The 576,716-nt window shown below is 39.9% G+C and overlaps 2 protein-coding genes, 3 non-coding genes and 3 pseudogenes across 19 annotated transcripts; 3 read left to right on the forward strand and 5 right to left on the reverse strand.

Moving 5' to 3' along the window:
• Nucleotides 1–13,700: 13,700 nt before the first annotated feature.
• On the reverse strand, nt 13,701–178,291 carry ITGB6 (integrin subunit beta 6). Of its 9 annotated transcripts, none has more exons than XM_066345469.1 (17): nt 178,052–178,291; nt 95,772–95,822; nt 94,748–94,823; nt 93,959–94,038; nt 90,296–90,500; nt 89,447–89,693; nt 79,023–79,188; nt 77,220–77,381; nt 72,423–72,518; nt 53,125–53,214; nt 44,002–44,136; nt 43,377–43,794; nt 37,209–37,431; nt 34,501–34,598; nt 29,016–29,135; nt 22,030–22,196; nt 13,701–16,043 (listed from the first exon to the last, which is right to left on the reverse strand). In XM_066345469.1, exons 3-17 carry the CDS (start codon nt 94,806–94,808, stop codon nt 15,945–15,947), a joined length of 2,367 nt encoding a protein of 788 aa, XP_066201566.1. In that variant the 5' UTR covers nt 94,809–94,823; nt 95,772–95,822; nt 178,052–178,291; the 3' UTR covers nt 13,701–15,944. The 9 variants fall into 9 exon arrangements, with proteins under 9 accessions (XP_066201566.1, XP_066201567.1, XP_066201569.1 ...); XM_066345470.1 differs by lacking the exon at nt 178,052–178,291 and adding an exon at nt 163,319–163,355; XM_066345472.1 differs by lacking the exon at nt 178,052–178,291 and adding an exon at nt 139,252–139,269.
• LOC136379155 (U2 spliceosomal RNA) lies at nt 164,200–164,417 on the reverse strand (annotated as a pseudogene).
• Nucleotides 178,292–207,866: 29,575 nt separating the features above from the next.
• RBMS1 (RNA binding motif single stranded interacting protein 1) lies at nt 207,867–457,834 on the reverse strand. Of its 7 annotated transcripts, none has more exons than XM_066344960.1 (15): nt 457,293–457,834; nt 319,538–319,713; nt 262,545–262,603; nt 256,813–256,904; nt 246,620–246,777; nt 244,047–244,126; nt 222,882–222,988; nt 221,964–222,013; nt 221,744–221,837; nt 219,255–219,302; nt 218,304–218,354; nt 215,143–215,253; nt 214,001–214,081; nt 212,576–212,660; nt 207,867–210,532 (listed from the first exon to the last, which is right to left on the reverse strand). In XM_066344960.1, exons 1-14 carry the CDS (start codon nt 457,365–457,367, stop codon nt 212,583–212,585), a joined length of 1,260 nt encoding a protein of 419 aa, XP_066201057.1. In that variant the 5' UTR covers nt 457,368–457,834; the 3' UTR covers nt 207,867–210,532; nt 212,576–212,582. The 7 variants fall into 7 exon arrangements, with proteins under 7 accessions (XP_066201057.1, XP_066201054.1, XP_066201053.1 ...); XM_066344957.1 differs by having other exon boundaries at nt 222,873–222,988; nt 319,538–319,710; nt 457,293–457,823; XM_066344956.1 differs by having other exon boundaries at nt 222,873–222,988; nt 457,293–457,822.
• On the forward strand, nt 257,298–257,426 carry LOC136379249 (small nucleolar RNA SNORA69). The gene has a single exon (XR_010746732.1). It is a non-coding gene; the product is annotated as a small nucleolar RNA SNORA69 (small nucleolar RNA).
• Nucleotides 265,669–265,779, forward strand: LOC136379220 (U6 spliceosomal RNA). The gene has a single exon (XR_010746712.1). It is a non-coding gene; the product is annotated as a U6 spliceosomal RNA (small nuclear RNA).
• On the forward strand, nt 407,704–407,779 carry TRNAD-GUC (transfer RNA aspartic acid (anticodon GUC)). The gene has a single exon. It is a non-coding gene; the product is annotated as a tRNA-Asp (tRNA).
• Nucleotides 457,835–462,408: 4,574 nt separating the features above from the next.
• LOC136378557 (NADH dehydrogenase [ubiquinone] flavoprotein 3, mitochondrial pseudogene) lies at nt 462,409–462,850 on the reverse strand (annotated as a pseudogene).
• A 92,043-nt stretch (nt 462,851–554,893) lies between these two features.
• LOC136378454 (farnesyl pyrophosphate synthase pseudogene) lies at nt 554,894–555,993 on the reverse strand (annotated as a pseudogene).
• Between the last annotated feature and the right edge of the window lie 20,723 nt (nt 555,994–576,716).

The following is a 576,716-nucleotide window of genomic DNA, read 5'->3' on the forward strand; positions in this document are numbered from 1 at the left end:
AAGTGGGGTGGGGTGGGAGTCCGGCAGCACTGTTTTTTGGTGCTTTTTTTTAAGCTCCCAAGGTTATTGTAATGCCCAGCTAAGGCAGAGAACCGGGTCTGTGCTCAGAACCCATGTTAGTTTCTGAATAGATGAAGGCAGAAGGTAATGATCCAGGTTCAAAAAGGGAGTGAAATCTACAATGAGCCTCCCAGTTGGGGGAGAGGAGGCTAAGTTTGAAAGTAAATTTCCAGTTGGCTGTGTTGTAAAATTATACAGGGCAAGAGAGGCTACGGGAGACATGGCATAGTTGTCATGGGAAAAGTTACTGCCTGTTGGTGGAAGACCCCATTTGGGAACCAGAAAATTGCTTTCTAAGGTCTTGATTCTCTGGTTGTCACCCTGTGGCTGTAACTCTCTTACAACTTACATGGAACGGCTGGAAAGTGATCAATGTTTATTTAACACCTATTAATCATTCTCTAGCAATTTAGATATTTTATTCCATTTCATATTCAGAAATGGATGCATCCAAGATAGTTTTTGTATTCACCATGCTCCTTTTAAATAAAAACAAAACCAAAATAGCAGGGTCACTGCACTTTTTGATTTTCATTCAAAGACAACTCCTATAAATCCAGGCAGAGTTGGTGGGTGTGTCCGCATCTTGAAGGATTAGGTACATACAGAGGGGGAGAAGGAGTAGGACAATAGAGAGCAGGGTAGAATTGATGGGATAAAAATCTTTCTTCCATTATTTCTTAGCTGTGTTACTTTGGCCAAATTACATAATCTTGCTGAGTTTCCTCTCTGCACGTGAGACAATAAAAACCTACCTTGCAGGATCATGGTGAGATGAGAAATAACATGAGCTGAGTGCCAGCCACCATCAGGGCCTCCAAAAGGATAGCCACAGCTATTCCCGAGGAGGAAATGATCCTCAGGGGCTGGGGACAATGAGCCTCTGGTGTGCTCATACTTGTCTTATCGTGCAAGTTTTATTATTAAGCCAGTTCAAAATTCTAAACCTCAGGATAGAAGAGATAATGGGGCATAGACATGAGATAGTCACGGGGCTATAAAAAGAAACTTGTAGACAAAGGTTTGCACCTACACTTTTTAGGTTAAAGTGGTTAAATATTAGAGTTCAGACCTTTCTGAGAAGGTCTGCAAAGCTCAGGGAATAGAGCACTAAAAGTAGGTCTGCAAAGCTCAGGGAACAGAGCACTGTTTTATATTGCTGGTTCTAGTAATCAGCCATGGCATACTGCTTCGTTTCTCCAGAGCTTAACTTCTTTCCTAGGTTAAAATAGGAATCAGAGTGTTATCAAATGTCTAGACTTTGCAAAAGGAGAAGATGTGGATGGATGGCTAAATGACCAGGAATCCATGAATATAACTTAATTTTTCCTGCATTATGTTTATAAATCAATATATAGTCTTGTTCTTCCCTAATGGCCTTAATGGCTTTATTTATATTTTGTTACTAGAAAAAAAGCAATTTATTAATAAGGCCAGAAACCTCAGCCTTTTAAACTCAGACCAGTAGATTAAGTAACATATTTAATATGTTTTAGCAAATACAGTGAATCATAAAATTATAAAAGGCCTTTGTTGTAGCTTTATTGAGATAAAATGACAAACAAGCAATTGCACAAATTTAAAATGTACGATTTGAAAAACTTTGACATATCTATACATCCATAGAACCATTATTATAATCAAGATAATGAATATATCCATCATCTCTAAAAATGTCACAGTGTTCCTTGGTAGTCCTCTTATCCCTGTCTATCCCTCCCATCCCAGACCCCAGTCAACTATTGATCTGCTTTCTGTCACTATAGATTGGTTTGTGATTCCCAGAATTGTTTATTAATAAAACCATACAGTATATACTCTTTAAAAATCTGGCTCCTTTCACTCAGAATAATTATTTTGAAGTATAGCCATGTTGTTGTGTGCACTAATAGTTCACTTTGTTTCTATGGCTGAGCAATATTCATTGAATGGCTATCCCATAATCTGTTTATTCATTTACTTGTTGAGGGATATTTGAGTTATTACCAGTTTTATGCTATTACTAATAAAGTTGCTATGAATATTTATATGCAAAACCTGTGTGAGTCTATTTTTTTAATTTTTCTTAGGTAAATACCTGTGGGTATACTAACTGGGTGATATTGTAGTTATATATTTAACTTTTTAAGAGACTAAAGTGTTTTCAAAGTATCTGTACCATTTTACATTTCCACTGGTGGTATGCAAACATTCTAGTTCCTCCATATTCTGTAATAGGTTGGATTGTATTCTTCCAAAAGTTCTTCAAGTCCAAACGCCAAGTGCTTGTGAATGTGATCATATTTGGAAACAAGATCCTTCCAGATGATCAAATTAAGATAAGGTCATCTTGACTGGTGTCTTCATAAAGAGCGGACACTTGGACAACGGTCAGACACACACATGGGAGAATGCCGTGTGAAGAGGAGGCAGAGATGGGGTGATGCACCTACAAGTTCAAGAGTGCTGAAGACATCCAGCAAACCACCAGAGGCTAAGAGAGAGGCCTGGAACAGTGCTGTCCCTCAGAAGGAGCCAAGCTTTCCAACACTGACTTTGCACTTCTCACCTCCAAACCTGTGAACCAATAAATTTCTGTTGTTTAAGCCACCTAATTTATAGTACTTTGTTGTGGGAATTCTAGGAAGCTTTGGTATGGTTAGGCTTTCAAATTTTAGCTAGTAGAGTATGGTAGTATTTCACCGTGTTTTAAATTTGCATTTCTCATACAGCATCATGACTATAGTTAATAAGTATATATTTGTACACTTGAAATTTGCTAAGAGACTAGATTTTAAATGTTTTCATCAAACTGGAAAGCCACATGCAAAAGAATGAAACTGGACTACAGTTTGTCCCCCTGTACTAAAATTAACTCAAAATGGATCAAAGATCTAAACATAAGACCTGAAACAATAAAGTACATAGAAGAAGACATAGGTACTAAACTCATGGACCTGGGTTTTAAAGAGCATTTTATGAATTTGACTCCAAAGGCAAGAGAAGTGAAGGCAAAGATAAATGAATGGGACTACATCAGACTAAGAAGTTTTTGCTCAGCAAGAAAAACTGATAACAAAATAAACAGACAGCCAACTAAATGGGAAATGATATTTTCAAACAACAGCTCAGATAAGGGCCTAATATCCAAAATATACAAAGAACTCATAAAACTCAACAATAAACAAACAAACAATCCAATAAAAAAATGGGAAGAGGACATGAACAGATACTTCTCCCAGGAAGAAATACAAATGGCCAACAGATATATGAAAAGATGCTCATCTTCTTTAGTTATTAGAGAAATGCAAATCAAAACTGCAATGAGATACCACCTCACACCTGTTAGATTAGCTATTATTAACAAGACAGGTAATAGCAAATGTTGGAGAGGCTGTGGAGAAAAAGGAACCCTCATACACTATTGGTGGGAATGTAAAGTAGTACAGCCATTATGGAAGAAAGTATGGTGGTTCCTCAAAAAACTGAAAATAGAACTACCTTATGACCCAGCAATCCCTCTACTGGGTATATAACCCAAAAACTCAGAAACATTGATACGTAAAGACACATGCAGCCCCATGTTTATTGCAGCATTGTTCACAGTGGCCAGGACATGGAAACAACCAAAAAGCCCGTCAATAGATGACTGGATAAAGAAGATGTGGCACATATACACTATGGAATACTACTCAGCCATAAGAAATGATGACATCGGATCATTTACAGCAAAATGGTGGGATCTCGATAACATTATACGAAGTGAAATAAGTAAATCAGAAAAAACCAGGAACTGCATTATTCCATACGTAGTGGGACATAAAGTGAGACTAAGAGACATTGATAAGACTGTGGTGGTTATGGGGGGAGGGGGGAGAGGGAGAGGGAAAGGGGGAGGGGCACAAAGAAAACTAGATAGAAGGTGACAGAGGACAATCTGACTTTGGGTGATGGGTATGCAACATAACTGAACGACAAGATAACCTGGACATGTTATCTTTGAATATATGTATCCTGATTTATTGATGTTGCCCCATTAAAAAAATAAAATTATTAAAAAAAAATGTTTTCATCAAACCAAAAAAAAGTAACAATATGGGGCGACATGTTATTTAACTTTATTGTGGTAATCATTTTACAATGTACATGTATATTAAACCATCATGGTGTACATTTTATTTTATTTATTTATTTTTATTAATTTACTGTGTTTACATAGATTCCAGTGTCGCCCTGAATGCATCCCACCTCCCTGTATTCCCCTCAACATCTTCCTTGTCCCCCTCCCAAAGACACCCTCCCCCCTTCCCTTCAGGTTTAATTTCGTTCCTCAGTTCACATTGTTCCTTGGATTCCTCAAATGAGTGAGGTCATATGATATTTTTCTTTCTCTGCCTGGCTTATTTCACTTAACATAATAGTTTCCAGGTCCATCCATGTTGTTGCAAAAGGTAATATTTTCTTCTTTTTCATGGCCCCATAGTATTCCATAGTATATATGTACCACAGCTTTTTAATCCACTCGTCCACTGACAGACATTTGGGCTGTTTCCAGATCTTCGCTATTGTGAATAATGCTGCAGTAAACATGGGGGTGCATTTTTTTTTTTTTTGATCAGTGATATGATGTTCTTGAAATATATTCCAAAAAGTGGAATGGCTGGGTCAAAAGGCAGTTGCATTTTTAATTTTTTTGAGGAATCTCCACATTGTTTTCCACAGTGGCTGCACCAGTCTACGTTCCCACCAGAAGTGCAGGAGGGTTCCCTTTTCTCCACATCCTCGTTAGCATTTATCATGTGTTTTGTTAATGAGCGCCATTCTGACTGGTGTGAGGTGTCATGGTGTACATTTTAAATAAATAAAGGTTTCTTCATCAATTTTACTTAAAGAAAAAACAAACTTGCATTACTGTAATGACTAATAATGTTGAAAATATTTTCATGTGCTTATCTAATAGCCACATCTCCTTTGGTGGAGTATCTGTTTAAATCTTTTGCTTATTTTTTTTAAGAAAAATGATTATTTACTGACTTTTGAGAAGCCTTTATATATTCTATTGATTTCTAATAAAATAGTTTATGACTTGAGCTTTTTTTAAGTTGATTTTGTGTGTGTGTGTATGTGGCTTGAAGTATGGTCTATTTTGTTAAATATGTCATGTGTGCTTAAAATGATTATGTCTTCTGTTGTTAGGAGTGTTCTATCAATGTCAGTTAGGTAAGCTGGGACATTGTGGGGCTCACCTTCTTTCCTGTTTTTCAGGGATCACTGTGCTTTAATGCCTGATGTCCAGCGTCTTGAAAACCACTGTTTCATGTACATAGTTTTTTTGTTTATGTCGTTGCTACGGGTGGGAAGGTAAATATGGTCCCAGTTACTGATTATTTTTTTGGAAGCAGAAATCTCTTTGTTTGCGTGACATAGAGAGAGGGACAGAGAGAGGGACAGATGGGGACAGACAGGAAGGGAGAGAGATGAGAAGCATCAATTATTCATTAGAGCTCCTTAGTTGTTCATTGACTGCTTTCTCATATGTGCCTTGACCAAGGTGGGGGGGCTACAGCAGAGCGAGTGACCCCTCGCTCAAACCAGTGACCTTGGGCTTCAAGCCAGCGACCTTTGGGCTCAAGCCAGTGTCCATGGGGTCATGTCTATGATCCCATGCTCAAACTAGCAACCCCGTCCTCAAGCTGGATGAGCCTGCACTCAAGCTGGCGACCTTGGGTTTTGAACCTGGGACCTCTGCGTCTTAGTCCGATGCTCTATTCACTGCACAACCACCTGGTCAGGCTCATTCCCTTTTTTTTTTTGTATTTTTCTGAAGTTGGAAATTGGGAGGCAGTCAGACAGACTCCCGCATGCGTCCACCTGGGATCCACTCAGCATGCCCACCAGGGGGTGATGCTCTGCCCATCTAGGGCATTGCTGTGTTGCAACTAGGGCCATTCTAGAACCTGAGGCAGAGGCCATGGAGCCATCCTCAGTGCCCGGGCCAACTTTTTGCTCCAATGGAGCCTTGGCTGCGGGAGGGGAAGAGAGAGAGAGAGAGGAAGGAGAGGGGGAGGGGTGGAGAAGCAGATGGGCGCTTCTCCTGTGTGCCCTGGCCGGGAATCAAACCCAGGACTCCTGCATGCCAGGCTGATGCTCTACCACTGAGCCAACCGGCCAGGGCCGTAGATGTAAAATCTTAGAAGCCCGTTACTCAAGTCTATGGGCTAAAATATCTGTGTTTTATTTAAAGAAATTACTTCAGACCCATACTGTAATATTATGAATGACTCTAAGAATGGAGTATCAGGTCTTAATCCAATGTCATCAAAATGATATTTGAAGGACAAGGGGCTGAAAGAGGCATTCGCTCTGAGAAGCTGCTGAGAGGTCCCCACACTGCATCGACCCCTTTCAGGCCTGGAGGAGCCTGTGTCTGAGGCTTCCTGCTCATCTTAGGCAGTGTGGGAAAAACACAGACCAGCTCCTCCCTTTACCTTCCTATTTTTAGGTTCCATGAAGACCACTCACCTCCCATGAGCTCTGTCTTTCCTCAGATCACACAGTAGAAAATACCATCAATCGTCTTGCGGTTTTCTTACAGAAGTCCCATTCTAGTTCCATTCTAGTTGCCTTCCTTCGTATTTTTGGATAGACAGATCTTCCTGAACCATTCATTATTCAAGGATGGTCTCTTGGGTTAGTTCTACAAGGGTTAGTCATCTCTGGTCGTGTTGATTTGTACTACAATAGTTTCTCGTTTCTAAAGTAATTTTGTTTCCTGCTCTAAAGAGCACACACTCCCCTTCTGTGGTCTGGATAAAGGTACCTGTGTTTAAATTAAACCACCCAGGGGGCACAGCAGTACTTTCCATGCCATTCCACTCCCTGTGGTCTGAGCAAATCCTCCTCCTTCTGGATTTTCCCTGGTCCTGGGCCTTCAATGTATTCCCTCAGGGGGTAGTGTGACTCACCTGTGTGAATTACAGAAAAATCTGTGCATCTTTTTACTAGAGCTTTCTGTTTTGACTTGCACTTTCTATTCAGACAAATTCCTGCTTGTTTGTAAGAGCAATTATTTTCAAGAAAAGCTAAGCCCCAATCTGAACTGGTCTCGGCTTGTTAGCTCGAGTTGCTGAAAAAATGAAATCTGAAATCTGTCACTCATGTTTGTTATTAATCATAAATCGTTGTGGCCTTGTTTTTTTCATTAGTAATCTTTAGGACCTCATAACCTACATTATTCCTCCACTCCTTGTCCCCCATTTTCCTACTACCTTCCTATTTCTTAGAAAAGCCTGTGATTTGTGTTATGGGCTGTGCCTCTGGGAGGCCCAGCTAGGAAAAGGACCAAGTAAGAGGCATTATTGTGAAGCTATTCTTAGGACTGAAATAACCTCTAAGGAGCCACAAATGTTAATCTGAGAAATGTTGTTTTAAATTGTTTTTCCTTTATTTCCATCAATATCAAATTTATCCATCCTTTGAGTCTCAAACCTTTCTAAGTGTCACGACCCAGTGAGTATGATTAACGTTTTTATAACATTCAGACGTGAATTTTGTTGCTATTGTTCCTCAGCATGGAATCTGGGAGGCTAAGAGGCCCTCTTTGGAGGTTCACACTCACCTGTAGTTCCTGGGAATCCCCCTGGGGAACCTCACACGGTCCACGGTAACCTGTGGGTGCTCCCTGGGGAACCTCACATGGTCCATGGTAACCTGTGGGTGCTCCCTGGGGAACCTCACACGGTCCACGGTAACCTGTGGGTGCTCCATGGTAACCTGTGGGTGCTCCCTGGGGAACCTCACATGGTCCATGGTAACCTGTGGGTGCTCCCTGGGACAGCTGCCTCCACAGCACCACACGTAGCCCAGAAGGCTGCTTCGCGCTGCACAGCCTGAGCTGAGCGCCTGCCTCTAGGTCCTTTCCGAAGCTCCTGACACCCACCGTGTTCCCTGCCTCCACACTTCTGTTCAACCCGCAGCTGGAAGGAACCTGCTCTACTGCTGCCACTCACCTCCATTCCTCAGCACGATACTCTGCCTTCCAAACCAACAGAGCCCGTCTTTCCTTGGCCATTGGAAAGAGCTCTTCCCTTCTGTGTTCCGCTCTTTTCCAAGGGGCCCCACAATAGAACTGCATGGGCCCCAAGAATTGAACAGGTCAGAACTTCAGTTTATATAGAATTCTTTTAAGGTCTGGTTTAAGTAGATGTCACCACCTTTACCCAGAACCAGCATTTTCCTCTTCCAGCTTGACGCTTGTTCTGAGTCATCTAACTCATGGTATCAGAGACCTTTCTATGTTATTGCTCTTTTATTCACATCATGGTTTTTTCTTTTAAATTATCTTCCATTTACCTCCTCTTTCCCCTGTTCTCCAATCATACTTAGACCTCAACCTTGGATACTCTACTATTAGAGGCATTCAGTAAATGAAAATAGCTCCCATTTACTGAGCATATGTTAACTATTTTAATATATTATTTTACTAGTTCTCATCCAAACCCTAGGAAGTAAGGCTACTATGTGCAATAGTGATATAACATAGAACCAACCTGAGGACAGAAGCATCTATCAAATTGTTCTCTTCCCTGAGCTTCATAAGTGAATCTGAGGCACAATGAGATATTCACATCCTGTCACTGCTGAAGTCTAAGCCTGGGATATTAAATGGTGACTTTGTGTGCTGATAATGTTGTTCTGCAGCTACGGCATAAAACTGATAATCTGTGCTTCCCTGTGTCCATCTGAAACGGAAACCATTTTCAGGTTTTTGAATGAATCACAGAATTTTATTAAAATGAGGGTTCGCTATCCCTTAAAATGACTAGTAGACTTGATTAAATCAAACAATGACTGACCATGACCAACAAAACCTCAGAGAAAAACACTATATATTTCCTTTTTTGCCTTTATGACAAATTTATATCTTTTATTAGCCTAGTGTTTTCAATTTTCATTTATTTATATTTCCTCCTCCAATTTTATCTTCTTAGTAAAAAAATCTGGCACACTCCTTGCAATCAGTGAAACAGACATTTAATATGCAAAAACTGCAAAAAACATTTAATAGCTAGTCTACTTAATTAAAAATTTCATGATCCCACTGCAGTGTTTATAAAACTATAATATTCTGTAGAGGATGTAGTAAAACATAGTCATTTATTATAAAAGGAGGTCAATAAACAAATAAAGGGACACAGTTTTTATTTAAAAAGGAATGTATGAAACAAAATAGTTATTACTCAAAAGGAAAATAATGAAACAACTGGTAAGTTCCTTAGTAGCATTAAAAGGGTTTTTTTTTTGTTGTTGTTTTTAAAGATACTTCATAAAGGTGATAGCTTGAATTCAGGGACTTTTATACAGTGTAGCCTAAGAAAAACTTTGAAAAGAAATTGTTAGTAAGGCGAATTACAATGTGTATTTCCAGTAGCTTGTTTTCAGAACCAAAACAAAACAAAAAAACGAGGGCTTCATAATTACCCACACTAGTGGGCAGTCTGCGCGACAGCCATTATCCTTTTCTGGCTACTTGAGCCATCACCATCGCCCCATCCCCATCCCTGTCAGTCCCTTCTAGTTAATAAGCTCTCAAAGCGGTGGGTATTTGCCACCTTCCCCTATGAGCTCTCTCTCTTGTCACGCGGGTGGGCGCGTTCCTCCCCTCACCCTCTGTGCCCTGAATGGAGGCGTGCAGCGTCTCCTTCCGCTGGTTCCAACCCCAAAGAAAGCAGGACAGCTATGAGGACAGTGGTGTGTGCCCTCAGCGAGGACATTGTAGGAAGGAGGAGTCTCTCCAGTCAGACAACCAGTTTCATCCATTTACCATAAAATAGCAAGGTTTCCAGAAAATGCTGGTGTAGTTGGAAAGGCTTTGCTGCTGAGAGGAGATTCCTTGACATGCTAAGGCCCCTACCTCCAAAACATGCTAAACTTTCCCTCGGAACTCGTGATGTTGAACTTCACTCATGCGCACACAGAGGCAGTCCTCAGAGCCTCTGACTTAAAAGGTGCAGGCCAGGCTATGGAACAAACGCTAACTGGGCCAGGTGTGCCCCACGCTGATTCTCAGGCTCATGAACTTGGTTGGTTAGAGTCCAGTGCCCTGAAAGGCCTTTCTTTTATAGCTAGAGCTCATCATAACCCTGCAGTAACCTCAGCTAGGCTTTCATGGCTCAGTGCTAATCCGTTGCTATATCTGATAAAGCAACTCCAAACATTTCCTTCCAGGAGCAGATGGGTAGGGTAGTGGCACCTTCCTTCGCATACAGAGGAAGGGGCAGAGCAGAAGGTGGACCTAGTCAGGGACGTTCAGTATAGCACAGTGATTAAGACAGGGCTTTGGAGGGAGATATGCTCATAGTTGATAGTCAGTCAGTAAAAAGTGGCTTTTATCATTGTTTAGATTTATAAGACAGTGTAGCATCATGGTTAAGAGCATGGATTTCAGATCAAGATTACTTGGGTTCAAATCCTGGCTTCAAAGGTTACTAGGTGTGTGATCTAGATGAGTTACTTAACATCTCTGTATCTCAGTTTTCTCATCTGTAAAATAGGAGATAATAATGCCACCCATTGAATGGTTGTGCGCTCTGAATGAGTTAATTATATAATAATGCACTCGGAACAATAGATGTTACCAATTTTTAATTACAAAGCAAGCTATTTATTGCTAGTAAAATAAGAAAGAAATAATACATGTATAAAGGTGAGTTTATTTCATAGTAATGGATACAAATAAATAACAATAGATATAAATAAATCTAGTAAGATACATATATTAAAATAAGAAATGTGTGCATGTATGGACTCACACATATCATATTAAGTATAGAAAAGCAAATCGGATGAAAAAAGTGAACATAGTGACTTTTTACCCAGTCATATTGACCAGCAATGGAGTTTCATGATGTTGACCTGAAACAGGACCAGCCGCTATGCAAGGACCATGAATGTAAATACATTTCTGGCTGAAAGAGCAAATACTATTTGCATAGTAAGTTTCCTCATTAAACAAGCACCTGGTAATTACAAAGTTCAGATTGAAATTTCAAATGGAACTAGAACCACGTACAAAATCTTAAAGTTGTTAATGACACCAGAAAATGTGTGTAGACTGAATCTGTGCCTTCTGGTGACCGATTTCTCTAAGGACCTGGCCCCAGGACACGCTTACGAGATGAAAAATTCTGGGGTGCTCATGCTGCTCTGTCTTTGTTGGTTGTGAGGCCAAATGGGAGAGAACAGAAGGTCAAGTTTTATCCCTTCGCTCAGCCTGGGTAGATTTATGTTTAGATGTCTCCAACACACAGATAAGCAGCATTTAACACCCTGAGATCCATAGCCCAAAGAGTTAATGTCTTAGCGCAGTCGTGCGCCCACCCTTCTGGGTGCAGAAGCATCATCCCAAACTTCAGGCGTCTAGTGCTAAAATATCCAAGCGCAAGGCCTAAAATCCAATCTCCTGACCTCTTAAAAAGCTCCTATAAATCCCTGGACACTTAAGTTTTTTTTGTTTGTTTGTTTTTTGGGTTTTTGTTTGTTTGTTTGTTTGTTTTTTGCTTTTTAGCTGTGTTGACTTGTGTCTGTTTCAGTATAATGAAATTTAACAGGAGGGACAATTTCTCTTTATTGCATTTCATTCAATCCTTGTTTCTCATTCCCTCCGAATAAGGATTTTTTTCCCCATTTAGATTTCCATAGGTGAAGATGATACAAAATCATTATGAGTCATGAACATTTAAATACATTTGCTCTTTTGAGAGGTCAGTTTTCTCCTGTAGTTAAAGAATATGATTTGGTGAGATTGCTTCTCTGAGATCATGCCCCTTCAAGAAGTGTTAGATAGAATGGAGGAACGGGTGTGGGGAGGTGAAGGAGAGAGCAAATTGGAGGACTCTGGTTGCTTTGGGAGGATTTGGGATCTACTACCTTAGGCGGTCTCGAGGGAGTATTTCAGGGCACAACTGTTTCTAGCATTAAGCAGTCTGAAAGGGGAATCCGGACCAAATGAAATCTGCCACATGAACTCTCAGATGAAACCCCCATGGAGGGGGCCTTCTCGCTCTCATCTTGAAGCCCTGGGGCTGCAGGCCTAAGAAAGATGAGGACATTTGAATGAACAGCCAACCACCCCACCCCATCTCATTCTCAATAACACCTATACATATTTGTACCCCAAAGACTTTTCCTTCCTTCTTCCCAAATTTTGCAATTTTTCCTGGCTCTTCCCCCAGCCCAGCCTGGTAAACTCTTTGTTTCTTACCCCTCCCTTAATTGGCTGAGTGCTTTACTGTTCAGATCAACCTAACCTTGCATTCTTCTATTTAAATTTATGCTTTCTTTATAACCCAGATCCAACCGCCACTCTGGACCTGGCACAGGGTTTGCTGTGGCCACCCAACCCCAGGGGAGTTAGGTGGAAACTGGGGCTTTCCTACGAAGGGGACCGTGTGAGTCAGTGCCAGGTGACTTCCAGCTTAGACCTGGGAGACAGGCGGATCCAAGTGGATCTGGGATGTGGATAAACTGGACCCAGTACCCTGGTATTATACATACAATGCTTTATTATCTTCTCCCCATTGGGAGCACAGGAGCTGCTTAGTTTGTTCATTGTTGTGTCTGTAATCCTCAGACCAGGGTCTGACATGTACAGGATACTTAAAAACACTGAGTAAATTAATTTATTAAGCCCCTGCTATGTGTCAGGAATTGCTATAGGTACTAAAAGAGACAGGCATTGGCACCATTAACAGATGGAGAAATTAAGTAGAAAAGTGACTTTCTCAGTGTTATTCACAATGGGAGCGGTGTCTAGATTTCCAGATTTCTGGCTTTATAGTGTTTCAGCACAAAATTACTGTTGACTTCCTCTTTCCTTGTGTAAGGAATAGGCATTTCTAGGCATGACTTTTTCTAAGCTGACTCCTTTGTTAGTATTCAGTCTCTTTCTTATTTATTTATTTATTCCTGATTTGGAAAATGAGCATGGCACCATGGAATCTCCAAACGGATGCTCAGAAAAACAGCACTACCTGACTGGACAGTCAGTGAGGGCAGCCATACAAAGTACCACAGGCTGGATGGCTTGAACAACAGAAATTTAGTTTCTCACCATTCTGGAGGCTGAAAGTCCAGATCAGGTGTGGGCTAAGTTGGCTTCTGCTGAGGCCTCTTTCCTTGGCTTGTCGATGGCAATCTTCTCCCGTGTCTCTACGTGGTCTTCCCTCTGTGCGTATTTGTGTCCTAAACTCTTCTTCTAAGGATATCAGCCATCATGGATGAGGGCCTAACCTGACAATCTCATTTTAACTTAATTACCTCTTTAAATACCTTATCTCCAAATGCAGTCACATTCTAAGGTACTAAGGGTTAGGACAGAACATGAAATTTAGGGTGGGGACCACAGTTCAACCCATACCACTAACCTGGTCTTCACAAGACACAGGGTACCATCCAGGCCTGTTTGAAAAGGCCTCATACTGTGGGGGTTATAATCATGCCGCGGGTTACAGCCCAGTTCCTGCTGTCCTGTGTTCTGTGGCCCCGGACTGAGATCAGCACGGCGGTCAGAGCAGGTCACACAGGGACCCAGAAATCCAAGAAGAGAGTTTTGTACCAAGTAACTGAAAGGAATTATCACCCATCTAAGGCTCACTGTTTAAATTACCATGTTTATTTATGTCAACACATAATACAATAAAACAACTTACAAAACCCATTTTATCTTCACGTAATGTAACTCTTCAGTGAACAGAAGTACTCCTGTTAATGTTCTGGCCTTTTCAAGGTCCAGCCTTGGGTCAAAACGGTATTCAGACAAATAGCATATTCATCTCTCTATATACACAAGGGGAACACTTATATTTACTAAAGTCCCATTCCAGTAATCATACAAAAACATCACACGTTGAGATGAATAGTACAGTTGCAACTTGCTGTTGCTGTAGTTTCTCCCTAGACCTTGGGCTTCAGTCAAGAAGTAGTGGGTACACCAGCCCTTCAGATTCTAAGGTGATTGCTTAGTAGTTCTTTTAAATAACTATGTACTCCACAAGTGTCCGATTTACCTGAGTTATTTAGAAACCAGAAAAAAAAAATCTCCACATGATCAGTGTGTACAGATCTACCTGTAAGACTTGAAATTTACCATCGATTATTCTGTGTCAACTCAGTGGATAAACATGAAGCTTCTATTACAGAATGAACTCTTCACCTAGTAAAATACTTCACGTTACAATTTATTCACAGGTAATAAACATGGCACAAAAGAACAAGATTTCACCTGTACTCCAGTAGTCTAAATGCTCTATGTTCAGTAAAGCAAATGATAATTACCACTTAATGTACAAAATCTTTCTAGCATTTTACTGACAGAAGAATCAGCCTCATGCTGTGGAAAGAAGAAATGGTTTGGAGCTAGAAGATCTGGATTCTGGACCAGTTCTCTTGACTCTCTGCACCCTAGTTTCCTTAGGAGAATTAAAGGAGAAGAAAGTGCTTTGACAGTAGTATTTACTACCAGAAATATTATTCTGCAGGGCCCATCTTCGGTAAATCTTCAGGCAATTTATGGATCCCTAATTAGCCACATGTATTTTGCGAGTAAAATCTTATTTTTAAAAGTAAATGTACGATGCATATCTATCATAGGCAGCTGAAATGTCAAGTTAGTGTATGCAAATGGGAAAAGAATAAAGGTGAAAAAGCTTATTACCGCGAGGGACTTTTGTACTCTTGATGTGTTTGATTTAAAACCATTTACAATTTAGTTCCTTTTGTAATATTGGAGTTCTGGTTGAATAAATTAATCATTTAAAGTAATTCTTTAACAAGAAATTAAAATGTTCATATGATAATTAGAGGGGTTAGAAGACAGTGAAACTGAATAAAGTGGATTGAGAAATATGAGAGAAAAAATAGTTTGAAAACTCAGAGTCAGGAGGGAAACTGAATGAGAAGTTCATTTTTGGGTAATTGAAAAGAATCTAAATGATAGGCCTGTATTTTACTTTATTATTTTTTTTACTGGTGACCTCCTAATTCATAAATTACTTCTTCTTCATCTGTAAAACAATACTTCTTTGTGTACCTGACTTCTAGGTTCAGACAAATCCACAGAAATTTTTAACATTTAGTTTCCATTCTTACATTTGAGACATCTTTAGAAGAGTTGCATTCTTTCAGCTGAAATAAAATCAGAATCTCATTTTTTTTCACTTATTCATTTTAGAGAGGAGAGGGAGAGACAGAGAGAGAGAGAGAGAGAGAGAGAGAGAGAGAGAGAGAGGAGAGACAGAGAGAGAGAAGGGGGGAGGAGCTGGAAGCATCAACTTCCATATGTGCCTTGACCAGGCAAGCCCAGGGTTTCGAACCAGCGACCTCAGCATTTCCAGGTCGACACTTATCCACTGTGCCACCACAGGTCAGGCCCTCATTTTTCATAGACTCAAAAAAATCTTCCCTTAGGAAGGAACACGTTTACTAAAGTTTGGCATAAATTGGTGAGTGTGAGGATGAAATATGAGCAGATGGACTTGGTGACTTTGCTAAGACAAAGATTTCAGGTAACTGTATTCTTGCAACAAATAAGCTTCTAATTTCAAACATTTTTCAAATGCAAATCAGGCCCTCATGAATCATTTTGATGATTTTTTTGAAGGGTTAATGCAACATAGTTGGTATTCCTCAAATGATCCCCAAAGTCACCCCTTTGCTTAGGATATTTCTCTTCTTGATTATTTTGAACCTGCCAACATAGTCTCTAACCTTCATACAGAGAACGACTAATCATCAATGACCTATTATCTTAAACCAACCTCATTTTGAAGGAACAAAGAAATAAAAATTAAATAGTGCATTAACATTTCATATCAGTGAAACAGATTTTTTTTGTGCATAAAGAAGTTCTATCCATCTGTGAAAAGGTTCACCTTTTGTTTTTCCCTGTGTTTGTAGGTTACATTTTTAAAGGTGCTGGTGGAGCCTCTGTACAGTGGATTGGTTCCCTAGAAAATAAAAAGAGAGGTTCAGATGAGCATATGTACATTTTGTTACTATGCTGTTTGAATATATCTAAATAATTTCATTGCACATTACCAATTGGAAGAAGAAAGTCAGCCTCAATCTTGGACAGCATTTGAATAATTTTGATCACATTGATATGTCATACTTTTAGTATTTTAAAATTTATACATCTCCATTTTTAGTATATAGAACTAGTCCTGTGTATTCTAAAAATCTTACCTTTTTTTTGGAAACGCACTAATTTATTAATAGAAAACAGGACTTTAGCTGTTTTATTCACTGCTATTTTACTACCCCATATAGGCACTTGGTTATTTATTGAATAAGTAGAATAAACCAATAGGTGACTCAAAAAATAATGAGTGAAATCTAAAGCAAAATATGGAACAGTGAGCTGGTAGAAGCACACAAAGATGAATGACACAGTAGTACCTGCCTTTAAGAAACATGATTCTGGTGAGAGGCATCAAACAAAGGCATAAATAATCTTACTATAATGAGATAAAAATTCAGAAAGAGGAGCGACTAGTTGCTTGGGAGAAGTAGAGAAACATCATCAGGATAGTGAATACCTGCCTTGGATAGGCAAAGAACTAGGTGGCTTTTGCTTACTAGTCTGAGGAATCAGAGAGTCACAAGAGTCTGGTGTTGGGACACACTGGGCTCACGAAGGAGCACAGGTCCCAAGGCAGGTTGGGCAAGATGGCTTTGCCCTTGGGGCAGTGGGGAGGTTGTGGGCGGATGCCTGAATAATCCAGCTGTCCTGTTTGGGCTGTAGATGTGTTTCCAGGTGCTGTCACCAGGACCAGAAGGACCAAGGCTCTCTAGGTGTTTGAAGAAATGCCAAAGTTGATCTTTTTCTTTCTTTCTTTGGTTTAACTGTTTCTAGAAGGCACAAGATGTCTGGGTAAGACAGCGTTTCTTCCCTCTCTCCTTCCAAGGTTGAGCACTCAGGCTTTGGTATCAGAAAGCCTGGGTTCAAACCCAGCAGCACCACGTGACCTTACTTAAGCAATTCCAAGCCTTGGTGTCTTCATCTGTAGGAGGATTACCACAGTGCCTGCCTTGTCCATGCGGTAACATACCTTAGCACAGTGCCTGGCACACAGCACCTTCTCAGTAAATACTGTATCTTTTCTTTTTTTCTTTAATAGTTTTTTAAAGACTTTATTCATGTTGGAAAGGAGACAGAAAGAGAGAGAGAGAGAAGGGTGGAGTAACAAGAGCATCAACTCCTATATGTGCCTTGACCAGGCAAGCCCAGGGTTTCAAACTGGCGACCTCAGAGTTCCAGGTCGACATTTTATCCACATTTTTGCCACAGGTCAGGCAAATGCTGCCTCTTTTCATTAGCTCTTATTTATAGCTCGTCTTCACATTTGGAACTTTCTTTTCCTGAGGTTCTGAAGATACCTCCCCCCAGGGTATGGGCACTCTTATCATTTCCAAGCCCATTTCTGAGTATGTGTGGAGTCTAGGTCAGATCTTTCAAATTACTAAATCTTATATTTTGGTCTCTGTATTCCATGAGTGACAGAGGTGGTAGCAATTTCTAGTCATAGATCTGAAAAAACACGATCATATTGCCTTTTTTAGTACATTTCTCTTGGGTCCCAAATACCTGAATAAAATTAAAAATATTCCCTGGCCTCTCCTGCCTGTTGCCCTTGGATTCACTACAGTATCTTCATTTGGAGGAGGAATGACACCTGCACCTGTTTCTGTGCTGCCCAGAGCCAGGGACCTGGCCTCAGACTGAGGAACATGTTACCTTTGTGCATGTTACCTTCAGAGAGAGATGCTGTCTCAGTAATGAGGGCAGACAGAAAAGAGGCTCCTTGTGGAAGATGATGAGTGAGGGCCAAGTCACCACATTGTCTCTACTCCTGAGGTCCGCCTGGATAATTCTGAGGGCCCCCCTGCTCGTATTTAGTCCTGCTGCCATAAGAACCTGGGGTTTGGAGGGTGGAGGGCATACTCATGTGGTCTTAGATGCAGGTAGAGTACTATTTGCAAACAAAAATCACATGTGGAATATGATTAAGTTTAAGGGACTATATACTATTCAGTTTAAGTTGGTTACAGAAGAATAAGAACCTCAACTGAAGAAGAAGAAAGGTGAGAAAAAAAAAGAAGTGCAGGTGAGGATAATGAGTAGAGGCGCTGTCCTGGAGGAAAAGGGTGGCCAGGGAAATAGACCAGACACTCCGAAATGCAGTGTGAATGGCTGCAAGAAGGGCCAGCTTAGATCTGTGTAGAACCAGGAACTCTTTTGTGGGTCCATCCCATATCATATCAAACATATTAAAACGCACTCCCATCCCACTCTAATGTCATTTATATGCCCTATAAAGGAGATGATTTGAGTTTCAATTGACTGGTCAATTACACATTATTTTGTAGACCTTTAGCTGAATGTTTAATTTTGAATATGTGGTTTTCATTCTGTATTTTGAAGCAACTTCATTTATTCAGGCCGACAATATTTTGAAAAGCTTGTTATAGGGCCTGGCCATGCTAATAGGGGTGATGGATAAAGCGGACCACATGTAGTAGAAGGGTAGGGTGGAAGTTTAAAGGTGGAGAAAAAGCAAGCATATATGGGGAGGGGAGGGTGTACAGAAGTGTGTCCTGCCTTCAATTGATGATCAGAGCTCAGGAGAATGAGCTTGAACCGGGTTTTATTGACAGTGGAAAGTGTGACAATGTCTGGTACTGCCTCCTTTAGTGCCATGCAGGCGGCAACTTCCTACGGAGGATTTTCAGCTAAAACACACTGTATCTGGCTCTATGTCAGGCGAGTCTGTACTCCCTCACTGTTCAGAAAAGGTTGTGTTTACTCCAACCATCTGGGGTGACCAGGCTAATTCCCCCAGGCATTTGGGGGTACTAATTTAGGCCTAGGAGTCTGCAAAAGCAATAACACATTTTTAGAGTTTGGAAAAATGGTAATAAGGAAGCCCTTCGCCATGACCCGCAGCTCTCTTAATGATTGCCTAGCTGCCAAACGCAGACCAGATTTGCTTATCCCAGTACAAAATCAATCTAGGACTGCTAGAAATGCCGGACTGAATATTTTTTGCCTCTAGTTAATGAGTAGAAAAAAAAAGTCTAATCAAAGATGAATTTGAATGTCTTCCCTTCTGTTTTCATGAAGAATGTGGAAGGGGGGTTGTTTTTAAAAGTAATAAAGGGTAAGCTTCTTAATGAGGTTATGAGGAAATGATTCAGAAGGTAAGAATGAAGCTCATTCTCAGCCTGTCTCCTTTGAAGTCCACTGGGGACCGAGGTGTCAGGCCACCCACCCACCTCTACCATCTCTGGAGGTCCCCTGGGTTTTGAAGACTAGTCAAATTCAGTTCTTCGGGAAGAGGCAGATTTTAAATAAAAACGGAATCAAATTGAAGACCCCAGAATGGATGCTTTGAGCAACAGTTTTTTCCCCAGTAGGATGTAGTGAAATTTGATTTGAATTATTTGGATTAAACCTCTTTTGCATCCAAGTGAATAATTATTACCCAGTCATTATCTAGTCAAGAACATCAAACATTTGTTATTCAGAGAAACTCAGTTTAACAAGAGAATATCATTTTTCATTCATGCTTTTATCTAGTTAATGAATATTTTTGTTCCATTTTAGAAGTAGGAACGGCAAAATTTTAGCATTAGCATTTCAGTCATGTTCTACATCGTGAGGGAAAACAATTCATGTTTTGGGGAAATTAACTGTTAATTAAAATGTTATTTTAAAGATGTTAATCATTTGTCAGTAATACTTTTGTATGAGAACATTAAAATGTGCTGGTTGGTAGAGACACATCACAAAATTGCCCGAGTGCTTGTCTGTGAAACACCTGCTTATTATTTCTAGGAGGGTCCAGGCTGTGCTTGGAAGAGGCTGCAATTAGGATTTCAGCTCCACCAGGGATCAACAGTCTCTTAACCTCTCAGAGCCTCAGTTTCCTTCCATTCAGATGGGAGTATCAAGACGACTTCACAGGGCTGGCAGTTGTTCAACTAACCCCTGCTGTTGGGTTTGTGTGTGTGTGTAGGTGTGTCTGTGTACCAGCTTAACCACATTCTTTTGCCTGGTTGCCCTTTTGACCATTGCCAGGCATTTGCTTGACAGCTAGTGAGAGTTGAAACAGCTGTGTCCACGGGATCAGAGGAAGTTAACTGCCCCAGCACTTTGGCCTCGGAGTACTATAGATTCTAAGTCACCAAACTAACCTGTCAGGTTACGTTTGACCTTGTTAGGGATTGACAAATTACGTATTCAATGCAAATCCATAATTTATTCCTTAAAGTGTTTTTTTTTTAATTATGAGAAATCCATACATACACAAAAGAAGAGAAAAGCTGTCTAATGAACCTCTGTGGACCCATCACTCAGATCCAACAATTACCAAGATTCTGCCACACTTGCTTCAACTCTCCCTCTGTCTCCTTTGGCTGAATGGTTTCAAAGCAAACTCAGCCTTCATTTTCTTACACCTCCAAATCTGGATTACTTTTTTAGCAAAGCCATCAATACAATATTATGTCTAATTATAATTAACCATAATATGTTGTTATCATTTTAATACTTATCTACATGAATCTTTTCCTAGTTATCAAAAATGTATTTTTTTATTATTTAAATCAGGATCAATACAAGATCCACTCATTGCATTTAGTTGTTGCATCTTTACTGGGAAGATACGATAGATAAAACTTTTTTATTATCTTTTCTCCTGCACCATATATTATAATTATTTCAAAATAACTGCATAAAGACATAAATATCCCTCATCAAGATAAATTTACCCAAAACAGAAAATTCTGTTTGTTTTAGGAATTAAAGATAGTACTAAAGACTTAGAGAGAAAAGTGTTAATTTAACTGGGCAGATGAATCCAAAGGAGCATTGTGTTTGCTTGTATTTTCTCCTGTGATATTACTGTTTTTAGAATCAGCAATGTAAGATAGTTGCTATTAGATAGCTGGACGCACCATTAGAGATAGAGAGATGAAATTAACACCATGAAATTGTTTCTATGGGCCTCCAGAAATGTAATTATCTCTTCTGTGGAAAAGAAACTCAGAAAATTGGAGTCCTGTTTTGTGTTTGCTTACTATAAAGAGGAGACACATCAATTATGTCTATTGAGTACATACATAGTGCTCACAAAAATTAGGGGATATTTCAAAATGAATATGAAGTGGTAAAAAAAGAAGCATTTGGTTTTATTTTTATTAAACAAGAACATCAGAAAGCAAACGACAAGTCAAAGAAAGTTGTTCGATTACGAAAATGAGATGCAATACCAACTCTTATTTCATTGGTGAAAATGCAGTATACAAAAGGCTGAAAGTACTGGAGTTCCTTGATCCTCTAATTTTTGTGAGCAGTGTATTTAAAGACTAATACTTTGGGTTTGTTTTTTTTTAGGTAGTTGTTTGAAACTGATGTTATTCAGAAAAACTGGATGATATTTAAAAAGTCTTCCCAACTTTGCTTTGTAACCTATTATGGTAATGTATATTTCCATGGTAATTGGCACAAACTGTCTAGTACTCATGAACCTTATTCTATTAGCTATAGCATAAAAGTTTAAGGAAATGCTTAGATACAGCACTTCCGCTTTATCAGATGGGGCCTGAGGGGGCCTCCTTGTGGTGATAAATAAAATATATGTCCTTTACACCTCAAAGTAGCTAAATAAGGAGTTTGATCGGACTCTTCAGAGTGGGGAAATCCCCCACTGCACTGAGACACAAATGTATGCTATGAGGGCTCAATTAATGGACAGAGGTTCCTTTGTCTCCAAAGCAGAACAGAAATCGAAGCTGTTGGGGATGTGGTGAGAAGAGTAGAGAGTGAACATGATATTCTAACTCTCTTTAGAGAGAGGAAAGCTGACTCCCCATTTCTTCTATAGGACACTTTCTCTCTAGACAAGAAATAGCCCCTAAGTGTTCACATACCGTTTGCCATTTGGCTTTTGACCTTTCTGCTTCGAATTTGGCAACTTCTTTACGATCATGAAATGACACAAGCAGCTTCCAAATGCACAGTAGGACAACTCCAATGAGAAGAATAGCCAGTGAAACCCCTAACATGATCATAGGAATGTTTGGAGGTTTTGGACAATCTGTGGAAACAAAAAATATATATAATAAGAAGATGGTACAATGAACATTTTGATAAACATTTCTCATTAAATTTTCCAACCATACTTATTCTCCAGTAGAGGGAAAAGAGTTTTAACACTTTTTGTTTTACTGATTTTTTTTAATGAGTTACTTGTTGAAGGATAGTCCTATTCCTTCAAAGTAGAACAGAAGATAAAGTAAGAGTTCGGTTTATTCGAAGTAGATGCATACACACTTGAATAGCTGACTCAAAAAGAGTTAGAACCCAAAAGAGTAAACATTAATGCACATGGAACACTTAAAGTACCATATATAAGACTAGAGTTTAATCACTAAAGATGATCTCTTCTGGGTATATGATAAAGTAGAAATGGAATGAATATGTGTGTACATATGCACATAATTACTTTTTTATGGATTTTTTGAAACTAAAAGGTTATAGTCAAAATTATATAAAACTTACACCCTGAAAAGTTTACTACTTACTGCTGTTGCTTTATTATTATTTTTTTAATGGACAGAAAACAGTCACGGCTTTAACTTTATTTTAACTCTAATAATGCTTGATGCCTACAAGGTTCTTGGACTGGGGTTAGGAGAGGTGGGTTCAGTTCCCATCTGACATGCAGTAGCTGTCTAAACCCATCAAGCCTGTGACCTCTCTGAGCCCCAGGCCCCTCATCTGTAAAACAAAGGTGCGTGACTTCAGTGTTCCCTTAACTTCCTTGACAATAAGATTAAGCTCAGGTGCTCGTGCTTATTAAACTCAAAGCCTCCTAGACCTCTCCCCCGAGACTCTGATTCAGTGGGTCTTGGATGCAGCCACAGATATATTTTTTTATTATTTTAAGTATCTTAAGTAATTGTTATCTTCAGGGAAGTTTGGGAAATTAGATGTTTTGTACAGTCCTTTTAACTTGAACATTCTATGAAACGTTATTTTGACTATTGATAATATTCATGTAATTTTGCAATTATACAGTATCTTCACTCATTGACAGCAAAATGACTAATAATCCTTGCAATATGCCTGGGATGATACATTTCTTAACGAAATATTATAATGGTGCTCTCCCCTTGCTTTCATAGAAAATAAATCTCATATAAAGATTATCATTAAATCTCTCTCTCTCTCTCTCTCTCTCTCTCTGCAAGAAGTGAGGTAAAACCATGTTATCTAGGGAGGAAATGAACCGCACTAAGTTTATTTTAGCTCTTAGTGCTTTTAGATATTTAATAAGGAGAGTGATACATCCAGGACAACTGATGTGACTTTCAAGGTGGGAATCTATAGCTGATCTGAATTTGAGCGGGACTAATGACCCCCTAACAGTGTGATGCCTGGACTCACACACCTCTGTTCTTTGGCCAAAAACACATGCAAGGAGATTAATCAGAAATAAGTAAAGGAGCTAATGAAAAGTAACTACAGTATGATGGTCTAAAGACTGTTTATAGCATAGCAAATGAACCTTGGCTGCTTCTAACAGGTTAGCAACTCTTGTGCCAAGGAAGCGGCAGGCACCTGTCAATAAGTATAAACTGGCTACGTCTTGGACTGCAGATGTCTGGGGTGGGGCATAGCATGTTCTTGCTTAAAGCAAGATGAAGCTTGCTAAGACCCTGCAGCAAGAACATGAATTAGGAGGGCTCTCTACTAGGGAATGAAAAAAGGAGGAACAGGCATGGCCTGGCAGAGATAATTACTCTAAGAATTTAGAGTCATCGGGAATTATACATTTCTCAAGATGAGGTCTTGGCCCAAGTACCAAGGCAGGAATTACATAATCGGAAATCCAGGTCAGTGCTGCACCTAATTCTAAGGTCTGAGTTTCTAATGCTGCCCGCCTGGTAGGTCTGCCACACGTGACTATTGAGCATTAGAAGTGACTATCCTGAATTAAATTATGCAATAAATGCAAAATACACGCTAGTTCTAAAGACTTGACAGGAAAAAAATGTAAACTGTCTCATTGATAATTTTGTAAATTGATTACACATTGAGATGACAATTTTGCATACAGTGGATTAAATAAAACATTATTGAAATACACCTGCTTTTACTTTTTAATGTAGTCACTAGAAAGTTTAAAATTATACATGTGGTTTGCATTAAGATTTCTATTGGACAGTGGTGATCTAGCTATTTTGGTTTTCAAACATTTATTATGATCATACAGTGGGAGGCAGTGCAGCACAGGAGTTAACAGCATGGACTCAGCCAGACCTCCGTTCCCCAGACAGTGCTGGGGGTACATGATTAATGCAAAACCTAGAAAATTATTTAAATTCTCTATGCCTTGGTTTTATTACCTATAAAATGGAAATAATAACAATATCTGAATCATATGGCTGTTAAGGGTATTAAATGAATTAATACATGTAAAGCATCTAAAATAATACCTGACATATGGTATTACTAAGGGCTCAATAATTGAGAGTTGTTGTTGTTGTTGTTGTTATTATTATTATTATTATTACAACAGATTCACTCTACCTCCTTCTCGATTCTTAAGGCCCTCAGGGCCTGGAACCTCCAAGTTGAAAATTGCGGCTGTTAACATCCACACCTGCACCCCTGTCAGGAAGGCTTCTAAGCCATCATCCTTGATTGGTTCCTTACCATTGTGACTCTAGCCTCGGAAAGTTTTCCCAGATGGAAGAAAAAAAGATAAGCAAAGTGATCCCTACTTCCACACACCCCTTGATGATGACCTTTTATTTGACTCTTTTTTCAATTTGTTTGGAGGACCCTGGGAATTCTTAAGCACCACTTCCGTCTCCTTTCCCATCTTGCCTCTCTTCTATCCAGGCCTCTCACCAGCAGCCCTGGGTGTCACTGGTCTTGCAGCTGTGAGAGGGCACTGCAGATTCCTGGGGTGGGCTCTGACCTCAGGGCCCCAGGGGCTCTGGTCTATCTAGGAAGCCAACATTTGCCAGGATAGCTCCTTGGAGCTGTCAGGGGACCCCGGTTAAGCCACAGGGAGGTAGTTTTCCCTACTACAAAAGTACAGGGAGAATGAAAAGGCATCAGGACACCTGAGTGCTCTTGGAAAGGTGGCATGTGGATGTGCCACTCATATCCTGTGCAAGAATAAAAGAACAATCCCAACAGTTAATAATAAGGAGGCATTTATTAGCCAAATGCATGTTTCACACACTCACACTCACACACACTCACACTCACACACACACACACACACACAAAGTCAATAAATAAAATAAAAATCAAACCAAATGTATATATAAAAGTCCCTGAATTAAAACAGACCCTATTCTTTTTTTTTTTAATTTTAAAACTTTTATTTAGAAAATTAACTTTATCAGAATGGCATTGATCAGTAAGAGTACATAGATTTCAGGTAAACATTTCTACATCATTTGAACTATTGATTATGGTGTAAACCCATCACCCACAGTCAAATCATTTTCCATTAACTTATATATGTCACTCTTTACACCCTTCTCCCCACCCCCTCCCCCATCCCCTTCCCGCACGTCCCCTTCCCCTTTGGTAACCACTTCACTTTTATCTATGTCCATGAGTCTCAGTTTTATATCCAACCTCTGTGTGAAATCATTCAGTTCTTAGCTTTCTCTGATTTACTTATTTCACTCAATACAATGTTCTCAAGGTCCATCCATTTTGTCCATCCATAATACAAATGGTATTATGTCATCATTTCTTATGGCTGAGTAGTATACCATTGTATATATGTATCACATCTTCTTTATCCAACCCTCTACTGAAGGACACTTTGGTTGTTTCCATGTCTTGGCCACTTGTGACTAATGAGGCAATGAACATAGGGTGCATGTGTCTTTACATATGGACCTCAAAACTCAAATATTTTTGAGTTTTGGGGATAGATACCCAGTAGAGGGATTTCTGGGTCATAAGGTAGTTCTATTGTTAATTTTCTGAGGAACCACCATACTTTCTTCCATAATGGTTGTACTAATTTGCATTCCCACCAGCAGTGAATGAGGGTTTCTTTTCCTCCACAGCCTCTCCAACATCTGTTATTACCTGTTTTATTGATAATTGCCAACCCAACAGGTGTAAGGTGGTATCTCATTACAGTTTTGATTTGTATTTCTCTAATAGCTAATGAATATGAGAATCTTTTCATATATCTGTTGACCATTTGTACATCCTCTTGGGAGAAGTGTCTGTTCAGGTCCTCTCCCCATTTTTTAATTGGATTGTTTGTTTGTTTGTTGCTGAGCTTTGTGAGTTCTTTATATATTTTGGTATTAACCCCTCATCAGAGTTGTGGTTTGCAAATATCATCTCATAGTTAGTTGGCTGCTTGTTTGCTTTGTTTTCAGTTTCTTTTGCTGTGCAGAAGCTTTTTAGTTTGATCTAGTCCGATTCATTTACTTTTTGCCTTTATTTCCCTTGCCTTTGGGATCAAATTCACAAATTGTTCTCTATAGTCAAGGTCCATGAGCTTAGTACTTATGTTTTCTTCTATGTAACCTATAGTTTCAGGTCTTATATTTAGGTCTTTGATCCATTTTGAATTAATTTTTTGTGCAGGGAGACAAACTGTAGTCAAGATTCATTCTTTTGCATGTGGTTTTCCAATTTTCCCAGGACCATTTATTGAAGAGGCTTTCTTTTCTCCATTGTGTGTTTTTGGCTCCTTTGTTGAAGATGATTAGTCCATATATATGTGGTTTTATTTCTGGGCTCTCAATTCTGTTCCATTGGTCTATATGTCTGCTTTTCTGCCAGTACCATACTGTTTTGATTATTGCGGCTCTATAGTATAACTTAAAGTCAGGTAGTGCAATACTTTTGAAAACAGTCCTTATTCTGAAAGTTTGTGTTTTTGTTGTTAAAGACTTGTTTTTCGCAATGGAGTTAATATTATGAGAAATGGCTTTGATTTCAGAAATACTTGCTAACATTGCTGCCACGGTCACACACCAAGGGTTGAGGGTCTAGTTGAAGAATTTGACGGCACACAACAATGAGAAGGCAGGGGTTTTGTACTATTGAGTAATTCTTCCTTGTAAAGTAGGATTCACCTTCACTAATGGCCTCTATGATGCATTTTATATGTTCATTTCAAAGAAGTCAACTTACATGCGATTGTCAAAAATAGGTTCCAGGTGCACTCTGCCCACCTGAGCTTCAAGGTCATGGTCACAACCACAGCCTGCGTCTTGCATTGTGTCCACCTCCTCTTCCCTCTGACCCTTAACACTGCAATGTGGTGTTTTTCTAACCATACTCTCATGGTTGGTTTACAATGTCTTGAACCTACTATATGGATACTTTGGTATTGCTTTGGTTTCTACATTCTAAAGTGATGACAGCTTTATTCTCTCCGTTTCCAATTCAGGACTTAATATTTTGTCATCACATTGATGAGCAAGCACATACAACAAAACACGTGCCTTTTTGCCTGCCCTCACTGCTAGTGTCTGGGGCAGATCTTGGGTTCCCAGTTTTAGGAGGGAGGAGGAAGAGGAGGTTGCTAACAAGGTCTGGAAAGGTCTGATTTAATGCAGCTGTCATTTCTGCTGGAAAGGTTTAGGGATACATTCTTAATTGAAGACAGAAAAGATGAGGCACCTGTGAGTATTCAAAAATGTGGCCAGGACTGTTAGGGTGGAGTCACTCAAGAGAGATTTTGAAGCCACCTTCATCAGAGTTGCCTGGGCCACACATCAGGCCTGCTGATTCAGGATGCAGGCCTTTTAACACACTCCCTAAAGTGAGTCTGATACTCACTAAAGTTTAACCCTTGGAGTAGTGAGTTATTTGTTAACCCTTTGAGGACGTACATGAATGTTTGTACTACTCAAAGGGTTAAGAACTTCTCAACAAAAGAACCTTTCCACTATTTTATTTTCTCTATATAAACGTCTAATATATGTAAGCTTCTCTCTCTTCTTCACTAATAATGCATTAAAAATTTTTTTTAGATTTTATTTATTGATTTTTAGAAGAAGAGAGAGAGAGTAAGAAAGAGAACAAAAGAGAGAAAGAGGGAGGAGAAGCAGGAGGCATCAACTCATAGTAGTTGCTTCCTTTATGTGCCTTGACCTGTCAAGCCCAGGGATTCAAACCAGTGACCTCAGTGTTCCAGGTCGACACTTTCTCAACTGCACCACCACAGGCCAGGCTGAAGGTGCAATTTTGATTTGAGGTCTTCCCCAGCCCCAAGCTGGCTCCCTGAGCTGGTGTGGATGAAAAGCCACAAGAGCAATGGACTCAGATCGCTTCTTTCCTCACACTCTGCTTCCTGTCTTTTTTGATTCAGCATTATCATTTATTGACCTGTGACTGGAGGTTATAAGACTTATGGTCATCATTCCATTTAATCCCTGAGTCAATCCTTAAAAGAAAGTATTATTATTTTTCTCATTTTACAGACGAGGAAATAGAGACTCGGACAGGCAATTATCTTCCAGAATGTCAAATAGCTATTAAGTGGGGAGCAGGATTTGAGCCAAAGTTTGCTTGATTCAAAACTCATTCTCTTAGACTGTTATGCTCCTCTTGTTTATCTTTCTCAAAGATACCCCTTTTGCTCACATTGCATATAACCTTTCTACAATTCATCAACCAGCTTTATGGGAGAGGATGATTGGTACAAATACCCTCATCTTGTTATCTGATCTTACTTAGTAAGACATACTGGATCACATCAAACCTGTCAGTCACTGGGAAAGTAGAGGCACTTCATCAAAAATTTGGAAATATCTTTCCTGGCAAGCTACCCAATGTGTCTTTCTGATTTTTTAATCTCCTTTTCCACGTAGTATCACTTACCACTGGCAATGGAAGGCATGCCACTCACCTTTCTCGTTGATGCTGTGAATGATGGTTTTCCCTTCGTTATCTGTAGTTATTAGGAATGTAATAAGACATTCATTTTCTCCTTGCAGAGAACAAGAAACAGAACTATCCTTTGAGAAATCTGAAGATAAAGGAGTCATTCATTAGGTTAAATGAGTTTCCAAAAGAGATTATTTTTAAAAGCAAAGTGGTATTGAGTTTTAATATGCAAATAGGAAATTTCAACTTTGGAGACTAAGAGTAGAACAGACCTAGCATTTACCCCCTCCAACCGACGTTGCAGTTTCTACTCACGTTCCAGAAGAACAATTCCAGGTGTGGTCAATCAGGACTGACCATCAAATGCACCTATCACACTGATGGGGGCAGGATTTCAATAGAGTAAAAGTACTCTAGGGCAGGTACGCCTAGCTGTCTTGGGAATAGAATGGCCCTGATTATGGTAATGAGGAGGCTATATGTTCTTCTTGGCTGGGAGCATCTGAGAGGAAGACTCAATTACATTTCGGAAAAAGACTACACAGTTCATGTTGAAACTGACACTTCTGAGAGGACCTTGCCCACAAGATTGCGGCCATGTATCATTACAATGATAAATATAAATTTATATCAAGAAACAGACACTGAAGCATTATGTTATGTAACTCAGGGACCAGCAGATAAAGGTAAACCCAGAGGTAGATTTAACGGTGGGCGCACCAGGCATGTGCGCCCTGACTTCTGAAGGACCCTGCGAAACCCCAACTTGACACTTTTTTCTAATGACACCAAGTTTGGTTTCATATGTGCAATTTTAACATTAATAGTACATAATACTTTTTATTTATTTAAAAATATGGTTAACATGTATTTTTATTTTCCCTGTCTCTCTCTTTTTTTAAGGGGCCCAATATTTTCTTCTGTGCTCAGGGCCTCAACTGACCTTAATCTGCCTCTGGGTAAACCCCAGATAAAAGAAACCCAGGATGATAGTTTGCTTAACAATTCAGCATAGTCCCTTTCTTAACTAAAAAAAAAAAAAATCTAGTTTTCCTTAAATCTTTTTCAAATAGAAATTATTTTCTTTTTGTACTTATTCAAGAGGCAGAAAATGAATGTCATATCAGGAATTGTAAAAGCAGTAAAAGGGTCCCTCTGAAATGTTTTTACTAGTGTTTAATTCTAGTAGTTTGGCACCTATGCCAAAATTATAAGCATTTTCTTAATTACAAAACAACTTGCTTTATGTTTTTCTATCTTATAGGTTGAAGACTTTTTAATGATACAGTTATACTTCTACAGAAACTTGCAAATAGAATGACTATTTGTTATTAACCTAAAAATTTAAGACATATCCAATCTAAGTGTACTATATGATACAGTGGGTCAGAATATTAAAACTGGGACTGTCCCAGCTAACCCTGGACATATAGGTGTTAGACCTATAACTTTTCTCATTAGCTTACATATAAAAACAGGTTTTAATAAAGTAGAATCTATATGTGTTGCTCTGACTGTAACAAAGAAAAATGAATAGGCTATTTTTAGTTCAATAATGTCATTGTCATAGAAAGATAGAGATATTAACTTGTTTTGCTTTTTAATCTCTGAGATAGAAACCTCATGTCAGGATCTATGAGAAATATGCCTGTATTATCTATGAAAATGGGGACTAGTAAAACATTTAGTATTATTAATAAGATTTCAGATGATAGGTTTAAGTGAAGTATTTTTTAATCCATTAGAAGCATCTATGTACATAGGAATATTAAGAAATCTAATAACAAAACATTCTCATTTGGTCATTCCCAAATGTTTATGATTATCTAAATCATCTGGTAGTTCTGAAAATATGGATTACAGGGTCCCACCCTAGGCATTCTGGTCTGAGAGCTCAGTGGTATGCACAGGCATTTGTATTTTAGTGCTTTGTTTAGTAGTATTTTTAATAAGGTGGTTCTGATGAAGAGGTTTGGGATCCACCAGACAACACTTGATTAATGATATCCGTGTTATTTCACATATTTGATAGCAAGAGAACTGCACATATATATAGTTCATACTTTGGTTATTTTTAGATGGCCTTCAACACACACCCTCCTACCACACCAGTCCAATGAACTGGGATTCCTAGAGTCTTGGAGAATATGCCTTTTCCTATTGGACTCTTTTTTCCTTCCCTCCCTCTCTCTATCATGACAGTGAACACTCACCCTGTTCCTCTCAGACCTACTTAATGGAACACTTTTTTTCTCAGGTAGAAAATATGTGGATAGCTTTTAATACTCCTTTCAGTGATATTAATCCTGCTTTTTAAATTTTCTTTTAAATAGCTACACTGAAGCCCAGGGAGGCTTAATTTACTTGGCCAGGGTTGTTTAAGTTTTAATGGAACTGCTAATATGACCTTGGAGTCATGACTCCCCTCTTGCTTTAATTACTTCACAACTCCTTTGCAGGACAGTTATGCCTCTGGATTTGGCCTGTTTTCCAGTGTTTGGGTATTAAAATGCTATTACTGAATGTGCAATGAAAGGGTCCAGCCTGGGCTGGAGATTTGCATAATTAGCTGCTAAGATTTTCTTTTGTTGTTTGTAAGAAATAGACCTTTCTTTTTTATCTACCTTGATGAGTGCCAGCAGTGCTGTTCTAGAATAATACAATAAAAATAAGATCTGAGACAGCCCATGAAATCATACTTAGAAAGGGAAGAAATGTGAGAAGGGGGGTGAGGAGGACAGGGTCTAGGAAGTTCCAGGAAAAATGTGGAAAATATAAACTGTCTGCACCACCGAATCAAGATAAGTATGTGTTTAAGACCTCTGCTCTGGGGCCAAGTCAGTAGTTCTCTGAGAAAATAGTTTCCCAAAGAGAAAAAAAAAAGGTTTCTGTGGTCCAGTAAGTTTGAATACTTAGAAAATTGTGTACTTAAATATAGCAACTTCCCTTTGCCTCTCCTGAAAATTTGCAATGCACATTTAACTCAATGGGCATAAGAACTCTCAGGAGTCCTTCAAGAAAACAAAAGGCTTAGTTTCCTATTTCCAAAATTTATATGACCATGGGTGCTTTTTCTCCCCAGTTAACTCTTTTAGAAGTAGCATCTATGAAACTACCCTTTGAGCAACAACACTAAGTACGTGAATGTTGGGGTAAATTAACAATGTCTCTTTCAGTAAAATGAGTTGAGTAAAGTATACATGTCCTTAGAAATGTTCACACAACACCGCACAGTTGGGGAACAATTTATTTGAATTATAATGTTATAATTATTTTTACTCTCCATGTCCTTGCTGGGGAAGGGTGGGTTGATAAAAGACCCCATGGAAGAGCACAGATGTTGGGATAACTTCAAGGTGGTATGATCAATAACATAACTAGGTGAGTACCTTGAACTAAGACTTATAAATAGGCTCATTAGAAAAGTGATTTTTTTTAATTCATAGGCTGATAAATATGCATTTTTCTCAAATTCATCATGATTAGTGCTTTTAACTAGTATTATTTTAAATATTTTATATTTAATTTCTGAGTTACAGAAATTAAACTCTCTTTTGAAGATAATTCAGTCAATTTCACACAAAAAATAATGCAAATATTCTAAATGCCACTTGAGACCTAGTGTTCTTCTCAAACCCAAGCACTTATATTAATGTGCCGGAAGAGCTGTGTGTTTAAACACAGAATTCTCTGTTCCTGATTTCCATGTCTCCAAGTGCTCTCCCTTTTATCCCTCGGCACATTAGATTTCCCATGCTGCTACTGGACTGACTTCTAGTAATTGGCAGGGCATTTTCTGCAATTTCTAGTCATTTCTTGGAAACACTTGGTCAATATCCCAGATGTTTGCTGTGAAATGAAGCCAGGGTATATGCTGAGATTTTGTACAAGTTACCAACGTGGATAGCCCACCAACGCCACACGGCACCTTGCCCTGCGTATCAGTGAAAGGTATACACCATATTGTACAATTTGTGGCTGTTTGGTATATTTTTCTTTAGTCATTAGAAAAAAAACACAGGCAAGGGGTTTTATGAGCAGTAATCATGCCCATCCATATGGGGTTATTCAACTGTGCATAGTCAGAAATCTCCAATTTGAAACAATGTAGGTAATTTTCAAAAACGATATGTCATATTTTTCTCCTTGGAAATGGATTAACTTTGGTATTCTAATTCTGTCTATTCAAGACACATATCCTAGAGTGTCATGAATTATTATTGTCTTGATTATGCCACTTTGCCCGAGACACATCTTAGTTGCATCTCTAAGGTGTGCAGAGCACCGTTCTACCTGAGCAGCATGACAATGCAGGGAGCTTGTGATGACAGGAAAACCAATTCCCCCAGATGGTCCCTTTAGGAGGAGTCAGTCATCTTCTTTTTTTAATGTTTACAAATGATTTTTTAAATGGCCTTCCCAGCTAAAATACAACCCATTTAAATATTTGAAATGTCAGTTTGCCATTGGGAAGAATCTGATTTTAAGTAATTATATTTAAAAATGACAGTGAAAGCAAGAGCAAGGTTTGCTAAACAGTTAAAGGTAACAGGCCCTTCTTGTTTTTTCGGGGTTGAGACAGTGGAGAATTAAAGATGGTCATGTGAGCCCTGGCTGGTTGGCTCAGCGGTAGAGCGTCGGCCTGGTGTGCGGGGGACCCGGGTTCGATTCCCGGCCAGGGCACATAGGAGAAGCGCCCATTTGCTTCTCCCCCCCCTTCCTCTCTGTCTCTCTCTTCCCCTCCCACAGCCAAGGCTCCATTGGAGCAAAGATGGCCCGGGCACTGGGGATGGCTCCTTGGCCTCTGCCCCAGGTGCTAGAGTGGCTCTGGTCGAGGCAGAGCGACACCCTGGAGGGGCAGAGCATCGCCCCCTGGTGGGCAGAGCATTGCCCCTGGTGGGCGTGCCTGGTGGATCCCGGTCGGGCGCATGCGGGAGTCTGTCTGACTGTCTCTCCCCATTTCCAGCTTCAGAAAAGAAAAAGAAAAAAAAAAAAAAGATGGTCATGTGACACCCATGTTTGGAAGTTGGGAGTAAAAGCACCTAGAGGGGGGAGGAAAAATGGCCACTAACCGGAAACTGCCCAGTGTCTGAGGTCTGCTACCAGGAAACCCATATCATACCTTGCTTTACCCTATTTTTAAATAAGATATTCAGATGATGGAGAATGATTTTGGGTGTGAAAGGTTATCATTTAGATATCTTTTCAATTTTCTTTTTTCCAGTTCCAACAATATAGCATTCTAGAATTCTCTACAGTTGCATTTGTTAAACAGAGGGGAACTTGCCAACAGAGCTGAAGTAAAATAGAACAGCCACGACTTTAAATTTCTTGAATCCTCAACCATCAAGATCTTAGCCTTATGGAATGCATTTCCCCTTAATAATTAGTATGAGTGAACTAATCCATGGTACAAATGAAGTCAAGTGACTGAAAAGCCCATCCCAGAGTTTCTGCCTCACAAGAACTATGTGAAGAAAAGGAAAGCAATTTAAGACAACTAGAACCTTCTTCTTCATTGATGATCACACCGGCTAGTTTGCATTTGTCAACACATTCTTCTTGGGCCTGGCCATTAGCAGACAGGTGACATTCAATGCAGCTCCTGTGAACATTATTCAAAAGAATTTATCAGTTTATGTTGGCAGCTGGAATATTGCTTAAATGCTGTTACTGTGGTTTGTGCTATAGGAGTGTCTCATAGAGGACAGTGCCTTTTATTACTTTCAGAAGATAGTTGGGTGATGTCCAAGAGGAAACTGCTTTATTTTGAATTCCACTTAGTAATCAATGTTCCCTGAGCCAGCCTTGATAATAGTTGCTAACTTCATTTATCTCTAATGATTGCTAAGGTTTCAGAAAAGCCAACAACAATAACAACAAAACAATTATTTTGGTATTTGATTTAGCTATGTTTTCATTTTACATTTTTCTGGGAAGGGTTTATGCTACTAAAATATAATCAAAGAGCAGACAAAATTTGAATTTCTTAACAGAAATGGTCTCTATTTTAGAAAGAATCCATATATGCCATGACTATTTTAAGACTCACTTTTCTGTAACTCTTGAAAGAATCCAAGCCTTGATAAGGGTATTTTCAAAAGCTGAGGATTACAGCACTGAATCTTCATTAATGCCGTCTTTTTAATAAAAGATTGCAACTTATAGAAAAGCGTATTTCCAAAGACAGAGCCCAAGAGTTAAGCTATTGTAATGATGTTTACGTAGCAAAGTAAAACTTAGACCCTGAATTAATCTTGTGCTGAAAATTACTTTACAAACAGATTGTGTTTGGAGTAATCCAAAGCAGTAAAAGTTTTCTTATTGTGGGCACACCTTATGGTGCCCCCCTCCTCCCCAGCCATGGAAATTCACCCTCTTCCAAATACTGGAAACATTCCCACCCCAACCCCCTATGCCTTGTCACAAATCAGCTGCAACCTCGCTTCCCTAGGCAAGTCTTCCATGACCCTTACCAGTTAGTTCCCTAGCCATGGAAGCCTTTGAGTTTCTCTGAAGGAAGGGCTTAAGAGCAGCAGGAGTGGAGATAAAAGTCTTGTCTGAAAGTTTACTGGCATTGCATGCATATTGCATTTATCTACATTATATATTCATTTGGAGTGGCTTTGCAGGGGACTGCTGGAAATCGTGGAAGCCCTTAGAGCCTCTTCCTCTTTGTGCATCTCACTGATGGCTGCCCATGCTAGTCTGGTGGCCCTGTCTCTTGTCATACATAGAGCATATGGCAACTTACATAACTCTTATTGTAGCTGTCATCCCATCATAGTTACTTTTGTTTTTTAATTTTATTTTTCAATTACAATTTACATACAGTGTTATTTGGTATTAGTTTTAGGTATATAGCATAGTGGTTAGACAATCATATACTTTTACAATGTGTTTCCCCTGATATTTCCAGTACCCTCACCATAATTACTTTATAAACCAAGTCTTTCCTACTGGATTTTCAGCACCTGTGGTGGCAGGAATCATAACAGTTTCAGTCATCACTGCATGCCCATGCATGGGCTAGTGTGATTTCTGGCATACAGTAGGTACTTAATACTTTCTTGAGAATGCATGAATGAATAAATGGAAGAATGGACTCAATTAAAACTAATATAAGCTCCATGGAAATCACTCTACCTGATCCCTCAAATTTAAACTAACTTGACTATTAATTTCTGTTCTTATAAACCAAGTTTAAGATTAAATTGTGTTTACAGAGAAGATGAAATAGAAAAATAATAGAAAAAACATCTTAACAGGATATTTTACATTAAATTGTATTCAAATAAGTCTATGTTCCCCTCTTTCTTTTGGCACACGTCCAGACACAGTGACAGAGAAGTTTTAACGCCTGAATGGTGAGTAACCACTGAGTGAATATTGATTTTTCCTACTTCATTTACATTGGAAATGCAAATGCCACCACTGTGGGTACCAGAGTTAATGAAAATATGAGCTGTTTAAGCATCTTTGCTGCATAATACATCATATACTGCAATGTCATACACAGCCAATTCGGAGACTTATTTCACTTAACCTACAAATGTTACCCCACTTCCATTAAGAAGTAAGCTGCCAACTAAAGTAATAGTTCTTTACTGGAAAATATAAAAATGGCTTTTTTGTTGTTGTTATTCATATGCTATAAAAGGAAATGCAATACCCAATAGTTGTGCAGAATGACAACCAAAGAAAAATGCCAAAGAGCACAAGTGGTAAAGAAGAGTGAAGAAATTAAAGCCAAGATTGTCTTTCTGCCTCTGCCTTTATGGGTCTATGGATAGGAATGAATTAGTGAGGTTAGGCTATGAACTTCTAGATAAGAAAGAAACTTATCTGCTTCCCCTGAAAAAGTACTGAATGAGGGTGTTGTCAGTCTACCCCCAGGGCATTCCTTATGTGTGGCTGGCATTGTAACTGAGAGGTGATCTGATATTATCAGTGTGGGACATCAGCTCAGCTTCCCCTGCTAGTCTCTAGCAGAAATGTGACATTGTGGTCCTTGATGATCAGGACTAAGAGGCGAGTGAAAGACTGGTGTTCTAGGCTGACAATCACTCCAGCCTTATGGGTCTGCGTTTCGATGGACGCTTGGAGACCAAACCCAGCAAAAACTATCTGAGGTCCGAGTTTATAAAATGTCACTATGACTTTGATCATCATGAAATGCATGGACAAAAGGGACTGAAGAAAGTAGAGAGATTACCGTTTCGAGTTACAGAGATCACCGCAGGTAGGACAGCGTTCACAGGTTGGTCCGGAGGCTCCGGGGTGCGTGCAAACACACTTGCCACAAATGCAGTCCCCTCGCCCACTGCAGAGCACCCCGTCTTCAGAGATGCAAGAGTCCATGCTGGTTGTGCAGTTACAGTACTCGCCGGTCCAACCACTCCTGCACACGCACTCGCCACAGTCACAGTCACCATTATCTGTAAAACAGAACACCCTATGTTTCTTAGGGTCAAACCTCTTTCAAATTTTTGGGACCATTTTTTCTGTTTGGCTTTAAATACCATAAAAAGAAGACTGAAGAAAAAAACAGAAAAAAGTGACTATGTGTGGGGAGGAGAAAGAAGTGAGTGTAGAAATGTTTTATGAAATATATTTTGCTAACTGAGTATATTTATTGATTTGGTCTTCATTTGATTACCTGATGTCATATCAAAGAGAATTCATAGCCAGATGAAAAGAGATAATTGCTTTTACAACATTTTGTTTTAAGTTAAGGTGCCATAGGACAGAGATACAAGGCAGACCTGATAATACCCCATCTCTACAACATTTAAGCTCAATGATCATGAAAACCTCATGTACAAAATAGAAAGAATAAGATCTACTTCCAATGGTTGTGGCCAGTTGAGATAATATGTCTATTTCCTAGCTCTGTACTCATTTGTTAGATGTCCTACAGACACCTTGTGAGTACTCAACAAATTCATTTATTTAACAAACTTTAATTGAGCATATATCATGTGCCAAAGATTGTGTTAGGCATGAAGATACAAAATTAAATAAGACAAGATCACTGAGCTTAGAGTCTAAAGTTAGGAGACAGGCAAATAAATACTATTACTAAAAAATACAATACAATGTGACAATTGTTATACTCACAGGGGAAGAGTTTCCAAATTAGACTAGAGATATGGGGAAGTTCTCAAAGGAAGTGATGCTTGAGCTGAGTTTGGAAGATAAAAATAGAAGATAGGAGAGGATTACATTCCTTTTAAGCAGAGAAAAAAGCATAGGTTAACACCAGAAGTGTGTAGTCATGTGATGTACTTAATAGTCACGGTAGCTTCATATGGATAGAGCCAAGGATGTGGCAGAAGGGAAGGCAGGGAAGGGCTGCAAAAAGTCAGAAAACAATCATGAAAAGCTGTATGGAATAAAGTAAGAACTTTTGTCTTGAAAGTTATAAAATTTTTAAGTATGAGAGAGACTTGAATAGAAAGATATGTGTCTAGAAATGTTCTAGCACAAGTAGAGACAATCAAACTAGAGAAAGGAAAATGAGGAAGATATGAGACCCTGCATCTTTAAGAATGGAGAGGAAAGGGTATACAATCAGGGGATGATTGCTCAGGGTGTGGGAATAACAGTGCTGAGTGGAAAGGGAGAGGAAAAGATAGAGGGATAGGATCCTCCCCAGGTGACCAGACGAGGCTGCTGGGTGGGTGGTGTGGCTTTTCACTGACCTCGAATGGAGATTAGCTCAGTCCCAATGCTGGTCATAGAGTAGTGCTTAATTATTGAATGAATAGATTGTTCTTAAACACGAGGAAGAGAAGCTTTGAGTGGGACAAATGAGTTCATCTTTGATTTTGTTGAATTTGTGGGACCTGTGGGACATCTTGGTAGGCAGTTCAATACAGTTGACCCTTGAATAACATAACATAGAGTCTAGGGGTGGGGACACCCTTGGCACAGTTGGAAGTCTACATATAACTTTTGACTCCCCCAAAACTTAACTACTAATAGCCTACTTTGATATAAAAAAAACCTTACCAATGGCATAAGCAGTTGATTGACACATGTATATATGTATTATATAGTGTATTTGTACAATAAAGTATGCTAGAAAAAATAAAATGTTCTTAAGAAGATCATGAGGAAGTGAATACACATTTATAGTATTTATTGTGAAAAATATCCACATATAAGTGGACTTATGCAGTTCAAGCTTGTGCTCTTTAAGGATCAACTGTATTTATGAGGTGGGGCAAAAGTCGGTTTACAGTTGAGAGTAAGTGAAACAGAGTTTATTCTTGTATTATTATTTATTAATTATTGTGTTCCTTTCCATACCAACAACTGTAAACCTTCTGGCCCCACCCTGTATGTGGACCAGAAGCTTGTGATTTGGGATCCATTAAAGATAGATGGTAGTTGAAGTTGTTGTGGATCAAGGGATGCACATAGAGTAAGAAAATCCCTGGAGAGCATCAGCACTTCAGATGTGATCAGAGAAAAGCATCCTTTCAGAAGGGACTGGGAGGTCGGAGGGGAACGAGAACCACGTTGCAGAAGCCTAAGGCAAGGGACGCCTGAGGAAGGGCGCGCACGGAGACTCGCTACAGGCGAGCATCTCATTCAGTTCTGAAGAACTCCTTTTGAATCTGGCCACGTAATACTGTGTGAAATACTATGAAACGATAAATAAAGTGTTTAATATAATGGGCTTATGTGTTCTTTCCATAATAGTTTTTGGGGTTTGCCTACCATGCCCAAGATACTAAAATAGGCATTTCTTGTTCCAAACAAATAACATTTAGTTATAAATATTATAACTGATACATTTCTTTAGGGGAAAAATATGTGTTTTAAGCATTGCCTTATAAATTTTGCTTTTCCAGAAACTTCACAAAGTTACATAAAAGTGGTGGTGGTGAGTGAGTTAACAGATCTAGGGCCAGACAGTGTGGGTTTGAATCCTGGCTCTATTACTTCCTGGCTAAGTGAACTTGGGGAAATTTCTTTAACATTTCTGTGCCTTAGTTTCCTCATCAGTAAGGAGGAATTAATAGCTACTTCATAGGATTATTATTAAGATTACCTAAGATAACATATAACAGTGTTTGGAATAGTTCCAGGCCCATAAAAGCAGTCAATAAGTTTAAGTTATTATCATTATTCCTAAAAACTAGTTGGTAGAAAGAATTTGAAAGCAAAATTATCCATCAATATTAAAACTCTTATAATTGTACTGAAAACCAAATAGATGTAAAAGAAATCACAAATGAGACAGGTTTCTATTTATGGAAGACCCTACTATGTTCACTGTAAGAAGAAGGATGCTGGGGTTTCTCTTGTGAACTTTCATCTACTAGGTGGTGGCTTTCCTGTCTTTGTGACCTGGGCTTTAGCTTGAGAGACGTGAAATAGGAAACCACCGAACAAAGGAGATAGCCACAAAAAATTTGAAGTTAGATTCTGATATATGCATAAATATACATACACACTAAAAGGACATACACCTCTCTAATGAAAGATTAGTTAAAATTTATATATACTATATATTAGTGTATACACACACACACACATTAAAAAGATATATACTTCTCTAATGAAAGATAAGAGTTGAAATTCATCTGGATCCATGACATTAAGACATATTCCTACTGTATTTCATAACCTATTTAATTCATAATTGAACTAATTAATTGAAAGCTAAGAATAGTTAGGTGATTTAGGCCAAACCATTAATTTAATTTTTATATGTAAGTTATCCTTTAAACTACAATTGCTTTTGTTTCTTCCTCAGCAAAAGGGAAAATTTACTTTCACGATGAGGAGAGATGTCTGTGGTAAAGTTTATCCTAAAAAATTAATATGATTTCTAAATGTTGTCAAGTGAAATGTGCACTTCCATGTGCTTGGGGAATGTCCAAGTGTATCACTGCATGTAAGAATCAGTGAGCAGAGATTTAGATTTGCTTTCAAGAGCTCTCTTTAGAATTAAGAAATCCTCTTTCCTGTTTCTTGTCAGAAGAGCTGCTAACGGATACCCACAAGCAACTACTTATTTTAAATACCTGTTCATACCACTAGGACAACAAAACCCTTACAATGGTTTCATGCAGAAGCAAGACGATAACCAAAAGTCTAGAAAAAATGATCAGGCTCTTTTCAGAGGACTGGATCTTTCTAGAATGTTGTTGACTAATAACTGTAAGTGCACAATAGCAGGAAGTTGGGGAGTTTTTTTTGTTTGTTTTTACTGTAATACCATTTGCTTATTAGAGTTTCCAATCTCTTAGAATAAAAATATAAAAAACTAATGGAATTTGAGCAAGAAAAAATTCAGTGGAGTTCTGTATCTATGAATGCTTACAGATGGATGAAAAGGGGGGCAAGAAAAAGAACATTGTGATAGCAGTCCTTCAGAGAGGTGGCACATTGCAGAACTCATTAGTTGTAAAATAAATGAGGTTCACAAAAATTGAACCTCTTGTTGCAAACAACAGAACGTCCACTCACAAGGCCAGGCACCTAGTAGTACTCCATAACTATTTGTTGTATTTGAATCATTGTACTAGGGAAATTACGAATAATAGAGTAATATCCTTTGAGATGTTACTAAAAAACAAAACAGCTTTTGAGAAACAGTAATGGTTGAGTATTATAAATACCCCAAAGTATAAAGGCAGGCATTCGGCATTGGTGAAGTTTTCCAAGTCCAACTGAAGAAATAATTGTATTTTCTAAATAGAATTTCTGTAGCAATCACTGTATCTGCTACAAAGAGGAGGCACTGTTGTCAGACCTTGTGAACGATAATGCACAGATCAAGTTAAATTTCTTTGAGTTTATTTCCGTTTGCCTGCGTGATACAAATAAAAATGAAAGACCATCAAGAAGTTGGAAGAACTGTGTGCTGAACCCAGTTCGGCAGTTTACACTGCCCTAAATTTAAAGGGTAAAATATAGGTGCAGTTAGGATTGCTATTATATTGTATTAGATTGCACTTACGATTTATTTTTGAAATGTCATTTCAAACATTTTGAGTACATATTTTATCAAAAGGTTTCTATTAGAAATGCAATTGGGGCTCTGCTGAAACTGCTCCGAGATGTGGCAATGGTCTTCGGCTTTAGACTGTGTCCTGTGTGCATCTTGTGTAAAGAAGGCCGATGTGGGTCTGGAAACACACCCATTCAATAAAGAAATACCCCTTTCAGTGAGAAGGGAGAGAAGTGCACCTCGCTCTGGACAGACCCTAGTCTTCACTCCCTGGGGAAGGAAGAAGCTGCCCCGGAGGAGCCCACTGCCGCAACAGCAGCACAAAGGGGTGAAACGCAGGCACACCTCTCAGGGTGTCGAATGGTTTTCAAAGAGCCTGGAATTCTTTGAGGCTTCTTTTCTCATGCCTTTTATTTCCTGAAAATCAGGCTCTTTTATATGTTCCTGACACTGTGGTTTTTGAAAACATAACTTGCTTAGTTTTCTCTAAAAATGATGGCTTTCTGTTTTAAAAAGCTGCCTGCTCACACCATGTGAAAAGGGAAGACCGGACGGCTTCAATTCAGCAGTTACTATTTAAACTGTAACACGGTGATACCATTTTAAAGTAGATCAACACATTTGTAATTCTTGTCTTAGTAGATTATACTTAAATATATCTACATATACTATATATAAGAATAATTATATAGTCATCATTATATATAATACACTCTAAAGCAATTTTACATCTACAAAGAATATTAAAACATAAATATTTCTGCTATTTAAAAATTTTCTCAATTTCAAAAATTCCACAATTTTTGTTTTTACCCTATCATAACCTGCTTTACCTATGTATTTATTCCTCTTTACTATACCTAGTTCCTATCTTAGTGTCAATCACATAATAGATATTTAATAAATATTTGTAAAAATGAATGAAGGCCTGGAACGTCTATTCAGTTTGTGTGTGTGTGTGTGTGTGTGTGTGTGTGTGTGTCTGTTGTCCTTGAATTATTCTACTTAAGCAGCCTTGCCTTTAATTTTTCCAAAGCAATAGGCATTTGAGAGTTGGGTCAGATACTCAACAGTCTGGAAAATAATGGAGTTCAAATTACATGCGGTCTTGTGGAGTCTGTGTAATAACCAATGAGAAGGCATTTCCATCTTTTACCTACTTACTTTTAGGGAAATGATAATAGAGATGCAAATTGAGTCAGCAGAGATCTTACTCTAAATGAATGTAAGAGCCAGAAAAAATACAAGAAAAGATTAGTTACCTTAGGTCCAAAGATTAACCCACTCAGTTGCTCAGTGAATATTTATTGAGCACCTACTATGCCCAGGCAACTGTGGAAAGTACACAGGAGGAAGAGCCCCCTCTCGAAACTTGCCCAGACACGGAGTCAGATGGATTTAGACGTAGCCTACCTCCGCAGAGCAGCCCTTTGTGCCTCACGCAGGAGAAATTGTCACACTGGCAGTAAGACCCATAAATGTTTCCATAGGGAGACAAGTGGCAGATGCACTGCCCACAGTAGCAGTCGCCTCTTCCACTGCATGAGGGATAATCCAGGTCCTCCTTGCAGGAATCTGTGCTCATCATGTCCTCCCCGCACTCACAGTGAGGACCCATGTGGCCGGGGTTGCAGGCACACACCCCACACTGGAAGGAGCCATTCCCGTTGTGGCATTTGGAACTGTTCACCTCCACTTCTTTCTGACAGTCACAGTTGCATTCTGGAGTGACAAGTATTTCTAGGGCGTCTCCCAGCCCCACAGGCTTTATGATAACGTGCCTGCTTTTTCTCTCACAGTTCTGTATACTCACAGTCACATTGAAGGAAGCCTAGAAAAGAAAATACTAATTATCTTCCATCCACCAAAATGCATGGGGGAAAACAAAGCCGCGTGAGGATCAGCTTTGCCAAAAAGTACTTATTATAAGGAAATCTTTGAAAATTGCTTTGAAAATTCTTGAAAGGAAAGTCCAGCTTCCCTGCACTTTTGACTTATCCAAGTATTTTTTCTAACCATCTGTTAGCCATTTACTTACCGTGTCTCCCACCTTCATGTGAGAGCATTTCTTCTGGTGTGGGAAGACAGTCCTGTTGTTACAGATAGTTGTGAATGAGAGGTTGAGTCCTTCTGTGTCTCCTAATACTTCCAGTTCCACCTCAGACCGTAGTTCCTTTCATTAAGACATAAAGAACTGAATGAAGTCATAACCAGAAAATACAGTCAGAAGAAGAATTCTGAGAAGAATGTTTATTAAACTACAAATGAATATAATTAAACTGTGTATAAAAGAAATTCACAATATCATCAATCAAGCAACCAACAAGCACACACACAACCGTGTTTTGTCAAATCTGAGATGCTACTAATTATAGCATACACTCTTATTTAATAACAAGGTATGACAAGATACCTCAGAATCATTCTGCACAACATATGAATCATTGCCATCAGTCTTTCATTGCTTTGAAAATTATTTTGTCCATTCTGAGAGATCTAGCAAATTCTCTGGCCTTGAGTTGCATTGTTTGGCATATAAGAGGCAATTCTTTCTCTTGTACTCAGCAACAAAATGTAACAACTGCTTCTTTTTCTTATAAATATCATCATTTCTCAGGTTGCATAAAGCAGCTGGTTGTTGCTTTGCAAGGAATATAGAATTGCCACCATTCCTCCAACAATGAATATTTGCTTCTCTGATATAAAATTTATAATCTGAAGCTCTATTTTGGTACACTTCTGCATACATAATAACTTTTCCTTTTAATATCATATCATAATGCATACTTTTGAGATATTTTAGAATAGCAATTATCCTTAACATTTATACTTAACAAATTGAATAAGTTGAAGTTAGCAATGTATACAGTTATGGCTCAGTGCACACATGTACAGGAAGTGAAAACTAAAGTGTGACTTCCATCCAGTTGACAGCATTTGTGAGACACCATTAATTTTAAAACATATCCCAATTTTAGAGATATTAAAATGTTAGAGAAACTGCCTTGAAATTAATATTGGCATTTGTTAAGTTCCTATTTTAGATTTAATATAGAGTTAACTCTGGCAGAATGATTATAAGTTCAGATTTCAACCCTCAAGATGATTATAATCTTACTAAAAAAAAACCAAGATGGAACCATGTGAAGCAATTAGTATACAATGTCAGTCAATATGCCATTAACTTAAAATAATTGTATTGTACAGATGAAAGATTGGGACAGTTCAAAAAAACGGGTGATCAGTGAAGGCAGAAGTATTAGAAGGCTGGTCCTTAATGGCTGTGGTTAGATTTAGATGTATGGAGAGGATGACAATGGTATCTCAGATGAAGGGAAGCAGAAAAGAGAAAGCTCAGTGCCTAGAGTTGTACAGAATAGAGACACAGGAGGTCAGAACAAGCCAGCACTCTAACTGTCCTGGGAGACAACAGACAACAAAGAGCCCTGCAGTTTGGAAAGATAAGTTTAGACTCATGGGAAACATTACTGGTTGCTTTTATGCAAAGGTTCAAACTATTGAAAACACAGTTGCAAGGGAGTTGTCTAAAAAGCATGTGCAGAATAGACTAATGGAGAGAATTGAAGACTTGAGTCAAGAAAGCTGGGATGTTGCTGCATTCACCTTAGTCTGAGACATGAGAACCAGGAACTGGAGCTGGTTGGTATTCCATGATGTAGACTGAAAGGAGGCATTTGTAGCTTACAGAAGAGGGGGAGATAAAGGCAAGGTTTTTCCAGAGGAAAAATGTCAGAGAAGGCAGGAGAGTTGTTTGTTTAAAGAAAGTTAAGTGTTATTATTCAGGCTTTCTCTGTTCCTCTTTCTTTTACAAAAATAAATCTGTTGACATTGCTTTTGGTAATAGATTTTGGATCAATTTCCTTAGGCAAGAGAAACAAAATAAAAAATAAATAATTAAGACTATATCAAACTAAAAAGTTTCTGCACAGCAAGAGAAACCATCAACAAAATGAAAGACAGTCTTCCAATGGAAGAAGATATTTGCCAATGATACATCTAATAAGGAGTCGATATCCAAAATATTTAAAGAACTCATATAATTTAACACCAACAAAAACAAACATTCTAATTTAAAAATGGGCAGAAGACCTGAATAAACATTTCTCTAAAGAAGATACACAGATGGCCAACAGACAGGAAAAACATTGCTAATCATTAGAGAGATACAAATTAAAGCCACAATGAGATATCACTTCACACCTGTCAGAATGGTTACCATTAATAAATCAACAAACGACAAGTGTTGGTGAGATGTGAATACAAGGGAATCTGTGGGCACTGTTGGTGAGATTGCAGATTGGTGCAGCTGTTATGGAAACAGTATGGAGGAGGTTCCTCAAATAGTTAAAAATGGAACTACCTATGACCTAGAAATTCCACACACTAATTTGAAAAGATATATGCATCCCTATGTTCACTGCAGCATACTTTACAATAGCCAAGATATGGAAGCAGCCAAAGTGTCTGTCAATAAATGAATGAACCCTGGCCGGTTGGCTCAGCGGTAGAGCGTCGGCCTAGCGTGCGGAGGACCCCGGTTCGATTCCCGGCCAGGGCACACAGGAGAAGCGCCCATTTGCTTCTCCACCCCTCCGCCGCGCTTTCCTCTCTGTCTCTCTCTTCCCCTCCCACAGCCAAGGCTCCATTGGAGCAAAGATGGCCCGGGCCCTGGGGATGGCTCTGTGGCCTCTGCCTCAGGCGCTAGAGTGGCTCTGGTCGCAACATGGCAACGCCCAGGATGGGCAGAGCATCGCCCCCTGGTGGGCAGAGCGTCGCCCCTGGTGGGCGTGCCGGGTGGATCCCGGTCGGGCGTATGCGGGAGTCTGTCTGACTGTCTCTCCCTGTTTCCAGCTTCAGGAAAATGGAAATAAATAAATAAATAAATAAATGAATGAAGAAGAAGTGGTGCATATATACAATGAAATATTACTTGACCATAAAAAAGAAATAAAATCTTACCATTTGCAATAGCATGGATGGACCTAGAGGGTATTATGCTCAGTAAAATAAATCAGACAGAGAAAGACAAATGCTGTATGATTTCACTTATATGTGGAATCTAAAAAGATAAAATAAATGAACAAACAAACCAGAGGAGATTCATACGTACAGTGAACTAACTGATGGTCCTCAGATGAAAGGAGGGTTATAGGGTTGGGCTAAAAAGGAGAAGGGATCAAGAAGCACAAACTGGCAGTTGCAAAAGTCATGAGGATGTAAAGTACAGCATAAGAAATATAATCAATTATATTGCAATAACTATGTATGGTGTTAGGTGGGTAGTAGACTGATCAGAAGAATCTTTTATAAGTTACATAAATGTCTAACCACTAAGTGTACACCTGAAACTAATATAATATTGAATATCAACTGTAGTTAAACATTTTTAAATTAAAAAACATAAAATCAAAGTCTGTATTTGGGGGATAAAGTCCAGTTATTAAACATAAAAACTAAGCCTGAACTTGTGGTAGTACAGTGGATAGAGCATCAAGCAGGAACACTAAGATCCCTGGTTCGAAACCTTGAAGTTGCCCCTGCCAGCTTGAGCATGGGCTCATTGGCTTGAGCATGGGGTTACCAGCTTGAGTGCGAGATCATTGACCTAATTCCAAGGTCACTGGCTTGAGCCCAAAGTTTGTTAGCTTAAAGCCCAAGATCTCTGGCCTGAGCCCAGGGTTGCTGGCTTGAGCTGAATGTCACTCGCTTGAGATCAAGGTTGCTGGCATAAGCAAAGGGTCACTAGCTTGACTTGTCCCCCACCTCCAGTCTAGGCACCTATGAGAAAGCAACCCATGAACAACTAAAGTGAAGCAACTATGAGTTGATGCTTCTTATCTCTCACCTTCTTCTCTCTCTCTCTCTTCCTGTCCCTGTCTTTCTCTGTGTCTCTCTCTCTCTCTAAAAAAAAAAAAAAAAAAACTAAACTAAAACAAAATGAATAAATTGAAAAATATTATGAATTAAGTTATACTTGAGTTCAACTAAAAGGATTTGAATTCTTATACCCACTTTATTGCTAGGATTTTAAAAGTGTATTCAGTTTCAAATTCTCCTTAAGTACAATTTTGCCACCTGCATAGTAAGATTACCTTGTCTTCCTCCAAATTCTAAATTGTTGACTGTAAATTCTAAGTGACCCCTCTTCCCTGCCTTTTAATTTCCCCATATTGTCACCGCTTCAGTAGATGGACATAGGCCAACTTTTCAGAATATGCAGAGATTGAAATATCATTTTTCAGTTCTAGAGATTATTTCCATTATGCCTTAAGATGGTAAATTCTGCCAATTTAGCATTAAAATATACTCTTTAAATCTATTTCATTTCAACTAGTTACAGTTTAAGTTTATTCATTCAGAAAATATTTATTGAGTGCCCACAATGTACCAGACACTGATTTAGGTGCTTAGAAAACAGAAACCGCAAAAATAGCTGACCTTATGTAATTTATATCCTGGTGTGGGAAGACAGAAAAAAAACCATAATAAATAAAAAAATTTATATAGTGTGCTAAAAGGTGACAAATGCTCTGGGAGAAAGTTAGAGTGGAATAATGAAGATTAAGAGAGTGTGTGCAGGGCTTGTAGGCTGCACTTTTTAAAAAAGTGGTCAGGGTAGGATTCATTAAGAAGGTGATATCTCAAGAAAGTAAGGGGAAATGAACTGTTTAGATACTGCAAAAGGAGTGTTCCAGGAAGGGGGTACAGTGAATGCAAAGACCCTAAAGACATGAGCATGTCCGCTTGACTCTGGGAACAGAACAGCGAGGAGAAGTGGGTGGCTGCACTGGAGCAGAACGTTAGAGCAGGGTAGCGGGAGGGGAAGTCAGAGAAGTAACGGGGTGGAGCGGGACAGATCTGGTAGGGTCCTAGGATGCCGTTATAAAGAATTCAGTTTTCATTCTACATAAAATGAGAGCACAGTTAAGGTTATGTATAGAGGAGTGATATAATCTGACTATATATCCTAGCTGATTTTGTTGAAAACAAAATGTAGGAAACCAAAGGTGGATATGGGAGGCATTTAAGAGGTTTTGCAATAATGTAGGTGGATGAGGATGGTGGTTCTGACCAGAATGAGGGCAGTGAACTAGATCATGTTCTAAATAACTCTGAAGATAGAACCAAAAAAAATTTTTGATGGAAGAAATTTGCAGTACAAGAGAAAGAGAAAGAGAAAGAGAAAGTCCAAGATCATTTCAAGCTTTTTGGTCCTAGCAAATGGAAGGATAGAATTATTATCAATTTAGAAGGAGAAAACTATTAGTGCAATATGGGAGAGTTCTATTTACTCTCCTAAATTGTCAACTAATATAACAACCGACACTTAGACATCTCTACTTGGATATAACTACAGAAATGTAGCCTGGTTGCTGGGACCCACTTGAGGTCCATCCTTAATCATGAATTTAAAGTGAGACTGGTTAGCATAACTAGATTATATATTTTTTGCATTCTTACTCATCTGTGCAGAGCGAGTGGACAGTCATATTTAACCAGACCATGTTTGGCCAAACAATTTCAAAGGAGCAATAGGAGACAGAGGAGTTGAAGGTTTCCAAGAAGTGATCATAATGATTGAATTTAAACTGGCGTTCCTGGCAAGAGAGAACATCAAGAGGATGAGGAACTCTAAAGAGAGGGTAGGGGCATCAATTAAATGGAGATCCTCATGGGTTGAAAGAAATACTAAGGGAATTAGCAGAAGTGAAATGAAAAGAGAGGAAGTAGTGGAATGGGCTGCATGCAGTTGAGGTCGTGTAGTTTATCGGCAAAGACAAGGTTTGAGGTAAGACAAAAAATGAAAGTATGAGAAAGTAATTAAGGGGTAAGAGAACAAGATCATTGTTGGAACAGAGTTCAAGAAACCGAAAGGCCAAGTAAGGGGAAAATTTTACACACACACCTCGTCAGAATTATGACAGGAGTCATGCTGAAGACAGTGAGTTGCGCAGTGAGTTGGGAGATAAATGAGAAATGAGGACTATGACCTGAAAGTCCGTAGATGACATAGTCTGACCAAAATGAAGGAATTCTCGGCTTTGTATAATTGAAATATTATACTGCAAATTTCACCGGAAACATTTCAATGTGAATTTCCCAGAGAAACAACAGAAATATTTATTTATGTATTTTATCATATTTTTCATTCATTTATTGAGCACCATTATGAACCAGGAAAAACAAAACAAACCAAGTCACTTCCCTTCTGAAGCTTAAATACCAGCAGAAAAACTTAGTCTCTGGAGCATTAATATTTCAGTAGCTTTTATTATGTGGTTAGGGAAGGAAGGAAACAAGCAAATGATACTCCGATGAATACACATCTGGTATTTAAGGGTTTTTATGACAATATGGCACTGTAAAATATTGAGTTGAAGTCTATAATCACTAGTTATAAACACAAATTGTCCACCTCTGCCCCACTAGAAGTCAGAAGCATTTCGCATTTTCTCTCAATATATACTTATTCCTTCTCTATTTCTTTATAGACTAGAGGGAAATCCAGTCTATCCCCACATTTTAAAGTCTTTTTAGAATACATTTAAAAATAACAAAATAGAAAAATAATTTGCTAATATCTGTTGCATACTTCATCCAGCAAATAATAAAGTTTCAATTATAAATCCAGAGCAAGATTGTTTGGTATAAGAATAATAGACACTTCTTTGTATTTTTGAGATAGTAAGCTAAGGACAGGAGGTTCACTTCAAATGTGTGATGCCTTGATTTCCACTACCTTGTAAGTTTTGTGAGTGATTTAGGACTATAAAGAGAGACATAACCTCTAACAGAGCAATTAGGGACACGGAACAGGCTAGTCAGAGGGGATGAGGAGCAGGGTGGAGGGGATATATTTTTGACAATTCACTGTTTTCTACTTTGTTTAATTTTTTTGACTATGTCAGTGGCCAATACTTTTGAGAGTGCTGGATTAAAGAAAACGCTATATGATTTTATACGATTCTGTACATTACAATTTTAAATTACTGCATAAAAGCATTTAGCATTTTGTTGACAAGCTTTCCTGTCTAGAAGAGTTTCAAGCATGAGCTAATGTGGTGATTAATTTTTGATGTGAACTAAGAAAACTAAAGTTTCTGAGAATATGAGTGAGGAAAACTCATTTTATAATTTTGATGGACATATCTGAATTTTATATTCTGAGGAAATGTATTTGAGAAGGAGTATTTTGCTTTTCTCACTTGAGGTGAGCTTCAAAATTGGTCAGGCAATAAGCCCTGGCTGGTTGGCTCAGTGGTAGAGCGTCAGCCTGGCGCGCAGGAGTCCTGGGTTCGATTCCTGGCCAGGGCACACAGGAGAAGCGCCCATCTGCTTCTCCACCTCTCCCCCTTTCCTTCCTCTCTGTCTCTCTCTTCCCCTCCCACAGCCGCGGCTCCATTGGAGCAAAGTTGGCCTGGGCGCTGAGGATGGCTCCATGGCCTCTGCCTCAGGCACTAGAATGGCCCTGGTTGCAATAGAGCGATGCCCCAGATGGGCAGAGCATCGCTCCCTGGGGGGCATGCCGGGTGGACCCCAGTCGGGTGCATGCGGGAGTCTGTCTGAGTGCCTCCCCGTTTCCAACTTCAGAAAAATACAAAAAAAAAAAATTGGTCAGGCAATATAAAAATTATTGGAGAGGTTTTTTTTCAAAATATGTAGCTCTTCTTCTATTAAAGTTCTCCTGAGACATCTGTGAGAGAAATCTGGACTTGCTTATTTTAAAAAGCTTACCAGATGATTCTGAAATATCATTTAGTTAAGGAACACTGGTTCAGTATATGCTAAGTATTGGCATAGAATGCATATGGGATTTAGATGTAAGTTTGAAACATCAGAAATTAGTATTTTATTCATTGGGTATTATGTAACTGCTGTCTGGAGCAAATATTAGAGCTTTAGTGCTTTGTAAAAATTTACTTTTTTCATTTCTGTTCTAATTCAGAGCTTCATCGTTGTGTGTGTGTGTGTGTGTGTGTGTGTGTGTGTGTGTGTATTTTCTTTGGAAGTAAAGACAAGGAAGGAAAAATAATATTTAGGAATCAAAATAGAGAAGAGTTGGTTACTGGCCACCCACCACTGATGAATGAGTTATGAAGTGGGGACAAAGAAAGAGAACCTAGCAACTCTATCAGTGTATGTCAGTTTAAGAAAGGAATTCTGTCTTTGGGTATTAATTAACAAAGTCAAGGCAAAATAGTATATATACATACTATGAATGCAAAACTACAAAACCAATGGAAAACTTCCCTGGTTCCCAAAAGCAGAGACTCTACAAAGTGGCATTGTTCCTGCTGTGCTTTGCTTTTGTTGTTGTTGTTACGACATAGCCTCATTAAGCCTTCGGAGCTGGCAATTTAAACTTTGTGTATTTTTCTGTTTTTTGTTTTCTCAGGCAGAGAAGAGGGGAACTTAACTGCATGACTCATGAATCCTTTATGGTAGAATTAAAATTTTGCTGTTGGTTATTATTACAAAAACAACCTCAACTTTATGACCAGGTGTATGATTTTTTCAACCTTTGGCCCCATCTCTCAGGAAGAATATCTGCAAATGAAATAAACAAAGTTGGCCCTGGCCGGTTGGCTCAGTAGTAGAGCGTCAGCCTGGCGTGCAGAAGTCCCGGGTTCAATTCCTGGCCAGGGCACACAGGAGAAGCGCCCATCTGCTTCTCCACCCCTCCCCCTCTCCTTCTTCTCTGTCTCTCTCTTCCCCTCCCGCAGCAGCGAGGCTCCATTGGAGCAAAGATGGCCCGGGCGTTGGGGATGGCTCCTTGGCCTCTGCCCCAGGCGCTAGAGTGGCTCTGGTCGCAACACGGCGACGCCTAGGATGGGCAGAGCATTGCCCCCTGGTGGGCAGAGCGTCGCCCCTGGTGGGCGTGCCGGGTGGATCCCGGTCGGGCGCATGCGGGAGTCTGTCTGACTGTCTCTCCCCATTTCCGGCTTCAGAAAAATACAGAAGAAAAAAAAAAAAAAGAAATAAAGTTTATATTTTGGCTGCATTAATGCGGAGAGATTTTCTTCTGCAGAAGCACTCAATCTACCGACATGTGAAAGTACAGTTAACTGCTGAAAACATCTGTTTTTGAATATCAAAGGAAAATGAACAAGAAAAAGAAGCCAACTGTAAAATGCCATACTTCATAGGCAGAGATGATCAGCTGGAGGATGTTTCCGGAATCTTTCTGAAGTAGCCCTACGGTAGCTCCAGGAATGAGTTTTGCATAATTCTGTAAACAAAAAAGAATAGATCAACCTTTGCTCATCATAATTGAGAAATGTCAAGTGTGGGGTTCTGCCTGCTGGCTGAGACCACCTTTATTTAACTGGCTGGGGTGACAGGTCTCCTGAGACTGTAGTCCTGCCTCGTGCTACGTCCAGCACTCAAGTGGGAAGTGAACTGGCCAGAGTGGCCACTGGGGAAATCTGGTGTCAGTGATTGCCTTAGTCTGGGGCTGTGATTTATATCACGACAGGAGTCAAGTCTCAAATAATATCACTTCTATAACATCCTTCATTCATGAGGTGTCCTTTGTCCAGAAAATTCTGAGCATACTATCAGGAACTATCTTCTCACTTTTGTAACATAGCAGAAACCAAGACTTGGTCCACACGGGCCCCTTAGCACTCTCAGGTGCCTTGTAAATCATTCAGTTCAGGGGTGTTCATTGTCGATTGCTTGGTGGAGGAAAGGAGTGAATTATTGGCTGCTTGCTGTTAGCTGACCCTTCCTTGCAGCAATGAGCACTCTTTTAGGGATGGCAGCTGGTGCTGTGGTGCCGCCCTCATCACCACTGAGTCAGAGCCTAGCTCTAAACTGGAGGCACTCTCCACCTACATTGCATCTCTTGAGATGTGGTTCCCACTCGAGTAGAACTCACGGTATGAGTTCTATAGCACTCCAGGTATTGAACATGGCTAGAGAATAAGGCATTGCAAAGAAGGGAATTTTCCAGAACCCTGAAAATCCCCTCCTTAAGTTTTATGTTTAAAAATATTTTTAAACAGAATGTTTTCTAAAGTGTATAGTACATACCCCTGTCCTCTTCAATAAAGACGCCAAAGCACACTTTGATATTTTTCTTGAAGAAATAGAATCATACTTACCAATATTAACTGTAGCTCTATAATCATCAAAACCTTCTATAATCCATGGTCATACCCACAGCTAGTGGGCCCCAACTGCTGTGCTTTTGCTTCTTTGTTTTAAAATAGTTTCTATTCTCTTCTGTAGCTATAAGGTGTCACTTGCAGACCAATTTACTCATTTATTGTTGCATCAACATATCTATTAAGTAGGCTTAATATGCTGTGGTATCAAAAAGAGACAACCACCCTTTCTGTCAGCTATGCTCTTCTAAGCTGCTGTGTGTTGTGAAATCAGAAGGCTGAATTTATTAAAATTGTGCGTAGAAAAGAGAAGTCAGCTTTGAGTGAAGGATTCAGGGCACCTCCTGTAGTTCACACATAGTATCTTCTCTTATTCCACAGAAGATTTAAGTAGATCAGGAAATACACAAAACTAATTTAGAATTCATATTTATCATTAATTATAATTGTGATGCTAAGTAAATAAGTCAGGACAAAGGGAACCTACAAGAGGAACCAATGAAGCCAAGGTGATGTCAGACCACTAGCATGTTCTCAGAGGCCTCGTGCGCCTGCCCAGAGGTGGGCACCTGGGTGTAGGCCAACTTTCTCCACCCTTTGTATTAAAAAGATGAACTTTGGTATTAATTTGTGGGTTTTGTAATGTTTCCCTTACTTCAGTGTTCATGACTGTGTTTCAGTATGAATTTGATGGAAATCTGAACCCTTGAGAGTGTCAATTGTCACTCTGCCTTGACGCTGTGTTTTGTTACTGAAGGGGCCGTGGATAGTAACCCAGGTAACATTCTTCCCATTACTCAGTGCCGCACATCACTGCCCATCGACGGTGGGCTCCACTCTGTTTCCCTGAGCCAGGTAGAACTTGTCAAATATGAGGAAGGCACTGGTTTATCAATTTACCTTTTCAAATAAGCGCATGGTCAGTGAAGCATGGGGCCAGTGGTTACCAGTGAATACCTAAATAGGAACTTCAATTCCACTCAAGTGGAAGAGGACTGTGTGTAAATTTGACTAGTCCCAGAAGAGAAGGCAGGGGGAATGTTCAGAGCTTGACAAGGAAAGGTTTAGATCCTTCTGAGAAAGAATGTCAAGGCTCTTAGCTTTGCAAAACACTGCTATCCTTGAAAAATTTCTTGGTATCCCCGTGGCTGAAGTACAATGGGTATTCACCACAAGCACTAATTCCAGTGGCCTCCAGATTTTCAGTTAATTCTTGGTTAACAAAGCCAAATCCATCTACTTCCTAAAGCATAATTATGACCCTGCTTGTGGTATGACATTTGGCGTTTGGCTATTAGGACAAGTGGTTTAGCATTAATCATATTTGTTGATTGCCACTAGAGCCAGGGTAGAAAGGAGCTGGCAGCCGGCCACAGTACCCTATGACAACACTGACAATTGTGAAGAGGAAATCATCAATTAATTTCTGGATGCTGATCCCCCCCCACACACCCCCAAAGCACTGCAAATAACTAACTAGAAGCATGGACAATTTGGCTTCCTGATCTAACACTGTAAAGAATTATACTTTAAATCTTGTAGTGTTATGATTACTGTAAATATCATGTGTCAAATGCCTTTCTTTCATTAAATCCCTAAAGTGCTATTATAAATTGTCCTGATTAAACATGTTTAATGTTAGAAAAGAATGCTTTTGCATGCCTGGATGTGACAAATTATAGCACTGTAACTATAAAAGATGACTGTTGGATATTAAAAACAGTGAATTCTAAAAACACTATGTTACATGAGCTGATGAGAAATACAAACCCCTATGCTTGGGCTTGAACTCTCTGTTATTTGTCCATGGATTATCCTAGTTCTAGATGTCCTCCCCTCCTCCTCACGAAGCCGCCCGGGAGTTCTTGAGGTTGCTTTTTTTTTTTTTTTTTTTTTTTTACAGAGACAGAGAGAGAGAGAGTCAGAGAGAGGGATAATAGGGACAGACAGACAGGAACAAAGAGAGATAAGAAGCATCAATCATTAATTTTTTTGTTGCGACACCTTAATTGTTCATTGATTGCTTTCTCATATGTGCCTTGACCATGGGGCTACAGCAGACTGAGTAACCCCTTGCTCAAGCCAGCGACCTTGGGTCCAAGCTGGTGAGCTTTGCTCAAACCAGATGAACCCACGCTCAAGCTGGCGACCTCTGTGTCTCGAACCTGGGTCCTCTGCATCCCAGTCCGACGCTCTATCCACTGTGCCACCGCCTGGTCAGGATGGAGGTTGCTTTCTCATCCATGTTTGCAAGGTGTTTTTTTCCCCCCTGATTCCCTTAGTTTTCTTGAAACTTCCTTCGTCAAGCCCTATCTCGAAAAAGATATTTCTTTGTCCAGAAGTCTGCATTTGCTCCCTGGAAATCTCCTATCAAGGATAGAGGGTGAGAAATATACAGGGGGTCATTTAGTGCCAGGCATCAAAGGATACAGAAGAAAGGGCCTGAATTCACACCTGCACACTCCTATTCCTCTCAGAGACTGTCTCTAAATTCAGTGCTCTCAGTGTCTGGTTGGCAGAATCAGCTGTCAGGTGTGCACGCCCGTGTGGCTGAGGGCAGGGAGCCGCGCAGACACGCCTGCTGCCTCAGCTAGCTGTAGACAGGCTAGTGGTCGGCTTTCTCTTCGGAAAGACTCTGGCTGAGAATCTTGGCAAATCCTTGTCTGCTTTTGGTGCTATGTCAGCGTTCTCGCCCACAGAGGGGACAGCTCCTGACAGTGACCTTCCTTCCTGCTTTGATGGCACTTCCCACTGGGTTAACTCTCATCAGGTTCAGAGTCTGGCTGTGTTCTGGAATATAGTTTAGTATTAACTGTATCCTTGCTGAGCGTTTCGATTGGGTTTCTGCCTTGGAGGGTGACTGCTGAATCTTTATGTCCTACTCTTGTGGCATTTCTGCTCTCATCTCAGAGGCCTTTCACCTCCTCAGACCCCTTAGCCACCATAGACCATGTGACTCATGCTCCTGAGCAGAGGGTGGGAAACAGAACGGGCTGCCATGTGTCTCTTAGCAACATTGTAATAAGGAATTTATAAAAACAAATATTTCGAGCAAACTGCTGCTCCTCCCTGGGCTCTGTGCTTGCTGGAGTCTGTGAAGCTCACTAATGTGGAGGGATTTGATGCTCAGCACTACTTATTTTCAATGATTGACCAAGTGCTCTGGTCTTAAACTATACGTACTAAAGATATTTTGCTGAAATACATTTATTAAGAGGTTAGCTTGTTGAAATTGAGAACCTGTGATACTAACTAATCTGTTTACAAATATTCCTCTAATCTCTCAAAGTATTTTTTTTGTCATTGCCTTGTATCTCTTCAGTTTAGTGGCTTCTGTCTGTGCATTCTCTCTCTCCCTAACTTTAAAGGTAGTATAGAACACATGCACAGTGTTTTAAGTAACAAGTATGCAGTCCAATGAATACTTAGAAAGTAAACAGCACATTTAGCTGCCACCGAGATCAAGAAATAGAACATAATCAGCACCCTGGGCTCCCTTCCTTCCAAGGCAGTGCCTCCCAGTCATTATCCGTTCCCTAAACCTAACCACTATTTTGGCTTTTATCATTACTGAAGTCATGAGAGATATCCTTGTTACCTGAGGGGGGAAAAATGGACTAAGTAGGACAACAAAAGCACTACCTATAAAGGAAAAGATTGAAAAATAAGACTTAAAATTACAAATTTTTGTTCTGGGGGAAAAAAAGAATTTCTGTTCTGAAAAGATGCCTTTAAGACAGGGGTCCCCAAACTACGGCCCACAGGCCACATGTAGCCCCCTGAGGCCATTTATCCGGCCCTCGAGCACTTCCAGAAGGGGCACTTCTTTCATTGGTGGTCAGTGAGAAGAGCATAGTTCCCACTGAAATACTGGTCAGTTTGTTGATTTAAATTTACTTGTTCTTTATTTTAAATATTGTATTTGTTCCCGTTTTGTTTTTTACTTTAAAATAAGATATGTGCAGTGTGCATAGGGATTTGTTCATAGTTTTTTTTTATAGTCTGGCCCTCCAAAGGCCTGAGGGACAGTGAACTGGCCCCCTGTGTAAAAAGTTTGGGGACCCTGCTTTAAGAGAGTGAGAAAGAGCCAATGAGTGATAGGAAATACTGTAATACATATGTGTGATTTGGCACCAGGATACATTTCTTTGTATCAACAAGGAAAAGCCATCTTGATAAAAATAGATATGCAAGTGGCAAAGGGGATGTGAAAAGTGTTCAAAATTATTAATCATTAGAGAAATAGAAACTAGAACCACAGCAACATGCCAGCATGAAATCCCTAGAAGGGCCAACAATTTTAAAAACTGATGATATTCTCACACACCTACAGGGGGGCCTAAATTGGTTCAATTTTTTTAGAAACTGGTAGTAGCGACTAAGGCTGAACATGAGCGCCTTGTGACCTGGCAGTTCCACTCCTAGGTGATCCACAGCGGAAAGGAGCCCACGTGTATGACAGTTCTGAGACAAACAAGTGCAAAGAAAGGCACTCATTTTTCCTCTTGTCAAGAGGATGCTCTTGGTCACCAAGATGTCGGCGCCACTGGAGAAAGTGCAGGTAATTCTTAAAAGGTCTCAGATCTTTCAAGTGTTTGGCTACAAGCAGTAATCAGTTCCTACCTGGTTTCCTTCAACCTGGGGGTGGAATCAGAGAGGTATATAATGGGCAAAGCCCTCAGCACTCACAGCATTACCTGCCTCCTGAATCTCTCTCCTTCCTCAGGAGTTGCTCCTGAGAGCAAGTCCTCGTGAGCTGCAGTTTCTAATTCAGAAGGACTTACAACGGGAGGTAGAGGTCCTCACAAGCCTCCTGATATCTCCAAGCACCTTTGCATACATCCTCAGAAACCCAAGCTCTTAGAAGATATATTGTCATGGGGACTCAAGGACAGTGCTGGGGAAGTAGCAGGAATGCCGGGAGAAGGGACCACGCTGCTCCTTGGGTCCACATAGCTCACTGTTCTTGTGCAATGAGCCCACACTGCAGACAGGGCTGAAGGTGCCCAGAACGCTCCTCTTACCATCATCTAGGAAAGAATAACTAGATCTAACATTTACAATTAGCAGTGGCATCTCTTTCATTCCTCAGAGAAGCTCTATTGTTTAGGTAATATTATTATTATCCCTGTTCTACTGCCAAGATCCTGAGGCTCAGGGAATTTAACTGGTCTGTGGTCATGTAGCCAGGAAGTAGCAGAGTTGGGTCCACCTGCCATGCCCTAGAGCCAGATCTCTTAACCTGGCCACCGATGGGAGGTGCCCAACACTGGCAATGGCTGTCATGCTCTGCTGATGTGTGTGGCAGGTGAGCCTGAGAGAGGTTAATGAAGAAGCCTAAGTTAACTGGAGGGATTCGTTTCCGAGGCCTGCTGTAACTAGTACCACAAACTGGGTGGTTTAGAACAACAGAAATTATTGTCTCACAGTCCTGGAGGCTACAAGTCTGAGATTAAGGTGTCGGCAGGGCCATTCTCCTTTTGAAAACTGACTGGGTGGATCTGCCCTTGCCTCTTCCTAACTTCTGGTGGTCACTGGCAATCCTTGGTGTTCCTTGACTTGACTATGCATCGCTCTAATAGCTGCCTCCATCATCACATGGTGTTCCCTCTCCTGTGTCTCTTCTCTTCTTCTAAGTATACCAGTCACATTGGAATAAGGGTCTACCCTGCTTGAGTATGACTTCATCTTAAATAATTACATCCGGAAGGCCCTATTTCCAAACAAGATCACGTTCTGAGGTACTAGGCATTAGGACTTGAACATACCTTTTGGGAGAACACAATTCAAGTCTTATCATTCTGCCTGAGTTCTTTTGGATTTTTAACCTTAAAAAAATTTTTTTTTATTGATTGATTCATTTTAGAGAAAGAAGAAGGGAGAGAAAGATGGGGAATTGGAGAGAGAAACACTGATTTGTTGTTTTACTTATTTATGCATTTATTCGTTGAATCTTTGTATGTACTCTTGACCAGGGATTGAACCCACAGCTTTGGTATATTGGGACAATGCTCTAACAAACTGAGCTACCCAACCAGGGCATTGACTTTTTAACCTTTAAATCCTTAGCTTGAGCTGGAGAAGTGAGCACCTGGCCCAGTCGCAGACTAATAAGTGGTAGAAACAGGTCCCAACTACAAAGCCAGTGCTCACTCGGCTCCACTAGGCACTGCCAGGACCTGGGGAAAAAGCCAGTAGCCATGGAGGGTGAGGATGAATCTCATTGAAAATTCACAATAATAATGCTTTGTATTTATATGAAGGGGCTTAAAGATTAGAGAACGCTTTCATACCCAAAGTAAAAAGAAAGGAAGAAAAGGGGGTGTGGCTATAATCACTTTCACACTGAAAGGCTATCTCTTGAAAATGTCGGAAGTAGTGAAACCATAGAGGTATTAAAAAAACAATTCTCCCCTAGGGGACTAGATTGTACTATTTATCTGGTCAAAGGAAAATAGGGCTTTGCTGGTGAAGCCTTGCTCTTGTCAAGCAGCATGCTTCTTCCAGGGCTGGGGGCGGGCTTGGCTTGCTGAAATAAGTCCTTCTTCTGAGGGCTTTCTCCCCGTGAGGTCTTTCATTCTTGTGAGGTTTTATTCGGCTGGTTCTCCCGTTTATTATCTGTAAGTGCAGGGCCCCCCATATTATGCAAAAGTTTACCTCCCGGCGTGACTGCCTTACTAGGACACCCAAGATTCCAAAAAGAATATGTAATTGTTTCTGGTACTGGGTAGCACGAATGTCTGTCTCTGGGTTGCCCGATATTGGCTTTGCCTTCAGGCTTTCAATTGTCAGCATTCCGCAGTCAGGCAGGCAGCGATGGGAGTGTGCTAATTAGATCAGGTGCTTGATCTTGAAGTCGGCTCGGCAATGACTAGTAGTCGGCTTCTTTGGAACTTGGAGCACTACCTGTCTTTCCCCCGTCTGCCCCGGAATGTAATTATCTTGTCAGCCGAGAAGCTGCAGCACACAGCGGAACACAGCTGAATGGGTGCTGGGCAGCAGTAACAAAGTGATAAGGAAAGACAAATGGACCCACCACGCGTGACTGCTCCGAGACAAACAAGTGCAGAGAGGCGTTGGAGGATGGAGGCTTAGAGAACAAAGAGGCTACATGGAGTATTTGTTACTGAGGATACCACAGATCATCTCTTAATAAGATTACTCTGCCTTTTGAGAGGAATTGCAGACCTTTGTTGGTGAATGCAAATCCCAAAGCTTTAGAGAGCTCTTTTAAAATGGGAAGCGATGCTGGATTCATTAGCATGCTTTTTTGCTTTGCAGACCCGATGGCAGGTAATAAAACTTTGAAGGATGACTACTAAGGAACACAATGAAGGGGAGCAGGAAAGACTAAACAGGTGTCTGTACAGGACTGCTAAGGAGAAACTGGCCTTGCTACTTGAAGTGTGGAGGACAAGCAGCATCAGCACCTGGGGCTCGTGAAAAATGGAGAATCTCAGGCCCTACTCCAGACCTTCTGAATCAGTGTGCATTTTAACAAGCTCCCCCAGTGACTGAATACGCTAGGAGAGATTTTGAAAAACACTGATGCCTGGTCTCAGACCCAGAGATGCTGATTTAATTGAATCAGGGTTTGGTCTGGGTATTGGGCTTTTTATTTTATTTATTTATTTATTTATTATTTATTTATTTATTTATTTATTTTTACAGAGACACAGAGAGACAGAGTCAGAGAGAGGGATAGATAGGGACAGACAGACAGGAACGGAGAGAGATGAGAAGCATCAATCATCAATTTTCGTTGCGACACCTTAGTTGTTCATTGATTGCTTTCTCATATGTGCCTTGACTGTGGGCCTTCAGCAGACTAACCCCTTGCTCGAGTCAGCGACCTTGGGTCCAAGCTGGTGAGCTTTGCTCAAACCAGATGAACCTGCGCTCAAGCTGGCGACCTCAAGGTCTCAAACCTGGGTCCTCCTCATCCCAGTCCGACACCCTATCCAGTGTGCCACCGCCTGGTCAGACTGGGTATTGGGCTTTTTTAGAAAGTTCCTCAGGCAATTCCAAAGAGCACCACAATTTAAGAATTGCTGGTATAGAACGGTCTGTCCAGGAAAGGCTATGGCAATTTGGAAAATTAAGATGTCATGTTTTTAAACCTGTGTGCCCCTAATTCAGAAGGGAGCCTCAATTACAATATAGTTCAATATTTTGTTGATATCTAAAACATCTATTCTCTATTCAACAAGAATGAAAGCAGTGTTTTTAAATGCCTGTTGCCCACAGGATAGCACCATGCTTACTACCTTTGGCCTAGGGTCTTGTTTTAGCCTACCTTTTCAACTTTCTCTCCTTCTACCACAGCTCACATCAACTGACTAGCTCTTTCTCAAACACAATGAATTTTACTGCTTAGGGCCTTTGCACATGCCTTGTCCTCTTGAAAACTTCTCAACATTCAGGTTGCTGCTTTCTAATTGTAACAGTGAAATGCTTGCTCTCTCTGACTCTATTTTAATTCTAGTCTGTATTTCTTCCTTGGATGTTAGGCTAATAGCTCCTTCTATAGATATGCTAATCAACTAGAAGAATTCTGCTTTATGCTTAAGTTTTTGCAAGAACAACCCCTTACCAAAGGTGCCTTTTCCAAAGAATTAGAGAAATATGTACAAAAAATGACTGTTCATCAAAGATTTACAGGAGCTTCCAGACCGAACTCAGGTCAGCAGGGGTCAAGGGACTGGGGAACGAAAATATTTAGAGATTTTGCACTCTTCCTTGACTCTCTGTTCATTGCCTGGATGTCACATACCTCTTGTCCCACCCCTCTTCCCTTCCCTAGACATAAAAGAAGCCTGAATTCTGAGCTTTCTTAAAATGAATTTGTGGAAGCTATAAGGCACACTCATCTTTTCAAACTCAATTTCTCAATCAATAACCTTTTCCTCACTCCAAACTCTGATGTGTTGAACACTGGCCATTGAAGTGTCAGGCACACAAATCTTGAATTGGTAATATAATCCTTCTTGAAAGGAGTCCTCCCTAAAGATCCTATTAAAGTAACATCTCAATCTCTCCCATTCCATTATTTTCCATCCCTGCATATTATTCTTTTCCAGTTTTCAGTAAATTTTCTAAAATTTTTAGTGTTTGTCTTAAATATTCTATAGGACATACTTATACTAAAACATTATTAGTTGCTTATTTGAAATTCAAATTTAACTGGGCATCCTGTATTTTTATGTGCTAAATCTGACAATCTTATAGAAAAAAATATGCCAAGCCTGAATTCATGAATAAAGTGTGCCCAAACTGCTCAAGCTCAACAATATTTTCTGTCTCCAAAATTTCCAGTTTTCTTTTTGGTTATTCAATATACAGGGGCAACAAAATATTGAGCTATTGATTAATTAATATTGGCTCCTTTGCAGCATAGTTTAGGCCCTTTCAGATAGGCACAAATTAAAATATATGATCCTCCCAAACTCTTCTTATGTCCAGGGGCTAGCCCTTTTACTTGTCCCTAGTGTCTTGACTCTGTAATTTTTTAATAGACTCTGCCATATGCAGAATACTTGCTTGCAGTTAGACTCCTGCATGACAGTCCCAGCCGGGGTGAGCTTCCTCTAAGCATAGCTGTAATTTGGACCCGCCAGAGTGGCTAACTGCAACTGTAGGCAAGGCTTCAGGTGGTATATGGGTAACTGAATTCAACAGGCATGCCTGCAGCCTGCTGGGCTCTGAGATAGGATAAGGAAGGGTAATTACACAGCTTTGAGCACCTTGCAGTACAGAGAAGAGCCTTTGAAGAAACTGAGTTTGTTCATAGATGGAGTCCTCATCAAGGAGGCAGTTTCAGGGATAAGAAAACATATACTAGAAATAATGTGTTGGTTCTATTAAAATAATCACATGAAGATGTAAAAAAGTAGCCAGTATCATGGGGATATGTAAAAGATCACCTGGTAAGTAAAAATGTAGTGATTGTGATGTTCTGGAGCTGTTGGTGAGAAGCAAGCAAGTTTGCTTTTACTTGAAAGCAGACACCCTGTTAAGTATAGCAAACACAGGTTTCAGATTTGGTAAAATGACCTTGATTTCAGTTAATGTTATTCTTGTCAATAAAAGTGACTGACATATCACTAAATGCAATTTTTATGACTTTATAAAACTATAAATGTATAAACTCATTAAAAAATGTGAACACACTTAATATGTACAGTATGGTGTCAATTATGTTAAAATATATATATATATATATATATATATATATATATATATATATATATATATATAAATATATGCAAAGAAAGAAGAGAGGACTTATCCTAAAATGTCAAGAATGGTTAGCAATGTCTGAGTGGTGAGTTCTGAGTGATCTTTATTTTCTTCTTCGGGATTTTTTTTTGTATCCCCACTATTGTTTTTCTTTCAAATAATGTGTTAACTTTACCATTAGAAAAGTAACTTAGCCTGATCTGTGGCAGTGCTGTGGATAGAATGTTGAGCTGGAATGCTGAGGTCGCCAGTTTGAGGCCCCAGGCTTGCCAGTCAAGGCACATATGAGAAGCAACTACTATGAGTTGATGCTTCTCCTCTCCCCCCGCCCTGTCTCTCTCTATCGATCTATCTATCTCAAATCAATAAATAAAATCTTTAAAAAGAAAAGCAATTTAAAGTGGTGGGTTTTTTTGGTGGGGGGAGAGTAGTACATATTGTCAGTAGGAGAGTAACTGGTACAACCACTTTGAAGAGCCATTTGGACATACCCAGAAGAACTGAGTATGCCATTCTTCTGTGAGCTGAGGATTTCACTTCTAGAAATGGCTCCTCATTGGAGAACAAATATGCAAGGGTGGGCACAGCTGCAACATTTGTAATGCTGCTCAACTGAAAGAGACTGGATGCCCTCAGTAGCAAAATGAACACTTTGCAGTTAATGCATACACTTAATGGAATATGGATAGCCATGGAAAAGAGTAAACGAAAGCTCTACATATCTCCATGGATAAGCTTCAAAAATGTAACACTGAGTACAACAATGTGAATGTACTTAATGCCACAAAAATGCATAGTTAAACATGGTTACATTTTATTATGTATATTTTACCATAATTAAAAAACAAAACAAAACATAACATTGAGTCAAAAAAACAAATTGTAGGAATAATAGGAAATGAAATGTGTAAGCCAAAACAATGCAACTACTTATGGCTGTATATATATTTTTAGTAGTACAAAAATAAACATGGGACTAATAAACATGAGTTCAGCATACTGAACTTATTGCTATGGAAGGAGAGAGAGGGTGGGGTCAGACAGAACTGGGCGGTTATACAGCAGGCAATGGCGTATGAAGTGTTTATTTCTTTAAAAAATCTGAAGCGAATATGGAGGCAAAATGTTAAGATTAGAGAAATCTGAGTAGTAGGCATATGGATGTTGAAGACATTACATACTCTATTTTTCTGTGCACTTGAACTGTAGTATAACAAACCCACAGCCTTTGTCAGGCAATGTGTCCCCTTCCCCTCCTTTGGTTGGAACTGTAGGTAGTGATTACCACAGACAGGAGCTGTTTCAGATGGTTGGCCAATGACACCATGCTCCCCAGCCTGTTTTTACCAATCAGAGTTTAAATAACCCACAAGGCAGAATCCAAATGTCTCCCTTTCTCGAGTCCACACGTTTAAAAATATCTGTATTTGTCTAAATTAACAGTAACATCAAAGGACCCTCGTGCTTACCGGCCTTGAAGGACTGCCATTTATACGAATTTTACCTATCAGTTCATCTGTCAGGCAGCTCTGCTCTACCCTTAGGCTCTGGGCTTTCGCTGCTCAGTGGCTTTTAGTCAGTTACTTTAACGGAAAGGCTGCTTCTCCCATAGTCCAGTAGCTAGAAATCAGCATGTTCTTCACTACAGCAGTCCAGGTTCAATTGCGCCTTACCTAGTGGTTGGTGCTGTGAACTCAAACTACCTAGGTTCAAATCCTGGCTCTCTAATGCAACTTGCCACATCATTTTGAGTTCCATAGCCATAAAATGGAGATTAAGTGATAAAATGAGTTAAAATACTTAACACCAGGCTGCCACTTATAATGAAACCTCAGCAAACCTTCCCTATTATTCTCATAATCATAGTCATGAGAATTAATCATAATTACCTCCGGCCCTCAGTTTCCACTGTCATAATGTGAAGGGTTTCGTTCAACACTATGGTACTGTAGTTAATGATTGCCAATTAATTTTCTGCCCTTTCTAATAAACAGAAAAGAACAAAAATATTGACCATATGAAAACTCTGGCCCTTCAGCAAATCATTGCCTTGGGGGGGGGGGGTGTCTCTTTCAGACTGCAATTTCTAAAACGCCCTTATCCTGTTCTTTAAGCAAATTATAGGTCTACCAGTCTCTTTAATGGTCTGAGACTTACTGAGGTGGGCACTGTGTCACTCTCTTCTCTTTTGTCAAAGACCCTGATTCTTAGGAGGAGCTCATGAAATGTTTGATGGATGGATGGATAAACAAATGAATACAATCACTATTGTCTTGGTTTGAATCATATGCTAGACATTCTGGGTGTTGTGTAAACCTTGAAATATTTAGGCCTCATATAGATGAAATCCTATGTTATATTTCTACACGGGTTAACTTGATAGGGCATCTCATTAAAGCCTTACCTTAAACCTGTATCTTTCCCCCCTGTATTTATTATCTGGATTATGAGCCTTTGAGTTCTTTAGAGGAAAAGTACTGAGGGGACCTAAGGGGAGCTGCTGATGACTTTTCATGATTGTGACATGAATTAGACTGGAAAATACTTCTAACACATTTGCCTTGATAATCTGAGGACATGAGATTTACTTCCAAATCCTCCCTCTCTGGGAGAGGTTTTCATTCATGAGGAAAGTGTAGGCAGCTGGCTGTCCTCAGTCTTTGTTCCCCAATACCTCAACTAAAGGAAAATAAAAATCCTTTTCCATTACACCTGAATTAAAAACAATTTAACAAATCCATGGATATTTCTCACGATCCACAAATTTTCTATATATTCTTAGATGATTTTTTATTTTTATTTATTGATTTTAGAGAAATACAGGAAGGGAGAGAGAAAGAGAGAAACATCAATTTGTAGTTGCACTTATTCATGCATTTATTGGTTGACTCTTGTATGTGTCCTGATCAGGGATCCCAGGAACCTTGGTGTATCAGGATGATGCTCTAACCAACTGAGCAACCTGGCCAGAGCTTGATTTTATTTATTTATTCATTTTTATTAAGTGAGAAAAGGAGAGGTAGAGAGGCAGACTCCTCATGCGCCCTGACTGGGATCCACCCGGCAACCCCTGCTTGAGGCTGATACTCGAATCAACTGAGCTATCCTCAGTGCCTGAGGCTCGTTCTGACAGAGTTATCCTCAGCACTCAGGGCCGATGCTTGGACCAACTGAGCCACTGGCTGCAAGAAGGGAAAAGAGAGAGAAGGCAGAGAGGGACAGGTAGAGAAGCAGATGGTCACTTCTCATGTGTGCCCTAAGGATCAAACTCAGGACATATGCACAGTGGGCCGATGCTCCATCCACTGAGTCAATGGGCAAGGGCTGGTTTTATGTTTAATAAAAGTAAAAATCTGGAATACCCCATTATATGATGCAGTTGATAGGATATAGAACAGCTTTCTAGACCAGACCTTGAGGTTCGCTCTATTACAGCTAGGTATGTTTTATTTGTTCAAAGACCTTTAAAATTCGTGGTGGTTTCCCCACTCCAGGCTGAGTCATTGACTACTAAAGCTGGAGTTCCATGTATATGTATGTTTTGTGGAAATCTCAGGCCAGAGATAGAGGGATTTTCATCCAGTCAAAATTGTTTTTGATAATTTCCAACAGCAAACAGTATAAAACAAAACAATAACAAAACAGCTAAAAATAGCAAAAGGATCCAGTTTTTGTTCTATCTTCCTCACTAATTTCTTTGCATCCTTTCAACTCTCTTTGTTGCAGTGAAAAGCTCAAAAGATTAGCAAAAAGGAAGAGAGAAAGGATGAAATAAAAACTTAATTATTGATTCCTGAAAAAGTGGAACTTGTATATGGTTGGCGCATTTCACAAGCTACAAGAGAGCATGTTATGACTATTTTTTATGCTTGTTTTTAGATATAACTGCCCACAAAAATTAGGCGATATTTTAAAATGAATATGAAGCAATAAAAAAGAGAAGCATTTGACTTTTTTTAAAATTAAATTAGAACATCAGAAAAGCAAATGACAAGCCACAGAAAGTTGTTCGAGTATGTAAATGAGATGCAAAACCAACTTTTATTTCATTGGTGAAAATGCACTGTAGAGAAGGCTGAAAGTACTGGAGTATCTGCACATTCCCTGATCCCCTGATTTTTGTGAGCAGTATAGTGACCATGACCATCAAGAGGGTAGGTAACTGCTCAGGAGTTGTCCTTTCATGGACTAGTAAGGAAGCTCTGGAGCTTTTCCAATAGGTTGGTCCTAAGACTGATGGCAGCGTATTTCTTTCCTCTCTGGTGCCATCTGGGTCAAAGTGGGAGAAGGTGGGAGGGACAGCCAGGGCTGCAGGGATGGTAGTGGCAATGGGTCAGCACCCCCACTGCTTTTGTACATGGGATTCCTCAACCTCGACAGGTATTTGTCACCCAAAACTCCAAGTCCTTATTTAGAAACTTTGACTCAATTTGAGAAAAGATGAGGTGGTTGCATTGCCACTTTTAAGAATTCATTCAATAAATTCTTATTGAGAATCAACTGTATTTGGAGAATTGACCTAAAGAGATAGATGAGTAGTACTCACCATTCTCCTCCAAGAGCTGATAATCAGGGTTTTTATTAACCTCCAGAGAGCAGGTTCCTGTGGTGCATAAAAACCTGCTTGGGTCCTGTCTCCATGCTTTAGACCAGGGGTTCCCAAACTTTTTACACAGGGGGCCAGTTCACTGTCCTTCAGACCGTTGGAGGGCTGGACTATAAAAAAACTATGAACAAATCCCTATGCACACTGCACATAACTTATTTTAAAGTAAAAAAACAAAACGAGAACAAATACAATAATTAAAATAAAGAACAAGTAAATTTAAATCAACAAACTGACCAGTATTTCAATGGGAACTATGTTCCTCTTACTGACCACCAATGAAAGAGGTGCCCCTTCTGGAAGTGCGGCAGGGACCGGATAAATGGCCTCAAGGGGCCACATGCAGCCCGCAGGCTGTAGTTTGGGGACCCCTGCTTTTGACACATCACTCTGTCCTATCGGTGGTTGTAGATGTCACTGACTAAACTAGATGTGTCTGTTACTAATATATCTTGTTTACTTTCTAAGTGCTGTGTTTTAACATTATATCATAAAGACTGGGTCATGTAATAATTATTGTTATTAATTTTACAAAGCTCGTATTTTCCAGACAGATATAGACATTTTGAAGGATATTTTAAAGTCTTGCAAATAATCCCAGGTGATTAATATATAATATGATTTGACAATGTAGTAAAAAACAAATTGCTTTTTATCTTAGTATCTCACTAAGGAAGAAAGACTAGGCAAATTAGATAGTTGGAGTTTAGTAGCCTGATATTATCTTAATGTAAATTAACAGTAAACATTTGAAAACTACAGAGGAGATTAAAAAAAATTTTTTTAAGCTTGGGTAAATTTAATCCTGAATCAAAATGGTATTTAGCACTAGAATGTAATATACTACCTACTGCTCAGTCTATTATCTATCATTATCTTTTGAACCCTGTAATTGGAGAAACAGGAAACTATTCACAATAATAACTATTCAAAATCATCTGTTTGTGGGAGTCTGGGGTGCACACTGCAGTCATGTTGAACTGAAGGCAGAACTGCTTACTTCATCCTTTCCATTGTTTGCTCATCTGTTACCACAAAGTACAGAAACACTACACACCTGGGCAGTCCAAATCATTCTAACAAAATCACTGAAGTCAACAGTCATTTTCCCTGCATTTTATGAATGGGCAACATAAATCTTATTTGCTGCAAGACTGGTGCCATTGAACCTGACCCATGCCCTGCTTAGGGGGTATGCATGTGACTATGCTTAACACAGAACTAGGGCAAGCAATTTGCCCGCTGGAATTTCCATTAGACTCAACCACTTTGTTGCTTTATTAATCCTAGCGCTGGTTTTATTTTTCAGTGATTCTTTGGTAGTTATGTTCCTCCATCACATCTATCTAAACATCAGGCTGTACAGGGCTCCTATCCACATTTAAATCTAAGAGATTTAAGTGGGAAAGCAACACAACCATTATTGGTCTATTTTCAGTTTTCATTATCAAAGAAAACAAGACATCAGCATTTTCATGCTGTGTGAAGCCTTCAGCGAAGTGCAAGGTTGCTGTCATTATCTTTAGACCAAGCTGCCGCCTGCCCACAACTATTGCAAATGGAATGGCGAGTCCAACAAAATGAAAATAAAATAACAAAAGGACTGGGTCAGAGTGGGCTGCTGACCTGGTCTGCTGCATGGCTCCCTGAAAACGCCCCTTTCAATTTAGTGGAACCTGGCTAGTAAAGACGACAGAGCATGACAGAACATAAATTTGCCTCATAATAAGATTAGTAGGCTGGCAAATAAGTGCCCTGCTGTTACATTAGCGGCAGGCTCAAACTTGGTGTTTTCCATGGAAATGATCATTTTCTTTGCAGCAGGGAAACTGTGGATGCAACTAGCTTAAATCTACTAGCTTAAATCTGACAGGTTCTGTTTTGCCATGTAGTTATTTTTCACCTTCCTGTCTTTTTAATAGCAGTTTTGAGGAGGTGTATAAATGAGTTTTGAGTCTTAAAGACTATTACCAGCATGAGTTATAGGTGTTTATGTTCATGATCACCAGTCATGTTTTCCTGACTCTCCTTTTAAGAAAAGTTATGTGCAAGCCCTCCTCCCACTTCTGAACAGAAGCCCTGCTGTGGAGGAGGTGTTGAGACCCCCAGGGTCCTCTCACACTAGCCTTAAGGATCAAAGGCAGAATAGACTCACGATTGTATTTGCGGTATATTGCAGCTCTCCTACTTAAAACCACTGGAAACAAGTATCACATACTAAAGACTCTTAAGAAAATGCCCAGATCAGGTGAACCCACATGGTCTCCGAGTAGAACAAAGGCCTCAAGTATGTAGCTTGATTGCAAGGGACTTGCTTAGTTTTCAGCAGAAGGCAATCTCACCTGGAGTACAATACCCTCCTCTCATTAAAAATGCAAGATAGGATCTTCTCCTGAATCCTTGCTAAGAACCTGATGCAAGTTCATGGGCTCCACTGCGAGTGACATTTAATCAAAGCCTCTGCGAAGTAATCTCAGAGTTTCCTGAGCCCTGTAAAGTCACCAAGCTTGTTGAGAGGTCCTTTCAAAAGGAGCTGGAGATCAGACTCTGAATTTAGGTATATTTAAAGCTTCTGCAATAGAATTCAGAAACAATTTAATGCACACCTATTTTCTGTGCATTTTCTAGGGCCCAGGCTAGAGACTCCTTGCCTCTCTGTGACATTGCTCACTAGGAATGGATCATTTGCTAGTATCCCATTTCATAGCAGTTTGACATACTGTTTTCCTTAAGCTGAAAGCAACCACAGAAAACTTCTGCATTTGTGTATGCATTTTACAGTAGATGCCTCAGTTTGTGAACATTATTTTATCGAATGAAACATTTTTTCTGCAGCTGGTGCTTCCATCCCAAAGCTTGAACTGCAAATCCAGCTGCTTTAAAAAAGAAATTATTGAATATTTTTGGCCCAATTTAACAAGTTTTTCTTGCAATTTTTCACTTCTCAATAACTTGAATTGTCTCTTATACACACATACACACACACACATATAAACACACATAAAATGTATCTATCTATCTATCATATATCTATCTATATCTCTATCTATCTATCTATATGTATGTATGTATATAAAGTATCTATTTTGCAAATGTCAGAGAATTTAAAGTCAATTCTCCTCCCAATCTCACAATTTTCTCTGCTTTCTGTTGACTCCTTCCTTATCAGGTGAAATAGTTCAAGGAAACATAGACTACTTTCCATTAGGTGGGTGGTTCTATGTTTATTGATACTCTTCTCAACTTACCTTTCCATAACTGCTTCTCCTTATTCTGCCATATTTGTTCCCCACTCCTCTCTGTGCCTCAGTATTTATAGTTTAAATTTCAAACAGTAACTATGTCTACTTGCCAAGGATCCAGTATATTCGGCACATGTTAATGACTTTCTAACGGATTCCATGCATTACACTCAAGAGTTAATGTTAAAGTTTCATGCGGAATGATCTCCTTGAAGGAATTCCCCGAACTATGTTCGCTTACCTCATATAAATGAACTTGTTCTTGGGTTACGGCAAAGATCAGTAACACGTTATTTTGAACCAGCTTATCGATGAGTTGTCCAATTGTTGGATATTCCTGAAATTAACATATTGATTTTAAGTATCATCTTAACAAAAAACATGCAAAATGAAACAAAGGATGTTTCTTTTCAAGATATCTTAATGAGTTTGGCATTTCAATGCTCACAGGCATTATTGTGTCTATCGCTCTAAATTAAACAAATTCACAATTAGCATTATTTACTTGACTGGTTTAATAATTGTTTCCTAAATCTTGTAAATCCAGTTAATTCCTAAGAGTCAGTGCCTGTCAATGTGGTATGTTGTATTTATGCTCTATTACTTCTAAGATCACTTGAAGTTTATTTAGTGACTGTTAGTGTGTCAGAGTTTTACATTTCTTCTTCTAAGTGCCACTTGCCAGCAGGCTCAAATTGGAGGAAATGTTAGAGCAGGGGTCCCCAAACTTTTTACACAGGGGGACAATTCACTGTCCCTCAGACCATTGGAGGGCCAGACTATAAAAAAAACTATGAACAAATCCCTATGCACACTGCACATATCTTATTTTAAAGTAAAAAAACAGCCCTGGCCGGTTGGCTCAGCGGTAGAGCGTCGGCCTAGCGTGCGGAGGACCCGGGTTCGATTCCTGGCCAGGGCACACAGGAGAAGCGCCCATTTGCTTCTCCACCCCTCCGCCGCACTTTCCTCTCTGTCTCTCTCTTCCCCTCCCGCAGCCGAGGCTCCATTGGAGCAAAGATGGCCCGGGCGCTGGGGATGGCTCTGTGGCCTCTGCCTCAGGCGCTAGAGTGGCTCTGGTCACAACATGGCGACGCCCAGGATGGGCAGAGCATCGCCCCCTGGTGGGCAGAGCGTCGCCCCCTGGTGGGCGTGCCGGGTGGATCCCGGTGGGGCGCATGCGGGAGTCTGTCTGACTGTCTCTCCCTGTTTCCAGCTTCAGAAAAATGAAAAAAAAAAAAAAAAAAAGTAAAAAAACAAAACGGGAACAAATACAATATTTAAAATAAAGAACAAGTAAATTTAAATCAACAAACTGACCAGTATTTCAATGGGAACTATGCTCCTCTCACTGACCACCAATGAAAGAGGTGCCCCTTCCGGAAGTGCGGCGGGGGCTCGATAAATGGCCTCAGGGGGCCACATGAGGCCCGCGGGCCGTAGTTTGGGGACCCCTGTGTTAGAGTGACAGAAGTAGTGGTTAGATAGTGTCAGATGTGACCGGGTGACTCTTGTAGCTCTGAAACTAATACTGGAATCGCACGAGGTAGGATGAGACCGAAGAGGAGACAGCCTGCTGAGGAAGGAGCAACACTGCCATTCCTGTGTCTGTCTGACTGGAGACATGCCTGTACCGATTCTGGATTAGGTCGTACTGCCTTCTTGATGTCACTAATTAGTTTTATGGGATCCTGTGATATTTTAATGGGACAGTTGAGAACACGCTGTACTTCTGTTCTATTGACACATCATTCCCAAGTGGTATGGGTACTTTCAAAAATAAGGATGTTATTTATTATCAAATCTGAAGATTGCCTTTATTTTCCAAGGCTGAAAAACACACAGCACATTCGCCTCTTATATGAATCCAAATGTATAATAGATAATGTCTAAAGAGAGAAAACTCAAATGAAAGAGTAGCCTGTAAACAATTAAACTAAGAATTTGTCAATGATGTCTGAAATCAGCCAAAGTGGAGGTCACTCCCTGGACACTAATTTGGCATGTTCACCTATTCTCAGGACTTCAGGTAAATGTCCCAACTGCACCTCTGTCTAATACGTGCTTTCCATGCCTCTTGGGTATTTATTACTAGATATTGGCAGAATCGAGATAATATAAATCTTCCTGAGTCTGACATTTCCAGTCTCCTCTGCTGTTCAACTGCCAAAACATTCCTCATCTGTCATCCTTAAGCATGAATTCTTCCAATGCTGACCCCTCTTTATCTTCACATGTTTGCAAACCAGTCAGCTGCTATGTACGTGTAACCAGAATCATACCACATAGCCCTGCACAGGTGGGTGAATATGATTTTCTATTTGATCATCAGTTTGGTTTAATTTCCATAATTATCTTGTAAATTCTTCAAGGCTAGGAACCATGTCCTATTATTTTGTAGCCCCAGAAACCTGGCCCAGTGTTGAGTACATAGGAAGTGCTCAAAGGACCCACTGGGCTATGCTACAGGTAGAAATGAAAATAGCTCATGGTTTCTGTGCCTTTGTAGAAACTCAGAAAGAATGGCTTGAACATTTATTAGATGAGAAGTTCATGTTAAACAACAGGTTTGCTTCTACGGTCCCGTTTTTTTTCCCCCCAAGATATCTATTAAAGGACATTTGAATAATTGCAAAAACAAACAAACAAACAAAAAACCCGGGGGATTCATTCCTCACAATTTTTTTCTCCTCATCGGCTTGTAATATGGGAAGACAGTTTATATGATCAAAGAATATATAAGTTTGGAAAATACTATTAAATAAAAGTTAGAGGAAAACACTCATTTTGGGCCCTGGCCGGGTACCTCAGTTGAGTAGAACTTCTTCCAGACACTGTTGCAGGTTCGATCCCCAGTCAGGGCACATACAAGAATCAACCAATGAATGCATAAATAAGTGGAACAACAAACCCATGTTTCTCTCCCTTTCTCTCTCTAAAATCAACATTCATGTTAAAGTTTAGAAATTTAGGCAACAAATAGTAACAGATAATTTATGAACCATTAGATTTTTAAAAAGTAATTAACAGCACTGTATTAAGCATTTACATATATTATCTCACTAATTCTTTTTTTGAATAATAGGGTTTTTTTATCTGATATTAGAAATCTCTCTCTCTTCTCTCTCCCTTTCACTCTACACACACCTCTACAGCATTGCCATTTTAACAAGTCACTTAAGCCTGACCAGGCAGTGGTGCAGTGAATAGAGCATCAGACTAGGATGCAGAGGACCCAGGTTCAAGACCCCGAGGTCACCAGCTTGAGCGTGGGCTCATCTGGTTTGAGCAAAGCTCACGAGCTTGAGCCCAAGGTCACTGGCTCGAGCAAGGGGTCACTCAGTCTGCTGTAGCCCCCTGGTCAAGGCACATATGAGAAATCAGTCAATGAACAACTAAGGAACTACAATGAAGAATTGATGTTTCTCATCTCTTTCTCTTCCTATCTGTCTATCCCTATCTGTCCCTCTCTCTGACTTTCTCTGTCTCTGCCACACACAAAAAAGAAGTCACTTAAATTCTCTGTACCATGTTTTTCCAGATATTAAATGGGGATAATATAGCCTTCTCAGGTTGTTGTTTCATAATTCAATTCTATTTCATAAAATAGTGCCCACTGCAATCCAGGCTTTCCTGGTCCTGAGGAGCACACATTAGAGAAATAGAGACAGACATGAGCAGACACATTTCCACATAGCAGTGGGGAAGAAGATATCTATGGACAAGAGTGAAGGGAGAGACAATCACTACTTGGCTCAGTGGAGCAGTCATAATTGAGTTGGGTTTTATTTATTTTTTTTATTTATTCATTTTAGAGAGGAGAGGGAAAGACAGAGAGAGAGAAGGGGGGGAGGAGCTGGAAACATCAACTCCCATATGTGCCTTGACCAGGCAAGCCCAGGGTTTCGAACTGGCGGCCTCAGCATTTCCAGTTCGACACTTTATCCACTGCGCCACCACAGGTCAGGCCTTGAGTTGGGTTTTAAAGAATTGTAAAGACCCTGTCTGGTGGCTCAGTAGATAGAGCATCAGCCCAGTATATGAATACCCTGGGTTGATGATTCCTGATCAGGGCACACAGGAGAAACGATCATCTGCTTCTTTCTCCCTCCCTTTCCCCCTTCTCTCCTTTTTCCCCTCCTGCAGCCAGTGGCTCAGTTGGTCCAAGTGTCGGCCCCAGCACTGAAGATAGCTTGGTTGGTCCCAGTGGGTCAGACTCAGGCACTAAAAATAGCTCAATTGATTTGAGCATCAACCCCAGATGGGGGTTGCTGGGTGGATCCCAGTCTGGGCACATGTCAGAGTCTGCCTCTCTATCTCCCCTCTTCTCAATTAAAAAAAATAGTTAAGAGTTTCTCAGCAGCCTAGGAGGAAAGGATATTCCAGATAGAGAAAACAACATATGTACAACATGGTCTGTTCAAGGAAAGTAGTTAAGATAGATACATAGGGTTCTGATTAGAATTTAACGAGGTCAAGTACATCAAAAGAGCTCTGAAAATTTTACCTTGTTTACAAAGGCAAGTGTTTTTGTTCTTGCATGTCACCACATTTTTTAAATGACAAAAAATACGCCCAATGTTAATAAACACCAATCAACATACTTGACTAATTGTTTCCTACAGAGCTGCATGGTCTGGGAAAGCATGGCATTATTCAGGGAACATGCACTGGAACTGTCATTCACAGCAACTCTCGGGTGATTACTGCTCTGGTCTGAGCCCCCCATTCCGGAGCTGTGGTTGAGAACACAGTGAGCTGACTGTATGGCTTTTTGCTGGCCTCTGGCTCCCTGAAAAACTGGAAGGTTCTGGGATCATCTGTGCCTTAGCAGATCTAAACTTTCCATGCCACCCACCTGTGCTCCTGTGGGAAACTTTAAGGGTGGTGAGGATTGAGACAGGGCAATTTGTTAACCTCAAGTCAGAAAATGCACAGCTTTCACCGTGTGTGGGTTTTTCTGCTATGTACTACAGCGGTTATTGTTTCATTGGCCTTCTTGTAGCCCTGAAAACAGTGTAGAGCGCTGATTACACACCAAGACAGTTGACATGGCGTATTCATTCTTGCTGTCCAAGTGACAGAGCCCATCGTTAGGAATGACAATGCCTGCCAGTCTGCTGTCCATTCCAAAATGAGAATCGGCATCACTCACAAAGACCAGGAGGTGGAGCGAGTCATTCCGCCAGCCGATTTTTTCCTACAGCAAGAAAGAAACACTTGGATTGGATTGTACAGAGGCAGGTATTTATAGAGAGTGACTCAATTATGATTGGACACATTCAGATGATGAAAATGACATTGCTGGCCTTTTTCACCTATTGTGAACTAACAATATTGATATATTTAAAACACAAAATTCTGTGGTTTGCTCTTCCCTGGATAACATTCTCAGATGATTTATGCTTCAGAAAAAATATTATAGTTTTACTACAATCAGTAACCAGTTCACCCCTACTTTTACATAGTTATTTTTACTATCTAGTTTCAATTTGCCAGAAAAATGAGGGGAGGGAGGTTATAGGTAATCCCAAATCCACACGGAAGTCAAACTAGTTAGAATGCAGCACAAAACAAACCTGTTTTATTAAATGTCACCCAGTGTGTTTCTACTATATCATCCAAAAATTATAAATGTAATAGAAGGATAAGAATTGTATCACCTCAAGGTACTGCTAATTATGATAATCTATTGTCTGTTTCTTAGTAGAGCTCTCTCTTTTTAATTATTCTTAATCCAGGACCTATACTGCTCACAAAAATTAAGGTATATTTCAAAATAAATATGAAATGATTAAATAAGAAACATTTGATTTTTTTTATTAAACAAGAACATCAGAAAAGCAACTGACAAATCAAAGTAAATTGTCATATTATGCAAATGAGATGCAAAACCAACTCTTATTTCACTGGTGAAAATGCGCTATACAAAAGGCTGAAAGTCCTGGAGTATCTGCATGTTCCCTGATCCCCTAATTTTTGTGAGCAGTGTACTTGAGCAAAAGCTCATTCTGGCGGCACCATCCCACCTCGTCCATTTTCTTCCTTCCCTCATTCCTTGGCTCTCCCACTTTCTAGGAGCTTCAGCCTGTCCATTCATTTCCTGATATTGTCCATGAAGGGCCATCATCTGTAAACAGGGGAATCATTCCCGTGGACACTTCACGTCCGATTGCCAAGAAGGAGGGGTGTTCTGGCAGTGTGTGGTTCGGATGCTTATTTTGTTGGTTCAAAACAATAGATATCTAATCATATACAGAGATTTATTACTGATTTGGGGCATTTTTATTTCTTTAAATTATTTCTGCCTTTTATTTTTTTCAACAAGATTAAATAAAAGGCTAATTAATCTGATTTAAATCTTTGAAAATTAATCATACATGACTCGTAGTAAAATTTCATCAATATGTCTACAATTTTATTTATTTTTTATTTATTCGTTTTTTTAAGGAGGAGAGAGAGAGGGATAGAGAGAGACAGAGAGAAAGAAGGGGGGAGGAGCTGGAAGCATCAACTCCCATATGTGCCTTGACCAGGCAAGCCCAGGGTTTCGAACTGGCGACCTCAGCATTTCCAGGTCGATGCTTTATCCACTGCGCCACCACAGGTCAGGCAATACGTCTACAATTTTAATAGGTTATTCAAATAGTAGGCATAAAACCGTCTCGTTAAGATATGATTGAATTAAAAATTTAATAGAAATTTTGTTTTAAGAAAATATCAAATTTAGAAATATGATAATTAAAGGAAAGATAAAGTTAGTCAAGTTTTTCAAAGTAGATGTGTTAATAAGAGATGAAATTTGTGTTATCAGAGTAAAACACTCTTCCCCTCAGCATACCTTACACACAGCAGCTTGCATAATTGCATCAAATCCACCTTCAGGTGTATCAATATTAGCAGAAATTTTCTGATTCTTCACAATTTCATTGAATCTTTCAGCATTATTTGTCAGTGGCAAAATGTGCTTGTATCCAAATGTCGGTAAGCAGAAGTATGGAATACTACTGCAAAAGTAAAATGTGAGACAACCCTGGATGAAATATGGTATCATACACAGTGAATAGAACTAATAGTCTGGCAACATTTTCTAAATAAAAATTAATTTTTCTGAAATGCCTGACTCTGTAACTTGGCTATGAGTCTTACTGCTGTGGTCGTTGTTATCATCTCCCACTCCGTTCTTCCAAATGAACCATATTAGCTAACACTTTGAGCTCACTGTGTCTTAAATCGGCTCAGGCTCAGATAACAATCAGGTGATCAGACTCCTGACTTGTGTGTGTGTGTGTGTGTGTGTGTGTGTGTGTGTGTATAATCACTACCTCCTACTGCCTTTCAACCAAAATCCACCTTTAAGTTTACATGATGACAACAATTTCTTTGTATTCCCGTATCTTAAGCTATCATCAAGTATGAGTCAGCCTACAGCGAGATTGAGAGTGAAAACTTTCTTCTTCTTCCTCTGCTTCCTCCTGTGCTCCCAGCCTTAGGAAAACCAGAGCAGGGCTCTTGGTTCTAGATCCCAAATCCACTCTGACTGAACAAACTGCTGTGGACCAGCCTAGGAATAAAAATACCACTTAAAACAGTTTATATATAAGGAAAATGTCATGTTAAGATATCTGTTCCAAAAATATTGCAGTAGAATAGAACAAGCTGATCAAAAATTCAGCCACATCTTATTCTGACAGCCAGCTAGTCACTGTGCATAAGAGTTGGCGCAAGTTACTCAACGCTTTGAGTTTTGGGGTTTTGTGTGTAAAATGGAGATAATAGTATAGAGCAGAGGTTCTCACAGTAGGGCCCCTATACCAACAGCAGTGAGTTCAGTGAGAGCAGTCTGTGTTCTAAAGGTTGAGAAACACTGGTGTAGAAGTAGAGACCAGAAAGTGTAGCGCAGTGAGGTTGTGGCGTGTTGCTTGGGGAGAGCTGGTTGACTCGCGTAAGAGTGACTTTGCAGGTTCAGAGCCCACCTTGTCCACACAGACAGAGCCAGTGCATCTTTCAGGGTCAGGCTCCTGTTCACCAAGTTATAACTGCCTGAGTTATAAAGTCAATCCTCATTATTCATGATCCCATACCTGCAAACTCACCTATTTCCTAAAAGTTTTTTGTAACCCCAATCAGTATTCTCAGTACTTTCTTGGTCATTCATTGGTAAATAAATGCAGAGAATGGCAAAAAAAAATGAGTCACCAGATACGCATGTTCCCAACTGAGGTGAAACAAGGCTTTCCCTTCTTGCTTAGTTTTTATACTGTAAACACGTGTCCTTTTCATGGTCTGTTTGGTGCCTTTTTTTTTTTTTTTTTTGCATTCTTGTGCTTTTTGTTGGTGACTGTGTTGTTTAAAATGGCCCCCAAGAGTGGTGCTGAAGGGCTGATAGTGTTCCTAACTGCAAGAAGGCTATGATGATGTGCTTTATGGAAATATAAGTGTATTTATAAGGGTATTAGATATGTCTTGTTCTGGCATGAGTAATAGTGGCTGTTGGTTGTGAGTTGAAAGTTAATGAATATTCAATATATATTAACTAAGGTGTCTTTAAACAGAAACACACAGAAAACAAAATTATGTATTGATCAGTTGGTGAAAACATGACCATAGGCTCACAGGAACTTAACCCTGTGCCTCCCCTAAGAACAATGGTTGAGGAATTGCTAATTTAGTGTTCAAAGAGACTACACAAGACCCTTGTGAATAATGAGAATCAACTGTATGAACAAATAAAAATGACAATGGATTTGTTCACACAGAGTAATGGAACTCTCCTGGGACCAGAATGCTGCTGTCTGCAAGGGTAGTCATTTTCTTACTGTCAGTAGACTTTCACAGAAAGCAGGTCATAATCTGATGTCCTCAGGGTTCAGAACAAGGGAAATTGGTGATCCCTAGCACTGACTGATACAGTTTGAGATGTCCCAATACAGCCATCTCCAGAATGGATGCTCCTGATAATGCCCGGCTCCTTCTCAATCTGGTCAGCTAACAAAGCTTAGGAAGCTATGAAAGCCATTAAAACAAGAAACTGTAAGTGCCTTGCTATGGCCATTGGATGAATGTGGCCCATACTTGCGTTTGTGACTCCCTTTTCTTTGCACTCCCTTAACCTACCATTCCTGATCATTCTTTTAGCTATGACAGGATACCTGGTCTGGTGGACCCAGGGACCAGTCTGTCACATCCAGGGAACTTTTCATATTTTCTTTCTGACTAATTAGGTTTAACTTTAGCTCTCAGAGGGCAATCTTATTCTCTTATTTTTAATGTCTTGAGTGGACTTTCATTGAACTCTGAAGAATTGACCACAGATAACATACACTAGTAGAATAGTGGTAAGACTTGAATGAGATAAAATGTCCAAAACACACAGCATAGTGAGCTTGTCCAAGTTAAGTGTTTCCTAAATATTAGTGTCATTTATTACATAAATCACTTCACAAAGTCTAGTACAAATCTGAGGACAGATCATAAATTTGGCTAATGATATCTCTGGAATCATACGGTTTTCTCCTGATTGAAATTATAGTGCCCTGGCCAGCTGGCTCAGTGGTAAAGCATTGGCCTGGCATGTGGGTGTCCAGGCTTCAATTCCTGGTCAGGCTGCCTAGGAGAAATGCTTCTCCACCCCTCCGCTTCTCACTTCTCTCTCTCTCTCTCTTTTCCCCCTGCAGCCATGCCTTGACTGGAGCAAGTTGGCCCCGAGTGCTGAGGATGGCTTCATGGCCTCCACCTCCGGTGCTAAGAAGAGCTTGGCTATAATTAAATAATGCAGGGATCCCCTTACATACATCTTTTGCAAACTCCAGAAAGCATTACAGATTAAATTAAAACAGGTTTTACAAGTGTGGTGCAAAGACATATAGAGGTCCCTGAGACCTTTTCAGAATCCTTAAGGTCAAACAGTTTCCACAGTAATAGAAGATGTTATGGATGTTATGTGTCTTTTTTACTCTATTGATATTTGCTCTGATGATGCAAAAGTAATAGCAAGCAAAACTGCCAGTGCCTTAGCACGGATCAAGGTACCAAACTACAGTTATCCTTATATATTTTTTACCAGCAAGCATTTACCATAATAATATTTTAAATGCAAGTTTTACTTGATTACTCTTGATGGAGCAGTAAAATTAGGTTTATTAAGTCTACAGCCTTAAAAACATGTTCTTAGAAAATATTTCTGTGTGACCACATTGGAAACACATATGTAGCATTTCTGTTGCACACCAAAATATAGTGTTTATAGTAGAAAAGCACTCTTGTGATTGTTTGAGTTGACCTGGCCCTTCGAAATAGTATACTATTTTTACCCAAAAGAATGCTTGACAGTCAAATTATTATTCCAACTTAGTTATTTGGTGGCCTGTTCTTTTAAAATGAGTAAGGTGAGCCTATCACTTCAAGGGAAACAACCATCAACATCTCCTTGCAAAGATATAATCTGAGGTAGCTAGAAATCAGAATTTTGGAAAACTTTCATCTACTACCCATGAGATTAATAGCTACCCAATTCATCAAGAATTAGCTGTTGGTATCAATGGTGATATTAACAAACGTGATGTTTTTGATACTGTATCATGAAATTTAGAAGATCTGCATAACTCAATGTAGCAACATTTTCCAAAGGGCCAAAGCATTATATTACAAAATCACACGCATTAGTAAAAGCCATTCAAAGTACAAGACAGACCAATGGCTTTTAATGTAGCAGAATATAGAAAATTCATTAATATTTTTTTCAGATTCCATATTGAAACTAACTTTTGCCTCTTATTTAGTTTGAATATAGTAGCAAGGAAGAATAACCACTGTGATGAGAAAAAGCTGTTAAATGCATCTCCTTTTTCTAACTATATCTGTGAGGTTTAATTTCTTCATGGAATTTAATCAAAACAAAATATTGCAACAGATTAAATGCAGAGGTAGGTATAAGAATTCAGTTGTCTTCTATTAAACCAGATGTTAAAAGATTTATAAAAATGTAAAAACAAGGCTACTCTGTTTTGTTGATTTTGGAGGGAAAATACAGTTTTAATTTTGTAAAATTGTATTGTAATATACAGTATGTTTCTTATTGAAATTATTAAATAAATCAATAACTAATAATCTTAAAATTCTTTCAGTTATATTTTCTAATACATTGAATATTGATAGATATAACTTACACAGATCAAAGCCCTGGGGGGTGGTCTTAATTTTTAAGAGCATAAGAATCTTGAGATAAAAAAAATTGAGAACCACTAGATTAAAATTAATAATTAAAGATATTAAGGGTTGATGAAAGAAAAAAATTAATACTTATTTTGAATGTTTGTTATGTTCTGAGCTCATTCAATTCTCATGACTGCCCTAAAAGGTGAATATTATTATCTCCATTTATAGGTGAAGAGAATGAGTTCAAAGAGAGTAAGTTTGGTCCAAGGTTATAATTTAAACCCAGGTCTGAAAACTCCATGCCCTTCTCTCTTATGTCTTATTGCCTTTTTACTAAATAACATTTTTATTCCATAATTACAAGGTTTGGGTTGATCAAAGGATTGACTTTTTTGTGTGTAGTGTTTGAGTTCTTGGTTTATATATGTGTGGGGAAGGTATCTGGATAAAGAAATTTGGAGAATTCAAGATGTAATAGAAAAGGAAAAATATTAATGTTGCAGCAGAAAAGAATTTTATAATATAAGTTTAGCTAATGGTAATTTTGTTAACAAGAATAAAAAAATACTTTAGAAAATAGAAAAAAATGACCTTTCAGGAGATCAACTGTATAAACCTCCTTTGGGTTCTTGTTCACTATACTCTAATGTTGATAGAAGCTATCATTTATTTAGAGTTTCAAAGTCAAGCCCAGGACCAAATGCTTTCGTTCATTACCTCATCTGATCCTTACAGCCACTCTGTGTGATCAGGACTGATATTCCGAACTGAAATTTTGAGAGTTGAAATGACTCACCTATGGTGACAGTGAGAGTGAGTAGATGGTCATTACCTATGCCAGGCTGACTCTGAAGACCCAGGCTCTGAACCATGTTGTACTGTGTGCCTGCTCCCCAAAGAGTTTTAACTCCTTGAGGACTGGGTCCAAATCTTTTTTTTCCTAGAAATCTCATGACTACACAATACATGGTACAGAGTTGGAGCTCAATAAGTTTTTGTTTGTTGAATGATGATTAAATAAATGCATAAATGAAGTGCAGTTGGAGCTACAGAAGCCAGATGGCTTTCCTCTTTTAGAAATCTGATTAAGGACAGGGTTTTCTTGTCCATTCAAGACGTTGGGCTGCCAGCTTAGTTGAACCACCCAAGTTTTTTCATTTTTTTTATAACATTTCATTAACATTGTTTCCCACGGTCATTTTTGAATTTTTTGTTACTACATTTTATCTAGCCTCAGACAAAAAGAATGATTTTAAACAAATCCTTTGAGGCAGGGGTAGCACTTTATAATTAAATAGAATTGCTCTACTAGATTCTTTACTGAAGCTTGTAGGAGGAGAAAGACAAATAATACATACAAATTTTAGATTGGTATAACATTCTCTGATTTAAAATATAAAGCAAAGGCATTAGAAATGCTTTATATTAAACAATTAGGAGGCTGTTAGCATCAAGTTTATTTCTTTTTACAAGTGAATTAAACAATTGAAAACAGTAATCACAACTTACTAGTTATTATACAACATTTTTGAGGGTACAAATCATTATATCTCTATAGAAATCTGTTTGTTTGGTGTTGCAACAATTGATAGATGCCACTCAGTATTCATTCTTTCTTATTAGTATTCTCTATTAACAGACTTCCGATTTTATTTGGGGGTAGCAATGTGCTTCTTTTGCAGCTAACTGTGGCCGTATTACTAAATTCTGGCCAGTGAGACACAAGTATAAAGAGTTGCATAAAGTTTTCAGCAAAACTCTTTAAACTGAGGAAATAAAATTCCACATTCATTTATAACTTAAACAAAAATCTTACCAAACAAGAAATACAAGGAAACTTCCTTAATCTGATCAAAGGAATAAAAAACCCACTAGTTAAAAATATAATTGATGGTGAAAAAATGAAACTATTCTCCTAAGATCACAAGCAAGATATAGAGCCAGCTCTATCCACTTTTATTTAAAATTGTACTAGAGATCCTAGTTGGCATGATAAGTCAAGAAAAAGAAAGAAGAGGAACAAATGTTACAAAGAAGTTGTTATTCACAGATGACATGATTATGTATCTGGAAAATCTTAAAGAATCTACAAAAAAATCAGATTAGAATTAATGAGAAAATTTATAAAGGTTGCTGAATACAAAATAAATATTTAAATGCATTTCTATATGTTTTTAACAATTAGAAAATAAAACAGGCCTTGGCCAGTTGGCTCAGTGGATAGAGCATCAGCCTAACATATGGACTTCTCAGGTTTGATTCCCGGTCAAGGCACACAAGAGAAGCTACCATTTGCTTTTCTCTCCCTCCCTCTCCCACTTTTCTACCTCCCCACTCCCATAGCCAGTGTCTTTATTGGTCCAAGCATGGGCCCTGGTGCTGAGGATAGCTCAGTTGATTCGAGCATTGGCCCCAGATGGGGGTTGCTGGGTAAATCTCAGATGGGGCACATGCAGCAGTCTGTCTCACTATCTCCTTCCTCTCACTTAAAAAAAAAACCCTAAAAAAAATGACATTAACAATAGCATTCAGAAGCCCATTCCATAGTAAACAATCAAAAAAGAATACATAGGATCTCTACCCTGAAAATGACAAAACATTGCTGAGAGAAATAAGACAAGATCTAAATGAATGGAAATATGTGTCATATTTGAAATATATGCAATGATGGAATATTTGATATTTTTTAGGTGATCATCCTGCTCAAATTGACCTGTGGTTTCAATGAAATTCTAATCAAAATCTCAGCATATATTTTGAAGAAATTAACAAGCTGATTCTAAAATTACTATGGAAATGCAAAGGATCTAAGGTACCCAAAGCAAAAGAACAACAAAGTTGGACTTAATTCCAGATTGTAAGACTTTTTATAAAGCTATACTAATCAAGATTATAAGGCATTATGAATACATGACAATATTCAAAGGGTCAATGGAACAGAATAGAGTGCCCAGAATTAGACTCACACATAATCTATTGCTCTTCATCAATGGCACCAAGACAATTCAGTGGGGAAAGGAAAATCTTGCTTAACAAATAATGCTGGATATTTGCATGGAAACAAAAGGTGAACCCAGGCTTTTTTCCTCATTCAAATACAACAAACTATTTTGAGGTCAAAGTCGTAACTGCAAGAGATTCAACCACAAAGCTTCTAGAAGAAAACATAGCAAGAATATTTGTGACATTAAGGCACGCAAAGATTTCTTAGGACAAAAAATGAACTAACCATAATATAAAAAATTGATAAATTGTGAACTTTATCCAAACTAAAAACTTTTACTTGACCAAAGACATTGCTAGAAAGATAAACATATAATTCACAGATTGAATAAAAATATTTGCAAAATGTATTATTTGACAAAGAACTTTTATCCAGAGTATATAAAGTACATAGACAATAGAATGTTAAGAAGATAATCTAATTTTTAAAAGTCAAATAAATATTTTAAAAGATACTTCACAAAATAAGATATAAGGATGGCAAATAAACACATGAAAAGATGTGCAACATTGCAGCAAATTGAAGCTACAATGAGATACACACTTATTGGAATGGCTAAAATTAAGGAGGCTGACAATACCAAGTACTAACAAGGATTTTTTTTGTCTACAGCAGCCATTTTTTTTTGTATTTTTCTGAAGTTGGAAACGGGAGGCAGTTAGACAGACTCCCGCATGTGCCCGACCAGGATCCACCCGGCACGCCAACCAGGGGGCGACGCTCTGCCCATCTGGGGTGTCGCTCTGTTGCAACCAGAGCCATTCTAGCACCTGAGGCAGAGGCCACAGAGCCATCCTCAGTGCCCGGGCCAACTTTGCTCCAATGGAGCCTTGGCTGCAGGAGGGGAAGAGAGAGACATAGAGGAAGGAGAGGGGGTGGGGTGGAGAAGCAGATGGGTGCTTCTCCTGTGTGCCCTGGCTGGGAATCAAACCCAGGACTCCTGTACACCAGGCCGACGCTCTACCACTGAGCCAACCAGCCAGGGCCAAGGATGGATTTTTTTTTTAACAGAGACAGAGAGAGAGTCAGAGAGAGGGATAGATAGGGACAGATAGACAGGAATGGAGAGAGATGAGAAGCATCAATCATCAGTTTTTCGTTGTGAGACTTTAGTTGTTCATTGATTGCTTTCTCATATGTGCCTTGACCATGGGCCTTCAGCAGACCGAGTAACCCCTTGCTCAAGCCAGCGACCTTGGATTCAAGCTGGTGAGCTTTTGCTCAAACCAGATGAGCGCTCCACATCCCCATCCAACGCTCCATCCACTGTGCCACCGCCTGGTCAGGCTTAACAAGGATTTTGAATAATTAAAACCCTTACACATTGCTGATGGAAGTACAAAATGTAGGTACCTCCACTTCAGAAAATAATTTGATAGTTTCTTAAAAAATTAAAACTATACTTATACAATTCAGCAATTCCAATTCTAGGTATCTATCCAAGAGAAATAAAAAATCCATTCATCCACACAGACTTAAATGCAAGAGATCATAAGAGCATTTTTCATGACAGCCAAAATATGGGTAATAATCCAAATGCCCATCAATAAAAGAATGAAAAAACAAAGTGAAATAAATACATATAATGGACAATTACTTAATGCAAAAGGAACAAACTGCTGATAAACACAAAATTATAGATGAATTTGAAAAACATTATTTTGAGCAAAAGAAGGCAGACATAGAAGGTATATACTATATTATTCCATTTATATGAAATCTAAAAATGGGCAAAATCTACCTAATTATAGAAGCCAAACCACTGGCAAGGTAGAACTGATTCTAATGAGGCCTAAGGGAAGTTCCTGAGATGAAGAAAATGTTCTTTATCATATTTTAGATGGTGATTACATTGGTATAGTGAACTGTCAAAACACAAACTGAACATTTCTGATGTATATGCATTGTAGTACATGTCAATCATACCTCAAAAAAAAAAAAAAAAAAAAAGGCAGAAGGAACTGACCTTATCTCTGATACTTGCATGCAAACACAATTCGTGAGAGTTAAAATCAGCTATGAGTTCTTTTCATGGTCAAATTATTTTTGGTTATGTCAGATTCTAGATGGGAACCACACTGACATGTCTTTAAAAGATATTATAAAACTTGTTTATGTTTTACAGAGACTGATGCCTTGGGGCAGACAAGAATTAAAAGTCAGTGAAGGTGTGGAAAGTCATTTCAGATATACATTTATAGTGGTAAAGTTGTTGGCTTTGGACCAGCCCAGATCTTGGTGCAGATCACTGATTAGTCATGTGGCCTTGGGGAAATTCCTGACCTCCCAGAGCCTCTGCTACTTACTCAGTATATAGGTATAACAGAATCTGCTTTGACTTGCTCTTATTATGAAGAGTGAATGATGTCATGTATGTAAAACCTTCAGCATAGGGCCTGGCACAGATCAAATAATAGCTCTTTTTCATTAAAAGGATATTAAATAATTTTATGTGGAACATGTCATTGACTGTGCAGGTAAACTATCACAAAGCAACTTGCCTTCAACCATCATCACCTGGATAATACATAGTTTTAACAGCTGAATGCAGTATATTATAATGGACTCACCACCTAATTTTGTACTAAATTAGGTAGCAATGAAGGCAGCAAAGGCCTTCTCCAAGCAGTAAGAGAAATCACATTTCCCAAAGTATGTTCAGAGGGAGCTGCAAAATATGATATTTTAGCAGAAGTCACTGTAGTGCAGAAAGATACTCTGAGGAGGTGTGGATTGCTGTCAAATGACTACAGAAAGTGGTGGTCATTTGGAGTAGATGGTCTCAAAGGGATTGGGTATGGGTACAGATCAATGGAACCTAGAGTGAAGGACACAATCCCTTTGCCTGCAGAAAACAGAGCCAAACTTGTCATATTTTGACCTACACAGGGAGACAGATGCTTCAAGAACCCAGGGCTAGAACCATTATTAAGATGACTTCATTTTGGTTCTGAACAACTCAGGCAACTGAGAGAACTGCCGAGATTCAACCAGACAGGAGAGGAATTCCAGGGATTTAGCAAGCTCCTGCGAACTGCAGCTCGGAGAAGGGCTAGAGCTACAGAAAATCAGTGTTCAAAGATGCCAGAGAATCATTTCCTTACCTGCAAGGGTTGGCGATTTCTTCTGGCGTTGTTTTCATAAAAGGGGAGACGGGTTTTTCCACAAAAGAACCAAAGCCCAGTCTAAAGTTGCTAGTTAATTTAGACATCTCTTTGGAAAGCAGGGAACCCAGCTCTTTGATTGTGTTGAGGTCATCATCCATGGAAGCTGAGAGGTCCATAAGGTAATACAAGTCCACCGGGTAGTCCTCGGTCTGGCGGACTTGCACTTGCAGAGTCTGTTCACTACCTGCAAATGTCCCGCAAGAAAAGCAAATCTATAAATATGCATGGAGGCTTGTTTGTGACTAGTCAATCCCTGGGCCAGCTGTCCATTTCATTCCAATAAGAATTTACTGAAGATACTAAAGATTTCATAAACTAGGTGTGCAAAGTTTATAAATGAACAAGTCCATGAAAATCTTTCAGCATATGTTTAGAACTGCTGAAGGAGTTAAGAGTTAGGATATTTTATATCTCCTTGGGAGAACTAGCATCCATTTAGATGGGAGATAAGCTGAATTTTTTGTATGTGGTTCTAGCAAAAGAGAGCAAAATAAAAAGGAGTTTAAGCTACGTTACAACTCTTGAAGAAATGTGAGGTAAGCCTTAACATTTGAGCAATTCAAATGGTTATTTTTAGAAAAGGCTTTTCAGTAACACATTTGGAGTGCAAGTGACCAATATGAATAAAGAAAAGAAATTCTCTATTTTCTTAAGAGTGGGAAACCTGAGTGATAATAACTAACAATATTGTAATATGTGGTGCAGGTAGATTAGCAGAACAGCGGTATTACCATGTGACATGAGACTTATTTACGTGATTCAATGCTCATGTAAATCAGAACGTACCTGGTCTCAATTTCAGAACCAGTCTTTGAGGTGTAATTTGAGTGATGTCAGAACTGTTTTTCTGTCTGCCTACACTGAGAGGCTTATTTGTAAGTATCTCTACTTGGGAGACAGGGTTTTCGATGAAGTGTTGTTGACATCCTTTAGCTAGAAGGTTTGCTGGGATATCACATCTTTCACCAACTCCAGATGGCTGGGTAAAATTCTAAAAAAGAAAAACAATAAAGGTAAAAAGAATATAAATCTGTATTTATTTACCAGATAAAATTTTATTTTGCTTGCTTTGCTAGTTAGGCATCTTGCTGTCCTCAGAATGTCATATCCCTGACATTGATTGTACATCTAAGGTTAAGTCATAGCAGAATAACCAGAGAATTCTGCCATTAAAATTCTGAGTCAAATTGCATTCTTTTTTCATTATATTCAATTGAATTTACCTAAGAGTTCTTTTATTTTTAAAAAATGCTTTTTTAAAAAGTATTTTCTAGAATTTTGTATTTCCGGATCTTTGAAGCAGATGAGTCAGATGGTACAGTCCATCCCATCCATGAATTTATCACAGATGATCTGTAGGTTTGTGTAATCCTAGGATTATCCAAAATTTCAGTTCGTCTATGACCAAATCCAGTGACAGTGAGCCTTCTGTGGACTCCTACATTGCCTTATCTAGCTGTTTGTCCTGGTTTCTGATAATTCATGGATGCATCATTCTTATTACAGCAGTACCTCATTAAAGTTAACTTCTTGGGGATTTTAAACTCAATGCCTTAAAATGTTCCGTTTAAGGTTTCTTAGAACTTTCTCCAGGATTTGGAAGTGGGGAAATGACATGAAAGAGAAAATGGTCTAGGGGACTGCTTTTCTGTGAAAGACGAGGGAGTTCTCCAGCCCCCTTCTGATCCCCCTGGGTAGCAGGGGGCATGAGATGAGTGTTTCCAGGCGGAGATGTGACCATTCCGCCCCTGCAGTTCCCAGGGATAAGGTAGATGGAGTGGAGAAATAACTACTGTCTTACCTGAGAGCTAAGGTTGATCTAGAGCTTGTGAGGCTCTAAGCAAAGTCAAACTTGAGGCCCATTGACCCTCAGGTTTGGAAAGAGGCAAACCAATGCTCGTGTTGTTTTTCTCATTGCTTAGAATTTCAAGCCACTCTTGCTGAAAACAACTAGGAAAGTTACATTTCTTTTGAAATTGATTTTTAAGACAATGTTAGATATTAGTCAGACCTGTGCATATTTGAGGCACCAGGTCAGGTATAGCAAACTGACTTTCCATGGTGTATCCAAGGTAAACAGTGGCTTGACAGGTTTCAGAATCCTTCTCAACACATCACCACTACCCTGCATAATTAGCATCTTTGCCAAAAGATAAGAAGTGGTGTTAACCATAGAAGCTATATTTCTATCTGCTCTAAGCAGAAGCCTAATTTACTTTTTTGTTCCAACTATCTCTACTGATAGAACTACCACCTTTAGAGTGACCTGTTACAAAAATCTGGCTTTTTTTTTTTTTTTCTTTTTTTTCATTTTTCTGAAGCTGGAAACAGGGAGAGACAGTCAGACAGACTCCCGCATGCGCCTGACCGGGATCCACCCGGCACACCCACCAGGGGCGGTGCTCTGCCCCCCAGGGGGCGATGCTCTGCCCATCCTGGGCGTCGCCATATTGCGACCAGAGCCACTCTAGCGCCTGAGGCAGAGGCCACAGAGCCATGCCCAGCGCCCGGGCCATCTTTGCTCCAATGGAGCCTTGGCTGCGGGAGGGGAAGAGAGAGACAGAGAGGAAAGTGCGGCGGAGGGGTGGAGAAGCAAATGGGCGCTTCTCCTATGTGCCCTGGCCGGGAATCGAACCCGGGTCCTCCGCACGCTAGGCCGACGCTCTACCGCTGAGCCAACCGGCCAGGGCAAAAATCTGGCTTTAAAATTTGACAGTAACTGACTACCAAGTATCACCCACCAGTACAGCTATCAGTAGTAATTTAAGAAGCTCTCTTACATGAGTGCTAAAGGATGCCTTGGAATAAAAGTCCAAAGGTGAACATTTGGTTAGACTGATTTGTTGTTTTATGTCTCTGTCATGAAACTAATATTGTCTTTTGCCAGAGGGAGAGGTTAAAGAGGGTAAAGCAGGGATAAGTTGTGAGGGAAGGGGACTTAACTTGGGGGGGGGGGGTAAACACACAATATTATATATAGATGTTGAATTAGAGAATTGTAGCCCCCTGAAACTCACATTATTTTATTAATTGGTCACCCAAATAAATTCAATTTTTTAAAAAAGCACAATTCCTTTTGTTTGTACCTCATCAATTAAAGCAGTAAAGGGACTCTGCTGGATGTTTGCTCTATCCTCGGCAGGCCCTCCTCCGTGAATACACATTCCACTTGGGAGGCAGGTTTTAACAGTGCTGGCCCGGTCGGGAGTTGGACGTCCCGGTTTATTCCCTTAAAGCCTGCTCCCGTTCTTGCTGACCCTGGCATTAGTATGTCTCGATTTATGTTTAGATTATCTTTAAGAGATTCAGTAGAGAAGTGTTCTAAATTCAGGAAAAGCCAGGCAGTTTTTTCTTACCAAGAATCACCTCCTGGTTGCTCTCTAGTGTCACAGGAGGGCAGTGACTCAGGCTGGCTTGTGGTACATTCCCCAGTCCCCTCTTATACTACTTCCACATACTTTTCTACTTGACCAGCTAAGGAATGCCTATTTCAGGCTTTGTCATTGAAGTACAGTCACCAAGCTCATAAAAATGTAATACTGAAAAGAATCAGATAATGTCTGAATGGTAAAGTTTGCCCCAAATCTACAACACTTCTCTTAGAACCCAGCAGGGTTCCACTCAGAATGGATCCTAGTTCCCAGATGGAACACAACTATGGCACTAAAGTCAAATATATGCTTAACTTTAGAAAACACCACCTCCATGACCTCAGATGACTCAGGCCTTGGCATTTGGCATGTAGACAGTTAGAAATGACTTCAAAACAAGAGGAGGGGCCCTGGCCGGTTGGCTCAGTGATAGAGGGTCGGCCTGGTGTGCAGGAGTCCCGGGGTTCAATTCCAGGCCAGGGCACACAGGAGAAGCACCCATCTGCTTCTCTACTCCTCCCCCTCTCCTTCCTCTCTATCTCTTTCTTCCCCTCCTGCAGCAGAGGATCCATTGGAGCAAAGTTGGCCCGGGCACTGAGGATGGCTCCGTGGCCTCTGCCTCAGGCACTAGAATGGCTCTGGTCGCAACAGAGCAATGCCCCAGATGGGCCAAGCATCGTCCCCTGGTGGGCATGCCAGGTGGATCCTGGTCGGGCACATGCGGGAGTCTGTCTGACTGCCTCCCCGTTTCCAACTTCAGAAAAATACAAAAAAAAAAAAAAAACCCAAAAAACAAACAAACAAACAAACAAAAAAACAAGAGAAGGAATCAGGTTAAATAAAGAATCACAATTTAAATATTTTTCAGAAGATTTGACGTCCACTCCCTCCAAAAATTACCTTTGAAACTAATCACATCAGTGACTACCTTGATCTACTAATGCATACACGTCCCCTTCTAGATTTGTTTCACTCCTGCAGCCCCCTAGAAAACAGGACACAATCTGAGCAATCACTGATGAAACTGACATGAGGGCAGTTGCAGTTTTTAGAAACATGTTGAGGTCATTTGTTTTACCTCCTGAGAACACCAGGCACACTGAGGTCCAATGAGTAAGCAGTCTTCACAAGTTTCTGCACCTCCCATGGCACAGCCACCTATGTTTAAATGCAGCAAGACACGGGATCAGCACTCTCAGTCACTCCATTTTCGAGACTTACGGCTCTTTAAGTACTTGAATGAAGCACTGTGAAAGTTTATTTTTGTCTTCAAAGATCAGTCCTCAAAACGTTAGTGATTCATAAAGTTTGTCTTTGACATCAACCACATTGAAAATATGCATGTCTTGTTAGTCCAAAGTGATCATTCTCTTAAAATATGAGAATATTTCCATGTTCACAAATTTAAGCTCATCGTATTCAGTGTCCTTATTCATTATCATCCACTTTAATTTTTTAAAATTATTTGCACCCATTTAAAAATGCTTGAATGTACTATATTTTTATTTTTAAAATAAATCCCTGTTCCCTCTCTCTCTCAAGGTTATTATTCTTATTGTACAAAACAATAGCTAGTTAACAAAATGATTGTCAAAAATGTATTAAGAAGTCTGATTGTGTAGTAATGCTGTTTAATTCTCCTAATTAAAATGCCCATACAACCTTTGTATTTATTTACCTTACGCCTGGAGCATTTGCTGTGGGAACAGCTTTGTGTCTGCCTGTAATTTGTTAAAGTGTTTGCTCAAAGGCAAGAAAGCAATCAAACAGCTCAAATAAAAAATGACTTCAGATCTAGTTTCTGAATCAAATGACAGGTTTGTCAAGCATACCATGAAAGCAATATGTCGAAGAGATCAGGTCTTACCTTGTACGTGATCATTCCTTCCTAGAAGTAGAAAGAACAGGCAAAGCAGTTCAATCCCCATTCGTTTCAGTTCTCGCTGTGCAGACAGATTAAAAAATGAATTACCTTCAACGTTACCAGACCAAAGCTGAACATTGTTAAACGTCTTTCTTTCTTGAAGTGTAAAATCTTAAATACTACTTACACTGTTTTGAAAAGAAACTTGAGATCTAAATAAAAAAACTTTTCATTAAGACTGAAATGAAAACAGAGGCTACCTGGACAGGTAGAGAAGAAAAGCTGTGTTTAAAAGCAACTTCAACATGATTCACTTCCTTGTTCTCCTTATAAGGAAGGCAGGTGTACAATCACTAAGAAGGTGGGGAAATTCATTCAGTAGAAATTTTTTTTGCATAAACTCTATTAGTCTCTCTGTATCCTAGAGAAAGTTAGTACCTTTAATGAAATATTGAGCAATGAAAGGTCAAAAGAACAATTAAAATGACTTAAAGTTTTTTCCAAAATTATTTTAATTAAATGAAAACAGCACAGATGATAAATAAAACACAAATATATAAGTGATAGGTAAGGAGGGTTTAAAAAAGACTCATAGACACAGACAACAGTAGGGGGATTATAAGAATGAAAGGGGTTGGAGGAGGAAGAAGAGGGAAAGGAGGGATAAATGGAAAGTGAAGGAGATTAGACTTGGGGAGGTGAACACAATGCAATATACAAATGATATATTATATAATTGTACACCCAAAACCTAAACAATTTAAAAAATTGTTTTATTGATTCTAGTGAGAGAGGAAGGAAGAAAGAGAAAGAAAGAGAGAGACAGGAACATTGATCTGTTTCTGTATGTGCCCTGACTAGGAATCGAACCAGCAACCTCTGTGCTTCTGGACAAAGCTCTAATCAACCAAGCTATCTGGCTAGGGCTGTATAAGTTTATTAACCAATGTCACCCCAATAAATTCAATTAAAAAATTTAGAATAAAATAAATAAGTAAAATTTTAAAACGAGCTGAAGAAAAAATACCTGAGATTTTTGTATTCCATTTTAAATCTTTGCAGAGGATTGAAATGAACTCTGAAAAATATAAATCATCATTTGTACAGTCAATTTAGAAGGCAGATTAGGGAAAGCAAAACATCGTGCTCCCTTGTTTTTCAAGTTAGATGAAAGATACTTTTTATACTTATAGAATTTTTATTTTAAAAGCAATATTGGAAATAAATATAATATAGTAAAATCAAATTAGACCAGAAATAGACTCAAAGCAATGGAAACAGAAACGGTGATGCCCGAGATTCTGAGTCCCTTCTTGTAGGGACCAAGTGCTCTTTTTTTGTGCCGTCCCAACTTCTAACTCACCACCCAGATCATAGGAAGTATTTATTTGTTGAACAAAAAAGAGACAAATTTAAAAGCTTTACAATCTATGGCTAAGTTCATGAGGTCGAACTGATTTTTTTAATGTATTCAGGAGGATGTTTTAGGATTTATAGAGACTGCAAACGGTAAGAATCAAATGTTCACTTTGTTATTCTCAAAGAAACTTAGGCTTCTTCGTGGCTGGGCTGACACCCTAGAAGATTATCTTTTAAAGGTGTATTTCTAAGCAAGCATATGAAACCTGTGAAGAAAGGAAAACTAATTACAGGTTCTTCTCAGAAGGCTATGTTCAATTTTGAACTCTATCATACACAAGAACTGAGAGAACATGGCAAGAATCCTGTAGAGAGAAAAAATAATTGTTAAAGAGTTGGAAGTATGCTTTTGGGGAAAAAATACAGTTATGTCAAATAAATTGATTTAGCTTGAAGAAGAAAGATTGATGCACAAATTATCTATGTCCCTGACATTGCCTCCATTTTTGAACTTATTACTAGCTCTCATTTATTTATTCATTCAACAAATATTTATTGAACATCTACTTTGTGCCTAGTATTGCTCTAGAAGAAGAGAATATGTCAGTGAACAAAGCCAAGCTCTTGAGTTGTGAAACATATGTTCTAGGCTGGGGAGCAGTATTGGGAGGACATTCTTAAAATCAGGCAGTGATAAGGGCTATGAAAAATTATAAAGCTGGGTGAAAGAGGAATAGGAATGGTGTGTTATTTAATTTAGGATAGTCAGGGAAGATTTCTCTGCTCAACTGACATCTAACAGGGCCCTAAATGATTTGGGCAACAAATTGCAAAGCCCCTGAGACAGCATTGCCGACCATTTTCAAGGAGAGTGGAGAGTAACAGAAGGTGATAGCAAATGTCCGATTGAGAGGCGGAGGTCAGATTGCGTGTAGTCTTGACCTTGAATTTTATTTTAAGTGTTGGAGTGTCATTGGAAGGTTGAAAACAGAACAACATTATTTAATTTACATTTTACAAAAATCACTCTGGCTGCCACTGAGGTTAGAATGTGTGGAACAATATTGGAAGGTGGGAGACCAATTAGGAATTTGTGACTGTTGTCTAGGACAGAGACAAGGTAGTTGGGAGTAGGGTGTTGGTAATATAGGCAGCCAGATGTGGTCATATAAGATGTAATTTGAAAAAGAGATGTGCTTATGGGTTGGATGTGGATATGGAAGAGAGGGAGATTTTTGGCCTGAGCAACTGAGTATACAATCCTTTCTTGAGAGAGGTTGCCCTGGGAAATGATCAGGTTTCCTGTGGAAGATGGGGCTCAAGAACATGTTAATTTTGAGACATCTAGAAAATAACCAAGTGAAGGTGCCACATGGGCAGTTTGATATCGGAGTGTACCAATGCAGTGATATTGAAGTGTCAGCTGTAAGTCTGCGATCATCAGCATGGGTTTAAAGATATGGGGCTGATGGCATTTAAATATATGAAAATGAATGAGATCCTCAAGGAAGGTAAGAGCTCTGAGGACTGAGTCTTGGGGCCTGCCAATACCTAGAGGTGAGAAGGAGAAGAATTAAGTAATGAAAGCTGCTAGCTAAAGAATACTCCTCCTTACTTTTGTTGGAAGATATTCTCCAAGTATCTCTCACATCTTTGCATATCTTTATGCAAAAGTACTGACTTCCTTTGTTCTGGGTTATCTTTTTAAGGATGTTTGTAATATGAACAGCCTTTGAAGACAGAGATTATGTCTCCCACCAGATTAAGAAGCAGATTTCCTCACTCCTTGGGAAGATAAAGTTATCACCGTCCAGAACCAGGAGCAGGAATGTTTACCGCCCATTATGAAAGATTCAGTTTTCCTAAATTTGGGAATAAAGCCTACCACGTGTGTGAGTGTCGCCTCTTCCCATTTGGGTCACCCTGTGGGAATTGGCCTAAAGAAGCTGGTCAAAGAAAATGCTGACCCTCTGGCCAGTGATATACTGTGAATCCTCTCTGACCCAGGCATCTCATATCTCCTCAGCGTCCGTGAATCTGTGAGGGTCTACCTTGCGGCTTGCTAGTGAAATCTCAAACCCTTTTCAGTTCTCAACAATGCCCTACTTGAAATCTCCCTTTTTCTATAGCCTGAACAGGCAATAATATTCCAATCTCATATTGGAAGATAAGAATTTGCATCTTACAGGACTATTTGAAATGCCTTGGACTGAACAGTGTAGCCCTCGGCTCCAGAAGTTTCTTTGGGTCCTGAGTTGTCTGTTTGCCCACCAACTTCCCTGGATGCTGCTGTCAGGCACTTTGGATGAGCTGCAGTCAGGGAGGTCTGCACAAGTCTCCATTATGCACACTCCCTGGAAACTTTTCTCTGAGGTCCTAGCTGCTATTAAAACCTCTTCTTCCTGGGGACATAGTTAGACTATCTCTCCCAAGCTGTCATGCAGTTAAGAGAGCCTCAGTGACTTAGCTGTTGCCAGTGGCATACGAGTGGGAGTGATCTACACCACTGTCAGATCATCTCTCTGCCCTCTGCCAACGGGGTGCAGGCAGCAACAACAAAGTCCCTAGGGCAAATCCAGACCTTGTACTATTTCATGTACAGACTTCCATCCTGTGCCTAAAATCATCACTGTACTGCTTTACTTGCTCTGAATCCTCAGCTGTGGCTCTTACCCCCTTCCAAGCCTTTGCACCCAGCGTTTGTGCAGCCCGGAGGCCCTCGCCTCCTTGTTACTCCGCGCACTTGGCTAGCCAACTCCGCATCTAGGTCTCAGGGCAGACATTACTGGAACTTCACACAGGAAGACTTTCATGGTCTCCCCAGGCTTCTCCTCCAGGAGACTTTCCCAAGACAGCCCTTTTCACTTTCGCTGTAATTGCCTGAATCCTCGCCTCTCTCCCCCACAAGGCTGTGAGGTCTTTTAAGGCATTGATTTATTCAACAACCACTTATTGAATTCTTTCTAGGTATCAGGCAGGGACTGTCTTAGTTACCTGTATATTTCTAGCAAGCAGCATAATGTTTGATACTTTGCAAGTATTCATTTAATATCTATCAAGAAAATGGATGGATTTTATGTCTTCATTGTCTAGTATTTTACCTGTTACAAAGCAGGTACTCCATGAATACAGATGATTAAGTGAATAAATGGTTTTAGAAGGAATACCAATGCAATTAGGGGAGGAAAAAGTTGTTCCCTACTTGGGTTGTGATGAAAGCTGAGAAAAGGCTTAAAATGCAGGGTGGAGAAATCAGCAGAATTTAAGAGAAAATACAAAGTAGAACAACGCTACAATTAAACATTCACCCACTCTGTTTTCCCATTGACAGTATGCTGGATAATTTGCACCAGGCTAAAGGCACAGGGAAAACATTCTTGCTTCCTGAAGATGTGGTGCTTGGTGCCCTCTCCTGGAAAGTACCTGTCCATGCCCCTGGTTCCATCAGCTGGCCAGCACCCTATACAATACCCAAATAAAAACTGTGTTTCCCTTAGTCAGGACAACCAGATTAATTCCCTCTGTCTCTCTCTCTCTGTGGAACTTGACTGGAAAGTACAGACAAAACTCAGAGGTTTGGACATGGGGACTGAAGCTGACCGAGAGAAGGCACGAGCTCAGAGGAAACATGATGCTTCATGTGTGAGCCGGAGTTAGGCGGAATCCACAGCCGAGAGGAGACAGGAGCCCAGGCAAAGGGAAGCTATGATGAGTAGATAAGGTGGTGGGCGGAGAGCATCTGGCATGAAAGCAGCAGAGAAGGAAGGGCCCCTGAGCCACATGAACTGAAGAATGCTACAGTCCGACCCACAAACTCACTCTGTGGAGGGGATAGAGAATGGTCCAGGCCAAGAGCTGCCATGGACCCCAATCCTCTCCCAGATCAGCTCTTTCTGAGGCCTGGCACTTCCTGAGGCCTGACTCTTCCTGGGTTTCCACAGCATCTTGTTCTTTTAAAGCAGTGTGTAGTCTTACAACAAATTGCCATCACTTGTGGGTGGTTGAAGGGGTCTCTATAGTCCTTAACATCAGGAGACCCTAAGTCATATCGTCTGTGTTTTCAGATAGGCTGCTCAGATGGAATGCTATCATCTACTTGAGGGTCTGACCCTTTTCAAAGAGTCAGAGCTGGGGAGAGGGGTCTCACAGAGCAGCTCCCAGTGAGGGAAGCAGCACCGCCTGCCCTCTGCCCTTCAACTGGCCTTCGCTTCTGAGATTTAGGAAAGGGCTGTCTTCAGTGGAGTCCTGACTGCAGCAAGCCATGTGAACCCATCTTCCTCATGGGGTTTGACTTGCTCATTCTAGGACCCGGCCACTCACCCACATGAGAGAATGACAATCTAGGACCCAGCTGGGTCAGCCGATGGGCACCTCAGAACACTCCTAGGAGAGTCAACACTTGAGTCAACCTGGCTGGGAGCCAATTCAAACCCTGGGGACCTAAGTAACGACTAAAAGCTCTCAGAATGGCCTTGCTGTGTTTACTTGCTTTTTAGTTCAAGTACTGATAACAAGTCTATTTCTTGTTGTCTTACCATGAAAGCGTCTCAGAGTGAGTAGCTAGAAGAAGACAGTGGAAATAGCTGCTTCGCCTTCGGTTCTGGCCCTGATGGAACTGTGTGTGTGTGATGTACCCCACAGTGGGCTGTTTGCAGATGCTATGGCTGATTTGTGGGTATAACTTGGGAAGCAGAGATTCTGGAAGTGATACCTATGTTTCACATTTCAAGACCTTCAAAAAAATTATTTCAAAGAAGGATCTGCAACAGTTTCTTGTTACCTTGGTGCACAATGCCCATATTATGCTATATGCTACAGAAATTTTTGTGACCTAAGTCTCACATTCTAGTCTGAAGTTTACCTTTTTTTTATTGTGGTAAAATATACATAGCACAAAATTTATTATTGTCACCATTTCTAAGTTATAGTTCATTGGCATTAAGTACATTCACACATCTGTGCAATTTTTACCACTATCTATCTTCAGAACTTTTCATCCTCCCAAAACTTTGTTGTTGAAACAATAAATTTGCATTTCCTTGGCCTCTGGCAACCACTATTCATTCTGCTTTCTGGCTCTATAAATTTGATTATTCTAGGTAACTCACATAAGAAGAATCAGATAATAAAGCCTTTTGTGTCTGGCTTATTTCACTAAGCACAGTGTCTTCAGGTTCATCCTTGTAGCATGTATCAGGATTTTGTTACTTTTTTTTTGACAGGGACAGAGAAAGAGTCAGAGAGAGGGACAGATAGGAACAGACAGACAGGAAGGGAGAGAGATGAGAAAGAAGCATCAATTCTTCGCTGTAGCTCCTTAGTTGTTGATTGATTGCATTCTCACATGTGCCTTGACCAGGAGACTACAGCAAAGTGAGTGAACCCTTGCTCAAGCCAGTGACCTTGGGTTCAAGCCATTGACCCCACGCTCAAGCCGGCAACCCCAGGGCTTTAAACCTGGGTCCTCTGCATCCCAGTCCAATGCTCTATCCATGGTGCCACCATCTGGTTAGGTACAATTTTGTTACTTTTTCAGGCTGAATAATATTTCATGGTATAATATACCACACTTTGTTTATTCATCTATTGATGGTCATTTGGGTTATTTCTACCTTTTTGTTATTGTGAATAATGCACTATAAACATGGGTGTGCAAATATATCTTTGAGGCTAGAGCTTACTTTTTAAATTCTTTATGACATCCATGATGGGAAGAAGTTGGGTTAGTGGAAATAATTTAAGTTTTGCATATGGAAAGACCTTGGCTCAAATTGTAGCCCTGTCAGTTCCCTTGAGGGACTGTATCCTGAGGAGAGCATTTAGCTCTTAGCACTTATGATTCCAGATTGTGAAATAGTGATAATATCCACTTTTCAAGATTATGATGAAGATTTAATTATACTTTTTTGGGATATATACAGATTTTGTAGGACCTGACAATTATATGATTTATGGGGCCCTTTTTTAAAAGAGAAATGCAGAAAATAAACATACAAATCCAGGAAGTACCAAGTGTTTCAGACAAAAATGAATCCAAAGAAGCCCACACCAAGACACATCATAATTAAAAAGCCAAAGTTTAAAGACAAAGAGAGAAGAATCTTAAAAGCAGCAAGAGAAAAGCAGTTAGTGACTTACAAGGGAGCTCCCATAAGACTCTCAGCTGATTTCTCAACAGAAACTTTGCAGGCCAGAAGGGAGTGCACAAAATATTGAAAGTGATGAAAAGCAAGTGCCTGCAACCAAGATTACTCTACCCAACAAAGTTATCATTTAGAGTCAAAGGACAAGATAAAAAGATAAAAAATATGAATAATAAATGACCATAAAAAAAGAGAGAGAAAGAGAATGAAATTTTACCATTTATAATAGCATTGATGGACTAAGAGGGTATTATGCTAAATGAAATAAGTCAGTCAGAAAAAGACAAATATCATATGATTTCAATATATGTGTAATCTAAAGAGCAATATAAGTGAACAAACAAAACAAACAGACTCATGGATACAGATAACAGACTGAAGATTGGAGGCAGATTGGAAGACTGTATAAAAAACAGTGAAGGGATTGAGAAATACAGATTGGTAGTTACAAAATAGTCATGAGGATATAAAGTAGGGTACAGGGATCCCGACTTCCAGTGGATATCACCACACCAGCCCACAGCACAGAGAGATGTGAGAGCTGACCTCTGCTGGCCACGAGAGCTGTGGCCTCGGACAGGCCAGCAAGCTCTCACTGCAGCCTGGAGAAGGCACAGTGTTCTCCAGCTCCACCATGACCAGTAATATAGGCAGTGTTTGTAAAACTCTTACCTAATATTTAGGACAGTAAAAGAAAAAAATAAAGGACAGCATAGGAAATATAGTCAATAATAGTGTAATAACTACATATGGTACCAGTTGGGTACTGGAAATATCAGGAGGGACAATTTATAAAATATTAGATTAACCAATATGCTATATACATCTGAAGCTAATGCAAAATAATATTGAATGTAAACTGTAATTGAAAAAAAATTTAATTAAAAAAACTTTAAAAGAAAAGAAGAAATGCAAATTGGAAATAAATTAGGTATGAAAGTATATATTTATTTAAAACAAGAAAGAAAATATCCATGACAAAAAATTACTGAAGCCTTTGAGATTCCAGGCTATTTCTGCTTGATATCACCTTTAGAGATTCACTAGAAATGGTTACCTAGAAATCCTTCCTGGAGGTATCTGGCTTCCCAGCTCCACCTGGGCTCCTAGCCACTCACAGGCACCTGTGCGGACCAGGGGACTGAACTGAGGCTCCATTCATTTCATGGTAACCCCCTCTAATTTTACTCAGGATTCTTGTTTAAGTAGTTAATTTCATTGACCATTTTCCATATGCCAGGCACTGTTAAACATTTATTAACATTACCCTATTTCATCTTTGCAGGCCAGAAGGGTTTGGCAAGAAATATTCAAAGTGATGAAAAGCAAAGATCTACAGCCAAGATGACTCTACCTCGTAAAGCTGTCTTTTAAAACAGAAGAGTATATAAAGAGCTTCCCAGACAAGAAAAGCCTTTAGTATAATATGAAATGTTAAATGGACTTTAAAAAGAAGAATGAAAGAAAAAAAGTACATAAAAAATATGAACAATAAAATGGCAACAAATATATATCTTTCAACAATTGAATTCAAGACATAAACAAACAAGCAGAACAGAAACAGACTCAGAGATAGAGAACTTTTTAAAATTGAATTTATAAGTGTGACTCTGGTTAATAAAATTATATAGGTTTCAGGTGTACAATTCTATAATGCATCATCTGTATATTGTATTCTGTGTTCAGCTGCTTAAGTCAAGTCTCCACCCTCTCCATTCATCCCACCTTTACCCTCTCTTGCCTCCCACTAACTCCCGCTCTTTCTGGTATTCACCATACTGTGATCTGTCTAGGAGTTTTGTTGTTGTTTCTGATTAATTCCTTCACCTTTCTCACCTGGTCCCCGACCTCCTCCCCTCTGACAGCTGTCAGCCTGCTATTTGTGTTGTGAGTCTGTTTCTATTTTGTTTGTTAGTTTATTTTGTTCATTAGATTCCACATAAAAGTGAAATCACATAGTGTCTTTTGATATAGAAAACATTTTGATGATTGCCAGATGGGATGAGCATTAGGAGGGTTGGGTGAAAAAGGTGAAGGGATTAAGAAGGACAAACTGGTAGCAACAGGATAGTCATGAAGATGTAAAGTACAATACAGGGAATATAGTCAATAATATTCTAATAACTATGTATGGTGCCAGATAGGTATGAGATTTAGCAGGATGATCACTTAGTAAATTATATAATGTCTAACCATTTGGGGTATACACCTGAAACTAATATAATGTTGTATGTCAACAGTATTGAAAAATAAAGGTGCTGGGCAGTTGGCTCAGTGGTAGAGCATTGGCCTGGCATGTGAATGTCCTGGGTGTGATTCCTGGTCGAGGCACACAGAAGAAGTGACCATTTGCTTCTCTACCTCTTCTCCTCTTCTTTCTGTCTGTCTCTCTCTCTCTTCCCCTCCTGCAGCCATGGCTTGATTGGTTTGAGCACATTGACCTGGGTGCTGAGGATAGCTCTGTGGAGCCTCCGCATCAGACGTTAAAAATAGCTCAATTGGCCCTGGCCGGTTGGCTCAGCGGTAGAGCGTCGGCCTAGCGTGCAGAGGACCCGGGTTCGATTCCCAGCCAGGGCACACAGGAGAAGCGCCCATTTGCTTCTCCACCCCTCCGCCGCGCCTTCCTCTCTGTCTCTCTCTTCCCCTCCCGCAGCCAAGGCTCCATTGGAGCAAAGATGGCCCGGGCGCTGGGGATGGCTCTGTGGCCTCTGCCCCAGGCGCTAGAGTGGCTCTGGTCGCAACATGGCGACGCCCAGGATGGGCAGAGCATCGCCCCCTGGTGGGCAGAGCGTCACCCCTGGTGGGTGTGCCGGGTGGATCCCGGTCGGGCGCATGCGGGAGTCTGTCTGACTGTCTCTCCCCGTTTCCAGCTTCAGAAAAATGCAAAAAGAAAAAAAAAAAAAATAGCTCAATTGTGAGCATGGCCCCAGATGGGCAGAGCATTGGCCCAAGACGTGGGGTGGCAGATTGCCTGGTGGATCCTGGTCGGTGTGCATGAGGGAGTAGTTTCTCTATCTCCCCTCCTCTCACTTGGAAAAGAAGAAAAAGAAAAATACAAAAATAAAAAATAAACAAGAGTCTATGTTTTAATCACTATACTATACTACAATACATCTGTTAAACAAAACAAATCATTAAAAAGTGTGTACTATTTAAATAAGTTACATCAGTGCATTTAAAATTTTTGTATCTATTCATACTTCTGGAAACAGATTCAGTAAGTTGCCATCTATCCAGTCTGTTTCTTTTCTTTTAGACATTAATAAGAATAATATATATTAGTTACTTAATAGTATACTAGCATCTTCACATTAAATATTCAAAAAATTAATCACATGTTGTTTAAAATAATACAACATATAGTAGTACTTTGCACCATACATGTGACTGCCATTCTGAAATAACTACTATATAAAAGCATATTATAATAAAATGTATGAATACTTACAAAAAACACCCAAAAGAAATCTGAATAAAGAATGAAGTTAAATAGTAACAATAATGTATCAAAATTGGTTTATTAATTGTAACAAATGTACTACAAAAATTTAAGAAGTTACTAATGAGGAAGAATAGGGAAGACTGAGTGTGGAGCATATGGGAACTCTCTGTACTAATCTAAAACTGCTCTAAATATTTAATAATAAAATATTTTCAAAAGGAGGAAAATAGCAGTACCTCACCTCTCAGTGTGATAAAAAAAATTAGAACAGTGTCTGGCACATTGTAAAAGCCTTTGTTCACTATTATTGTTTGAAGGCTATTATCAGGACTAAGAAATTTATATTTACAATGTTCCATGAGACAGGCCAAATGATTTTTTTCAAAAGTAAGATGATGCTCTATTTGTAAAGTAAGATTGTAAGAAATATTATTGTAACTGTGGTTTTGTTTTACTCCAATGTTAGATAAAGCCAAATACAGTTCCTAAACATTTTTTATGCCTCAGTAGCTTTTGGCTTTTAGATTTTCAAGCTGTGATTCCTGACATCTATTCTACTACTTTAAATGGTTCAAATGAATGATCTAGCTTGTTTATCTGAGAAACATGTAAAAAAAACCTTACAAATATAGCTTTGAAACATATCTTTTTTTGTTAATCTGCTACTGGGTTTCAATTTTTAAAAAGCACCTGTATCATATTTTCCTCTTTTCTTGGAAAATCAAGCAAAATGAGTTACGGTGACTCTGCTCTTTTGATATTGCACAAGGTAGACAAATAACTGATTTTGTCATATAGTCGCCCAGATTCCCATTTTGATGAAAGAATAACCCTTAATTGTTATAAAATGACATAAAACTGGTCATTGTAAGAAGTGAGAATTTTTAGGAGAAAAGATCCAGATTCAAGCAGATCGTTCTCCCCTTACCCGAATCTTTGCTTCCCAAAGGTTTGAGAAAGCAGGAAAGAAAACAAGTTTGGAACAAAATATTGCACACTTTCTCACCTGAAGAGATGATTCCTGCCCAAAGAAAGAAGTGCTGCTATCGTAAGGAGACTACTCCTTTAAACCTTCTGGAAGCAAGACAGGCTGGTTGATAAACAGATGAGAGCATGAGGATTGCCTGTTGTACCAGTAAGGAGCAAGCAAAATGCAGGGTCAAACCGTGGGGGAGTCCTATACCCAGGGAAGATGGTGTCACAGTAATGTACAACAGTGCTTGGAATTCATTTCACAACGGATTTTTAAGTGACCCAGGTCAAGGCGTGGGTCTGAGGTTAGAGATTTGTAAGCATTTTTATGAACTATCACCTAAACAGAGCTGCCCTCCGGACTTCCTTTACAAAAACTATTTTCTCCAAGAAAATCCATTTTGAAAGATTTTTAGTTTTGATTTGCATTTCTCAAATAACTAGTGAAGGTTAGCATCTTTTCACTTATCTGTTGGCCATTTGTATGTCTTCTTGGGAGAAGTGCCTGTTCAGGTCCTTCCCATTTTTAATTGTATTGCTTGCTTGTTTGTTGCTGAGCTTTGTGACTTCTTTATATATTTTGGATATCAACCCCTTCTTGGTGCTGTTGTTTGTAAATATCATCTCCCATTTAGCCTGCTGCCTATTTGTTTTGTTGTCAGTTTCTTTCACTGTGTAGAAGTTTTTCAGTTTGATATAATCCCATTCATTTATTTTTGCCTTTACTTCCCTTGCCTTTGGGGTCAAATTCATAAATTGTTCTTTATGGCCAAGGTCCATGAGGGGGTAGGGGAAGGGTGTCAAGAGAGAACAAATATAAGGTGATGGAAAATGATTTGACTTTGGATGATGGGTATACAACGTAATCAACTGTTCAAATGCTATAGAAATGTTTACCTGAAAAACTTATGTATTTTTGTTAATCAATGTCACCCTGTTAAATTTAATTTTCTAAATAAAAAATAAATAAATAAAAACTTTTTAAAAATAAATATTTTTAAATTAGATAATGCATTAAAAATGCATCAGGAACCACATTCATACTTCTTAAGAATTACAGTTACAATTTTTAAATTTGATTTTAGGTCTCCGACAGCAGGCTAGATTAAGTTTTATAAAGCTTTCAGTATATCTAATCTATCTGTAGCACTTCTGAAACTATGTTAGATTGAAATGGATCCAGGGATGTTACTAAGTATTGATACATGAAGGAAAACAGCTTTCCCTAAGAAAACACTTGCTTGTTTAATTGTTACACAAAGGTATGCAATTTTCTTCACTGTAGGGCTTCTTAAAGTGTTTAAGAAGTTAATGTGCATCATGATTTTCTGAGGGGGAGATGAATAGTTTATATTAATTTTACCATCGGAACAGTTCATTACCAAAACAAGGATTAACAACTCTCTTCAGAACACGATTTGGGAAGTAATACTGATACATTATTATCTAAAGTCCATACTTTATTCAGTGCTCTTCCTCCTGCAACATATATGACAATAAATCATTCCACTGGTGTAGATAACATTTAAATCCTATCTTCCTAATCCTGATTGCCTAAAGTTTAGGCCCTAAGCCATTTCAAGATTAATTTACATCAGGTAACGAATGTCCAATAATCCACCAAGGTCTAGACTGAGACCAGGCTGACAACTGCATTTTCACCCTACTGGGCATTACTCTATTGATGCCCAAGCTGTCATAGTTCATAGTTTCATCAATGTATAAGGGCATAGTTGCTAAAAAAAAAAAAAAAGAAAAAGAAAAGAAAGAAAGAAAAAAAATCCCCAAATATTTGCAACTAACGGCATTTTTTTTTCTATCAAAAATTTTCATTTTATATTTTTGGTTGAAATTTTATAAAACTCTGAACTCCTTGATATGAAGAAAAGTATCTGCTACTTTAGTAAATGTTGAAACGATGGGCCCTGTCAGCACTTTTATCTGGGAGAAACACTGTCCCTCCAGTTTCTGGCCTGGGTGCTAGACAGTTCAGTTCCTCCCCATATGTCCCTGATGCCTTTCGACCTCTGCCTCAGTGCTGGAACTTAGAGGGAGTTCCTGCGTCAGCCCGAATTTAGAAGGAACTGCTTGGCACTCTGGCAGACCTCTGTCTTACCCGGCCACAATTCCAACTGGTTTTTATAGACAGTAGTTATGAGAATTCGCTTCCTGCACTGGAACCCTGGGCTGGTGGGCCTCGTGCTGTTCTGGGACCCTTTACTCTCAGGAGGAAACTTCGCAGCTGAAATAGCCCTCATAATTTTTATCTGCCACCTGGGACTAACCTGTTTTGTATCTTTGCCTTGTCTACTAGTCTTGATATGGCTTCTTCTTTCTATCCTTAGTTGTAAGACTTCTGTTCACCTAGATTTCAAGAGGTTATGAATGATGCTTGTTCTTTTTTTTTTTTTTTTTTGTATTTTTCTGAAGCTGGAAACAGGGAGAGACAGTCAGACAGACTCCCGCATGCGCCGGACGGGACCGGGATCCACCTGGCATGCCCACCAGGGGCGATGCTCTGCCGCTCCGGGGCATCGCTCTGCCGCGACCAGAGCCACTCTAGCGCCTGGGGCAGAGGCCAAGGAGCCATCCCCAGGGCCCGGGCCATCTTTGCTCCAATGGAGCCTTGGCTGCAGGAGGGGAAGAAAGAGACAGAGAGGAAGGAGGGGGGTATGGAGAAGCAAATGGGCGCTTCTCCTATGTGCCCTGGCCGGGAATCGAACCCAGGTCCCCCACAAGCCAGGCCGACGCTCTACCGCTGAGCCAACCGGCCAGGGCAATGCTTGTTCTTTAGTTCAGGTGCAGTTCTGATGTGGTTGTGGGAGGATCCGAATACCACATTTTCCATGTCGCCATATTGACTTGATATCAATTTTCTTAGTTTTTACCTCAGTCTTATTTTTCTCGAGAATCCCATCTAGGAAACCACATTACATTTGTTTCACATTTCCTTGGGCTCCTCTTGAATTCTCCCCAATATACAAAAGAAAAAAAACGTGGCACAGAGAGAAGCTGAGTAACTTATCCATGCTCTCATAGTTACTATGTGGAATAGTTGGCCTCAAGTCCAGACAGTCTGATACCAAACATGTGGTTAATTTTCTTACTAAATTATTGTTACCATAGTAATACTGTTTCAAGTTGAATTATTTATTTGTCAATTCAGGCAGCAAAATAGTGAGTATACTAAACCCAGCTTCCTGCTTCCCCCACCCCCAGATGGTGACTGGCCATAGTCACATGGGTAGTGTTCAATAATTGAACACAATCTCCCTGATTCTCAGAGCTTTAAGTAGATCCTAGAAGGAACTGGGTGGCTTAAAACAACAGAAAGTTATTTTCTCACAGCTCAAGAGGCCAGACGTTTGAAATAAGTGTATTGGTAGGGTTGGTTCCTTCTTAAGGTTCTGAGGGAAAATCCCTTTCAAGTCTCTCTCCTCGCTTCTGGTGGCTGACAATCCTTGGCATGCAGGTATCCTTTATGGGCATCAACTTGTAGATACATCATGCCAGCGCTTTGTCTTCACATGGCCTTCTCCTCTGTGTTTTCTTCTCCTCTGTCTGTGTCTTCTTTTTTTCCTATGAGGACACTTGTTATTAGATTTAAGTTCCATCCAAATAACCCAGCAGGATGAGCTCATCTCAAGATCTTTAACTAAATTATATCCTCAAAGAACCTTTTCCAGATCACATTCACATGTTTCAGTTGAACATATTTTTTGGCGGGATACCACTGAACCCAGTGCAGGGGCTAGTAATGCACCCAGGGTTATTGTGAGGATTAAATGAGATAAAATTGCATAGGTACCTGATGCATGGTGGGCATGTTTTAAAAATGGCAGCCATTTTTGATATTACTTTTTGGCATAACATAAGTCACCCCCATACAGTTGATTAATTTGGGTAAATGTCCTTTTTGAAATAAAGGTATTTATCTGTGTCTAGTTTATATAATTGTTATTCACATAACAATTGTTTTATATTATAGTTTTAGTTTCTAACACTTAGTCCTGCCAGAAAATTCACAAAGTGGTGTGAATTCAGTCTCTTTTATTTCTTTTTTAAGTGATGAAAGTAAAGGGACATCCACAGACAGTGAGCATTTTCAGCTAATGGCACTTGTCAGAAACACAAAGAGACTTTATGCTTACAAATGATCTCCTCATCAAGAGAGTTATGAGCCAGGGTCCTGATGAATAAATTTTCTGTCCATTGCCCATGCTGACAGACATGCAGTAAAAAAACAAACAAACAAACAAAAAAACCCCAGCTGGGCAGCCTCAGCTGTTTCTCTGCCTCTTGGTTACCCTCTGTTGTCCCCAGATGCAGCACCCTCATTTTCTGATCTGGATCTACAGCTCAGTGACAGAATTACAACTCAGGGCTGAGCTTTGAACCTTCTCTATTCCATACCCACTGCAATGCATGGCTGCTCCATCCCCTGCCTACATTGTCTCCTGTGGTCACTTACCGGCAGCCACAAAATTTTGAGCTGGCTTCAGTGAATTCCTTCTGCATTTATCAAAAACCACTGAGTCTCTCAGAATGTAGGGGTAGCAGGAAGAGCCTTTAGTAAGCTGAGTACAAACCCACTCCATTGTCTCTCCAATCCTTTTTTCATACAGTTGATTAATGGATATTCACTGATTATCCACTCTTGGTAAGGTATGATGCTAGGTACTAGTTATAGTCGGGAGCAAACTTAATGGGCAGCTTGCCAGAGTGACAATGAGTTACCTCCACACAACCTGAGTAGCTGTTTGTATGATCTCTGATGAGCATTGATAGCTTATGTTTTACTTAGAAACAATTCTTTTTTATAATACATACATATATATATATATATATATATATATATATATATGTATATATTCTTAACCTGAGATCTATCTATTAACAGAACCTGATGGTGAAAGGAGGGCCTGTGACCTTGTAAGGGGCAAAGTATTGCATCTTGATTTGCTCTCATCTTAGACTGAAATCAAACATTTTTTCCCATTATAAATGTAGACAACAAACCACTGTCACATTAACAGTGCCTGTAACTCTCACCATAACAAATTACATATATTTTTATATCACTTTATACTTGTCACAGATATCTTGAAATGTTGTAAACACTTATCATTGTATGAAAATCACAGCAGTCATTAGATCTGCCTCTGGACCTTGTTTTTTAAAGTGTTGATAAAGAAAAAATAAATAAAGTGTTGAAAAAAAGAGATGGCTTTAAAAAACCAGCTTTAGCCACTGTATGGGATCTGTTTCACCAGGGACATTTCTTTTTAAACCACACTTGTTCCTGAAAAATCCAAGATAACAGTGGAGTAGGTGGAAGCTATGCTCACCTCCTCCAGGGACCAAACTGGAATTACAACTAAAATATAAAAAAATCAACTTTACTAATCAGCTGAACACTAGCTGAACAGAAGTTTTATAACTGAAGATTTACAGAAGCCGCATTGAGACTCGTAGGAAGGGAAGAGACGTGAAAAGCGCTGGCCCTACACCCAAGGTTGGCAACTGAGACTCCAGAGGCATATCTCAGCTGCAACGGCTCCCCCTCAGGAGCCTGCAGTCTCAACCTCATACTGGGCTTCCCAATCCAAAGCACCAGAGTAAAAAAAAAACAGGCACCCATACAACATGTGGCTGTGAGAGTCAGCAGGGATTCTGTTCACCTGGAGACAGGAGTCTGCTACGTACACTGGCACCCTCTTAAAGGGCCGATGCTCCAAATCTTGCTTGCAGACACTCACCCTGGGCTATGGCAGAGCGAGTGTGAAGGAAGGGCAAAATAGACCAAAGTCTTATGAGGACAGATGGAGTTTGTGGATCTGGAGAGAAAGCTGAGAGAACAGCCACCAGAATTCCTATGCAGGGCCCTTCTCCCACACGGCAGATGCTATCTTTCTTGGGTAAAGGACTCATCTTTGTGACATAGCCTGGGGGAGTTCAATAGCCCCACCCTCTGAACTCCCTGTCACCTCACCCTAAAGAGCTCCCACTCTGTTGAGGAATCATCTTCCTGGACCAGGATGTAGAGGTCTGAGCAGACTTAGGGGATATCAGTGACTGATTTGTAGGTGCCATTCTCCCCACCTTCTTGTGGCCTAACTAGAGCCTTCCTCTACCAGGAGATACGCTACCTCATCCTCCCAAATCCTGGCGGTCCCGCCTTGCTGAGCTTGGGCTCCCAGCAGAAGCTGGTGCAGTTTGAGTGGTGTGGCTCCAGAGAAGGGACCGTTTATCTCTTGCATGCCTGACCCTTACAGAACCTTCCCTTTGTAGGCTAAAATCTTGGAATGCTTGGGCCTGATAAACCCTGCTGGCCTCATCCTGCTGACCCTCTGAGACCCTGTCTCTACACAAAGGTCTTCAAATACCCAGTGGGTGGCAGCTAAACTTGGCATACCCTAGGACATTTGTTGAGTGGCCCAGACCTAGCACTGGCACTGAGTTTGAACCTATATCAGTTTAATGAACACCACTTGCTCCTACCTGATGACTCACTGAGAACTACCTCATGCAACTCGAGTTCCACTAGATGTTCTTTCAGTGACTGAGCTTAATAGGCAGCCAGCAAGTGGAAGCAGGCAGAGGCAGATCGGCAGGTGTCTTGGACCTTACACTGAACTGCCCTGGGGTTTGGTGCTGGTGGAAACCAGATTGGGTGCACAGTTTGGTCCTTCCCATGTACACCAAGGCCCAGAAGAAGAAGCCACAAACTGTGGATCACGTTGTGGCTCCAAATATGTTGCCTAGAGCTAGTCACAAGCAGTATCTGACAATGACCTGTATCAGACACTCTCCCCAAAAGACCCAGAGTAGACACACTAGGTAACTAGGCTCAGAAAACATCAGACTGGGATCCAATGACCATTGCAGGTGGCATAACAAAAGGAGATATTGGCAGGCATCAGACTCTGTTAAGGTGAATTCCTCTTCATCTGGTCAGCACTTGCTCAGCAGCTTATCAATGTGATTGGGGTCAATAGTCACAGTCAGCCAGCCTGAGGGTCAATCTCACACACAAACTGGCCAATAGCACTCAAGACTCAATTACAACAAGAGGGCTTACATAACCCATGCAAGAAACACTCCTGGAGCACCCAGCTCAGGTTACCAAAGAGCTGCACCACTGACTCTCACAGGACCTCTACTACATAAAGCCACCTTACAATACTGGAAAACAGCAGATCTACCTAATATATAGAAACAAACACAAAGAGGCAGCCAAAATGAGAAGACAAAGAAATATGCTCCAATGAAAGAACAGGAGAAATCTCCAGAAAAAAAGAGCTACATTAAAATGGAGGCAAGCAGTTTACTGGATATAGAGTTTTAAAAATGTTTATAAGGATGCTTAAGGAATTTTTTTTTTTTTTTTGTATTTTTCTGAAGCTGGAAATGGGGAGAGACAGTCAGACAGACTCCCGCATGCGCCCGACCGGGATCCACCCGGCACGCCCACCAGGGGCGACGCTCTGCCCACCAGGGGGCGATGCTCTGCCCCTCCAGGGCGTCGCTCTGCCGCGACCAGAGCCACTCTAGCGCCTGGGGCAGAGGCCAAGGAGCCATCCCCAGCACCCGGGCCATCTTTGCTCCAATGGAGCCTTGGCTGTGGGAAGGGAAGAGAGAGACAGAGAGGAAGGAGGGGGGGTGGAGAAGCAAATGGGCGCTTCTCCTATGTGCCCTGGCCAGGAATCGAACCCCAGGTCCCCCACACGCCAGGCCGACGCTCTACCGCTGAGCCAACTGGCCAGGGCAGGATGCTTAAGGAATTTAATGAGAACTTCAACAGCATGAAAAAGAACATAGAAACCATTTTTAAAAACCTATCAGAAATGAAGAATAATGCAGGAATGGGGGAGGATGTGACTGGAAATGTGAGCATGTGGATCCAGGAAGGGGAGCACAGGCATGGCGGGGTTGGTGGTGCTGAAGAATACAATATCTGAAAAGAGAAATACACTAGAAGGAATAAGCAGTAGACTGGATGAAGCAGAAGGTTAAATCAGCAATTTGGAAGACAAGGTAGGGGAAAACATCCAATTAAAACAGGAAAAAGGAAAAAAATCTTTAAAATAAGGATAGTTTCAAGGATCTTTGGGATAACATGAAGTGTAATAATATTCACATCATGAAAGTACCAGAAGGAGAAGAAAGAGAACAAGGAATCAAGAATCTATTTGAAGAACATGACCAAGCGGTGGCGCAGTGGATAGAGCATCGGACTTGGACATGGAGGACCCAGGTTTGAAACCCCAAGGTCGCCAGCTTGAGCGCAGGCTCATCTGGTTTAAGCAAGGCTCATCAGCTTGAGCTCAAGGTCACTGGCTTGAGCAAGGGATCACTTGGTCTGCTGTAGCCCCCCAGTCAAGGCATATATGAGAAAGCAATCAATGAACAACTAAGGTTCTGCAATGAAGAATTGATGCTTCTCATCTCTCTCCCTTCCTGTCTGTCTATCCATATCTGTCCCTCTTTCTTTCTCTGACACACACACACACACACACACACACACACACACACACACACAGACAGAATCTATCTGAAGAAACAACTGAAAGTTTCCTTAACATGGTGAAGAAACAAAGACACGTAAGTCCAAGAAGCATAGACAGTCCCAAATAAGATAAACCTAGAGTTTCATATCAAGTCACATCATAATTAAAATGGCAAAGGTTAAAGCAAAGAGAGAATCTTAAAAGCAGCAAGAGAAAGAGAGTTTCTTACAAGGGAGATCCCATAAGACTGTCAGCTGATTTAGAAGCATTTCAGGCCAGAATGGATTGGAGTGAAATATTTAAAGTGATGAAAAGTAAAAAACTACAACCAAGATTACTTTACCCAGCAAGGCTATTATTCAAAATTGAGAGAGAAATAAAGAGTTTCCCAAACAAGAAAAAACTAAAGGAGTTCATTACCACCAAACCAGTATTACAAGAAATGATAAAGGGTGTTCTTTAAGAAGAAAAAGAAAAAGAAGGAAGAGAAAGGGGAGGAGGAGGAGAAGAAACACAACGCGGTTAAAAGAATAAAATGGCAACAGATGTGTAACTATCAATAATCATGTTAAATGTAAATGGCTTAAAGGTTCTAATCAACTGGAGAACATTATGCTAAGTGAATTAGTTAGGGAAAGACAAGCACCATATAATTTCACTCATACATAGAATCTAATGAACAAAACTAACTAGTAAAATAGAGACTGACTCATATATATATATATATATATATATATATATATATATATATATATATATATATATATGGAGAGAGAGAGAGAGTAGGTTGACAGCTGGGGGGAAGGGTGAGAGAGGGAGGTGAAGAATTAAGCAAAAAAGAGAAAGAGAGAGAAAGAGAAAATGGACAACCAGCATGGTGATTGCTGGTGGTAAGGGCAGGTAGATGGAAAAAAAAAACATAGGGTACTGAATGGATAATAAACAAAACCTATATACATGTCAACAAGATACCACCTCAGAGTGAATATTACACACAGACTAAAAGTAAAGAGATGAAAAAAGATATTTCATGCAAATGGAAAGAAAAAAAGGCTAGGGTAGCAATACTTATATCTGACCAAAAAAGACTTTAAACAAAGCTTATAGTAAGAGACAAAGAAGGACATTACATAATGATAGAGAGAGCAATCCAACAAGAAGATATAACCATTGTAAACATTTATGCATGCAATATAGGGGTACCTGATTATGTAAAGTAAATCTTGATGGACATAAAAGGACAGACTGATAGTAATGCAGTTACAGTAAAGGATTTTAACACACCACTGAAATCAATGAATAGATCTTCCAGGCAGAAAATCAACAGAAAAGAGCAGTCTTAAATGACACACTAGGTCAGATGGATTTAATTGATCTCTTCAGAGCATTTTACCCCAAAGCAGCAGACTGTACATTCTTTTAAAATGCACATAAAATATTTCTAGGGTAGACACAGAACAAGTCTCAATAAACTTAAGAAGATTAAAATCATATCAAGAAGCTTCTCTGAACATAATGGTATGAAACTAGAAATCAATCACATACACACATATGCACAACCTGGAAAACACACAAAGTCATGAAGGTTAAATAATATGTTAACTAAACAATGAATTGGTTAACAATGATTCAAAGAAGAAATCAAAAGATACTTTGAAGCAAATAAAAATGAGACACAACAATCCAAAATCTATGGGACATAACAAAAGCAGTCCTAAGAGGAAAATTCATAGCAATACAGGCCTACCTCTAGAAACAAGAAAATTTTCAAATAAACTATCTAACTTCACACCTAAAGGTCTAGAAAAAGAACAACAAATCCTGAAGTGAGTGTAAGAAAGAAAATAGTAAACATGAGAGAAGAAATAAACAAAATAGAGTCTAAAAAAGCAATACATAAGATCAATGAAATCAAGAGCTGGTTCTTTGAAAAGATAACCAAGATTGACAAACTTTTCATCAGAATTATCAAGAAAAAAAAAGAGAGAGAGGATCCAAATAAATAAAATCAGAAATGAAAGAGAAGTAACAACCAACACCATAGAAATACAAAAATCTTAAGAAATATTATTAACAACTAAATGCCAACAAATTCAACAATCTGGATGAAATAGATAAATTCCTAGAAACATACCATCTTTCAAAGCTGAATGAGGAAAAATCAGAAAATCTGAAGAGAATAATTACAACTAAGGAAATTGAAGCAGTAATCAGAAACTCCCAAAAAACAAAAGGCCTGGACCAGATGGCTTCACAGGTGAATTTTACCAAACCTTTAAAGAAGAATTAACACTTATCCTTCTCAAGCTATTTCAAAAAATTCCAGAGGAAGAAACATTCCCAAGCTCATTTTATAAGGCCAGCATCATTTTAACTCCAAAACCAGATAAAGACACTACAAAGAAAGGAAAATTTCAGTCAATATCCCTGATAAATATAGATGCTAAAATTCTCAACAAAAAATTAGCAAACTGGATCCAGTAATACCATAAAAAGATCATAAACCATGATCAAGTGGGATTTATTCTGAAATGCAAGGTTGATACAATGTCCATAAATCACATAAACAAAATGAAAGATTAAAAATCACATGACTATATTATAGATGCAGAAAAAAAGTTGGAAAAATCCTGCACCCCTTTATGATAAAAACTTTTGGCAAAGTGGGGATAGAGAGAGCACATATAAAGGCCATATATGACAAACCCACAGCCAACATCACACCCAGTGGGCAAAATAAAAGTGTGTCTCTTAAGATCAGGAACAAGATGGGAATGCCTGCTTTCACCACTCTTATTCAACATAGTACTAGAAGTCCGAGCCACATGAATAAGACAGGAAGAAGAAATGCAGGGCATCCAACTTGGAAATGAAGAAGTAAAACTGTCACTATTTGCAGGTGACATAATATTGTATATACAATATTGTTCTCTATATAGAGAACCTTAAAGATTTCACCAAAACACTACTAAAACTAATAAATTAATTCAATAAAGTAGCAGTACAAAATAAATATCCAGAAATTCAGTTGCATTTTTTTTTTTGGTATTTTTCTGAAGTGAGAAGCAGGGAAGGCAGAGAGACAGACTCCTGCATGTGCCCAACTGGGATCCAACCAGTAAGCCCACTAAGAGTGATGCCCTGCCCATCTGGGGCATTGTTCCATTGTAACCAGAGTCATTCTAGTGCCTGAGCTAGAGGCCATGGAGCCATCCTCAGCTCCTGGGTCAACTTTTGCTCCAATGGAGCCTTGGCTGCAGGAGGGGAAGAGAGAGACAGAGAGAAAGGAGAGGAGGAAGAATGGAGAAGCAGATGGGTGCTTCTCCTGTGTGCCCTAGCTGGGCGGGAATCAAACCCAGGACCTCTACATGCTAGGCCAGTGCTCTACCACTAAGCCAACCAACCACGGCCAATCCAGTTGCATTTTATACACTAATAATAAACTATCAGAAAGGAAAACTAAGAAAAAAATCTCATTTATAATTGCTTCAAGAAAAATATTAAATACTTAGAAATAAATTTAACCAGGGGATATAAAAGAACTATACTCAGAAAAGGCAATGAAGAGAGAAATTGAAGAAGATACAAATAACTGGAAGCATATACCATGTTCATGGATAAAATGAATTAATGTCATTGAAATGTTCATATAACCCAAAGCAATCTATAGATTCAACACAATTTCTATCAAGATACATGGCATATTTCACAGAATTAGAACAAATATTCTAAAAATTTATATGGAACCACAAAAGACCTCAAATAGTCACAGCAATCTTGAAAAAGAACAAAATTGGAGAAATCACATTACCTGATATCAAACTATACTATAAGGCCATAGTAATCAACAGTATGGTACTCACATATAAAAACAGATATCTGGATCAATGGAATAGAATAAAGAGCTCAGAAACCAACCCACCCTTTCACGGTCAATTAATATTTGGCAAAGGAGGCAAAAACATAAAATGAGGTAAAGATAGTCTGTTCAATAAATGTTGTTGGGAAAATTGGACAAATACATACAAAAAAAATAAAACTAGACCATCTATTACACCATACACAAGTATAAACTCAAAATGGATTATAAAGACTTAAATGTTGGACTTGAAGCCATAAAAATCCTAGAAGAAAACAGGCAGCCTGACCAGGCGGTGGTGCAGTGGATAGAGCATCAGATTGGGATGCGGTGGACCCAGGTTCGAGACCCCGAGGTCACCAGCTTGAGCATGGGCTCATCTGGTTTGAGCATAGCTCACCAGCTTGGACCCAAGGTTGCTGGCTCAAGCAAAGGGTTACTCAGTCTGCTGAAGGCCCGTAGTCAAGGCACATATGAGAAAGCAATCAATGAACAACTAAGGTGTCGCAACGAAAAACTGATGATTGATGCTTTTCATCTCTCTCCGTTCCTGTCTGTCTGTCCCTATCTATCCCTCTCTCTGACTCTGTAAAAAAATAAAATTAAAAAAAAACATAGGCAGTAAAATCTCAAATATTTCTTTATTATTTTCTTTTCTAATTTATTGATTTTAGAGAGAAAGAGAAAGCGCGAGAGAGAAACAGAAACATTGATCTATTCCTGTATATGTCCTGACTGGGGATTGAACTGGCAACCTCTGTGCTTTGGGATAATGCTGTAACCAACTGAGCTATTCAGCCAGGAATCAAACACTTCTCGTAGCAATATTTTTTCTGATGTTATCTCCTTGGGCAAGAGGAAAAAAAAATAAACAAATGGGACTACATTGACTAAAAAGTTTTTGCATAGCAATGGAAACTATCAACAAAATAAAAAGACAACCCACTGAATGGGGGAACATAGTGACCTGATAAGTATATAAATTTATAAGGAACTTACACAACTCAACACCAAAACAAAGCAAAACAAAAACAAACAAATAATCCAATTAAAATAAGGGCAAAGGACTTGAACAGATACTTCTCCAAAGAGGACATACAGATGGTCAATAAACATATGAAAGGATGTTCAATGTCACTAGTCATCAGAGAAATGCACATAAAAATATCTATCACCTCACACCCATCAGAATGTTTATCCTAAATAAATAAACAAACAACAACTGTTAGCGAGGATGTGGAGAAAAGGGAATCCTTGTGCACTGTTAGTGGGAATGTTAATTGCTGTGCTGTATCCACTGTGAAAAGCAGTGGATACAGCACATTTTTTGAGTTACCTCAAAAAATTAAAAAAATGGAACTGCCTTATGATCCAGCAATTCCACTTCTGGGAATATATCTCAATAAACCAAAAACACTAATTTGAAAAAATATATACACTCTTTTGTTCATTGCAGCATTATTTAAACAGCTAAGATTTGGAAGCAGCCCAATCTTCAGTAGATGAGTGGATAAAAATGCTATGGTACATTTACACAATGAAATACTACTCAGCCATAAAAAAGAAGAAAATCTTACCTTTTGCAACAGCATGGATAGACCTAGGGAGTATTATGCTGAGTGAAATAAGCCAGTCAGAGGAAGATGAGTACATGATTTCACTTATATCTGTAAGCTAATGAGCAAAATAAACTAACAAATGAAATAGACTTATACAGAGAACAGACTGACAGCTGTCAGGGGAGAGGAGCTTGGGGCCCGGGTGAAAAAGTTGAAGGAATCAAGCAGAACAAACAAACAAACAAAACAAACCTATGAACCCTGATAACTAACATGATGATTACAAGAGGATAAAGCATTTGGGAGAAGGGTATAGGTGGGATAAATGGTGATGGAAGGAGACTTGACTTTGGATGGTGAACACACAATGTAACCTATGGGTGTTGTATTATAGAATTAAGCACTTGAAACAGATGTGAGACAAACTTATATACATAGAGAGCAGGCTTCCAGCTACTGAGGACGGGTTGGGTGAGGGGGGTGGAGAGATTGACAAAAAAGGAACAAAACTCAGAAAGAAAGATCTCATAGATGTGGACAACAGTGTAGCGATTGCTGAAAGGGTAAGGGGGTGGAGGAGGGCATAGGGGGATAAATGGTCATGGGTGGACACACAATACAGTGTACAGAGATGTCTTGTAGAATTGGGCACCTGAAACCTGTATGATTATGTTAACCAGTGTCACCCCAATAAATCTAATCAAGAAAAAGAACGGTAGACTTAAAACATATATAATTTTATTAACCAATGTCACCTCAGTAAATGCAATAAAAAATTAAAAATAAAGTGTAAATAAATAGATATACTGCATTTTTATATCATAACTATATTTTTAGTATATTTCAATTTAATGATCTTTCTTTGTAATCATATGTATTTCAGTTGAAGAATTTTAAAATACAGTTTTTTGAAAAAGGATTCATAGGCTTCCATTCAGCTGCCAAAGTGGTCCATGCCATACCAAAAACATTCAACTGCCCCAAGTCAGGGAGGGACACCTGACTTATTTCTAGACTGTCCAAGACCCACTGAAATGGTCTTCATTCTTTTATTCCTGAAATAAGATTGAGATATTAGATCTACATAATCGTTCATGGATCACCCAATTTAATGTACAAGTTAGCCCCGTGTTAGGTAAAATGCTAATGAGCTAGGGTTTCCAGAATCAGGTACAGTATTTACTTATGAAAAAAAAAAGAACAAAATGAAAGAATATATAACAGAAGTATATCACTGAAGCTCATGTAAAGGGTAGGTTGGAATTGGGGGTTTAAAGTTTTTTAACTCTCTGGGAACACAATCTCCCTCACCCCATCTCCATTTTGATTAGCTTTGGTGCCCTTGACTTCCATATATGTATTCAGGAAAACAACTTAAAAATTTGGACAAACAACTTAAAAATTTATATTTCACTTTTCCAACTCCTACTTTCACAAACAACAGTAACCGATTTTTATTCGTATATCAGTAATAAGATTTCCATCACTCCCAAAACATTCCCACCCCATGCCAGACTTCTCAGTTCAAGAGTAGATGAGTAAAGTAGCCTTTAGCCCACTTTTTGAGGTCTTTTAAGTAGTCTCTATTCTCCAATACCTTCCCTTCCCTCACATAGTACTCATAAAACACCACTTTTACAGGTGAGCCATCTTTGGTGATTCCCCATTACTTACAAAATAAATCCTAAATACCTTAACCTTACATTAGAAGCCTTCATAACATTGCCCCAATTTGTTGTTATAACTTATTGTGTGTGGATCACCTATGAAAACTAAAGCTTTTGCCAAATAAGATTTCCCCCATTTTCCAATAACCGAATTTTTATCAGTTTTTGCTCATGTCCTTATTCTTATTGAAAATGCCTAAATTATACATATTTTGTGCATCCTTTTTTATTTACTTATTTTTTTTTGACAGAGAGAGAGTCAGAGAGGGGACAGACAGGCAGGAAGAGAGAGAGATGAGAAACATTAATTCTTCATTGCGACTCCTTAGCTGTTCATTGATTGCTTTCTCATATGTGCCTTGACCATGGGGCCACCACAGAGTGAGAGACCCCTTGCTCAAGCCAGTGACCTCTGGGCTTGAGCCAGCGACCATGATCCCACACTCAAGCCAGAGACCCCGCGCTCAAGGTGATGAGCCTGCACTCAAGCCAGATGAGCCCATGCTCAAGCTGGCAACCTCAGGGTTTCGAATCTGGGTCCTTTGTGTCTCAGTCTGATGCTCTATCTATTGTGTTACCGCCTGATAAGGCCCTGTACATCCTTAATTGCCAAGCTCAATCTCTTCTCCAGTACCTTGGCTACTTACCTGTTCTACATGAATTTCCATAGCTCTGAAAATTATACTTCTTAAGCATTTATTACAAACTATTTTGAGGTTGTGGCATTTATTTTATTTATTTTTATTTTTTTTTAGTGAGTAAGAGACAGATAAGGACAGACAGACAGGAAGGGAGAGGGATGAAAAGCATCAGTTTTTTGTTGTGGCACGTTAGTTAATTGTTTTCTCATATGTGCCTTGTTTGGGGGGCTCCAGATGAGCCAGTGTCCCCTTGCTCAAGCCAGTGACCACAGGCTCAAGCCAGTGACTATGCAGTCATGTCTATGATCCCATGTGACCTCACATTCAAGCTGGTGAGCCCGCACTCAAGTCTGATGAGCCCGCGTTCAAGCCAGTGACCTTGGGGTCCTCAGTGTCCCAGGTTGACATTCTACCCACTGCGCCACTTTCTGGTCAGGCATGGCATTTATTTTTTAAGTAAATTGTATTTTAATTTCTTTGAAATGAAAACTAGCATGATTTTAAGCACTCAGTAAGCATTCAATAAATCCTGGCTTTGTCATTTATTGATTATTTGGTCTTGGGTTCTTGACTTATGTAGCCTTAGTCTTCTTGGTAGAATAATAATTGCTACCTTGCAAGGTGGCTGTTAGAATTAGAAATAATATATGTCAATGGTCTTATATAACATATAAGCAGGCATTCCCACCCTAAAGCAGATTATCACCTATCTTGAGAAACAGATATAAATTAAAGGGGGTAGAATAGTAAAAAGGAGCTAGAAGATTTAATTCCCCTCCTAACTTAGCCTCTTTAGAGTGACTTTTCTTCTCATGTTTTTCCTAGGTCTCAATTTATTCTTATCTAAATTCAAAGGAGGTGGTCTGTGTGGAATAGAAAATCCCCAAGATCTTTTTCACAGCAGTATACAATCACAATTCTGGAAGGAAAAAATAAAAACAAGAGCATAGAATGGTAATTTTGAATTTTGAGGAGTGTAGAGAGTTATTCAAAGACATTTTTTGAAGATGAAACTTGAGACAACTCTTAAAGAAAACAAAGAACATAAACTGGTTGGAAAGAAGATTGTGAAAAGGCCAAGAAGAAACTCAAGGAAAGATTCACATCAATCAACCTTGGAATAGTTATGAAGACAAGCATCAGACTATGGCTACATCTGAGGAGTTGGAGCTAAGATGCAGTTGAAAGGAAGGGCCAGTTGATGGAAGCCTTGAACACCAGGCCGCAGAATTTAGATCTGAACTGATGGGCAATAAGGAGCTGCTGAAGGTTCTGGGCAAGAGAAAGACAATAAAGCCATTTAAGAAATAACATCAACCCTGGCCAGTTGGCTCAGTGGTAGAGCATCAGCTCAGCATGTGGATGTCCTGGGTTTGATTCCCAGCAGGGCACATAGGAGAAGCACCCATCTGCTTCTCCACCCCTCCGCCTTTTCTCTTTCTTTTTTTCTCTCTCTCTCTGTCTCTTGCTCTTCCCCTCCAGCACCATGTCTCTATTGGTTTGAGTGCATCGGCCCCAGGCACTGAGAATGGCTCTGTGAGGCCTCCACCTCAGGCTCTAGAAATAGCTTGGTTGCAAGCCTGGCCTTACATGGGCAGAGCATCAGCCCCAGACAGGGGTTGCTGAGTGAATCCTGGTCAGGGTGCATGAGGGAGTTTGTCTCACTATCTCCCCTACTCTCACTTGGAAAATAAAAAGAAAAGAAAAAGAAATAATATCATGGCAGTTACTGCACTGTTGATGTAATATGGACACACTAGAGGCAGGGACACCCAAGAGGTTTTTGAGAACCCTTCCTTTGAAGCCAGATTAGATTAGAATTCACCATTCCCTGGGATTTAATAATCCGGGTATTAGGTAATAGGATCCTTGACTAGGATGGTATGGTACTGTTGTAGACTACAAGTGGCAAAAAGCCTTGGTATATTTGAGGCTTAGCAAAAGGCTAAGTTCTCCCCCCTCCACCTCCATATTGGCTATGATGCTGAGTATTTGCACCCACTTCACTTCCTTGCTTAAGTTGCTGAAAGCAATTTACATGCCCTTCCTCTTACTCTTTGTTTGATCAGATGTTGGTTGATTTAGCTTATGCATGGTAGGGGGATTCCTGTTTATGCCTTGGGCGAGTTCCTGTTTTATCCTCAGATGTGTAACTTTGTATCAAAGATGTCCTTGATTTGCATATGGCTATATAATAAAGCAAACTGGGGCTATGGGGAGCTCGGATATTGCCATTAGCATTGAAGAGGCCTCCCAATCCCATCTTTTTTTCTTAATGAGTCTGTTTTCTTAATTCCGCATCATTCTCACTCAAGATCCAGAATTATGAGCTGCACTGGTCTGTGGCAAGTGGTGCCCAAACAGGGATTTGAGCATGAGAAAACTAAACTGAAGGTAGGTGACAGAACTCCCCAAGTGTGCACAGTGAGTAAAGAAAGTTTTTGGGAAAAGTATAGTTGGGAGTAAAATATTATGGGATAATTAGGGTCAAAAGTAGAAGACCTTTTCATAAGAATAGTTATGCAGCTAGAATGCTTTTTGAGATATGTTCAAGACGTGTGCCCCTGGTTCCCGGAGGAGGGAATGGTTATTTCTGCTATAGGGGAGCAAGTAGGTAAAGTTCTGAGAAGGCAGTGGTGTGAGGAGACTATGGCAGGAGGAATAAAAGTGGCAGTCTCTCTGGCAGTTGGTGCTGTACTTTGCGGCTTGGGGGCTGAGGAATGTAGGACAGCGTGGCTGCCTCTGGTTCTCTCTGGCTGTTTAGTCTGCTGCTCAGCTGAAGTTGAGGTAGGGGAGAAATCTCAGCATAGTCAACCTGAGCTGCCAGTTACAGCAACTATAGAATTTGAGAATGGATAGGAGACTCAGGTATTAGGAAAGTTACAACTTTTCCTGTTATGGTCTGATTTTCTTTAATGTTTTAACTACAATCTTCTGAACTATCATTTTGTTTCTTTCTTATTCTTTGCCTGGAAAGAGGGTGAAGGGGGTGCCTGTTTGGATGTTGCTAAACAGAAATCTCATATGGCCATCTTGAGATTTTTTGAGAGAGATTTCTGTTTAGTATTTATCCTTATTAAAATAGCCCTACATAAGATCAAACAGGCCATATTCTAATCTCTAAAATCCCAGGTTTCACTCTTGATTTGTGTGATTGTATGTGAGGTTTTTGTTTAGTGTCTAAATGTGTCTGTTTTTGAGGCCTGAATTGAGTTCTTGCATGCAAAGATTGGAAATGCCAGCTCTAATATTGAAAAAATAAAATGATTTTAATTTTTTTAAAATTATAACCACTTATTGTAGTAATATTAATTAGATAAATATAGTTTTCTTTTTTTTTAAATTTTATTTATTGGTTTTTAGAGAAAGAGGAGAGAGAGAGAGAGAAGTGGGAGGAGCAGGAAGCATCAACTCCCATATGTGCCTTGACCAGGCAAGACCAAGGTTTTGAACCGGCAACCTCAGTGTTCCAGGTCGACGCTTTATCCCACTGCGCCACCACAGGTCAGGCGAAAAAATAAAATGATTTTAGAACTTGTAAGGAGTACTCATTTAAATTTATCCTTAAGACTTTCTAATTTGGTTAGTGCATTGTGATGTATGTTCAGAGTTAGGAGCCAAATAGCAATTCAACTATTAGGATTAATCAAAGTTATATGTTATACTTGTGGAGTTTTTTGTTGTTTTTTTTTAAAAGATTTTATTTATTCATTATAGAGAGGGGGGGGAGAGAGAGAGAGAGAGAGAGAAAGAGAGAGAAGGGGGAGGAACAAAAAGCATCAACTCCCATATGTGCCTTGACCAGGCAAGCCCAGGGTTTTGAACCGGCAACCTCAACATTTCCAGGTTGACGCTTTATCCACTGTGCCACCACAGGTCAGGCTACTTATGTTTTTTGTGTATAAATTGTCTTGTTTATGTATAAGGTTATACTCAGGTAGGCAAAACAAAGGAATTGAGCAAAATTAAGCAGGGCCCTAATAAGTCATTTCAAGAATTTGTCTCAAGCTGCTTCAGGCAGTTAGAAGAATAGTATAAAAAGGAAATTGAGGATTTTGCTACTCTGATTTTGCCTATTAGATTCAAAAGATAAGTCAGGAATGCCCTGAAATGGAACTAACTATTCAAGGGTGTAAATCTAAAGGACTTTTAGATACTGGAACTAATGTATCTGTTATTGCTAAGCTACATTGGCCTCCTTCCTGGCCTGCTTATGTAGCAGCCACAGAATTACAAGGTACAAGGCACAGTAAATCCCCTCAACAAAGCCCTAGTTTTTTACAATGGGAAGATAAAGAAGGTCATTCTGGACTTTTTCAGTCTTATGTGCTCCCTGGATTGCCAGTTAATTTGTGAAGTAAAGATGTTTTGAAAAATATGGGAGTGTTGCTTATCAGTCCTAATAGCTTAGTCAGTACTCAAATGCTTGATTAGGGATTTTTGCCCACTAAGGGACTAGGAAAAGAAGAGTGGGGAATTCTCACTCCCATAGAAGTGGCACCCAATACCAGAAGGCGTGAATTAGGATATCAAAATATAGCATAAGGGCCTTGGTAGCTCCTGCTACCCCAATAATGCATTGTGCAGACCCAGTTACTTGGAAATCAGACAATCCTGTATGGGTAGACCAATGACCCCTTTCTCAGGAGAAACTTAAGGCAGCTGCTCAATTGGTACAAGAGCAGTTACAGTTTGGGCACATTGAACCTTCTAATAGCCCATGGAATATGCCTATATTTGTTATGAAAAAGAAATCAGAAAACTGGAGGCTATTACAAGATCTGAGAGCAATAAATAAGACTATGGAAATTATGGATCCTCTCCAGCTATAAGAATAGTAGAAGGAGGAAATTGAGGATTTGGCTCCTCTGATTTTGCCTATTGGATTCAAAAGATAAGTCAGGAATGCCCTGAAATGGAACTAACTATTCAAGGGTGTAAATCTAAAGGACTATGGAAATTATGGGTCCTAGGCAACTAGGACTCCCTTCTCCTACTGCCATTCCATGGAATTTTCACCTTGTAATTATTGACTTGAAGGATTGCCTTTTTACTATTCCTTTAAACCCTCATGATTGCAAGCATTTTGCATTCAGTGTTCCTTCACTTAATTTCCAGGCTCCAATGGAGTGATACCAGAGGAGAGTTTTGCCTCAAGGTATGGCTAACAGTCCCACCTTGTGCCAAAAATATGTTGCTCAAGCTATCTCTCCAGTATGAAGGCAGCACCCTAAGGCATACATAATTCATTATATGGATGATATTCTTAATGCTCATCCAGATAAAGACACTGTGTTAACCATCTTGCAACAACTAGAATATTCTTTGAAAGAATCAGGATTTTATATAGCTCCAGAAAAAGTACAACAATCTTTACCTTTCTCTTATTTAAGACAAATTATTGAGGGACAAAAAATTCATCCACAAAAATTAGAAATCAGGACAGATCATTTGCAAATTTTAAGCAATTTCCAGAAATTATTAGGAGACATTAATTGGCTTAGACCTTCCTTGAAATTAACTACTGGGGAACTGAAGCCACTTTTTAATATTCTTGGAGGCTCAGCTGAACCAGCTTCTCCTTGGCTACTTACAGCTGCAGGACAGCAAGCTTTAAAGCTTGTAGAAAAAGCCTTGCAACAAGCACAACTAAAACGCACAAATCCTGAAGAATCAATTGCCTTACTAATTTGTCCCTCGAGTTACACTCCAACGGGACTATTGTGGCAAGCTTCAAGTCCTATTGAATGGATTCATTTAGCTGTTACTCCTAAGAAAATTTTACCTCCATATTTTGATCTTGTCATCTCCTTGATTATCAAGGGGCTTAGGCGACTCTTACAGTTTATAGGTTTTAAGCCTCAAATTATTGTTGTTCCTTTTTCAAAGGGTCAACAACAATGGCTCTGGGAAACTTCCACTAAACGGCAAATTGCTTTTGAAATTTTACAGGCCAAATTGATTCTCACTACCCAGCTGATAAAATAGTTCAATTTTCATTAATTTCTATATTTGTCTTTCCTAAGACAATTGTTAATGAGCCCATTCCTGAAGCACCTACAGCAGTGGTTCTCAACCTTTCTAATGCCGTGACCCCACAATACAGTTCCTCATGTTGCGGTGACCCCAAACCAAAAAATAATTTTGGTGGCTACTTCATAACTGTAATTTTGCTACAGTTATGATTCGGAATGTAAATACCTGATATGCATTATGTATTTTCTGATGGCTTTAGGCGACCCCGCCAGGGTCGCGACCCACATGTTGAGAACCGCTGACCTACAGTCTTTACTGATGGGTCCAGCTCAGGAATAGCAGGCTTAATAATCAATGGACGAGTTTATACTGAAACAGTCACCTTGAAGTTAGCTCAAAGAGTAGAATTACATGCCATTACCATGGCTTTTCAGAAACATTTGCCATGTTCCTCCTTTAATCTGTATACAGACAGCAAATATTTACTTATGGTTGTTTCCACTATAGAGACTGCTGTCTTAGGGACAACTGCTGATGAGGAACTATTTTCAGCAGTTTCTCCTTCTTCAAAGACTTGTACATCAACATAGAGCTCCATGTTTTATAGGACATATTCGAGCTCACTCCATGCTCCCTGGAGCTTTAGCACAAGGGAATGCCCTTGTTGATCAAGCTACCCAAAAGAAAATTATTAGAGCAACCATGACAGATCAAGCAATCCAGTCTCATACTATTCATCACCAGAACACTGCAGCCCTGCGTAAACAGTTTCAACTTTCTTGGGAAGCAGCACGGCAGACTGTTAAATCCTGTCCAAAGTGTCCTATACTACAATCTGTCCCTTTGTTTGAGGTTAACCCTCAAGGACTCCTACCAGGACAACTTTGGCAAATGGATGTTATACCTTCATTTGGCAAACAGTCCTTTGTCCACGTTACAGTGGATACTTATTCTGGATTTATAGTAGCCTCTGCCAGAACAGGAGAGGCTGCTAAGCATGTAATAGCTCATTGTTTGTATATATTTTCTATTATTGGATTTCCTAAACTGAATAAAACTGGCAATACTCCTACATATGTCGGAAAAGCATTTACTATATTTTGTAAACCTTTTGAATTACGAGTATTTTTTTACAATCTTTAAAGTCAAGGTATTATTAAAGTGTACTCAACAAATATTTAAGGTCAATTTAAAAAAATATAAAAGGGGGAGTCATATCCTGGAATCATGCTTTTTTCTTTAAAAAAATTTCTTTTGAATGCTGATGTACAGGAGACACCAAACCTCTTTCTCCTGCAAACTTCTACCCTCTTTTATTTGATCCAGCTAATAACACTGTTTTGTCTTTTTCTAAATAGCTCCAGATATATAGGTGATTAATGACCCTCAAGCCCCTCAGCAAAATCTTCTGAGCATGGCTTTTAAAGTCTATAATGACCAAGAGGCAGAAAAAGCCCAAAGAGATCAGGTGAAATACTAGTTCTTGGCATATGCCCTTAAAGGCTCCAACACCTTGAAGGGGCCTTATAGGACTCCACCTGTGCCCTGCTTCAATAGTGGAAAGGAAGATCATTGAACTAAAGCCTGCCAGGCTTCTCGGCCCCCACTAGGACATGCCTTTGCTGTGTGAAAAAGGGACACTGGAAGCTAGGTTTCCCCCTCACTACTCTAAGGGAGGGTTCAGTCTCTTCCAGCCCTGCTCCAGCCACTTGTGACTTGATCTTGCCCAGCCTGCTGGGACTTGTCACTGAAGGCTAAAGATGACCAGGGCCATCAGCCCCATCTACGTCACTGTGGATGAGCGTAGGATATTTCTTCCAAGTAGCTGGTAAACTGATCTCATTTCTCACAGACACAGGGCCACTTACTATGTCTTGCCTGAATATTCAGGCAATATTCAGGCAAGACATAGTAAGTGTCTTGAAGATCTCTGTTGTGGATGTTGATAGTCCTATTTTCTGCTGCTTTGTTCATCTCCTTTATTCCTCTTGCCTCAATGCCCCATGCATATTTTAGGCTGGGACCTAGTCCTAATTTAGAGCTCTCTTTCTCCTTTTTGCCAACTTCTTTTTTTAAATTAATTAATTAACTTATTTATTTATTTATTTATTTATTTATTTATTTATTTTTACAGGGACAGAGAGAGAGAGTCAGATAGAGGGATAGATAAGGACAGACAGACAGGAACGGAGAGAGATGAGAAGCATCAATCATCAGCTTTTTGTTGCAACACCTTAGTTGTTCATTGATTGCTTTCTCATATGTGCCATGACCACGGGCCTTCAGCAGACTGAGTAACCCCTTGCTCAAACCAGTGACCTTGGGTCCAAGCTGGTGAGCTTTGTGCTCAAGCCAGATGAGCCCACGCTCAAGGTGGCAACCTTGAGTTCTCAAACCTGGGTCCTTCCACATCCCAGTCTGATGCTCAATCCACTGCGCCACCGCCTGGTCAGGCCTTTTTGCCAACTTCCATTACGAATTTACCTTTGGCACTCATCATAGTGTATTCCAAGGTTCTCCTGACCACCCTACAGCTGTAAAGCTTCAGGGAAAGACCCCCTGGGTTCATCTCTCCAGTTTTGAAGAAAACAGAAGCTCCATCTCCACACATGTTGCAGATACCTGCAGTCTACCTGTGGTCATTGGGACTTGGATGTGAGCTGCAAAGTGTAGAAATGTGACAACAATTCCAGTGCCTTGCAGACTTTTCCTGGACTCCTGCTCCTTATGACAGCTCTTAATGGACTAAATTGGGGTTGAGTTGCATTTGCAGGGATGTGGAATGGTGATGGTGCCAACTTGGACTTGGTGAACATGTTAAGGACATTCAAAACAGCAAAGACTCTTTTATAGATCCTGTTATATTGGCTAAGAATTTGTTTCAAGTCTTTAATCCGTGTAATGTATTAGAATACTTGCTTGGGTATCTGTTAGCATTGGCTATACTAATTTTGTGTTTATTCTGTATTTTTTCAGTCTGCCTCCAATTTAGAATCTGGAAAACTATGAAATCATATGAGTGCAAATCTCAGCATACAAATTAAAAGTAAAAAAGAATTGGGGGATATGTTGTAGACTGCAAGTGGCAAAAAACCTTGGTATATTTGAGGCTTAGCAAAAGGCTAAGTTCTCGCCCCTTCACCTCCATATTGGCTATGATGCTGAGTATTTGCACTCACTTCACTTGCTTGCTTAAGTTGCTGAAAGCAATTTACATGCCCTTCCTCTTACTCTTTGTTTGTTCAGATGTTGGTTGATTTCTCTTATGCATGGTAGTGGGATTCTTGTTTATGCCTTGGGAGAGTTTCTGTTTTATCCTCAGATGGGTAACTTTGTATCAAAGATGTTTTGCATATGGCTATATAATAAAGCAAACTGGGGCTATGGGGAGCTCGAATATTGCCATCAGCATTGAACAGGCCTCCTGATCCCATCCTTTTTTTCTTAATGAGTCTGTTTTCTTAATTCCACACCGTTCTCACTCAAGACCCAGATACAAGCTGCACTGGTCCGCGGCATGGTACAATGTTTTATTGACCAAAATGTTCATTTTATGCATTCAAAATCACTGATGTCAAGCTTGGTCATATGACTTACAATTCCCTTATTCTAATGAATATCATACATCTTATCCTCCTGAACCCAGAAGAAACCATGTAGCTTTCTTTAACCAGTAAAATGCAGTGGAAATGATACATGCTGTTTTCAAACAGATGCTGTGAGAAGCACTGGGAGGTCCCCCTCTGCTCTCTTTGTTCTCTGCCATGAGCTAGCCATGTTCCACAGAGGAGCCGCTCTGTAAGGCTGGCTGCTGCCATGAAAGGGGAGTGGAGCAGAGATGCCTTGACCCAGAACTGAGTTTCACATGTGAAGGGATAAAAATGGCCATTGTAACTCATGGAAGTTTTGGAGTTACCTGTTACCATAGCGTATTTCAGCCTTAGCTCACTGATACAGATAAATCTCAAAGAAGACTCCATTAAAAAGAATAAAGAGGGAAGAGGGAGTTTCAGCTAATTTAATGAGGAAGAGGAGAGCAGCATTTCATAAGTTCAGGGCTTCAGGAAATTCCCTCAGCAGTGGTGAGGACCTTATTAAAACTTTAGTGGTAGGGGGGAGGTAAAGGGACCATTAATTCCACTCTTGACATTCTGACCTCGAGTTGACATTAGAGCATCTGAAGTGTCATCCTTAGGTGTCAGGCCTAACCTGACCTCTCCCCCACACCTCTACACTCACTTTTCTCATTTGACCCTAGCATGGGGAGTGTGGTGCCAGATCCAATGGGAAGTAGCATTTTTGCAGCTCCCAAACCAGGTCACTGAGGGTGTTAAGTGTTACTCACAAGAATTTGGATTTTGATTTGTAGGTTATGGGAGTCTAATGAGTGGACAGCAGTCAGTACAAACACCCATTGGCCTTGTAGCCATGACTTAGATAGACTAGAAGTGGCAAATGAGTCTAGGTAAGAGGTAAGGGCATGGCCTGACCAGGCGGTGGCACAGTGGATAGAGCATCGGACTGGAATGCGGAGGAACCAGGTTCAAAACCCTAAGATCGCTGGCTTGAGCACAGGCTCATCTGGTTTGAGCAGGGCTCACCAGCTTGAGCATGGGGTCTCTGGATTGAGCAAGGGGTCACTCGGTCTGCTGTAGCCCCTTGGTCAAAGCACATATGAAAAAGCAATCAATGAACAACTAAGGTGCCCCAATGAAGAATTGATGCTTCTCATCTCTCTCCCTTCCTGTCTCTTTGTCCCTATCTGTCTCTCTCTGTCTCTGTCACACACAAGAAAAGAAAAGAAGTAAAAAAAAGAGTTAGGGGCATGATCTAGTGCAGGGCCATGGGAGTGAGGAGGGACAGATGCTTTAGAGATCAAATTCATGTGACTAATTTATCAACTTGCTACTATTTGCTAGCATTTTCTCCTTTATATTATGCCTGAAATCACTGAAACTTCCAGAAAAAAAATCCAGAAATTAATCTCCAGTCTCACAGTCAACCAACCCATGACAGAGCTTGCCTTATCTCCATCTAACTGGCAGTCCATTTATCTATCATGATGACGATAATGATAATAAAACTAAAGTAATAATAATAATAATAATAATAATAATACAGTAATTATGTACACCCACTCTTGGTACTGTGCTAAGCATTTTGCACACATCTTTTAAATTCAATCTCAATCGTGAATGGGCCATTTGTTAAGTTAATATCCCCAAACTCCAGTCCCAGCCCTCTATACCCTGATTTGTGCAGAAACTGAGACTGCAAACCGCATTTCTACTTTGCCAGATGGTTCATGTTTGGCTCCACCAACTGGGGCAGAAGTGAGAGGCTCCGGGCCGGGCCTGGGAGGGAGAAGGGACCTGCTGCTTCTTGTCTGCTTCCTGCTGCTGGGCTCCCCGCAGCCCCAACCCCCTGCAGCGGAGCTCATTCCAGCAGCACGGGCAAATCCAGTTTGCTGTTTCTTTCAGCGTTCACAGAACCAGCCTCGTCATGCCCGCTCAGAGACTCAGTGCCAGCCCAGCAGTGCCCTCCTCAGAGGTCTGAGTCCCAGCCCTGAGCAAATCCTCCTTAAGTTTCTAAATTTTAATGACTTCAGGTGCTTCCTTTTCTTTCTACCGGCCCCAAGGGTGGTGGCTACCTTCCCAGCTGCTACCTCAGTGATACCTTAGGATATCTGCTTACAGTTTCAGTTGCCTACTAGTCATGTTCCCTGTCAACAACCCCTTATACGGTGCATTTAATTCCTTCTGTTGAAAAAGGTGGTGTCATTTCTCTCTCCTGCTAGGATCCTTACTGACAGAGTGAGGTAAATATTATTTCCTTTTCATAAATAAGATAACTCATGCTTCATATTAAGAGAGATTAAATAACTAGTCCAATGTCATGCTGATAATAATTAGATTCAAGTCAGGATTCGGACCTCCTTTACTCCAGAGCCTTGGTCATAAGTAGTCCCCTGTCGGCTTTATTTTGAATCTGGATATTGCTCTCACTGGCGTAGTCTTCTCTCCTTAGTGTCACAGTGTGCGCCACCACGTGGCAGACTGCTTTCCCCGTGCTCTGGGCGCAAGGCGGGAGGCCGAGGGCACGTGGTGGAGACGCCATCAGTGCAGCCAGGCCCTGGACCAGAGAGATGGCTCACCGGGTGCTGCTGGTGCCCACACGTGCCACGCCATGAGTTTAGGACGTGGGAGCCCAGGAGCCGCGCGGCAGCCTGGGCTGGAAGCTCCCTTACTCAGCGTTTCCTGGCAGCTGCAGGCAGGGAGAAATGGAACACTAAGGTGGGGACAGCCGGTGGCCTGGGGCAGGAACAAGCCTGGCAGCAGTGAGCACGCAGTGGGGTCTGCCTGGGCGATCAGTGTCTGGTTTGTTGGTGGGGGGCAATGAGAGAATGCAGAGGTTTGAAATCTTGGTCTTCCGTTAATAAAGTCATCCCAGGGTGATGTGGTTTTGCTTAGCACCTTAGCTATACTGCCCTTCTTTTAACAAAACCAACAGAACAATGTAAACAGTTCGTCTTCTCCGGCCACCAGCTGCCAGCCCTGGGAGTCTCCTGCAGGAAGTGCCCTGTGCTCTGGTGAGGCTCCGTGGACTGGGAGGGGAGGGAGCCTCGGCCAGCGGCGTCCACTCTGGCCTCCCTGCAGCATGAAACCCTCATCGCTGGCCCCTCGGGGGAGCCTGGAGGAGAGGTACAACGCCAGTCTCAGCACCAGGCCTAACCCAGCCTGCCCTCTGCCTCATGCTCCTTTCTTTTACCCCAGTGAGGTCTGGGGAGGTGATCAGCTGATGTGTGGAAGGTGACTGGGAGTGGTGTGGGGGCTGGGCTGGACCCTCTTTTTTTTTTTTTTTTTAAATTATTGTTTTGTTTTGTTTTTTCCTACAAAGACAGTCAGAGAGGGATAGACAGGGACAGAGACAGGAACAGAGAGAGATGAGAAGCATCAATCATTAGTTTTTCTTTGCGCATTGCAATACCTTAATTGTTCATTGATTGCTTTCTTATACATGCCTTGACCGTGGGCCTTCAGTAGACCGAGTAACCCCTTGCTTGAGCCAGCGACCTTGGGCTCAAGCTGGTGAGCTTTTGCTCAAACCAGATGAGCCCTCACTCAAGCTGGCAACCTCAGAGTCTTGAACCTGGGTCTTTCGCATCCCAGTCCAACACTCTATCCACTGTGCCACCGCCCAGTCAGGCTGGGCTGGACTATCTTGTCACTCACAGCAGCCTTGCTCTGATTTTATAGATTAAGAGAGAGACGCTGGGAAGATAGATGATCTGCAAACGATTAGGAATCGTGGGAGGGGCCAGACTGTTCATTCTGCTCCTGATATTGATGGACAATATTAACTAGACAAGCCACAGCTTGCCAGTGACGTGCCAGGCTCTGGGATGGAAGCGCTCCCTTCATTCTGATAACCTAAATGGTAGGGCCCTTGGTAAACACAACTCTCATTGTTGACATCGTAGATTTGTCTGTTTATTAGGACAATTTTCTAGGAGATGGAGGGTAGTGTTTGGAGGAAGGGACACACTGTGTTCCAGGTTGCAGAAGAACACTGCATGGGCACTGTTCGTCCACTCAGACCCCCCTCTTCCTCATGCATACAGCTCTGCTCTTAGTATCTGTTTGCTCTCTAGGTATCGATATGTCCTAGACACACAGAGCTTTTTTCTTTTCTTTTGAAGAGGGAATTGGGGAGGAAGCTGCTGGGGGAGGGAACAAAGTAGGGAAGATGGTGGGGCTGGGTTCTTCACTCTTCTTCTGCTTTGGAGGACTCTGAACTCTGGTCACGGAGCAGATGACTAAAGCTGATAAAAACTGCTCAATAAATCTTGGGGAGGTGAGGCGTGGTCAGTGAACTGCCTCAGGGCCTGTGACAAGGGGCGGGGGGGGGGGGGAGAAGGAAGCTCTTTTCCTGTCTGCACGGACACCAGGGATTACGCTGGCTCCTGCGAACTGCAGGCCTCGAGCACAGGCAGCCTGCCCCCTTGATGTGGGAACCCGGTCCACCCAGGATGGGTGGCAGCGGAGGGGTTCCCACTGCTCTGGAACACGAACTGGTGTGCACCCGGGATGACTCATGCTGACTGTCTTTGTGGGCATGGCTACAAACCTTGGGGACAGCCACCTAGCAACAGCTGGGAGACCTCTGAGGGTAAGCTGAGAGGTTGCGGTTTTTCATTCACCAAATACTCAGAGAGCTGGAAGTATTGTTGGCTACTTTAACCACTGTTCTCAGGGTGGTCCTCTTTAAGGAGGTGACATTGTCTCTCAAATGACTTTAAAGGAGAAGCCTGACATGAGGGGAAAGCACAAATTCACAGGCCTCGAGGCCTGACATGGCAGGCTGCTCCGTGGGCCAGGAACTGCACGCCGTTCGGTGAGGCCAGAGCCATGGCGATGGGGAGAGTGGTGGAGGGGACAGAACTGGCTGGGACCAGGACTTGAGGGTCCTAGACAGCACTTGGGTTTTCCTCTGAGACAGAAAGTCACTAGAGGGTTTGGAGCCGAGTTTTATGATCTGATGGATGTAGATAAGGCTCTAAAGCCAGCAGCATTTGAGGTTTGTGGCAAACTCTGATAGAGGCACTATTATTATCCTATGATTGTCTTAAAAGCAGGGAATCTTCTCTTAAAAATTTCAAGAAACTTATCTAAGGTCAGCCAGTGTGGACCAGGAGCTGGGATTTGAACTCCAGCAGAAAGAGCCATACTTCTTTGTCACTGATGGCTACTGTCTCACCATTGCTAAAAGAGCTCATTGTGCTGCAAGAACCTTTTCCTTCCAGCAGCAGATGTGACAGCATCTTCCGCGCCGCGCTGCCCAGTCTGTGCTAACGTCCAGGGGTTTACTCCACTCTGGGGTCATCCTTCCCCCTCACGGAAACCTCGCCTGCCAGTGTTTTCCAGGGAATGCAAATGCCGTTGGGTTAAGGATCTTATCTCAATTTATTGGGAGGCCCTCCAGGGTTCCAGAGATCTTGTCCCATTAAAGCCTGCACATTCATTTAATTAAAAACAAGCCAAATGCTATGGCTTTGGAGATTGCCTGCTTAGTAATACAAATCTATAAATCCCACTGCCTGCTGCTTCCAGGCTGACTATAAGTACCCTGAAAATTCAGCTTCACTGGAAATGTTTTGACCAGTCTGCCTCTGGCTCAATGGGTAGTAATAAATACTAATGGAAAGTGGTGAGAGAAAAATTGGATTAAATCTACTTAAAGCTTAACCTGGCTTAGCTCAGGGAGAGTGGCTAAGGAGTTTTTTTCCTGATGTTTCTGACTCATTCCTTCCATTCCTAAAACCAGGCAATCGGACAGCAATTTCTTGCCTCTGTGATAACTCACCTTCAGCTCTGAAGGTGGTGAAGACAGAGGAGTCAGCATCATTTTAGAAGCAACAGTTGATGGAAAGAACTTCCATTTTGCTCTCACTAAGGCAGTGATGTATTTCTTGCCCAGAGCAGGCACCAAACCCTGACCTGTCCTACTTGGGAGGTCCTCCTGGTAAAGCAGAGCAGGATATCTGAGAGTGAGGGTATTCTGGAAAACCTGGGTGTCTATGTCATATGAATTTGAAGTCAGGGTCTTGGGGCAGCCTCAGTTCTCTAAAAGGTGGGTACCACTTCAAGACTGACAGATTTCCTGAAGGAATCCTTGCTTTCCTGGTCACAGCAGCTGTAATGATGCAACAGTAATGATTACAGTATGCCAAACAGCCCCAGATGCTGTGATCCCACTGCCTCTAGCTTACCTGAGATCCCTGGGAGATCCACTTGTGAAGTCAACTCTGAGATAGGCAGACTTCCCAGAGCCGGTGGTGACGCTTCCTGGCTTCCTTGGGGCCAATGCAAGCAGCTGGTCTGCTGAGTGGCCCAGTGAGGTGCACGTGAGGAGAGGGGCAAATGAGGTCGAGCTGGGAGCGCCTTACTCCACGGCGGCAGGCATCTGCTCGCCCTGGGAACATTCCCTTCCTCTAATCACAGCACCAGCCTCCCTCTGACCACACTGTCCTAGGACTTTCTTTTATGACCATTCACATGTTCCTGGGCTGCTCAAGGATTGTAATAGTCCACTGCTTTCAGTGCAGCGTCTCAGTCTCCATGCTGCCCGCGGAAGAGCTGTTATTCTAGTTGCTTAGCAGGGGCAGGTTGCACTGCTCACCGGGGATGCCTGTGACCGTAGACGGAGATGATTTCTGTCCTTTGGAGCACATAGCACACCAGCACATAGCACTGACACATACACACACAGAGCTTTCCAAGCAACAAGACGAACCCAAACGTGTGGAGTCTAGCCACCTCGGGTCAGGGTGGCTAGCCAGCCGCAACAGGTAGAATTGTTTCACCAACGTCTTGTTTTACCTTGTGTGCAGCTCTCCTGAAGTAGAATTGTTTCCTTTTCCTGGGAGCATTACTGGGAAAGGATCTGATTCTCTTCTGACACAGAGAGAACCTGGGGTTTTATTGCCGAAGACAATCTCCCAAGGCAGAAAGGACACATCTCTGTGGAGTTTGATTCTTCCATGCAGCAGTTGCTAAGTACCGGCTATGTTCAAAATTCTAGTGAGGCTTTGGAGGATGTAGAAATGTGTAAGTTACAATCCCTGCCCCCAATAAACAAAAATAAATTTCTTTGTTAGTGATAGGAAAAGTAATTACATATATATTTTTTTAATTTTTTATTTATTCATTTTAGAGAGGAGAGGGAGAGACAGAGAGAGAGAGAGAGAGAGAGAGAGAGAGAGAGAGGGAGAGAGAAGGGGGGGAAGAGCTAGAAGCATCAACTCCCATATGTGCCTTGACCAGGCAAGCCCAGGGTTTCGAACCAGCGACCTCAGCATTTCCAGGTCGATGCTTTATCCACTGCGCCACCACAGGTCAGGCTAATTACATATATTTATATTTAACTTAATAATTTCACAGAGACAATCCGAATCGGACCTTTTTGCCATAGACCTGTTGATAATCTGGGGCTCCTTCCTGTTGGGGCTACAGTGTCAGAGCGGGGCAGGAAAGTCTTTTCCATATCTGTAAACTTATGCAGAATGTGGCCCTAAGGCAGAAGTGATTACTGTGAGCTCCTGTTAATTAATTATGCCTATTTGGTTGCTGAAGCAGTGCAGCCAGCAGGCTTGGCCCAGCACCCCAGAAGCCCACAAGCGCTGAGTGCAACAACAGGACCATTGTTCTGCCCATCGTTGCCTTTGGCTCCCCCTTGGCATCAGGACTTAATTGCCTCCCAATTGAGTATGTCTGAACCTGTTGACTGAGCCTCCTTGGCAGGGATGTAACCAAATGTCTCCAAGCCTCACCAGCCTGTGGAGGCCAATTAGATCGCGTTTCCACTCAAATTGTGCTAGCTGATTATTGCTCCACCTACACAGCTCTGGCCATCAGTGCCTTCCCGTTCTCTCCTTATTTGGAGTGAGTCCATAAGATGCATCAAGTGTGCTCAGAAGCCGTTCGCAGCTCTTGAAACTTGACGGTTTGTTGGTCATTTGAAACGGCCACTCTGCCAGCCCCGTGTGAGGACACCTCTACATGGGGCCCAGTGTCCGCCTCGTCCGGGCCTCTCTTCCAGTGCCTCTGCTGGTGCCGGTGCCGCAGAGCTGCCCTGGGCCCCCGCCCCACCTGTAAACTGTCCCAGCTCTGTTTCCTGCCATTCCCCCTTATGCTGTGCCATCCCACATTCCTTGCAGAGGAAGCGACAGCAACACTCTCACCCCACCTTGCCCGGTGTTTATACTCTGAGTTCCAAAGCTGTGTGTGAAGTCCCAGCGTTCCCTTGTGCAGACAGCTCCTCTGCTTCTGGCTCTGGCTTCACTCCCCTAAGGACTCGAGCCTTGCTGGGCCTCCAGTCATGGTCCTGAGCAACATCCCTCCTTCAATTCTTCCCCGCGTCTCCACCCCTCATTCATTAAACTCTTCCTAGCTCCCTTGGCTGAAAAACAAGATGATGCAATCAACGATGTAATAAATGCTTGGAAACTCTGGGAGGTCCTGGTCTCGTTGCCTCACCTCTGCCTGGGCTCAGCTGGCCTTGCTGCAGAAAAAGCACTGAGCCTCTAACATGCATATATCTTTTTCTGGCCTCAGACAGAAAGCAGCTTATAGCTTTTTGGCAGCCTGGTCTTTTGATTCCTTCTCCTTGATTTCCTCATAGTTTCCCCACAAGGATTATATGAGGTAATGTGGTAAAAGTTATACTTAAATTGAAACTGGTCATGCCAGTGTATTATAAGGTTAAACCACTACTAAATGGCTATTGGCCATGACATTTATTAGTATGTATCTACTCAGCTATTCAAACATATTTATTAAGCACCTAGTTTTTGCCAGGCTCTGTTCTAGACACTGGAGATATAAGAGTAAGAGAATAATATCCTAACAGGGAAAGATGAATGCTAAATAGATTAATTAAAAATAGTAAGCAAATATCAGATTGCAGCAAGTGTTCTTGAGAGAACTGATTTAGGGTGATGTGGTGGAGAGTGACAAATGTCTCCTTTGGAGTAGGACCCAAAGGAAGGCCTGCCGAAGGAGGTGACTGCAAGTTGAGACTCGAATGAAGAAGGAGCCATCCCTGTGAGGATTAGAAGAAAAAGGGTTCCTGGCAGAGGGACAGCAAAGGCAAGGGGTTGGGGCCAGCTCCCTGAGCTTTGATGGGAGAAGAATGTAGGCCCGCCACAGGAGGAGAGTAGTATCAGAAGAATTTGGTGAGGGGCCAAGTAAGGGCTCAGTTGAAGGACGGCTGTGCAAGGTGAGAGGGACATGTGCTTTTGCTTAAAGCATAATGGGACACAATTAGAGTTTGAAACAAGGAAAGCACATAATCTAATTTATATTCTATAAAGATAACCTGCCTGACCAGGTGGTGGCGCAGTGGACAGAGAATCAAACGGGGATACAGAGGACCCAGGTTCGAAACCTCAAGGTCATCGGCTTGAGCACAGGCTCACCAGCTTGAGTGCGGGGGTGCTGGCTTGAGCATGGGATCATAGACAGGGCCCCATGGTCATTGGCTCAAGCCCAAAGGTCGCTGGCTTGAGCCCAAGGTCACTAACTTGAGCAAGGGGTTACTCGGTCTGCTATAGCCCTCTACTTGAGGCACACATGAGAAAGCAATCAATGAAAAACTAAGATGCCTCAAAGAAAAATTGATGCTTCTCATCTCTCTCCCTTCCTATCTGTCTTTCCTGTCCTTCTCTCTGACTCTGTCAAAAACTAACTAAGTAAATAAATAAAACTTAGACCTCTGTGGGAGGAACAAACTCTAGTGGAGCTAGAGAGGCAGCAAGGAGCCCAGGCAGAAGTCTGACATGGTAGGTCGGGGAGAGAGGATGGTGACCGGGTGACTACGTCAGTCCCAGAGAGCAGACGCAGAAACAGACGGGCATCTCTGGGAGCAGCGCTGAGAGGACCTGCTGATTGATTGGGACTGGGGGAGGAGAAAATGATGGACTCTAGAAGGATCCCTACACTGGCAGTAGAAGAAACCAGAAGCCCCACACCAGCTCAGGATGTGGGTAGCTTGATTAGGGTAATAATCAAGACATCTAGAGGGCGCTTTATTCTACAAGAGGGAAAAGGGAAAACATGGCACTGGATAAACATGGAGAAAACCTGCTAGAGGAATTGACTAGTTTTGGATTTTTTTAAAAAGCAACTTTGAAAGCAAACCATCACCAAATGTATGGTCTAGAAATTCATATAACTTAAAAATAACCCAAGGCAGGTAGAGTGCATCAAAGTGGCCAGCAGTTCTGTTTATCCAGTGAAATATCCATGGCAGCAGGAAGGAGAGATCAGGAGCTGGGCCGATCTTGATGATTTCTGTAACAGTCTTCACGTTGGAATTTAATTCGTTTTGCTTAAAGGTAAACCTGAGCTCCTGTTCTCTTGAAGACTGCCTGCCCCAGTCTATTCTCCAAGGACCTGAAAGTCCAGACCCCGAAGGACAGTCTGCACTGCCAACACTCACTGTGTCCCCCGAGTTTGCTGACTTCACAAGTGCCCGTTAATGGAGATATAAAAAACCTCACAAAAAGGATAAATGGGTGAAAAAAAAGGACCCTCTGGAAGCTTGGGGAATTTAAAGATCCCTGAATTTTAACATTAAACTTATTTTTAAATTAAATACAATAACTGTTACTTACAGGTTTTTATTGACAAATAAAAACACTGATGCCACTCAAGCCTGTGACACGATGATCTTTTCCAGAACTGGGAGTATCCAGCACTAACTAGCTATGAACACTTTTCCCCCAAGGTCTCAGATGTTCTTCTAATTCTGTCTTAGTCACCCAGTTACTCATTATCTGGAAGGGCACAAAAGAGTTTATTCGTGGCTGCAGTACATTTTGTGCTGCTTTGTTAAACCAGGGAAAATGCAGAAGGTTTAATCATAGTTTTCAGTTAGTTTTTCAATTTTACCTGAAGCAAAGTTTTTCTATATCCATACTAATTTTATTGCTTTTTATGTTCCTCTGATCATATACTTTACAAGATAATTCAGTCTTTTGGTTGAGGATATTAATGATACATGTTGTAAGTGGGGAGTAGCATTATCAAAGTACTCTTACACAGATGTAAAAATGGAAATACAGCAAGATTCAGTAGCTCACATTTAAGGTTCATAGGGACGTGACAGAGGAAAAGAGAATGAGACAGCTAAGAACCTTGAGATCGTGGCAGAGCTTTGTCACCTCTGGAAGATCTACTCTGTACAATGTTCAAACCTAAAGTTTATTTCATTCAACTGACATTATATACCCATTATAAATCCAACCCCATTGTAAAGAATAAGTGCATTCAAGCAGTTAATAAATGAAATATTTTAAATACTGGTAAAGTGTAAAACACTGTAGATACCTGGGAACTGTCTTCTAAAAGCTTTCATTCAATTGAGTAAAAACACACACATGAAATAGTTTCCTGACAAAACAGTGGAATGTGAGGTAGGCTAATATGAGAGGTGCAGATAATACGTGTTTGGAAGTCATAGATGTAGAAACAATGCAGCCAGAATTGTGATAAGGTGCCAAGGAACTGTAAAACTTAGTATTAGCAATGCCATTTTAAAGAAAAAAAGTCAGGCTTCTTTTTTTCTTTTTCTTTCAGGGACAGAGAGAGAGTCAGAGAGAGGGATAGATAGGGACAGACAGGAATGGAGAGAGATGAGAAGCATCAATCATCAGTTTTTTGTTGCAACACCTTAGTTGTTCATTGATTCTTTCTCATATGTGCCTTGACCGCAGGCCTTCAGCAGACTGAGTAACCCCTTGCTCCAGCCAGCGACCTTGGGTCTAAGATGGTGAGCTTTTTGCTTAAGCCAGATGAGCCCACACTCAAGCTGGCGACCTCGGGGTCTCGAACCTGGGTCCTCTGCATCCCAGACTGATGCTCTATCCACTACACCACTCCTGGTCAGGCAAGTCAGGTTTCTTACCCCCTCCTTTCTGTAGAGAAAGAAAAGAGAAAAATGCAGGAGCTTCCTGGCTTACAAGGACAACTGAGTCATCTAGTCATAATTTAGCTAATTCCTAGAATTCTCTGAAAGGGTACCTGGGGCCACTTGCCACACAGAGCAAAGAAGATAGAATTGATCTGAAAACCTTAGAAAACAATGTTTATGTACCTTAATGAAGAATTCCTTTACTCGGACTCACCCTAAAGTCATGAGAGTAACATATACCTCTAGACAAAGGGATCACGAGCCCCTCCTTACCCACCTCAGCTGGAAGATTTGGTCTATAAACTCAGCCACAGAATTGTAGGAACTTTCTATGTGATTTGGGATTGTGCCCCATGTAGCTAGCTGGCTAATTAATAAATTCCTTAAAAATTCATCTGAACTTGGTGTCTCTATGTAACCCACAGATTCAAGTACAGTACTTTACATTTGGGGGCTCATCTGGGATACCAGTGTTCTGTGTCACAGGGTAGAGACACCCAGACCGGTGGGCCTCTCTGGAAGGTTGCCTGACCTCGCTGAATCTCTAAGAGAGGTGCCCCCTGAGACGTCCCAGCACCCCAGTTTTCCTGTGGGTCTTGGATAACTTCTCGGCAGACACCCCTGGTCCCTAAAATTCAACTATTCGGCAGAGAAATTCAGGAGTGTAAATTCTGACCCCTGGAGGTAAGTAGGGAAAATCTTTTGCTTTACTGAATTCTAGCTTTCTGTCTGTTTTGAATTCTAGCTTTTCTGTTGGTGACTAGTCAATCTGGAACTATTGCTAAAAAGGATTGGATGCAATTGGACTTATGCAGTAGGCTCTCCAGAGCCGAGACGTTGGTGGAGAGTTATGTCCTGCCTCGGACTTTCTGAGACACATTTGTTTGTGCTCTCAGGGAAGACAATTAGTGGGGACTGACTTAATCAGTCCTGCCTCGGACTTCCAGGGACACTTTTATGCTGTCTGTTCATATCAAGAGCTCATTCTTTGCTTTTATTGTTTCTGTCTGAAAACCCCTGAGTGGTTGATGTGTGAGTGGGGATCTCTGGTGCCTGCCCCTGAGTTTCCAGTTTGTGGTTCCACGGTGAATAACTATGGAGTCCAAGTGAGTTCCAACCTGCGGTTCCTAGCGATCCTCATATGGCTTAGGGTGGTATCACTCACTGATCCTAGGCGGGGCTTTATACCGACCCACCAATGCTAAGAGGTGCTTAAGCTGCCGGGAGGGATGCAGCCAGGCGAGCACCTGAGAGGCTCCTGACAGGGCACTCCTCTTCCCTTGTCCGTTGAAATGTGCCTAAAGTTAAGTGTAAATGTAAATAGTAAATTGTCTGTTTTGTAGGTTCTCTTTGTTTGTCAGGAAAATCTCTGGTGTGGTGTAAGTTCAATTGGAAATTTCTGGCTTAAAACCAGAGGGCAAAAGTGAAGGGAAATTCATAAACTCTATATGGTTTAGTGGCCATCCACCTGAAGCTGAAGGAAACCTCTTCCATCCCCGGGTCCGACCTAGTCAGGGGTGTATACTGACCGGCCTATACTGAGAGCAAATATCCCAAGGTGGACTCAGCAGATGGATGTCACTTCTAAAAAACAACTCTGAGAAAACCGTTCTAAAGCCCACAAATTATAAAACTAGCAAAATTCATAGAAATATTATATTGCTTAAAGGTAAAAACTAACTAGAGACCTAAGAGAGTGCTGGAGGGAATACAGAGTAGAAACTAGTTTCAGATATCCACATACTGACCCAAAGAAGTTTTACCCATTTGGAAGATACGGGGTAGGAATAGTAGTAAGAAGGAAAATAAAAAAGATTAGAACTTTTCTTTAGAAGAATCTTAGAGAAAGAAAAGTTAACAAGGCCAGATGGAAATGTTTGGAAAATAACAAACCACGGCTGTGGACCTTGCTGGTTATCAGTTCCTTGAAATGAATTGCAGCTCCAGGAAGGAAAGTGAGTGATGGGATCATGAGTGATAGGATTGTGGTTGATGGGATTATCAGGGACAGACCTTCTGGCTGCCTCTCCCCTTCCCCTCCCTAAAACATAAAAATCTTATGGGCCCTCCATAGGTTAGGAGTAGTGACTTGTCGCCCTCCACTGGTGTGTGAGAAGTTGTGTAAAAGAGAATGAGTGTGGGCCTGATCAGGCAGTGGAGCAGTGGATAGAGCGTTGGACTGGGATGCAGAGGACTCAGGTTCAAGACCCCGAAGTAGCCAACTTGAGCACGGGCTGATCTGGCTTGAGCAAAGCCCACCAGCTTGAACCCAAGGTTGCTGGCTCTATCAAGGGGTTACTTGGTCTGCTGAAGGCCCGCGGTCAAGGCACATATGAGGGGCAATCAATGAACAACTAAGGTGTTGCAACACGCAATGAAAAACTAATGATTGATGCTTCTCATCTCTCTGTTTCTGTCTGCTGTCCCTGTCTATCCCTCTCTCTGACTCACTCTCTGTCTCTGTAAAAAATAAATAAATAAGTAAATAAAAAGAGAATGAGTGTGGAATGAACGAGACTGACACTAGGAGAGGGTTCCAATTCTCTCCCACAGGGCCAAAACAAGTGTTGGATCCCCTCTAAATTCCCCCTACCCTTCCCTAAATCCTTCGTGTAGCATAATTGTCTGATGTGGGAGGCATGAGGTTCACAGGGTGTTGGGCAGATAAAATATATTATGCTCACTTTGTTAAAGATGGTGCTGCCCACATGGAAGCTGTCACCCAGTTGATATTAATGTGTGTTGGGGGCGGGTTGTGGGCAGGCAGGATCCTTGTAGCCTGGGGCTTGGTTTTAGGTCTAAACCTTTCCCACCCTTTTTGATGTGGGGTGGTACAATCCCATCATGCCTCAGATAAGTGACTTTGTATTAGAGACTTCCCTATTTTGGATTAAAGGTTTTGATTACTACACTATAAAATGGAGGCAGAACAGGAGCTTGTTTTCTTGGTTCCTGAGAGAGAGGCCACATGAAGGAGGCAGGAGAAGCAGCCAAGATGGCGGAGTGCTGAGAGAGAAGCCAGTTTGTGCAGAGTTTGTGCAGAGAGAAGGAAGATGGGGAGAGGTGAATAAGTCTGGTGAGCCAGAAACCTTTGATTCTAGGAAACTCGGATAAGTCAGTAGCTTTGTGAGCACTGAATGTGAGTGGGTTTTGGAGCTCAGTGTGTGTTTTTACTTGCCCGCCGGGTGCAAGCTAGGATTAAAGATGAAGGCCCATCAGTTCTTGGCTGCGTTGTTTCTTTACCGACTGTCCGAATCCAATGCGATCCTGCAAGGCCGCTATGATGGTGGCCTTGTATACTGGCTTTACACAGGGGAAACCCACTGCTTTAGCCATGATAGTCAAGAATTGTAAGAAAGGGTTCTCAGGGGATTACGGGGATACCATGTCTCTGGGGAAATTGAGGACCTCGTGTGAATGAGAATAGCCCACTGTTGGGAAAATGAGTTTGTAAAACTTGTATTTTTGTAGTTTGCTACTTTTATTGTTAAAAATGGTGCTGGGCAGCCACTGAGAGCAGGGCAGTTGATTGCATGTGGCAGATTGGATTACATGGTACCTTGAGATACAAATTTAATTTGTTCTGTAACTGAGCTCGTAACTCAGTTAACTTGTATATCAAACTACCGATACTGGATCCATGAGCCAATGCGCCAACTAGTGGCAGCTCCCCAAATCACAACTCGCATCTCAAAATTTTGCTTGTATCTCGAACAAAAATATGAACTGAGTTGTAGATCATATCTTAAAAAAAAACAAAAAAAAACGTATGTTAGTCTGTTCATATCTCAAGGTACCACTATACTTTCCTGCTTGGGAGGGGCCATTGTTTTGCTAATGTCTGCTGGAGAAGTGGCAGAGAAAGAAGCCACATTTGCCAAAAAAAAGGAAAAAGCAGCAGCAGGAATAATGCCGCCTCCACAGTGTTCAGGGCCCCCACTGCGCTTACTTATGCTCCAAGAAGCAGTGCCACGTGGCGAAACCTCACGCAGCTCCCGGCACCTGCTCCCCCTTGGGCACCAGGAATCCCAGGCACCCCGACCTTATATTGACTTGACGGTGTAAAGCACTGTGGGTCAAAAAGAGGGTTAGCATCTCTTATGCCAGCTGGGTAGCTACGAAACAGTGAGCACACTTTGACCATTCCTTATTTTTCTCAGTAAATCAGTGGTTCATTGGAGGGTAGTAGTTTACAATCCTCTTTTTGTAAATTGTACTAAATTTGTACTATTGGTTAGGCATATAAAACTGTACATTCTGCCAAATCCAAAGACTTCCTTTCTGTACCAAGGATCCATTGTTATGGAAAAAATATTTTCTATGTTAGAGATGTATATGTTATTTCAAGCCTTTTGTTAATTCTCCTTTTTAGTTGCAATTTCAGAGCCCTGTGATGTTGAAATCTTGGTTTAAATATTAGGAGATATGTAATGATTATTAATGATATCTTTTTATATGGTGTATAAGTGTTCAGCTTATTATCATTTCTGAAGCAGTTAAAGGGGTAAGGTCCAGTCTGCTCATGAGCATGTAGACAGTGGAAGCAGTATTGTTCAATATTTGGTGACTAATATTACTATTGATTAGCTTAATGGTAGAATTCTCAACATAATAGGTATAAGGGAGAAAATAAGTGATTAATTGTGGTAGCAGGAAACATTTAAGTTTTGTGCCCAGATTAAAAGGGCTATAAAAGATGTGATCAGAAATCTGTTTCTCTTGAGCTTTTAGACATCATCTGTTGGGGTGCGTAAAGTTACAGCATAAATAAGGTATGTTTTCCTAGAATGTAAAATGGATTTATAACTAAGTAGAGTATAAGATTTATTTTATGAAATATTGGTCATTTCAGTTGGTGCTTTTAACTAGATCTTTAGAATTTGAGGCATGGATGTAATAGGAAATAGTTTAAATTCTTTTTCCCAAGAGACCTATAGAATTAGAAAGCTCAGAATCCCCTTTCTTGGGAAGCCTCAAGCCCTAACACAACTGTTAGAATTTGTGCTATACATACGCTGCCCCACTTAGGACATCCAAGACCACCTCAAGAAAATGTTACTGGTTGCCTGGCCTAAGCAGGACCCTAACACCCAAGCAGGAGAGGAAAGTTTGGACACTTTCCACCAGTTTCTGTTAGCCAGAATCAGGGAAGATACTAAGAAAAACAACCATAAATTTGTCTAAGATATCAGAAGTTATTCAGGATCCTCAGAAGACCCCCGCAGCTTTCTTAGACTATGGAAAGCTTACAGAGTCTATGCACCTCTAGACCTAGAGGTGCCAGAAAATACTAGGGCAGTCAACTTAGCCTTTACATAGCATTCAGCTCTAGAAATCAGAAAGGAAATGTGTTGGGCAGATAAAATATATTATGCTCACATTGTTAAAGATGGCGCTGCCCACGTGGAAGCCCATCGCCAAGGTGATATTAATGTGTTTTGGGGGCAGGCTGTGGGCAGGCAGGATCCTTGTAGCCTGGGGCTTGGTTTTAGGACTAAGCCTTTCCCACCCTTTTTGATGTGGGGTGGTACAATCCCATCATGCCTCAGATAAGTAACTTTGTATTAGAGACTTCCTTATTTTGTATATTGGATTAAAGGTTTTGATTTCTGCACTATAAAGTAGGGTAGAAAAGGAGCTTCCTCTCTTGGTTTCTGAGATTAATATTAGAGGAGAGAGCAGAGAAAGGAGAGAAGAAAAGGGCCATGCGGAGAGGCCAGGAGAAGCAGCCAAGATGGCGGAGTGCTGAAGGAAAAGCCAGTTGGTGCAGAGTCTGTGCAGGGAGAAGGAAAGAGTTGGGGAACAGAGGTGAATAAGTCTGGTGAGCTAGAAACCTTTGATTCTAGGAAACTCGGATAAGTCAGTAGCTTTGTGAGCACTGAATGAGTGGGTTTTGGATCCCAGTGTGTGTTTTTACTTGCCCACTGGGTGCAAGCTAGGATTAAAGATGATGGCCCATCAGTTTTTGGCTCCGTTGTTTCTTAACCGACTGTCCGAATCCAATGTGAACCTGCATGGGTCAGCCAGCTGTGATGGTGGCCGCGAATACTGGCTTTACAAAATGTATTACTAATTTTTAAAAAGGTAGAAACACCAGCTGCTAAAAAAACAACAACTAATCATCTCTCACTCACATAACTCTGGCCTCTAAGATGGCTGGTTAGCCAAAGACTCACATAACTCTGTTTGGCCTCTAAGATGGCTGGTTAGCTAAAGTCATGAGAGTAACGTATACCTCTAGACAAAGGGATCACAAGCCCCTCCTTACCCACCCCAGCTGGAAGGTGATTTGGTCTATAAAATCAGCCGCAGAATTGTAGGAACTTTCTACGTGATTTGGGATTGTGTCCTGTGCAGCTAGCTGGATAATTAATAAACTCCTCAAAAATTCATCTGGACTTGGTGTCTCTATGTAACACACAGATTCAAGTACAGTACTTTACAACAGAATCATCGGATTCTGACCTCAGCTAACGGTCCTTGGAAGGCAAGCGTGACTTAGGTGGGTGGGCCATGGCACTTCAGGTAGTGGGAACAACACATGCAAAGGTGTTACACTGAGAAGGATTAGGGTGTGCTTGCCTAGAGGAGGGCCCACCGGGTCAGAAGATTTGGTGGGGACACGTTGAAAAAATGTGGACTGACACAAATTATGTCACTTGCTTTGATAGAAACAATATCCTCTGGCAGCAACAATGTTTCAGCCCACACTGAATCTGTATGAAACTGGGGAAGAATTTAGTCACAAATAATCTTTCTCATCTATATTTGCAAAAGTTAGGCTGGAGCTAGACAAGTTGATAATCAATCATCTCATTAAAGGAACTCACTTCCCAGGAAGTAGGGAAAATAAGGATGGACTAATATTTCCTGAAGTTATTTGAGAACAGATGACCAAGTGGTAACAAATTTCCCCACCAGTCCAGTGCATTCATTTCCTCCATGGATGAGACCTGACCTCACAGGGATTAGCTTTTCTGTTTTTGGAATTAGAAAATAGTCTCAATAATCAAGAAATTCTTATGGCTCAGAGGGTTCAATGGACATAAAACCAGAATGACAGCTCTAGAGAGTCTCAGGTTCTAAAACTCCCAGGGCCCCTAACTTGCCATGTGCGTGATTCTGGACAAAAGTATAAAGCTCTGATTTCTTCGTTTTTAAAATACCAAAGTGTCTGAGAAAATGAGCGATAAGATACGTTCTCTCACTCACTTGCTCTCACCATCTAATCAGAATAATTTGCCATAAATATAATCCAATGTATTTTCAAATCTGTGATTGGCTAGGCCACTTGCTACCTGTGTGATTTGCACAGAATAATTTCTATGAACCTCAGTTTCTTCCTTTTCAGACTTTCATAATGACACCATCTGATAGAGATATTCTGAAGATTAAGTCAACATGCGCAAAGTGCCTAGCACAGAGGCTAACAACATTCAGTAAAACACAGCTCTTTTTCTTAAAATTGTATAGTTAATAGTTTGTGAAGCACTTCTATAAACTTTAAGCTTTTAAGATAAATATAATTATTAGAAGTTTTAGAATGAAGTAACTTTAGAGATGAAGCTGAAAAATACCACCTACTACCAATGCATTAGTAGGTGACATAGTTGAGGTACTAGTTGAAGTATTGACCCTCTGTTCTAGCTGTCTTTGTTAGTGAGATGTACAAACTAAAAGAAAACAAACTATATTTTTACTTCATATAGTGCATAATGAAACCTCAATAAATGTGGTTCCTTTCTGAATCTCATTGGATAGCTAACAGGAGCTCTCAGTGACACAGGTAAGGTGATTCTCTACCTCTGCACTGTCCCTTACGGCATCCACTACAAGTGGCTATTGAGCATTTGAAATGTGATAAGTCTGAACGGAGAAGTGCTGCAGGTATAAGAATACACGCTGGATTTCAGATACTTAGTGGGGAAAATATGTAAAATAGCTCATTAATAAATTTAAATTGGTTACATGCAATGAAAATATTTTGGGTATGTTCAGTTAAATATTTCACTTAGTTCTCATTATTTCTTTCTAATGTAGCTACTAGAAAATTTTTAGTTGACTATATGGCTCACATTTGTGGCTTGCATGATATTTTTTTTGTATAGAGCAGCTCTACCTGATCCTCTGCCCTTCCTCTCCAGCCTCCTAGTCTTCACCAGGACTCTCAGATCCTCCTATCCTGGTACCTATCTGCTCACCTACTTTATGCCAGGGTGCCAATGATTTCTCTCAGAAAAAAAATCTACTCTTAGAAAAGGTACTGAGAGTAGATGTTCATACATCTGGGGTGGGGAAAAATATTAGGGCAAGGATGACAATTTTGAATACTTATCAGGGGTCAGGAGGGTACCATAAGTAGATCCAGTGTTGGTGGAGACTGTGCTAGATTGAAGAGCATATGCCTGCTCCAAAGGGAACAGCCACCACCCCGCTCTAGCTAATTGTTGCCATATTGGATTGGGGCCCAATATGGCTAGTGATCTTTCTTTTTCAAGAGCAGCCAGAAATCTAGATTCTTACATGATGCCTCCCAAGTCTCAAAGATTTGTGATGAAGTAAAAACCTTTAACAAGCATTATAAAGGGCCTATAAAATCTGCTTTAGGGCTCTGTTTGGTTCACTTGACCTCAGTTTTTAACCTTTTTATTTACCTATATATAATGTCCATTTGGTGTGCGGTAAACTGGATAGGTAGTTCTTAGAGCACTGGCTTTGTCTCTTGACATTTGTAGAGCTGGAAAACTCTCTCCCTTTATGGATGAGATACTGAGGTGCAGAGAGGATGAGTGGCTCACACAGTCACACTGTCACTCAGGAGAAGAGTGTGACGTTCCCAAAAACTCTGTTCACTAAAACAACAGTGTCCTTTGTCTACCCCAAAGTTTGCCTTTGAGAAAGGTTCTTGAACTGAAACATTCTGCTAGGCATGTGAGTGAGTTTAGAGCAAAAGACGCTATGCTCAGACTGGCCTCTGGCTGCTACGGGAACGGGACAAATAGTTGATGTCTTTTGTGAATCTCTCCCACACATCATAGCATTTATTCTACAAAGACACACACTAATCATTTACCCAGGGTGAACCAAAAACCCCAAACAACCCAGGTGGAGGAAAATAATCATAATGCTGAATACTCCTGTTATTTATGAGCAAGCATACATTCTAGACACCTGAGTCAGGCCCCAGGAGGAGAGAGTTTCCTCATTCTGCAGTTGGCATGGGAAGATTTCTGTCTGGGACATACTCTAAATGTGTGTGCCTTCTTTCTAATTCTAAAGTGAGAATGGCCCAAACTAGTCTGGAAGGGGGAAAAATGCAGGTATAAAATTTAGCATTCACTCTGTACAACATGTGTTCTTTCTGGCTTTCCTTTTGCAAATATATTTTATAGCACTTTAGACTAAACTTCCTGCTTATGTTGTTGATAAGAGTTCCAAAACAAATATGAGATTCTGAGTAATTTCAACCCTTCTTATTTAAAACCTGGGACTTTCCTGGGTGAGGTAAGAGGACTGAACTTTTCCAAATTATCCAGGTTATAAGAATACAGAGATGGCCAGAGTTAACTATTTGATAATTTATAATACTGTAGCTTCTAGAGCATTTAAGTCTTAAGAGAAATTTCATTTCTACTACTATTTGTTCCTGTCTATAGTCTGAAATTGGAAGAACAGAATTACTGTCCGTATTTTTACAGATAAGGAAGTGGAGTGCTGGGGGCTGACTCTGTGACTCACCCACACAGTGACAGGGCCAGGTGTCTCCTGGTCTCATTTCTGTTTCTGCCTATTAGATCTGAAACAATGTGGATTAAAGTCATCTTTATCTTTCCTTCCTGGGAAGAGTTAAACCCCATGAGAAATAGTATATTATTATATCGCCTTAAACATTCTGTGAGTGAAATAAACATAGATATAAACTTTCATACTCATATTGATTCTATCTTTTGATTCATAAAGTTTATTTACATTAATTTTTTTTTAAAAAGTCAAACAAATAAAACAAACAAAAAAAAAACAAGGAGTACTGAATTTGCCACAATTCCTGATATCCTTGAGTGACACAGAAAAGATTTCCTCTGTCTGTAGAAATGCAGACAAGAGACCACATCTTTTCAAGTAGGAACAGCCAAACAGTGGTCTTGACAGGCTCTCTTCCCATGTCCTCTTTTCCAGTTTAAGCAAAAAAAAAAAGATGAGAGAAAATTTTGCAAAGACCAAAATGGTCAAGAAGTGAGAGAGGCATCAATTATTAAAGAAAGCAAGCAGGGCTAGACGAAGTACACACGTGGCAAAAAGGAAGAGGGAATGGCAAAGAAAAGTCAAAGAGGGGAGAACTGGGGGGTTAGGGCGCTGTCCCAGAATAGGTCACCAAATGGGAGGGCACCGAACTATAAGTCAGGTTTCCAATTTCCCCTGAGGAATCCAACGATTCTTTCAACATGTTAAAATGCTTTTTGTTAAGCATGCTCACTCAAGGTACCTAACAACACATTTTGTAACTCAATCTATGTTTTGTTATTTGATATTAGTAATCCAACAGTATTCTTTTCTACAGTTTTGCATCTTGAATTTATGGTATGTTAACTGTATTATTCTTTTTTTCTTTCTTTCTTTCTTTTTTTACAGAGACAGAGAGAGAATCAGAGAGAGGGACAGACAGACAGGAACGGAGAGATGAGAAGCATCAATCATTAGTTTTTTGTTGCGCATTGCGACACCTTAGTTGTTCATTGATTGCTTTCTCATATGTGCCTTGACCATGGGGCTGCAGCAGACCGAGTAACCCCTTGCTCTAGTCAGCGACCTTGGGTCCAAGCTGGTGAGCTTTTGCTCAAACCAGATGAGCCCACGCTCAAGCTGGCGACCTCAGGGTCTCGAACCTGGGTCTTCCACATCCCAGTCCGATGCTCTATCCACTGCACCACCGCGTGGTCAGGCAACTGTATTATTCTTAAATCTACTTTTGTGGTCATACCTAAAAAACTCTCACCCATTTATCATAAGGGTTCTGTAAGAAAATGTATTCCAAGTCCCATTTGAATTATAAATGAGTCTTAGGAATACAATCTGGCTGTCAGTTGGGGGCTGTCTGTATATTGTGACACCGTGGAAGTGAGTTGCGGTCTAGGTTAAGCATCTTAGAATTGCTTCAAGAAATTGCAAAGGATAACTGGAATCCAGTGTTTTACCAAAGTCACTCAATGCTACACCCCAGTGCCTAGCACAGTATTGGGAGCTTCTACAGAATCATTTGTCAAAATAAGTCTCACATTCTCCTGTGGACTAATGCACCCCTTGTTTAGCCTATGTCCTTGTATTTTTAACAAATCAAGGAATAAAGCACTTATTTTAACATCACCACATGGCCCACAATAAATGTGCTTTGCTGATTTAAAAATAAATGTAACAAATCCTCTATAATAAATTATTTCACTTGTACTAGACCCTGTGACAGTTGCTAATGCAAGGGAAAACCCTTTCTTCATTCCTTAACTCTCTATGGAACCCCCACTAAGCCAAGTACTGTCTTAGGCCTGGGAGATATGCAACAGGTAAAGGTCCCTTCTCTCTTATAAAGCTTAAGTCTTGACCTAGAGAAGAGAGATAATAATCAATATTTTTAAAGTATAATATATAGTACATTGGACAGTAAAAAGTGCTAAGGAGGAAAGAAAACAGCAGCGAACAGAGCTAGGGACTGTCAAGAGGTAGAGTGACTACAGAATCCCTCACTGAGAGCTGGCTAGCATTTGACTGAAGACCAGTCAGCAGTGAAGAATCAGCCATATGGCAGAAGGAACAACAGGGCAAAGGGCCTGAGTCAGGAGCATTCTTGATGTAGTCAAGAAAAATGGAGGAAGCCAAAGAGGCTAGCCGAGTGAGAAGAGGTGGTTATAAAGCCTAAGAGCTAATATTTAATATAGACCTTATGTGGAGAAAAGGAAGAAAGTCTGTTCTAACCATTGGATATTATTTTCCCATCAAGTAAAATTATTCGTTAGCACTCCCCATCTATACACAGACCACCCATCAGGAATTCCCTTAACTCCCCAAATCTCAAGCATGGTCATCTCTAGGGAACATTCCACTGGAATATACTTAGTTCTTACTGGTTGTGCACAACATGGGCATTGTAAAGCCAGTAGCCATGGCCACCATCACAGCAGCCTGACCCATGCAGGTTCGAATTTGATTCGGACAGACAGTAATGAAACAATGAAGCCAAGAACTGGTGGGCCATTAGCTTTAATCCTAGCTTGCACCCGGCGGGCAAGTAATACACACAATGGGAAAACACTTCCCTTTCCATTTAGGGCTCCCAAAGCCACTGACTCATCCAAGTTTCCTAGAATCAAAGGTTTCTACCTCACCAGCCTTATTCACCTCTGTTCCTCATCTCCTTCTCTCTGCACAAACTCTGCATAGACTGGCTTCTCTTCAGCACTCCGCCATCTTGGCTGCTTCTCCTCTCCTCCATGTGGCCTTTCTCTGCTCTCCTCTAGCATGGGCTCCTCTGCCCCATTTCATAGTGTAGAGATCAAAACCTTTAATCCAATATTCAAATAAGGAAGTCTCTGATACAAAGTCACTTATCTGAGGCATAAATGGGATTCCTCATAAGAGTGCACCACCCTACATCATGCAACCATCAAGGGTGTGGGGAAAAGCTTAGTGTTGAGAAGATTTTAGGATTAAAAGGGTGGGAAAGGCCTAGTCTTAAAACTAAGCCTTAGGCTATAAGGACCCTGTCTGCTTACAGCCTGTGCCCTACATCCAATGCAAACTATAAGCGAGAAAACATATACATCATATTTGCAAACTTATTTGACCCACAGGCATTCACTGGCTCAGAAGGATAAGCAGAACAGACCAGATTTGTCTCATCAGTTCCGCTCTATTTCTGCGCCCCTTATCCCAGGTTTAGGCCCCAGTGTTTCTCCTCTGGATTACAGGAGAAGCCTTGGTTGAGCTCCTGTCCCACCTCCAAGGTCTGTAGCTTTTACCCATTCTATACACCTGGCCCAGACACCTCCCTAATTTCAAGTGTTCTGAGGATCCCTGGGAAAGGCAAGAGAAGGAGGTTGGTTGGGGCTCTGGACTCCCATCCCAGCTTCAGCCAGGGCATCCCTGGTCTATCTGAATTAAGTATGTAAGGTTTCTGTGTGCTCCCCAAATTGCAAAACCACTGACCTAAAAAAGAGCTCACATCATATTGCTGTGTCACTCTCTTGCTCCAAAACCTTCAAACCCTTTTGCCTCTGAAGTAAAACCCACACTCACCTTACATCTTGTAGAGACCCTAAATAGGAACATAGAACAGGGTGCAGTTCAGTGACCTGAGGCAAAAGCCACAGGGGCATCACCGATGGAAAGTACTGAATGCAGTACAGTAGGGAAAGAGTTAGCAATTCTGGTTAATCAATAGGCGAGGTAGATATCTCAAAAGTCAGCTACTTCTCTTGCCCTTTTGTCTGCTCTAAAGAAGTTCCTCCATGAACAGACATTTCTCCCAGAAAGAAATACAAATGGCCAACAGATATATGAAAAGATGCTCATCTTCATTAGTTATTAGAGAAATGCAAATCAAAACTGCAATGAGATACCACCTCACACCTGTTAGATTAGCTATTATCAACAAGACAGGTAATAGCAAATGTTGGAGAGGCTGTGGAGAAAAAGGAACCCTCATTCGCTGTTGGTGGGAATGTAAAGTAGTACAACCATTATGGAAGAAAGTATGGTGGTTCCTCAAAAAACTGAAAATAGAACTACCTTATGACCCAGCAATCCCTCTACTGGGTATATACCCCCAAAACTCAGAAACATTGATACGCAAAGACACATGCAACCCCATGTTCATTGCAGCATTGTTCACAGTGGCCAAGACATGGAAACAACCAAAAAGCCCTTCAATAGAAGACTGGATAAAGAAGATGTGGCACATATACACTATGGAATACTACTCAGCCATAAGAAATGATGACATCGGATCATTTACAACAAAATGGTGGGATCTTGATAACATTATACGGAGTAAAATAAATAAATCAGAAAAAAACAAGAACTGCATTATTCCATATGTAGGAGGGACATAAAAACGAGACTAAGAGACATTGACAAGAGTGTGGTGGTTGGGGGGGGGGGGGAGAGGAGAGGGAGGGAGAGGGGAAGGGGGAGGGAAGAGGCACAAAGAAAACTAGATAGGAGGTGGAGGGCAATCTGACTTTGGGTGATGGGTATGCAACATAATTGATTGACAAGATAACCTGGACATGTTTTCTTTGAACATATGTACCCTGATTTATTGATGTCACCCATTAAAATTAATAAAAATTAAAAAAAAAAAGTTCCTCTTCCTGACTTCCCCATTCTTGTCTCTGTTTCTATTTGTGTGTCTCATGAAATACCTGTAGGGACTGAGGGTCAGGGCCGTTCTCATGAAGCCTGTATAGGGGATTGTGAAGCGGTCTCCCCAAGACCCCTCGGTGCACTCCATCTGGTCTCCAAGCAGTTTTTGTCTCTGTGACAACATCTCAAATAAAATGCGAAGTTCTATCATAGCCCATAAGGCATGGCCCCATCTGGCCCCTCGTGGCTTCTGTGACCTCTCTCCTCTGTCCCCCCTCATACAGCCACTTCAGCCACTCCTCGGACTTGCTCCAGGGCCCTCCAGGTATACCACCAGCTCAGGCTTTTGTGCTGAGTGTTCATTCTGCTAGGAATATACTTCTTCTGTATATTTGCTTGGCTGATCCTTTCCCTCCATTTAGGAGTCCGATCAGGGTCCTGCTCAAGTGTCCTCTCCTTTTAGCCACCGCATCTAAAATAGCATCCCATTTTATTTTGCTTTATAGCATATTACTACCTGACATTGTATTATATGCTTGTTTATTTCTTTACTATTTCTTGCTACACCAGGATTATAAGTTCTATGAAAACAGAAACTTTTTTGTCATTGTTTTATTCCCAAGTATTTAGTAAAGTGTCTGGCATGTAGTAGGTTATTACTGAATATTGGGTAAGTAAATGAACGAATGAAGTATATAAACATGACCTTCAAAGGTCTCCAAGTCTTGTCAGGCAATTGCCTCCAGTCCTGACTCATGGCTGCCCCTGCCTGTCCCCACATCCTAACCAAACGCACTGTCCGCCCACCCCCTTTCCAGCCAGTATTGTTTCTCTTTTGCCCACTTTTGCCTTTATACTGGAAGGCCCTTCTTTTCATCTCTGCCTGACATAATGTGCGTTTTTCATGACTAGGTCAACAAACACCCTTTTCTAGGCTTTTCCCTATCACCCACCTGACTCGTGTCCCACCCGGGCCCCTAGAGCTCTTTATTCTCCGCCCTTTTCACAGAGCCCTTCTCCCTGTCTGCCTGGTTCAGTTTGTGATCACACTGGCACTCCTGGGCACACAGAGCGTTCTGCATCTGCAATCGTGTGTGGGCTAGAGTATGTGTTTTAAAAAATTGATTTCAGAGCTAGGAGAAAGAAAGTATCGAGTGGTGGCTAACACAGCCTTCGTGTCCTTCTTGTGTTTATGTTCTCAGTTGTTCTAAGCTACAGTCTGATTCATCTTTTGGTGTTGCTGTTTCGCAGCATTCTCACTTCTGTCCTTCCCGGGCCAGTTCTTCCAGGACTTTCTCCGCATGGCTTTCTCTGGAGTTTCTCTCTCCGATCAGCCCAACAGCGCCTTTCACAGCCCTGCCTTCAATGCTCACGTGCTCCCATGAGAGCCTCGCCGACTGGTAGTCAACTATATATATATATATATATATATATATATATATATATATATATATATATATATATATATATTTATTATTATTTTTTTTTGTATTTTTTTGAAGCTGGAAACGGGGAGAGACAGTCAGACAGACTCCCGCATGCGCCCGACCGGGATCCACCCGGCATGCCCACCAGGGGCGACGCTCTGCCCCTCCGGGGTGTCACTCTGTTGCGACCAGAGCCACTCTAGCGCCTGGGGCAGAGGCCGAGGAGCCATCTCCAGCGCCCGGGCCATCTTTGTTCCAATGGAGCCCCGGCTGCGGGAGGGGAAGAGAGAGACAGAGAGGAAGGAGAGGGGGAAGGGTGGAGAAGCAGATGGGCGCTTCTCCTGTGTGCCCTGGCCAGGAATCGAACCTGGGACTTCTGCACACCAGGCCGACGCTCTACCACTGAGCCAACCGGCCAGGGCTTCAACTTATATTTTACCTCATCCTCAGCCAGCACTTCCCAAAGGGTGTGCTGGAGACACCACTTCTGGGAGGGGGTGTGTGGGGCCAAGGCTCCTGCCAGAATGTGTTTGGCATGTTAAATGTTCTCTGTAGTCATGTGGTAGCACCTGTTTAGCACCATGAAGCCGAAGATTATATACTTCTTTGACTACTGAACTATCTTTCCACAAAGCACTTACTAATACCCTGAAAAATTATAATTCTGCGTAGCATAATTATACAATGTTATCCTAGATGACATAGGTGTGCAAGAATATTTGTAAAATAAACTCAGAAATGAACTGAGGATGGCATTGCAACTCATGCATATGCAGTAATAAAATAATGATCAGTAGCCTAATAGCACCACATAATAACAGTCAACATATGTATATGTTCCACACAGACTCACTGCTCGAGAATACACTTAATCCTCACAAAAAACGCCTATGAGGAAAGCGCTATTACCATCGGTCCCATTTTACAGGTGGGGAAACAAGACACAGAAGTTAAGAGACCTAACTAAATTTGCACAGCTGTTAAGTGGTAGATAAGTGCTTCAAGCCCAGGGGTCTGTCCCGGGAGCCTGCTGTTAGCCACCCACTCTAGGGATGCATGCCACACGGGCCTCTCTGTAACTCAGGTTTACGTGGGACTTTTTCTAAGAGCAGGAAGCCAGTACTCATTGTGCACCCACTGTCCACAAGCTCTTTGTGTGTGTCATTTAAAGTTCCCAGTAACTTATGAATCAGGCATTATGATCGACAGCTCGAACCACCCAGTTAGTGAGTGATTCACCTTCACATAGCCTTTCCTTTGGCAATAGTGCTCAAAACTGGTGCTGGGGCCCATTAGCACTCTCCCAGCCACTTGTCAAGCTTTCAATTGGGTACTCTTTGCAGCAACTCCTTCCAGAAGCCTGGGAAGGGCTGAGATAAAAGGCCCCTCCTGAGCAGGTTACAGGCACAGAAGACAGTGTTGTATACTTTGTATACTTAGATCTCTTCCACAGAGACTTACAAACATCAGGATAGCAGGTTCCTTTACAATTTAAACTAAAAAGTGTCGCTTTCAGAGATGCTGCAAAGAGCAAAGGCTCTCCCCGTTCCCATCAGCCAGTCTTCTGGGCCAAAGTATTTAAGGTGCCACGGCAGAGCCCAGGGCAGCCCTTCTCTGAAGCTTCTGGGCTGATAAGAAATCCCCAGGACTGTTGGAAAGGAAGTGAGGTCATAATGAGGTCATCACATCCTATCGGGAAGGGGAATTCTCAGGAATTGGTGTGTGCCAGGAGGAAAGGTTTTGACCCTTAGGGTTGCTTGCAGCGGGGAAAGAAAACCTACCCTGTCTCTCCCTTCCCCAAACTTTGTGTCTTTTCTTTTTGGCACCACAAAGCCTGGGTGCCCTGGATGCCCGGGCAATGTTTTATTTCCTCTTGGCTCTGGGCCCGTGTAGGCTGTTCCTTCTCCAGCCAAGGCAGCTGCCGGTGACTCACCGTCTGAGTCTAGTTCCTGCACATTCACTGCCCCGGACTTGCCTGAAATAAACCACTCTTTGAGAACAGGGACTGCCTCCTCCTATTATTATTTCTAGCACTTACACAAAGCCTGGAACACGGTCGGCACTCCAGAAGTATTTATTGAGTGAGCCAAATAAATAAATGAATAAATGAACAGTGTGTTTCACATGGGTTTAAGTGTATCAGTGTGGGTTCTCCAAAGAAACAAAACCATTAAGAGATGATATAGATGAAGTTTTGTTTTTAATTTTAAGAAACTGGCTTATACTATCGGGGGTGCTGACAACTCTGTAGGGCTGGCCAGCGGCTTGGAAATGCAGCAGGAGTTGATACTATAGCCTTAGGTCAAATTTTCTTCTTCACAGAACCTCCATTTTTATCTTTAAGGCTTCCAACTGATTGGATGGATGATAATCACATCTACAGAATACCTTTGCAATAAAGAAGTTGTGGTATATCTATACAATGGAGTACTACTCAGCCAGAAGAAATGATGACATAGTATCATTTATGACAACATGGATGGACCTTGAGAACATTATACTGAGTGAAATAAGTAAATCAGAAAAAACTAAGAACTATATGATTTCACACATAAGTGGGATATGAAACTGAGTCTCGTAGACATAGATAAAAGTGAAGTGGTTTCCAGGGGGAGGGAATTGAAGGGAGGGAAGTAAGAGGGGCAATATACGGTGATGGAAAATGATTTGACTTTGGGTGATGGGCACACAACACAATCAACACTTCAAACACTATAGAAATGTTTACCTGACACCTATGTACTCTTATTGATCAATGTCACCCCATTAAATTTAATTATCTAAATAAAATTACTTTTTAAAAATACCTTCATAGAAACACCAGGGTTTGATTAAAAACCCGAGAACTATAGTTGACACATAAAACTAACTGCAAAGTTGACACGTAAAACTAACCATCACATCCTGTATCAAATTATGTTAATAGAAACAAACAACCATAACCGCCGCCACCACCACCAAACAAACAAACAAAAAAACCAAAAAACACCCCTGCTACCAAGGACACAAATCCTACAAAATAAACACACAGGGAAACAGCCTAAAAGTGGTACCACAGTTCCAGCCAGGTGCAGGCAGTACCAAGATGCAAAACATATTCATAGATAATCTCTAGCGGAGAGACAGTCTCCTAGACAGATAATTACAAATGGATGTAAAAAGTATTATTATCAAGATGTGGACAAAACTTACTTACTGCTGTTTAGAGTCGGGTAACCTCTAAGTGGTCAGAATGACCTTGGCAACTGAAGAGAGGGACTGGTGTCAGCTAGGCTAATATTACAACCGTGGTTGCTCAGTAGAGAGAGTTTCGAATACCTTAAATAAATGAACTGTGAAATGGCCAGAGTGTTTTAATGCCAGCCACTGTCTAAACACCCCAGGCCATGTGGGTATTTGGGGAAAGCTGGGCCAGGCAGCCATTCTTGTTCTGCTACCCTCAGAACTTTTTCTGAATGCCAATCGGATACCCAGCCTTGCTCAGTTTTAGATCTGAAGTCATCTGAATAAATCCTCCAAGAAATAGATGCCTGGGAGGGCAGGGCAGAGCTCTGACTGTCTGCTGCCTAACGTGCCATAAATAAGGCCTGGGCTAACCTGGGCAGCACTTGCGTATCTGGAAGAGCAGCACTGCGTCCTGTCTCCCTGCCCCTGGTAGACGTGAGCGGACCACAGGCGTTTGTTCACTTCAGCGGTGCTGATGGCTTTCATAACACGCGTATTCTTTATGTTCCTACATTATCTGTTGTCAAATTAAAGACTGGGTTTAACGTGGTTAGTTGCAGATATCTTGCTACGTCCATGATGGGGTAGTCAAATTTAACTCTTGTCTCCTGCACACAAACATTCAGATTGTACGTTAAGTATCAATGTCATCCTGTATTCTTATGCCAGCCCTGCCATTAAATCCAATTGTCATGGCAAAACTTCCAGACGAGGGTTGCCCAGTGTTAAAGCTGCCATGGAGGCTTGTGCAAGCAGAGAATGGCACAGTAGACAGATGCTAAGCTGTCATGTTAAGACGTCAGGATCTGGCTGGTCAGAAAAGCATTTGAAGACTCCAGCCTGAAGCGCAGCACGAGTGCCCCGCCCTCCCCCACCCCCCGCAGTTCTCTCAGGAGGGCGAGGTTGGAAGGGGGCTCGAAGGAGCCCTCATTTTTTACTTTATACACTTCTACGTTGCTTAAAATTGATATAAAGTATATGTATTACTTTTGAAATTAAAAGGAATAAAAATTGTTTTTTAAGAGAATTGATTATTACACTTGATCTTAGCCAAAAGGCTGAGAATCGATGAGCACTGATTACCTAACCCTGTAATAATGACACAATAACAGTAGCGACACAAGATTACTAACTGTACCCTGACTTCAAATCCTCTCAACCCCACCAAACGGACACTTTGTAAGGGTAGATTGTAGGTGACTTTGACCTTACGGTTCTTGATGTGGGTTTTTAAAGCACTGCCTATCCAGGGTAATCTCTTCAGCTCACTGGGGTCTCCTGGGGCCCCGTGTGAGGAAGTCTCACGACCGCGCCTAAACCCAAGGCACGGTGGATGGCAGTGGCTACCCGAGTGTTTATTTGCTAACCCGGATCGAGTCTAGGACTGACACAGTTTAATTATCATGCAGAGCTGCAGCTGGAGGCGGCTGGAGTGAGTTGGCATCTGCTTTTTGCAGAGCACAATTTCTGCAAGTAATTAACCACCAGAACGCTTGATTCTCTCTAATTAATGAAGAGGAAGCCTGGAATCTTCAAAGTCCACTAATGTCACGCTGCCATTGTGTCAGGATTGATCTCCTTTGTTCCAAACCAAGGAGCAGGCCTCTGCTGTCTCTCCTAATTCTTTACAAATTGAACTTTTTTTATTACTAGTTGTGACAGCTAAGTAACATGACTTCAGAAATTCACCCGCAGTTCATGCCAGCATGAGAAGCCTGAATAATAATAATTTTTTTAAAAGAACCATAATGGAACGAGCTTTCTGTCTCTGCCCCAGAATTAATCATCGTGAAGAGACACCTCCTGAAAGAAAGGTTGTTAATGAGCTCTAATGGATCTTGTAAGGTGAAGTCAGAATTATTGGGAAGTCTGCAAACAGAGGGAAAGAAGACATTCTTCCCTTTCTCTGTCCATCTCCATGTCATGCTGGGATGGAAGGTGATGCGACTTCAGTAGGGAAGGGGGACATGAGGGAGGCCACGGAAGACTTCAGTTCAATGGAGGACGCTGACGTGTTAGCCAGGCAGCCCGCCAACTCGGAACATCTCAGAGGAAAGAAGTGGAAATGGACAAATGGCCTGTTTCTGTGGCCTTATCAGTGCATATAACGAAACAACCACACAGCAGCCAGAGTGCGATCTTATTAAAACCTAAGTCAGACCATGTCACTGGTCTGCTCTGACGGCCCCATGTCTCCAAAGGAAGGCAGAGCTTATACGTCAGCCTCCAGGGTCCTCGCCCTCAGGGCACTTTCCCGTTAGGACCTCATTTTCTCTACCTTCTTCCTCACTCCACTTCAGACGCTCCGACTTCCTGGACGGTTAGCCAACACTCCAGTCAGGCGTCAGGCTCCTACATCAGGACTTTTCTGGGCAGTCTCTCTCTTTTTTTTTTATTTTTTTTTTTTTTTGAAGTTGGAAACAGGGAGGTAGTCAGACAGACTCCCGCATGAGCCCGACCGGGATCCACCCAGCATGCCTACCAGGGGGCGATACTCTGCCCATCTGGGGTATCACTCTGTTGCAACCAGAGCCAGTCTAGTGCCTGAGGCAGAAGTCACAGAGCCATCCTCAGCGCCCGGGCCAACTTTGCTCCAATGGAGCCTCGGCTGTGGGAGGGGAAGAGAGAGACAGAGAGGAAGGAGAGGGGGGAGGGGTGGAGAAGCAGATGGGCGCTTCTCCTGTGTGCCCTGGCTGGGAATCGAACCTGGGACTCCTGCATGCCAGGCTGATGCTCTACCACTGAGCCAACTGGCCAGGGCCTGGGCAGTCTCTCTATAGGACCACTTCCCAGACTTCCACTTGGTTTCCTTCAGGACTTTGCTGAAACATCCCTTTCTTTTTTTTTTTTTTTTACACAGAAAGAGAGAGTCAGAGAGAGGGATAGATAGGGACAGACAGACAGGAATGGAGAGAGATGAGAAGCATCAATCATCAGTTTTTCATTACGACACCTTAGTTGTTCATTGATTGCTTTTCTCATATGTGCCTTGACCACAGGCCTTCAGCAGACCAAGTAATTCCTTGCTCAAGCCACTGACCTTGGGTCCAAGTTGGTGAGCTTTTTTTTTTTCTCATGCCAGATGAGCCCCGTGCTCAAGCTGGTGACCTCAAGGTCTCGAACCTGGGTCCTCCACATCCCAGTTCAACGCTCTATCCACTGCGCCACCGCCTGGTCAGGGCAGAACATCACTTTCTTAATGAGGCTGACAGTGACTACACCACACAAAACGACACCCCCTCAGCCCTAGCACTCCCATTACTCTTACCCTACTATATTTTTCTCTTACCTCTGAACCTACCATATAATTTCCTTATGTATTATGTCTATTATTAAATATTTGTCTCTTCTACCTCCCACTAGAATCTAATCTCCATAGGAACAGGGATTCTTGTCTGTTCACTAGTATATTCCCCACACCTGGAACTGTGTCAGTTCAAAAAATATTTGCAGAATGAATGAATCAGTTCATAACACTTTGGAGTGTTTGTTGGTATGTGTGAAGACTGCGTGTACTCATTCAAAATGATTGTTCAAACATCTTAGAAGGCTGGGGTATAAACTGTTTCTTTTTCTTTCTCAAGTGTCTGGATGAAGTAATATTGTTGCCCTTGGCTGCCAAATGTTAATAATTAAAGCAAACAATGTGATCAAAGTTAAATATTACTTGGGGGTGCTTCTTTCTTTCTGAGAGGCTTCTGGTAGAAAAAACTAGTGTGGGACTGTCCAAAAATGATGCTTTTTTTTGGGAGGAGCGTTGGTTTTTATCCTCAGGGGTTTCTTCCTCTTTAAGTCCTCAGGGTGTGTGTGTGGGGGTCTTTAGAGATATTGTGCAGGAGAAATCATGGCTGAGGGAGAGGTGTCCTTGGTGTAATTCACCAGTGATCCTATTGAGGGGTAGCACTCTCAGGCACCTAAGGAAGAAGCAAGTCTACTGAGGATACAGGGCTGGGGCCAGAGGAGGAAGGTTTCGGCAAGGACTGCAGTGAAATCCACATCTATGGATTGCCGCCATCGCTATGGATTGTCTCCAAAGCCTCTCACAACCTTCTCATTCATGCTTCCCAACAATGGGGCCATGTAGACTCCTGCACTAGATTCTTCCCACCAAAGAATGCCAGCTGAATCCTGCGGAGTCTGAGACTTGCTGAGGGTTAGGTGAATCTGGCAGGGATGGCAATGTACAGAGATCAGAGCCCCCGGAAGTGGATAGATGCAACCTTCCATGCTCTACTTAATCCGTGCCTCATATCAATGCAGTCCTTAGCTCAGAGGGGTTGACCTCAGAGGAAAACAGGTGTGCTTTCAGTTAATAAGCCAGCTGGTGCTGGGCTAAGCCCTGAGTCATGAAACAGAGCTTCTCGCCCTGATTCTACAGCTGCTGCTTTAGTGACTTTGACCATTTATCTCTCTGCACCATGGTTTCTAACTCAACCTTCTTAATGCTTTACGAAATTCCTTCTCATTTATTCCTCTGAATAACTGTCTCTTTTTTTTTTTTCAGAGACAGAGAGAGAGTCAGAGAGAGGGATAGACAGGGATAGACAGACAGAAATGGAGAGATGAGAAGCATCAATCATTAGTTTTTCGTTGCGCATTGCGACACCTTAGTTGTTCATTGATTGCTTTCTCATATGTGCCTTGACTGTGGGCCTTCAGCAGACTGAGTGAGCCTTTGCTCAAGCCAGCAACCTTGGATCCAAGCTGGTGAGCTTTTGCTCAAACCAGATGAGCTTGTGCTCAAGCTGGCGACCTTGAGGTCTTGAACCTGGGTCTTCGGCATCCCAGTCCAATGCTCTATCCACTGCACCACCACCTGGTCAGGCTGAATAACTGTCTCTTAATTTTAGAGATAAAGAAGAAAAGATCCAAAGAGGCCAAGGTACTTACCTAAGGTCACAATGTCATTAAGAGATAAGACCAAAAATACTTAAAAATAGAACTACTATGTAATACAACAATTCCACTTATGGGTATTTATCCAAAAAAAATGAAAACAGGATATTGGAGAGACATATGCGCTCCCATGTTCATTGCAGCATTATTCACAATAGCCAAAATATGTTAACAACCTACATCTCTGTCAAAGAATAGATGGTTAAGAATATGTGGTATATATACATATACATATACACATACACATACATATATGTGTATATACTATATATGTACATATATCTGTATATGCATATATAAAATGGAAATTATGTAGCCATGAAAAAGAAAGAACAGGATTTCCTTCTTTCTCACGCAGCTGTGATAAAGTGGTGTCTGTTAGATACGTGTTTCTGGGCTGGCCCTGCTCCCTGCCCTTTTTTTTTTTTAAAGACTTTATTCAATTTCTCAGAAAGGAGAGAGAATGAGAGAGAGGAGAGAGAGAGAACGAGAGAGAGAGAGAGAGAGAGAGAGAAAGGGAGAGAGAAGGGGGAGGAGCAGGAAGCATCGACTCCCATATGTGCCTTGACCAGGTAAGCCCAGGGTTTTGAACCGGCGACCTCAGTGTTCCAGGTTGACGCTTTATCCCACTGCGCCACCACAGGTCAGGCCCTGTTCCCTTCCTAAGCTCATTGGCATCAACATAGATAGAACTTCAGGACATTATGGTCAGTGAAATAAGCCAGACAGAAAAAAATAAATACTGTATGGTACCACTTATATGTGGAATCTTAAAAAAGAAAAGTCAAACTCATAGAAACAGAGAGTAAAAAGTTGTTGCCAGGGGCTGGAGGGATAAGATGGTAAAAAACAAACAAACCAGGAACAGGCCCCGAATTTTCCCTGCAAATCCAGCTTCTGTCCACAATGGCACCCTCCTTATTTTACTCTTGGAACTAACTACAAATATAACTGCTTTCATGAGTAAAAATCAATGTTACCAATCCGAAGTTGATTATTATTAAACTGGTCTCCCCAATTTAGAGGATGGTCAGAGGTCAGAGCTGAAAACCTGAGCTAAGTCTCATGGGGGTCAAAGTATGAGTTATTATGTTTTTTAGATATTCGCAATTCAAATTCCAAGGCTGACATTTAGAATATCCCTTCAAAGCCCAGTGCTGCATAATGCTCTCGTTCTAAATAGCAAAATTGACCTTCCCTTTTAGACTCCTATTCTAAATTATTCTGGAGATTCCTCCCACTGGAGTGCTCCCGACAAGCAGCCTGGAGCAGCCCCCAGGGCGGTCCCGCTGATTTACAACTGCAATCTTGCTAAAAGGAGTGGAACGAAGCCAGGCCATTTTCTGTGAGACAGAACTCCTGGCATGAAATACTAACATCGCTGCAACTTGGCATATGACTGACTGACTGACTGACTGACTGACTGACTGACTGACTGCATGACTGCCCTCTCTTTCTTATTTCACTGAAATGGGTCATTTGTTAGAAAACTGAGGAAGCCTGTTCCTCAGCCCCTACTCCAAGGGATGAAGGAAGAAGGCTGCTCACTATGCTACTAGGTGTGTGCTTGCATGTGGCTTCCAAAAGCCAATGTTGGGTCTGCAAGCCTTTTCTGGTTAAGCTCTCATGTCAGTGGTTTGCCTTTGATGAGGGTCTGTGACTGCTGTGTGCAGAGCCCTTCTGTTTCCTGGCTTCATGGAAGGAATAAAGACTGGGCGGGATGCAAGCAGTAAGCTCCAGCTGTCCCTGCTTAAAATACAATGATTAGACGTGAATCAACTATTTGGATTTGGCAAAAATATTAACTAAATGAGGAAGGAGGTCCCTTCTCCTCATACTTATTCTCTCCCAGAAACTTGACCCATGCTGTCACTTAGTCAGTCAAATAGCTGTTGACAACTCTCTCCACCCTATTTTGCATGAAGCAAAGGGTACAGAGAGAAGAAGTGAAGCCTCACAACTTATTAAAGACTTAGCTTGGAAAATGAGGTCAGTATTTGTACAAACTCGCCCTTGCCCGATAGCTAAGTTGGTTAGAGCATTATCCAGATGCACAAAGGTTGCAGGTTCAATTCCTGGTCAGGGCACATACAGGAACAGATCAGTCTCTCTCCTTATCTCTTTCTCTCTGTCTCTCCATCCCTTCCTCTGAAATCAATCAATAATTTTTTTTTAAGTGTAGAAAACTCAAGTGGATGGTGAGTAATATGAATTAGTGAATGAATGAAGCCATTTCTAATAGCCTCTTAAGGTACATTTTCTTTTGGACACAGATGCCTGTGCTTTTATACAGGAAGTGCTCACTTAATGTCTTAATGTCATCAACAGGTTGTTGGAATTTGGTGAAACAACATAAAATAAAACTAATTTCACCATAGGCTAATTGATATAAATAAGAGTTAAGTAGCTACAGCATCTCATTAACGTTTTAACAGAATGACATTGAACAAAATGACCTATTCAAAGAACCACTGTATATTTAATCCACAGTAATCTTCTTCCCTCTACAAAATCACAGCCTTGCCGGCCTATCTTCAGTTTTCACATTTTTGAGAAAGACAAGGGTATCTTCTTGAACTCTTCAATAAGACAATAACAGGTTAAGTGCTGATTCAAATGGCAACTCTCAGCCGGTTCAGGGTTAAGAGACCGTTGGCAGTGCTACCAGGAAGTGGTGGGCACGCCCAGTAAGGGAGCTGGTGGGCTACCACCGGGAAGCAGCGGCTTACTTACAAAGTGCCGCATTACCTTCTTGCTGAGTGAAAATGGGGGCCCAGAATATGTCTTCAAATTCTCCTAAAATCCTGCTCCCCCCCAAAAAAACATGTCATGGAGTTTATTGCCATTTCCGCTCCTTAGATATCTTTAGGATCTTCTTGTCCTTCTGTCTCTCCCAAGTGCATGGAAGTCTCCTCAGTGCAGGCTGAGGGTTTTCCCTCTCTGTCTGCTCACAGGATAGGCTCATCTTTCTGCACATGGCAGCTGGGCAGTGATTAATCCACATTTTCATTGGGCCACCATGACAGAGAGGACACCCTCACTGTGGTCTGGTCAAAATTATGCAGAGTAATGCACCGATGCATCAGTTTTGATTAAACTGGAGGCATCGTCAAAGTGACATCCAGGTGTGATTCAGGTAACTTTGGAATGGTCTCTGTGGTAGATTGCAAAATCGTCACAAATACTTTCCTTCCTTCCTTGTGTATTGGCCTCTGCCACTCCTCCCATCAAGAAGTTTATTTCTTCACTCCTTCATTCTGGGTTTGACTATGTAACTTGTTTTAACTATTGCAATATTAGCAAACATGATAGAAGTAGAGACTTGGAAAACACTGTTATATTGAGGTATAACAACTCCTGTCCATTGGATCCATGAGACCAGCATGAAAATAATCTCAAGGCCCCAGCAGACAATGTGTTAATTATAGACATGTGAGTGAATCTCATCCTAGCCCAACCATCTGGACAGATGAGACTTGCAGAAGAACCAACCAGCTGATCCTAGCCCAAATCTCCAACCACAGGAATATGAACTAATAAATGATCATGCCATGCTGGCCAATTGCACAAAAGACCAGCATCTGCCCACTGTTATCAATTTCCTCTATGCTGAGATAACGGTGACTACCCAGATACACGGGGAAATTGTTTGTGAGATAAGATCACAGAAACGCTGTGCAAGGCTACAATACCAGTGCCTTACTCCTACACCCTAAGTCAGCCCTCTGACAGAATAATCCTCTGGAAACAAGACAACTGCTTTCATTTTAGGTCAGCTTTGACTCTAAGAACTGTCTTCTTTACATTGATCCAAAGTGTTTCCCTTGTGACTTCACCCATTGGTTCTGAACGCAGCACAAGAAAAACAGAACAAGTCTATCTTTCTATGTGAAAGTCCATCACATTCTTGAAGGTAATGGCCACAGCATCCCTAAGTCTTCTTTAGCCTAAAGTTCTATTTTCCCTTCAATAACTTTTTATGGGACATAATTTCAAATTTCTTGGCCACCCTATTTGCTGTCCTTCCACATGTGCCCAGTGGGTCCCTCCATGTGGTGTTCGAAAGTGAATACAGCTCTCCACTGTGGTCTGACTCTGAAACAGTGCAACAGACACTCTCACTTCCTCATCCCAGATGGCACCTGGTTCTCCCTGTAACCTAAGATCAAGTTGATTTTTGGTTGCTGCCATGTCGTGAGGATGCTCTTACAGACTATGGACAGACTCACGTGGTGAGGAACTGAGCCCTCCTGCCCATAGCTCTGTTAGTGAGCCAGATTGGATGTGGACCACCAGCCCCAGTCAAGCCTTCAAATGACTGCAGCCCTCATCCTAACTGCAACTACGTGAGAGACACTGAGCCAGAAACACCCAGATAAGCTGCTTCTGAATTTATGAACCAAAGAAACTATGAGTTAACAAATGTTTGTGGTTTTAAGCCACTCATTTTTGGTGTGTTTTGCTATGCAGCAAGAGATAACTAATACATCTTGATTTTCTGGTTGGTTATCTTTCATACCCATCCAACTTCAGGTTGTTCACACAAGAAGTAAGCATGCCTTTTCTATGTTTATCAGAACCTCCAACTGATACAAATTATAGGTATGACAGAGCCCTTGAAAGTACTGCTAGAAGTCTCCTTAAGATCAGCATTGGTTCTCTATGCAGCCCCCTTAGATAGGACCCTTTGGGTAGTTCAGAGTCCAGCCTGCTGTAAGAGAGACACCACCAAACATAGATAGTAAGACTTACACAAAGACTTAATGAATTATAGAACTTCAGAGAGTCCCAGAGGAGCCTGACCAGGCAGTGGCACAGTGGACAGAGCATTGGACTGGGATGCAAAGTACCCAGATTCGAAACCCTGAGGTTGCTAGCTTGAGCGTGGGCTCATCTGGTTTGAGTGAGGCTCACCAGCTTGAGCTCAAGGTTACTGGCTTGAGCAAGGGGTCACTCACTCTGCTGTAGCCCCCGGTCAAGGCACATATGAGAAAGCAATCAATGAACAACTAAGGTGCTGCAACGAAGAATTGATGCTTCTCATCTCTCTCCCTTCCTGCCTATCTCTATCTGTCCCTCTCTCTGTCTCTGACACACACACACACACACACACACACACACGGCCCAGAGGAATGGCAGTTACGAGTGTATATGACACATACCAACAGATTCTGATATATTGGTAAGATTCAAGGGACAATGGAAAAACAGCTAGACTACCAGTTTTGGAAGGGAAGGGCTGTTTTTGTCTTGGTCACTGCCTCTACCCCAGGTGGAGGTCAGCAACTTTTTTAAAAAATGAGTTGATGAAAAAATGGAGAGTTTGTACAGATGAAGAGAAAGAGAAGTTTAGATAGGAAAGATAGCCAGATTTGAGAAGAGTTTTATGGTCAAACTATTTTTCTGGGAGTCAATTTATCACATCAGGTGTGGGATTCCCATATGCCTGATCTCTGAACAAACTAAAGCGAGATTGATTCTTGGTGTGATAAGAAGAAGCAGAAAAAATGGCAGGTCATGAACTGTGGTTCCCACATGTCACCTAAGGTAAGCATAGATTAGTTAAACCTTGACAATTTCTTAACGAAGTATTTGTCTTGAGGAAAAATTCCATGGGAAGATTGCCTAACCTGGGAAGGCAAAGGTGTGGACTGCTGATAATGTGTGGGAAGTTAAGTCAAGTTAAGCCTAGGTCCAAGCTGAGAATTTGCACAGATGAACAGAGAGCATAGGGCTATAAGTGAGCAAAGAGACAGCCTAGACTAGAGGTATAGACTATGTGTGAGCCATGCATGGTGTCTGTCTCCATTTTAACAGCCCCTTTGGTTCTGAAGTCTTCTGGAGTCGGACTGTACTTACTGGGCAGCAAGCCCCAACCCCAGCATGTGGCTCCTCACTCTTTTTCTCTGACTGAATTCCCTGGTCCTCAAGACTTTTCTAGTTCATCTCTTGGCAGAAGCATCAGTTTTCTTGAAATGCAGATATAGATTCTTAGACAACAACGCAGCTTGGAATCTGGTAAGTCAGGTTCTGTTTGGCAAAGGGTATAGGTCAACATGGGACTTGGATTAAAACACACTTTCTCAGGAGCAACTGACTATCTTGTTTTTAGATTTCTATTTTTATGAATTAATGCAATGAAGTTTATTTACTGCTTTAATTTAAGTATGGCTCTAGATGTTGGGAACACAAAAATAAATAATATAAGGTTTCTACATTAACAGTCTCACAGCCTAATGAGAGGGTTCAAAACTGTGTGTGTGTGTGTGTGTGTGTGTGTGTGTGTGTGTGTGTGTAGCGATATAAGAGCTAAGCGTGACTAGTGGCCTATGAAGTATCATAGATGGTGGGACTGTGTGTGCGTGTGTGCGTGTGTGTGCGCGCGCGCGCGTGTGTGTGTGTGTGTGTGTGTGTGTGTGTGTGAAGCTTGTGGGGAGCTATGGAAGACTGTCAGGGAAAGCGCCATCAAAAAGGTGATGCTCAAACTGAATCTTGAAGAAATATAAAAGATCACTAGGTAGATGAGATCACTGGGCAGATCTAGAGCCATAGAAGAGCATGATGGGTTTGGGGAAGAATGAAGATTTAGTATGGCCAAAGTTTAGGACATATTTATGTGATGAAGGGAGGGATAAAAAGATGATCTGAAATAAATGATAAGAGATGAACCTTGGAAAGCAGGCCAATGTCTCCAGATCTTGATGAATCTTAACTACTAATGTAGGGAGTTTAGAATTTATCTTGTAGGTGGCAGGGAATCATAGAAGAATTTTCAACAGAAGAGTGATGCATTCTGATTTGTAATTTTAAAAGATAACTGATGGCAGAATGTTGGTGAATTGGAGGTCAGGATGGTGATTGGGTAGCTAATACAGCAATTTAGGGAAAAAGTGGAGAAACTGTGATAACAGTGGATGAGGAAGAGGAGAGGATGAACACCAAATCAGTCAATCTTTCTTTCTTTCTTTCTTTCTTTCTTTCTTTCTTTCTTTCTTTCTTTCTTTCTTTCTTTCTTTCTTTCTTTTTCTTTTTCTTTTTAAGTGAGAAGCAGGGAAGCAGAGAAACAGACTCCTGCATGTATCTTGACAGGGATCCACCCAGCAAGCTCCCTTCTGGGCTATGCTTTGCCCATCTGGGACTTTTGTTTTATTGCTTAGCAACCGAGCTAAGCACCTGAGGTGAGACCTTGTAGCCATCTCCAGCTCCCGGGCCAACTTGCTCCAACTGGACCATGGCTGCAGGAGGGGAAGAGAGAGATAAAGAGAAAGAAGGGAGAGGGGAAAGGGTGGAGAAGCAGATGGGCACTTCTCCTGTGTGCCCTGACCAGGAATCGAATCCAGTACATTCATATGCTGAGCCAATGCTCTATCACTGAGCCAACTGGCCAGGGCCTAACACTGAATCTTAATGGAAGAAATATAGAAGATCACAAGGTAGATGAGATCACCTAGTAGCATCTGAATGCACAAGGCCTGGCAGAGACCGGAGGGTGGTTGATGACTATATTGAGAAGGCAGCTAAACAAGCCCAAGGTTTCCAGCTCAAGCACTTGATTGAAGTAATTTGATGCAGTAGAGCTGAATATGTGGGTGAGCTTTTTGTTGCTAAGCAAAAGACCAGTTTTAATATTACAATTTGACATTTATCAACCTCTTAGGGAGGTATGAAAAAGGTAAGATGTTGTGAAGGAGAGAAGAGGTCAGAGTACAAAGAAAATTATGGTTCAGAACAGTTAAGTGTCAAACTGAATGCCAGCAGCATGAAGAACAGTCAAGGACATTCTTGTGGGAATTCTAACTGAAAATAGCTCTCAGAGCTGGACTGCTGGACTGGCAGGCCCATGTGTTCTGGCAAGGTGTGGGTGCCGTCCCTATGAGCTGGCTTGCATGGGTCCCTGGATGACCTTGGTCTATAGTTAGCTCTCACAATCAGCTGTGGCTGGTTTCCGAGGTAGCTGCATTGGCAGCTGACAACTTGGGAAGTATATTTTCTTCTCTGTAAAGAGGTGTGCCTATATCAATACATTTCCCAAGAAGCTACTCTTCCTGGTTTGACTGAGGACTTCTGTGGGGAAAATCAGCTAACAGTTTCTGTAAGGCTATTAAAAATCAATTGCTTTGCTTTTGAGTAGAAATATCATGAACTCTTGGGTAACTCAGAAGAATCAAAGTATAAGCTGTACCCCTAGAAAATATGTCAAGGAAATGTCAGCTTGCATGCTCTAGTTCATTAGAGAATCTTTGCACCTTCTCTATATCACACTAAAAAGCAAGTAGAATATACGGATTCAGAGGCAGAGAAGGAATCTAACCCTAAAAGAGTAGAAGTCAATGACCCCTCTTGAGATCTGAAGTTGGAATACAAAAAATCTGACTTTGAGACTCTCAAATTAAAATAAAAAAGGATATTACAGTCCCTTAGAGTTTATGTCAAAACCTCTGGTAGTAAGTTTGCTTTAGTGTATGGTAACTAGGGAAAATATTGAGATATTATAATAATGTTTTTGTTTTTGTTTTGGTTTGTTTGCAAATTGAGTTTTAGTTCCTGTGCTTCACCCAGTAAACACTAGAGGGAGTAAGTCAGATAGAGGAAAAAGACTACCGTGAGAATGGAAAGGAATCAAGATGAGAAAGAATTTTTGCATTTCACTAAGGCACAGAATGTTACTTAAGTAGACAGAGTCTTTATGCTATGATCCAGTGACTTTATGTTTGAAACCCAGTACCAAAAAAAACTTTATGATCTGCTGAGCCTGTTCAGAATCCAAAACCATTACTTTCTAACCAGATTCTACATTTTAGGCATTTGGAGAGTCAATACAATATAGCTATACCTGTGAGTCTGTAATTTTAGAAGACATGGTATTTGGATTAATAACCTTTCACAGATATAGGATTTTTTGTTTACAACACTAATAGTCATACTTCCAGTGTTCAAAGTGAATAGTAATGATACAGGTGTTTTCAGACACTTGTAAGAATCAAATGTACTCTTTGTAGATATATTATATTGGAAGACTTCCCCTCTTCATTTTCTCCATAGTTTTCTTAAATTAACTCTTCATTAAAATCACCACTTTACAATCTAGAAACACCAAAGTTAACTGGCCTGATGTTATGCACATGTCCATGAGAACTAATATTTTATTTTTCTGATTTAAATTTCCAGTTCCTTAGTTGCTCTTGAAAATGCCAAAAGAGTTAGTGAAAGCTAGTCAAATCCCCTATCTAAAAAAATAAATTAACTACTAATCACTAGAATCAGAAACAAGTATCTTATTTATTTATTTATTTATTTATTCAGACAATTAATTTTAACAAGGTGGTATTTGTTAACTAGAATACATAGATTTAGATAAAACATCTCCACATCATTTGGTCAATCAATTGTCGTATACCCATCACCCAAAGTCAAATCATCCTCCATCACCTTTTATTTGAGAAACAAGTATCTTTTTAAAAAGCTTCTTAAGAGACTATTCAACTGAATGTTAGAATATTTCACTGAAAGATAAACTAAAAATTCTATGAAATATTATCCTTAAACCGTAGCAGATATTTAACTGTTAAAGCTTGTGTGAATTCAAATGTAAGAAATATCACAATAAAACATGCTAAATTAAAAAGGTTATCTGCCCTTTTACAAACGGCGGGGTCAGCCTCACCTGGATATTAATATCAAGAGGGTAGAAATAACATTATGAACTTCCTTAGGCAGTGTCTGTCGGAAATGATCAATTAAATTGACAAGGAAAGCTTAGCCCGAAATTTGGGTTTGCGTTTCGTTAGTCATGCATTATACTACTTACCTCTCAGGGCAGACCTTTAATTTCAGAAAGTGCTGAGGTTCATTACTGTACCGGCTATCAAAAGTCTTTGGCAGAAATACCATTTATCCTTGCTGTGGTAATGAACAGATTTATAACATTCTGGTGTCACCATTCCTGAAAAAGCACATTCATTTGAATATTTCTTCCACAAACATAGTGCAATATTTCATGAAGGCACATAGATGTAGAATACTATAGAGAGATATTGCTGGTGAATGACAGAACGTCTGGTTGATTTACATGAAATCCCAAGTGCTCGTATGAGAATAGGTTAGGTTTAGATTGACGAGCAAATGTGTAACCAGACTTCTGGCTGACAAATGGCAGAACTATGCCAGCGCATTAGCTTCTCTGGAGAGAGACCAAAAGTAAGGCGGGAGGATCAATTTCATTCCATAAAGGGCACTCAAATCTAATGCATGGCAGGATGGCCGGGATATTAAGCACATATAGATTTTAACACCCCAAAATAGTACTGGGCAAGTTTAGAGTTGAACTGGCATCCACATCAGTGACCAAACTCTTATCAAATGTTCCTGTATCATGTGTGTTGATGTTTACATTCCTTCAGAAGGATCTCAGTGTTTTCAAGAGTCTATTTTATTGGCAGCTTTGGTTTAAAGTTACTAGCCTGTAAAAAATGGCTTGTTTGGCTAAACTAGAAAATGAAAATGAAAACTGATGAGATTAGTATTAAAAATGATGCCAAGTACTAAATGATCCAGCTTGGATTCGATTTATGTTGGTTGGGCACAGCTGAGGACAGAGACATCCACACAGCTTTGTGAAGAAGGATGAAGTATTTGGATCACACTCTCCTTTCCAGGCTGAGGCTAAAAGGTCAGCAATGTCAGCCCGCCTTCAAGGAAGTGGTATGAGGGTGACGGTAGATACCGTTCTCTGAGTTGCGCGTTGTGCCAGGACCACTGCTCAGCACAGGAGGTGCGTGGTCTCATTTAATTCTTACCACCACATTGTGGGGTTGCGTTTGTGAACTTGCTCTAATTTATGAGCCTGAGGCTCAAAGAGATCAGTCGACTTGTTCAGGGTCATGCTACACTACTTCTTGAACGGCTGATGAACAGTACTGGTAGAGGTTTGGCAGTTTATAAACCTGTGCTATTTGAAGAGTGTGGAAGCAAGAGCAGGAAGCCTTTCAGAAGCCTGGGTCTGAATCCTGACTCTACCATTCACTGGCTGTGTGATAGCAGGAAAAGTTCTAATCTCGCTGAACTGTCTCCCTATCTATAAGGAATGTGTGCCTCGTGTGTGGCGAAGTATTAGATTTTTTAAACCACCTTTCATTTCTAACCTGTAATTCCATAAGCCCTCAAGGGGCTTTTAATTCCCTGCAATTGTGGTGCCTGCTTAGTCTTTTGCTCTTTAAGTGAACTCAGATGTGAGGAAACACTTCTATTTGAAATTCAAAAGCTGACTTAATTTCTGCCATAAAGACGTTATTCCTTTCCTGCAGAATTTATTTCCTCCATGGTTTGCGTTAACACAGACCATCTTCTGAGTCCCAGGTGGATGAGCCCATTGTGTGCTGAGTGTCATGCTCTGCCTGTAAGTGAGCTCTAGTAAGGCCTGTAGGACACATTAGAGACACAAAGTGATATTTTATATTATCACAGAAGAAAACCGTAGAAGTTAGCTTTCATTTGAAGACAACAGAAGTTACTTCTAGTGGATTAGAGAATTAACTATCCATGCTATTGCTGATTTGAGATGTTTTGTTCTATTTCTGTAAATTAATGAGTTTTTGTTCATTGTGTCCCTTTTCTTAGGTACGATTCATTATGATACGCTGGCGAGTTTTCCCTAGAAACTGTTGTCGACACTTGAAGCGTCCCCCTTTCTGGTTTGGCTGCACCAATTCTCCTGTTGATGGAAATGTATACATTGGCTCCTCAGCCTTGGGCACTCATCTGCCTCCGCAGCTTGATCGCTGTTCGGCATTCTTGAGGATCAGATGACAGGGCCAGGCTGTATTCAGGGAGCAACATTGGAAAATTCCTTTGATGTTGTGCCTTGTGACACTCAATGGCTAAATCCAAGCTTTTGCTGTTTGACTAAATGCCAAACGTGCTAGTTCCTGAATGTCTGTTATCTTACAAATAGTTGAATGGAACAATAAGAATAAACCATTGGAAAAACTATCTCAAAACTTTTTTGCAGGGCAAATTAAGGCAAAGCTTTGATAAGCTGGAAAGCTAGTTGAACAGAATCTACTAGTTAATTAGAAACTCAGGTATAATAGTTTAAATATATTTATTTACCATACATTAACCCTTTGAGTAGTTCAAGCATTCATGTACATCCTTGTGCCTCCTGATCATTCAGAGTACGATCATAACAACAAAAATTTTTATTTTAAAAATGTGTAAGGCAACATTAGAAAAAGGTAAATGTATGTTCTTCTTGTTTCCATAAATTGGTTATCAAACAAACATGATTTTAAGTTAATAAAACTGTAACTGGAACTAATTTTATTTAAAAAAACAAAACAAAAACAAAACTCACTCCCAGGGGCCAGAGAGCATGGAAAAAAGTCACTACACGAAGGGTTAACAGTCACTTATGTATAAGGCATTAGGAAGGCAAAGAGGGGCAAGAGTTCAGATGGGGCTTTTATCCATAGTCTCTTCTGGTTTTCTTCTACCCATTATTGTTGGAAATTTTGTTCATTTCCTTCCAAACCCTTGCTTGCTTATTTATTTATTTATTTATTTTACAGAGATACAATCATATAGAATATATATTTTTGAACACATTTTTATTCATTTAACATTATAAAAATGTCATCTAAGCTTCATATAAACATGTAATAATGTGCTTCATATAAACATTTCCTTATTTACTTTAAATTTAAGTTGTTTCCATTTGTTTTTTCATGACAAAAAATGTTATGAATGAAATTGCTATTCAAAGAGGTTTCCCCATACTATTTACTCTTTTGTATTTCTTTTTTTTTTTTTTTTTATAAATAAATTTTTATTTTAATGGGGTGACATCAATAAATCAGGGTACATATAGTACATATATTCAAAGAAAACATGTCCAGGTCATCTTGTCATTCAATTCTGTTGCATACATTTTTTTTTTTTTAATAAATTTTTATTAATGGTAATGGGATGACATTAATAAATCAGGGTACATATATTCAAAGAAAACATGTCTAGGTTACCTTGTCATTAAATTATGTTGCATACCCCTCGCCCAAAGTCAGATTGTCCTTCGCCACCCTCTATCTAGTTCTCTGTGCCCCTCCCCCTCCCCCTAACTCTCCCCCTGTCCTCCCTCCCCCCACCCCTGGTAACCACCACACACTTGTCCATGTCTCTTAGTCTCATTTTTATGTTCCACCAATGTATGGAATCATGTAGTTCTTGTTTTTTTCTGATTTACTTATTTCACTCCTTATAATGTTATCAAGATCCCACCATTTTGCTGTAAATGATCTGATGTCATCATTTCTTATGGCTGAGTAGTATTCCATAGTGTATATGTGCCACATCTTCTTTATCCAGTCTTCTATTGAAGGGCTTTTTGGTTGTTTCCATGTCTTGGCCACTGTGAACAGTGCTGCAATGAACATGGGGCTACATGTGTCTTCACGTATCAATGTTTCTGAGGTTTTGGGGTATATACCCAGTAGAGGGATTGCTGGGTCATAAGGTAGTTCTATTTGCAGTTTTTTGAGGAACCACCATACTTTCCTCCATAATGGTTGTACTACTTTACAGTCCCACCAACAGTGAATGAGGGTTCCTTTTTCTCCACAGCCTCTCCAACATTTGCTATTACCCGTCTTGTTGATAATAGCTAATCTAACAGGGGTGAGGTGGTATCTCATTGTAGTTTTGATTTGCATTTCCCTAATAACTAATGAAGCTGAGCATCTTTTCATATATCTGTTGGCCATTTGTATCTCTTCCTGGGAGAAGTGTCTATTCATGTCCTCTTCCCATTTTTTTATTGGATTGTTTGTTTGTTTGTTGTTGAGTTTTATGAGTTCTTTGTAAATTTTGGATATTAGGCCCTTATCTGAGCTGTTGTTTGAAAATATCATTTCCCATTTAGTTGGCTGTCTGTTTATTTTTTTATCAGTTTCTCTTGCTGAGCAAAACCTTTTTATTCTGATGTAGTCCCATTCATTTATCTTTGCCTTCACTTCTCTTGCCATTGGAGTCAAGTTCATAAAATGTTCTTTAAAACCCAGGTCCATGAGTTTAGTACCTATGTCTTCTTCTATGTACTTTATTGTTTCAGGTTTTATATTTAGGTCTTTGATCCATTTTGAATTAATTTTAGTACACGGGGACAGGCTGTAGTCGAGTTTCATTCTTTTGCATGTGGCTTTCCAGTTTTCCCAACACCATTTGTTGAAGAGGCTTTCTTTTCTCCATTGTGTGTTGTTGGCCCCTTTATCAAAGATTATTTGACCATATATATGTGGTTTTATTTCTGGGCTTTCTATTCTGTTCCATTGGTCTGAGTGTCTATTTTTCTGCCAATACCATGCTGTTTTGATTATTGTGGCCCTATAATATAGTTTAAAGTCAGGTATTGTAATGCCCCCAGCTTCATTCTTTTTCCTTAGGATTGTTTTGGCTATTCGGGGTTTTTTATAGTTCCATATAAATCTGATGATTTTTTGTTCCATTTCTTTAAAAAATCTCATAGGGATTTTGATGGGAATTGCATTAAATTTGTATATTGCTTTGGGTAATATGGCCATTTTGATTATATTTATTCTTCCTATCCAAGAACAAGGAATATTTTTCCATCTCATTGTATCTTTTTCGATTTCCCTTAACAATGCTTTGTAATTTTCATTATATAGGTCCTTTACATTCTTTGTTATGTTTATTCCTAGGTATTTTATTTTTTGTTGTTGCAATCGTGAAGGGGATTATTTTTTTGAGTTCGTTTTCTAATATTTCATTGTTGGCATAGAGAAAGGCTATGGACTTCTGTATGTTAATTTTGTATCCTGCGACCTTACTGTATTGGTTTATTGTTTCTAATAATCTTTTTGTGGAGTCCTTCGGGTTTTCAATGTATAGGATCATATCATCAGCAAAAAGTGATACCTTTACTTCTTCTTTTCCAATATGGATGCCTTTTATTTCTTTGTCTTGTCTGATTGCTCTGGCCAGAACTTCTAGCACCACGTTAAATAAGAGTGGAGAGAGTGGACAACCCTGTCTTGTTCCTGATTTAAGGTAGAAAGTCCTCAGTTTTATGCCGTTTAAAATGATGTTGGCTGATGGTTTATCATATATGGCCTTTATCATGTTGAGATATTTTCCTTCTATACCCATTTTGTTGAGAGTCTTAAACATAAAATTGTGTTGTATTTTATCAAAAGCCTTTTCTGCATCTATTGATAAGATCATGTGGTTTTTGTTCTTTGTTTTGTTGATATGGTGTATTACGTTAACCGTTTTGCGTATGTTGAACCATCCTTGAGATTCTGGGATGAATCCCACTTGATCATGATGTATTATTTTTTTAATATGTTGTTGTATTTGGTTTGCCAGTATTTTGTTTAGAATTTTAGCATCTGTATTCATTAGAGATATTGGTCTGTAGTTTTCTTTCTTTGTGCCATCCTTGCCAGGTTTTGGTATGAGGGTTATGTTGGCCTCATAAAATGTGTTTGGAAGTATTGCTTCTTCTTCAATTTTTTGGAAGACTTTGAGTAGAATAGGAACCAAGTCTTCTTTGAATGTTTGATAGAATTCACTAGTATAACCGTCTGGGCCTGGACTTTTATTTTTGGGGAGGTTTTTAATAGTTTTTTCTATTTCCTCCCTGCTGATTGGTCTGTTTAGGCTTTCTGCTTCTTCATGACTCAGTCTAGGAAGGTTGTATTGTTCTAGGAATTTATCCATTTCTTCTAGATTGTTGTATTTGGTGGCATATAATTTTTCATAGTATTCTACAATAATTCTTTGTATATCTATGATGTCTGTGGTGATCTCTCCTCTTTCATTTTGGATTTTATTTATTTGAGTCCTGTGCCTTTTTTCCTTGGTGAGTCTTGCCAAGGGTTTGTCAATTTTGTTGATCTTTTCAAAGAACCAGCTCCTTGTTTTATTGATTTTTTCTATAGTTTTTCTGTTCTCTATTTCATTTATTTCTGCTCTGATTTTTATTATCTCCTTTCTTCGGCTGGTTTTGAGTTGTCTTTGTTCTTCTTTTTCTAGTTCCTTAAGGTGTGAAGTTAAGTGGTTTACTTCGGCTCTCTCTTGTTTGTTCATATAGGCCTGAAGTGATATGAACTTTCCTCTTATTACTGCTTTTGCTGCTTCCCAGAGATTCTGATATGTCGTATTTTCATTTTCATTTGTCTGTATGTATCTTTTGATCTCTGCGCTTATTTCTTCTTTGACCCATTCATTTTTTAGAAGTATGTTGTTTAGTTTCCACATTTTTGTGGGTTTTTCCCCCTCTTTTTTGCAATTGAATTCTAGTTTCAAGGCTTTATGATCAGAAAATATGCTTGGTACAATTTCAATTTTTCTAAATTTGCTGATATTGTCTTTGTGGCCCAACATATGGTCAATTCTTGAGAATGTTCCATGTACACTAGAGAAAAATGTATACTCTGTCGCTTTGGGATGAAGTGTCCTGTAGATGTCTATCATATCCAGGTGTTCTAGTATTTCGTTTAAGGCCACTATATCTTTATTGATTCTCTGTTTGGATGACCGATCTAGAGCCGTCAGCGGAGTATTGAGGTCTCCAAGTATGATTGTATTTTTGTTAGTTTTTGTTTTAAGGTCAATAAGTAGCTGTCTTATATATTTTGGTGCTCCTTGGTTTGGTGCATATATATTAAGGATTGTTATGTCTTCTTGATTCAGTGTCCCCTTAATCATTATGAAGTGACCATTTTTGTCTCTGAGTACTTTTTCTGTCTTGTAGTCAGCATTATCAGATATGAGTATTGCTACACCTGCTTTTTTTTGGGTGTTGTTTGCTTGGAGTATTGTTTTCCAGCCTTTCACTTTGAATTTGTTTTTATCCTTGTTGCTTAGATGTGTTTCTTGTAGGCAGCATATAGTTGGATTTTCTTTTTTAATCCATTCTGCTACTCTGTGTCTTTTTATTGGTAAGTTTAATCCATTTACATTTAGTGTAAGTATTGACACTTGTGGGTTCCCTACTGCCATTTTATAAATTGCTTTCTGTTTGTTTTGTATCTAGTTTGATTCTTCTCTTTTGTTTTTCTATCATTTGTTTCTGTTTGTTTGTGTTCCATACTTCTTTCCTCTGTTGCTACCTTTTTTAAGTCATGTGTTTTTGTGGTGGTTTTTTCTAGGGTGGTTACCATTAAGTAATGAAAAGGGTACCTACCATATTCATTGTAGTACCCTATCTTATAAGTATTTCTGCACTTCATCGTCCTTTGCTACTGTTAATCTCCATTCTCTCCCCCCTTTTTTTTCCTTTGTTGTCACAGTTTAAGTTTGGTTTTATTGTGTTCTTGGTGGAGCTGTTACTTGTGGTGTTGTTTTCTTTTGTTCTTTGAATCTGGTTGGAAAACCCCCTTTAGTATTTCCTGGAGTGGGGGCTTTCTGTTGATAAATTCTCTCATCTTTTCTGTATTTGTGAATGTTTTTATATCTCCTTCATACTTGAAGGATAGCTTTGATGGGTATAGTATTCTTGGCTGAAAGTTCCTCTCTTTCAGGGCTTTAAATATTGGGGTCCACTCTCTTCTAGCTTGTAGAGTTTCTGCTGAGAAATCTGATGATAATCTAATAGGGCTTCCTTTATATGTTGTACTCTTCTTTTCCCTGGCTGCCTTGAGAATTTTTTCTTTGTCATTGGTTTGTGTCATCTTTATTATGATGTGCCTTGGAGTGGGTTTGTTGGGGTTAAGAAAACTCGGTGTTCTGTTTGCTTCTTGAATTTGAGGCTTTAGTTCTTTCCACAGGCTTGGGAAGTTCTCGTCTATTATTTGTTTGAGTATATTCTCCATTCCATTTTCTTTCTCTTCTCCCTCTGATATACCTATTATTCTTATGTTATTCTTTCTGATGGAGTCAGACAATTCCTGTAGGGCTTTCTCGTTTTTTATTATTTTTGAGTCTCTTTCTTCTTCTCTCTGTTGTGCCTCAAGTTGTTTGTCTTCTATTTCACTAATCCTATCTTCAATCTGGGTTGTTCTGCTAGCTAAGCTTGTTACCTCGTTTTTCAGCTCGTGAATTGAGTTTTTCATTTCTGTTTGATTTGTTTTTATAGTTTCAATTTCCTTGGTAATATATTCTTTGTGTTCATTGAGTTGTTTTCTGATCTCCCTATATTGCCTTTCTGTGTTTTCTTGTATATCTCTGAGTATTTTTAAGATTTCTATTTTAAATTCTCTGTCATTTAGCTCCAAGGCTTCCAATATGTTAAGTCTTTTCTCCATAGATTTTTCCACATCTATTTGTGTTACCTCTCTTTCTTTTGTATCCAAAATATTCTATTTCCTCTTTCTTATTGGCATCTGAGGGTGGTCTTGTTGATAGCACTAATTAGAATTAATAAAGAGTAAAAAGTAAAAAAAAAAAAACAAAAAACAAAAAAAAAAAACAAAAAAAACCCCAAAAAACAAAGGGTAAAACACCCCACAAAAAAAAGCAGTAATAATTTATTATTTCCCCCTTTTTTTTTCTTTCTTCTCCTTCCCTCCTCTCCCCTCCTCAGGGAAATATCATGCCTATAATGGAGGGCCTGGTTTGCGGTGAAGAGTTCAAGGGGCAAAAAAAAAAAAAAAAGGGGAGTAGGGACCTACTAAATGCAAAAAAAAAAAAAAAAAAAAAAAAAGGAAGAAAATCTTAGACAAGCATAAGTTGATCTGCCTGCGGGTGATGGTCAACTAAGAGATATAATGAGAGGGATAAGAGGGAACCAGAAAAAAGGACAAAAAAAGGAATAATAAAGAAGAAAAAATAAAAATAATAAGTAAAAATATGTTGTATTAAGTGGAGCAAAGACCAAATACAATGGAGAACTTGGGTTGGGAGGACCCAAAATGCCACAAAAATAAACTAACAAGAAAAAAACAAAAACAAAAGCGAAAAAGAAAAATAAAGCCAAAAAAAACCTTGAGTCCCAAATTAACTAATTTGTTCGTGATTGAGGATTAAATGGGAGGAAAGTAAAACGAGAAAAGAAAAAATGAATAGAAAGGAAAAAATAAGAAAAAGAGAAAAACGAAGGAAGAAATAAAAAAGGAAGAGAAAAAAACAAAATAAAGCAAAAACAAACAAACAAACAAACAAAAAAACAAAAGAGGAGAGAGTGAGAGTTAAGTGTCCTGGAGTATAACCCCAAAGGAGGGTGAGGATGAAGAAGAGAAATAAAATGTAACACTTATGGGTAGTGTAGTTCAAGAAAAGGGAAGCATAAGATGGGCAGAGAATAGAAGGACCGAGGTGGAGGAAATAAAGGCAATAAGATAGAAGAAACAAACAACAACAACAACAACAACAAAAAAATTAGTGGAACAAGTTGTAAAGTCTGTGGATTTTTCTTGATTTTGAGATGTTAACTTCTTCCTTTTTCTTTTCTCTCCCTCTTCCTGGTCGGTGACTCTGTACCCCAGGCTCTGCCCCTGTGTCACATTTAGGTAGGGATTTGCAGTTGATGGGATTCTATGGCAATGTCATATAATTGGCTTTAGTCTTGCTGGTAGTCAAGGCTTGTTGGCGTTTGCAGGGTCCAACGATGAGAGAGTTTGCTTTCGTGGATTCTCTCTCCTAGTCCCCCCTTCCTGAATTAGCAGCCTGGTGATCCAGCTATAAGGCTGCCACTGCTTCTGCCTGGGGAGTAAGAGGCTCAAAGAGCTGGGAAATCCCCACTCTATCCCCACTCAGTGCAAGGCTTTGGGAAGGGCTCTGACAGTCAGGGCCTCCAGTGTAATCAGGCGGGGGTGGGAGTCAATTGATGTCAAGGTGACTGTTCAGCGCCTAGCATTCAGTTGGACCTCTCAACCCAGGCTTTCCACACTTTGTAGCCTGTTTTGGCTGGTAAGAAGAGGCACTAGTCTCTGCTTGCGACTAGTGTGGTATAGATCTTATTATCTGCCAAGTCCTTCTTGTTAGCGTTTATCCCTGAATATGGAGGCTCTATCAATCAGAAGTTGCCCCCGCCCCTTTAGCGAGAGGCACTAAAAAATATCACGCCTCTTGTCTTGGGTTGGTGATCTGAGAGAGATCTTATCAATTAGAACCGAGGGTGCGCAGATTTCACGGGTTAAGTTAATTTTAGTAATTGGGTCGCAGCTGTGCTCCCGAAGGTATTTCAGGCTGCCTGCGCGTGCCCCTCCCCCAACGCTTGATTGTTAGCTTGAATGGCTGGGTGAGGTGCCCCACCCGCGGAGAGAATCTCCCAAGTAGGGAATACCGCCCTGGGGCCTCTCCCGCTCCCCGTGCGCGGGCCGCTGGGAACGTTAGCGGTGCTCAGTCTGCAATGCTCGGTCTGCATCCAGACCGGGAGCGCGCCAGCGGCTGCTCGCCACTCCGGAGTGTGGGCGGTGCTCGCTCTGCAACCGACCCGGGCGCTGCTCGCGGCGGCTCGCGGCGGAGGCTGGCGGCGGCGGCTGGCGGCTGGTGGCGGCGGCTGGCAGTGGCTGCTCGCGGCTGCTGCTCGTGGCTCCCGAGTGCGGGATGACTTACCACAGGCGCACTTCTTCGCGGCTTGAATGAACGTCCCTGCGGTAGCTTCCTCCACACCCTCGTCTCTCAGATTCAAGTGATAACAGTCCTTTTGCTTTCAGTTTGTGTGGAACTCCGTAATGCTCCGAAGATAAATTTTCCTGTTTCTAGTTGATAAATTTGTTGTGATTTTGGGGAGATCTGTCGGACGCGCTGCTCACGGTGCCATTTCCGTGACGTCACTCTCTTTTGTATTTCTTAAGAAAAATTATCATATGTGAAATTGTTAAATCAAAAAAGACAATTTAAAATACTCATTGTTGTCAATATGTGTTGTAATTTTTTTCCAAAGCTGTTATATCAATTTATACTCAAAATTCCATTGCTTAACTATAAGTTTCTCCTTACTATCTCCATCATTACTGGGTTTTTGTTTGTTTATAATTTTTGCTTGTATAACAGGAAAATGCAGAATTAACACTCATCTCTATTGAATTCACATAATAACCTTGCCAAGTCGACAGTTTACGGATGAATCAATACAGGAAAAGATTAACTGACTTGCCCAAGTCAATACAACTATTATCAGAGCTGGAACTTGATCTTGCTTCTTCTGAGTCCAGGCCTGCTGTGTACAGTGGTACCTTGAGATACAAACAGACGAACATACGAATTTTTTTTTTAAGATACGAGCTGCGACTTGGTCCGTATTTTTGTTCGAGATCCGAGTGAAATTCCAAGATACAAGTGGTGATTCGGGAAGCTGCCGCTAGTTGGCACATGGGTCCAGTATTGGCAGTTTGATATACGAGTTGACTGACTTACAAGCTCGGTTACAGAACAAATTAAATTAATATCTCAAGGTACCACTGTACTCCATTCTACCATTGCTGCCCCTTAAATAACCAGATGAGTCTAAGCTAATGAGGACTCCAAGATAAGCTTGGAGAAGCCCGGTGGTTGGTATGTATAAAGATGAAATTGATGAGGCCCTGGCCGGTTGGCTCAGTAGTAGAGCGTCGGCCTAGCATGCAGGAGTCCCGGGTTCGATTCCTGGCCAAGGCACACAGGAGAAGTGCCCATCTGCTTCTCCACCCCTCCCCCTCTCCTTCCTCTCTGTTTCTCTTTTCCCCTCCCGCAGCCGAGGCTCCACTGGAGCAAAGTTGGCCTGGGCGCTGGGGATGGCTCCTTGGCCTCTGCCTCAGGTGCTAGACCAGCTCTGGTCTCAACAGAGTGACGCCCTGAATGGGCAGAACATCGCCCCCTGGTGGTCATGCCAGGTGGATCCCGGTCAGGCGCATGCGGGAGTCTGTCTGACTGCCTCCCCGTTTCCAACTTCAGAAAAATACAAAAAAACAAATAAATAAAGATGAAATTGATAAGCAGGGTTGTCCAAATGGCTTTGTGCCTTTAAAAATGAAACATATCCTCAAACTAAGTGATTTTTTAAAATTAATTTACACATGCTGTTTCATCCTCCCACATGCACACTAAAAAGATTTTTTTAAGAAGAATGTTATTTAATAGTGCCTAAGTTTGGGATATATTAACTAAATTCAGACATACATGAGTAACTCCAGTGGAAGTTGTTCATGCAAATCTGGTATAGAATGTGGCCTTTTGACATTAACCTGTTAAAAATAAGGAAATTCATAGTTAAAATTCCATTCTTAACTCTCCAGCCAAAATGGGAATGGCCCAGACACACAACATAAAATACAAGGCTGCCACCAGCCAAATCATCTGTTGGCACTACAGAGCAGGGTAGGCAAAGGCCTCCCTTCATTTTTCAAAAAGCAGACAGATTAAAGTGTGTGCTTCATTCTTTACAGTGAGAAGTCTGGCTTTGCTGGAGTGAGGTGGAATAAATGACAAGTGCTGTTACTGGACCGAAGTCTGTGTGCCCAATGCTCTGACAGGCCAACATTCAAAATGTCAGTGTGTAGAGTAAGGCCAAGGGTTTTTAACTGGTTGCAAGGAACAGGTATGCAGAAGACTGGTGGGGCCGGTTGTAATCAAAGGAACTTGGAACTTGGTCTTTTGTGGTAAAGGGGAGTCAACACTGCCTCTCCCAGACAGCGGAACCGTGGCTTCTGAAAGGGTTCCATTGTGAAAGTTTGGTTATGTCCTGGTCCTTTGGTTTGTCTTCTTGGTGAGGGGAAAGGGTGGGGCGAGACTTTGGTTCTGGGTGCAGCTCAAGGTCAAAGTTCTCTCCTATGTGCTCAGGCTGCATAACTTTCAGTTTTTGGTCTGTTGTCTCTGAAAAAGAACTCAGTACCTCATTAAACAGGATAGGACCATTTTGATCTGGTTACGTGGTTGCAAGTCCTCCCCATTGGAGAGTGTTTGGATGCTCTAGGTATCCATTTGGAAGGTCATCTTGGAAACATGATTTGAAAGCATGTGACCTTATTCTTTGCAGGAGTGAAAAGAAAAAGAATCCAGTTTGGAGGTCACATTCATGTAAAATAGCAGCATTTGCCATCACCAGCTCCACAGAGAGTGGCTTGAGGCAGAGCAGGCTGTGCTTCCATTCATCAGGAGGTTCTTGGGGTTTAGAAGGTCCCTGTGAGCTGAGCAGGAGGCTGAATGATGGGGTTTAGCAAAATTTAGGAATGGGTTAACCTTATCCAGACTACAAAATCCCATTTCTTTCTTTCTTTCTTTCTTCCTTCCTTCCTTTCTTTCTTTCTTTCTTTCTTTCTTTCTTTCTTTCTTTCTTTCTTTCTTTCTTTCTTTCTTTCTTTCTTTCTTTCTTTCTTTCTTTCTTGCTTTCTTTCTTGCTTTCTTTCTTGCTTTCTTTCTCTTTCCTTCCTTCCTTCCTTCCTTCCTTCCTTCCTTCCTTCCTCCCTTCCTTCCTCCCTCCCTCCCTCCCTCCTTCCCTCCCTCCCTCCCTTCCTTCTTTTCTTTTTCTTCCTTCTCTCTCTCTCTCCCTCCCTCCCTCCCTCCCTTCTTTCTTTTGTTCTTTTCCAAGTGAGAGGAAGAGAGGCAGACTCCCGCATGCACCTCAACCAGGATTCACCCAGCAACCCCCATCTGGGGCCTATGCTCTGCCCATCTGTGGTCATGCTTGCAACTGAGCTATTTTTAGTGCCTGAGGTGGAGGCTCCACAGAGCCATCCTCAGCACATGTGGCCTATGTGCTTGAACCAATGGAACCATGGCTGTGGAAGAGAAAGAGACCAAAAGAGACAGAAGGGTAAAGGGAGGGGTGGAGAAGCAGATGGAGCAGATGAGTGCTTCTCCTGTGTGCCCTGACTGGGAATTGAACTCAGGACATTCACACACTGGGCTGATGCTCTACCACTGAGCCAAATGATCAGGGCCTAAATCCCATTAATTTCTAATCAGACCACCATTTAATGGACATTAAGAACAAAGCAACAGCAAATCGCCAGTATTCATTTCGCAAAGAAACAACTGTGAATGTGGGTAGCAGAAAGGAGGTGTTGTTAACATCAGTTGATGACTCCTTTTAGATAATTGAAGACTGGCTTCTTCAGACTTCTAGATAATCTCTTCTAGAGGCTTCTATAAAAAGATGAAACTGCTTTGGCGCCTCCTTCAGTGCCAAGAAGGTGATTTAGAGTCACCCTGACTTTCAGGTGTTAAAGAGAAAACCACAAGCCAAAAATGACATTACTTGTGCTAAAGCCCATACCAAATCTAGACTTAATACCTGTCCTGATCGCAGTTTTGACCTTCATCACCAGAAATGTAATCTTGATCAATCAGTTGGGAATTTTCTGGTTAACACTGATGAGAAAATGTGTCATCTGGGCCATCACCATTCCCGCGTCTTTTACTGTCACCACCAATAGCAAGACAAGACAATATGCATGAACTCTCCCCCACAACACACAGTTCCCCACAACTTCCCTCCACCCTCCCACCAAAAAGAAGATGTCCTGGTCTAAAAATAATTCTTTTTTCTTTTGCTAATCACTCCCCTACTTCCTATTAAAACCTTTCTTTATGCACAACACCTCAGAGTGCCCTTCTAAGTTGAAAAACGGGATGCTGCCTGGTTCATGAATCACTTACTAAAGCCAATTAGATCTTCAGATTTACTTGATTGAATGTTGAGATTCTGACAAAGGAGAAAGGCTGGAAGCAGCAGGATGCATCTGTGGAGATGTAGAGAAGTGAACGTCTCTCCAGGTCCCCTGTTTTGTGACCAGATTTTCATTTTAATCGGTGAGGAATACTGAAAAAAACAACTGAGAAAACAGATTGGAAGAAGCAGCTTTGATTTCAAAATCCATTCTGCCGTCTCCACTTCACCAATGTATTTTTACTTGGCCTAAAAGGCCAAGTGATAAATATACATCTCAGCGAGTGCTGTGCCTGGAGCAAGGCTCTAGTTTTGCTGGCGGCAGGAGAGAAGGCATGCTGAGGTGGGCTCCAGGGCATTCTCCCCTAGTCTAGTCTAAATGGCTATTCCCTCTGACAGGATGAGAGTGTTTTCTGTCACCTCCAAACGTTACCCACTGTGATAATGTGATTTCCAAGGCTGAGACCCTCTGGGACTCAGGAATGTGTGCCTGACGCCAGCAGAGTGGGACAAGATGGCTACCCCCATCTGCCCAGTGGGGCAGGAAGTGAGCTGGGGAGGAGTTGACCCTCATTTTGCCTTCTGTTGTTTTTGAGAGATTTTCATTTGGATTTTTACTACTGGGTGGTCCTTTGGGCCTCCCACTATGTTCCAAGTACTTCCCAAACTTGCTGAGATGCAGCGGTTCTGAAACCAGCATCCTCTCCCGCCCCTGCGGGCTGGCTGGGAAGCGCTGGCCCATCGCAGCGTTCTTCGTGCGTCCCTCTGTTTCCTTTAAAGCCAGTCTGCACAAGACAGAACTGTGATTCTGCAGTTCTAAGATTCTGGAGACAGTGGATATATATATTTTTTGCAACCCTTAGGCTTTAATGCTCAGTGTTTTCTTGGCTTTTTGGATGGCTCACCAGAAGCAGTAAAAGATTTTAAGCAGATACTTCCAATACTTCTTATTTATTTATAAATATATCATACATGGACTATTGAACTAATACATTGTTAGTTAAACATATACAAAATAAAAATTTTAAAAGATGAAACAACATCAAGTTGTTTATTTTCTCAATGGTACAAAAACCCTTTCTGCTTTTACTATGCTATTAATGTGGTACGCTCGTTGTATAATTATATCTGACTGAACTAAATGAGCCCCTCTTGGAAAGTTTGCTTCACTACTTTGTGGTATGGTGCAGAAGTCTGGTTCTAAGCACAATTTATTGTGATATCTGGTTTTAGTGCCCATCATGGTACAAAGATAATACAAGAAGGGCATTGTTGTTTGTCTCTATTGAGACTCATGTTTTTGGCCACGCCCACAGGCTATGAAAAGATTTCATTGACAGTTTACTAATAAATTTCCATCTTCCTTATAATCTATTAATCATCCTTATAATCTAATCAAAAAGTGCTTCCCATTGGTCAAACCTAGAGAAAATCAGAGGCAAGGAAGGCTGGTTGATGCACCAGCTTTACAGATAGGTGTATAAGATATACAGGTAGATAGATAGTTAGAGGATAGATGATAGATGTTTGAAGTTCTCTGAGGCCCTGGAGAGCTGGTTCAGCTGCAGAGTGTTGGCTTGGCGTGTGGAAGTCCCAGGTTCAATTTCTGGGTAGAGCACACAGGAGAAGCGTCCATCTGCTTATCCCTCCTCCCCTCCTTTCTCTCTCTCTCTTCCTCTTCTGCAGCCATGGCTCAAATGGTTCGAGCAAAGTTGGCCCCTGGAGCTGAGAATGGCTCCATGGCCTCAGCTTCAGGTGCTAAAATAGCTCAGTTGCCGAGCAACAGAGCTGCAGCTCAGCCAGACAGAGCATCGCCTAGTAGGGACTTGCCGGGTGGATCTCGGTCAGGGTACATTTGGGAGTCTGTTTCTTTCTCCCTCTCACTTAATAATAATAATAATAATAATAATAATAATAATAATAAAATGTTCTCTAAAATTACACATTTGAAAGTTTTTAAAATAATTTAGAAAAAACTCATTTCTGAGTTTTTAAAATGTATATACACTAGAATTTTTTTTTTTTTTTTTTGTTTTTGTTTTTGTTTTTGTTTTTCATTTTTCTGAAGCTGGAAACAGGGAGAGACAGTCAGACAGACTCCCACATGCGCCCGACCGGGATCCACCCGGCACGCCCACCAGGGGCGACGCTCTGCCCACCAGGGGGCGATGCTCTGCCCATCCTGGGCGTCGCCATGTTGCGACCAGAGCTACTCTAGCGCCTGGGGCAGAGGCCAAGGAGCCATCCCCAGCGCCCGGGCCATCCTTGCTCCAATGGAGCCTCGGCTGCGGGAGGGGAAGAGAGAGACAGAGAGGAAAGCGCGGCGGAGGGGTGGAGAAGCAAATGGGCGCCTCTCCCGTGTGCCCTGGCCGGGAATCGAACCCGGGTCCTCCGCACGCTAGGCCGACGCTCTACTGCTGAGCCAACCAGCCAGGGCTACACTAGAATTTTTAACAGAGAAAACACTGTTTTTAGAAACAAACTTATACAATGGTAAAAACAATTCTAAATTTTCATTATCAAAGTGTTCTCTCTGTAGCCATGAATTTCTTATCAAAGCAGTCACTTTCTCACTCATTAGTACAATGTCAACGTGACCTTGGCTGGACAGATTGCTGTCTTTATTTTTGCAGAGCTCACTGCTAGATCGTATAGTCCAATAGCTTCTTGTCACCAGAGGAAAGTTCAGGGGAAATTTTTTTACACAGCAAGATGGTTGAAGGGTTCGTCTCCCCCAATGAACCGTTCTGCTTTGTTTCTGCTAGGTAGAATTACATTTTAGGAACAACTCAAGCAAATTGTGAAGGGAATTAAGTAGATTAATCCAAGTTACTGCAAGTAATTCTGGTTCATTCGAATGGGGTAATTGAAGAGAGTTTTAATACAGGTGGTTAGCAAACGGAAACCAGCCATGATAGGGCAGCAATAGCAGGGAACCCTTCTTTCCTTTCCCAGATCCTGGGGTCAAGGGGTAAGGGTGGGGGCGGGGGAGCAGTGACCCACGCCCAGGGAGAGAACATGGCTCTAGGAGAGGGAGCACGGTCTGCACCTGTGATTTTTCATAGAGGGATTGCGTTAGTTTGCTCAGAATGCCCTAACAAAGTACCATGACCGGGTGGCTAACCAAACAGAAATTTACTTTCTTGCAATTTTAGAGGCTAGAAGTTCAAGATCCAGAGGCTGCCTGGACTGGTTTCTCCTGAAGCCTAGCTGCTGGGTTTGTTAGTGGCTGTCTTCTCCTTGTGTCTTTACATGGTCTTCTTTTTATGCATGTACCTTTGTCCAAACTCCCTCCTCTTATAAGGACGTCAGTGATTGGATTATGGTCCACCCTAATGACCTCACATTAATTAACTCTTTGAGGGTCCTACTTCCAAGTACAGTCACATGCCGAAGTACTGGGGATCAGAACTTCATAGGAATATTGTGGGGACATTAAATTCAACACGTGACTAAGACACTGCCAACCTGTGGTATGGCCACAAGGAAGAAGCAGGGGTGATAAACCCTATTTGCTCTTTTCTCCAGCCTGCCAATGGTCGGCAGGTGGCTCACATTGGCCAAACCTATGCGGAGCCCAGAGCCAAAGGAGCCTGTTTGATGCTGCCCGCCCCCAAAGTTCAATCTCTTGGGACATAGAGAGTTAAAAAGAACAGTCTGGAGGCACAAACAGAAAATTCTCAGCTCACAAAATCCCTGTGCTGAACTTAGATTATAGAGGTTCCGTTGACCTATGGGGTTATAAATAATTTAACACAGAAAGAAGGAAAAAAGTAATAATCAGATAGGCCAGAGTGTTTGGCTTTGTGGATTGTATGTGAAATGCTAGTATCAGAGAATTGCTGTTACTAGGCTCTGCTTAGTGGAAACAGTCTGTATATCTTGCACAGTTCTAGTCCTTGTGAGAATTAGAAAAGACATCCTCCCCCATGGGCAGACAAATTAGAAAAGTAGTCTTCCACTGGACTCGGCAGTCCTTTCAGTACCTTCCTCAGCCCAACACACCCCTTATCATGGACTCAGATTCCCCGTCACCATGCCAGCGGTCCCCTCTCCCCAGCCCCTCACCACGAACAGCTGGGAGGATACATTTTGATGTTGGGTCTGCTATACTCTGCAAACCGGCAGCTTTCTAGTTCCACAAGGAAAAAAAATCATTAAGTATGGCAAACTTTAAATCTATTTTTAAAAAATCAATCTGGCTCTTTTATTAAATCAGTCAAGATACATTTGCAGACAGATCCTGGCTGACCTGAACTTTAATAAGTATTTGGTGGCTCTTCTACCTAAAGTGGGCAACTACTGTTCATTTAGATATTTGTTCCCGGTTAGCACTTCTAGTGACCCTATTTATTGGCAAACATGAGATTTGAGGATAAGCATCCGATTTCATTGACCCATCAGACAGATTACACCTTATGCTCTACACAACTGCAGAGGTGCCATTCACACGGTCCCTGCAGCTTTGTATGGCCATTCCGACATTTTGGGCAAATAGCAGTACAGAGTTCTAAGAATGGGTACGTCCTTTGTCCCCAGTTGCTATAAAGTTGATTTTGGGCTAAGTGGCAGGTTAGGCACCCACGTGTGTGAGGAACTCTGCTTGGCACTGGAGTGGGGCTAGGGAAAGGGACAGAGCCAATGAAGACTAAGACATGGTTCCAACTTCTCCGTATACTGAAGAGGAGAATGCATAGGTACCCCCTCAGCCTGAGTGTCAGAATAACGGCCAGATGTACTACCTTTGCCTGTCCCGCCCTCTCAGGGTCTGTTGGTGAACGAGGAGTGAAAGACTCAGAAGGAGAATGTTTCACACCCCATGCAGGTGGTGACAAAATCAGGCTACTGCTGCTAGTCTTTGGGCCAGAAAGGTCAAGACTGTGCAAGACTCATGATAGCCACTGCCAGGCCAGCAGTGGAAGAGAACTGCTGAGTCTGAGGGATGGAAGCCAGTGGGGACTGGGGCAGATGAGGAGGAGGGCTGGACCAGGAGCAGCCTGGTCAGTTCCACAGCTGCGTGGCTGTCCATGTGTTGGGCAAATAAGTTTGCAAAATGTGATTTTTATGCTCACTTTGTTAAAAATGGTGCTGCCCACGTGAATGTTGCTGCCCAGGTGTAATGGCTAATTCCTACCTGTGTGGGAATGGCCATTGTTATGCTAATGTGTGCTGGAGGAGGGGTTTTCACTCCAAAAAGTTTTAAGAAGAGAAGAAGGAGGAGGAAGGGGAGGCCATGGTTTTGCCGAGTGAAAGCAGCCAAGATGGCAGGGTGCTGAAGGAGAAGCCATTTTTTTTTTTGCAGTTTGTGCAGAGAGAGAGAGTAGAAGGGAGAAGGTGTGCAGATGGGGAACAGAGGTGAGGGCTCTTGTGAGCTCACTGAGACTGGTGGGGGGCCTTTGATCCTAGGAAAAACCAGAAAAGATTCTCCTGGTTGTGGAACTGGAGAACATGGGAGTGGGTTTTGGTGCCCCGTGTGTTTGCCTTTACTCGCCAGCCAGTTGCGAGGCTAGAATAAAGGAATGGCCCACCCATTTTTGACTCTGCCGTTTGTCTGTCCAAATCTAATGGGAATGTGCATGTGCCTGGCTGCAATGGCGGCAGCCCCTGGCTTTACACCACAGAAGCCATTAAACCAATATCCAACACACCAGAGCACCCTAACGATGAAGTGAATCCTTGATTAGATGAGCTCAGTTCCTTCTTTCCAGGAGAAAAGAGGGGAACTCCTTTTCAGTGTTCACAGTGGGAAGCCATACAACTCTACCTGGGAAGCCATTTATGCGGGTACCTCTCACCCAGCACCTCCCCCTTCCCGTGGGGGCTAGACCCCCCTCAGCGAGGATTTCTGGTCCTCACTGCTGATTTTCATCAACACTCACCTTTCCACTCCTTGGGTGATAATTACTGTTTTGCTTTTGTGTGTGTGGTTTTTGTTTTTGGGTTTTTTTGTAAATCTCAAGTAGAGATATTCTTTGCAAAAAAGACAGTTATTTTATCTAGGGTCTGTGTTTTGGCATTATCTTGTAAAACTGCAGGTAGGCATACCGCTAGATCCAGTATTTCCACTCCTGACCATGTGCCCTGCAAAAACACATGCACCTATCTATGCACTATGTACACGTACAAGCATTTTCATCATCATGTGTTCATAATAGCCAAAAATTGGAAACAGCTCCCATGTCTATAAAAAATAAAATGAACACACTTATATATGTTTATACAATGAAATATACAATAAGAATAAATGTTACAGCTGCGCAAAAACACAATTAAAGATAAAATACTGAGCAAAAGACGCCAGACAGAACAAGATATTTAATGCATGATTGCATTTCTATAAAGCTTAAATGTAGGCAAAAGTAAACTCTAGGTTTTAGGGATGCATATTTAGGTGGTAAAATCATAGAGAAAAGCCAGCAAGTGAACACTATAAAGTCTGTGTGGTGTTACCCGCTGAGCGTCAGAAGGGGTTTAAGATTGTGAAGCAGCACCGTGGGGGGTCTCGAGAGGGGGCCGTGTTCTATTTCTCAGCTTGGGGAGAAGTCACAGCGTGCCCATTTTGCAGCAATATTTTGAGCTGTACATTTATGTTTTATGCACTTTCCTAAGCTTATTTGACAATTTTTAAAAAGTTTAGAAGAAAGTAGTTATTTATTGCTTAATAACTCTCAGGAAGATTAGGTGATGAGTGGACTCTTCAAGTATAAATAGGAGTTATCCAGGAGGAGGAGGAGGAGGGCATTCGAGGAGTAAGACAAGAAGGGGTGAAGGCGCCGAGCGCAGAATTCTGCGATTTTAAAGTCCCAGATGGGGTATGGCTGGATGTGAGGCTCCAAAGACAGTAGAAATGAGGCTGTGGGGGAGACGGGAATTTGGTCTTGGTGGGCTTGTGAAAGGATTTAAGCAGGGGAATGACATTTGAAGAACAAGAGGGCTGTCAACAGCAACAAATTCAGTTAAGAACCGAGGGTTCTTTGACCTAGGAGTAGGTGGTCCCTGTCCCTGCAGAGAAAACTGTGCAGTGGAGAGCTGGCCGCAGACCCCAGATCGCCGGAGGGGAGGTGGGCTGGGAGGCAGGGGAGCGGAGACAAGTGTGTCTGGCAGCACTGACCAATGCTGCCGAGAGGGCCAGCTGGAGGGGACGCCGAGTCATGGTTTACACGGCCAGTTCACTATTTTCCCATGTTCTTCAGAGGTTGTAGCTCTTTTCCTTTTCAAAAACTCAAAGGCGTTTCAGAGACTTCAGAATTAACTCGTGGGTAAAGACATGGTCTAACTGTAAGGAAGCGTCCCCTATCCTCTGCACGGCTGGACTGGGTCCGCTCGGCAGGCCCTGGAGAAGTGCCTCGAAGTATCTGGCGGCCGGTGCACTGCGGTTTCTGCAGGATGTCACATCTGTTGCCTTGGAGATGGCAATTCACTGCTGACACCTTAGACATGTCTTTGTTCCTTTAATTGAACACACAGCAAGGTTGGTGGCTGAGAGCTCGGCGAACAGCATGCTCACTGGGCACTCAGGGCACAGCGTGGAGAGGGGGTTGACTGTCAACAGAGTTCATTTTGTTTTCTCTCCGCTCAAACTTTCTTATATTTCTTAGCCTGCCTGTCTTCATTTCTAAGTCTCTCTTTTCTACTTCCTTTTGTCTTCTTCCACCTGCTCACACCTTTTCTCTGTATCTCCTTTCTGGATTTCCTACTTCCACAGCATTCCTGCTCTGTTTCACATCTTCTATCATGTTTCATCTCCAAGTACGTGGCAGATCTGTGGCATCACAAAAGGCCCCTTCCTTTGGTGAGCACTGACCCTGTTGTGGCAGGATGACACCCGTTCCATGATATACGGTCCCGTCTTCTTCTGGGCAGAGCAGGAAGAGAACCGACTTCCTCACCACCCTCAGACTCCCATACACACACAACAGCCTGGTTAGAGGGAGTGAGGCGAAGGCCGCTGTATGGCCAAGATCAGGGGTCCCCAAACTACGGCCGCGGGCCACATGCGGCCCCCTGAGATAATTTATCTGGCCCCCGCCACACTTCCGGAAGGGGCACCTCTTTCATTGGTGGTCAGTGAGAGGAGTAAAGTACGGTGTCGCTCATGTACAGTACTACTTCCGGTGACGTGGGACGTATGCGTCACGGCTCCGGAAGCGCGTCCTATCACTTGTTACGGCTAGCAGTGACAAATATGGAACTGGACATTGACCATCTCATTAGCCAAAAGCAGGACCATAGTTCCCATTGAAATACTGGTCAATTTGTTGATTTAAATTTACTTGTTATTTATTCTAAATATTGTATTTGTTCCCGTTTTGTTTTTTTACTTTAAAATATGTGCAGTGTGCATGGGGATTTGTTCATAGTTTTTTTTTATAGTCCGGCCCTCCAACGGTCTGAGGGACAGTAAACTGGCCCCCATGTAAAAAGTTTGGGGACCCCTGGCCAAGGTGGTGACGTCATAAGTGGGAGGTTGGTTACGTACAAGGGAACTGATCAAAGGACAAAATATTTGAAAGATATAGGGAGCCAGGTTTCTTGTTGTCAGAAAAGGGAATTACAAATGTGGGGAAGGGAATGGACACTGTGGTGTTGGATTGGAATGAGAGGTATGGATGAGCAAAGCTATGTTTGTTGATAATGTAGAAAATATCAATGTAACTGTGTGTGCACACTTGCACCCACCCCCCACATTCCCTAACCTTGTTCACTGGCAAGACTTGAGCACAGTGACATGTCAATACAAAAGTACACCTCGTGCAGCGAGCCTGGATAGCAAAAGTACACCTCATGCCCAACTCTTACCTTTTAGATTTCATTCTTCACTCAAAGGAACCAGGACTCTGGAGAAATAGCTGAATCCAGAAGTGAGACAGACAAAAAGTACAAGATGAGCTTGGGACATCTGCTGGTGCCAGAATGCAAGGGCGCGCTTAAAGAATAACGGAAACACGTCTTAAAAATGCACAGAAGCAGGCTTGTCGGGCTCTCGCTGGCCACACTGGGGACACTTTGAGCATCAAAACAAATAATTGTAAAAGACTAGAACTCATTAAATAAAATAGGAAATCCTGGGTTCATACTCATATAAATAAGGAAATGACTAAATTCAAAGTTTGAGGAAATTCAGGGTATTTATGTGGTTGCAAAGCACGTCCCCACAAAATACTTAACTGCAAAGGGCTAAAGAGTGACTCTGTAGTGAAATGCCAGTCAAGCATCAACTACCTTAATTCAGTGATCAAAGGGAACCTCATCTGTAGAGACAAAGCCTTTCACCTCCTGATGGAGTACAGCAAGAACAAGCCCCACTCTGGTGATATTCCTGCCACTGGTGCAGGACCAGTGCAAACTTCCAACAAACCAATCTGAGCACACTCTGCAATATCTGGGCTGGATCTTCTTCAATTGTGTCGAAGTCATGAAAATCAAGTAACAACTGAGGAGTGGTTTCAGAATGTAGGAAACTAAAAAGACACAACCACACGCAAGCCGGAATTTTGAACTGAATTTTTTTTACTACAAAGGACATTCCTGGAATAACTGATGAAACTTGACTGATGTCTGAGGATTAGATGGCAGTAATGTAACAACATTCCTTTCTTTATTTTGATGGTTGTATTGTGGTCATGCAGGGGAAGGTCTTTGTTTGAAGGGGATAATGGAGCAGTGGGTCAATAATTTGCTCTCAAATAAGTCAGGATGAAAATTCTTTCTACTGTACTTGCGACTTTTGTTTCAAAAATTTTTTTAAATTAAGAATAAATAAAATGGCACAACCATCTTAGGAGAAAACAGAAAGATATGTCGTAAAAATTCACATTTATTGAAGTGGAAATAAGAGAAATTTTGTGTTAATGTGAGCCACACAGTGCTACGCCTCAAGTATCCCTGAGTTCCCTATGCTTGCTCCTCACCTCTTAAGAATTCTTGGATGGAAAAGTTATTATTTTTGAGAGTCTTTGTAAAGCTGCCGTGTTAGGTAATGGAAAGTGGCATGATCCTCATTCTTAACTCACAGAGCTTGCGACAGAGGAGTGAGTGCCTGCCTGAATCAGCCAGCCCATCACCGCCCCACAGTGCTGCTTCCAGGAAAATGCAAGAACCTGGACAGTGTCCTAAGCACCCTCTGAAGTGCTCGGTAAGCAGCAGGGTGACTTATGGCTGCATCTCTTTTCCTACTGGAGGGGCTGAGTGTGGAAGTGAAAGGAGGATCTGGAACATTTGTGATGTTGCCGAACAGATGTTGTCCTTCAGAATCACAGCAGTGGGCTTAGTGACGGGGAGAAAGTCCATCACAGAACACCATCTGAGAAAAGACTTAACTGACAATGTGGTGCTTTGGTGTGCTGTCCTTGGCTTTCACGGAAGGTCCCTGATGGAAATGCCCTTGGGAAAGCGTCATTGTATTGGCGGGAAATGTGGTGGACACTGCCCAGTGCCTCTTAGTGGAGTCCATATACAAAGCTTGTCAGTCTTCTCTCTCCAGAGGATGTGGTAGACTTTGCTTCACTTAATAAATGCATGTATCTTCCTCCCCTTTCACCTTGGCTGCCAGGAAACTCAAAATTACAGATGTTCGACTAGAGCAAGGGTCCCCAAACTACGGCCCGCAGGCCACATGCGGCCCCCTGAGGCCATTTATCCAGCCCCTGCCGCACTTCCGGAAGGGGCACCTCTTTCATTGGTGGTTAGTGAGAGGAGCATAGTTCCCATTGAAATATTGGTCAGTTTGTTGATTTAAATTTATTTGTTCTTTATTTTAAATATTGTATTTGTTCTCGTTTTGTTTTTTTACTTTAAAATAAGATATGTGCAGTGTGCATAGGAATTTGTTCATAGTTTTTTTTATAGTCCGGCCCTCCAATGATCTGAAGGACAGTGAACTGGCCCCCTGTGTAAAAAGTTTGGGGACCCCTGGACTAGAGGGATTATGGAGGCTTTTGGCTCACAGAGAGAGGATTTGCTAGGGTTTCTGTTGAGACTTTTGGGAAGAAAGGAATAAATGTGAGTTTTTAAGATGGAGTGGAGTGTGTCAGAAAACTACACCGGTGTTTGCAAATCCACAATCTGGCATGTGGAGAACATTTGATTGAGGGTAAAAGAAGTAAAAATGACTATTGGGAATATGACATTATTTCATCAAACACCTTGCTTGACTGAATCAAGATAAGGTGATCACACATTCCATTATTTTCAGAGCAGTGGTGACAAAGGAGCATCAACTCTTTGGACATCTGCTCCAAGCCTCATTCCAGCAAGACCAGATCTACCAAAGACTTCGTTTGTCTGCCTGGCTATTTCACCTTTCAGAAGGTCGAGCAACCAGTGTGGAAAAATGGCTGCTTTGAAGGGCTTTCTGGCTGGTAAGAAGGAACTGGGGTAATGTGGAAATGCGCTCTCAGGAGTGTGTTCATGTTGTGTTGGCCCCATCACAGGACTCCCAGAGCTTTCTTTAGCCCTTTTTGTTACTTTTCCTTACAATATTATCACTTACATACTTATGTCTCCCCATAAGAATGTTCCTTGAGGATTGGAACCAAATTATGTCCTCTTCCTGTCTTCTGATGTCTGGTGCATTATCTCTTAAATACAAATAACAAATCAAACATGCTGAATGGACCTATTATCACACCAACTTGCATGACACCAGGATGACCTGACAACATTCTTCATTAAATGTTTTTTCCTGATTATAAAATGTTTTCATTGCAGAAAACTGAAAAAATTTGGAAATAAATGAGAAAATACAAACTTTCCACAATTTTTCCACCTACAGCTAAGCATTTTGAAGTAGCTTCTCATTTTTTAAATGGTTTCATATTAGGAGCATATCTTATCTACTTTTCAATGCTCAGAACTTTCCATTCACTTTATACCCTGTTTTTCATGCCATTAAGATGTCTTCATTTAAAGTAACTACATGGCTCATTGTGTGTCTTTACTGGAATTAATCCTGACAACAGATAAAATGACATAGGGATTTTAACAAGTTTTAAAAACTGTGGTGTGTCTGAAAAGTCAAAAAGGAGACCATTTCCCCTATAACAGAAGGATGGGCTGAGCTGGGAGACAGGGGAAGGCTCAGGCTGTTCCTCGAGTTTCCTGGGTTTTATCTTGTTACCTGTGGTTCATCTGGAGGGTAAGCTGCCAGTGCAGAATGTGAAGCCAGAGCTGATGAGGAAGTTAAAGCTACAGGCATGTTCAACCCAGAGATCTGTGGAGCCTGCAGTCTTCCACATTTGAGGAATGACCAACTTGTCTCATTAAGAAGAAAAAAATGTTATTTTATAAATGGTCATACAAAGACTTTGGTGTCCAGTTTCGTGAATTTTTAGCACACAGACCGTGTAACCACACTGGGATGTGGTCTAGTTTCACCCCCCCCCCCCAAGTCCCTTGTGCTGCTCCTGTCCAGTCACATGCCAACCCCTTTATCGCCGGGCAGTCAGTTTCCCCTCACTATACTGTCTTTTAAAGAATAGCCATGACTTACTCCGCAGCATCTCAGTTGGCGGAAGTAAGGCTGCTAAGTAGAAATGACATAGACACAATTTTGACTCCTTCCTTAAACAAGTTTGAGAGCTGTTCCAAAAAGATACAGGATGCCAGGTGAGGTGGAAAGTGGTGTCCCGTCACTGGAGACATTCAAGCAGATAGTGACTTCAGGGACCCTAGAAGGCAGGAGACACCACAAGAGTAGGTATGGTATAGGACCTGGATCTTATGTAAATGAGCAATGGAATAACTAAATCAAATCTCAGTCTCTCAGAGTCACATTTAAAAAAATAATAGCATTAAAGTTATGTGTTTAAGTGCTTTCATGCGCCGTCATGAAGTCTGACAAAACTTTTTTTAAGCTTCCTTGAGCCTTAAAAATCATATTTAAGTCACTCCACAGTGTGAGCAACAACGGTCTTGACGAGAAAGCTGCCTGCATCGGGCAATGGTGATAATCTGTCTTTACCAATAGCTCCCAATCCAAGACCCTGTGATCCCCAGCGGTGTGAGTGCTCAGAGAGCGAATATCCACCAGCAGTGCTTCCCGCCACCCCCTTCAAGGCCGGAACCCACAGCTGCCTGGGATCCTGCCTTAAGAGCTCACAGCAGAAGGTGAAGAAACACAAATCCTCCCTCTAGTGGCTGAAGTTAAGTTACACTTTCTGGCCCTACCAAGACTGGAGAGACACCCGGGAGCCACTTCACAGGGTTGAAATTCTGCTGCCTGCGGGGAGTTTATCCCACTCGGACGGATGGACACACGGCACTGCCGCGGCTGGGCCAGGACTCCTCACTCTCATGGCCCAAACTCCCTGCTACCATCCGGCACGAGCCGCCGGTGGAGGCGCTGGCATGCTCTCAGGTGACTGAGCGGTGGTTATCTCCTCACATTGCTATTTGAGAGGAATCAACTGCAAGCCTTTTCTTAAGCCCTGGGCTCTGAGTGTTCTTCCCTCCTCACCCATTTTCCATTTTCTGAAGCTCTTTGGTGGTTGGGGGGTGGTGCTGGTGCTGGTGACAGTCCATCATCGTAGCCCAAGGGCGCTGCTTCTCTTCCTTGTCGGTTCAGTGCAACGAGAATATCATCAATCAGACCGGAACTTTTTTGCGGCCCCCTCAGCCTGGGAGGCACCACCTTTCTCCCAGTGGACATTTAATCAGTATTTGTGACAGTGAAGAGGTGGCATTCAGGCTCCAATGGACTTACCTGATGCCGATGCCCATGAAAGGCATGGTTGGTGGGGAGAAAATGGGGTTCCCCTGTCCACCCAGCACCTCATCCTAGTTCCATATAGAGGGGGAAATACAAACACAAAGGAGCAACTGCCAGAGCTCCCTCCCTCCCTCCCAAGCCAATTCCACCTTGGATGTGATCTCAGCCCCTTAGACAACAGGAAAATCCTGGCTCCTGGTGATGACCTGCGTGGCCATGGCCTTGGCAAGATGTTTGTCCCCAAGGGCACGCATGGCAGCTGCTCTTTCTGTGTGAGGATAGCTCCTTCCGAACCATCATAAGGCAGATTTGCTCATCTCTTTTGCATAGAAAGGTGATCTTGAAAAAGTGTCTATCAGTTTCCATGTAAAGGCAGCCACTGGATGTGCCAGGACCCCAGAGACTGAAAGCTTTCTTAAAATACAAGAAAAAGGAGGTAAACAAAACCAAAGGTGCTTTGGTTGCTGGTCCTGGTCACTTGAAGGAGCACTGAGACAGTGAGGCTGGGACCAGCCCTGACAGCTCTGCCTCCGAAGCACTGGTTACCAGAGGACCGTGTGTCCTCTTCTGAATGAGCCACTGAGAACCAGGCTTGCTCGACTCTGGCAGGCCAAGTGCTCTAAGCCCTATGTATCTAACTCTCACTCTGCCATCCACATTGCAGGGAGGCAGATCTACAGAAACGGAGGGTGTGGCTATTCCTTTGGCCCACTCCTTTCACCACCAAGACTCAGCCACCGGGCAGCAAAAAAAGGAACACTACAGCTAGGCTAAAACACTTTATCCGCGTTGGCTAAAAGGAGTCCATTTCCTGTTCTAAGTGCTTCCCATAAAACACACCGTATGGGCAAGAGAAGTTCTTTCTCCCCCACGAATGTGGCACCACGGCCTCTTACTGGGACAGCCAAACCAGGTCACCAAAGAGGCCCGCGGTCATCAGGCATGCATAAGATCATCTTGCTGTGTGCTTGCTTGACGGGACAGTTTTTACTCTGTCCTCCTTGCTAGGCAATGACAAACTGTGCCACAGGCAGGAGGGTGGCATGGAGGGAGGAGGGAGGAGGGAGAAGGGAGGAGGGAGGAGGGGAGAGGGAGGAGGGGGCCCTTCAAGAACAGACCAAAGGTGCACTTCTGCTGAGATGAAAAGCGGTGAGCTAATGGTTGATGTTTCCGTCCCTGTACACAGATTTAAATAACCAAAAAGAAGGGCACGACAAGGTTTCTTCCCAATTCTTTTGAAGAAAATGTATTTCAAGTACATATTGAATCTAAAATGTGTTTCACCTCTCTTTCAAACCAATCTACTGAGCTCAAGAAAGGTCAAATAAAATTCTGACACACATTTAATCTACTTAAAAAAACTGACAGGAAAAATAAAATTTCAGATGTTTTTTATTCAAAGGTTCTCAAAAGAAATAAAACAGAAAAAGCTAACAATCTGATCAGATGTACAGTTCAAAAATGTCTTTTGGCGTTTAACAACAAGTCGAGGAAAGAAAACTACAGTTATCTTGAACCGGACAAATAAGTTACCACTGGCAAGTCTGTGGCACTAGTAAAACAAAATAAAAAATTAACTCTCTTGATCATATAGATATCTCTATGAAAATCTTTTTTTTTCAATCTGTACAAAAGGTCTTTCTTCATAAATTAATTTTTTATAATTTAATGGCTGTCTACTATGTGATGTTTAACTGATTTTTTTTTTCTTATGTACAGAGATTATGTTTCCCAAATCTTACTCAGACGAGTATGGCACTTAGTTCAGACATTTCTAGCAGCAGATTTGCCCTCCCCTCTAACCGAACTACCAAATTTCTGTCTTAACTAATGCAAACATATCAAGTAGTGAGAGACCCAGGTGTAGAAATGTACTAGGTACAAGGAGGGTGCTGCGTTCAGTCTGGACTTTCACAAAGCAGGAATATTCCAGGGAGCATAGAACCAATAATACCACAACTTTAAAAAAGGAAACAAAAAACAAAAACAAAAACACATTTCTCTTATGACTACGTAATTCTCAATAGAATCTACACTTCTCAGAGCAGCAAGGACTTTTGAAACTATGAAATGTCACTGACATCTATAATCAAATACAAGCATAAAATTTAAGAACTAAAAAATACTCGAAAGAAATAACTGCTCAGCCCTAGCTCCCGAGCTAGGAGGATTTGGTCTGTGGAAACAGGGAGGGCCAGCAACCTGTCCCAGCACAAAGGAAAAGAGACTCTGAGGTAGATAACTGATCACACACAGTTGACCAGACAAGTACACAGTTTTGGAAGACAACTTAATTTACCACTGCTTTTCAAACATATGCAATTACCTTAATAAAAGAGCTTTAAGTACAGTGAATCATCTTATATGTACTAAAATAGAAATAACTGTGTATATTTATGAATCAGGAATTTCATAGTTTCAAAATTGGTTTTTCAATTTACACTGAACACTTGTAGTGATGATGTAAAGTGTGGCACTGCTTGGATCCAAATCTTCCTTCATGCTTTTTTGTTTGTTTGTTTGTGTGTGTCCATACATCAATTAAAATTATAAAACCTAAATGCAAAGGTACAAAAAAGGCACATTCTCCTAACCGCAAACTGGTCCGGCAAAAATAAAGAGCACAGAAGATGTGATGCTGAGACAAGTTGGAGCTACTGGTTACTGGCTCTTCGGTCTTTGGTGAAGTTACCTTTAAAAGTGCCAAGTAATTTTTATTTCTCAAATTTTTGTAATAGAGAGAGAAAGAGAGAGAGAGAGAGAGAGAGCTAGTAGCCAATCGTTTTGCTTCTATCCATATCTCAGCTTATGTTTGAAGACAAATCCTTACTTTTAGCTTTTGCCATTTAGTTGCGACAGCAACATGCTTCGGTTTGCCAGATCTCGGGCACAGTTCTCACTCTAAAGCACTATCATTAGTATAAAGGAAGGACAAGACATTCGGGGACCCCCTCCCCCGCCCCGCACCCCCAGTCCCAACACTACCTACACTAAATCTAGAACATCAAGTTAGGTTTTTTTTTTTTCTCCTGAAAAAGGCAAAAAAGACTTTACATTGCATCATACAGCAGATATCCTAAATCAGTCAAACTATCAGAGGAAACTGTTGGCATACAGCCTTACAAACAAGTTACCCTATTAAAAGTTCCCCAGTCAGAAAATGTGTTTCACACAAAACGGTTTTCCCTTCTTGCATTTCACTACCTTACACGTTATGTGAAAAATCATTAAAAACACCTACTACATATTTAAAAAAGCCAAAATTTCAGCAACTTTTATTGACTACCTTTTAAAAGCCCTATGCTGCTGTTTTACAAGGCATACTAGACCAGCTCATTTGGTCGAAGCATTCTACATCATTAGTTTGAACTAACTTTTACGGAAACAGCTACAGCATCAAAAGAGTTAAGGCAAATTGGAATTCATAGAAAAGGATAAGACACTTCACACTACGTTGAAAAAAAACAAAAACAAAAACGAAGAGCGAAGAAAAGAGACACTGACGGCAACACTGAATTACAGCAACACTCGCACTGCAAGCACAGAACACCGTGGGTGAAGTCGGACTAGTTCAACGTCAGAAAGCCCATTTCATACAGCGGGAAAAACACAAATTAAACACAAAATGAACATAACCACAAAAATCCGGTCATGCACTTGGATAAGTCTTCATGGTCTTTGTGCATACCCAGAAAATTGAAGTTTTCTTTTTTTTCTTTTTTCTTTTTTTTTTTTTTGCATTGTAACCATTTGATAAAAATCTTTTGTTTTTTTAAATTTTTTGTTTTTGTTTTGTTTTTTTTTTGTTTTTTTTTACTAAAATAAACCTGTTCAGGGGAACAGCTACTAGATGAATTTAAGGGTTTTATGCACCTTATAGAACTTATAGCAAAAATAGTTTTAGTTGATTTCATTATAAATAACGTTTTCAAGAACCTGTGCAAAACTGTCAATAATTTCCTAAAGCACAATTGATCAGAAAAATCCATGATTGTTCAGCCTTCAGACCCTTCTTCATGTAAGAACACCCTTCTGTACATCTGGAAGACAAAAATAAGACAAAGGCTTTGGTACATTTGGTGTAATATGCCACGGAGCTTTGAAATCTCTTACTTGTTTTAAAGATAAAGATGTTGAAAAAAGGCTGTGCACCTCACTGGTGGAGGACCAATAATAAATGCAACTCTGGAACCGAGGGCCACTTTCTACGCTGAGTCCACCTTTGAAACCTGGGACCTACAACATACTTTTGCCAGAACAATGAGAAACCCAAGTTCCACAGAGCTATCTGTTTTACTGCAATCTGCATGGTACAGTAAAAATTTTGAGATCTGTGGTCCAAGTGAGAGCTGGGAATGCAACCATTCAATCTAGGGGTACTGATGTTAAATTTCATAGTCAAGACATTGCCAGTCATGCAATGCTAGATTATATAGACTCTTATGCCGGATTTCCTTGAGTTTGTGAACCTTAGAATAACATAAATGTAAAATTTAAGGTCTACCGGAAAGTTCTGTCCGTTTCTATCACAAGTTTCGACACGTAAGCACATATTTATTTGGCGCATGTGTGCCTCTCCATTTTTTTGTTTGCTCTTTTTTTTTTTGTGGCAGAGAGAGTCAGAGAGAGGGACAGATAGACAGGAAGGGAGAGAGATGAGAAACATCAATTCCTCCTTGCAGCTCCTTAGTTGTTCATTGATTGCTTTCTCATATGTGTCTTGACCGGGGGGCTACAGCAGACTGAGTAACCCCTTGCTCGAGCCAGCAACCTTGGGCTGGTGAGCTTGCTCAAACCAGATGAGCCCGCGCTCAAGCTGGTGACCTCGGGGTCTCGAACCTGGGTCCTCCACATCCCAGTCCGACGCTCTATCCACTGTGCCACTGCCTGGTCAGGCCGTGCCTCTCTATTTTTATCACTTAATGTATACATACTGACGTAGCAAATTAACTAAAACAAAGTTGATTCACGTTAGTCTTATGTGTGAAGCCATAGTGTACCCATGGCTACTGATAAAGTTCATTTACGCCACTGTAATTTTTATGAATTTCAACAAGGAAGAAATGCTACAGAAGCATGTCTGTTGCATCCACCATATTCCCCGGACTTAGCACCCTCCGACTATCACTTGTTTTTGTCATTGCAAAATTTTTTGAAGGGCAAAAAATTCAAAAATGAAGAAGATATCAAACAAGCACTGGTTCAATTTTTCGTACCAAAAGATAAAAATTTTTCAAAACTGGGATATACAAATTGCCCTCACACTAGCAAGAAATCATTAATAATAATGGCAATTATATTATTTAATAAAGTTTATTGACAGTAAGAAAAATTTGTATTTTGTTTTATTCCAAAAACGGACAGAACTTTCTGGTAGACCTTATACATGTACTTATAGGTGTACTATAGGACAAATGTATTCAACAGTACCTGGTGTTTTCTAATATGTTACAGATTTTGGGGGAGAGGTAAGGAGGGAGAGTAAATATATATTCAGCCTCAATATAAACCCCTTTTGGATAGAATATTTAAATCTGCAAGTCCATAAAAATCACTGATATTGGCCCTCGCCGGTTGGCTCAGTGGTAGAGCGTCGGCCTGGCATGCAAGGGGTCCTGGGTTCGATTCCCGGCCAGGGCACACAGGAGAAGCATCCATCTGCTTCTCCACCCCTCCCCCTCTCCTTCCTCTCTGTCTCTCTCTTCCCCTCCCACAGCAAGGCTCCATTGGAGCAAAGATGGCCCGGGCGCTGGGGATGGCTCCTTGGCCTCTGCCCCAGACGCTGGAGTGGCTCTGGTTGCAATAGAGTGACGCCCGGGAGGGGCAGAGCATCGCCCCCTGGTGGGCGTGCCGGGTGGATCCCGGTCGGGCGCATGCGGGAGTCTGTCTGACTGTCTCTCCCCGTTTCCAGCTTCGGAAAAATACAAAAAAGTCACTGATATTAACACTTTAGTAATGTTGAATTCCTTGGCCATGATTACATCGATGTGACAAAATCTGTTATTCTAAGTTCCATTCTGATAAAAGAATCACAGACTTTTCTTGATCTGAGCCCTACAGTTACGGACTCCCTTTCCTCATACCTCACAGTTACTTATTGGGTTGAAAGGTATATGGAGAATGGTCATTAGACGTCTCTACAGCCACCTGCTGCTGACCACTGGCCTCCTGCAACAAAGCAGAACAGATGAGACACGTGAGCCAGGAGATCCAAACTCTCCTATCCAGGTCTGACTTAATCCAACACCTTCAAAACATGCACTCTTTAAAAGTAATTTTAAAAAACCCCACCTCATTTCTTAAGGTCATGAAGAACTTTCAAGATTAATTATTTCCCCGAGAAGTTAAAAAATCTGATAGACCCCAAAGAACCCCCCACTCCAACATTTATGAGTTGTCTCCTCAAACCCAACTACAATTTATTAAACAAATCTCTTATCGCTTGGGGTCAGATGTGACTTGGAATTCAGTCTTTTCAGATTTTAGGATCTGAAATGTGGTATGCAAATCCAGTATCTCACTGACTATACCCAGTTGGGTCGAGGGCTGTACCTCAGCCTCAAGCACATTCCCAGGTCTACACTGAAGACATGAATATGCATAGGGAGTGGTGTAAAGGTTGTCAGTTCAGCTTGGGTTTCACTGAGGGTTAAGATTTTTGCTAAAGTGGTTACAAAGAGAATTTTTATTTTTATGTTTTTTGTGTGTGGTGTGTTTCAGAATTGCAGATAAGAGATTTTGGGTTCGGATAACTAAGAATGCCAATAATTGCTCAAATTTAAATCAATCTGAAGCAAACAAAACAAGAATGCCCTGTCCGTCCGCCCCCAATATCCAGCCACAGTCCTAGGGCTGACCTGGGATCGGAACTCACGGATCTGCTTAGAGGATGGGACTGACTAGGTTGGTGAATTTCCTTGGGATTTTAAGGGTACTTTGCTGGAAAACGCTATTTTGTCCAATCTTAATTCAAATCCCTCACTTCTCTCCTATCAGTATCATATTAGTATCTTCCATAATAACTAAAAGTTATTTAGCTATACTAACAGCATCTATAGAAACAGATGTGGTTTGTTCCTCATCCCCATCAAAAGTTTTGAAGCACCAGTTTTTTCAAGTATCTTAATTACAACTGATTGCTTTTTGTAATTATTACTATTGAGATAATCTTTGGTACTAGGATTAGAGACTCCAGCTTCATCTTTAGCCTGTAAGCACCATTTTACGGGACACAAAACAGAGCCTTGAAGGAGTAATGAAATGTGTTACAAGCTGAGGAAATGTTTTTGGGAGCACTGGGTGTGTGGCTTGGATGTCACCATTCTAATCTGTATGCAGAGAATTCTATTTCATAGTAAAAACTAACTCTAGGTATATACTCCTCCTTCTAAACTTTAATCTTTATGCAAATGTTCAACTTTTGATTGACTTTTCTTTGAGTTCCACCTAATTTACACATTTCTGAAACTAGTCATTGCCAGAATGACCACTGGATGATCTGTACCAACCTCAACAGGAACCGCTGTCGTCTGCATGTGTGTGTACTGTGGCAAATAGGCTCCTTGCATAGCTGATGTTGCAGGCATGTACTGGAAAGAAGAGTATGGTCAGGATGGGATCACAAGTATTTGGAAGTCTCAAAGAAGAAATGCAAATGGGCTTCACTTTAATTACTATATATCGATATATCATATAAAAAGCAAAGTGAATGCTTTCTACTTCATGTATTTATAAAAGCAAAAATCCCTACCTTTCTCTGGATTTCCTAACAAAGAAGCACATAGATGAAGATCATTAAGGTTTCTCATCCTCAATAATGCAACATCCTTAATATGCTATTTTAGAAGATCTCTCCTTCTCCTCAAAGGGCTTCATTATTTTCTAGCAGCGCCCCCCACCCAACTAGTATCCAGAATTGTTTCCATAAGTGGAGACTAAGGGGTAAATGACTTATTAGATTTAACAGGTCACTGCAGAATAGAAAATGGACTCTTGCTTTCCTGATATTGACAGGCATCCAAAGGCCAAGAGCTTTCCAGTCAATCTTGGATGTGTGTGGCCTTTGTTTGGCCTTCACATGTAGCTGCTGCTAGTTCTGATGTAAGTGAGAAACCACTCTACCCTTTCTTCTTTAAAGCCACCATAAATATGGTCTGAATTAAAAGCCTTTGGTTGTCACACCCAAACAATGGAAGTAAATCTGGCATGGTATCAGCTCAACCTCAATACCCAACTAAGTCTCTCCTGAACTCTGGGGAAATAATTCTGTACAAAGATCATGACTCAATGCCCCCAAATTTCATAAAAATAAGAGAGGAGAAATTTCCTGCCTTCACCTCCATGCATGACCTCCATCTTTTGTTTCAAGACCAGGCCTGCCAGTGTGAATGAAAGGCACTGGTTATTAGGGCTGGACATAGTTGTGTATGGGTGCTCTACTCTGGTAAAGAAGAGATATTCAGAGGTCCAACTCTTAGTTCACCTATTAGTCAAGAAATATCCGAGTATTTACTATGAGGAAGGCAACATGGAGGAGCATCAGGGAGGCCAGACATAATTGTTGACATCACAGCGCCTGTGACTGATAGGGAAATCTACATTAATTTACACTCCTGTTTGCCAAGATAGATGATATTAATTTGCCACCTACTGTTCCGGTGTTGCCTATTGACAGATGACTCATTTGCTGGGCCAGAGGGTTGATCATCGATGCAGGCTGTAGTGACATGGTGTGCTCCATCGAGGGAGTTAACACGGCACCCTGCGAAGAAGGAGAAAGATACAACGTAAGAGGTTGGGAGTTAAGATTCTGTAACCCCCTTTTACAAATGAAATGCCTATTTATTGAGGAATGTGAACCAAACATAACCTCCCCTCAAACTGGCAAATGGTATCATAAATAATTTCCTTAAAATCTTCCAGAGTGTCCTTCCTGAGACTTTTTCAAGAGCACTCACTTCACAGAAATCCTGTCTTAAACACCTCTGCCTTTACCTTCACTGAACTGTACAGCAAGCTAGTTCAGCGGGAGGAGCTCTAACAGAAAAGGCAAACTGTCTGGCTGGCTAGGTTTACAAAAGGCTTAATTAATTATTTTTTACATGAAATGACAGTTGATGTTTTTATGTGGCCAAAAATTATATACTAAATTGAATATTATAAATACATTGTTTTGTTTTAAAAATGTTCTATATAGATAGTCACTTAATTCAAGATCAGGCTGTTAGGATCAAGATCACATTTTTCTGTTTCCCAGCACTTTCAACTACGATCTGGGGTTGGGGAGGGAAATTGATTCAGATGTAATGAATAAACCAATTTCAGATTCTTTGGTTTCATTTTTTTAAAAACAATTCTGGTCATTAAAAGTAAAATAAAGTTAAAAAAAAAAGCAGAAGAGATGAAAAAAAATCAGTCCTCATGCAATCTGCCTTTCAGACACCCCCACTCGCATCGCCAGGGCACTGCTGCCCGGATTCTGACCCTGGCGTGTTTCACAGAGTGGCAGAGAGGGTACACGAACAATCCCACACCCTAGGTTTCTGCTTTAAACTTAACATTCCATTATAAATATTTACCTAACCTACTGCGTAACTATCATTATCGTCATTTTTAATGATTATGTACACTGATTGCCTAAAGCAAAATTTAATTAATTCGATTTCTGGATTTTTACATTTTCGCTAATTTATCCGACATCATATTCTTCTGGATTATGCCATTCCACCCACTTTTGCAATCACCCAATTACCTGAGAATACAATTATTCTAACACTACACAATTAATGCACAGTTTTTGGTATTGTTCTATCGGACATTTTAAAAATACACTGTGATTTACTGAAATTAGGACACACAACTGGGAGCAGAGCCTGTGGCGCAGGCGCGCTAGGATTCTGGCTGTGGGCAGCCTAGAGTGGGGCGGGGAAAGGAAACGGATCCTCAGGCAGGAGCTGGCTGCACACTCCCGACGCCTTAAAGCATTACACTGAGGTATGTGCAGCTCTGTCTCTAAAATTTGTCAAGAAAATACAGGTGTATGTCAGAAATAGTTTGTTGTTAATACATTTGATAAGAAAAAAATTTCTTTTTAATCGTGCATCATCGCCCTGGCTGGTTGGCTCAGTGGTAGAGCGTCCGCCTGGCGTGCAGGAGTCCCAGGTTCGATTCCCAGCCAGGGCACACAGGAGAAGCGCTCATCTGCTTCTCCACTCCTCCCCCTCTCCTTCCTCTCTGTCTCTCTCTTCCCCTCCCGCAGCCGAGGCTCCATTGGAGCAAAGATGGCCCGGGCGCTGAGGATGGCTCTGTGGCCTCTGCCTCAGGCACTAGGATGGCTCTGGATGCAACAGAGCGACGCCCCAGAGGGACAGAGCATCACCCCCTGGTGGGCATGCTGGGTGGATCCCGGTCAGGTGCATGCGGGAGTCTGTCTGACTGCCTCCCTGTTTCCAGCTTCGGAAAAAAAAAAAAAAAAATAGTGCATCATCAAAAAGTGTGTGGTAACATGGAAATGACTCAGAAGCCCAAAATATTCTGAAGGAGTTTCCTGCTCCCTTTCCCATTCATCTGTAGGAACTACTAGATGAGGAAACCCCCACATGAAAAGTGAGTTCATTTCCAGCATTGCACAATAGGATGGCACAAAGTACCAGGGACACAGAGGGCCACGAGTGTTTCTGTGTGTGTGGGTGTAAATGTGCACCCTACATGAGTAGGTAATGTGTGAGTCTGTGGATATATGTGTGCATAGAGAAACGTATGTGTATGTGTTTATACAGACACACAGCCCAGAGTTCTCCTGTGTTAGCAACTAACCATGTTTTCTTTGCTTCTTTGATGTCACCTGAGCAACATTCCATTCAGAACTTGTCCCTGGACTGCTGTTTCTACACATGATCTCACATTATGTAGTGTTCTCTTTAGGTGTTCTGGGTAAAACTCCCTCTCATCATAAGGCCAAGAATAGCGTGCTTTTCCCAAGCAACTGATCTATTTTTATCTTATAAATACTGTGGACTGTATTGCTTATCAAGAGTCCCATTTTGCATTAGTTACAAGAAAGGTTGGGACCAGAGGCGTGGCCTTCCCCTGGAAAGCACAAAGGTCACTGTGCTGGGCACCTCTGGCCCCTTTTCTTTGGTATGATTTTTTTCTCTATTCTTTATTTGTCAACTTTTTAAACCCATGTTTTAATTCAACAAACTGGATTTTATGTACTTTTGAAAAAATATTAAAATATGCTAATAAGGTAAAGTAACTCAATCAAAAAATATAATGTATACATAAGTGCAACAAATGCTCATATACAAAAGAAATCACTTGTATTTACTAAAAAAGGTGTTACTACTTTTGTATTTAAAGTTTCTATGGAGAGGCTATAAATAACTGATAAAAATCTCTAGATCAATTTTGGACACTTTATATTTACAGAATGTAAAAAATGAGGTTTCATCCCAAGTACTCTTAAAAATTAGCAACTTAACCTTACAATTAAAAAATATTTTAAAGTAAAAAAAACTCAATTTAATGATCTCCTACAGAAATGGTATGAGGAAGGAAATGGTGCCCTGTCTTCAGTATAATATATTTTAAATTCTGAAAGATTGCAATTATAACCTATTGTCAACTACCAAACTGTTTTACGACAAAGGTGAGTGAGAGTTTTCTAACAAGCTTGTACATTCTCATATTGCATGCTTAAAATTTCCCAAATCCTATACCACCTTTGGCAAATGGTTTCAACCCAGAGAATGTTTTTAATATATACATGGTTTACTTGCAAAGTAAATGGCCATTAAGAGGAAGACTCACAGGGTGCTGTAGGATATATGGTTGAGGTTGCATCCAAGAAGGACTTTGCACCTGGAACAAGGAGGATTTTGAAAGAAACATTTATTTCCATTGGAAGGCTACCTATTTCTCTAGAACTCTTTTAATCATGTTAAAGTCTACAGAAGGAAAATAAGGAAACAATACTATCAAAGATTAAAAAGACTATTAAGGTAGTTAGAGTTCTTGGCAAACTGGTCACTCTGAATTGGATGAAATGATTATTTAAAACCAAGTTCCATTTGCCCACTCAAGAAGTATTTATTGAGTATCAGGCACCAAAGAGAAAATGGTGAATAAGTCATGGGCCCCACCCTCAAGAAATTTACTGTCTAAGCAAGGGAGATAAACAAGTAAACAATCCAAATCTACACGGTAATGTGCTACCTTCAAGGTATGAACTAGGTGCTTCAGGAATACAGGTGAATGGAAATTAATTCCAGCACATCTTATTAGAAACTAATCCATAAAGCATGTGCTTATTTAAAAAGAATAATCAAATTTAATCTTTGATACCCAGGTAATTAGGTTTTAGAAATCTTGTTTGGTGGTCAACAATTTCTAGTTAGTGTGGAAAATAAAAATCTGAAATTCAGATTTAGAAAATGAGACTTTAGTAACTAGATCTTAACATCTGCAGTCAACAGGGCATCCACACAGTAGACCCTCTGGACTGCGAAGTAAGATGGGAGAGTCAGGTTCTGTGGCAGGAAAGAAAGAAGCCTGCCATTCAAGAGAAAAAACAAACCCCCAAAACAGTCCGTTTCTCGATGCCCAGAGCTTCCCTGAGATTATGTAATTTTTAGACTAAGTTTCAGTCTCTAAGTTTTAAGAACAAAACCCTCCAGTGTCTTATCCCCTACTGTTAACGTCAAAGGTTCTATAGAGAGGATATGGGGAAGAGTCATGGGGGAAGAATGTATTATGATTTACCTTGATAGCAGAGCCCCGATACTTGTTTTCTCTGGTTTCCTTTGCCACCTAAGGCAGACCAAAGTTAAGTGCTTCTGCCTTGTTAACATTTCAGTTATCTGGACTGCGGCCTTTCCCCATCGGGGTGTTGGTGGTTTCTTGCAGATGCCAATTTCTCAAACCCAATAAGCAAATGGTGGTTGAGTGGAGAAAGGCCCACTCCAACACAAGTACAAGGCCTTCACTGAATCAATCATGGGGAGGCGAGCAGCTCTCTACTGACCTCAATTTGGGCCAGATGCTCCCATTTTTTGTATGCTTCAGTGGTCTTAATAATCTAATATAGCATTATGGGGTTAGGAAGCTATGACCTCTAACCCAATTTTCTTTCTTAAGCAGCAAATCAGCTGCTGTCAATGACTAGTCCTCATTTTCCCCTAACTATAAAATGGGAATAATAATCTATGTTCTATGACGTTTTCATCCTTGGTTCTTTACCCTTGTTTGGGTCACGGAGCCCTTTGAAAACCTGATGAGAGAAATAATCCCCAACTAACTGCATATACATAAGCAATATTTTGCAAACATTTAAGGGAACCACAGAAAAACCACTTAAAGCTTATCTGCTGACCCTCGTGGGCCCCGGAACTTAAGGGGTCAGAATCAATCTTTGAGGTTATGGCACTGAGTGTCAGGCAAATGAAAAAAATTCCACGTGTACCTTAGGGAGACACAGAATACCTAGGAGAAAACATCAGGCCTTTGAAATGAAGTGCTGTTTGCAGTTCGGTATATCAAATCTGTTTCCAACACTATTCTACCTTTTTTTTTTTATTCTATGAAATAGTTCTGTGGCCAAAATGTTCGTTGCTTTTACAGAAAAGAGGTGGTGGCGAGATGCATTAATAGCTGTAATATATCTGTAGCAGCATACATTCAAATGAATATGCACAATGTTTCATTTGCCTTAGTTTTATCTATTTTTAGTGACATCCATGAATGGCAGAGGGTTCCAACTTCAGGCAGTTAAGAAGGAAGACTACCTTTCAATATCAGATACAGGAATTGTTAATTAGGGAAAAGGCACTAGAGCAGATCTGAGTTTTACATAGGCAAGGAAAACATAGAAATCTTAAGTCCAACATAATTAAAGAGGCATTAAATTAGTGAATATTATGTCCAGCAGACTGAAACACCAGCACAGGCAACATACAACCCAGAGAGATAAAAGAACAAAAAAATAAGAGACAACTCAGAGAAAGGAGGAGAAAGAACCTAGAAGCCTAGAAGCGGAGGGAGGCTGTGATGCTGTCAGAAAACTTCAAGTTTAGTGCATTTCATCGCTACTCTGTTAGTCAAAGCTACTTTTACGTTTTTAAATAGAACCACCTTTATGATATTGCTTATGTTGACCATATTTTTTTAAAAAGTATAATAGATTCTCATCAGTCACCTAAACCTACAAGTTAATGATAATAATCATAGTTAACATTTATTGAGTACTAATGATATGCCAGGATAATGTGCCAAGCTTCATAGATACTCTCATTTAGTTCTTACAACAAGCCTATGATATAGAAACTATTATTATCCCCATTTTAAAGATGAGGAAACTGAGGTTTACAGAAGTAAAATAAATAGTTATTAGATATTGCAACCCCCTAACCCCAAAAATCAGGGCTACAACATCTAATTAAATTGTTTTATAAACAAGAACACACAAAGTTTAGTCACATAGGATCTCAACAGTCAACAAAAGAGAACTATATTCCTACATGTCTGGAACAGAACTCGTTACAATGCTCCTGTCTGGGCCAATGCAGCAATCCTGTTAGAGGCACTCTGCTAAAGGAAGAGAAATGCATGCATACCACTGGGTTCGTGAAGAACAGGAGCTAACCCTGAAATAAAACCAAATCAATATTACAACAGGTGCTTAATGAGATCTTGCTTCTAAGTTGGGAATTTATTTTAAGATGATGTTTCCTCACAAAAACAACCTAAACAGGGAGTGACCTCTTTTTTTCTTTTTTTTTGGCCTAACATCTCACTGTATTGTTCACTTAATGTTACCTAATGGAGACACAGCTTTATTTACTAGCACGTTTACTTGCTCTACGGTTAGTTCCTGCTGATGAGGAGAAAAAGGCAGGTGTGCACACCTACTCTGTATTTCATCTGGTGCCAATTCTCTTTAAGTTTCAATTTCTGGGACACCCGGTGTCTGACAGCAGGGCTCACTGTGGAGGAAATATTGGGGTTCATCCCAATTCTAAAGCACTATGATTTCAAAGTCAACTGACAAACATTTTTCCATTTTACAATCTATTTTACATGAAAAGTAAATCACTCTGTCAAGTAAAAAGCAGCTTATTCTAAAGCGGGTAGCCAAGCTGCATAACATCTTAAATTTTATTACAAATGTTCAAAATTTTCAGTCACACAAAAATGTAGCAGTGATTCATGGTCAGCAAGTTGTCATACGTTTGGGGAATCCTAATGGTACAAACCTGGTAGGCAGATACAGGAGATGCAATATAAGGTGTAATAGAAGTTTGAGTGATCATTCGGTTTGTAGCAATACTGTATGGTGTTGGGTAAAATCTAGAACAAACACAAAAGCCTTTATTAAGTAATCCTTTAAAGAGAATATTCCATGGAACAAAAGTCTGATGTTTTCCACCTTCACGTTTTCCCTGAAGCCATTATGTATTTGTCTTAATGACGTACCCATTCTGTAGAGCAGCTGTGGTTGGGTCGTAAGTAAGTGCCATTCCAGCCTATGGGAACGAAAAAGAAAGAGAAATATCTGCAAGGGCACGATCAAAAAATTCCATTTCTTAGATTTATGGCAACATAAAACAATGAAAATTTAGCACCTTTGACAAAATTTAGAATTTCTGTTAAGACAGTTATAAACTCCAATATGAGAATTAAATTCTAGAGCTGCCCTGTCCCATAGAGTAATCAGTAATCACATGCAGTTATTTAAAATTAAATAAAAATTGAGTCCCTTCACCATACAAGCCACATTTCAAGTGTTCTAAAGCCACATGTGGCTAGTGGGTATCACTGGACAGATTCTGGGACACATCGACTGAACAGCTCTTCCCTAGACATTCTTGGACCAGTAGGTTACTTAAAAAAATTCATTGAAAATAAACAAACACAGAGAAATAGAGGTCTAACATTTTTTATTAAGGAATTAATCTTTTTTTCTTTTTTCAAAGAACATTCAAAGGAATTAGGCAACCCCCCAAAAAAACAAAAACAAAAACAAAACCCCTCAATGACAAATATATACTTCATTTCAATAATGTTATTTAGAATGACTTTCAAATATTATAAATATAAACCTCTCTAAGAATCAATGACATTTGAAATGCCCTTTCAGTTTATGGGTAGTTAATTTGTAAACAGAGCTGTTTCCACCATCTATCTCTCCATCTGGCGAAGCATCCCTCTCTTAGCACCACATCTACTGGGAAGAGTAGTATTTGACATTATCTGGATCGTAAAGTTATCATTCTGGCACCTATGCTAGAAGTGTGGCAGCCAAGTTAAGACCACACTTGTGTAACCAGTCACACAGGCTTTCACAATGATACACCCACACTAAAGTTTCAGGAAAGGACTTACAAGTCTCACCTCTCCTTCTCTATGCCACGGTCTTCCATTGGGGATGTATTTGTTAGGATTCTGTCTCTTCTTCTGTCCTCCATCCGCAAACTTACACAATAAAGGTTCTGTAGGAGCTGAATGAACAGGGAGAAATTACATGAAACCAAAATTATGTGTGTATACGCATGACAAAATATAACAACTTTTTTAACAGGGGCAGTGTGAGTGCTATCTGGGGACTGACAGAACACTTTAAAGCAAAAGTTTACTCAGACCCTTATAAGATTATTCACTAGTGAAAAATTTGTTAATTATTCTTTTCAAACCAGAGTGTAATGAAAACATTTAAAGAACTATTCTGAGGAAGCATAGAAATCTTTTGATTCACTTCTGCCATGTCTTTAAGTGCAGGTACACTTCTGTTTTTTCACTCGAGGCCCTCTCCAATTCCACCTCTATAAATTTTCAAATGTAAATATGGTTGTGCCATCCTCTCCTCCACCTTAAACATGTGCCCATAGCTTCCCATGTAATTCCTCTGAGAAGCCTTCGCTTCCCCAGAAGAAAACAAGTTCCCCTTTACAACCTCACATGTATTTTCATTCATAGCATTTTTAACAATTGGCAAGTCTGGTTGTGTGTGTGTGTGTGTGTGTGTGTGTGTGTGTGTGTGTGTGTGTGTGTGTTTCCTCTCCGGAGTGCAAGATCCACAGGGGGCAGAGAGATCTGTTTTGACATCACTGTATCCTCAGTGCGTAAGAATTGTAGGTGTTTATTACATCTTGGTTCAGTCAATGAATGAATCAAATAGGTCTCCTTTGTTTATTTTTGGTACACAGTATTGAATATAGCTGTCGTGACAATGAAGGAAACACATGAACACCCTACTTAAAAGATCTTCTGTGCCTTTAATCGTTCCATGCAGTGTTGCTTTACTATATGTCCATATGAGAAGATGATCCCAAGAACAACTCAAGAAACAGAGGAAAGCAAAAGATGCAGACACTCTCACAGGGATACATACACATTAGCTGAGAGAGAGAGAGAGAGAGAGAGAGAGAGAGAGACAGAAGAAAAAATGAAAGGCGACAGCAGAGCAGGCCACCCATGACTCTTCTTCACCTTTCCATAATGGATATAGCAGTGTATTCCTGAAAATGGGGCATGTTCCTATATGTTTCTAGTTAATGCAATAAAGATAATCACACCTTCCTGTCTGGTTCTCACATTCTGTCCTTTGTCTACCACAGAACCATGATTACTACTTTCAAGTACTGTTTCAAAGTTAAATAACCATGAAGAGAAAAATATTACTTGGGGAAATTTTACCCCTTTCTCCTCTGCCTCTTATTATCCTAATTCATCTCTTATTTGGTATCACTTATTATCCACCCACTAATAACAGGGTGGAAGCAATAGTGTCTCTCAACACTTCTCTGCCAAAATACAAAACACAACAAAAAATCCAACAGTAATAATTCCTTCTGGGTGCGCTGCCTAGGCTGCCGTTTGACACACTCTTCTCCTGACCCAGGTGTGACCCACTCCAGAGGACAGGTGGGAATGTGAGGGCACTTCTGAATGACGACTCTACTGTAGGTACTAAGAGGTGAGCAAAACGGTGAGGTGTCTGGTGAGAATACAGGGAGCCCTGGCCCTACCTTTCACAAAGGGGTCCATTGTTTTCCTTCTGACTCCCACCACATCCCACACCCCTCAGGCTTATCTGACAAGGAACTTCCACTTAAGGAAAACTGGGTGTGAGGGAAGATGGACTAGGGCCAAATCCTAGACAGTAGATGAGCTACTCTCTTTTTCTTTTTCGCTTTTGGAAATTTCTACCCTTTCCAACAGTCAGGGAAGGCAAAATATGTAAATGGATGCAATGAAGCAAGAGAGCTCTCCGATCACTGATGATGCTGTTAATTCTACATCTGGGCCATTTAGGGACAGATGGAAACTAGGGCCAAGAGACCACAGACCTCAAGGCAAAGGAGGGGGTAGAGAGCAAACCCTGCTGAGAATATGGAGGGTCCACTGGCTGTGACCTTGGATGTCTCACCTTGACATCCAAGCACAAATAGAGAACTCAGACAAAAGGTTGCAAGATATCACTCTCCGCAGATAAAGACAAGTCCTTATAGAATTAAACATTTTCTTCAATGACAGCTGAGGTTTTAGGATTTTGCCTTCCAATAACCTCACAGAGCAAGAGAGGGGTAATAAATTCAGTGGTGCTGGCACTTTGTGGGACTTCATTTGAAGGGGATGCTTTTATCTAAGGGAATTATAAAGACTAGCTCCTCTTCTGACATTTAAATTAAAAAAGAAAGAAAAGTAATTCAAATGAAATAGAGTAATGCAAATAAACCATTTTCCTCCATTAGTGTCATTTCTTCCAGAGAAAGAAACTGACCAGGATGGACTCATTCTGGAAGTTCATTACAGGATGCCTAAGCGGGTTGGTGTGAATGAAGCAGTTGGTAGCAATGTCTGGTGAATGCTGAAATGCCACATTTGTTTAAAGACCATGCATCCCTATCCATGGTAAGAGCTCCCAACACATTTCATTCATCTAGGCTACCACCTGTCATAGAGAAATAATCTCAGGCAACAATAAGCCTGCTCAAATCACAGAGTGCCCCAGTATGAAGCACTATCAAATCGTAACAGCTTCTTTCCGCTATTAAAATTCTCTTTGGGAGAGCAGCAAGATGGCGATGGAGTAGGCGGACGTACCAACTTCCACCTCCCAGAACCAAAGTGGATTGATTACAACTTAATTTTAAGAACCATCATCTGGAAAAACCAACTTTGTACTAAACTAAGGGGACTCTTCAACCAAGGAACACTGAAGAAGCCACACCAAGACTGGTAGGAAAAGTGGAATCGCGGAGAGGGCTGCCCAGCTCCCCAGAGCGAATGGCAGCTCGGAGAGACTTGCGTGGTGGGAAGTGAGTTTAGTGGAGAGGGGAGGGTCCTGAGTCCCAGGAACAAAGCCCCAGCCTGTAGCCCCAGAGCCTAGAAGAGGCGTACGGACAATATTCAGCTGGAAACAAGACAGGATACTGTTTGTGAGAAAGAGACTGATTTCTTAGACCCAGGATTCTTCTTAAAGGAACCAGGCAGAAAACCTCCCTCACAACCACTCACCTGGGGCTCCAGGGGACGGGGAGAGAGGAGAGGGCCGGAGTAGCAGGAAGAGAGTGTAATCTAGGAGGCACAGGGAGAAACACTTTGAGCGACAGCCACCCTAATCTCTGGGACGAGTCCCTCCCCAAATCTGAAGTGAATATTTCCCCTGGAACCAGCAATACCAGCAAAGGGAAGCAGGACACCAGCCAAACAAGCTCTCCTGGGGCACTCAGAGCAGAGTCGCTTAGAAGGAGGGAGCTTCCGGGACTACAGTATGGAGTGTTAGGGTCTGAGCTGCAGCGTCCCCACTCACACTGCTGAGGGCTCGCGAGAGGGCGGGCGGTGGTGGAAACTGGCTGGCCATGATTGAGGCTCAGCGTGAGCTCAGTCTAGCCCAGTGCGGGCAGAGGGGAGCCGGGAAAGTGGTCAGGCCCAGCTGCGGGCCCTCCTCTAATCCTGCCTGCGGGGGAAGGGCGGGAGCCCAAGAAAAGGCGGAGACCCGATGCTGAGCAAGGACGCACAAGCTTGCTGCCTCCCCTGACCACAGAACCGAGGCTTGTTGCCCAACACACAAGCCAGCTCCTGCAGGGGTGGGGCAAAAACCCAGAGCAGGCGGAGTCCCATGACTGAGTGTGGACATGCAGCTCCACCCGGCCAGCAGAGCCGAGGCTTGCAGCTAACCTGTAAGCAGGGTCCTCCTGCAGGGGCCTGGGTGAAAGCCCGGAATCAGGTAGAAACCTGCAGCTGAGCAAAGGTACTCATCCCTGTCTTCCCTGCCCAGGCTTCCAGCCTGGGTGCAGTGCATAAACCCACCCACTGGGGCTTGTAGACCCAGGCAATGATCACAGCCCCTCCCGCAGAGGAGAGGCAGAAACCGCAGCAACAGCCCCAGGGGGCTGGCACCCGAAATTCCCATACCCAAATACCCTAAGCAGTGGCGGCAGAGGGGGGTGGCAGGCCTGCAGACAGACCACACCTAGGGAACACAGAGGCCACACCCATTGAACTCCAGTGGCCAAAACCTTCTTCTACACAGACAAAATGAAAAGACAGAGAAATACAACACAAATAAATCAAGAGAAATACCCAGAAAAGGACCTGAATGAGTCAGATATAACCAAATTACCAGATACAGAGTTTAAAGTAACGATTGTTAGGATGCTCAAAGATCTTAGAACAATAAATGGTCATTATGAACACCTAAATAAAGAGATAGCAAATATAAAAAAGGACATTGAAATTATAAAAAAGAATCAGTCAGAAATGACAAATACAATATCAGAAATGAAGACCACATGGAAAGGAATTAAAAGCAGGATGGATGAAGATGAGGATTGAATCAGTGAGTTAGAGGACAAGATAAACGAAGGCACAGAAGCAGAACAGAAAAAAGAAGAGAGACTCAAAGAGTCTGAGGAAACTCTAAGAGAGTTCTGTGACAACATGAAGAGAAATAACATCTGCATCATAGGGGTTCCTGAAGAAGAAGAGAAAGAACAAGGGATAGAGACTTTGTTCAATCATATCATAGCTGAAAACTTCCATAAATTAATGTAGGAAAAAGTCTCACAAGTTCAAGAAGCACAGAGAACTCCATTAAAGACAAACCCAAAGAAATCTACACTGACACATCATAATTAAAATACCAAAGCTAAGCGATAAAAAATATTAAAAGCTGCTAGAGAAAAAAAGGCTATCAACTACAAAGGAACCCCATAAGGATGACATCCGACTTCTCAACAGAAACACTTGAGGCCAGAAGGGAATGGCAAGAAATATTCAAAGTAATGCAGAAAAAGAGCCTACAACCAAGACTTCTTTATCCAGCAAGGCTATTGTTTAAAATTGAAGGAGAAATAAAAAGTTTCCCAGACAAAAAAAAAACCTCAAGGAATTCACTACAACCAAACCAATGCTGCAAGAAATGCTAAGGGACCTATTGTAAACAGATCAAAGGGGAAAAAGAATATAGCAAAAGAGGAATACAGCTTTAAAGAATAAAATGGCAATAATAAACAACTACATATCAATAATAACCTTAAATGTAAATGGATTAAATGATCTGATCAAAAAAGATAGCGTAGGTACATGGATAAGAAAACAGGACCCGTACATATGCTGTCTACAAGAGACACACCTTAAAACAAAAGGTGCACACAGACTGAAGGTAAAAGGATGGAAAAAAATATTTCAGGCAAAAGGAAATGAAAAAAAAAGCTGGGGTAGCAATATTTATATCAGAAAAAATGGACTTGAAAACAAAGTCTATAATAAGAGATAAAGAAGGTCACTACATAATGATAACGGGAACAATCCAACAGGAAGATATAACTGTTATAAATATCTATGCACCTAATATAGGAGCACCTAAGTATATAAAGCAGACTTTGATGGATATAAAGAGCGAGATCAAAAACAATACTATAATAGTAGGGGATTTCAATACCCCACTAACCTCACTAGATAGATCCTCAAGAAAGAAAATTAACAAAGAAACAGCAGACTTAAAGGACACACTAGATCAACTCGATTTAATAGATATCTTCAGAACCTTTCACCCTAAAGCAACAGAATATACATTCTTTTCAAGTGCTCATGGTACATTCTCTAGGATAGACCACATGTTAGGGCACAAAAGTGGTCTCAACAAATTTAAGAAGACTAAAATCATATCAAAGCATTTTCTCTGATTACAATGGCATGAAACCAGAAATCAACAAACAGAAAAACTGAAAAATACTCAAACACTTGGAAACTAAATGGCATGTTATTAAATAACAAATAGGTTAACAATGAGATCAAAGAAGAAATTTAAAAATTCCAGAAACGAATGATAATGAGCATACATCAACTCAAAATTTATGAGACACAGCAAAAGCAGTCCTGAGAGGGAAGTTCATAGCATTACAGGTATCCCATAAGAAGCAAGAAAAAGCTCAAATAAACAACTTGACCCTGCATCTAAAAGAACTAGAAAAAGAACATCAAATAAAGCCTAGAAGTAGTAGAAGGAAGGAAATAATAAATATCAGAGTGGGAATAAATGACATAGAAACTAAAGAAACAATACAGAGGATCAATGAAACCAGGAGCTGGTTCTTTGAAAAGGTAAACAAGATCGATGAACCTTTAACCAGACTGACCAAGAAAAAAAGAGAGAGGACTCAAATAAGTAAAATTAGAAATGAGAGTGAAGAAATAACAACTGTCACAACAGAAATACAAAATATTGTAAAAAATATTATGAAGAACTGTATGCCAAAAAACTAGACAACCTAGATGAAATGGACAAATTCCTTCAAACATATAATCTTCCAAAACTTAATCTGGAAAAATCAAAAAACCTAAACAGACCAATTACAACAAATGAGATCGAAACAGTTATCAAAAAAGTCCCAACAAAGAAAAGCCCTGGGCCTGATGGCTTCACAAGTGAATTCTACCAAATATTCAAAGAACTCCTATCCTTCTCAAGCTATTTCAAAAAATTCAAGAGGAAGGAAGGCTTCCAAGCTCCTTTTATGAGGCGAGCATAATTCTGATTCCAAAACCAGGCAAAGACAACACAAAGAAAGAAAATTATAGGCCAGTATCCCTGATGAATCTAGATGCTAAAATCCTCAACAAAATCTTAGCAAACCAAAACCAGTAATATATGAAAAAAAAATCATACATCATGATCAAGTGGGATTTATTCTCTGGGAGGCAAGGCTGGTAGAATGTTTGCAAATCAATCAATGTGATTCATCACATAAACAAAAGGTAGGAGAAAAACCACATGATAATTTCAATAGATGCAGAAAAAGCATTTGATAAAATCCAGCACCCATTCATGATCAAAACTCTCAACAAAGCGGGAATACAGGGAATATACCTCAACATGATAAAGACCATCTATGACAAACCCACAGCCAACATCATACTCAATGGGCAAAAATTAAAAGCAATCCCCTTAGGATCAGGAACAAGGCAGGGGTGCCCCCTTTCACCACTCTTATTCAACATAGTTCTGGAAGTCCTAGCCACAATAATCAGATAAGAAGAAGAAATAAAAGGCATCCAAATTGGAAAAGAAGAAGTAAAACTATCATTATTTGCAGATGATATGATATTGTATATAGAAAACCCTAGTCTCAGTCAAAAAACTACTGGACCTGATAAATGAATTCAGCAAGGTAGCAGGATATAAAATTAATACTCAGAAATCAGAGGCATTTTTATACACTAACAATGAACTGTCAGAAAGAGAAGTTAAGGAAACAATCCCATTCACTATTGCAACAACAACAAAAAAAGTACCTAGGAGTAAATTTAACCAAGGAGATTAAAGACTTGTACTCGGAAAATTATAAAACATTGATAAAAGAAATCAAGGAAGATACAAACAAGTGGAAGCATATACTGTGCTCATGGTTAGGAAGAATAAACATCATTAAAATGTCTATACCCAAAGCAATTTATAAATTCAATGCAATACCAATTAAAATACCAATGACATACTTCAAAGATATAGAAGAAATATTCCAAAAATTTATATGGAACCAAAAAAGAATATGAATAGCCTCAGCAATCTTGAAAAGGAAGAATAAAGTGGGAGGTATCACACTTCCAGATATCAAGTTATACTACAAGGCCACTGTACTCAAAACAGCCTGGTACTGGCATAAGAACAGGCACATAGATCAATGGAACAGAATGGAGAACCCAGAAATAAACCCACACCTTTATGGACAGCTGATATTTGACAAAGGAGGTAAGAGCATACACTGAAGTAAAGACAGCCTCTTTAACAAATGGTGTTAGGAAAATTGGACATCTACCTGCAAAAAAAATGAACCTAGATCACCAACTTACACCATTCACAAAAATAAACTCAAAATGGATAAAAGACTTAAATGTAAGCCGTGAAACCATAAGTATCTTAGAATAAAACATAGGCAGTAAGCTCTCTGACATCTCTCACAGCAATATATTTGCTGATTTATCTCCACAGGCAAGTGAAATAAAAGACAGAATAAACAAATGGGACTATATCAAATTAAAAAGCTTTTTGCACAGCTAAAGACAATAAGAACAGAATAAAAAGACAAACTGCACAATGGGAGAACATATTCGACAATATGTCTGATAAAGGGTTAGTAACCAAAATTTATAAAGAATTTTTAAAACTCAATACCAGGAAGACAAACAATCCAATCAAAAAATGGGCAAAAGAAATGAATAGACACTTCTCCAAAGAGGACATACAGATGGCCAATAGGCATATGAAAAAATGCTCAACATCACTGATCATGAGAAAAATGCAAATTAAAAACACAATGAGATATCACCTCACACCAGCCAGAATGGCGCTCATCAACAAAACAACACAGTATAAATGCTGGCAAGAATGTGGAGAAAGGGAACCCTCCTGCACTGCTGGTGGGAATGCAGACTGGTGCAGCCACTGTGGAAAACAGTATGGAGATTCCTCAAGAAATTAAAAATTGAACTGCCTTTTGACCCAGCCATCCCACTTTTAGGAATATACCCCAAGAACACCATAGCACTGTTTGAAAAGAAGAAATGCACCCCCATGTTTATTGCAGCATTGTTCACAACAGCGAAGATCTAGAAACAGCCCAAGTGTCTGTCAGTGGAGGAGTGGATTAAAAAGCATTGGTACATATATACTATGGAATACTACTCAGCCATAGAAAATGATGACATCAGATCATTTACAACATGGATGTACCTTGATAACATTATACTGAGTGAAATAAGTAAATCAGAAAAACTAAGAACTATATGATTTTATACATAGATGGAACATAAAAATGAGACTCAGAGACATGGACAAGAGTGTGATGGTTACGGAAGGGGGGAGGAGAGTGGGGAAGCACAAAGAAAACCAAATAGAAGGTGATGAAAAGACAATTTGACTTTGGGTGATGGGAATGCAACATAATGAAACGTCAAAATAAACTGGAGATGTTTTCTCTGAACATATGTATCCTGATTTATCAATGTCATCCCATTAAAATTAATAAAAAATTCAGTTTATTAACAATTGAATAGTTTTTAAAATTTTTATTTATTTTAGGAAAGCAGAAGGGAGAGGGTGAGAGAGAGACAGGAACACCGATCTGCACCTGTGTGTGCCCTGACCGGGGATCGAACTGGCAACCTCTGCGCTTTGGGATGATGACTACCCAGGGGTAGTCAACCTTTATATACCTACTGCCCACTTTTGTATCTCTGTTAGTAGTAAAGTTTTCTAACCACCCACCAGTTCCACAGTAATAGTGATTTATAAAGTAGGGAAGTAACTTTACTTTATAAAATTTATGAAGCAGAGTTACAGCAAGATATAGCATATAATAATAATTACTTACCAAGTACTTTATGTCTGAGTTTTACTAAGTTTGGCAGAATAAATCTTTATAAAACAACTTACTATAGTTAAATCTATCTTTTTATTTATACTTTGGTTGCTCCGCTACCGCCCACCATGAAAGTTGGTAGGGACCAGGTTGACTACCACTGCTCTAACCAATCGAGCTATTCAGACAGGAAAAAAATTTTTTTAGTGTTTACTATGTATAAGGTATAGTGTTAAGAACTAGGGATACAGTGGTGGATAAAAGAGTCTTGCAGTTTAATGGGACGACAGTGTATCCAATCTATGGAAACCCATTTAACCATTTATGGGACAGAGCACTGTTTTTAGAATGTTTATTTTAAATAAAATTACTATCCAGAAGCAAAATACTTCTGACACAGGAACAGCTCAATTTTTTTTTCCAACTGCTGCTCCAAGCACATGGGTGGCATCAAAAAGCGGAATCCTGTAAGTTTTTGATATCTTAGTCATTACAAAGATTGTACCATGTGCTCCAGGAAAGCAACTATGTGAAAGTTTCTTTAAGATACTATTAAACTGAGCCAAGGGTTAGGCGATTTCAGTCAGATTTTGAAATCGAAAAATTAAAACACTCCCAGATCTCTCATGACCCACTTGTGTTTAAGTGTGCACACACTTGTTACAAAATAAGAGGCTCTTATTTGACTGGCACATCCTATGGTATATCCCAAACCCGGGAATAGTCTCTAGTTTGCACTTCAGAGCCGAACACCTAGGTTCTGGTTAAAAACTGGGAGATGCTACGCGACATCAGTTTATTCTACAGACCAGTCTTGGCCTCTCTGACTGCTCTTTTTAGAAGGGATCCATCGAGGAGGACTGACATGCAGAAAAGGAAATGCCACAAATACCAGTAATATAACTATGATCAGTAGGTAAGTTTGGGTATATTAAGTTTCAAAAGTTAATATGAACTATCAACCCTTAACTTCTGTACGGTCACTTTTCAGTTAGCAATGTTTTACCTTACTGCACAAAGCAAAAATGAAGAAAGTTCTAACAAATGATTTACAATTTAAGATAAATTCCTGTGTTAGAGTGATATAGAAATATATATAAAGTTAATCAATTTATTTTATTAAATATGCAGAGTATTCTAAGCTGAATTTCCCCTTCATGAATTAGTCTTTTGGGTTTTTAAAGGATGTGCCCAGACTTTACCCCAATCAACGTTCTCTGAAATGTTAACTGCCCTCAGCAGAAGCTACTCCATCAGCTGAGGAAAGCCAACCCAACTCAGCAACTCTTATTAGCTTTCTTTCTGATCATGCTGCCTATTTTTCAAACCTCCTCAACTGATTAACATGCAAGAAACTATATGGAGCCTTTCCTTTAATGATTTCAACTTAAGGATTTCAAAAGTGTTATCAATTTTTCTGGAGGTGGCTAGGTGAGATATTTCAGGTCAGATTCTCTTCTTATTATCCGAGACGGTCAAGTTATTTTCTTGTTCATCAGAACCAAGAGGAACATGCACCTCCAAAAGCTTAAACTACGGTTGCACAACCTGTAGCAGGCAATGCCACACATGCAGACAGCACTGATCTGATCTTTCTGGGGGTCCTCTTAAGAGTCATCTAGGGTACATGCATTACTGGATCTCCAATGTGCCTGCAACAGGGCTGTGAGAGTGGAAAGACCTTTTAGAAAGGCCTAACTTTGTGGCACTAACCATACCTCCCCCCTAAGGGACTGAGTCTGCTAAGTGATCCCATGACGACTCCCCGCACTTCTCCACCCGGCACTTCCCTTACCTTCTAAAGCGCAAATGCTACAGTGATTTATGCTCAAATGCCTTCCCTTGATACCCACACTAAAAACTGCTTCCAGAACGCCCGCTCTAAGCACTAAGCTTATCATCTGACCCCCAGGAAGTCCTCACATATTTAATCAGTGGCTTGGAGGACTCAAGTTCTTGGAAGTATGTAACAGGGTAGACCATTTTTCTCACTGTGTTCTAACAGCTATTTCCAAACTCTCATTTTTCTAGTTATGTAGTCTTTTACTCCAATCAACATTCTATAAAATGTAAACTGCCCTCCACAGAAAGGTCTCCATCAGCTGTGGAAAAGCAGCCCACTCAGCAACTCTGTTAGCTTTTTTTTCTGATAGTTTTCTACTTTCAAGTTTCCTCAAGTAATAATATGCAAGGAACTATCTGGGACTCTTTCTTTTGAAAAATTCAACCTAAGGATCCAATAGAATCATCCATTCTTTTTGGGGTGTGTGCACCCATGACACCCGCTCCTGCTTTGGCCCGCTGGGTTTCTAACCCAGTCCTGCGGTCCTGCCGCGTCAGGACTCAGAGCCACAGCCTCTCTCCAGACGCCCAGCCTTCCACGGTGTCCGCCTCTCCTTTCCTGACCCTCACAGAGTATTTCCAGCTCCCATTCAGCTTTACCTATGAGTAAAATCATGTGTTAACAATATTCAAGGCAGGTTAAATAAAAAACAAAAATATTACCCTTTCCCATCATTCTATATTTATTTTCTCATATTTGCGATGTTAGGTTCTCTTCTTCTACCACCTACATGGTGGGCCTTTCTCTACCTTTTTATACAATCATTAAGAAACAGTTACAGAGCCTGACCAGGCGGTGGTGCAGTGGATAGAGCATCGGACTGGGATGTGGAGAACCCAGGTTCGAGATCCTGAGGTCACCAGCTTGAGAGCAGGCTCATCTGGTTTGAGTAAAGCTCACCAGCTTGGACCTAAGGTCGCTGGCTCGAGCAAGGGGTTACTCGGTCTGCTGAAGGCCCACGGTCAAGGCACATATGAGAAAGCAATCAACGAACAACTAAGGTGTCACAACAAAAAACTGATGATTGATGCTTCTTATCTCTCTCCATTCCTGTCTGTCTGTCCCTATCTATCCCTCTCTCTGACTTTCTCTCTGTCCCTGTAAAAAAAAAAAAGTTACATAATGTTCTACCATAAAACTGTAAACATCTGTGTGTGTGTATATTATTCATCTCCCCAATCTCTGCACCAACAGCTGTATTAGTGGTCAGATTTTTTTTTTTTTCATTTTTCTGAAGCTGGAAACAGGGAGAGACAGTCAGACAGACTCCTGCATGCGCCGACCGGGATCCACCCGGCACGCCCACCAGGGGCGACGCTCTGCCCACCAGGGGGCGATGCTCTGCCCATCCTGGGCATTGCCATGTTGTGACCAGAACCACTCTAGCGCCTGAGGCAGAGGCCACAGAGCCATCCCCAGCGCCCGGGCCATCTTTGCTCCAATGGAGCCTTGGCTGCGGGAGGGGAAGAGAGAGACAGAGAGGAAAGCGCGGCGGAGGGGTGGAGAAGCAAATGGGCGCTTCTCCTGTGTGCCCTGGCCGGGAATCGAACCCGGGTCCTCCGCACGCTAGGCCGACGCTCTAACGCTGAGCCAACCGGCCAGGGCTAGTGGTCAGATTTTACAGTGGTTAGAACACCAGCTCTAGATCAGTCTCGCTGTGTTTGAAATTCCATGTACTAACTAGTGACTCTGGGTAAATTATTTAATATTTCTGGTTTCATAATCTGTGAAATGGGGATAGTACTACTACTTCAAAGGATTGCTATAATTAACATATAAAGTACTTGAACAGCATATTTAGCTATCATTATTACTATTGTGATAACAGGAGGAGCATAATTTTTTTTTTTGAGGAGCATAAATTTTAATGATGGTTCCTCCTCTTGCCTTTGAATTATTAAGTTCTCGGGAGAGGGACTTGGGTTCAGAAGTTCTAAATGTGGTTAGGGACTGGCCTATTTCCCAGCAGATTTGATTCTGTGGGCTTTAAGCAGCTGGCAAGGACTGCTGCCTTGGCTTCACATAGAATGCAATAAAGGTCCAAGTTGCAGCTAAGGATGAAGTTACTGGCAAATGCCTTTTAGAAAACTGTTTCGGGCCCTGGCCAGTTGGCTCAGCAGTAGAGCAGCAACGCGCTGTGTGGATGTCCCGGGTTCAATTGCCAGTCAGGGCACATAGAAGTTACCACTTGCTTCTCACCCCCTCTTTTCTCATCCCGCAGCCATGGCTCAATTGATTTGAGCACATGGGACTCGGGCACTGAGGATGGCTCTGTTTAGCCTCTGCCTCAGGTGCTAAAAATAGGTCGGTTGAAAGGGGCTTCAGATGGGCAAGGGGTTGCCAGGTGGATCCCAGTCAGGGTGCATGTGGGAGTCTGTTTCTGTATCTCCCCTCCTCTCCCTTAAAAAAAAAGAATAAAAAACTGTTTCATAGTTAACACTTACATCCTCTACCTGAGATCCTTATACTTTTAATAAAATGTTTTTCCATTATTTATTGTTTCTCCCTGGGAGAACCTGATGGTGAAAAGGTGTGACACTGATCCAAGTGTGTGTAGGGTGGGTGTGACTGATGGTGTGCCGTAGGGTGTGCTGTAGGGTGGGTGTGACTGATGGTGTGCCGTAGGGTGTGCTGTAGGGTGGGTGTGACTGATGGTGTGCCATAGGGTGTGCTGTAGGGTGGGTGTGACTGACGGTGTGCCATAGGGTATGTGTAGGGTGGGTGTGACTGATGGTGTGCCGTAGGGTGTGCCGGAGGGTGGGTGTGACTGATGGTGTGCCGCAGGGTGTGCTGTAGGGTGGGTGTGACTGATGGTGTGCTGTAGGGTGGGTGTGACTGATGGTGTGCTGTAGGGTGGGTGTGACTGATGGTGTACCGTAGGGTGTGCTGTAGACTGATGGTGATAACAACCACTTACCTGAAGGCAGCCCCAGCACAAACAGGTCTGGCATGGCACTCAAAGCATCTTCAGCAAAAACACTGGCGCCTTTCCATGTGTGGTCCCTTGTCACTTTTTAAAAAACTAGGCTTTCCCTCCGTGGTGGAAAATAAGTTTAAATTTTAGATCTGCAAGGGAGCCCACACCCCACTGGCCACCACGCCTGCTCTGGCACGCTGGTCTTCGTGGCGATGGCTGCTTGTGGAGGGCCGCCTTGGAGAGTCCCCTCAACAGCTCATGCACTTACCCTCTGCTCTATCGTACACACTGGGTGAGGGAGACGTGGGCAGAGCCCAACCCCAAAGGTAGATCACACTGTCCTAAAAGTACCAGAGCATCACATATCTCCCTATACTTCTTTGTTCTACAGTTGCCAAGGCTTTCTGTTTTTAGAGTACCAGCGCTTAAGACAAACATTCAGGAAACAAAACAGGCAATAAAAACCCTTGAAAGATGTCCAGTCTTTTTACCAGAGTCCTAATTTTTCTTCTACACATTACTTTTTTTGCCTCCTGGCATAGGACAATGCCCTGATAATATCACCTATACACGCAGAGTTATGAAATGCGGTCAAAGCCATTTTCAAGCCCTGCTGGGCACATACCCAATCGGAAAAGTCAGAGTAACAGAGAAAGCAGATGTAGAACAAGCCGAGGTCTCTGGCTGGAGTCGGCCAGCAGTCACAGACGCACTCCGCTGGAGCTCCTCCAGGACTCGGGCGAGGCAGCGCAGCAGGGGGGCGCCAGCACAACGCCGAGTCTAACACGCGCTCAGACCAGTGACCAGACGTATTTAAAAAAAAACGTTCTGCCTTTAGCAAACAGGGACTTATTCAGACTCGATGTCACGGAAAGGCCCACAAAGGGAGACGGGTGGTCACAACGCCCCCCGCAGCACTGAAAACACGTGTGGCCTTTGTTCGTGTGCACACGCGTGTGTCCCTCCCACAGAGGCAGAAACAACAGGCCCCGGGCAGGCAGCTCCAGCAGAGTCCCAGCTAATAGGCCACGTGCATTGTCTTCTCAGAGACTGTCCTTTCTTCTGGAAGAGTAGTTTTTAGACAAATCCCTGAATCATGACCATGAGTGACAGTGTTTTTGCCTTGGGAATGTCTCCAAATTTGGACTACCCAACTAACCCCTCCTTGTTTCTAACATTCACTTTGTGGGAAACTATCACCATACTAATTCTCCGTACTGGAATTTTTATCAAGGAAATATTAAATAGTTATTTTACACCTCTGTGGAATTTACCTAGGTTGTCTCACAAAGAAGTCATTGGTTTCTTTTACCCTGGCCGGGGACAATCTAAGCAAATTTGACATCCTGGATACCAGCTGCACTCAATACCAAGGTGAACCCAAATAAAGGATAATGCTTCACCATCTTCAGGACAAAAATGAGACTGGGTGGGGGAGCACAGAGGATAGGCCTAATGAGCAATTAATTTTTTCAACAGAAACTGCACTGTGCATTTAAAGAAGAACTTGCTATTAAAAAAAACAGGGCCTCTTTGAAAACATGGTAACACCAGGCACAAAAACACAAGATTTTTAAAAAGCAACTTCAGAATACAGATTGAATTAAGATCATGAAGTGGATCTTTGCAGAACTGTAAGCCTGTACTCCACCATGTAGCATGCCCTGGGCCAGGGTGGGACATGTCTAGCATGGGGGAACCCAGCCACATTACTACTCTGGGATGAAGAGGGTGTTGGCAGAAGGATGGTGGCATATGAGATGTGACATTCATGTGCACAGTTGACTTTATTCTGCTTTGCCATCTACAAGCTTTCTTAAGAGAGTCACGGTTAAGATGAGTTCACCGTTCAGTTTGTTAATTTTCATCAAGTGTCTTCGGGGGACTGTGTCTAACATGGGTTTCTTATCTGTCCTTGGCTCCCATATTACAGGCAAACTGCCAGTCGTGCAAGGCTCTGAGCACTCTGACAGAAACTATCCCAGAGAATTCTGCACGTGCCAGCTAAACAACTTGCATCAAATAAGCCATCCTCTGACTGTGTTTATGAAATGTTATGTCTGCCTAGCAATGAGCCTACTTAGTTAAACATTAAAATGGAGGCTCATTTAATTTACCTTTGCCTGACAATATTTTTGTTTTCAGCTGGTTCTACTGAAAATAATCATATGCACTCTGTGGAGAAACCCATGCTACCAAGCAGCCACTCAGGTAATCTGAGAGAGAAAGCAGCACCTAATAAACAGACTGGCAGTCAGAGAATTCTCATTTTATATATACAAAAAAGGGCAGGGGAATCCAGAGAAGTTGAAAGTGTTTTAAATTGTTGTGGGTTCTTAAATGCACTGAGGACTTGTTTTTGGGGAAAGCTGAGTTCACTGGGACAGTACGCGTCCAAGTATCCCAGTGTACATTTCAAAACCCTGCCTAACTCTAGTTCAACTTTTTGCATTGGCAAAACAGTTTCCAAAAAGGCCCTCTAAAGAGTCATGATTGTTGTGATGAGCTCCACAAGAAAAATGCTCTTAGAAACCCCTTGGTAACCTGCACCTATACTGTTACAGGGTGATACACAGGCTTTGTGTCTAGCACAGAATTAAAAGTAAAACACAGTCCTTGCAGCCAAAGAACTTGCAAGTTAGTTGGGAACCAAGATTAACCATACATGAAAGATCATTAAACATCAGAAAATGAAACAGAATGAAGTTCTCATTCAGAACAGACAGAAACAGCTTGACTGCAAAGCTGCCTTACCCCCCATGATGATCCTGGATCTAAAAAAAAATCATCTGTTTCTTGGGCCCCATTTGACAACTGGCACACAACTCGGAAGAAACTAGTTTCTACTAGTTGCAAGGTACAGAGAATCCTACAATCATGTATGTATGGTTTGGAAATCCAGGTCTATTTTTCCTTGAATGGACGTGACCAATAATCTTCTAACTTACTTCAAAGAAAATAGTTAAATGATACAATCAAGTAGTCCTTTGGAAAAAAAAGAAAACTGTCCAACCTCCACGGGGCACACTCCGAAATCTATTTCACTTGGGGAACTGGCAGATCTTATCTGCTAACAACATTAAAAACAAAAGTGGGCTGGGATGTTTCCCTTCTCCAACTTTCCTTGCTGCATGCAAGAATAAGCTGAGAAGGTAAAGGGGTCACAGGTGGGTGGGTAAGTCCTTCCCTTCAGAAGGACTAACACTCTGGGGGCCCAGACTGTGCAAAGGATGGCAGGGAAGCGAGGGGCTGGAGGGGCCGGCCGGGCACGGGGTTAATACGGGTGTCCTCAGGGCAAAGTAAACAAGGTTCCCACACATATCCGATTTCTCCCTTGCTCTTTCTTGGTTGGAGAGCAAAAACATTTCTTTTTATTTTCTTATCTTTCAATTCAGGTGTGCCTGATGGAAGAAGAAAATTAACTTAAAAACAAAAGGGAAGGTCTTTCACAAAGTTGACTTCCTTGGAATAGTTTACTTCCAGGTTCATATTTTCCGCTCCAAACTTGAGCCGTGACCTGTATGCTATTAGGTTTTAGTATTACATGTTGAATGTAGTCTGTGGTGTCACATGTAACTTACAAACAGGTTTTCTATGAAGTGAGTGAGATTCAACTGGATACAGAAAATTAAAGTGAATCCCTAATCATCAGCATCAACCATTCAGTTAAAGATGGAACTGTGGAGCAGCGGAATTAATCCGGAATACCAGTTCAACTTGTGGTTTGCAGACAGCCACTAGCATGCTAGCTTATAAACAGGTAGCATTGTCTTAGTGAACAGTATAGTGAAATTATACAAAACCAACAAACACTTATTGTTGCTTAGCATGGTCTAAGTACGCTGGGTATGAAAAGAGAAAGATGAGAAAACCGTATCTGCCTTAGAGACCTTCTAGTTTAATGGTGTGACACATGTAAGCATGTTAAATGTCATGGTATCGGTGGATGTTCTCCGGGTGCCATGCAAACAGCAGGTACCCAGCAAGATCAGAGGAGGCCCACCCAGGGGAACAACCTTGAAGGGTGAAGGGGAACAGCCAGGTTCAAGGAAACCAAGGGGACCCAAGGAATGGGAAACCAGGTAAGAAACGAGGCAGCACAGTGTGTCTGGAATCACGTCTACAGTTCAGTGTGGGAGGAGAAACTGTGGGCTGGGCACAGAGGGAGGCAGGGCTGAAGAATGAGGCAATGTCATTCTAGGAATCCCAAGTCCTTTCCTCAAGGGGCAGGAGAGGGAGACAGGGGAGGACTTTGGCCAGTCAAGTGACACAAAGGCCCCTATTTTTATCTAAGTCCCTCGGGCCACAGACATCTGTGAGAGGAAGGAGTAGAAACAGAGCAGACCACGAGGAGACCACTGTAGCGGCCTGGGTGAGAGATAAGGGGTTAAACCAGACAGCGGTAGGAGGGATGGAGGGGAGACGGCAGGTTCTAGAAATAATCAGGGAGAAAGGTAGGACTTGAATGACTGTCTGTGAGATGATGGAGGGGTTGGAAGAAAGCCCAGGGTAGTCTGTTCTGGATTTCTGGAGCAGGATTAGATGGGAAGGCGGGTGAGTTGAATTCTGAAGTGGACGAGTGCAAGGTGAATGGGCCCGGCCCTGGAAACTCAGGGGAGAAGCCAGGAGAAGAGACAATGTCTGAGAGTCATCAGCACCTAAGCAGTAGTTGAAACCACGAGAGTGGAAGAAATCAAGCAGAGTCATGAGTCAAAAACAGAATTCAGGAAACCAGTAATAATTAAAGAGTAGATAGAAAAAAACAAGCCCACAAAGGAGAAGGAATCAACACAAGATGGAAGAAACTAGACAGACAAGTACAACATCAGTCAAAGGAGGACACATTTCCAAGACGAGCGAGGGACCAGCAGTACCGAACACAGCCGGCAGACAAGCCAGCAGAAAGACAGGAAAGCCTGCAGATTTCATCATCGGGAGGTGAATGTTAAGTGTTGAATCGTGTTCCCTCTACACCTACACAAAAAAGTTGAGAAGCTCTAACTCTCGCTACACCTCAGAATGTGACCTTATTTAGACACAGAGTCTTTAAAGTTAAAATGAAGTCATCAGGGTGGGCCCGAATCCAATAGCTGATATCCTTATGAAAAGGGGAAATTTGGACACAAAGGCAGACAGAAAGAGCCAGGACGGTGTGAAGAGACAGAGGGAGAAGACAGCCGTCTACCAGCCAAGGAGCAAGGCTGGAGCAGAGCTTCCTTTCCAACTCCCAGAAGGAGCCAGCCCTGCTGAAAACCCTGATCTAGGATCTCCAGCCTCCAGAACTCTGAGGCAATACATTTCTATTGTTTTAAGCCCATCAGCTGGTGGTACGTGGTCAAGGCAGCCGGAGCAGATGAATCCAGTCATTTTACCAGCAGGAGTCTCGGCCGTACCCAGGGACTGGAGAGAGCTGAGGGTGCAGGAGGGCGGGGAAGCGGAGCACCTGTCCAGAGGCCCATGAGAAGGAGCCAGAGGGCTTCCTTTAGTTTCAAGAGCACAGAGACCCAAACATCATTTTCAAACACAAATGGACAGGTTTTTCTGGAAAAAATTATTTACTCAAATGTAGTTGTATAAAATAGTTCATAGTTTTGTTGCTTTTAAAAATGTCTATTGTAGCTATATGTTCACAGTTTTTGTTCCTGGTATTAGTGCTCATTTTCTCCCATGTCTCCATCGGGTAGTTTTGCCAGAGATCTGTTATTAATCAAAAATAAAGGTTTTTGGTTTTGTTGGAAAAGAGAATAAAAGCAAAAGACAGATTGAAATTCTAGGGAGGGTATAAGTGGCAGAGCAAGATCCTAATGGAATGGGGTCAAGGGCACACAGCTTGGAACCCCTGGTCCTCGAGACTTTAGGGACAGGGTGGAGGAGTAGAGGGGGCGGGGGCAAGAATGGGTGTGGGCAGAGGTCTCCTCGTAGGGAGGAAGCAGGAAGCTGACGATGGCATTTCTGCTTGGTGATCTCAATTGTAATCATCAAACAGGAAGTGAGGTCATCTGCTTAGAGGGAAGGGTGGGGTGGGGAGGAGACTGGCAGGATGGTGACATTGAGAACTGCTTCTAGGGAAGGGTGAGGAAGCTGATGAGCACCAGTGATGCTACGGGTCCGGGTGGCTGCAGACAGCCTTCCCTGCCTGGATTCACAGGAACAGGAAAGGGGGTGGCTATAGGGATAACCCAGGTCCAGTGTTCTGCCAAGCCAGTGTGACTAAGCGACGGAGTACAAGGAAACTGAGGATGCTGCTAAAGAAATGGTTTTAGTGCTCAAAAATGGAGAACAGACGGGATGGAAAAGAAGGCCCAATAAAAAGTAAAAATGGAAGAAGCCCTTTGTATTTCAGATCAAGTTTAGTCGAAGCTACTAGAGTGTGAGGTCAGAACGAATGTGTGGTGTTCTCGGTCATGACAACACGAGGCAGAGCAATGGGAGGAAGTGGGCAGAAAGGCCATAGGAGTTGCTGTCCAGACACTGCAGGGGGGGAGGGGTAACAAAGGCCGGAGCTGGGGTGGGAAGTATCAGTCCTCAACGACGTGACTGGATGACAGATGTGTTAAGGATGGGCGTAAGGTGGGTTAGAGTATGGTTTATGCATCAAAGGGAGGGAGGTTTCTGCTTTACAGGTCAGATGGATCCTTACGCAGGGTCAGCTTCCATTCATATTCAAACACTCACTGTCTGGAGAAAGGTGAGTTTTTAAGTCCTATTTGTAGATCCAAAGAAATAAACTTTAAAGAGCTAAATGACATTTTCTTTGGTTCTTTGATATGAGTCATCATGTACTAAAATTATACACTTATTATATGAAAAAGGCTACTGATAAAATTTTAGACATCCAATGTCACCTTATTAAATTTAATTTCTAAATAAAGAATATTTAAAATATTAAAATGTTGTGAGTCCTATGAAAAAATTTTTTTAGACAAACAACATACCAGAAACTCCAGGCGGTGTCTTAATGAATTTCCCATTAAAATGACCAATGACGGCTTCACACTTTTCTGTTGATTCCATCCTATATTTATAAATAAATAAATAAAACAGATATTTAGAGATCTGTTCTGAGCATGAATACATTCTTACAGGTTTAGTGAATGTAAATGAAACCAGCAAAAATCTGAATAAGAAAAAGTGAGTGTGTATTATCTTTTATCTAACTTGCTGGTATACCTCTAAAGTAAAATAAGTATTAACAAATACCTTCTCTAAATCATAAAAGAAATAAATTATATCAAGATTGTTTAAGACCAATCATCAAATGCATAATTTTTATCTACTTGTTGGAAAACTGACAATCAATACATAATAGCTTTCTTAGTTATAATACTGAATTAAACAAAAAAGAGTTTAAAACACTAGTGTATTTACTGTTTGCTGAAATATTTTAAAGATGGCCTTTCCTTTTACACAGTCACAAAATAAAAGACTCAAAAGTTGTGAGAAGAACTAGTGTCAATCAGAGGATATAGTACCTTTAATATAGTTTTTATATCTGCTTCAAGTTAAAAATTAAATTTAAGTCAATTATGTGCCTTCCTTTTAATCTTGGCTTTGGAGGAGTAATTAAAGGATGAAGCCTAACTTTACAGCATAGTCTTCATTATCTGCAGGGGGCTAAAAACATTTGAGAAACATTTCAGGGAAATTAAATTATTTTGCCTTATTTATTTTTAATGGAAGAAACACTGAATTGTCCATTCAAAATATGCTACCCTCCTAGACTACCCAGAGTTACACAAAGGTTTTAACAGATAATGATAGTTTTAAAAAGCAGTAGAATTTAATTGGATTCCATCTTTGAGTATAGAAATAAAGCTACCTGATCTTCTTTCAGGAGAACACCCACAGAGGTGACAGGTTTTAGATGGCACGGGGCTTGTTTCACTTGGATCCTTTTAACCAATCAAGCACACACTGGAGATGAGACACTAGCCTTGGTGACTTTCGACGGAAGAACATTTTAGTTTTATTATAAATTTATCTAGCCTAACAGAAAGGGCAACGGACTAAAAGCTAGAAGACCATGCCTCATTACCTGGCAGCCAAGTGACAATAAAAAAGTCCCGTCTTGGCCTCAATTCTCTTATATGTAAAATAGTAAACAATGCTTGCTTTGTTATCTCACAGGTCTGTGGTAGTACATGTGATTGATATCAAATAGGATAATGTAGAGAAAAGTAAAAGGCCAGCAAATAAAAATCAAAACCAGTTCTTTAAGATACGCAGACATTGCTTGTTGCTGCAGTTATTAAGTTCCTAAATACTGTACCATGTCAAATAAGTTTTTGTACATGGGCTTTCAGGTTAGAACTATATAACAAATCAAAGTTCCTCCTAATTAAGATTTTTCCTTTATAAACCAAATTAATCAGTACACTGAAGTATCCCTTCTAGGGAGGTAAAGACAAAAGAGAAAAGGAATGGTGGCACTTCATATCTCTGTATGGAAGTACTCCAAAGCAAAATTGTAAAATGTTACCACTGGTGTAACAACTGGTAGTCAGACAGGTGTCATAGTGTTGTTTTACTTTTCTGAAAGTTCAAAATATATTATTTAAAAATCTAATTTATTGCCTGACCTGTGGTGGCGCAGTGGATCAAGTGTCGACCTGGAAACACTGAGGTCGCCAGTTCGAAACCCTGGAGCTGCCTGGTCAAGGCACATATGGGAGTTGTTTCCTGCTCCTCCCCCCTTCTCTCTCTCTCTGTCTCTCTCTCTCTCCTCTCTAAAAAAAAATTTAAAAAATCTAATTCATTGACTTTACTGACGATGAATCAAATTTCCATCCAATGAGAAAGACCATACTGATCTCTGTATGAAATTCAGGAGTCAGAAGTTGTTATTTTAAAGAAGTTATAAGGTGTCCTAATTTAATTAATAAAAATATCAGGGGCAGCCTGACCAGGTGGTGGTGCAGTGGATAGAGCGTTGGACTGGAGCCAAGGACCCAGGTTCGAGACCACGAGGTCACCAGCTTGAGCACGGGCTCATCTGGTGTGAGCAAAATAAAAAATGCTCACCAGCTTAGACCCAAGGTCGCTGGCTCAAGCAAGGGGTTACTCGGTCTGCTGAAGGCCCGCGGTCAAGGCACATATGAGAAAGCAATCAATGAACAACTAAGGTGTCGCAACGAAAAACTGATGATTGATGCTTCTCATCTCTCTCCATTCCTGTCTGTCTGTCCCTGTCTATCCCTCTCTCTGACTCTCTCTCTGTCTGTCCCTGTAAAGTAAAAAAAAAAAAGTCAGGGGCAGATACTTTCAGAACTATTGCTCATGTAATATTTCCTTGCCCGGAGTCACTAAATATTAGTATCCTCAGGTTCAAGAATGCTAATAAACTTCCAAAACATTTGGAAAAATGCAAACCAGGATTTACAGATAATTTAAGTTCATGGTGCAACCAGCTCCCTTAGTTCTCATTGAAATTCTCTTCTTGCTCAATATTTATTTCCCAGGAAACATAGCAAAGCTTTGTTGTTAGCCTAAGACTGGAAAGGATGCCCACCTAGCAAAGCCAACACCACGACTTGTACCACTGGAATCACGCAGTATCCTTGTAGAAATAACTTGTCCAAATGGTTTCAGCATATTTTCAAGTTCTTGCTCATCCATGGACAGTGGTAAATTAGAAATATACAGGTTGGTAGGATCTTGTTCTTGTTGCTAAAACAGAACAGAGAATTGTCTATTAATTTCCAAAAGAAGATGAGATATATTAACACAGCTACTTTTATTTAGGCATTCTCTTTGCTCAGGTCTTTAAAAGTATTATCTACTTCTAACATCAATAATAAAAAAAGTTACCTAGTAAGATCATGGGAACTACAGACACCCAAGTCACCGTGGACACTTTAAAAGAGGATCTGAGGCTTAGACAATGTGCGCAGGTCAGACACGATCTGACTAAGCCTTTCTCAGCAGAGCTGGAAGTGGAACTGCTGCTGGCAGGACCGCTGTGTTGAGAGGGTGCCCTCCTGGAACCATGACACTCAGCTGTTTGCAGTGTTCCCGAAATAACCAACCTCTTCTCTGCTACTATTTTTAGGAGTCCGTTTCAGGCACACTATTGCGCAGAAGGCTATTACTGCTAATAATTCAATCCAAAGACACATGTGGGATTCGGGACCAAGTCACTGAAAGCCCAGTGGGGCTCTGCCCCAAACCCCCTCCTCTGCTCCACAGCGGAGTCCTGACTACTTCTGAGTTGCAACCACCGTTGGGAAAAGGAGAGCTGCTAAATTAACAAAAACAACTCAAAGCCATACAAAATGCTAAGCTTTAGGCAGATCAAATTTTAGAATCTGGGTGAAGTTAAGCTCTAGAGCAGGCGCAGGAGGGAAATTTTGCTAAATCCTTGCTACTCAAGAGAGTAATCCAGGGGCCTGAAGAGGCAAAATTGCTTGTGTGCATATTAGAAATGGAGAATCTCAGGCCCCATCCCAGACCTACAGAATCAAAAGCTGCATTTTCACAGGATTTCCAGGTGATTTATTTGCATATGAAAGTTCAAGAAGCAATAATTAGGTCATTTCCTATTCCTCTTTCCTTTGCTAAGGTACAATCAGCTGAAACCAAAGATAAACAAAATTTCCCGAGAACTGTTACGTATATTTACTAAGAGTATGGCATTCAAATCATCAGGGGAAAAACCTATATGACTATTGGAATATTTTCTGACCAAGTCAAAATTCACCTCTGCAATTGTAAGATTAGGATAGCCTTAATTTTAATCTCAAATCAGGCATTCCTTTGCTCTTATTAACCAATTGTATCTTTACATATTGAACCAGGCAAGCTTATTTTTTTAATAAGCACTATTAGTAATATCATTAATTAATGTTTTAGCTTTAGGCAACAAAATAGCACACTCATTACAGTCTCGATTTCCAAAATGCACAGTGCTTTTAAAAATATATGTGAAGCATATACATGTTTGAATTTGAACGAAGATCAACAAAATGAAAAGACAACCCACTGAGGGGGAGAACAATCTGCCAATGATACATCTGATAAAGATTTACCAGGAACTTATAACACTCAAAACCAAAAATACAATCCAATTAAGAAATGGGCAAAGGACCTGAATAGACACTCCTCTAAAGAAGACACACCAATGGCCAACAGACATATGAAAAGATGCTCAGCATCCCTAATCTGCAGAGAAATACAAATTAAAACCACAATGAGGTATTACCTCACACCAGTCAGAATGACTATCATCAATAAGCCAACAAACAGTAAATGTCGGCGAGGATGTGGAGAACAGGGAACCCTTGTGCACTGTTGGTGGGAATGCATATTGGTGATCTGGTACAGCCACTGTGGAAAGCAGTGTAGAGTTATCTAAAAAATTATAAAATATAACTCCTCATGACCTAGCAATTTCACTTCTGGGAATATATCCAAAGAAACCCAAAACACTAATTCGAAAGAATATATGTACTCATATGTTTACTGCAGTGTCATTTAAAATAGCCAAGATTTGGAAGCAGCCCAACTATCCATCAGTAGATGATGGATAAAAAAGCTGTAGTACCAAAAGAAAAAACAAACAAACAAGCTGTGATACATTTACGCACAGAAATACTATTCAGCCATATAAAAGAAGAAAATCTTCTTACCTTTCGTGACAGCATAATTGAACCTGGAGGTTATCATGCTAAGTAAAATAAGCCAGTAAGAGAGACAAATACCATATGATTTTACTTACATGTGGAATTTAATAAACAAAATAATCTAATAAACAAAAGAGAAACAGACTCATAGATATGGAGAACAGACTAATATCTGTTAGGGGATGGAGACTGGGGGACTGGGTGAAAAACTGGAAGGGATTAAACAAAGAAAAACCTCATCCAAACAGACAAGAGCATGGTGATTACCAGAGGGAAAACGGGTTAGGGGGAGGCAGAAGAGAGTGAAGGACTATATGGTGATGGAAGGAAACTTGATGTGGGTGATGAACACACAGTAACAATATACAGATAATGTATACAGAGTTGTACATCTGAAAACAATATAATTCCTAAAAAATTTTTTAAAAGTCTCCACTTTCAAATATACCCTAGAATAATGGAACCTGAAGTAAAACTTGTCCTTTAATATAATCTTTAAGTAAAAGTGAACATTGATTATTTAGATTTAAAATAACCATCTGGTATCCTAGAAAATGACAAATAACCCTGGTATTCCCAACTATTAAAGTTATCAAAGACTGAGAAATAACGGGTAGAAAAGACTGTCCCTATGACTTCCTGGCTCTGACAAGAGAGCAGAAGGTCACCAGGCCAGTTCTGAAGATACAGAGCAGGCTCCCAGCCTGGGGCCGCAGACACTTGGGGGGGTCAGTGTGGCTGCGTCCAAGATAACATTAAACATTTTTTTTTTTTTTGTATTTTTCTGAAGTTGGAAACAGAGAGGCAGTCAGACAGACTCCTGCATGCACCCGACTCGGATCCACCTGGCATGCCCACCAGGGGGCAATGCGCTGCCCATCTGGGGCGTCGCTCTGCCACAACCAGACCCATTCTAGCGCCTGAGGCAGAGGTCACAGAGCCATCCTCAGCGCCCGGGCCAACCTAGCTCCAATGGAGCTCTGGCTGCGGGAGGGGAAGAGAGAGATAGAGAGGAAGGAGAGGGGGAGGGGTGGAGAAGCAGATGGCCGCTTCTCCTGTGTGCCCTGGCCGGGAATCGAACCCGGGACTCCTGCAAGCCAGGCCAACGCTCTACCACTGAGCCAACCGGCCAGGGCAATATTAAACATTTTTAAATGCTCAGTAGCAAGCTGAATAGTTACCCTAATTAAAGCCTCCACAGACTCAACAAAATGACTATCATCTTTGCTTTTAGCTGAAATTAGATAAATTCAGTGTGACATCACTGATTACCTTACACTGAGCAAACCTCCTAATGACAATTAAATGGAGTTTATCTTTAATGTATAACAAACAATTGAAAGTGATCTGTTTAATAAATGCATGACAATAATAGATAAAATATTTCAAAATATAGGGAGAAGCAAATGGTCTTAGGTATTAAAGTTTTCACATTCTTCTGAGATAGATGGGATGAGAGGTGAAATCTTTTTCGCCTTCACTAACTACCTCCACCAACTTCACCCGATTAATCACAAAGCTCCTTGATTAGTCATTTAATGTCGGCTTTAACCTCCCAAATCCCCAGATTTTCTTGCAGTGCAAAAGGCTGTATTTGTTCCTCTTAAGTCTGGTCCTTAATTGGCCAACACAGATGGGGTCCTTTTCTGTCTGAAGGTGGGTGTTTAGGGGCCTGCCGCCTAATACAGCTAACTGACATTGACAGTGCTTCTCACGCATCCCGGACTCATTATAAACCATGACTCCCGTCCTGTTTTCCAGCAGATAAGTTGGGGAGATAAAAACACATGTAATGAGTACTATGATATGGACGTGTGCAAATGACAGTGGGAGGACGGACAGGGGAACTTGTCTTAGGAAGATTAGGGGAGACTTCTCAGAGGACATGACAGTTGAAATTTGAGAAACAAGCAGAAGTCACGAGGCTGAAACCAGATTGTGAAAGGCTACCTACGGAGTTGGATTTTTATTTTGTCAGTCATTGTTACTCAAACATTTTCGCTTAAGCAATGCTAACAGCAGGGAGAATGGCTATGTATCCTGAAGAATCTGTAAACTAAGGCCAAAGTAGCTTTGCAGGAACTGCAAGATTTCCCTGAAGCCTCGTGCTGTATCTAAAAACAAGGAGAGGGGGGACGGGGGTGTCAATTTAAAAATCTACCCCCTGACTATTCAAGTTTGTTTTCATATAGAAACAGTATTTCTTCTGTCCTAATACTTTTTCAAGTAATACTCAAACTCCAGGGAGATGAGCCAGGCTTATCCTGTGATTTCCTGTTCTCTGGCCGGGGAGGGGGAGAGGGAAGGAGGAAGAACTGCCCTCGGCTTACTGCAGTTAGAAAGCCACACCCTGAAAAACGGGGGGTGGGGATCTGGAGGCACAGAGTAATATGATTAAACCTAACTAATTAGAAAGATTTCTGAATCATGCTTAGTCAGGTTCAGAGTAAAGCTGAAAACCCCATAATTAAAGAGCATTAAAACACTCCTTGGGAAAAAATATGGCATTAAAAAATGTTACATAGGAAACATACCATAAATATTGTGGACTTTCACTGTAAGTTACAATTGTAAAAATCTAAAGGACTAATATTTAAGAAGTTCACAGAAGAACGTCATAAGTGAAGTAATGTTAAGAGCAACAATGTAGGTACTAACTACTTTCTAAATCTGTTTTGAAGTTGCTGTTATTATTAAAATATTAATAAAAATATTACATTTTAAAAGTCTTGACTCAACTTGAAAGTTTACCAATGAAGAAAAAAGAAGCGCTAAATCAGAATCCAGAAGGAAATTGAGCTCATTCTTGGATAAATAGTGAGACAGAAGAAATATAAGTAAATATTTTCTATGATTTTTAATGCATATGTTTTAATGCATTTGTTAATAGCAACAACTCAATTATGTTTCTTAATTTAGGAGGACCCTTAGAACTAATGCCATTTATTTTTCTTTTCAAATGCTCAACTTATTCTGTAAGCACCTGACCACATAGCTGCAATAATAATAAGAAAAGAAACTCCAAGCCAGCAGCACTGGCTACAGAAATATCTAATCCTGAAAGTGTCCATGCATTCTAATTACCATCCATTCATAGTGAACAAAATATATAATACTTGTTAAGTAAGTGGGGGGTGGTTCTGGAGTGAGGCTAATTTAGTTTCCTTAGACTCAGTGACAATCATAACTGTTTTATTACATAGAATGCTGTGTCTGAAAAAACAAGTCCTCTGTAAATTATGGGTGGTCAAACATAAAAATGGGGCCAACAGGCCTCTTTATATCCATGGAAAGGGTTCAATGGCTTCTCTAACAAGTAGAAAACTAGATCCCACATTGGCCGTGAGAGGGATAAATGGCTACTAATGTTCACTTGAGTAGAAAAGCGGGACTCGGAGGTCCCGTGGTGTAAAGCACTCAGTCATCATCTGAAAGAAATTAACAAAAACCTCCCTGTGCGTGTGGAATGGTTCCTAAAATGCAAGAAAGGGACTTGGCAGGAAGACCAGACATCTGTTTTCTCTTGTACTGAATAGGTTCACCAACCAGCAGATCTCTTGCTGCTTACAGGCTTGTGAATGCAAACTGCCTGAAGCACGGTAGGCCTCTGTGAGGAAGGGGACTCAATTCCTGCTCGTTTAACTGCCTAGTTACTCAAAAAAATGTGCAAGCTTACCACCAGCAGGCCTTAAGAGACACTGCTGAAAGGCTTACACAAGTCACTCAATGGCTTTCCATTGAGTTTTATGTCATTTTAGCTCATCTGTTTTTCTTTTCTTTTTATAAATTCCAAGTCTTTTATTTTTTTAAAATGCACACATTTGAAACAAATGCCAAGTGTAACATGAACAGGATTGGCCTTGAGACATTGGGAAAACCTTTTGATAAGTTTCACAGGTACTCGAACAGAGCGCAATGAATATTTCTAAATGTCCCATTCTTAGTTCTCATTATCTGCCCACGCTCGGAAGAAAACTTTTCTCTCACTTAATTGGCTTCTTTGATCATTAACATATTAAACATCTAATAGCTACCATATACCAGGTACCAAGAAAGGGACTGGAAATTGAAACATGCAAAAACCCCCACAAAAAGACAAAAAAAACCCCCACTAACTATTGTCTAATGCTATTTACTGGCAGTTTTGCAATTCAGTTTTGAGCATGTGTGGAGTCCTTTTTTATCCCAAGTGGCCAACGGGTCAAACAATATATTCTCCCTCACTCCCTGGACTCTAACAGAATGCCCCTACTGTTTTCTGATTACATAGGAAAGCAAGCCTTTAACACATGGCAACGTGACTTTTTACAACTTTATAGTATCCTGATTAATTCACTAGAGGAAAGTGGACAGTGATGGGTCCCTTATTACTCAAATAATGGGGCCCAAACCCGAACTTTAAAAAATTTTTTTTCTCCAAAAATGTGTGTTCCTTTACTCAGGCAACTTGAAGAGACTACTTCAACTCCAGACACTCAAGTCCATGGTGCTATGTTCTAGAGCAAAGGGCCCTCTAGCATTTAAAATACCTTTTGTAACGTGAATGATATACCGTATTTCCCCATGTATAAGACACACCTTAATTTAGGGGCCCAAAATTTGAAAGAAATGTATTACATAAAGTTATTGAACTCAAGTTTTATTCATCATAAAATTCATACAACTCCTCATTCACGCAAAAAAGCAGGAAATGCAAGTAAAAAAAAAATACTACAACCACTGTATAAAATGTACCCAGTTTTTAGACCTAAAATGTTTCGGAAAAAGGGTGTGTCTTATACATGGGGAAATATGGTAATACCAAAGACATCAGATCCAGGAATCTCAGTCATCCAACAAAGACCTGAAGACATTCATGAGGTACAAGATGTTGGCACACTGCCAGCATCTCTGAACCTGTGTACTGTTCTTCCCTACAGATGATGCAAGAAAGGATCATTTTCTAGCCTATTTACAGCAACAACTTCCTCAGGAGGTCTGTGAACAGTGCTCATTAACATCTCATGGGAAAGCCAGAATTCAAAGTCCACGGTAGACAAGGCATACGTGACTGCCGATCTACATCCCGTCCAGTTTGAGTGACTGCATTGTCAAAACTTCTACAAAACAGAAGATATTTGATAAGCTATACTGCGTAAGAGCACAGACACGGAAAAGATGCCTCGGTAAAGGGCACACGGGGCCAGTCTAAATAAGGCCTCTACATTTGGAGCAGGTTGTTTAAATGTGCCTCTTTCTACATTTCCGCAGAGGACACAAAACAGTGGGTGTCACTGTCATATTCAGTGAGAAACCACACCGCTCAAAGGGAGTCTGCATAGAAGCTGGCTGAGGACTGGCTTGGCATGCACGGCTGACCCCCCACTTCCTGTCTGTCCCTGAGTGACTGGAGAGGCTGGGAACGAATATGCTGTGGAGAGAAACACAGATATTGTCTGAGTCTCACCATGGAAGCCGCTTCCCTATCACCACCAGTAAAGCAAGAGGGGCTTCAACAGACTACTCAGGAGGCTTGTTCTGTGTTTTGTGGGGCATGGTGGATACAATGAATCAATGACAGACTTAAACCCAAGAAATCTAAAAGTCAAAACGCTGACTGAAAGGCCCTAATGACTGTCCTTGGGAAGTAACTACTGTCCTATGGATAGCTGGCAAAAATGAAGGTCAGATATGGGCATTGGCGGTAGAGTTGGCCCAGGGTTGTGTTAGATCCTCCCAAGAAGGCTGTCTTGGAAGGGCAAGGAGGTCCCAGTAGAAAGGGGCTGAAGACAGACCCTTAGATGAGGAGCTGAGGCTAGTAGCCTGAGGCCATGTACCCTCAAGCTTCAAGGGACTATAAAGAAAAGACCAACTGGGGTGGCCATGGTAGTAAGATGTCTCTGAAAAACTCCCAAGAACGTATGAGGCTGGGATGCTCTGGAGAGGTTCTCTGTCTGCCAGAGAAATCAATGCCAGATGACATCATGGTCGGGCAGGAAGCCTTCCCATCTTTTACCACTACTCGACCCTGGAGAGGGTAAGGGACCCATCACACCATCCACTTCCCTCTAGTGAATTATCAGGAGACTATAAAATTATGAAAATCCAAATTGTCATGTATTAAACCACAGCTAATGAGCTAATGGAAGAGTGGAAAAAACACAAGTTTGGGAAACAGGAAAGAAATTGAACATAGCCCATTCCACTTCGGGCTTACTTCGAGCAGACCTTAGCTGGGGAAGAGAGATTTACCATTATACGATACTCAAAATTCTGTCAAATAAACAGGTTTGGACAATTAGATTACAGGCATTACACAGTTAACATCAGTAATGTGTTCTTGAAAATCAGACATTCGGCATCAAAATGTTAACTAGAAGCCCATTTCATATTTCAAATAGGAAAAAATAATGATGTATAACACATTAACATTAATTAAACCCCAATTTCCTAAAATGTAACTACAGGTATTTATTTTTCAATGTTCCTACCAATTCTTAAAATCTAACTAAATACATTTGTTACATATTTCCCTCTGAGTGTGTATACACAAATAAATGGTTATGTTGGGACATACACCTTTAAAACATTGCTTCCTGATTAGTAAATAATCAAAGATGGCTGTTAGCAGACAATTGCTTTGTAACTATGATTTCTTTTAGAACCAGCAATATCCAAGACACACATCCCTTTAGCTGACTTGGCAGTTTCAAAATATCTACACACGATTTTGGCCCTTCACCAACTATATTTGGCATGTAACTCAAGACTTTTTCCATACATCTTGTTTAAAATATTGTATTGAGGTTGGTATGCAAACATATAGAAATAGCTGAAAATGTACTGGAAGATAATTATACTCCATGAAGTTTGTATAAGAAAAATCAAGGAGCACTATTCTAAAAAAAAATCTTCGGAAAGAGTCGAACTAAATAAAACTGAAGGAACTTTTTAAAAATTGTGAGAGTGGCTAGAAAAGCGGGAGCTTCACTTCAGGAGTTCAATGGATGGAGTCGATGAAAGATGAAACTTTCCATAAACCATTACACAATACAGGCAGTGTATATTCACAATTAAATAATTTAAAACCTCATAATCCCTGTATTTCAATGATGTCACAGGAAACTGATCTATGTTATGGACAAATAATCTAAAACTCCTGGTGCTCAATATTTACAGTTTCTGTTTAACAACTCACTCTGGAGTTCAAGAAAATCCAGAATAGTTAATAACTAAACACCTACTATAGTCAAGTAGTATGAAATACAAAACAAACCTAAAACAAACAAACAAAAAATCCAAAATAAGTCCAACTCAATCTACAGTTTTAAAAATATTAGATGTCAATGACAACTTTAGGAAGGTGATACCTTTCATTAATTCCTAAAATCTTTACTTATCTTGTTTCTTTCAGTCAATGTAAAGCTCTGTGCTAACAGCTGCCTGTATGTCTTTCAGTATCCTTAAGTTTTTAGCAGGTAACTTATTTCTTTATCAGCATTCTTGAGCTTCCATAAACCCTCTTTCCTTACGGAAATGTGAATGCTCCTGGGAATGATTACATGCTGCTCTTCAGAAGTAACAGAGCACAGCACAAAAGGCCTTTCCTCTGCACTTCAAGAAGTCAGATAATACAAAATTATTGCTCTTCTGAAAAGACTGCACAAAATATCAAACTATCGAGTTTCAAGCTTGAAAATATTTTCCATAGCAATTCCAGGACCACAATTGGAAAAAAATGTACATAATTATATGAATGTCTCAATAAATGTGTTATAGGTGCTAGGTATGGTATAACCCAAGCTTACGTTGAGGCGATCAAGACTAGGGCATAAATATCACTTCAGCAATAGTCTTCTAGATTCTAGATGAAGAGATATTTGTATCTCATAAATAACCAGTATTTTAAAATGTCTGATTTTTGTATAGATTCAAAATAGTAACTAAGAGCTTACACTGCATTAAAACTATTGAGGATGTGGAATTATGGGACAAGTGGCCAGAAGTAACCATGGCTAGTTGGGATGGTTATAGGAAAAGCAACGTGTCAGGCTTCAGAGCCTAAGTCAGGGACCAGAGAAGCAATTACTGGCTCTCAACTCACCTTTGCCATTTGGGCTTGAACCCCACTCGCCTTCAGGGCAGACACAGCTTTCTGAGCAGCGGCAGGGCTGTCAAAATCGACAAAACCATAACCTGAAATGCAAAACACACTTCGTTGTTAAGGCATCACTTTATGATCACGTAAAGGAATGAGTCCATTTGGCTCCCGTCGCAGGCAACAACAAACGAGAGCGCTGCCGATCTGACAGGTCTTCGGCTGTACGAGCCGCCCCGCAGCGAGCACCCTCCTCGGGCCGTCCTTCTCTGCTGTCGACCACAGGCTGGCTAATTTCCCTCTGAGTCAAGAACCCGTCTTCCCCCTTTCCAGACTACCTTTCTCAGGTGTCCTATATTTACCGACAGAAATGATATCTCAGTCACCAATGAAAGTTAAAAGAAAAAAAAATCAACTTCAGAGAAAAGGCACTGAAAATGCTTTGGAAAGAAATTTGGAGCCACCTTATGGAGCTTATAATGACAGAAATAAAAGCAGGTTGCAATTCCAGTGCTTCATTGTGTGGAAGTACTGCCATTTATCCTGCTGAAAGAAAACCGTGTTTGTTTTTGATTTTGCCTTCATGCAGGTAAAATCATGACAGACTAACATGGACAATTAGGTAAAAAAATAAAAAAAGTAAAAAAAGGTAAAAAAAAAAAAAAAAGTAAAAAATTAAAAAAAATAAAAGAAATAATGACAGAAACATGTTCTATTTATGCAACAGACTAAACTTCATTTTTCAAATACATTAAGTACCACCATTAGATACCCAAAATATAAAATAATCTAAATTTTAGTACTTGGCTAAAAATATCAATACTTATTTACCTAAAATATAGCTCATCATCATCTCCCTTCAGAATAAAAAAAGAGGGTAAAAAGGCCTCTAAATATCTAAAATAGCTGTTTCTGTGATTCATGTCCTAAAGTCTAAAACAAAAATCAAATGCTCTCCTAAAAGAGGCCCTAGTTCAAAGCTTATTTATCCAAAGCTGTATAAACAGTTTTAACAAGATGGTCAGCTATTTTCCCTGGCCACAGCAATCAAAATGAGGAAATTAGAGAAAAAAGGGGTCGAGGTGAGGGTAGTGACTGCTACAAAATAAAAATAAGCACATGGATGGTATCTAGCTGTGAAAACTAACAGAAGCAATGAAAATGGAAAACTGTACAAATAAAACAAGACTTAAGAGCTCATGAATCAACCATGAGAATCAATGTATTGAAATAAGCAATCACTGATTTTAGAGAGACAGGAAGGAAAGGAGAGATACAGAGAAAGAGAGAGAGAGAGAGAGAGAGAAATACTGACTGACTCTTCCACTTATTTATGCACTCGTTGGTTGATTCTTGTATGTGTCCTGACCTAGGATCGAACCTGCAACCTTGGAATATCAGGATGATGGTCTAACCAGCTAAGTGATAATCCTTAAATTTCACTGTGATAATCGTTAAATTATTGAGAAAAGTTTAATATAAATATTTAGCATACGGTTTAAAAGGTCAGGGTACCAGGCAAAAATACCAAGAGAGATTTTTCTATAAACTCACACTTATTATTAAAGTCATTTTAAATAAGAATATTTTGAAAAAGAAAAGCACTGTTTAGAGGTTGCATAGAAGAGGGGCCAGCCCTATGATTAATGTATAGGTATTATAAAAATATAGTAATTTAGAATGTTAGTTACTCGTGTCACAGACATATATGTCAACAAGACCAAAGAGAAGGCTCAGAACTCGTGTCAAGGTCAGTGTGCAATGTTAGTAGTACCAAAAATACTGCCTCGTAACAAAGTAAGTTGTAATAAAATGAAGCAGACTATCTATTATAGAAATAACTGTTTTAGAAGAGATGAATGTTAAAGCTGACACAAGCAGCAGCTTCCTTCTATTACCTAGAATTGGACTGAAATAAGGCTTAATTTGATTTAGACAGTGAAGAAATAGCCAGGTTGGAAAGAAAAAGAGGCTGACACAGGTAAAACCAGAGAATGTTACTCAAATGCCAGTTAGAAATTAGGTTAAACATATTTTTGGGTGTTTTTCAGAAATCTGCTCTTAGCATATAACCCTCTCTGGAGACACACACTGGCACACACATACTCACTCCCAACTCTCACACATATTTTATTACCACACACAATTTTAGCAGGTCATAAATGAACACTCCACTATACTTAAAGGATGTAAATCCTACTAATGGATAGTTAAGTTTTTCTCTCAATTTTGCTGTTGTCAATAAATTACAACAAACAGAAGATCTCAATCTTGATGTTATTGTAGTTGAAGTTAATAACTGCTCAGGTACTATTAGTATTATTTTATGTTCTTTTCTTATTAGGAAAAACCCATGATGGTCACATTTCAGTTACCTATGTACATCCCTTTCTTAGCCTTTCTAATCACATTTCAGTTGTCTCATAAATATTTGCAATAAACAAATATAACACATAAGCATGCAACCTTGGGCTCTTTCTCTTGTTGACTTTCAAGTAAACACGAGAGTATACACCTTTGATTTGCACAGGTTTTCTGGGTTTCATTGTATAAATATATACAAAGATATTTTTGAAGGTGGGGTTCAGTAAAGAACACAGCACCTTCTCTCTGGATTCCCAGGAGGAGTCTTCGCAGGCCTCAGGACCAGGAACGGTTACCCACTCCTGCTCCCTGGGTCTTCCTCCACATTGTGATGACTGAACCATGGGAATGGCTAGGTTTTCTAGTCCTGCTTCGGCATCTCGGAAACACAGGGCCAGTTCTGTAGCAGCCTTCCATTTCCTGCTCTTACCCCTATTTTCCCTTTGGTCTGATTTATCTTCACTAATTTTTATGTGTGCACGTGTGTGTTCTGGTCCTGGAAGCAACCCTGTAAGCATTAATAATCAGTGTCACAAGCAATTTTTGTTAAGTTTCATTTTTAGGGGAGTCCTGAATGTGCCGTATATACAACAGTCCCCCCCTTATCTGCAGTTTTGCTTCCCTCGGTTTCAGTTATACACAGTCAACCGTGGCCCAGAACATTAAATGTAAAATTCCAGAAATAACAATTTATAAGTTTTAAACCGTGAGCTGTCCTGAGTAGCATGACAAAATCTCATGCTGACCTGCTCCATCCTGCCCAGGATATGAATCATCCCTTTGTCCAGGGTATCCATGGTGTGTGTATTACCAAGCGGTCTCAGTTATTAGACTGATTATCAGAGTGAGAGAGAAAGCGATAGAGACCACATTCACACAACTTTTATTATAGTACATTGTTATAAATGTTCCATTTTATTATTAGTGGTAGTCTCTTATTGCAACACATTTATAAATTGAAATTTATCAAAGGTATTATGTGCAGGAAAAACATAGTACACACAAGATTCCGTATTCTCTGCAGTTTTAGGAGTACACTTAGGGGTCTTGGAACGTATCTCCCACGGATAAGGGACAACTATTGTACCAACATTAAAAACATTTAAAAATCCTTTTGTTGGCTAAAAACTGACAAAACTGAAATTTAAAACAACCGAATCATGAATTTTTAAATTTAATAACTAAGGTACATGTTATCCAGAGCAATGTTTCCTTCAGCTGAATTTTTTCTCTTGGACAGAAACTCTAAAATGTCATGTACCAAAAAAAAAGGTCTGTGACCTCCAGGATCTCTAATTTCTAGGTATATAATTATTTGATTTGTTCATTCTCAAAAAATTAGTATACGAAACAAGCAGTTTTCACTTATCCTTTTATGTATTATACTAACAATGCATTATCTACCTTCACCCTTCCCTTCTCAAGTTACCTATAACACGACTAACATCTTACCTGTCTTCACCATGAGCTACATGTTGTGTTATTTCTTTTCATTTGTTTAAATTTTTTTTTTGTCTCAGTTCTCTCATTCCTGCTTAGAAGATTTTATAAATCCCTTCTTGCTTCCTCTCTCCCCTCATTCAAGGATCCACAAACCCACCAGATACTTGCTGACATCCATTCATGAGGCAGAGTCCTGCAGGGTTTCTATCACCCCCGCCACAAGCAGTATCTCAAAAGTTTCAATACATGTTGTTTAGAGAATCAGTTCTGAATTATTCCTACCCTTATTCCAAAGGCCCACAAATCTCTGCACTTATCTTTGGATCCTTTCCAACTGTTAAGGATATATATTATGATAACATGTTAGATTTAGCATTAGTTTTTTTTTGGGGGGGGGAGGTTGTTTGTTTTATTAGTCATACCTTTCCTAGGCTGTGTTGAGCATTCTGCACCATTCTGGTTTCTAAGGAATGGGTTCTCATTGGAGGAGACAGTACAGTAGTAGTCTTCAGTGTAGGGCTGTGCTGAAGAATTCAACCAGGGAGGCCTTTGGGCCCTCTCCCTCATTTCTATAGGGTAGCTCTGCTTTTTAACACACTGTGAGATTTCTTTTTATTTTTCCTTACCTGCAAGAGTCTATTTTTCTTCATAAAACCCAAAGATTTTTTTTCTGTGTCCCTGTCCTCCCAAATCATTTACAAGTACATTAAATAGAACTAATCTTGGCAACTAAGTGTAAACATTTCAGCCTAGAATTTAACTCTCATTTAATTAGTTTAAAATATTTATTGAGTACCACTCTACAGAAAGCTGCTCTATTCACTGTCCCAAGGCAAAACTGCCTTAATGGGCCATGTTGATTAAACATGGGCTTAAGACATTTGCAACAATAGCTCCTTTAAATTTAGGGAGCTTTGAAGAAGAGACAGAAATACAATGAACCACTTCAAGTCTAGATGAAAGGAAAGGGCTGGCTTCTAAGGCAAGGCCGGGCCGTAGGGTTCGTTTGAGTTCTTTGCCTTTTTCAGATTATGCTAAAGCACAGCCATCACTGCTACTTGAAAAACTGGGGTTTAATTAACGAGGAGATTTTTCCTTCTCCGCTGATTCCTATCAACCTTATTTCAATTCATGGGGTCAGTAGTTAAGACTCCAAGTCAGTTGCCTCCACTCTTCCCCTTTCCTAGAAATCACATGCCTATTGTTAAGACGTTGGATCATTAAGTCAGAACCCAGGAGCATCAGGGCTGTCTACTGCAGACGCCTCGCCTTCCAGCTCATGAGGCTGGATGAGCTCATCCTAATTACAGGGAAAACTGAAGGTCAGTGCATCAAATTAATGCAGCAGCACATTTCAAAGGGGCGTATGACTTCCCCTCCTTATTACAATCTGGTCAGTGAAAATGGTTCTCTCCTCCCCGCTGCCAATATTGTCAACAGGCATTCAGCAGAGAACAATTGGAAGTATTGAAACATGTAATTAAATACTGCTTAAAACTACTCTATTCTAATTAATAGAGCCAATTTGCACAATATGTAATCTTTTCAGTTCTTTAGTAGAGTCCAGTGGGCTTCAGTAAGCAGCTCTAATCTCCTCAGGCTCAGCAAAAAAAAAAAAAAGCTATTTTTTAACTCTACTCTCCTTTTAAGAGCAGGGGCTAAATGCCAACCAGTATTTTTTTGCACGTTAACTCTGCTGGCGTCAAATCTGGGATTCTGGCAAACTGCTAGCTGTTGTTGGGTTTCCAGCCAAAACTCGACCAGGGACAAACGTAAGCAACATGCTAACATTGTGCAAGACAGAAACTGGGTGACACAGAAGATTTGGTTTTTAATAAAACGGAGGTAGTCTTGAAACCAAAGATTTGGTTTAAAATTTCACCCTTTCGCTAAAGCCACGATTTAGCAAATCGTCAGCCAAGGACACGCACCTTTGCATTTGTTTGTTGTCTTATCCAAAATCGCCTTGGTGGAAACGATTTTCCCGTATCTGAAAGACAAAGAGGAAAAGAAAAAGTTATCATCAAAGAATCCTTCTAATGTCCAGATAACACACATACTTTTTTGAAACATCTGCAAACTTTAAAGTACAAAATGTTCTTTACTAGGGGACAGGAAGTGAGAATTCTAAACTCAAAACTGAAGTTAAACAAGGGAAAGGCTAGGCATCCCACTGGAATCTTTGGATAATAGTTTGATGTTTAGCTTTGAGGAGTGAGGTACTTACCTGACAATCTTGGGACAAAAAAAAGGAATGTGAATTCTTTTTTTTTTTTTTTGTATTTTTTTTTTTTTTTTGTATTTTTCTGAAGCTGGAAACGGGGAGAGACAGTCAGACAGACTCCCGCATGCGCCCGACCGGGATCCACCCGGCACGCCCACCAGGGGGCAACGCTCTGCCCACCAGGGGGCAATGCTCTGCCCCTCTGGGGCATCGCTCTGTTGCGACCAGAGCCACTCTAGCTCCTGGGGCAGAGGCCAAGGAGCCATCCCCAGCGCCCGGGCCATCTTTGCTCCAATGGAGCCTCGGCTGCGGGAGGGGAAGAGAGAAACAGAGAGGAAGGAGAGGGGGAGGGGTGGAGAAGCAGATGGGCGCTTCTCCTGTGTGCCCTGGCCGGGAATCGAACCCGGGACTTCTGCATGCCAGGCCGACGCTCTACCACTGAGCCAACCGGCCAGGGCCTGGAATGTGAATTCTATAAAAAATAATTTCTTCTAGTAACACTATCTCTGTGGTAAAATACAAAACCTAATGCAAAGCTACAGAATAATTAAAGAAAAGTATATGGTACACACAGCTCTTAAAACTAATCATGGCCCTGGCCAGTTAGTTGGCTCAGTGGATAGAGCGTCAGCCTTGTGTATGGACAACCTAGGTTCGATTCCTGGCTGGGGCGCACAAAAGAAGTGGCCATCTCCTTCACTCCCTACCTCTGCCTTCTCTACTTCTTCCTCTCCTGCAGCCAGTGGCTCGACTGGTTTGCGCACTGGCCCCAGACGGCGGTGGCCAGGTGGATCCCGGACGGGGTGAACACAGGGGAGCTGTCACTTAAAAATAACAAAACAACAAAACAAAACCCTAATCTTCAGAGGTGGATTAAGGTTGGTTGAGGCCCCAGAAGCAGAAGAAAATATTGGGCCTCTTACTTTAGAAAAAAAGTGTAAAGTTGGGGTTTTGTGGGGCCCTTCAGAAGTCAGGGCCCAGGGCGTATGCCCCGTGTGCCTGCTGTTAAATCCACCTCCACTGATCATGAAGGGAGAAAATGCCTGTATTGTATCTATTCGTTTTGGTTTTGCAGACAGTTCTGCATTGCTTTAGATCAACATAAAAAGGTGCTTGTGTGTGTGCACATTGGATGAATTTAAGACAGCTCTTTTCATATTTAAGATTTGATAACTGTTAATAAATGCTTACTCACACTTTTGATTCATAATAATAGTAAACTCGCTAAGCTGTGTACATGCACGTGTTCAAGAAATGGACAAACAACAAAAAAAAACAATGAACGAGAAATTAAGTACTAATTTTATAAGGGTTTTTAGAAGAAATGTGTTCAAATTCCTTAATGTTCAATGAAAGCTGGAGGAAAGAAGAAAAAATTCGGAATGCTAAAATTTAGTCCACTGCTACTGAAAATAACACGGCCATATTGTTTAACTATATTGTACTAATTCTATACCCTTTTACAGTATCCAGACACAATGTAAAGCAGTGTTATCTATGTCTGCTATAGCCTGAGAAAAGAAGAAGGCTTTAAAAATAGTTTTCAATAATTACTGGGACTTTGGGAAATGCACACAACTTACTTATGTATCTCAGACTCTGAGTACTTTCAAAATTTTACTTTCATGTATATGTGTGTGTGTGTGTGTGTGTGTGTATAAGTGCATATGCATACACACACATATATATATATACTTTAAAATTTTCACATTTTCTCTAATACTGCTCTTTCATGATTGATTTTGACTTAAAAGAGTCATGTCTTAGCAAGTGAAAAGCATCTGTGTAGCTTTTAAAACCATTTTGAGTATTGCAGGTTTCTATTTCATGCACGGAACAAGCTGAAATATATTTATCTAGAAGGAACAAATGGCTTCCTCAGTTAAATTTCACTCCATGTAATCATGTAATCGAATGATTACTAAGCAGGCATGAAAGTAAAGGTAATTTGAGGTTCATGACAATACATCCAAGAGGCATAATGCTGCACAAACACCTTTAATTCCCCGTAGATTCTGAGTATTTATAACAACATTCAAACAGGCCACTGAGCTTACAAAAAAAAATAGTAATAATTAAAAAAAACTCTGCAAACCAGAACAAATCCATGCTTTAAATCAGGCTACGTTTTAGTCACCACGTATCTAGGATGGCTACAGGCTCGCTGTCTACCAGCACTCGAACATCTGTACAGGTTTTGGCTGAACTGCTTTCAGACTGCATCCCTGCTTGTACCTTTCCAATGGTGAGGGGAAAAGTTGGTATCACTCCAATTTAGGACAAGGGGATTCAGAATCACTGAGATTAAGAGATTTGGCTTGAGATTGCAGAGTTCACGTTTTTCTGTTAAACCAAACAGGGAAAAGGAGATGCAGAGATGGTCAGGGGCTGGCCGTCAGTCTTCTGGTTCCACTCTCCACATTAATTGTGGGAAAGATGAAGACATGGAGAAAGGGAGAGGTGGGAAGTAGGAAAAGAGAAAAGCCCTTTGGCAGCTCTGATGCTCAAAGCACGCCACACTCCCTTCTGGTTTCGGTCCTCTTAACTCTTTTGCTATGTTTGACATCATTCTTCACTTCCACTCCTGAGCAACCAGCACCTCTTTCTGCCCCTGCCCTCTCCCGGGATCTCAGCCCACCCCTGGGTACTCTCTCGGTGGTTCTCAGCCCATTCAGCTTCCTCCTCTACCTCCTTATCCCAGTCCTTCCATCACCAATACTATTCAGTCCTTAATCCTAGGAAATTCATCCCGTGCCATGGTTTTAATTTATGCATCTTTGCTGATGATGTCCATTGTCCTCTCTGCCCCCCGTCCCCAATCCCACTGGTCTGCGCTCACGTCGGCAGCACATATACTAAAATTGGAATGACACAGAGAAAGAAGATCAGCAGGGCTCCTGTGCAAGGATGACACACAAATTCGTAAAGTGTTCCATATTAAAAAATAAACATAAAGAAAAATACCCCGTCAAAGTTTTAAGTTTTTGTCTCTTCCTCTTAAATATCCTAGACTCTTACTAAGATACTTACATATGAGTTAAACATCTCTTTGTTCCCACTATTGTCTAAATCCGATCCCAAAGAACCCCAAACACATCTTTTCCCATCTCCCCTTCACGTCTCCTTCCGACAGCAATGCCACACTCCCAATCTTTTCCATCAACATGATGTCCGTGAGACGCCATCGACTCAGCCATTCCTGAACCCAGTCGGTCTAACTCTACTGGGTTTTGTCTCTGACACGTGTCTAATATTCACTCCTTCCATTCACTGTGCCTATGAATGCAGAGAGCACATAGTAGTTCTCCATGCCTCCGGCCTCTGGTCCTTCCAGACCCTGTCTGCTGCATCCATTTACTTTAAACATCTCTTTAAACATGCCTCTCATTTTCCCCATGCTTAAATTTGAAGAATGTGTTCAAACATTATCTTGCCATGAAATCATCCCTGTTCTCCTCAACCACTTAATTGGCCATTTTTATAGGAAACCAGAAAGGGGATTACCTTTCCTCAGCTCCAAGTTCTAGGCACTACAGCAGGCACTTTGTATGTATGATCTTATTTAATTAACTTCACAACAATCTTACGAGGCAGGTGCTGTTATTTCCATTTCTGCTAACAGGAAAACAAAAGCTCATAAATGTTTTGAATCTAAGATCTTGGCTAAAACTCCAAAGCTCAAGAAATAAATTAAGTTGTCATTGTAATTTATCTCTGAAGTAACTGAAAAATAACGTTCCCTTTATACACTCAGAGTATGAAAGGAGAAGAACAAAATGGAAGACCTCTTTTATGACAACACTGGAATGTATTAAATTTTTCAAGTTTTGTTTTAAACACGAGACATAAACGTACTTCATGGCTGAGAGAGAGATAAATGGGGGGTGGGGGGGGGTGTAAGAGAAGAGACAGTTCTGAAATTTATCAGTTTTACTTTCAGTTGTGGTTTTCATCATGATTTGTGGGTTAAGACTGAAAGACCAGGACTTCCCAGGGAGTCAGAAAGCAGTCTGCACTCAGCCTGTCGAACTCCTGCAATCTAGCAGGTCGGGAAGGTGGTTACCTGCAGTTACCAGGGTGGTGCTGAAGGGTTTTCCTCTCCTAAACTAGCTGCTGTTTGGGGCGTTCACTCAGTTACACCACTCGCAGCAACGAAAGCTCTCATTAAAATGCAGACTCCTGGAAAAGGTAGGACTTGAAGTCACTTGGCCTCTGCCTGAGGAAGCGCCTCAGTGGCTGAGGTGTCTCTGCGGTGGGAACGGAGCACAGAACCAGCTCGGATGATGGGAGAGAAGAACCAGGACGTAGAGAAGAGCTGCCTATCAGTGGTACCTCAAGGAACGGAAAAGGGGTGGCAGGCCTCAGAGAGGTCACCATTTCCCTCCACTGGTTTTAAAGAAGATTTAAGAATGTGGGGAGGGGTTGGGGGAGGGGTGGAGAAGACATTCCAGATGACTAACCTCGATTCTAATTCTACTATTGATCACCAGCGTCTATGAGAGAGTAACAGATATAGCTGGATAAAAATTCATAAAACAACCGAATTTTCACTTCCCCTTGTTCCTTTTTGCAGTTTAATTTGATAAGTAAATAAATAAAAACATTAAGTAACAGGGACATACAATATATTGGGAGAAATAGGCCTAAGAACACCGAGTAGCTGCACGTCCAAGAAAGCAAGCTGGATGGAGTAGTTTATGAAAAAAAATGTGAATGGAAAGATTCTTTGGGCTTTATCCAGCTTCAGTGTAACAAGGCTGAGACCACAGCCCTGACTATCTAGATTCTAGAATATAAGATTCTTTGCTAAGAGCAGATAATCCACTCCAGAGAAAGCTTTGACAGTAAAAGGATAAAGAGTAACTTGAATGTAACTGCAGAATAATTAGAATTTCAAAGAGAGAGGATGACAAGTAAAAACTCACATTAAAACTATTGGCCCAAGTGAACTTGGCTGATAAAACCTTTTGTTATGAATCTACCAAAAAAAATTTTTTTTGTTTGCACCACAGTTTAAGTCATTAGCCCCTATTTCAATTTGTAGGTCTTCTTTCATCTGCTGTAATATTAAATCTAAGTATATTTTAGTTTGCATTTAGTAAATGAAGCCTAGTTTTCTCCTCTACCCCATCACTTAGTTCCTCCTAAATTATATCTTTTTGTTAATATACCTTAATTACAAAAGAAATGCATATTTACTGTAATTAGAAGACAGAAAATTAGGTTGAAATATTAAAATCACCCAAAGTCCTGGATATGGATGTTAAATATATTAGTGAAAATCATTAGATTTTGTCCAACAAAAATGTCCGTGTGTGCACATGCGTGCGTACGCATATACACATTCCTGTACCTGGGAACTTCTAGCTTTTGAACATTACCGGTTACAAGCCAAGGCTTTTGAGAGCGGCTTCTACTCCACCCACCACCAACAGATGGCGATAATGGTTATAAATTATTTTAATATTGGTCAGTCCATTTCAGGCACCGTGGAGTCATCTGCAGTGTTTGTGTTAGTTTTAAGAATATTTTATGAACATTGTTAAACCTGAAAAAGCTTATGTGGAAAACAACAGTAAGAAGTTTGTATTTATAATGTAACCCCCCCCCCCCCAAACGAGAACTGTTCATACATATACATATAGGATTGGTTTTGTTTTAATAGCTGAACTGTCTCTGAAGAACAAAGAGGGACTCACAAATCCTGAGGGAGATAAGGTGCCCAAGCAAATGAAAAAATCTAGAAAGAGAGGTAGGGGATTGAAATCAGGGGGAAAACTTCTGAGTATGTGGCCATTAAATCATCATCGACATTGGAATGGTCATGCTTGACCTAGTGAGTTAATTCAGGGGAATAATAAAAGTAACAGCATACATTTACACAGCTTTTATTTGATGCCAAGAACTGTTCTGAGTGACTTAGATAATTTATTTTAACCTTCCCAACAACCTTTTGAGGAGGCCCAGCACGACTCCTACTATGTAGATGTGAAACAGAGAAGTAGAGTAAGTATGGGACCTACTAAAGTAGCAAAGATGACAGGCAGAATGTTTGCTTGGGACAGCCATGTTGACTGACTGCGGCAGAAACTGGTCACCAAACACAGACTGTTCCAAAGGTACACAGTAATTCCCATCTTGAACCTACACAACTCCAAACTCAGGAGGGGATGAGGGCAGGCTTCAACTGCTACAGTGTCTACTTGGATTTAGAAGCCCATCACAGAACATATACCGTATTTTTCACTCCAGAAAACGCACCTGACTATAAGACACACCTAGGGTTTTAAGGAGGAAAATTAAAAAAATATATTCTGAACCAAATGGTGTGTTAAAATATTTAATAAAATATGTACTGTATTTTTCGCTCCATAAGATGCACAGCATTTTCCCCTCTACTTCTGGGGGAAAAATTGCGTCTTACGAAGTGAAAAATACGGTTAACAGTATCAGGGAGGAGAAGGTAGCAATGTCTTTAAAGCTTAAAAGGAATAACACATGTATCTATTTGGGGAAATGGATTTGGAGACTCAAAGCCAGAACCCTCTTGTTACTTTAGAGTTGGTGGGTTGTTGGGGGTGGGGAGATACACATACGTATATACTGTACATGTAATTTTCTAACTTGTTCTTGCTGCTGCTTTTATTTTCTAAATGGCCTCCCAGGAAAAGGGGATTTCCTAAAATTTGCTTTAGCTCTTCTAATAGTGGTTGAATTGGGGAAGAAAGCATAAATTACGTACATCTATTTTGCTAATAGAAAAGTTTGTTGAAGAAAAAAAAAAATAATAGGCCCTGGCCAGTTGTCTCAGTGGTAGAGCGTCGGCCGGGCATGTGGATGTCCAGGGTTTGATTCCCAGTCAGGACACACAGGAGAAGCACCTATCTGCTTCTCCATCCCTTCCCCTCTCGCTTCTCTCTCTTCCCCTACTGCAGCCATGGCTTGATTGGAGCTACCTGGCTCCGGACACTGAGGATGGCTCTATGGCTCCCACCCTCAGGCACTAAGAAGAGCTTGGAGGCTGAGCAACAGAGCAACACCCCAGATGGACAGGTCATCGCCCCCTAGTGGGCTTGCTAGGTGGATCCCAGTCAGGGAAGCATGAGGGAGTCTGTATCTCTGCCTCCTCTCCTCTCCCTGAAAATAATAATATAAATAATAATAATAGAGTCATAAAATAGTAGACAGTCATTTATCCTTATATTCTGAATCCTCACTACCTTGAATAATTCTGTTGGATGTATTTACTTTACATAGTATAGGAAGTGGTAAGCATTGGAAGATAAGATAAAAGGTATGTAAATTTCAAAATCTGCAATCGATACTAAACAGACTTTGTAAAGCCTTATCTTTTTGGACCAACAGATTTTGGCTGTTTCTGTAAGTCTAAATATTAATAATATTATAGAAAGGTACTCCATTTTCATTCCAGTAGTTTTGGCTTAACTCTCATTTGATAACAGCCCATTCTACTTGTGCTGCATGGCTGGGTGTGTTTGTAAATCCCGGATTCCTGGTACCTGGGAGAGAACAGGAAACGACATCTCATGCAGCTGGAACCGCTGCCAGGGTGTGAAGGAGGAAAATGCTTGGCAGGCAAGGCTGCCACAGTCCGAAAGGTCAGAAACAAGCCTGGTGCTGAAGCGAAGGGAGCACAAGCAGCACAAGTCCAGTCAAGAAGGAGATCAGACCCAGAAATCAACCCACAAAGATAACATGTTTCTAGCGGGCCCTTCACCATAAGAAGGCTATGGAAAATACAGCAGACGGCATTCCTGCCATCAAGAGGGACCATCTTTCGGGGAAGATAGGAAATTTTTAATATTAAAAAACAACTAAAATAACTAAGAATATTGTGATCTTGTATGGCAAATGTTAAAAATAAAGGAGACAGAAACATAGGGTGAAGGTCAAGTTCAGCAAGAAAGACTGGAGAAGGCAGAAATTCACTGGGCTAGGGAGGACAATAAACAGAAGAATCTGTCTCATGTGACCTGTGTGTCGAGAGGAGGAGCATAAGCTGAGCCTGTAAAGGTCCTTTTAGGTCCCTGGGTTCCAGGAAAAGGAGTTAGGAAACAGAATGTGGTGGAGGTTTTGCAACTGCAGAATGATATGATGAAAACAAGATTTTAGTATGGTTAATGAAACCTTATGGTTAGAATTAGCAGAGAGAGAGATGTCACATTTTATGTTACAGCATTTTTTTTTTATCTTTGACTCAAGTGGTAACACGCAAGTTCAAGAAATTAAAATGAAAAAATCAGAAGAGCTGGGAAATGAATGGAAAATTCTAAAGGAAAGGCAGAGGGCTTCTTTGAACTAGCCTTAAATGCTTAACTTGACTTGTGAGAAAAACCATCCATGGTATCGCCTAGGAAAAGCCAGGGGCTTGTCTCTGGGACTGCAGAGAAGACAGGGAACAGAAATCACCTGGAAAGGACAGTGAGTTTCAGCCCTCGTTACAGACTAGCGCTCACATATTAGAAATGACTTAGCAGAAGCTCAGAGCATCCTCAGGTAGTCCAGCTCCTGGTTAGACTGGCTGCCTTATAGCATGCACAAGGTTGAACAGATTACAGAAGCTTGGGGACACAGTATTACATTTCTCAAGAGAAAATGTACGTCTACAGATCTGATTTTCATAACATTAAAATGTTAAGATAAACACATCCTTTCAGGATACAAATAAAATTGATAATTTGCACCTAGATTTTTGGGATTAATAACCTGTTCTGACTAAATTTAGAACCATTCCTGCTACTCTGCTTTCTCAACATTTCTAGGTGGGATGGCTAATCTATTATAAATGTTACACAAAAGTAACAACTGATGCTGCTTATTGCATACATGCCTTGAACTAAATAATTCATGTAGAATGTACATGAAAACTACCCTATTAAAAATGGCTAAGATGCATTTTTGCCATACTCTATGAAAAACTTATACCTCTATTCTAAATAAAAAGCACTCTATAAAGCATTTGATTTATCCACAAATTTGCCACTATAGTTTAGTATCAAGTCTGTTATGGTCTGCAATCAAAGTAAAGTACTTTACACTATTTTACGGTCTTTTAAGAGAACATAGCACAAAGGATCATTTACATCATCTTATGGCACTATTTTTGCCACAAGTCACTGTACTGCAGCACTTAACGGGTGCAGTCAGATGGGCAGACCCAGTTAGTGCTCCCAATTGATAATATGTCAGAGGGACGTACTACACACTGAAAATGGAGCCCAGAATTGTGCAAGTAAAATGTAGATTATCTATCATAAACATGAATCCTTAAAAGTCTCAAACACTGATTAATGTTGAACATTTAAAACAAAGGTGATCTGATTATATACCAAGTGGTCTTTTATTTCTGACTTGAATTTATATGAACTGGGTTTCCTAAATTCTCATCCTCTCCCACCAAAACCTGCAATGTATTTTCTTTGCTTTGGGAATCTCACCTTCCTGTTTGTATAGTAGTTCACTTTACTGTATCATAAGGCAGACAATGTTATATTATATTGGAAAGAACACCAAGTTGCAAACAAGCACAGAGACCTATCCTTAAGAGCTCATTTAGCCAATGACCAGCTCTGTGACTCTGGCATAGTTGTCTGGCCACAGTAACCCATTCTTATAAAGTGGCACAATGTCTACCTCACAGGTCTATTGTTATTAAAAACCTAGCACAGTGACTGACACATAACAGATCTTCAGTCACTGTTCGATGTCATTGTTTTTTCCACACCCCCTCTAAATAACGGTCCTTTTAATTCTGACCATGTGAGAAGACTAAACTAGACTACCTCTTTACCTTAATATGGATGTGGCCCTATGTTACATAATATTAAGAAAAGGTAATACTTACCATTTTATGGTTACTTTTCAGCTCAGTTCTTTGTATATTGTTACCATTCAATACATACTAATTGAATGAATGAAACATAAACATGTAATGTGAATTTTTTCCACTGTAAATGCTGGGTGTGGAGAATTAAGAGAGGTTGGCAGTGATAGGGAGAAAGGAAATACTACATTTTTCCTTGGAAAACGGACATGGCCTTGTATTTTATCCCAATTTAGTTACAAAAACACACAAGGGAGCCAAGGTAATTTAAAAGTTTAACATGGAAATTAAAAATTAGTACCAATAAGAAAACCTTAAAAGGTTGGGGGGTGGGAGACCTAAAAACTTAGAAGAGTTTTTGTTTCTAGATTGTTTTTAAGTTTCTCTAAATTTGTTGTTCCTTCTGATAGAATCAAAGCTGGAAATCTTTAAAACTCACATACAGCCTGACCTGTGGTGGCGCAGTGGATAAAGTGTCGACCTGGAAATGCTGAGGTCGCTGGTTCAAAACCCTGGGCTTGCCTGGTCAAGGCACATATGGGAGTTGATGCTTCCAGCTCCTCCCCCCTTCTCCCTCTCGGTCTCTCTCTCCCTTTCTGTCTCTCTCTCTCCTCTCTAAAAAATGAATAAATAAATAAAAAAATTAAAAAAAAAACAACTCACATACATACACACACACACACAAAATCAAGACTGTCAGTCTGTAGAGACTGCATGCATTAAACTCCCAACACTGAAAACCATAAATGACTGCTTCATTCGAAACAAGAAGAGCGTGACAGAAGGTAAAAGTAAACATGCTCTCTGAAGCAGAACAGTTACCTGAAAGAATTAAAACAGAGGCGTAAATTACCTAGACATTTCTCTTGATTCTAACACAAGCTAAAAAGGCAGAAGTCAAGTTGAACATTTCCTAGACTGAAAACAGACATTGGCTCCATCCAAAACACAGCACCAGCGTATTGATTTCCAAATACAGTCAGTCCATCCTTTCTAAAGTAATAAATCCTGACTGCCCTATGACCTTGAAAAGCCAGTTGAAAGAACAGACTAGAAAGGAAAATAATATCTATTTTACTTCAGGTCTAAGAATTCTGGGGATTATAATATAAATGTATCACTTGGACTATATAAACTAAGGAATGCTAAGGTAGCCTGCCAGCACAGGTGATGTTTCTAAACTTTGATATTTTGGTCAAGGGTCACTCGCAACAATGGCCACAGCTCTAAGAACGGATCCGATGGAAATGGGTCAGTAGAGCTCCCACGCTGGTTTCCTACTGGTTTGCCTCTGAGTAAGACCGTCCCTAGACCCTGTAGATAAAGCCAAGCAATCACTCCAAAGTAGAGTAGTACAGCTCTAGAAATTTATAACCTTAACACTTAAGAAAATCAGAGAGAAATTATCTTAAAGTATGACCAGAACTAAAGACAACCTGACGCTGTAAGTTACTTCAGTGTCAGTTTCGTAAGCGTACCATATCCCTAAGGAAGGTGATGTGCCTCACTCGCCAGCCAGCTTGGACTCAGCGCACTTCCCAGGTGCTCTGCTTCTCCTCTGCGCATCAGGGGACTGTGAAGGGAGCACAAGGCTAGAGGGCTTCTCATTCACACGCCCTGGTCAGGCAAGGAAGGCAGGGCTGCTTGAGAATGCTACATAATATATTTTGATTTGAGTTAAATAAAAATCATTATTTGCTTATGGAGGCTATCTGGGAAGAGGAAATCTGGTTTGGATGAGCGGGGAACTGGATAAACAAGTGACTGAGCTCAAGTCGGTTGGTCCGTGTGGCCAGTCAGCATGGAGAAAATCCTCTAGTAACAAGCCACAAGGCTTTGTTCTCGGGCAGCACTTTTCAAAATTAAAAACAATGACATAAATCGGGTAATAGCACACTTACTAAATATATAAATGTCCCAAAGCTAGGGGGTGGGGGTGACTGTAAGCTGTCAGAATACTTTTTAAATGATTTCAACAGGCTAGAATGAATACCTGGCCATAGCCAACACCATACTATTCAATAGGATATGTTCCAACAGGGGTAAAACAAACTGTACAAATTTAGGGAAAGCCTTGGCTTATTCACATGAAAATATTGGGACATTCAGATTAGGAAAAAGTTCGAGACCTCTGAAAAACAAAACAAAACAAAAACACCAGACTTAGGTTACACTGAGAAAAATACATGATCTGGATCACAGAAAGAAATTATGTTCTCAGGGTCTCTTTGCTCAAGATTAAACTCACCATTATGGGCTTACTTGTGTCCCCCCAAAAGCCCTAAGCTCCAGTGCATGCAAATGTGATCTTATAAAACAGGGCCTTTGAAGATATAATCAAGTTAAGATGAGGTCATTAGAGTAGGCACTAATCCCATGCAGACAGGTGTCCTTACGAGAGAAATATACGGTCACAGACAGACACGACACGATGACTGAGGCAGAGGGATGCAGCAACCAGCTAGAATATACGGTTGCCACAAAACCACCAGAAGCTTGTAAGAGGCCAAGGATTCTCCCCTACAGGTTTTAGAGGGAGCAAGGCTCTGCTGACACCTAAATTTGGACTTCTAGCCTCAGAACTGTGAGACAAAAATTTCTATTGTTTTAAACCAGCTCATGGTCCTTAGTTACGGAAGCCCTGGGAAACTCACAGAGCTCCAGTTTGCCAGTAAGTCTGTCTACAGGTCCCCGCACGTCTGCCCTGCTCCGTCTTCATTCCCTGACCTTTAAGGTGTTGCTTCACCTGGGACATGCAGTGTCATCCCGGGGGACTCAGGTGAGTGGCATTTCCCGGCAGCAGGCCTTGCTGGCCCGTCGGGCAGAGCAGATGTGGCCGCCGCCCCAAGCCCACGCGCATGTTCCCGCAGAGTCACGAGCGACACCCAGCACTGCTGCGTCACCTGCGCGTCCATGTCCCCCGAGCATGCGTGCCCTTAGGCTGCTGTTCCCTCTGCAGGTCAGGCTGTGCCACAGCAGAGTGCCTGACAAATAAACTGTCAAGACTCAGAATAAAGGAGTAGAGGGATAAATAAATGAACAATGATGGCCTCCTTTAATTGAGTGCATTCTATATTGAACATCTCTTTTTCAATAAAGAATCATTTATTCTAAACATCTTTTTATGTAGTGTGAGCTCTTTCAGAAGAGTGAGCACCACAGACAAAATTCTAGAAATCTTATCCTATGAGGGGGGAACAGCTTATGTAGAGTTTGCTGCCCAAGGTATTGTTCAAGCAGAGCTGCATGACCGTCTGGTCTGGGTCACTTATGCTGCTGCAGAGAAGGACCTCTCAAAACTCAATGAGGAAGGCATGACTCCCAGTCCATTAGTGGTTAACAGAAAAAGAAGTGTAACGCATTTTTTAAAAAAATTTATTTATTTATTTATTTATTTATTTATTCATTCATTCATTCATTTTAGAGGAGAGAGAGAGAGAGAAAGGGGGGAGGAGCAGGAAGCATCAATTCCCATATGTGCCTTGACCAGGCAAGCCCAGGGTTTTGAACCAGCGACCTCAGCACTCCAGGTCGACGCTTTATCCACTGCGCCACCACAGGTCAGGCAGTGCAATGCATTTTTCAAAAAGTAAGATTTATTCTAAGATTATATACTACACACATTTTCACTATTAAAATGGCCATTTTATGAAACAGTGATGAAAGATGACTATTTTAGTTTGTGTCCTTTTGACAAAATATCAATAAAATCTTGACTCTGGACCAGATCCCTAACCCTAATTATTATTATTATTATTATTATTTATTTATTTATTTTTTTTTGCATTTTTCTGAAGCTGGAAACAGGGAGAGACAGTCAGACAGACTCCCGCATGCGCCCAACTGGGATCCACCCGGCACGCCCACCATGGGGCGACGCTCTGCCCACCAGGGGGCGATGCTCTGCCCATCCTGGGCGTCGCCATGTTGCAACCAGAGCCACTCTAGCACCTGAGGCAGAGGCCACAGAGCCATCCCCAGCGCCCGGGCCATCTTTGCTCCAATGGAGCCTTGGCTGCGGGAGGGGAAGAGAGAGACAGAGAGGAAGGTGCGGCGGAGGGGTGGAGAAGCAAATGGGCGCTTCTCCTGTGTGCCCTGGCCGGGAATCGAACCCGGGTCCTCCGCATGCTAGGCCAACGCTCTACCGCTGAGCCAACCGGCTAGGGCCCCTAATTATTTTTGTTTAGTGTACTGGTCCTTAAAATCCAAAAATCTGGGAATTACTAAAGCATAATGTATTCACGGGCAGAAGGCTGGTACCCTGCTTTGCAAAGGGGACTGGACTGGATGATCAGTCAGATCTTCCCTCTAGTTCTCTCCAGGATTCAGCTGAAGTGGGCATCGTTACCAGCAACGATGCCGCCTCACAACTCCCGTACCTATCCTGCTGAATTAGCAGGGCACAACCCTCAGCTCCCCAGATATCTTGCTTTGTCCCTTAACCTTTTATCTGTAAATAGTCAAGATAAAACAGGTCCTGAACATAAATGCAGCATTTTATGGGTCTTTAGAAAGGCTTTGTTGTAGGAACTGCAAAAAGAGGATCCTCAAAAGGGATCCAAGATCCTAGTAATTCTAGAAAGTCACTAAAACACACAGTATCAAAGGAAGTAACCAAAAATGCTTCACTACATAACATAGTTTTACATGCAGATACATATAATCTTTTCAGGTAAGTGTAAAGTTCTTTATACTTTAAAGAGTAAATGTAACATCTCTGAAATTAAAATGGGATTCAAATGTAAGGTAACCTGGGTGAAATGAATTGACTTTTTCTAGACAGCCAGCCACTGGGGGTGGAAATGGGAAGGATAGGTGGGCTTTCTTTGAGCTTGAGTTGAGAGTGAAAAGTAGAAATATGACACGATTATTTCTCCAGTGCTTTTTTGATAAATACATACTATGTATAATCTATATGTGATTCTAATACTAATCCCCACTATAGTGTAAGAAACGTGGTATCTACTTTAGACTGCTTTCTGCTCACAAAAATTAGGGGATATTTTATTGCTTCATATTAATTTTGAAATATGCCCTAATTTTCGTGAGCAGTATAGATGAAAGACACAGTCCTAAATAAAAGTACCCCTTTCCCACTACTTCAGAGCTCAGCTCACCAAAATATTTGTTTTGCTTTTCCCTGGGGGTCTGCCCCATCAGGCCAGTGTCTGTCCCACACTGTATCCAGAAGAAAGTGATAAGTGCCCCCTTAACATCCAGCCCCACCCTAATTACTAATTACTGCACTAATTACTGCAGAACCTGCTTGTTTCCTCTCACAAACACGTGAACTCAGAAAGAAAACAGGGATGGCCTTAAGCGGCAGCTCACTTCCTAGACAGGACTCCAAGCTTTCCCAAACCATGCATCTCAGAGGCGACAGGGTAGGAATGAAGGGCAAGTGAGATAGGGGTTTGGGGATGGACAGGAACAAGCACTTTCAGGCCCAGTAAATAAATTAAATTTCCTTCTAATGAGTGGGCATAAAACACAAGTAACACTCAATCATAAAAGAATCAGAGAAAAGCTGTGATGAAAATTCAGGAAATAATAACAAACCACTGTCTCTTTAAAACTAACAAATATTGCCTGACCAGGCGGTGGCGCAGTGGATAGAGCATCACACTGGGACACGGAGGACCCAGGTTTGAAACTTCGAGGTCGCTAGCTTGAGTGTGGGCTCATCTGGTTTGAGCACAGGCTCACCAGCTTAAGCCCAAGATTGCTGGTTTGAGCAAGGGGTCTCTCGCTCTGCTGTAGCCCCCCCCCCTCCAGTCAAGGCACATATAAGAAAGCAATCAATGATCAACTAACGTGCCGCAATGAGGAATTGATTCTTCTCATATCTCTCTCTTTCTGTCTGTCTGTCTGTCCCTATCTCTTTCTCTGTTTCTGTCACAAAAACAAAACAAAACAAAACAACAAAAAAAACTAACAAATATTTCAGAGAGACGAAACCATGCAACTCTAGAGCATGAATGAACTATAAGGAAAGCAGAGATATAAAGTGTTTTTATTTTAAACAGATGAAAATTTGAGGGGTACAGCACCTGTTCTAATACCATGTGTAATGAAATACCAACACTTGAAATTCCATTTTGGCAATGATGGTAATTTTGAGCATTCAGTTTTATAAATATTTCATCCCTTTCAGTGAGGTTTCCTCCATGTATCTGCAATACCTGGAGATTTCTTTTCCTCTGACAAAACATTACAAAAGGAGATTTTGCAGGAATAAAGATGATGTAGTAATGTACTTTAGGTCCTCAACAAAATATTAAAAAAATTTTTTTATTTACTGATTTTTAGAGAGATAGAAACAGAAGCATCAAACTGCTTCTGTATGTGCTCTGACCAGGTATCGAACCAACAACTCTTATACATCGGAACGCTGCTCTAACCAACCAAGCTATCCAGCCAGGGCAAAAAAAAATTTTTTTTTTTTTTCTTTCTGGAGCTGGAAACGGGGAGAGACAGTCAGACAGACTCCCGCATGCACCCGACCGGGATCCACCCGGCACGCCCACCAGGGGCGACGCTCTGCCCACCAGGGGGCGATGCTCTGCCCATCCTGGGCGTCGCTCTGACGCGACCAGAGCCACTCTAGCGCCTGGGGCAGAGGCCAAGGAGCCATCCCCAGTGCCCGGGCCATCCTTGCTCCAATGGAGCCTTGGCTGCGGGAGGGGAAGAGAGAGAGACAGACAGGAAGGGGGGGGGGGTGGAGAAGCAAATGGGCGCTTCTCCTATGTGCCCTGGCCGGGAATCGAACCCAGGTCCCCCGCATGCCAGGCCGACGTTCTACCGCTGAGCCAACCGGCCAGGGCCAAAAAAATATTTTTGAGTAAACAAATAAGCTAATGAAGGGGGAATTTGTATGTCTAATGAGCGTATGATGACATGTGGGCAGTTAATGTAAGAACCAGGAGAGAAGTGTTTAGTTTCTATGATAAACGTTTTAAAAAACTGTCACATTTGACATTTTATAAGGTCTTTTACACATGACATCTGGTCCAAGTCCCACAACAACCCGGAGAAGGAGATCAGTCCAGTTCTACAGAGAAAGGAAACTGAGACTGAGGGGGAAAGTGACTCATCTTTCCACTGCACTGCCGCGAAGGGGAGTCAGGAGAGGAAACCAGGGTACTCGGTAGGTGCTCAGCAAAAAGAATGAGTCAGAGTCACGTTCCTCTTGAAGTTTACTGAGGAGCCACTTCCAGGGACAATGCACGTTAAGGAAACTGTTGGCTGAAATGGGAAGAGATCGTAACTAGAGCCAAGACCGAATCCAGGCCATAGAGAGTGTGCTGGCCAAGGAAATAATGTGACACAACCCACTTCTTTAAGAAAATGAAACTAAAACATTTAAACCTAAAAGGCATCCTTTAGTCACTATTTCAGGCTAAGTTTAAAGCACAAGTTTTAAGTTTATGCTAATAAAAGTAGAGACCCACGATGATTCAAGGGGCAACAAAAACAAAAACCCCAAACTCCAGTCACTGAGTCAAGCAAAAGAGCTACAATGTATACCTAAGACTTCATCCTGAAACGGGGGAAGGCATTTACCTCAGAAAGTAAAGGCCTAAGTTCTTCAGCTGATCACATAACAAAAAGCAAAGCAATCGGGATTAAAGTCTACCACCCACGTGCAGGAGAGAAAGGAAGAAATGTCTAGAAACTAAAGAATATGGTTTATATACATAAGCTCAGCAGACAGCCAGACATGGCTCCTGGAGAAATGGCAGGAGTCCTGTCCATCACCTGAATAGGGGATAAGAGAATGCATAAGACATTTGAGGGGTGGGGGAATATTTTCATAAATATATTTATTATCAAACTGATCAACCAAGAGAAAAACTGCAAAGGCGTCAAGATTAACAGTACCACCAAGCTCTGCTCAGAACGCGGATAGCACAGAGGAGGAAGGCAGCAGGCATGTCCAGGAGCAGCCAGTGCATCAGCCGGCTGAGCCTGTCTTACTGTTACAGCCACTATCAAACCTCTGACATGACAATTACAGGACAGTAACCTTCCAGGGAACCGCTCACATTGTTGTGTGTGAAAGATGTGAATGAGCCGGAGACAACAGCAACTATCAATTTCTTAACATGAACCAGGTTCTGCTCTCGCTAAATGAAAGAAGGGAAGCTAACCTGTGCTCAGGGTTTCTTGACATTTGTTCTCAAGTGCAGAAGGCACAGAACCGGTTTTCATCGACTCTCGGCTAATTGGCCCTGCAATGGCTGATGTAACTGTATCCCAGGGAGCCAATGCCAATTAAAACCTTCCCAGTTGAGAAGGACTCTTTCCCCCCGGACCATCACTTGTGCTTCTACAACTCCATGTCACGCTGCTAACTGTTCTTGGTTTACTTTCGCTTTGAGGGCGCACATACGGAATGCTTCTCACAAGATTCATCCTGCCAGGTAGTCCGTGCATTTTCAGTTGGTTATTCCCTAGGGTCCTCATGGCTGGCAAAGAGCACCAGACACTCATGTGAAATGGTCACTCGGTCTGACATACTTCTGCATAGACAACAAATTAATTCAAAGCTGTGTCCAAAGTGGGTTAGAATAAGCTCTTTCACCATTTTCTGTCATTTTACACTGAGTAGCTCATGTCAGTGTAGCCAAATTTAGTTGGTTTTCCTTTTCTGGTAGAGATAGCACAACACTATCAAACTGGGTAAGATAGTAACAGCAAAAAAACAAAAACAAAAACAAAAACCCAGGTTGCAAAGAAAATGGCAAAAGTCATATATATACCTCTGGTAACAGCAAGCTGGTCACATTTGGATGGCAATTTGGAGCAGGAACTTAAAACTACTTCTCCTAAAGAAATTATTAAGATTGTGTACTACTCAGCCCTAAGAAATGATGATATATTGTCATTTACAACAATATGGATGGACCCTGAGATCATTATACTGAGTGAAATAAGTAAATAAGAAAAAGCTAAAAACTGTATGATTTCACACACAGGTGGGATATAACACTGAGACTCATGGACATAGATAAAAGTGAAGTGGTTACCAGGGGGAGGGGTGTGGAGGAAAGGGGAGTAAAGAGGGACAAATATATGGTGACAAGAAATGATTTGCCTTTGGGTAATGAGCATACAATGCAATGAACAGTTCAAATGCTATAGAGACGTTCACCTGAAACCTGTGTGTTCTTACTGATCACTGTCACCCCATTAAATTTCATTTCTAAATTAAAAAAGATTGTGTACAAAGATTTATTGGCAAAAATTATATAGAAATATTGTAAGTACTCTGAATACTAAGTAAACTACAGCACAGCTATGGGATGGAAAACCATGTAATCAATGATACTGTGCATCTTTGTCAGGTGAGGAGACCGCCCAGGTCTCCAGCAACAAGAGAACAGGTTACTCTTTTTTATGAAATACGGACTGTGAAGAAATCTTTCACATATCCCAACCCTTTTTTTCTTGAAATACCTAAACTAGCACTGTCCGGTAGAAACAGAATGCAAACCACAAATATGACCCACATATGTAATTTTACATTTCTTAGCAACCACATTAAACAAGTAAAAAGAAACATGAAATTAATTTTAATATTTTCATTAAACCAATATATCCCAAATATTATCATTTCAACATGCAACCAGTGTAAAAACAATGAGACACGGAGCAGTTTTTCTACATAGTACTGAACCCCAGCAAGTGTTCTACCCTTCCAGCATGTCTCAATTTGGACTAGCCCCATTTCAAGCACTCGAGAGCCACGTGTGGCTGGTGGGTGCTACATCGTTTGCACAGATCTGGACATGTACGGGCTGTTGCCTCTTCTACAGTTCAGCGTTTCTCTTGCCACAGGAAATATATAGCCTGGTACCACCTTTTAAATCATGGCTACACAGTTGGCAACTACTACTTTAGATTGCTGATGGCAGTTGTTTCAAGTGGGTACAAATTAGAATATTGCAACTTTTGCACTTCTACGGTAATTTTTCTAAACTTGGCTGTAAGGGAGATATTGATCATTCACTTTTTGGGACAAATTTTTGAGAATGTCTGAACAGCAAGGTATACTTGAAAAGTCCCAGAGCATTTCCTTTTAACTTACTTGGTAAGATTTCACGGCTACTCTCACAATGTAAATGAAGTCTTGTGGCATGTACCCAGCAGAACATTCTATAATTCTTCCCTCATCATCCCCGCTCTTGGGGCTTTGAATGAGCTTTAATCATCTACCTTGGGTGGAAAAAACAGCACAAGTGACTCAGGATTGCATGTCAGAATGGTACATATTTTTGAGGAGTCTCATTTCAAGAAAAAAATGAAGATAGGAGCAACCACATATTTATTTACTGTCAAAAAGCAAGAAACTGACTAAATTGGAAGCCTTAGGCCTTGCAGATCTGAGAACTCTACTTGTCTCAGATTTTTTAAATATATTTATATATATATATATATATATATATATATATATATATATATATTTTTTTTTTTTTTTTGTATTTTTTCTGAAGCTGGAAACGGGGAGAGACAGTCAGACAGACTCCTGCATGCGCTCGATGGGGATCCACCCGGCACGCCCACCAGGGGCGATGCTCTGCCCCTCTGGGGCGTCGCTCTGCGGTGACCAGAGCGACTCTAGCGGCTGGAACAGAGGCCAAGGAGCCATCCCCAGTGCCCGGGCCATCTTTGCTCCAATGGAGCCTTGGCTGCGGGAGGGGAAGAGAGAGACAGAGAGGAAGGAGGGGGGGAGAAGCAAATGGGCGCTTCTCCTATGTGCCCTGGCCGGGAATCGAACCCGGGACTTCTGCACGCCAGGCCGACGGTCTACCGCTGAGCCAACCGGCCAGGGCAGATTTTTTTTTTTTTAGAGAAAAAGAGATAGAGAGGAAGAGAGATGAGAAGTATCAATTTGTAGTTGAGGAACATTAGCTGTTCACTGATTGCTTTCTCATAAGTGCCTTGACTGGGGGGCTTTAGCCGAGCCAGTGACCCCTTGCTAAAGCCAAAGACTTTGGGCTCAAGTCAGCGATTTGGAGCTCAAGCCAGTGACCTTTGGGCTCAAGCAGTAACCATGGGGTCATGTCTATGATCCCACGCTCAAGTCAGCAACCCTGCAGCTTAAGCTGGTGAGCCCATGCTCAAGCTGGTGACCTTGGGGTTTTAAACCTGGGTCCTCAGCATTCCAGGTCAACACTCTATCCACTGCGCCACCACCTGTTCAGGCATCAGATTTTTAATTTTATTTTATTTTTTTACAGAGAGAGAGAGTCAGAGAGAGGGATAGATAGGGACAGACAGACAGGAACAGAGAGAGATGAGAAGCCTCAATCATCAGCCTTTTGTTGTGACACCTTAGTTGTTCATTGATTGCCTTCTCACATGTGCCTTGACCGTGGGCCTTCAGCAGACCAAGTAACCCCTTGCTCGAGCCAGCGACTCTAGGTCCAAGCTGGTGAGCTTTTGCTCAAACCAGATGAGCCCACGCTCAAACTGGCGGCCTTGGGGTCTCGAACCTGGGTCCTCCGCATCCCAGTCCAACCCTCCATCCACTGCGCCACCGCCTGGTCAGGCTTTTTTTTTTAATTGGGAGAGAGAGAGAAACATTGAGCTGTTCCTATTTGTGCCCTGACTGGGGACTGAACCGGCAACCTCTGTACTTTGGAACAATGCTCCAAATGGGGCTTAATTTTTTTTCTTTGATTAATTTTTAGAGGGACAGAGAGAAGAAGGGAGAGAGAGGGGGTAGGGAAGCATTCATTTGTTGTTCCACTCATTCGTGCATTCATTGGTTGCTTCCTGTGTGTGCCATGACCAGGGATTGAACCTGCAACCTTGTTGTTTTGGGATGATGTTCTAACTGACTGAGCTAAACCAGCCAGGGCTTCAGAATTCATATTTTAACCATATGTTACCACATGATATTAGGGCAGCAACCAGGACCACTGTTGGTCTTCAAGGTACCTTTTCTTGCAGATTAGAAAAGGTGTGCTCTATAAGAGGAAGAAATTCCTCAGGCATGGGACTTAGTGGCTGAGGGTGAGATGGATTCCAGCCCCAAACACCTCCTGCGGCAGGCATCTCTCGTATAGGGGGACAATGTCCCAGCTCTACCTGGGGCCCTGGGAATAACTTCCCAGCTAGTATTCAACAGCAGACACGGGCAGCAAGCTCTCAGAAATGAACTCGGTATGTAATAGGTATAAGAATGCAATCCTTATTAAATATCGAAAAGTGGTGACAGCCCCATTAAGGGACAAGTGAGGCAGAAAATAAGGTGCAGAAATACAGATTTTCAAAAAGTAAAACTGTTGTTATATGTATTAGTTGGAAATTAAAGTTTCTAAAGTTAAGGAAGTTAATATGAATAAATTCCTGATAAATTTACTACAATGCTTTCCATCAATCTTTGTATAATACATAATTAATGATTCTAGAGGGTCCATTCAATGACAGAACTGCAACTGGATCTTGTTGATCACACTTTTTAAAATTCCTCCTTTGTGATAGAAACTTGACTGTAACAGAATACAGAATAGAATATTCAATTTAATTTTATGTGTATGCTATGAAAATCATTACAATACATCCTACTGTCCATCTAAACAGGACCTAAATGAAAACGCACAATAGCTTTAAGCCAAACTCAGTATCTTCCCAACCAAACCTGCTATTTCTTCTATGTTGGGAAAATAGTCATCACATCTTGCCTCTATCTATCTATCTATCTATCTATCTATCTATCTATCATCTATCATCTATCTATCTCTACCTACCTACTACCTATCTACCTACCTACTTACTTACTTACTTACCTTCCTACTTATCAGCCCACCCTCCCATCTACCTATCTTCTCATATATAATAAAATCTTGTTAAGGATAGGAACCACATCTCATTCATTTATGTCTAACGCTTTCTACCACATAATTGGCACTCAATAAATGATGGTTGAATTGACTGGTTTTTTAAAAGAGTTAAAACTATGAAAAGGAGAGACGGTGGCCACAGGCACAGACAGCATAGTGAACACAGGGGAATACCCAGTAACCACTGGACAGTCGGAAAACAGAGGTGAGGGAAAGGAAAGAAAGAAACCACATTTGTTCCATGCCCAACTTGTGCCAAGCACTGGCGGGGAACTTGACATCTGTTGTTTCACTTACAGCCCCCGCGTCATGACCGAAAATACCGAAGCCAGAAAGAAAGAGCCGCCTGCCTGCCCAGGATCATCCAGGGAGCCAGAACCGAACCAGGCCTGCCTGAGCCAAAGCATGCCCTTCTCCTTGTGCCCTCCGCTCTAGGGGCAGAAGCTGTCACAGGAAAGGCCAGAGGCCAGCCGTCCAGGCTCGGGAGGAAAATTCTGTGCTATGTGAGCCACGTAGCTTACCTTTCTGTTTCCTTTACCTGTCGCAAATCTCATTGTGTTTTACTGAAACAAGTTTATTTCATTATAAATAACATTACAATATGGGCATAAACTGTAAATTGATGTCCACATTACTTTAATAATATTCAATATAAAATTCCAGGAAAACAAATTATTTTGAGCCTCTGAAGTTGATGAGAACAACGGTTTTGACCCTTTGTTTTTCCTGGTTTTTGAAGCAGTTGGGAAGAAACAGATGACAAAGCTATCTGGATGCTCTAAAATTATTTGTGGTGATCTAAAAGTTCTGAGAAGAGCATTTGTAATAATTTTTCCTAAAGTGCCAGGAACTGAAACACAAGGGTGTATTTCTTACTCAGACTGGGCTGTTCTAAAATAAGGTCCTTAGGAAGTGTATAAAATAGCAAAACGTGCTTGTATGTATGTGATTAAACTAAAAAATATTTGTGTGTGTATACATATGTATGAAATAGCCTTTGTGACCAAAGGAATCTGCAATAAAGTATAGTTAGCAAAAGTTAGACTAGTTCTTAATTTATGGAGATTTTTTTCTTATTACATAGAACTACTATTTATTACCATAGAACTTATCTATATAGAAGCATTTATTTTATCTTTGGATTGGTGATGTTTAAACCATCATTAGTGCTCATCAAATGTTCACAATATTCAGAGAGCTATGTAACTCAGGTCCTTGTCCTGCAGGAGACTGTACTACTTAGGTTTCTACTCTCAATCAGTCATTCTCTCTCACCTAAATCTGATGCTGTGTTGTACTGACCTTATGAATCAGGTTAACTGAATATACATATATTTTTAAAAAATTTATTTATATTTTTTATTTATTCATTTTTAGAGAGGAGAGGGAGAGAGAGAGAGAGAGAGAGAGAGAGAGAGAGAGAGAGAAGAGAGACAGAGAGAGAGAAAGGGGGGAGGAGCTGGAAGCATCAACTCCCATATGTGCCTTGACCAGGCAAGCCCAGGGTTTCGAACTGGCAACCTCAGCATTTCCAGGTTGACGCTTTATCCACTGCGCCACCACAGGTCAGGCCTGAATATACATATTTTAAGTATTGACAAAAACTGTCGAGAAGGAATCTTTGGCAATGGGATTCCTTTTGATGCTTAGTATCTTCTTTAAACTCTGCATTTTCTTTTTCATTTTTCTGAGTATATATTATTTTTGAGAAAAAAAAACTTAAAACATCCCATTTTGTTTGCTGTAATTTATTAATGGAGCAACACTATTTAAAGAATGGTAGACAAAATACCAAAAAGTTACATGAGACAATCCTCTGAAACAACTTTAATTCTGTTGAATCCCACTGACAGGTTTCAAAAGGGACATCTCTGGGCTATGTTGTTATGGTTAACATGAGATTCTGGAAGACAATGGAAATAAGGATTTCTCAAAACATAACTTCCAGCAGGCCCAACACTGGCCTCCGGTTCCCCAAGGAGCAATCTAGTAACAGCAAAACTCTCCAGCTGACCTCAGGGCACACACGGGAAAAGGCGGGAAGAAAGAAGATCTCTCAAGAAACTACACCAGAAGTTACAGGAGGCTTGAGAGTGCGAAGGATCCACAACATTTAGGCAAAATCTAAGGCAGGTGCAAATTCAACAATAAAGAAATAGAGATGACCAGAGTTTTCTGATATGCAAGTTCTAAAAGATAGGCAAACAGCTACCACACAGGAAGAAAAAATTTTAAAGCTTCGAACTTTAAAGTCAAAGCTAAAGAAATTCGTAGTATATATCCATCCCTTAATGAAAAGGTTAAACTTTCAATTTTAATTTTTTAGAAAACTGGGACACTCATAAGTATGTCAGTCAAGTATGGAATTAAAAAAAAAAAAAACTTGCTATTCTAAGACACATGTATGTCCTAGATGAGTGATCAATGCCTTCAAGACAACTTAAAAACCCAACTATTTATAAAGTATCATACCCCAAATAATGACCCTTAATCCAATGATTAGGAACAGTTTCGTATTTTACTCTCATTTTTGCTAGTATTTCTCCCCTTGTGAAACGTTCATTTTAAAAAAAATTATAAAATTGGAAAAATTAATTTCCTTAGATCTTTAAAACTGTATGTACGTGAGTGAACAGACAACTAAAAATTTAACGAAATTGGGATTATGCTGAATACGTAAGTATTGAATCTTTTTGACTTAAATATAAGAATTTTTTGCATTCTGAAATTATTATAACATGTTTTCATGGACATATTACAAATTCATTAATTATTTCTGAACATTTAGATTGTTACCAAAGTTTTTTTAAAAGAATTTATTTATTCCTTTTTTTAGAGAGGATCAGAAGGTGGGGGGGGGGGGGGAGATGAGCAGGAAGCATCAACTCCCATATGTGCCTTGACCGGGCAAGCCCAGGGTTTTGAACTGGTGACCTCAGCGTTCCAGGTCGAGGCTTTACCCACTACACCACCACAGGTCAGGCTGTTTCCAATTTTTTAATATTACAAATGACACTGTAATAAACATCCTTTTACTGGTATTTTCAGCCTCTTAATCACCTTTTCTCTGCCCAGCACTAAGCCCCGAGTCCCAGTGCTGACCCTGAAGCTGATAACTTGGAACCATTGTCAAGACAGAGTCTCCATTCTGACAACTCAAAAGAAGCAGCGGAAAGAATCCCTTTGCTCAGCATGAGGTAGAGAGAATTAAAGGTCCAGGAAGAAATCAGAACTGAAAAACAAACTACAAATTTACATTAAAGCTACATCACCAAAAAAGAGATATATATTAATGACATAATACCTGAGAACATTTCTCCTGTCCTTAGGGGTACCTAGAAGTAAGCTACATACCATCTGTTTTCTATTTTAAATTGAACCAGCAAGGTACATTAAAATGTCCAAATAATTTTATCTCACATCTCAAATTCCCTTCCATTCCAAATCTCAAATAAATATCTGAGCAGATGAATGTGAGCAAGATCAAAAGTTGAACTTTTACCTCCAATGTTGTTATATGTTTTCAAACATTTATAACTAAATTAAAATGCTTAATGAGGTCCGCTAATAATATTGAGAAACTGTAATAAAAAAACTTACTCTCAAAAAGAAAAGTTTCGGTAAACCTGGTAAGACCTTTCTTAAGCCAATTGTTTTATCTAGCAGTGATATGTTTCATTTCACAGTCTTAATGTTTGATCTAAATCCTGGTAAAATTGCCTGTGAAATCCAGTGACAGTAACATGTTGTTCAAAGGGCTAATTAAGATGCCCTGAGTTCTGAGCAGCTGTTTTATTACTGTCATTTACAGAAATCTGTCTTAAATATCTGACTTTCTCCTTGAAGAAAATGGCTTCTATTATAGCTTGACACAGTTACCATGAAACTTTGTGAGGCAAAATCATCTTAGAGTCAGTATAAAATAGGTAAGTTCTGGGGATGCAATGTATTATGTGGTGATCAGAGTTAACACTACTGTGTTGTATTTTTGCAACTTGCTAACAGAGTAGAACTTAAAAATTCTCATCACAAGAAAAATAAACTTATAACTATGGGTGGCAATGAAAACTAAAATTATGGTGATCATTTCACAGTTTATACATACATCAAATCATTGTACATCTTATCAATTATATCTCAATTAAAAGAAAATCACCTGAGAGATATATTCCTATATATATTTAAACATACAAGTAGACATCACTAATGTCCCTTAGCAATATCGAAAGACACAAAATGTGTAATGCAAAGAAAACCCAACCAGAGATTATTTTTAAAAGCCATTACAGTCATTTGTTAATAGTGCCAAATGCCTACTTATTTAAATGTTCATACAGTAAAATCTCCTCCTAAGACTGTCAGATCAGTATTAGAACAGAAATAGAACATATTCTTAGGGTCAGATATTCTCTACCTTAAATTATCCACATCATTTGCTCATACCAAAGTCTTTAAAAGGCATATACGAAGTTAGCAGTAAAGAAGGAAAACATCTTTCTTAGGAAAAATTTTACACTGTCATCACCCCACTGCAATCCAAACTAGGGATCTTCAAGTGATACATGAAAAAATGATTATCTCCCAAAAACTGGAATATGGGACCTCAGAAGTCATCACACCTCATGGAAACCCTACTGATGAAAGCAAACTACGAGTCAAGGCCATCCTGTCATTACCAGCCCCCTCCGGAAGAAGGCCACTGCCTGGGTGAAAACTGTTCACTGCAGTCCAATGCTACATCCAAGGAGGGACAAAGCACAGTTCTCACAGGGTCAGGAATTCCTCTGTTTGAGGCATCCTAGACAAGACAGAACCTGATTTCCAGTGAATCTCCTGAAAGTAAAATCAAGATTGTCTGTTACTTGTACCTTTAAAAGTGGCTGTTCAGTATTTCAGAAATTTTCTTTGAATGTCATAAATTAAGAAAAAGAAAAACCAAATATGTAAAATCCACACTAAAATGACAAACTGATTTTAGTTAGCATTTCTCATCAGCCACATTTTGTCTTCTCGTAGCTGAATCAGAGCAATGGCCCTGTCCCAGCTTGTGGAAACTGAACAACTTCACCGGGGCCTCCTGTTTCCTTATTAAACCGATCGGATTACTGGTTCTAATTAAGGGCTGTGTTACTGGCGACCACAGTTATTAATGTGCATTATTGCCATTATAGGAAGTTGTGACCTCTGCTGTGAGTCACCTGGAGTAAGATTTAATTATCAACCAGAGAAAATAGAAGTTCAGATGATATAAAATGGCTTCTCGTGAGGCATCTGTGACTGTAAAATACTGTTTTATAATTTTTACTTTCACATTAAAATAGTTACAACTAAACCCCTTTCTCAAACCTAAAAAATAATTCTTTCCTAATGTGAGACTACAGTGTATCTGTTCTAATTTTCATGTGTGCTATTAATTCTGCAGATCCTTTATATAGGATATTTTTCACAGCACAAGAATATGAGCTAAAAAAAACTGGATTGAGTGACTGAAATTAGAAAAGTGCTGTCGGACTTCCCAAGGTGTGTCTTACAACTACTTTGTTGCCAAATGCTCTGACCAACTTGAAATTCAGGAAACAGTTGTTACCATTTAATGGACTTTCCTTTAACTTTAAAGTTTTACTTTTTTTAAGTCAACATGAAATCAATAAAACTGATGTAGGTAAAATAAGTAACTTGTAAGCAGCAATACTGGGTGGGTCAATGGGTATAACTACAAAGTCAGTAATAGTTCATTCCTCCAGAAGTTTTAACCTAAGGTCAAATGCTGACCTTTCTGAGATACTTCCAATCGTAGCCTTACCCAAAGGCAGAACCTGGGTAGATATATATATACTTTCATATTCCTTTCTGTACCTATGATGTTTTTACCTGCCTTGGTGAACATTTTGATTTATGACTCTTAATAATATATGGGAACACTAATGTGTTCTCTGAAGATGCAAACAAGCTTTTCAAAAGAAAGAGGTTGGATTTTAATTCTCAAGAGGAAAGTAAGTGTAGGGAATGGCAAAACATTTCACAACTATGACACTTCACAGCTATATATTTACTGAGTGGCTACGACATGCCAGCACTCGGTCCAGGTGCTCAATTACAGAGGACAGCAAAGAAAAACTGGTACACAGTCTGTGACAGGTGGGTGAGTGAAGGGTGCAGCAGGCTACAGGGCCCCTGCCTGTTCAACTTCGCATCATTCCAGGAGGCTGTTTGGTAAATGCCTGACACACAGTAGGCGCTCAAATAAAAGTATTAAACTACACCTAGTAAACAATGACTCCCCAGATAGAAGGGTGATGTATCATTAATCTGTCACTTAAAAAGTGATAACAGAAACATCCATCTGTGAGTACCCATAGTTTAGGTGGTCAAAGCGACAGCTAAGATATGTCTCTATCCTAAAAACAAAAAAACAAACAAAAACTTAGAATGTGAGTATTCTACACCTATTTTATTAAAAACGAGACTAAGTTTCAGGCAGTTACTCAAGATTACACAGTGATTTCAGGAGAATGCCACAGAAAGCAGAAGCCGTCCTCTTTCCATCGTGACCCCCGCCATGCCAAGCTGAGCGACCGGCCGCACGGTAGGTGCTGTACACTGGCAGACAGCAACACAGCACAGCAGCAGCTCAGAAAAGAGGGCTATCCCAGGCACTTTCATCCCAGAAATAACTAGTTTATAGAGGGCAACTGAAAATATGAGAGAGGAAGGCCAGGGTGAGGTGCCGACATTGAATGCCAGAAGAGCAGCCCCTGTAGACAGGCTAGGCGTGTTTCAGGAGACGCAGTGAAGAGTCGTGAGCGGGCTGGAACTGCCCACTCCTGAGGGAAGTCAGGGGATCTGGAACAGGGTTTAGAGAGTCACATTCCATATAACATCATTTCCTCTTTAAAGATGAAAAAACTGATACTTAAATATTTAGTGTGTACCTAACGGTCAGCTAATAACCAACCCTTGTCGGTAATGCGTACACAGGCTCGAGGCCTAAAATTAGTCCTCTGCATCTAAACCAGGGGTCTCAAACTCAACTCAGCATGTGGGCCGCAGAGCAAGATCACAGCCGTTCAGCGGGCCGCACTAAGTCTACAAAAGGCAACTGTTACGCAACACTTTTCTCACTGCAGTTGAAAACAAAAAAAAATCAGTACAACAAGCACAATCGTACATGCAGTTTACTCAGTGTCACAAAACGACCAGAAACTGTAGTTCGCATCACAACTGCTGTTAACTAAGCTAATATCTAGCTAGGATGCTAGAGAAATGAAAAATACAAGTAGGCCCCTAGGCTTACTTAATTTTATCCAAAATATTTTGAACTTCATGGATTAGTCTGCGGGCCGCACAAAATTGTTCGGCGGGCCGCGAGTTTGAGACCCTTGGTCTAAACTGACTCCAAATCATAGGCATGTTTACTTTTTCTTTGAGAAGACAGCCCAGTTAAATTGTATGCCTTTAAATCCCATTCAAAAATTAGAGAGGCTCCCCATGAGTGGGGCAGAATGAGAATAGATTACCAGTGCTTATTCTGATCGGTTTAAATCTGTTCTGACTGTTAGATATTTTGAGTGTCATTCTGGAAGGGGACGGTAAGCAGTAGCAATAATCTTGTCTCATAATGCCTCCCTTACAACTTCATGAAGGCTGGACAGCACTGTAACAGTCCAGGCTAGGTCAAGAATGGTTATCAGATTACTATCTTAAGCAAACAGTGATTGTTCAGAGTGAAGGACTGTGTGATTAACTTGACATTGAATCTCCAGCACACAGTATATAGTAGGTACTCTCAATAGTTATTTGCTGTTCAGCCAATAAGCAAATTTTCTCCAAGTCTGGGAAGACTTCTCCAGTCTTCCGGTTCTCCTCAACCACTGGATATACTCGTCATGCCTGCCCATTCATTCTAAAACAAAAAAACCATTTTAGAGCTTCAGCTCTTGACCTCTCCTGGTGAGCCCTGATAGCTCTCATCAGAGATCGGCTACCATATTATTCACCATCAGAGCATCCTCTTTAACTCAGATCTGCCAGCCCAGATTCAATGCTAAGAATACTTAACTCCTGGTACGACACAGGCCCTGGTCCTGAATGTGGCCCTGAGCCCGCCTGATCGTTCCTTCAGAATAATGACGTGCTTTCCTACAACGCAGATGTTATTTATCGAAATTATACCAAATAATAATCAGATCATGTCCTTAAAATACAAACAAATCACAAAATATGTTCAAATCTCCTTTATATCTGTTTCTAAATGTTACCTACGTGGACCCGAGTTACCATGTTGTAAAACTGGCTTGAGCATCCATCCTCTGTCCCTTCCTCCTAAAGCTGTATTAATCAACACAGGAATGGGGTTAAGATACAAACAGCCAGCAAGTAGGAGACACTACACAATAACTATCTCAATGATGAATGCTATGATTGAACCTTCCCCTGTTTTAAACCATTCTTAAAAGACTTCAAAGGTAATACAATGCAATGGAAGAACCAAAGAACAGAAGTCAGTAGTCTTGTGTTCAATAACAAAATCCTCTTAACACTAGAGTTCTGAACAAAAAATTTTAAAGCTACTTACCAAAACAAAAGAAAACAAAAAACACCAAAGGGAACTCTTCTCTTTCATTTGGTTTTGTTAATTAATTTAAACTAAATATAATTATTCTGCAGAAGTCATTTGTTTAAAAGCAAGCTCTGCAAAAGAATCTTAAAAGTCGTAAGAGAGCTTTTCTTATCACAAGTGAAAAAGTAAGTGTAAACCCATTGTCGGAGTATGTTTATGCTTCAATTTAAATCATGTAAGAAGTGAATATCAGAGAAAGAATGAGTGAGTTTGAACTAAAAGAACAAAATTGTTTTTAGTATTAATGCAGAGATGGGACTGTGGATGTCCTTTCCTGTTGAAGAACCAGCAATTAATTGCTTAGGATGCTAAAGTAATATTCTATTTGCTCTGTAGCAACAATAATTTAAATGGTTTAAAAGATTCAATGGAAAAAAAAAAGAACAACCCAGAATATTTCTCATAAGACATTTCAAACTATATAAACACCAAAATGAATACAACCCTGCATACACATATGATCCTCGAACAATAATTTTTTCATGTAATGGCTATAATACCATGCCATGCTTCTTCATTTAGCATTTTTAATCCTTACTTTTATTCCCAATAGTAGCATCTGTGTGATATCCAGTGGTAGAAGACAGTTACAATAACGAAGTTCACTGATATAAGAGACCAAGCAAGATGGTAGAACTGAGAAATTATTTGGAGTCGAATGGTGGTGAACACAGAACGGTAGCAGGACTAATCAGTTTCCTCACTGGAGGTCATAACGTACTGGCATGAATAACCAACCCTGAATATTTGGCGTAAAACTAACTTGAAGATCTGTTTACCATTTTCATCTATGCAGTGTACAATTTTGAGAGCTACATTTTTATTGAACTCTAACACCATAAAAAAACACCCTCACATATATTGTCACATGAATCATAACATTGCTAAACTGAGGAATTTTTCCGTCACTCCATGGGCAGTATCTCAAGTCTAGCCCAACAGCACACTAAGAGAGGCTAGACCAGAGAGAGAGTAATGGCGGGGTAGGAAGCGATACCGATAAATCTCCCCCAAAACTCAACAAGATCTTCAACCAGAAACAGAAAAACCTATACTTGGAGCTTCCAGATGCTTTGCAATACACCCAAAGGTCCACAAGTAAAAGCTCCAAGAAGAACACAATAAAACCAAATTTAAACTGTGACAACAACAAAAAGAAAGAGGGGGAGAAGATGGAGATTAACAGTAGCAAAGGACGATGGAGTGCAAAAGTACTCACAAAATAGTTCGCTACAATGAACAGGGTAGGGACCCTTTTCATTATTCAAAGGTAACCACCATTGAAAAAACCACCACAGAAGCACATGAGATAAAAAAGATAGCAACAGTGGAAAGATGTATGGAATACAACCAAATAAAAACAAAAGATAGAAAAACAAAAGAGAAGGATCAAACAAGACACAAAACTAACAGAAAGCAAGATATAAAATGGCAATAGGGAACTCACAAGTATCAATAATTACACTAAATGTAAACGGATTAAACTCACCAATAAAAAGGCACAGAGTAGCAGAATAGATTAAAAAAGAAAATCCAACTGTATGCTGCCTACAGGAAACTCATCTAAGTAACAAGGATAAAAACAAATTCAAAGTGAAAGGCTGGAAAACAATACTCCAAGCAAATAACATCCAAAAAAAAGCAGGTGTAGCAATACTCATATCGGATAATGCTGACTACAAGACAGGAAAAGTACTCAGAGACAAAAATGGCCATTTCATAATGGCTAAGGGGACACTGAATCAAGAAGACATAACAATTCTTAATATATATGCACCAAATCAAGGAGCACCAAAATATATAAGACAGCTACTTATTGATCTTAAAACAAAAACTGACAAAAATACAATCATACTTGGAGACCTCAATACTCCGCTGACGGCTCTAGATCGGTCATCCAAACAGAGAATCAACAAAGACATAGTGGCCTTAAACAAAACACTAGAGCACCTGGATATGATAGACATCTACAGGACATTTCATCCCAAAGTGACTGAGTATACATTTTTCTCCAGTGTACATGGATCATTCTCAAGAATTGACCATATGTTGGGCCACAAAAACAACATCAGCAAATTCAGAAAAATTGAAGTTGTACCAAGCATATTTTCTGATCATAAAGCCTTGAAACTAGAATTCAACTGCAAAAAAGAGGAAAAAAATCCCAAAAAAATGTGGAAACTAAACAACATACTTTTAAAAAATGAATGGGTCAAAGAAGAAATAAGTGCAGAGATCAAAAGATATATACAGACTAATGAAAATGACAATACGACATATCAGAATCTATGGGATGCAGCAAAAGCAGTAATAAGAGGGAAGTTCATATCACTTCAGGCATATATGAACAAACAAGAGACAGCCCAAGTGAACCATTTAACTTCACACCTTAAGGAACTAGAAAAAGAAGAACAAAGACAACCCAAAACCAGCCGAAGAAAGGAGATAATAAAAATCAGAGCAGAAATAAATGAATTAGAGAACAGAAAAACTATAGAAAAAATTAATAGAACAAGGAGCTGGTTCTTTGAAAAGATCAACAAAATTGACAAACTCTTGGCAAGACTTACCAAGGAAAAAAGAGAAAGAACTCATATAAACAAAATCCAAAATGAAAGAGGAGAAATCACCACAGACACCGTAGATATACAAAGAATTATTGTAGAATACTATGAAAAACTTTATGCTACTAAATTCAACAACCTAGAAGAAATGGATAAATTCCTAGAAAAATACAACCTTCCTAGACTGAGTCAAGAAGAAGCAGAAAGCCTAAACAGACCTATCAGTAGAGAAGAAATAGAAAAAACCATTAAAAACCTCCCCAAAAATAAAAGTCCAGGCCCTGACGGCTATACCAGCGAATTTTATCAAACATTCAAAGAAGACTTGGTTCCTATTCTACTCAAAGTCTTCCAAAAAATTGAAGAAGAAGCAATACTTCCAAACACATTTTACGAAGCCAACATAACCCTCATACCAAAACCAGGCAAGGATGGCACAAAAAAAGAAAACTACAGACCAATATCTCTAATGAATACAGATGCTAAAATACTAAACAAAATACTAGCAAATCGAATACAACAACATATTAAAAAAATAATACATCATGATCAAGTGGGATTCATCCCAGAATCTCAAGGATGGTTCAACATACGTAAAACGGTTAATGTAATACACCATATCAACAAAACAAAGAACAAAAACCACATGATCTTATCAATAGACGCAGAAAAGGCTTTCGATAAAATACAACACAATTTTATGTTTAAGACTCTCAACAAAATGGGTATAGAAGGAAAATATCTCAACATGATAAAGGCCATATATGATAAACCATCAGCTAACATCATATTAAATGGCACTAAACTGAAGGCTTTCCCCCTTAAATCAGGAACAAGACAGGGTTGTCCACTCTCTCCACTCTTATTTAATGTGGTACTAGAGGTTCTAGCCAGAGCAATCAGACAAGACAAAGAAATAAAAGGCATCCATATCGGAAAAGAAGAAGTAAAGGTATCACTTTTTGCAGATGATATGATACTATACATCGAAAACCCCAAAGAATCCACAAAAAGACTACTAGAAACAATAAGCCAATACAGTAAGGTCGCAGGATACAAAATTAACATACAGAAGTCAATAGCCTTTCTATATGCCAACAATGAAACAACTGAGAAGGAACTCAAAAGAATAATCCCCTTCACGATTGCAACAAAAAAAATAAAATACTTAGGAATAAACATAACAAAGAATGTAAAGGACTTATATAATGAAAACTATAAACCATTGTTAAGGGAAATCGAAAAAGATATAATGAGATGGAAGAATATACCTTGTTCTTGGCTAGGAAGAATAAATATAATCAAGATGGCTATATTACCCAAAGCAATATACAAATTTAATGCAATTCCCATCAAACTTCCAATGACATTTTTTAAAGAAATAGAGCAAAAAATCATCAGATTTATATGGAACTATAAAAAACCCCGAATAGCCAAAGCAATCCTAAAGAAAAAGAATGAAGCTGGGGCATTTCAATACCTGACTTCAAACTCTATTATAGGGCCACGACAATCAAAACAGCATGGTATTGGCAGAAAAATAGACACTCAGACCAATGGAACAGAATAGAAAGTCCAGAAATAAAACCACATATATATAGTCAAATAATTTTTGATAAAGGGGCCAACAACACACAATGGAGAAAAGAAAGCCTCTTCAATAAATGGTGCTGGGAAAACTGGAAAGCCACATGCAAAAGAATGAAACTGGACTACAGTCTCTCCCCCTATACAAAAATTAACTCAAAATGGATCAAAGATCTAAACATAAGACCTGAAACAATTAAGTACATAGAAGAAGACATAGGTACTCAACTCAGGGACCTGGGTTTTAAAGAGCATTTTATGAATTTGACTCCAATGGCAAGAGAAGTGAAGGCAAAAATTAATGAATGGGACTACATCAGACTAAGAAGTTTTTGCTCAGCAAGAGAAACTGATAACAAAATAAACAGAAAGCCAACTAAATGGGAAATGATTTTTTCAAACGACAGCTCAGATAAGGGCCTAATATCCAAAATATACAAAGAACTCATAAAACTCAACAACAAACAAACAAACAATCCAATAAAAAAATGGGAAGAGGATATGAATAGACACTTCTCCCAGGAAGAAATACAAATGGCCAACAGATATATGAAAAGATGCTCATCTTCTTTAGCTATTAGAGAAATGCAAATCAAAACGGCAATGAGATACCACCTCACACCTGTTCGATTAGCTGTTATTAGCAAGTCAGGTAACAGCAAATGTTGGAGAGGCTGTGGAGAAAAAGGAACCCTCATACACTGTTGGTGGGAATGTAAAGTAGTACAACCATTATGGAAGAAAGTATGGTGGTTCCTCAAAAAACTGAAAATAGAACTACCTTATGACCCAGCAATCCCTCTACTGGGTATATATCCCAAAAACTCAGAAACATTGATACGTAAAGACACATGCAGCCCCATGTTTATTGCAGCATTGTTCACAGTGGCCAGGACATGGAAACAACCAAAAAGCCCATCAATAGATGACTGGATAAAGAAGATATGGCACATATACACTATGGAATACTACTCAGCCATAAGAAATGATGACATCGGAACATTTACAGCAAAATGGTGGGATCTTGATAACATGATACGAAGCGAAATAAGTAAATCAGAAAAAAACAGGAACTGTATTATTCCATACGTAGGTGGGACATAATAGTGAAACTAAGAGACATTTATAAGAGTGTGGTGGTTACGGGGGGGAGGGGGGAATGGGAGAGGGATAGGGGGTGGGGAGGAGCACAAAGAAAACAAGATAGAAGGTGACAGAGGACAATCTGACTTTGGGTGGTGGGTATGCAACATAATTGAACGACAAGATAACCTGGACTTGTTATCTTTGAATATATGTATCCTGATTTATTGATGTCACCCCATTAAAAAAATAAAATTATATAAATAAAAAAAAAAAAAAAAAAGGAGAGGCTAGACCTGATATCTGATCACGTTGGTAACTGTTCTATCCTTAACAAAAGTTCTTCCACATTCATTACTGAGTCTGGTTTGTGACTGAGAAAAGAGGCTAAAACGAACGGTAACCACAATCACTGTCCATTGCATGGAGAATGGTGAGGGGCAGCATTTCTAAGCTGTGACCATTCTCGAGCAGAACAATGGCCCGCACAGTCATTATCCCTAATTTAATTAACAAGTTTTTCTAATGTGATAAAATTACAGAATGCCACCCATTCCACTTAAAATGTAATGTGAAAGGAAATCATTATGTAAATCTACTCAAAATCAGTATTAGGGTATTTTTTTAAATAGAGTGCACACAATTTACCCTCCAAATTTTCCCTACAAGAATCAAAGTCTCTTGCCTGACCAGGCGGTGGCACAGTGGATAGAACATCGGACTGGGATGCAGAGGAGGTTTCCAGCTTGAGTGCGGAATCACCAGCTTGAGCGCAGGGTTGCTGGCTTGAAAGCCAAGGTCACCGGCTTAAGAAAGGGTCACTCACTCCTCTGATGTAACCACCCCCCCATCAAGAGAAAGCAATCAATGAACAACTAAGGTGCTGCTACGAAGAACTGATGCTTCTCATCTCTCTCCCTTCCTGTCTGTCCCTATCTGTCCTTCTCTCTGTCACTAAAAGAAAAAAAATTTTCAAACTCTCATTTTAAAATATCCTCTTACCAAAGAAATGAAATGATTTCTAGTGAGTATTTCTTCATTATTTTGCTCACGAGGAATACAGGACAAAGGAAAAGGAGGCAGGGACACAATGGCTTTCTGACAAAGGTCAATTGTTTCAAGTGTTGATTTCTCACTGTGGTTGAGTCTGAAGAGTTTGTCTATGACTGTCAATCAAGCACAGCAAATGGCTTGAAGATCAACCACTGATTGACAAGAGATTGATCACAAGCAGCTCTTCAGCACAAGCCCAGTGCAATAACGGGTCCTACTGATGACTCCGAAATGTGAGCGTTAAGTGTAACCTGAATCATGACAGGACAGTGTATTCCACTGTCTCCTAGTGCTTTGAAAATTGATAATTCATATAAAGTAAACTCTATAATTGGAAAAGTGAATTAATTAATATAAGCTATTTCTTGACCAAACTGAAAAATAGCCCGGATATTGGTTACTTGAAAATACAAGCCCAGGCTTTGTTAGTTAATGTACTTTCTGCAGAGACATTAAAAACCACAAAAACTGAAACAAGCAAAGTTTCAGTTCCCTAGAAAGACCAAGAGTAACCCTTTATTTCTCCCTTTCCTTCGATTACAGAGCCGGAAGAAATCTGCCAACAGTTTCAAATAGCTTTCATGTTCCATGCCAACTCTGCTGAGCTGCCAGTGGCTGTGTGGCGTAGGGAAGGGTTCTGAGGCCCAGGCCCAGCAGGAAAGAGCGTTCTCATTTATTTGTCGGCAATTCTGCCAGCAAGGAGGAAATGAGGCAGCACGTTGCTACTTCCGTGTTTATTCCTCATCTCAAGTCAATTTGCTGATGTTATTGATGAGGAGATGAAGGCTAGAAGTGGTTGGTTATTTATTTACCATTTTTGTTAGATTTATTTACTTGCATCCTGCCCTATTAGAGAAATTATTTCATGTTAGAGAAATACACATATAAGATAATAAATAGGTGAGAAAAATAGGATTAGAAAGAAAATATATATACATCATAGGAAAAGATCAAGTTTGTCCCTGTGGCAGGTTCTAAAGCATTCATTTTCACCATGGGCTTTTCCAGCACTGAGTGATCCATACTCACTGATATTCTAGTTGTTCATCTCAGTGAGTGAGTGAGTGTGTGTGTGTGTGTGTGTGTGTGTGTGTGTGTGTGCACGACACAAATATGCAGGAATAGGTCCTGAGTTTGGCTATCAAGAAAACAAGGCTTCTAGCCCTGGCTGGTTGACTCAGTGGTAAAGTGTCGGCCTGGCGTGCAGAAGTCCCGGGTTCGATTCCCGGCCAGGGCACACAGGAGAGGCTCCCATCTGCTTCTCCACCCCACCCCCTCTCCTTCCTCTCTGTCTCTCTCTTCCCCTCCCGCAGCCGAGGCTCCATTGGAGCAAAGTTGGCCCGGGCACTGAGGATGGCTCCATGGCCTCTGCCTCAGGCGCTACAGTGGCTCTGGTTGCAACAGAGCAACGCCCCAGATGGGCAGAGCATCACCCCCTGGTGGGCATGCCAAGTGGATCCCAGTTGGGCTCATGCGGGAGTCTGTCTGACTGCCTCCCCGTTTCCAACTTCAGGAAAAAAAAAAAAAAAACAAGGCTTCTGCAATAAGACACTTGGGTTCATATCTGGCATTCCTTTGTGTCATATAAAAAATCATTTTATTCATTCCCCCCCCAAATACTGATATTTACTTATAATAAATAAGCAAAAACAAGCAAATTATACTGTATGTTAGAGAATGGCATTAATAACAATTAAGTAGCTCAAGGAAAGGAGGACTGAGATTAAGAATGCATAGCTGGACCCTGGCTGGTTGGCTCAGCAGTAGAGCGTCGGTGCTGCATGTGGGTGTCCTGAGTTCAATTTCTGGCCAGGGCACACAGGAGAAGTGACCATTTGCTTCTCCATCCCTCCCCCTTCCCTTCTCTCTTTCTCCTCTCGCAACCATGGCTGGGGTGGAGCAAGCTGACCCTGGGCACTGAGGATGACTCCATTGCCTCTGCCTGAGGCACTAAAATAGCTCGGTTGCTGAGCAATGGAGCACCAGCCCCAGATGGGCAGAGCCTCGCGCCATAGGGGGCTTGCCAGGGTGGATCTTGGTTGGGGCGCATGCGGAAGGAAGTCTGTCTCTCTGCCTCTCTGCTTCTCATTTAAGAAAGAAAAAAAAAGAGAGAGAATGCCCAGATGAAGTGGAGGCAGATTGAGGTGGAACTGTTTAGAAGAGTTGTTGAGACAGTGACATTTGAGCTAAGTCTGGAAAGAGGTGAGGGAGTGAGTCAGGAGTATCCTGGGAAGAGCAATTAAGGTAAAGGAGGAAAAACCACTGAAGTCCTGGTGGGCTTGAGAAACACCCAGGAGCCCTCCAAGGCTGGAGTGACCCAGAGGAGAACAATGGAAAACAGATCAGAAACATAAAGAGAGAGGGGGCTGATGATACAGGGCCAGAAATTTCACGCCGGTCCATGAAAGAGTTAACCGCCCTGACGTTGTATGAGGATTATAGACCTAGTAGTGATTATAGACTCGATAGTCTTCATACATCATCAGGGTAGTTAATTAACTCTTTTGCGGACTGGCATGAAACTTCTGGTGGACCAGGAGCTGAAAACCACTGATATAGGGTCCTGTAGCCATCAAAAGACTTGTAAACGACATGTAAGATGAAAAATCCACTTGGGATCAGCAAGCCAGGACAACTGAGTTTGCTTGGATTTGGGAACAGGGCCTACGTGTATATTCTGTGCAGATGCGGCAGCAGGAGGGAACCCAGATTTTAGGCACACGCCCAAGGATGTTTATCTGTATGGCTCCTATTAGTCCATGACATGAAAAGACCTGCTCTAATTGTGACACATCCTGGCGACTGTGTCAGTGCGGCAGCAGCATTCCTAAGACTGTGCTGCTGGGGAGGGTTAGAAATAACATTACAAGTGGAGAGATGAAGGGTGACTTTAATTTGCTACAGTCTGAGATTTTTTATGAAGCATCACCTCTTCATTTCTGACCAATGTGGGATTAAAATTCGGCCTGCAGACATTGGTTAGTGGCAAACCCACAGAGGAAACCCAGGTCTAGCACTAAAAAGCCAGAAAACTATTAAAGCTATAATACTAAGACTAGGGTATAAGTGAACCCTTTAAAGAAATAGAACCTATTCTGAAAAACTCATAACTATTGTATCATTACCATCTATGCAAGCCCAGGATGCACTGGTTCTATTAGACCAGACAGCCAAAAAGAGAGGAAAGCAAAGAGGAGGAGGAACAGAAACTTAACAACTGTGCTATGATGACCTACTTCCAGAAGAAGAATGTTCCTTCAAGTTCAAGTCTGGGAATTTATCAAGGAATTTATCAGGAACTCAAAGGAGACAGGGAATAGATACATAGCTCACAGAAGGTTTAGAAGCTAGAACCAAACCTTTTAAACTGTGATTAATTAAGCCACCAAAACACAGGTGAAACAAATTTCTATAGCTAAAATGCATATCCAGGCAAGGTGCTGAATGTACCATCTTCAAACATTAAAAAGTACAATTAGTTCAAGGGCAAAGTGAATTCCAAGTGAAAATGGTTATAAGAAAGCGCATATATTTAAAAAAAAAAAAAGCTTTCCTTTTATTACTGAGACCAGTGAAACTAAGAATAGCTGAAAATTATGATTCTGCGTATTTGCTGATTTTAATGTTTATTTATGATAGTCAGGGACAGTTACGCATCCACTTATGTCTTTACAGGGCCATGAAGAGAAAGGACCAGGTGTGTCATTGCATTGGAAATGTCATTAAATATGTAAAAACAGCAGCAATCCCAAACAAGCCTCTTTGATAAAAATGAGTGCTGTGCAAGATGATGAAAGAATGACCAACCAACATTCCACCTGCTGCGATTTTTAAAGAGGTGTTCAAATAGAGGGCATAAGAAATATCGGTTTATACCTCTTTCCAAAAAAGTTTCAAACTGCTGGCAAAACTATAAGCAACATCACAAGACAGAAATTTATATGGAGTTCAAGGTGAAGGGAAAATAAACCCAGGAATGGAGTCATTACCCAGATACAGATACATAAACCAGAGTACGAGGTCTTACAGAACTGCCACCAGTGGAGTGTATATAAAGAGATAACATTTTTGTCGGTTTTTTTTTTACCCCTTTTTTACAAATTCTAAAAAGTATAACTCAAAAAAGGTAACATAAAAATGTTTTTTAATGTCAAAATAAATTTAATTTTGTCATATTTCATTTAATTACCATAAAAGCATGCTTGGTCTTTATATATATTTTTTAATATTTGACTTAATTATTATAACATATTTCTCAGAAATTTGTATATAGTGCACCTACAATTATTTGTAGGATTGTAAATGCACCCCGACTGCAAAAAGTTTGAGAATCACTGCCCTCGTGTAATGCTGGTCAACTGACTGCTTAGGGCCCAGGACCCTGGTGCTGGCAGATTCCCTAGGGCTCCCTGATTAGCATATGAGACTCTCTACGGACACTGTTGCATCCAGGAGTAAAACTGACACTTCCTAGAACAGTGCTTAATAAGTCAGGCTCTGAAGAGGTGCTCTAGGAGTTCTACCATTTTTTGTTTGTTTGAATTTTATTTCTTAGTCTTTAAATACAAAAACAAACAAACAGGGGATGCAAGCAAATACCACAAATTTCAACACATTCATGACTATCTTCACATTAAGTTGCCTCCAGTGCTGACTGACGCTGGACAAAAGTGTCCCCGCCATCTGTTTAGGTACACTTTAACTTCTAAAAAATGAGTCACGGATTAGGAAAGCTGTAACTCTACACTGGTATTCTGGAAATTCAGGTCTGCCCATGTCCATTCATATAAAACTATACAAACGACCTACACAGACATCACACTCAAATCACGGGCCAAGAGCAGGTACAACTTTGTTGGCGTACTTCCGCACCGCGCCCATAACCAGCTGTACGATAGTCAGCTGCCTACCATGCCGAGTCAGGAGCAAGTGACATCGTTCAGACTCGGGTTAACCATGTGTTCGGTGCTCCTGGTCTGAATCTTACATCCATCCTGGGGCATGTGATCAGAGGCCTTATGGGATTCTGGGTCAAAACAAAAAATTCCTGGTCCTTTCTAGCTTCTGCATCAGATTAATTTAAGAAGATAAAACGAGTTAAAAAAAACTGTTACCTTTTGCAACTACCTATGGGTATGAATAAGTATTTTTTCTAACCCTGTACAGCTGAAATGGAATACAGAAATGCCTGGATGTGTTCAGTTGTTGATACTGTACTGCAACTGTCATCCGGAAGTCCCAACCTCAAATTTTCGAGTTCATCAAAACTGCCTCATTATCTCCCCCCCATGAATTCTATAAATGTTACAAGTTTGTATTTATAAAACATATTTAAAATACTACTTTGAAACATTTGTATATATAGCTCTTTTTAAGATTTAACTAAGAGCTTTTCAACTAAAAACATTTCTAGAATCTCCCCTGCTGAGTCGTTCTGGTACAAACGTGGAGATACTGAGCCCATGAACCCCTGGAGACTGGGTAGGGAGCCCTGAGCAGCCTTGCCAGTTGCTGATACACCAAGCTAATCTAATCCAATCTAATCTCAACATAATCTAGTGCCAACATTATCCTCTTCAGTGTGTGCCATGACAAGGCTGGGAAGCTCTGTGATGAGGCACGATAAATCCTTCAAGCAATCCTTCATAAATCTGGTTTCTCCCAACGGCTCTGGCAAGTGCTGCCAGTGGAGAGGACCAAGTTAGATTCTTTGGCAGGAAACTGAAGTGCAGACATTTCATACTCATGGTTAAGGCCAGAACTGAGGGCAGGGTTTACCTTCACTCATGAAAAGTAAAGAAGGAAGTCAAGATAGGTGGGTGTTTCAGGAAACAATGGGATCTAGACCCAGGCCTGTCATCTCAGGATTTTGGCTCCAAGAAGCTCCTTTAACCTTCTCTGAGCTTCGGCTTTCTCAATTACAACACGAAGGGACCAACTCAGAAGCTTTTAACTGGGACTGAACATCAGAACACCCTGGAAGCTCTAAAAACTACATAACGATACCAGTACATTCATCTGTGCCAGGAAATGTTCTGAGCACTCTGTGTGCACCAACCCATTCGGCCTCCACAAGAACTTGGTGCTGTCGGTACTGATGTTACCCTGATTTCACAGGGGAAAACACTGGGGAACAGAGAGGACGAGACCTTTGCCCCAGCAAGTGGCAGAGCGAGGTGGAAGGCTCAGGGCCTGGGTGCTCCTAGCACAGCTGCCCGGTACTGTGCCTCTCTCCGTATGCAGCTCTCTGAATCCTCGACTCAGATCCACTGAAGGGTCCGGGCATGCAAATCTTAATTCTGGTGAGCATGCCCCGCTAACAGCCACCTGACTAGAGATGTTAAGTTCTGTGATTCAGACTGAAGAAGGAAAAACGTGCAATAAACATTTTAATTAAATAAATGCTAAAATTCTTTTGCCTCAAAAATCAGTCAAAATTAAGGGAGTTTGGCTTTTAACAGCTAACTGCATGGTATCAACCAAAGAAAGATAATGAACAAAGACATAGTAGGAAAAATTTAAGAAACAAAGTGTTATCTAGCCAGCAAAGTAAAAGGACTATACAAGGCCATTTAAACAGATTAAGTATTGGAGAAAAAGCCATGCCTATAAAGGGGAAAGACTATTTTCCTAATTTATGGCTTAGATCTGTGGGTGTAGATGGAGCATTTTGGAAAAACCCTTGGAAAGAATCCCTGCTCCTATCCAAATGGGCGAGCAGCCGACTTTGTTTCTAGGATCACAGATAACTGCCTCTTTGTTTCATCTTTAAAGGAACCATCACTTCTGCCATCAGAAAGTGGCCTTTTTAAAGCTGGAAATCTAAAACTATGCACCCAAAATGCTGACACTCCAAAAAACGTCTGTTTTCATACAGGCTCTTCCATTGACATTTGACAGTTAATAGAGGCAGGAAAAGTCTATGGCATAAAGGAAAGACGAGGAAGACAAGCAATCCTGATCTTGTAGGCAATTTAGGTAAGTTTAAACCTAGTATGGCTACAGGTCAGTGAGTGCACAGCCAGGAGGAGAACGAGTCCACGTCCCCTGGGAGAGCCATGAACTTGGTCGGGTTTGTTGGTTATGAGTGCACTTCCTCGCTAATTCTAGACACCCCATTTAGGGAAACCCACCCTCTTTCCCTCCCACTAAGTCCCATGGCTCTTACAAAATCTTTTCTCAAAAGTCTCCTGTTTGAAGTCAAATCACTCTACCCACGGAGTTGCAAAGCAATTTATTAAACAAAACACAACTTTAAAAAATGCCTCTAAAACTGAACTATAAAAATTTTAAAAAATAATTACATGTTGGAGGAATATACAGATCTATCTTATCATCTGCTGACCATGAGGGCTTTATCACCTCAAAGTCTCTAATACACAGTATTTCAAGTGACAAACACGTTTAATTCTAGTCTTTCTTTGGCGTTAAAGGTTCACCAGTCTGGAATTGATGCACTTTTTTCTGCTTAATAACCACACCAAATGCACACAAACTTATAAGGCAAACAAGCACTAATCGGAAAAGTTTCCTGAGAGTGGGCCAGAATTTTCAGGCAAGAATAAAAAAAAATAAGCTCTTCCTCCTAATCCCCATATCTGTTAATGGTACCAAACTGCCAGTTTCCTAGACTCAAAATCTTACACTCATCTCACTTTTGAATCTCCTTCCACCTTGGACCCGCCCTCTTCTTCACATTCAATCATCAAGAGCAAATTCTGAGGCATTCTGTACCACCTCCTTTCCCAGTGAAGTACCAGCCTTTCTCTGGTGTTCACATCCTCCATGATACAGTCCTAGTGAGGCCAAGCCCGGAAGGCAGCCAGGCTCGTCCCTGTCATGGTTGTAAACCTGAGCTTGAGCTATTCACCTGCCTGAAGACTCACGCAAAGGCCAAGCTTTTCCTGATGTCCCCAATCACACGCAGTCACTCGCTATTTTGTAATCTCTGCAGAACTTTCCATCTCTCACATGACACATCACGTTCTGGTCTACATGACATATAAAGTGGATTTTCTATATTAAGACAAGAACTGTCCCTTGAGGTCAGGAAATGTGCCTGGTACAGTGTCTAGCAAAATCAAAGGCATGCTTAATAAATAATGGAAGTCATCACTCACTCATACTTGTTTACTTTGTCCTCAAAAGTGGTTTTAGGTTTTAACCAGATTGACACCCATAGTAAAACTGTAATGCTACACTGTGTCCATTATTCTCTAAAGCAATATTGTCTGGATTTGTTAGACAGTGATCCCTAAAAGTGTTTCCTTTTGTATACACACTCCTTCCCACGGGCATCAAGCAAATAAATTCCCTACCTTCCCCGTGCTATGTAATTTTGGGGAGCTGCACACTAGACAGCTAACCAGGAGCTGCATTTTGTATAACCAGCAACATTAAACGGGATTACATTGTTATATGTCAGGAAAGACAAGTTCCTCCTCCTTTATCCTCCTGCCTTTACTTTGAGCTGTTGATTCTGTTGGCTATTCAAGAGGACTTAAGGAAAGCTGACTTTTCTGACAAAATCTTGTTCAATCTACCATGTCTGAATATCTTTTTTAGGGTCCTAGAGAAATGCATCTTTTTGTAGCTTGTGGTAAACAGAGGAGCACGGTGCTGGTGAGTGAAGGATGTGGATAATGAACCGGCATTCTGGGTACATTTGGGGAGGTAAAAAGCACAATGGTTCACAGTATGGGCTCTGGAGTCGACCGCCGAGCTCAATTCCTGGCTCTAATATTATCAGCTATATTATCCTGAGCACTAAAAACCTATCTCAACTTCATTGTTAAAACAACGATAGTAATGCTGCTCAAAAGTTGTTTTTAGGATTAAATAATAAAACACCTGGCACAATTACCAGACACAACGACCTGCTGACCAAAGTCAACTGCTGGCATAATTCAGGTGTTTACACACATTCTCCAGGATTTTTTTTCACATATATTCACTGAGTATTCAATGAAGATGTCAAGAGATAAAGGGAGAGGTTGCAAATTGCTAGGGATTCATAGTAATCCAATAAAGAAATTCTCCATCAAATCAAGAGCAACTGCCAGATAAAAATTTTAGAGGCTTTTATCCCTGATACTATTTCCCCCTTCATATAATGGTTAAGCACCCCCAAGCTGATGCTCTAGAAATCTAAGGTTCATATAAAGAAACACGGAATAGACAGAAAATAAGTTCCACTTGCTCTCACAGAGAAGAGGATGCTGTCTAAAAAATTCTTGTGGTTATAGCCATTATCCTCAGTGCTGGCTTTCCAATGAACTTTTGCTAATACTAATATTAAAACTGGTCTGCCAAAGCTTGTGCAGTAGTTGGACAATCCCGGGGAGGAGAGCTTTTCATCGTGCCTAGGAATAACAAAAAAAAAATCCTCAAGACAAAGGTCCACTGACATAGGGAGGCTGGCTAGATCTCTACATATCTATGCTTACCAGCAGATTTTACCCTGCAGGGAAAACAGAAAACAGAAGAGACTGTCTGCCGAAATACCAAGTGCATGCATGCACTAAGTGCTTTGCAGTAACAGTTCCTATTTGAGATGTCAACTACTCATGATAACACTGAGTCTCTCTGACCTATAGTTATTTTAAATTTTGCTGCAGCATGTATTTGAATTGTGGGCACTCTTAGGCAGAAGGAAGTGAGTGAGAAAGCCAGAAAAGAAGCACAGCCCATCGTCAAGGGTCCATATTTCAAAAAAGGTTTGCTCTAATTGTGTTTCAGTAACTCTCAAGAAGGGATTAAATTACTGCGATAGTTTTTGATAAATGCCCTCCCCTTCAAAAAAGTCAAATGATAGCTCTAATGATAAAAGTGAAGAAAGACCAAAGAGAGGTCTAAGAAAGATGTGGTTCTCTATAGGAAAGTAGGTGTTTGTGGGAATTTTTTTTATGCTAAAATTATTTTTGTAAAATTCTGGGATTTCCAGGTCCTTAGACTGTATCTTGATATGTCAAAGATCTACTGTACATGAGATTTCTAATGTGCTAGAATTCTTTCATACCAAGAAGGGAAATAAAGCAATTAACATGAATAAGAAAATGATTCTATGATGGCTTATCCAAAAGATGAATAGAAAGATTTAGTTTAATATGCCGTTCCTCCTAAACCCCTAAATCTACTTTGACTTCCATTTAAATAATAAAGATCATAAAACTGATGTATTTTGCTTAGTCTCCAATGCACGGTGCTTTCCTCTTTGACTGTATGGAATCTTACTGGAATATTGTACACAAAGACAGAGTTAAATTACAATTAGTGACTCAACATTTTGACTCAGAAGATTGGCATGCCTTTTTAAAAGTCTGAAATGTTCACAACTTAGATCATACTTTTCAGCAAAATGCCAAGATACTTTGTCTAAGCTCTCACTGAGTTATTTATTATGTGTCATTTTACTATGCTAGCAATATTAGGAAGAGCCAAGTCCCAGAAACTATTGCTATTAATATTTTGTGTGTTGAGAACCTTCTAGATCAATGAAGAAAGAACTCCGGAAGGATAAAAATTAGCTGCTTTAGAGAAGAAAAACATTTGGAACTTGAAAGAAATCCTAGTATTTATGATATAAATAAAATCTCTTTCAAGGCAAGAAGCTATTTCATTTTTTGAGAGGATTAAAAAAGTATTTCCCCTGGCCGGTTGGCTCAGTGGTAGAGCGTCGGCCTGGTGTGCGGAAGTCCCGGGTTCGATTCCCGGCCAGGGCACACAGGAGAGGCGTCCATCTGCTTCTCCACCACTTCCCCTCTCCTTCCTCTCTGTCTCTCTCTTCCCCTCCTGCAGCCCAGGCTCCATTGGAGCAAAAGATGGCCCAGGTGCTGGGAATGGCTCCTTGGTCTCTGCCCCAGGCACTAGAGTGGCTCTGGATGCAACAGAGCGAGGCCCCGGATGGGCAGAGCATCGCCCCCTGGTGGGCGTGCCGGGTGGATCCCGGTCGGGCGCATGCGGGAGTCTGTTTGCCTCCCCGTTTCCAGCTTCAGAAAAATACACGCACACAAAAAAAAAAAAAAGGATTTCAGTTAATAAAGAACATTATTGTTTTTTAAAATAAGAACTATTTTCCACTACCCTGCATTTCTTCTTCTAACTTTTTTTTTTCTTTACCCGTCTTTCAAACATATCTAACAAAAATTCACCAAATAGTTTTTTGGTACTCTTATAGAAGGCAATTTAAAAATACCTAAAATTTCATATGGCATTGGAATATAATACAGCTCAATACATCCCAATCGCAATGATTTGAGATGGAGTCAATACCAAAGAAAACATGTTCTATCATTCATTGTTGAGTTACCACCATCTGAGGTAAATACACCACTACCACCATCATCACACTAAGACAGTACTTCAATTTGCCTGGAAGACTGTACTTGAAGGGTTAAATTATACCTTTATGAGAGATTATCTCTTTTTATCATCTTCTAATTCAACCTACATCAAGAGCACCAGGTTTGAAAACTCACAGCCTGACTTTAGAATGATGCTGAGTACAGGCAATAAAATCTCTGGTCCGTGTCTTTCATGTCTGTACAGCTACCTGAATACTCCAGAGTAGAATCCAGGGGGGCTAAGTGTATGTGTGTGTTTCTTCTCTACAATAAAAGTAATAATTCTGGGTACATTCAGGCTTCTTGGACTTATGTCACCATGCTCTAAAATTCTTTGCTCAATTGGAAAGTGAGAACCAGATCTCTTTTGGATAAAATGATTTTTCCTATATCTTAACAGGATCATTGTTTTGTTTTGAATGTAATGCCCTCTCATTTCATGTAGTTTCTATAAATCCCAAAGGATTTCATATTTATTTAGCTGAAATTTCAGGATACTGGGTCTGGGTCATCCTTATTTTCATAATAAACACTGAAGTTAACTTCTTACTTGGGTAAAAGTTGACTAATATTCTCCTTACCAGAATGCCTTCACTTTCAAATTTTACACTAAAAGTAGTCTAATCATTCGGGAATAGAAGGAATGATCATTTTATTCCAGGGTAGAGAAAAACAATTTTCAAAACAGACTGCTTAACAAATTTTAAAGTTATAGAGATAAATGGAGATGTATAGAGAAAGAATATGATCATTTCAAGTTTTCCATTTTCCTGATAGCTGCCCTAATTTTTTTCCTGTACTGTCTTTCTCAGTTAACACAAGTCAAGTTTTCCCTTTATCCAGAGCTAAAACCTTACAGTCATTTCTAATCATGCTCAAGTCTGGGCGTTCCTATCTCCATGACACCCCGTTTTTCTCAGCGCCCTCTCCCTTTCTCATTTTCTATCAGTGCCACGTCATCTCTTGTCTACAAGTCTCTTCTTCCAATCCAATCTTCCTAGTTTTGTTAGAATTATCATTCTAAAAGAGAGAGAAAGAAAGAAAAAAACAACACATTGAATTATGCTTCTCTTCCACTCCAAGGACTAACTCTTCTGTAGGAAAGCTAGGAAGGAAGGAAAAACTCCAAAATTTTTATCTTGTTATTCAAGGTGCTTACATTATGGCCCTAACCTATACCCCAACCTCCAGCCACATTTTCCTCTATACCCACATTCTCCACTCTGGTCACCAGGAGCCCTGGCTAACTTACAATCGCTGAGCGACAACTGCTATAGCAAGCAGTATTCTTTGTGCTTTGCAGACACCCAAACACTCTCACATCTCTTGGGCTCTTTCTGAGGCCTGGAGTGTACAATGATCCACCCCCCCACCCCCCGTGAAATTTTCTTTCTCCTTTAAAGTCAAAATGTCATCTCCTCACTGAAAGTCACCCCGACACCCTGGCATCAAGGTTAACAAAGCCTTCCTCTGACTTCTCAAGGATTATGATACTTAGTTTTTTCTGTCCTAAACTATGGTTGGTTTCTTATGTCTACCTCTGTTGACCTGTCTTGCTTTTCTGATTGGTCTTTTTAAGGGTTGTATTGTATTCAGAAGAATAAGGGAACTTGCAGAGCATAGAAAACAAAGGAATAGAAAATGAAAACATATTCAATATTATAACCAGAGAAATGGATTATATGTCAAGAATATTTCCTTTTAATTAATAAGACATAATATTGTAAGCTAGACTATATTTGCATTTGTATTAAAAACGTTTTAGTAACCCCTCCCAAATGAGATTCCTATTGAATGAAAGGGAAAGAAATGGTTGACCAACGTTGGTGGGGGAATGCGAGAAAAGCTATATAAGCTGGTAGGGGTGAAAACCCCTCATTTTGTTTTAATATTGATAGACTGTTTTTCTTTTAAAATAAGTTGTTGATACACTGAGTTATCTTGATCTTTCATATGATGTCAACAGTAACCGCTAAGCTTCCTAGCCATGGACTATAGAGACTCACACATCTGCTCCCGCTGCAAACCAGGGAGAACACTGAACCAAACCTTGCATAGATATTGTTCTTAAATCTTCAGAAAAGATAGTGTGAATACCATGAAGGAATTTCCATGCAACAGTCATTGTTATGGCAAGAAATAAGTCAGGGATGGGGCTCTCAGGAGGCTTAAACTCAAGAGCAGGGGCGGGGAGCCCTAAAAGAGGAAGAGACTGGTGATTGTATTGATTGTAAATATTAACATAATCTACCCAGTTTTCCTGGCTTTCAAGGTCAAAATGTGCTTTTTTTCTTCCTTAGTTTTACATGCAGGATTACATACAATTTAAGTTTATTCCTGTAGTTAAATTAAGATTTTGAGGAGCAAAGGCACAGGCACAGGGGAGACTAACATTTGTTCAGTGATGACTGTGTTTTAGGCAGCACACTAGTTCCTTTCCTTATATAACTGGATATCATCCTAATCACAACCTCATGATATAAGCATTATTTCACCCACTTTATAGGTTCTTGACTGGGAATTAGGCACATGCCTGGCACTATGGTAGGTGACTCTGGGGTACCAGAAACTTGCCATGCTGACCACCAAGATTCATAATGCAGGGTGACAAATCTGTGAGGATGACATAATATCAGAATTCCATCGCGGCCCTGGCTGGTTGGCTCAGCGGTAGAGCGTCGGCCTGGCGTGTGGGGGACCCGGGTTCGATTCCCGGCCTGGGCACATAGGAGAAGCGCCCATTTGCTTCTCCACCACCCCCCCTCCTTCCTCTCTGTCTCTCTCTTCCCCTCCCACAGCCAAGGCTCCATTGGAGCAAAGATGGCCCGGGCGCTGGGGATGGCTCCTTGGCCTCTGCCCCAGGCGCTAGAGTGACTCTGGTCGTGGCAGAGCGACGCCCCGGAGGGGCAGAGCGTCGCCCTTGGTGGGCGTGCCGGGTGGATCCCGGTCGGGCACATGCGGGAGTCTGTCTGACTGTCTCTCCCTGTTTCCAGCTTCAGAAAAATACAAAAAAAAAAAAAAAAAAAAAGAATTCCATACTGTCACAGACAAGCTGTAAACAATGGACAGGTACCTGGAGAACAGAATTATATGAACATAAGATGCTGATTGCGACACATTAAAAGAAATAAGCAGAGTTTAGTGTGGTCCAGGCATGAAGGGGGCCAGGTGAGCTTGAACTTGGCCTTGAAGAATTAAGAAAGGGACGTGGAGAGGCACTTGAGCTGAGCCAACTGCAGGAGTAAATGGTGCCCACCTGTCATGCTGTAGGAAGGGAGAGAGGAACCACCCAATTCCTCTGACAGTGAGAAGAAAGAAGAAAGGCCAGCGAGGAAGCTACAGAACATGATGACTAAGAGGACAACTAGAAATGGTCGACGACTGCTCCAAAATTTCAAGCTGAGGAGCGTGAATCTGAAAAATGGCAGTTTAGAGAGGAAGGAGGTAATGGCGGATCTGAGGTGCTGACAGTAGAGAATAACCCTGTAGGGGAACAAAAACTGCTCGCAAAAGAGCCTAGAGCTGAGGAGGAAAAGTGGATGAGAGGCAAAAGCGAGAGCAAATAAACGAGATGGGAGATGCTCGCAGTTTCAGCTGCGAACTGGAAGGCACAATGCAAAGGGTGAAAGTGGCGAGAAAATGGAAGCAGGAAGAGCCCTCAACTCATTTTTCAAGAAAATTTACCTGAGAGAAATAAAATAGTAACAGACCCAGTGAACTGTTTGACTTTACAAAGGGAGAGAGTGAAGAATATCTAAGATCAAGGGGCAGCAGATTCGGCCTTTCTGCTCCCCCGACTCCTGCACTTACTTCCTCAGCTGCTGAGCAACTGCACCGGCTACTCCTGAGGAGACAGCTTTTCAGAAACAGGAAGTTACAGCAGCTGGGAGTAGTCCTGAACTCCCAACAAGATTTCTCATATACATTTCACAATTTAGAAGTTAACTAGAGCTGGTCAGCTTCTTTCATTAAATGCTCCCAGAAAATGTTATCTCCTTTCAATCCGTATCGCCTTACCCCCGTAAGTAACACCGCGTCCCTGTCTGGTCCATGATGCTACCTCCTCTCATAATCTAAAACTGGAGGCCCGTCCTCGTCCTTTCCTCGTAACTTAACCATGCTGATCTACACTTCCCAGGGTCTTGAATCTGTCTTTGACCCGGAGTAAGGCTGCTTTTCCACTGTCATCTCGCTCTAACTTTTTAAACTTTTAAAAAAAATTTATTTGAGAGACAGAGGAAGGGGAAAGAGGGGAAGAGGGAGAGAGAGACACGCTTATTTATGTATTCATTGGTTGACTCATGTATATGCCCTGACCAGTTATCGAACCCGCAACCTTAGTGTATGGGGAAGACGCTCTAACCAAATGAACAACCCAGCCAGGGCTCCATGGTCATCTCTTTATTACAACATCAGTTTTTTCACTGCCATTTCTTCTAACAAGGTAATGTCTGTATATTCTACTCCCAACACAGCTTTTTAAAACTGTTTACTGTTTTCCTCTCCAGTTTTCACAATCTTCGTGCCATGCTTGCCATTCGACTTCATGCATTATTAGTATGGAACTGAGTCACTACTATACACATTCTTAGGTATCTATTCCCATCTTTCTAGGGAGCCAAATTACCTATTTCAATTGTTGTCTTCCAACCCAGACGCATTCAAGCTAATTTGTAATTACTAATTTTTTATTTCTAATTGTTTTTTACAGCTATGAATTTACACCTATCTTTTCTGAGAAGTTTCTGATATTCACTTTTCTAAAATCTCTAATTATGCCCACTGGGTGTTTTAAGCTCTAGGATGAGTCACTTTCCCATAAGGTTCTTGTCATTTCCATGTCACCAACTAGCTATTCTTTATTGGAAACAATTAAGTCCAAGACAGGAATGCCATTTTTTGTGCCTCTCTCTCTTTCTCCCCATTCTAAGATGCAAAATTATCAGCAAGTCCCATCTGGTATTTATGAGATGCTGTGTTAAATGGAATGAAGCTTTCAGCAGAGATGGACACAGAGCCCTCACTTACTGTGTGTCTTGACTCTGTATAATACGTATCAGGAAAACTATCACTGGAGTTAAACATCAAACCCAGGGTTTTACAAGTGACAGGAGACAGTGAGAATGCTGTTGATATCAGCAAAGAATGCAATGCTTATACACATGAAGAAAATTCACATATATCAAAGAGACCAACAACAAAAAAAGGAATGAATTTTCTAGGAAAAATAATAAATGCTCTTCTATTTGAAATGTGATTTTATTCGATAAAAAATGTATTAATTTTTCAAATACATATTTAATATATATAAAACATGACATTAATATAATTTTATGGCTCTTTAACTCTATCTCCTTGATATTAAAAGTCAATTTACATGATTCAAAACTAGGTGAGGAACAATTTATCATCTGAAATTCTTTTCCCTTTTCTTATACCTCAAGAATTTGAGGGTTAGCTTCATTCTTCTGTTTCCTACAAAGTTACATTTTTAGCTCTTTAGACTTCATGGCACTCTATCTACCTGTAATTATGCTGCAGAAGCAGAAGAAGCTGCCAGTAAAAGGCCAGCAGCAGACAAGATAGCAAAAGGCCTATTTGTGGTTTTGAACAGCTGCAGTAGGGCAGGGCGTGCCTGGCAAAGTTCCCTCTGACTGTGGGCCCAGGCCTGACAAACCTTACGAGCCAGACTTGCTTTCAGAATAAACCCTAGCACAGGACATTATTTCACTGTCCTGGAAGCAAAGGGCAGCAGTCAGAGTCCAAAAGGGATGATCAAAAGAGTAACACAAGCAAAGCACAGGGAGGGAGCTAAGGGTGATGTTTGCAAAGCTCTTCAGATCCTAAAGATCCACCCACTGTCCCACCCTAAATTTTTATTTCTCTCTAAAAAACAAAACAAAGCAAAACCACTACTACCTCCTTATGGAAAGCCAGGAGTTCCTTTTCGTTCTAGCTTGGAAATACTACCCAAGTAAGTTTAGTTTTAAATTATTTTTAAATTCTTATTTATTGATTTTGATAGAAAGAAAAAGAGAAAGAAACACCGGTTGGTTGTTCCATCTATTTATGTATTCATTGGTTGAGTCTTATATGTGCCCTGAGGACTGGGGACCGAACCTGCAACCTTGCCATGTCAGGATGACACTCTAACCAATGAAGCTATTTGGCCAGGGCCCAAGTAATTTGTGAAAAAAAATTCTACCTAAATTAAGTAATAAATCTAATTATTTTACCCAGGACAATAGAAATGAGATGCTATTAATTAGATGTTTAAAACTGGGAATATTTTTTCAGGGAACAAGAAACATTCACTACTAGATGTCTTCTTCTTCAGTTATGTAAAATTCCTTTTGTAAGGGACCATTATTGTCTTTGGATAAATAAAAGATGCTGTTATATGTGTAAGCTTTTATAGCTCAAAGTGATTAGAGGCTTTTAAGTCTTTATACAATAATCCTTGCACTGTATAGTGCTTCTGGCTCCTTTGCTTAAATTAGTGCTTTCTTACTTAGTGAGTTAATGTAATTGCAGCAAAGTAGCATATTTATATTCCATTTATTAACAACACTAGCACAGAATGCAAATTTACTTTAGAACTTTAAACATACGTGCCTATTTCTTCACGAAACCCAGAAAGGGTGGAAGTGAGAACAGAAATAAGAATGTGGAGGCCAGGAATTCCCAGGGATGAGGGTAAACAATCCCAACCACCAAAGTGCAGGTGGCTAATGAAGGCAGACTACCATTCCCTGGCTAGCACGAAGAGTTTAACATGCAGTCAGGATAAGGGTTGATGGTAACTACCTTTCTGACAAACAATGACACCAAAAGTTTCTATTACTTTTTTATATTACTTTTAAATTTTTTTTATTTAGAAATAAAATTTAATGGGGTGACACTGATCAATAGGAGTACACAGGTTTTAGGTAAGCATCTCTACAGCGTTTGAACCATTAACTGTGTTGTGTGCCCATCACCCAAAGTCAAATCATTTTCTATTATTTGATCAAAGTCAAATAAAGTTTCTATTTATGAGAATAGACTGGCCTCCTTAAAGTGCTTCCACCAAAAAAATTAAAAAAAAAAAAAAAGAGCACTCCTCAAAAGGACCTAGACATAGTTTTTGGGATTTTTTGGGACAGTGACAGAGAGAGACAGAGAAAGGGACAGACAGGAAGAGAGAGAGATGAGAATCCTTCGTTGCAGCTCCTTCGTTGTTCATTGATTACTTTCTCATGTGCCTTGATGGGGGGGGTGCTACAGCAGAGTGAGTGACCCCTTGCTCAAACCAGTGATCTTTGGGCTCAAGTCAGTGACCTTTGGACTCAAGCCAGAGACCATGGGGTCATGTCTATGATCCTACCCTCAAGCCAGTGACCCTGCACTCAAGCCGGCAACCTTGGGGTTTTGAACGTGGGTCCTCTGCATCCCAGGTCCACACTCTATGCACTGTGCCACAGCCTGGTCAGGCTAGATATAGTTTTAAAATAATTCACATGATAGTTCTCATATGCCAAAAAGGTCAAATTCTACTGGTAAAACGCTCCAATTTTATTTTGTTACACGGACATTCTGTTGATGTTAATGTGACTAAGTGTCCAAGGACTTAAAACTTGGAAACTGTCAGTGCATTAATAATAATTCACATATTTGTCTTGTATTGAACCTCTCTTATAGCACAAGTTATATTACTCTATAATATGACCAAGAAAAATATTTATCGGCTAAAAACATAAGAACCACTGCTACTCACGGCTGACACAGCTTCACCAGGTCCTGGTCTGTGGTGTTGGGAGGCAGTCCTCGGATATAGAGATTCGTTTTGCTTAGCTGATCCCATCCTGAGTTGCTGCTGCTGCTACTGTTGTTATTACTGCTGGTGGTGCTGGGGCTGGGAGGGGCCATGGGGTGGGCTGGGACCAGAGACTGCTGGAAAACAGAGAGGAGCATTAGGAAGAACTCCAAACCGAAGGTATTTAGTTGTTTGATTCCCCAAATAAAATGAAGTGCCAAGATCATAGACATTATCTTAAGCTACTTTAACATGTAACTTTTCATTTACACCTGAAAAAAGATCTGTTCATTCTACAAAACAAAATGCCCTTTCTCCTTCAACATTAAATTAAAATAAATAGGATTTTACTCAGTACAATATTCCCTATGTGCACCTAAGGATGACTAAATTTATGAGATTAATTTATTCATACATTTTAAAAAGAACGTATCTACTGAGACTCAAAATTAACTTGGATGAAGTTATATGGTAATATCATTTTAATATATAGTAATTTAGAAGTCACTAGACCTTTGAAAAGGTTTTCAAATTCTGAAGATTTGACTGAATGTTGCTGATAATTTTATTAATATAAATATTTGGGAAAAAAAACCCAAACTCTTCAAGTGTTAAGAAAGAGTTCAGTCAAGGTGCTCAAATAAGGAAAACTTCACCTACTTCTTGAACAGGCCCCCAGCCTCACTGAGAGGAGTGGATAAGATTTACAGGCACGCAGCCTTTCACTGTGGCTAGCCTTGTGAAACGCAATCCCTTGAGAATGGTGAAGCGTATTTGGAAACCTTCTCAGGCCTCACAGCAACCAACGCCTTTTGTAAAGCTTGCAACTGAGGCCTCAGTCTGGTTTCAGAGTCAGCAGCCACCTAGGAAGAATGTCTGAAATGGTCCTCACATCAGATAATTCTGTTAACCAATCGAAAGCAAGCAACCTCTGTCCCTAGGCCACATGACCTTTGAGGAAGTTAAATGGTTCAGTCTGAGATGGAAGAGAGCACAGCCCAAAATGTCCTCATGGCAAACACTCAGCAGTTTCACACCAGGACAGAAATTTTTTCACCTCACATCTTCTAAATAATAACTATACTATTACAAGGACATCACTTAGATTAAGTAACAGTTTGAAAATACACAAAAAGCCGATCCCTTGCAACAAATGTAACCTTGTGCGCCTCATCAGTAATCTCAAATATGTGTGAGATAATATCTGGCTCTGCACCCAGTTTCTGCCATGACCATCCTAGGTCCCCAGCACCCCAATGCACTGGGACCCTCGTTAGTCGTGACATGTAACCGTTTCTTTATGTCCTATACAATGCAGAATCCACTTCTCACTGCCCAGGGGCCTTGAGTCCAAACACCACTTTACCTCCAAATATTCTCTTTTAGAAGGAAAGTAGCAAGAAGGGTTAACAACAGTCAATGTAGAAATGAAGGCTGAACTTGAACTGGGAACATCAGTATTGCTTAATCAAGATAAAACCTGCTTGAGATCATATCCTATCAAATGTCTTTGATTTATGCCCTTAATAAGCAGTGGAACTCATATCCTTTCCTCTCATCCCTGGTTTTTCTCTAGGAGTAATGGATCTGATTTTCTAGATAAAAAACTAAGAATGAGTCCTATCCGTTGCTCTGACAGAAGTGGCACCTCAGACCCCTGAGCCAGGCCACCCAGAGCCCTGTATTTCTTCTCCACAGTCACTCAATACATCTGTTAGTTGCAACCTGAAATTAGCCAGGCATGCCCGATTTCTCATTTTAGTTAATAGAGGTGCTGGGAAGTAACACAGAGTGGCCTCCCTGTCCCAAGCCTTTGATTTATACAAGAACTTGTCGCTGAAGACAAAGCTGGGCAAGACTGAATCTTTCCTTAAATCACCTTTGATCAATGTCCGAGAACCTGTCCTTGACACAAACCACACTGGGCTTCACGGCAGGATCCGGTATGTTTAGTGCAGTTCACAGAGGATGAAATGTGGACACCTGAGCTAAGACTCAGAGGAGTCTGAAAGAAGCTGTGGGCCAGATCCACCCCCACCTCTCGGTGGGATTATACCAACACAAGGCCAATGAACCATCACACATTTTCAAGACGGCATTCCTAGTCGATATCAGTTCCAACCTCTGCTCTGCTCTCTGCTCTGCTCTGGGATGGAAAGTGGAGCGCCGGGTGTGGCCTTTGTATGATTAAAAGAAACATTTTGGGGGGATGATTTATTTGAAGATTATTTGGACATGAAGGTAGTAGGTTTTAATTTATGTATTTATTTTTGGCAAAAGTAGAAGCATGATTTACATCTCAGAATTTACACAGCTGATTTACTATCTCTTTGACAGGCCCCCATATTTATTACAGCAATATTTTCCTTTGGAAAGTAGGCAGGCAGCATATAGAGCTGGTACTCCCTGCTTTCCCTCTGCTCTGCCCTAAGGGGAAAGAAATCTCCCAGTGCTCTGATCCCAGGTGGGAGAAAGGGTTCCTCAATGTACTCTAAGGAGGATGGCTGGCCTCAAGAGAATGCTACAGAGAACAAGTTCAAATTCAAATGTTATCCTAATATCAACTATTTCTCAGAACTAGCCGAAAACACAGAAAAATATCAGAGAGAGAAAAGCATTGAATTATTCTAGGTTGTCAATTTTTTATTTCCTGGTGCAGAAAACTTTTCATCAAAGATTAAGTATTTAAAACTCGTTAAATTAAAAATGTAAGTCCTGATAAAGCCTGGACATATATTCAAAGAAGAAAATTCAAACATAATAAAGTTGATTCCTTCTAAATATTCAGGATGGGTTAAGGGTAATTTCTGAAGTATATATAGTAAAAGCAATAATTACTGTCAAGTATCGCATGTTTAACGTGCCATCCACTGTGCCAACTGCTTTAGGAGCATTACTTAATACAGTGAGGCAGATACATTATTGCTCTCCCATTTTGCAGGCTAGCAACTGAGTCTCAAGAGGGCTTAAGTAGTGTGCCAACATCACACATTTAGTAGGTGGCAGGGCCAGAATTTGAACCCAGGTCTGCTAGACAACAAAGCCAGAACCCTAAAACAATACTCTAAATGGTACCCCAAAACACTGTCCACTATATCCTCAATGCCCTATTCGTAGTCTTTTATTTTACCGTGTCCGTCCTTCCTGTGACCTAGTTACTAAATACAAGTTTCTCCAACATGTGACAATACCATCGGTGGCTATGTTTTCCTAAGAGTCAAAGGCGCCTTTAATGAGCAGTCAGCGTGTGTGTGTGTGTGTGTGTGTGTGTGTGTGTGTGTGTGTTTATAACAAAGTTAGCTTTAAAAAGGCTGGTTTTTACATTTTACCTTACTATCCTTTCCTTAAAAAAATTCTGGAAACAACTTTTCAAAGCTACAGCATATTAAGGCTGAACAAAGTCAATATTTTAGTAAAGATCAACCACCACTGAAGAATCAAACCCTCGTTCCCAGCATGAAATGCACTGACAATTTTTAACTACAGCTTGTAGTTATGCCTCAACAGCACAAACATTAAACATTAGATAAAAACCTTAGAACGGGTCAACTTTTTACCAAACTCTACTTTTATCACTGGTCCTCCTTTTACCATTTTGCCTCTCAAAGCCCTTTGGGACCCTGGAATTTGGAAACACATGCTTCTCTTCCCCTGCCCTTGGATGAGGTTTGTAACTAATTTACATAAAGTTAGCCTAACTTAAGAAACCGGGTGGTTGGAATACCCTACTCAGCCCTGAGCCGTCCCAGTACCAGCAGGCTATCTCAGGGCAGAGTAGTCTATCTCAGCCTTCTGGGGCCTGATTTCACTGCTTCAGGTCATGTAAACAAGCTACCTATCAAAGCTGCCTGTCCAAAGGCAGGGAAAACAAGCTAATTCAGTTTTCAGGATAACATTTATCTGGTCTTAATTTGCATGCCAAAGTTGATAGAAAAACAAAGGCAGTGGTAAATAAATGGGGCGGCTCCATCAGCAGGCCCTCTGTCCTCCAAGTGGGTGTGGGCTCCAGCAGGAAGAGTGCTTGTCAGCAATCTGGGAGGACTTCCTCTGTGGAAAGTACTCAGGGAGGACTTCCTGTGTAGACAGCTCTGACGCCTCCATCCTGCTGGGAAGGCCCACTCGCTCCTCCACTAAAAGACAGGATGATCAACAACAGGGACATGACAGCTACATTCGCAGTAAGTTTTTCCCTCTCCACCACATCACACCGGGCCCCACCCTAGCACCGTCCTAAGTAAGCAGACCCTTCTATATATATGCACATCTAAGTCTTTTACAAAAAAGGCAAAAAATAAACATGTGTGAACTAAAATATATTAGTAACCATGTGCATGGTTGTAGATTTCTATTAGGCAAAGACAATGAAAAATCATGACTTCACATTATAAAGTCTATTGTCTCATTTCCTTCCTATTTCTAATAAGCTCAAGAATAGTGCTCTGACCAATCTTATAGCTGAAGCTGTCCTCTCCCCTCTCCCTCACTTAGTAGATTCCCTAAGAATTCTAATACATTTTGAAGGGAAAGGAAACCTAGGATCTGCCTTTTAATTCCCCTCAAGTTTTCCTTAAGGCTATCATCCTTATAGTTTAGGAAGATTATTATCTCCCTCCTTCCATGCCATCCCCCATACACAGAGAGAGGGAGGAAGGGAGGGAGGGAGGGAGGGAGGGAGGGAAGGAGGAAGGGAGGGAGGGAGGAGGGATGAAAGGGAGGGAGGGAAAGAGAGAGAACCACCCCAAACAGCAGGGAGGTTCAACACATCAACTTTTTCCTTGATACAGAAGCAAAACAATCACTGCGGTTGTTCCTGAGAACAGAGGGACATTATGGAACATTATCATTTACACTAGGCTATCGTACAATATCAAGTCTGGCATGAACTGAGTACTACATAATGATACTGTATATTACTAATTCCATACACTGGTCCTCTCCATAAGCTTTCAAGATGGTAAAGAAATTAAACAATTTAAGGGAATTATCAAACAGGAAGGAGAAAAAAAGCACCCAAATAGGCATATTTCACCAGTTAGGAAATCTAAATGGCTCAAAGGCAGCTAGGAATAGTAGCTGAGAAAGATCAAGTTCCCAGCACATGAAGCTGGGTAAGGACACAAAGATGAGCTATAGGAGGTGAATTAGTGAAAGACGAGAAACAGGTCAGGAAGCAGATGTTCTTCCGGGTAGGTCAAAGTGAAAAGACAGCATCTGTATTACTGAAGAACAAGAGTGCTCCTTCACAAATATGGGCTCTTCCTTTCCTATAATGTCTTGGGGGGAAGGACAAATGAAAAAATATCATTTAATTCTATTTGATGTTAGGATATCAAAGCTTAAAATCACGTGGCCAATTAGTTCATAAAACTGGTTTGCATATCGTCACTGTCCCTTGTTTGGAGACCAACTTTGCAGCCTCTAACACTATGAAACTGAGAAACAGGCTAGTCAGTATTTTTGGTTGGATTACATCTGTCAAAAGAAAGTGGTTCATATTGTTGTGTTAGCTATTCAAATAAAACCTAAAAATAAAAATTCCCAATGGATTTCCCACTTCCTAGTCTCAAAAGCTGATCCTTGCTTGTAAAACTGCAATCTCTACGTGGAAATCTCTTTACCTAAGTCCATGAAGATAACATCATTTTCTTAGGCTTCAGGTAAAAAAAAAAAAAAAAGTAAGACTTACATTAAACAGATAAATATCTGCTGGATACAACATGGCTGACTGAATGGAAACCATATTGTGGAAATGAAAATCAACTTAAACCAAAGGGAAAAGCTCTTAAAAATTAAATTGAACAAGCTCTTTGGCATGGCAGAAGGGTAAGAAGCGCAAGCAGGGGTTGAAAATTCATAGTAGAAAACATATCACAGACACAGCCTGTGATTTCCAAGGTCAAATTCCAGATTCTACCAAGAAACGAGATTCCTTATCCAATATCTTTTAAAGGTCTGGGTCTGTGCTCCAGCATGCAAATCAGCTCAGCTGTTCTGTTCCCTCCAAAGCTCTTCCCCAGAACCCCACTGATTCCCCCAAGCTGTCTAATAAGAACTCTGAGCCAAGGCACACACCAGGGTTCTTGTCCTATCTGTTCCTTCTAGTTTTCATAACAACATTTACAAGAGAAGAGACAGATTAAAAACCAACACGAAACCTCCATAAATGCAGGCAACTAATCTCTAACAAAAGCAGTAGAGGCAGTAAAATAAAACAAAGTCTCTGCAACAAATGGTGCTGTAACAACTGGACCTTCGTATGCAAAAAATGAGTCTAAACACAGACCTGATGCCCTCTGCACCAAAGTAACTCAAAACTGATCATAGATGTAAATGTAAAATGCAAATCTAGGAAACTCCTAGAAGATAATGCAGGAGAAAATCTAGATGACCTTGGGTATGATGATAATGACTTTTCAAATACAAAACCAAAGACACAATCCATGGAAAAAAAAAAAAAACTTGACAAGATGGAGTTCATTAAAATTAAAAATTTTTGCTCTGTCACTCTGGCCAGATCAGATGGCTTTAGTTGGTTAGAGCATCGTCCTGAAGCACAGACATTGCCAGTTCAATCCCCAGTCAGGGCACATACAAGAAGATGCTGATGTTCCTGCCCCTCTTTCTCTCCATTCCTCTCTCGCTAAAGTCAATAAATAAAAAAACCTAAAAAATAAAATAAAAACTTTTGCTCTGTAAAAAACAGTATCAAGAGAATTAGAAGATAAGCCATTGAAAGAAAATATTTATAAAAGTCATCAGTACTCTTATCCAAAATATAAAAAATCTTAAAATTCACCAATAAGAAAATGAATAACCCAATTTAAAAACTGGGCCAAAAATCTTAACAAACACCTCACCAGAGAAGATATACAGATTTCAAATATGCATATGAAAAAATGCTTCATATCATGTCATCAGGAAATAAAAATTTAATAAAAATTAAAACAGCAAGATACCACTACACTAAACTATGGACTACTGTAAGGCCAGGAGCCGCCATCGCCATCGTGGCCATTCACATGCAGGTTCCCATTGGATTCAGGCAGACAGTAAAGAAATGGCAGAGTCAAAGGATGGTGAGCCATTCTGTTTATTGGTGTCTCATCAAGACAGGTAAGCCACAAGAGAAGATAAGGGAAAAGCAGAAAACCTGCTTTTTCCATGAAGGGCAAGGGATCAGGGAGGCCCCTGCAATGGTGATAGCAGGAACCGATAGAGCAAGCTCCCGGTCTGCCCCACTTTATAGTGTAGAAACCAAAATCTTTAATCCAATATACAAACAAAGAAGTCTCTGATACAAAGTCACTTATCTGAGGCATAATGCGATTCCTCATGAGAGTGCACCACCCCACATCATGCAATCAGTCAAGGGTGTGGGGAAAAGCTTAGTCTTAAAATTAAGCCTTAGGCTATAACGACCTGGCCTGCTTACAGCCTGTCCCCCACACCCAATACAAACTATAAGCAAGCAAACATATATATCATATTTACAAACCTATTTGACCAACAACTACCAACACTACCAACTGTAGAGAACACGGAGCAACAGAAACTGCATTCATTGCTGATGAAATGCAAAATGGTGCAGGTACTTTGGAAGACAGTCTGGAAGTTTTTACAACACTAAGCATACTCTTGCCACATGATCCTGCAATCAGGATCATTTCAACTCATCTGGTATTTACCTAAATGAGTTGAAAACTTATGTCCACCCAAAAACTCACACCTGGGTGTTTGCTTCATTCAAAATTGCCCAAACTTGGAAGTAACCAAGATATCCTTCAGGAGATGAATGAATAAATAAACTATGGCGTATCCCGACACAAAAATATTATTCAATGCTTAAAAAAAAACCCCATCAAGCCATAAAAAGACATAGAGGAACCTTAAATGCATATTATTAAGTGAAAGAAACCAATCTGAAAAAAGCTATACTGTGTAATTCCAATTACATGACAGCCTGGCAAAAGTACAAGAATGGAGCCAGTAAAACATTCAATGTTTTCCAGGGATGGGGCAAAGGGAGGGATCAAGAGCTGGAGCACAGAGGAACTTAGGGCAGTGAAAACACTCCGTATAATGTTAGAATGGTAGAGAGTCATTAAACATTTCTCCAAACCCACAGAATATAAAATACCCAGAGTGAATCCTAAGGAAACTACGAGACTTTGGTGATAATGTGCCAGTCCAGAGTCGTCCTGGGTAAAGAGTGTGCCATGCTGATGAGTGCTGTCCATCCTGGAGGAGGCCGTGTATGTGCGGGGGCAGGGGACAGATACAGGGGAAATCTCTGTACCTTCCCCTCAATTTTGTGGTAAACCTGTAACTGCTTTAAAAATAAATAAGGTCTTATTTAAAGGGAAAAAAATAAACAAACCCAACATGTAAACACCAGATTAAAGGAGTTAAAATCTAAGTCATTCAACAGAAAACTGGAGGGCCAACAAAGAATGTGAGATTAGGCAGTGGGTTCAAAACTTCCTTACCAGAAAACACATTCATTAGGAAGGAAAAGCTTTTAACAGTGGGCTCCTGGGCTTATTTACCCTTAATTGCATCACATATAATAGTGTGGTATGGTAGTTTCTAAAAATAGTAAGAGTTCAATCAAGGGAAGATCAGGGAATAAAGAGCCTGAGACAGAAAAATTGCAGAAGGCTCCACAGAGGGGTAGACCCACCCACCGCCACGTGACCTGAATATTAATGAGAAGCCGTCAGGAGTAAGAGGAATGGCAGTCCTGAAAGAGGTGGGTGGTGAGGAGAGGAGACAGCCGAGATGCGGACAGGAAGGGTCATTCTTCACAAAAGGCAGTGGAAAAACACAATCTTGGGTGGTTCAGAAGATATGCTAGGATGGATCTGAGGGATGGGGGGCACCGGGGAAGTAGCAGGAGAACCCAGAAATCAAAGACAGCATATAGATGGATAGGATGTCGTCGGTATCACCTCTCAGAGTCTCCAAAGAGGAAAAGAGAATTTCAAGATGATAAATAAAGAGGACAGCTGGTGGGGAACATAAAACTAGGGAAATTCTCTTCCCTCCTCGCTATAAAAAGGTACATAGAAAAGAAAAATTATTGGATGGAAAAAAATCTGAGTATCTGGATTAAAACCCTGCCTTGGCCAGTGACTCGAATGTCATCTCAGTCTCCCACCTGAAAAAGAGCAGGTCAGACAGGGTGATTTCTAAGCTCCCTTCCAACTCTCACATTCTAACACTGGAATAAAGCCTACCTGCCATCTCCAGCTGAGGCAAAGCAAGGCAGAAGGCAGCCAGGCCCTGTGGATAAGATCTTATCTGCTGGCCAAACAGCCAGAGACATAAGCAAGAGGCTAACCAGCAGGCCCAGCAGGCAGACTTGCACCGTTCATGGTGCAGCTGGAAGACTGGCGGGAGTCATCACACTGCCATCCCGTCTCCCTGGACCACTCAGGCCAAGCACCGATTCCCTATTTAGTAACAGATGATCAGGAGAAAATAGTTTAAATACATACACTATACCAAATTCACAACTAAAGCTTAAAGGAACAAAAAAAAATTTATTAACATTCAGAGTTCCTAAACAACAGTGTTCTTAAGATCAAAATATTATAACTGAAATTACTTAGTAACTTAGATCTATCAAGACTATATGTTGGTTAACAGCCTGGCATCACTTTGTTTCAATGTGTAATCAGTATAAAAAGTTGCATTTCACATTCAGTTTAATCTCTTACATATAAAAGGACCATTTAATAGTTCCAAAACTGCCTTAAAAGAAAGCTCAAAACAATAAGCCAATTACATCAGCTATTAGAACACAGTAAACATAGAATCCTGCCCAACTACAGGTGCTAAATTACTCTTCTGGGTTCTGAACCCAGGTGTGTGGAGAGGGTTTTCCCCCTCCTTCTGAGCCCCAAATGAAGGATTTTCAGATGCATGGCAGTTTTCTCCCTGAACAAGAGCCTTGTGGGGGGACAGGAACAAATTCTTCTTTTCCTTTTTGCTCAAAATGAACTGAAAAAAGAAAACTTCCTAAGGGAAGTGCAGGATTGCCTTTATCAGGACAGTTCAGAACACCTCTGCAAAGCTCTTGAATTTCCTGCCTCACCCCAACAGAGTTAGACGACCCGCATCGCCGACTTCCTTCCAGCTGTTTTTTAAAATCCACGCACAGTAAGTACAGTTCGTATCTTCTCCTAGTACTTCTTGTAAGTAAAAAAACTATTGCTGAGACTGCAAAAGCTTCGGTGAAAATAATCTATTTTTAAATATCCTTTCTTCACATTAAGCAACACATTGAAAGTATTGTAAATTGATTAAACTTTAAAGTTAGAAAAAATTATGAGTCACCTTATCCAAAAAATAAAACTCCAAAAGAATCTATTCAAGTTAATTTTTATTTTTACATGCAAAAGAAGATGTGAATGAGCTTATAGTATTATGGGTCACAAATTAGCCCCTAGAGAATTATCTGTACTTTCAGGGAGCTGAATGAGTATTTGAAATCTCACAATAACTTAAAAAATATTATCTAAGTGCTGTGAATTGTATACATCAAACCAAAACATCATTGATAGGAAAAAGTTTTAAGCTACTATAAAAAATTAACAAGTATATGCAATTCTCCTGATAAAATCCAGCAGCTTACATCTGATACAATATGGGTAATCAGTATAGAAGAGCTCTTTATTTTGTATGCCTGTCTCCATGTAAATGTCTGTGTGCGTGGCTGTGTGCTAGTAAGTAGAAGGGAGTAAGTAGATGGTTGTCTCTGACACACTAAAAGACTGGCTATAAAACAAACAAAAACCAAAAAACTTTCTTTGCCTGAAATCCACCTAAAAATGAACTCTGCCTGAGATCTCCACCCTGTACGCATACATACAGGCACAAACAAAACTGAAACAATAATTTTGTGAGTTAATTTCCTTTACCATATATATAATGTATCCTAATATGATCTTTTCTTAACTATTTCATTAAAAAGCAAATGCTGACAACCTACTACATTGATCTGCGATCCCACTAATATTGTCACTTGTAGGTTAAAAACAAGTGTTCTGCTGCCTTTCTCAAACTTTGATGAGCATAGAAACCAGGTGCATTGTAAAAATGCAGATTTTGACTCAGCATGTAAATTGGCCAAGATGCTGCAGTTCTAGCAAGCTTTAAGGTGATGTCCATGCACAAAGCAGGATGCAAGGCAGTAAGTATCCCTGGTGTGTGAGGATGGGTTCTAGAAACATCCCTTTCCAGCTTTAAAAAGGAGCAAGCTGCATCTATTTACCAAAACGAGATAAAAATCTTTGTTCATCTGATTTCCAATCAAGTATCTGCTCAGAATCTCAAAATGTTAGAGCTGAGAGAGACATCAGAGATCATACAATCTAATAATTCTCAACTGGAAGTATAACAGAATCTTAAGAGGTGGGTCCAAAGAGTGGAGGTAGGGGCAGTATTTTTATTTTTATCAGAGCGCCTGGCTTTTAGACAAATATTTTATTTCATTTTTTAAAAATGAGTTTATTGGGATGATGTTGGTTAACAAAATTATACAGGTTTCAGGTGCACAATTCTACTACACATCTTCTATACACTGTATTGTGTGTTCACCCTCAACCCCCTAGGGCTTGGCTTTTAAAATGTTGAGAAACACTGATCTTATTATCCAACCCCTCACTTTTGAGGAAACCTGAGGCTCACGGAAGTCAAAGCATGTATGTATGTCCAAAACCATACAGATAATTTAAGGCAGAACCAGGTCTCCATTCCATTCCCCATTGTCAAAAAGCACCAGCCCTTTTTGCCACAAAAATTGTAGCATGGATGATGGTATATGCCAAGTTTTCTTTCTTTTTCTTTTTCTTTTTTTAGGTGATAGGAGAGGAGATGGTGAGGCAGACTTCCTCATGTGCCCTGACTGGGATCCACCTGGCAACTCCATCTGGGACCGATGCTTGAGTACCAATCTATTTTTAGCACCTTAGGCTGATAGGCTCCAATGGAGCTATCCTCAGCGCCTGGGGCCACACTCAAACCAAGCATGCCACTGGCTGAGGGAGGGAAAGAAGGAGAGAAGGGGTAGAGGAGACAGTAGGGGGAGAAGCTGATGGTTGCTTCTCCTGTGTGCCCTGACCAGAAATCAAACCCAGGACATCCATACGCTGGAGTGATGCTCTATCCATTGAGCAACCAGCCAGGGCCCAAGTTTTCTTAATGAATCTTAAAAAGGAAACTTATATGCTAGTCCTGTTAAGGTATCATTGAAAAAGTATAAATATGTACAGCCTTTTTTACACCTCATATTCCAACTACCTCGCATGTCTAGATGACTTACCTGGACGTCCATGTCTATTATTCTATGCGAGACATCTAGTTTCTTGCTTACAAAAAAGGGGGGAAGGGACTTAGACCATCTATTAAATTCATACTTCCTAAAAAATCCTTGTGAATGCTACCATTTCTATTTTTGTATTTATACTAAAATTTTGTGAATAGCACACATAATCATTATCTGTACCACTGACAAAAAAGATACAAGAAAAATCAAACAGATTAATTATAGTACTTTGTAGACTTTCTGTCAGGAATGTACATTCAGGGTCAACTGACAATTTAATGGGATTAGGTTAGAAACTTTTGTAGAATCACAAGAACTGTCCACCCACCATCTTCAACCTTGTTTCCTTATCCCCCCCCAAAAAAATAAAAATAAATTAAGACTTTTCCTTTCATGTATTCCAGTGTTGTCTATTACCCTGAAACATCACAATGACCATATCCTCCGATGAATTCAGAAGTCAAAAACGGTATGTTGAATCCTGGCTCCCAGCACCTGGCCAATACATTTGGAGACCTGCTTCTTTTTTGACCTGATAAGTACTTCTCCACTTTTACAAGGGCAAGTTTTGTGACATGTCAGATTTCTCTTGATTGTAGTGATACTACATAGACTATCTCCAGCTGCTAGTAGTCCAGAGACTTGCCAGCTTCCTCTCTTTCAGGGAGTAGCCTGTGCTTGCACCACTGTCTAGTCCAGGCGTGGCCAACAGTTTTTGCCCCCGATCCAGATTAGAAAGAAAACTTTTTTCACGGGCTGGATGAAATATTAAAATTAAAAAATGTTAAATAAAAAAAGATTTGTTTAAGTAAACAAAATTTTATTATGTAATTTGTTTACAAATAAATGTGAGCGAAAAAAATAATACGCAATATTATTTTAATAAAAGTATTTTAATAAAAATGTAATTACATACCGTATAAATATTCTAATTGTATCACAATCAATTGAAATAATAATTAATAGAATGAGCTTGAAGGGGTTATACCGCATATATAAAACAATTATTTCATTTTACAAACAGCCTGGACACGTTTTCAGTTATCAACTACAGCTATTGTCTATGCTACAATGCCACTTGATTCATCAAACTTGACCACAAAAATAATGAATTGTTTGACCTTGGTTGCGCACTGGCAAACTCTGCCTAAGAGAATGTGGGTTTCACATCGCCGCTAAACGTCAAACAGTTCACATTGAGTACAGACGAGTACAAAGGTTGTAAATCTTTATAATGGAATTTAAAAAAATAAATAAAGAAGTATCACGAGTCCATTTGACCAATTATGGGAAGTTAACCCTAGATTAGTCACACGCGGAATTCTTTTCCGCGTATCACTATCTTCTTAAATATCTCGATTTCCAATAATCAAAGATGATTCCGCTTCTGAGTAGCTGAGATTTTAAAGTAGCAGAGAATATTAAAAATTTAATCGTGGGTCACATAAACTCGTGACGTGGGCTGCATTCAGCCCGCGGGCTGTATGTTGGCCATGCCTGGCTAGTCATTTCCGGTGTGACGCTATCATCCTTGGACTACCTAGGGCCCTGGAAGCTGCCCAACCCAAATGCTGGCAAGGTTCACTCTTCTCTTCATCTTTTCTGAAAGATAAACTCAAGTGGGACTTCATTCTGCGGTAAACAGACTCTGGGAACCGGTTTCAATATTTACGTAAACCAGACGCTGCTTTTTTTCTTTTAGTTTTCAAATTATTTCACAATACTCTTGGTTCAGAGTAGGAAGCTGCTTAAAATGAAAAGTGAAGCTTTTTATCTCCCTGAATACATCTTTATATTTCTTTTGCTAAAGTTTCACGAAGCATTAGTTTCATCACGTATACCAAAATGAGCTAAATGCATATAGTGCAGGTAGGCTACTAAAAATTTCAGAGGAAGCTTCTCTTCCCATGGATCTAGGACAATATAAATAAAGTCCTGCCCCCTAGAGCAGAGACCCAGAACCTCTGTGTGTTTCGTAGGAGTCCGGTGTGGGGATCACAAACCCATTAGCACAGGGGTCGGGAACCTTTTTGGCTGAGAGAGCCACATATTTTAAAATGTAATTCCATGAGAGCCATACAACAACCCGTATACCTTACGCATTATCCAATAAAAATCTGGTGTTGTCCCAGAGGACAGCTGTGATTGGCTCTATCCACCCGCAACCATGAACATGAGCGGTAGGAAATGAATGGATTGTAACACATGAGAATGTTTTATATTTTTAACGTTATTATTATTTTTATTAAAGATTTGTCTGTAAGCCAGATGCAGCCATCAAAAGAGCCACATCTGGCTCGCGAGCCATAGGTTCCCAACCCCTGCTATAGCAACAGAGCAGTGACCACACTTCAGTTTTCCCTACCCCTTTTTCTTCTCACTTTATTTAGTTTCATTATAGTATCAAGTAAAATATCTTTTAGCTTTGCTGCACATAATAAAAATATGCGATCTTTCACTCTCAATCCCGGATTAAGCTAATTTACTACATGACAAGAACCCAAACTGGGTTTCCTAAATCTCTGCCCTTCTAAATGCACAAAACAAGAAAACAATACCATCCTTTCCCATCCCACACAAACAGGTTTACGAAGAAAACTGTGCCTAAATAAGAACTGGCTATACTCCTGGCCGAATAGCTCAGTTGGTCTGAGCATCATCCCGAAGTGCAGAGGCTGCCAGTTCGATTCCCCGTCAGGGCACATACAGGAACAAATCAATGTTTCTGTCTTGCTAAAATCAATAGTTAAAAAAATTAAGCCTGACTAGGCGGTGGCGCAGTGGATAGAGAGTCGACCCTGAGGTCGCCAGCTTGAGCATGGGATTATGGATATGACATCATGGTCACTGGCTTGAGCACAAGGGTCATTGGCTTGAAGCCCAAGGTCGTTAACTTGAGCAAGGGGTCACTGGCTTGGCTGGCGCTCCCACGTCAAGGTACATATAAGAAAGCAACCAATGAACAACTAAGGTGCCACAACTATGAGTTAATGCTTCTAACCTCTCTCCCTTCCTGTCTGTCTCCTCCACCTTACAGGTGCGCTAAAAATAAATACATAAATAAATAAAATCATTTTTTAAAGATTTGCTTTGGGAGACTCCACTCTCAATGACCAGTGATCTGGGGCCAGCTCTCTGACCCCAACTCCCCAATGCAAAGCAGCTAGTAAGCATTTCCAGCACAGAAAAGGGAACAGGCCAGAGTCCAAACAGTGCTGTGGGACCCCAGCCCAGACAATGCAGACAGGAGCCAAGATCTAGGTGTGGCCTGTAGCCACAACAGCGTCACTGAATTAAGTGAACACACAGCAGGAGAACCGAAACTTCAGAGCCCCCAACATTATCAATTCATTCTGCTAAGAAAGAAGAAATGCAGGATGGGAATACAACCTGCTTTTGAATTTCTATTTCTCCATACAGAAATCACACATCCTAAAATTCAAGTCTTTCGATACTTCCTTTACATTTTGTATTACCTTTAAACACAAAACGGAACTCTTTATCCAATTAAAAAATCAGAACATAGAACAAAGAAGTGAACAAAAAAGAATGGTGGATTAAAGGAATAACAACAAAAAAATATCAGGACCCGGCACTTTAACTTCTATATAGTATGGAAAAAAAAATTAGGAATGAAAGGACAAGCTGGGCCAGGAAGCTGGAGAAGTGGGTCCACACATTATGGCAGAAAGGACACCAGCTGCTGCTCCGCTCTGCTCTGCAACACAGTAGTTGCTCCAGTTACATAAGAATTGTTCAGATGAAAATATTACCCTACTTTTAGAACTTCCATCACCAAGTAAATTAAGAGAAGATACAAATCTCAAGGATAGTTCAATCCTGCTTGGATACATTTTTAAAAGGTCATATATTAATTGCAAATATTGGAGCCAGTTTATCCATAAATCTTGAATAGGTTATCTTACTCTGCTGTCCCCAGAAATAAATACGGAAACATTACCTGCATTACAGACTCTAACTTCATCTTCGTTTTTTCTTATCACAAAATCCAACTTTACCATGCAATAACAGCTAATGTGCAAATCCTTGCTAGCTGTTATCCTCCGAGAAATAGATAAAATGTGAAGAACAGTATTTTTCTTTCTGTCTCTATAATATCTATATATATAAAATTTTAAAATACGTATTTTTTTCTCTGTAAGTGTATTTTTTCTCTTGCTAGTGACTTTATCTTTTCTCTTACTATCAAAGTAATTAAAGCAGTCTTTTAAAATACATAAGTAAAAAGCAAAAGGAGGCTCTGGCTGGGTACCTCAGTTAGAGCATTATCCTGTTATGCCAAAGTTGTGGGCTCAATCCCTGGTCAAGGCGCATGCAAAAATCAACCAATAAATGCATAAAGAAGTGGAAGAACAAACAGATATTTCTCTCTCTCTCTCTCTCTCTCCCCCCCCCCCTTCCTTTCTCTCTAAAACCAATCAATCAATAAAAAATAGCCCTGGCCAGATAGCCCATTTGGTTAGAGAACTATCCCAAAGCGCAGAGGTTGCTGTTTTGATCCCCAGTCACATACAGGAGCAGCTCAATGTTACTGTCTTTTTTTCTCTTTCCCTTTCTCTCTCACTAATATCAATAAGCAAAAATTAAAAAAAAAAAGTTCTTAATAAATAAAAAATTTAAAAAGGGGAAAAACATTTTAAAACCACAATGTACTGAACCCACTATTTTTCTAGAGAACTGAGTGTCATCCATAGCTTTAATCACTAACACAGTTCAGCATTGACTGTTTCTGAAGTAAGCTATGTACTTTGTATGTATTCTTTCATTTAATCACAACAAGGCAGCTACGACTATCACCACTATACAGATAGGAAAACAGAAGTGAAGACAATTTCTTCAGGCAGGCTGGTTGTAAAATAAGTTCTTTCTGACAACCTCTTTTAGAGGCTAGGTAGAAGAGAAAATGGGAGTGAGGGATATGCCATTAACTTTCATTGTATTGGGGGGGCCTTATTTGATACACAATTGTTCTTTTAATTTTATTTAGAAAATTAACAGGGTGACATTAATCAATAAGAGTACATAGGTTTCAAGTAAACATTTCTATAGCATTTGAACTGTTGATTATGTTGTATACCCAACACCCAAAGTCAAATCATTTTCTGTCACCATATATTTGTCCCTTTTTATACCCTTACCCCCACCCCCGCCCTCCATATCCCCCTCCCCCCATAACCACTGCACTTTATCTGTGTCCATGAGTCCCATTTTTATATCCTGCCTATGTGTGAAATCATCCAATTCTAGATTTTTCTGATTTACCGTATTTTTTGCTCCATAAGACGCAACTGACCATAAGACACACCTTAGGGTTTTAAGGAGGAAAATAAGAAAAAAATATTCCGAACCAAATGGTATGTTAAAATATTTAATAAAATACCATATTTTTTGCTCCATAAGACACACAGGCATTTTCCCCTCCACTTTTGGGGGAAAAAAAGTACGTCATATGGAGCAAAAAATATGGTATTTCACTCAGTATAATGTTCTCAAGGTCCAGCCATGTTGTCATAAATGTCACTATGTCATCATTTCTTATGGCTGAGTAGCATTATTTATATATATATATTGTGTGTGTGTGTGTGTGTGTGTGTGTGTGTGTGTGTGTGTATGTATTACATCTTCTTTATCCAATCCTCTATTGAGGGACACTTTGGTTGTTTCCCTGTCTTGGCCACTGTGAATAATGCTGCAATGAACATGGAGGTGCACATGTCTTTACGTACGTACCAATGTTTTCTAGTTTTGGGGGTAGATATCCAGTAGAGGGATTGCTGGGTTATGTGGTAGTTTCATTCTTAATATTTTGAGGAACCATCATATTTTCTTCCATACATAATGGTTGTACTAATTTGCATTCCCATCAGCAATGAATGAGAGTTTATTTTTCTCCACAGCCTCTTCAACCAACACTTCTTGTTACCTGACTTGTTGATAATAGTCAATCTAACAGGTGTGAGGTGGTATCTCATTGTTGTTTTGATTTGCATTTCTCTAATAGCTAGTGAAGATGAGCATCTTTTCATATATCTATTGGCCATTTGTATTTCTTCTTGGGAGAAATGTCTGTTCCGGTCCTCTTCTCATTTTTTAATTGGATCGTCTGCTTGTTTGTTGCTGAGTTTTGTGAATTCTTTATATACATATTTTGGATATTAACCCCTTATCGGAGCTGTTGTTTGCAAATATCATCTCCCATTTAATTGGCTGCCTATTTGTTTTGTTGTCAATTTCTTTTGCTGTGAAGAAGCTTTTTAATTTGATATAGACCCATTTATTTATTTTTGCCTTTACTTCTCTTGCCTTTGGGGTCAAATTCATCAATTGTTCTCTATGAACAAGGTCCATGAGTTTAGTACCCACGTTTTCTTCTATGTATTTTATAGTTTCAGATCTTATATTTAGGTCTTTGATCCATTTTGAATTAATTTTTGTGCAGGGGGACAGACTGTAGTCAAGTTTCAATCTTTTGCATGCCGCTTTCCAGTTTTCCCAGCACCATTTATTTTTTTATTTTTAACTTTTTTTACAGAGAGAAGGATAGACAGGGACAGACAGACAGGAATGGAGAGATGAGAAGCATCAATCATTAGTTTTTCGTTACACACTGCAACACCTTAATTGTTCATTGATTGCTTTCTCATACGTGCCTTGACTGTGGGCCTTCAGCAGGCCAAGTAATCCCTTGCTTGAGCCAGCAAGCTTGGGCTCAAGCTGATGAGCTTTTTTTTTTTTTTTGCTTAAACCAGATGAGCCCTCACTCAAGCTGGCGACCTTGGGGTCTCGAACCTGGGTTTTCCGCATCCCAGTCTCATGCTCTATCCCCTGCACCACTGCCCAGTTAGGCCCCAGCACCATTTATTGAAGAGGCTTTCTTTTCTCCATTGTGTGTTTCTGGCTCCTTTGTTGAAGATGGTTTGTCCATATATATGTTGTTTTATCTCTGGGCTCTTGATTCTGTCCCACTGGTCTATATGTTTGTTTTTCTGCCAATACCATGCTGTTTTGATTATCGTAGCTCTATGGTATAATTTGAAGTCAGGTAGTGTGACACCTCTGGTTTATTCCTTTTCCTCAGGATTGCTCTGCCTATTCATGGTTCTTTATGGTTCCATAAAAATCTAGTAATTTTTTTGTTTTATTTCTTTAAAAAATGACATTGGGATTTTGATGGGGATTGTATTAAATTTGTATATTGCTTTGGATAATATGGCCATTTTAACTATGTTAATCAATTTTTCTAATCCATGAACATGGAATATTTTTCCATTGCATTGTGTCTTTTTCAATTTCTTTCTATAATGTTTTGTAGTTTTCAGTAGAATTATTCTAATTACAGCTTTTATAAAAACTAAAAACTTTGCCATGAACAATTTACCTATAGCATAGTTACAAAAGCCTTCCTAACACCCAGCAATAAAACATAACCAGAAGGTTTGGCTCCAGACCCTGGTTGCAAAACAGTGAAACTCAGTGGCTGCCCTTCCTTACTCCAACAGTGCTATGAAGGGGTATTGCTAGAGGAGAACAGTAAGGCCATTTGCTGCTCTCCTTTAGATCTTCCCAATATATAATACTGTAATCTCAATAACACTCTAGCACTTTATCATATATTTCCACACGTGAATTAGAAACCAAGTCTCCCCCACAAGCCTATAAACCCCTGGAGGACACCTGATCACATCCTGCCTAAGAGTTGCAACCTATAGATTATAATACACCTATATATTCTTTCTTTTCTCTGGAAGTCTCTCGCCAGGGACTTGATTGTTTTCTATCAGTGTAATCAAGGCAGTCTTCTAAAATACCTGAATAAGTAAAAAGCAAAGGGAGGTCCTGGTTGGGTAGTTCTGGCCCAATAGCTGTATGGCTTGGGGAGAGCACAAACATAGACTGCCATTTGTTCGAAATCATGTGACTGGTGCAGTGTTAAATGCTGTGTGCTGAGCAGCTCCGGGACCTAAGAGGGTGAGAGAAGTTAGCGAGAGCTAGATGGTGACAGAGCCTAAGTATTTTAGGAGTTTGACATTTCGGGAGAAATGCATCAATCGTCCCGTTTTCCTAGCTGAAGCAAGATCTCTTTCACTGAAAATCTACTATATCTCCTCTCCAGACTGAAGCATTTCTGGAACAATTTCCCAACTCTCCAACAGGTGGACTTTTAAAATTCCTAGCTTAAAATTTAAAACATCAGGGGCACTAGACAAATTACAATTGCTAGTTGTGAGTTCTAGTTCAGAGAAATGTATGAGTCCTAATTATCTTAATTTTACTATGTTTGGATACATGAGCTATGTGGGTGTCTGTCTTTTCCAACCTGGGCCGGTTCACCCCTCCTTAGGCAACCTGGTGGTTCCCACTCCCAGGAGGTCACCACATTGATGCTGAACTTAGTGTGGACACAGCGCACTACAGCCCAGAACTCCTGGGCTCAAGAGATCCTCCTGCCTCAGCCTCCCGTGTAGCTGGGACTACAGGCCTGCGCCACCAGGCCCGGCTGTCTGTCTTTTCAAAACAGATTAATCAAAATTACCATAAACCTTCAAAAAGTTGTAATCACTTTGGGATCCTCTTGCCTTTGGTAATGGCCACATCTGGTCAGACAGCTGTTATTCACTGTTTCCAGGATGCACTTTATTAAACTCTTAACTGAAAAATGACACCTTCACTCCAATCCTTTCAATTGATTTTAACCTTAGAGAAGTGTAAAACAGAGGGTTATTTAGGACTAACTTCTTAATGGAGTCATCTGAGTGGTTTGATAAAATTCTTTCAGTTGAATCACAAGCCCTCCCACTTCCCACTCCAGCATGGCATAAAAAAAAAATAAAAAAAAAAAGCTACTCCTTGAAATGCACTTCATCTCTTTCAAAAGTTAAATGAAATGCAAGTGTAGCCATCCTAATACAATATAAATGTGATTCGTTCCTGTCAGAAAATTTTAAACTTGTAGTGTGTGCAATACAACAACATTACTTACATGCACCAAACTATACCAAAGTTAAAATCTAAATGGAGATAAAGTGGAAAATGGCTGTATTCATTCCCTGGGGAGACCACACCTAATCACTGCAAACTGAGCGGCTTATAACAACAGGCATCCATCTCTGAGTTCCGGAGGCCAGACTCTGAAACCAAGGTGTCAGCAGGACCATGCCCCCTCTGAAAGCTTTAGGGGGAATCCTTCTTTGCCCCCTCTAGTTTCTGATGGCTCCTGCCATTTGTTGTCTTATGGTGGCATAAATCCAACCTCTGCCTTATCTCCACATGGCCATCTCTCTCTGCTTCCTGTGTCCTCCTATCTTTTTATTAGAGCACCAGTCACTGAATTCAAGGCCCACCCTAAATCCACTTTAATTTAATCTCAAGACTCTTAACTAATTACATCTGAAAGATCTTATTTCCAAATTAAGTCTGAAGTACTAATTAGATATTAATTTTTGGCAGACACTATGCAAACCTCTACAATGGCTTTCTCTAAAGACTGATCTCCTTATCTTACTTTTAAAAATTTGAGCCATGTAATCAAAATATGTATAGGAAATTACTGTACTTAAGTACCCATTAAGTTACAATACCCATTAATTCTTTAACCATAATTAGATTCCAGAAGAAACTTATGGGGTACCTTGTCCAGCCTCACACACAAAGATTGTTCTCGATGGCACAGAGATTGGGGGTGAGATCAGGAATTATTACAACACAGCAGATGCCCCGATTTATTTCTAAAACAGTTCTAATTGCTACAACATATAACAAGTCTAGTCTCCTCTTCTTTTCATCCAAATTTAAATCTTTAATGATAACTATTACTCCCCACCCACCAAGCGGTATTCCTTTAAACTGTCAAACAAATGTCGATATCCAAACCATTTCTTTCGCTCAGACAACTTCTAAGGGTACAGTACAGCAAGCAGGGTTGAAGGGATAGATTCTGAAATTACAGTGGCCCAGTTAGATAGCACCACTGACAATCCCTCATCATGACATCGACCAAATTATTTAACATCTCGGAGTTTCATCTCTTCATCTGTCAAGCGAGGATGTACCCTCTATTCCAGCTCACAGAGTTGCTGGGAAGATTGCAGAGGCTAATTACCATTAAGTCCTCCAACACCAAGCTTCTACGTGGCACTCAGTAAATGGTTATCTTTCTCAACGTCCCTCTCTAAACTGGGTATCCAGATGGCCACGAGGGCCGTGCCCAGTACAGGCACTACCAGCGCTAGTCTTCACACTGACTTACACAGGTAACTCCCTCCTCCTCCTCGGAGATTCTCTGCATAGCCACAATTCAAGGGGGGAAAAAATGGAGCAGAATGAAAAAGACCCTGTGGGTTCAAAAATGAAAGATGCGGCACAAAGCAGATGAGACTGGTAGAGCAGAGTCGCCAGGAAAGGCTCCCTAGAAAGGCTGGTCAGATCAGCCTTTCATATTCCCTGGACTTTTTCACTCGGGTTAGGGTCCCTCTTTAAAAATCCCCAAACTTCCAGGATATGATGTGATAAAACAGTCATCATCTGAACAGTCAAGATGAGTGGTCGTCAGCCAGGGAATTTAAAGATGTAACCACGTTCCCTTCCAGGTGCCTGACTTCTGTCATTCTCAACCTTCAGAGAGGAGGGAGCGTGTAAAAGGCCACTCAATTTACATTTCTCACTATGATTATTAGAAGAAACGTGTTTCCTCCTCTACCTCCTGTACCCTGTGACAGCCCTTTGCTCACAAGAGACTCAGACCCAAAGCTGGCACTATCGGTTCTAACATTCCCTTAGACGGTCTGATCTTCGGGGCTAACCTGCCTACCTGACTGCTGCCAACAGCACTGCAATTAGCAAACCTAGGAGCCAACTTCATCAGATACAATGTTTCTATGAAAAAAAATGTGTTCTGATTTTTAAAATTTCAAGTTAGAGATGAGATTTTGGATTAGCACTTTCAGTATTTACGCAGCAGGGCAATTTTGTAATTTTATTAAAGGTAGGTAAAATTATACACTCATGATCTAGGCAGCCAAACCACTTTGTTGTCTGATACCCATTTACGGCCAAAGCAACCATACATGTCATTTTCATATCCAGTTAGAATTTCCTCAGCAGTTTTCATGAAACCGCAAGATTTTATAATCACTTATTTTTACTAACACTTCTTTTGTTAAAACTGGGGCCTCCCTTCCGTTGTGCTGTCCTTCCATCTGGATTGCCATTCCACCTGGCTGGATGTCATCTGAGGAACTGAGAAGCATGTTTCTGTATGTGATGTACAAGCTGCCATTTTCAACAAATCTAATCACAAGACATTCACTGTGTGGTTTATCAAATCCTAAGACTAACCCACCTCTCAACTTCCTGGCTGTTCTTCCCTTCTGGCTATTCAATAGACCTACATATGGTTGTCAATATAGAAGTTAAATAGTTCAAAATTCTGTCATTAGCTGCAATAAATGGGGTTAGGGAGGCAGCAATGATGGTGGAAAGGCTGAGGTAGGTAAGAGATTATATGACAAAGCCCTGGCGGTCTGGCTCAGTGGCAGAGCGTCCACTTGGCATGTGGAAGTCCCGAGTTCGATTCCCAGCCAGAGCACACAGTAGAAGCACCCATTTTGCTTCTCCATCCCTCCCCCTCTTCTTTCTCTCTGTCTCTCTCTTCCCTTCCTGCAGCAAAGGCTCCATTGGAGCAAAGTTGGCCTGGGCACTGAGGATGGCTCCATGGCCTCTGACTCTGGTGCTAGAATGGCTCCAGCTGCAACAGAGCAGCACTCCAGATGGGCAGAGCTATCACTGCCTGGTGGGCATGCCGGGTGGATCCCAATTGGGCGCATGCGGGAGTCTGTCTCTCTGCCTCCTCACTTCTCACTTCTGAAAAATACTAAAAGAAAAAAAAAAAGAGAGAGAGAGAGAGAGAGAGAGATTACATGACAGCAACTATTCTTTTTACTCTAATGATTCTGTTTGCACTATTCCCTTAGGAGGGATGAGTAAGAACTGGGTAAATCTCTAAATTGTAGCAAGAGCTTTTAATTACTAACTCCTGTTTCCTAAAACGAACACTATGGCAAGTCGTGTGTGGATCACGGCTAAGCAAGTAGAGGAAGTGCACTTGAACGTGCAAGGAGCTGGGTGCCACTGTCCGATGAGACAGTCCTTCGCTTGCCTCTGACCACACAGCCGTCCAGCTGGTCCGGGTCTCCGCAATGGCGTGAGTCCTGGCAACTTCCCTATCTCTGCCGCCAGTGGCAGTCTTGCCCACTCTGTGTGTACAGCAGAGACGGCAAAGAAAAGGTCAATGAAACAAAGAAAATGCAAACCCACACTACCACACAGACTGGGGCCTGAGATGCTCAGGAATCTCTCTTCCCTGCTCTGTCCTCCAACAAGACACACAGAACAAGCCCTGGACCCAACTCCTGCTCACCCCCGGCGCGCGCATGCACACGCACAAACACACACACACACACACACACACACACACACACACACACACACACACACACACACCAGGCAGTTGCTTGGAAACCATGCATGGTAGAATTCAACAGGGAAAACAAAAAAGCTTTCTGCATCCTAGATTTTAAAGATTTTCATCTGGTCCCTCGGGTTTACAGCTGGCTGAAGCATCTTTGCTGGCTCAGCACTTCTACGGACTGACCTCTGAAACCGTTTCCAGTTCCCTACAGGAACTCAGAATGGTCAAATGCATCAGCCCAGTGAGTCCAGTGCTCTGGCCAGCCACACTTCCTAGAGACAGATGCTGCTAGCTTTTCTGAAGTCAGCCTTAAGAAATGCACCCCAGTTTTTTGTTTGTTTGTTTGTATTTTTCTGAAGCTGGAAACGGGGAGAGACAGTCAGACAGACTCCCGCATGCCCCCGACCGGGATCCACCCGGCATGCCCACCAGAGGGCGATGCTCTGCCCCTCCGGGGCGTTGCTCTGTTGCAACCAGAGCCACTCTAGTGCCTGGGGCAGAGGCCAAGGAGCCATCCCCAGCGCCCGGGCCATCTTTGCTCCAATGGATCCTCGCTGTGGAAGGGGAAGAGAGAGACAGAGAGGAAGGAGAGGGGGAGGGGTGGAGAAGCAGATGGGCGCTTCTCCTGTGTGCCCTGGCCGGGAATCGAACCCGGGACTTCTGCACGCCAGGCTGACACTCTACCACTGAGCCAACTGGCCAGGGCCTGCACCCCAGTTTTTATTTGGACCCAATTTCGACTCAGTTACTCATAAATTTGTCACCCACTAACATTTCCTGGCGGACATCAACCCTGGACTCAGAAGAGCACTGCCTTAGAGGATAGCTTGTTCTTTGTCACTGAAGAATTACAACAGGCAGAGCGTCTCGGAGGAACATTTCACCCAGTGGTCCTCAGACTTCAGTGAACTTCTATCCTACCTAGAAACCTGGAAATGCCCTGTAGTGTTTGAGTGTTCCTGAGGTAGTATGACCCAATAACTTATATCTGTAGTGAACACCCAGGAAATTCTGATGCAGATGACCTTGGGACCACACTTTAGAAAATGCTTATGTGAAGAGTAGAAGCAAGATGGTGCATCTTTGAAGTTCAGAGACCTGGTGTTCCCTCACCCAGGAAGGTTTACTCTACGATCTCTACAAATGATCGGAGTCTTCAGGGCATTGGGGCTTCTCTACCCACTGATGCTCCAGCACTCTGGCTGTGACTGTGCCACTCACAAACCAGTTGCCATCTTGTCCCTTGCTCCCCACAGGCTTTGTATCTTTCAACTCTCCCAAATGTATATGACCCTTTTACATGCCAGCAAGAAAAGGTGTCTCTGGCTCTAAAACAACACCCTCTCTGGCCACACCCTCCAGATTCTCTTCTGCCATCAGCTGATCCACCAAGCAAGCCGGTTTCCCTGATCTGCCACTTGTTACCAACTCTCCTTCTGATGTGAGATTTTCATAGCTTCTCACTAACTGACATACACAGTTCAACATCCACTCTAGGTTAACAACATCTACTCTAGGTTAACAACTACATATTTAACTGGGAACCATTAAATATAAACTCTTCTGCTCACATGATTCTCCTGGGAAGGGACCCCCACAGTGCTGCCTACACGGTACAAGACAAGATCTCCCTGTTGTAGTTCAGTCGTGGAGTCAACTGCACATGTGTTTGACTGTGTGTGGCCAGCAACAAGAACAAAACCAAAACTTAAAATATGGCTGCTTTTGTAAATACAACAATCTCATTTGGGGCAGAAAGGTCCATTCCGTGACCTACAGCCCTGCATGTCACTGATAAATTCTCCCTGAAATAATGACTTGTAAATATTAACACACTGGATGCGTTTCTAAAAAATTCTATATGAGCAAATCCATGTTTTAAATGCAGTAGGGAAACAAGATTAAAAAAAAAAACCCCGAAAATAAAACCAGCAAATACTGTCACACACACACACCCCCATGTAAAAGGTATGCTACACAAACCTATACTTCAAGGAAATACATCCAGGTTCCACGGCTCAAAGGCATTAAACAATCTAGCTGGTAATGAGAAACATACCCAAACAGAAAGTTAGAGAACAATTCAGCAATTAAGTAACAATTATCTATGATGAGGAATCCTTTTGTAAAGAGAAAAAAAAAAATACTTTGGCTGTTAAAACAAAACAAAACTGGTGCTATCTGATATGTGTTCTCAGTATTAAAAAAAAAAGATTAAATAAAAACTAAAAATTGAGAATTGAAGTTCTACTTCTAATGGAACATATGAGCATTTTAAAAAATTTTGTATAAATTGTGCTTTGATATCACTTCACATTGTTACAGAACTACAGCTCTCTAATAGCTTTCATACCAAACCTACAAATGGCAAGAACCTTTCCCTGTTCTGAAGGACTTGCCTAATAACTAGAGGAACTCACTAACATTCCAAGTCTCCAGAGGTAACCTGATGCCTTAATGGGTGGTGGTGCAATTCATCCCCTTCACAATAAAAAGGGCATTATTGCTTCCCCATTCCAACCACATATACACACCCCAACTGAGATGTGGTCGATGGGAAACCATCACATCAGAATTCTGTTCCACTGTAATAGCAAGAACAGTAGAAAAGGGAGATCACAGAGATCACCTTCCTGGAAGAGGCAGACCTTGAACCTCAACTTGAAGAAGAGAGGAACGCAAATGTGAAGATGAAAGGGTAGAAATCTGTGTCCATGTGTGATAGGCTAACAGAAAGTTTGCAAGAAAGAACTTTTGCCTAAAATGGCAGGTATGAACTTGGGCAAAGCCAATCAGGGATTGAGTTGTTTCTAGACATCTTTAAAGATTATGATTCAAATGGATGTTTCCAGAGCCAGAGGTAGATTTAATGGCGGGCGCACTAAGCGCGCGCCCTGGGCCCCGACTTCTGAAGGGTCCCCGCAAAACCCCAACTTTACACTTTTTTCTAATGACACCAAGTTTGGTTTCATATGTGCAATTTTAACATAGTACATACTATTTTTTTATTTAAAAATATGGTTAACATGTATTTTTATTTTCCCTCTCTCTTTTTTTTAAGGGGCCCAATATTTTGTTCTGCACCCAGGCCTCAACTGACCTTAATCCACCTCTGTCCATAGCCATTTACATGTTGAAGCTATATCTGTAAAGAAATAACTTTTATTTTGCAGGTTAAAAGCAAAACATAACATATGTTAGTTATGCACAACAGGACCACTATTCTAACACTTCTATTATGAAAGCTAATGTGACTATGAGTAAATCACGAAGCATTTGAGCACTATCTTGGTCCAATAAAGGTGCCTATAATGAGTTTTTCCCAAGATTAAGGAATATTTAGTACTAGGCTGGTATATGTTAAATTGTGTCCCCTCCACAAAAAAAGATACAGTGGAGTCCTAGTCCCTATATCTTGGAATGTGACCTTGTTTGGAGTTAGGGTTTTTATGGAAGTAATCAAGTTAAGATGAGGTCATGAGGGTGGGCAGTAGAGCATCTGCCCAGCGTGAAGAAGTCCCAGGTTCAATACCCAGTCAGGGCACACAGGATAAGCGACCATCTGCTTCCCCACCCCTCCCCCTCCTCTTTCTCTCTTCTCCTCCCACAGCCATGGCTCAAATGGTTCAAGCAGGTTAGCCCCAGGCACTGAGGATGGCTACATGGCCTTGCCTCAGATGCTAGAATAGCTCGGTTGCTGAGTAATGTGCAACATACCAGGTAGGCAGAGCATCATGCCATAGAGGGCTTGCTGGGTGGATCCTAGTGGGGGCACATGCAGGAGTCTGTCTACCACTCCCTGCCTCCCGTCTCCCACTTAAAAAAAAAGGAGAGAAATCTGCACAGAGACAGACATACACACAGGGAGACTGTCAAGTGAGGACTGGGGTTAGGAAGCAGGCCTGCAAGGTTCTTCCCCACGACCTTCAGAGGGAGCACGGCCCTGCCAGCCCCTTTGAACTTGGACTTCAAGCTTCCAGAAGGTGTGAAAAAATAAATTTCTGTTAACTCTGTGGAACTTTGTTATGGCAGCCCTACCAAACTAATACACAGGTGTGTGAATAGTTTGCTTGGGCCAGGTTGTTTTGATACACTTAGTAAAACAATTTTCACCAAAAAATAGTTTTTAAAAAATTAACATTTTACTCCTGGGATGCTATTTCTATTTTACCATGGCTTTTTGTCTTACTACTTTAGAATTACGGCCAGGCCTTTGGGATTCAAAATATAAAAAATGACCAAGGTAGAACTGATTATATAGATATATGAGGAATGCCTCCCCCAATAGAACTAAACAAAGTATCTTGTCAAGATTGAGCCTTTAATCTAAAACCTTTTGATCAAAACTATAATCAGACCTAAATTCACCTGGTTTTATTCTGTGTTTGCTCTATTTTGATAATGCTAAGTATCATTATTATCTGGTTTGAGTTTCATTTTCTTTCAATTCCTTCTGTGCACCTTTTGGTAAAAGAGCCATCAAAATAAAGGACTCTGTTATAGAGTCCTTCCTAGATCTGGGGTCTGCAAACTCCTGTCCACAGGCCAAATTCCATCCAAACTTGCTTTTCAAAATAAAGGTTTTGGAAACAGCCATGTCTGTTCACTTATGTGTTACCTGTGGTTGTTTCTGAGCTACAAAGGCTGTGCTAAGTAATTGTGACAGGGGCCTAATAAGAAAAAAAAAAAAAAGCCTAAAATAAGCAGCCTCCAGAGAAAAACATTTGCTGACCCCAGTCTATGAAACATATGAGCAATTCCTCTGTAAACCTTTACTGATTGCTTCGTCAGCAATGCCAACTCCACAGGTGCTGTTCTCCGATCCTCCTTCACACACTGCACTTGCGCAATGAAAAGCGGAAGGGCCTCTCAGAAAATGAAAAAGTCTTTTTTCTGTTGAATTTCTCTTATTGCTAATTATTCCACATTCCTTTTTTTTTTTTTTGTATTTTTCCGAAGCTGGAAACGGGGAGGCAGTCAGACAGACTCCCGCATGCGCCCCACCGGGATCCACCCGGCATGCCCACCAGGGGGCGATGCTCTGCCCATCCGGCGGGGCATCACTCTGCCGCGACCAGAGCCACACTAGCGCATGGGGCAGAGGCCAAGGAGCCATCCCCAGCGCCCGGGCCATATTTTGCTCTAATGGAGCCTCGGCTGCGGGAGGGGAAGAGAGAGACAGAGAGGAAGGAGAGGGGGAGGGGTGGGGAAGCAGATGGGTGCCTCTCCTGTGTGCCCTGGCCGGAAATCGAACCCGGGACTTCCGCACGCCAGGCCGATGCTCTACCACTGAGCCAACTGGCCAGGGCCTCCACATTCCTTTTAGAGAACTAATAAAAGCAAATCTGGCAATAAATTGATGCCAATAACATGGAAGATATACTTCCTTCTCTACTCTGCATTAGCACCCTAATAAGCAGCTGAATACAGTCAATTACAGGACACTGTAACTCTCAGGTGACAAGAAAAACACAATGACAAAATGATCAGCTGACTCAAAATCTTGTTTTTATCCTGGAATCAAATTAAATACACCTGGAAGTAAAATAGTCTACTCTTGGGTCAACCGGAGCGTGATAGCTACAGGTCAGACACGTTCTTACTGTGTACTTCTTAAATATCTGCACCTCTTAGGGCACCTATTATTTTCAACATTATGTAGTTATTTACATATTTTTCCCATTGCCCCTCTTAGACTACAAGGTTAGAATAAGATAATTAGTTTGTCATTCCCTTCAGGGCTTAACACAGTGCTTGATCCATAATGGGCTCTAAAGTATAGATGGAATGAATGATAATCCAAGCTGGGTTTGTTTGGAAAGGTCCAAAATGCACTGGTAGTCAGGATATATGGGTTCTGGTCCTGGCTTTGTTACAAATAAGCTGTGTGATGCTGAAACACCATCCCTCCTAAAATGAGTACATGGAAAAGCTGATCTCTTAAGGCACGTCGGCACTAATATTTTATGCTTCTTTTGTGGTACACGTAACAAAACAAACATTACTTCCTATCACTTCATTCAAAACACTAGTATATCAAAGAATTCATTCAGGCTAAATTTCCATGAAATTGTCAGCAAGGATCTCTGACCAACACCCATCCACTTTTCCTAAGACTAAACAACCAAGGTGCTTAAGATACATAAAAAGAGAAATGCTCCAGGTGAATTATTAGTGCCTGAAATAAATATTAATTATAATAAATGGCAATAAACTGGTCTATCTGATTTTTCAAGAACACAGAGCAGCATGGTCAGACGGGCATTCATCACGGAAGTGCTACACAGTCTTCATTGTGGTTTCTCTATAGAGGAACTTAAACCTAGAAACCACAGAGCCAATTTTTCATGCTGAAATAAGTCAGGCAGGAAGGGGCTAAATTATGTAAATTCATCTACCCACAGCCAATTATATAAAAAAGACAACAATTGAGAGGGCAAAAGTACAGTCATCAATGATTAGAATGTGTGGGTTTTCTAAGATCACCGATACGTTAAACTAGATTGATTTCCCAAGCCAGTAATCTAGATTTCATAAATGCTTTAAGAAGCAATGAAAGAGGTGAGAAAATTAACCTAGAGAGAGGATACATTTAAAAGGAAAGAGGTGATAGTTGACAGATACTAGTTTGTTTTGTCTGAAAATAACATGCAGCATACCACTCCTTACGAGCCTACTTCTTCAGAGAATGATAAAAAACCTCATATGGAAACAATTCGGAAAACACTGGTGGCAAGGGGGTGGCACTCGGAAAAGCCAAGACCTTTATGGTAGGATGGTGGAGCACTACGAATCAGGAGACCCAGGCTTTTCGGGCTGTGAGATTTTGGACAAATCAATGTCTCTGGATTTTAATTTCTTTAATTAAAGGGTTTGGAATAAATAGTATCTTAAAGTCCCTTCCAATTCTAAAATGCTCCTTTAAATAGCATTTCCCAAACTATTTCACAAAATACATTTAGTAAATATTCTAGGTCTAAATGGTTCCACAATCAAATAATTCCAGGAAACAATGAAATACACAAAGTTGGACAAATGTTTTTACTGCAGACTTCTGAGACTTTTTAATGCTAATTTATACTGTTACTCGCTAAAACAATACTACATAGTATATAGTGTTTCCCAAGTTTCTTTGAACACTGGATATTTTATTTCCTGAAACACTTTGAACATTTAATAAAAGCTGAGTATCTCCATGAACACAATTTGGAGAAAGCAGCTTTAAACAACTAACTTGATGAATTTAAAATCAGAGGCCAAAAGAAGCAAAATGCTCACATAAGAGTTTAAGGCATCCATTTCAGGAACCGTAATAGCGTCTCTACAGTGTTTACATGTCATAAAGCTTTTTTATCTTACATAAATTATTCGACTCTTAACCCCAGGAAGTCAAAGAAGGATATAAGAATCATTTCCATTTTACCAATGATAGTAACTGAGTTTCCTTTCTAGATCTTTCTCATCACAAAGTACTTTCTGCTAATGAATGGAACGGTCACAATCTCCTGCCACTATTATCATCTCAGGCTTTCCTGGACCCATCCTTCCAAGATCCTCTTGTGTAAACTGACTTGTTGTTAGGCGACGCTCCAGAAAGGAGGGATGCAGAGAGAGTACCTGTACCAGGTGATGTGTTAAATGCTGTCACACGACATATGAGTTTACCTAATCATCTCAATAACATTAAGTAACTATTTACATCTAGTTCTGACACCAAAGAAATTAAGACCCAGCAAGTTTAAGAAATGTGTTCACAGTAATGGAACTAATAAATGATGAAGTTGGGATCCACACCCGTGTCCACCTTTTTTTCTTCTAAAATAACTCATGAGGTCACTCTTGCTGGTCTGGCGGAGAGAGAGGCCCTACAGGTTCCATAACAATCCTGGCTGTACACCATCTACTCTGAGAGTTGGGGTAAACAACTTCAATTGTCCTGATGTGTGAAACGGGGGTAAGGGGAAATAAATCGTTCACGAACGTGCTATAAAAGGGAGAGAATGGAGGGAAAAGGACCCAGGCCTGTATCTGGTCCTACAGAATGCTCAGGAAGTATTAGCCCCTTTCTTTTCAGAGAGCTTACAAATTTTGTGAGGAGAAATAATTAAAAAAGAGAGTTCAGATGCTAAGATGCTAAATATAACCAAGAGCAGAGACAGAAATAAGTGTGTGTAGAACGGTGAGCGAAGGCTCCTGGAGGAGTGGTCTCAACAGAGCAAAGTGGGGATGATGAGAAAGGCATCTCCAATGAACACAAAAATCATTCCAATTTTCTACACTTAAAGGAAGGAGGGGCCTACATTTGGGCACTAGTACTTCCTAAAGAGCATACCCCCCCCCCCAAAAAAAAAGTGTCATAGTAATGTAACTAATATGTGATGAAGTTGGGATCTGCATCCGTGTCCACCTGCTTTTTCTTTAAAAGCAAGTAATTCTGGAATAATTTGATGGTATAGTTTAAAGCTTAAGTTGGGCTTGTGGTTCAGTTTTAAAAATAATATTTTGTTTTGGTTTGTGGTTCATGGTTGGTTAAAATCTGAAATATGATTTTATTTACACAAATAATATAACAGCAGTTATAGGGAGGTATAAATTATACAAGAGCCACATCTTAATAAATTTAACCACCGGAACATTTAGGGTAGGCCAGACAGGCATGTGTATTATCTCATTTAATCCTACCACCAACTACAAGGTAAGATCCTGGAACTACTTTTCTTTGCCTTCAAAACCTTGGCGATGGTATTTCCTCTCTGCTCTCTCCCCTTCCCTCACTCCCAGGGATTTTTCCTTTTCATCTAATCAGAACTTCCATGTTCTTACCTGTTCTCAAAGTTTCTTCTTTCTTGATTTCATGTATCTTTTTAACTTTCATAACAGTGCTCTGAATTTTCACAGCTATTTGTCTTACCAATGCACAACCCTACAAGTGCTCCTTACCCAGACCCTCCCACGCCCACCGCCCTCCATTGATGGGAAAGGGTCCACATGCCTTGCCAGCTCAGACCACTGAACTCCCCGGGGTCCTCATACAGTTCAGTCGTTCTTCTACTCATCTCATTTGAATGTTCACCAAATTCTCAGGAGCAAGTACATGTATTCCAAATCTTCTGACACACTCTTCAAACACAGAACCCCGTCTTCTTTCTCCTTTAAAAAAATCTTAACAAATAACCTGGCCTCTCTACTGAAATGTAAGCATTTAGAGGATGTTGAGCTTCATGGGTCTTGTTCCTCAACAGATCGAGCATAACCAATCTCCTACTTCTTGTATCACTGATGGGAAACTCAAATCCCGTTCCTATAAGACCAACCCTGCCTCAGTCTTTCTTAAAAGAAAAAAACCTATTTCCAACTATTCCCTCCATTCTCTATTACCTTGCTCTAACTACAACCACAGTGACACTACAATAATCTGGCCTCAAAGCTGTCTGAAAGGACTCTTTCCTTTTTCATTCCTGATTTTTCTAAAGACATAATCTCCTCTCATTCAGTCCTTAAAGCTTTTAAAATGTGCCTCCCCCTTACCCCCAACTCCCTTTCCTGCCCCATTACCTACATACTACTTTATTGAAACCTGTGTTTCAAAGACCTTCCAACGAATAATTAGTCCTCCCCCACCCTTATTCACAGGGGATACGTTCCAAGACCAGTGAATGCTTGAAACTGGATAGTACAAACCCTATACTTACTGGTTTTTATACTACATATATACCTATAATTAGTTTGATTCATACATTAGGCTAAATAAGGGATTAACAACAATAACTAATAATAAAATAGAACAATTATAATATGTACTGTAATAAGTTATGTGAATGTGTTCTCTCTCCCAAAATACCTTACTGTACTGTACTCAGGCTTCTTGTGATGATGTGAAAAGATAAGGTACCGATGTGATGAGATGAAGTGAGGTGAAGGAAGGAGGCAGCATTAGGCTACTACTGGCCTGCTGATGATATGTAACAAGCACGCTATGGTTTCTCTTTGGCATATCGGAAATGCCAGCATCACTAGTCTTGCTCTTTGGGCCCATTCAGAAGTAAAAACAAGGGTTACCTTAACACATCAAGACAGCCAAGCTGAGCACTGGCAGGCAGCTCAGTTGCTTAGAGCGTCGTATGCCAAGGCTGTGAGTTCAATCCCCAGTCAGGGTTATGGGTTCTATTTCCAGTCAAGGCACATATAAGAATTAACCAATGAATGCATAAATAAATGGAACAACAAATCAATGTTGTTTTCTCTCTCTATCTCTCCCTTTTCCTTTCTCTCTAAAATCTATCAATTAATCAATAAAAATAAAAACTCATAATAAAAGAAAAAAAAAGACAGCCAAGCTGATAACTAAGTGACTAACAGGCAGGGAGTGTATACAGGATGGACACACTGAACAAATGCATGACTCACAGCCAGGGTGGGATGGAGAGAGGGCTACTCAGAATGGCCCACAATTGAAAACTTATGAATTGTTTATTTCTGCAATTCTTCATTTGAAATTTTTAGATTGCAGTTAAAACCATAGATACTACAGTGGTGGGCAAACTCATTAGTCAACAGAGCCAAATATCAACAGTACAATGATTGAAATTTCTTTTGAGAGCCAAATTTTTTAAACTTAAACTACAATATATAGGTAGGTACATTCCTTACTGAGGTAGCGCCCGCATGTGGTGTTTTGTTGGAGAGCCACACTCAAGGGGCCAAAGAGCCGCGTGTGGCTCACGAGCCACAGTTTGCCAACCAAGGGAACTTGACAATAGCCTATTACTTGGCCTCTGTGTGCCTTTACCTCAAGGAAACATTTAACAGAGCTGACCACCGTGAAACCCTGTTCTTGGAGTTGTGACACTCTTTGGATTCTCCTAATATTTTTCTTTTCCCTCCTTTACCAAAGGCTCATCAACCACCTTCTTCCCACTTCGCCCACGTATGCCCAAACTCTTTTAGACACAGTCTCTACTGGAACACTTTTATCTGCTCCCAATGATCCACCTCTTATCTGAGGAGGTTCTGAGCTGCTTGTCTAGAACTCCAGTTTTGTACTTTCAAACACTTGGTAGAAATCTCTCCCTGGGATGGAAGAAGAGGGTGGAGGGGGCACAGTGTGATTCACGTGGCCAAATTATCAATAAAATGGCCAAAGCTCAACTTTCCTCAGAAACTATTTTATGGTAGTAGGATGAATATGCTAATACCTTCACACCCTACCCGGCTATATTCCATATTCCTGCTGAAGTGGGAGATCTTTTAACATCATCAATCACTTGTTTTATTATAGATGTTACAGACAACTATATAGTTAGCGACAACGTACACCATCAAGAAGAAGACTTACTGTGTAGTGCTCCATTCAAAAGAAGGGTTCAGGCCAAACAGGAAACTCCATGCACCCAGGATGCACAGTCTCTACGATTACTTGAAGGCAATCCCCAAGGAGCAGTAAAAGATGTTTATAACCATCTCCTGGCCCCAAAAGGAGTTCTTATAGTGGTTCACACTGTGGGCACTACTAGCATTTTAAGCTGGACGATTCCTTCTTCAAATGCTGACTCAGACACAGAAAGGCCTTTAGCATCCTGGTGTGTGGACACCAAGTAGCAGTAGAATTCAGCACTTGGTAAACACAACCCCCTTCCCATTTATTTTAGCACCTAAAAAACATGTAGAAAATCCCTGTAAGAGAAGAGCTAGGTTCTTTCTCGTCTGAGCCCAGAGCAAGCAGATTTACAATAACTTCATTTTCCCAATTGTTTAAGACTAGAAACCTAGGACCCTTTTACCAGGACCCTCCCCTCCCCCTCCTGTCAGTCACCAGCCAAATCTTATCAATTCTTGCTGTAGAATGTTTTGAGTCTACTCCATCTAAATAAAACATTCTCCCTGCCATTAGTCCATTTTAAAACTTTATTTCAACTGTGGCTATACCTTCTAAACTTCTAAACTCAGGCTCTCTTCTCTCTCATTTTTTAGCAAGCTTGACCCTTCCCCCTCCCCACCCTCCAACCTTCACCATGCATGCAGTTCAGCTAACTAGAATTACTCACTATTCCCCTAATAAAGCCCATGTTTTCTATGTTCAGATCTTTGCTGTAATATTCCTTCCGCCTGAAATGTCACCTTCCATGATGCAACCAACGATCCTGCCTGCTGAGTTAGAAATTTTGGCATCACCTTTAAGTCCTCCTTCTCCCTTCCGTCCACATGCAGTCATAAAATCTTTTAGAGGACACAGCGCGCTTTGGCAAACTAATGAATGCTCTGAATCCTCCCTGAGGAAAGAGCTAATACATGCAACATTTTACATACAATCTCAGGGGCTTTTATCGATAGACTCAAATGTCTATAAAATGTGGTCAATCCTCATGCACACAATTTAACTTTTCTTTTGGGTCCTCACCATCTCACAACTGTTGTAACAGCCCGCTAACTGGTTTTCCGGATCAGCCTCTCCCCTGACCAGCAGCAGTGCATCCCCTTCACCCCCCACCTACTTCCTACTGAATAATGGTTGCTCCAAAAACCACTTCTGTTACACACTTAATAATTACCTAACAGAGTTGGAGTCTCTGTTAAACTTTCAGTTAAACAAAGGAACATATCCACTCCCTTACAGCTGGTCTGATGCACCTGACCTATAACACTGAGAATGCAGAGAAAGTGAGACAGAATTGTTTCTGGAATATCTGACTAGCTAGGGTTGGGCTGACCATAAATGGTCTTCTAAAAGGGTGATTTTTAGCCAGTTTCCTGAAGTGGAGAGTCTGAGATCTTGTCTTACATTAGAACTGTAAAGAAATTCTAGGTGATGGGAATGGTACGACGATAAAAATGGGATGTGAGAATCAGAGGTAACATAAAGCAATGGGGCTACATATTGGTTCCAACCTACACAGCACCCAAACAATGAGACTTTAACAGACTTCTTAATGTGATGCATCAACTAATAAAGTTAAGAACCCATCCAGGCAATACTGCTTTCCTTCTCTTTACTTCACTCAACCCCCACCCAACTCTTCCTTCCTCCCTCAGTGCTCAACTCCTTTCACTAGGGTCTCACGCCTGTCTGGTACACACCTGAAACTCCCCAATATACTGACTGTCCCCCAGATACAAAATAACAACAGCTTACAAAGTGCTGACGCTATCTATACTGTGTATTTCTCATAGAAACCTTCCCTGTGCCATTATAAATTAAAGACGCCTGTAAAGAAGCCACACCACCCACGACACCGCCCTTTCGAAAAGGAAGTATGTTCTGAAGACAATCATAAGTATTCATAATACAATAAATCCAAAAGAGTCTGACATAAGTTAACAGGGCAGTCTCAATTTTATTTTCACATTTAATACAGAACTTAAATATGGAGGAATTTGTCCACAAAACAGATGCATTTGAATGCAGCTATGCAGTCAAATGAAAACGAGACAATAGCGGTAATTCCTCAATGTTTAGAATAGCTACTTTCCTAAAAAGTAATCAAGAAGGTAAAATTTCATATACCTAGCTACACTTTCTCTTCATAGCACAGGCCTGTTTAAAACATGTAAAATAGGAAAATACTAAGTTCATAAATATAGAAACTATCAGAAATAGGTGATTTTCAAAAAAGTAGTTTAGGAGTTTGCAGTAAAAATAAGAACAGCCTGAACAGGTGGTGGCGCAGTAAGAACAGCCTGAACAGGTGGTGGCGCAGTGGATAGAGCGTCGGACTGGGATACAGAGGACCCAGGTTCGAGACCCCGAGGTCGCCAGCTTGAGCGTGGGCTCATCTGGCTTGAGCAAAAAAAGCTCACCAGCTTGGGCCCAAGGTCGCTGGCTCGAGCAAGGGGTCACTCTATCTGCTGAAGGCCCACGGTCCAGGCACATATGAGAAAGCAATTACTGAACAACTAAGGTGTCATAACGAAAAACTGATGATTGATGTTTTTCATCTCTCCTGTCTGCCTGTCCCTATCTCTCTCTCTCTCTTTGTCCCTGTAAAAACAACAACAACAACAAAACACTGATATCTACCATGCAAGAATCTGGGTAGATTAAATGATATACTGTGATTCTGATCTGCGGTCAGGAATCCACGTATGCGGAGGGTCAAGTTAAGTTGTGTACTCAGATTTCGATTGCATAGTGGTTGGTGCACTTAATCACTGTTATTCAAAGGTCTACTGTAATACATAAAAGCCAAAGAAAAAGAATAGTAAATTAAAAAATAAATATTATTTCATCTACAAAAAAAAAAGAACAGAAATTCGTAAGGATAGAAGACCACATCTCAAAGCTCAGGCACAGACACAAGTATCACCTACATGCTACCTGCTGAAATTCTCCAGGACATGAATCCCCTGGGTTTTCAGCACAATTTTCAGACATTAAAATAATAAAATTGTCTAGATTTCTTTTTCACTATCTTCCTCTTGATAACCGAAGCACTGAATGTTCATTATGTGAAGCAAGGGGATTAGGTGGTTTGGAAAAAAATGTAAAGAATCATGAAAATAAGTCATTCATGATTCTACCTACCAACAAAGGGAATCACGTTAAAATTTTGATATATTTTCTTCCAATCGATTTTTAATGTATTCTGAGACTTGTGGTGTATTTACAATTAACACGTACAAATACTATAACCATCCCTAGTTTACATTATATTGTTTTGCTATTCCATACATGTTTAAGTGAATCAAGTTAGGGTACTATTCTGTATAACACCAAGTTTTGTTATTGCTAACAACAGCTATATTGATTCATTATTTTAATGCATTATTTAGTTTGCTCCACTTAATTTTTTTCACCTTGTCCTAACTCCAGGAAAAGCTTGCTTCCTTCCTCACAGTATGTCTATCCTATTTAGAAATGTACTGAGCTCTTAGAATGTGTTCAACAAAGCATTCTCTACAGATGTGAGTTTAAAAACAAACACCCACCAAACACCTACAGATATTCAACGACAAAAAAAATGTTTATATTTCTGAGTAATGCAAAGATGGCATTCTTTGAAAATAAAACATACAAACAAGAGAAAGAAAAGAATTCAGGAAGTCATCATACATAAACTAATGAACAAGTGTATCCATTTTTGAAGAAATTAAAAGGTAGTATTTTTTTCATCAATTAGAGTAATCAATGATGTTTTTACTTTCTCCAATCATAGATTAGCATAAGATAAGGAATATAAGATTCAAGGGCTTTTCTTTCCCCAAAGGGAAGACAAACCCTTCTATGAGCACAATACAGAATAACTTGTTTTAAAATATAGTGGGATTCACTTTTATACTTCTTTTGGTTCAAATGTGATTGAGACTCCTGTTTTCAAGCTCCAGGTCCTTACACTTTTGGAGGCTGCCCCCACTTTCTAAACATAGTCCATTTTTAGAGGCTGTGTCAAGGTCTCCCAGGAACACACAGAGCCTCCCATGACCACCCGCTGTTGCTTGTTCTGTGGGGACATTAATAATAATAACACCTTAAAAGGATTAACAACAACGACCCTGTGGAGTGGGCACTATTATCTTTACTTAACAGAAGCTGAGGCTTAGCGAGGCAAAGTGAAAAAGCATGCAAGTGGTAGAGCCAGAACTTAAGCCAGGGTCTTTCAATGAGATTGAGTAACAGTTAACGAAGTTAAAACATGGAATTTACATTATTATCAGGGCTCAAGGAATATGCTAAAAGGCAAACTTTTAAGTGGAAAAAGTAGGAATAATATGGTTGATAATTATGACTTTTTTAATAACTAGTTTTAAAAAGTGAATTGGGTTCCCCAGAGACAGGGTTGCTAGAATGAACAATTATATATATGCACATACAGACATACGCATATAACACAGTACCATGCAATATTTGAGACATGAATACTAAAACATTATCTGAAATTCAATTTAAATTGGCTTCCTGGATGTTATCTGACAACCCTCAAGGAAAGCCCTTTATGAAACAAACAAAACACATTAATAAATTACAGAGCTACAATTCCCAAAGCTGAAATCTGCGATGCTCTGTATGCCACATGTCTTTGGGAGGCCAAGTAAAGGGAAGTGTAGCGAGTGGGGCTACAGCTGTTCTTGACTGCGCTTCCTTCTCTTTTTCCTGGTAGCAGACACAGCCCTTGACTCCAGAGACCTCGCTTTCACCAACTAAGCTATTTAAATTCACTGACTCAAAATTCCTGACCCTTCTCTACTTTATGTGGTTGTCATGAAAATTAAACATAACTGAGTTGTGAGGGGACATCATATATATCTTGAAATACTTATTTATTGGCAGAGAGCTTTGGAAATTCTCAGAAATGGGGTAGGACAGAAGACTCCCCTCTCCCATTACCAAGAGAGGGCTTGAAAAGTATTAGAATGTATGGTGAGCCCAGTTGGCAGCAGTTTCTAATAGGAAGAAAAGAACAAAAGCAAAACCTGAAGTGAACCATGGGAAAGGTAGTGAGATGCCAAAAGGGGTGCCTAGCAGAAAAAAACTGGGTTATCACTGCTGGAGAATTTGTCCTTTTCAAATGGGTATGGATACACATTTAAAACATGGTTACCATACTCTTGTTTCTCTTCACATCGTATAAATCTTTCGCCTTTTAAAACATGGTTACCTTGGCTCATGAATTGAATCACACACAATCAGATAACCTAGTACAAAAACTAACACTTTCCTTATGCATACCAATTTAATTTTCTACTAATTTCCACTAAACCTCCAATCCATGAGGTATGAGTATGTTTATCTTCTTTTTAAAAACAACAAATTGGGACCAGCTCAGGCAGTGTTCATTTAAATATTTCTCTGCATACCTTCAACCTTTAAACTTTAACAAAACCCAATCTACTACTGTACACATAAATTGCTGTGAACAGAAAGTGTTTGACGAGGATTAATCAACAGCTTTGTATGTCATCCTCTTAACTGAATCACTGTTGAATTCTTCACGTGCAGCTACATCCAGTTAATCTTCAAGAAAGCAGCAAACTATGTAACTACTTAAACTGAGGAGATAAGAACTTCACTCATCAAGTTAGCAACATTTAACAAGTACAGCTATTAGCTGGCAAGATCATTTGTAAAGAACAAGAAATATATAGACATCCATGAAAATTCTTGCATTCACCCTCCTCCCCCCAAATCCCATTATAAACCACCAGAATACATTACTTAGCAAAAAAGGGCTTGCAGTACACCATGATTTGTAAAAACCAAATGAATCAACTACCTCAAGAAAGCAGTTCCAAAGTGGAAGGAAACATGATGAAAGAAGTAGCTAATAAAATAATTGTTAATGGAAATTCATTTTCTACATTTATAGGCTTTTCAGCATACAGTGCTTTTTTTTTTTTTTTGAAACACACTAAAATATTTGCACAACTACAAAAGTTCTGGTAAATGATTTTTGTTTTGGCTGTGGGGATACTGTTTCCACATAATCAAACTGGATTTGTTTAAGGGATATCTATCTATGTGTTTAAAAGTCACTGTCTATAATAATAGGACATTTCTCCAGTAAGACCTGAACCAACTATTTTTGTCTAGATTCTGCTTACTGGGTTTTATCACTCCACTCAAAAGCCTCTCACTTTGATACCTGAGATGAACAGGTATCTTTTTCTTCTTTTTTTTTTTCTTTTTCTTTTTTCAGGATTTTTATTTATTTATGTTAGAGAGGGTGAGAAGATAGAGAGCGAGAGAAGGGGGAAGGAGCAGGAAGCATCAATTCCCATAAGTGCCTTGACCAGGCAAGCCGAGGGTTTCGAACCAGCAACCTCAGCGTTCCAGGTCCATGCTTTATCCACTGCTCCACCACAGGTCAGGCTGGGCAGGTATATTTCTAATGTGCTCTGAGGCCTGTGGGGCAGGAAAATCCTGTTTCTCCTAGATGTTGCCAGAGATCCTAGATGCCCTCAATACACTACCTGGGGCAGGAAGGGGATGAATACCACCCATCCCTGCTTTGACTGAAACAGGTTGACTCTTATACATGTAAAATATAAAGTTTTAAAAAGAAATTGTACTTTCAATAGCGCAAAATTCTTACTTCAATGCTGCTTCCAAATATCACTAATCCCCCATCATTCATTTACCTCATCCTTCACCTCCAACCTCACAGACTCCACTCCCCCACACACACCCACACACACATGCACATAATAGTGGAAGGAACCCATCCCTAACCTGGACTTCTGAGGTTAGAATGGCAATGGGCAGTGATGCAGATGGGCTCTGGACAAGTTTCTGAGATTTGCCTATAAGCAAGCATTTACAGTGTGGTGCTTTTAAGAGCTTGACTGCCAGGGTCCAAATTCTGGCTCTGCACTTTAGATTGTACAGATTGGGCGAGTTACTTAAACAATGCCTCAGTTTTCTAAACTGTCAAGTGAAGATATTATTACCTGCCTCAGTTTTCTTAATTTAATTTAATTTTTTTTTTTTGTATTTTTCTGAAGCTAGAAATGGGGAGAGACAGTCAGACAGACTCCCGCATGCGCCTGACAGGGATCCACCCGGCACGCCCACCAGAGGGCGACGCTCTGCCCCTCCAGGGCGTAGCTCTGTCGCAACCAGAGCCACTCTAGCGCCTGGGGCAGAGGCCAAGGAGCCATCCCCAGAGCCGGGGCCATCTTTGCTCCAGTGGAGCCTTGGCTGCGGGAGGGGAAGAGAGAGACAGAGAGGAAGGAGAGGGGGAGGGGTGGAGAAGCAGATGGGCGCTTCTCCTGTGTGCCCTGGAGGGGAATTGAACCCGGGACTTCTGCACGCCAGGCCAACGCTCTACAACTGAGCCAACCAGCCAGGGCTGCCTCAGTTTTCTTAACTGTGAAAGAGAAATATTATTACTTGCCTCATAAGACTATCAAAATAACTGAGTTAATCCACCAAACGCACTTAGAACAGGAACCAGCAGGCAATAAGGTAAGTGCTCAATGATGGCTAGCTACTACTATCATGTGTGTGTGTATGTATTTACATATATGTTATATGCATATATATTATATATATGTATACTGTATACAAGTATGATTCTGTCTCATTACATTTTTCCAAATGTAATTTTTAAGTATTCCTCACATTCAATTTTTTTCCTCAGGATAATTATCCATAATCAGCTCTAACAGCTGATTATATATTCCTACATTAAAGTTAAACTGTATTATATACCTAAAAGTTACCATTCTTTCATCAAAATGAACCAACTTGTATGAATTGAAAGGTGCAAGCTGAACATCACATAACCTTATAAAAAGCAATAATTAGACTTCTCATTTAGACTAAGCCAAGATGAGATCACAAAGTCACTCATGGTAAGCAGGTCCCCCGTGCTGGAAGTGTGCTTTTCCAGTGAATGGCTCAACACTAACAAAAGAAACCTTTGACTCAAATACCACTGGTGCTCGGGGTCTTGTGTCTTGTATAATGCCTACACATTCATTTCTTTCTTTGCCTATAGAAAAAAGAAAGTCTGTTTGTTTTTCTGATTCAGTCAGCCCTTTTAGCCTCTGAATCTGAGGAGAACCCAGTGAAAAGAAGAGCATCTTATCAGCGTGCTCCAGACCAGCAGGCTGCCCCCTCCACACACAAAACCTCCAGCCCCTCACAGCAAAAGGCCTCGCCCTCAGAGCTTTCTCCCCATTTCAAAGCTAACACCCCGCCAGGTTTTGAAAACAAATAAATGAATATACAAGGCCTTTACATAATTAGCCCCCTTTTCAGGTAGAGTGAGGTGGGTGGAGGAGGAGGGTTCAGGATAAGAATATTTATTGTAAACTGGCTTCATTTATGAAGTTCATGTGTATGTGTGTGCTGGACCCGAGGGCATTTATTTTAAATGAGGCCACATGAAGTTTAGAGGTGCTTGTTTCTGAATCTTGACAATTTTAGCATATACATCAGCTCCCCACAAATGCAGGGTTTTTTTTAAATTTTCCCATTGACTTGGGGCTGGGGGGAGGGGGGGGAGCATCAACTCGCTGTTTCACTTAGTTGTTCCATTTAGTTGTGCACTCATTGATTCCTTCTAGTATGTGCCCTGACCCGGGATGAAACCCGAGACCTTGCACACCTGGACAACGCTCTATCGCTCTATCCATTAAACAAACCGGCCAGGGCATATGATGATGATGATGATGATGATGACGATGATGATGATGACGACGACTATGAATTAAAGGAGAGAGGTTTTCTTAAGCCAGGTAAAAGTTCCACTAACTCGTACAGCAGGGGCACACAGACCCAGGGTGTGTTTACTGCTTTTTTTTTTTTTAAGAAAAAAACTAACCAAAGAACAGAAAATACTTTTTGACACCGTAACTGTTTGACAAAATTAGTCCTACTTTCAAATACACTAAAGCTAGGACATAAGCCCCCCCCCCCCCCCCATGACTTTGAGAACAAAAAAGGACTAAACATAATCAATAACCCTGTGAATGCTTTCAGGAAAGCCACCAGGCATCACTGTCATCTGTCATGATTTTAACAGAGCCATGGTCTGCATGGAAAGATATAGTTCTCTTGTATCATTATTGGGATAATAACTTAATTGATTTGTCTCAGTGGCTAAGGATATAGACAAGAGATTTATTATGGAAGAAAAATATCTGCAATCTTGTTTTTGTTTTCTCAACAAGCATCTTGCCACTGACCTCTAAATCAGTTTAACCTTTTCTAAACAGACCTGCATTTTTTACATAATTTAAAGCCAGGTTTTGTTATTGCTGCTGCTGAAAGGCTGTGTGAGATTTATCACAACATGGCTTCAGTACCCTTCTTTTAAAAACAAAGATGAAAAACAAAACAAAAGGCCGTGACTATAAGCTCCTAGCTTCACTCTTTTTTCCGGCAGGGAATTTTGATCTAACCAAGAGGCCAATTTGTTTAAAAATGTATGAAACGGTTTTAAAATAAGAAAAGGCATGTGTATGACTCAGGCTTATCCAAGTATCTCTGCAACTAGGATGTCACAGGATTTCCCTGTGCCTCTGAAAACTGAAAACCTTGAGAAAGTGACAGTAGAAGTTCCTGTTTCCTCTTCTTTTTTTTTTTCGTTTTTAAATATACATGGGGGGGGGGGGGACACGCAAACACATACACACACACACACACACACACACACACACACACACACACACATTGGTCTTCCGGGTTTCCTACGAATCAGGCAGCTTCTTTGGGGTTCCAAGTGAAGACTGTTGTAAATCCATGTTATGACTTATTATCGTACTCTCGTACAGACAAAGGTTTCAGAAAAAAACCCAAACTTGTTGCAGAGCCGGGCGAAGCCCCCAGCCCCGCGCGCTCCAGCTCCCGCCGCCCCTTCCCCTTTCTCCGCGTTCCTCCGGCCCGGCCGGCGGGGGCGAGGGCATCTCCCCTGCTAAGGTCACCAGCCGGGGCCGTCCCCGCGGGCCGCCTCCTTCCGAAACAAGGTCACCGCCCTGCCCGGTCCCGCCGAGGAGGCGAGCGGGGTCCGGCCCGGCGCTGCCGTCCTTTGTAGCACGGGGCCGCCGGCCTCCCCGCGGCATCCCCGCCGCCTCACCTGCTTGCGGTAGGGCGTCCTGCAGTTGCTGCTGCCCCCGGGGTTGCCGCTGCCGCTGGGGAAGATCATCGTGGCGGGCGCGGGGCAGCTCCGCCGCGAGGGGGAGGGCGCAGGGAGGGGGCCGGCGGGGGCCGCGGCCGCTCCGGGAACTCCCTCTCGCCGCGCGGCGGCGGCCAGCGGGGGCTGCAGCTGAGAGCGGACTTCTCCGCCCTCCACCTCGGGACTCGTCTAAAAGTGCGGCGCGGCGGCGGCGGCGGGCGAGACCGGGACAGCTCGGGCGGCCGCCGCCCTGCGTGCCATGGACGGGAGTTCGCGCGCGGAGCTGGCGGCGCCGCGGACTCTCCCGGCGGCAGCGGAGGAGCAGCGCCGCCGCGTCCCCACCTACCGTGGCCTCAACCACCGCCCTGAGCGCGCCGGCCGGGGGCGGGGAGGCGGCGGCGCACCGCCCTGCGCCGCGCCCAGGCCCACCCGCGCCTCCCCGCCCTACGGCTGGGCGCCGCGCCCGCAGCCCCGCGGGCCGGGCGGCCCCCGCGCGCTCCCTCCCGGGCTCGGGGCCGGGGCCGGGGCTGCTCGGCCGGGGGAGCTGCCGGCGCCCCCGCTCTGGTGCAATGGTTGGGTCTGGCTCCCCGCGTGCCGCACATTCTTTGGAGTAGCCACCCCTCTCTTTTCCTTTCCCCCTTTGGTCTCTTTGCCTGAGCACCAGCGCAGCTCTGCACCCCTGCTCGAAGCCCCTTTTAAGGGCATCACTTCGGGGATCACTCTGACACCTCGGCCAGAAGCGAACGGGTCCCGGGTCTCCTCTCTTTTCTTTGATCCTTCCAAACTATCCCCCACCCTCCGCTCTCTCAGAAAAGGTGCGAGCCATCTACTCTTACTTCAAGGAACAAACCAACCCTCGATCATCAAACCTCTGCAAATCCCTGTCCGCAATTTGTGCTAAAATTTAGCAATGAAACAGGTTTCCACTCCCCACGCCCTCACCGCAAATACGCATGTATAGTTCCGTACTTCATTCCTACCCCCGAGTTTGCGAGTTTACCTTCAAGATGCCAGTACCAAAGGATGAAAAGCATTTAAGGCCATTGATCTGTTAAGACTTCCAGAAGGCTGGAACAGTGTAATCCTTCTATGTTAATTATGAGATGCGACACAAATGTATTCTATTGAAGGGACACAGAAACTGCAAAAAAAAAGGAGGGGAGAGGGAGAAGGAGGGACAAAGTGAGGAAGTAGTTTGCTTTGTTTCCCAGTTTGAAATTATCTCAGGCAGCTCAAGATGCCACTTTTCTGGATCACCTTTGCGTTGGTGTGTCAAGCCTAGAATCTGTGCAATGCACAAGGCCTCTACAGCAAGTCACACAGGCAGAGCACGCCTTCTCTGGATAGGCCACCAGGACAGGCTTGACATCTTTCAACTTGGCCTATTCAACTGTAAGTATTACAGGGTAATATCACTGTGACGAATATTACAGTTCTTCCTTGGAATCTGGCCTCTAACATCTTCCTGGAAAGGGCCATCTGCCCTGATAATGAAAAATCATAACTCGACTAAGAAATCAAGGCACTCAACTTCTGGCTGCCAGAAGGAAAACAAAACGTGCCCTATAAAAATCTAGTCTTCTCGCAAAGCTGTGGCCATGCAAGGATTTGTCCAGGAGCATGAAACTGACAAATATTCATCTTGCTGGTGACTTTGGGCCATCTCCACACTCCAGGGTGCCGCTAATACTCTCCAGCAAAAGTGATGAGCACTAGCAAGTCTCACCTAATCAAAACCATATACACAAAGTATGCATGTAGTCTCTAATTCTTTTCATTAAAACAGAAGCAACAGCAAAAAACAAAAAAGACTTATCCTGGGCACAGTACTAGGCACACAATGGTCAAGTTAAGAACTTGCTAAAAATTCACAGAAACCTATCTGTCCTTTAAAGTGACTAACATTCTGTCCTTTAGCATGACTAACATTCAGGTTATACATGCTAGAACTACTTCTTGCTACTCCATGCATTTATAATTGTTTTTGGCTGTCCCTTTTCTGTCTCCTCTCACTAGGACCCTGTAAGGCCAGGATCCACGGCCACCATCACAGCCACCTGGCCCATGCAGGTTTGCATTAGATTCAAACAGTCGATAAAGAAACAACGAAGCCAAAAACTGGTGGGCCATCATCTTTAATCCTAGCTTGTACCCGGCAGGCAAGTAAAAAACACACACTGGGCTCAATCAGTGCTCACAAAGCTACTGACTTACCTGAGTTTCCTAGAATCAAAGGTTTCTAGCTCACTAGCCTCATTCTCCTTTGTTCCTCATCTCCTTCCTTCTCCCTGCACAAACTGGCTTCTCCTTCAGCACTCCACCTTCTTGGCTGCCTCTCCGCTCCTCCACGTGGCTTTACTCTGCTCTCTAACCTGCTCTCTGCTCTAATGCTAATCTCAGGAACCGAGAGAAAGCAAGCTCCTGGTCTGCCCCACTTTATAGTGCAGAAATCAAAACCTTAATCCAATATACAAAATAGGGAAGTCTCTAATATAAAGTCTCTTATCTGGGACATGATGGGATTGTACCACCCCACATTAAAAAGGGTGGGAAAGGCTTAGTCCTAAAACCAAGGTCCAGGCTACAAGGATCCTGCCTGCCCACAGCCCGCCCCCAACACACATTAATATCACCTGGGCAATGGGCTTCCAGGTGGGCAGCGCTATCTTTAACAAAGTGAGCATAATATATTTTATCTGCCAAACAGACCCTTTACAGCAAGTTATCAACCACAAGTATAAAGTTTTAGGTAGAACTGTTCAATTCATAAATGCCTTTTCCTGAGAACTTAATGCCCAATTTGCTCACAATTCAGACCTGTCATCTTTGGGGAAAATTCCACATTCACCCTCAGTTGTCATGACTGGTCTCTTAGGAAACCACAACCTCAACCACAAAAGAACAGTGTAGATTAATTTTTCTATGGCTGTACTCTAAAGTCATGATATTTTGGATATTGTGCTATTCTAGACTGCTAAAACTTGACTTGATAACCTCTGATTGCTTTACAAAGTAAGACAAGATTTTCAGTGATGACAAATTTTAAATTAGAATATGAAAAGAATTATAATACTAGATAAAATATATTTATACTAAGACAACTAAAAGAATATTAAAAGGACTCTATTTTTAAGAATACAAAAAGTATCAACAAAATGTAGTGTGTTATAATGGTGAATGACATACTAGGAGAGAACACAAGCATATATTTTTTTTAAAAAATGGGGAAAAAAAATCTACCAGCCAGGTTTCATGAGTTCTAGATTTAGGTAGGGGCTACACTCTTTACAAGTAGAGCATTACAAAGAAAGGAAAAGATAGATTTCCCACCCTCAAAGACTATAAAATGTAATTCTAAAGCCAGTAGCCATGGCCACCATCATAGCTGCCTGGCCCATGCAGGTTCAAATTAGATTCAGACAGACGGTAATGAAACAACAGAGCCAAGAACTGGTGGGCCATCATCTTTAATCCTAGCTTGCACCCGGCGGGCAAGTAAAAACACACACTGCGCTCCAAAACCCACTCATTCAGTGCTCACAAAGCTACTGATTTATCCAAGTTTCCTAGAACCAAAGGCTTCTAGCTCACTAGCCTTATTCACCTCTGTTCCCCATCTCCTTCTCTCTGCACAAACTCCGCACAAACTGGCTTCTCCTCCAGCACTCCACCAGCTTGGCTGCTTCTCCTGGCCTCCTCCACTGGCCTTTCTCTGCTCTCCTCTCTAATGCTAATCTCAGGAACCAAGAGAGAGCAAGCTGCCGGTCTGCCCCACTTTATAATGTAGAAATCAAAACCTTTAATCCAATATACAAACAAGGAAGTCTCTGATACAAAGTTACTTATCTGAGGCATAATGGGATTCCTCATGAGAGTGCACCACCCTACATCATGCAATCAGTCAAGGGTGTGGGGAAAAGCTTAGTTTTAAAACTAAGCCCTTAGGCTAAAACCACCAGGCCTGCTTACAGCTTATCCCCTACACCCAATACAAACTATAAGCGAGCAAATATATATATCATAATAACAAACTTATTTGACCAACAGTAATGAAGTCACAGAAGCTCAAATAATTCCAACATTAAGAGAAATAAAAGAAATGTGAAACCCGTGTGTGTATATATAATCAATTAAAGATATCCACAAGTGCTTAGTTGTAAGTAATTACAGGGATGAATAGTGGTGAGATTCATCTGGAAAGGTTTATTGCTTTTGAAACAAACAGGTTTTAAGACAGGCAACATAAGGAAACATTCTGAGAAACTACAAGTTATCATGGTAAGAATAAAGGCTTTGGAATCCATCCTGTACATGCTCACCCTACTGAAAAGGAAACTGAGACTTTGCTGCTGAGCAGTCCTACATCACCCTCCTCCTCCAACTCAGCTGATGGGTAAAGTTGTGGGAATCTGACCCAAGGGCCGCCAATCTACAGACAAGTCAGTGACCTATGGCATGCCAGAGATTGAAAAAAATGAGCAGAACCAATCAGATTCTCACCTTGGGAATTTGATTCAGAAAACTCCAAGAGCTAAACCAGTTAGGAAAGGGACAGAGAAAGAGCAAGAGTCGCGGGGGTAGAGTTGAGGTCACAAAAAGCCAAAACCATATGCAAGCCAAGGTTATGAGGAAGCAGAAACTATGAGTAAACAGGAAGCTAACTGGCAGCAAGCAGAGAGTAAAACAGATGCCAGGAGCGGGTGAGCTCTTGGCCATTAGATGATGGAGGGAGCCAGAGTCCGTGGAACTGCTTTGGCTCTTGAGACTTACAATAGCCCCTCCATGTGTGTACTTACCCCTTCCCCACTTCTTCAGATAACTTAAGTGAATTTGGACTTTGCAATCCCAGGAACAAAATTAAAACAGCTAAACAGATCTAACTCCCTATTTCAGCTTCCCACTTACTAGCCACATGGACTTGGGCAAGTTAGTTAACCTCTCTGAGTCCCAGACTCCTCACAGATTGCTTTAAGTACATATACAATACACCAACAAAAGTGCTAAATGCAATAACTGGAAGCTGTTATTACTGTTTTTTTTTTTTTTCCTTCAGGTTTTACAGTGGTGGTTTGTAGCTTTAAGTGGGTGTACTGTGCAAATAACTGATGCTTAATAAGTCTGGCTGACCATCAAAGAGCAGAGCAAGGGTGTAGCTGGAACTGACAAGAAGTAGAAAGAGCAGATTCAGATAAGGGGAGGCCTTCTTTCCGATAACTGCTGAATGGCCAGATGAATGTACTTTTTAAGGCCGTTATACCACAGGCTTAACTTTAAAAGGTTACCCCCTCAAAAAAAAATTCTGGCAAACTGTCTCTTTCAATAGCCTAGGTGCACGGAACTCTTTCTCCCATATTGGTTTTTGTCCCATTTTCTTTAATGAAGTTATGTTTGGACTGGGGCCATATCTGTGTGAATGGGCACACCCTGTAAGGCGGGAGCCGACTAATGAGGATAGTAAGGTTGGAACAATCGGTACCTGCAGAAGACTGCAATCTTATAGAGAGAAAACCTGCGACTTACAAGCATTGAAATAACTGGAATTTGACATTCTAAATGTAGAAGACATTTGTCCCATAGAAACAATCTGAAAGTGTGACTTTCATTTATAAATCACATCTCATTTCAACAACTTTGTGAGATTGAAGGGTTATTAGGCTCCATTTACAGATGAGAGGGAAAAAGTTAAGACTGAATGACTGACCTACCCATAGAGCTAGTTAAGTAACAAGCATTAAAATTTAGACCTAACCAGGGTTAAAAGACTTTGGGTTGTGCTCCTTCAAATCTATGATACTGTGTCTCTAAAAAGCCTTATAAATAATGCTCTAATTCCTAGGTGAGTACTTGTAACCCCTATACCACTGGAGTTGCTGTACACTAATAATGCAAGGCATTAAATGATAAGTGCCAGCCAAGTGGTCTAGACAATTATGTGCTATGGGAGTTCACAGGAGGGAGAGATCAATATAGGATATGTAACATGGGCATGGAAAGCTCAGCTGTATAAATGTTTTGTTTGGGGGACATTCAGAAAGAAGCACTGTGCAGATAACCAGAAGAACAGAACTTGAGCTAGAGGGCTGGGATGAGAGAGAGGATGTAGATTTGGGGTGATCATTGCTGAAATCATGGCTAACTGATGTACTCCCAGAATGGAGCAGATGATGAAAAGTCAAATGGCTAGAAGATCCCCCTCTCCATTCCATTATGGAGCCTTGTAGAAGAAAAGAAGCCTTTGAATGAAATTACAAAGAAAGTATACCAGGAAAGCTAAGCTTGGAAGGAAAAGAAATGGAGGCGGAGATGTCCAATGAGATAAGAATAGAACACCTCTATCAACAGAAGAACAGCCCTATAGCCGGTTCTATCCCTCCGTCACGGCTGACGCATTTCACGCACCCTTTTTCATTTGGGTCACATTAAAAACAGAAAGAGATTAAGAGGAAAATTCATCCAACATTATTTCAAATTACAATCCTTAATGAATAAAATCTAACCTCGCAGTATTAGTCAATGTAAGCAGTTCACACTGGAAATTATTTAAATTTAGGGTCTGTATAGCTAGCTCACAAAGCTCTGGCTCCCAGCAAGGGGGAAGTATAGAAAACATGAGGTCAGCAGATTCTTTAAATCTCTGTTCTTTCCTGGTACAAAATAGTTGATGAAGTACTCTATTTCTAAAGTAGCAGAAATATTTTGTTATTTACTATTTTGCTTTTTAAAAAATTTATGATTCATATTCTAGACTTAAAGCCTCCCTAGACACACATAAAATGAAACCACTAGAATAAAACTATAGCTCTGTAGCTATAATCCTAGAAGGTATATATAAAACATAAACATAGACATATACTGATGAGTTTTACCAGAAGCAGTATTCTTGTGATTTCTAAACCTATTCTGAACAAAAAAGAAGAAATGGACTTTACCCTACTGTGGTTCTCTGCGTTAAATTAATACATAAGAGCTATCATTTATTGAGTAACTACTATATTCCAGGGACTTTCTCAGTACATTCCTTTCTCTCCTCTCTCTCTCTCTCTCTCTCTCTCTCTCTCTCTCTCTCTCTCTCTCTTTCTCTCTCTCTCACATACACACACACCATGCACACAATAAGAGAGGAATGATTCCCACTTTACTGGAGAGAAAACTGAGCCTCAGAGGTTTAAGTACCTTTCCCAAGGCCACATAAATCCAATATATAATGAAGCGGAGGTTTGAACTCAGGTTTCTCTAACTCCAAAGTCTCTGGTTTAAATAATACTAATGAGAGTTGTTATTACTATTACCATAGATCAAGTCCAAACCCCAGAGAGGAAAACTTAAGAGGTCAACCCTGGGTATGCATCTTGGCTTCACCAGTTACAATCTATGTCTCCTTGGGCAAGTCACTTAAAAAAGGATATGGGCATATATAGAATTTCTATTTGGTGGAATATGAAGGCAAACTCTCCAATATTAGAATGTATAGTAATAGCACAGATATATATTCTGGGCCAAATGAGCTTCTAAACTCATTTAACTGACAGCTGTTAACATGTAACCTTTCCTTTGCAACTAGTTTTTGTTTTCTGGAACGGCTGATGAGATGGAGTTGAGAAAGGGGCAGAAAGACAACCTTCTAGAAGCCAGGATGGTGATAGGTGAAAAGGATTTCTTGAATCCTTAACTGGACTAGGAACATATTTTTCCCTTAAAAAATAATGAGAGACCATATTAGCAAACAACTTCATTATTTAATTCATAGATGCCTAAAATCCTATCACCTTTTAGAACATTTTTCATTATGCCAAAACAGTCTCCAAATTTGAAACGATTTACACTAAAAAAAAAAAAAATTGCATATAATCTATTCATAAATTCTGCTCCTGCAGAATAGCTAATAAAATTCAATACTTACTCAAATTCCTACTAGCAGAAGCATCTTCTATAAGTTCAATTTTTTTTCATGTTTTTGTATAAAAATAGGTACATGATTTTTTATTCTTTCCAAAGGGAAAACAAATGGAGGGGGAGAAGCTATATGAATTAAAAATTCAAGATGTTTGTTTTGCTTTGGTTTATATGATACTGAATTTGTAACTGTAGTTCAAATTTTGTAACAAAATAAAGGACAGTCAACTAGAGATGGATGCCTCAATCCTCTATGCTCCTTGACTGTGCTCCATTCTTGTAGCAAGCCTATAAGAAAATAAGTGCTTACTTTCAGAATACATAATGATAATTCAATAAACTTTCCATGAATTCAGTAAAACTTACAAAGTACAAAGAATATATTAGGTGATTTTTGAAATTACAGCTTACCTAAAGAGATGGGAGTAACATAATCACCTATTGGATATGGGCAAACTATGAGTAAAGGATAAGAACTGAGGTGAGGAACGGAGGGGCTGATATGCTGTGGAAATAGGTAATCACTTCTATCTTTTGCTATATGACCTGGGAAGAGACCAAAAGTACTTAGGAAATAAAAAGAATTTTTGGAAAACTATAGCGCCCCACCAAAAAAAATATCTAAACCTGAAAAACAGAATTGAACCTACAGTGACCACCTCCTTCCCATGAGTAAAAATAACTGTTGGAATAACTTTGACCACACAGGGTGAATAACTGTACCTGAGACAAACAAAACCCTCATATAAGCTAAGAATGACAAGAGGTTAGCATAAGACATTCCTAAATGGTGAGGGAACATAAGCAATGTCTATCCAAAACCTGGGATCCATAGCACAAGTCAGGTTTTAAAATATTCAAAACACAAAACAAGAATTAGGTCCGTTTCCTCTTTTTTCTATACCATTATATTAGGTCTGTTTTGCCTGAAGAGGATGATAATGGAATAATTAATGACATCCTTCAAGTAAGTGGGGATGCTGAAAAGCTTTTCATTCTCCACTGAATTATAAAGGTTCAAACAAGAAAATATAGGATTAGAAATGAATTTCTATTCAGCTGAATATGTATGAAGGCAGACTTTTCAACATTAGAATATTTAGTTAAGAGTTCTAAAATGGGCTACATAAGGAGCTTACAAAAATTCCCAACCCTAAATGTCTTTAAGAATGACTTGTTCTGGTTTATCTAAAACGCTTAACACATGGGGCAAACTGATGACAGACCTGTGACGGCAAGTTGATACTCCCCAAGCAAAGAGAAGGCGAATGAGGAAATTCTGATGTTGTCATGACAATATGACTGATCATGACATCAGCAATTCCTAATTCCAAACAATAAAAGAACACTCCCAGAACGCTGACAACATACTACACAGGTCCTCCCCGACCCACCCTCCCCTTACCTCCCAATCTATGTTTGATCTAGTGGCAAGTGTGAGGATGTTTCAACCAACAGATTATTAAGCATTAAAATCCTGTTAAACTGTTTAAAGTTGGAGAAGGTGCCAAAAGGAAGAAGTAGATAACTTCTGAAGATATTTTTCAGAACTTGTACATATATATGGATATAAATTTGGATATATACACACAGACCTATTTAAATATATATATATACTTTTAAATATTTTATATGTGTATATAAAGTAACACATAGAAGCAAAATGAATGTATAAAATGTTATAATTTACAAAATGTTTTATTATACATTACTTCATTCAAGTCTCAGAGAAGGAAGCAGGGCAAGCATTCTCTACTTTTTCTGGACAGGCGAGATAGCCTCAGGGAGGTTAAACAACCTGTCCTCAGTCAATAAATATTTTAGTAATGAAATGAATGCTACTGTCTCTGGTGGACACCCTGACCAATAATAAATTCTTCCATCTACCCATGTTTAGCTAGATTGCCTAGAACCATGATGGCGAACCTTTTTATAAAAACCACCCACTTTTGCAGTGCTGGTCAACCTGGTCCCTCCCGCCCACTAGAGGGCATTCCAGCTTTCGTGGTGGGCGGTAGCAGAGCAACCAAACAGCGCCGCGATTGGCCCACCATGAAAGCTGGACCAGCCACTAGTGGGCGGGAGAGACCAGGTTATCCAGCACTACAAAAGGGGGCAGTTTTTATAAAAAGGTTTGCCATCAAGGGCCTAGAAAGTTCTTTGTTAAACAACCTCCAACTTTATGGATCATAGTTCTACCCTGGGACTATAGTCTACGTCTTCTGTAATTATACAGTGCTTTTATATTGCCCTGCCCATAAAAATGAGGGTGGAGTCTTATTCTGAAGCTTAACAATCTTATAATGATTACCAAAACAGTCTGTAAATTTCTAATGAGTTATTTAACCTATTGTTCTACATTGTAGGTTTTGTTGGAGGCATCAATGGATGAGGGAAGCTAGCTCTTGTATACACACAAACACAAATGGTAGAAATGATCATTTTCACCCTCTTTTCAAAATGATTAGCTAAAGCTAGAAAGACATGAATATAAGCTATAGGGTGTTCAAATTTTAAAGACTATACTTTACAGATTATTTTAAACATGGTGAATTTGCATCCTAATCTTTAAATCACTTGGGATCATAAGAGGAGTTGTAATGAATGTTGCATTTTGTTTCTGAATGTAACTTATTAAGAAAATGAAATTCCACGACCAAATGGTTTCTCTTGACCTCAACTATTACTGACGGAATAAATCTTCTTGCTTTACTTTTTGGGGAAAAGGGAATTGTCCTATTAATCTCTCTGGAATTGATCTCCTACAAATATCTGGACACAACCAAATGTACACCATGCAATCTAAGATGCTACTGATATAAGCTATTTGACAATTAAACCGAGATATTAACATTTGAATAAATGAACAATAGTAATTATAAGGCATCATAAATTATAAGATGAATCCTGATTTCAGAGTTGTTGTAACGTGAAAAAAGGTAAGTCTAAGAATCTGTGCAGTATGGCACACAGGAACATGAACACATGCGTGCAAATGCACACACGGTCTTATTCACAGCCTCACTGGAGAAATATATTTTTTCACTCATTTTTAACCTTCTGAAGAATAAAGAGCCATTAAAAGGTTACCAGTAAATGCCTCACATACTCAGTTTTTCCAAAGAAACCTGAAAGTGTCTAAGAACTAGTGGGCACAGTCTCTGCAAGTTACAATGAGAAACCACCCTAATCTTACAAGTGCATCCCTCCTCATCCATTCCCCCTCACACAATCACCCATAGTGCTTTAGATATACAATGCATTCATATCAGAAAGGTTAAAGGGAGATGAATGTAAAGCAATAGATTTATCAAACTTCTCCACTCCACACTTCTTGCTCTTTGTGCTTTAAAGTTGTCAGTTGCAAGCATAACTTAGTAACATTTACCCTAGACTGTTACTTTTTAAACAAGTTTTTAGTCACAAACATGTATGCATGCGCACACACACACACTCAAAAGATCAGTCACCGTTGTCTGGCATGTAGCACCAATTCCAACCTACGAGTCTTATAGATTCCCATCTTTTGGCAGCACTTGGAGTGACAGTTCTGTCTTCTTAGGGCTTTAGGCAGGAAAAGTAATTTTTATGTTTATCAGGTAAGTCAGATAAAAAGACATGTATCTAAAATGGTTATCACAATCCTTAAATTTGATATGGAACTACAAAGTGAATCAAAAGCAATAACTTAGTAGGTAAGATGACCCGGTTTTAGAAAATGATATAAATGGTTCACACTTGAAACAGTGACTTTTAGTAGATGTTAGTATCTGATCATTTACATTTATTCAGGAATGACTAGTCCCCTTGCATTTCCTCCTTCTTACTATGTAACTTCCCTTTTAGTCATTTTGCTGCTGTGAAGATAAAGCTGATAGGAAAAAGTGAAACCAAATGGTCAATTTATTAACCAACTATAGGTTGGTCAAACTGAAGCTTGGAGATTATATTATATATGAATTTGACATCTGTAATGTTTTTCTTTGTTATAAAATAAAATTGTGCCTGACCAGTGGTGGCACAGTGGATAGAGCGTTGACCTGGGATGCTGAGGACCTAGATTCAAAACCCCGAGGTAGCTGGCTTAAGTATGGGATCATCGACATGACCCCATGGTTGCAGGCTTGAGCCAAAAGGTCTCTGGCTTGAGCAAGGGGTCACTGGCTCAGCTGGAGCCCCCCAGTCAAGGCATATATGAGACGCAACCAATGAACAACTAAAGTGATGCAACTACGAGTTGATGCTTCTCATCTCTCTCCCTTCCTGTCTGTCAGTCTCTCTGTGTCTCATTCTCTCTCACTAAAAAATAAGTAAATAAAAATAATAATAAATTAAAATTTTAAATTGTAATTGATTTCACATGGAAAATTATCTCATAAGAATTATTAACACATCAAACCATTAACAGAACCCAAGACCCTAACTCAGGGCCTGGCATATATTAGGCATCCAAATATTGGTCCAATAAATGTATGAATGAATGAATGAATAATATGTTCAAAATGCATGCAAGTCCTATTCAAACAGATATTATTTCATAAAACAAGTTTATGATTTTGTGGTTTATTCAAATTATAAATTACAATTTATAAATTACATAATTTACAAATTTAAACTCCTTCAGTATTAAAGAAAATCATACCAGGTTCTGTAATTAATGATCTCTTGAGTGGTTTAAAAATACATTTTATTTTAGAGACTCTCTATAGAAGTCTTAGAATTCATTTAAGCTATTTACCATGGACATTGTTAAGTATATCAGGCTATAAAATACTGCAAATCACTGTAGGAACTGTTTTTTTCTTTGTTTCTATATCTGTGTTCCCCCTTTATTTTAAAAAAATCATAATTTATGTTTTTGATGATCACCAAAAAATTTTAAGTTGGTCTACAAACTCTTAGAAAAAAATAAACTACATGATTTTCAATTATATCATATAACATTTTTTAAAAATTCTATCAGTAAATAAGAATGGACAAATTGTTGATAATTGTTGAAGCTATTCTTTCTACTTTAGCATATGTTTGAAAAAGTTTCCACACTTAGCATATTTTTATATGATACCAGTATACTAACAGACATGTGAGTTTGATTTTCAGAGGATCCCCAAAACCAAAGAAATTGATTTTTGGTGTTCCAACACCTACAAAGTGACAACATAACTGGTTATAAGTTTTCTTTAAAATTACAATTTATCTGCTCATTTTACCCTTTTCTCCATGAATCTAAAAAAGAAAACAAAAAAAATTTTTAAGTTGAAATGTGAGACTACAGTATGAATAGTACAAAGGTTAACAGTGATTCTGTTGCAAAACATTAAAAATCCAAGTGATTTAACAGAATTCAGCCAGTTTCTGCACTCAACAATGAAAATGCACTATTTCTAAATTAGCAGCATCTTTATGGTTCTTACTCTATTCCTTTTCCATATCTTTTATCTATAGTTTCCTCAAGCTAGGACTACTGGAACATCGTTTACTTCTTTCTCTGACTGGTCCTTATTTATTCCAAATTGTTGTGTATGCTGCTTCCAAAGTAATTATTTTATGACCTCTTCCGTTATCATTATACTTCCTAAAACTCCCACATGAAATGCATATTTCTGAGCATCACTTGAAAAGCATTCTACTTTCTAACTCGCCCCACCTTTACCTCTCTTCCTGCTACGATGTGTTTTGGCTGCCCGTGCACTTAAACTTACTCTTTCCTGGTTCTGAGTTTTGCCAGGAAACAGCCTCTGTTTTTCCATCAGCCAAACCACATTCAACCCTCTCTCTGTTGACTCTGTTGAAATCACAACTCATGGTCCACCCCTGGAGTTTTTCCTACTCTCATCTATTTTCTAAGACTTCTCACTATATTTTCTAAAGACTACAATAGTGCCTAAATCAGGTCAGTTTAGTTTCTTTACAAGATGAACTCCTCTACTGAAGAAACCATGGCCGAGATTTACCATGTACTCTCCACTACTTACTACATCAAAAGGCAAGTACTTATTGACCTAGCTTCACCATAAATCATTGACTCTCAGACTTTCCTAATCCAGCACACCTGAAGAATACTGTATATTCCCATCAGTTGCTGTGTCTTACTTCTACATGCTTCTGACTCAGATGTGATAAGGACACACACTCCCATTCTTACCTGGAAAATACTGTTATAAAGAATGAACCAGAATGGTTACAGGAACCAAGAAAAGACAAATATTTGAATTCAGCACTCCTGCACTTGGATGCGTGTGTTTGTGGTCTCAATCTCTCTCTCCCCCTCTCTCCATATGTATATATAAATACTTAAGCACATATATTACAGATATTAATGCTTTACTATTTAAAAAAAAGAACGCTTGCTATACAATACATAAAAATTACAGCCTCTTGATCTAAGAGGGCTTGGAAATGATTAAATGTTTTCTTCAGGGTGAGCATACATTTATTAAAACCCAAAATAGTAACAATATATACACTGCTCACAAAAATTAGGGGATATTTCATATGATGTGTGTCATCACATTCTCTGATGATACAACTTCCCCTGAAATTCCACTGTTGATTCTTCTTCCCTCCTGACAACAAGAGACATCTGCACAGCCCTTGAGTGGGACTCAATTTCGGTCTATGATCTACAGATTGCTGTTGCCATTTATACCACGAGGTAGTAGACAGGCACTGCCGATCAACAAAAACTGCCGTGTTCAAAAGAGAACTCTACCATTTGCTAGTTTAGCAAACTTCACATACATCTGTTTAACTGTAAAAGGGAAAAAGACAGTATCGCTCTTACAGAGTTTTTGGCAGAAGCAAATAAAAGACACTTCAGTTTATTAAATTATAACGATTAGTTACCATCATTTCTGACTTTAGAATAAATATACTTCCCTTCAGATGATTTAGCACATTGCTAAGAGCATTCCCTTGGTGATATCATCTCATATAAAACCCCAACCTTAAAGGTCCTTAAACTCCACTCCAAGAAAACCTGCATATGCATTTTGCTTCAATGACTAACATCATTGCATGTCATCAAGTTCTAAATTTTCCATTTTCCATCTCTTTTGCACTCTTATTAATAAAAATAATAGTATTATATAACAGTTTTGAACCTGTACTATGTGCCAGGTATTGTTACAAGTATTTTAGAGGCACTGTTCCATTCCTCTTCACACCCAGCATTACTCTTCTCACTGCAGATGTGGAAATATAAGCTTCGCTTCCTTCTCTTTATTCTTCCATTCCTCTGTTCTATCAGGGCATCACCATCACCAACACCAACACCATCACCCCCATTTCACTTACTTCCAGCCAATTTAAATCCCCAAATCTGGCAACACAAGCAGAGGTGGATTAAGGTTTGTTGAGACCCCAAGCGCAGAAGAAAATATTGGACCCCTTATATTAGAAAAAAGTGTAAAATTGGGGTTTTGTGGGGCCCTCAGAAGTCGGGGCCCAGGGCATGCGCCCGGTGCGCCCACTATTAAATCCGCCTCTGAACACCAGTTTGTTATTTCTAGTACTCACAGTCCTTTCATTCTTTCAGGTGAGTGCTTTTGACCACCAGGTTTTTCTATTTCTCCTCCCAGGTGGCTGGTAACTGCAAATCATAACAATGCTCTTGGGCTTCACAAAAAATTCACTTAAGCCCGGCATTCATTTTACTCATTTTCAAGTGATTCCCTACCCCATATTACACAGAATGAATTCCAAACCTTTTATTTTTTCCCTCAAACTCTCAATCTCACTCTTCACTGTCAAATAATAAGGCAGACATCATTTGACATTATTTGCATGAATTCTCAAATATATGTGTGTGTCTGTGTGCATGCACATATGTATATATTAATATATTTTTTCCTGAGCCTTCTCTACCTAGTTACTGTATGTTGCCAGTTCTTTTCAAGATGTAGGTTGCCACTTGTATCCTTGATTTCAAATGAATTTCCCTATTACTTTCCCTATCACTCTCACCTATTCTCCAAGCCAATTTCTATACTGGTCTTTTCTTCCTTCCTTCTCCCTTTCTCCCTCCCCCCCCCCTTCTCTCTTTCTTTTCTTTCCTTCCTTTCTTTCTTCTTGGCTAATTAACTATTTTACTATAAAGGTAATACATTAATATGTTTCCCTTTGAGGATGTAGAACAACAGATGCAATGGCTCCCCACCCACCACCACCAATTTACTCAAGTCAGGAAATGCTTCTTTGCTTTGTAAGCTATTTTATTCCTTCTTTCTTTCATTGCCATAGTTCTAAAAGGACCATTCATCAGTAGAAGTTTGTAGGTCTCCAGTTCCCATTCTAGTTCAGACCACTGTAATCTGGCTTCTGCCTCTACCAGTCACCGAGTCCAGCCATTTAGCTCTCATCCAACATGACTTAGTTCTGTAACTCATCTTCAAGGAACTCCAATATGTCTATTCCCTTGGTGGTCCTCCTTTGCCTTCTTTATCCTAGCCTCTAGATTCTTTTCCGTCTGTGGGTTCACCCATGATTAGCACTTCAATAATCACCTTAAGCAAAGGGGTTCAAATTTAGAGAGCCAATCCTGGCTTTTCTATGTAGGAATCCAGACTCATAGTTCAAACTTCTGTGAGCCTTTATTTCCCCTGGTCAGCACTCACGGCGCTCTCTCTCTCTCTCTCTCTCTCTCTCTTATGTCACCACTGAAATCTACATGCTGCCTCCTATGGCCACTTGGAGTGTACTTCGGTTATATTTATCTGTGTGTTTCACTGGAATCTAAGGGTAAGAACTAGAGGTCTAGCTCACTGCCCAGTGCACAGCTGCAACTCTATAAGCAAAACTTATTTTAAATTTATTGACTTAGAAGTTCAACTTCATAAAATTAAAAAAAAAATTTTTCCTCATACACATGCAGCACTTTTACTATCTATTTTGTTTTGTTTTCACACAGAAAGTATTCAGATTCTGAGAAGCACTTTTCTCTAACAAGGGAAAATACTCCCTAATGCATTTGGGAATGCTGATTATTTTCAAAGAGCAGGAGGAATAAAAGCCCATTAACTGGGGACATTCATGCTCCAAGAGGAAAAGCTCTGCGACTGAATTTCAAACTGCTTTTCAAAAGGTTCTTCTTCGACCCAAGTTTTAGCTGAACATTTTTTAAAGGAAAGAATAATTACACATTTGGGTCTAATTATGTCTACCTTTTTCTCATAAACTATTATAGAAATGGCAGAATCTAGGCAAGATTTTTCAGAATAAACTTCAGCCATCTCTTTTACATAAAGAAAGGGGGGGAAAGAAAGCTAAGAAAGGAATGAAGAATTGAGAAATCTTTCCTAGTGTTTATTTTTATATCCTGAGCAACCAGAAGCTAAAAGAGGAGCAGCTATAGTAAGGTAGGGGATTTAAAAATGAACATAAAAGGGATGGTTGTCTTAAGATAATCAGAAATTGACAATCTTTTCAGACATATAATTAATATCTAACAGCCCCATCCCCCCAAAAAGTAGGCTTGAGATCCATATGAAAGATCTTAATTTTCGTTCCTATGCGCAGTATGGTCAACAAAATGCCTGCTTCCCTTACATCCCTAAGATTATATATAGCTGCTTAAATGGGGCAGCATGAAGTGGAAGAATTTATCATTATTATTATTATTATTATTTTATTAGAGGCAGAGGCAGTCAGACTCCCGCATGCGCCCAACTGGGATCCACCCAGCATGCCCACCAGGGGGCGATGCTCTGCCCATCTGGGGCATTGCTCTGCTGCAACTGGAGCCATTCTAGCACCTGAGGCAGAGGTCATGGAGTCAACCTCAGCGCCTGGGCCAACTTTGCTCCAGTGGAGCCTTGGCTGTAGGAGGGGAAGAAAGAGACAGAGAGGAAGGAGAGGAGGAAGGGTGCAGAAGCAGATGGGCGCTCCTCCTGTTTGCCCTGATGGGGAATTGAACCCAGGATTTCCACACACTGGGCCAATCCTTTTCTGCTGAGCCAACTGGCCCGGGCTGAAGTGGAAGAATTTAAAGGCACTTCTATGTTTTAATGGGATAGTCCAGACTCTCATTTTTAATTTTTTTTTAATTTTTTTTTTTATTATTATTTTTTTTTTACAGAGACGAGAGAGAGGGATAGATAGGGACAGACAGACAGGAGCAGAGAGAGATGAAAAGCATCAATCATCAGTTTTTTGCTGCAACACCTTAGTTGCTCATTGATTGCTTTCTCATATGTGCCTTGACCATGGGTCTTCAGCAGACTGAGTAACCCCTTGCTCAAGCCAGCGACCTTGGGTCCAAGCTTTGCTCAAACCAGATGAGCCTGTGCTCAAGCTGGCGACCTTGGGGTCTCAAACCTGGGTCCTTCGCATCCCAGTCTGACGCTCTATCCATTGTGCCACCGCCTGGTCAGGCCAGACTCTCATTTTTAAATATATATACTTGCCTTTGTAAATAAATAATTTTTTACTACTATTACAGTGATTTCTTTTTAACCCGAAGAGCAATGATCAGGTTTCTTAAAATTTTCAAAATATCTTTTCTCTTCCAGCTGCCTTTTAGTTATTTTATCTATTAGCTTTTTTAAAGTTTGATTGAAAGATAACTTACTTTTAAAATCCCCTGACGATGTGCCTCATCTATAGATTCAACCAGTATTTATAAGGAGCACACTGTAGTCAAACTGTCGAGTGCTGCGCATGAAGAAGGAGGACATGAGGTTGCTGAGGGACTGTGGCTAAGATGAGGTCAGGGGAAGCAGAAACAATGGGAGAGGAATCACCACTCGTATTAGTGACTCACAGGGCAGGGATTTTCAACAACTATGCGACTCACAGGAGTGGAGGAATGCGATGCCTGTAGATAAGAGGAAGTGAAGTAGCAAGACTCAGAAATCTGCTAAACAAAAAACCAACTCGGTGACAGAAATGGTGGATGTTCTAGAGGCAAAATTCAAAACTCCAGATCTAAAATTTGTGCCTTGAACTGAGATCAGTCATCCAGCTGGTCTACAGGAGGCCCACAGTCACTATGGTTCCTGCCAATCCTGACACCTGGAAAGATAGCCTTCTTGGGTCCCTGAAGGTCTGGTCTCATAACTGAGATTCCGATGCCCTTATATATTCTTAAAACAATCCTACCCCCATGACTTAATGCAAAGAGTAGTGGGTGTCTATTACCTGCAATTTAAAGCATCTTGCTAAACAAATACACAGTTGTATAAGAAACTACTCTTGGAAGTTTGCACTTGGCAACAGCAAGTCATTGCAAGAGGGAAATAATTTGATGTCACGCAGCACCTCCTGCTTATTTAAGAAAAGTTACTAAATTATTTCCATTTCTTTCAAATCATTTAGTATTTACAAAATTGCCCTAATTGCACCTACATGATCAGCAGGTACTACATTCATCTTTATTATTATGCCAATTAAAGTGTTGCCTGAAGTCCAAAAAAACCCAGCTTCTTATATACAATCTAAGCTGTCTCAAATTTAAAAGGAATGACAAGATACAGGCTCCTCACCCCTGCCCAAAAAATAACCTACATACAAATTAGACTCTCCTTCATCAAACTTAAAATGTCTTTAATGTTTATATATTCCAATGTCTCTAAAATAAACTATCATTTGATATAGGAGATAATTTTATTTGTTGCAAATTCTTCTAAAAAGTGTTTATATGATGCATTAAGTCTTAGGGATTCTGTTTTGGTCTTAACTGTACATGTTTTAAATTAAAGGAGGCACTTATTTGCTATTAAAAACCAACAGATTTTTGATAAGATGGTCTCAAGGGTTGTGTTATACTTTAGGAATGAGCACTTCCTGTCCGCTTTAGTGCTCCTGCCTCATTCCCAGTGACTTCTAAACAACCGAGGGTCACAGCGACTTCTCTTTAATTAGTATCTCACTAGAGGGAAGAGAGCCTGTCAAGAGGAATACAATGCACAAAAGCATTATAAACAAGGGTCTTCAAGGCAACTTAGCGATTTGGTCAAGGAATGAAAATAAGCCTAGCTCCCTTTTTGTTACCAGAGTAAAGCTAAAAATGGTTTTAGTTCCTACAAATTAAAATGGCTGAGATTTTTATGTTTATTAATTCTAGGTGATGTGTTACACTTTCTATTTCAACTTTATATCCTTGATTGAAAACTCTGCATTCATTGTAAAGACAACAAAGGAGTGATCCATAAACAAACAAACAAACAAACAAATAAGTAAACAAACCTGATTCAGTAAAAACTTTGCCAACTAAAACACGATTTCATTATATCCACTTTATTTTTTAATTTGATTTTTTTTTCGATTTTATTTATTCATTTTTAGAGAGAGAGAAGGGGGGAGGAGCAGGAAGCATCAAATCCCATATGTGCCTTGACCAGGCAAGCCCAGGGTTTGGAATCAGTGACCTCAGCGTTCCAGGTTGATGCTTCATCCACTACACCACCACAGGTCAGGCTATTATATTCAAGTTATACTGATTCATTTTCTTTCTTTAAAGTAAAGAAGTACAATTTCTAAGAAAATAAAAGTCAGTAATACCTACCTAAAAGATATTTTGAAAATAGATATTAAATAGCTAAAACTATACCTATATATATATTTACTAGTCAACTATATTATGAGGCCAGAAACGAAAATTCTATTTTTGCTCACTACAATAAATGAATAATTAATGAATGAATAAAACTGAATCAAAAACAAATTTTACCTGAAACTTAAGAATAACAATTTAAAAATTCTGAAAAGTCTAAATATACATAAATACATATTTATGTATCTATCTATCTATCTATCTTTGGGTATGTTTACCAATGCATTACAGATTACATATGCATCTACTGCTCTTAGATTTCATGTAAATGTAATTCTAAAGGAAATCATATTTTCAAAATAACAAAGAGTAAAAGTCTTGAAAATTAAGATGGTTATGTGTATGAAGAAGCAATGTTTTTGAATTATTAAACTTCCAGTTAAAAACAATGACACTGATTAATGGCTTCTACTGGGTACTATTTACAAGAAATCACCTCAGCAGGGTGCCCGTGTCCAGTTTCATAATCACATAGGACGCTAGCCCTACAGGATTACGTTCCGGGCAAGTCTGCACGTTAAGTTGAATTTCATTCTCTTCTGGAAGTGACTTTTAGTCGAGATTGAATACAGCTGTTAGCACAGACCACTGTTCCAAAAACATTTCTGTGAGAACTGGATTGAAAATGAAAGAAAACACCATTTTAAGAATTGCAAATTCACTTTCATTATTCTGAATCTAAGCAACTAACTAAATGGGAGGGGAAATCTTTGGTCTCAGTTAACTGAATCAGGTTTTCAGAAACATTCAAAAGAAAACACGCAGGGTGGTTAAAGATGGCTATGAGACTTCCCACATACTTTTGTAGCTTCTATATTTTAATAATGAAATCACCAGTTTGTAACAAATTTAGTGCCTTGTTTCTTTTTCTTTCAAAAAAAATCAGTGTTACACTAACAATTTTTTCTTCGATTTCATTCTCTAATATAACTTGTTTTTCTCTCTTTATATTCATAGAAATAACGCCTGGCAAATAAAGCAGGGGCCTCAGCAGAGGAAATGCTGCCAGCTAAAAACACCGGATGTAATCGAGACCACAAGAGACATACTTGGTTCTACTTGTCCGACTAAAAAGAGGTATTGGAAAAAAACAAAGTCTAACTTTTCATTGGATGGTTGAATTGTTTTCATGAAATCTTACTATTTAATAGTTTACTCCCAAACAAAACAAAATCTGTGGGAATTATTCTGATAATCCTAGGTTCCCCTTTCTGGAGTTTTTGAAAGGAAAATAAATCTATGGATTCTTACCACCATCCCTGGCATCCTACCTCTGAAAGAAGAGACAGATGACAGACTCAGCCTGCCATACAGACAATGTGGTACAAGCCACCTGGATCAGCATCGGCAAATAGATGAGAAAACAGTATTTGCTAAGAACGTCTTTTCTGATGTCTTTCCTTTTTTAACAAATCAGAATGTATCTACCTGTAAGTGGACAGATAACAGAGTAAGGTAATAAGCATTATTAACTCTCTTAGGTGGTGGGGTGGGGATAGGAAACTCCGTTCACAGAGTCCATCTAAACTGTTTTCCTGTCCCCAGCCTTTGACATCGTGCTTCCTTTTGTCCCGAGGGACGATGACAGCTGTGTGATGAATACTGTGTCACCGCTGGCTATGGCGATCCAAGGGTGAACATTTTTTTAAGAAAACATGCAGCTCTTTTTTTTCTTTTTCTTTTTGGCTATCACTGCTTCCCAAGCTTCACATTTCAATAGCTACCTATTACTACTCTCTTTCTAAGGACTTTGCAATTAAATGCATTCATCTGTTCAAAAATAATTCTTCAGACAAAAATTAAAGTTTTTGATCAGAGAGCTGGGTATTTTAGTTGTCAAAATAGAATAATTTTTACTTAAGAACTTGACTGATGGAGCTTTACGTACTGATGGAACAGTTAACAGTTTCTATATTTTAAAAGTTAACAGGAAGTCTTTCCATTTTTCTTCATGTAATATGATCAGTGTTTCCTAGGAAGGTGACCGGTTCTCCTAAAAGTTGAGAGACTCCTACCACATCTCACATAGGAGAAAGCACACAGCTCAGCAAGAACAAGTCAGTTTTGAAACCGTGTTGTTATATATGTCAGCCATCTTATTATTTCAAGCCAGCTCTTTGAAGAAAAAGAAAAGAAACCCTTTTACCACTAGAGGGAGTTCAAAATCCCCTCTGTCTCAATAAATACGTGGAGTGCATTTCACTTCTGAAACAACAAGTACAATTGTAATACATTTCTTTTTTACTACACAATACGACTGAATCGGGGGGTTAGGTTTTTAGAGATACAGTCCCCCCTTCAACTGGAATAACTATTGTGAATATATTTGATGGTTATCGTGCACAGCACATTTATACCAAAAACAACTTAAAATGTTCATCTCTGGAAGCAGTGCAGGTCAAGAGTGTGGTTCCAAATGCCCACTCATTGAGAATGGAATCTTTTCATCAGACTTTACTTAAGAATTGTGGTAGAATGTTCCCCAGATGCTGCCACCATCCCGTCCATTCTCATATGCTCTCCCAAGGGGACTTTGCTCTCCCCAGGCAAGAGTTGGAACCTATTTTTACTTCCGCTGAACATCATGGCCCAGAAGAATGCCAAAGTACTGCTGAGTGAATTGCTGGTCTAGGTCTTTAGAGCCCACTACCATGTAAAGAATTCTGTGCTTATTCAGGTAAAAGTCCGCATGGGGAGAGGGACCCTGCAGAAGGAGAGGCCAGGCAGCGGGGAACAGAGACACTCCCCCCAAAGAACCTAACAACTGCAAAGCACGTGACTGTGGTCATCAGGGACATTCCATCTGCAGCCCAGCTCCCAGTGATCCAAAGTCACATGGCGCCAAAGATCCACCCAGCTGATCCCAGCCAACCCAGGGATTTGTGAAAATTAATAAATCTCTGTTTTAAATTTGAGGGGGTTTGTTCCTCAGTAACAGGTAACTGAAGACAATAACACTAATAAATATATACATTCCTACGTGCTCTATACTTTTTAAAGGCCCCTTCACACCCACACGCTCTCCTTGCCTTACCTCCACATTAGGAAGCTGGGGTAGAGGTTAAACACCTGTCCTAGAGCTAGTGCTTAAAAGTAAATACAAAATATCCATTTAAAAGGGAGGTATTTCTCATAAGAAAATACTGTATCTCTCTTTTTAAAGTTTGTATCTACTATAGTAGTGATTACCAAATAATCATGTACTGACTAAAAATGATTCTTTACAGTGTTTCATTTCAGAACAATATATTCATTTCTGTTCGTCCTGAAGATTTGAAAAGCAAAAAATACCCTTTTTGGACCTGTGCCTCTCTATGTATGTAGCCCTTAGTTTCGTGTCGATGTTTGAGAATTGTTAACCATTTTAAAGGTCTATACGCAAAGCACTGGCATCTTCAAGCATATTACAAACTGGATTTTTAAGTTTGAAAAGGCTCTTAAAAGGTTCTTGCCTTTCTTGTTCTAACTGCATTCACAAATTTTACAACTCTCCTATCTGTTTAAGTTTCAGTTCAAGGGAGTAATGATTAGACACATAGCACCAGATCCTTTGCATTTTGGTCCTCCCTACCTACTCCACTTTCCTTCCTCCAGGCTTGCTGGTGAGACTGCTTATGATTGATATGGACACACAGCTCCAGCAAATGAAAAACGTTGGGATTTTCCCCTTTGACAATTAAGTGTTTAGGGTGGGATGCAGTGTTGTGTGTGGCAGGGGGAATGGTTTCAGTTTACATAATTCTTTATTTATTTTTCTTTCTACAGAGACAGAGAAAGAGTCAGAGGGATAGACAGGGACAGACAGACAGGAATGGAGACAGATGAGAAGCATCAATCATTAGTTTTTCGTTGCACGTTGCGACTTCTTAGTTGTTCATTGATTGCTTTCTCATATGTGCCTTGACTGCGGGCCTTCAGCAGACTGAGTAACCCCTTGCTAAAGCCAGCAACCCTGGGTCCAAGCTGGTGAGTTTTTGCTCAAGCCAGATGAGCCCGCGCTCAGGCTGGCGACCTCGGGATCTCGAACCTGGGTCCTCCGCATCCCAGTCCGACACTCTATCCACTGCGCCACCGCCTGGTCAGGCGGGAATGGTTTCAGAACTCAAGAATGACCTAGATCACCTAGGCAATAGTCCAAGACTAAATTGAGAGGGTGATGATTGCTAGAAATCGGTGTTCCAGAATAAACTGAGCCCTCCATGTCCAAGACAGACTCAAATTCAAATTCTGAAAGCCTAGAATCCAGACTTGTGGTCAGTTTCTTCTGTGAAGCAGCAACTCATTACTTTTTGGTAGAGACGTACTAATTACCGGTATAAGCCATGCCCCTTCCTCTTTTCCCTGGAACAGTCATAGTGCAAATGAGAATAAGTGTAAATGTTAAGTTACAGAAGCTGGAAGCTGGAGGGTGTTAGGATTTCACTGAATAAATATGTTCTACTTTATACCTTTCATGGATTATTTCTTAAACTTAGGCTAAAGACCAAGTCCTTCACATGGACCACAAATCCTTGCAAGATTTGATGCCTGTCTACTCCTCCAGCACCATCTTACCATCTCTTCACCCATGAAGTCCCAGGGATCTGGTCTTTCGGCTCTTCATATCTGAAAGGCCACCTACCTATCAACATGTTTTGTACATGCTGTTTCCTCAACATGAAATCCTCTTCCTCGGCCTCTGCCTGGTTAACTCCTAGTGTACTGTACACCTGCTTTTCTGGACTCATCAAGTTGTAATTTAAATGAATATTTCATGTCCATCCTCTGATGAAAGCTCCTTGAGAGAAGGGGATCAGATCTGGGGGGGGTTTTCAGCAGTGTCTTGTACAACCTAGAGTGGGTTCTCAATACTATTTATTGAACCTGAATATATTATATTTAAGGAACTTGAATATATATATATATACATATATATGTAAAACACATATTGCTATGCTACATTATAAATACTTATGAAGGTAAAAAGAATATGACAGTTTCAATAAAAGATGTGCACGAATGACCAAGTGGTAGAGCAGAAACTGATCAGTAATAATATGAAAGAGATCTAAATACTATACAGTGAGAGAATAGAGAAAAGGAGATTCACCAACCTTGCCCAAGAAAAGTCTTTCGGAAAATCCAGATATAGGCATGCAAAATGCTTGGGCATGGGGAGAGAGTACACAGGCCACACAGGTGACTATGCGTCCACGAAGGAGCCAAAGCTTTGAGGAAACCTCGGCTCGCTGAAGCCTTGCAGGGAAATCTTTGTGACATGTTGCAATGTCAAGACAGTGACTGGGAAACACTGATGACAAGCATTTTATTTAATAGTTTGGAATTCTGGACAGATACGCTAAGTATCCTGCCCAACGACCTAGAACAAAACAGATTAGATCTGGGGCATCCCCCTCACTGCCCAGTCCTCAAACAACTCGCATCACGTGGAAGGAAGTCCACTAAGAGGAGCGGTGAGAGCTGCTCTGGCCTCCTGAGGTTCGTGGCTCCTGGCTAACCGGCCAGATCTCCTGGGCAGGCACCTACTCTCAATGGTTTTGAGATGAAGATGGGAAAATAAACTTTAAAAAAGTCTTTTCACAGAATTCAAGTTTTCATCAATAAAACCTCATTTTTAGTTTCACATTTAAAATTACTGAAATTGGGTTCATGTAGCAAAACACTAGGTGACATTAAGGTATATATATTTTCCTGGCTTGGCATAAATTATGTCAACATTAAGGTGAAATATAAACTTCCATTATGAAAGACACGTGTTTGATAAACTACCCTGCTTACACAAATGTTCCTGGTTCTGATCTGAAGAAATGGCTTGGCTTTGAAGACTATTTTGTTTTATACCACATCTCCATAGAGCTATTTTAAAGACTTTTCAGGAACTATTCACCATAAGTGAATTTTAATTCCCTAGAATATTTAAATATCAATCACTCAACACAAAACACTGTAATTGAAAAGCAGTTAGGAATATCCAGGAACATTCCTGTGCAAGTGCTTCTTCAGTGTGCGATTGTGCAATCATCGTTTACTTTGGGTTATGTGATAAGAACTCAGTTCCTAATCATTTTAATCTCACATTTTTTATGACCTCTTTGTTTAAAGTCAACATTTTAATTGGCATATATCAGGATCTGAACATATCTTGAATCAGAAATCCTGTTCAAACTGAAAAAAAGGGCACATATGACTTCAAATAACCTAGATATGAGTATGGTGGACTGATTTCCACTTAGGAAAAGCAGTCTGTAATAAAGTGAAAATTTTAGAAGTAATATAACAACACTTAATAGATCAAGTGTAGTCAGTAGCTAATGAAAAGTATTTAGCTAACACATGATTCTAGTCCCTTTAAAAAAAAAACAGATATAGCTTACCTTTACAACCACTGTTTTGGGCAATAAATTCAAATTAAATTCAAAGGCATTTCAAAAATCTTACTCTTGTCAGTACTACCATTCCATCCGGTTACCAATTATTTCATCAACACTGCTAAAAACAAGACACATTGAACATGAGTTTGATCTTCTTTCTCATTGCTCAACCAAAACAAACAAACACGAAAGAAAGAGATGTTGAAGGAGACAGCAAGAGAAAAAAACAACATAAGAGTTAGAAAATAGGCCCTGGCCAGTTGGCTCAGGAGTAGAGCATTGGCCCAGTGTGTGGATGTCCCAGGTTCGATTCCTGGTCAGGGCACACAGGGGAAATGACCATCTGCTTCTCTACCCCGCCCTCCTCTCTCTCTTCTCTCCTTCTCTCTTCCCTTCCCACAGTCATGGCTCGATTGGTTCGAATGCATTGGCCCTGGGTGCTGAGGATGGTTCCATCGAGCCTCCACCTCAGGTGCTAAAAATAGCTTTGTTGCGAGCATGGCTCCAGATGGGCAGAGCATCAGCCCCAGATGGGGGTTGCCAGGTAGATTCTGGTAAGAGTGCAAGCGGGAATCTTTCTCTATCTCCCCTCCTCTCACAAGAAGAAGAATAAAAAAGTAAGAGGAGGATGAGGAGGAGGAGGAAGGGAAGAGGAAGAGGAGGAGGAGAAAGAAAAGGAGGAGGAGGAAAAGGAGAAGTAGGAGGAGGGAAGGAGGAGGAGGAGGAGAAGAAAAGAAGAACAAGAACAAAAAGAAAAGTTAGAAAACAGTCTATTATAGTGCTGTTCTTTAGGATTTTCTGTAATGATGAAAATGTTTCTACATGTATACTGTTCACTAGGTAGCCACTAGCCATGTGGCTAGTGAGCACTAGAAATATAGCTAGTGTTAACTCAAAAACTAAATTTTAATTAATTTAAAATTAGTCACACATAGCTAGTGGCTACCATATTAGACAACAAAGGCCAATATTTTACTGAATTTCTGAATAATAAAGAGACAAATATTGTGTACTAACAGTTAAATGTGACCATTATTTTATGGCCAGTAGGAGTCTACAATTATTTTTATCTAGTGATTACCTAGTGATCTTTTAAAATCCTTATTAAATTGGTCATGAAAGGGATCTTTAACCACAAGTAAGTAGAAGTACTGTCTCGGGAGGCCAGAAATGGTAGAATCAGGGCAGAAGGGGCAAGCCTAACCGAGTCCTGTGGTTACTGCTCAGTCACGTAACCCAGCTTTTTCCAGGGAATGAAACATTGAAAGAAGACTGGTACTTTGGCCAGGGCAGTTCGGTCTGACCCAAACTTTCTACATACCCTGCAGAACCATGCAGAACTAAAAAGAAAGTCAGGTATTGCTACCTCTCCTTGGAAATGATTGGTATTATTTTAAACTATTCCTATGCCTTAACTAGATATCCTACTTCAAATACCCTCTAATCACACAGAAGCCTCTTGAGTGAAATATACAGATACATACTTAATTGAGTGCTATATATACTTGAGTTCTACCTCACTTTTTTTGGTATCACTTCTTGTTTCACCCAGTTACCATTAACTTATGTGTGGCCCTCATTACTTTTATTCATTTAAATGTCACAGACACTCTCTGAGGTAGGTGATGTATGAATTACTTTCCTAATCTTCATAGATTATGAAAAAAGCTTGGTTAAGTGACTTGCCAAACACAACCAGAACTTCAAGCCTCTCATGCCTATTCCACGGCTCTTTCTTCAGAAGATTTAATACACAATAGTCATGCAATATATTTTACGGTACAATAATTTTTATAAAATTGTCCCTCCCAACTCAAGCTACACATATAAATAACTGTGATGGGTCATCTACAACAGCCACCGTCAGTCTTTTCCCCTCCTGTGCTCACATGCTACTTCACCCATTAAAAAGTGGAGCCTATTTCACTCCATTAAATCTGGGCTGGCATGATGACTTGCTTTGACCAATAAAACGTAGCAGAAGTGATGCTGTGCCTGGAAGCTTCCACTTTTCCTCTTGGAAGCCAGCCACCATGCAAGAACTCCAGCATCTTAAGACCACTGTCCTGTAAGAATGGCCAGGCTACCCAGGTGGAGAGAGAAAAGCTAAGAGCAAACCAAGAGGCACTAGCTGTTAGAAGCGAAACCTTTGCAGGCTCATTCAAGCCACCAGTCAAATGCAGCTAAGTGAATGAACCCAACTGAATCCAGACCAGTACCCCACCCCAGCTGATGACCTGTCATGGGACCAAACCCTCACCAGATTTCCTGAGCCACACACAATCATGAGAAAGAATAAACTGTTGTTTTAAGCTATATATGTAGTTCTGGGTTAATTTGTGATGTTATCTCTTCCATACTTTATTACCAAACTTGCTACTTCTACCTTTTATTCCAAATAAGAGAAGTAACTTGGAAGTTCCCACTGTCCGTTTCCACTGCAGGTTAAACACGGATGAGCACAGCGGTCTCTGGGGTGTTACTGGCTCAGAAAAGGCCCACCCACACAGAGCACTCGTCTCTGAGGGTTCCTGCTACACTCTTCTCACTCTCACTGCCACAACCAACTAAAAAGAAAATAAAAAAAAGAGGGAGCTTTTTGACAGGGTAATGGGTTCCTGAAAAACTGTAGCATACATTTTTACACTGTTCAGCAAAAGAATCTTTAGCTAAGACTTTTAAATTGAAATGTGAAGGCTGATGAAGGAAAGCAGCCACATAACACTGAAATCCATCTCTGGAGCACATCTGAGAGCCTTATCCCCACTCCAGGCTAAGTCTTGTCCCTCCCTCCCTCCCTTCCTCCTTTCCTCCATCCTTTTCTTTCCTTTTTTACCATAAATATTTAATTTGACAATGGGATAAGAACTTTAAATCATTATAAAACATAAGTATATAGATAAAGCGCTAAGTTTGCCCATTAACCTTCTTCGCTTATGAAAGAGACTGCTTCATTTCCCTACAATGAAATGATGCTGGGAAATTTTTTAATAGACAAAATAAACGTGAATGGTATGAAAAGAATAGCTAATGAAGTCTCCAAAGCTAAAAGGGGATAAGCTCTGTAAAACCTGCTTTAGAGTTTGACTTCGATTGAATCCTGAAAGAGTGACGTGAAAGGGAAAAAAGACTTACACAAAAATAAAATGAGTAATTGGCAACTACTATCCAAAAAGCCGCGAAATGAGACCCCCACAGTTACTAGAATATTAGTGGCATCTCATTTAGCCCCATCACCGCCTCCTCCTTCGTTTTTGTCTAGTTTGTGGCTTCCCCCATCCCTTCTGTAGGTACACTGGGGTGGGAGAGGTGCAAAGCACAGACTGTTCTCATTTCTCTTGCAGTCTCTCCTAGTTCAGCACAATTAGCAAGAATGGTATATAATCCATAATAAAGTGATATATAATCCATAAAGCAAAGTCTACCTAATGCCTAATTCAATTTGAAAAATTGCCAGTTCTGTCAAAAATGCCACACTCTAATCCAGTATTCACTACACAGAATCTTCAACTTGCCATCAGTGTGTGCAGGAGTAACAGATGCTGAAATATGACCATTTTCTGTGGTTGACAAATGAATCCTGAAATGTCTACAACCATATGAACAAAAGCAGTCCATAGATATGACGCTTCCTTCTGGCTCCACTTGACAAGGGTTTGGTGGACATCGTCTCACAGCATTTTTGCATCTTTAGGGCATATAATAAGAAATGTTCAAACCGTGAGGGTTATAGGTCTAAAAGAACAGTCCATGTCACAGGCATACACATTGCAGTCACTCAGGAAAAATCAGATGCACTGATTATTAAAGGGGCCCAAGTGAAACTTTCCAGTTTCTCTAAAACCAACTTCTGATTATAGCCATAGTAGATACTTCTCCATTTAAAGAATGAAGGGTAACGAGAAAATTTCTCTGAAACAGTTTTCAAGAGCCTGACTTCAAAAGTGCAGGAGAATCCCTCTGTCCATACCAGTTTTACTCGTGTGATCAGCTGAGATTTCTAACAGGACCTGAGCAAGTAATAAGAAATGCCTTAAGGTCCTGCTTTTCCTACCACTGTGGGAAGGGAACGAGTTACTTTGATATTGCTGTCCTCCCCGACTTTCCATCAAGTCCTTTTTGCTTTTCAGCAGCATTGAAAGCACTCGGAAGTCAAAAATACACTTTGAGACCATTATAAAGGACTCTGTAGGGAAATCAAGTTATATTAAGTCCATAGTTTATGCAGATGAAAGACAATCTTTGGAGGATCAATGCTTTCCGGTAACCGGGGACATAAAGGAATTCTCCTTCTCCCCCAGGAAGGCTGACCAGATGGATCAGACCTCCTGCATGAGATGGAATCCAACATTCCTGGCCTCAGGAAACCAGGTCTACTGCCCCTGGCCAGTTGGTTCAGCAGTAGAGCGTCAGCCCGTCATGTGAATGTCCCAGGTTCAATTCCTGGTCAGGGCACACAGGAAAAGCAACCATTTGTTTCTCCACCCCTTCTCCCTTCTCTTTCTCTTCCCCTCTTGCAGCCCTGGATTGGTTGGAGCAAGTTGGCCCCAGGTGCTGAGGATGGCTCCAAGGCCTCGCCTCAGGTGCTAAAATATAAAATAGCTCAGAGCAATAACCCCAGATAGGCAGAACAGGACCCCATAGCACGGTTGCTGGGTGGATCCCAGTCGAGGTGCATGTGGGAGTCTGTCTCTTTGCCTCTCAACTTCTCACTTAAGAAAAAAAAAAAAAAGAAATCAGGTCTAAGGAACAATTCTGGCACCTAAAACCAACCCAGAATCCCTGACTTCAGGATGCTTCCCCCTCAGGGCCACCTTCAACATGCACCCACTAACTAATTCTCTCAGTCAGCTGACTTCCAAACCAAGGAACACCAGAAGTTCTACCAGAAGGAACACCAGGTACCACCTTCTGCTCTAGGTGATGCATGAGAGAGGCATCTTAGCTGCTGGCAATGACTGCTCTGCCTCCCCCTCTTCACCGAAATCTGTTCACTCTAAAATGGTCTCAGTGATGTTCCTAGATATTCTTAGCTAGATCAGTACAGAATCAGCACTTTCCGTTTCCATTTTGTTAGTGGGTGATGACTCCCTCTAATAAGATGATTTTGAGGGCTTCTCATAGTACACACATTATTTGTTCACGTTGGAAGCAGACAATTTCTTCTTCTTGCAAGAAATCTCACATATGACATTTCCTCACATTCTCTAGGATAGGGGTCCCCAAACTGCGGCCTCCTGAGGCCATTTATCCGGCCCCCGCCATGCTTCTGGAAGGGGCACCTCTTTCATTGGTGGTCAGTGAGAGGAGCATAGTTCCCATTGAAATACTGGTCAGTTTGCTGATTTAAAGTTACTTGTTCTTTATTTTAAATATTGTATTTGTTCCTGTTTTGTTTTTTTACTTTAAAATAAGATATGTGCAGTGTGCATAGGAATTTGTTCATAGTTTTTTTTAATAGTCCGGCCCTCCAATGGTCTGAGGGACAGTGAACTGACCCCCTGTGTAAAAAGTTTGAGGACCCCTGCTCTAGGATCCTGTCTTGCTATTCATCAGTCTGCAATCATTTCAGTGACGGCAGACATATTTTTATTTTAAAAAAGGGAGGTATAATTACCATAGAATAAAATACACAGATCTTAAGTGTTTAGTTCAAGGGTCAGGAACCTTTCTGGCTGAGAGAGCCATGAACGCCCATATTTTAAAATGTAATTCCATGAGAGCCATACAACGACCCATGTACATTACGCATTATCCACTAAAAATCTGCTGTTGTCCCAGGAGGACAGCTGTGATTGGCTCCAGCCACCCGCAACCATGAACATGAGCGGTAGGAAATGAATGGATTGTAATACATGAGAATGTTTTATATTTTTAACGTTATTATTTTTTTTATTAAAGATTTGTCTGCAAGCCAGATGCAGCCATCAAAAGAGCCACATCTGGCTCGCGAGCCATAGGTTCCCGACCCCCGGTTTAGTTCATGAGCTCAGCATATACAGTTGTGGAACTACCACTCAAAAAGATGCAGCTCATGTGCATCCCTAAGAGAATCCCATTAACCCCCTTTCCTGTCAACCCCCCTCTCCAACCACTATCTGATATCTATCACCAAGTTAGTTTTACCTGCATTTGGATTTCATTGTAATAAATAATAGAATAAGGCCTTTTTTGTGACGGTCTTCTAGAATTCACTCAGCATGTTTTTGAGGTTCATCAATGTTTTTGCTTGAACCAGTAATGTTGTTTTTCTTTTACTGCTGAATAGTATTCCATTATAAAAGAATCTGTTTACCCATTTTCTTGTTAATGGACATTTGGATTGTTTCCAGTTTTGGGCTTTATGAATAATGCTGACACAGTCTTATGCAAGTCTTTTTGGGCCTCTGTCTTTATTTCTCCTTGGTAAATACCTAAGCGTGAAACTGCTGGGTCATATGATAGATATATGTTTAACTTTACAAAACTGTCCAACAGTCTGACCAGGTGGTGGCACAGTGGATAGAGCATCGGACTGGGACACAGAGGACCCAGGTTCAAGACCCCGAGGTCACCAGCTTGAGCCCAAGGTCGCTGGCTCGAGCAAGAGGTCACTCGGTCTGCTGGAGTCCCCCAGTCAAGGCACATATGAGAAATCAATCAATGAACAACTAAGGAGCCGCAATGAAGAATTGATGCTTTTCATCTCTCTCCCTTCCTGTCTGTCCCTATCTGTCCTTCTCTCTGACTCTCTCTGTCACTGTCACAAAAACAACAAACAAACTGTCCAACAGTTCCCCAATGTAGTGCCCCTCCTAGGACAGAGAATTTCATGTGCTTCTACATCCTCCCCAACATCTGGCATTGGTAGTGTTTTTGGGGGGGAGGTGTTGGGTTTTTGTTTTTTAGCTATTCCAGTGGATGTGAAGTGGCATCTCATTGTGGCTATAATTTGTATTTCCCTGATCTATAATGAATGATGTTGAGCACCTTTTCTGAATTTACTGGTAATTCATATATCTTCTTTTGTATAATAACTTTTCAAGTCTTTTTTTTTTTTTAATTTTTAATTTAGTAAGAGTAGGGGATGCAGAGACAGAGACTCCGGCATGCACTCCAACTGGGATCCACCTGGCAAGCCCACTAGGGGGCAAATGCTCTGCTCATCTGGGACCCTTGCTCTGTTGCAACCAAAGTGATTTTTTAGCACCTGAAGCGAAGGTCATGGAGCCATCCTTAGTGCCTGGGGCCAACTTGCTCCAATTGAGCCCTGGCTGCAGGAGGGGAAGAGAGAGAGAGAGGGAGAGAGAGAGCGGGAGAGAGAGCAGGAGAGAAAGGAAGAAGTGAGAGGGGGAGGGGTGGAGAAGTAGATGGACGCTTCTTCTGTGTGCCATGACTGGGAATCAAACCCAGTACAGCCACACGCTGGGTCGACGCTCTACCGCTGAGCCAACTGGCCAGGGCCCAAGTCTTTAATTGGGTTGTCTCTTTCTTATCGATTTGTAGAAATCCTTCGTGTATTTGTGACTCAAGTCTTTGTCCAGCTATATGTGCTATGAATATTTTCCTAGTTGATACGTGTCTATTCATTTTCCTACAGGTATATTTTGGATGGCAGAAATGTTTACTTTTAATGATGTCCAATTTATCATTTTTTTTTTTAGTTTATGATTTGTGTTTTTGTGTGGTGTCCAAGAACTCTTTGCCTAGTCTGCGGTCACAAAGTCATCCTTTGATGTCTTCTCTAAGATTTATGATTCTGAATCTACATTTGGGTTTATAATCCAGTTCAAGTTAATTTTTTAGTATGGAGAGAGGTGCAAAGTCCATTTTTCCCAGAGACTGTTTCTTGAAACTATATTTCCCCATAGTTTGGGACATATGAGAAATAGCTGCAAATTTGAAATGTAATTTACAAACACCTTAGTGTTAGTGTATGTTGTACATGCCCACACCGTGCTGATTTTATTTCCCATGATGGTCAGCATTCTAGTACCACTGGTCATCTTAACACTGAAAAGCATTACAAGGCTAGATCACTCAAACTGCACATCTTACAGCTGTGGAAAACTGTGCTACATCAATATTTCACTTTAATATTTTTAAAGCAGGAGTTTAGATATCAAAAGGGATTTACAACTAAAACCTGTGAGTAGTACAAAAACATTCATGTACGTCCTCGTGCCTCCTGACCATCCAGAGTATGATCGTACAGAAATTTTTATTTTAAAAATGTGTAAGGCAACATTAAAAAAAAATAGGTAAATGTATGTTCTTCTTGTTTCTATAAATTGGTTATCAAACAAACATGATTTTAAGTTAATAAAACTGGAACTGGAACTAATTTCATTATTTGAAAAAAAACTCACTTCCGGGAGTCAGCGAGTATGAAAAAAACTCACTACTCAAAAGGTTAAGATATAAAGTAGTATAATCTGACTCATAAGTACAACTAGAACGGAATGTTTATAAATGTAAAATATCCATGAGCTGTTCATGCCCTCAAAATGGGACATGGAGGTAAGCAATGGGCTGACCCTTGCAACAAGAATTCAGAAGACAGGAAAGGAAAACTGCTTCCTAGAAGGGAGCTAAGAGAACTCATGGGCATTTCTTTCTTGTTTTTTTTTTCTCTTACATTTGTTTTTTCAACCTGGCCTGCCAAATAGAAAGGACCTTGACTGATACTGACAGCAAACATAGCTCCTCTTCTAGACTTAGAAAGAGACAGGAAGGTTCGGAGACTGTCTGATAGTGTGTGTTGAAATGTTGACAAATAATTTATTATTTGAGAATGAGTTAAGTGCATTTTCTCCACCCTTTCAATTCAATTTAAATTACAGTCAGGGTTCACTTTAACATAGGAAATAAAATACTGGCCAATGAATTAGCAACTGTACCTTACCTATAGAGCTACTGATAAGTTGTCAACTGTTTGCTACTTAGACACTAAATGAAATGTCTTTGACCTCAAACTTCTTATAGGTAGAGTCCAGAGATTATTGAATTCCTTATCATGGATAAAGTATCTTGCTTTCTACAGTAGTAAGATATGCAACCATGTGTTCTATTTTTTAGTGGATAGTAGGAAACTCTGTGTGTGTGTGTGTTTGTGTATGGATAGTAGGAAAACTGAGTAAGAGAATTCCTTTTTCTATGGCTAGGAAAAGCACTCAGCTCTTGTTACTTGGCAGAGTGTATACTATGTCACCCTGAAATCTCTAAGGGACAGAGAAGGTCCTGAGTCTGTTTGGAGAGCAGACTTTCTGCAGTTCCGGGGATGGGACTGGATGGGGAAGAAAGCAGGGAGACTAGATCAATACTGATGGAAACAACTTATTTAGAATAATTTTATAATGTAAAATATACTTTATCCTCTCATATTTAAGCATCTATCAAGATTCAAGGAAAAATTTTTCAAGGCATGCTGTGAATTCCCAATGCCAGTAATCATTTCACATATAAACATGAAGTGCTTAGAGATCACACATAAAATTACAGGAGTCTTAGCTAAGGCATATATATCATCTAGTTAGATATTTAATAATAAGAACTAACACTTAGTAAATGCCATGTGCTAAGTACTTTGCATGTTTTAACTTATTTATTCAACAAAACAAAGCCACAAAAAATTTACTATTTTCTTAGTATGCACAAAACTAAGAAACAGAGACAATGAGTAACTGTTCTCCAGGTCACATTCAAACTCAGGCAGCCTGACTCTAGAGCCCACAGCCTGTGTGCTATGGACCAAATAGTGTCTCCCCAAATTCATAGGTTGAAGTCCTAGTTCCCAATGTTACTATTTGGAGACAGGAAACTTTTAGGAGAAAATTAAGGTTAAATGAGGTTATAAGGGTGAGGTCCTATTCCAATAGGATTGGTGGCTTCTCTCTCCATGCTCTGTGGGCAACAAGGATAGACCATAAGAACACACAGCAAGAATGCAGCCATCTCCAAACCAGGGAAAGAGTTCTCTCCAGAACCCAACATTGCAGTCACCCTGACCTCAGACTTGCAGCCTCCAAGAACTGTGAAGAAATAAACTTATTTTTTAAGTCACCTAGTCTATGGTGTTTTGTTACGACAGCCAGAACAGACTAAAACACTATAGAAATCATCTTTGCAGACATTTCTAAATAAAAGAAGATTTAAAAAACACACAAGATCTAATTTTTGATTCGCCTATCATTTCTTCTCATACCAGTAAACTTGCCCCTCTTTCATCAGGTACTAAAAGCATCTGAGAATCCGAGATCTTATCGGATTCTATCACTATAAATATTCATAGATTTTTTAAATACATGCATCAATACATGCAGGTTAAGACATGTTTTCTATATTGATCTTTGCAAAAAAAAATATAAAAGCTTCTATTTAATATAAATGTAAAAGATTTTGGTCGGATTTTTAGCATAACTAGATTTTCAGGCAAGACTCTAGGAATGAAATGCAGTAAGAAGACCCTAAATGGCTATTGTTATGGTGTTCCCGACTTATTAAAAATAATCACAGAGCATTATTAGTAATTGTTGACCTCTAGCATACCAATCTAGTGAAAGGAATTATCGGTGTCTAAAAGGTCTTTGTCAACTCTAACATCTATAAACATTTAAGTGGTATTGAGCAGATTCCATAATCTGATCTGCTTTTAACTGTGGAAATCAATGCAATTATTAAGAAGCTGTTTGAATAATTCATGTTGTAAGAAAAGGCCTTCAGATTAGCCATAATGTGTTTGCATCTTAATGGTATTTTAAATAAAGTTGTGTCTTGCTGCAATGCATATTTGGTAAGCAAGACCATCAATCCCCATCCCTCAGTTCCGAGGCAGCGATGAGAGAAAGTCTGACAGTTTCAAAGGGACAGATGAGCTATCTGGCTTTGATAAATAAGGGAGTTAAGAGAAAGTTTCTCTTCCTCCAATATCTCAGAGGAAGATAATATCTGCCTTTTCATTCACCCCACTGCCTTGTTGTTGGGAGCTGACATTCTACCGGAGATAAAATTCAGCGATATCACTGAAAGGTCATTTAGCCATGTTAACTGGACTAAATGCTTATGCATCAGCCTCAACTAAAGGTATGTATTATGTGTCTAATGGTTAGGGAAAGGCATTTGCGACAAGCATAGTTTTCTGTCTTTTGAAGTTTTTGACCCTGTATCATACATTTCCTTGACTTTGAAATCAGGGTGAATGTAAGTAAAGTCAGTCTTTAAAATTTTTTAAATTTCAGATAAATATCAAAGAATATGAGACTATTAGCAAAGACCTCAAAAGTTATCTAGGGCCAGCCTCATCCAACACTTGAGAATCACCTCCAAGCTATGAAGCCAGTCTATCCCAACCCTTCCTATTCATAAAACTCATTCCCATCTTCTCCAGAACCGAATGATTGTTCTTCAGGCAATTATGACAGAAAGTTTTTCCTTATGCTGATCCCAAATCTGTCTCCCTTCCCTTCTACTTATCTGTCTGAACTAGCCCTTTGGGGTACTCAGTCAAGTATATTCCTCTTCCACCTGCTATCCATACTTGAAGGTCATGATTATGGTCTTTCCAAGTTTCCTCTCCTCAAGCTAACCATTCCCAGCTCCTTCACTTTCCCATGTTCTATCAACAGCCATGCCCACATTAGCCTCAACAGAGAGGTCTACATTCATGAACTTTTGGGGACCTTGTATGTGAGAAAACTCACTAAGCATGCCCATTATTAAATTTTTTCTCTACTATGACAAATTGTTTCTATTATTAAAGCATTTACCAAATCTGGGTTAGCTCTTTCTCTTTACTGCTGGAGCATCACCATTACGCACACCGCCCTCTGGCTGCCATTCCCGCGGGTCCAGATGCTTCTCCTCCCTTTGCTTGGCCTACAAAGCTTTCCATGATCTGTCCCTGACTTTCCTCCTCAGTCCTATCCATAAATACTACCCTCCACTCCTGCTACACCCAGAACACACCAAACTACTGTCTCCTGGACGTTCCCAGGTTTCTCTCTCCTCTCTGCTGCTCTCCACCTGGACCCTCTTCCTCCCCCTCATCACATAACTAATGCTTTCAAGGGGCAGGTATCCTGAGAGTGGACAGAGAGTACAGTAATCAATGTGGGTTAACTGCTATAGACGATAACCTTCAAAATTTAGGGACTTAACATCATGATAGTTTATTTCTCATTTATATTATAGTCCAATATTGTTTGGGAGGGCCAATGATTACAGGTGGGTGATATGCACACAATCCTTCAAGGACCCAGGCTCCTTCTGTCTGGACAATGCTGACATATCCTACACTTGGTCTCCAAGGTCATCTCAGAAAGGGAAGGAAGACGGTGAAAGATTTTATGTTCAGGCCAAGATGCAGAGTACATCACTTCTGCCCACATCCCATTCACCACAACTCAGTCATAGGCCTCCAACCCTTACTGCGCAAGAACCTGGGAAATGTAGCTGGCACAGGAAACTGGAAACGGCTGCTGAATCCACAGCACTGCCTCTAGATGATTCTAGCTGGTTCTCCACCAAAGTCTGCGGTTACTGACCCCACTGCACTTACTACACTGGGTGGGGAAATGACGTATGTTGACTTGTTTCCCCAAATAAACTGTAAGCTCCTTAAGCACAGCAATGTGGCTTTCACCTTTACATTGCTAGCATGTAGCACTTGATATTCCTGCCACAAATGTCACTTTATACTTGCAAGCAAATGCAAATGAAAGAGTCTTGGTCCACTCCTCCTTCTATTCCTAACTAACCTGGAATCTCTGAAAGCACAAGCTAGGTCTTCCTCATCTCTGGATCCTTAGTATCAGCACCCTCAGAAAGTGTCTACTAAATGAATGAACATAAAATACCATTATAGGTAAGATAATCAGATCACAGACTCTCTATTAACTTTAATTTCATGCCAAAAGTAACAAAATTTGCTATCAGGACCAGCCGTGAAGTGCCAACAAAGAGTTAGTTTTACTATGGTTTACAACAATTACCTTTATACCCGTTTATAACGCTGTCTATCCTCTTTTTCTTTTTATAATACCACTTCCCAAACATTTTAGGGCTCAGAAATTTTTCAGAAAGCTTTATTAATTTTTAAATGAAGGGAAATGATGAAAATCACTTAACCATTTGAATTTGCCAACCCTGACCCCAGCTTTTTTAATAGTGCTAGTTTCTTTGGCAGATGTAGAAAAAAATGCCTTTTTCCTTTGGATTAGTTCATTACAAACTGAGATACTATCATTAGGAAACTGAAAAAGCAGGAAAGGCTGTCTTCCCTTTCCAGTCTATAAATAAACAAAAGGACAAAGATAAAGACTGAAGTAGCTCCCAAGCCAATATTTTGAAACTCATGTTGACCTGCCTTAAGTGTCTTACTTGCTGGCTGTGACCAATTTTTTAAGGAAAAGAAAAATCTCAACTGTCCAAAACTAGAAAAATTCATAATGTGTGCTTCTTTTCTTCACATTTTGTATTAATTGTTAAAGAAATAACCATATCCTTAAGGCTACTGGTTTTCATGAAAAGTAATATAAACATTTGCTCTCTGGATGTTAGTTGCTGTGCTCAAAATGCCCCAGATTAACCAGCTGACAGGAGTGTTCACTCTCCAGAGTGTTCACAGTTCTTATCTCTTGGTAAATAAATAAAGAAGCAACAGGTTCAAAACTGATCCAAAAATATATTTACCTTAGAATATACAGTGCAACCTACATTTGAATTAAAATGTAAATATCAATTATTCATTTTTTGTGCATTAAGGAAACCTCAGTTTCTTTATTAGTAATTTTCAAATAGACTTAATCTAATCCATCAGACAAAATATGAAAATGAAACTTTAATGCAGCATTATCTTGAAAAAATCACCTTCTAGGATCTCTATCTAATTTTTTCAAATTATAAAGCTTTAAAAATTTAATGAAATCCAGATGCATAAAGCAAACCTGGACTCCTAAAGAAAACTGCTCAGGGAATTTGAACATCAGCTTTAGCATGCCTGGAGTCCCTGCATGAGGATGAGATCTAGCTCAAGGCTTAGAAAACCAGATCAGTTAGAAGATGGCTCTATGGAATAAAAGGAACTGAGAGGAGATGGGAAAGAGACATGTACAGTTTGATTTAGAGGCCTGTGGGCTTCAGGCATTCCCATAGTCCTCATATCTCAAGGCCCCAGGCTAACAAGCAGATCCTTCCAGTGTGGGTGCATCACAGGTATAGACTGTCCTCACTATAAGAGTAACAACCACCATGACTGTCAAGAGATTGGTTGACTGAACACCTTCCTATATGTATCGTGTAATCACAAAGCATTGGAGATACAGCCAGAAATAAGACAGACATAAAACATGCCCTCAAGAGGCATACAGTCTAGCTGGGAAGGACCCCATTTACCAAGTAAGTACTAATGTGATAAAAGTCTCCTGGGAGAAATTTGGAGCTATGAGATCACACTGCAAGGGTTCCTAACTTTGTCAGGTGTGTGGAAGGCTTCCCTGAGGAAATGATAAGTAGTGATATTTACACGTGCTCCTCACTTAACTTGGCCATGCCTTAGTAAGTAACTTCATCTCTAAAATGGGATATTAATAGTATATGCCATACAGAACTCCTGTGAGAATTAAACTAGATAATAAATGAAAGAGCTATCTACAATGACTAGCATCTGGCAAGCAATCAATATGTTTCTGTTATCATTATGATGCTTATTATTACAACTATTCTTAGCCTGAAGGAGTAGGTTAGCCAGGTAAAAAGAAACAAGGAGGGACAATTTGGAGGAACTATTCTAGACAGAGGAAGAAATATATGCAGCATCATCTAAGGATCATCCTAAGAGCATTTCCCTGACTCTGCTTTCCTTTCCAGATTCCATACTGTAACGTTTATTCTCTTTTTAATAATTTTCTGTATTTTCCTAATTCTCTCTGTTAAGCATGTATTACCTTCATATAAAAAAAAAAAAAAAAAAGCCCTGGCCGGTTGGCTCAGTGGTAGAGCGTCGGCCTGTCGTGCAGAAGTCCCGGGTTCGATTCCCGGCCAGGGCACACAGGAGAAGCACCCATCTGCTTCTCCACCCCTCCCCCTCTCCTTCCTCTCTGTCTCTCTCTTCCCCTCCCGCAGCCAAGGCTCCATTGGAGCAAAGATGGCCCGGGCGCTGGGGATGGCTCCTTGGCCTCTGCCCCAGGTGCTAGAGTGGCTCTGGTTGCGACAGAGCGACGCCCCGGAGGGGCAGAGCATCGCCCCCTGGTGGGCAGAGCGTCACCCCCTGGTGGGCGTGCTGGGTGGATCCCGGTCGGGCACATGCGGGAGTCTGTCTGACTGTCTCTCCCCGTTTCCAGCTTCAGAGAAATACAAAAAAAAAAAGAAAAAGAGAGATTTTTTTAAAGCAACGCCACCATTATGTCCCTTCCTGTAACAATCTAACTTCCGTAAAGGTTCACCATTATTTATCACCCTCTTCGATCCTGTCCCACTCACTCAGCAACTAACTATCACGCCATTCCAACAGCTTTCTTAGAAAGGTCTTCAGATAGAACTCTGGCATTATGTTTCTAAAACACAGATCCGTTCTCTTGCTCACCTGCTTAAAACATTTCATGGCATCCTAAGCCCAACGTAACATCTAAACTTCTTAGCAAAAATCACCCAAATGATCCAGGACCTAAGCCCAATCCATCTCCCCAAGTGTCATTTCCGGCCACTCTTCCTTAGTCACCCTCCTCCCCACCCACTCCCAGCCGCACAGAACTCCTCATCAGATTTCCTGAACACACCATGTACTTTTAGTTTTGCTGCCAAGAGCAGCGTTCCAACCTTCTCCAAAACTCCATGAGTTTCAATGTCACCTCTTTTATGAGAGTTTCTTCTATCCTGCGCACCTCGCCCCAAAACACAAGCCGTGGGGAACCATCCCCATAGAGGGCAGGGCAGAAGTAGGTTTACAGTTGTGAGTTCCAAAACACAAAACACAGTTTATTCTTGTACTGTTATTTATTATTGTATTAGTATCCATATGAACAACTGTAATCCTACTGTTGCCTCACCCTGTACTGCTTTGCCAGGAGTTAATAAGTGTTTATCTCTCTGTTTATATTCCAGTAAAGTAGAAAGATGGCAATGTTGAGGCTCCAACCTAAATCTGGAACGAGGGAGGGCCTCTCTAAGAAAGTAACTGGGACAATAAGAAGTGAAGGCTGAGGAGGAATTAATCATGTAAAAACTGGAAGAAAGAGAATTCCAAAGGAGGGAAACGTCCTGGAAGGTCCTGAGGCAGGAGGAAGCATGCAGCCTTTGAGAAAGTGAAGGTGACGGTTACCAGCCAGCACAAGGGGCACGCTCCTCTAAGGTGTGCTCGTCTGTGACACGGCCCACGGGCTGCGTTTTCTTCTAAGGGCACCCATGAGCCACTGAAGATTTTAGGGCATCTTGGGGTCGGTGGAAGTTGAGTTCAGACTTACATATTTGAAGTATTACTCTGAAGTGAGGAATTAAATTTTCTTTTAGGTAAAATTACTAATGAGATGGAAAACTTCGTTTATTTGATTTTTCTAGTACATTTAAGATAATAGTTATTTGAACATCTCTCTGTCAGATATTAGATTCATCAGTCAAATATTTGTCTCTGGTCATTCTCAAAACTGAAACCCAAACCAATGCTGTAGTTCTTGTTTCTCTGAATAATACTTAAGATGCACAAAGTTACACCAGATTAAGGATCCTAGAATGCCACATTGTACATGCCAACAAATGTTTAAACAGCACTATCACTCCAAAGTGTTTAAAGCCTCTTGTCAAGACAAAGACTAATATCTGATGTTGATTGAAACTCAAATTTTTCATTGTAACTACAGTGGAAGACTTGGCCTTTTCTATCTGAGCTCATGCTTTATGAATGGCACAGAAGGAACATCGAAATCTGTACTGTTTATTTGTTTAGAAATATCACAATCCTCTCTGCTGAGAACAAATTCACTCAAGTTACAATTATGTCACAAAAAGGAGATAAGGCACAGTATCATTTTTAGAATGTTTCTGTGACATTTTGTTAAACCCAAAGAAATGTTACAACCAGAAAGCAGGAGAGGAGGGGAGAAGAGAAATATACATAGTTGCAGATGAAAAAAGACTATGGAGAACCCACGTGCACACTCACTTCCCTGTAGGAGCTGTTCCAGCAAGCATGAACACCGCATGGGCGCTCCTTAGAGCTGCGGACCGAGACAGTGCGAATGTATGGAAGGGACAACGAAGAAACACCAGACCAAACAAGGGAGAACGCCTAGGTAATACACAAGGAGTAGAACTTAATGGTTTCAGAAGAACAACCTTGAAAAGGGAAAATAGTAGTTTTACCAATAATAAAAGCTAACTTTTATTTAGCCCATTGCTAAGTGCTTTCCCTGAGCTAATTTAAACCTCTTATCAGCTCTGTGGTAGGTAGTAACTTTAATTCCATTTGAAAGATCAGGAAACTGGTGCTAAATCCAATATCACAAAGTTAAAATGTGAATGTGAAGTTAGCTCTGACTGACTGAAGTTTTTGCCAATGAAGCCCAGGCAAGTTGTGTTTTATTCAATTAAAGCTTAAATAAAATCCAATATAAATGTCTACCTTAGCCCTTTCAGCAGAAAGTTTTCTAAGTCATACTTTAGATTTTCCTTCTTTTTTAAATACAATATCCTGAGATTAATTTCAAGTTCTCTTAATTCACAATATACCAAGCAGAATTTAAACATTAGCTATCATGTTCTGCCTTAATAACAACCTCACAGATACTGAGATACTGAGGACTATTTGTTCCCACTTCTTTTTTTTATATGCCAACTGTCGATTCTCTCGCTGCCAGGTTATCAGTCTCCCTCCCCCGCCTCCAATTCAGCCAGGTCTTCGCCTTCTCCTGCTCCATCTACTGCCTTCTGAATTCCAACCAGTTCAATGCAAAACATTTTTGAGAGAGAGAGAGAGAGAGACAGGAAGGGAGAGAGATGAGAAGCATTAACTCATAGTTGCATCACTTTTAGTTGTTCATTGATTATTTCTCGTATGTGCCTTGACCAAAGGGCTCCAGCCCAGCCAGTGACCCTGTTGCTCAAGCCAGCGACCTTGGGATCATTTCAATGATCCCACACTCAAGCAGGCGACCCCATTCTCAAGCTGGCAAGCCTGCACTGAAGCTGGTGACCTCCAAGTTTCAAATCTGGGACCTCAGCATCCCAGGTCAACACTCTATCCACTGTGCCACCACCAGTCAGGCTCAAGACATTTTCATAAAGTCAGCTTTGACCTGCATTTGTTCTCTGTGGGCTACTTTATCAGTGGTTATAGCAGAGATACTGTGTCAAACCAAGAAAACGTACACTTCCTTTCCAGCAAACCTCAGTGCGCCAGTTCTGAGGAACACTGTACCTTCACATTTGTTGAGAAGACTGGCAACCCTGCCCATGAATAGTGGTATCCTTATTTTAGAGATGTCAACTAAGGCTCAGACATTAATCTACTCAGGCTTTCCCAGCTAATAAGCAGCAGAGCAAAGATTTGAACATGGTCCTTCTGCTTCCTAAGGTTCACTGCAACAAACAGGAGGGAAAAACAATAATTTCATGCAGTACTAATAGCCTCAATAAACCACCACAATTTGCTTCTTGTCTTAAATGTACAGTAAGTATGTACAGTAAGTGATTTCTTGGCACTCTTGGGTGCAACCACCCTTTCAAAGGCAGATGATTGCATAAGAGTAAAACTACTATGCAAAGTAATATAGGTTCCTCTAATGCATGTTAAGTATCCTTTATAATAAATATATTGCTAGCATCAATGTTTACATAGCATCACACTCGAGCTGTACTGATCACCTTATTCAGAAGCACATTGATCTCTTCCATTTAGACCCAATTCTATTTCAGTCTGGTTGTCCAAATTCATTGATTTATTTAACCAATATATATTAAGCAAGATACTGGGCTACAGATAACTCTGCGTTACATATGATGCTAGATGGCAGGAGAGAGAAGTGACTTTTTACAGTATCAATTCTAGGTATTTACTTAGGTACGGCGATTAGAACCAGGTTAACACGTACCTTCACTTATTCACAATGATCATAAAAATTGTTAGTATTCTAAAAGTGGATCGATAACCGTTCCCCCTACAAGTTATTTCATACATCAGATTACATTAAAAGCATTTTCTTCCCAATTTAGTAATATTTAAAGTCACTGAAATCGACATGGAGTGGAGTGGGCTTCATGCCACAGCTAATGGCATCCTGAAGAACTTCCTTATGCTTGTAGTAAGAACTACTGGTCACATCTTGGTGTCCTGGATCTCAAAATACACAGACAAAAAGAAACCACCTGAGTAATGCTTTACACATAAAGGCCAATAATTAATATATACTGACAAGCAGTAGAAATGGCTCTTGGACAGGCAAGTCCTTGTGCTTCATTCACTTCAGGCTCACAAAGGCTTTCTGTGCCTTCCTGACTCTTTTTAACCACAAATCAGAGGACCCTAGCAAAAACTACATCAGTGTAAAAAGCTCCTTGGAAGTTTAGGCACCTTTATGATGCTGTTTTGGAGACCAGCTCTAATACCCACCATGTGGTATAACTGTCTTTTTTTTTTTATGCAATTATGTTTTGAAATCGTTTGGCCTACAGTTGACCTGCATTTATGTTTCAAATCATCCTGTTACTAGAGTGTCTACTGCACCAGTTTCCATTCATGAAGATTCAAGCTTTCTTTGTGTCCTAACATTAGCGTTTTTATTCCTATTTCCCATGAGTGTCTACACTCTTAGGGTTACTAACTTCTTGTCTCCCTCAGAAAACACTCTAGTAGGCTCCCCAAATACATGACATTTAATTTCATCTTAGGAAACTAAGCTAGACACCACACAAAGCGCTGCCACTCTTCCTGCACATAAGATTTACATTTAAAATGCTTTTACTTGATCCTTCATGATCTTTTTAATAGCACAAAAGCTTAAAAGATTAAATGTACTTTTGGGAAACTTTAAATCCATAATTCTTAATGGCAGATTTCAAATAACTGAAAATGATACCTATGTTGATCTTTAAAAATTTCAAACTGAAGTAGGAACCAACATAAACATTACATTTCTGGCCTATTTCAAAACATTTTTTTCTCTTTCTTCAGTCATTTATCATTAACTATATAGTTAATCTTATAAGCTATTAGGGGGCATTTTATGACCAATGTCCTTCTCAATAAATAATTTATCCCACTTTTCCATTACTTGGAAAGTAAAGTTTCAGAATGCCGCCTGACATTAAAACTCAAAGCATAGCAAGTGACTTACTGGATAGATGAGATAAGGTAATGCACTTATCTTCTAAGAGATCAGATCGTCAATATTGATTGAACCCAATGTGAACAAAAGCGTGTTAGAAGAGAGAGGAACTTCCTCTAAACACCACTTTACTTCAAACCTGATTGCTGAGCCATGGGAGAATTTATAGCTTTTCCTACACCAGCATCATTAATTGGGAAGAATCCTTAATTACAATCTAACACACAATTAAATCCATTAACCTTGAGAGAAGTTAAAACAAATCTCTGGGCCCAAAGAAGGTAGTCTCCCTGAAGCAGGTAATAACCCTACTCTGCCCTCTGCTGTTCCATCCTTAACCTGAAGCAAAGTAATCAAAGTGAATGCCCTGCTTCTGGTCATAAATTTGGGGGTGCATCTGGTTTTCTGTGGAGAATAAGAAGTTGAGGCCACATGATGACTGTAAAGCCAGTATCCACGGCCAGGGCCACCATCAGAGCAGCCAGGCCCATGCAGGTTCGCATTGGATTCCGACAGTCGGTAAAGAAACAGCGGAGCCAAAAACTGATGGGCCATAGTCTTTAATTCTAGCTTGCACCCGGCGGGCAAGTAAAAATACACACTGGGCTCCAAAACCCAGACACATTCAGTGCTCACAAAGCCACTGACTTATCCGAGTTTCCTAGAATCAAAGGTTTCTAGCTCACCAGACTTATTCACCTCTGTTCCCCATCTCCTTCCTTATCCCAGATACAAACTCTACACAAACTGGCATCTCACTCAGCACTCCGCCATCTTGGCTGCCTCTCCTGGCCTCTTCCACGAGGCCTTTCTCTGCTTTCTGCTCTCTCTTCTAATGATAATCTCAGGAACCAAGAGCACAAACTCTGTTCTGCCCCCATTTTATATTGTAGCTTCACAACCTCTAATCCAATATACAAAATAGGGATGTCTCTAGTAGAGTCACTTCTCTGAGGCATGATTGGATTGTACCACCCCACATCAAAAAGGGTGGGAAAGGCTTAATCCCAAAACCAAGCCCCAGGCTACAACGATCCCCAACACACATTAATATCACCTGGGCGACGGCCTCACGTGGGCAACGTCATCTTTAACAAAGTGAGCATAATATATTTTATCTGCCCAACAATGACTCTGAAAGGCACCAAGTGAGAGAAGCAGGAGGAGAAGGTGGTGACCAGTTCTGATGCCTTCATTGCTAAGCATGTCATGGATCAACACGTGGAGGCTCCACCATGGGCAACGTGCTGATATGGCCACCGATTAGGAGGCTGAGTCTCAATGAAGGTTATGGCAGAACTGTGGTTTGGCCACCGGTCCATCAGCCCTGGTTACCAGCGGAAAGAAGTTCTGGGGCGGCTGCTGCCACAGTGCCCACTCCCTGTTCTATCACAGGCCATCAGACAACCCATTGCTCTTGTACTTTTCTCTTTGGCTGTTTTGCTCACCTTTAAGGCTGACCTTGACTCAGCTTATTCTGACTTACTAATATTACAGCCGCACTGAGTGGATAAGTGAGGTGGGGAGGAAGGAGGTGCAATTTCTCTCTGGTCCCGAAGCTCCTTGATGAATGACCAACTCCACCCCTGGCCTCCCCTCCTGGTGACCTTGTTGGAGTTCTTCTAAAGACACCCAGCATGGCCTTGTTCTCTCTGCTCTTCATCCAGTCTATTATAGTAAGAGTTAAGTGATCAATAGTGCTTACTTAGCATCATCATCTTAGAACACGCACTTCCGTTTTCTGAGCCAGAATCATGCTCTGATGAAAGGAACAAAGTGCAAATGGGGGCATTACAAACCCCAGAGGTGGTAGGGTGGCTGTGGCCTGATCCACACTTGTAGAACCCACTTCACTCCAATTCAAGGCAGTGGAGGGCCAGAGTGTGACTTCCTACCCCAGTCTTTTAACTTCTATGAAACCAGCACGACAGACACTGAAGGGCCAGAGCCTGCACCTTTCCCACCTCTGGAAGGAGAGCCGCGTGGCTGCTGCGGCTCCAGCAGAGCTCTGGGGCGACAGGGAGTACACGGGCCGGGCCGCGGAGACTGCGGCAGACACCCTGCCGGCCTGCTCCCACCTGTCACTGCCACTCACCGCCTTGCAGCTCGCGTTGTAGCCTCCGTTTTCACTGTTCTCTTCTCCATTAGGCCCACACAAGTATTTGCCTACAGCAAATGACTCAGAAATTCTTCACAAACACAAATTTCCAGGAGAATATAATAGCAAGGGGAGTTTAATCTCCCTCGGACCTGCTTATTTCTGCATTAGCCCTGTGGCTATTCGCTTAAGCTGTGAAAGAATCCCTCGGGCTTACCGGCAGCTGAATGGAATCACCACTGTTACCGCCCTGATTTAATAATTTCAATCAATATTCATTTTTCTATGACAACAGAAGGCAAACAGCAGAGCAGATGACCCAAAACAACAGATGACCCGAAAAAACAAATAACAACACAAGTTATTATTATCATTTGAGCTATTATTGTTTCAGGGGCCCAGCTTCCATCAATTGCCTTCCAAGCTCTCCTCTGCTCAGTCCAGTGGGCCCCAAACTTGGATGTGCACCAAATTCATCTGAGGGAGAATATTCAAGTGGCCTGAAAGCATATTGTGTTGTGAGGAAAATCAATCTGTTTTGTGCCATTTATCACAGGCAACTGGCAAGTGGACACTCAGGAGTTTGTGCTTACTATTTGCTGAGTTCACAAATGTGTTAAGTACTACAGTATATTGAAAGAACAAGGACAGCCTGACCGGGTGGTGGTGCAGTGGATAGAGCGTCGGACTGGGATGCGGAGGACCCAGGTTTGAGACCCCAAGGTCGCCAGCTTGAGCGCGGGCTCATCTGGTTTGAGCAAAGCTCACCAGCTTGGGCCCAAGGTCGCTGGCTCGAGCAAGGGGTTACTCGGTCTACTGAAGGCCCGCGGTCAAGGCACATATGAGAAAGCAATCAATGAACAACTAAGGTGTTGCAACGAAAAACTGATGATTGATGCTTCTCATCTCTCCGTTGCTGTCTGTCCCTCTCTCTGAATCCCTCTCTGTCTCTGTTAAAAAAAAAAAAAAAAAAAAAAACAACGAACAAGGACACGATCTCTGCCCTATGTCCTTTGCCCAGAGGTTTCAAGGTAGCAATCCCAAGAGGAACTTCTATACACCTTTTATTTAACCTATTATGTGGATTAGATTAAGGCAGAAAAGGAAGGAACTGAAAAGAGAGGAAAAGGTGATTTTTCTTTTAACAAGGATTTGAGTGGTACCCATGAAAAAGATTTCACAACCAGGTGATTTTTTAGATTCTAGTACAGGGTAAGTAGAAATAATACTCTCAACAATAAAAATATTTGGCAAGAAAGATGGAGAATTTGGGCAGAGATAAAGAACATCCTATTAGCCATGGTCATTTGCTAGACTTACACGGACATTTCAGCTGAAGGATGAAAAATCTGAGATGAATGGAAGAGATTTAAGGTGACAAAGACAGTCTCACAGTTGCTACTTATACAAGTAAAGGAAAAGAAGAACATGGCAAGGACTCCGGCACTTCCTGCAGAGCTGAGGAAACAGAACCACCGTCAGGAGAAGAGAGAAAAAACATGATCCATAAAATGAGTCATACTTTTCTTCTTCTGACAAAACCAGGGTTTCATTTCTGCTAACAGTAGTTTCCACATAAAAGAAACAGTATCTTTTCTTTTCTTTTTTTTAAAGAGGTTTAAAAGCATGGACCAAGTGGTCACAATGAGTAAGCTGATTCTTACTCCAACTATTTAATTTAGAACCTTTCATTACATAACTACTTTCATTTTATAATATGACTCTCAAAAAGCATCATCAATTCAGGCTGTTCAGAAACTAATTCAGGCTGAAAAATGATTACTATGAATCTTTCAGCCAGGATCGTTACCAGGGTTCAGTCACCACGCCTTGGAATGAGATGCACTTCAGTGCAACTCAACAGCAACCCTGGACGGAGGCAACAGAAGGGGTTTCAACCTACCGTCTCCTGTTTTATTCCACAGCTATTTCCTTTTTCATTCCCAAGTGTTGTGTTTAGTATGTTGTCTTCCTTTCTCCTCTAAGGCTATAGGTAAGAACTTGAATTTTACAAAATTAAATAGCAGTTGCCTGACCTGTGGTGGTGCAGTGGATAAAGTGTCCACCTGGTATGTGAGGTCACCAGTTCGAAACCCTGGGTTTGCCTGGTCAAGGCACATATGGGAGTTGGTGCTTCCTGCTCCTCCCCTTCTCTCTCTCTCTCTCTCTCTCTCTCAGATGAATAAATAAAATTTAAAAAAATTAAATAGCAGTTAAGCCATCTACCACAAAGAAAAACCCCCTTTGCCTATTTACTCATTAAATACCATAACCTCTTTGAAAGAACACGGAGGACAGGTGTTCTGCACACTGGTGGCAGGGTGAGCAAAGACAGACCTTCCAGGGGGCACACAACACACAAGACCTCCCACTCCACTCCCAGAGGCACTCCTCAGAGAGGCTCCTGCCCGTGAGCACAAACACTGCTCGCGTGCAGACATTCACAGGAGCATTTTGAGAACAGTGGAAAAACATACACATCAAAAAGGGAACAGATAAATTGTGGTATAAGGCAGAAAACTACAAAGAAATAAAATAGATACATATATAATCAACATGGATATTTTCAAAAACGTAAGTTTGAATTAACAAAACTGCAGGATGATACTCCAGCATACTAGAGTATGATGTCATACATGTAAATTCAAAACCATAATCACCCAGCGCTATAAACTGTTTTGTTGATACATGTTTTAAAAGTGTAAGAACATAAACATGAAGAGTAGATTCAAAATTCACAATGGGAGTTGTCTTGAGGAAGGAAGGAAAGCAATATTTTACTTCTTGAATTAAAAGAAAAAGGGCCCTGGCAGGTTGGCTCAGTGGTAGAGCGTCCACCCGGCATGAGGATGTCTCGGGTTCAAATCCCAGCCAGGGCACACAGGAGAAGCACCCATCTGCTTGTCCACCCTTCCCTCCTCTCCTTTCTCTCTCTCTCTTCCCCTCTGGCAGGCAAGGCTCCATTGGAGCAAAGTTGCCCCAGGCACTGAGGATGGGTCCATGGCCTCCACCTCAGGCGCTAGAATGGCTCCGGTTACAACGAAGACACCCCAGATGGGCAGAGCATTGCCCCTTAGTGGGGAGAGCATCGCCCCCTGGTGGGCATGCCGTGAGGATCCCGGTGGGGCGCATGCAGGAGTCTGTTTCTCTGCCTCCCCACTTCTTACTTCAGAAAAAAAAAAATTCATTACTTTGGAAAGGGAGAATTTTTTTCCTGAATAAATGCTGTGGACTTAAAAAAAAGAAAAGAGACCCTGGCCGGTTTGCTCAGTGGTAGAGCGTCAGCCTGGCGTGCAGGAGTCCCGGCTTCGATTCCCGGCCAGGGCACACAGGAGAAGCGCCCATCTGCTTCTCCACCCCCCCCCCTCCCTCCTCTCTGTCTCTTTCTTCCCTTCCAGCAGCCAAGGCTCTATTGGAGCAAAGTTGGCCTGGGCGCTGAGGATGGCTCTGTGGCCTCTGCCTCAGTCGCTAGAATGGCTCTGGTTGCGACAGAGCAACACCCCAGAGGGGCAGAGCATCGCCCCATGGTGGGCGTGCCAGTGGATCCCGGTCAGGCGCATGTGGGAGTCTGTCTGACTGCCTCCCTGTTTCCAACTTCAGAAAAGTAAAAAAAAAGAAAAGAAAAAACAAGAAGGTAAAGCATATGCAACAAATGCTAACGATCAGTCCTTTAAGGCAGATAAGGGTTCTTCAGTTATTCTCTGCAACTTTCTGCGTGTGAAGTTGATTTTTTTAAATGGCATAGCTTTGAATACTTTTCATTTAAAAGTCATAACTTCCTGTCATTCAACTGCCCATTTACTCTTGAATTCAACAAATATTTGTTGAACATGTCATTAATCCTGTGATATAAAGAATAAGAAAGATCTTTGCCCTTGCGAGGTCCACACGAATAGACTAATTCCTATTTAGGAATCTTGTCACATTCCAAAATGTATACAGTAAGGAAGGGTTTCCATTAAGTTTGGAATTGCTTAAGAATAACTGCAATGTGCTATTTACAGACTAGCATGCTACTGTAGGCCCAAAAATATAATTGTCAATATTTACCTTTAACTATCCTTTTGCCAAGAGTTTCTGAAAGGACACCAAAGCGAATGACTTTGAAGATGGTCCAAAGTGAGTTATTATCAAACAATCATAAGGACAAGAAGTCAAATAAGCTGATCTTTCTTTGAAGGTTTTCCAAAGAGACAGATTAATGGGCCAACCTGTCACTACTAATGACAACACATTCTAGTGTGATATAATGAAATTTGAATTTGGCATAATAATTACCACAGCACTTCCAACTTCTTAGGACTCAGTTCTGTGGAAATTCAAGACTAAAAGTCTTGTGTACCTTGTTTTTCGCTAAGGTAGCTATGCATTGTCTTTGCACAACAAACATATACTGCCACCTACATTGAAAAAAATCAAGCCCCAGTATTGTTGGCTCCCTCCAACATTATTGCTCCTGTCCAAGTCAACCCTACATTTTAACAACTTTTTTATTTGATGAAGATAAGAAAGATGCCACTTTGCCCTGGCCGGTTGGCTCAGCAGTAGAGCGTCGGCCAGGCGTGCGGGGGACCCGGGTTCGATTCCCGGCCAGGGCACATAGGAGAAGCGCCCATGCCGGGTGGATCCCGGTCGGGCGCATGCGGGAGTCTGTCTGACTGTCTCTCCCCGTTTCCAGCTTCAGAAAAATACAAAAAAAAAAAAAAAAAAGAAAGATGCCACTTTTTCAGTCCTCACCTGTCAGCCTTCAGGCCTGCAGTCAGGCTGTTCCGACTATTTACTGTCAAAGAGGGAGCAGGTCTAAGGGTGAACGGAAGTCAGATACTAACCAGACCACAGCCAGGATCAGGTATAAGGAATCCCAACGCGAAATCATTAAAGCAGGCTTGGCTCAGGAACCAAGTGTGAGGACTGTGGGACAGACTCCCTTCTCTAGTGCTTTCTCCTGAGCACGCTCATCAATCATCACACTTCACAGTAGAGCCATCAGACTGGAAGGTGGTTCTGATTCCCCAAACCTGAGCATGAGTCTGATTGAGCAGTAGGAAATAGGAAGCAGAGCTATAGGTATGGGTACACATGTACGTACACACACACTCTTCTGAATTTCGATCTTTACTTAGTAATCACGAATGCCATCTAGCGTTCACAAAGCCTCCCTCTCTAGGTAATTCTGACATTTATCAGAAAAGTTTTTTTGTTTTGTTTTGTTTGGTTGTTTGTTTGGTTTTTTTTTGTATTTTTCCGAAGCTGGAAACAGGGAGGCAGTCAGACAGACTCCCGCATGCGCCCGACCAGGATCCACCCGGCACGCCCACCAGGGGGCGATGCTCTGCCCATCTGGGGCATCGCTTTGCCACAATCAGAGCCATTCTAGCGCCTGAGGCAGAGGCCACAGAGCCATCCCCAGTGCCCGGGCAAACTTTGCTCCAGTGGAGCCTTGGCTGCGGGAGGGGAAGAGAGAGACAGAGAGGAAGGAGAGGGGGAGGGGTAGAGAAGCAGATGGGCGCTTCTCCTGTGTGCCCTGGCCGGGAATCGAACCCGGACTCCTGCACGCCAGGCCGACGCTCTACCACTGAGCCAACCGGCCAGGGCCTATCAGAAAAGTTTTTGCAAGCTTAAAGTGTATCTGTGTATTATTTTCATATGCTATATAGACACCCAAAATATATTATTATAATTGTATTGCAATTTATCATAGTCCAAAGTGAGTTAGATTATGTCTGCAAATCACACCTATAAAAACAAGTTTCTAAAGTCATTTTCTTCTATGATGTTTAATTTAATCAAATTATTATAGTAAGTTCTAGAGAATCTCATAATATAACTACATATAGATATAAAATATTGTTCACTTTCAATGGACTCTTTGTCAAGTCCTAGTTAAAGAGAAAAAAATTCTAAATTGGACATCCATGTGAAAATGAGACAGCAAAGCAGATGTAGGGCTACTTCTAAGATATTTAAACTTGAGAATTAGATTAGCGAGGCCTCAGCTTTTGTTTTTATCCGAGGTAAAAATAAATACTCACTTCTCAAATGTTAACACAGTAGCCAAAACCAGCATGTATAAAACACACACACACACACACACACACACACACACACACACACACCCCCAAAGTAGAAAGCCCAAATTTTAAGCCTCAGGGCCTACAACTATGATGAAGTCAGAAGCAGCATCTGCTTTTAGTTGAATTTTATGTGTGTTGAATCCTTACTGAGACTAAATCACATAAATGAGCCTAACTTAAAAAAAACAAAACAAAAAACCATAGGTAAAGCTCTGCCCTCAAGTGAAACAACGGGGCAGAGTAAGAATAGTTCGGCCTGAAGTCTCCCGCAGGTTTCAAACCTTGGCTCAGCTCCTCACCTGTCGTTTGACACTCTGGCCAGGTGTTTCACCTCTCTGAACCTCAGTGCCCTCTGATATAAAATGGGATAACAATGATCTGCCACAGGTTGCTGTGAGAGTTAAATAATTTCATCAAGTACCTGATAATAAATGTTAATCCTCTTCCTTCTCTCTTCCCAAAGAAGAGACTCTCCCAGGGACAGAGCATTAAGTGTTGGCAGCACTTACAAAGGAGAGAAACAAATAATCTGTTAAAAAGTGGACATTATAATTTGGGAGGGTGTTCTGTTCTACACATGTGATATCAAAAAGATGGGCAAGGATCAGTATATTTGTAAAGTAGAAGCTTAGCCATAAAGGAGCAAAAAGGGTATGTCATGAAGAGTTCATAATAAAAGGACTTCTGATTAAAAGGCACTTGGATTCCTGATTGTATCACTGAGTACCATCTCGAAGTCAACTTCAGGCAGAGCAAGGAACTGGCGATGAAGTTAACGACAGTGGGTCTTTGGTCCCAAGACCTTAAGGTGCTTAGCAAAAAAAACCCCCAAAAAAACCACTGCTAAGACATTGTCATCCAGATTTACTCATACGTTTAGATCCACAAGGGTCTCATAACCATCTTCTATATAAAACAAGCTTTCTGGATGCACAGGCAACCAATCAGCAGAACCTCTGTCTGGGCTTTCAAATGCCAATCTCAGCTGGATAACTGCAACCTGAACAAAAACAATATTTCAGCAAATCTAAGATGCCATCGATAGTGGTATGTGCCCCTTAGAAATCAAACATGCCCCCACATAGGGACTCCAAAGGAAAAGTGCTGTAGGAAACTGTCACCAAAGGCTCCTGTTCTTTGGGGAAGCGCACACAAGAAACAAACATACCACACTGAAAGAGACAATGGGGAATGTGTATTTCCCAGGCTTGTGACTGGGTAAGAGAAGAAAAAACTCCCCTGAAAATCTGAACCACCAACTGCCACAGCATCCACACAACCAGTGTGGCACGAGAAAGCCTCAAGCAGAGAATTTAATTTCAAGTGGTCTCAGACTGTACCCATGTGGCTTTCACAAATAAACACAAACCCACAAATCCTCTCTGGAAGAACTGGACTTTAATTCAGGTTGATGGCCCGTCAAACACAACACACACACACACTCACACACACACACACACACAGACACTCACACACACTCCCCCTCCAATCCTAGGGATGTTGAAGTATGGGGAGTGGGGGGAAATGTATGCATTTAGGATTAAAGAAATGGCAATAGCCGTTTTCTTAAAAAGAATAAGATATTATATATGAACTGGGTCACCAGACAAGTGGACAAGTATTGATTAGTATGTGTTTAACAAAGATTTCAAAACAGTTGAAGCCATGACCCTGCTTACAAGCAACTTACTGTAATCTCTCTGGGAACACAGAATCATGTTTCTATGTCATTTACTTTGGGATTGTTTTGCCAGCATGGTTATGGTGCTGTCACTAAATGGTTGTCTATTCAACTCCCTCCCATCTTAGGTCTGCTTTCTATGGTCTAGCATTAAAAGAGTACTTAATACAAAATCAGCTTGATAAAAGTAAACTTATTTTAATTCTTCCAATTCCAACAAAAAAGCATGCAAGCTATTTTCTGATTACTTTGATTAGTCTTCATTCAAAGTAACAGTATTATGTTTAGCATGTAGGATAGTCAATCTTGATCATTTGCTCAAGCTAATTATTTATAGCTTAAGTACATATGATTAACTTCTATCTTGGGCAGGAAAACCTGCAGAAACTTTATCCTTAAAGGCTTATAAAAAAATACTATAATGTCAGGCATCATAAAAGCAACTTTTATTCATTAATTCAACTTTGAAAAGTGAACATCTAATTTCCTGGTCAAGAGAGATTTGAACTTTTGTATGAAAGAGGTGTGGGGCTAACTTAATAATAGTTCATTGAAAAAAAATGCTTTGAAAACATTAGTTCTGCCCCTGCTCCGGATAGAAGTAGTATTTACCTGTGCTGGGAATATTACATGTACATATGCCAAAACCTGGCCCCAGGGAACCTCTACACAAAAAGTCTCTTTTTGATGTCACTTCTTGGGAAATGTTTAGTTACCATCACCTAAAACAGGGGTAGTCAACCTTTTTATACCTACAGCCCATTTTTGTATCTCTGTTAGTAGTAAAATTTTCTAACCATCCACCAGTTCCACAGTAATGGTGATTTATAAAGGAGGGAAGTAACTTTACTTTATAAAATTTATAAAGCAGAGTTACAGCAAGTTAAAGCATATAATAACAATTACTTACCAAGTACTTTATGTCGAATTTTCACTAAGTTTGGCAGAATAAATCTTTATAAATCAACTTACTATAGTTAAATCTATCTTTTTATTTATACTTTGGTTGCTCCACAACCACCCACCATGAAAGCTGGAACGCCCACTAGTGGGCAGTAGGGACCAGGTTGACTACCACTGGCCTAAAAGAATACAGGTTTCTCCTCCAAACACAGAGACACTTGATTTCATACAGTTGTACTTTTCTTACAATGCCCTCCTCTGAATCCTTCAGCCCTGCATGTTCGGAAACTCATTTAAAATGAAAACAATTTTTAAATGATTGACTAGTAACTGTTTACAAGCAAATATAAAAGAATCTCGAGAAATAAACTACGTACAAATTAGACTTCTTATAGACATACACTCTCAAATTCCACATGGTCTGGCTCATGTTTACACACCAGATCATTCCTTTGTGGCGTTTTTAGTTTCTTTTCCAAGTTTCCCAACCTTAATTCAAACCAGAGTCCTCTCTGCCTGCCTCCTAGGACAGGAAGCACCCAGAGGTTCTTGCCTAGGTCTGTTTCTCATCCCCTTGGTCCTTGCTGCCACCACAACCCTGACCCCAGGCTTCACTGGATTTTGTCCTTACAAGTTATGTGATTCCCTGATAGCAATGTGGGTATGCAGGGCCTTGAGAGCTTCCAGCTGTTTTCTCAACTCATCAATTCTCCAGTAGGTTCAGCTGATTCACTGCTGGCCAACCGTCCTGCAGAACCACTACCCAAAGATTTTTAATTGTGCACATTGGTTCCCACCACTCCATAGGCCACTGTGCTTCAGGGAGTCACTAATCTAAGCATCTAATCTAAGCATCTATGTATATCCCGATCTTCTGTTTTCTCTCAGGACCTCACCGTTATACATATAACTCTCGCTGAAGTCAAGCGTCAAGAGTGAGTCTTAGACGGATGTAACAGAGGGAATCTGGTCATTTTTTAAAACATCGTTCAGACTTAAATATAAATAAAACGGAAATAATGTGTTATTTATTCTTTTTCTGCAGACCGGTACCAAATGGCCCGCGGCCCGGGAATTGGGGACCAATGATTTAAGGGATATTTAGAGCATTAGGTTGACCGTGTCCAACTGACTAATGCTCTGAAAAGTCTCTCTGTTATTTCCAAAAGTAGGGACAAAACATGTTTAGAAAACCCTTTGGGAACTGGCTGGTTGGCTCAGCGGTAGAGCGTTGGCCCAGCCTGTGGAAGTCCCTGGTTTGATTCTGGTCAGAGCACACAGGAGAAGCAACGATCTGCTTCTCCACCGCTCCCCCTCCCCTCCCCTCTCCCCCTTCTCTCTTCTTCTCTCTCAGCCATGGCATGAATGAGCAAGTTGGCCCTGGGTGCTGAGGATGGCCCATGGCTTTGCCTCAGATGCTAAAATAGCTCGGTTGAAGAGCTATCAGCAGGCAGAACATCAGCCCCAGATGGGGGTTGCCAGGTGGTGGTTGGGGAGCATGCAGGAGTCTGTCTCTCTGCCTCTCACTTAATTAAAAAAGAAAGAAAGAAAGCCCTTTGATCTAACTCATTATACACTTTCATATATTCTGATTAAATGTAGAAGCCCACTAGGTATTTCGAGAAGCAAGGAGAAGGATTTATATTATAAGACAAACTAAAGGATGAAAAGTTGTCTCTATTGAAGACTTTAAACAAGTTTCAGGCCAGAGTTAAGGGGCGGCGAACATTTCATTTTTTATTTTAAAAATCGTATTTCAGATAACCTTTTAATTTTCTGAGGTACTTCAACAGCCATTCAAATATCATGCTGCAAACCTTTCATAAGTCGACAATCTTTTTTTGTGGGGGAGGGCATATAGCAGGTCAGCTTTCTGTCAAGCAGCTCAGACCTCTCTAGAAACATGCTTAACACATTCCCAAATTTTAGACAACAGGCTAGAAAACAGAGGCAAAAACAGGTGGAGTCACTGGCTCCAGTGACCTAAAGAGCTCAAATCTTCCTTTTGATATTGAGTCATACGATACAGCTACCCTTTATTTTGGTGTCACTGTAAACTAATTTTCAGAATTATAAAGCCAAAGACCTCTGGGAAACTGACAGGTAAATTACTATGAGGAAAATCCAAAACTTGTATTAAAAAATATATTTATATTACTTAGGAATAGCACCATAAATCAATCTCTTAAATATTTCCACTTTTCAACCTGACCAGGCCGTGCTGCAGTGGACAGAGTGTCAGCCTGGGAGGCTGAGGACCCAGGTTCAAAACCCTGAAGTCACCAACCTGAGTGAGGGCTCACCAGCTTGAGCCCATGGTCACTGGCTTGAGCAAGGGGTCGCTGGCTTGGCTGGAGCCCCCCAGTCAAGGTACATATGAGAAAGCAATCAATGAGTAACTAAAAGTGACGCAACTATGAACTGATGCTTCTCATCTCTCCCTTCCTGTCTATCTCTCAATAAAAAAAAAATTTAATTAAAAAACAAATTCCACTTTCCAAAAAGCAGAAATTGCTTCAGTTGTGTTTCTTCCCCTCTTATTTTTACAACCAAGGCCAAAGGATCAAGCTTTCTGGCCTAACACTATTAAACTGGGCTAATCTAACTCCAACAAAACATGGGTGTGGACTTAAAACTTAGTCTGTGTGTGGTTTCATTTTAATCTATGATATTCTGTTGTTTCTTTGCACTTGTTATTTTAAGTAAATGTCTGAAAGAGGGAACCAGGAAGGGCATTTGTGTGAATTTCTCAGTGTAAAGTTAATCTCCAAACAAATAAAATTCACTTTGTAATAAATTTAAATACAATTTCCCTTATTTACATAAGCTTACATAAAAGTCCAAAGCACTGAGTACTTAGGCTCAGCTGCAAACAAAATAAAAGTATTATATTCTTTGACAGTCAAAGAAATAATCCTCGTTCAGTGATTCCTTTTATTGTTATCTTTAGTTTCTATAGGGGTTTATGTGACTAAAATAAAATAAAATAATAAAATAAAATAAAATAAAATCCTGCATGCACTTAGAATTACAAATGAATGTTCTCTATTCCTGATTATGCTAAGAGTTCCAAGAATGACTATCATGTGAGTATAATGGCGGTCTTTTAGCAGTGCTGACATAAAAGGGCCGTACAACTGCGTTGTTTAATTGTATATATTCCAATGCTAGGCAACTCTCCAAACCTTATTGTAAACATTGTATAAGGCCTGTAAGTTCAGAAGAATAATGGAGTTCAGGCTTTTCATAGTTAACTCCAAGTGACAGTTGACTTCTCTTTTGGATTTTATATATTGTTTGCCATGAGTGGTGCAGATTGCTTTGTCATATAAAACAAGTTGACATTTGAAAACTCAGTCTAATGTTATGTTCTAAGGATGTCGTTTCCCTTCCACGAATATTGACTTGGTGCCATGTTTTGTTTCCAGCTTTTTAGACAAAGACAATCTGTTGTATTAACGTTGAAAATACAGAAATATATAATCAATAGCTATATTGAACAGGTATTAAGAATACTGATTATAATGTGATAGGAACAGAGAGATTTTGTTAATTTGATGGAAATAATTATTTAAAAGTATTCCTTGGCAAAAATTCATGTTTTTTGTATACTCGAAGTAGACACTAGTTTCTCAGCGATGATGAAGGAGGAAGGAAAGGCAGAGACAGAGTCAAAGGTAGTACATTCCGGCCCTTGAGTTTCCTAAGACTGAGGCTCATTTACTGTTCAAAGATATTGTTTATACATTCCAGACTTCCATCTTATAATTGCTCCAGGATTTGTAAAAAGGAAATCTCAGCAGGATAGAAAAATTTATTCAAAGCAATAGCTGCACATAATTGGTATAAAATACCAGAACAGTCTGCTCTGAAATGCTTTTCTCAGCAATACAGACATCCACCCCTTCAACTCTCTTTCTGTATTCAAATAGTTTGACTTCTCTTTTCCATTACTTCAATCTTTTATGCTCACTACCCAGAAAAGACTATTTTTTAAAAGACCCTATGAATTTACTACACAAATTATGGGAGAAACTTTTTTGACGTCCATTTGGTTTCCTTGGGGTTTACCTGGTTGCCAGGGCAACAGGCAGGAATGTAGGAGGAATGCATGTTGTAGAAGAAAGCTAGTTTTATCTTTTATATCTTCACAAAACATTATGAGTTAATTATGTGTTTAATCACACGTAAAAGTAAGTTAAATTTTCATTGTTGCGTTAGTATCATCTGAAGAACTCAATTAAATGAACAAAAGAAAGAAAACGTAAGTCTGGATATAATTATACAAACTTGAAAAATACATGAGAAGAAGGTGAGTCACAAAGCGTGGCATGGCATATCCCATTCACCACAACCACAACTTCCTTCATCACACCTATCATTCTCCTATAGCAGGGGTCCCCAAACTTTTTACACAGGGGGCCAGTTCACTGTCCCTCAGACTGTTGGAGGGCCGGACTATAAAAAAACTATGAACAAATCCCTATGCACACTGCACATATCTTATTTTAAAGTAAAAAAACAAAACGGGAACAAATACAATATTTAAAATAAAGAACAAGTAAATTTAAATCAACAAACTGACCAGTATTTCAATGGGAACTATGCTCCTCTCACTGACCACCAATGAAAGAAGTGCTCCTTCTGGAAGTGCGGAGGGGGCCGGATAAATGGCCTCAGGGGGCCGCATGCGGCTGGGCCGTAGTTTGGGGACCCCTGTCCTATAGCTTTAGGTGGGTTTTTGACAGAATTCCTTCAAAAGTGAAAGGCAAAGAAAAACAACTGCATTTTCTTATGTAAAGTGCTATTTTCATTTAAAACGTTGTTTCAACAAGTACTGTTTGTGTTGATGAACAAGCATACAATAGTTTCGCTAATTTAATACCACTTTAAAATGACATTTGATAGGAATGTAGCAGATATTTCATTACAGATACGAATAAAAATTTATGGATGATTTTGTTGTTCTTAGAAAAAAAAAAAAACAGCTCCACAAAACTGGAAACATCAATTGTCGATATTAAGTATTAAAAAACATTCATGAGTGGTTAACAATATGAATGTACTTAATGCTACAAAACTGTACACTTAAAATAGTAACTTTTATGTTTTGTGTATGTTACCACAATATACAAAACAAAAACATTCTTGAGTTTGTACATCAAGAGCATTTAAAAAATTTGTCATAATGAACTTAGAACCTGCTCCTTTTAAAAGGCATAGTCTCATTTATACTAATGTTCTATTAAATACAGATTAAATAAAGAGTAATGTGAAAACAGTAGGCAAAGGTAGACTTGTGTAGAATAAGAATAATCTGAAAACAAATACTCACCAAGTTACTGCCTCAAAAGTTATTTTCAGTTGCATTATAAGTAATATGTCATATTTATGATGTGACAATCTGTCCTGATGGAATAGTTATGAATTCCAAGTCATTGTTTTTCAGATTCTGAACTTAAAACAGATCTTATAGACAAGCTAAGAGGAAGAAAAGGGTTAAAAGAACTCTCAGATTTTATCATAAAGCTGAGTATACAAATATGTATATATATTATATACATATAATAAAGCTAAGAAAATAAAAATATAAAACGGAGCAAATAAATATCAAAATCTTAGATAAAATATACATGCATCACTCATACTTTTATCTAGCTGTATACATTAAATCTTATCTTCATTCTTTGAATATCTACTTTGTACCCAACTGCTTATGCATAAAACTATGATAATAAAAGATCAAATATCCAGACTAACTACATCATAGAAATAAATGTACTGTTTTTTAATTGAAGTAGACTTTTTAATGTTGAGAAACCTGAACACAATGATCTATTTTTAAATATAACTCTGTCTAAATAAATATAACCTACAGTTATAAAGCATATACTATATAATATAAAGAGGTTACTGTATCTCTTGCTTTGCTTTTATTATCCAAGACTTAGGACCTGCTTTATCTTAGTTGCTTTTAATTTCTTTTCTTTTACATTCTGGCCACCAGTATTTTTAGGGTTCCTATATATAGAGATCAGCAATACGAAAACCCAATATCCAATTTCTTACTTAAAAAAGATTTCAGGCCCTGGCCGGTTGGCTCAGCGGTAGAGCGTCGGCCTAGCGTGCGGAGGACCGGGGTTCGATTCCCGGCCAGGGCACACAGGAGAAGCGCCCATTTGCTTCTCCACCTCTCCGCCACGCTTTCCTCTCTGTCTCTCTTTTCCCCTCCCGCAGCCAAGGCTCCATTGGAGCAAAGATGGCCCGGGCGCTGGGGATGGCTCTGTGGCCTCTGCCTCAGGCGCTGGAGTGGGTCTGGTCGCAACATGGCGACGCCCAGGATGGGCAGAGCATCGCCCCCTGGTGGGCAGAGCGTTGCCCCTGGTGGGCGTGCCGGGTGGATCCCGGTCGGGTGCATGCGGAAGTCTGTCTGACTGTCTCTCCCTGTTTCCAGCTTCAGAAAAAAGAAAAAAAAAAAAAAAGGATTTCATACGAAAATTAATCATGGAGCATGTATTTCCTTTACAATTAGCCATAGCTGTACTGTCCAATATGACAGCCACTGGTCACATGTAGCTAAAATTTTCCAATTCAAATCCTTCAATTGCATTAGCCAATTTTCAAATGCTTAATAATAGCCCCATGGGGTGTCCACTGCATCAGACTAAAGATATAGAACATTTCCATCATCGCAAAATTGTATTTGGACTGAGCTATACTATAGAATTGCTTTAAGAAACAAGCTTCCCAAATTTACTTGAAATGAGGGGCTTTGGATTTCTTGATGTCATCTCAAAGTATTTAATGTCAACACTTGATTGGTTGTTTGCAATGTCTATGTATTATGTATGGAGAGATAACTGAAGTACCAACTTAATTTTCTTAGAAAGTCATCTACTATCAATAGCAACAGAACTGGCAAAATGCTTTGCACATAACAGGTACTCACTAAATACTTAGCTCATTCAAGTAATATGCAGAATTTTAAGAAGGTGGTAAGTAACACTTTAATTAAAAGAAACAAAAGTATTAAGCACCTGTGGTGGCACAGTGGATAAAGCATCAACCTGGAATGCTGAGGTTGCAGGTTCGAAACCCTGGGTTTGCCTGGTGGGACGGAGGGAGGAAGGGAGGGAAGGAAGGGAGGGAGGGAGGGAGGGAGGGAGGAAGGAAGGACCTGACCTGTGGTGGTGCAGTGGATAAAGTGTCGACCTGGCATGCTGTGGTCACCGTTTTGAAACCCTGGGCTTGCCTGGTCAAGGCACATATAGGAAGCAACTATTAGGAGTTGATGCTTCCTGCTGCTCCCCCCACTTTTCTCTTTCTCTTTCTGTCTCTCCCTAAAATAAATAAGATCTAAAAAAAAAAAAAGAAAGAAAAAAGAAAAGTAGTAAGCAGCCATTCATTTATTCAACCAATACTGACTGATTCCCACACCTCTGTCTGCCTGCCCACTCTCTTTCTCCACCCTCGACTCAGCCCTGGGAGGCTGACCCACACTGTCTTGCATCAAAGGGTTCCTCCTCCTCCAACTTCCTATGAGTTCCAATGGGAGACACCGGCAGGAGATCCCAAGGTAGGAAGAAAGTCAGGGATGCCTGCTCAACAAGGTTGGCCTTGGTCCTCAGCTGAAGGTCACGACTCCTCTCAGGAAGCCCTCTTCACAAAGCAGATTACAACCCTCTAGGCCAGGGGTCCCCAAACTTTTTACACAGGGGGCCAGTTCACTATCCCTCAGACCATTGGAGAGCCGGACTATAAAAAAAACTATGCACACTGCACATATCTTATTTTAAAGTAAAAAAACAAAATGGGAACTAATACAATATTTAAAATAAAGAACAAGTAAATTTAAATCAACAAACTGACCAGTATTTCAATGGGAACTATGAGCCTGCTTTTGGCTAATGAGATGGTCAATGTCCGGTTCCATATTTGTCACTGCTAGCCGTAACAAGTGATATGACGCGCTTCCGGAGCTGTGACGCATGCGTCCCACGTCACCGGAAGTAGTACTGTACGTGAGTGATGCCCCGCTTTGCGTCACCACATACAGTACTCCAGGTCCTCTCACTGACCACCAATGAAAGAGGTGCCCCTTCCGGAAGTGCAGCGGGGGGGCCGGATAAATGGCCTCAGAGGGCCGCATGCAGCCCTAGTTTGGGGACCTCTGCTCTAGGTTTGTGTCACTGCTTCCACCCCAACCTTAGACCCTGCTTAGTGAAGATCTTTTGATCTCAGAATATGTCATTATCCCTTTTTGGTTTTTTTAAGTCCTGCCAACACATTTGTAAATATTTTTGTTCATTAAACATTCCCTACCTACCAAGTTTAAGTATGCTATAGGCTTCCTGTCCGAACCTTGACAAATATATAATAATTACGTATCCTTTCAGACACAGTTCTATATACCCTTACAGACCTTCAGCTAATCCAAAGAAACACATTTTTTTAGAAATGTAGCCCTTTTAAAAAATTTAATTGCTTTTCAAAAACAACGCCTTATGCAAATAATGTTCAGAAAGTTACATTAGAGATGACATCAGAGTAATGGTGGAGTAGGAAGCGATACCGATAAATCTCCCCCAAAACTCAACAAGATCTTCAACAAGAAACAGAAAAACCTATCCTTGGAGCCTCCAGATGTTTCGCAATACACCCAAAGGTATAATCGAGCGAAAAATTGGCTAAATATATAACCAAACCCCGAAGGAAATAGGGAGTAAGAAATGCTCTGCCTTCCTCACTAACCTAAACAGGGCGATTTTCACTGGAAACTGAGAATATAGAAACTAAGGTGGGTAAAGGGGGTGAATAGATCCAGGCCGCGGCACAAACGGCCGAACCAGGCTGTGGCACGGAGATCTAAGCCAAGGAAAAATTGTTCCTGTGACAACCTGGGCAATAGAGCTAACACTCGCGCCAAACCCAGACAAAGAAACACAAGCGGGGCAGCCATTTTACCTGATCCCCTGGTAGGCGCATAGTGGGCGAGAGATTCCTTCCAAAGCCCCCAGAGGGTGCGCCCGTGTTACTCCACAGAGAGGCAGAGTCAGAGGCCTTTGTGTAGGCCGAAAGCCTCCGGGCTGCCCCAGCACCCGGGTAGAGCCGCACACAGGGAGGAAGCGAGAGCTAATTCCAACACTGGAACTTTTCAGTGCGGGCGGGAGGTTTCACTCAGAGGGCGAGACTCCGGCCTCACATCCTGGTCTGCATGCACGGAGAGTGGGAAGGAGACTCCTCCCAGCACCTCCGGAGTAGGAGCCCGTGTTGTCCCACGGAGGGGCAGAGTCGGGGGCCTTTGTGTGGGCCGAGGGCGGAGTCACGGGCCGCCCCAGCGCCTTGAAAGAGCCACGGGGACGAGCTAGAGCCAATTCCAACATTGGAACTTTTCAGTGCGGGCGGGGGGTTTCACTCAGAGGGCGAGACTTCCGGTCTAACATCCTGGTCTGCATGCGCAGACCCGCCCGTGTTACCGGACAGAGTGACAGAGCCAGAGGTCTTTGAGTAGGCGAAAGCCCCGGCTGATTATGCTAGCAGCTCTGACTGACTGAGCCTTACCCAGAGCCCTGTGCTGAGTGGAAATAGAGTGGGGAGTTGCCAGCTCTTTGAGCCTCTTACTATCCAGGCAGAGGCAGCAGCAACCCCATAGCTGGATTCTCAGGCTGCTGGTTGAGGAAGGAAAGACTAGGAGAGAGGCTCCTGGAACACGGACTCTCTCACTGTCGGAGCCTATAAACGCTAAGGAGCCTCGACTGCCAATGAGACTGAAGCACAATACATGACATCGCCACAGAGACTTATCAACTGCAAACCTCTACCTGAGCGTGCCAAAGGGACAGAACCCGGGGTACAGAGTCGCCAACCAGGAAGAGGGAGAGAAAAGAAAAAGCAAGAAGATAACCTCTCAAAATCAGAATAATCCGCAGACTTTATAACCTATCCCATTTTATTATATTTGTTGGTTTGTTTCTCTTATCTTCATCCTTGATTTTTTTTTCTTTTTTCTTTTTTTTTTTTCTCCTCCAATTTGGTCATTTAACTCCCTACCGGTCTTACTCTCTCCTCTCCTTGAACTACACTACCCATAAGTGTTACATCTCCCATTATCTTTTCTTTCCTCTTCCTTTCTCTCTATGAGGGTTGCACTCCAAAACCCTTAACTCTCTATCTCTCTCTTCTCTTTTTTCTTTTTTCTTCTTTTAGTGGTTCCCTCTTTTTTTTCTCTCTCTCTCTTCTTTTCTCCCTCTATATTAGTTTCTTCCTTTTTCCTTTACATCTCCTCTCATTCAAACATCAATAACAAACAAATTATTTTATCTGGGACTCAAACTTATGTTTGTGGCATTTTGGGGAGTTTTTACTTCACCTTCTTAACTCACTAGCAGTGCTCCCATCCCTGGCTCTCCATTTTATCAAGCTCTTGTTCCACTAAATACAATAGTAATTTTTTAATTTGTCCACCCATTTTCCTGTTTCCCTCTTACTCCTCTCATCATAACTCTTAGTCAACCAACACCTAAACTCAAATCATTTTATTCTTGATCCAAATTTTTTCATTATTTGATTTTTGTGGGTCCATACCCCCACCCCTTTATTTATTTATTTATTTATTTTTTATCTTGCCCCTTAATTACTTTTCCCCAATTCAGGCCCTCCATTACAGGCATTGTTTGTTCTATTAAATACAATATAATTCACAGTTCACCACAAGATGTTCTCAAGAAAGAGGGGAGAGGAGAGGAGAGAAAAAAAGGAGGGGGGGAATAATTCCCTTTTTTAAAATTTTTATTTTATTTTATTTTTCTTTATTTCATTATTAATTTTTTTTAAAAACAACTTTTTTCAATTTTTTTTAACTTTTTATTTTTTATTAAATCTCATTAATACTATCAACAAAACTACCCTCAGATGCCATTAAGGAAGAGAAAATCGAATATCATGGATACAAAAGAAAGAGAGGTAACACAGATAGAAGAGGAAAAATCTATGGAGAAAAAATTTAATATATTGGAAACCTTGGAGTTAAATGACAGAGAATTTAAGATAGAAATCCTAAAAATACTCAGAGATATACAAGAAAACACAGAAAGGCAATTTAGGGAGCTCAGAAAACAACTCAATGAACACAAAGAATATATGTCCAAGGAAATTGAAACTATAAAAACAAATCAAACAAAGATGAAAAACTCAATTCACGAGCTGAAAAACGAGGTAACAAGCTTGGCTAATAGAACAGGCCAGATAGAAGAGAGGATTAGTGAAATAGAAGACAAGCAACTTGAGGCACAACAGAGAGAGAAAGAAAGAGACTCAAAAATTAAAAAAAATGAGATAGCCCTACAAGAATTATCTGACTCCATCAGAAAGAATAACATAAGAATAATAGGTATATCAGAGGGAGAAGAGAGAGAAAATGGAATGGAGAACATACTCAAACAAATAATAGATGAGAACTTCCCAAGCCTGTGGAAAGAACTAAAGCCTCAAATTCATGAAGCAAACAGAACTCCGAGTTTTCTTAACCCCAACAAACCTACTCCAAGGCACATAATAAAATTGGCACAAACCAATGGCAAAGAAAAAATTCTCAAGGCAGCCAGGGAAAAGAAGAATACAACATATAAAGGAAGGCCCATTAGATTATCATCAGATTTCTCAGCAGAAACTCTACAAGCTAGAAGAGAGTGGGCCCCAATATTTAAAGTCCTGAAAGAGAGGAACTTTCAGCCACGAATACTATACCCATCAAAGCTATCCTTCAATTATGAAGGAGAAATAAAAACATTCACAGATACGGAAAAGATGAGGGAATTTATCATCAGAAAACCCCCACTCCAGGAATTACTAAAGGGGGTTCTCCAATCAGATACAAAGAACAAAAAAATATAAAGCCACAAGTAAAAGCTCCAAGAAGAACACAATAAAACCAAATTTAAACTGTGACAACAACAAAAAGAAAGGGGGGAGAAGATGGAGATTAACAGTAGCAAAGGACGATGGAGTGCAAAAGTACTCACAAAATAGTGCGCTACAATGAACAGGGTAGTAACCCTTTTCATTACCTAAAGGTAACCACCATTGAAAAAACCACCACAGAAGCACATGAGATAAAAAAGATAGCAACAGAGGAAAGATGTATGGAATACAACCAAATAAAATCAAAAGATAAAAAAATGAAAGAGAAGGATCAAACAAGACACAAAACTAACAGAAAGCAATCTATAAAATGGCAATAGGGAACTCACAAGTGTCAATAATTACACTAAATGTAAACGGATTAAACTCACCAATAAAAAGACACAGAATAGCAGAATGAATTAAAAAAGAAAATCCAACTGTATGCTGCCTACAGGAAACTCATCTAAGTAACAAGGATAAAAACAAACTCAAAGTGAAAGGCTGGAAAACAATACTCCAAGCAAATAACATCCAAAAAAAAGCAGGCGTAGCAATACTCATATCGGATAATGCTGACTACAAGACAACAAAAGTACTCAGAGACAAAAAGGGCCATTTCATAATGGCTAAGGGGACACTGAATCAAGAAGACATAACAATTCTTAATATATATGCACCAAACCAAGGAGCACCAAAATATATAAGACAGCTACTTATTGACCTTAAAACAAAAACTGACAAAAATACAATCATACTTGGAGACCTCAATACACCGCTGACGGCTCTAGATCGGTCATCCAAACAGAGAATCAACAAAGATATAGTGGCCTTAAACAAAACACGAGAGCACCTGGATATGATAGACATCTACATGACATTTGATCCCAAAGTGACTGAGTATACATTTTTCTCCAGTGTACATGGATCATTCTCAAGAATTGACCATATGTTGGGCCACAAAAACAACATCAGCAAATTCAGAAAAATCAAAGTTGTACCAAGCATATTTTCTGATCATAAAGCCTTGAAACTAGAATTCAACTGCAAAAAGGAGGAAAAAAATCCCACAAAAATGTGGAAACTAAACAACATACTTTTAAAAAATGAATGGGTCAAAGAAGAAATAAGTGCAGAGATCAAAAGATATATACAGACTAATGAAAATGACAATACGACATATCAGAATCTATGGGATGCAGCAAAAGCAGTGATAAGAGGGAAGTTCATATCACTTCAGGCATATATGAACAAACAAGAGACAGCCCAAGAGAACCACTTAACTTCACACCTTAAGGAACTAGAAAAAGAAGAACAAAAACAACCCAAAACTAGCCGAAGAAAGGAGATAATAAAAATCAGAGCAGAAATAAATGAAATAGAGAACAGTAAAACTATAGAAAAAATTAATAGAACAAAGAGCTGGTTTTTTGAAAAGATCAATAAAATTGACAAACCCTTGGCACGACTAACCAAGGAAAAAAAGAGAAAGAATTCATATAAACAAAATCCAAAATGAAAGAGGAGAAATCACCACGGACACCGTAGATATACAAAGAATTATTGTAGAATACTATGAAAAACTTTATGCCACTAAATTCAACAATCTAGAAGAAATGGATAAATTCCTAGAACAATACAACCTTCCTAGACTGAGTCAAGAAGAAGCAGAAAGCCTAAACAGACCTATTAGTAGAGAAGAAATAGAAAAAAACCATTAAAAACCTCCCCAAAAATAAAAGTCCAGGACCTGACAGCTATACCAGCGCATTTTATCAAACATTCAAAGAAGACTTGGTTCCTATTCTACTGAAAGTCTTCCAAAAAATTGAAGAAGCAATACTTCCAAACACATTTTATGAGGCCAACATAACCCTCATACCAAAACCAGGCAAGGATGGCACAAAGAAAGAAAACTACAGACCAATATCTCTAATGAATACAGATGCTAAAATACTAAACAAAACACTAGCAAATCGAATACAACAACATATTAAAAAAATAATACATCATGATCAAGTGGGATTCATCCCAGAATCTCAAGGATGGTTCAACATACGTAAAACGGTTAACATAATACACCATATCAACAAAACAAAGAACAAAAACCACATGATCTTATCAATAGATGCAGAAAAGGCTTTCGATAAAATACAACACAATTTTATGTTTAAGACTCTCAACAAAATGGGTATAGAAGGAAAATATCTCAACATGATAAAGGCCATATATGATAAACCATCAGCTAACATCATATTAAATGGCACAAAACTGAAGGCTTTCCCCCTTAAATCAGGAACAAGACAGGGTTGTCCACTCTCTCCACTCTTATTTAATGTGGTACTAGAGGTTCTAGCCAGAGCAATCAGACAAGACAAAGAAATAAAAGGCATCCATATCGGAAAAGAAGAAGTAAAGGTATCACTTTTTGCAGATGATATGATCCTATACATCGAAAACCCCAAAGAATCCACAAAAAGACTACTAGAAACAATAAACCAATACAGTAAGGTAGCAGGATACAAAATTAACATACAGAAGTCAATAGCCTTTCTATATGCCAACAATGAAACAATTGAGAATGAATTCAAAAGAATAATCCCCTTCTCAATTGCAACAAAAAAAATAAAATACTTAGGAATAAACATAACAAAGAATGTAAAGGACTTATAATAATGAAAACTATAAACCATTGTTAAGAGAAATTGAGAAAGATATAATGAGATGGAAGAATATTCCTTGTTCTTGGTTAGGAAGAATAAATATAATCAAGATGGCTATATTACCCAAAGCAATATACAAATTTAATGCAATTCCCATCAAAATTCCAATGACATTTTTTAAAGAAATAGAGCAAAAAATCATCAGATTTATATGGAACTATAAAAAACCCTGAATAGCCAAAGCAATCCTAAAGAAAAAGAATGAAGCTGGGGGCATTACAATACCTGACTTCAAACTCTATTATAGGGCCACGACAATCAAAACAGCATGGTATTGGCAGAAAAATAGACACTCAGACCAATGGAACAGAATAAAAGTCCAGAAATAAAACCACATATATATAGTCAAATAATTTTTGATAAAGGGGCCAAGAACATACAATGGAGAAAAGAATGCCTCTTCAATAAATGGTGCTGGGAAAACTGGAAAGCCACATGCAAAAGAATGAAACTAGACTACAGTTTGTCCCCCTGTACTAAAATTAACTCAAAATGGATCAAAGATCTAAACATAAGACCTGAAACAATAAAGTACATAGAAGAAGACATAGGTACTAAACTCATGGACCTGGGTTTTAAAGAGCATTTTATGAATTTGACTCCAATGGCAAGAGAAGTGAAGGCAAAAATTAATGAATGGGACTACATCAGACTAAGAAGTTTTTGCTCAGCAAGAGAAACTGATAACAAAATAAACAGAAAGCCAACTAAATGGGAAATGATATTTTCAAACAACAGCTCAGATAAGGGCCTAATATCCAAAATATACAAAGAACTCATAAAACTCAACAATAAACAAACAATCCAATAAAAAAATGGGAAGAGGACATGAACAGACACTTCTCCCAGGAGGAAGTACAAATGGCCAACAGATATATGAAAAGATGCTCATCTTCTTTAGTTATTAGAGAAATGCAAATCAAAACTGCAATGAGATACCACCTCACACCTGTTAGATTAGCTATTATTAACAAGACAGGTAATAGCAAATGTTGGAGAGGCTGTGGAGAAAAAGGAACCCTCATACACTGTTGGTGGGAATGTAAAGTAGTACAACCATTATGGAAGAAAGTATGGTGGTTCCTCAAAAAACTGAAAATAGAACTACCTTATGACCCAGCAATCCCTCTACTGGGTATATACCCCCAAAACTCAGAAACATTGATACGTAAAGACACATGCAGCCCCATGTTCATTGCAGCATTGTTCACAGTGGCCAGGACATGGAAACAACCAAAAAGCCCGTCAATAGACAACTGGATAAAGAAAATGTGGCACATATACACTATGGAATACTACTCAGCCATAAGAAATGATGACATCGGATCATCTACAGCAAAATGGTGGGATCTTGATAACATTATATGAAGTGAAATAAGTAAATCAGAAAAAAACAGGAACTGCATTATTCCATACGTAGGTGGGACATAAAAGTGAAACTAAGAGACATTGATAAGAGTGTGGTGGTTACGGGGGAAGGGGGAGAAGGGAGAGGGAAAGGGGTAGGGGAGGGGCACAAAGAAAACTAGATAGAAGGTGACAGAGGACAATCTGACTTTGGGTGATGGGTATGCAACATAATTGAAAGACAAGATAACCTGGACTTGTTGATCTTTGAATATATGTAACCTGATTTATTGATGTCGCCCCATTAAAAAAATAAAATTATAATTAAAAAACAAAAAAAAACAAAAAAGTTACATTAAGAGTAGAAGTGTTCATTTTAATGGGTATCCAATTTCTATTCACATTATATTCACTGTATTTAACTTAAGATAGTCATTGAATATTTTGTTTTTGTATTTCATAAAGTGCTTATATGCAATGACAAACTAGCCTAACAATACTAATAGCCTACCAGGCACAAACTAGGAGTCTAATAGCAAAGCCAGAAATTGAGAAAATTATTTGAGTAACTTAGCCACTTTTATCCTAACCATGTGTGTATTTTAAGCAGAAGCATTTCATTGCTAAAAAAATTCTGACTTCATATTTCTCTTTATCATGTTAGAAAGCAAAATATATGAATTCAATTCTTTTTACTGATATTTCAAAGCCTTTTTAAAAATTAATCTTAATGGGGTGACATTGATCAATCAGGGTACATAGGTTTAGAGAAAACATCTTCAGGTTATTTAGACATTTGATTATGTTGCATATCCATGACCCAAAGTCATATAGTCTTCCCTCACCTTCTATCTGGTTTTCTTTGTGCCTCTCCCCTCCCCCTACCTCCTCCCTCTCCCCCCCCCCCCAACCACCACACTCTTGTCCATGTCCCTGAGTTTCATTTTTATGTCCTACCTATGTATGGAATCATATGAATTCAATTAAATAAACATTTATGAAGTACCTACTATGTGCAGAGTATTATGGGCACAAAAATGAACAAGATACATTTCTTAAGAATCTTACATTCATATAAAGGAGACCACAGGTTCACAAATTACTGTTAACAAAATGCCACATTAAGCTGTCACTAAATATACATACAATTTTACGCATGCTTTTTTTTTTTTTCAGGTATCTCTTGATTTTTTTTCAGTCCTTTCCTCCAACAGATAAATTAGATTATAATGTAAATTTATTATACAAAAGAGTCTACTTCGTGAAATTTAAAGATAATAAGAGAGGGAAAAGTCAAATTAGTCAACTCTCACGTCTCCATTTTTTAAACATCCTAAAAATGAGGTTATACAAGCTGCCGAAGAGTAAGCATATAACCAACACAGATTTTTTTTTCTTTCTGAAGTTGGAAACAGGGAGGCAGTCAGACAGACTCCCTCATGCCTCCAACCAGGATCCCCCAGGCACGCCCACCAGGGGGCGATGCTCCGCCCATCTGGGCCATTGCTCTGTTGCATCCAGAGCCACTCTAGCGCCTGGGGCAGAGGCCATAGAGCCATCCTCAGCGCCCGGGCCAACTTTGCTCCAATGGAGCCTTGGCTGCGGGAGGGGAAGAGAGAGATAGAGAGGAAGGAGAGGGGGAGGGGTGGAGAAGCAGATGGGCGCTTCTCCTGTGTGCCCTGGCCGGGAATCGAACCTGGGACTCCTGCACGCCAGGCTGACGGTCTACCACTGAGCCAACCAGCCAGGGCCCCAACACAGATTTTGATCAATCTCCCTCAATTTGCCTGCATATTCTTAAAAATGTGCATAAACTGTGTTCAAAGGCTTTATAGTATGTTGAGGAAGTTAGATGAAAGGTTCTAAAACCAGAAACTTTGAGTTTAGGAAGGAAACTTGGATTGAAAAGGAACTTCCCTGTTTCTTGGGAAAATACTTATGTGCTTATTTAAACTCCAGCCTTCCCTTTAGAGTCTATGTCACTTTAATTGAATACGTACCTTTTTAACTTAGAAGAACAAAGCACAGGACTTCTAAGGTATCAAGCAGGCCCATCTCTCACTGTTGAATCTTAAATAAGTAAAGGAAATCCAAATACAAGGCTACTGCTGTGTTTTAGGAGAGTAATGTGTGCACAAACAGTAACAGCCAAATGTTTTAGATCATCAGTTAAGATGATTTGATGGATCTCTACCTGAGAGAAATTCCTAGCCCAAGTAATCAACTACTCTGTAAAAAACTCATCCTAAATGTCTAAGAAGACATGGCTCTCCTCAATCTTTAAGCATACCACCACACTGGAACCCTTGACATCTGTTAACTAATAATGGGCCTCACACAACTTGGTTTTCTTACAGATAACATAGAGGCCCCAACATTTTTCAGTCACTCACAGCCCTTTCTGTCACTTCCTTCCATGCAGCCCACGATTTCCAACATCAGTTATGGTTACAGACACACACAGAGAGAGAAAGAAAAACTAAAAGTTTAAATCAATCAGTGCAGAGGATTCTTGAAACAGTGAGAAAAAAGACAAACAAAGCTAGCTACCATTGTACCTTTACTCAATCATGCATTCCTAAGAAGCTGGGTGTAATCAGCTATAACAAAATAAACTACTTCTTTCCAACTGACTTCAATTATTTCACAAACTATTTTTCTTGATGTCTAATTAATCTTTAATAAGCCATGGTTCCCAATGACTTAACTTTATACTATCTGTCAAAGGTTTAGTGACTTGTAATCATCTTTGAAACACATAAATGAACTAAGGGGGCATTTTCACTGACGAATTTTATTTGCTTAATATATCCCAATTTCACATGCATTTGCTATCCATAGTGTGTATCATGTAGCCAGACATGATATTTTCAGTGTACTTAATGAGAATATGATCCAAACAGCATGAGAGAAAAGCTATGTCCAAGTGACACCTGGCTTGTTGATGACACTTATTATGCATTTTGTTTTTCCAAGGTTCTCCACATAATAACAGACTCAAACAGAGGTCCTGAAGCATGCTCCTATGATGAGTAACAAAGGCTGTCTGTCAATTGTGTTCAAATGTCTCATGGAAAAACAAGATACAAGAGACTAGTGTGGAGTGCTTATTAGCATTAGGAAGAAGATGGTTCCCATCAGAGTGGTGTACACGAAGGTGGCTTTGACAAATAAAAAACGTGTTCAATCAGAGACTCTCTGGATTGGGGAGTGGGGTGTGACCAAACAGGTTACAACAGGTGGTGAAGGCAGGATAAAGAAAATTAGCAAGCCTGACTGGGTGGACAGAAGAACATCAACCTGGGACGCTGAGATCCCAGGTCCAAAACCCCGAGGTCCTCAGCTTGAGCTCAAGGTCACTGGCTAGAGCTCAGGGTCACTGGCTAGGTTTGAGCCTCCTCCCCCTAATTAAGGCATGTAAGAGAAACAATCAATGAACAACGATAGTGACACAACTATTAGTTGATGCTTCTCATCTCTCTCCCTTCCCCTCCCCCACAAAATTAAAAAAAAAAGTTTTTAATTAAAACAAAAAAAGAAAGTTAGCAAGAATGAAGTACTCTGGAGTCTATTTTGCCAGTGTGGGAAAACTACAGGCATGCTAAATAAGTGAGACAGTTTTGGCCCCAGGGCCAGGACTAAGGAAACAAAGACCCTCTGAATGTGGTAACAGAAGGATCCAGAAGAAGACCCAGGCCATGAATAGGCTGGAAGCCATGGAGGATGAGCAGAGCCCAACAATAGACTATCCATACCCTGCAAAGTTAGAAACATTAGAACAAAGCAAAATCAGCTCTGATCACTGTTTTGGCAAACCCAGAGAAGCGGCCATGCCCGTGGAAGGAAATACAGATGTCTGTCTGGTCATCCCTACCTGATGGGGTGATCTCAGATTGAGTGACCACTACTGATTCCAGATCGGACACCAGCTGGTAACCCTGGCCCCATCTGTACCCCAATCCAACCTCTGATAAACTTCCTGGAATAACTGCGGAAGCTGCAGGTGGCCTCCCTTCACCTTTCTTCCTCTTCAGGTCACTATACTGACCAGTTGTGTGAGGTCAGTCTCCACCCTCCCCATCTCTGAAAGCTCCTGCCACTCTGCTCAGCTTTCTGCCTCTCCGGAGCTCTACTGCCCATTTTCCACTTTGGGTAGCTTTCCTCATCTGTAAAATGAGAAACTTGAACCAGATTATCTTAAAGTTCCTTCCAGTTCTAACATTCTGTGATTTTTGGATGTTATAAATTCCCAGAATCCTAAAATTTAGAGTTGAAAGGAACCTCAGAAGTCATCTATTCAACCTCCTCCTCAACCTAAGCTAAACTAGCCAGAACTAATAAGCTTTGAAAGTTCTATGTAGTTGTTTTTGGCTGGCTGAATACAGCAATAATCAAAGCTTTAAAACTTTAAAGCATGAATATATATATGCAATATATACACACACAAGATTTTTAGAACATCTAAGAAAGGGTCTGAAAGAGCTGCAGCCCATCAAGCCGCATGTTCTATAGCTTAGAATCTGTATCTGAGCAGCGTGGCCAGTCTTCGTTTTCACAATATCCAAGGTACCTTGAAAAACCACAAGGGATGTCAGAAAATTCTCCAGGTACAACTAACTTTCAATTTATTATTGTGTCTACTACATATAAGACAGGGTGATGAAATGTCACAACATCAAATAAACAAAGCCCCAAAAGGAGAATGAAGAGCCCAGAGGAGACTCAGCCACATTTGGGGATACATGCAAGAAAACCCAAAAAAACGCCATCTGTTCTTAAAAGGTAAGTCTCAGTTAGTAAGCTACTTTTCAACATTAATTTTGATCTCTGATAATAAATAGTCTCTTTCCCTCCTCAAAGAACTGTTTTCTTAACAGAGCCTATGCCAATTATCAGCACAGGTCTTGAAGCAAGTATTGGATATATTTAAGAAATGAGTACTTAAAACAATAATAACGTTCCATGTGTTTTATTATAAATTACTTAAAAGTGGTAAGTCCATAAATAAATAAGAAGAGATATATTTAGATTGAATGTATCGATTCTCCCAAAATTAATGTATAAATTTAATGCCATTCCAATAATAATTCTATCAGTTTTTTAATGAAAATGGACTAATTCTAAGATTTATAAAGAAATGCCCAGGGCTTGATATGTGGTGGCACAGTGGATAAAGCATCAACCAGGGATGCTGAGGACTCAGGTTCAAAATCCTGAGGTCGCCGGCTTGAGCGCAGGTTCACCAGCTGAGTGTGGGCTCACCTGCTTGAGTGTGGGATCATTGACATGATCCAAGGTCACTAGCTTGAAGCCTAAGGTCACTGGCTTGAGCAGGGATCACTGGCTCAGCTGGAGAACCCCCAGTCAAGGTACTTATGAGAAAACAATCAATAAACAACTAAAGTGCCACAACTACAAATTGATGCTTCTCATCTCTCCCTTCCTGTATCTCTCTCTAAAAAAAAATTTTTTTAAAGTAAATAAATATATAAAAAAAAATAAAGAAATGCAAAGGACCTAGAATATAGTTAAAACCACTTTGAAGAACATATTGCTACAAAAATTTAGACCATGTAGTATTGACACAAATATGTGAAACAAAATAAAGAGTACAGATAAAGAAAGACAAATGTTGTCAACTGATTGTCAACAAAGAGAACACTGAAATTCAAGGGAGCAAATGAAAATCTTTTCAATAAATGCTTTTGGATAAATTCTAAATTCATGGGGGGAGAGGAACAATCTTGACTCTAGCCACACCAACCACGAAAATTAATTAGAAATGGATTGCAGACCTAAATGTAAAGACAAAATACAGCTTCTCGAAGAAAATATAGAAATGTATCTTCATGATCTTAGTGTAAGCCAAGTTTTTTAAAGAGACACAAAAAGCAATGATCATAAAAGATGGGTAAATTGTACTTCATTAAAATTAAGAACTTCTATTCATTAAAAGGCACTAATCAGATAGTGAAAGGGAAAATTGAAAATTGGGAAAAGCCCTGGCCGGTTGGCTCAGTGGTGGAGCGTCGGCCTGGCGTGCAGAAGTCCCGGGTTCGATTCCCGGCCAGGGCACACAGGAGATGCGCCCATCTGCTTCTCCACCCCTTCCTCTCTGTCTCTCTCGTCCCCTCCCGCAGCCTAGGTTCCATTGGAGCAAAAGATGGCCCGGGCGCTGGGGATGGCTCCTTGGCCTCTGCCCCAGGCGCTGGAGTGGCTCTGGAATTGGGAAAAGTTATTCTGAGACATGTATGTAATGAAGAATTTGTGTCCAGACTATATTTTAAAACCTATAAACCAATAAAAAGAAAATTCAATATAAAAGGTGAACAAAAGGTTAAGTTATAACTTATGTGAAGTATAGACAACAAAGCTGTTATTTTTAAAAGTGACCAAAAAACTTGAAAGGCACTTCATAGAAGAGGATAATCATTTGGCCAATAAATATATGAAAAAGTGCTCAACATAATCACAAGGGAAATACAAATTAAAATACTAACGAGATACCACCCACCAGAAGGGCTAAACTTAAATACACTGAAAATACCAAGTGTTAGTGACTTGTAGAGCAATTAGATTTCTCATGTGGTGCCTGGTAATATCAACCAAAGATGAACATACACATATCATAACAGTTCCACGACCTACCAATTCCTCTCTTATGAGTACTGTTGAGTGCATACATTGATCAAATGATACGAACACAAATAATTATGCAATTTTATTCATAATAGCTGAAAATTTAAGTAATCCAAATATCCATTAATAGTAGAACAGAAAAATAAATTGTAATCTATTCTTTTTTTTTGTAATCTATTCTTGATAGAATACTATATAACATTAAAAAAAAAACCAACATCTACTAACATAACAACATGGATGAATCAAAACAAAATAGTGATACACTAAGAAAGGCCAGACACAAAAGCATACATATTATAAGATTTCATTCTTACAAAGTCTAAGAATAGACAAAACCAATCTACAAAGATAGAAGACTAATGGTTATTTTTAGGGAGTACAAACTGGGAATAGGCATGAGGGTCTTTTCCGGGTACTGGAAATGTTATAGAGTGATGGGGGGGCATTAAATGATTATATCCATTTATTTAAGTTTTGTGTATGCGTTTCTACCTCAATAAAAATTTTAAACAGAAACAAGTAAATAAAATCATCCCATGTGTTCCACGATGGCACAAATCATGTCTTTCTTACATATTTGCACTTTCCAGGGACTAATACAATGCCTGCTCAGTGTTTGTTGAATGTAATTATATTGGCCACATAGTTCCAACAACAAGATCTTAAGTAGGTGATTTTAGTAACAGTTGTCTGAGTTATCAGTAGTAGAACAAGAACTGTGGGCTTGCATCTCACAGACTCCTTTTAAAATCCCAATGCATTCATATTTAAAATATCTGGGTTTGTTTGGTTTTGGTTTTCCCCCCCCCCCCAAAAAGGGAGATAGGATCTGTTGCATATTAAAAAGCAACCCCATTTGCAGGGTTTAACAAGATTTAAATCAAAAAGGCAAAGGAAAAGGAAACAAAGAAAGGTACTGCTGCGGCGCCCTAGAAAGCAGATGTTCATTAGGGCCCAGACACAGATTGCTATCACAATGTACTTATCTGAACATGCTCTCATCAGACCACACAGTCAAATCAAATTTTGAAGGCTCGAAGGATGTGCACTGAAGAACATCCTGTACTACTGAAATATGAATTTGAATTTGATGATAGAGACAGAGGGGAAGAAAAAAAAACACCAGCTATCACCCACGATCATTTTGAATCTTATTTTATATTAAGATAGACTCTAGTTTAAAAAAGGGGGGGGGGGCAATCAACATTTAAGATTTCTGCTATTAAAATTAAAATCTGAAGAACTATTACCAGGAATCATCATTTTTAGTCTTTTACAAATTTTAGAAAAACACAATACTTGTATGACTATTTAGAAAAACACAATACTTGTATGATAAAGAATAGTTTTGTGAAATATTCAAGAAACAGAAAAAAATGGTTATTATTAATTTTAAATTTAAGTATGGATGAAGAAGAAATGTAAACATCTTACCATGTCACTATGTCATATTCACGTTCTAGTCTCATCACAGCATATATTTGTCCTCAAAATACTTTGTTATGCTAATTCTGTTCTCTTTTGTTCAAAGTATGTATTACATCATGTCTGTGCTTCTTTAACACACTTGTACATTACCAAATAAGATTTTATTTAAAATTTCCATATAAAATAGGATAAGGAATCAGAAAGAAAATCAAATTAAAAGAGGCAACTGTAATTTAGAACATTCTTTTAATCATAATCTGTAGCATTAAGAGTAGTCAAGATTTCTTTAGCAAAATTAAGTCAGGCACACTTGGTTCCGGATTCGGGCACATGCAGAGAGTAGCTTCCACGTGCCACTCGCCCTGGCAGATCCACCATGGCACATACACCTGTAGGAGTAAGTCCAGAGTGCAATCAGTGTGTGTGAGGGGGGGGGGGGGGGAAGTGGGGAGAAAAAAAGAATGAAGGAGTGAGGAAAAAGAAAAAAGGGAGAGAGGAAACACACTTTGAGACTGGCCAAGCTCAGGGGCCCTTCCCCCAGCCATTCCCACTGTGCAGGCCCTTACGTATGAAATACAGGAAATGAGTTTCAGGTTCTAAATAACTGACAAGTAAACTTTTTAGAATAAAAACCTGTTGGAAACACAACTCATTTGTAAGGTAAGGTATGACCAATATTAAACAAATCGCATAGAGCCCCAGAAAAAAAAAACCCATCGGCCCTTCTTTAGAATTTTTGCTCTAGCTATTTCTCTGGCAGCCAAATCTGTGTTGTTGTTTAATAAAAGTATGAAAGTGTTCAAGTGGCAGGAAACCTACACGCAGACTGAGATTAGGAACTTTTATTAAAAAGATTTCCATTTTTAAACAATGAAATTAATCAAAGCTCTGCATTGTGAGGCAGGGGGCTCTTGGAGGTAATTTATTTTTTTAGAGAGATAGACAGACAGGGACAGACAGAAAGGAAGAGAGATGAGAAGCATCAATTTGTTGTTGTGGCACTTTAGTTGTTCACTGATTGCTTTCTCATACGTGCCTTGATGGTGGGGTTGGGGAGTTTAGCCCAGCCAATGACCCCTTGCTCAAGCCAGCAACCTTGAGCTCAAACTAGAGACCATGGACTTCAAGCCAGCGACCTTGGGGTCATGTCCATGATCCCATGCTCAAGCCGGATGAGCCCGCACACAAGCCAGCAACCTTGGGTTTCAAACCTGGGTTCTCAGCATCTCAGGCCCATGTTCTAGCCACTGTACCACCTCCTGGTCAGGCGGGGGTTATTTCAATTAATGACCTAAAAATAAAAACTGGCAAATTTTTCTTTTTATAAATGTTGCATTTGTCAAAAGCCTGTTGGCAATAAATCCAAACTGCTGTTGAGAAGACAAAAGTAAAGTTGAAAGTATTACAAATTTCTAATAAGATTGACTCTTTCTTATAAACAGATATTTTATCTGAGACATTATTGTATAAACTATGAAAAGATTTCATTGTTATCCTACAAGTAAGAAAAGGTTTAGAGGTTTAGAGGTTCTCCAGTACTAGAAACATACTTCTAATTACAAATCTCAAAACACCATGTTCAAAGTGCCACTTAAGGAGTGTAAGTATAAAATAAATGTAACTTCATAATCTAAAGTTAATTTTGGCAACTTTGATTTTCCCCCCAAGAAACTTAATAGCAGCACAATATTCCATGATATATCTAATTCTGCCCATTCTAATTATTACATTTTTCAATTTATACATAAAACAAAACTGGTATCATGTAAAATAGGCCCACACACTTGCAGAGCTAAGAAGACGATGCGTTTTTCCTTCAGATCATTAAAAAAAATATTTTTGATATCTACAAAACGATCTAGTTTTGTTACACAAAAACTTTCCCTGAAGCCACCCTTTATCTGGGACCCAGCAGCCCAATAGCAGATTTTTTTTCTTTTTAGATTTTATTTATTTACTTTTAGAGAGAGAGAGGAGAGAGAGAGAGAGAGAGAGAGAGAGAGAAAGGGGGGGGGGGAGCAGGAAGCATCAACTCCAATATGTGCCTTGACCAGGCAGGCCCAGAGTTTTGAACCGGTGACCTCAGCGTTCCAGGTTGATGCTTTATCCCCTGCGCCACCACAGGTCAGGCAGCAGGTGTTGTTCAATGAGCAGCAAGAGGGATGGTTCCATGTCCCCACACTGAGGCCCAACAGAAGACAAAATGACTCCAAACAATCGCTTTCATTTGCAGAGGTGAATAACTTATTTTAAAACAAGTAAAGGTAGATAGTGACCAAATAAAGAGAATAAATAGCTATCCATGGAAAATTAGGAATAATAAAAAATCTGTTATTTTCTGATGAAATGCCAGCTCATAGTATACACATTATCAATGTGTAGAGTGCAGGCGCACATTGATCTAATTAGCAGCATAACAAAACTTATTTTTTCCCCTTTGCCATGAGCAAGGCTAACAAATTAAGAGTAATAAATATCATTTCAAATGGTTTAAAACAAAAGTAACGTTTCTTTATAACCATTAATGTTATCGTTTGAGGATTATATTCTCAGACTGTCACAAACTTAATAGATTGCCCTATGCACATTTATAAGCATAAAACTGGAAAAATAATAATATAAAATAAGTATACTGCTCACAAAAATTTAGGAGATATTTTATTGCTTCATATTCATTTTCAAATATCCCCTAATTTTTGTGAGCAGTATAATTGAATATGGAAAGAGTTAACATAAAGTACAAAAAACTGTTTTTCTTTAAAATTCTAAGTACTCATAAGAGGTTTATAAAAAAGAAAAAATAAACAATACTGATTACCAATTCAAAATTTTTTCATTCATTAATCTAACGCCCAACTTCTTTCTAAAAATCCCCAGGCTTATTACAGCTTTAATTTGCACTTCACTTTTTTCTCAGAAAATGCATGGCACTGTTCTTAACCTTACACATGCAGATCTGAGGGCCGTCTCTGTCACTCAGACCCTTGGGTGCACTATTTGTAAATCTCTTTTGCTTATTTCTTGTATTGTGTCTATTCCATCTTCCCGGGTAGCTGGTGAGATGCCGGAGAGCTGGGACCAGATATTTACACACCCTAACCTTTCCCAATGTCAAGTGCAGAAAATGGTGCTCTGGGGTCACTCAGGAAACACAATTGATTAGTATTTTAGCCCTCCATGAGCCTCAGCAATTTTCCAACAACTAAGAGCTTAAAACTTAACCTAATTTCAGAATACAGATGTTACAGCCAACCTAGTAAATCATCCACTGGACATTGAATTGTGTGCTTCTAGTACTAGATTTATATACAAGTTAACTAACTGTTCATATTAGCATCTAAACTCTCTTTTAGAATCTAGGTTTTCACATTCATTGTCCAGAAGACTGTAGTCCATCCTCTAAAATGGCAAACGCTTTCATTTAAGAGTTTAGCTAAAAGACAATGTATATGAGAAAGGCAATGATCACTTTTATACAGTTTCTGCACTTAGGAGGTCTAGGATGTTGATTTCTCCCCCCCCCCCCCCTTTCTGTCTCCCTTTCTCTCATTATCCGTGACAGACTTATTTTCCAGAGTTTTCTGAAAAATTAAAATATTCGTATAATTATGGTAAGGAGACTAGACACATTAAGAAAAATAGGGAATTCGGTTATAGGAGACACGTTCAGTTCATTCTTAGGTGAACTGTCATCTCCTTTATACTTTTCCCCTCATATCGACCTAAGAATAGTTTAGTTTGTTATCAAATTTGAGTGTGCACTCAAATTTGCATGTGTGTTTACACATGCGCTTCTAAGACATTTTGCTGTGTACCACCTAACCAAACTATCGGTAAACGTCTGCTATCATCCAGGTTTTACTATTTATTCATTAAAACAAACAGCTGCAACTAGAACATTTAAATTTATGTCACATAAAATTCCCAAGCCTAAAGCTCAATCTTGAATCCTATATGGTTTTATTTTACACCAAATATTATTGCGCTGCATTTAAATCACTGATGTATCATTACTACATTTTCTTTAAAATAAGCTACGTTACATTGAATAACACAATTCCCCTTAAGAGCAACTTGGCATGTTCCCTCTTGTTCCTATAATATCCCAATGAATGGGATGAAAAGATAGATGGCTGAATGTCATGTGTAGGGCTGTGCAACAGTCCACAACTGAGAGAGAACTACAATTCTGAACTCCTCAACAGTTTATATTTTAGCTATTATCCATTAAATGAATAAATTATTTTAACCAAGTCTGAAACACCCTGAACAAAAAAAGGGAATTTTCTTAAAATCTGAGCAGAAAAACATTTGGATGGCGTTGGCTGGGGTCAGTGAGAGAAGGCAAAGAAGTGGCTGAGTCACCAATTCATCGTATGTAACGTTTCTCCCTCAACAGAACACTAGGAGGTTTTCCTCTGCCACCTTGTTTTTTATAAAAGATTGCACAAAAAGCCACTTTGGATTCCGTAAATAAAGCACTGACCAACTGATAATGTGATTCACTTCAGGGATCTTACTTGATTCATAAAACACTTGAAAGCTTTTACTATAGTAACAAAATAAATCAAAACACAAATCTAACTATATAAAGATTTCATTAGAAAATTAGGCTGAATGATTATATTTATAGATTTTTGGTCTATGAATTTTTGCTGATCTAGAAAATTTTTGCAGGTGTTCTGAATAACAGTCACTAACAAGCATTTATTTAGCACCTACTGTTCTACGAATCAAGCAAGAAACTAGGGAGGTGTTGATATCCTTTGAAGAGAGGCTAGCAGTGGAACAGCAAGACTATGCCTGGGGAAAACAAACATTTGTGAACTGATCATCCAATAAAAAACAAACTAGACAAGAAATTCCTCATCTTCAAAAGGAATTAACAATATCATTTGCATTAAACCCTTATCCTTCCATTCTGTATTTTCCTCAAATAATATTTACTGGTTAAGCAGATATAGAGAGAGAGGGAAATAAAGATTTTCTTTTCTGGCAACTCCTTCCTGAGTAAAAAGAAAAGGAAAAAGATCCCTATGTCTTCAGCTAAAAGACTTACAACTTAAAATTTCTGTGCTCAGTAAATATGCTGGGATGATTTTAGTTCCAATAAACCAGTAAGCAAAATGTAAAATCTGAGCAATAAATCAGTGAAGTTTAAATTTTTTTTCTTAAAAATGTATCACATGAAAATTACCCATATCTGATTTTAAAATTCAAAACCAAGATTGCCAAACATGTAAGGTATATTTAGTTATAATGATACTAAATGATTGAATACTTTCCTACTTCACTTATCTTTTCCTGTTCCCTTCCAGTAGCTTAAAATTTGGCTCCCAATATATATAAAACAATATATGCATTATGAGAAATTTAAGAAATAGCTATCCAAGGAGAAGGATGCTACAATACTGCATTATAATGCATCTTCATTTTAGTATTTCCATGACCTTGATTCTTCCAACAGCACTTCCAGATAGCCACAATACCCCACTCACCTAAGGAAATAAGGTGTATTCATTATATATATAAAATATTGCACTACTGTGTTGATACGTTTAAGCAAACTTTATTCACCTCATAAATGTGGCTACTTCTTAGAACACAAAGCACTCCAAGTCTTAATATCATGTTTCTCTACCTCCAAACCACCTTAAAATGCCCAATACTTCTCTGTGTATCAAATCATGACCCCTAATTCCTGGAGAAACAGATTGACGCAATATTCATTTGGCATAACTAAAAGTTAAGGAACTCAGCAAAATGTTAATGCACCCAAAAATTCAATTCAGAAAGTCTATTTTGTTCCAGTAGTTTTCATTAATAACATCCCAAATTATATCGCTCATTATTTTCCAGATTTTGAATATCAATTCAGGGATGTTCTTTGGCATACATTTACACAAAAATGGTTTTAAAACAAACTTCTGTTTTAGGAACAAACATTTCTTTTAGTATAGAAAAACAATACTGTTGTATACATAAAACTTAAATCAAGCTTTCATTATGATATATTTTATAGAAATATTTTGATAACTATGAATAAAGATCACAAATTTGTCAAATTGATTTTAGCTAGTACAAAAGTTAGCTAATCATGTAGAGAACATTTTCTACTTCCATTTCTTCAAAAGAAACAGAATAAGTATTTCAATTTCCATGCATATTTACATACATGCAATGGCAATAAGGTAAGCTGTAGTATCTTTGAATTAAACAGACCATGATTGAAGGGTTGCTTTTATAATAAGTAAAATTAATATTGCCATTGTTTGCAAACGTGTAATACACATCCTTAGAAAAAAATACAATAAACTATCTCTGTGTAGCTTCCAAGTGGATACCAAATTTAATTTTTAATAATCTAGCATGTCATTTTGTATAATTCAGAAAATCCTTTAGAACAATGTATGCTTATATATACACGAAGCTATATCAAACTACATCTTAGAATGAATATGTCAGGTGATAAAAAAAGAGAACCTGCTGTGATAATACCATCCTGATAGAGAGGTACAAAAAAACCAACAAGCGTGTAAAATCAGGTTACTTGAAATCTATGCTGCTCTATTCTAAGGTAATATGAAAACTTCACCGTCTCCTTCATTTCCGCCCATGTACTGCGTTTCCACAGCCTTCTCAAATTTACTTTGTGTTTAATACAGGTGTCTTATTTTTCTAATGATTTTCTCTTTCTGTCAAAGAGCAAAGCATACCAATATGGTCATACACTGTAATACAAGCTCCACAGATTTTGTTTGTGGGTGCCAATAAAATGTACAAATAACCAATATGTTTTTATAGGGGAAAATTACTATATTAATTTTCCAAAACATACTCTAATTGATTAATACAAAGAAAATAACCTGACATGTTAACTTTCAAAGTATGGTAACAAAACTCATTTTCAAGGACCATGTTAATTGGTTTCATTCCCTCTGATAAAAAGAAATCCTATCCGTTTATTTTTCCTTAGTTTAAAACAATCACATCCATCTCTTGATCACAAGTTTAAGTCAACTATCACTTTGTAAATTACTATGCCATGCCTTAGTTTTTGATATAGCTTCCAAAGAGAAGTTTCAAAACAACCTGTCTAGTAAACACATCACTGTACTTTAAACGGAGTGATGTTTTCTATCCCACACTTCCGGAAGGTTGAAACACAGGCACACACAGGTAAGGATCAACACTGTGGACAAGGATTCTAAGTGAGTTTACTAACTCTTTAGGAAGATTAGGCAACATTTGTTTTTAAACTGCAAAATCAAAAGAAGTCTCTGTTGTTTTTTTAATGACTCACACTATCATGCTACTAATAATCAGATTATGTAAAGGAAGCAAAAAATGTGTTCCCAACTGTGCTTATCTAAAATCTGCAACTATTCACTTTACATTTTAGGAGATGCCCCTTTTGAGATAATCAAGATACTTTACAACAGGGAATTCAGATTTAATTATCAAACTTTAATACCATGTTATATAGATAGGTCAAACAAGTATGTATGTCCTTCGAAAACAAAGAAGATTCAGAGTAATAGGATTTCAGATTTCATAGTAGAAACCGCAAAATATGTTTTGCGAATGTCATTTACTGTAACACAAATCAATATTAAATGCTTTATGCAGGAAGCACACTTTCAGAAAATGGGCCCTAAAGCTTTCTGGGACCCGATCCTAATTACTAGAGTAGGCTCTTGCCATTGGTCTCTCTCTTCAATTATTTACAGGGCAAAAAGAGCCAAATGGCATTGCATTAGCTATATTAAATGCTATGTACTTGGTTTCTAACTTACTAATGGTACATAAAAATTACTAAGGTGAATGTGCCTGTAGAAACATGGCTCTTTTTTCTTCACCTGATTGTATATATTTATTATTCATATAGTTAAGTGTTGAATAGGCTGTCCTTCAGCCACCAATGCTGCATAATTTAAACAAGTGCATTAAACATATATGATATCTAAAAGGTAGTGCATTGATTACACTTCAAAATTTCTTTGAACAACTTATATTTACAACGTACCTTGCAGAAAGTATGCATCTCCCTTCTGTCCCTAAAAACAAATGTATGGGGACCACACAGTGATGAATAATGGATATCCTTGCTGCTACCATCTCTATGCATTCAGGAGACCCCAAGTAAGAACTGGAGGGAGTGAGAATGAGGCCCTTGAGAGCTAGGAAATGTCTGGTCTCTATGCTGACAAGTGTCCTTTTGGACAAACATTATGTTGTAGGTGCATAACACGGACCACACACAATGTAAGAAACAAAAGCTTATCAAGGTTGAATCAAAGATTCTTTGCACCAGGCCAGAGATGCCCTTTGCTAGCAAGCAGGGCATGATTACAACCTCCCAAGGAAAGTTCAGACACTGCATCCATACTTGATTATTTTGTGATATAGAAGGGTGCCTGGAGTCGTGAATCGGAGATGCTAATTGCTGAAGAAAGCTGACGCATCCAACTTCTACCTTCCTAACTGTAGAAGAAGCTTACGAAGCAGTGAAACCCACACTCTTCATGGACTCAGGGTTTTTTTTAATGAGTTCAGGGGGTATCCAATTCTTGTAAATACAAGATAGGCCTACTAACCAAGTACCCAGGGTCCCTAGAAAGCCAGTCGCAATGTGCAAGGCTACATGTCACCAACTGTGTTACCTAAGAGTATGCCAGGCTACTTTTGAGAAAACACCATTGGAAACCGATCCGTGGTAAACATATAAGGTAGTATTTCTCTTAACTAAATATAGTCACTTCTTTCTCTGCACTGAAATCTGCCTATTGTCCCTCCGCAAAAGCTACAGGGCAGATTAAAAGGGACATCAATGAACGCTGAGTGAACTTTGGCCACTTTCCTACCCAAAACACCAGCGTAAAAGTAGAAATCAGTAACCAGGTGAAGTGCCACACCGCACAAAGATCAAGGCGAGGGGCGGGCGCGCAGGGCCGGAGGCGGGGAGAAAAATGTCCCGTCCCCCCACCACCACACACCCCTACTTCAAGCCCCAGACAACGCGCGCGCGGGAGGCGAAGGGGCGTCCCCGGAGGGCGGGGGGCTCCGTGCCACTCCGCGGGAAGCCAAGAGTTACTGCTCGCAGGGCGGGGCCCAGGAGAAGGGGCCGAAACGCCCCGCCGCCCGCGGGTCCTTCCCCGGGCCCCAGGCGTCGGCAGCCGAACAGCCAACGCTCGGCGAGGGGCGCCGCTTGGACCCGCGACCCTCCCGCCTCCGGGGCCAGGAAGGGGCTGGCGGCTCTTTCCTGTCTAGTCTCTCCCCCCGCGGCTCTCTGTAACCCGATCCCCGCACTCCGCTGCCTCTGCAGCCGCCGCCCCGCGCGCCGCCCGGCTCTGCCCAGGCCGGCGCTATAGTTAGCAACCTTCCATCAACTCCGTCCGCGCGGCGGGGGTCGGGCGCGCGCCCCCGGAGCCCTCACCCGCCGCTCCTTTACCTTCGCTTGGAGATACTGGGGGTAGTAGTAGGTGGCGTACTGAGGGTACATCTGCTGTTTCCACACTTTGCCCATGAAGCTGGAAGGGAGCCTGCCGTGCAGGGTCGCGGGCACTTTGGGGTTTCCAAGTCTCGATCTCTCCTGCCTCTCCCTTTCCGGCGGCGGCGGCGGCGGCGGCTGCCGCTGCTCCACCTCCCAGCCCGGACAAGAGGTCCTCCTCCTCTTCTTCCTCCTTCTCCCCCTCTTCCTCCTCCTTCTCCTCCTTCTCCTCCTCCCAGGTGGAGAGAAAGACACTGCAGAACGCAGAAGGCACCCCGGACTGGGCGCTCCCGAGGAGTTGCCCGCCGGAGCCCGACTGCTCCGGGGCTGCCAAGGGCTGGCGCGCTGGCCGCTCCGCTCCGGCGAGCAGGCTGGGCAGGGCTGGGAGGTAATCAATACAAGTGAAAAGTGTGGCGGCGACGGCGCTGGTGGCTGCGATCGGTGCCAAGCGGCATCTGGGGTGGGTGCGCCCGACTGGGAGAGGGGAGAGGGGCTGGCGTGCAGAGGCCGTGGGGGAAGGGCGGGCGGGGGCGGGGCTTGGGTGCCGCGGAGCAGGGACCCGCTGGAGGTGAGGGCTGAGTTTTAACCACTCCTCACCTCCCAGGCTCGCGGTTGGACGTGCAGAAACCCTGGGAGCCTGGATCGCTTTGTGTCGGGTTGGAGGTGGATTTAGGGGGCCCAGCTTAAGAACTGCAGAGTAGACACCTCGTTTGCCCTCAGGAGTTTTTTCTCCGTAACGGGGAGGGGAGGTAAGGGGAAAGAGGTGGAATTCTGATCAATCTCTCAACCCCCCCCCCACCCATTTTTTTTTTTTTTCCACAAAGGAAGGAAAAATGATTTAGAGCTCAACCACAAAGCTGGAGTAGGGACATCTGGATTCTGTTCACCCCCACCCAGTCCCCCAGACCACAACACTGATTTTCTAGGTGACCTTGGGAGGGTTAGTGTCCTTCGCTTTGGTTTTCCCAGATGTGAGAGGTGAAATTATGCCCTCTGTACAAGGGTAGGCAAAGCTTGGACACACATACTCACACCCCTCACAACAAACAGACGGTTCCTTCTAAAGGGGAGATGCCGCTAAGGGGCAGAATGTTATTAAAGGACACCACGATATAGACATCAGCTTTCCTCTACCTCTTTCTAATGCTGCCAGACAGTCTGTCAACTCCCACTCAAGAGTTAAGAAACTCCCTGAGTTTGGAATATTTTAAGGCCATTTTGAAAGTCACACTCGCATATAGTTGCGGTGTGCTTCAGTGACATACAAAATCAATCTCTCTCTTTCTGCCTCTTTCCATCTCCTAATTGTCACAGCCCTAGACAGCTCCAGACAGCAGTGATTCAGTTCACTACATAACTGGATATAATTTAATGGAGTTAATTGGTCCCTGAAGCTGCCTGCAGAAGACTTTTTATATTTGAGCTCAGAAAGAGATGATACCAAAACGTACAATGAAGATAAGTAAGAGGCTGCTAAATTGGAGTTCTTGTACATCTGATAAAATTAAATGAAAAATTCATTTGTTATTAAATACAGCTTGATTACTTTGTTGTTTCGGTTTTCCGAGAGTCTGTTTACTTAACAGCACAAAGGTAAATCAAACTGAAATGGAATGTATGATTTTGTTAAATTGACATTTTTACATGATTACATTTCAAAAACAGGTTTAGTAAAATACTTTAAAACAATGAAATAGTGAACTGACACCTTTATAATATTTAGATGAATTTCTACATTATACATCTTGACAAAACAAAATAAATAGACCATTTGAGAAAATTTTGGATATGCCAGAAGGCAAATCATGTTCTCTTAAAAAAATAAAAAATTAACAGTTAACCTATGTGAAATAATACTATAGGGACACTGCTAGTTACTGAGTTTCTGCCACATTGTGGGCACTATTGAGCTTAATGTTACTCCAAAGGTTGGAGTGAGTAGTTTGGAGAACTTTAATTCTTGATATTGTTTCATTGTGGGACCCGTTAATGTTCTTAGCATAGAACTGACATGAACTAAGTTGTGCTCTGACTAGGAATGATGGCTTGGAGGCGCAACTGGAGGAAGGGAACAAGTTGAGAACAATCTCAGAAGTCTAGGCTCAAGGTGGTAAGGGAAATTACCAAATTTAGACTGTTCTACTTTTTTCTGGCTGATGAAAATTCAGCCTGTTTTAGAGAGCCCAAAAGCACACCCACAATTATGTAGACACTTGATTTATGACTCAGTTGGTATTGCAGAGCAGTGGAGAAAGAATGAGCTTTTCAATAAATGATTCTGGGTCAATTGGCTATTCATATGGAAAAAATGAAATTGGAGCTCTGCCTCACAAAGGGGGAAGAAAAAAGTTCAAGTGAATTAAAGACCTAGATGTGAAAAACAGAACTATCAAGCTGTTAGAAGGCCATATAGGAAAATATCTTTAGAGCCTTGAAGTAGGAAAATATTTCTTTAATAAGGTGACCAAGAGTGCAGGATTGATCAATTTGATTATATTAAAATTCAGAACACTGGTTCATGAAAGGATTCTATTAAAAAAAGAAGAAAAAGCAAAGGCAGGCCACAAAACAGTTATTTGTAATCTATGTAACTCCCAAAGTTTAATAACAGAATATATAAAGAACTCCTTGAAATCAATAAGAAAAGGAAAAGCAACTTGTTAAAATATGAGCAAAAGAATGAACATGTGTATTTCATAAAGGAAGAAGCACAAGTGTCCCTATAACATAAGAAAAGATTCACTCAATATCAAAGGAAATACAGACTAAAATAATAAGATACCATTTCACACTCTACAGACTGGCAAAAATTAAGCACTCTGAAAATAGTAAAAGTAGGTGAAGCTGTAAAAAAGGAAAAAAATCTTAAAAACACTATTTACTTGAGGAAGTATAACTTAGTTCAGCCACCACTTTAGAAAACAGTTCAACATTACCCAATTCATTTGCATGTATGCTATGGCACAGTAATTCTACTTGTAGGTATGTACCTCAAAGAATTTTTTTATATGCACACCCTCAGAAATATACAGGATTGTTGATAATATACTGAGAATAATTCAAATGTCTTTTCAACTGTAGAATGGATAAAAAGGCTGTAGTATGTAGATAAAAGAGAATGCTTGCAGCAGTGAAAGTGAATATACTACAGCTAAAAGCATCAATAGGGATCATTTCAAAATTGATGTTGAAGAAGCAAGTCAACATAAAGCATGATTCCATAAGTGTGAAGTTCAAAAACAAAAAGTAACTAAACAGTAAATTGGTAAGAATAGATACATTAGTAAAAGACACTATAAGGAAAAATAAGGGGATTATAACACAAAATTCAGAATAGTTATCTATGAGGAATATGAAGGGGGAGATGTTCAGGCAGGAACTCAAGGGGACTTGTAGAGATGGTAACGCTCAATGCTTTGCACTGAGTTTTAATTTTTATTTATTTATTTATTTATTTTTTACAGAGACAGAGAGTGAGTCAGAGAGAGGGATAGGCAGGGACAGACAGACGAGAACGGAGAGATGAGAAGCATCAATCACTAGTTTTTCATTGTGCGTTGCAACACCTTAGTTGTTCATTGATTGCTTTCTCATATATGCCTTGACCATGGGCCTCCAGCAGACCGAGTAACCCCTTGCTGGAGCCAGCGACCTTGGGTTCAAGCTGGTGGGCTTTTTGCTCAAACCAGATGAGCCCGTGCCCAAGCTGGCGACCTCGGGGTCTCGAACCTGGGTCCTCCGCATCCCAGTCCGACGCTCTATCCACTGCGCCACTGCCTGGTCAGGCCTGAGTTTTGAATATATAGGAATATATTTCGATATTTTTCTTTAAGTGGTTTATAGACTGTCTTTTTAGCTGTATTTTATATTAACACATTAAAAAAGCTCTTAATTTAAATCGTAATCACTTTGTGTTTCAAACAAATACAAAAGCAGAGATAATAAAATAGTGACCCCTTTGTTCTAACACCTAGCTTCACCATTTATTAACATTTTGTCATTTGTGTTTCATACACACACACACATTTTTATTTTTCTGGAGTATTTTAAAACAGATCCTAAACATAGTAGCATTTCATCTGCAACTACTTTAATATCTACCTCTAATAAATAAGAACTTTTTAAAAACAATATCATAATCACATCTAACAAAATTGACAATAATTTGGTAAGATTAACTAATATCTGATTCTTATTCATTTTCTCCAATTATCTAAAAAGCACTTTTTGTAGTTTATCTGTCTAAATCAGGATGAAACAAAGACCACATATTAAATTTGGTTGATAAATATCTTAAGTCTCTTTTAATATATGAAACTTCACACAAACACACAGGGGCACACACTCACTTTTTAAATTGCTATTTGTTTTAAAAATCAGGTCACTTGTCCTATAAAGTTTCTCACATGGTTAATTGCAACCTCACTTAAAGTAACACATAAGTGATATGATATACATCACATCACATCAGAAGACATAATGTTTGTCTCACATTTTATGATTGATTGGTCAAAAAATTTAGGTTTTATCAGACTTATCCATTAAAATTGTCTATGGTTTCAATAGTCATTCATGGGTGTTACCTCCATCCATTATTTCATTAGAGCTTACAAAACTCTAGTTATTATAATTTTGTCATTCCTTCTGCATTTATTAGTTAGATATTGTCTATGGTGAAGAACTTTCTCCCTTCAACTTTTTGGTTAATTTTAAATACATTAGTATAAGAAAGCAGGATAAATTTTCCCATTTGGCCATTTCAGAATAATGAGTTAATAGCATAAGAAACTCTAAAGCTAACCAGCTTTAAGTAACATTCTTCACTTGTGAATTTTTATGCATTTGATTTGTTTTAATTTATTGCAATCATTATTCTTGTTGATGCTCGAATTATTCCATCTTCAGCCAACAGGAGATCCTTTGAATTGGCTCCTGTGTCTTTTTTATCAGACCCCAACAATCTTCAATAGATTTTTTTTTCTTTCTAGCATGATAAGATAGTCTCAGGTTCTTGTGTAGTTCATGCTCAACTCTGATCAATTATTTCTTTAAGAAATTTTAGCTTGCTCTTAAAACATTTTTTTTTTTATGACTTGAGCAGATTTTATTTTACAGGCAAGAATGCAGCAGACAACATAACCGGAATTACAAAACAGCTCTCAGTAGCGAGGTGATTCTCGTCCGGAAGAGGGCTGGGGCAACCTTAATTTCGAGAGGTCCAGGTTCAGGTCTAAGAAGGTGTACGTGGTATAGTCATGATGCTGGAGATTCTTGTAGGTGGTGTTGTCAAATGGCTCGGGAGAAGGGGCAGCTTGTGCGGGCTTTTTTGGTGGACTTTGCTTCTTGGAATTTGGTGGCAGTCCCTTGTCACTCTTTCCTGATTCTGCAGACAGAGAAGCTGTAGAAGTAAGTCCTTGAAACACTTGTCCTTCTAGGAGCACAGTCTTCAGCGACCCGGCTCGTCCTTGCCGGAGCAAAAAGAAGGCCACCATTGCGGTGACTCTGAGGCAGGCCAGGCAAGGGGCCACTCTTAAAATATTTTTTTAAAATAATAACAAATTCTTTAAAATTTGTTTTTATGCAGAACCAGGAGGTGGTGCAGTGGATAGAGTATTGGACTGGGACGCAAAGGACTCAGGTTCGAAAACCCAAGGTCACCAACTTGAGCGCGGGCTCATCTGGTTTGAGCAAGGATCACCAGCCTGAGTCCAAGGTCGCTGGCTTGAGCAAGGGGTTACTCGGTCTGCTGTAGCCCCCCCCCCCCTTCAAAGCACATATGAGAAAGCAATCAATGAACAACTAAGGTGCTGCAGCAAAGAATTGATGCTTCTCATCTTCTCCCTTCTTGTCTGTCTGTCCCTATCTGTCCCTCTCTCTGTCTCTGTCACACACAAAAAAATTGTTTTTATAACAAATTCTTTGAAGTTTGTTTTTCATACCTATCACATTTGAGGGATGACGCTTAATGAAACTAGTGACAAGATGACCCCTAAGAGACCATGAACCATTGAGTGATTTTCTACAAAATATATAAAATACATTTATACTTTCACCAATGTTTAAGAAGCAACCTTTGCCTGACCAGGTGGTGGCACAGTGGATAGATCATCAGCCTGGAATGCTGAGGACCCAGGTTCGAAACCCCAAGGTCACCTGCTTAAATGCAGGCTCATCCGGCTTGAGTGCAGGCTTACCAGCTTGAGTGTGGGGTGACTGGCTAGAGTGTAGGATCATAGACATGACCCCATGGTCTCTGGCTTGAGCCCAAGGTCACTGACTTTTGCAAGGAGTCACTGGCTTGAGCAAAGAGTCACTGACTCAGCTGGAGTCCCCCGGTCAAGGCACAAATGAGAAAACAATCAACACTAAAGTGACTCAACTACAAGTTGATGCTTCTCATCTCTCTCCCTTCCTGTCTGTCTGTCTGTCTCTTTCTCTCTTATTAAAAAAAAATTCTTTATGTGCAGGACACTGAGGATACAGCTGACTTTGTTTTCACTTGCACAGCGCTTATGAACTAGTGAGAGAGACAAAGATAAAACAATGATAAATTATGATAAACTCTATGAAGAAAGCAACAGGATAATGGGAGGAGAAATACTCTGTGGAAGTTGGGTTGGAAATTTTCAATAGTGTAGTTAGGAAAAACCACTTGGAGGAGACATGATGAATAAAAATGAGTCAGACATAAGAACTTTGTGTGAGGTGAAAGGTGGGGCATGGTGTCCCTGCAAGGGCAGCTGCACGATAAAGACTTGGAGGCACAAATTGTCCCATCCAAGATCTCCTATCTGGTTTCAATTATAACCAAAGGTAAACTTTTTTTCATTACAGTTAATCAGAATAGGACCAAACAAATTAGCACTGATTAATGCCTTTGTTCTATTGCCATCTGCCTGGGAGTACTGAAATAATTGAAGGATAAAATTAGAAATGTTGCTACAGAAAACCCCTGTGCTGCATCAGTGAATTAGAAATGGGATTTGGGTTCATTAGAAAGACTGCATGCAAAATGTGGAGAATTATTGACCAGTGAATACCTTCACTTCCACACTGGGTAACTAGGTGATACCTGTAAAACATTTGCTGAACACTTAAATCAGAAAAGCCACACAGTATTTGTAAGGTGTAATTGTAACTGACATATATGGTAGAGTTCTTAGAGGGTTCAACAAATAAGAATATAGAATGTAGATATGACCAGTGGTTATAATTTACAATGAAGTTTTGTCATGAATACGGAATTGTTTTACAGTCTTCAGGGAAGTTATGTACAAATCCTCTATCCTGAAGTTTCTCAGATATTTATCTACAGGCCATATTTTGTGGAGACCTGTCATAAGAAACTAAAATCTTATCATTATAAGTAGATATATATCATACTTAAAATGTTTTTTTTTATCCAAATGAAACACAACTTAAAAATTCCCAGAGCCTGAACAGGTAGTGGTGCAGTGGATAGAGTATTGACCTGGGACACTGAGGTCCCCGGTTCAAAACCTAGAGGTCTCCAGCTTGAGTGTGGGATCATAGCCATGACCCTATGGTCACCAGCTTGAGTGCAGGCTCACCAGCTTGAGCGTGGGGTCACCCGCTTGGGCATTGCTGGCTTGAGCTCAAAGGTCTCTGACTTGACCCCAAGGCTGGCTCTGCTGGAGCCCCCCAGTCAAGGTACATATGAGAAGCAATCGATGAACAACTAAAGTGTCGCAAACTACAAGTTGATGCTTCTCATCTCCCTCCCTCCCTCTCTCTCTCTCTCTCTCTCTCTCTCTCTCTCTCTCTAGCTCTCTTTCACACACACACACACACACACACACACACACACACACACACACACACACTCCCAGGATACATCCATATCCCCTACCAGAGTTTGAGAAGCACTGTTTAATTCACATTAAAAAAACAAAACACAACTCATAACTGCTTTCCTGACCACACCCTTCCCATTATTCAGATCCATTTCTTCCCACTACCTTACCTCTTGGCTGGCAGTTCTTTCCTCCTCCATACCTGCTCCTTCCACTCCCCACCATATTGCTGTTCAACTCCAAGTAGTTTTGACTTTTTGTGATCCTTCTGCCTAGAGCACTTTTTACCTTTCTTCACCTGGTCCATTCTTACTCTTTTCTTTAAAAACATCTCCATCAAGACTTCCATCAGCTACCAAATTGGATTGAATGCCCCACGCCTGTTACCCAGTCTGAACCTCTCTCCGTACACCAACTGCCCAGCGAGTGTGCAAAGTCATTGGAAGCATATAGAAAAATATCAAGACTAGGCATCTCCCAGAATTTGTAGTACGAAATGGCATTTAAGTGCTCAAAGTTTCCTTACAGTTTAGAATTTAGTGATTTTTGTCATTTGTGACAGTGACTGTACAATGAGTACTCACTCATCCCCTCCTTGCCCCAGTGTATTTTAGACCAAAAAAAAAAAAAAGGAACACAAATTTCAAACAATAGGTATTAAACTTTAGAAAATATTCCAACAAGAAGTGAAATAGACAAAAAGGATACCTAAGTTGAAAACTGTTTCAGTACATTTATTAATGAGGGTTAAAGTTAGGCATAGCTGAGGAACTCAGTTACAGTGAGTGTGTAATAATGTTGATGATGGTAGACTACTATGTCTCATATTTAGCAAGTAATGCATGGGATGTGATGCTGCCTTCCAAGAATGTGGTGGAATTAAGGACTCAGTTGACTATTCAGTATGTATATTTCCCTACTCAACCCTGCTTGGGGTGAGTTTTCACCTCTTTATCACCATACCCTCTCTGAATTAACCCAGATGACCATCTCCACCAAGGGACAAATGAAATAATGTGGTAACTAATTAACTTATCCTGTAAGCATTTAGTAAGCATTATAAAGTATGTGAGAGACTGTTTGTTGATGACCTGTAGAGGCAGGTAAAGACATGTATCCTCCCCTCAAGGAACCATGGTTCCATTATTTGTACTCATTAGCTGATCCTACTAATGGATTTGTTAAATTGTTAATAAGTATTATTATAACCTTTGATAGTATCAAAGCCCAAAATAACAAAAATTTCAAAAGTTAAGGTAGTAACTTTTAAGGTAGTTGAATGAGAAGGGGAAAAATATTTTCACGTTACTGTCTGATTTCTTTCCTGTATAATATCGGCCAGCAGACCTCGAGCTGCTTTTAGTTAAAAATTTGAATTTGGTAGAGGCCAATATTTCCTAAAGATAAATTTTATTTTTTTATATTGCTTTCTATATTTTCAAAGTGCTTTTGATAAAAATCAAATAATGGAGTAATTTTTGTAAATGTTTTAAGAAAACCAACAAAACCATGTTATTAAACACGTGTCTACTGAGGGTTATTTTTTTAACTGTAATTTCATTTTTTTAAAATAGCCTGACCTCTGCAGCAATATGTTGAGATGCCCATGAGAAGTAGGCTGTGGTTTTATGATATCACAGTCAGAATAAGTCAAGAAAAGGTGCCTGACTACAAATACCTTTTTTTTTCTCTTTCATTTAAACAGCTTTTATTTATTTATTTTTAAATTTTCTATTGATTTGAGAGAGAAAGAGAGGAAAGGAGGGTAACGAGGGAGAGAGAGAGAAGCGAAGTGTCTTTTTAAACTTCATCTCAGAAGTGGTACACTATTAATTCTGCCATATTCTATTAGTTACAATGTGACAAGGAACTGACTACACAAGAATTTGAATACCTGGAGTAGGGATCATTGGGGGCCATCTTAGAGTCCAACTGTCATTATAATGTACATAGAAAGTTCAAATGGCCACATTCTTATTACTTATTCTTTTACTTACTTTATTTACTTACTCATATAACAAACACTGTATGCTACATGGAAGTTAATTTAGTAAATTACCCATTAAGCAATTACCCCATCCCATCTCCTTCCCTGGCAACCAATGATCTGCCTTCTGTTTCTATGGATTTACCAATTCTGGATGTTTCATATAAATGGAATCATATAACATGTGACCTTTTGGTCTGGCTTCTTTCATGTTTTTGAGATTTATCCCCATTGAAGCATGTATTAGTACTTCATTCCTTTTTATGGCTAATTTTCCTTTGTGTGTATACACTACACTTAGTGTATCCATTCATCCATTGATAGGTATTTGGTTTGTTTCCATCTTTTGGCGATTGTGAATAGTGCTGTTATTAACATTTGTGTAAAAGTATTTGTTGGGAGAGGATACTGATTTTGAGGTGTCAGTGAATACCGTATATAAAGCGAATGTGTCCATCGGGAATTTGTATCTGTGGGAGTCAAATTAAGAGGAAAGGTCAGAGATGGAGGTAAACTTGAAGTCAGCAATTCCAGATTGATTGTGCTCAAAACCAAGAGACAAAATCAGCTAAGGAGAGCGTGTACAGAAAAAAGAGCAGCAGACCAAAGGTAAGAATTAAGTCAAAATATTTATTGAATATAAAGCATAGCCAAAACCTCTAGGTATACTCTGGTCTAACATGTAGAGTAACCTAAACATCAAATTAGCTCACAATAAGCAGAGCTTCTCATTTATCATTGACCTATAGACTTGGTAGAATCTCATAACTTCTTTTGATAACTTATTCAAGAATTTAGTCATTTTTATTATCAAGAAATCTCTTTTTTCTAGGTGCTCAAATGGCAATTTATGACAGTAAAAAATCACTTGCTGTCCTGTGGAAGATGGATAATGTTTAGTCAGTGCTCTCAGATATAAATAACGTCTCAGGCATCTTTTCTATTGACTACATAACCTCAAGTCTTTCATCTTTGCTTTAAATACTTTCTAATATTTAGATGCATTTATTAGGTCTCCTGTAATTTACTAAATCATGAGTCAGTTGGGTAGGTTAACAAATTACTCTCTCATGCTCAACTTGGAATATGTTCTACCAAGCTCTTATAGTCCACCCATCTTTTGGGATAGTGTCACGTTCTATTATTATGGAACAAGACAAATCCACTAGATTTTTCAGTATCTTTAACTTGTGTGCCACTGTAATCTCAAACCCATTAATGTTTATGTCTAGACCAGGCATGGCCAACAGTTTTTGCCCTTGAACCAGATTAGAAAGAAAACTTTTTTCACGGGCTGGACAAAATATTAAAATTAAAAAATGTTAAATACAAAAATGATTTGTTTAAGTAAACAAAATTTTATTATATAATTTGTTTATGAATAAATATAAGTGATTGAAAAAATAATTTAATATACAATATTATTCTAATAAAAATATATTTTAATAAAAATATAATTATATACCGTATAAATATCCAAACTGTATTGCAATCAATTGAAACAAAATTTAATTAATACAATGAGCTTGAAGGGGTTATATCGCAAATAAAACAATTATTTCATTTTACAAACAGCCTGGACACATTTTCAGTTATCAACTGCAGCTATTGTCTATGCTACAATGCCACTTGATTCAGCACACTTGACCACAAAAATAACGAATTGTTTGACGTTGGTGCGCACTGGCAAACTCTGCCTAAAAGAATGTGGGTTTCACATCGCCGCTAAACATCAAACAGTTCACATTGAGTATGGACAAGTACAAAAGTTGTAAATCTTTATAACGGAATTCTTTTAAAAAATAAAGAAGTATCACGAGTCCATTCGACCAATTATTGAAAGTTAACCCTAGATTAGTCACACGCAGAATTCTTTTCCACGTATCACTATCTTCTTAAATATCTCAACTTCTAATAATCAAAGACGTTTCTGCTTCTGAGTAGCTGAGATCTTAAAGTAGTGGAGAATATTACAAATTTAATCGCGGGCTGCATAAACTCATTATGCGGGCCGGATCCGGCCCGCAGGCCACATGTTGGCCATGCCTGGTCTAGACCATCATTTCTCTTACTATGTCAGCTGAGAATACTTGAATTTCAAGGCATATGTTAATTGATACAAAAGTATAAATACTTTTATACTTTCCTATCAAAATTCTTTATTTATACATGCCTCTAATTTATAAAGAAAACTTTCAGAGCTTTTCCTGTATTTTTTAAAGTGCATATAATTTTGTCATATTTGTTTTCATTCCAGAATTGAGAATTTTCCTAATTCCATTTTGTCACTGATAAGGAATATTGAACAACATTGGGAACCTAAAATTCATGCCAGTGTGGTAGCTTTCAATTAGATTGACACTAAGCTGTTCACATGCACTTTGAGGGAACATTGCGCCCATCACATTATGCTTTTAGGACTTCATAAACCTTTTCTTGTTTGCAGCCTTCCTAATTTAATAGATATTGGATCATAAGCAAGACTAAACCTGCCTGGTGGACTAAATTTTAGCTCATACGAATCTCAGCTGTTTCCATTTCCTGCATGTACAATGCAGAATGCAGTGAGTGAAGCCACCCAATCTTTGTCAGGACTTTGTGTTTGGTATATATTGTGATTGACACAGCAAGGATAATGAAATGCAAGTAATCCTGCCCTGTCAGTATGCTTTAGCTGGATTTCCTTGTGTTTAGGAGATGTCTGGCCTGGGGGGAGGAGGAAATCTAATCTAGCATTCAGAAGAACAGTACCTGTACCCTGATGTCTAGAAGGAAGGAAGTTAGACTCCTCAGTAATGTGATTACAGTGCAGTGGTGTTTACGGCCGTGGAATCATTGGGATATTCCAACTCTTGGAAAGATTGGGCTCTTAGGTGCTCAAAGATTGGAGTTAACACCCTTTAATGCATGTGGTGCAAGGAAACGAGGTTGCCTAATGGGTGTTTGACTTTGGTGGGGAATGGGCAAGTATGGTTAGGTCAAGGCTCTTTTGGCCCACCAGGATCTTGCAAAAAAACAGGCAATTTCAGTTGGTTTCCTGGAGAGCACACTTGCACTTCACTTTTCTGAATCTTTTGTGCTTCTTAGCTTTTGTACAGTATCAGCCACTTAATAAATGTTATCTCACTTAATCATCCCAGATACCCTGGTTTGTAGTTTCCCATTTTTGCATTCACCTATGAAAAGACAAAGGCCATATAAGATTACATTTTGCCCAAGACTTCAGAGTAGAGGAATCAGGATTTGAACTGCGTTCATATTGAATGCATTATGTGTCCTTATTTCACTTTAAACAGAGTTGATGGAAAATATGAACAGTTCATTTGGTTAATTTATAATTAATTCTGAAAATAGTAAACACTTTTGTGTAAATTTTCTGTAACATTGTTTTTATCTACCCTTGTAAAAGCACCTTCTGATTTTAATTCAGATATAACTATAATTTTATATAGCTGTAATAATAGAACAACTTTAAGTTCTACCTTTCTCATGTAACATTTCATTCACATTTTCCCATGTTGTATAGTTTTTATAGTTATACTTTCAGTAGCTACACAACAATACAGTCAGTATATATCAATCATTAAAGAAGCATTCTTAATGTGGTAATGAAAATTAAGACAGTACCATACAAATGTGCTTCACTTTATGAAAACCAGAATTATGGACAAACAACAGACCAAAACAGAGGGTGAATTTTTTTTCTTTAACAAGAGGATTCAATATAGAATTTCTTTAAACAATATATTCCCCTGAGGCCCCAGGAAATTCAATTATTTAAGTTAAAGAGGTATACACTTCTGTGAAGGTCTGCCTAAGGCTGGCTAATTTCTGAGATACGTTCTTAGCACCACCATGACTGATACATTGATCGGGGAAAATGAAGCTACCCATATACTCGAGGTGTTTTTCACTTGCTGAAACCTACAGGAATGAAGGATGTGTTGGCTTCTCAGGCACTGGTTGGTCAATAAAAACTCGGAAGAGGTTTTCTCTCATTTACTCCCACAGTCCTGAGGCCAAGTGTTTCTAGAACCTTATCGTCCGTCCTCAGGATGTCAGAGACAGTGTAAGGTCATCTATTCTAGTCCGCCCGCCTCCCTCCAGTCAGAACCACACCCATCCAACCCAGACAGATGAGACTCAATCCTATTTTTAACAAGACCCAGGGACAAAGAGCAATCCTCATTTTCTCAATAACTCCATTTCAACTCCTATCCACACCTTTTTTTTTTTTTTTTTAAACAGAGACAGAGAGAGAGTCAGAGAGATAAATAGGGACAGACAGACAGGAATGGAGAGAGATGACAGACAGGAATGGAGAGAGATGAGAAGCATCAATCATCAGTTTTTTGTTACGACACCTTAGTTGTTCATTGATTGCTTTCTCATATGTGCCTTGACCATGGGGCTGTAGCAGACCGAGTAACCCCTTGCTCAAGCCAGCGACCTTGGGTCCAAGCTGGTGAGCTTTGCTCAAACCAGATGATCCCGTGCTCAGGCTGGCGACCTTGGGGTCTCGAACCTGGGTCCTCTGCATCCCAGTCTGATGCTCTATCTACTGCGCCACCACCTGGTCAGGTCCTATCCACACTGTTGATTTAATTTTCACACAATTAACCAAAAGCCTTGATGTACTTCTTAAAACTTTAGACCTAATATGAGACATTTTTCATTAATTTAGTATCATGGAAAAATATGAAAAATAAAAAAGTATATTTTATATTGTCTTTGATTTTAGATATAATGGTATAATGTTGTATTATGTTATTATGTTAAGATATGCAATAGCAAATATTTCTTGAAAGTCCCAAAATTCTGTAAGTGTAAATATATAGCTTAAATGTTTTAAGATATTTCACTGGGAATATATGATTATACATATTTAAGGTAGCAGATTATGTTTCACCCTTCACTCACCTTCCTCCCCAATTTTTTTTTTTTTTTTTTTTGTGACACAGAGAGAGAGAGAGACAGAGAAAGGGACAGATGGGGTCAGACAGACAGGAAGGGAAAGAGATGAGAAGCATCAATTCCTTGTTCATTGATTACTTTCTCATATGTGCCTTGACCAGGAGGCTACAGCAGACCGAGTAACCCCTTGCCAAGCCAGCGACCTTGGGCTTCAAGCCAGTGACCTTTGAGCTCAAGCTAGTGACTATGGGGTCATGTTTATGATCCCACGCTCAAGCCAGTGACCCCATGCTCAAGCCGGATGAGCCTGTGCTTAAGCCGGTGACCTCAGGGTTTTGAACCTGGGTACTCTGTGTCCCAGTCTGACACTCTATCCACTGTGCCATCGCCTGGTCAGGCCTTTTTAGTGAATTAGATTATATTTAAATGAGATTATATCTGAGTAAGGTTGTATGTACGATACACAGTAATAAAAATCACTCTACTTCCTTTCGCACACAAAATACAGTTTTGTCTTTGTTCAACGAGAGGGGGAAAATTGCTATTTACCATTCTACTGGTGTTTTGCTAATTGCCTCCCATCAACATTTATTTAGTTGTTTTAAGTATCAGGAAGCTGAAAATTAAGGAGACTTAAAAGGACTAAGACTGGTCAAAGATAGAAGTGGCCTGATCAACACCCTTATTTTTATGCTTTCCACACAAGCAACCTGCTTGCCTGCCACTGCAAGGGCATTTTCCTACATAGGTGAGGGCTTGCTTTTCTAAAGTGTCATGTATTATTGTTGTAGTTTCAGCTAGCTTAATTTATAAATTTATTATACAAAAGTAGATTGATTATTTTCCTCTGATATCATTAGTCTGACAGGCCTGGTTTTCTTATTTTCTTTTTCTTAGAAATTTTCTATTTTGAAGAATGTAAACAATGGCAAATACCCCGCCCTTGACCCATCTTCTTTTGTCTGTTTTCTTTCTTTTTTTGGCATGGAGGCTGATATGTAGCCACCAGTGCTAGATAAGCCTTCTCTATCAGATTCAGCCCTTCTGCACATGATTAATTTTGTTATGGGCAAAACAGAGTGTGTTTTCAAGGTTCCTCTGACAGTCACAGTATAAAGTTATGCCTTTAAATCATCTCGGTTTGTGTGTACTAAAACAGAGTATGTCTTAGTTCAAACAATTGTTTTCTTATATTCCTGCTATAGTACCTCCTGGACTTTCTAGGATCATATTTTTATATTTGTGAAAATGGTTACTATCACTTTGACAGGTTGTCTTGTTGTTGTTTTTTATGAATTATAAAATCTCCACGACAAAGACATGGTTTTATTTTTAATGTTATAAATAATTTTGAGGCAGGCTATATTAGTAAAAAAAATAAGAAAAAAGATGACAACAGTATGAATCTGATAACAAAATAGAAGAAAGCAGAAAACAAGATATTTTTCTCATCAGGCTCTGGTAAAAACTACAAACTCCTCAAGTGCAATACAATTTTGTGTGTATAGAAAAAGCTTTCAGTGGATATATGTTCAACAAATATTACTGAGTGGTTGACAGTTTGCAGACTCAGAAAATGTAGGCAAAGATGCATTTGCTGATCATTTCAAATGATAATACATTCTTATTATACATGCAGATGCCTTAGTGGGTGGAAGTCAGGAGATAAACTTAGATTTCAAATCTTGTTCTCATGACTTTGCGTGATGGGTACACAACATAATCAATAGTTCAGATGCTATAGGAATGCTTGCCTAAAACCTATGAACACTTATCGATCAATGTCACTCCATTAAATTTAATTTTCTAAGTAAACTTTTAAAAAAAATACTTAAGAAAAAGAACTCTTGCTCTGTCACCCAATTGCTCTGTGCCTCAGTTTCCTCAGTATAAAAATAAGGAAGATAATAATTGTTCCTATTCATGCTTTTATGAATACTAAACTTATTCATATATATGTGTGTACATATATTAATATCACGTAGTATTCGTCATTGAAAAGGGTACCTGATAAGTAATAACCGTTATGTATGTCAGGTGTTATTATTAATTTTAAAATGTAAGATGTTGCTGCAATTATTGTACTAATCTTAAACATTAGCAAAAATTGTTGTATTTAGAAATGAGGAATTCTTCAGAGAAATTTCAGACAACACAGGAACTCCTGGATGATGTGCACACATGAGGAAAGAATTTATTCTTTTCAAAGCAAAGTGACTCTGTTTTGTGATTAATGAAATCTTAAGCTCAGTTCACTGTCATGAAGAGTCGGCAGAGGTTACTATCACTTTCTTGTGATGTCCAGAGCTAGCCTGACCTAATCCAGTCCTGATGAATAGGGATCCATGTCCCAAACTTCTTTTCATTTAATGGAACATGAAAACTTCCTTGACTGTATGCTTGTCAACATCTCTGTTTGTCCCATGGTGCAGTCTCCAAGTTTTATCTGTGTTCTCTACACTCCACAGTTGAGAAACCAATTGCTAAGTTTCAAACCCTTTCAGAGGGTATTGGAACAGTCAGTTAAAATCATTAGACCTTTCCCCTCTTGTTCATTGTTATATATAAGAATGGCTTAGTTTTTTAAATCAGATTAAAATGCTTTCTCACTTTTAGTGTTCATTAATTTAGTAGACAAATATGTACTTACCACTAGTATGGGTTAAGCAATTGATATATAAAGATAAATAAATCATGATCCTGGTCAATCTGAAATGTATACTCAGGTGTAATTAAACTACCAAGTTTGGTGTTGACTTCTTATATAGCCAATCCACATTATTATTTAGTTTACTCAATAAAATTTGCTTATAATTCCATTATCAAGACTTGCGGTGCTTTTGTGGTCATTAGAAAGCATGCACAGAGTGGCAAACAGGTTGAGTCCTCTGTCATGCACAAACGCAGTTGAAGCCAAATAAGGCCATACTCTGCTTCCTTCTTCAACTCTCTTTCTGTTAACAGTGTCCTTTTTGTGGTCTATTTGTTGCAATATTTATTTATTTATTTATTTATTTATTTATTTATTTATTTATTTATTTATTTTTGTGCCTTTTCTTGATGATTTTACTATTGAAAATGGCTCCAAGTATACTGCTGAAGTGTTGTTTAGTGTTTCTAAACCAAGACTGTGATATGCCTTATGGAGGAAATATATATATTAGATAAGCTTTGTTTAGGCATGAGTTCTAGTGGTGTTGGCTGTGAGTGCAATGTTAATGAATCAAAATATTGCACATCCAGTAAAAGGAAGAGAAAATTCACCAATCTGTACTTGAAAGTGCTCCAGAAAGTACAACAGTAACATCTACAGAGTATGATGAAGCTACAAAAAAATGTGAAATTGGCTGAATCTGTGTATTAATGAGATAACAAATCGTTGTGAGTCTGAAAACCAAAGAAATTTACAGTCTCATTACTCAAGGTCAGGAAAACGTTCAACCTCTTTTGGCTAGTGTCTGAGAAATCTGCATCAAATATGTTGTGTTTATACAGAATAAAACAAGGTAATGTATTTATTTTATTGTGACCAGAAGCTTGCAGGAACCTAACCTTATATTTCCTGTAAGAACAGTAGCTCAGTATTAATTAATTTAGTATTTCCAGTGATTTTTATAAAACATAGTACTGTGAGTAACAAGAACCAACTTAAACCTAAAGTTATATTTTTTTGATATCTACAGCAGCAGTTTTCAACCATGATGATTTTTTCACCTCATGGGACATTTAACAGTGTGTAGAGGCATTTTGATGGTCATGACTAAGTGGATGTTGGAAGTTGGGAGAGAGTGTTACTGGTGTCTAGTGGGTAAAAGTCAAGGATGCTATTAAACTTCCTATAATGCACAAGATTTGCTATAGTGCTGTTGGCTGTGAGTCAATGTTAATGAATCAAAATATTGTACATTTAGTAAAAGGAAGAGAAAATTATACCATCAAAAATGTCTATAAGGGTGGCGGAGGACGATCTCTCTTCGGGTGATGGGTATGCAACAGAACTGAATGACAGGATAACCTGGAGATGTTTTCTTTGAGTGTATGTACCCTGATTTATTGATGTCACCCCATTAAAATAAAAATTTATTTAAAAAAAATGTCTATAAGCCTGACCTGTGGTGGCGCAGTAGATAAAGTGTCAACCTGGAAATGCTGAGGTCTCTGGTTCGAAACCCTTGGCTTGCCTGGTCAAGGCACATATGGGAGTTGATGCTTCCAGCTCCTCCCAACCTTCTCTCTGTGTCTCCTCTCCTCTATCTCTCTCCCTTTCTCTCTCCTCTCTAAAATGAATTTTTAAAATGTATATAGTGCCAAGGCTGCCCTATACTAAGGTCTGGAAACTTTTTCTACAAGTGCCAGATAGTTAATATTTTTACCTTTGTGGGACATGCAGTCTCCATCACAACTACTCAACTCTGCCATTGTAGCATGAAATCAGTGACTAACAGTAATCCAGTTGACAATGTATGCAGCTCTTTTCCAATAAACTTTATTTATAAAAAACAGTTAACATGATGAATTTGGGCCTGGGCTATAGTTTGTGGACCACTCCATAGCAGTGATTCTCAGTCTTGGAAGCTTATTAGAAGAACCCAGGAAGCCCTGGCTGGGTAGCTTGTTGTCAATAGATTTAAAAGAAAAAGAAGTAGAAGGAGAAAAAAAGAAGAAAAAGAAGGAGAAGAAGAGGAAAAGAAGGAGGAGGAGGAGGAGGAGGAGGAGGAGGAGGAAGAAGAAGAAGAAGAAGAAGAAGAAGAAGAAGAAGAAGAAGAAGAAGAAGAAGAAGGAGGAAGAGGAGAAGGAAGAGGAGGAGGAGAAGAAGAAGAGCAACAACAACAACACTCAGGAGCTTTTAAAAGATGGTATTGTCTAGATCCCCACTCCCAAATTTTTATGATTTGCTTAGTCTGGGAGGGGCCCCTCAGTGTTGGGATTATTTAAAACTCCTCAGGGATTAAAGTGTACAGTCAACATTATAAGCCATTATTCTGAAATAGTTGCTGTTTGTGTATTTGAAAGTTAACCTCTATCAGTAATCAACAGACCCTTCTCTTGAAGTTGGCTTTCGTCCCAAGCATTCTCTTGAAGGTCCCCCAATTAATGGTATTTTATTAGTTCTCATTCCTCTGAACCTCTAAAGTTCAGATTTAGAAGCTGTCCATGATTTCCAGGACCTTAAAACTCTTTACTTTCTTGGTTCTCCTCCTGTACTTCTAACTACTCTCTGCCTTATCTTCAACCTCTTGCATCTTAAATATAGGTGCTCCTCACAGAGCATGAAGAAGAGATGTAATATAATGATGATGAAGTTGAAATAGAAAGTCAAGACCATGGAAAGAAGGAGAAAGCCAGTATGCCAACCTCAAGGGCTAATAGAGTTGCTGCAATTGGGCATCAAATTTTGTTCTGCCTTCCTGGCAGTCATCATTTATAATCACACAGTTATGTTCACATCTCATTCTGACAGAGCTTTGCTTCTCTAGGCATAAGAAACTTTGCACCACACAATTCTGTAAGGCTGTCTCCTTTCCTTTTTCAAGTAACAGACACTGGCTTGAACAAGGGGTCTCTCACTCTGCTGCTGCCCCTGCCCCAGGTTAAAACACATATGAGAAAACAATCAATGAACAAGTAAGGTGCTGCTACGAAGAATTGATGCTTCTCATCTCTCTCCCTTCCTGTCTGTCTGTCTGTCTGTCCCTATCTGCCTCTCCCTCTGTCTCTGTCACAAAAAAAATAAATAAATAAAAGAATCAGACTAGGTAATTTGCAAAAGTTCTGGTACCTAATAATAAACATGAAGTCTCTTCCTTTGTCCTTTCTCCTTACCAATAGATTCGAATCTCAGAAAAGTTCGGAATGATGCAAGCAAGAAAAAGCTTTTCGATGAGGGCATCCTGGTGAGAGTATTTTCAGGACACTAGTGGGGTACTAAGGGAAACTAAAAAGAATTAAACAATAAATGGTAGGATTAAGTCAAGAACAAAGATTATTCTTTCAGAAAACTGGGATAGCACAGAATAAGAGAGAAGACAGTCACCTAAGCGAGGCAGGTTTGCACAGCACTTTAGCACAAGAGTCGGCAGCCAGAGTGCTTGGGTTTGAAGCCAAGCTCTGCCACTTGTTAGCTATATAAGTATGGGCTAGTTAGTTAACCTTTTTGTGAAAAAGCAGGCAAGAGGGTAGTGCATGATCTCCAGGGAAGTAATGAGGCAGGAGTCTGGGGAAAAGGCTCAGATTTGCATTTGCTAAAGGATAATAGGAGCAAAGACCACAAGGAACCCTAAGGGATAAGTTGAATCAAATTACCCCTTTTTTTTTCCCAATAAAGTGTGGTGTTAAGTCATCTTCCCAGAAAGAGGGAAATCAAGGTGAGAGTTGGAAATTAAAGAAAGTGAAACAGGTGAGGATTGGTCATTGTTGAGATGCAAGTAGTGATTTGGCAGGGAAACAAGGAAGAGCGCTTTAGAGATCAATACATTATGACAGAGATTTCTCAACTACATTATTTTGCCAATCAAGCCTAAAAACAAGTGGTAGATCTGTATCCAGATGAATGTTTTCTTGGCCTTGTATTGTAACTAATTTTTAAATTATCTTTCATAATTGATGTCATCTAGGTATTCAAAGCACACCCATGCCACGCTCCAGAAAACAAAACCATCAAAGCTTAGTCCTCAGCAGCTTCCTCCTCATTCTCAGATGTAACATGCCTGCTGGGATAACTCCAGTGAACTCCCTTTGCCTGGGACAGAACAGGAGGACTGGAGAGAGTGGAAAATGAAATATGCTTCCTTTTTGCTTCCTGTGGGGTCACCCCAAGCAGGTGGAAGAATAGGAGGGATTGCTTATCCATATTTCAGTGCTTGTTAAAAAACATACCTTAGCTTTTGACTCAAGGTGATAGTTTATGTATTTTAAACATCTGTACTCTCAGCCCCAGGGTTCTTAACTATAAGTACATATGTATGTAAAAGACCTTTAAGATAAGTGGTTGAAATCTCTAAGGGAGTCTATTCTCCTTTCTTCTCCATTTCTAGTGTTAGGAAAAGTTGTATCTGAAGGAGGCCCAGGGGAAAAGCAACAATTTTCATAATTCTGATAGTACTTATGATATTATGATACATCATTTACCGTATTGAAAAAAATTAAACTTGCCAACATCTACCTCAAAAATCTTAAAATTTATTTGAAAGGGGTCAGTTTCTTCTTTTTCTATGAAAACAAAAAATATTGCCATTTGATATCCCCATTCCAAATAATTGGCAGCTCATACACAAATAACTCAGGGATTGAGGTGTCTGTATTCATAATTCAAGTTTCAAAAAGAGGTTCTGAGAAAATGTTTTATTATTTATGTGGTCCAGACTGACTGTCTCCATTACATACATTCACTGGGTAATTGCTTAACTTTTCACTTTCCCTTTCTAGTGAAATACATATAATATGTCCAAAATGGCTGGAAAGAATCATGGGATTTCTGCATATAAATACATCATTGCTTTTCAAAAAGCACAAAATATGTTCAAGAGCTATTTATATTCTGTGTAAGCTTTGAGTTGTATATATTATATGCACAGAAAAAATAATTCGTTATGAGCATATCTCATGGTCTACGCCAAACTAAATGACCTTTGACACTGATGTGATGCCCATTCATACTAGTAGGAATTATAGATACCAAGAGAACCAAAAGTTAATGCCAAGAATGTGTGGAATGACTTCCATGATTATAATGGCACAATTGTCTAATAGAACAAAACTGAACAGAACTACAGGATGGGAAACGGGTGTGGTGTTCACAAAAATGAAAAACTTTATTCATGGATTCAAATTTATGCTTAAAATGAATTGGATGTGATATGTCATTCTCTTTTTTCAAGCAAAAGTTAGAAACTACAAAATAGAGATGAAATTTTTGGAGTAATCTGACAAATTCTACTGGAACTTTCCTTGCCTCAACCTCAATTATACTAATTACCACCACTGCTATCTCTCTTCCCTAAAGGATGACAGAATATCCTCCATGTTTTAACCAGTGCTTTTGAAAAGTTTCCTTTCTACTCTTTTTAAGACTTCATGCCAGCAAGCCTTGTAAACCTTCCATTTCCTTCTGTACATCTGGAAGAGCCTGTTGGTAGCGTTCATTCCCATAAAGAACTCAACCTAAAAGACAGTTGGGAAAAATAATTCTTGCCTAAGAGATAATCTCAAACATTTTTTTTGTCTTCCTATCAGACTGTTGGTTATATTTTCATTCTGTTTTATGGCCATAATTAAAACTTCCTTTGAATTTCTTTATGAACACTAAAAAGCAGTAAGCAGCTTTAAAATTATTATGAGTATGTAAATACTCGTCACTTAAAGGCTTCCCAATGGTACAATTGCACGACTTTGGTGCCATTCCAAGAACAATGTCTTGTGTTAAGTTCAAATAAAGCTGACTTTCTTATACCATTAATTACTTAAAATCATTCTATGGTTGATTTGTTTTGTAATATACAGTTCAGACAGTTTCCTTTTTGTGTGTGTCTGTGAGTCCTTTTGTTTTGTTTTTGCTTAACCCCTTCACCTTTTTTACCTAGCCAGTTTTCTTTTTTAATTCTTTTTTTAAATTGATTTAAGAGAGAGAGAGGAAGAGAGAGAGATATGAAGGGAGAGAAGAAAGATAGAGATGAGAGCATCAACTCATAGTTGTTTCACTTTAGTTATTCATTGATTGCTTCTCATGTGTGCCTTGATCGGGGTGGGGTGCTCAAGATGAGCCAGAGGCTCCCCTGCTCAAACCAGCAACTTTGGGATCATGTCACTGATCCCACCCTCAAGCCAGTGACCCTGTGCTCAAGCTGGCAAACCCATGCTCAAGCCAACAAGCCCATGCTCAAGCTGGCGACCTTGGGGTCCTCAGTGTCCCAGGTCAACACTCCATCCAGGGCACAACTACCAGTCAGGCCACTCAGTTTTCTTACGTTACTTTCCCCACTATGTATTTAAATAGTTTGTTTTTTACTCTTTATTACTTGGAATCAATTTTATTCTTTCTTAAGGCTCCTGACTTTATGTTTCGATTTGACTTGTTTCTTCATTTGTAAACCAATACTTCATATTTATTCCCATTCCTAACTCTTGTCGTAGAGCTCTCTCTTGGAATTCTTTCATCTTAATAGTATTAAATCTGGACTATTTGCTTTCTAGACTTGAAGTACTTCTAGAAATTTATTTTATTGTCCTCCTGAATTGGATGGAGCTACTATTTTTGTATCCTATATGTTCCTTTTGATTACGGTGTATCTTGTTTTGCTGTAGTACATTTCAAGCAACTACCTATGAAAAGATGAGTGTGGTGCAAATGTTCTCAGACATTACAGGTTTGAAAATGTATTCTGCTCTCACTTCAGATTGAGAAGTTGGCTGAGTGTTGAATTAGAAGTTGTAAAAAAAATTTTTTTTAAACTTTCACAATATGATAAAAGCAATTTATGATAATTCTACAGTTAATATCTACTTAGTGGTGAAAAACTGAAAGCTTTTTCCCTAAGACCAAGAATAAGAAAATGTTTTGGGCCTTTGCCATTTTTATTCAACTTTGTACTAGAAGTTTTAACTAGAGAATTTAAGCAAGAAGATGAAATAAAAGGCACTCAGATCCAAAGGAAGAAGTAAAACTATTCACAGAGAACAAGATCTTATATACAGAAAATTCTACAGAATTCTTCAGAACTGTTAGCACTAATAAATGAATTCAGCAAAGTCACAAGATACATGATCAACACATAGAATTCAGTTTTGTTTTTATACACTAGCGATGCACAACTCAAAAATAATCAGGACTACAATTCCATTTATAATAGCATAGCATTCAAAAAAATAAAATACTCTAGTATAAATTTAACTAAAACAGTGAAAGACTCATACACTGAAAACCACAAAACATTGCTGAACAAATCTTGAAGAAGACTTAAATAAATGGAAAGAGATGACATATTCATTAATTGGAAGACTTAATATTTAAATGGCAATGCTACCAAAAATAATCTACAGATTTAATGCAATACCTATCAAAATTATAATTGTATATATTTTTTGGAAATGGAAAAACCAGTCCTCAAATTCATATGGAATTGCAAAGGGCCCTATATAGCTAAAGCAGTATTAAAAAAGAACAATAAAATTGGAGATTTAATACTTCCTAATTAAAAAATTTATTATAAACCACAGTAATTAAAACCATGTGATGCTGGTACAGGGATAACATATAGATCAGTGGAATAGAATTGTGAGTCTAGAAATAAACCCACAGATCTACAGCCAGTTGATGCTGACAAAGGTGCCAAGACCATTTAATGAGAAAAAATAGTTTCTACTACAAATGGTACTGGGATGACTGGATATTCACTTACAAAAGAATGAAATTGGACCTTCATCTCACTTTAGATACAAAAATGAACTCTAAATTAAAGACCTAAAATAAGACCTAAAACTATAAAAGTCTTAGAAGAAAACTTAGGAGTCAATCTTTATAACCTCAGATTTAGTAAGGATTTTCCTAGATATCACTTCAAAAGCACAAGTAACAATAGAAAAAATAGATAAATTAAATTTCATTAATAGTAATAACTTTTATGTATCAAACACCATTAAGAGTGAAAACACATTCCACGAGATGGAAAAAATATTTGCAAACTATGTATCTGATAAAGATCTAATATTCAGAATATATAAAGAACTCTTACACTCAGCTACAAAAATATAAAAATCTAATTTAAAAATGGGCAAAGAACTTGAATAGACATTTCTCCAAAGAAAATATACTAGTGGCCAAAAAGCACATTTAAAGAGATGACCAATGTCATTAGCTATTAAGGAAATGAAAGTTAAAATTGAAACTGCCATGAGATACCACTTCATACTCGCTAGAATAATCATTGGGGGTGGGTGTGAAATAACAAGTGTTGGCAAAGATGTGGAGAAATGATAACTCTCAAATTTTGCTATAGTAAATTTTGTTTCATGTATTTTACTACAATGAGAAAAAAAAAGAGATGGTAGAGGAAGCTAAAGTAGGCACCTGTGCTGGTTAGTTTTGTCAACTTGGCTAGAATATAGTATCCAGTTATTGAACCAAAAATTAATTTACATTTTGCTGTGAAAGTATTTTGTAGATGTCTTTAACATTTACAGTTGGTAAACTTTAAGTAAAAACGATTACCCTTGATAATGTGAGTGGGCCTCAACTAATCAGTGAATGGTTCAAAGAACAAAAAAAGAAATTTTTCCTTAAAGCCATAGCATCAACTCTTGCCTGATTGTTCTGGCCTGCTGACCTGCCGTACACATTTCAGACTTGCCATTCCCCACAATTACACATACCATACCCATCAAATACATCTCTCTCTCTCTCTCTCTCTCTCTCTCTCTCTCATTTTTATGAGGGGGAAAAAAAGATGCCCTGAAATATTGAAACATTCATCCCAATCTTTGAGTTGCTGATCAGAATTCTCATACCAGTCTGATCATCATTCTTTTGTAGATGAAACTCTGGTTCTTCCTAGAGAATCAGCCCAATTTCTTTAGGGAAAAACCCTCAAGTTACTTTGCTTTGCCTTAGGTGCCTGGCAGCAAGCTCTCCCACAGAGGCGGAGACTGTGGGATGGGTTAATTGCAGCATATTCATCTAGAAATGATTCCCCAATTTTCAGCTGCAGTCTTCATGCCCACCTTTGCTCCTGTTTGGCTGAGAGTCTCCCTAAGTCCTTAGAAGCACTTTCTTCCATGTGTGTTCTGAGGTGGGCTCCCTTTTTATTGTCTTCAACAATACATCCTTTTTGATCATCTTTTCATCTTCCAGAAATGTGTAGCAATTTCTTGCCAACTAAAAACTCCCTTCACTTTTCTGCTTTCTTCTTGGGGTATCATACTAATTTTTAAAAATTTACTCTTATTTTAATTTCACTTCAGGATAGTGAGTTGTAAAACACGTGTGCTCAGTTACCATTTTAATCGAAAAGCTCCAATTTTTTAAAAAAGTTCTTGTAATCTGAATTCTGGGTTATTTCCTAAATTGAAAACATTTCATTGGACTTTGCCAGTAACTCACTGTTCAATCTTTTCACAATAGTGGTGCCATTTATTATTTTTTAAACTAATTTTGTCATTGTTTACAAAAAAATCCAGTTTATTGTGGATAAATTAGAGAATAATAAAAATCACAAAAAAGAAAAGTCAACCAGTCTTTTTTTTTTCTCTTTGACATCACCATGTTTCTTTTCCCAGTTCCTTTTCTACCCATTTTTCAGATTCTGTAATTCTAAAGACCAGCATACAAGAAGACAAAGACAGAAGTCTCTAATAACAGGTAATTCTTCCTATCTATGAACAAGATATATGTTTCTGCATGTTTGTATCTTCTTCAATTTCTTTCTTCTGTGTCTTATAATTTTTAGGACAGGTCTTTTGCATCCTTGGCTAAATTTATTTCTAGTATTTCATTTTTTTTGAAGCAATTGTGAATGGTATTGTTTTCTTAGTTTCCTTTTCTGATAGTTTATTGCTGGTGTGCAAAAATGCTACAATTTCTGGATATTTATTTTGTGAATGATATTGTTTTCTTAGTTTCCTTTTCTGATAGTTTATTACTGGGGTACAAAAATGCTATGATTTCTGAATATTTATTTTGTATTCTGCTACGTTACTGAATTCATTTATCAGTTCTAGTAGTTTTTTGGTAGATCTTGAGGGGTTTTTTGTACAGTATCATGTCATCTGGAAATAGTAACAACTTTACTTCTTCCTTTCCAGTTTGGTTGCCTATTATTTCTTATTCTTGTCTGATTGCTGGGGCTAGGACTTCCCATACTATGTTGAATAGAAATCGTGAAAGCAGACATCACTGTCTTGTTCCTATCTTAAGGAAAACTCTTTCAGTTCTTCCCTATTAAGTATGCTGTGCGTTTCTCATATACAGCCTTTATTACGTTGAGGTATGTTCCTTTTATTCCCACTTTGCTTAGAGTTTTTATTATAAATCGGTGCTGGATTTATTGAATGCTTTTTCTGCATCTATTGATATAATTATGTGGTTTTTATCTTTAATTTTATTTATATGGTGTATCATGTTAATTGGTTTGTAGATATTGTACCAACATTGCATCCCTGGATTAAATTGCACTTGATCGTGGTGTATGATCTTTCTAATGTATTGCTGTATCCAGTTGGCTAATATTTTGTTAAGGATTTTAGCATACATGTTCAGCAGGGATTTTGGCCTATAGTTTTGTTTCTTTGTAGTATCTTTATATGGTTTTGGAATTAGGATAATGTTGGCCTCCTAAAATGAACATGGTAGTTTTCCCTCATCTTGAATTTTTTGGAGTTTGAGAAGGATAGGTGTTAGTTCTTCTTTGAATGTTTGGTAGAATTCACCTGTGATGCCATCTGGTCCAGGACTTTTGTTTCTTGGGAGTTTTTTGATTATTGCTTCAATTTCAGTAATTGTAATCTGTCTATTCAGATTATCTGAGTCTTCTTGTTTTAGTTTTGGAAGATTGTATGTTTCTAGAAATTTATTTATTTCATCCAGATTGTGCAATTTGTTGGCATATAGTTTGTAATATTTTCCTATAATCCTTTGTATTTCTTTGGTGTCAGTTCTTACTTCTTCATTTCTGATTTTATTTATTTGGGTTCTCTTTCTTTCTTTCTTTCTTTTTTTTGCTTAATAAGTATGGCTAAAGGTTTCTCAATCTTGTCTCTTCAAATAACACACTCTTGGTCTCATTGATCTTTTGTATTTTTTGTTTTTACTTTATTTCATTTATTTCTGCCCTGATTTTTATTATTTTCTTCCTTCTACTCACTTGGGGCTTTCTTTGTTGGTTTATTTCTTTCAAGTTTTTGAAAGTATAAAAAGTTAAATTGTTTGTTTGAGATATTTCTTATTTCCTGAGGTAGGCTGGTAATGCTATGAATTTTAGCAACTCTGTCTAGAGCTGGTGTTTGAATCTCAACTGAGCTATTTTTAGCACCTGAGGCTGATGAGCTCAAACCATCTAAGTTATCCTCAGCACCAGCTTCTGGTTGGATGTTTGAACCAATTGAGCCACTGGCTATGGGAGGGGAAGAGGGAGAGAAAGGGAAGAGAAAAGGGGAGAGAAACAGATGGTTGCTTCTCTTGTGTGCCCTGACTGGGAATTGAACCCAGAACATTTATACGCCAGGCCAATGCTCTATCCACTGACCTAACCCTCCAGGGCTGAAACATATAGTTTCATGACTGTTAATTTCTTTGTTGATTGTGCCCCTCATTAATATAAAATGTTCTTTTGTTATTATGTATTTATCTCTTTTAATGTGTATTTGCCTTAATTTCTACTTTGACTAATATTAATATTGTAATCACTGCCCTTTTTTTGGATATGTATATATATGACTTCATCACTTGGTATACCATATAAATTTAGCTTTATTTTTTAAATTAATTTTTAGAGTGTGTGTGTGTGTGTGTGTGTGAGAGAGAGAGAGAGAGAGAGAGAGAGAGAAGGGGGAGGGAGAAGCAGGAAGCATCAACTCTCATATGTGCCTTGACCAGGCAAGCCCAGGGTTTTGAACCGGCGACCTCAGCGTTTCAAACAGGCTTAAAGAGAAGCATGAGAAATGGGCTTAAAGAGAAGGCAAGAGGCCCTGGCCAGTTGGCTCAGTGGTAGAGCATTTGCCTGGCATGCAGGAGACCCGGGTTTGATTCCCGGCCAGGGCACACAGGAAAAGCGCCTATCTGCTTCTCCACCCCTCCCCCTCTCCTTCCTCTCTGTCTCTCTCTTCCCCTCCTGCAGCCAAGGCTCCATTGGAGCAAAGTTGGCCCGGGCACTGAGGATGGCTCTATGGCCTCTGCCTCAGGTGCTAGAATGGCTCTGGTTGCAACAGAGCAACGCCCCGGATGGGCAGAGCATCGGCCCCTGGTGGGCGTGCCAGATGGATCCTGGTCGGGCACATGTGGGAGTCTGTCTGACTGCCTCCCCATTTCCAACTTCAGAAAAATCCCCCCCCCAAAAAAAGAGAGAAGGCAAGAGCCATCTGCAAGCAAGGCAACAGAAACCATAATTAAGGTCACACTGTAGGAATGATCTGGCTTTCTTGCTTCTGCTCTTGAGATAATTTTGAACCCTATCAAAATAATTTTATTCTAACTCAGCATTCAAAGTCCAGGGACAGGCTAATCACATGCCTGTGCTCTGGCTGTGGTGAAGAGGGGCAAGGGAATATCGAGCATACAAAGTGGCTTCAGAAAAATTAAGCAGATTAAAGGAGAGATGAATACCAACAGACAGAGGTGACCAGTGTCCACTGTAGGCACTATCTTTAATGGCATCTTCAAGTTTAACAGATAAATTCTCATAATACATTATGAACTTAAAAGGTGGTAGGGTTAAGTGACTTCTCTTAATTATGTAATTATTTGCTCATTCATTTATTGATCTCTCCTGTGTGTCAGCAATTGAAGAGACATTGGTTAAGTTATTCAGGACATGTTCCTTAGATTTCATTTCTTCAATCCAGTGTATGAATGTTCAAGTAGAGCAAATGGCAAGAAGTTCAAAATTTTAAGAATCAGATTCACATCAAATATACTATCATCAGCTTTTTTCAAGACACAGTATTGTCAGAGGTTGCTGATAAACCTCACAAATGAATTTGTTCTCGGTTATCAGGGTCCTAAGCCCATATTGAAAATCAATGTTAATTCAAAAATTCTCAGCTCAAAATGCAGCTTATTCTGAGCTGTAGGAATTGTGCAGGAGAAGGAAAAAGGAATGATTTGTGATCCGAAGAATATGCTTTGACAGCCTAAACCCAAAACACATTCAAAAGTTTTCACAGGGGCCTTAAAGGTGATCTTGGCAAATAAGGGCAAGCAATCTTCACCAGGGGAAGAGGGTGAGAAACACTGTTGAGAAAGATACAGGCTCAATTTAAGATGAAAAGAAATTTGTATTTTACCAGGTCAGTGTGCTGGGGTTTTGGAGGTACGATTTTAAAATGCTGGTGTCTAAGCAATAAATACTGAAGAATCTGCTGACTAAATATCAGACTGGCACCTGCCAATAAGCCTCCAAGAGCAACGAGAAGATTCAGCTGTTGTATAAGGAAGTTCCGGCTCCAGCTACCCTGTCATTGAAATGACTCTCCAACGACCTCCTTGGAAGCTGGTTTTGGAGTAGGTCCACAGGGTATAATTATGAGATTCCTAAGCTACCATGCCACTGTTAGCTAGAAATAAAGGTCAGCTAACTCACAGTTCAGCTAGAAGTCTCTGTCCTGAGTTAAATATGATGGTACAGGAATAGGGAGGCCTAGTGCTTCGATTCACAAACTTATTCCTTAAAAGGAAGCCCTGGTGGAAATCATTCTACTTCTCTATTGTTTAATGGGCATAAAAATAAAATGCTAGATATTTAAATACACCAAGTGAAAACTTCAAGTTTATGTTCCAAATAAGACACAGGCTCTAAACTATGAAGTTATAGTAAACTGTGATGTACATTTTAAAATATAACAATGCGTCTAGTTATTATTATCTCCATTAGCCTAGCAGAAATTATGGGACAATATGGGGCACAATGCTGTGAGAATTAGTCAGAAATCTTAAAAGCCTTGTTTCATTTTAAAAATTGCTTTCCTAGTTTTTATAAAGCAAGTATTAGATTGAGTTTAAGATGAGAGAGATTGATCTTGGGGGAATTTTTTACTTAAAAAAAAATTAAAACCACACACTCTCTCAAAACTGATGTGAGTTTCAAGAATTATTTCTTGTTCCAAGACTCTTTTTAAAGATATTTTGGGACTGTTAGAAACATTTTAAATGACTATAAACGAATGTCCATCCGGGCATTCCATGTGTATCACTTTATTCTAAGCCAGTGATTTTTAACTTTTTTCATCTCATGGCACACATAAGCTAATTAGTAAATCTCTATGGTACACCAAAACATATATTATATATTTTCTCTTAATCTGACAAAAAATAAATAAATTTTTGAATCATTCACACCAGACGGCTATTTTTGTGTTAGCTGTTTTCATTTTGTTATTTGACAATGTAAGAAAAAAGAGGTCAGTGCCCCTGACTAAATAGTCAGGTTCTGCATATTTTTAAAAATCTTGCAGCACACCAGTGTGCCATGCGCACACCGGTTGAAAATTACTGATCTAAGCCACTAAATTGGAAGATGTGACCCCTGCCTTCAAGGGACTCACACTTTTAAAATCATAGATTGCAGATAACTTGACTTCATAGTGATGGAGAACAGAAAGTCCCAGGCCAGGAGTCTAAGATCCTGGCCCTTAGCAACAGCTCACCTGAATCTTGTTGAAGTTAACTAAATATTTAGCATCCTGGCTTCCTCATTCTTCAGTTGTAAGGTAATAATATCTACCCTCCTTATCTCACAAGTTTTGGTATGGAGAACACAAGGTAATGGCTACAAGCATTCTTAAAAGTTCTAGTGCATTATTGATATCTATATTAGGCTTAATAAGTTGCAAACAGGAATGTGTTTCCTTTTAAATAGTTTTAAGAAACATCATTAACATTAATACAACCTAAAACCTTTTTCAATTTCAAATTGCAGAACTGGGTTTTTAGTTATGACATGGGGTATGATTCAGAGGAAGATATAAATTATACCTTCTCTAACCAGATGCAAAATGTTGATATTTTGAAGAACGTTTTTACTGAAACAGAAATGTGGACAGAAGCAAACTGTAAGAGAAAGAGAAAGATTATACTTTTTAAAACCTGAAATATGAAAATTTTTGGCTTAAGGCCTTTTGGGTAATTGACAAAATACTAGAATTAACTTACATAATTGAACCTTTGGAATTTGAGGTACAGAATAACATTTTTAGGGCTATGATGATACTTGAATAATTTATTTGAAATTTATATAAGATATTGTTGACTTATAGAAAAAACATATAGAAAGTTGAATAGATATTTTAAAGGCAGAAGATAATTGTTTCAATTCTAGGTTCATTCATGATAAAATTAACAACCTTGATACCTATAAAAAACTTGGGTTTCCGGAGTTGAAGATGTTTTACACCACCAGTCACCTTATTGCTCACCAGTGAGTCTCTGTTTCTGTTGCCACGAATAACTCTGTTTCTGAGTATTTCACATTGAAACTTCCCAAGAATTGTTGTATTGGCTGGCGGCGTGTCACAATAAAAACATGCATCGCCTGAGTATTTAGTCAGAGGCAGTCACCTCTTTTTTCTTTGATTGTCAAATAAAAAAATGACAACAGCCAATACAACAATAGCCATCCAGTATGAATGAATCAAAATTATACCTATTTTTCTTGTTAGATCAGCAAAAACACATTTTTTGGTGTGCTGCAGAATTTTAGTAATTAGTTTACTATATGTGCCATAAGATGAAAAAGGTTGAAAATCACTGGTCTGTTCAGTATTCAGTGCCCCTGTAGGTCTCAAAACAGGTCACTTCAGAGGTCACTGGACAGCCAACTGCTGTTCCAATTAGTTGTGCTGTGGTGGTGGGGTCAGATGATGCCAAGCACACCCTGGGGATTCCAGTGCACACAGTTCGTGTGGGAAGTGTTGGAAACACTATTTGGAGAGTGGAGAACGGCACAGGAAAGGAAAGGCAGCCAGCAAAGGGTGCGTTATCAAGCACTGCGGATGGCTGGAGTTTAATCCCACAGGGAAACCCAGAAAAATGGCCCAGAACACATGCCCCCGTGTTATCCCAACAAAGAGCAAGGGAGCTGGGGGTTTTATATGCCAACTCCCCTTAGTCATTGGTTGAGGGCTGCTGGGAGGGGGGCAGAAGAGGATTGTTCATTTTTCCATATTCTAGTGTTCACTCCCTCAGACTAAGAGATGTGGTTGAACCTCAGAAGTCCGGCAGTGAAAGCGGTTCAGCTCACTGAAGTCCTTAGGCCTCGGACCCGGGCGGGGTGCTGCAGCATTAACTGCCCTCGGCCCTGCAGTTAAGAAACCACTCGCAGCCACTGTCCACTAGAAAGGCTTTTCATGTGTTAGCGTTACAACTTGTCCAATACTATTTTTATTAGAGTAGTATTCCATTAAAATTCTAAATTAAATTTAATATAGGTGGTATTAGATTTTTCTGTTTGACTTTTTAAATTAAATTTAATAAAAGGGGTATTAAATTTTTGTTCAACTTTTTGACCTTTATTTATATATACAAATTTAAATGCCTAAACCTCTCTTTATATTGAATTGAGACTTTTGTACATTCACTGGTAAGTAAAGATTAAGCTCTTCCATGAGACTGCTGGGTGTTTTTGTCTATTAGTTGAATTGGGCAATTAGTTGATTTTTTTATTTTGATCTTTGTTGCAATTTTAAAGCAAAGTAGAAGTGTTAATATTAATCATGGGGCCTTTCATATGCTTAATAAAACAGAGACAGAAATACAAACCACACAGTGAAACAGTGGAAATCTTTGGCCTTAGTTGAACTTAACCTTTATTTTCAATTTTAAGAACAAAAATTAACAAGAACAAAGCACAAGGATATGATTCAAACATGAGGTGAGATTAGGATTTTTATATCTTTTGATTTCTCAGAACCAGAACCCTTTAAAAAATGTCTCCTGTTTGACTTCCACATTTGTACCTGTTGTTTAGGACTGCACAGAAACAGAAATCGAAGGTTGCACAGTAAAACTGCTTTATGAAAAGGGAGAACTAATTGAGAATGTTATCTCTCTAAAAGTAAAATTGAGCCCCGGCAGAGATGGAGTGTCTGACCAAGACACCATGCATTTGCATCTGAGTTCTGTCAATCCCACCAAGTCATAAGGTCAAGCGAGCCCAGTAGCCCTCCAGCACCCGATGGCAGTGATACATCTGAGGTTGAGCAGGACCAGAGCTCACCAGCAAGCCGTGTGAACAGAAAGCCCAGACCACATGTCTGGAGAAGCACCGTCGCTGACACCTATGGCCATATGGAATTCATTACAACTAGCTGATGAAAGAAGAAATAATCTAAGCTTGACTTATGGGTAGATCTGCCCAATTTGGGGGTACAAACCAATAACTAAGGAGTGACCTTGAGAGACTGTTGTGAGGAAAATTCTCCCAGTAAGCCAGCTGTTTGTGGGTGATGCAGGATGTGATACAAATAGTGGATCACATAGCCTTAGAAGACTGGCAAATTCTCTGCTGGGAAGTGGATCCTGTGGTCTGTGTGGGATACTATGTTGGTGGACCTCTGTGAGTCTTCAGAGAGTGGTCCTTGCTGAGGTCCTGCAGGCAGAAAAGGCAAACCCAGACTGGAGCATTTGTTTATTCTTGGTAGGATAAATCTCTGGCCCTTCCAGGATGGAAGGGCCTATATAGTCAGTGACAAGTTACTGATGTCACCTGTCCAAGTTATTTTGTATATTTGGTTGGTTAGTGTCTCTTCGCTGGTGGATGCTCTCTAGTGGGTGCTGAAATGTGAAATATAGATCTTCATATTTTGTATTCACTTCAATTATGTCTATCCACATACTTCTACCTTAGATATCATAGACCTTGTTGTACTTAATATTCCAATGTCTTGTTTTCCAGACACTAACCATTTGACTGTTTTTTGGCCTCTAGCCAAAAAAGCTAGGCCATTTGCCATTGCCTCTGAATCAGATATATTCCAAACTTGGGTCACTTCTTCTACCCAAATTTGATATAACCAGGTGCTAAGAAATATACAGCAGTGTAAAATTGTTCAGTCTTATGGTAAGTGTATGTTTAACTCTATAAGAAACTGCCCAACAGTCTGCAAAGTGGCTGTAGCCTTTTGTATTCCCACCAGAAAAGTATGAGAATTACATATTAACCCTTAGTCTTTTCAATCTTCATTTCAGCCATTTTAATATGGATGTGTCATAACATCTCATTATTGTTCTAATTTCATTTTCTTTGGAACTAATAATGTTGACTATTCATATGCTTAATGGTTATTTATATACCTGCTTTTGTAAATACCTACTCAAATCTTCTGCCTATTTAAAAAATTTGATTACTTTCTAAAAGTTATTATGAAGTCATAAGATTTTTTTGTGTATTTTAGATTTAAGAAATATTTTCTCCCAATTTGTGAATTGGCTTTCCATTTCTTTTATTATTATTATTATTATTAATTTTACTGGGGTGACATCAATAAATCAGGGTACATATGTTCAAAGAAAACATGTCCAGGTTATCTTGTCAATCAATTATGTTGCATATCCATCACCCAAAGTCAGATTGTCCTCTGTCACCTTCTATCTAGTTTTCTTTGTGCCCCTCCCCCTCCCCATTCCCCACCCCACCCCCCGTAACCACCACACTCTTGTCAATGTCTCTTAGTCTCGTTTTTATGTCCCACCTACATATGGAATAATGCAGTTCTTGGTTTTTCTGATTTGCTTATTTCACTCCGTATAATGTTATCAAGATCCCACCATTTTGTTGTAAATTATCCAATGTCATCATTTCTTATGGCTGAGTAGTATTCCATAGTGTATATGTGCCACATCTTCTTTATCCAGTCATCTATTGAAGGGCTTTTTGGTTGTTTCCATGTCTTGGCCACTGTGAACAATGCTGCAATGAACATGGGGCTGCATGTGTCTTTATGTATCACTGTCTCTGAGTTTTTGGGGTATATACCCAGTAGATGGATTGCTAGGTCATAAGGTAGTTCTATTTTCAGTTTTTTGAGGAACCACCATACTTTCTTCCATTAAGCTTGTACTACTTTACATTCCCGCCAACAGTGAATGAGGGTTCCTTTTTCTCCACAGCCTCTCCAACATTTGCTATTACCTTTCTTGTTGATAATAGCTAATCTAACAGGTGTGAGGTGCTATCTTATTGCAGTTTTGATTTGCATTTCTCTAATAACTAATGAAGATGACCATCTTTTCATATATCTGTTGGCCATTTGTATTTCTTCCTGGGAGAAGTGTCTGTTCATGTCCTCTTGCCATTTTTTTTATTGGATTGTTTGTTTGTTTATTGTTGAGTTTTATGAGTTCTTTGTATATTTTGGCCCTTATCTGAGCTGTTGTTTGAAAATATCATTTCCCATTTAGTTGGCTATCTATTTTGTTGTCAGTTTCTCTTGCTGAGCAAAAACTTCTTAGTCTGATATAGTCCCATTCATTTATTTTTGCCTTCACTTCCCTTGCCTTTGGAGTCAAATTCATAAAATGCTCTTTTAAACCAAGGACCATGAGTTTAGAACCTATGTCTTCTTCTATGTACTTTATTGTTTCCGGTCTTATATTTAGGTCTTTGATCCATTTTGAATTAATTTTAGTACAAGGGCACAAACTGTAGTCAAGTTTCATTCTTTTGCATGTAGCTTTTCAGTTTTCCCAGCACCATTTATTGAAGAGGCTTTCTTTTCCCCGTTGAGTGTTGTTGGCCCCTTTATCAAAAATTATTTGACCATATATATGTGGTTTTATTTCTGGACTTTCTATTCTGTTCCATTGGTCTGAGTGTCTATTTTTCTGCCAATACCATGCTATTTTGATTGTTGTGACTCTATAGTATAGTTTGAAGTCAAGTATTATAATGCCCCAGCTTCGTTCTTTTTCTTTAGGATTGCTTTGGCTATTCGGGGTTTTTTAAAGTTTCATATAAATCTGATGATTTTTGTTCCATTTCTTTAAAAAATGTATTTGGAATTTTGATGGAAATTGCATTAAATTTGTATATTGCTTTGGGTAATATGGCCATTTGATTATATTTATTCTCCTATTCAAGAACAAGAAATATTTTTCCATCTTATTGTATCTTTTTCGATTTCCCTTAACAATGCTTTGTAGTTTTCATTATATAGGTCCTTTACATTCTTTATTATGTTTATTCCTAGGTATTTTTTTGTTGTTGTTGCAATCATGAAGGGGATTTTTTTATTTTTTTTATTTTGTTTTATTTTTTTTTGCATTTTTCTGAAGCTGGAAACAGGGAGAGACAGTCAGACAGACTCCCGCATGCGCCCGACCGGGATCCACCCGGCACGCCCACCATGGGGCGACGCTCTGCCCACCAGGGGGCGATGCTCTGCCCATCCTGGGCGTCGCCATGTTGCGAGCAGAGCCACTCTAGCGCCTAAGGCAGAGGCCAAGGAACCATCCCCAGCGCCCGGGCCATCTTTGCTCCAATGGAGCCTTGGCTGCGGGAGGGGAAGAGAGAGACAGAGAGGAAGGGGTGGAGAAGCAGATGGGCGCATCTCCTGTGTGCCCTGGCCGGGAATCGAACCCGGGTCCTCCGCACGCTAGGCCGACGCTCTACCGCTGAGCCAACCGGCCAGGGCGGGATTTTTTTTTTTTTTTTTTTTGAGTTCATTCTCAAATGTTTCATTGTTGGCATATAGAAAGGCTATGGATTTTTGTATGATAATTTTGTATCCTGTGACCTTACTGTATTGGCTTATTGTTTCTAGTAGTCTTTTTGTAGATTCTTTGGGGTTTTTGATGTATAGGATCATATCATCTGCAAGAAGTGATACCTTTACTTCTTCTTTTCCGATATGGATGCCTTTTATTTCTTTGTCTTGTCTGATTGCTCTGGCTAGAACCTCTAGCACCACATTAAATAAGAGTGGAGAGAGTGGACAACTCTGTCTTGTTCCTGATTTAAGGGAGAAAGCCTTCAGTTTTGTGCCATTTAATATGATGTTAGCTGATGGTTTATCATATATGGCCTTTATCATGTTGAGATATTTTCCTTCTATACCCATTTTGTTGAGAGTCTTAAACATAAAATTGTGTTGTATTTTATCGAATGCCTTTTCTGCATCTATTGATAAGATCATGTGGTTTTTGTTCTTCGTTTTGTTGATATGGTGTATTACATAAACTATTTTACGTATGTTGAACCATCTTTAAGATTCTGGGATGAATCCCACTTGATCATGATGCATTATTTTTTTTAATATGTTGTTGTATTTGATTTGCTAGTGTTTTGTTTAGTATTTTAGCATCTGTATTCATTAGAGATATTGGTCTGTAGATTTCTTTTTTTGTGCTGTCCTTGCCCGGTTTCAGTATGAGGATTATGTTGGCCTCATAAAATGTGTTTGGAAGTATTGCTTCTTCTTCAATTTTTTGGAAGACTTTGAGTAGAGTCAGAACCAAGTCTTCTTTGAATGTTTGATAGAATTCGCTAGTATAACTGTCTAGGCCTGGACTTTTATTTTTGGGGAGGTTTTTAATAGTTTTTTTCTATTTCTTCCCTACTAATTGGTTTGTTTAGGCTTTCTGCTTCTTTTTGACTCAGTCTAGGAAGGTTGTATTGTTCTAGGGATTTATCCATTTCTTCTAGAGTGTTGAATTTAGTGGCATAAAGTTTTTTATATTATTCTACAATAATTCTTTGTATATCTATGATGTCTGTGGTGATTTCTCCTCTTTCATTTTGGATTTTGTCTATATGAGTTCTTTCTCTTTTTTCCTTGGTAGTCTTGCCAAGGGTTTGTCAATTTTGTTGATCTTTTCAAAAAACCAGGTCCTTGTTCTATTAATTTTTTCTATACTTTTTCTGTTCTCTATTTTATTTATTTCTGCTCTGATTTTTATTATCTCCTGTTTTCAGCTGGTTTTGGGTTGTCTTTGTTCTTCTTTTTCCACTTCCTTAAGGTGTGAAGTTAAGTGGTTCACTTGGGCTCTCTCTTGTTTGTTCATATAGGTCTAAAGTGATATGAACTTCTCTCTTATCACTGCTTTTGCTGCATCCCATAGATTCTGATATGTCGTATTGTCATTTTCATTTGTCTGTATATATCTTTTGATCTCTGTGCTTATTTCTTCTTTGACCCATTCATTTTTTAAAAGTATGTTGTTTAGTTTCCACATTTTTGTGGGTTTTTTTCCTCTTTTTTGCAGTTCAATTCTAGTTTCAAGGCTTTATGATCAAAAATTTTGCTTGGTACAACTTTGATTTCTCTGAATTTGCTGATGTGATTTTTGTGGTCCAACGTATGGTCAATTTTTCAGAATGATCCATGTACATTGGAGAAAAATGTATACTCTGTCACTTTGGGATGAAAGGTCCTGTAGATGTCTATCATATCCAGGTGCTCTAGTGTTCTGTTTAAGGCCAATATATCTTTATTGATTCTCTGTTTGGATGACCGATCTAGAGCCGTCAGCGGTGTATTGAGTTCTCCAAGTATGATTGTATTTTTGTCAGTTTTTGTTTTCAGATCAGTAAGTAGCTGTCTTATATATTTTGGTGCTCCTTGGTTTGGTGCATATATATTAAAAATTGTTATGTCTTCTTGATTCAGTGTCCCCTTAATCATTATGAAATGACCATTTTCGTCTCTGAGTACTTTTGCTGTCTTGTAGTTAACAGTATCAGATATGAGTATTGCTATGCCTGCTTTTTTTTGGATGTTATTTGCTTGGAGTATTGTTTTCCAGCCTTTCACTTTGAATTTGTTTTTATCCTTGTTATTTAGATGAGATTCTTGTAGGTGGCATAGAGTATGATTTTCTTTTTTAATCCATTTTGCTACTCTGTGCCTTTTTATTGGTGAGTTTAATGCATTTACATTTAGTATAATTATTGACACTTATGGGTCCCCTATTGCCATTTTATACATTGCTTTCTGTTAGTTTCATGTCTTGTTTAATTCTTCTCTTTTGTTTTTCTATCTTTTGTTTTTGTTTGGTTGTATTCCATACTTCTTTCCTCTGTTGCTATCTTTTTTAAGTCATGTGCTTCTGTGGTGGTTTTTTCAAGGGTGGTTACCATTAAGTAATGAAAAGGGTTCCTACCCTGTTCATTGTAGTACACTATCTTGTGAGTACTTCTGTACTCCATTGTCATTTGCTACTGTTAATCTCAGTCCTCTCCCCCTTTTTTTTTGTTTTTGTTGTCACAGTTTAAATTTGGTTTTATTGTTTTCTTGGTGGAGCTTTTACTTGTGGTTTTGTTTTGTTTTGTTTTGTTCTTTGTATCTGGTTGGAAAACCCCCTTTAGTAATTCCTTTAAGTGGGGGTTTTCTGATGATAAATCTCCTCATCTTTTCTGTATCTGTGAATGTTTTTATTTCTCCTTCGTATTTGAAGGATAGCTTTAATGGGTATAGTATTCTTGGCTGAAAGTTCCTGTCTTTCAGGACTTTAAATATTGGGGTCACTCTCTTCTAGCTTGTAGAGTTTTTGTTGAGAAATCTGATGATAATCTAATAGGCCTTCCTTTATATGTTGTATTCTTTTCCCTGGCTGCCTTGAGGATTTTTTCTTTGTCATTGGTTTGTACCAATTTCATTATGATGTGCCTTGGAGTAGGTTTGTTGGGGTTAATGAAACTCGGAGTTCTGTTTGCTCCTTGAATTTGAGGCTTTAGTTCTTTCCACAGGCTTGGGAAGTTCTCATCTATTATTTGTTTGAGTATGTTCTCCATTCCATTTTCTCTCTCTTCTCCCTCTAATATACCTATTATTCTTATGTTAGTCTTTTTTATGGAGTCAGATAATTCCTGAAGGGCTTTCTCATTTTTATTAATTTTTGAGTCTCTTTCTTCTTCTCTCTGTTGTGCCTCAAGTTGCTTGTCTTCTATTTCACTAATCCTACCTTCTATTTGGCCTGTTCTATTAGCTAAGCTTGTTACCTCGTTTTTCAGCTTGTGAATTAAGTTTTTCATCTTTGTTTGATTTGTTTTTATAGTTTGAATTTTCTTGGTGATATATTCTTTGTGTTCATTGAGTTCTTTTCTGAGCTCCCTAAATTGCCTTTCTGTGTTTTCCTGTATATCTCTGAGTATTTTTAGGATTTCTATTTTAAATTCTCTGTCATTTAGCTCCAAGGTTTCCAATATATTAAAATTTTCCTTCATAGATTTTTCCTCATCTATCTGTGCTACCTCTCTGTCTTTTATATCCCTGATATTCAATTTCCTTTTCCTTAATGGCATCTGAGGGTGGTTTTGTTGATAGTACCAATGAGAATTAATAAAAAATAAAAGGTTTAAAAAAATTATTATTTCCTCTTTTTTTTTTTCTCTCCTCTCTTCTCTTCTCCTTTTTGAGAAAAAATTGTGGTGAAGTGTGAATTATATTTTGCTAAACAGAACAAAAACTACCTATAATGGAGGGCCTAAGTTTGGAAGAAGTGATAAAGGGGCTAAAAAAAGGGGGTATGGACCCACAAAATGCAAAAAAGGAAAAAATTTGGGTCAATAATAAAATAATTTACTTTTAGGTGATCGTTGACTAAGAGATATAATGAGAGGAATAAGAGGGAAATAAGAAAAAGGGGAAAAATTTTAAAAAATTAAAAAATTACTATTGTATTTAGTGGAGCAAAAACTAGATAAAATGGAGAGCCAGGGTTGGGAGCAGTGCTAATGAGTTAAAAAAGCAAAGTAAAAAACACCAAAAGTGCCACAAAGAAAAATTTGAGTCCCAAATAAAATAATTTGTTCGTGATTGAGGATTGAATGAGAGGAAAAGTAAAGGAGAAAAGAAGAAACTAATATAGAGGGAGAAAAGCAGAAAGAAGAAAACACAAAAAGAAGAAAAAAGAAAAAAGAACAAAAGGAGAGAGAGAAAGAGTTAAGGGTTTTGGAGTGCAACCCTCATAGAGAGAAAGGAAGAAGAAATGAAAGAAAATGGGAGATGTAACACTTATGGGTAGTGTAGTTCAAGGTGAAGAAAGAGTAAAACTGGCAGAGAATTAAATGACCAAATTGGAAGAAGAAGAAAATAATCAAGACAAGAAAATAAGAGAAACAAATGAACAAATATAATAAAATGGGATAGGTTATAAAGTCTGTGGATTATTCTTGATTTTGAGAGGTTATCTTCTTGCTTTTTTTTTCTCTCCCTCTTCCTGGTCTGTGACTCTGTACCCTGGATTCTGCCCCTGTGGCACTCTTAGGTAGAGGTTTGCAGTTGATAAGTCTCTATGGCGATGTCATATATTGGGCTTCAGTCTCATTGGCAGTCGAGGCTCATTAGCATTTGCAGGTTCCGACAATGAGAGAGTCCATTTTCCCAGAGCCTTTCTGCTAGTCTTTCCTTCCTGAATTAGCAGCCTGATGATCCAGCTATGAGGTTGCTGCTGCCTCGGCCTGGAAAGTAAGAGGCTCAAATAGCTGGCAAATCCCCACTCTATCCCCCCACTCAGCGCAGGGCTCTGGGTAAGGCTCAATCAGTCAGAGACCTAGCATAATCAGGTGAGGCTGGGAGCCAATTGTTTTCAAGGTGCCTCTCTATGTGCTTCTAGGTGTGTCCCGAATGCCTCAGCACTCTGTGTGACCACTTTCCCCAGGCTTTTGGCACTTTGTAACTTGTTTTGGCTGGCTAGAAGATGTCCTAGTCACTGTTTGCAAAGCAGGAGGACTTACTAGCTGCTAAATCCCTCTTTTTAACATATAGCCTTGAGAATGAAAGCTCTGCCAATCAGAGGTTGCCCCCACCCCTACGTGCATAGCATAACAAGAGGCACTCAAAAATATCACCCCTCTTTTCTTAGATTGCTGACCTGAGAGAGATCTTGTCAGTTAAGGTCTCGTAGGTCAGTTGGGAGGTGAGCAGACTGTGGGTTTAGCTAATGCTTCATGGGTCTGTTAGCTTGTATGGCTGGGTGAGGTGCCCCACCCGCCTGGAGAAGTTCGAACTTAGGGAATCTCTCTTTTGCGTGCCATTCTTCAGGGCGCAGGGGTGACACTGAGACTCCGTTCTCAGCCCACGCAAAGGCCTCTGACCGGGAACTCGGGTGCTCACTTCGGGGCGCTCCGAAGAATCTCTCACCCACTATCCACGCTGGCCTACCAGGATATCGGGCCGTCCACCTCTCACTCTGGGTGAGTCGCCCCACCCGCCCAGAGAAGTTCCATCATAGGAAATTTTGCTCCTGCGCACTCCCCGCGCGCTGCTTTTCGGAGCACAGGGGCGATCCTGAGACTCCAGTTTCATTGGCTTTCCATTTCTTAATGGCTATTTTTGAAGAGCAAAATTTTAATTTTGATAAAGTTCAAGTTGTCAAGTTTTTCTTTTATGTTTTATTTTTGTGTCTCAGCTAAGGAATCTTTGCTTACCACAAAGTTGCAAATGTTTTCTCTTATGGTTTCATCTAAAAGTTTTATAATTTTAGCTTTCATGTAGATCTAGAATCCACTTAGAGATGTATATGTGTATGTGTATAATGTGAAGGAAATATCAAGATTGCTTTTATTTGATGTGAATATCCAGTTGTTCCAGCACCATTTTTTGAAAGGATAGTCCTTTCAAAAATTGTTTGTTGAAAGGACTATCCTTTTCACTTCCTATTACCTTGGCACTTTTGTCAAAAATCAATTCACCATATATGTGTGGGTTGATTTCTATATTCTCTATTCTGTTCTATTTATCTATACGTTTCTTCCTATGCCAACACCACACTGTCTTTTGCTTTATAACAAGACTCAGAGACATGGACAAGAGTGTGTGGGTGATGGTGATGCAGCACAATCAAATGTCAAAATAACCTAGAGATATTTTCTCTGAACATATGTACCCTGATTTATCAATGTCATCCCATTAAAATTTATCAAAAAAAGTTTTATTTAATTTAACCTTATGATAAGTCTTGAGATCATATACATGTATAAGTTCTCTAACTCTGTTCCTCAAAGAACAGTTTTTCAAAAATTGTTTTGTCTCTTCTAGATCTTTGTAATTTTTACACAAAAACTTGCTGGTATTTTGATTCAGAATGCATTGGATCTGTAGATCAATTGGAGTAGAAATGACATCCTAACTATACTCAGTCTTTCAATCCAGAAACATGGCATACTTCTCCATTCATTTAGTTATTTTTACTTTCCTTTTACATTTTTCAGTGCATAAATTTTACATGTATTTTTATCAGATGTATCTCTAATGTTTTATGGTTTTGGATTCTATTTAAATGGAATTGTCCTTGTAATTTTATTCTCCAATTGCTTGATTATGTTGAAATACATTTGATCTTTATATATTTGCTTTGTATTTAGCAACCTTGCTAAATTCACGTATTAGTTCCAGTAGCTGTTCTGTATGATTTTTGGGGATCATATCCTTTTACTTCTTCCCTTTTAATATTTTGTTTGGTTTGCTAATAGCACTGGCTGGGACCTCTAGTATAATGTTGAAAAGAAGTGGTTGAGCAGACATCTATTTTTTTTCTTGATTGTAGGGAAAAACAATCTGTCTTACCCTATTGAATATAAAGTTATCTGAATTTCTTGTTGATCTCTTTCATCAGGTTTAAAAAGTTCTCATTTATTTAAAAAATCTTTATTGTGGTATAATTTCTATACCATAAAATCAGGGATAAAAACCATCATCACAATCTAAGTTTAGGAAATTTTCATTACCCTAATAAGAACTCTGTACCCATTAGCCAGTCCTGCCCACTCTTCCACTCTCCCGCACTTACAACAGCAACCATTAACCTCCTTATTGTCCCTAGAAGTTTGCCTGTGTTAGACATTTCACATAAATGGTATCATTCACTATGTGTGAGCTTTTGTGACTGATTTCTTTCATTTAGCATGTTTTCAAGGTTCATCCAAGTTGTAGCATGTAATGGTACTTTACTCTTTTTTATTGATAAAAAGTGATAGTAATAATAATTAACATTTTAAAATGTTCACTTATGATACATTTTATTTATTCACCCATCAGTGGGTTGTTTCCACTTTTTGGCTATTATAAATAATGCTGCTGTGAACCTACATGTACAAGTTTGTATGTGTATATATGTTTCTATTTCTCTTGAGTATATATTTAAAAGTAGGATTGCTAGGTCATATTGTAAGTCTACGTTAAACATTTAAAAAACATTGACTGTTTTCCAAAGAGGCTAACATTATACTTTTTTTTTTTTAAGTGAGACAGAGAGAGGGAGAGATAGGGCCAGACAGACAGGAAGGGAGAGAGATGAAAAGCATCAATTCTTCCTTATGGCACCTTAGTTGTTTATTGATTGCTTTCTCATATGTGCCTTGATCGGGGGACTTCAGCAGAGCCAGTGACCCCTTGCTCAAGCCAGCAACCTTGGGCTCAAGCCAGCGACCATGGGGTCATGTCTATGATCCCAGGCTCAAGCCGGCAACCTTGTGCTCAAGCTGGTGAGCCTGTGCACAAAGTTTCAAACCTGGTTCCTCTGTGTCCCAGGCCCACACTCCATTCACTGTGCCACCACCTGGTCAGGCCATTTTACATTTCTACCAACAATGTATGAGGGCTCCAATTCTTTCATATCTTAGTGAACACTTGTTATATTATAGCTATTCTAGTGAATATGAAATGGTATCTCATTTTACTTTTGATTTGCATTTTACTTTTGATTTTTCTGATGACATTCTTGGTGAGATATTGTAAAGACAAATAGAACTGCAAAAAATTTAAATTTAAGTCAGCAGTTTTATTATTAATAGAAATATTGTATTATAATTTTGAAACTATTTTATATATAGAGAAAGCAAATAAAATAATTTATTACTGTTATTAGGAACCAAAATTTTTTTTGTTTTTGTATTTTTCTGAAGTTGGAAACGGGGAAGCAGTCAGACAGACTCTTGCATGCGCCCGACCGGGATCCGCCCAGCATGCCCACCAGGGGGCGATGCTCTGCCCATCTGGGCTGTTGCTCTGTTGCATCCAGAGCCATTCTAGTGCCTGAGGCAGAGGCCATAGAGCCATCCTCAGGGCCCGGGCCAACTTTGTTCCAATGGAGCCTTGGCTGTGGGAGGGGAAGAGAGAGACAGAGAGGAAGGAGAGGGGGAGGGGTGGAGAAGCAGATGGGCGCTTCTCCTGTGTGCCCTGGCCGGGAATTGAACCTGGGACTCCTGCACGCCAGGCCGACGCTGTACCACTGAGCCAACCGGCCAGGGCCAGGAACCAAAATTTTTAATGTAAACAATAGAGATGAAAATAGAAAATGAGAGAAAGGGGAAACACCCCTCTGATAGCTACATCTGAATTGAACATATCAACTCCAGATTTTATATTAAGATTTACCCATTGAAATTGTCTAGAATCAATAACTTTCCAGTAGCAATAGTTACACATAACATTTTCATCTTGCTTTTGAGATATGTTGGAGGTAAAAGAAATCACCTTCTTGGAAAATGGCTAATATCCAGGCACGTTGAAAGGAAAAGTACAAAATGAGCCTGGAATATCTTCTAGTCATAGAAAGCAAGGCGGTACTCAAAGACCAGTGGGCAGGTGGCAAAAATCTATAAGAACCAGATTGAAGAGGCTCCCATTGGCCAAATGGGAGACAATTTCACATTAAAAAGAATATCAGCTGCAACTGATTGTATTCGTAAAGCCATAGTGAGAGAGAGAAGAGAGAAGAGAGAAGAGATGCCCCATTTGTCACATTGTAGGTGACTTTTACTTCAAATCCTCACTCTGACGATCTGTAATTAAAGGTAAGGGATCATCATTTAACATGTCTTTTTAGAAGATGATAAGGGAAAGCTCTTCTTTATAGAAGAATGTCAGCTAATAAATGAAAGAATAAAAAAACCCCCATCATTTTACAATTCACACTGAAATAATTGATTTTTGCCAGGATAATCCATGGATGCTTAAGGTCAAAACCATTAGATGTAAGGTAGTTGCAGAGGACTATTTTATAGTGCTTAAATATTCTTTTATTGCTAATTGCTAAGGGTAAAATAAAACTGTTTTTACAATATATGAATCTCGTTGCTAACCCTTAACAATATTATCTTGAACAAGTTCAAACAATGTGTTTTTCACCAAGAAGCTCCATTTCAGGATTATGTGTTGCTCCCAATTGTCATGTCTTTCTAGTTCTTCTTAACCTGGAACGCTGCATGTGTTTAGCCTTGAGTTCCATGCCATTGACATTTTTGAAGATTATAGGTCATAACTGCTTTAGAACATGCCCCAGTGTGGTTTTTTTCAATGTTTTTTTTCATGATAGGATCTAGATTATGCATCTTTTGCAGGAATATCATAGGAGTGACACTATGTTTTCCTCACTACATACTATCTGGTGTTACATGAAATTCCCTTGTACCATTCATTATTCATGCTCTTAATTTTGAGTAATTAATTAAGCATATCTGCTAGATATCTTCACTACAGTGTTATTTTTTGTTCCCGTGGTAATTAGTACTTTGTGAGGAGATACTTTTGAGAGTATGTAAATAATACTTCCCTTTCTCATTTTATTTTTACCCACTAGTTTCACCACCATTGATATTTCTTCTCTGAATTATTACTTTATTGCCAAGTGATTTTCTAATTACTTCATTTTATCTACATTATTATTATTTTTTACCTTCTATGATTAGAAAGCTCTTTTCTTCTCCCTATTTATTTATTTAATGATTTTTGTCAACGTCTACTCAGGGACTCCTATTTTATTCAATAGCTTGTAATTCATCACTATTTATATACTTTGATCCTTGGATTGTACCAGATTGGGATATTAGAAACCCTTCAAGTTGCTGTCTGTGTCCTTTTGATGTATCCCATTATTCTTTGAGCATTTTCTTACTTTGTTGTATAACAGGATTCTAGGCTCATTTTGTACCTTCTCTGCACAACCCTGGAATAAGCCATCTCTTCATTTTTCCTGGTTCTTTTTAGTGGAGAGTGGTATTTGGAAACCAGATTTTGGATATAAGCTGCTCATTTTTGAAGTGTTACTGGTCCCAGACCCTTTCAATGGAAACAGCAGGAGCTCTACAGACAAATCTCTATACATGTATCTCTCCCTGAGTTCAAATAGCTCCACTTCCAACTCAATACCAGGGGATTCACGGTACTTTTATTCTTCCATACTTGTATTTCCCCTCTGCGTCAGTGAGAACTCTGTCTCCCATTATCATTAGGTTATTTACTTATTTGTCCAGTCATCTGTATGGAGCTAATTTTCTGATCTTGCCAAAATGTCCCTGCAATCCCATACAACACTACACTAGCATGGGACAGAGGTACTGGCTAGCTAGCACTGAACTGTCCCCCTTCCCAGTCCGATGATGCTCTCATTGCTACCAGCTGCCACTGGGCTTCCGTTCATGTTTCACTCCAATGCTGTTCTCAGTAGAATGTCATCCTCTACCTTGTTTCTTATGATAATGGCAGTAATGCTAATGATTCTTCATTACATACGAGGCTTCATTTTTGTTATGTATATATATGTACGTAATACAAGTATAAATATATATACACATATACAAATGTGTGTATGCATATATGTGAATACATTATATTACATATCTTTTTAACCATGAAAGAATATTCAACTTTGCAAAATACTTTATTACCATTTATTGAGAAGACGAAATAGGATTTCTCCTCTAACCTATTAATGTGATAATAATGGATCAATAGATATTCTAATTTTGAACTACTCCTTGCATCCTAAGAATGACCCCCATTTCATTACTATGTATTCATCTATTGATTTGCTTATACTTTATGCACTATTTATAAATTACATATTAGTCTGTAGTTTCCCTTCTTGCACTTCATTTGTCAGACTCACTGTCAAGGTCATTCATTTCCTCTATCTCTATGCCTGAAATAGGACTGAAATAATGTGTTCCTAGCTGTTTTGAATGAAGTCATCAGAGAGACTGATGGGGCCTGTGGCTTTTGTGAGGAGTTCATCTTTGATAACCTTCTCAATTTCTTTACTGGTAATTGTCTATTTTAAAAAAATATTTTCTAGGATGATTTTTGATAATTTATTTTATTTAGATTTTCAAATGTATCTGCATAATACTTTTGTATTTTCTTATAATTATTTTAGTTTCCTTTTACTCCCATTCTAACTGCTGATTTTAAGTTTGTGCTTTCCTTACACATCCTGTTTGATGGTCAAGGCTCTGAATTGTTCCTCAAAGTATTCTTTTTTAGCCATAATACACGGATTCTGATGCATCGTGTTTCCATTAACATTAATTTCTAGCCCTGGCTGGTTTGCTCAGTCGTAGAGCGTCGGCCTGGTGTGCAGAAGTCCCGGGTTCGATTCCCGGCCAGGGCACACAGGAGAAGCGCCCATCTGCTTCTCCACCCCTCCCCCTCTCCTTCCTCTCTGTCTCTCTCTTCCCCTCCCGCAGCTGTGGCTCCATTGGAGCAAAAGATGGCCGGGGCCCTGGGGATGGCTCCTTGGCCTCTGCCCCAGGCGCTAGAGTGGCTCCGGTCGTGACAGAGTGATGCCCCGGATGGGCAGAGCATCGCCCCCTGGTGGGCTTGCCGAGTGGATCCCGGTCAGGCACATGCAGGAGTCTGTCTGACTGCCTCCTGTTTCCAGCTTCAGAAAAATACAAAAAAACAAAAACAAAAACAAAAAAACCCCAAAACAAAACAAAAAAACAAAAAACACACACATTAATTTCTAAATATCCTTTCATTTCAGTTTCTATTGCCTTTAAGAACTTTTTACAACAGTTTTAATTTATAAGTAGTTTAAGATTTTTTTGTATTTAAAAAATCAATTCTACTATCTTTACATTGTAATTTGAGAATGTGATCTGTAATATTTTTATTTGTTGTAATATATTGAGAGTATTTTGTGGTCCAACATAAACTGAATTTTTATGAATGTTCTCTATATCCTTAGAGATGAAATATTTTTTGTTTTCAGGGTAAAGGTTGTGATATATCTTAGAGAGATTAAAATTCTAGAGAGATTTTAACCTTGGCCGGATAGCTCAGTTGGTTAGAACATCGTTCCCAAAGCACAGAGGTTGCCTTTTGACTCCCAGTCAGGGCACATACAGGAACGCAATGTTCCTGTCTCTCTCCCTCCCTTTCTCTCTCACTAAAATCAATCAATAAAAAACACAATAAAATAAAATAAAAATTCTAGAGAGATTTTATGAAATATGGAATTTGATCTTATATCTTTCCTTTATTCACTGTTTACTTGATCTGTCATGGATCGAGAGAATGAGTGAACTTCCCCTCTTAATTTTGTATTTCTATTTCTCCTTGTATCTTAAAAGTTTTTCACTTTAAGAATTTTCATGCTAACATTTTTTACATTAATGATCAATGACAGATCTATTATCATTGTGAAGTAAACATATTTGTCGTATTGAATGCTTTTTGCTGTACTGTGAATTCAACTTGGTTTTTTGATCTTGATAATTTTTTGGTAATTACCTTGTATACCTGTCGAGTATTTAACCTTGGTTTATATGAATCTCTTGCATTCAACTAACAGTTGAGTTTGGTTTTCTGAACTACTTGAGAATTTTTTCTTTTAATAGATGGCTTTATCTCATTTACATATATTGTTATGCAGATAGTTTGGTCTTAGTTCTCTTATCTCTTATGATTTCTGTTGTTGTTGCTTTATTTTCTATTTTGCTAAATTATCTATATAATACCTTAAAAATTAAATTTGTATGTGTGTTTTTCTTCTGAAAGTTCAGAAGTTTTGTCATGTATTTACAACCCTTTAGTGTTATCCAACAAATTTTCATAACATAATTAAGCTTGCATTTTTTGATTTATTGACTTCTGACATTACCTAATGCCTCCTTACTATGAATAAGGAAATTAATTTATGTCTGCTTCCACACATCTAATTTTAATTAATTATACAATTTTCTTTATAACCATCATTTACATGATTATATAAATTGGTTTCTTTTTTGAACATCCAATTTATTGAGGTATAATTTACATATAGCAAAATCCACGCTTTTTAAGTGTATAGTTCTTTGAGTTTTGACAAATGTATGCTATAATATAACCATCACCACAATCAACATAGAGTAAAGTTTTCCCATCATGCCATGTTTCCATCCTAACATACAATCCCCTGTAGGCCTTTGTAATTAACCTCTGACTCCATTGCAGCCTCTGGCAACCATTGATCTGATTTTATCTCTATAGTTTTGCTTTTTAGGAATGTCATATAATTTGGGTAACCCATTACGTAATCTTTAGTGTCTGCCTTATTTCTTTCGGTGTAACAATTCTGAGACTTATCCACGCTGTTGCACGTGTCAGCAGTTCCTTATTTTATGCTGCTCAGTATGGATATGTCACAATTTCTTTATCTATTCCCAGGTCAATAGACATTTGGGTTGTTTCTAGTTTTTAGGGATTATGAATAAAACTGCTTTAAATATTTGCACACAGGTGTTTGTGTAGACATATGTTTTCATTTATCTTAGATAAATACATACTTGGTAGTAGATTCCTAAGTGTATATTTAAACTTAATAAGAATATCTGTTTTCCAAAGCAGCTATACTATTTTACATTTGCAACAGACATGTATGAGAGACCAGTGCTTTGCTTCATCCTCAGCTGTAAAGCCAGGAGGCAGGGCAAGGGCCACCACAGCAGCCTGGCCCATGCAGGTTCACATTGGATTCGGACAGTCGGTAAAGAAACAACGGAGCCAAAAACTGATGGGCTGTCATCTTTAATTCTAGCTTGCACCCGGCGGGCAAGTAAAAATACACACTGGGCTCCAAAACCCAGTCACATTCAGTGCTCACAAAGCCACTGATTTATCTGAGTTTCCTAGAATCAAAGGTTTCTAGCTCACCAGCCTTATTCTCCTCAGTTCCCCATCTCCTTCCTTATCCCAGATACAAACTCTACACAAACTGGCATCTCACTCAGCACTCCACCATCTTGGCTGCTTCTCCTGGCCTCTTCCACGTGGCCTCCTTCTGCTCTCTGCTCTGTTCTCTCCTCTAATGATAATCTCAGGAACCAAGAGCACAAACTCCCGCTTCGTCCCCATTTTATAGTGTAGAAATCCAAACCCTTAATCCAATATACAAAATAGGGAAGTCTCTAATACAAAGTCACTTCTCTGAGGCATGATTGGATTGTACCACCCTACATCAAAAAGGGTGGGAAAGGCTTAATCCCAAAACCAAGCCCCAGGCTACAAGGGTTCTCAACACACATTAATATCACCTGGGCAACGGCCTCTTTAACAAAGTGAGCATAATACATTTTATCTGCCCAACATCAGCCCTTGGTGTTGTTACCTTTTAAAACTTTAACCATTCTAAGTATATGTGATAACATATAATCGAGGCTCTCATTTGAACTTTCTGAGTGACTACTAGTATTGAACATATGATTGTATATTTGCTTGGCATTTGAGCCATTCTCTAGCAAAGGGTTTATTTAAATCTTCTCATTTAAAACAAACTGGGTTGTTTTTCTTATTATTGCATTTTGAGTATCTTTATATAAACATATGGATGCCTGATCATTCCAGCACATTTGTTGAAAGGACTCTCCTTTCTCCACTGAATTACCTTGGAAGTACATTGGCTTATTTCTAGACTTTCTGTTCTGTCTTATTATCAATATGTCTATCTTTTTGTATATATCACACTTTGTGGATCATAATAGCTTTATAATAAGTCTTGCAATAAGACACTGTGAGTCTTTCAACTTTATTTTTCTTTTCAGAATCATTTTGGCCATTCTAGGACCTCCGATTTTCCATATAAACTTAGAATCAATTTGTTGATTTCTGTGAAAATGTCTTCTGTAGTTTTTACTGGTAATTGCACTGAAACTACAGATGAATTTGGGTAGAAATGACATCATATTGATATTAAATCTGCTAATTCATGAACATAGAATATCTAACCATTTATTACATCTTGATTTCCTTTATCAATGTTTCACAGTTTTCAGCTTTTTGCCAATTATGGGATGAGGGTAATATAGACTAGGAATAAAAACAGTTTGCATGCCTTATATTTCTTTCCTATGCCTTATTGCTCTGGTTAGGACAATATAGCAATACTGCATAGGAATGGTGAAAGTGAACTTTCTGGTTTGTTCCCAGTCTTAGGGGAAATGCATTCAATCTTTTGTCACTGAGTACTATATCAGCTTCATTGGTTTTCAAACAATATAATTGAATGAGATCCTTTTCCATGAAAGCTGATGTCATCTCTACTTATCAGCTTGTAGATTTTTGAGTAAAGTTATTTTTATATTACCTTGGTTCATAACATTTACATTTTATTTTGAAATTTCATCATTGTTTTGTCTTAGTTCTACACCAAATCAATTTAAAGATCACATTTTCTTCATTTATCTGTTAGTTAGTGAAGTTGTTCTTAAAATTTTATATTTATATAAGAAGATTCAGATGAACTATATTCTGAAATATGTATTTGAAAATAGCTGCTGTTCTTATACTTAAATGACTGTTTCTCTGGTGTTTCTTCCTATGGTCTTTGTAGACATTCCTTCGTTGTTTTCTACAGTTGAGGACCGCTGTGGAAATGTCCAAAGTTATCCTTTTTAATTTTTTTTAACCCTTCTAGGTGATTTTATTATTATTGCCTTGACTCTCACGAAATATCATTTGAATCTTTTAAGTTTAAATAGTTTACTTAGGGCCTGGCCAGTTGGCTTAGCAATAGAGCATTGGTTGGCATGTAGAAGTCTTGAGTTAGATTCCCAGTCAAGGTGCACAGAGGTGACCATCTGCTTCTCCACCCCGCCCCCTCATTTCTCTCTTTTCCTCTCTCACAGCCATGGATGGAATGATTTGAGCAAAGTTGGCCCCGGGCACTGAGGATGGCTTCAGGCTTCACCTTAGGTGCTAAAATAGCTCTGTTGCTGAGCAATGGAGCAGCAGCCCCAGAGGCAGAGTATCACCCGCTGGGGGCTTGCCAGGTGGATCCTGGTTGGGGTGCATGCGGGAATCTGTCTAGTTGTCTTCTTGCCTCTCACTTAATAAAAAAAAAGTAAGTAAGTAAGTAAATAAATAAATAAATAGTTTACTTAGAGTGGTGCCTGGAAGTTAATAATCACTCAGAAAATGTTAGCTATCTGCTTTGACTTTTTATTACATAAAGACCATTGTTTTTCCTAAATTCTCTGATTTAACAGAGAACTCTTTAGCTAATTTTATGGTAAAAGTTTGTGCGAATGTTTTTTTTAATCTGGTTCTGTTACCTTTTACTTTAATTTTTTTTTACAGATTCTAAACTGATTCTGTTTTTAAAGATCACTGATATCTAAATGAGGGGAATTCTTTCTGAATAAACTATTTTTAAGAGACATGTAGGGGACAAGCCAGAAGACTAAGCTGAGGTCACAGTAATCTGAGAAATCTTAGAGTCTTTGCTAACTTTTTCCTTAGCACACTGGCCTATGGGTGTTAGTTGCTTCTGAGATAGTGTGATGTCTCCCTAACCTCACAGTGAAGCCCAGTGTAATACAGGACATGTTGGGTATATGTGTGTGCCTATGTATGTGCATGTGAGTGATTTAGATTTTTTTTCCTTTATATCTTTGACTCTGTTTTAAGCACTATTAAGTCTATGTTTTTGTTCTGCTTATTTTCTGTATTTGTTTTACTTTCTTTCAGCTGCTCATATTACCTGTCTTTCTGCAGTCTAATCAATCATCCTTTTTCTGTTCTGTTCTTCCTTATTGGTCCCATGGTTCCATTTCTGATTATTATTCATCTTTGGAAGAGTATCATCTGTCTATAAATAGTATGACTTCAATAACTTGAAGGAAAGGGACCCAATTTAGGGGACTAAGCCTAGGTAACAGTGAGTCTCAGAACACTTTCTGGAACTCTCTGTTAAGGACTTAGCCTGTGAACATCTCTTCCCAGTAGTTTTAACACTCTTTGTGGCCTCCTTGGCTGAACAGGTTGGCCTTCTTCCTAATAATGACAAGATATTTAGGTGTGATGCTTTTTCTTTCCTTCATTCCTTCTTTCATTTTTTCACTCATTCCTATTTCTCTTCACTGAGGCATGATAACTCAGCGGTTATGAGCGTGAACCATGGAGGCATTCTGCTTCGTCTGATTTTAGGCTCTGCCATGTCCAAGCTGTGGCCTTGGGCCAGGCACTTATGTTCTCAGTGCCTCAGTAACTCATGGGTGGTGATAATAATTATACCTACCTCACAGAGCTATCAGGATTGAATTAAAATTTGTAAGATACCTCAAACAGTTCCTGACAAAGAGTAACAACTAAGTGCTTATAAAAAGAAATAAAACATTCTGTGATCACCTGCTACAAAATCAGCTGGCTTCTTATCATCTCTTTTCCTTCCTATCACACTGTAGAGTTCTTGCATAAATGTCATGAGTCAGCATTTCTCACACAGCTACACATCCTCTACTGCTAGCAGGTCAGAGCAGGCATCAGAGATGTTCCTGGGCAAACTGCAAGAATTTGCTGTTGCATGAGGAATCCCCCTTCAGGGCCATATGCTGCTTTGGGGGATTTGGCTGACTGGACACGACCTGCCAGTTTGGTGTCTTTTTTCCTGACCTCTTTTAATTTGGTCTGGCATCTGCTGTTTGTGGCAACTGGTTTTCATAGTCTGTGGTCTGAAGTTGTGGTTATTCTATAGCTTCGTTGGAGACAAAGTCTTTGTGTTTCCCATTCTTCTTGTTGTTTAGGTTGGTTTCAGAGAGAACAGCAGGGGTAAAAATGTCTATGCTAGGTCATCTAGAACTAGAAGTTGAAGCAACTCAACTTAAATCGATTTTCTTAAACTTAATTTTAAGTTGCTGTTTATAAAGTAGAAAAGCATGTATTTATTTTCCATATATTAAGCACTCTACACAGCTCAGAGACATTTCATTTAAAGTCTAAATATTTTAGAACAGTAATTAAATTATTTAATTAAGTTGATATATTCAGCTAGTTACTGTCAACGTAAAAAAACTTCCAAACCTGTAAGAATTTTTATGAGTTCATTTGAGCCAAACTGTAGACAATTGCTGGGAAGCAAAGTCTCAACAGATTGAGAAAGTGCTCAGGAAAATGGCAGTTTCACCACTTATTTTATACGTCAGAACCAAAGGGGAAGATGTAAGGGGTTCATGAAATTGATTGGTGATAGATTAGGGAGGCGGGAGGAAGCAAAGCCTGGGTGGGGGGAATCTCTGGGATTGGATAAAAAGTAAAAGCAGTATATGCTGAAACTCCTTTACATAGGTGGGAACAAGACAGTTAACAGTTAATGGTTTACATAACCATAACAATAAGGCGTCCCCTGGCTTTGCTCAGGTGGGATGTCTGACTCTCCTATGTTCTAAAAGCATGTTATCAGGTACATTATCATAGATGCACAAGACAGCAGACAGATTTGAGTACAAGCAAACATTACCTTTGTTTAGAGAAAATTCTTCCCTAGGACCTGACTACCCACCATGAACTGCTTTTAGTTAGAAAGGTTTGATTCTGACCGTCCTGTGTTTACCTTAGTTGCCTGAGGTCGCCAGACCATTGTGTAGTCTTTCCCTGAGCCTGTCAGGTTAAATTAGTGGCCACATCTTGATATATTAAAATTTTTTTTCTTTTTTTTTTCATACACATTACAAATCAGATGAGACAGAAAAGCGCAGATAGAACTCCCTCTGCCCCTTCCCCATGTCCACTTTCCACAAGCCCACTTCCAGCAGCAATCATTTTCACTTCTTTCTCTTTCGAGGTCTTTTGGAGTTAGCTTGATATACTTAAATGATCAAGAATGTATTCATATTTAAGCATAGATTTTTCTGGATAATTCTGCAATCCATAATGTTGGGCAGATAAAATATATTATGCTCACTTTGTTAAAGATGGTGCTGCCCATGTGGAAGCCATCGCCCAGGTGATATTAATGTGTGTTGGGGGCGGGCTGTGGGCAGGCAGGATCCTTGTAGCCTGGGGCTTGGTTTTAGGACTAAGCCTTTCCCACCCTTTTTGATGTGGGGTGGTGCACTTTCATGAGGAATCCCATTATGCCTCAGATAAGTGACTTTGTATCAGAGACTTCCTTATTTGTATATTGGATTAAAGGTTTTGATTTCTATACTATAAAGTGGGGCAGACCAGGAGCTTGTGCTCTCAGTTCCTGAGATTAGTATTAGAGGAGAGAGCAGAGAAAGGCCATGTTGAGGAGAGGAGAGAGCAGAAAAAGGCCACATGGATGAGGCCAGGAGAAGCAGCCAAGATGGCGGAGTGCTGAAGGAAAAGCCAGTTTGTGCAGAGTTTGTGCAGAGAGAAGGAGATGGGGAATAAAGGACAATGAATCTGGTAAGCTAGAAACCTTTGATTCTAGGACACTAGGATAAGTCAGTAGCTTTGTGAACACTGAATGAGTGGGTTTTGGAGCCCAGTGTGTTTTTACTTGCCCGCCAGGTGCAAGCTAAGATTAAAGCTAATGGCCCACCAGTTCTTGGCTCCATTGTTTCATTACCATCTGTCCGAATCTCATACGATCCTGCATGTGAGTGGCCATGATGGTGGCTCCTGGCCTTACACATAAAAAGCAAAGTAATAAATGGGCACGTTAGGATATGTTCCGTGGAGTGCTGTCACAGTTCTCTGATAGAGTTGCACCGTCTGAATTTTATATGCAATTTTATTAACCGCATCTCAAATACAGACTCCTTATGGTTTGCTATCAGAGTAGATTTCTCTTCTCCCACAGGATTGATTCATTGGTTCTCAGGTGAATGGGGGCAATTTTTCTTGAAAACTACCAATGTCTGTTCAAAAGCTTTCTCTGTATTTCTGTCATTTCTCCTACATTTAAGTTGGACACCACTTCCCCACCAAGATTTAGTCATTTTCCTGAAAATTCTTTAATACAATCTGACATTTGTAAAACAAAATTGGTCCTTTGATTAGTCCTTTGGTAGGGTTTTTAAAATAGACACTAAAAATGCTTTATTTACAATCCCAAATGAAAAAGCTCTGAAAACCACAAGGTTTTTGTTTTTTTCTGTAATTCATTTGGCAGCAAAAATTTACATGAACTGATATGAGAAAATATTTATTCTCTCAATTGTTTCATTATGTGGTACTGTCTGTCCCAGGCCCCACTGCAGCTACTGCACAATTTAATATATATGCATTATTACCTTTTACAAATCTGAAATATTCTGAATTCTGAAACTTTTTGGCAATTTAAAATTTCGAATAAAAGTTTGTTGGCCCGTGTTATAAAGGAGAATATTTATTATGCTAAGTGAAATAAGCCAGTCAGAGAAAGACAAATACCATATGATCTCACTTATAAGTGGAATCTAATCAACAAAATAAACTGATGAGCAAAAGAGAAACAGAGACATGGACACATGGAACAGACTGACAGTTGTCGGAGAGGTGTTGGGGTGAGAGGACTGGATGCTAGAAGGGGAAGGATTAGCCAAATAACATATATATATATATAACACATAGACACAGTCAGCGGTGTGGTGATAGCCAGAGGGAAAAGGGGGTGGAGGCAAGGCGGAGGTGGGGCAAAGGGGTGTGAGAAATGTGGACAAAAAAAGTTCTTGCTTGGGGAAGAGGGCACACAATGCGGTGTGCAGAAGGAGTTTTATTGAAGTGTACACTTGAAACCTGTATGGTTTTGCCAACCAATGTCATCCCAATACATTCAATTAATAAAAAAAGTAGAATGTTGTTAGTACTGAAATTCTCAGCTTAATTAAATAAGTGAACCCTGTTTGCTAAATATCATCTTAAGTCAACCATGCTGTTTATATTTGCATCCTTTAGTGTCCAGTCAGGAAAAAGAAACCATACTAGTTACTTTATCAGAGAGAATTTAATCTTAGACCTTGGTTAAACTGTTGCTCAAAAATAAGAAAGCAAAAAGAGTGATACTGTACTTAAACACAGGGAGAAATGAGAGGAATAGTTATGACCCTGGCTGGTTGGCTCAGTGGATAGAGTGTTGGTCCAGCATATGGACGTTCTGGGTTTGATTTCCAGTCAGGGCACACTAGAGAAACAACCATCTGTTTTCTTCCTCTCCCTCTCACCCTTCTCTCCTTCTTCCCCTCTTGCAGCCAGTGGCTTGATTAGTTCCAGAGTCAGCCCTGGGTACTTCGGATTGCTTGTGTGTCAGCCTCAGGTGCTAAAAATAGCTCAGTTGATTCGAGCATTGGCCCCAGACAAGGGTTGCCAGGTGGATCCCAGTTGAGGTACATGTGGGAGTGTGTCTCATTATCTCCCCTCATTTCACTTAGGTGGGAAATATATATATACAAAGGAATAGTTATCACTCCAAGGCTGGAAGGATAAAGAGAAATACTATTTTGAATTATTCATACTTAGAAAATTGGACAGAGATCCCAAAGCTTTGAAATTCAAGCCTGTAAAAAGGCATTAACTGTACTACCTGTCTGACGCTGGTATGTTGGAGGAGATATAATGCGGTTGATTCTGGGAGCACCAGAAAATGGCAGAGTAGAAATAACAGCTTCTGAACCAATTGTTGGAGTGAACAGACAGGAACAGCAAGCAAGCAGGAGGAAATAAATCCTTTCTCCCTCCTCTAGCTTTCTTGGCCCCTATCAAAGAACCAGATCCCAAGGAGTAATACAGTTTGCAGATTTTTACTGACAGGGTTCCAAAGCAATGTATAGAAGGATGGATTTGCAGCTGAGAGGCAATAGTCGAGAAATGGGCATAGTCCAAATTTTGGGCTACTTGGCATCCATATATACCCTTTAGAAAAATTTGAGTTTGCATGCAGCAATAACAAAAATATATGCACCTACCCCCATGCAAAAGAAATAGTTTTCACTTTCTTTACAAAAAGGAGAGATATAAAGTCAAGAGTCAAATTAAATAATATCTTAATGTTTAATATTTAATATGGGAATGATTATGGTGTCCATCTGTAGGTGATATTAATTACTTTTTAAATTCATTCCCAATAGGACATGAACAGACAGTTCTCCCAGGAAGAAATACAAATGGCCAACAGATATATGAAAAGATGCTCATCTTCATTAGCTATTAGAGAAATGCAAATCAAAACTACAATGAGATACAACCTCACACCTGTTAGATTAGCTATTATCAACAAGACAGGTAATAACAAGTGTTGGAGAGGCTGTGGAGAAAAAGGAACCCTCATCCACTGTTGGTGGAAATGTAAAGTAGTACAACCATTATGGAAGAAAGTATGGTGGTTCCTCAAAAAACTAAAAATAGAACTACCATATGACCCAGCAATCCCTCTACTGGGTATATACCCCCAAAACTCAAACACACTGGTACGTAAAGACACATGCAGCCCCATGTTCATTGCAGCATTGTTCACAGTGGCCAAGACATGGAAACAACCAAAAAGCTCTTCAATAGATGATTGGATAATGAAGATGTGGTATATATATATTATGGAATACTACTCAGCCATAAGAAATGATGACATTGGATCATTTACAACAGGGGTAGTCAACCTTTTTATACCTACCGCCCACTTTTGTATCTCTGTTAGTAGTAAAATTTTCTAACCGTCCACCGGTTCCACAGTAATGGTGATTTTATAAAGTAGGGAAGTAACTTTACTTTATAAAATTTATGAAGCAGAGTTACAGCAAGTTAAAGCATATAATAATAAGTACTTATCAATAATTTATGTCAGATTTTTGCTAAGTTTGGCAGAATAAATCTTTATAAAACACCTTACTATAGTTAAATCTTTTTATTTATACTTTGGTTGCTCCACTACCACCCTCCATGAAAGCTGGAATGCCCTCTAGTGGGCAGTAGGGACCAAGTTGACTACCACTGATTTACAACAACATGAATGGACCTTGATAACATTATACTGAGTGAAATAAGTAAATCAGAAAAAACTAAGAACTATATGATTCCATACAGAGATGGGACATAAAAATGAGACTCAGGGACATGGACAAGAGTGTGGTGGTTACAGGGGCAGGGGGGAGAAGAGGGAGGGGGTGGGGGAGGGGAGGGGCACAAAGAAAACCAGATAGAAGGTGATGGAAGACTATTTGACTTTGGGTGATGGCTATGCAACATAATCAAATGTCTAAATAACCTGGAGATGTTTTCTCTGAACCTATGTACCTGGATTGATCAATGTCACCCCATTAAAATTAATAAAGGAAAATAAATAAATAAATTCCCAGTTTTACACAAATATTATGTAATCAATGACTAAATTATAAATTTAATCACTATCAATGATCTTTACAAATATAGAAAAAAGAAATTTGTTAATATATGCAAGTATGTGGATATTATAATACACAATATATTCTATAATATATATTATAAAGGATAATAAAATAACATTACAATAATATGTCATATATTATATATTTATTTATATTTATGTAACAAGCAAGGGAGAAAATACACATAGTTGCAGTCCTAGTTTTACAAGGCTGTAGTGATATCTTTAATTTCCTTCTTCACTAGAGAGTTTACATTTTCTTTGCCTCCAGGTAACACTTAACTGTCCTAAATACTTTACTTGGTGGAGTGACCCAAATCTTCATTATTAAAGTGTCTGAATCTTTAGTGGTCATGCATTTCTTTAGTCATAATAGTTTTCTAATAGCTTTTGTTATTGAAAATGAAAGTATTAAGGGGCACCTGAAGGAATATCTGGGTTCCATAATGTCCTTCCTGCCTCCATTTTATAATAACAACCTAATTTCCTCTTAGTGATCAAGATCAATCCCTCAGGTCAATAAGTGAACCCTTTTTCGCCTGTTGATATAGTAGCATAAGGAACTTAAAATGGCCAGGCAGTAGTCTCAAACTTCCAATTTAATGGAATCATTGTTGTGTCTCTTGGTGGAAGCATTTTTCTAAGATCTCTGAACATGCAGATTTCAAAGGTAGGAGTACAGGAACCAAATAATTTCTGAGTACAAAATTGAAAGAAAGCATTCTTACTTCTATCCCTTGACGATTCCTGGACCATGCATTCTGGCTATGGGAAAAGTTGCACCATATTTATCACTGTAGCCTGTAAGGGAAATTCCAAGCATTCATTTCAAGATAGTTTCTCGTAACTCATGTAACTGAACCTTCAGGAAGTCATTCTACTGTTCTATCAGATCAGCCTTTTCTGGGTAATGGGGTACTTGGTTATATCCCACTAACCATAGATCACTAGAGACATAAAGTTAATTAAGTTTATTAACCTGTTGCGACTAGTGAGTATATACACACTGAGGAAGCATGTGGGTGCATCACAATGGGTGAATCAAAGAAGTTTATAGGGTTTAGGGAGCTGGTAGTTGCTTTCATCTCTTTAATCATCAGGCCTCCTTTTCTTTGCTAGATGATCACTTGTTGAATTTCATGGCATGACAGCAACTGTAAAAGCAACAGTTGAGGCTCTGAAGATCACACATTAAGCTTCTGCAACACAAACACACTAAGGAAAGGAACATTATTAAAGTTTGCATGGTACTTAAAAAACAAAATATAAGACCTGGAAATCTAAGCTCTGAAGAACTGTCTCATAATATGTCTGAGTCTTCCTTAAATACCGTATTCTTTGCTCCATAAAACACACCTGACCATAAAACACACCTAGCGTTTTAAGGAGGAAAATAAGAAAAAAATATTCTGGACAAAATGGTGTGTTAAAATATTTAATAAAATACCATATTTTTTGCTCCATAAGACACACGAGCATTTCCCCCTCCACTTTGAGGTGTGTGTGTGTCTTATGGAGCGAAAAATACGGTAATTCAAGTGGCTTTTGCCTTAGTTTGGATGTGGATTACTCAATTTTACCACTGTCTGAATAATCAGTCCCGTATCTAGTGACTGTCATGATGAGGATCTTCAGAGTACTGTGATTAAAGGTTGGGAATGACTGTGAGCTATCCAGAACCTTAAATCAACTAAGAAATAAGAAAATAACCAAGAGTTAAAAACCGAAAATAAGCAAGGAAGTGAGAGGTCACCAGAGATTTTTGCATGTAAAGGATTTTATTCTGATGGTCTTTGGTGAAATGATTCTGCTTCTACTGTCTATTGTTTTAAAGTCCAAGAGACAGAGCAGCTTGTACTGTAGAATGGACTTGCCACAGAGTTTTTCTTACCTGAGCCCTCTCACAATTTGCAGCATTACAGGACATTTGGTACGTGGGTCAGAGAAGCACCCACAAATGTGGTATATGCTTTCCTTTGATTCCAGAAATTCACAGGTTTGGTACAGAAAGACAAAACTTAAAAACCAGGGCAGTACTGCTGTCCCCTCTTATGTTTGGGGGATGTGCTCCCCAGAGAATGCCTGAAATTACAGATAGTACCGAACTCTCTCCATACTGTGTTTTTCTATACATAATACCAATGGTAAAGTTTAATTTATAAATTAAGCAGAGTGAGAGATTAACAATAGTAACTAATAATAAAATGGTACAATTATAACAATATACTGAAATAAAAGTAATGTAAATGTGGTGTCTCTATCAAAATATCTTATTTGTCATACTTACCTTTTCAGTTAAAGGAAGCACTTTATGGCTTCTTTTTGGCATATTCAAATTGCTAACATCACTACTCTTGTGCTTTGGGACCATTTACTAAATAAAATAAGAGTTATTTGAACACAAACAGTGGTATACAACCACAGTAGATCTGATAACAGAATTCAGCTACCAAATGACTAACAGGTAGGGAATGTATATAGTGTAGATCCTCTGGACAAAGGGATGATTCATTTACATCCCAGGCAGGAGGGAGTAGGATGGCACAGAATTTCATAATGATAATCAGAATAGCATGTAATTTAAAACATATGAATTCTTTATTTCTGGAATTTTTCATTTAGTATTTTCAGACCATGGTTGACTATGGGTAACTGAAACCATGGAAAGTGAAACCACAAGTAATGGGGGACTACGGTAATTAACCTTCTTGAATCTTAACACTTTTAGAGAGAGAAGACAGTTGGACTTTAAATATATGAAAGTGGCCCTGGCCAGTTGGCTCAGCGGTAGAGCGTCGGCCTGGCGTGTGGGGGACCCGGGTTCGATTCCCGGCCAGGGCACATAGGAGAAGTGCCCATTTGCTTCTCCACCCCCGCCCCTTCCTCTCTGTCTCTCTCTTCCCCTCCTGCAGCCAAGGCTCCATTGGAGCAAAGATGGCCCGGGCGCTGGGGATGGCTCCTTGGCCTCTGCCCCAGGCGCTAGAGTGGCTCTGGTCACGGCAGAGCGATGCACTGGAGGGGCAGAGCATCACCCCTTGGTGGGCAGAGCATCGCCCCTGGTGGGCGTGCCGGGGTAGGCCCCGGTTGGGCGGATACGGGAGTCTGTCTGACTGTCTCTCCCCGTTTCCAGCTTCAGAAAAATACAAAAAAAAAAAAAAAAAAAAAAATATATATATATATATGAAAGTGATTAAGTCTGTTGTCTTTTAGTTCTGTTCTAATATGCATGTTAAAAAGAATTGCTCTCTGCACAAGCTAACTCTAAGAAGCCTTTTTTTAATATTATTTTTCAATTACAGTTGACATTCAATATTATTTTGCATTAGTTTCAGGTGTACAACGTGGTGGTTAGATAATTATATAATTGACAAAGTCATCTCCTTGATAATTCTAGTAAGCCATCTGGCACCTTACACAGTATGGCTGTATTTCCTGTGCTGTACTTTATACCCCTCTGACTGTTCTGTAACTACCAATTTGAACTTCTTAGTCCCTGCACCTTTTCACCCAGCCCCTCCAACTTCCCTCCCAGCTGACAAACCTGAGTTTGTTCTCTGTATCTATGAGTCTTTTTTTTTTGTTTAATTTGTTTACTTTGTTCTTTAGATTCCATATGTAAGTGAAATCATATGATATTTGTTTCTGTAAAGCCTTTTATATGCATTATGTCATTTAATCTTGTCCAAACTACAAGGAAGTAAAATTAGGAATTTTTTCAGATTTATCCTTAGTGAACATTGAATGACTGGAGACACAGATCCACAGTTCACAAACTCAAAGAACATCTCTGCTGATGCTCAGTGAGAACGTCAAGATAACCTCCAGGCCTGTTGGAAACTGTTCACATCTTAGTGAAGATTTAGACTTCTGGATTTCAGGCCCAAATATTTCACTGGTATTTTTGAGAATGGGATCCTGGAATCTTCCGTTTGTCAAGTTTCTTGGGTAATTCTTATGCACATTAAAAATTTGAGGGCCATTGTTCTACCTACATTCATTAATTTCAGATTTCCACTGGATATGTTAATTTTTTTAAAAAGAAAATTTCTAAATAATCTAGTGCAGTGCTTAAGGAATTCTGTAATAATAAGTTCTTTAGAAAGTCTTTGACTTCTTGCACTGATTAATAACACTTTAATAAAATAGCTAAATGAGTAAATATATAATATACTAGATGATAGTCCATCCAATTTGTGAGGCTTAGTTTCCTAAAACACCATAGAAGAAGAATGCACAAGCAAGGAATGTTAGAATTTAAAGGAATAAAGAGGCTGGAAGATGAAAGTCTTATGTAAAACTATTTTATACTTCTTCTTTTTGCGAACACATAATTAAAATCATAAAGATATTTAACTAATTAAAGAAACTATCACTGGGCATTTTAAATGTCTCATATTAGTGTTTTAGTCTGGATTCTGTCTACTGTAAGTGGCAGAAAGCCAAAGTTAGTTTGGTCCATGCAGTCCAAGTGCACATATGAGACCCACAGGACAGAGTCCCTCCCATTCTGCCTTCCCTGACGTCCCCTGCATTGTCATAACTTCAGACAGCCTTCTCCAGATAATGCTTTGCCACCACCAAGGTTGGCCACCACCAAGTTCAGGTCTATATTGCATCAGTTTGGCAACCCCTAGGTAGAATCTTTCTCTTTCCCAATAATCCTGATGAAAATCGCATGGCTGATAGAATTCCGGTACATAGTGATCAGAGGGATACAAGTCTTTTAATGGCTAGATTGGGTCATCAATGTGGAATGGAAATGGAGTCACTTCCAAGAGAATTTGCCCTGAGATGAAGGGAGATTTTCCAAAGGAAAACCAGAGGAATTTTTTCAGAAGACAAGTATAGATCATGGGAGATGGAAAAATAGCGATCGTATAAACTGAGAAGTGTGTGCAATTGATTTTCACTTCCTGCCTTAAGCTATGGTAAGGAAATCTTTAGAACCTTCCTCCTTTAGAGTTTCAATAAGATGTTTATTAAGTTTGCTTGCTGTCGCTGTGGATAATCTTTACTCAAAGAAGCTGCATCTTCTTCTGTTTTTCTTTCCTATTCCTTGTTCTTTTTCTCAAGTAATCAACGCCTTTCTGACTTTTGACTCAGTTTTGATTTTCTTTTCATTCTGGGTCCAGAGATAAAGAATAAGGAGAAATGTTAGGGTGCAAAAACCTTTATTTAGCTTTTACTTAACCTTTCTTTTTTTGGGTATAGTTAATTAAGTATATCTAATTCCCTGCTCCAATACAAAGAATTACATAGATTTTCTCATACAATCTCATACAGTGTTTACGCCCAGAGATTCAGTCGCCCAGATTCAACCCCATCTTTGCCATTTGCTAGCTGTGACTCCAGGCACATTTCAAAACTTTGTATGGCTCAGCATCTTTGTCAACAGAATGAGACTAACAGTGCCTCTCCCATAGCATTGCTGTGACTGTGAATTAAAAGATTTGATCTACGTGGGGCATAAAAATGGCTCATTGAGTGTTGGCAACAGTCTTTATTCATGCCACAGTTCAAAAAGACTTCCTGTAGCCTTTCCCTCGTGTTGTATGTTTGCTTTCTTATAGACACACATGTGGATAGCTCCAAGCATGGGGTCTACCTTATCTCTGCTTTCTTTCCCTCTTTGCATAAAACGTTTATTGCAAAACTCTCTACTCCAGTTCTGTCATGTACTTTACCTTCCTCTTCTATTTCCAATTCTTAGGTTCCCCTTTTTACACTGTTGTCAAGAAGACTGACTCAGCATTCTCTTACATGGAACGGAAATTCTTGATGTTGCTATAAAATATATATAGATAAAGGTACAATGACATGAACTAAATTTTTCTGAAGTCAACTCAAGTTGTGAGAGAGTTTTATTACTAATTTATTCTATTGGTTCTTTCATACATTTCATAAACAGGCCTTGCCTACCATAGAACTTGGACTGTAAGAGAGTTTATAAGGTACAATGGCAGCTGAAGACTTAAATGCCGCATAGACTTGCCATTTAGGGATAAGAAAAATTTGCCTCTCTTTCCCATTAGTATATACCTGAATTTAACAAAACCATTTTTACAAAATGATTTGATTTCTAAAAATCTTTTGAAAGAAGTTTATTATTATTTTCTTGGCATCAAATGAATCTGCTGAGGATAAAAATGATAATCACAATTTGAACTAATAATAATTACTATATACTCAACATACACCAGGCCCTGTTCTAAGTTCTTTATGATTATAAATCAGTTAACTTTCCTACACTAGTCATTTCCATTTTGCAGATAAAGAAATTGAGTCCCTGAGAGGTGAAGTTATTTGTCTAAGGTTATGCAACTTTTAAGTGTTTGCTTGGTAGACATATATTTAAAGGATAATCAGAAATCCTACCAAATAAAATGCTGTGAGATCATGATAGCTCTTTGCCTCTATTAAACATTACAATCATATACAAGATTCAACATTTTGATAACTCAGTGGCTTAGTAACCTCTCAAAATATGGTTTTTCTACTTTTCTCCTATCTATCCTTTTTAGTCACTGGTTTTTTTCATTGATTTATTCTGTAAACATTTATTGAGTGTCTAGTCAATTGCAAATCACATGGAAATGAGAAAAATAAGAGACCATTATTTTCTCTAGAAGGGTAGACAGTTTTAAATATATGGCTAAGTTGTTCTCTATGATTTTTTTTTTTTTATTTGAGTGATATAGACAGGTAAACATAGGGCAAGGGAAGAAGTAGGCAAAGGTTTCACCAGCACTTTACCTGCAGGGTTTTCTGGGGCGGTACAATGTTCTTTTTCCAGGGACTTTTTCTTCATTTTGCCCTGCACTTTGTCCACATCCATAATGTGCTGTCAAAAAAATCTGCTGATGCACTAACCCATAAAGAAAAGGTTAAAGTTGTTAATCAACCCTTGCTGAATTCCAGAAAATTTTTTTCTCGGTGTTATCCCCGTAAGGTGAAACTGAGTTTCAAAAAGGTAGTAAAAGTTTTCAAGGTGGTTTCTAAAATTTCCAGTTATTGTATATAGTTGGTAGGAATAATTTAGATGAGTTTCTTTATTCTTGTTCACTTATCTGTTTTCAATATTTTTCTTGTTTTTTGTTTGTTTGTTTTTCTGTATTTTTCTGAAGTGAGAAGTGAGGGGGCAGAGAGACAGACTCCCACATGTGCCCTACCAGGATCCACCTGGCATGCCCACTAGGGGGCGATGCTCTGCCCATCTGGGGCATCGCTCTGTTGCAACCAGAACCATTCTATCACCTGAGACAGAGGTCACAGAGCCATACTCAGAGCCCTGGCCAACTTTGCTTCAATGGAGCCTTGGCTGTGGGAGGGGAAGAGAGAGAGAGAGAGAGAGAGAGAGAGAGAAGTGAAAGGGGGAGGGGTGGAGAAGCAGGTGGGTGCTTCTCCTGTGTGCCCTGGACGGGAATTGAACCTGGGACTTCCACATGCTGGGCTGACGTGCTACCACTGAACCAACCAACCAAGGCCTTCAATATTTTTCTTATTTAAAATAATGCCACAAAGAAATTATTTGCTATAATAGATCCTGGCTAATACTTCTTAGGATTGTGTATGGATGTTACTCAGGAAAACAAAATTTCTAAAAAGTAGATCTATTTGATGATATATAGATGATTTCTATTAGAACTGCTCTATTCTTGTTTCTGTTTCCATCTCACCTTTGATGGAATTCCTAGTAAAACAAAGCAAAACAAAACATTTTAATGTCCTTAATGAAATAATAAAGGCAGTATTTTCCAGTTCCTGGACTTGGAGGCATAGATGCCTTCTAATCAGGAAGCTAGGAAGGACAAAGATGCAGTGAGCAAGAGTTTTGGATCTGAGACGGAAAATATGAGTGCTGAAAAGTCTTTGAAATGAGAACATCAGTTGTTAGTCTACTACAAGACAACATTTTGCTGGCTTTCAACTTCATTTATTACCGGTAGTTGTTCCGGGAAGCTGTGTTATACCGGTGTGTTTTAAAACTTGGAAAGGACAGTCTGATGATACTTAAAAATGAAAAAATATCCCCTCCCCCTCAAGATAAGCCTTTGAATTGTATATTTGACTTTTTCCCCTGTAGGTAAAATGTGCAACCTAACACTGAGTAAAGATGTAACAGATTCAACTTAGATTTCATGCCTCATTTTTGATTGGAGGCCATTGATTCTGAATACATTTTTTTTTAATTTAATAAAACCCACAAACCAGGTGCAGTTGTGAAGTACCAACTTAAAAAAACACCCCATAATGTTTAGTATAAACTTCTTAACAGGGTGGGAGAACATCCCCTTGACCAGGCAGCAGAGCCAGTTATGGAACAGGAGATGAGGCGCTGCTCCATATAATGTGTGAGTGCTGCTTCCCAGGCTTAAAAAGAATGCTGTCGATGGAAAACTACGGCCATGTGGGTTACAAGCAATCAGCTTATTTATGTAAAGGTGCCAGAAATAGCAAGGTATTTCTTCTTCTTTTTTCTCCTCTCCTCCACTGCTTATGTGTCAATGAAGTCAGGTCTGGACAGTTATTTGAGCATCTTCAGAATTCAACTTTCTGAATTTCACAGGATCCAGCAAAGAAAACGTTGCTTCTTTAACCAGGTGCCAATATATTTATGCTTCAAATGAGCAGAGCACCTGACAAGGGGGTGGTGCAGTGGATAGAGCGTTGGACTGGGATGCAGAGGACCCAGGTTCGAGACCCCGAGATCGCCAGCTAGAGCATGGGCTCATCTGGTTTGAGAAAAAGCTCACCAACTTGGACCCAAGGTCGCTTGCTCGAGCAAGGGGTTACTCGGTCTGCTGAAGGCCCGCGGTCAAGGCACATATGAGAAAGCAATCAATGAACAACTAAGGTGTCGCAACGAAAAACTGATGATTGATGCTTCTCATCTCTCTCTGTTCCTGTCTGTCTGTCCCTATATATCCCTCTCTCTGACTCTCTCTCTGTCTCTGTAAAAAAATAAAATAAAATAAATTAAAGAAAAATGAGCAGAGCATTTATAAGATTTCTTCAAGGTTTTGAACACAGGAAAAGACAGAATGCCTTTTAGCTTTAAAGATATCTTTAAGTTTCTCATTTCCTATCTCCGGTGTATTCACCTTCAATGTTTCTTTCCTATCAACAGATTTTTAAACAGCTCTCCAATAGCATTCCATTTGAAATGGAATTGATTTTGTCTTGAGGCAGCTAACATTAGGAGCTAAGTGCATATTTCCTGTTTAATCATTTCAACTTCATTTCCTAAAAAATGAACACATTGAGTACTTAAACCTATTTGGTGATGGAAAAAAAATAAAAGTACAGACCTTTGGCCCAGAGCCTAAAAAACCCAATAAGAGCTTAAGAGGCAGCAGTTTGGGAAGCAGTTAAGTATGTAATTAAAAACAAATCTAGAATCCTCAGGTTGCATTGGATAAAATCTCACAATTTCTAAGGGTCAGTCTCACAATACACCTAATCTAATTACCTATCTGAAGTTTGAGTCCCATTATACCCTTGCCAAGTGGTCACCCTGATATATGCTTAATTATTGCAGAGACAGGGAACTTAGCACAACCCAAAGCAGTTCTCCCTAATTCTGGTCACAAGGAAGCTTTTCATTATTTGGACTCAGAATCTGTCAATGGTGGCCACACAAAACATGTTCAAAATTCTATTTCACAGCTCATTATATTTCTAAAGACCGACTGACACCTCCAATTCTGTCAACAGTTCCTGCATTACAGCTCTGTGTTGTGCAGACTCCAATTTGTTTATGATAGCTTGTTACTATGGCACCTGATCTGAACTCCTCTCTCTAGTAGCAGCCTGAGCAGAGGTGAGTGAATCATGACTTCAACAGCCTCATTTCAAGCAGAGGGATTCTAATTAAATAAAGCCTTAAATGACACGGACTCCTTTGACAACTCTGTCCCACAACTGAAATCTATTAAATGTAGTATCAATTACCAAATCTTTCTCATAGTTATTTACTAGGTAATATTGTTACCAGCACTCTGCTACTCCCCCCTTGCCCCCCCCACTAATAACAACTAACATCTTTTTGTTACTCTGTGCCAGGGACTATTCCACTGCATCAACTCATGCTCCTATCAGTAGGTATTATTATTATTACCATTTACTGATGTAGAAACTGAGGCAATTAAAAGGACCTAACATAACTTGCTGAAGTTCATATAGATCATTCATTAGTGGCAGAACCAGAGAATGAACTCCAGCTCTCTATTGGTATATATAAGACATCTCATAATTAGTTGGCTTTTCTGGACTCTAGTAAAAGGCTGGCCACATATTTTATTAGATATCAGGTTATATTGGTTTATCACTCTGATTGATCCAGATAACTGTAGATCTTGACTTAGCATCTGATGCATTCACTTTCACACTAAATTTCATGGTATCAGCAATTATAACCATGTAATGTTTCTTAAATCTCATCTAAGATATTGATGAAAATGCAAAATTAGACAGGACTAAACTAAGTTAGACCCTCTGGTGCATCATTTGGAGCTATTCTCTAGGTTGATATCTATTCATGAACTATCAACTTTGGATTGAAGTGTTCAACCACATATGTGGTTCTATAATTATACTATCATATTTTATTTAGCTGAATGTTTCTCAACTCTAATGTCACAACCTACTAGTGTGTGTTGCAATCAACTGTGAAGTGTTTCTTAACTAATTCATTTCTTTAAAAATAGGGCAGATTAAAGATTACCACCAAATTAAAGTCACTCTTGTTCACTTCCATTTCATCAAATATTTTTGAGTGTGAGAAATTACGTAGGATTTTTGCTGAAATGGGAATAATAGAGAATATGTCTTTGGGAGACTGACAAGTAGAAAACTCAACTTTTAAATGTGTAGTGATGAGAAAAAATAATAAATGTTTCTCTGGCCCACATTTTCTCATTTTGATTGCAATAATTTCATGAGAAACTTTGGCAAATTTATTTTGAATATTTCCTCTCTTTGTATCCAAGGTCATGACCTTGTATCATGTTCTTATCAATTCTTTCATAGAATATTAGAATGGATTTTTCATCAACTTTTTATTCTAAAAAATTTAAATTAGAAAAATGAAAAGAATAATGAATATATCACACATAGATTCAATACTTTATCATATTTGCTTTATCTATACTTATATGTATGTATTTTGTTATTTGAAGTATGTGAAAATAAGTTATAAACATCATGACAATTTTCTCATGGACCAGTCATTTCCCCACTTGATCCACTTTCTGTTCTTCCTTGGTTTTGTGCTGTATCGCAGGGAGCCAGTGCCTTCAAACTACATTTCCCAGATTCCCTTGCAACTGGGCTCTGATTCCATTTTGGCCAACAGGAAGCAATCTTTGAAGGCTGGATGTTAAGAATAGAGAAGACTAAATATCTCTTCTACCCCTGCTGTGCTTTGGGAAGTGTCTTTGTCAGCGCCTTTGTTTATTTCTGTCAAAGAGCCCCTTTTCCCATTACCCAGGCTTCCACTGAGGAGCCCCTGACAATTCCCAAAGGGTAGCCATGGCTTCTGGGCTCTGGTAACACCACCTTCTCATATTGTCCCTCCAGCCCAAGGGGTGGCAATGGCTTTCTGTGTTTGTTAACCTTTGGGTGGTTTCTTTGTCCCTTTTTTCCCCTTTCAACTCTTCTGATACCTTTTAAAACAATTCCTTGTATTAAATTCCCTCTTCTGAATTTTTTCATTAAATTCTGTTTTCTTGATTTTGATTAACACACTTTAAAATTATTTATTTATTTATTTATTTATTTATTTATTTATTTTAGAGAGGAGAGAGAGAGAGAAAGGAGGGAGGAGCAGGAAGCTTCAACTCCTATATGTGCCTTAGATCAGACAAGTGCAGGGTTTTGAACCGACAACCACAGTATTCCAGGTCGTTGCTTTATCCACTGCCCCACCACAGGTTAGGCTGATTAACACACTTTTAAAATTCTTCAACATGCTTCTTCTAAGAATAAGGACATTCTTCTTATTATATTTCTATTACATTTAAAGATTATTGTATATATATTTTTAGTGATCTTAATAATTTCAATAGAATACTACCTTGGTGATTGTACATATTCTATGAATATCTGTAAAATGAATGACCAACCATAAATTTTATAGAATTGTGATTGCTTGGTCTTATATCCTAGTTCTTCTTTCACTGATCTTTTTCTTGTTCCTAATCTTCTTTTAAAATTTTTCCATTGATTTTTGGGGGGAGGGAAGCATCAATTCATTGTTTCACTTAATTGTTCCATTTTTAGATGTGCACCAGTTGATTGCTTCTCTTACGTGCCTGTGACCTGATGGGAATTGCACCCTCAATGTACCAAGATGATGCTTTATTCACTGAGCTACCCAGCCAAAACTTTTCTAATCTTCTTTACTTTTAGGCTTTACAGCCAGTAAAAAAACAACAATGAAATAGAAATGTATTGGAACTAAACTCAGTTTGCTTTCTGCGCATTCATATTAGTTGACTTGACATGCCTGAAAATAAACTCATCTTTCCTACCAAACTTGCTCTTCTCCCTTTATTGTTTAACTTAGTGATTAGCATCACTCAGTAACACCAACTACCAACTGAGGATTCAGCCTTGGCCTTTGATAGTCCCTCACACCCCTCATCCAGTTATTCCCCAAGGTGAGTTTCTTCTGCCTCCTTGGCTGTGTCTTCCTCAATAACTCAAATTGTATTACCATTACTCAAGGTCAGATTTCACTACCTCTAATGTAGACTCTTACAAAAATGGGACTCTTCACTTCCAGACTCATACTCTCATACCTTCCTTCTACATTACTTTCAGGAAGTTTGTTCTGACATGAAGATTTTCTCATCTTAATCTCTTGTTTAAGAACTAGCTTACCACTTGTGACAACATGAATGGACCTAAGGGGTATTATGCTAAATGAAATAAGTCAGAGAAAGACAAATACCATATGATTTTGCTTATATGTGGAATATAAAATAAAAAAATAAATAAATAACCAAACAAAATGGAAACAAATTCATTGATACAGAAGACAAATTGATGATTGCCAGATATATGGGTAAAAAAGGTGAAAGGATTAAGACACATAAATTGCCAGTTATGAAAACAGTCATGGGGATGCATTATAGAATGTAGCCTAGGGGATATAGTCAATAATATTGTAATAACTATATATAGTGTCAGATGGGTACTAAACTTATTGGTGTGACAAATAACTTCATAAATTATCTCACTATCTAAACTCTGTGTTTTTTTTTTTGTGTGTGTGTGTTTTATTTTTTATTTATTTTTTAAAATAAATTTTTATTAATATTAATGGGATGACATTAATAAATCAGGGTACATATATTCAAAGAAAACATGTCTAGGTTATCTTGTCATTAAATTATGTTGCATACCCCTCGCCCAGAGTCAGATTGTCCTCCGTCACCCTCTATCTAGTTTTCTCTGTGCCCCTCCCCCTCCCCCTAACTCTCTCCCTCCCTCCCTCCTGCGTCCTCCCTCCCCCCACCCCTGGTAACCACCACACTCTTGTCCATTAAACTCTGTGTTTTACAGCTGAATCCAATATAATATTGTACATCAATTGTAATTAAAAGATAAATTAAAAAACACGGAATGTAAAAAGAAAAATCATTTAATTGTCCCACATCACCTACAGGATACAAAGCCCTTCATATCAAGATGCTGTTCAGCTCTCTAGTCTGGCATCTTGATTCTCTACCTCACGCACCCCTCCACGTGTTCCAGTTCCTCAGGAGGCTGCAGCGCAGTATGCTCCCTTATCTACACTCTGTGCCTTTTCCCTGGAGTGTCACAGACAACTCACCTGGTTATCTCTGCTCATACCTCAAGCCTCAGCTTAAGAGCTGTGCTTATGTAAATCTTTCCCTGAGTCTCACAGACAGTGTATCCCTGAATCCCAGTATCTAGCACAGTACTGACACAGTTGGTGATCAATGCTTATCTCTTACCCCACTGATGGGGGAACCCAGCCACACTTCTCCTTGTAGCCCTCAAAGGCTTTCCCTGGTCCTTCTTCTATCTGAATTAACCCCCATCTCTATTAATCTCTCTCTCAACAAAATTTTCCCTTATTTTCTAGACTTGTGATAGCTTACATAGAAAGATATTAAAAATATAAATATATATTCAAAAAGCAAAGACTCAAGGCTTGAAGCAGAGGTCCTCAGACCAGCACCAGGGTCTCTGCTTAGGCTTGTGGAGAAAGCCTGGGGACAAAAGTCTGATGAGGTCACAGAAATCATTGAGCCAGAATATGACATTGCCAAAAGTCAAGGGCTCAAATCCAAGTCAGAACATGAGAAATACAGAAGGGCTAACGCTGGAAAAGTAGCCATGAGAATTCCACGTGTCCTTCCTTACATCTCATTTTTGGGTTATGCAGGCCAATGATGAATTTAGAGGTTTATAAGTCTGTCAGCCCTATGAGTTCACAGAATAGGGCTGGTAAGAGTTGTATATGAAGAAAGACTGGGGATTGGTGTTAAATTGCAGTACATTAAATAACCATTTTTTTTCTTGAATGAATCCATGTTTTTTTTGCTTCTTTTAGAGCATAGGCAAATGAAAAACAGGAACCTAGCAAAGAATAAAAATAACCCAATGATGAATTTTAACAAGGCCAATTCAGAAGAATGCAAATACTACAGCATGAATTTGGATAGAAGAAGGAAAAATGTTCAAAGAAAAATGATTATACAAAGAATGATAAAAATAACAGCATAATGTAAGGGAAATATGTAACTCATAAAAAATAAGAAACCATTATTTCTTAACTTCCTTATTTGCTTAATATCTGCTAATCATGTCACTCTTATTCGTAAAAGTCCTCCAATGACTTCCTAATGTATTTGGAATAAAATCCAAAGTCCTTAACATGACCTGCGCAGCCCAGGATCTGGACTCTGTCCACATTTCCAGCTGTGACATCTCTCTTCCTCTCCCTCACCAGGTTTCAACTACACTGGCCTCCCTTCCGTTTTTCAGATACACCAAACTCTTCCTTGCTTCAAAGCCTTCGCAGATATTTTCCCCTTTTCCTATTTGCTTAATGTTTGAAAGCTTATTAAAGGTAGAAACCATGCCTATCTTGCTCACTGCTAGACAGTAGTAACTAAAAAGATAAGTTTTGATTGAATAAAAATTGAAAAGGAGAATAAAAAAAGTGGACTGTTGTATTCATCTTTGTAGACTGCTATTTATTCCCCAGTCTCTTTCAATATCATCTATTCTTCATTAGTAATAGAACCTCATTTGTTTTTTCTTTTTTGAGAGAGAGACACACACATACACGGAAACATCAGTTCTGTTTCTGTATGTGCACTGACCGGGGATGGAACCGGCAACCTCTGCATATTGGGATGAGGTTTTAACCAACGGAACTATCTGGCCAGGGCTGAAACTTCACTTTTGACACCAGCACATGCCTGTCCAGAAAAAGACTACATTTTCCCAGACTTATTTACAGCAAAGCATAGCTCTGTAACTAAATTCTGGTTAATGGGATGTGAGTAGAGCTATCATTTGCAACTAGTGAGAAAGATCTTTGGAAGGGAGTTGCCTGCCGCTCTTTCACCTCTCATCCTTCCTATAGGCTGGGGTGAAGACATAATGAGTGAAATTCAAGCAACCAATTTGACAGAAGGTGACACACAAAGAATGACTGAGCCTACAGTAGAAGGAGCCCAGATCTGTGATGATTTTGTGAAACAGAGCTGCCATACTAGGTCAAGATTATGGAACTGGTACTCACAGCTATATCTACTCCTAATAAGTAAGCACAGATAAGATGCAGGGAAGCAGCGCATTGGGTTTAAGAAAATCTAAGCTGAGTCTTGAAAACATTGGTGTTAAGTGGAAAAAGGACATTCCAAGGACAGCCGACTCCATTAATATATATAGTAAGTAATGAAGTAGCATAGTGTATTTAGGTAATGACAATTAAAACCCTAACATCATCAATATACAGTGTGTCCGTAAAGTCATGGTGCACTTTTGACTGGTCACAGGAAAGCAACAAAAGATGATAGAAATGTGAAATCTGCACCAAATAAAAGGAAAACCCTCCCAGTTTCTGTAGGATGATGTGGCAGCATGTGCGCATGTGCAGATGATGACATAACACCGTGTATACAGCGGAGCAGCCCACGGCCATGCCAGTAGAGATGTGGATGGTACAGAGGAAAGTTCAGTGTGTTCTGTGGCTCGCTAAGTTCGAATTTGTGACCAAAGTGCAACGTAGATATCGGCGCGTTTATAACGAAGTGCCACCACATAGGAATAACATTACTTGGTGAGATAAGCAGTTGAAGGAAATCGGCAGTTTGGTGGAGAAACCCCATTCTGGTAGGCCATCACTCAGTGACGAGTCTGTAGAGGCTAAACGGGATAGCTACCTAAGGAGCCCTAAGAAAAATCTGTGCGTGAGCCCACATTGAACTGCACTGAATAGATATGAAACTGGGACAGTTTTCCTTTTATTTGGTGCAGATTTCACATTTCTATCGTCTTTTGTTGCTTTCCTGTGACCGGTCAAAAATGCACCATGACTTTACGGACACACTGTATATGAGATTGTAAAAGTAGGTTACAAACACTCGGAGGATTGAGAGTGTGGCAGAGACTGTTTCCTATCCCAGTATCCACTTTCCCCCTTTCCTGTAACTGTCTTAAGACATTAGTCATATTAACCAAATATTTCTGATTTTTTCCTTTAGATAAATGGTAGAAATAGATTTCCCTGCCTCCTTGCAGTTGGGTGTGGCCATGTGCCTTGCTTTGGTCAATAAAATGTGAACTTGAAGAACCGGAGTGGGATTCATGTTTTTTTTTCTTCTTTTTCTCTGCTGTGATGGCTGGCAATGTTTCTGAGGGTGGTCCTGGGTTTCAGAGTGAGGACACCACAGATAAAAGCTCTAACACTCAGGATGGTCATGTAATGTGAGAGGAGACTAAGCCTTTGCTGTGTTGCGATAGTTACTGCAGTGTAATCTAGTTTATTCTGATAGATGGGGCCCTGGTTTTATTTAGAGTGGCAATGGGCTCAGATGAGATAAGATTTCCTAGACTCCTTTGCAGCCATGTATTTTCAGATATTGCTGTAAGACATAAATGGAAATGTTATCTTTAACTTTTGTGAAGATTAACTACATAAAGAGAAGTAATATAACTAGCGAGGACTCCTTTACCCGTCAGCTCTTCCTCCTTTCCGTTATCTGGAATTCAGAAAATAGTCACTGGTATTTAGAGAACTATAGTATCTTGTACCAAGGCTATAGTATCAAGGCAATTCGTTTTCTTATAAAACTGAACATGTAACTACCATACAATCCAGCAATTGTACTTTTGGGCATTAATCCCAGAGAAATGAAAACATACGTTCATACAAATATCAGTCCATAAATGTTCATAATCATTTTATCCATGATAGCCAAGATCTGTAAACAACATAGAATTTCTTCAACAGGTAAATAGTTAAATACAGGTGGTACACCCATACATGGAATACTACTCAACAGTAAAAGGGAACCAATTCCTGATATATGATATATGAAACAACCTACATGAATCCTCAGGGAGTTATGCTGAGTGATAAACTAAAATATTACATACTGCAGGATTCCATTTATATAACATTCTTTTTTTTTTTTTTAAGTGAGAGGAACAGAGGTAGAGAGACAGACTCCCACATGCATCCTGACTGGGATACACCAGGAAACCCCCGTCTGAGGCTGATACTTGAATCAACCGAGCTATCCTCATTGCCTGAAGCTCAGACTGAGATATCCTCAGGGCATGGGGCCGACACTTGAACCAACTGAGCCACTGGCTGCTAGAAGAGAAGAGAGAAAAAAGGGGGAGAGGGAGGGTAAGAGAAACAGGGGTCACTTCTCTTGAGTGCCCTGACTGAGAATCCAACCCAGGACGTCCATATTCTGGGCAGATCCTCTATCCACTGGGCAAGCTGGCCAGAACCCTATATAACATTCTTCAAATGCCAAAATCACGTACACCAAAGCAGATTAGTGGTTTCAACTTGTGCAACCTGTGTTGATGAAAATGTTCTGTATCTTAACTTTTATCATTGTCAATATCTGGTGTGACACTGTACCATAGTTTTGCAAGATGTTATTATTGGGGAAGGCTATGTAAAGGATACATAAAATTTGTCTTATTTCTTATAATTGCATGCAAATTGTAGAATTCTCTCAAAGAAAATTTTAATAGTCCTCTAAAATATCTTGATAAAAACATCTCAAAAGTCTGAGAGTTACCCTAGACCAGTTGGAAAAATTATTTTCTAGGTCTTGTACTTGAGTACATAGATTTTTTTTAATGCTGTATATGAATATAATGTTCAGCTGGACTTGAACTCTAAAAAGAGCTTCTAAAAATAGTACTGGACACCATCTCAGAACTTTTTTTTTCTTTTTAAAATTTATTTATTAAATTTAATGCAGTGTCATTGATAAATCAGGGTACATATGTTGAGAGGAAACATCTCTAGATTATTTTGACATTTGATTGCGCTGTATACCCCTCCCCCAAAGTTAAATTGTCTTCTGTCACCTTCTATCTGGTTTTTTCTTTGTGCCCCTCCCCTCCCCCAACCCCTCACTCCTTCTTCGCCCCCTCCTCCCTCCCCCCACCCCCACCCCTGTTGCCATCATATTGTTGTTCATGTCTCTGAGTCTCATTTTTATGTCCCATCTATGTATGGATTTATATAGTTCTTAGTTTTTTTTTTTTTTCTGATTTACTTATTTCACTCCATATAATGTTATCAAGGTCCATCCATGTTATTGTAAATGATCCGATGTCATCATTTCTTATGGCTGAGTAGTACTCCATAGTATATATGTATCAAAGCTTTTTAATCCACTCCTCCACTGACAGACACTTGGGCTGTTTCCAGATCTTCGCTATTGTGAACAATGCTGCCACAAACATGGGGGTGCATTTCTCCTTTTGGAGCCGTTCTATGGTGTCCTTGGGGTATATTCCTAAAAGTGGGATAGCTGGGTCAAAAGGCAGTTTGATTTTCAGTTTTTTGAGGAATCTCCATACTGTTATCCACAGTGGCTGCACCAGTCTGCATCCCACCAGCAGTGCAGGAGGGTTCCCTTTTCTCCACATCTTTGCCAGCACTTATTCTGTGTTGTTTTGTTGATGAGCTCCATTCTGGCTGGTGTGAGGTGATATCTCATTGTGGTTTTAATTTGCATTTCTCTAATGATTAGTGATGTTGAGCATTTTTTCATATGCCTATTGGCCATCTGTATGTCCTCTTTGGAGAGTGTCTATTCATCTCTTTTGCTCATTTTTGGATTGGATTGTTTGTCTTCCTGGTGTTGAGATTTACAAGTTCTTTATAAATTTTGGTTATTAACCCCTTATCAGACGTATTGTCGAATATGTTCTCCCATTGTGTAGTTTGTCTTTTTATTCTGTTCTTGTTGTCTTTAGCTGTGCAAAAGCTTTTTAGTTTGATATAGTCCCATTTGTTTATCTTGTCTTTTATTTCACTTTATTTTCACTGTGGAGATAAATCAGCAAATATATTGCTCTGAGAGATGTCTGAGAGCTTACTGCCTATGTTTTCTTCTAAGATGCTTATGGTTTCATGGCCTACATTTAAGTCTTTTATCCATTTTGAGTTTATTTTTGTGGTGGTGTAAGCTGGTGATCTAGTTTCATTTTTTTGCAGGTAGCTGTCCAATTTTCCCAACACCATTTGTTAAAGAGGCTGTCTTTACTCCATTGTATTTCCTTACCTCCTTTGTCAAATATCAGTTGTCCATAAAACTGTGGGTTTATTTCTGGGTTCTCTGTTCTGTTCCATTGATCTATATGCCTGTTCTTATGCCAGTACCAGGCTGTTTTGAGTACAATGGCCTTGTAGTATAACTTGATATCAGAAAGTGTGATACCTCCCACTTTATTCTTCTTTTTTAAGATTGCTGAGGCTATTCGTGTTCTTTTTTGGTTCCATATAAATTTTTGGAATATGTGGTCTATATCTTTGAAGTATGTCATTGGTATTTTAATTGGTATTGCATTGAATTTATAGATTGCTTTGGGTAATATAGACATTTTAATGATGTTTATTCTTCCTAACCATGAGCACGGTATATGCTTCCACTTGTTTGTATCTTCCTTGATTTCTTTTATCAATGCTTTGTAATTTTCTGAGTACAAGTCTTTAGTCTCCTTGGTTAAGTTTACTCGTAGGTACTTTATTTTTTTGGTTGTAATTGTGAAGGGGATTGTTTCCTTAATTTCTCTTTCTGACTGTTCATTGTTGGTGTATAAAAAAGCCTCTGATTTCTGAGTATTGATTTTATATCCTGCCACTTTGCTGAATTCATTTATCAGGTCCAATAGTTTTTTGACTGAGACTTTAGGGTTTTCTATATACAATATCATATCATCTGCAAATAATGATAGTTTTACTTCTTCTTTTCCAACTTGAATGCCTTTTATTTCTTCTTCTTGTCTGATTGCTGTGGCTAGGACTTCCAGGACTATGTTAAATAAGAGTGGTGAAAGGGGGCACCCCTGCCTTGTTCCTGATCTTAAGGGTATTGCTTTTAATTTTTGCCCATTGAGTATGATGTTGGCTGTGGGTTTCTAATAGATGGCTTTTATCATGTTGAGGTATGTTCCCTGTATTCCCACTTTGCTGAGAGTTTTGATCATGAATGGGTGCTGGATTTTATCAAATGCTTTTTCTGCATCTATTGAAATTATCATATGGTTTTTCTCCTTCTTTTTGTTTACGTGATGAATCACATTGATTGATTTTCGAATATTGTACCAGCCTTGCCTCCCCAGAATAAATCCCACTTGATCATGGTGTATGATTTTTTCCATATATTGTTGGATCCGGTTTGCTAATATTTTGTTGAGGATTTTAGCATCTATATTCATCAGAGATATTGGCCTATAATTTTCTTTCTTTGTGTTGACTTTGCTTGGTTTTGGAATCAGAATTATGCTTGCCTCATAAAAGGAACTTGGAAGTCTTCCTTCCTCTTGAATTTTTTGAAATAGTTTGAGAAGGATAGGAGTTAGTTCTTCTTTGAATATTTGGTAGAATTCCGTTGTGAAGCCATCGGGCCCTGGACTTTTCTTTTTTGGGAGTTTTTTGATAACTGTTTCGATCTCATTTGGTGTAATCGGTCTGTTTAGGTTTTCTGATTCTTCCAGATTGATTTTTGGAAGATTGTATGTTTCAAGGAATTTGTCCATTTCATCTAGGTTGTCTAGTTTTTTGGCGTACAGTTCTTCATAGTATTTTCTTACAATATTTTGTATTTCTGTTGTGTCAGTTGTTATTTCTCCTCTCTCATTTCTAATTTTATTTATTTGAGACCTCTCTCTCTTTTTCTTGGTGAATCTAGTTAAAGGTTCATCAATCTTGTTTACCTTTTCAAAGAACCAGCTCCTGGTTTCATTGATCCTCTGTATTGTTTCTTTAGTCTCTATGTCATTTATTTCTGCTCTGACCTTTATTATTTCCTTCCTTCTACTATATTTGGGCTATACTTGCTGTTCTTTTTCTAGTTCTTTTAGATGCAGGGTTAAGTTGTTTATTTGAGCTTTTTATAGCTTCTGAAAGTGTGCCTGTAGTGCTATGAACTTCCCTCTCAGTACTGCTATTGCTGTGTCCCATGAATTTTGAGTTGTTGTATGCTCATTGTCATTCGTTTCTAGGAATTTTTTTATTTCTTCTTTGATCTCATTCTTAATCCATTCATTATTTAACAACCTGCTATTTAGTTTCCATGTGTTTGAGAATTTTTGAGCTTTTCTGTTGTGGTTCATTTCTAGTTTCATGCCGTTGTGATCAGAGAAAGTGTTTGATATGATTTCAGTCTTCTTAAATTTGTTGAGAGCACTTTTGTGCCCTAACATGTGGTCTATCCTAGAGAATGTACCATGAGCACTTGAAAAGAATGTATATTCTGCTGCTTTAGGGTGAAAGGTTCTGAAGATATCTATTAAATCGAGTTGATCTAGTGTTTCCAATAAGTCTGCTGTTTCTTTGTTAATTTTCTTTCTTGAGGATCTGTTGATCTCGCCCTTTAAATCCATCAAAGTCTGCTTTATATATTTGGGTGCTCCTATATTAGGTGCATAGATATTTATAATAGTTATATCTTCCTGTTGGATTACTCCCTTTATCATTATGTAGTGGCCTTCTTTATCTCTTACTATATCCTTTGTTTTAAAGTCCAATTTGTCTGATATAAGTATTGCTACCCCAGCTTTTTTTTCATTTCCATTTGCATGAAATGGTTTTTTCCATCCTTTTACTTTCAATCTATGTATATCTTTTGTTCTAAGGTGTGTCTCTTGTAGACAGCATATGTATGGGTCCTGTTTTCTTATCCATGCAGCTACCCTATGTGTTTTGATTGGATCATTTAATCCATTTACATTTAAGGTTATTATTGATATGTAGTTGTTTATTGCCATTTTCTTCTTTAAAGGTATATTTCTTTTTTGCTATATTCTTTTCCCACTTTGATCTGTTTACAACAGGCCCCTTAACATTTCCTGCAGCACTGGTTTGGTTGTAATGAATTCCTTGAGTTGTTTTTTGTCTGGGAAGCTTTTTATTTCTCCTTTGATTTTAAACGATAGCCTTGCTGGATAAAGTAGTCTTGGTTGTAGGTTCTTGTTCTGCATTACTTTGAATATTTCTTGCCATTCCCTTCTGGCCTCAAGTGTTTCTGTTGAGAAGTCGGATGTCATCTTTATGGGGGCTCCTTGTAGGTGATAAATTTTTTTTCTCTTGCAGCTTTTAATATTTTCTCTTTATCGCTTAGCTTTGGTATTTTAATTATGATGTGTCTTGGTGTAGGTTTCTTTGGGTTTCTCTTTAATGGAGTCATCTGTGCTTCTTGGACTTGTGAGAGTTTCTCTTGCATTAATTTAGGTAAGTTTTCAGCTATGATATGATTGAACAAAGTCTCTATCCCTTGTTCTTTTTCTTCTTCTTCAGGAACCCCTATGCTGCAGATGTTATTTCTCTTCATGTTGTCACAGAGCTCTCTAGGAGTTTCCTCTGACTTTTTGAGTCTCTTTTCTCTTTTCTTCTCTGCTTTCATGCCTTCATTCCAGTTGTCCTCCAACTCGCTGATTCGATCCTCAGCTCTATCTATCCTGTTTTTAATTCCTTCCATTGTGGTCTTTATTTCTGATATTGTATTTGTCATCTCTGACTGATTCTTTTTTATACTTGCTATTTCTTTATTTAGGTGTTCATAATGACCATCCATTGTTGTTCTAAGATCCCTAAACATCCTTACAATCATTATTTTGAACTCTGCATCTGGAAGTTTGATTATTTCCGTATCACTCAGTACATCTCCTGAAGGTGTCTCTTGTGGTTTCATTTGGATTGCACTTCTTTGTCTTCTCATTGTCTGTTTTTGGGTGTTTTATTTGTAGGGTTGGTTGAGTCTAGGCTTGGTGTTGTCTGCCTCCAGTTTTCAGTTGTGTTATTTCTAGGTCTTCTTGGGTTGGTATCAGCTGTTATCTGTAATCCACTTTCGGATTTGGGCAGCTTTGAAGTCTTGATTTGTTTGTTTTCTTAACAGGTGATAGTCTTGTTACTGATCTCAGCAGGGGGCTTCCTTGAAACTGTATCCAGGAATGCGATGGGTGTAACCTGAGACTCTGAAGGCCTCTTTAGTCAACTAATCTCACTGGGGGCAGGGTGTTTTCTCAGCTTCAGTAGGGGGAGGTGTATCTCAAATCTCCATGGAGACCTGAGTTACTGCCCCTCCTCCCCACTTCTTGTTTTCAGCTGTGTCTTGTTGTGCTGATTGGAGCTGGATAGATGTCCGGAGATCTCTGATCTGGAAGCAATTCAGCTCTGTTTTGTGAAAGGTTCAGTCACTCCCCCAGCTATGGCCGCCTCCAGCACGGATGAGTCAGCTTTTTTAGGTCGTCTCCTTCATTTTTTTGCCCCTCACTCTGTCCCTCTCTCTTTCCTTTCTACTTGGGAGATAAGCTGGTCTTTTCAACACACCTCGCTCCCTGGTCGCCAGGCAAGTGGCTGTGAGCAGTAGTTTCTGCTCTTTTCCCTTGTGTGAGATCCCCTCTGGGCTCTCAGCCTCACCCCCCCCCTCCATTCCTGTAAGCAGGGGAGATTCAGGCGCTCCCTACCAGGTTTGTTGTGGCTTCTTTTTTGCTCCTTGGTTTTTGAGAGCTGTTCTTGCAGTTCAGAGTTGGTTTTTCATGCTGATTTTTCCTAAATTGATTTGTATTCCAGTTTGGTGGTGAGAGCTGGGTGTCTGTGCGTCCGCCTACTTCGCTGCCATCTTTTTCTAGTCTGATATGCATTATGTATTCTCATTGCCTCTCCGCCTCCTAGGCTTCTGTCCTCCGGCGCTCCTCAGAACTTTTTCTAAGGCCAGGAAACAGCCTTATCCCCAACCCCAAAGAAGGTTATATAGGCAGAATACTGTCAAAGAGAGAGGAGGATGAGAGTAGGAGTTACCAAGATTTCAATGTTCATCACCTGAGATTATTCCTACCACAACCAAGCTAAATTCTTATCCACCTCTTCCAAGCTGAATGAGTGAGTAGAATTCTAATATTGTGTGTAGACATCACAGTCCTGTAGTAAGACCTCTGTTAGATGTCTCCTTAGGCAGGGAACATGTTGATCTACCTATCTTCTGCCCAAGCAAGGCAAAAGAGGGAGGAACAGAAATGGCAAGACAGGACAGAGGAGCCTGCACTGCATTGTTTGGTGTGAGCTTTCCATGCACCAAGTAATGGCACACAAATGTCATTAGATTGGAGTCTTTAGGCTTTTGCTCTACCCATGAGAGAAGACCCTGGTTGAGGGACCCCTAACAGTAAGGGGAGGTGTGAAATACTGGTGGTGAGAGCTTAAGAGGGATGAGGAGGGTTATCTGTAAATGGGTCCTCACAGCAGGGCTGTAGGGAAGCACTTAGAGCCTTCTGAAGAGCCCACAAGGATGCCCTGTGAAGAAGGCAGAGGATTTTGAGGTCAGTACAGTGTTAGCCAGAGAAGGAGTAAAAGCCAGCTAACAGGACCACAAAAACACCTAGTTTTGTAAGAGGCCATCATCCTTCGTCAATTCTTTCTTCTTGCCCTGCACAACAGAACAGCTAGAACAATGGGGTCTCAGTCCTGGCCACTTATTAGCATCACCTGGGAGCTTTTAAAAGTATAGCTACCCAGATCAAGACACCTCACCTCAATGTCAGACTTTGACATATGGACCTTATAAAACTTGTATTACATTATCTCCCAGAGACAAGGGGCATGGATGGCATCTCACTTATGGGTATCCTCTTCCATTTGGGATGCCAGTCACCCATCAAAAGTGGATCAGCCTGACCAGGCAGTGGCGCAGTGTATAGAGTGTCAGACTGGGATGCAGAGGACCCAGGTTCGAAGCCCCAAGGCTTGAGCACAGGCTCATCTGATTTGAGCATAGCTCACCAACTTGAACCCAAGGTCTCTGGCTTGAGCAAGGGGTCACTCACTCTGCTGGAGCCTCCCGGTCAAGACATATATGAGAAATCAATCAATGAACAACTAAGGTGATGCAACAAAGAATTGATGCTTCTCATCTCTCTTCTGTCCTGTCTGTCCCTCTCTCTGTCTCTCTCTGTCTCTGTCACACACACACAGAAAAAGTAGAACAGACCTCAAAACTTGCCTTCAAGACCAAACCACTCTCCACTAGTTTTCTGTGTTTTCTCTGTGCTGAGTGTAAACATATGACAGCACAGACAGAGACAAGCTGGAGAAATTACAAAGTAAATTGAAGAAAGAGCAAGGAAAATATGACAAATGGAAGTCATCGGATAGGAGGATGGGAGGATCACCTGGAGGCTGGTGGGGTTATCTTACATGTGCACAAAGAATGAGTTATTAGTGACAATGACAACAGGGCTTTCTCAGAGATGGAAGATGCTTTTTACTAAAGAGGAAAGTAAACATTACTTAGAACAAATCTCATATCATATCTTAGTATTTGCAAAAGAGACAGAGGAAGAGAGGCTAGGAAAGAACAGATTTCCCAGGGGAGGAAATTACAATGAGAACAAATAATCTGGATCAGGTCATAGCGTCTTTGAACAAAAAGAATACCTAAGGACAGAGGAAACTAAGGATGAAATAGGATTTTACACAACAGAAACCTTTATTAGGTTGATTCTAGACTGTTTTAAAGTGAGGAAATGTAACCAATAAGTTCCATGAATAAATACTATTTATTACTACATATTTTGATGCTTGAAGGTGTTTTGTTTGTTTTTTTGTTTGTTTTACCAAGTTTAGAGTAAATATTTTAGAATTAAGAAGAGCTTTAACTTGCAACAATAAGGGAACAGTTAATAAAATCATAGTCATTGCACACATTATGAAATGGAATAATATGCAGCCTTTAAAATGATGTTGATGTCAATTTTCAGATGACATAAATATAGGATAATACCAATTGATTAGGTTAAAAAAAGCAAGATACAAAATATGTATTTTTTTATACTTTCTTTACTATTTATTTCCAAGTTTTCTTCAGTGAGTATCAATTATTTTAATAATTGGAATCAAAAGATGTTATGTATAAGCTTATAGCCCTCCTTTCTATTCTATACCCATTTTTCCTCTCCTGTCTCACAGTAAGAGTTTACGGCACCTCTGCTACTTACCTTTTTCTTTTTGTTTTTGTTTTAATTTTTATTTCTTTCTTCTTCTTCTTTTTTTTTTTTTTTTACAAGGACAGAGAGAGAGAGTCAGAGAGAGGTATAGATAGGGACAGACAGACAGGAATGGAGAGAGATGAGAAGCATCAATCATCAGTTTTTTGTTGCGACACCTTAGTTGTTCATTGATTGCTTTCTCATATGTGCCTTGACCGCGGGCCTTCAGCGGACTGAGTAACCCCTTGCTCGAGCCAGCGACCTTGGGTCCAAGCTGGTGAGCTTTTGCTCAAACCAAATGAGCCCGTGCTCAAGCTGGTGACCTTGGGGTCTCGAACCTGGGTCCTCTGCATCCCAGTCTGACGCTCTACCCACTGCGCTACCGCCTGGTCAGGCTACTTACCTTTTTCATAGGCTACAACACACGGCTGTTCATTCCTCAGGCTTCCTTCTCACAGTACTGGCTTTGCCAGGTTTTTTATTTTTCTTTTCTGAATAGTGGTTTCTTTCTTTTCTTCTTTTTGAAGACACTCATAGCAACTTTAGAAAAGTCCCCTGGAATCTCCTGACCACTTGGTGGGCCTCCTCCAGTATTTAGCACATTGTGTCTTCTAAAGAGTTAGTATTAATTTTCTATTTCTGAATAATAAAGTAGCATAAACTGGGTGGCTTAGAATAACATCCATTTATCATCTCACAGTTTCTGTGGCTCAGGAATCCAGGTCTTGGGTTCTCTGCTGAGGGTCCCTCAAGGCTGGAATCAAGGTGTTGGCTGGGACTGTGATCAAATCTGAGCCTCAGGGTGGTCTTCTAAACTCTTTCTTTCTTTCTTTCTTTCTTTCTTTCTTTCTTTCTTTCTTTCTTTCTTTCTTTCTTTCTTTCTTTCTTCTTTCTTTCTTCTTCCTTTCTCTCTTTTTTTTTTTTTTGCCTGAAGTCTGTCTTTTTGTGAATTTTTGGACCCCTTTTCTTGCTGCTTATTGGCTGAGTGTCACTCTCAGCTTCTAGAAGCTACCCCTAGAACCAGCCATGTGGCCCTCTCATGACACATCAGCTTACTTCTTCAAGACAAGTGCAGAGTAACTATTGTTACTTTGAGTCTCTTTCAGGGGCTCACTTGATTAGATCATTCAGCCAGGTAACCTCTTTTTTTTTTATTAAAGTATAGTTGGCATACAAGTATTTTTAAATTTCCGGTGTATAATACAGTGACTCAACATTTATATACAGTATCTTACGATGTGGTAGTAACCTCATCTTGAGTAACTCAAAGTTGACTGAATAGGGTCCTTACTTACATCTACAAAATCCATTAACCTTTTATTGGGGTGATCACCTCATAAGTTATATAAATGTCTAATCACAATGTTGTACACCTGAGACATAATATTATATATCAACTATTGTTAAATATATATATATATATTTGAAAAACTCCTCTCCTTTGCTACATAATTTAATCTAATTATGAGAGTGCAATCCCATCACTGTCACAAATCCTTCCCACATGCAGGGGGATGAAATTATATAGCGCGTGTTTATCATGGGATGGAAATCTTGGAGACCATGATAGAATTTTGCCTACCACAGATTACAGATATAAATTAAGGGTGCTTAAATATTGGATGGAATTTATTTAAAATATATTTTAACTGAAATTCTTGATTAAAATAATATATTTTTAAGTATATATCATTTTTGTGCAAATTTTAGCATTAAGCTTCTCTTAATGCTTGAAGAACTTCCCAAGAATTTAAGGTGAGCTACTTTTTATTTTTTAAGTACCATTTTCAATAATTATCTCTGATAATCTGGATTTTGTTGATACTGTAAAACCAGCGAATGAATAAAATAACCAACCAACCAAACACAGCCTGGAAATAAATTGAATGCCGAGGAGGAGAATAAAAGAATACTTATCTTTTTAAAAAAAATTATATTGGAGGGGAATTGCATTTCAGATTTTCTTCAAAACAAAGAAGTTGTCCTGGCTGGTTGGCTCAGTGGTAGAGCATCGGCCTGGTGTGCAGGAGTCCCGGGTTCGATTCCCGGCCAGGGCACACAGGAGAAGCGCCCATCTGCTTCTCCACCCCTCCCCCTTTCCTTCCTCTCTGTCTCTCTCTTCCCCTCCCTCAGCTCCATTGGAGCAAAGTTGGCCCCCGGCGCTGAGGATGGCTCTGTGGCTTCCACCTCAGGTGCTAGAATGGCTCTGATTGCAGCAGAGCGACGCCCCAGATGGGCAGAGCATCGCCCCCTGGTAGGCATGCCGGGTGGTTCCCGGTAGGGCGCATGCGGGAGTCTGTCTGTCAGACTGCCTCCCCATTTCCAATTTCAGAAAAATACAAAAACAAACAAACAAAAAAACCAAAGAAAAAAAACAATCACTGAGGCAGAGTGGGGTGTGTGATGTTTATTGAGGCAGGAGGGGTGGGGCAATGCAAAGATGGGTTGGTTATTTCCTAGCTCTGTCTGGTGTTAAGCTGTGTCTCTTAATACATTGTGACATAAGACACTGTTTCCAGGAAAGAATGTTAAAATCAAGCCTGCTCTCTTACCTCCTGTGAGCAGCACTGCACTATTTCGAACCCAGCTGGGATGGCAATAATAATAATGGCTGGCACTAATCTCTCAACTCTTGCCTCTGCAGCTAGGATACTGCAACATGGCAGAGAAGACGGGCATCACTAGCTCCAGGTCTGTGCCATCGATTTGTTCTAACACCGGAATCAAGAGGGCTTCTTTCATCCAGCTTCTGGGTGTCACTCTCAGGGAAAAATCATGACTGGCTTAGTTTGGGGTCAGCAATGCCCTGTGAGGGGCACAGCCCGTGTGCACTTCCCCTGATGTTCTGGGGTAGTGGTGGAGCTCTGCCTCGAGGTTCAGTGGAAGAATAGGACCTTCCCAAAGGGAAGAGGGCTGTGTTTTAAAGTGGATAGGGAGTCACGCTATGTGACAAAAACAGTAGCTGCCACTGCCCAGTGTAGAAAGGAGGTTCTCAAACATAATGATGCGTCCAATAAAGTGTCTAAATAATTCTCTCCTTAATCAGTTTTCACTTATGTGACACAATTTAAGGGTGCAGTGTGCGTTGAATGTAAACTGTAGAACATGATTAAGCAAACAAATCACAGTGCTGCCTAAGCCATATAGGGCTTTATGACTATGCAAATCTGTAAATTAAAAAATCGCTGATAGTGGGTGTTTTCTGTACAGGTAAGGAAGCTCATCTCTGCCAGGGAGGAAGTGGATGGAGCCAGAGGAGGGACATGTAGAGCCTCAAGTTAGCACTGGATAGGTTACTATCTATATTTAAGATGGTGAGTTAAACAGTTGATAGAGTCCCATGGCCTGGCAAGTGCACCAGAAAACATCAGAAGGTCTAGAAGCTGAGGAGTCTCAATAAGTGAAAAAGTTACTTTTCACCTTGCTCAGGAATCAGCAAAAAGAGCTAGTGAATTCCGGTTGCTCCATTACTGTGTTTTGCTACATTTAACAATTAAGGGCCTGGTAGTAATTTAAGGGAATAAGGTTGGAGTGGGAAAGGATGGTGGGAGAGACATTTATGAAATACTTCACTTAACTGATTTTGTGGAGAGAGTTCAGAGATTTTTCTCATAGGACCACACCTTGAAAGCCTCCATCTGGGTAAAATCAGAATGAGATATTTAATACCCTAAGGCTGGGATGCTTTTCTTTTCTTTTTTCTTTTTGTGTATTTTTCTGAAGCTGGAAACGGGGAGGCAGTCAGACAGACTCCCGCATGCGCCCGACCGGGATCCACCCGGCATGCCCACCAGGGGGCGATGCTCTGCCCCTCCGGGGCGTCGCTCTGCCGCGACCAGAGCCACTCTAGCGCCTGGGGCAGAGGCCAAGGAGCCATCCCCAGCGCCCGGGCCATCTTTTGCTCCAGTGGAGCCTTGGCTGCGGGAGGGGAAGAGAGAGACAGAGAGGAAGGAGAGGGGGAGGGGTGGAGAAGCAGATGGGCGCTTCTCCTGTGTGCCCTGGCCGGGAATCGAACCCGGGACTTCCGCACGCCAGGCTGACGCTCTACCACTGAGCCAACCGGCCAGGGCCAGGGATACTTTTCTTAAGAGTTTCTGAAAGCTTCTTTTCAAAAAAGCCACTGTCATAAGAAAGACAATAAGATTTTTGCAGTTTTCTTCCTCCTTCCCCCACCCCCATTTTGGGTAAATTCTAGCTAATATTAATCGGAACCGTATTTTGCCATGTTTAGTTTTCTTTTGTACATACATTGCAATGCTTGAACATGTCATGAACTTAGCATGGAAAACGCCTTTTTAAAAAATTCAGTACCAGAAATTTTGAACCCGGAAAATTGGAACCTACGAAGAATGCACATTAAACCTTTAACATGGTACTTCTAGGGGATTAGGGGTGCCAGTGGTGGAAGGGGGCTTGTAATTCAGCCTGGAAGAATCATTTTGATTACAATGTCAGAAATGTAAGAAGTTACTGTAGTGAGGTAAGTTCTAGTCCTTGTGTTAATAGCCGGCCAGTGAGGACACAGATGAAGTGAAACAGAAATGAGAGTATTATGGTAGCTTTACAATATGAGGTATTCAGAACTTAGCAAAACTAGGTCTGTGTTGTTAAAAAAAAAGAAAAAAGAAAGAAAGAGATTACAGAGAGACCTTATTAAAGCACAGAAGGCTCAGCTATTTAAGATGGTGACATACATAGAGGCAGGAATGTGCAGAGAGAAGCTGAAAGGCAGCCAGGCCCTGAAGGAATTTCAGTGGAATTTCTTTACGAGAGGAGTAGTTAATAAATAGAGCAGATTTCTAAGGGCAGAAACTAGAGCAGCTACTACAAATACTTTTTTTTTTCTTTCTTTTTTTTTTTTTTTAAGAAGGGCGTGAGAGGAAGTTACAGAAGAAAATGTTAAAACAAAGAAAAACAAGCTTCTTCGCTAGCAACCCTGGCCACATCCCTGCAGAAAGGCTGTTCCCAGACATTGAGAATGTTGTGTCATTTCATAATCATAAAACACTGTGGAGTTGGCCCTGGGTGTTAGTTTTAGATTAATGCTAGATATTCTTAAGAACTGCATGTAATGTAATACTTTTCAAAAGTCTGTGAGATCATTTGCTTCGTCTGGCTGGCAACATTGCTGCTACTCTCCAGTGCACAGAAGGACAGAAACAAGGGCTAGGAGATTCTGTTGTGTCCTGCGATGGTCGCTTCTCCTGCCTTCGGGGCAGAGCTCTTCCTCATGCTGATGCACAAAGCCCTTTCTGGACCGGTTTAATATACTGAGGGCTCATGAATCTGAGGCTCTGAGTGTTACTTTGTTCCCCTCTATCAGATAGGTTGGGATGGCTACTAGCTCATTGTGTACAAAGGTTTTTATTCTTCGATTGTCAAATGATGACCATAAAAGAATGGTTGTAAGTGTGTATATCTTTTTACCTTTTTACCAACATATCTACAACTTTATCAATATGCATATTTTATCCTGCCTCCACAATAAAAAAAAATTTTTTTTTTTTTACTAATATTCAATTTGGCAAAAACTTTAAATTTGCCAATTGATTAATGGGAATAAAACTGTTATTACTGTTACCGGTTCTCTCTTTCGGTCCCTCTCTGTCCATGAAAATGAAAGAAATATGTACCAAAAACCTTCAGATCATGTGGCCCAGAGATCATGTGATGGCACCAGCACACACAGCTCCTGTGAATGGTGCAGCTGACACATATGTGGAATGACCAAGTTGTCACACTGTGTCATTCCCCAGACCACAGGCCTCATGATCCCCTGGGATGTTTGTAGAGATGCTGATTCCTCAGCTCCAACCCAGACCTACTGAGACAGAATTCCTGGGTTTGGAGCCTGTGAGTCTGCATTGAGTCACACAGGTGACTGTGAGACATGCACGTCTAGAGGACTGAGATGTGTTGGTTGAAAGGGTAGAAATGACAAGGGCTAAGAAGGCAATTTTATGGAGATTTGCTTTTACTACAGCCCAAACCTTGCTGAGAAGAGCAAAAACAACAAGAGTCACTGTGGGTCCTAAGCAGCTGTCCTCCGGGCGGAGGTGGGGATACCAGGTGGGCAGGGCACATATAGATTTGCCAGAGTCTGTGCAGGAGTAAAGTGGATCCAAGACAGGGAGTGTATTAGAAAGAATAAAATAAGCAACAAACAGAACACTGATATCTTGCACACATCAGAGATCATTGGTTGCAAATCTGGGAGAATCAAGCACAAAGCAATTTACTGAAAGGCCAGGAAAGCACTTGCAGATTGAAGACGAGGTCAGCCAGACCCGGAGGAATCGAAGATAATCTCTTTTGCAGTTCCACTGGCTAGGAGAGGGCGTGGCACCTTGATAAAAAATCCCCTAGTCTGTATCCAATGGGAGAGAGTGATTCCTGTAAAGGGACACATGGTGAGTATGTGAAATGTAAGGATTGATATGGGACGGTCAAAACCAAAGACTCCGTCCACCAAAAGCAAGCTAACCAAGGAAAGTAAAATTCACGACATGAACAGACAGCCATCAGGGGCCCTCCAGTACGGAGGCTAACGCGGTTGGTCAAAGGGTCAGAGAAGAATCAGAAACTTCCTAGGAACAGGGCCAGGGAGAGGCAGAGTTACCTGGAGGGCAGGTACCCAGCAGCTGAGGGAGACCTGCCATACTGTTATTCTGCTCCTGAGAGAGCTGCAGGGCTGGCCCCTGCTCCCTCCCTCCAGGCTCTTCTAGTCTGTGATAGTCCCCACTCTGTGAGCCTCTCTGGGCAGGTGTGCCCTCTGTCCTGCAGCCTTCATCTCTGCTTGGGTGCCCATTAAGGTATTTTTTCAATTTCTGTCTTGATTTTTTTGCCACTGGGAATTTCTCCCTCCTGTTTCTCTCTGGGACATGTTAAATTGCCAGGGGCTTCCAGTCTCTTGCTTATTTCCCTCTGAATTGACCTCTTTGTGGACTCAGAAGACCCCATGGCTTAGGACAGTTGTGGCAGCACCATGGTTGGTTAAATAGGCCATTGTGGGTTGGCCTGGGAACCATACCGCTATTTCTGATCATTTTTTTTTCCTGTGAGGACATTCTTTGAATTCCAAACATCCCATTAACTGGTGACCTTTTAGAACACAACAGTCCTATCTAAGTGCCCGGTAGGGTGAGATCACTAGGAGTTGTCGGAGCCAATCTGGACACAGCAAACCATGCCGGGACAGGCCAGGGTCAGAAGCCAGGAGAAGAGAGGCATCTGGGAAAGGACAGCAGGGTCAGGCAGGCTGGGTTAGACAGTGAGTTCACAGCAAAGGGATGGCAAAGTCAAGTAGAGAATCAAATATCTATGTGTGTGGATGGATCTAAGGCCAGTCTGGCTGGGGTTGAGCTTGAGCCGGGAGAGAGTGGATGATATGACAAACAGGGAAGCCAGGGTGAGTAAAATGTGGTCAGAGCTCCATGGGACAAGAGACATACAGGGGCACTGCCTTTTATCTCACGCTCCTCTTGGGGCCTGACTGCTTAGAGCGGAGGAACTTGGCCACCTTTTATTTCTATCTGTTCCCTCACTGAGAAGTACAATCCCTCGGACTTTGGATGCATCTATAACGGTTCTCTCTCCCTGCCACGCTGCGACAGGTGAGCTGAACTGCAAGGTGGTGCTTTGACTTCCTGTTTCTGCAACGTTTCTCATTGACTTCCTGTTTCTCGTCACCTCCTGCCTAATTACAAGTGTACTCTCCCTTGTGTCACCAGCCATTGGAATGTTAATTAAAATACAAATACATGTAATAGCTTCCACTTAGAAATCAGTCGTACCTTGACCCCACATTTCTCTCCTGCTCCCATCCTTTGACAGCAAACTCCATGAAAAAGTCGGTCTTCTCAATGTCCTCTAATTCTCCTTTCATTTTCTCTCTCCTTTTTTTTCAGTTACAGCTGTATCGAGATATAATTTATATACTACACAACTCACTCATTTAAAGCATGCAGTAAGTTTTAGTATCTTCACCAAGTTGTCGACCATCACCACAATCAGTTTTAGAATACTTTCTCACTTCCAAATGAAAATCCTGTATCTCTTAGTAGTTACTCCCCATTTTTCTCATATCTCCCTGAGGCCCTAGGCAACCACTTTCTGTTCCTACAGTTTTTATTACTGTAGGCATTTCATATAAATAGAATCATACAATATGTGGTCTTCTATGATGGGTTTCTTTTATTTAGCATATTTAAAAAATTCATCTGTATTGAAGCATGCATCAATACTTAATTTCTTCTGTTGGAGAAATAGTATTCCATTGTATGCATATAACATATTTTATTTATTCACTCACCAATTGAAGAACATATGGGTTACTTCTGTTTTTCAGGCTATTATGAATAAAGTCGCTGTGAATACTCATATTCAAGTTTTTGTGTGGGCATAAATTTTTATTTGATTTTCATTTCTTAAGCTTTTCTATGGATAGATGATTTATATACCTAGCAATGGATTGCTGGGTCATATGACAAATCTATGTTTAATATTTTGAGTAACTTCCAGACTTTTCCAAAGGCTGCATCATTTTACATTCCCATCATCAATGCATGAGAGTTCCAATTTCTCCAATTCTAGCCAACACTTATTTGTAATCTCTTTTTATTATAGCCACCCTAGTGGATAAGAAATGGTATCCCATTAAATTATCTTGATGGCTAATGATTTTGAATATTGAGCATCCATTTAGGTACTTTTGGTCATTTGTGTTTTCTTTGTAAAAATCTCTATTCATATCCTTTGCCAAATTTTTAATAGAGTTATTTGTCTTTTTCTTATCGAGTTTTAAGAGTTCTTTGTATATTTTAGTCACAAGTTCCTTATCAGATATATTTGCAGCTATTTGCTTTATACTGTGGGTTGTCTTTTCACCTTTTTAATGATGTCCTTAGAAGCACAATTTTTTAAAATTTTGATGAAATCTTATTTAACTACTTTTTTATTGTTGCTTGGGCTTATGGTTTCATATCACAGAAACTATTGCTTAATCCAAGCAAACTTATTCTTATGGTTTCTTCTAAGAATTTTATAGATTTTGATCAATATTGAGATAATTTTTTATATAGTATAAAGTAGGGGTCTAACTTAATTCTTTTTTTTTTTTAGGATTTACTGTAATTTATTAAGAGCATCCCCTCCCCACATAGCAGTCTCTAGGTCACTTTTTCCACTTGTAGATCTTGTGTGCTAGCCTCAGGAAAATGGCTGGAGGCAGGGGCAAAGGGCACTGCTCGATGAGACCCCAAAAGTGACTGTAACTGTCTTCCTCATACTGCATAAACACAGCCTGCAGATTCAGCTCCTCACAGAGCGCCTTCACCCGGGCCACCTTCTCAGGCTTTTTCTGCCCATAATTCTCTTGCAGGATCTGCCACTGTTCCTGAGAGGCTTGTCGCAGACAATGAACCATCAGCTGGCTGCATCTGTTGTCCTGGATGTCAGTGCCAATCTTGTCTATCACACTGGGGTCCCCAAAGAAGTCAAGGTAATCATTCTGAACCTGAAAGAGCTCTTCCATCTCCAGCAGGATCTTCTTGGCAATAGCATGTTCCTTCTCACCATCAATGCCTGTCGTATACATGGCAGCAGCTATAGGAAGGTAAAAGGAGTAGAAAGCAGTCTTATACTTGACAATAGATTTGTACCTCTTTCCAGTAAATCTGCCAAGATTGACATTGCCCTGCAGGGCTGTGATGAGGTCCAAGGTCTGTTCAATTTCAGTCTGATAGGAACTCTGTAGGAAGAGCTTGATCAGGTTCAGGTAATAGGGCTGCTCCCGGCCGTAGAACTTCAGCAGTTGGTAGATGCATGCTTCCAGAAGCAAAGCATCATTGATGGCATCCAAACCTATGCCTGGCTTCCGATACCAGCAGATGTGTCCCCGTTGGGTGAGGGATGAATCCACAATGTCGTCTGACACCAGGAAGAAAGCTTGGAGCAGTTCCACACACCAGCCCACAGTCATGACCTGCTGGAGACTGTCAGCATCCGGCTTTCTTGGTTCTACCAGTTCCTAGAATGTTATCAGCATTGTCATACCGCGGAGGTACTTGCCTCCAGTGACATTGTACTCCAGGACTTCCTTGAGCCGGGCAATAGCATCTCCTATCTCTGGGTGCTCCATGCCATCCTCAGTCAGCACTTTAGCATTCTGGGAGAAGTGCTGGATGAAATTCTGTATTTTTTTATCATAAACATTCCATTTCTGGTCTCCATTCATTCTAAGGGAGGAAGAAAGTACTCTGTTTCTGGATGCCGGAGCTAGTTCCAACTTTATTCTTTTGCATAAAGATATTCAGCTTTCCCAGTGCCATTTATTAAAAAGACTACAAAGTTGTTCTTGTATCTTGGATGAAAATCAATTGGTTAATTATATGGGTTTATTTCTAGAGTCTCAATTCTATTCCATTAATTTTTATATCTATCTTTCTTCAAGTAGCATACTGTTTTGTTTTAATGTTTAAAATTGAGATGTGAGACTCTTCCAAGTTGTTGTTTGGTTTTTTACTTTCTTGGTATTGTTTTGGTTCTAGATCTTTGAATTTTTATATGAATTTTAGTATCATCTTATCGATTGTTGCAAAGAAGCCAGCTTAGATTTTGATAGGAATTGCATTGAACCTGTAAGCAAATTTGGAAGAGTATTATCATTGTTGCAACATTGTCTTTCAATTCATGAATGTGAGATGTCTTCCAGTTATTTAAGTATTTAATATCTTCCAAAATGTGTTATATTTTTCAGAGTGTTTATTTTTCATTTCTTTTGTTAGATTTTAAAAAACATTTTGTAAAAAAAAAACAAAACATTTTGTTATTTTGATGTTCTTATAAATGAAATTAATTTCTTAATTTCATTTTTGTATTATTCATCAGAAGTTTATAAAAATACAATTGATTTTTACATGTTGGTTTTGTATCCTGCAACATTGCTTAACTCTTTTATTGTTTCTAATATTTGTTTAGCAGATTCCATAAGATTTTTTGCATATATACAAGATCCTTAACATCTATATACAAGATTATGTTATTTGCAAATAGAGATAATTTTACTTCTTTCTTGCAATCAAGATGACCCCATTTCCCTCATCCCAATAAGTTCAACTTCATTTGTTTTCTGGATGATCAGGCCAAAAATCTTAAAGACATACTGACTCATTTTTTTTTGTCTCACATACTGCTTCCCATATATTAACAAATCCAGTCAGCTCTCTACTTTTAAATAAATCTGAAATTTAAATAGCTCCACTTTTTGAATTGTTAATATAAGACAACATATTTGTTAGTTTGAACCTCTGTAATTATCTTCTTCCATCATTTCCTTGTATAGGTTAGGCTTTTAAAAAGCCAGATCATGTCCTTTTTCTGTATTAAACACATCAGTGCTTCAGTGGGCAAAAGCTATAACATTTTCCTTAATATCTAGGAACTATGTAGCTGACCCAGGGATGTCTTCTTTCACCACTCCTATTCAATATACTATAGTATGGGAAGTCTTAACCACAGTAATCAGACAAGAAGAAGAAATAAAAGACATCCTAATTAGAAATAAATAAATAAAGCTGTCATTATTTCCAGATGACATGACACTATATAGAGAGAATCCTATAGACTTCATTAAAAAACTACTACTAGAACTGATAAATGAATTCGGTACAGTGGCAGATAGAAAATAAATATCCAGAAATCCATTGCACTTTTATACACCAATAATGAACTCTTAGAAAAGGAAACTAAGAAAATCATCCCATTCACAATTTCTTCAAAAAGAATAAAATACTTAGGGATAAATTTAACTGAGGATGTAAAAGACTCCAAAGATCATAAGGCACTGAAGAAAGAAAATGAAGAAGATTCAAATAAATGGAAGCATATTGTGTTCATGGATAAGAAAAATTTAACATCATTAATATGTCCATACTACCCAAAATAATCTATAGATTCAATGCAATTCCTATCAAGTTACCAATGGAGTATTTCACAGACCTAGAACAAATATTCCAAAAATGTATGTGGAACCACAAAAGACCCCACATAGCCACAATAATCTTGAGAAAGAAGAACAAAGTTGGAGGTATTACATTATCTAATACCAAACTATACTATAAGACCATAGTAATTAAAACAGCACAGCACTGGCATAAAAAGACATGTGGATCAATGGAACAGAATAAAGAACCCAGAAATAAACACTTGCCTTTATAGTCAATTAATATTTGACAAAGGAGGCAAGAACATACAATAGAGTAAAGATAAAGATAGTTTCTTTAATAAACGGTGTTGGGAAAACTGGACAGATATATGCAAAAACATAAAACTGGATGACATTCTTACACTATACACAAGAATGAACTAAAACAGAATTAAAGACTTAAATGTTAGATTCAAAGCCATACAAATTCTAGACAAAAACATGGGTCATAAAATCTCAGACATGTGTTGGAGCAATATTTTTTCTGATATATCACCCGAGGAAGAGAAACACAAGAAAAATTAAACAAATGGGACTACCTCAAACTAAAAATGTTTTACACAGCAAAGGAAATCATCAACAAAATAAAATGATAACTCACTGAATGGGAGACTATATTCACTGATACATCTGATAAGGGCATAATATCCAAATTTTACAGGGAACTTATAAAACTCAACACCAAAAAACCTCCCCAACAAAAACCCCAAACAATCCAATTAAGAAATGGGTAAAGGACCAGAATAAATACTTCTTCAAAGAAGATATACAGATAGCCAATGGACATATAACAAGATACTCAATGTCACTAATTACCAGAAAACAAATTAGAACCACAATGAGATGTCATATCACACTTGTCAGAAATGATATCATCAATAAATCAGCAAAGAACAAGTGTTGATGAGTATGGGGAGAAAAGGGAACCCTTGTGCACTGGTGATGGGAATGCAGACTGGTGCAGCCACTTGGAAAGCAGTGTGGTATTAATTCCCCCCAAATAAAAAGGGAACTGTCTTATGACTCAACAATTCCACTTCTGGGAATATATCCAAAGAAACTGGAAACACTAATTCGAAATGGAATACTATCCAGTCATAAAAAAAGAAAATCTTACCTTTTGTGACAGCATGGATGGACCTGGAGATTAGTATGTAAGTGAAATAAACCAGTCAGAGAAAGACAAGTACTATATGATTTCACTTATATGTGAAACCTAATGAACAAAATGACTCATAGATACAGAGAACAGACGGACAGCTGTCAGAGGGGATGGGGTTTGGGGGCTGAGTAAAAAAAGTGAAGGGATTAAGTAAAGAAAAAACTTATAAACACAGACAACAGTGGGAATTGCAGGAGGGAAAGGGGTGGGGGAGGTAGAGGAGGGTAGAGGGGGATAGTTGGTGATGGAGGGAGATTTGACTTGGGGGGTGAACACACAATGCAATATACAGATGATGTATTGTAGAATTGTTCATCTGAAACCTGTATAATTTTACTAACTAATGTCACCCCAATAAATTCAATAAAAATTTAAAAAAATTAAACACCTCAGTTTGTCCACATCTAAAACTGACAGTCCTTAGTTTTGCCTACTAGACCTTATATTATCTGTGTACTGGTTTTTTCAAAACTTAGTAGCTTCAGCCTGACCAAGCAGTGGTGCAGTGGATAGAGCATTGGACTGGGATGCAGAGGACCCAGGTTCGAGGCCCAAGGTCGCTGGCATGAGCGCAGGCTCATTTGGCTTGAGCGCAGGCTCACCTGCTTGACTGCAGGATTGCCGGCTTGAGCATGGAAGCACAGACATGACCCCATGGTCGTTGACTTGAGCAAGGGGTCGCTTGCTCTGCTGAAGCCCCCAGTCAAGGTACATATGAGAAAACAATCAATGAACAACTAAGGTACCACAATGAAAAATTGATGCTTCTCATCTCTCTCCTTTCCTGTCTGTCTGTCCCTATCTGTCCCTCTCTCTGTCTCTGTAAAACAAAACAAAACAAAACAAAAAAGAAAACAAACAAAAAAACCTTAGTAGCTTCAAACAAAAAATAAAAATTTAGTATCTCATGGTTTCTGTGTGGCAGCGAACAGAGCATCGTAGTAGCTAGGTGGTTCTGGCTTGGAGCCTTTCTTGAGTTTGAAGTTAAGAAAGAAAGGTGTTGGTTGGGGCTGCCGTCATCTGAGGGCTCAGATGAGGATGAGAGTTCTGTTTCTGAGGAGGTTCGCACTCGTGCCTGTCGTATTAGGTTGGTTCCTAGTGAGACACCTTTCTTCCTTCCCATGTATGCTTCTTTTTAGACTGCTTGAGTGTCTTCACAAAATGGTTTGTGGCTTTCTCTGGAATGAGTGACTCAAGAGAAAAGGCAGGCACTAGCCACCCCTTTTACAATCCAGCCTCAGAAATCACATACCATTTCTTGTGTCACCTTCTCTTCAGTAGAACAAAGTTACTAAATCCAGCTCCCATTTAAAGGCAGAAAAGAATTAGCCTCCTCTTTTTGAAGGGAGGGCTATTATAGAATTTATAGACAACTCTAAAAGCACCACAATTTGCTTTTCAGATACTTCTCTGATCTCATTTTTGTCACTCGCCCATTGCGTGCTCAACCACAACCATGTTTGCCTTTACTATTCCAAAAACATGACAGGAATGTTTCCACTTTTCACTTCAGGGTGTGCACATTTGCTGTTCACTTCGCCTGAAAGAGTTTCCTCCAGATGGATACCTGACTTATCTATTCACCTCTCATACCCCTGCTCAATGGTGCCTCATCACAAGGACTTTCCTGACCACTAGAGCTAAAATAGCACTTTTCCACATCTCTATCTGCTTTATTTTGCTCTGATTTTTCATAATTCATATATACATTCTCCTGAACACATACACACGCATATTCATCCTTTTCCTCACATACCTGCTTTCCTGCTCTCAAATATAACCCTGGTGCCTTGAACATTTGCCTAGCACATTGTAGATACTTGATACATATTTTTTTTAGTTAAATGAACACACCGAATTAGCCTTTATAATGATCTTTGTGGGCATATCTACCACATGACACAATGAACATTTGGGAGAATCACATTTTCAAGAAAGTAGTTAAGAAGGAATGATTGTGTTAGTGGCTTTGCTAACAACGTTTTTCTTAAATTTGAGCAGTATCTATTCTCCTATATTTACATGGCATTTTATCCAAAATTATAGTTATAGACTTTCAAATAACTTTCCAAAAACTTAATTCTCAAACTCCCTAAAGGCTTTAGGGATTGGTATTCTAACAAAGCATCTATTATATAAGCATTAGAGCCATCATGCTTGAAAATTTCTTTTCTTTCCACAAGCTCCCTTCATCAGCACTCTGCTATGAATAATGCTTTGATAGAAAAGATAAAGTGAATTAGCTCACAGATTGTGAAAGTGTGTAGATATGCTCAGTAAGAGACATTTTCATCCCAGAAATCTCTGAGTCAATAGCTTTTTGATGCCATTTTGTTTTTCATCTGAATTAAATATTTAGTGAAAAATATAAATTCAATATTCTTAGTGTTTGCCTCCCTGGAGGTATTACCATTCTGATTCTTTTAAGAAACATAAAACATGGTGCTTGGCCTCAGAGACTACTCATTAGATGTTAATATTCTCTAATTACTTTTAAGAAGGTTATTAGTAGGCATCACTCTACCATAATAACTGATGACTTTTTTAAAAAATCTTTCTTTGTGCTTGAGCGGTATCTTGAATCTTTGAACACCTTCCTGCCTCTTGGCTCATATTTTATGTCATACAAAATTATCTTTTTTGTTAATGAAAATCTGTGTCAATTTTAACATTCTTTTGAAATAAACATATTAGCCTATATCACCTTTCTTATCTGACTCTTTGCTAGCCAAAAGATGGAAGTGTGGTCATTTTTTTAAAACACTAAAAAATTGGGCCATTTTATTTTTTTAAGTTTTATATTTAATTTACTGTGTTATCATGGTTTCAAGTGTTCCACTCAATATAACATTCTCTACACACCATATTTTGCCCCCCTGACTCATGCGAAGTCTCTTTCCACACCCGTTTCTCCCCATTGCTCCTCTTCCCCTACCTCCCCCTTGCCTTTCCCTCTGGTTATTGCTACCCTGTTGTCTGCATATATGTGTTATGTATATATCATTTTGGCTAAACCCTTCACCTTCTTTGATCTTGTCCTCTCTTCCCCCTTCCCTCTGATAGCTGTCCATCTGCTCCCTGTGACCCTGCCTCTGCTTCTATTCTGTTCCTCAGTTTATTGTGTGCATTAGATTCCACATATAAGTGAGACCATATGATATTTATCTTTCTCTGCCTGGTTTATTTCACTTCCCATAATAATCTCCAGGTCCATTCATGCTTACCAATCATAAAAGGTAAGATTTCTTTCTTTTTTGTGGCCATGTAGTATTCCATTGTATAAATGTACCACAGCTTTTTTATTCACTCTTCCTGAGTTGTAAAGGACATTGTAATGCTAACCATGTGTTATCAAATTAGAGAATAAAATGTGTGTGTGTGTGTGTATGTTTGCGTATGTGTGTGTGTGTATGTGTGTGTGTAGAAAGTGAAGGAATAGATTAGAAACAAGAAAAGGAAAATGGCTTAGAAAGTTAGGAATTTTTTTCATTTTTAGTCTTTGATTTTTTGGGGGAGATTTGCCTTCTTCTTCCATTTCTGCAGAATAGTGTCAGTTGCTACTCTAAATATGTGGCAGAAGATGGTTGACCCAGAGCTTCTGAATTATAACATCTACTTCATCATCAGACCAGCCCAGATCGATGTGAAATTCCTTACTCCCAATTCCACACTCTCGGGAGAGGAAATCTGATTGGGTAGACTCTGCTTGTTAGCTAATCATCTGTGGCCAGGTTTGTGTTGTATAGACATGCCTATTGAAGTCCTAGCTAGAGAACAGGACAGACAGATTCTAGAGAAGAAAAGAGAAGCAACAACTTAACAGGTGCGTGGTACTCCTGTTTATCTTTAAATATATATGCTTTTAAATTTTAAGCAGTCTTATTAGTATAATGATATGTGGAGTTAATTTTAAAACTAAGCACTTACCTTTAGCAAGCAGATTATTGTAAAGATTCTTGGGCTGTCTACTTATATCCAATCATCATCAAATGTCACAGATTTAAAAACAAAATTCAGTTTACTCTGCACTACCCTAGTGTGACTGCCCTCTAATCTAACTAATTGTTGAGTTTGATGTTAGGTACTAAACAGCACATTTAATCTTTATAATTCCCTATAAGTAGAAAACTGGGACTCAGTTTAGTTAAATATCTTTTCTAAAGATAAGTTTCTAACTAATCACAGGTTGAAATTCTAACTCTTCCTACTATCTCTGATTTCTCATTCACAACTGACAAGGGATAAAGCAACAAGCTAAACAGTACCATGAGGCAAATCCAGAACACAGGACATTATATAAGACAACTGGCCTAGTCTCCTATACAAATTAATGCTGTTAAAAAAATAGGAACAAGCTACATTAAAAAAAATTTTAAGAGGCATATAAACAGAAGAAGTATATGGTCCTTCAGTAGATATTTACTTAAATCAACTATAAAGGACATTGTTGAGTCATTAAATATATATGGTCTCAAGCTTAGATAAGAAAATTTACTGAAATACTTTTTGACTGAAAAAGCAGATTGCAGAACTAGGTGACAAAATGATCTCACTTTTGTAAAAGTAATTATGTCTATCTGGAAGTATTTGCTCTCAGTCGTTATAGTGGTGGTTTCTCAATAGTAGGAATACAATATTTTAATTTATTTCATGTGTGCTTCTCTGTATTTTAAAGTTTTTCATATCACATATGTACTTCTTATGTAGTAATACTATTTTTTAAAGATAGTGTAAGCGCTGGGTTTAGAATGTCTTAGTTCTGGTCCGTGCTTCTGATCCAGACCTAATAATGTGATCTTGGGCAAGTTATTTTCCTCTGTAAGCCTTACTTTTCTCAACTCAGAATTGATCACAGTTACTGTGAGAATTAGCGACATAATGCAAATTATTTAACAAAAATCTGTTATTTAGTCATGGCTTAATAAATGTTAATTATTATTACTATGCTCAAATGTTACCAACTAACACATGCATATAGGCTTCATCTGAGAAAACTGAGCCAACCCAGTGCTTGAAATTATGGCTTTGGGTCATATTGAGACATATTATTGATTGAGATGTCCACAAATGAGTTTCCTTAGATTAATATGCTAAAGGCCATTCTTTATGGCTTAACTGTAGACCAAACAAAGGCCATGAACCAAAGCACTCTCTGTTCCTAATGATCTGTGGGATTCAGACACATGCCAATGCAAGAAAGCATCTGATAAACTTGGGAGTTTATCCAAATCATGCTTCTCTGCAGTACCCTTCATATCATCTGAAGGCTTAAATTTCAGAAAAAGCAATTTCACCATGACAAGGGCACTACTACTTATTACTTACATTATGTGGCCATATAATCTGTCTTAAAAACGATGGTAAAATTGTTCTTGATGACATACTCTAAGATTGCCCTGTAGATGAAGTTCATGGTGAAACCTTTCACTGAGGCCTCCTGAATTTAAACAAACACTTTAGTGACTTAAACAACAACAAAAAGGTAACCTCCACATTCTGCTTGGTGAATCAAGGATGCAGGTTGCTGATCTCATTAGATGAAATGGCCAGATTAACATCCAGAAATGGTATTAGAATCCTAGATTACCTGGAGTCAGGTAATCTTTCTTCATCGTCCATATGACAATGAAGACCTTCAGCAGTTAATGAAGTTCAGAGGAATTGTTGACTCCATATCTTACCCTTCACCATTTCCTCACCCCCCCCCCCTTTAAGACATGCTGGTAAACATCAAGAAAATATAATGCAGCAACGTGTATAGATAAATATAAAGAGGACCTGCTAAAGGTTAAAAAATGGTGATGAAAAAACTTTGTTAATCAATCAATTAAACTGATAGCATAAGAGACAGCAAAAGACTATTAGAAGTGGAATACTCCAACCTTAAAGAGAAAATGGGGGAGCACTCTTCTGTATTTGTTTAATTAAAAACAATTGTCACAAGAGATAAACTTTGAAACCCTAGAAATTTAACCCAGTAAAAGTTTGTTTCCTGCTCTGGTCACAGTGCATTACAAGGTTTCCTGGCTAGCAGCCTCTGTGGGAATATTGAGAGACCCAGGCTCCTTCCATGCTGCGTGGTCTTCACAATCACTTATTATCCACTCTGGTCTGGAGGAGGCCTCCATCACCTTCTCTGGGGAAGAACTATACATTCATTATGAAAAGGGAGCTGGGAAATATGATTTCTTTCTGGAAAGCCATTTAATAGCAACACCTTTGCTCTGTACAAAGGAGCACAAATGTGGGGTGGTCAGCTGAACATCTCTGCTCCTCTTTCCTTCTTTGTCCCACTTTAGGAGCAGATACCTCCCACGTGGGGTGGTAGTGGTGGTAAACCTGCTGTGCCATGTCAGTGTAGTTTCACAAGGCCCAGTAAATGATCTGGTTACTGACAATACTGAGCATTGCCCAATTCAATAAACATTTGTTAAGAATCTAGTACGTGCCAGATTCTACAAGGTACTAAGGGAGAGAAAAATGAATGGGCTTGGTCTGGAGGAAAAGTGAGAAGACAGATATTTGCATAATTAACATTAATTAAAGGTGAAATAAAAGTGCCAAAGCTGCAGTATAAATAAAAGTATTAGTAAATGCCAACTAGAAAGATATTACATTTTAAACAGAAAGCAGAAAAAACTGTTCCTACACAAGACTTATTTTCTGGGAGAAGAAGCCTACTCAAGCTAACTCGGGAAAGGGATGGGTTTTTTGAAAAAATCTGAAGGTCAAGAGAAATGAACATACACTCCTGGCTTCAGTGGGGATTGGAGGCTGAGGCAGATGGACTATGGCAGAGTCAGTCTCTGATACCTGTTATCTCAGCTTTATTTACTCATTTTTCTGGTTCCCCTCTGTTTCTTTTGGCTTCCTTGACTTTCACTTAGCTCTATAATGCTGCCAGCCCTAGCTTCATAGGACCTTTTGGGCCCAGTATTCTGAACCATTTGACAACAATCTCTATATTTTGGAAGGAACCTGATTGGTTATGAAGCAGCTCATGGGTAGGCTGGCCTTGGGTCAGCTGTTGCTGAAGGTTATGAGTATGCAGAAAGGTGGGATCACGTGGCCCATTGAGTTGCCCCTTTTTTGCAGAGATTGTGATAGGACTGGCAAATTAACTACACAAAACAGGGCACCTTTCATTTCACCATTAGAAGAGGTATTGTATTCAACTGGGGGTAAAGCCTGGAGGACATTTTTGACTGAGGCAGAGCATTAACAAAGGCAAGGACAAAGAAAAGTTCAAGTATATTTTGTGGAATATGCTTGGCACTGAGAGTGATTAGAGTTCAAGACCCATGGGGCTGGTGGAGTTTACTATGGATTATCAAGTTGTGAGGTCAGAGTCAGGGAGTTTAGAATCTATAGACAATGGAGAGATCTTAGAAAAGTTTTTCAGGGAGGCAGTATACACAAGATAAAAAACATGGCCCTGACTGGTTAGCTCAGTTGGTTAGAATGCTGTCCTGAAATGTTAAGGTTGTGTGTTTGATCCCCAGTCAGGGCACATGCAGGAAGCAACCAATGAATGCATAAATAAGTGGAACAACAAATAAATGTTTCTCTCCCTCTCTCTCAGTCGCTTTCTCTCTCTGTCTTTCTAAAACCAATCAATAATATTAAAATAAAAAGATAGAAACAGTATTCACAAAGGTGATGTTGTAAGTGTTCAGCATGGCTTCTTCATGAATAAATTGTCATCCAGCATCTTAATGGTCGCCAAAACCTTCTTGGTATGAAACTGGTCACTCTAACAGAAAGAATCATGGTATAAAGAAAAAAAAAAAGGATTTTAAGCTTTGAAGTCAGAGAGATCGGTGTCCAAATCCTGACTCTGACATTTTCTAGCTATGTGTCTTGGGTAGTTTACTTTGTTTTTGTAAAATTTAGTTTTCTCACTTCTCTGATGTAATTTAATATTCCACCAGTATACACTAGTATGGCATAATAACTGGAGTAATATGGATAGGTTAGGTGCTCATTAAATTAATTTGTCAATGCCAGAGTTGTAATTCATGTGGAGCAGTATGAATCAGGTTTATACTAAGGATTAAATGGCATAATGGTTGTAAAATGCTTAGCAAAAGAACCTGGCACCCGTCAAATAGTCATTACGTTTTAGTTTTATTTTTTCGCTTATTCATTTCTTTTTGAAAATTCCTAACCTTCACTATGATGATGACAGCTTGAATCATCAAGAAGTTCTTGAACTGGCTAATCACTGACAGCAATCTAAGGTGCCTCAGCAGCCTCCCGACCAGCACAGACAGGAAAGGAAGTTCCTTATTGTTCTGTCTGAGGGATCGATCTTCAATAACGGCTCCTGCCCAAGATTGTGGGTGTAAATACGGCAGATATCCAGTCATCACTCCTGGATTCTCTAATGCCTCAACCAGGTACTGATTTCTAGAACTCAAATGTGTTACCTTAGTTTTTCAGTTTAAAGAGGAAAAACTCGTGGATAAAACTCAGATGGGTTCACATCATTGTGGTAATTAGCTGTCAGAAAAAAAGAAAAACTGATCAAAAAAATCAGGTGTCATCTTAGAAGCCAGTAGCATTAATTGCAGTTAAGAAATAGAAAATGGAATCTCTGATAGGTCTAGGCCACAAATAAAGCAAGAATGTGTCCCTCTTATATCTATTTAGTTTTACAGATTAAAAAGAATCCAATAACTTTGGATTTCCAAGCATTAGGATAGGTTTTTAAGCCTGTGGTGTTGTAACCCTCCCAGTTTTGGGTAGGAAGTGATCCACCGAGAATTCCCGGGGTCCCTGTCATTGGGGGTAATGCTTATTAATATTACATAGAAAATATCATAGTACCCATTTTTTTTAACCCCAGAGGTTTGAACATTCCCATTGCTAGGACTTTAAAGAAGAATGCTTGCACAGAGAAGATAGATTTCATAGCAGAATTTGGCAAGAACAAGACAAAAATTTTAAGATACTGCAAACATGTAAGCCCGCTATCCTGTCACTTGTGACTCTCTCTACTGCTTTGAAAGTAAGAGAACCAAGTTCAAGGTCAGGAGACTACAGGAATCCTCAGTGTCCCACGAAGACATAGCTTCTTTCCACTTTTTTTGTTTCACCTACATTTTTATTAATTTCTATTTAAGCACCTATTATACTTCTTGGCCCAGGCACAGAGTTCTCAGGGTGACAAAGAACTGCAGCATGACTTTGTCATTCTCAAGAACTGACCCAGGCGTGGCCAATAGTTTTTGTCCCCGCGCCAGATAAGAAAGAAAACTTTTTGCACAAAATATTAAAATTAAAAATGTTAAATACAAAATGATTCATTTAAGAAAAAATTTTATTATGTAATTTGTTTATGAATAAATGTAAGTAATTTAGTACAACAAATTAACAAAAAAACTAATGTGACGTGTTGAGGCGCTTTGCATTGCCTATTATTTTTTAATATCTGGCTGTATACTTGTAGTAGCTATTCTTAACACAGCCTCCAAATGTAAATCATTCAGTCTTGATCTTGTTGTACTTTTATTTAGATTCATTAAAGAAAAAGTTTGTTCACAAATATAAGTTAGCTGAAGATTACTAAATATTCCTTGGCAAGTTTTTTAAAATTTCCATATTTTCCATTATTCAATTGCTTATAAAAATTGCACAGATGAGTACAAAAGTTGTAAATCTTTTTTTTTTTTAAATGAATTTTTATTAATGGTAATGGGATGACATTAATAAATCAGGGTACATATATTCAAAGAAAACATGTCTAGGTTATTTTGTCATTAGATTATGTTGCATACCCCTCGCCCAAAGTCAGATTGTCCTTCCCCATCCTCTATCTAGTTCTCTGTGCCCCTCCCCCTCCCCCTAACTCTCCCCCTGTCCTCCCTCCCCCCACCCCTGGTAACCACCACACTCTTGTCCATGTCTCTTAGTCTCATTTTTATGTTCCACCAATGTATAGAATCATGTAGTTCTTGTTTTTTTCTGATTTACTTATTTCACTCCTTATAATGTTATCAAGATCCCATCATTTTGCTGTAAATGATCTGATGTCATCATTTCTTATGGCTGAGTAGTATTCCATAGTGTATATGTGCCACATCTTCTTTATCCAGTCTTCTATTGAAGGGCTTTTTGGTTGTTTCCATGTCTTGGCCACTGTGAACAGTGCTGCAATGAACATGGGGCTACATGTGTCTTCACGTATCAATGTTTCTGAGGTTTTGGGGTATATACCCAGTAGAGGGATTGCTGGGTCATAAGGTAGTTCTATTTGCAGTTTTTTGAGGAACCACCATACTTTCCTCCATAATGGTTGTACTATTTTACAGTCCCACCAACAGTGAATGAGGGTTCCTTTCTCTCCACAGCCTCTCCAACATTTGCTATTACCCGTCTTGTTGATAATAGCTAATCTAACAGGGGTGAGGTGGTATCTCATTGTAGTTTTGATTTGCATTTCCCTAATAACTAATGAAGCTGAGCATCTTTTCATATATCTGTTGGCCATTTGTATCTCTTCCTGGGAGAAGTGTCTATTCATGTCCTCTTTCCATTTTTTTATTGGATTGTTTGTTTGTTTGTTGTTGAGTTTTTATGAGTTCTTTGTAAATTTTGGATATTAGGCCCTTATCTGAGCTGTTGTTTGAAAATATCATTTCCCATTTAGTTGGCTGTCTGTTTATTTTTATATCAGTTTCTCTTGCTGAGCAAAAACTTTTTATTCTGATGTAGTCCCATTCATTTATCTTTGCCTTCACTTCTCTTGCCATTGGAGTCAAGTTCATAAAATGTTCTTTAAAACCCAGGTCCATGAGTTTAGTACCTATGTCTTCTTCTATGTACTTTATTGTTTCAGGTCTTATATTTAGGTCTTTGATCCATTTTGAATTAATTTTAGTACACAGGGACAGGCTGTAGTCGAGTTTCATTCTTTTGCATGTGGCTTTCCAGTTTTCCCAACACCATTTGTTGAAGAAGCTTTCTTTTCTCCATTGTGTGTTGTTGGCCCCTTTATCAAAGATTATTTGACCATATATATGTGGTTTTATTTCTGGGCTTTCTATTCTGTTCCATTGGTCTGAGTGTCTATTTTTCTGCCAATACCATGCTGTTTTGATTATCGTGGCCCTATAATATAGTTTAAAGTCAGGTATTGTAATGCCCCCAGCTTCATTCTTTTTCCTTAGGATTGTTTTGGCTATTCGGGGTTTTTTATAGTTCCATATAAATCTGATGATTTTTTATTCCATTTCTTTAAAAAATCTCATAGGGATTTTGATGGGAATTGCATTAAATTTGTATATTGCTTTGGGTAATATGGCCATTTTGATTATATTTATTCTTCCTATCCAAGAACAAGGAATATTTTTCCATCTCATTGTATCTTTTTCGATTTCCCTTAACAATGCTTTGTAATTTTCATTATATAGGTCCTTTACATTCTTTGTTATGTTTATTCCTAGGTATTTTATTTTTTTTGTTGCAATCGTGAAGGGGATTATTTTTTTGAGTTCGTTTTCTAATATTTCATTGTTGGCATAGAGAAAGGCTATGGACTTCTGTATGTTAATTTTGTATCCTGCGACCTTACTGTATTGGTTTATTGTTTCTAATAATCTTTTTGTGGAGTCCTTCGGGTTTTCGATGTATAGGATCATATCATCAGCAAAAAGTGATACCTTTACTTCTTCTTTTCCGATATGGATGCCTTTTATTTCTTTGTCTTGTCTGATTGCTCTGGCCAGAACTTCTAGCACCACGTTAAATAAGAGTGGAGAGAGTGGACAACCCTGTCTTGTTCCTGATTTAAGGTAGCAAGTCCTCAGTTTTATGCCGTTTAAAATGATGTTGGCTGATGGTTTATCATATATGGCCTTTATCATGTTGAGATATTTTCCTTCTATACCCATTTTGTTGAGAGTCTTAAACATAAAATTGTGTTGTATTTTATCAAAAGCCTTTTCTGCATCTATTGATAAGATCATGTGGTTTTTGTTCTTTGTTTTGTTGATATGGTGTATTACGTTAACCGTTTTGCGTATGTTGAACCATCCTTGAGATTCTGGGATGAATCCCACTTGATCATGATGTATTATTTTTTTAATATGTTGTTGTATTCGGTTTGCCAGTATTTTGTTTAGAATTTTAGCATCTGTATTCATTAGAGATATTGGTCTGTAGTTTTCTTTCTTTGTGCCATCCTTGCCAGGTTTTGGTATGAGGGTTATGTTGGCCTCATAAAATGTGTTTGGAAGTATTGCTTCTTCTTCAATTTTTTGGAAGACTTTGAGTAGAATAGGAACCAAGTCTTCTTTGAATGTTTGATAGAATTCACTAGTATAACCGTCTGGGCCTGGCTTCTATTTTTGGGGAGCTTTTTAATAGTTTTTTCTATTTCCTCCCTGCTGATTGGTCTGTTTAGGCTTTCTGCTTCTTCATGACTCAGTCTAGGAAGGTTGTATTGTTCTAGGAATTTATCCATTTCTTCTAGATTGTTGTATTTGGTGGCATATAATTTTTCATAGTATTCTACAATAATTCTTTGTATATCTATGATGTCTGTGGTGATCTCTCCTCTTTCATTTTGGATTTTATTTATTTGAGTCCTGTGCCTTTTTTCCTTGGTGAGTCTTGCCAAGGGTTTGTCAATTTTGTTGATCTTTTCAAAGAACCAGCTCCTTGTTTTATTGATTTTTTCTATAGTTTTTCTGTTCTCTATTTCATTTATTTCTGCTCTGATTTTTATTATCTCCTTTCTTCGGCTGGTTTTGGGTTGTCTTTGTTCTTCTTTTTCTAGTTCCTTAAGGTGTGAAGTTAAGTGGTTTACTTCGGCTCTCTCTTGTTTGTTCATATAGGCCTGAAGTGATATGAACTTTCCTCTTATTACTGCTTTTGCTGCATCCCAGAGATTCTGATATGTCGTATTTTCATTTTCATTTGTCTGTATATATCTTTTGATCTCTGCGCTTATTTCTTCTTTGACCCATTCATTTTTTAGAAGTATGTTGTTTAGTTTCCACATTTTTCTTGGTTTTCCCCCCTCTTTTTTGCAGTTGAATTCTAATTTCAAGGCTTTATGATCAGAAAATATGCTTGGTACAATTTCAATTTTTCTAAATTTGCTGATATTGTCTTTGTGGCCGAACATATGGTCAATTCTTGAGAATGTTCCATGTACACTAGAGAAAAATGTATACTCTGTCGCTTTGGGATGAAGTGTCCTGTAGATGTCTATCATATCCAGGTGTTCTAGTATTTCGTTTAAGGCCACTATCTCTTTATTGATTCTCTGTTTGGATGACCGATCTAGAGCCGTCAGCGGAGTATTGAGGTCTCCAAGTATGATTGTATTTTTGTTAGTTTTTGTTTTAAGGTCAATAAGTAGCTGTCTTATATATTTTGGTGCTCCTTGGTTTGGTGCATATATATTAAAAATTGTTATGTCTTCTTGATTCAGTGTCCCCTTAATCATTATGAAATGACCATTTTTGTCTCTGAGTACTTTTTCTGTCTTGTAGTCAGCATGATCAGATATGAGTATTGCTACACCTGCTTTTTTTTGGGTGTTGTTTGCTTGGAGTATTGTTTTCCAGCCTTTCACTTTGAATTTGTTTTTATCCTTGTTGCTTAGATGTGTTTCTTGTAGGCAGCATATAGTTGGGTTTTCTTTTTTAATCCATTCTGCTACTCTGTGTCTTTTTATTGGTAAGTTTAATCCATTTACATTTAGTGTAATTATTGACACTTGTGGGTTCCCTACTGCCATTTTATAAATTGTTTTCTGTTAGTTTTGTATCTAGTTTGATTCTTCTCTTTTGTTTTTCTATCATTTGTTTTTGTTTGTTTGTGTTCCATACTTCTTTCCTCTCTTGCTACCTTTTTTAAGTCAAGTGTTTTTGTGGTGGTTTTTTCTAGGGTGGTTACCATTAAGTAATGAAAAGGGTACTACCATATTCATTGTAGTACACTATCTTATAAGTATTTCTGCACTTCATCGTCCTTTGCTACTGTTAATCTCCATCTTCTCCCCCCTTTTTTTCCTTTGTTGTCACAGTTTAAGTTTGGTTTTATTGTGTTCTTGGTGGAGCTGTTACTTGTGGTGTTGTTTTCTTTTGTTCTTTGAATCTGGTTGGAAAACCCCCTTTAGTATTTCCTGGAGTGGGGGCTTTCTGTTGATAAATTCTCTCATCTTTTCTGAATTTGTGAATGTTTTTATATCTCCTTCATACTTGAAGGATAGCTTTGATGGGTATAGTATTCGTGGCTGAAAGTTCCTCTCTTTCAGGGCTTTAAATATTGGGGTCCACTCTATTCTAGCTTGTAGAGTTTCAGCTGAGAAATCTGATGATAATCTAATAGGCCTTCCTTTATATGTTGTACTCTTCTTTTCCCTGGCTGCCTTGAGAATTTTTTCTTTGTCATTGGTTTGTGTCATCTTTATTATGATGTGCCTTGGAGTGGGTTTGTTGGGGTTAAGAAAACTTGGTGTTCTGTTTGCTTCTTGAATATGAGGCTTTAGTTCTTTCCACAGACTTGGGAAGTTCTCGTCTATTATTTGTTTGAGTATATTCTCCATTCCATTTTCTTTCTCTTCTCCCTCTGATATACCTATTATTCTTATGTTATTCTTTCTGATGGAGTCAGACAATTCCTGTAGGGCTTTCTCGTTTTTTATTATTTTTGAGTCTCTTTCTTCTTCTCTCTGTTGTGCCTCAAGTTGTTTGTCTTCTATTTCACTAATCCTATCTTCAATCTGGGCTGTTCTGCTAGCTAAGCTTGTTACCTCGTTTTTCAGCTCGTGAATTGAGTTTTTCATTTCTGTTTGATTTGTTTTTATAGTTTCAATTTCCTTGGTAATATATTCTTTGTGTTCATTGAGTTGTTTTCTGATCTCCCTATATTGCCTTTCTGTGTTTTCTTGTATATCTCTGAGTATTTTTAAGATTTCTATTTTAAATTCTCTGTCATTTAGCTCCAAGGCTTCCAATATGTTAAGTCTTTTCTCCATAGATTTTTCCACATCTATTTGTGTTACCTCTCTTTCTTTTGTATCCATAATATTCGATTTCCTCTTTCTTATTGGCATCTGAGGGTGGTCTTGTTGATAGCACTAATTAGAATTAATAAAGAGTAAAAAGTAAAAATAAAAAAAATAAAAAATAAATAAAAAAAAATAAAAATAAAAAAGGTAAAACACCCCACAAAAAAAAAAGTAATAATTTATTATTTCCCCTTTTTTTCTTTCTTCTCTTTCCCTCCTCTCCCCTCCTCAGGGAAATATCGTGCCTATAATGGATGGCCTGATTTGGGGTGAAGAGTTCAAGGGGCAAAAAAAGGGGAGTAGGGACCTACTGAATGCAAAAAAAAAAAAAAAAAAAAAAAAAAAAGGAAGAAAATCTTAGACAAGCATAAGATTATTTGCTTGTGAGTGATGGTCAACTAAGAGATATAATGAGAGGGATAAGAGGGAACCAGAAAAAAGGACAAAAAAAAAGAATAATAAAGAAGAAAAAAATAAAAATGATAAGTAAAAATCTGTTGTATTAAGTGGAGCGAAGACTAAATACAATGGAGACCTTGGGTTGGGAGGACCCAAAATGCCACAAAAATAAACAAACAAGAAAAAAACAAAAACAAAAGCGAAAAAGAAAAATAAAGCCAAAAAAAGCCTTGAGTCCCAAATTAACTAATTTGTTCGTGATTGAGGATTAAATGGGATGAAAGTAAAACGAGAAAAGAAAAAACGAATAGAAAGGAAAAAATAAGAAAAAGAGAAAAACGAAGGAAGAAATAAAAAAGGAAGAGAAAAAAGATAAAGCAAAGCAAAATAAAACAAAAGAGGAGAGAGTGAGAGTTAAGTGTTTTGGAGTATAACCTTAAAGGAGGGTGAGGATGAAGAAGAGAAATAAAATGTAACACTTATGGGTAGTGTAGTTCAAGAAAAGGGAAGCATAAGATGGGCAGGGAATAGAAGGACCGAGGTGGAGGAAATAAAGGCAATAAGATAGAAGAAACAAACAACAACAACAACAAAAAAATTAGTGGAACAAGTTGTAAAGTCTGTGGATTTTTCTTGATTTTGAGATGTTAACTTCTTCCTTTTTCTTTTCTCTCCCTCTTCCTGGTCGGTGACTCTACCCCAGCCTCTGCCTCTGTGTCACACTTAGGTAGGGATTTGCAGTTGATGGGATTCTATGGCAATGTCATATAATTGGCTTTAGTCTTGCTGGTAGTCAAGGCTTGTTGGCGTTTGCAGGGTCCAACGATGAGAGAGTTTGCTTTCCTGGATTCTCTCTCCTAGTCCCCCCTTCCTGAATTAGCAGCCTGGTGATCCAGCTATAAGGCTGCAACTGCTTCTGCCTGGGGAGTAAGAGGCTCAAAGAGCTGGGAAATCCCCACTCTATCCCCACTCAGTGCAAGGCTTTGGGAAAGGCTCTGGCAGTCAGGGCCTCCAGTGTAATCAGGCGGGGGTGGGAGTCAATTGTTGTCAAGGTGACTGTTCAGCGCCTAGCATTCAGTTGGACCTCTCAACCCAGGCTTTCCACACTTTGTAGCCTGTTTCGGCTGGGAAGAAGAGGCACTAGTCTCTGCTTGCGACTAGTGTAGTATAGATCTTATTATCTGCCAAGTCCTTCTTGTTAGCGTTTATCCCTGAATATGGAGGCTCTATCAATCAGAAGTTGCCCCCGCCCCTTTAGCGAGAGGCACTAAAAAATATCACGCCTCTTGTCTTGGGTCGCTGAACTGAGAGAGATCTTATCAATTAGAACCGAGGGTGCGCAGATTTCACGGGTTAAGCTAATTTCAGTGATTGGGTCGCAGCTGTGCTCCCGAAGGTATTTCAGGCTGCCTGCGCGCGCCCCTCCCCCAACGCTTGATTGTTAGCTTGAATGGCTGGGTGAGGTGCCCCGCCCACGGAGAGAATCTCCCAAGTAGGGAATACCGCCCTGGGGCCTCTCCCGCTCCCCCCGCTGCTGGCGGCTGGGGCGCACCGGGCGCAGGATGATGGGGCACCCTGGGTGTGCGGGCCAGCAGGGCGCTCTGGGCGCGTGGAATGCCCAGGGTACACGCGCGAATGGGGTGCTCCGGGCACCGGTGGCTGGCGACTCTCACTCGCAGTGCGTGGGCCGCTGGGAACGTTAGCGGTGCTCGCTCTGCAACCGGACCGGGCGCGCCAGCGGCTGCTCGCCGCTCCGGAGTGTGGGCGGTGCTCGCTCTGCAACCGAACCGGGGGCGTGCCTGTGGGTGCTGCTCGTGGCTGCTGCTCGCGGCTGCTGCTCGCGGCTGCTGCTCGCGGCTCCCGAGTGTGGGCTGACTCACCACAGGCGCACTTCCTCGCGGCTTGAATGAACGTCCCTGCGGTAGCTTCCTCCACACCCTCGTCTCTCAGATTCAAATGATAACAGTCCTTTCGCTTTCAGTTTTTGTGGAACTCCGGAATGCTCCGAGGATAAATTTTCCTGTTTCTAGTTGATAAATTTGTTGTGATTTTGGGGAGATCTGTCGGACGCGCTGCTCACGGCGCCATTTCCGTGACGTCACTCCAAAAGTTGTAAATCTTTATAATGGATTTTTTTTTAAAAAAAATAAAGAAGTATCGCAAATCTATTCAACCAGTTATTGGAAGTTAACCCTAGATTAGTCACACGTGGAATTCTTTTCCACATTTCAACATCTTCTTAAATATCTCGATTTCCAAAAATCAAAGATGCTTCTGCTTCTGAGTAGCTGAGATTTTAACTTTCATTGCTGTACAATGGTTAGACATCGTAGTTTATGTATAACGATTTAAAAGTACCACTTATTTTATTTCCACAGTGCGTCGTGTGGAGAATATTAAAACTCATTCACGGGCCAATGTTGGCC

This window comes from Saccopteryx leptura, chromosome 7 (assembly GCF_036850995.1).
Source record: "Saccopteryx leptura isolate mSacLep1 chromosome 7, mSacLep1_pri_phased_curated, whole genome shotgun sequence".
In the NCBI taxonomy this organism is placed as follows: Eukaryota; Metazoa; Chordata; class Mammalia; order Chiroptera; family Emballonuridae; genus Saccopteryx; species Saccopteryx leptura.

Excerpts from the sequence above, each read along its gene's own strand:
- ITGB6 (XM_066345473.1), bottom strand. The coding sequence starts at position 94,808 with ATGGGGATTGAACTGCTTTGCCTGTTCTTTCTACTTCTAGGAAGGAAT. Across the intron at positions 90,501-93,958 it reads GTGCCTGGTGTTCTCAGGAG|AATTTTACCCAGCCATCTGG; the intron begins GTAAAACAAATG and ends TTTCTTTTTTAG. Across the intron at positions 29,136-34,500 it reads GATCATCAATGAAGAAGAAG|ATTTCTCAAAGGATAGTTCT; the intron begins GTTCTAGTTGTC and ends CTTTATCTTCAG.
- RBMS1 (XM_066344956.1), bottom strand. The coding sequence starts at position 457,367 with ATGGGCAAAGTGTGGAAACAGCAGATGTACCCTCAGTACGCCACCTAC. Across the intron at positions 256,905-262,544 it reads GACAACAAACAAATGCAAAG|GTTATGGTTTTGTCGATTTT; the intron begins GTGCGTGTCCTT and ends TTTGCATTTCAG. Across the intron at positions 221,838-221,963 it reads ACAGCTGCTCTACAGAATGG|ATTTTACCCAACACCATACA; the intron begins GTACGTCATTAA and ends TGTTTGTTCTAG.